The sequence below is a fragment of the Calliopsis andreniformis genome, chromosome 10, assembly GCF_051401765.1.
Source record: "Calliopsis andreniformis isolate RMS-2024a chromosome 10, iyCalAndr_principal, whole genome shotgun sequence".
Classification (NCBI taxonomy): Eukaryota; Metazoa; Arthropoda; class Insecta; order Hymenoptera; family Andrenidae; genus Calliopsis; species Calliopsis andreniformis.
This window is the reverse complement of record NC_135071.1, coordinates 9,351,239-9,826,738: the sequence shown is the minus strand read 5'-3', so window position 1 is coordinate 9,826,738 and position 475,500 is coordinate 9,351,239. Positions and strand designations below refer to the sequence as shown.

At 33.7% G+C, this 475,500-nt stretch overlaps 19 protein-coding genes, 1 long non-coding RNA gene and 5 other non-coding genes across 60 annotated transcripts; 13 read left to right on the top strand and 12 right to left on the bottom strand.

The window, feature by feature from the left end:
- The first annotated feature begins 16,930 nt into the window (after positions 1-16,930).
- LOC143184454 (zwei Ig domain protein zig-8) lies at positions 16,931-218,359 on the top strand. Of its 4 annotated transcripts, none has more exons than XM_076386697.1 (8): positions 16,931-17,504; positions 78,547-78,636; positions 177,821-177,982; positions 195,517-195,758; positions 197,890-198,109; positions 207,027-207,210; positions 214,537-214,679; positions 217,271-218,359. In XM_076386697.1, exons 3-8 carry the CDS (start codon positions 177,904-177,906, stop codon positions 217,375-217,377), a joined length of 975 nt encoding a protein of 324 aa, XP_076242812.1. In that variant the 5' UTR covers positions 16,931-17,504; positions 78,547-78,636; positions 177,821-177,903; the 3' UTR covers positions 217,378-218,359. The 4 variants fall into 4 exon arrangements, with proteins under 4 accessions (XP_076242812.1, XP_076242811.1, XP_076242813.1 ...); XM_076386696.1 differs by having other exon boundaries at positions 217,268-218,359; XM_076386698.1 differs by lacking the exon at positions 217,271-218,359 and adding an exon at positions 217,200-217,269.
- A 5,877-nt stretch (positions 218,360-224,236) lies between these two features.
- On the bottom strand, positions 224,237-233,871 carry LOC143184305 (alpha-tocopherol transfer protein-like). Its single transcript, XM_076386382.1, has 4 exons — positions 233,788-233,871; positions 227,118-227,421; positions 225,565-225,928; positions 224,237-225,224 (listed from the first exon to the last, which is right to left on the bottom strand). The coding sequence occupies exons 2-4, from the start codon at positions 227,396-227,398 to the stop codon at positions 224,967-224,969; spliced, it is 903 nt and encodes a 300-aa protein (XP_076242497.1). The 5' UTR covers positions 227,399-227,421; positions 233,788-233,871; the 3' UTR covers positions 224,237-224,966.
- On the bottom strand, positions 231,357-236,437 carry LOC143184304 (ubiquitin-conjugating enzyme E2 Q2). Of its 2 annotated transcripts, XR_013002756.1 has the most exons (7): positions 236,179-236,437; positions 235,031-235,378; positions 234,758-234,917; positions 234,525-234,676; positions 234,110-234,407; positions 233,849-233,937; positions 231,357-232,265 (listed from the first exon to the last, which is right to left on the bottom strand). XR_013002756.1 is itself a non-coding variant. In XM_076386381.1 (6 exons), exons 1-6 carry the CDS (start codon positions 236,338-236,340, stop codon positions 233,906-233,908), a joined length of 1,152 nt encoding a protein of 383 aa, XP_076242496.1. In that variant the 5' UTR covers positions 236,341-236,437; the 3' UTR covers positions 231,357-233,905. The 2 variants fall into 2 exon arrangements, 1 of the variants encoding a protein (XP_076242496.1); XM_076386381.1 differs by having other exon boundaries at positions 231,357-233,937.
- Positions 236,438-237,043: 606 nt separating this feature from the next.
- LOC143184522 (uncharacterized) lies at positions 237,044-250,554 on the bottom strand. 7 transcript variants are annotated; one of them, XM_076386820.1, is made up of 7 exons: positions 250,068-250,554; positions 242,300-243,639; positions 242,045-242,220; positions 241,108-241,134; positions 240,209-240,439; positions 239,742-239,999; positions 237,044-239,629 (listed from the first exon to the last, which is right to left on the bottom strand). In XM_076386820.1, exons 1-7 carry the CDS (start codon positions 250,162-250,164, stop codon positions 239,434-239,436), a joined length of 2,325 nt encoding a protein of 774 aa, XP_076242935.1. In that variant the 5' UTR covers positions 250,165-250,554; the 3' UTR covers positions 237,044-239,433. The 7 variants fall into 7 exon arrangements, with proteins under 7 accessions (XP_076242935.1, XP_076242938.1, XP_076242934.1 ...); XM_076386823.1 differs by lacking the exon at positions 250,068-250,554 and adding an exon at positions 246,683-246,929; XM_076386819.1 differs by lacking the exon at positions 250,068-250,554 and adding an exon at positions 245,003-245,685 and having other exon boundaries at positions 242,045-242,217.
- A 1,179-nt stretch (positions 250,555-251,733) lies between these two features.
- Aduk (unc-51 like kinase 3 homolog Aduk) lies at positions 251,734-260,527 on the bottom strand. 4 transcript variants are annotated; one of them, XM_076387528.1, is made up of 8 exons: positions 260,363-260,527; positions 256,917-257,068; positions 254,771-254,985; positions 254,474-254,700; positions 253,329-253,590; positions 253,068-253,268; positions 252,332-252,516; positions 251,734-252,057 (listed from the first exon to the last, which is right to left on the bottom strand). In XM_076387528.1, the coding sequence occupies exons 1-8, from the start codon at positions 260,447-260,449 to the stop codon at positions 251,947-251,949; spliced, it is 1,440 nt and encodes a 479-aa protein (XP_076243643.1). In that variant the 5' UTR covers positions 260,450-260,527; the 3' UTR covers positions 251,734-251,946. The 4 variants fall into 4 exon arrangements, with proteins under 4 accessions (XP_076243643.1, XP_076243644.1, XP_076243645.1 ...); XM_076387529.1 differs by lacking the exon at positions 260,363-260,527 and having other exon boundaries at positions 254,771-254,995; positions 256,917-257,027; XM_076387530.1 differs by lacking the exons at positions 256,917-257,068; positions 260,363-260,527 and adding an exon at positions 256,731-256,837.
- Positions 260,528-261,606: 1,079 nt separating this feature from the next.
- Ari-1 (E3 ubiquitin-protein ligase ariadne-1) lies at positions 261,607-267,606 on the top strand. 2 transcript variants are annotated; one of them, XM_076387225.1, is made up of 8 exons: positions 261,607-261,914; positions 263,666-263,946; positions 264,088-264,261; positions 264,341-264,406; positions 264,713-264,928; positions 265,006-265,563; positions 265,625-265,851; positions 265,922-267,606. In XM_076387225.1, the coding sequence occupies exons 2-8, from the start codon at positions 263,740-263,742 to the stop codon at positions 266,001-266,003; spliced, it is 1,530 nt and encodes a 509-aa protein (XP_076243340.1). In that variant the 5' UTR covers positions 261,607-261,914; positions 263,666-263,739; the 3' UTR covers positions 266,004-267,606. The 2 variants fall into 2 exon arrangements, with proteins under 2 accessions (XP_076243340.1, XP_076243338.1); XM_076387223.1 differs by lacking the exon at positions 261,607-261,914 and adding an exon at positions 262,381-262,629.
- Positions 267,607-268,636: 1,030 nt separating this feature from the next.
- On the bottom strand, positions 268,637-270,640 carry LOC143184455 (uncharacterized). Its single transcript, XM_076386700.1, has 3 exons — positions 270,175-270,640; positions 269,466-269,930; positions 268,637-269,392 (listed from the first exon to the last, which is right to left on the bottom strand). Exons 1-3 carry the CDS (start codon positions 270,439-270,441, stop codon positions 269,273-269,275), a joined length of 852 nt encoding a protein of 283 aa, XP_076242815.1. The 5' UTR covers positions 270,442-270,640; the 3' UTR covers positions 268,637-269,272.
- A 3,815-nt stretch (positions 270,641-274,455) lies between these two features.
- On the bottom strand, positions 274,456-285,524 carry LOC143184552 (uncharacterized). Its single transcript, XR_013002777.1, has 3 exons — positions 285,388-285,524; positions 274,661-274,935; positions 274,456-274,521 (listed from the first exon to the last, which is right to left on the bottom strand). It is a non-coding gene; the product is annotated as an uncharacterized LOC143184552 (long non-coding RNA).
- LOC143184550 (synaptic vesicle glycoprotein 2B) lies at positions 274,773-296,743 on the top strand. 3 transcript variants are annotated; one of them, XM_076386867.1, is made up of 10 exons: positions 274,773-274,913; positions 291,586-291,810; positions 292,205-292,264; positions 292,355-292,438; positions 293,331-293,655; positions 293,872-293,993; positions 294,257-294,495; positions 294,760-295,201; positions 295,591-295,878; positions 295,985-296,743. In XM_076386867.1, exons 2-10 carry the CDS (start codon positions 291,774-291,776, stop codon positions 296,038-296,040), a joined length of 1,653 nt encoding a protein of 550 aa, XP_076242982.1. In that variant the 5' UTR covers positions 274,773-274,913; positions 291,586-291,773; the 3' UTR covers positions 296,041-296,743. The 3 variants fall into 3 exon arrangements, with proteins under 3 accessions (XP_076242982.1, XP_076242983.1, XP_076242984.1); XM_076386868.1 differs by lacking the exon at positions 274,773-274,913 and adding an exon at positions 284,296-284,373; XM_076386869.1 differs by lacking the exon at positions 274,773-274,913 and adding an exon at positions 287,471-287,799.
- Positions 290,526-290,598, top strand: Trnar-ucg (transfer RNA arginine (anticodon UCG)). The gene has a single exon. It is a non-coding gene; the product is annotated as a tRNA-Arg (tRNA).
- On the bottom strand, positions 296,624-298,871 carry Rpl17 (ribosomal protein L17). Its single transcript, XM_076386871.1, has 4 exons — positions 298,552-298,871; positions 298,275-298,434; positions 296,900-297,070; positions 296,624-296,812 (listed from the first exon to the last, which is right to left on the bottom strand). Exons 1-4 carry the CDS (start codon positions 298,630-298,632, stop codon positions 296,667-296,669), a joined length of 558 nt encoding a protein of 185 aa, XP_076242986.1. The 5' UTR covers positions 298,633-298,871; the 3' UTR covers positions 296,624-296,666.
- A 1,980-nt stretch (positions 298,872-300,851) lies between these two features.
- On the top strand, positions 300,852-308,657 carry Dsor1 (mitogen-activated protein kinase kinase 1). Its single transcript, XM_076386706.1, has 8 exons — positions 300,852-301,331; positions 301,437-301,662; positions 301,738-301,850; positions 302,000-302,111; positions 305,570-305,746; positions 305,830-306,043; positions 306,173-306,339; positions 306,408-308,657. The coding sequence occupies exons 1-8, from the start codon at positions 301,210-301,212 to the stop codon at positions 306,522-306,524; spliced, it is 1,248 nt and encodes a 415-aa protein (XP_076242821.1). The 5' UTR covers positions 300,852-301,209; the 3' UTR covers positions 306,525-308,657.
- LOC143184458 (sodium/potassium-transporting ATPase subunit alpha) lies at positions 302,235-306,765 on the bottom strand. The gene is made up of 3 exons (XM_076386704.1): positions 306,731-306,765; positions 304,916-305,321; positions 302,235-304,841 (listed from the first exon to the last, which is right to left on the bottom strand). The coding sequence occupies exons 1-3, from the start codon at positions 306,763-306,765 to the stop codon at positions 302,235-302,237; spliced, it is 3,048 nt and encodes a 1,015-aa protein (XP_076242819.1).
- A 37-nt stretch (positions 308,658-308,694) lies between the features above and the next one.
- LOC143184459 (putative RNA-binding protein EEED8.10) lies at positions 308,695-311,232 on the bottom strand. The gene is made up of 7 exons (XM_076386705.1): positions 310,958-311,232; positions 310,587-310,675; positions 310,386-310,513; positions 310,058-310,320; positions 309,489-310,000; positions 309,130-309,406; positions 308,695-309,071 (listed from the first exon to the last, which is right to left on the bottom strand). Exons 1-7 carry the CDS (start codon positions 311,082-311,084, stop codon positions 308,695-308,697), a joined length of 1,773 nt encoding a protein of 590 aa, XP_076242820.1. The 5' UTR covers positions 311,085-311,232.
- A 475-nt stretch (positions 311,233-311,707) lies between these two features.
- LOC143184822 (protein-lysine N-methyltransferase SMYD4) lies at positions 311,708-315,156 on the top strand. Of its 2 annotated transcripts, XM_076387313.1 has the most exons (11): positions 311,708-311,846; positions 312,124-312,355; positions 312,667-312,850; positions 312,925-313,240; positions 313,308-313,557; positions 313,626-313,954; positions 314,029-314,102; positions 314,176-314,288; positions 314,371-314,662; positions 314,763-314,925; positions 315,002-315,156. In XM_076387313.1, exons 1-11 carry the CDS (start codon positions 311,725-311,727, stop codon positions 315,129-315,131), a joined length of 2,205 nt encoding a protein of 734 aa, XP_076243428.1. In that variant the 5' UTR covers positions 311,708-311,724; the 3' UTR covers positions 315,132-315,156. The 2 variants fall into 2 exon arrangements, with proteins under 2 accessions (XP_076243428.1, XP_076243429.1); XM_076387314.1 differs by lacking the exon at positions 314,763-314,925 and having other exon boundaries at positions 315,002-315,139.
- A 399-nt stretch (positions 315,157-315,555) lies between these two features.
- Positions 315,556-320,463, bottom strand: LOC143184823 (uncharacterized). 6 transcript variants are annotated; one of them, XM_076387321.1, is made up of 8 exons: positions 317,716-317,851; positions 317,123-317,198; positions 316,834-317,042; positions 316,571-316,762; positions 316,405-316,503; positions 316,031-316,302; positions 315,771-315,930; positions 315,556-315,690 (listed from the first exon to the last, which is right to left on the bottom strand). In XM_076387321.1, coding segments are annotated over exons 3-8 (927 nt in total). In that variant the 5' UTR covers positions 317,036-317,042; positions 317,123-317,198; positions 317,716-317,851; the 3' UTR covers positions 315,556-315,688. The 6 variants fall into 6 exon arrangements, with proteins under 6 accessions (XP_076243436.1, XP_076243431.1, XP_076243430.1 ...); XM_076387316.1 differs by lacking the exon at positions 317,716-317,851 and adding an exon at positions 320,331-320,463 and having other exon boundaries at positions 315,559-315,699; XM_076387315.1 differs by having other exon boundaries at positions 315,559-315,699.
- A 529-nt stretch (positions 320,464-320,992) lies between these two features.
- Dic1 (Dicarboxylate carrier 1) lies at positions 320,993-336,188 on the top strand. Of its 8 annotated transcripts, none has more exons than XR_013002824.1 (9): positions 320,993-321,198; positions 321,694-321,987; positions 322,266-322,421; positions 322,756-322,922; positions 323,028-323,235; positions 323,412-323,492; positions 323,556-323,612; positions 332,447-332,647; positions 336,053-336,188. XR_013002824.1 is itself a non-coding variant. In XM_076387326.1 (9 exons), exons 3-9 carry the CDS (start codon positions 321,892-321,894, stop codon positions 326,285-326,287), a joined length of 879 nt encoding a protein of 292 aa, XP_076243441.1. In that variant the 5' UTR covers positions 320,993-321,198; positions 321,730-321,768; positions 321,861-321,891; the 3' UTR covers positions 326,288-328,680. The 8 variants fall into 8 exon arrangements, 7 of the variants coding, with proteins under 7 accessions (XP_076243441.1, XP_076243438.1, XP_076243439.1 ...); XM_076387326.1 differs by lacking the exons at positions 332,447-332,647; positions 336,053-336,188 and adding an exon at positions 326,174-328,680 and having other exon boundaries at positions 321,730-321,768; positions 321,861-321,987; XM_076387323.1 differs by lacking the exons at positions 332,447-332,647; positions 336,053-336,188 and adding an exon at positions 326,174-328,680 and having other exon boundaries at positions 321,730-321,768; positions 321,835-321,987.
- Positions 329,933-414,203, bottom strand: Ca-alpha1t (Ca[2+]-channel protein alpha[[1]] subunit T). Its single transcript, XM_076387329.1, has 34 exons — positions 414,056-414,203; positions 410,267-410,400; positions 394,943-395,040; positions 392,945-393,116; positions 379,393-379,496; positions 377,147-377,322; positions 375,946-376,038; positions 375,610-375,788; positions 374,179-374,345; positions 371,811-372,142; positions 367,491-367,712; positions 367,278-367,407; positions 365,558-365,859; positions 365,273-365,424; positions 362,673-362,876; positions 358,234-358,354; positions 346,637-346,792; positions 345,501-345,635; positions 344,745-345,035; positions 344,493-344,644; positions 343,889-344,032; positions 343,392-343,557; positions 342,612-342,958; positions 341,611-341,803; positions 341,379-341,528; positions 340,619-340,999; positions 339,676-339,868; positions 338,777-339,038; positions 338,458-338,588; positions 338,225-338,374; positions 337,744-338,036; positions 337,387-337,663; positions 335,958-336,220; positions 329,933-334,671 (listed from the first exon to the last, which is right to left on the bottom strand). Exons 1-34 carry the CDS (start codon positions 414,146-414,148, stop codon positions 333,784-333,786), a joined length of 7,251 nt encoding a protein of 2,416 aa, XP_076243444.1. The 5' UTR covers positions 414,149-414,203; the 3' UTR covers positions 329,933-333,783.
- Positions 414,204-438,507: 24,304 nt separating this feature from the next.
- Positions 438,508-444,030, bottom strand: LOC143184821 (spermatogenesis-associated protein 20). Of its 7 annotated transcripts, none has more exons than XM_076387308.1 (13): positions 443,992-444,030; positions 442,570-442,734; positions 441,785-442,154; positions 441,579-441,722; positions 441,404-441,493; positions 441,017-441,274; positions 440,757-440,936; positions 440,477-440,686; positions 440,209-440,401; positions 439,962-440,130; positions 439,688-439,896; positions 439,189-439,388; positions 438,508-439,104 (listed from the first exon to the last, which is right to left on the bottom strand). In XM_076387308.1, exons 2-13 carry the CDS (start codon positions 442,707-442,709, stop codon positions 438,847-438,849), a joined length of 2,421 nt encoding a protein of 806 aa, XP_076243423.1. In that variant the 5' UTR covers positions 442,710-442,734; positions 443,992-444,030; the 3' UTR covers positions 438,508-438,846. The 7 variants fall into 7 exon arrangements, with proteins under 7 accessions (XP_076243423.1, XP_076243420.1, XP_076243426.1 ...); XM_076387305.1 differs by lacking the exon at positions 443,992-444,030 and adding an exon at positions 443,587-443,635; XM_076387311.1 differs by lacking the exon at positions 443,992-444,030 and adding an exon at positions 443,533-443,563.
- Positions 444,031-444,274: 244 nt separating this feature from the next.
- Positions 444,275-452,780, top strand: LOC143185079 (uncharacterized). The gene is made up of 6 exons (XM_076387804.1): positions 444,275-444,431; positions 444,639-444,873; positions 445,010-445,244; positions 445,316-452,086; positions 452,155-452,325; positions 452,393-452,780. The coding sequence occupies exons 1-6, from the start codon at positions 444,275-444,277 to the stop codon at positions 452,528-452,530; spliced, it is 7,707 nt and encodes a 2,568-aa protein (XP_076243919.1). The 3' UTR covers positions 452,531-452,780.
- Positions 452,781-464,079: 11,299 nt separating this feature from the next.
- LOC143184732 (uncharacterized) lies at positions 464,080-465,423 on the top strand. Its single transcript, XM_076387183.1, has 3 exons — positions 464,080-464,194; positions 464,784-465,092; positions 465,157-465,423. Exons 1-3 carry the CDS (start codon positions 464,164-464,166, stop codon positions 465,186-465,188), a joined length of 372 nt encoding a protein of 123 aa, XP_076243298.1. The 5' UTR covers positions 464,080-464,163; the 3' UTR covers positions 465,189-465,423.
- A 623-nt stretch (positions 465,424-466,046) lies between these two features.
- On the top strand, positions 466,047-466,208 carry LOC143185341 (U1 spliceosomal RNA). The gene has a single exon (XR_013002896.1). It is a non-coding gene; the product is annotated as a U1 spliceosomal RNA (small nuclear RNA).
- Positions 466,209-467,016: 808 nt separating this feature from the next.
- Positions 467,017-467,178, top strand: LOC143185346 (U1 spliceosomal RNA). Its single transcript, XR_013002901.1, has one exon. It is a non-coding gene; the product is annotated as a U1 spliceosomal RNA (small nuclear RNA).
- A 1,398-nt stretch (positions 467,179-468,576) lies between these two features.
- Positions 468,577-468,738, top strand: LOC143185344 (U1 spliceosomal RNA). The gene has a single exon (XR_013002899.1). It is a non-coding gene; the product is annotated as a U1 spliceosomal RNA (small nuclear RNA).
- Positions 468,739-470,816: 2,078 nt separating this feature from the next.
- On the top strand, positions 470,817-470,979 carry LOC143185339 (U1 spliceosomal RNA). Its single transcript, XR_013002895.1, has one exon. It is a non-coding gene; the product is annotated as a U1 spliceosomal RNA (small nuclear RNA).
- The last annotated feature ends 4,521 nt before the right edge of the window (positions 470,980-475,500 follow it).

The following is a 475,500-nucleotide window of genomic DNA, read 5'->3' as shown; positions in this document are numbered from 1 at the left end:
AACACTTGGAATTATTTGTATATTCAGCCACGAAGTGCACCAGTATATTACAGAAGAGGTTATCAAAATATTTTGTCATCGCTTCCCCTCCAGCCTTCCATAAATTTGCTTTGCACGCCTGCTTCACACGACTTCTTTTGAAGCGAATTTTACACAGTTGCGTTGCAAATCTCAGCCGGCGCGATAAATAAATTCCATCGTTTGTATCAGCACGAGCGAAACTGCAATGCAATTTTATCGCATCCTTTAATTGAGTAACTGCTGTTAATTGTCGTTCATTAACGTTGAACGGCCAGCAACATATTATTTGACTAACGAAGGTGAGCGTTTCAGAGGTTCCCAAACGATATTCATTTAGGTCACTTTGATTAAAAACTTCAAAAATGCTGTAGTATTATTAATATTAAAATTCTTGTTGAAATTAGGCGACATTATTACACGGATACAAGCTGTTATCATACATTTGGGTTAACATAATTCAAGTTTTCAAGAATACTGTACTACTGTTGATGAAATGTTAATGTTAAATCTATGATTGAAATTAGGCGACAATCTCTGATCATGTATTTAATTTCTGAAGTGATTTTGTATTTCTTTTGAACTACTTAAAAATTGGCTTGATTAATACTGAAGTTGTTATAAAGATAAGGAATTTCTTAAAACTGTCAGATTAGTGGTGCTTATTTTGTGGTTGAACTTACGTCCCAAATTTTATGCCAGATTCTGAATTCTAGGAGGTTGGGCAATGAACGTGGACACGGAACTAATTGCGCAGGGCGGGCAGCACGTAACTCACATTTTGCTGTACGTGACGTCAAATTATCAGCATATGCCGAGAAATACTTGCTTTTCGATATTACAATGTTACAGTGTATTTTTGGTTCTCCTATAAATCGTAATAAACACATGAAATTACACTTAAGCCTTCTTGCATTTGAATTTTTGCATAAAAAAGGTATCATAGCTTTTCATTATATCGAAAACACGCTTTTATCATTTCGCGTTCTAAAGAAAGTACGAGAGGGTTGCTTTAAATGCTTTTGATCTCAGAAATTTCTTCGCCTTTCAGATAAAGTACCGTGAACGCAAAGTTGCGACAGGTTTCCGTCACTCTGTCTGCTTCTCCAGAGGCTCAGAATGAGGGAGACGCATCAGTGGAACTTTTCACTGCATGGGAAAGATCCCGAGACGTCTAGCCGATAAAAAGGCAAACTCGCAAGAATTTGTCGCCCAGGGTAGAGAATGTGATTTCGTTATACCACACGCTTTCATCTTGCCCGTAACTTCTTAGACTGGATTTATGTTGATGAGCGCTTAACTTAGTGCGCTGTCTACGTTGCCCATCTCCCTCTACGTAAGAATAGCCAAGTTCCAAACATTTCAGAGCTAGTTGTCGAATAATTATTACATAACAATTCAGAGGTTACTGTTTTGTAAAAAGTCAGTAATTAGAGTTAAAACTAATTTTGAGATTAGAATCGTTATAAGTTGAGATCTAGATGGTTTGGGCACCAGAGATTTTGAAAGCAACTTCTACGGTCAGTGGCAGAAGTCGGAGAAAGTGGAAATGGAGCACAAAGACAAATCTATGGGTAGTTTTTGATAAAGTGGTGTATGAACACCTACTTGTTCGTTTTTTAGTGAACTAAGGACCTAATAATTAATTTTTATTGTTGGTGGAATTTTTAAATATTGAGAGATACTGCAAGCTTTGGATACCTGTACTGTGAATTCTATGACTTGATTTTCAACAATATCGGTTTGCATACCCATTCAGTTTTGTATTTGGTAAATATGTTGTCATATTTGATACTGACAACAACATAGTATCATATTGACAATCATATTCTACCTACAGGTATACATTTTCAAAGGCGAAACAGAGATCCTTCTGTACTGTGTAACACAAGACACTCGAAGCTAACGTTGAAAGTAGCTTCCTTGTAACACAAAAGACCCAGAAAATCTGGAGAAAGTTTTATCAGCGTGAATATGTTTGATCATCCATCCCATCAAATTATTAATATACATATTTAGCAAGTGACTCTCACACATAAAACACATATTTCAATGACGCATTAACAGTATGGATTTTCATTGAAATCCTCTTGTGGAAAGCCCAAAATTAATTTTCCTGTTACACCTTAACCCAAACAATAACCCACCTCGTTAATGTTGATTAACAAATTTCAGAGCTGAACAACATTCGAAACTAATTATTGGCAATGATTGGAAACGCTACAAACCATCGATCCGATGCGACTAGTGAAACTGATTAAAACTTGGTCTGACGGTACTGCTTCAGATTCTGACGAAACAAAATTAGTTATTACCGCCTTGTGAATTATGAAAAACTTTTGAATCAAGTTAAACACATATAGATACTCATGGAACATCATAAACTTCATTCTAACCAATCTTAGAAAGTTTACACAAACATGAAGCTTCTATCGAGCAGTACACACCGAAAAGTAGAAACTCGTTTTCGAATTTTTGTCAAAGTGGATTGATGAATCGTAAACGGCACTCGGAGCAACATAAACTCGAGGAACCCTAATCCCTCATTCGCATTTGCATTTATTTACCATGACTGCCGCGAAAGCTAAAGTTTACCCGAAAGTTGGCTGCAGTTGCGCACACACGCCTCGACGTATTACAGCCTCAAAATTTCCTAAGTGCATCGAATAGATTCAGTGAGTGTACTTTAAGAGACTTACTTCCCTCGTGAAAAGAAGCAGGTAGAAGTTCTGGGGCATCGGTATTGCATAATTAATCGACAAAAGTCGCGGTATAACTTCACCAAGCAATAATGGCTGCCAATCCTTTTCTTGTACGCTGCATTCTTGATGTTTCGCGAAACGAAATCTACGAAAGTCATCCCGTTTGCCATATTTTCTCGTGATTCCTTAGATATCGGTTTCAACGAGTAAGGAAAAGTTTCATAAGGTTTATAGTCGAGGATTGTATGTTTAATATTACGTTTAATTACAGTAGTTATTTCGAAAATTAAATATATAGAAACCAGACATGGTCAAAATGAGAATCTAAACGGCAGTAGAGATTAATAAACTTGCTGAATGTAGGATCCCCAGAGAAAAAATACTCCTGGCAAAGCTTCTTAATTATTAAATAAAACACCATGGTGATGCACGTGGAATGAAAGCTTTTTCTCGTTTAGCACCCACTATATTTTCTTCCAATTTGCATTTTAGGCGCATTATCCGAAGCGGTTCAGCGAATCTTTTATTTCGCGGGAACTCATCGTGGCTGGCTCGTTACCCACTTCGTCTATCCTACAAAGTCGCTTGTTACTAAGAAAAATGAGAATATCATGGCGTAGGTCATAAATTAACTCGACTGCCTTCGAATACAAAAAGATACTTTAAGAGCAAGTGAAGTTGCTGAAAATCTGACAGTCTCTAGGATCGTAAAATCACTTCTGCTATTTTATCTCGTTTGTAAATAAAAATAAAGGAACCCTCAGCAGCTTTATGATTGGTAGGGTGAAAAGTAATAACAGTAGCTTAAACACTTTTAATTTCCTATCTCATAGAAATCTGTTTATATGAATAATAATCGAGAAACTTTCAACGAAAGAACTATGGTCACCCTCTATGTTTTTTTATCGGGAAACGTGCTGTATCTATGGAAGAAAATAGATTCACAGTCTCGTAGCATGATTAACAGGATTAGTTTCACTTCAAGAGCATCACGAGAACGAGCAAGCTCGTCGAAACGGAACACATCAATTTTCTAAACCGAGCTGTATTTAAAAAGGAACGAGAAACCTTTTATTTTCTCCTATCGTTTTAGGTTGCATTATACTCACCGCCGTGAGGAGTTATGGGAAAGCGTGCAAAGGTATACGAGCCATGTTATTAGCGTCGTGAACCTTCACCTCTTGTTTACTAGACGATGAAACTGGAAATTGTATCACCTGTCTCTTGATCTTTCTTGCTCGTCGAGTCGACGTACGTCCAATCTCCCTCGATGCCCCTCGGTTTCGCTCAATAGAGATTGACATTGCTGTTTCTGGACACGCGTAGATATCGAACAGGGAATTTCTTTTCCTCGATTTTTGAGAATATATCTGTACTTCTTTTTCGTTCTTGGTTCTCGAATCCAAGATTATTGATTACTAACATGTGGAATATAGGTTTCTCGCTTCTTGTAACAAAATTTATTTAAGTATCTCGACAAATAGAGTAGTAGCCATCAATAAATCAATGTTGAATGAAATTAAAGATAAAATAGAATCTTTAACACTATACCTCATAGATTACATTTACAAAATTTGACAGTCTGAGTAGCACGTTGGGCACAACGGTTGACTAGAAATTGGCAATGCTTGCATACGGAAGCATACACCGAGTGAAACAATGAGAGTCAAATAAAGCCCAAGGGACAAAGCAGAACCTTTGTCTCGAAATTTTTCATTTCATCGAATCCAAGGAGGAAAATTTATGCACGAAGAATGTTCTCAGGGCTTTGGGCTCAATCTCCTGGGGGATATACTGTGAATCATGCATTTCTCTGTGAAGTCTTTCGAAATACCTTTGCCAGCAGGATGCTCTCTGTGGTGATTCCTGCAAACATCATTCCTATCTAATAAAAGGGAGACGCTTCGCCCGAAAGCTTCCATTGAAAAGTAGAAGAGTAATTCGAGAAGTTTCAATTAAAAATAGTTATCGCAAAATTGTCAACGTGTTTGTATAACTGGGGAACTTTCGCAGCCAGTTAGGAAGATCGAAATGTTTGAGAATAGATGGAGATATGCAAGTCTTAAGTGCACTCCTTGCAAGGGAACGAAACTCTGCGACGTGGAACTTGTTACTTGTAACTACTGCTAGGTAACTGCATACAGGACTACTTTGTTACTGTTATTGCATTGTTACCAACTTGTTACCACTGCTAAGAATTCGTGAGTTCAGGAGGGTACGAAATCCTGCCTTTCTCATTCAGATCGCAGAGCCTCAATCAATAACATTCTTCCCTTCTTTCCTTACTAATTCTCATAAAGCTAGAATCTTGACTTGAGAATCTTTCACGTAATAGCCCCATTACATACGTCTCAATACAGTTCATTTGCACTATTCCAAAATTCCAAGTCTCTTAAAGTTCCCAACCTAGATTCCCCTCGTTGACAAAAAAAGCGAAGACAAAAAGTGCTCCACTTGGCATCACGCGCACGTGTGAATGAAACCTGGATCTCTCCTCGTAGCAGCGACATTAATCAAACGATTGATTGTAGATTTGCGTCGGATCGCTGTCTAAAGCGGATTTACTTTTAATATCGTGAAACGCGTCCGCGAATCGCGCGACGCGGCTTGCTGGTTCAATTTTATCCCGATGTATACCAAGACCAGGCTTGAAATCAGGCCGAACCGGATCAACGCATTCGCTAACGACTTTCCCGCGATCGGGCTCAAGTCTCGATTTTCATTTCGACGCTTGACGTTAACTCGGGCACATTCTATTTTGCTAATGCTACCGAACTATCTCCAGACAGTCGTCACTTGGCGAAACATTTTCACAGGCGACAGTGGTTTCTTGGTCGTTGTGCCTTGTCGTGGCTACAGCTGCAGCTTCGGGAAGACTCCGTTGAAGCGACATTAGCAAATGCATTAATCCGCTTTACGTCAAGTCGCCAACTAGAAGCGCCTGCGATGCGCGTACACAACCTGCAGCGTAATTGTTATGCCGGGTAGACGTTCCCGAGATGTTTCTTATCAAAACACATACTTTCGTAGTTTGAATCTTTATGCTAATGAGACATTAGCACTCTAGCTACGCTCCGGGACACATGAAGTAATAGTTACATGGTTTTCTAATCTTGCATCGGGCAAACGGTCTGCTGATGGCTCGAGAATTTTCGTTAATTATGCATTCTTGCTTATATGTTTAATATCTTACCAAGAGTAGCACTTACAGTATTATTTTGCTACGTGTATAGTTTCCATAACAATTGCTGTATACATTAAATCTTAAAGCAGCTGGAAGCTGAAACTTTTTAAGGATATGATATTGAAGCAGATGTCCAAAGTGGTTTATGACAAGTTTTACAGACTGAATGGTCTTCTGAAGAAAGGATCGAATTTGAGACTATTAAGAATTAGGACTGCTTGGTGTTGCGAGTTACTCAAAACTGGAGCTACTATGGATTGAGCCTTATTCGAAAGTAAGGCTGCTGGGAGATTATGGTTACTAAAAATTAGAGTTACTAGGGCTTCTAGGTATTTGTTGTTACAAGAAACTATTAGAAAATAGAAGCATTATAGTTTAAGTATTCAACTAGTAGGCTACTAGTGCCTAGAATCCATTAACGCTTAAATAAACTACCAAGGACTTCAAGCTACATGCTACTAAAGCTCCGTTTACTTTAGGCAACTTTTGGCCGCACAGCCGAGTTGATCAACCTAAAATCCATCAAAACTGTCGTTTTAGTTTAATTGAAATTGGGTTTACAAGGACAACTTTGATCAACTTCAGGTTAATCAACACGGTTATCCGACCAAAAGTTGCCTAATGTAAATGTAGCATAAAAACTACATAGGATCTACTAGGGGAGTAGGATACATTTCTTGTTTCGTCATTTTTAGTCCACAAAGTAGTTTTAAATACGTAGGAAGCCGATAAAGCTGCACGTGTCAATTTTTTATTTGATGTTTAAAAATATTCATTTACACCAAAATACTTTCATCACTAAAGACAAATTTCTCCTATAAAACTTTTTATAAATGTATTCCCTGTTTTATCACCTTCCAAGTAGCATAACTTCTTAATTACGTAGTCACTGGCTTCACATAAACTTACACTCATAATTAATGAAACGAAAGTTCGTTATGTCGAAACATTTAGGGAACATTTGAGTTTCGCGATAAGAGAAACGTAATTTGTCATAGCCCTTTCTGATTTATCTCCAAGCAGTTCCCAAGAATAGAGCTACTGGAAATTTACGGCTTCAGAATATATCACAATAACTCTGCTTTCCTAATTAAAAGATCATCTGTATTGCTGTTGTACTCGGTTCGTTTCCAATGGATTGCCGTAAACAAGAGACGATGAAAAATGGTAGTGTTGAACAAAATTCATTAAAAGTATCCTTCCTTCTCTTGTGAAGAAAAAAGTACTTAAACTTTATTTCCTCTTCTGTTTTCGTTTCCATTATTCTTCCATACGTTTTCTCTCTCAATTTGCACTGCAATCTCTAACAATAAGAACCCCGTGAGAAATATTTCTTCTGTAATTGTTTTCTTCAATCATCCTTTCGGACGAAACTTAATGTAATATGACAGTAGTTTGACAGAAGCACAGTATCAAACTCGAACGAAATTTATTTCTCGATTCTCGGTTATTTACAGAAACGAAGTAAATAATACCTCCACGCAGCGTATTTCGAAGTTTTAAATCTAGATACAGCGCGATTTAGAAAACGAAACTGTTTTATGGTACATTACTCCAGAATCTTAAAAACAGCGTCAATAAATTTAAGTGCTCGGATCAGATGGAAAAAACATAGCTGCTGGAAGCATATAATTTCGTCTCCTTCAATTTTAACGATACATTAAGCTGCTAGAAGCTTCAGCTATTTTACTTTCTTCCCCACTTGAATTACTGTGCGCACCTTACTATAAACTCGTTGCTATATTCACCGTGACTTGGAATTATTTGAAGCAAGTAAACTTTGCAGTTGTGTACTCTTGGTGGTCGAGAAAACTTTTAAGTTATAAAAAGTGATGGAAACTCTAAAGTTACAAAATGTGAAGGTGCAATACTTCTTTATTACAAATAAAGAAAGCCATGGGAAGCAGAAAGTGCTTATTAAGTACTTGTTATTTTCGAAGTCTTTGAAACAAATCGACATCGTGACAAGTAAAATTTCTGACCAAATATATTTTATATATACAGGATAATATCGATACTAACTCTGCAACGAGGAAATATCGTACTGTATTTATAAATTTATATCCTGAAGGCACTAATAATTTTCAATTTACGCACTGTACTTACTGAAGAAAAGAACATTTGCTAAACAGGGCACATTATTCACGCTAGAGTAACGAATCTCTCAGTTACCTGTGAATTAATTAACATCCATAGAACTCATCTAATCAGGAGCTCGCGAAACGTCGGAAGTTTTTAGTCCCTTGCTAAATAAAACACCGTGGTTAAATTATGATCAATTCTATCGTAGGGAAGCTGAAAAATTTTCCCATAAATCATACTTCTCTCTAAGGTTTCGAATTAAGTCACACTTAATTGATTTCCATCGCGACTTGTATATCTTTGCCCAATGAAACTTCTTGTTGGGAACGTAAAGAGCGTGTCATAGGATAAAATGAAAAAAGAAACTATCCCCTAAGAGAACAGTTTCGCACTGTTATTGAAAAGAAACTGTAACAGTAATATCGTTAAGCTTTCTCTTTCGAAGGAATTATGATTTCTGTAAGTGAAAGCACTTTGCAACTAATTACTCACTCTACTGCCTATTACCAATGCATTTATTCCCCAGATTACACTTGCACATGCGTTCTTGCCCCTCCCACGCTCCTTACGAAAGCTTTCTTGCATCACACTTTCGAGGGCTCGAGATGAATAGATCTGTGGCTTCTCGTGAGTACTAATTGCTTGTAAGAGGATTCATTGGTTCATAATCCTTCTTGGACCAAGTTGTTTAAGCTTTTGGGTATTAATGAAAGTTTTTAGCGCATATTGAAGACTTGCTATGACTTCGTTTTCGGCTTATCTTCTGTATAGGGTTTCTATTTTGATGGTGGACGAATTTGGGAGAAACGCTGAAAATATGGGTCAGGTTTCTTTAAATATTACGAATGATACTTTTCAATTTTCTACTTTCCACGCACGTGCCCTACCATCCACTGCAGTATATGATTGATTTCTTTTCTCGAATTTTATTGGGGCGATCACTGAACAGCGTGTCAGTAAGAAAGAGACTTTATTCTCGGTGGACCAGACTTACGTTTTTCGCCCATCAGCTTTTTTCGGATGGCACGTAGTCGACCAAATTGTTGTATCAGTCGGACGTGACTCGACAGTTTCTTCAACCTCAATATACAGTACATTTTCTTTATAAGTATTTGGTGGAATCTGCCGTCCATTATAGACTATAATAAAATAAAAATTAATTGTCAGCTTGCAGGTTCAATTTAGAAACGTGGTATTTGTATTTAATAAGCTCGATGATAATATGACGCTTGAGTGTAACGAAAGATATAATTTATATATTATTAATATCATAGATAGATAAGAAGATGTTATTAATATCATACATAGATAGATAAGATACAGTTTTACGCTATTAGGAGTATTTTCTAATTAAAAGTTTCAGAAAATAAGAAAATATACTGTCATATTTCATTCGCAATGATGGCCATAGAAAACTTTAATTTCTCATTTTTTAATTTTTCCTGAATTCATCGAAACCCATTATACAATTATTATACATTGATAAGTAGTAAATGTTATTTAGAGAGAAATACTGTGCTATAAACACTCAACTGAAAAACTACGGTCACGCATGTACAGTAGCTTTGGCTTTAAAAGTTCAAGACTTTCTCAAAGGTTTGCTAAGTTTCGTATAGCATGTTTAAAAAACTTATAAAAGAAACTTCTAGCACTATGGCAGTACTATTAGACACACACACATATTGAGAACATTAAATGTCATTTAAAGAGGGATAGGGTATAGATACTCAATTCAAAAACTACGATCGCACTTGCGGAATGGAGACCTGATTTTCAAGATTCAAAATTTAACCAAAATACGTCGATGAATTCTAATCAGTACAATGCAGAAGAATGGAAGTGAAGTTTCCTGTACTCTTACAAGATTACCAATATACGTACTGCGAATATTTATACAAATTCAAATTTTCATAAATGTTACTAGAATAAGTAAAAACTCGTTTTTTTGATATTTTGTACACTTCCCTCATATTATGTGCACGCTACACCTTATTGCACACTTAAACTTCCCATAAATGCATAAAAGTCTCCAATCTGCTGATAAACGATTATAACATAAACTCGCACATACTGAAATATTCGAAAAATTCTATCCCTATAATAAAATCCTGGGCATCGTGGCTACTCAGTTCTGTACCCTGTCAGATGTTATATTTTATGTTTTGAGAGCTTCAACAGAAAACTCTCAAAACGTAATGAAAGTAATACTTTTCAGACTTTACGATCTTTTTATAAAAAAGCCAGTCCACATTGCTACCTCTATTATATTTTAATTAAGGAAACCGAATAAACTAGAATACAGAGAAACGACTGCAGCTTAATCACACACATTCCGATGTTTGAAAAATTCAAAACCCTTTCTGCGATAAGGGAAAAGTGGACCAATTAAATGCCATACCTAAATGCACGAGAAATTTCATTTCCATCCTGCTATCCGAGCAAAGGTTACATTTTAATCTGCAGGTCCAATTTTTCGTGGTCCAGTAATATTCTTTCCGCCGCCCTATTTCTTCCTATTCATCCACAGCTATCCACCCACGTCTGCATTCATACATGTGGTAGATACGGTTATATCGGGAACACTGGTCCTGTCGTAGAACGTACCTATGTACCTGTTACCTCCAATATCCGCGCAGGAACGACATTAAGGTAGGTGCAATGTCGGAAATTTGAGGCGAACCAACTAGCCTCTCCCGACCGCAGCCACTCCAGCCACCCACGCTGATACGACTTGCGGGCTCGCTCCAACTTGAACAATCCTTATGTCAGCCTCGACTGGCGAATTTAACGAATACCTCGTGAAACAAGGAACTCTCACGTCAATGAGATTAAAATCCTTCTTAGGCGCAAGTCAGCACATTTACGCACACCTTCAGTGTCAAGGATTAGATACAGAGAGAATGTATTCGACGAAGTTTAATAGACTGTTTGCTGAACAGTTGTTTTTGGTCATGAGGATTTTTTTAACTATCGGGGAAGAAAAAAAGACCAGTACGGCCTCATTCACTCCATTTACATTTATTGGTTTTATTTGTAATATAGTTTATTTAGAGTGCATTGCAGCGTGCCAGTTTGCATTGCACAGGGACTTTTGAAAGGGAATAAAAACTGTTAGAGCTGATAAAGAGAACCTTTGGGGTTTTTTATTGGACAGTATTTATTTTTTATATGCGTGCGCCAGGTTACCAGAGACTGGCTCCTCTGTTAATATTATTAATACAGTTTTACTAAAAGTTCTTGCTACAGTGTTACAATGTAACGCGAGAATGTCAGTATTGTGTGAATTGATGTAAACATGTCATTATGAAAAAATGCCTTAATAATCAGAAGAGCAATTTTAAACAGCAATACAACATGTTACGTTTACTTTACCATATAATAAAAGAGTCCTTTGATATTAATGACCTTTGCACACATTCTGAATAAAGAAGAATGTGTTAGTTTTTGCCTCATGAAGCTCAAATAATTGCTGACGAGTCCGCATTAATTTCCATAATACTGTAAATAGATTTGTCTGCATTCTTTATGTAGCAATTTACGACGAAGAGATAGAACGAATGCTCGAGTAATTGCGAAGACAAATCAATACTTAAAAATATAGATTCTTCACCTCGAAATGGGGTCTATATAAATATGCCACTCGCACAGGGGCAAGAAACATGTTACTATTGATAACCTGTCGAACTGCGAAGCCCTTACGTCACGTCAAATTTCAGGCGGTTAAATGTTTGCTCTCCATAATTTCAAGGGAACATCGAAAATTCGAGCACAATTTTTCCGCCTGATATAAAATAATCCTTGGAACAGCTTACAACCATAATATAACGTAAAAAGAATTTGTACATAGGAAAGAAAGTCTTGCATTATGCTGCATGCTTTCTCTGGCCGCGTTTCACGTTTCCCCCGATGCGCCTGACATGGCACGAAAATTCACTGAGCGAATATTTTTGATGAAACGAATACGCTTGTGAAGGGAGTGATGAAGTGAGTGACCGCTCGCTAACGTATCAGGTCGATAAAGACGAAATTGTTAACATGAAACGAATCAGAAGAATTTCTGATCGTCGAGAAAGTATTTCTTGTTATACAAGCTTCGATGAAAAGGGATGACACAGAAATATGAAATTTATGAGGCGAACCCTCCCTGCCGCGCCGATCTCCCTCGTCGTTCGACCGCATAAAATATTTATATAGGCGTAGCTATTGCGGCGTGACGAAATTTGAAATTTTACCAAGCTTGCGTCTGTCGGGGGACTCGGATATTTGTTTCTCGGTAGACGTCTTGGATTCCCAACAAAACAACCAATGCTGTAACACTGAAACTTTATGCCTTTATCGGTAGATCAATCCTCTTCGAACAGCTTTACTACTACGTAATTTTTGACCAAGCGATTTGAGGGATTACGTGAAAACTTACTCAAGTTTCAACCATTTCCACGTAACCAGTTTCAAGCGAAGGTACAGGAATCGAGGTGTTCGATTACGAAGTATTTTAATGATTTTTTAGATATTGTGCTGTTGATAAATACTGTATTGGGAGAGGATTACGTGGGAGCTCAGTTATTTTGGGAATTGGTTGTGAAGGTACTGATAAAGAAATAGTTGACTTTGTTCTTTTATAATTTTAATTGATACTTACTATCTGTGACATGACTCATATTTAGGCTCAGAAGTGAATAATAAAAATTACTGACAATTAGTTAAATTATCTTGACAATAGGTAATTTTACTGTTTTCTGTAGATTGTTATTAAATCACAGTCCAGGTCTCAATTGATGTTCTATTGTATTCTTGTTTTCATTCTGCAGAGCGAACTTCAAAGTGAGATAGAAATCAGGAATAACGAAGTGGCATTTAAGCTTTTGTTTATCAACTACAAACATTTAAAGAAAACCTATCTATCATAGCTATGTACGCGTCATAACGCCGTTCTATGATTGATAACTCAGACAATGGTTATGACAATCTCGTCTGATCCATGGTATTAGCGCCACGCTAGCAATGGTGCCATTCGATTTGCTTAGTTTCAGATGGATTTTTCCAATTTTTAACAATTGTTACCAATTATTTATTTTGATGTCCTGAATCACTTCGCAAATTTTCTCCCATCTATAGTCAAACATCCTGTAAATATTTAACATTCTATAAATGATGATAGGGGTTCTTTTGCTATTACCTCTGATATAATATCAAAACTGAAGAAAAAAAAGGTAGGAACTGGATTTCCAAGTTGAATAATAGTCCTCGTGAATACAGTATTGCTTCGAAAAAAGCTCACTGGGACACTTCTGTTTTCTTGGGATTCCATCAAGCTCGTATCGAGAAAATACTGTAAATGGATCTCAGAAGCTACTTTCATGGAAGCATAAGTATCCCAGCGAGCATGTACCGAAAAGACGTTATAAATCTCAGGATCGCGTTCCTCGCATTCCCAGTTCATTCCCAGTTATCAACTACTTTCTTTCGCGAGATTACACTAGGATAACACTCTAGTAATCGAAGCCCACAAAATATAATAAATCCGCCTAAACTGGTGACTACGTCGAGCTTACATGCCCACTGGGAACTACCTAATCGACTCGGTTATGGACCATTAATCTGCTACAGGACATGCCTGCATTATACAGCGGGATTTGCAGGCTCGTGAAATTCTTCGGAATAATAGTCCACCGACGGAACCGGAAGCAGCCCTCTCCTAACACTGTCGCACCGTGACCGAGCTCCGATACGCATTAACTCGTTTGAAGAGCATTGAATAATATCCGACCAGGTCTCTACCGCAACGAAAATGGAACCTGATCGAGCCTTTAACGCGTAGCGCCATGCATTTCGTCCTGTAATCGTCCTGTAATGCGTTGTGTCGCTGCACAAGTACCATCGGCAGTGATTTAAACGGCACTTGATCACCGAGGATCCAAGCACAGGCTAATCTGCGTCTCGTGAAATTAATTCCAGATCTCAGTAGACGGCATGACAGATTAAGTTTTTCAATCCCATCGTCGATCGATTGCTACCGCTTAACCGAATTTTCCCTTTGATCAGGGCGCTGCTGGGCTGAAACCAAGCAACATGGAAATTAACGATTTTTACTGAGATGAAGTGGTGGTAAAGCTGGGAGATTAGTATTTTCTGCTGCTGTTTAAATGTGTAAATGCGTTTCTGTTTTGAAGTTCTTCTATAAGTACATTTAATACACACGTATGAGTGATTCACAATTCAGAGGGCATAATAACTTCTGAGCTTTGAAGGTTGAAAATATGGATTTCAAAACGTTTGCTTTAGGATTTTGCTTTTACTGACTGGAGAGTGTCATTTAAAAATTGCAGTATGACTATGAGGAGACAAGAGTCGGCTCTCAGATCCCTCATATGTAAAATATGTGTGCAGAGGTTTGGATCTCCTGGCCAAGGATTCTATCTAAAATTTATATATAATAGTTGATACCCTAGAAAAAAGCATTGACATGTAGTAAAACCTAGAATTGAATAGCTTGAAACAAGACAAAACCCGAAAATATAATGGTCTGTCAAACTATTATAACTACTTTAAATAATTACGTATTTGAAGTTTGAAAAAATGAAGAGGATATCATTTTTGTTACAAAAAGCATTATTAAGTTTTAATAATATGTAGCAACGGTTTTCAAGTTTCTATAAATTATGTGTTTAGCATAGTTATTATACAAACATATTATCTCAATATTTCAGTATGCCTACCTTTGTGTCCATAGGAGGTTGTATATGTTTCACCATCTACTCTCAATATTACTTAACAATATTAAAAAAAAAAAAGTAAAAAGCCACAAGTAAACTAAAAGTGGCTCATAAATCATGAATATCAAGATGCATTGTTGCGAGTAAGTAATTGTAGTATGAATCTACAGCTTGTCATGTGTCTTATTGCACACTAATGAAATTGAACAATGTTGTTGACATATTAAAATATAATACAGTCAAGCTAACAAAAAATAGATAACGGTCTATTTTATTATTACAGAGATTAAACTAACATTAAATGTGTAATATTTTTGTTTCATTATATTTTAATTATCCATTGTAAATGCATAAATACGTAACTATTTGTGAGAAACTCTCAAATGAAATTCGATGGTATGACGAAAGTAGCCATACATTATTCGACAATAAGTCTGAATATACAGGGAGTTCAAGGACAGATGTTAGAAATTTTAAGCCGAAAATGAAGTTAGACGAAAGTGCATTTTAGGCATAGTTACCGAGTTATTAATTGTGGAAAATACGCGTGAAATATGTCTGATTCGAAACTTATTCTAATGACTTCGATATGCCTGAGCAGGTTAATGTAAGCCGAGGGTACAATGAGTCCCAAGTCAGACATACTTCCCGCGAATTTTAGATGGTATTGAATGTGAAACGAAACCCTAAACGTGATTTCGTCGTTTTTTATTTTCCTCCTATTTTGACATACAGAATCACTTCTTATAATTTCTGGTACTTATGGTCGAACACCCTGCATGTGGTTATCGAAGAAAATAAGTAAATATGAATAAATTTTCACACTCTTTAACGTCTGTTTTTTACATCTAATTTTTTACGTAAAAGGACTGTAAAGATTTGAAAATTAAACATTTGAAAACTGAAATTTTTGAAAAACTGATGATATGTATTTATTAGCAATATTTGAAAAGATGGTAATAGTGATGAGACTGGGATCTGTTTTTATACTATTGACACTTATAGTTTAATTTGATACTTTTGGATCAATGTGTTCTAACAGATATTTTCTCGTGATTCGAGATCGACTGGAACGTACAATTTTAGTATCAATACGTAGCAATTTCTCTAAACTTAATACTTATATCAAACATATTAGGTATACATGTGTTCATAAACCGTTTTAGCTAGCAAAGCATATTGAAGTACTTATATCACACTGAGTTTCATCCAAAATTACCTTGTACGTTTACAGTGACCATTCCAGAAAATAATTTTACACACTATATTATCACTATTTTTGTTGATGAATATGCTGCTTTGGCAGCCTTAAAGTTTGAGATTTAAAAGTTGAAATAATTAGAAATTTGAATATTCTAATCTGAGAAGGTTTGAAAATATTATTTAACCACCTTCGATAATTAATACAGAATTAATCGATGTTCTATTACACAGCAGATACCCCTGTCGAAAGCGCCACAGGACACTAACTTATCATTAAACACACAAAGTAAAACAAAAATTGAACATCAACGACAGAAAACTGAAAAGAGCATCCAGATGTGTTAGTACTAGCGACTACCGCCATTGCAAACAGGCGAAGGTTTTCTTAGAGTCAAAACAATTCCTCCATTAGCTCAAGATAGCCTTTGTCTCAACATTGTCCTACCTGGGGATCAAAAATACATATATACAACGAAGAACAACACTGTCGAAGAGTGCAGCGAGGGTTAGTCAACAAACCTAGGGAAGCTTCGAGAGCAGCGCAGGACACCAGGAAAAGAACTGATAGGATACAGGTCGCGGCTATTATAAACAGAAGGAAAGAGAGGGTTCGCGTCTAACATAGAGAAAAGATTAGTAAGAACCAAGATGTAGGGGTCGAAGAGAAACAGTATTGGTTGAGGGATCAGGTGAGAAGGGACTGGTATGGGGCGAGGGAGGAATATACTCGTGCACTTGCTCGCTTGTATACGAAGGGGCGAGGATTGAGGCGTTTAGCGGGTGAAAGCAAGGCGAGACGGACGAGCAGAGAAAACGAAGGGAAAAAAGGGACAAGAAAGGGAGGACAGGCCGAAACGAGGGATGCATGAGAGGGAAAGAGGGATGCGGATGAGGAAAGGGAAAAGAACGCTGAGTGAGGGAGAGCGACTGCGTGGAGGACAAAGAGAGGGAGAGACGGGTACAGGGTGTGAGAGAGAGGGGCTGGTCCTCGGGCTCAGTTACGCCGCGCCCCTTGCGAAGAGCGCTGCGCCTCGCGAGTGAGATTACGCTATCTTTGCGGCTCGAAAACACTTTTTGCACCACATTAACGCATCCAAGTGTCGTGCATATCCCTTCATGTCTTCGACTGTCTTCAATCTCCCTAATAAAGGAAAAAGAATGCCTGTGTGATCGAGTTACTTCCACGGTGAAACTAAATGTGACAGCAATCAGTGGCACTGCGGAGTTCGCGTGGAATGTTCAGTGACAACCAAGCAAACTCGGCATATGTAGTTTCCAGCAGTGTTCTTTTCAAACCTTTCCAACTGAAGTGGTTCCATCTGAAGGGACAAATGTTTCGCTGAGTACTGGGAACATCATTACCAATGAACTAACGAGGACGCGTCAGAACGTAAACAAAACAGTGCTTGAGAGGATTCGAATAAAGGGGCGTATCTTGAGCAGCTGACGGCATGGATTCCGTGGCGGGTTTTGTTTTTTGCCGGTTTTTGTATTAAAAGTTTTATCTTTGCCGCGCATCGGGAGTCCTGAGGGTGCTCTGCAATGGGTGAAGTGGAACGAGACATCGGGGCTGTTTTCATACCTTGAAACCGTTCGCCAAAGGTAAACTGTTTGCACGTTTTGCAATTTGATCGTAGCCCCCATTTGCATAAGTTTTCCGAGTCTGGGAATATCGTGACTTGAAACGCTGTTTCTCATGGAAATTCAACTTCTATTGAAAAGAAGGAACAAGAGAGAGTTTCAGGACCAAAAATGAATGAAAATTGTCGAAAAAATTTTCAGAATTTTTATACACCAAGTATTCTTCGGTGCTTTTTAATTTGAACGTAGTGGACAGCAGTTTCCGTGTTTTTTAACTCTTTTTTTCAATCATTATCTCGCAGAGATGCAAGAGTGTTTGCTTTAATGTACGAACGACATGAAAATTGATATAACTATGGTTATCGTTTCATTGGAACTTTGTAACTTTTTGGTAAGAGTTTGCGAGCTTTTAACGACGGGTAGATTTGCGCAGCTATTGTCATCTCTTTTCGATAACGCGTCGCTTGAAAGCATTCGCTAAGTGTAACTTTAAAATTCAAATGAAGGCTTACAAGCGTCGGACTTCCGGCTTATTTACATTTCCAATTATTGCAAAGCCGTCGTTCCTCGGTCCCTACGAGTTCATGAAATTGTTATTTGCTCCAATTCAGGCCGAATGAGCGACTATAATCTGGCCTCGCGAGATCCTTGGGATCTCTGATAGCGCGAGAACAGCAACTGATACAGAGAGCATCGAAAATATAGTTATGGAGGCACTCAGGGAACATTCGAATATTAGCAATGACACAAATTCTTAGGATGGGTTTCTTGAGTCTGGTTTTTGCTACAAAAGAAGCAAACTTTATTCTGAAACTGCTTGGGCCATGTGACAGAAACTACTTAATTCTAAGTACTGTACTATTTAAGCAACAGCAGAGTATCGAAGAAGAAAAATTGAGAAACTATTTGATTCACGCGTGACTCAACTTTTGCTCAATTCTATGTTTAAATCTTAGTTCTGAGATTGTTTCATGTGACACATACTGTTGAATTATAACTACTGTATTTTTTAAAGAAGTAGAGAAGAAGAAGAATTCGTGCAATTTCTGAATAATTCTCTGTCTCTTTGCATCTGCTTTATTAACAGACTGCGAATCTTTGGAGCAAAGTACCTAAATAGTAATCCACACTAACTCGGTCATCGACACTTACTATGAGTTTAACTTAAGAGTGAGGTTCTAGTTTGAAATTTACTAAAATCTACCATAGTAGAGATACTCCTATACTATACCTGCTATACACGTATATACTATGCTACAAATTTCTAGTAAGCAACTAATTTGTTACGTTTTACTCACTGTATTCGTTGCTAGGTGCTTCATGCATTTATGAAAATTTTAAATTTGCAAAAAGTTACAGAACGCATCTAATATGAAACACATAAACAATATAAAAAGTAAAATATAAATCATAGTATTTGAAGTACTGATAGCATTTTTAATTATTTTCTACTTCTTTAACTGTTGTTAGGAAAAGTCAGTGTAAAAGATCGCAGTTTATCATTTTACAGAATATAGGGAGAAATAACTTTGAGACCAACTTCTTCATGAATCTTCTTTCTATAAAAATTGTTCACACTCAAGTAGATATTTATTTTACTAGTATAGATTCCAAGATGCAATTAGTGTAAGAATAGCCCTGAAATGAATTTCTTATTAAATACAATTTTAGGAGTCGTCTGGAACGCAAATTTAGTTGATCTTAAACCTTTAATTGCAGAGATCGATAAGCGATATTTCTCTAGGGTTATCTTTAGAAACTGCTTAGATCATCGCAAACTTCCAAAGCATTTAATCTTCTCTGACCATCGAAATCAATTTGAACTCATTATTAACCAATCGAGCGATTGATATTTAGTGGTGTAATTTACCAACGCGTTGAAACTCCAAATACTCTCGCGTAATTTAAAAGAAACCTGAAGAAGCTCCTTTTGGTTCTGTATTATCACCTATTTACTTCTTTCACCGCGTTTAAATCACTTACAGTTAGAATAAATACTCAAGCCATTAAGCCATTGAAAGGCAGTATTTTTCTCAGCCCTTGCAGCTTTTTTCCACTCTCACAGCTGCACAGCTCTCTAGCATCTTCCTAAGAATTCAAGCTTCAACGAAAATTCGGTTTTGGGGTAACGGTAACAAATTCTAACGTAGCTAAAAAATAACATAAAAATATAATAACTTTAAAAGAAGAAACTACACGTGTTCTATATTCTTTATCACAAGAAATAATTAAGTTAGATACACTTTTGAAAAATGTAGAAATAAAAGCAGAAGAAGAAATCAAATTTAGAATTTAAGAAGACCACGTCTGAATATCTCAAAGCCATAGACGCTATCAGAAAAACCAGAAGATGAGCACTAGGTTTCAGAAAAAGTTCTCCCGTTTATCTTCTGACACGGCTGGCATTAGTCCTAATTAATGGAAACCAAAATGTTATAGAGCACTTCCTCTCATAATACGGATATAGGACCGAGCAATCATGATTACCCACAATAAAACTTCCTTTCATAAAATACCGACCTATGGGGCCATTCGCTAGTGAAGTAAATGATGCACGTTTTACGAGTGCTATATAGACGAAGCTTGATTGACTGAATAATTGACTGCCAGTGGTGCCATTTGCCAGTTATCATCAACGGTTAAACAAAAACGTCTACATTCATTAATAGAATGAGAATTATATTTCACAGAGACAGTGATGGGCCATTTTCCAGCGATCAACTTAGAAAAAATTGCGCAATTTAAACGAACAGTAATTATTCACTACTGTTTAAAATTAATTGCTATCGTTTTCAGTTGTTGCTAAAATTCTAAATGAATATGAAAATAATTATACCCTCAGGGGCTACAAGGATGAGTCTACTTATTCAAAAATTTCTATCCTAGAATCTCTGTTAAAGAAGTTTCAAGTGTACTTCAAGAAAATAGGGCTCTTCGTAAAATTTCATTTTAAGCGACAATTTTAATGTACCTTGGGAAAAACTTTTTAGAAGCGTCTAAGTAACGTAAAAGTGGCTAATATATCGAAAAAATCACCTAAGAGAAGAAATTGTATCGAGATCACTTTTTATTGTGTTTAGCCAAGAGTACACGATCGACAATCGATGAATTACAATTTTGTCGATTTTAATAGACTTAATAAATTTTAACGATACCATGCACACGAGCAACGAAGTAGACAGCCGAGAGAAAAAAATTCGTTCTATCTGTTAGATCCGACAAAATCGTCCCCCGATTATCGGCCGTGCGCGCTTGACCTTTATCGCGATAATAACAGTAACGACGGGACGAGTGATAGAGAGATTCGGTGGTCAGCAATCGAACAGGTTGATCTGATTATTCGAAGTACCGTAACTGACACTTAAACTATCACCAGCGTGGAGCTTAACATCCTTACCTGAGTGATTGATCTAAAGTGTTTGACTCCTATAGTCCATAGGTAATTGATGCAGAAACTGAGGCACTAGAAACAAACCACAGAGGAGAAAGCAGTTTCGACTCAACAGAGTCTCTAGATTAATTAGGGTACTGCTATACATATATTGAGATCTCATTGGCCAAATCTAGCGTCGATAAGGAATTTGGTAGCAGAATTTAGAAGGATCTGTTAGCAGAAGTGGCTCATAAAAGAATCCAGTGAATCTGAATTAATAGAATACAAAGTAACTAAGTGGTTATGTGATAGAAATGTGCTGATTAAGCAACAGAGGATGAAACTGCACGTGTGAGAGGACTGTTGCCGCATTTCACTTGGCAAGTGGCACGAAAATTCAGAAAATATTTGAATACACAGCAGACGTGACAGCCGATTTAATCCTCGATGAGACGAAACTTGCCAGAGCTTTTTGCCAAAGTAGCGTGCGGTTGGCTGTCGTAACTCTACGACCTCTTCTGCCATTTCATTGGACACGGTGCTCGTTTTTACGACGCGTTTTTATTGTGGCATCTCCGCATCAATCGTGTCACGTTGTTCTCGATCGTTTTGAACGACGATAGTAGAATATAAGATCTCTAGAATTTTTTAGGCTTTTGTCTTCTTTGAGTCTTACATAAGTGCTGATAGGAGCTGATAGCTGCTGTCCTAGTCTTATGATAATCAGTTGCTATATCGTATCTTATCTTTTTCCCTAACAAACACTTTTCCAGATGAGTGATACATTCACGTACTCTTAGCGAGGGTGGTTAGGACCACAGATCTCTGGGGGAGATTGTCCAACGTTCAGCCAAGTAGCATTAATTGAATTGAGTCAATGATCTACCACTCTAAATTGGCCAAACCCATTAACGTGTCTCCAATCCCTAAATATCCAATAACATCCTGGCAGAACATTTACGAAAAGTATCATGCGTCAAGTGTCGAACAGTGTCCTGGGTTGACAGAACGGGAAGAGTTCAATCACTCACCAGGATTTCCCTGCAATTTTCAACATTGAATCCCGAATGACGTATGCACGGAACCATGTACGTGAGAAACAAGGAGAGCGATTAATCATCCAATCCTTTGACAAAGGCAGCTTTTCGCAACGTAGGTGTTCCCTCCTAGCTGTCGACGAAAAACCTCGAGAGGAATCACAGTCTAAAACTTTAATAAATTTACAATCCTGCTCGTTTAGTGGAAATACGACCCATTTCTAAAAATTATATTTCTAGTTTTCACAATAGTATCCACTGCCCTCTGATGCGAAATATTTTAACAAGTATCAGCGAACTAATATACAACTTTTAGAGTACTGCTTCGAAACCTAGGAACATAGCCTTTATTTGTTTTTAGGAAACGAGTCTTTCTTCACAGCTGTGAGTCTAAATCATGTGTTTCCTTTTCAAGTAACAAGCCTTCGATATTCGATGTTTCCAAAAATCTAGATGACTGACAGTGTGAGAGATAGGAGATAGGAAACGAGCAAACTGGGACAGGTTCAAGTTCCTTCGTAGTTTGACCCAGGACACATTGATTTCACTCATGCAGCCACAAGAGCGTCCACAGCACTAACACATCCGATTCTCTTCTACGATTCACTCGAGAACTTAAGTTAAGCTGGACCTTTAAAAGTTCGATGGTCTCCCAATAAAACTCCCCAACCCATTGTGCTCTCTTAACGTTTCCGCTTCAACGATTAAAGCTTTGCTCGTGTTTCTAATGGAGAACAGAAGACGCCACCTGAGACTCAAGCAGAATCAAAGTTGCTATCAACACTGAATTTCAAGTTCTTGAGTGACTGGAAATAACACTGTGACTCGTGGAAGTTTAACAGTTTCATGCCACCTTCGAGATTGATTGAATATTCCTCAGATTGCTCACATCATTTACGATGAATATTAAACTTTTCAGTGACAGACGATATTATTTGAATTTCAGTTTTTGCAGTTTTATACCGCTGTCTATCGAAGATGAAATGGATGTTTTACAAGTCGTTCACTTCTTTCGTCTTAAATTTCAAACTTCTGCGTTACGGGTAATATTGGAACTTTCATTTTTGTAGTTTTATGCTCAACTGCGTAATTAATTACTGCACTGCAGGCTAATTGCATATTTTACAGCTCGGTTACTCTTTTTTATCAGAATTCAAGCTTCTAAGCCATTGATGACAATATTGGAATTTCAATTTTTGTAGTTTTATGGTATTGCATTTTCACGATTAGTTGCATATTTTACAGATCGTTCACATTATTTTCGCTTAATTTCATGCTTTCAAATGACTACTATTTGATAACAGTGAAAATTCAATTTCATCCAAGGCATTACTCCTGTTAATGGAATACCTTCAGCGTTCTTTAGGCACTGCAACTTTATTTTATTCCATGTATTTGTATTATTTGTAATCGTTTTGTAGAATTCTGATACTTCTCAGCCTATTAAAAAATTAAGGTGGGGCCATTTTGAGACAGGGAACGGATTTTCCCTTTCCTTCAGTCTGCTGTTTCCTCCCACATTCACCACTACTTCTTCAGGGCCGATACCCTTTGGTGCAACAGGCCCTCCTTCCTATGTCTTCAATAGCAAGATCTCAATAGTCTATTCGGCACACCTTGCAAAATATCTACCCAAATGATGGCTGAAAAAGTGAAGGATGCTTGGTACACGTATGTATATACATGTACCAAGGAGAGGCTGCAGCGTCAAAGGGTGTCGGGCCTGAAAAAGTGGTGGTGGGTATGAGAGGAAACAGCAGACTCGAAAAAGGGAAAATCTGTTCACTCAAAACGACCTTATTTTAGTCCAGTGATAAATCGAATGTTGAAAATTATCGTGCGATCTGTATCAATAACATTATACCGATATTATTCGAAAACATTACCACCAGAAAACTGAATCAAACTATGAACAATATGATTTTAGCATAGAGGATCAACAATAACAAATTTAACATTCTATTCCAAATACGTTTGTTTCTGTTGCAAAAACATCAGAGTTCAATTTGCAAAGATTGAAATTCGGACATTTTGTCAGTTTCAGCCGTCAGTATTCCAAGTGAACAATCGTTCTTAAATTATTATAATTAAAATCGTTATTGTGCATTTACTTTACTTTGACCTCAAGAGCTCCGAGAACTGACCCTTAAATCTTCAGCCTTTTAACTTCGAAATTTTTAGCTTTATACGATATTAGTCTCAAGAACTTAGTATCTATGGCTCAGCATTAAAGCTTCAAAGACTCGAGTAACACTAATGTGAATATGTGAACTTTAATATCTCAAAGTGCCATATCATAGAAGCCTGCATAACTGAAATCTGTGATGAATTTGTAATGACTAGTAATAGCAGTTCTTCTAATTCTGTTGAGCTTTATGATAACAGTACGTCAACAATTACCACAGCTTCGTATTTTGCAGCTGTAACATAAACATTGCTTGGGTCCTAGGAGACCCAGAGCTCAAATAGGAAGGTTTAATAATAATTCTTCTAATTTGATGCTAGCTTCAAGATTAATTGTAAATTTTACTCGTTTTTAGCATATCTTGCTCAAGATGAAAATGTACTGTGACGTTAGCGTGTAATCAGAGAACCTCCCAGAAAACGAGCCAAAAAATTATCAAATTCTTGTGAAGACTGCCCTCTTATAGCATACGCGATCTCGAGAGTACGATAAGCATGAGAGTAACAGAGAGCCCTCAGGTTTCATGGTAAACCCTATTTACCGCGGTATCAGATTTAAAGTCAGAAAAAAATGGCCAGGATAGGTGGACGCGATTACGGCTCTGTACTCGGGAATGATGACGCAAGTTATTGCTCGGAGAACATAGGTGTGCTCGACGCTGACCCCGTTCGATCGTTTAATCCGTCCCAGATAGGTACGTACGATTAGACGATTCGACGGAAGCAGAGAACCATTCAGTACCTCATCCCCTTGGCTCTAACTGGCCATCCCTTGGCTCTCGAGCCCTCATCACTTGGATTCGACACAGCCAGTTGCGTTTATGCAGTTCGGCTTTACGATACACCCCCTAACCCCCCAATCGTTCTTTATTCGAAGTTTATGAGCTTTTCCAACGAGATCGCAGCACGAGGTGCTCCTTTGGTAGAGGATTTGTGGACACGATGAGCTAAATTCGGTTGGCGATTGGTAGACAGCAGGTGCATTATTAATCGAAGAATCGGCTCACATTTAGTACGTAGAGATGTACGTAGCTTCAGTAGATCAGGAACTCGCGTGCAATGTTTCACTATTAACGTAGATATTTTTGAAGACTGGCGAATGTTAAATCGATATGTGTTAAATTGTGGATCCAGAATTAATGATCTAATAATAATTAGTGCACGACTAATATGGAAGGAGGCGTACGAGGTACGTATTTGGATTTTGAGGGTAACTCACTTATAAGACTGCATTACCAATTATAATATTCTGTCATTAGAAAGTAATAGGTGTATAAGAAACATAATTAGGTACTAAAATTTAAGAGTATTTTTCAGTACTATATTAGAATGGTAGAACGTATACAGTATAGTTCAGTAATATTAATACACGATAGTGAATAATGCATGCTAGTTTTTTCTTCTTCGAAAGTATAGTTCAACTTTTAGCATCGTTTAACTACGTTACAGCAGTATCAGCTGAATCTACTTGCAATAGTGGATCCACAAGTTATTTCTAAATATAGTAATTTGAAGTGTTATAACATCACCAATTTCATTTCACTATTTACTATTCAAGCTTTTCATAGTTTTTGTAATTCTAAAATTACGTTTCAAACAATTCTATACAGTGTATTCAGCAGGATACCCAATAAATGCATTTTTTACCCGTTCTGAACATTATTTTGAATAAAAAAATGTTATGCAGACAAAGAATACAGAAAATGGAAGTGAAATTTTGATTCTATTAGCTATATACAAAAGTCACTGTTTCCTCTATCAATCTTGCATTGCATCAATACTTCTAGGGCTGTCTGCATAGTGGATGCAACTGAATAGTTGCGTGAGTGTGTGAGAACTGGGATATAAAAGTGTATAATATTGAATAAAACATGTGACTTTTATAACGTTTAGGTATCGAGGCAGGCGTTACAAACCTTGAAAATAATTCATTAATGATTTATATTTCGTTGGTCATTTATTAATTTTCTTTGATATAAACATTCGAGCTTGTTATTAAATATATGATTGATTTCTACGATCCGCCGACCGTAATGGCACACAAAAATTATTATGACCAGATTAAAATATTACATTCAGTTCGTCCAATGTTTTAACATCGAACTGTTAAATTCGAAGCTTTTAAGTTCGGAAAATCTCAAACCTTTATATTTTCGAACATTTCAAATGTATATAAATAAAAAATCCCTGATATTGTCAAGTTTTATATTTTTAGGTTTCAAGTCGTTAGATTTTCAAACATTTTACAGTTTAAAATATAAGTATTCAAAGTTCCACAAATTTTAAATATTTCAAATATAAAAACTACAATTTTAAAAATTGTCTAACTTTCAATTTCCAAAGTTTCAAAAATTCAAAGTATTTCATCTTACAAATTTTCCAATTTTTAAATTAGAAATTCTCAATTTTCAAATATTTGATGTTTCCTTGAGTACCTGTTTAAGTTTCTGGAATTTTGTATTTAAGGTTCAAATAAAGACTTAGTATCTGAGCAATTAGACTAAATAATTTATAGAACATAGGTATTTCCTTTGCAACAAAAATTGATTCATTTTGTGTGCGTTTTCAATTTCATTCTTGCCTCAAATTTATGCTAATTCTAAGCGTCCAGCTCTCTTTACTGCAAACTCAACTGTTCAGTATCCTAACTTGCTATCACTCTTAAAGCTACGACATGATTTTATTGTATCGTAACCCTAATAACGTGACTACAACTACAACCAACTGCGTATCGGTATTCTACAAAAATATCCAAAGGATTCTTCAAAAAGCAACACGAGAATATGGGAATGATAAATGGAAAGACTCAAGACCCACTCAACTGCATCAAATTCACAACATGATACATGAAGTCTGCCCTGCAATTTCCATGAATAAGAAGAACAACATCGTAGTAACAAGACTGAGAATCGGACATACGCATTGGTCTCGTTGCTATTACATCACTAAAACAAACTCCCACTTCTGTGACCCATATAACAAACTTAACTCTATTCAACACATTTTAAGTAGCCGCGTTAAGTGCAGAAACAAAAGGAAAGAATATCATCTATTACCATTCCCAGAAGTGCTTCGTACAAAGATTTTTTGGAAAAATGTGCTAGATTTTCTGAAAGACACTGAACTTTATCACTTAGTTGAAGTACATAGCCTATAAATTTTTCACCAAAGTAGTCACACTTGATCCTGATGGGTAGATGTGACCTTAAATATTATATTTAAAAAAGTGACTGCAACATGCTTTTAAAACATCCTGTATGAAAAACGTTTACTGAATTTTCAATAGACACCCACGAAAATACCACCCACCGAAAAATTCTTTAGCAACCAATCGAAAAGTTGCCAATTGAAAATAATCCAGCTTACGATAGGCCATTACTTACCTCGACTAATAAGAATAAAGTCAGAACTTTCAACAATAGGAACAAAACATCAAAATATAGTGGAACCTCGATACACTAATCAGTTTCAGCAATCGATTGACTTAAGGCTAAATTGAAAACTAAAGTATTCCATTGATAACAAATTTTTTATATTTTCTTAGATTTGTTAAAATCAATTCTATTGTACTCCCTCCGTTGATGTACAAAATAATCCAAACCCTAATAGAAAATCTAATAGATAATCAACAGAAAACCCTAATAGATAATCAAGAAAGTAGGTTAATTGAGGCTCTACCATACAACACTCCATACGAAACTTCTACCAATCCAAATCCTCCCATATACTTCAACTGATGCGTATGCAAGAAGGAAGAAAAATGCCAGAATAACAGGAAAAATCCACATTTTATGACACTTTGAGGAAATAAAGCAGCAGGCCATCACGCTTAGAAGACTGCACTCTGCAGAGTGCGAAAGAATCACATAAATTTGACGCAGATCTCGGCTACCCAACTACTCCAGAAACCACAGTCCCACAGTGAGTATAATACTGTCGCATATAAACCATGTTTGACTGGGGTAGACAAACGGCTAACGAATTGACAGCGGGTGCAGAAAGAGGAGCACTTGTTCATTTTCCGCCTCGGATCGAATCGTCGTTCGGGATATTTATTGCACCCATACACGTGTAATCGCGCGTAGGTCGTGCATAAAGGCTCGTAAATATCATCGTTCGGCTCGTTCCACGTGGCTAGAAGTCGCGATCTTGGTAATAAAAATGCACGCCTATACATTCTGCGTGACGGAACGCCGCGCGAGCTCTGGGGTTTCAGGTGCAAAACTCATTCGACTTGCATTTCACAGTATTTCCATGAATTGACCTTTGTCGGAAACCCCTGGTTTAGCTTCAAGAATGCCATTCTCTTTCCATTGAGATACTAAATAATGGCTGGAATAAAAATAATTTTAATTAATACCGCAATGAATGGAACATGGACCGATGTAAAGTTTACATTGTTATTCGATGTGTAATTGTTAGCTTCGAAATATTGTACATTTTGCTTTGTATTGCGAACTCTTAATACGATCGTTAAACATGACCCGTTTATTTACGAAACTACGCTAAGCAGTCTGCCAACGATCACATAATACTTTGGCAAGTCGTTAATCGGGACTGAAACCGTAATTGTTATACGAAACGCATATTTGAATATGTTATATATTATTGTACGTGGAAATATTTTGTACGTACCATTCAAGAGCACTCTCGTTTCCTTCTCATTAGTGTTTTCCTTGGATATCGAAAGAGAATGAACGATTACAATAAATGTCACACAAAAGTTTCGAGCATATGATTTCAAAACATTGAAGATTTTATCTGAAGTTAATATTAAGTAATGAAGAAAATTATTTCGTTTCTGTAGTTAAAATAAGATTCTTAAAAAGCTCAAAATTTTGCAGAAATGAAATGTATTAAACAAATTTCATAAGTGCAAAAAATGCTATTGGCAAAGAAGACTTTACTCAAATACCCGTTCTCCTTCCCAAAAATTCAAAATGTTCTAATAATAATGTATGTTCTGATAATAAATTGCCTCTCTGATGTCGCAACTGGATTGCTAATTTACAATTTCGTTTGAACGAAAGCAGTTTATAGCAACGTTATTTACAGAATATTCCAATGTTAGATATCGATTTTCCAATAATCAAATATTAACCTTTTCGATACGAGCAGCATATAATAAAAATATACGTGTATATATATATATCCGTCGACAGTACTGAAAAGGTTAACAACCACTTCTAGGAATTATCTAACAGCAATATTGAATTCTTCTACTTCATCTGCAACGAAATATGTCAATATACGAGTAGACATGCATCAATCCATGCATTTTAGACACTGCACATATATTTGAATAACTTGTTCTCTTCTGGAGGATGGAGAGATTCTAATAGGAAGATACAAATAATTTGAGGCCAAATAAAAAAACGAACGAGTTCCTTTTGGCTAAATTATAAGAAAAAAAAGAGTTAATTTTTGATAAATTGAGAACTTGCTAAACTCACCAGTAAACTCACTTCTTCTTTCGATTCCTCCACATTTATACCTTTAACGAGTCTTTGTCCCTGCTCAAGGAACTTTTAAAAATTGTCTCCGTTTCCAAGCTAGCTGATACTCGATTCAATTAATCACCAGAACCCAGTTTTCCACATTTAATACGTATTTCGATGTTCCTCGATAACGATATGTGTAGGCGGTCTGTTTGTCGTATTTCCATTAAGCAGAGATTACCCTCGGGACGTATCCTATAACATTACTTTTATTTGTATGGCCTCTTCCCTCTGGCAATTATGTGAATATAACGCAGCTAACGCGAGTAACGTACCGTGTTCGAAAAACGCTTGGAATCAGCGATATGCACCGCTGAAAGAAGACACAGTGCTTAAGATTTAAATTACGCTAAGGCTAAATGATTTCGAAATCGCTGAATATGATTGACTCGATTCTGTTGAGAAATTGTCAGAACTATTTATAAAGACTATTATATATATTATATATATTCTTAATAATAAATACTATCGATGAAAATAGTTTTTTTTCATGAGTGATAACTGCGTACAGTTTCCTACAAAATAATAGAACATTTTATATATCTGTATATTTCGTATAAATACGATCATTCGAGAAAACATGAAGTCAGTTGACATTTTCATTTTCTTTTCTAGTTCGTTTATAAGGATATAGTAGAGGATAATCGGACACACATTCGACAATATTAAGCGTTTGAATTTTATAACCAATGGTCTTATTACTAATGTAGTGTTTCCTATGATGACTTTTTGTCACATATTTCATCGACTATCAATTTGTTGGACAAATAAATGCAGACTCTGTTCATTGATATTTTGGAAGCAAATCTTATGTCAGAGAGGTTTGTTAATTTTGAATTAAAAATTAAAAAATTTAATCATTTATAGAAATGCCTTCTACTGAGTCAGTGACGATGGCTTGGTCTTTGGATGGGAATGTGTTATATTTTGTGACAGTAGCGTATGAGTTTCTGTGTTGCTCCATGTCTGTGGGTTGTGCTAGATTTTTGTGTGCTTGAAGCTGTGAGTTAGGGTGGACCTCCTTGACAGGAGCCTATCACTCTTCGGGGATACATATTGACTCTTTTAAGCCGTGGATGTAGATAGTGGTGGTTACTGATAATTAGATGTCATAAATCGACTTCACTATTTAACTTTGGAGCTCTTCGCGCACTGTGAAACTAGACACTGCTGCGACGATATTTTTTATAAACACGTCTATACGAGGATCGCAGCAGAAATGTTCCATTTTTTTGTTCAGACTGAAATCGGACATGATATACAACAAGTAAGCTAGAAAAAAATCCAGGCTTAAACAAATGTTGATCGAACAAACTGACAGACGATTACTACGAAAATTGAGATTGTTCTGGAGAACTATATTTTTATATCTGTATATTGTATATCTGTTTCAAAAATTCAGACGTTATCCACTGCAACCGAACACGTTTCCCCGTTGCTATAATTTTCTTGCATCCAAGTGGTATCTTTTTTCCGTCTACCTTATATACACTATGCACACATGAGCATAGGAATCCTCATGGCGCGCATTTCAGCTACGTTTTACTTTCATTCCTTCTCGCCAGTAAATCTGCCAGTTCTGTGCTTTTTTTCGCTCGCGCGGCACTCGTTCCTGTTAAGTCCGATCGTACATTCCTCGGGAGGGGTGTAATTTTCATGCAATTCCGCGTGAACGGTAACAGCCGAAGTTGCCTGCCATTTACAAGCATAAAAGGACAAAACGTTCCACGAGTTATTTGTACTAACTCGAGGCTCCATTTCCACGCGTTCCACTTTCTTCGATTTTCGTTTCCGCCTACGCAAATCGACTGTGTCTGTATTAACTAAAAAATCGTTCGTTGTTTCTTCATAATTCGATCAACAGTGACTTCACTCAATTACAAATGAAAGGGCAGAACATCGACAGTAATTTCATTTTCCTCGACAGAACAAGTCGCTGACAAGAGCTACAGTAGTGTTAGTAAATAACAAAACTATGTAGTTAAGAATTTTTTATAATTTACCTTCACGCAATATAGCAATAACCACTCGTTCTTTCATGATACCATGAACAATGGCTTCGTTTAACTAATAAAGAATATAACTAAACGCATCAAACTGCAGAGAATTTTTATTTTAGGGGTAACTAATGGAACACCCTAAATTGTAAATCTCTAATATTAATAGAACATGGCAGGTTTATAGAATAGTCGAAATTATTCGACGCGTATTTTTTTTATCGACTGACATTTATATTATACGAAGTAAAAACCATCCTCAATGTTAAGTGAGAAAATCACTTACAGAATTGGCAGTGGAAAACCCAGAGTGGCAAAACTTGGTTGGTTTAATATTACGAAAATTACTGTGTGTAGAAAAATTACATAAATGGGATAATTGCATATTCTTGCCCGACAAATCCAATTATGTTCAGAATTTTTGAGAATATCTATTTGTTTAGAAAATATATTAAAAAATATATTTTTGTCAGTAGAACAGGTCTATGACAGGAGCTACAAGGGTGTTGGTAAATGACGAAACTACTTTATTAAGAGGTTTCCACGTTCAGCTTAATATAATACATTAAATATAATTCCTTGAGTACTTCTTCATAATTCCAGCACCAGTACCTCCCCTAATTATGTATGCAACTAAACGTATCAAAGGATAAAAAATCAATAACAATATCATATTCTCCAGTAAAACAGGTCTCTGACAAGAGCTACAATAGTAGTGATAAATAACAAAACTAGTTTCCTAGAGTTTAACGAGCAGTCTCCAGCGAAAGCTTCTGGAACTCGGGCATTATCTTTCGACAGACGAGGATGATGTCGTTCGAGACGTCATTATCGGTGGGTATGCTAATCATAAAAGCGAGAGCTGCTACGAACAACCTCAGCCTGAGCTTAAAATTGCGCATAATTTGAATATTTGAGAATTTTGAAAGATAATAGTCTCAAAATTTGAAACTTTGAAAACATCTAATAATTTCAAAAAAAAGGTGTTTGAAATGTTAAACCTTTCAGAACTTTAAACTCTAGAAACTTGAAAACATTAGAATTCTAAGCACTTGAATTTAGAAATTTGAAACTTTAAAACTTTGAAAATCTACTGCAAACATCCATAAACAAAGAGTAGGTTCACATAAATTGAAACACGTATTAAATTATAAAAAATAATTTTCCTTAGCATACAAAGTCCGTATTGGTAAATAAGAAAACTAGTTTTCCAGAGTTTATCGGGCAGTCTCCAGCAAAAAGGTTCTCGAACTCGGTGCATTATCTTTAAACCAGGCCAGAATGATAAATATGTCGATCGAGAGGTCATTATCGGTAGGTATGCTAATCATGGAAGTGGGAGCTGCCACGAACATCCTCGGCTCGAGTTTGCATCCGAGAACATCCACTGAATTGCTAACCGTACGACTATCGTTGAGAGCCCAGGGAACTTTCGTGACGAACCCGTTTCGTCCCTCGCATAATTTTGCCATTGAACATCAGCGAATTCGCCGTGTCCATTTTACTTCCATCCACATCGTGTGTAATTTCTTCCCCTCGTTTCAGCTCGTCACGACCACCTTTGCATTCACTTTTGTGAAATATTTCTCTCATTCTGAAATCTCACCTGTCCTTCTCAACTATTCTAAATATTTCTAATTTTCTTCTTGAATTTTTGGTTACTTAGTGTACAGATTCTTAAGCATAAAGTAACATAGAAATAGAAATATATAGGAATGAGTAAGATTAAATAAGAATTATTAGAAATAAATAAGAATAAAAGAATAGAAATACGAGATAGGTTATCGTTCTATCTTCATGCAAATGATGTGAGTGTATTAATTTTGTATTATTTTAGTATCAAAATTTTAGAAGTGAATAAGTATCTAGAGTCATTATGGGCTTATGAATCTTTATATGAGAGTTTTATGTACTACAGCAAGTTTGAAATATAGCTGATCGTAACGTTTCCTTTATCTCTTGTGTAATTAGGACGTAGGAATACTTAAACACAATGGGGTCACAAGAAAGTATAAGAAAATAGGAGTAGGTGATTACATATAGGTACCGAGGTCTATGGTTCTCATTCTATCTTTATGCAAATATGATATTAGCGTACATTTTATATCTTCTTGGTCTCAGAATTTTATAGAAATGTATCCCGAGTTACTGTAAAATTGTGTAGTTAATGGAAAAAGCCATTTTGTGCAGAATCCCTATCATAGTAATTTAAACAACTATATCTCTTCTATTCTTCTTTGATTAAATAGTATACATATATCCATAATAGTAACAATTCTAACATCACATAATATAAATGTCAGCACAGCTTGACAGAGGAAACCTTCAGTATCTCACAAGTAACATTTTGATAGTAACCTCAATATTCAGCTTGACACTTCCTTGATGCAAACTGAAAACAACTATGACTTGTTCCAATGTCCTCTGAAGAGACTTCGGCTAACAGTACTAGAACCTGGTTACTCCTGACATTCTATTTCCCGACAACATCGTCTTTCACAGATAGAACATTGCCTCACAACTATAATGTAATACAGTTGTCGAACAGAGTATGCTTGGAGACATATGAAACCAATCAAGTTCTCGATGGACACCGATCGAATAGCAGTTCAACAGATGCAGCATATGGGGTGAGTAAAGGCATCGACAAGTTTCATGCTTCCGAGTGGGAACTTTCGGTTGAGAGTCTCTTGAGTTTCAGCGACAGTTTTGGTTTGGTCGAGATGGTGACTGGTCGGACAAACTTTCTATTCTATCGTTGCTTCTCTGTCGAACGATATTTCATTTTGACCCTGTGTTAAGCTCACTATTAGCAAACTCAAAATTTGACAAACACGGTGTTCTGAGATTTTGAAGTGTCTTAAAAAGAAATTTACTTCTCGCGTTTAAATGGGAAAAAGAGAAAAATTCTTTGTATGAATTCTCTTCAAAAATCAGTTTTTACGTAATCCTGTAAGAACTACAGTAGTGACCAATAAAATGACAACGTTAAAATTACTATTTGTTGAATATGAAAATAATAATAAACGTAATACCTAAATACATCTAAAATGTTATACAAATCAAAATTTCAAATGAAACAAGAGAATTAGATTAATGACACACAACACACTTCTCATGTGACTTCTCATGTGACAGTTGAACCAAAAGCATTGATATTTGAGGCATTTAGAGCAACAACAGACTAACTCCACTATTCGGAAAAATAGAAAAGGTGTGAAAAATAGGCGATCTAAATATTGGCTTTTTTCGTAATATACTAATGCCACTAACTCAATTTCGATAAAAATGTGGTTCAATCCACTTTTGCAATCAATGCCTGTTCATAAGGTGGTGCAATTTCAATGGCCACTACTGTACACTTGATTACCGTGTCTGTTAATTTGAGAGTGACTCTTCTACCTCAAGTGTACAAGCTTATTCAGAATTGGTGCTCATAAATGCTGCTAAATCTCCTCCACTATTTATTGCTGTTTGCTACTATCGCTGCTTTCTCGTCGGGTTTGCGATTCAGCGGTTCGAGTATCGCGTTTCTCAGCGATTTACTCGACAGCAACGTCGGCACCGGGATCAGAAGCTGCACACTGGTGCACGCAACCGGTCCGTGTAACGATTGAATCGCGTTCAATGAATTCACACAGCTGATTCCTTGCCATTCCTTTAGATCACGCGACATTTCCTCTCGAAACGAGGATCAAGTTAACGGCCAGAGCACCTGTGTGCTGCGTCATCGACGTTTCTCCTTCGACTTATCAGATATCGAATGTCGAATTTTTATTCTGACATGTAGAATTCTGCATCTCGAATACCGTGACAGCTCAACAGATCCTTAGGCTCATTAGAGAAACTTTGCTTTTTCTAACTGTGGGCACAGTAATTTCTTCAAATATGGTTCTCATGCGATGACATTAAGTAAAAACCAACGTACTTGTTAATTTCACGTTTTTTTCAATAAAATAAAAACAAATATAATAGTTGTTCCTGCTCTTCTAATTTATTTCTTGTTTTATTGCTAAATATAGCTTTTAAAATAATAGAGGAGGCCAGATAGAATTAATTAGAAGTTTTTATCTCTAAGTATCTGTCACTAATCTCTATGTTTTACCGTTTCTTGTTTCTGTTTTCTTGTTTTCTTTCGTTCCTCTTCTTGTTTTTTGTTGGGGGTTCGTTGAGAAAGCTCAACGTTTATTAACTTCAAGTGCTAAATAAAAGGATAATAACAGCAAACACGGCATAAATCCTCGACAGTGAAAGGTTTTTACGAAAAAGGCATTATATAATACACGAAAATATATCTGCACGAACAAGGTATTCCAGTATCGCGCATTTAACACAAATAAATGTTCGGATTTGGTTGCGAGGTACAAATGCTACGTTTTCATGGCTGTGACGCGCGGTTTGTATGCATTTATACCTTTCCGAAATATCAGACGCGCTGCCCGTGACCAACAAGTTTAATGCCCAAACAATATTTCGTTACAAATATTTCGAGGCATGGGGACAATAAAAAGGAGTCGAGAATAATAGAGACGCCTGGATAACGTGTGCCAGAGCACAGGAAAAAAAGGATTAAAACTGAACCCAACATTTCTGTTGCATCGTGAACGTGCAACGTTGTGTAAATAATGCATTGTGCGTGAAACAATAGGGTTTGCGCGTTCTATCGAAAATTGAACAAAAATGCATACATAATTTGACAAAAGCACGTATGCAGGTGTATTTTATGAAAAGTGTAACAACCTTTAAAATTGAATAATGCAGTGCCTTCAATGCGATAGAAAACATTGTTTTTATTGTATGAAGTGATCAGTGATCTCGTCATTACGATAGAAAGGTTGTTAAGAACGAGTTCAATTTGAGAGGATTGTATTTTTACACTCGATTAGATCTATATTGGATTTCAGGTAAAAAGAGTGAGAACGCCAGAGTTGACGTTAATTAGGTTATTATTTACGAAATTTTACCAGTTTTTGGTGCAAACAATTTCGTATATCAATTTCTAGCTCAGTCATAGTACGTACATAGTTTTTATACAGAATAGTCATTAAACGCTTTTGAAATTGACGATAAAACGAGCACCGAAACTGCATTCAGAGAACGGTTTAATTAATCCGTTAGTTATTTCTAAAAAGTGACTTAAAAGTAATAAACGTGAAGTGGTCGTGGAAAACTGAAAAGCTACGTGGCAGGCTAATACAATTAGCAAGTTGAATAAAAGCAGTTTGCTTTATATTCGTTAATGTTCCGTAACGGATTCCATTTATACGTTGTTCAAAGCCAATGAGGGAAGTTACAAATTTATTTAGACTATAGAAGTTCAAATTGATAGATCCAATGTCAGGTGGTACCGAGCTCAATAATCTAAAAGTTGTTTTTATAACATTTAAAGAATTCTATATATGGATACAGGAGATGATCAGATTATTATGGCAACTTTGAACTCATCACTTATTCGAAAGTGAAGTAGGATTAAAATAGCGCTTCAGGGGGTAGATCCGGATATATCAGGGCGCGACATTACTGATAAAATTAGGTAAAAACAGAGGTTTACACCCTGTCACTTTTCACCGTTATTTGGAAAGATTTTGAGCTGGAAAAGAGCTCATTGGAAAGAAAAAAGTTCGATGCAGTGCAATCTACTCATGATTTAACAAGATTCTGCTGATATTTAGTAATACGAGTGTTACAAAGTAGAACAAAAATCGACTATTCACAGCTGTGGAATTTAAACATTTTTATGTAATTTAAAAAGTGCTTTGAACGAAATCAAGAACAGATTGCGCTGAATTGAACTTTTTTTTTTTTTTTTTTTCAAATGAACCCTTCTCAAATAACTATGAAAAGTGTCAAGGCGTAGGTATTGCTTTCTGCTAAGTTATTGATAAAACAGATAAAACATTATAACTAGACTGTAATTTTTATGCGACTTCATATTTTTATAAACACAGTTAATAGAATGGTATACAAATAATGATTTGCTTTATTTTCGACATATTATAATTTGCACTCTATTTTTCGTTCAAAACTTTTGTCCGATGCCAACAATCCACACGCGTGACCATTTACTTACATCAAACCAACATTACGTGAAAATAACGAGAGACTAAAAACACAGAATCGAAACGTGCTTGGTAGACGCCGAACTAATGAAGATAGCATTGTAACTCCATGAAACATGCATTAATATGTATTGATCTCTAACGGAATATTATTTGAATTCTATGGTAACGGTTATAGCAGAAAGTACTATTACAGTTTTAATAACATTTCACTTAGATTTTAAAGCGTTTATACTAATTTAAAAATTGTATAGAGTATGTATAATTGTTCAAATATATCTCAGCATAATTCCAATTTAATATTACTTCGAAAATATTAAATCAAACAGTATTGTTGGCGTATTAAAATATAGGTAAGGTATCGATTTCTGTAGGAAGCAGGAAAAAGAGGAGTTTTACTGTTATGGAATTACAGTTTCATCTAGAACATCAAATATGTAACATTTTCGTTTAATCATATTAATTTAATCAATCACTGTAGATCACGAGACCATTTCTGAGAGACTCTTAAGTGAAATTCGACGGTATAACGGAATTAGTCCATTCTTTAATAGTAAATCTGCATTTATATATAAAAGAAAATTAATAAATATACATCAATTGTTGACACCTTTATCATCTGCTTCCTATATCTATCTGATTTTCTATTATCAGAGACTTAAAATATTTGAGAATTAAACATTTTAAAATTACGAAATTTAAAAGATTGAAAGTTATAAATTGGAAAATTTAACAAACTGAAAGTTTGTGTTTATGGTATTAGTAAATTTGAATTAAATATTTAACAAATTAAAAGCTTTGAAGCGCAAACGTAATGTTCAAAAACCTGAAGATTTGGAAGCATGAGAATTTGAAAATCTGAAAAGTTCTATATTATCCAGTAGTGAATACAAATATACAAGATGTGCCAGGAGTAAACCGAGTGATTTTATCTACATATTTAGTAGTACTGTACCTTGGTCTTTACAAAAATGGAGTTACTAAGTTCTTAAACGTGATGTTCAAATACAGGATTACTGTTTACAGAATGTTCCATATTCGTAGAAGAAAAACAGATTGTGGACAGGCTTCTTAAAAGTCTATGTTAAGCTTATGTCGATACTTACACTTATTCTTACCTTCAAAACAAGTAGAAATGCCTTTCAGAAGTATTTTTCCTATTACTTAATTTAACTTTTAAACTTCAATAGGATGTTACCATCGTCTCTACCTCAAATTACCGCATATTACTTTCATCCCTAGGGGTAGAGACAAAAGTAACAAATGACATACTTTAAAGAAAAGTTTATTTTAAAAAAATTGCTGTAATATATTGCTAGTTTTTTTATAATTAAGTTGCTTAATAATGTAGGTTTATTATCCTGTCCGACCTTTTTAAAAATTGTATGAAACTTAGAAGTTACAGAGTCAAAAACCCAAATTGTTACCTTTGTCCCTGGTCTCCTCTACTTAATATTAAAGAATAATATACCCACTTCCACCTAAAACATAAAATATACACATATAGGTATATGTATTATTTCCAACTAATCATAATTTGATCGTATACTGTCACTATCCTCAGCTTTCATCATCATGAGATGACAAGTCTGTATGAAGTTCACGCCAAGAGAAGTTCTTTAAACGTTACGCGGTAGCGAGATTCCATTTCGAGTTTCAAATGAATGTTTGATACACGCTTCTCGTATCGCTCGCGAATTCGCGTCTCAGTGGGAACTAACGCAAGACCTCCAGTTTGCAGGCTTCCAAAGGTTTCACGAAATCCCCGAACGCCTCTCATTGTCTCGCGGGATGTTTAGTGATTCACCCCGCTTTCTGCTTGTTTATTCGAGCATCGTTGCGTTACTTAACGCACCCTAGGTCATACGACGACTTATTATAGACCCAGTCAGTGTATATAGAAGTATAGCTGTAATTGCATGAAGACGATAAACAAAAACAAGGAAAGATACTATAGTCCTATAGAAAAGCCTTGAAGAAGAGATACAACGCTGTCTAATACTGCACAGAATTATTTTTTTACATCTCTTCATCGTTCCTGTGTTGGGATCAGGGTGAGAAACGTGGTAGACCGATTTGTACAATTACTAATATATATTTTGGACGTTTTGAGTATACAACTACGAATACAACGAATAGGAACACGATGATGAACAGTTCGCCAACGCAACAGAAATTGAAAGAATAATGCCACCCTCCTAATGACTCTTGTTCTATATGTATATTAGGTTTCTTTGTTCTTTGGGTGAGGAGGGTATGTCTGTGACCCTTGGTACTCGATGACTAGTCTTAGATGAGACGATACTTTCTCTAGGATTTTGAACTTAGATAGGAAATTCGAAAATCAGGCTAACTAACATCGTTTTTGATACGCTTATCTGTGTTGAGTCATTAGGTTGATTATTCGACACTTTTGAGACTAAACGATTCTCTAGTGTATAGATTTCTCTCAGGTGTATATTCTGCATAAGCTTGTTATTGTAAAGGATAGGAGGACTTATATCTATGAAGACATGTAACGACTAAATGACGTAGCAAGAGGAAATTTGGAAGCTTGAATATTTGAGAATTTGACAGCGTTAAAGTTAGAAAGTTCAAAACTTTGAAACCGAGAAAGTTTGAAGAATTGCTAATGTGAAAATTCTAAGTGTTTGAATTTTGAAGCGCTGTAAATCTGACAACTAGGAGTATAAAAATTCGAGAGACCGAAAATTTTGAAAGTTAAAGATGTTAGAATTTGAAAAATTGAGAATAAAAATCTGAGTATTTTAATATTTAAACATTTTTAAACCTGAAGGTATCAAAATCTCAAAATTCAACAATGAAAATCTCAAACCTTGAGTACTTGAGAAAAGTTGAGGAAAAAGGAAAAAAAATTGCAATTTTCAAGAGACAGAGCAAAAATTTGTTCTACTGTAGCGATACCAGTACTTAAATTTATCAAGCTTCATTTTCATACAAAACTTTCCACAAATAGAAATATCTCCATGGCCGAAACTACGGTACCGATTTTCACAAAATTACTCTTCCTCGCTTCCTTATCAAGCAGTGTTACAAAAATATTATAAACACACACCTATTCGAATTTATAATTTTATACCAACCTATAAGTTCTTACTAATCATGCATGTTCCAAGCATCTCTTCACTCTCGCACCACAGCAATCCAAGCACATTTAGAGAACCTAATAACCTTAGAATTCTCCTGAAGAGGCGAGCCTCCGGGTGCCACTTAAGCTTCACTCACAATTGTTCTCAGTCTCGCATTCGCAATGCCAGTATCGGTGAGCTAGCAGATACTCAGTGTCGACAAACCCGATTGAGAGGCCCTAAGAGTTCTACCTGACTGAACAAGTACATACTTGATGTATGTAAACAAGCCAACGTGAAGTATTCATTGACAAAATGCTCTCCTTCATACCTGCTGGGGATTTCATTTTCATAATTCTACCTGTTTACTTTGCTCTCTAAATTTGCGTTAGCTCTCCCTCGTTTAGGAAAGTCTCATGCCAAGTGCTATACTTAGATCTGCTGAAGGGTTGATATCTTTTTAACTTTATCTGTTTACTTTTCTGTACAACGCTGCATTACATCTCTTTCTCTTTGGAGATTCTCATTTCATTGATCCACTTTTTCCTTGCCACGGCATTTTCGTTCGAATTAAAGCCGCAGGATCACGATAGCAGATGAAATACGCCAATGCAGCCCACCAGCTATCTCGTTCGTTCTTCGCGCGAGCCGAAATAAAACTCGCCTCGAAAATAGCAGGAAGGAGAGTAAAGTCGTTATCTTCGACCCTGTCACGTTACGGAATAACCGGTTTATCCATGAAATTTCAAAAAATTGCTTCCCGACGCTGCGGGAATTGTTTCGCCGATCCTGATTGGACCTTAAATGCTCCAGGATTTTATCTTCGATTCGCGCGGCTGGGGGACGGTCCTACTTGCACGAGTGGACACTTGTATTCTGAACAGACACATTAGTAGTCAAAGGTTATTTTGAAGTAAAAATCGAAACTTCAATGGAAATCGAGCTGTATTTTGCAGAAATAACATGTGTATTGCAAAAAAATGTAATAATATTTGCAAAATGGCAACTTACAAAGAATTATTATTGTCTTCAAGAGTAATTCTTATTATGACAAGAGATTTCTATAAGACCTCCTAAACCCCTGGCTTGTTCGACCATGAACTACCCCAACAGTTAGTAGGTTGTCGGTAAAGTAAAATTTATTGCGGAGACACCCTATATCTGATAATACCAGAGTTCACAAGTTTTGGCTACTGAGGGATAACCCTTGGTATATTGCCTGATACTTCCTCATACCTTTCAGGAATCACGCAGTTAGTGACAACGCATGCGCGACTTAGCAAGTGGATTCCCCTGGATTATTCCTCGCGACACAAGCCAGAGTTCGAGAGCCCCATAGAGTTGTCATTAAAGTAAGTTGAACCTACAGATAACTCGCGAAAGTTACGCAAGAGTTACCTCGTTCCTGGTTTTGATCAAATTTTTTCCCATCTCGCTATTTTCGAGGGACAATAAAAAATGTCCTGTCACAGATTCCAAAAATTTATGAACAGAACTCTGAATTTGTTTGAGAGAGTCGTGTTTAATTGGATCCTCCCACCGCCGATGGCAAATATCCAACCGATGAAATTAATTAGAGTTCCTAGAATATCGTGAGCACAGTAAAATGCTTACGTTACGAGCACCTTTGAATGCAACAGATTTGCCTTCGTGTCTGTACAGTGTACGCAATATCCTGCTTATTAAAAGAAGCTAATATATACCTGTCGAGAGAACAGAAGACTCTGTTCAATTTCAAACTGCTTTCTCATGTTCCTTCTTAGGGGAACTTGTTTATTGTACAAGTATCAGACAGCGTGCAATTTATGAGAAATGTTTGGGTATGAAATTCAATCTATCGATATCAGTTGTTTGCGCCATCATTAGCGTCTTGGACCGACGTCTTCTAGGATCAAGATGATGGGCGAGCTTGACAGGTACAGGGTACAGTATATTGGAGGCACTAACATTGATGGACGAGAAATTGAAATTTGTTTAAGATACTCATATTCGTTATGGAAAAGAGAATTTCTTTGGAAATATATTTAGTTCGAATATTTTAATGTATTGTATCTTTTAGTTATATTCAATTCGTTTTAAATTCAAAATTTATGTCGTAGAATTTATTCAGAGTGAAATATTTTCTAGAAATTCCATTTCTTAAATTTTTTGTCGGTTCTTTTGATTAAAAATATTTGTTGTACAATCTTAACCTTGCTTAATGAACTTTCTCTTTGAAGATAATTCATAGATATCTTGATCGAGCATTTTAGATATGATATAAGAAATTAGCCGTATTTCTCGAAATTTATATTAAATAAGATTTTTAAAATTCATTCATAGTATATTTTTATTTAATTTTTTTGTTTTTTTTAAATTAAAAACACCTGATGTAAAGATCCAACATTGACAGATAAATTTTTTATTTAAATAGGCTATTTTGCTAAATATGAGATGATAAGACAGTTATCGTTGCCGAATTTTAAATTAAAAAAATTTTTATTTTAGAATTTATTCATAATGAAATATATTTCTAAAACTTTATTTTTTATTCCTCCATCGTTTTTTGATTAAGAACATCTATTATTGAATTTTTACCTTGCCTACTGTATTTTTTATGACAAAAGCACGTCAATATTTAATTTCAAAATCGTCTACATTCTACATAGTCTTTCGATTAGCAGTTATTAATTACTTATATAACAAGGTAGAATGCACTTTATTTACTTTTATGATAATAGGAGCATTCAACCCCTGGCATCAAAGTTGCTTAAATGAAAAGTAGATTGTCTAAAAAGGAAAATTACACGTCATAGAATGACATGATCATTAATGTATAATTATAAATTTATTACAATTTTTTTCTGGTTTATTCTTTTCAGCTTATTTTTATAGAGCAATTTCACCACTTATTTAAGTGTAATTTACACAAAGACACTGTTCATTAGCAAAATATTGCTTTCTCTCGTTCTGTTACTTAATACTGTTAATAATAATTCAATTTCAGGTGAAGTAGATTTATTTTCTAATAATGTCTTCATGTGATTGTGAATTGGAATGAAGTTAAAGAAATTAAATTTAAAAACGGAATATCATAATTATTGAAAGATAAAATATTTTTCAAAAATATGTAACTATCTATCAGTTTCAATACACTCTAAAATTGATCTATGAAAATAATCTCAAAAAAAACATGAAACAACAAAAAATAGTTTTTATGTAATAAATAAATGGAATTAGCAGTAGGGCCTAATAACAAATCTCACGTCAACACATTCTCAAAATCGTATAAGTAGCCATAAAACGAAAAATTCTGTCAGCAAGAACCTCGATTAGAATTTTCAATAAATAATTCAAAGCCACTGAGTCGTCTTCAGCTTCCAAAACTCTAGCTTCTGTCCTCAAATATTAAAAGTTTCCGCAGAGGGATTCGACTGTGTCTGAGCACGCATCACAAGGTGGAATATGCGATTCACGAATACGTGTTTCGAACTCATTGCAGTTCTGTACCCGCTGAGAATGGAAATAGGAACAGGGGCGTGGTCCAGAGACATTGGCGTTCGTCCAAAGCTCAGTTTTTGTTGAATGACGCCAGTTTTATGGGAAGCACCTTGCTAATTAGACAATGGGAATCTGTCCCCACAGCACGAGCTGTGACGAATCTGCCAATGACAACCCGTTGACTGTCTGTGCCTGAATGCAGTCGATAGCTGTTCGACGCTTTCCCGCTTTATATCGCTCGAAACTCGAGTTTTGGTCGACGTCGCGACTTTGTGACAACAGCTGCGACGGATAACTATTTCGCATCATTATAGCACTGCGTGGCAGGTTGGGTACATTTTGGATTTAGAGATGCAAAACAGGTGAAGCTAAAACTACAGGGGAGAAGATAGGAATATGAGATACCCACTTTGTATTTTAAGGGAGACTCAGAATAGGTGGAAATAAAATAACAAATAATGTACAACAAATTTAAAAATCAACTTATATAGGTAAATGGTTTTAAAAACTCCCCAAAGATATCTATCTGATTGAAGAATAACAGGGTGGAAGAAAATTTTAGAAAAAGGATTTTGTTCAAAAATTTTTCGCTGTTACATGGTAGAACATAAAAATTCGGAAAACTGAATTTAATTATCTTTATTTTCAAGGGGATATTTTCACTCATAGAGTCGTTTCTTTGTTGGAACAAGAATGATTCTGTTAATAGAGTCATTTGAGTTGTATTTACATACAATGTAGAATCTCAACATTTTTTGAATTTTTAATTAGTTAAAATTCTTTTATGAGACATTGCTTAGGATAGACTTTACGTGTTAAAAGAGTGCCATTTTACGTGATCTTGTAACTTACTGAAACTTTGGGTTTATGATCCATACTCAAGAAATTAAATTTGACGTAGTCCTAATTTTTACTACAATTTTCAAGTCTACAAACAAAGGTTATCTATCTACCTAACTTATTATTAAGAGAAAACTTGGATTTGATTTCAAAACTTCGTGACGTCCATTATGCAAGCGTCCATTATGGCAGTTTTCAACCAATACCACCTGAAATCCCTCTCTTTCACAACATCTGTGTGCAAGTAAGACAGGTGAACGAACAAAGAAAAATCTTCCCTCTGCATTATTTGCATTAGTATTTAGCGTTGAGTCTAGCGAATAAGAATCGATTCGTTTAGAGAGACGTTTGCATATCGTTCTGTCGTTCCAAACGCAGCTAACACTGTGCAGGTTGCAGTAGCAGAAAATCTTGGCCTTTTCGGTCCTCCGTCGATTTCCATGACAATGAAATACCAGAGCGTCTCGAGAGGAATCTCGATGAAATATCTTCAGTGGAACTCGAATGACAATGGCGAAACGGGGTTAGCCACCACTTCAACGTCCTCAGCAAGTCTCAAAGAAAAAGATCTGGCCATCGGTGAGGATCGGGATACTTAGCTTCAAAATATGACGGCGCGGTCCAGGACGTCGTCTTGGTTCAATAGTTTAATTTATATGAAAGGACGTGAATTTAGAAGGGAAAGCTTTTTAATGCATAAATAATGCTGAACGACCTACATTACAAAGAAACGAGACTCTTTATTTTTAGAAATTACTGTTACTTGTGAAATTCTTTTAATCTGTATTCTTCGTTGTGTATTCAACTCCAAGTTGATCCACAGCTGAGAACAATTTTAATAAAAATAATAACACTCTTTTCAAACTTTTAAGGAAGTTAATTTTTTTGTTCTGAATTGCTAAATTTCAATATTAGGCCACTGTAAGGGGGTATGAGGGAAATACAAGAGTTCGGCTGATTAAACTTGAAAAATAGTCAGCGATGAAAAGAAGTGGAACAGATGGAAGGAAATCGATGGAAACGGTGCGTGATGTTATACCACACGTACAATAGTGAATTTATACCTCGTTTCTTTATTTTCTGATAACTACAACGCGATACACATTCTTTCTAGCGTTGGAAAATTGTCTCTCAGACAAAGACAAGTTTGGTTTCGAAGAATTGCTGGTAATTTTATTAGAACAGAGACGTTACTAACAGGTGTCACTACTTCAATACCTCTCAGTGGCTTATCGACTTTTCTGGAGTTCTTGAATAATTCTATGAAAAATGTACGAATTGAGACGTTGTAGCTTTCCATAAGGAATTCATTTTTAGCATCCTGATCCCATTGCTATTGATTTTGGGTTCTACATATATACATATTCGAGAGATCCTGTAATCCTAAGAAACTAGATTGCTAAACTAGTATTGTTATCGTTTTGAGAAAAAAGACCTATAATATTGAAAATACACTGCACTGTCGTGGATTTTTATTGCCATAGAATTACCTCGCGTTTCAACGCATTCACAGTGCCACATGACCCATAAAAGTGAGTCACGGAAACTTTAACGACGGTTTCTTGTTAAATTTCTGACAAAAAATGTGTAGATTTTGTTAATTTTGTTACCAGTGAAATATTTTCCTCGCTACTTTTCAATTGGTATTTTTTAACAATTTTGTGGAAGCTGTATATTGGAGGAACAATGAACGTGTTAAAAGAGTGTTTACATTACTCGAGTCGTTATGGCTCCGCTCATGAATGTGTATGAGTATTAAAAGGGTTCATAAAGTACTTAATGTTGGCCTGCGCTGTGCCCATGAGCACTTTCGACTCTCCCATATCTCAACGGGGTATTTGCGGCAGGATGGGAATACCTACGCCAACGACCACATTCTATTCTCAGCATCCTCACGAGCTCAATTGTCAGAGAGCCGTTAGCATTCTCTGTTACCCTCAATGTCTTGAACTGACTTCGAGAATGATGGAAGTCCATCAGTCAGGAACTCTCTTCCTGGAGTCAAGGGGAAGACAGTGACCCATGAAAATAGGTCAGGTATATATATACACTGGAAGATAAATAAAGTAAACTTTTTGTTAAACTGTGTGTTAAAAATATTATTATATTGGTTTGCTACAGACGACCATGATAATGTCTTCCATCTTTTGTTCAACTCCTCTGTACTCGCATTTCTAGCCAAGAATTTTTAAACATACACAAACTGTGAGAAAATTAATTCGTACTCGATGGGGATGGGCGCAATAATCAAACAGGAGTTAGATTAGACTACGATCGAAATTATTAATGAGAACAGGCAACTCCATTATTGCGATATCTAGCTAGTCGTGTGTGTAAGCTGATCATGTACGTGAATTCTGTCTTTATCTGTGCTACTAGGGTAAAGTGGGGCTTGTTGAAAGCACTTAGCTAAACTTGAAACAAAGAGTGTGACAAGTGTATCACGAGAAGACAATACAGTGGATGGGTCTCTGAATGTAATAATTAGCTTGCTCATTAACATAATTTGTGCGCTGTTTCATGCAAATATAAAATTTTGTATAAAAAATTTAGGTGAACAAAAAGGTGCAAAATGGAGTTTTATTGATTCTCATTATTCTAATCGTAGGTAATTATGAAAATTTGAATTTGTTATAAATTAAACTGTCTTTAATCTAATGATAATATTGCCGAAGTGCAGTAAATGCTTTTTGCAAGTCTCTCAAACAGAGTTAAAGTTACCGGGGTATCTTGATCAAATTTTAAACCTTTAGCCAAGTTCGCTCTGTAACCGTAGTTTCTAAGTTGAGTGTGTATACTCTGTCCCTTTCTAAATTTTGAATCCTTAGAGCCAATACCACTGTGTACGCGTGACCGTAGTTTTTAAGTTAAATGTTTACATTGTTACAGTACTGGAAGTTCCTCTGATTTTTCAATATTCTCGATAAAATTTCACGAGCTATCTTGATCAACTCTTGAAACTTTAAGAGTCACAATCCCTATACATACGTTGCTGTATACGACTGTAATTCACAAATTGAGCGTTTAAAGCACTGCATTCTTTTCTAAATGACATTCATTAGTTTCTACGTGAATGAAAATTAAACTACAAATTTGTATGCATTTATGGAAAATGTAAATGTGCAAAAAAGGACAAGAAATTAAAAGTAACTTATACATTATATTATTTCGAGACGGAAGCGAATTTTTATTTAGTTTTCATTGTCCTAATAATGCTTATGAAAACTTGAATCAGCTAAACTAAGGAGGAAACAGTAATTGTAACTGGAATCATATGTAAGGGTGCATAATCTCACAAGTACGTTCAATTTCTTACAACTACAGGGTAATCAGTTTAACTCGAAACCCTGTAATGGGTGTTGGCAGCTCTTACAATTCTAACATTTAGAATAAATTCTGCCAATACTCGAGGGGTATCCAGATAAACTAATCACCCTGTAGAACTTAGAGTACACCCTCCAAGTGAACTATTCAAAACTATGAATGGAAACTTGAGTATTCATGAACAGAAGGAATGTAAACGTTTTTAGCTTCATTTAACTGTTATTTGTCATACTCAGGAATGATAATCTACTAGTCGAACAATCATCAATCGATGAAGAACCTAGCAGCATTTCGTGCAACTGGATAATTATGGAATGAGAAGGTACAAATTACTGTATCTCGATTGCCACCGTGAAACTGATACCTGTATAAGTTCGCGTGACGTTGTGCAGCATGCAAGCTACCTTGCAGACATGTTGCATGCTGTAGTTCTACTTTATAACCTCTCAAATCCAATGGCAGGAGAAGGGAGACTTATGACAAAGTTAAGTCAGGTATTGACTATTAGGTATGTTTAAGGAGATAATTGGCAATTTCGTAAAGAAAAGAGTTGACTAATTGAACTTTGAAGCTGTACAGTTCATTTAAAAAATTCTTCAAGTATAAGCTTTCATTCCAAATGACGAAGAATTATGTCTTAAATGAATTATTCAGATAAGATAGTTACCATTATGGAATTCTACTAGTTTCATCAATATTTAGTAAATTACAAAATTTAGTAAGCAATTTTCTACTGCTCATGAACCGTTTGTTGCTTTTCTTGAGAAATACACTTTTTGGATTATATCAATTTTGAAATAGATGTGAGAATTATACCTCGAGAAGCTAACTATATTATCTTGCAAAGAAGGCAACATCACTTCATAGTAAGTAAGTAATGCAGTAAACTGCCAGCTGTAAAGTAGACACTCACACAATTGTGAATACTACTTCTTGAAATCCTAAAGTACTTCTGCAAAATAGTTTCTGATTCAATAGAAACTAGGCTAACATTCTCTAGAGTAATTAATTAATGGTTGATATAAGCTTGACTGGGTAACAAACAGATCAGTGCGTGATCAGTAAAATCAATACCAGAATACAGTAACATTAAAATAAAGCTAGACACTCACACAATTGTGAATACTACTACTTGAAATCCTAAAGTATTTCTGCAAAATAGTTTCTGATTCAATAGAAACTAGGCTAACAGTGTCTAGAGTAATTAATTAATGGTTGATATAAGCTTGACTGGGTAACAAACAGATCAGTGCGTGATCAGTAAAATCAATACCGGAATACGGTAACATTAAAATAAAGCTAAAAGGCAAGGAGTCAAAGGACTCTCTTTTTCACGTTGAGAGAGTACGCTTCATCTTTCATTTCAAATGAATTAACTCCTCCGCAGGCGTCACTTAGCACTCTAATTATCAAGCGTATTTTCTGCGCCGTCGAGCAAACAGTCGCGGAGCAGCGAGTACATTTTAAAAGCAGATGCGATGACAATTTCCGCGCTTATTACGAGCGTGGAAATATGTGGCTTTATACTGCGGCCGAGAGGGATCGCATGGATTTTGAAACACGTTACGCTTTAGGCTTCACTGCTCTCGCGATTATCGCAAAATGTTAGCGGTGTAAAGTTCGTGTCTAGCTCAAACACACGGGTGTTAATCTGAGTTACTATGATAATTAGTAATCAGCAGAGTGCACTACAGCTTTTTATTTAAGTATCCAGAACTGACCTTTTCAATGCATCTCTTTACACAGAGCGAATCGTGATAAGTAGATCCAAGCATGTTCCTTGGATTTGTAATTAATAGTTTGTAACATTATTTGGCGGTGGTATTGAGTGATCTAAAATTGAACAAAGGACACATCCTCAGTCAGTAAGACACTTCTCCTTCTCGAAAGGAAGTCGATAAGATCCTGTCGATGCAATCAAGACCGTGAAGCTTTTCCTGGAACAGATTTGTGATGGCGCGAAACAAATGACTCCCTATCGTAAGAACGGTCGATTGGAGATTTCCAATCTGCACTTGCTCCAGTTTTCCTGGAACGATGGTTATCGAGTCACCACTGATCCTCTGCCGGTGAAATCAAATTACTAATTACTGAAAAAAAAAACAGAAGCCCTGAAGATCACACAACAACGATAACTTTATATTCTCTAAATTAGAGAAGCACTGGAATTGCGTTCGCAGGTCTCTCAACCGATTTCACCGTTCATTACTTGAAACACTGTCATCGTGTCGATACATCGAAATGAAATCTCTCTCGTTTCATGTCCGAGAGTAATAATCGAACTCTCTGTAATCACGGTGAGCATACAATGAATTGGCTGGAAATTAATTCGTCTTTACCGCATAAAGGCAGCTGTTCAGCTTTTTAGTGGTGCAGGATCCGATTATAGGAAACTACAAATGTAAAAGAACGACTATGGAAATTCTGTACAGGAAATAATTTCCAAAGGTATTAAGAGCAAATTGAGGTATTGGGAATCCTGATATGTTCGTTACTACCTGGAAACGTTTCCATTTTGTAAGCTGCATTAGTCCAAGAAAAAGAAAGAAAAAAGAAGAAAGAAATTAGAAAGTAATATAAAATGATATTTAATGAACATATTATGGTATTTAAATTTCAAAATCTAATTGTGAAGGTTCTTTTCGAAAATGAAACTGCGCGACTCATGAAAATTATATTAATGGTAATAATAGTGCAAATAATTAAAATATTAAATGGTAATAATAGTGCAAATAATTTTACATCAGAGTCGTAGCTCATAAAAGTCGAAAGACTTATTTATAGTTAGTTAATAAAAGAGTTCCAAAACGAGTCTTTAATTCAATGACAATATTGTTTGAACTTGTCTCACTGTTCAGAGGCATGAAAACGAAATCAATTGAACAGTTCCCCAAAATAGTGATATTGTAACAGTGCAAGAGTAATGCTCACTTCGAGACGAGTAGAGTGTACACATACACGAGAAACTTTGCCAGTCGAGGTCAACATCGCCCTCGATGTCCACTTACCATGGTCCCATTTTGTGTCGCAGCCATTCCCGCAAAAAACACGAGGATGTGGACACATATTTGCCGGAGGGGCTGAAAAAAATGCAACAGTACTGTCCTGGATACCAAGCGTCCATCTCTCGACAGGATGAAACAGAGGGCACCAGAGCAATCCATTTAAAACGTCCGCGCAATTTGGACTTCCGAAAAGCCAGGAAGGCTCTGATCCATCCAAAATTTGTCAAAAATAAAAATAACATCGAATTTTACTGTCAATTATTCTTTGCATGGGATTTGACTAGTGTACTATGAGAGTCTTAAAAGAGAAGTTAAGGATTGTCTGTTGTAATTATTTTATTGATAATGTTGATTCCTTAAGTTACTCCCACAAATCACACAGGTCTAATTTGTTAGAACTCAACCTATTCCTCTGCAGCTATCAATTTTGTAGTCTTAAGGATTGTTTATTTCAATTATTTTATTGATAAAGTTGATAAACTGCCTGAGTACCTACAGTATGAGAGGCTTAGGGAAGAAGTTAAGAGTTCTTAACCTACAAGTGAAGGTTTTGATTATTTTCTTGATGAAGTTAGTTCTTGAATCATGCGATTCTACCTTGCTGTAATCGAAATTTGTCTTCAGCTATTAATCTTGTAGTCTTAAGAATTCTCGGTTTCAATTAATTTGTTGGTAAAGTTAATTTCAAAGATAGTCTTCGAAGTTGATCCTGCGAAGCCCTGAGTTCTAACTTGCTAGAATTGAACCTGTTCCTCTATAGCTGTCAGTCTTGTAGCCTCGAAGATTCTCTGTTTTAATTATTCTATTGATATAGTTGGTTGTTGTAGCTAGTCTCACGAATCACATGGTTTTACCTTGCTGTGATTGAAACTGTTCTGTAGCTGTCGATCCTGAGTCTTGAGGGATCGCAATATTAATTCAATTATTTCATTAATTAAATCAATTTCTGAAGTTAGTTTCACGAATCAGACATTTCTGCCTTATTAAAGCTATCCTGCATTCATGAATTCCGTATTTATGCGCAACCAGGAGCAAAATACTTGCAAAGTCTATTAGATGAGAGACATTTGCCTACAGCTAACCCATCACGTACGCTCGACGTAGATTTCATCGATCTATTTGTTGACTCAAATCTTCATAGTCTACAAATAGACACTGAAACAACACATTACTTACATGTTAAAAGAGGAATGATTAACTCGATAGCAAGAACAATTCGTAACTTCAACTTCATGAATGAAAAACAATCAAGAAACAACGCCAGTAAATCATGAATCCAAAGACGTCGAATGCTTAACAACCAAAGTGTTCCAAAGCGTGGTCCATTGAGAATCTAACAACGCTGAAGTTGGCAACAATTTGAACTCTGAATAATGCAGTGCCCAAACCTTCCCCTGTGCTGAAAGGTGCAGTTTCAACAATAGTTTTAGTTCCTTTAGTCGTAGTGCACTTCATCGCTCAAAAAGGAGCGAAGGAACAACAGCTTCTTTCACGGAACGACAGCGTACCAGTTGACTAGCTCGTCGTTAAAATTTCAGCTTGGACCGGTTATTTCTTCCCCGCGGACTTTTAATCCCAATTCCAGCGTTTGTTTCCGGCCATTTCGTTTGTTCCGGCCATTGTTTCCAAGCGTATCAGATCGTTACTGCAACGACAAGTCACCGATCCGTGAAACTAGATCTCGAAAGGGATCCGGGACTGTTTCCAAATGGAAGCAGCTCGAAACGTATGTGACCTACAACTCACAGGGCGGCTATTGCGCGACCATAAGTGTTATCCTCTCTAACGCCCTCTCGATTTACATCCTATTGTCACTGAAACGTAGTCAGGCCTCTTTTGCATAATTGAAGAGTTGTTGTCCGAGTCGGGACTTGCTTGAACGTATATTTAGCTTCCTGCTTGTTTAGAAAGAGCAGAGAACGAAAATCAGGACACCAGGACACTCGAACTTCCAGGTGAGGTTCGAGTCGAATAATCGCGGTCCTCAGTTTCGCGTCCCTGTCCTAGAATTTTGAATTAAGGGCTCGGACTCCCCCAAGTGCCACTTGTCACGATATTATCGCATCTGTTCCACTAACTGTCCCAGGCCAGTGCATCCTAATGTCTCCGACATGCCGAGGTGTATAGGCTTGATTATGTGGATTTGGAGCACACGTGGCGGTTTGTAACCTCAAGGATATCTCTTTACATAGCAGTTTGTGACCTAAGCATACATTCACCCCTACACTGCCACCTAGAATTCACGAAACGGCCATTGTAAGTGCTATCATCGTTAATGCAGCGTCGAGTAACACAGGGAATCCCAGGCGGCCTGAAAACGTCACGCTGCGCATCCCTTTGCGTTTGGATCACGCGCGGGAAATTAAGCCTGCAATGCTAATTCAGGAAACAGCTAGCGATAACACTGGCAATACTTTTGCCAGACGTTTTTCTCTTCTTCTGGAGCCATTAGCTTCTTTCTTCTACGCTGTCTGGATGAAAGCGTCTTTCCTCGAGGCAAGAGGTAAATTTCGAAATACAGATGAGATTTATGAGCCTTCTTGGCGTCGTTCTTATTATCAGAAGAGAGGCAAATTATGGATATCGGATCCTGTGCTTACATTGGGTCAGAGAACCTGTTTCTATAACACTTAAACTGCTATACAATTTTTACATAGTTTTGAATAATGTTAATAAATACACATGATTATGAATGATACAGTAAGTGATCAAACTGTTCTTTTCAGATATAATTAACTCTTCGAATTTTCAAATTATAGGCTACAAACTATTCTAAGTCTTAACACATCCAAGTATTTAAAATGTTTAATTCTCAAATATTATTAATTTAATTTGAATTATTTAATTTGAATTATTCAAATATAAGGGATAGCCCATTAGTGTACAATAGTATTGAAAATAACAGTGAAATAAGGTATAGATATAATTTGTACTATGAAAAATATAATAAGTAACAAAAATAAAACTGACCAAAATGACAAAAAGGTAACAAGAAAAAGGTAGCAAAGGAACAAACAAATTATGGCTAAAACTACTAGACAAAAGGGAACACTATAAACTGAACGTAAAATGAATTTAAAATAATTTTGTTAAAGTTCGAATTGCTGTCCATATGATGGAATTTTCAGATTTTCACAATTTAACGAATTTAGTGAATTTAATGAATTTACCTAGACTACTGTGTTGCAACTTCTCCTCTAACAAGCTGACGTCACAATTATCAATAGTGAGCACACAAATTTTAGTGTTCCCAATTTTAGCTCTTTTCTGGTCCCAATTGCTCATCGATACGTACGCAGTGATAATTGATAACAGTCCCTCTGAGGAATGAATTACTGTAATTTGAGCAGTGAAGCGCATAATGCAGTGCATACACGGTTACCACGTGCACCTGTATTTGCATAATAGCTGACCTCGTCTCTTTCGTCCAGCAAACTCACACTTGGAACTAATAACGATCGTTACTGGTCACTTTCTCTGGAAGATTGCAATTTTTGCCAACCTCCTTCTTTACGTCCCTTATTGCAGCTTACGAGATGACACGTTCAGGGGACGAAATATTGCTTCGTGGGCTCATTTTCTTCGCTCATCAAACACACATGCCATATTAAAACCGTAATCTTCGCATCACCTTGGTCTTGCCCTCTAATCGTTGAGAATTTGTTTAATTCAGCAAGCAGGGAGTTATATTCGTTATCTTAAAATTATTTAGTGATTAATTATTGCGCTATAAGTCAAGCTCAAAACCTCTAATTCTAGACCAGTCAGTGTCATGGGCCTATAGCAAGGAAGGACTATATATATGTATAATTATCCCAGTGATTAATATTAATACTATTTTTAGAATATCGATTAGTAATTGCAAAAAGTAGAGGAAGCCGCAATTGGTCAATACTTGGTGGTTCCTTGTCAATTAAAAGTAAGTGGTTCAAGGATCACGAACACAAAGAAGGCCAGAGAAAAGGATGAAAGAGCTCCTTACCGCGTATCTCTATTATCATGCAAATCATAGGGATGTATGTGCCCTGAATACATAAAGACCCATATTCCGACTGCTCCAAGTATCTAGTATTCCGTGTTCAGCCAGTGCTGAAACCACAGCCTTTAATTAAAACAGGGGAAAACGTACGGTGCTCCGATAATGGTCGCCTTGTTGGGAGAATTAAAGAACAAATAACGAAAAAAAGAAAAACGATGACTTACGATCGGATTGAACGCAGATCGAAGTGCAAAAATATTTTATCATTCTTTATTCAGTCCTTAGAATTATTTTTTCACTTAGAAAAGACTAATTAAATCAAATATATTTCATCAGAAATTCTCAGAAGACTGAACGTGCACATTAATCAAATTTTAAAAAGTATTTTATCAGCCTTTACTTACTTCATAGGATTATTCTTTCGCTCCGAAAAGGTAAATCAAATTTATGCTGCTTCACTTTGTTATGAATTCCCAGAAGGTTTAATACCTATGAGACATCTTTGGAATTCGTAAAAATTTTCCACCGCTAACGAGTGAATCTCTCTGTACAGTAGCATCTAGGATAATGATATTAAGGCAAGGAAATTCGATTAGCTGTGGGTCCTTTGAACAACAGTGGTGCGCTTTATACTGAGAAAATCGCCAACTCCGCTTATTTCGTTTGCATCTAAATCGCTCTCTTTATTCTATCGATATAATTGAGCGGTTCGTGTCCCAAATGTTTGATGCACGTAGAATCGAGATGGGAAATTCGAATACAGGCCAATTGTACTGTTTTATAAATCACAGGTTCGAAACGAGAAGTCCTGGCCCGTGGAGAGGGTCAAGTGATGTAACATATTATAATTGTGCAATTTTAGAGTAACATGATTTTAACAACCCCTACATAATAAACGCCCACGAAAATAACTCATTTTAGGTATATATGGTACATAACTTTGGGTATATAACTCATAATGGTTATCAGGATAGTGAAAATGTATAATTCGGTGATACTTTATCCCGTTTTGTCTGTTTTTCTTTAATGAATTTTCATAAGCCCTTTTCATTTAAAAAGGACTTCATCTGTTTTAGATTATTTAGGATTAATTAGTTGTCAATATTTAAGTCTTGTGTTGGCTCAGCCAAGTAACAGATCCTCACAAAATTACTGCTGTTAATTATCGATTATTACTAAATAAAACTTGAGCTAACTGATTTCTACAAATTCACATTTTAATAACACTCAAATATCACGACAGATATAAGAACGAGATGTTAAAAGTCTTGAAATTACTCCATATTTTTTCATCCTGCCGAATTTCATTTCAAAATCGCTTACAAGTGGTCGCGTAATTTACATATAGTAGAATATCAATAAAAACATAAAAGATTATTTAATAACAATCTGGTGGAGATAATAAAACTAGTTATCAAAAAGGTGTCAAATTTTAATCTTGCAGTGTTTCAGATTATCGAAGACCTACTATACCTATAATCCGATAGAGTTGAGCCCTATTAGCCGGTCCTTCTAACTTGCGATATTATCGCTTCTCTAGCTCGTGAATGATGCTTCTCCCATGCGAATATCCCTAGTTATTGGGCCTTAACCAATTATCTATGAATACTTAATCGTGGGTCCTCACAGGTCCTTGTTTATTCTCTATGTTTGTCTGGCGTCTGTTGTCTTTCCTTCACAGCATGGCCACCTAGCGCTATTTCAATGGCAGTTGACAAGGGTGTTGAATCCTATTGGCAATTTAGGGATGCTCGTGTCGCACAGAAATAATAGCGGGCAACTCGGTTTAATTTAACTCAAAACAGGTTAAACAGTATCTTAAACTGCTTCGTAACTTCTTGCAGACCTGTATAACATAGAATCGATATCAGAATCCCTTAGATTGATGAGAGAATACGCAAAGAGTAATCTATCTTGCATGGGGTGTCCTGCAGATGAAGGAATCTGCTTTATGGGATCACTGAGAAAGATGCACTTGCTCCTAAGAATAGAAAGAGGGATCCAATCCTTTACACAATTTGACAACGTTGCTTGAAATACGCATCTAGCTTTGGATCCTTGCCGGGCTATATGCCGACCGCCTAGCATGTCCAGGGCTCAACTCGGGCAGTTCTATTTTTGTTAGCAAGAATTAGTATATCCAGTGAAAATATGCGCACGTATTCGTATGCAGAACATTTGCCATAAAAGCAACGGTAGTGCGTTATTTAACATAACTTTAAACAGAAAAAATTCTGGCTAGAAATATGCATTTAAACTTCATAGCTACGTATACATACTTCAAATAAACTGAGAAAATACTGTTTTTATGAAAATGTATATGGAATCTTGGAATATTGTAAGAACTGTACTGTTTTATAAGTATTCACAATTCCTCACTTACATCTACTAACAATATTTCATTACTTCATTTATAATTTAGAAAATGGAAGACAATTGACAGACAGATATTCGAAAATATGTTTTGAGGTGTAAGATACTCTCGTAGAATTTCATTTTCCAAATAGGTCCCGCGCTTCAGAAACCAATCGCATCGAAACTAAAATCCCCTATGCATTTGAATTACTACAGTAAAATCAGTACGTTAACCTTCAGACATCTCGTGCAGGAAGAAGTTTCTAAAAGCAGGAGCCATCTATTTTTCTATTTATCTACACGATCTCTGTGCATCAATCCATTTGTTTGCACGCAAACACCAACGCGTCTGACATCCCACGAGACACCTCATCACCGACAAACTCATAAATGCAGTGCTGCGTCAAGGATTGTAGTTAATAATTGTCCATCATTCCAAAATAGTGTTGCTCATCGTGCACCAAGAATGATGAATGTTTGCAGCAATTACTGGCGCCAACCAATCATTAAAAATTCATGTCACCACTTTACTCTAACCACTGTGTCGGCGTTACTTTTGATACATGTGCACTATTTTTTTCTTTCTCGGGGAGAAGCTCGATACCTCATCAATGCAAATAGAGTTCCCCACTCCTGCAAGTCACTCGCAAGGAATAGTTCAGCAGGCAAGATATGTACTTGCCAACACAAAACATATTGCATGCTTGATACAGCGACATAAAGTCTGGAATTCGTGGACGACCTCTTGGTGAACTCGTAAGACAGCACCTAACATTCCAGAGCGTCAAGGAACATCAGGCTACATTCATGGAAAAGGAAGACTTCCTCCCTTCCAACTCAATTGTTGTTTTATCTGCAGAGTACATGTTAGATGACAGAGAAACTCATTGTAGGCGTAAGAGATTCTTCATTGAAGAATGTATGCACAGTGTCAAAGCCATTGCACTAAGGAATTACTGAAACTGTTGAACAACATGATCATGGGTGTTCATTGATCATCTGGGCGGGTAATTGCTGCGACAATTAGTTATAGAAGATTGAATTCCAACATCGGAGGACACGAAGGGCCCTTGAGGTAGGAAACTTCCTAATAGCTCAGGTCTATTACATCTAACATACCTCGGTCAAGAGCTAAGTGCCTTAATGAACAGAATCCTCCATCCACACCTTTTTCTGATACAATACAAACTGATACATCTTCTAAACTTTAAACACCATTGTTACTTTGAACACTGAACCTCAAGAACGAAGCAATTCTTTGGATATCAGGAAACATTGGTTATGAGGAATCTATTTTTAACTTGATAGAAATACAGTACTGATCATATTATTCTGGCTACTTTGAATTGTCAGTTATTTGAAGTTTTTAAAACATAAAATGTAAAAATATTTTAATCTTCATAATTTGATAGCTCATTGAAGATCACAAGTCGATCTGCAAAAGAATCTCAAATGAAATTCTACGGTACGATGAAATCAATCATACGTTGTTCAGTAGCGTTTTTTAATAAGTATGTGAAAGCTTTCTATTCATTTTATTATAAAAGCTATTTTAGAAGCTTTTAACATTTGAGTTGATATAAAAATCAATTACGCCTGAATCTCTTTTTACACAGTGAATTTGTACTGTGTAAAAGAATCGTGTTCAGAGAGTTGAATGAAACTTGATTGGCAGGTTGCAACTTCTAAATCACTTTTTCTACTATTTTTTTAGGCAATTCAAATCCGCTATGTAAAAAAAGACCTAGGTGTAGCTCGAACTTTGCTCAAAACTAATCAATAACAAACAATTGCCCTTTCAGACTTTTTGTATGAAAGTGAACTCGCTAAAAACTTTGTGACAAATGTTGAATTTGTTCTTGCTCCTCCAAGCGCATCATTTGATCGCTGTGTCCTGAAAACGTCAATAAAGTACTAAAACACTGTGCCCTGATACGCAGAGGGGATAACTACTTGAAACAGACACAGGACCAAGAGACAAATAAGATGTCCCAGCTGTCGGCGTAAAAATACTCGCGTCGAGGATGCGTCTTCAGCTTCTGAAGCATTTAAAGAGACCACAGGGATGTCTCGGAGGTGCAGGATCATCGTTGCAACGCGTCTGCCCATAAAACCCTGAGATTACGCGATTCGTTCCGAAGGAAGGCAGGAGCAATAGCTTTTTTTCTAGCGAGAGATAGGGCTGCCGCTATATCGAACGCTATCGACTGCGACGGATCTCGAGACTGGGTCGACTGTGATGTGCCAGCGGTTGGCAAGCAGCCAAAGCCGTTTCCGTAGACAAATGTCCATTCAACCGCGAGGAAGTAAGCCTGTTTACGCTTTGCTTTCTTTACTACGCTTCCCTTTATGTCACGGTACATTCGGAACCTAAAAATCGGCCACGTACACAGAGATGACCGTGTGTGGCTTGATCAATACGCTGAAGGTCAGATCCTCGTTAAAGGAAAAAACACTAACAATAAGTAGCGTTTCGAATATTCTCTCGGTCAAATTTATGCGAGAAACGCCAATGAATTTTACCTGTAAACATTTTTAGATAGTTCTATCAGATCTATAACTGTTCCAAATCACAGATGTTTGTGTAAAATGTCTTTTATCACCGTTTTCAAAGTAATTTTTGTATCCCCTACTGGACATAGTGTCAGCATGCACAAAATTAATAAAAAATCGCTTAATAAAATAGACAAGTGCTTAACTGAATGGAAGTTAAGTTCAAAATGTATCCACTATAATATTTATACGAAGAGAATCAATAAACAGATCGCTTAATGCAATAGTTTAAAAAGCAGATATTTTTTGAGCTCGTTGTGAAAAAAGAACTCGAGTCAGTTAAAGGAGGCCTGGAGTATTCATATAAAAGTTTTTAAGTAATTAAACGTCTAATTTAAAAAATCTGCCTCTTCTTTGCCCAAGTGTTTCACTTTTCTAACCGCCAGCACATCGCGCGTCGTACTGTTCCAAAACTAATGATTCCTTCAATCCTGGAACTACTGAGAATAACGTATGTCTATTTTTAACAGTTTCTCAAAGCCACAAATTTTTGAAAAAGTAAATAATTCCCAAAATAATCTTCATTTGTTAATGCTTTTAGTTTTACTCAATCTTAACCTTTATCATACTACATTTACTATGAAATTTTTGTATTTTAAATATTTTAAATTTTGAAGACTTTGAATATTTGAAAGTTTAGAGTTCAAGATTAGAATAATTAAGAAGTTTAACATTTGCGCTTTAAATATTTGAAAATTGAAAAATTTGACATTTTGGAAACTTGAAAGTTTGATACTTCAAAATTTGAACATTCGAGAAGTTGAAAGTCCGCATTTTAAGTATTTGAATCTCTATAAATTTAAAAGTTTAAAATTGTTCATGCTGAAAACGTATTGATGTTTTTGAGTAACTCCACTTCGGCATGCTAAGAGTTAACTGGAAAAAAGGAATGCTTATAAACAATGAAATGCTTATAAAGAATAACTTTTACGGTCGTTTTACTGTTTTAGTAGTTCTAGTGTTAAATATTCGGAAAAGCATTACCACCTCTAGATGGAATTGGAAGGGAAAAGTCTTTCGTTTCGAGGGTCCTCCAAGAAGGAAACCCATAGGAGGATCCTTGACGGAGCAAACGTCCCGAAATCAATTGCACTTCCGCGTGGAGGGAATAAAATCGAACCCGATAATGAAAGCGATCAAATGTACACAGGATAACGCGTTTATGCTAGGAGAAAAGCAAGCTGAGGAGAATAAGCTACAGCAGGAAACTGTTGAATGCAAAGATAATATAAGGAGAGGGGAGCGAAAAGATGGAACGAAGATGGCAGCCGGTAAGAGAGACGAACGATGTCTTTGAGATCGTAAATTTAAAGCTTAAAAGTGCACTGACAGTGATAAGTGAACCCAAACTTCGCCATTTGTATTCGTGGACGATTTGACAAATGCTCGGAGATTTTGCGGCTGACCAACGCGCACCGATTCCACTATCAGTGATCGGACCAGTTGGTGAAACTAAAAACGGAATACGGGAAACCCATCACACTGTGACACAGTTTTTTAGTGCTACCTAATGGAGACAGTAAAACATTAAATCATTTTTGCAAATACTGCGATTTTTAAGCTGTAAATTCTAGTAAATCCATATACAATTATTAAAAATTTATGTCCAGCTATTAATATACAGACCAGGAACTCAATTTTTCCAAAAAACGAAGAAATTATTACTGCCATTTATAGAGTGACGGTATTCTGTTAAATAATTCTTCATATTTATTTATCTATTTATTTAACGAAAGATGAGTCCATTTTTCACAACATAACAAAAAATTATATCAAAATATGGATAAAAGGCACTTTCCTTCCACTAAACACGTGAAATTTTCTACATAAATCTTTTTAGAGTTCTAAGCCCTAATTGACAGTTTCGGTATACGTGAATAGAAAAAAGTTAACTTGAAGCGTAATTAAAGTTGGCCCGAATTCTGGCTTTCCTAAATGCAAGGTGGTACGAATACTGACTACAGGTACAAACAAACCGCTCAAGGTACGATTCAAACCGACGCTTCCCAAAAACTCAACGCGTTTTCTTTCGTATTCATTTAATAGCACTTTATCCATCTTTCTCCGCAAAGAGGACCCTTAGATTTTTTGGGAGAAGCCAAGAAATCCAATTGGTTGCACTTTCCTAGTATAGGGGAAACCTTCCCTTTGTTCGATGGTAAAGAAAGAACACTCTCCTTTTTAACGAAGTTGAGGAGGACAATGTAACCGCTCAGTTCTCAAACATTAGAAGGTGACCAGCTAAAGAATTTCACTGAGACTGCGGATAATGATCGTATTATTCCACAAATCGATGACAGACAATAGTATATATCGGTCTGAAAGTTTGCCATGTGTACCATTCGCCGACGAAGCAATCTATGGATTAAATCAGGAAGAAGAATATAGAAACCAATTCTTTAAGAAAGCACATTTTCTGCTTATCTTCAAAAAATACAATTGTTAAACTGTCTTCGCTCTGTGCCAGTCTTTTCCCTGCAAGATGAAATATGTATGATGATTATTAAAAATACTATCATAATTTTCTTTCGTAACGAGTTTGGAATAATAGAAATAGTATAGAAAAATGCATTATCAGTTTAGTAACTGTACTTTGTGTAACTAAAACTTATTAAATGTGTATTATTAAATCCATACGTCAAAGTTACTTCGGGAAAAAGTATGTTAATAATCGCACTTTGACGTCTACATTTCATATACTAAATTGAAGCGAAAATTTAGAGTAATGAAATTTTGTTGGAGGCTTTGTTTCAAATAATGAGTTATTAATTGTTGCAAGTAAAGAATGTCTGAATGCTGGCTTATATTACTGCTATAGATCAACTGCAAACAACATTAAACTTATGCTGCAGTTACAGTGGATGCGTTTTCTGACGAACTAATATTCTGACGACTATATCTGAACTTGTCTCACTCACACGATAAATAGTTCTGACATATTCGTCAGAACATCAGTTCGACAGAAAACGCATCCACTGTAACTGCAGCCTTACTCAACGCGTCAGACACACTTTATATGCATTTTCAAGAATTCATAACTAAAACGGAGTGTCAAATGCAATTTCGTTATACCTGATTTTTGCTTTATTTTCTTCTACAGAATATTAATAACTAATGGAAATATTGGTTTTTATGGAACATTGTATTTTACTACTACTATGTAAGTATATAATTACACCTGAAACATAACACATATAATATAATTAACATCTGCATCCAAGTTTGATTTCTTAAAAAAAGATTTTGAACATTTGAAAATTTAAAATTTAAGAATTTTTCTATATCTTTAAAAGTCTGAAAATTGAGAATTGAAAAATTTTAAATACTGAAAATTTACATTTAAAATGTTTGGAAGTTTGAAACTTGAAAGTTTCAAATATTTGAAAGTTCAAACTTTGAAAATGTGAGGAATTAAGAATTGATAACTATTTGAAATGTTTGAAAATCTAGAGATTTCTAAGTTTGGCAACTGGAATTGTTAAAAGCGTAAAATATTTAAAATTTCAAAATTGTAAAATTTCAGGAATTGTGGAGTTGTAGGTATTTCAAGTGTTCAAAAATTGAATCATTTAGGAATATGGTAATTTTTAAATTTACAAGGTTCATATATTCAAAACTTAAACAATTCAGGAAATTAAATCTAATATTTATATTTAGTCATAATAATTTGATCACCCACTCTAGGTCACGCAACCATCTTGTGAGTGAATCTCAAGTGAAATTCTACGGTACAGCGAAGTCAGTCATAGATTGTTGAGTAGTAAGCCTACATACAGGGTGGTCGACTTAAACAAGGCCACCTACACATCTATTCAAATTATGATCATATAAATAATATTTTATTTCAAACTTAGAAAAGAAACATCCCTTGGAACATATTGGTCACTCAAATTGCATGTAAAATATCTTTTGTGTCATCACACAATTAGAAAAAAAGATAGTTAGATGGTCTGACTTAAGTGGACCACCCTGTATATGTATATATATAGGTATATCAGAGTTATTAAATACTGACCTATTTTTTAAAACCTCTTAAGCATTTTAAATAAATTAATATTAAAAAATACCATAATGTATTCCTCCCAAAGCATAATATTCCCATTTGATCATAATAATTTGACCACTCTATTAGACACTCTCGAGGGATGTCAGAAAATTCATATTGTGTAATTTCCATGGGCACAGTAGTGAAGGAGAAAGATCGTAGATTTGCGGAATGACTCCGAAATGAAGCGTTGTCCCTTGCAGGATTTAGTTCTAGCTACGGGACATTTATTCCAGATACTTCAACTAAATCCGACATTGTCGTCGAAACTGCGACCAGTCTATGGAACGGGAGAGTAAGCAAAGATGCAATTTCACAAGGAAATGACAATCGGTCCGCTCCTCCCTCTCTCACTTTGTTCATCCAGCTCACGAAGCCCTTCAACCCTTCTATTTTCGAGGGACAAAGATCGCCCACGATTTATACGCAAGGGACGCACAAACGATGTCATTTGCTTAATCCTTTCATTGCCTAACCACTTACAGCAAATACTTCATTTTTATCTTAACATTGTAGAGCATCTACCGAATATGTAAAAATAATTATGATAATAAAAACTGAAGAAATATAATGCACAAATGAATATAATTGTTTAGAAAAATATTGTGAAAAAGAAAATTGGCTTTCTATTATGTATATATCTGTTGTGAAAGTGTTTTATGTCTTCTATGTCCATCAAAGAGGAAGATATTGAATCAATGACATTACTTAAACATAACTGTTTAAATAATAAGTTGACTTATTAGATCAGAAACTGTCTTCGAATAATTATATGCTCCACAACGCATTATAAGCTCTCCACTGATCAGGTATACCTATAATTCGTCTAAACTTTCAAACTTGCTACACTAACAGACTTCACAATGCAAAAACTAGTATCCCATTTAAACGATTGAAACTTCCATAATCCAGAAATAATGAGGACAAAAAACTTTTAGTTTCTACGTAGTAGTTAATCACTCTGTCTTTGAGGAAATTTTTTACAAAATTAAAGACAAGTCGGCACAGAGTAATAATCCTGCTCAGGATATAAGACTCGTTTGTTCTGAATTATATTATTAGTTTCTGCGAATTTTTGAGCTTGAAAGCTTCTAAGAACAGCAAAAGAAACAGACGCCATTCTCTTCTATTTTCCCTCATAAGCAGACTGACAGCGTACACATATCCTGATGAAAAGGAAATCCGATATTTTTCTATGCTTTCCAGTTTTAAAGGTCTCCTTGCGGGACAAAGTGTCCACAGCGTGCTATAAGAGAAAGAATTACTTCAAAGCCAGTTGCTTTAGAGGATCAGGCACATCCAAGTCAATTTCAATGGTGCCTGCATTTCTCTCTTTCGATTTTCAAACTTCTTCATCGTTGAAATCCTATTTCAAATATTACTCTCCCCGCAGAAAGGCGGCGGAAGTCCACGAAAACGCGGGAGGCGCGCGATTTCCCGCGATATTAAATTTTGTATCAGGGAAAAATTTGTCCCCGTCGAATCTGTGCGTCAAATTTCGCAGGATCCTCGTGAATCTCTTGAAATTCCCGCTTCGGCTGGATCCAATTTGAAAGTTTCAACCGCGAAAGGTAAAAAGGGCTATTCAATGTCGTGCAACAATGCAACGGTTTGATCGCTCCATTTTGGGAAAGTACAAAAAATGTTCACCTCCTGCGTTGCTGTATTATTCAAGTCTCGAAATAAGTGGAGTATTGCGCGTTTCATGGGGGAAAAGTTTTGAACTAGAAACACTGAAAGAACAATTTTAAAAGAAAAAAAATGGAGTATGTTCGAATTTTTTTACGTATAGGTAACTTAACTAATAAATAAAAATATGTGAAAAATATGCAGGGTGGGGTAAAGTTAGTGGTAAATTAAAAAGAAAGATTGATAAGTGGTAAGTCGAGATAATCGAGAGTTCGAGATACGTCGAAATAATGGAATCAATTCTTATCATAGTGGTTTTAGTTTCTAGGAAAGTTCCTCTGAATCTCGGTAACCTGGTAAAATGGAGCTTTTGTAGCGAGCTGTAATGGAGTTATAAAAATTAAAATAAAAGTAAAGGGAAGTATAATGCACCTTCGTTGGGAAATGTGGAATTTAATAACAGATCGATATTCTGTATTCATTATGCGATTGCACTAAATATCCATCCAACTCGCTAATGTAATTACAAAAACAGTTTGTTATTGTTCGTTAAGCCAGCTTTCAGACCAGCGCACTGCGCTGAATTCATTTATAAAGTCGCTCTTAAAGGTCTGGAAAATGGAGCTTCCTCCACGCTCTTAAATTTCGTTTTATCTTGGAAGAGTAAAGTTACATAAATATTTTACTGTTAGGGAAATATACGTATTGAGGAACTTCTCTACAAATATTTCTTAAAATTCTGAGACTTACTTTTTTTGCCTAATAAAGTATTTTTAAACGATTGTACAGTATGAGATAAATGCCTTGAATAGCAAGTTCTCTGTCTTGTTTCTGATAACCCACGTAGACCTCATCTTTAGGGACAGAGCCAAGTAGGTTTCACACATTGTCCTAAACGGACACACGAGCTTAACCACCTGGAAGTTGCTTTCACTAGGACGAATCAGTAGGAAGAGTACTTTGGCTGTGATCAGCAATTTCGAGAGTTATTGGACCAAGCAACTGTCCAACACCTAATTGTCCCCTGACCCTAGTTTCATTCTGACAGTACAGACATGTATTTCCGTCTCATTCGTTGCAAAACTCCATCTTCGTGTACTTTCATTTCTACCTTGTTTCAACAATTCTACCAAAATTTCTGGTCATAATATAGGAGAATCGTTGAACTTGTACTCATCAGTTACACAGGGGTTAATGAATAATCAACTATTAGTGCTTGCCATGTTACAGTCTTTCAAACTTCAAGCTCTGAACTGTATAAACCTTTTATAGTAACTATTATTTGCATAGTCTGAAAAATAAGAATTTTTCATAGAATATATATTTTTTCGTAACCTGTTTCGCCGTTCAAAACTTAATAAAAAGTACATACAAATTCAGTTTTCCTAAAAGACATATCTTTGTATCTGTAAAGTGAATGTAAAACAATTTATAACAAAGTTCTACTACTTATAACTAGATCCATAATTAAGGATATCCATACACATTAATTTCTGATATTTAACAGCATCTGTAATTTACAAAATTAATAAAAAAAAATTAATATAATCTTGAAATTTCAACACCATAGTACATACCTGTGTACTTTTACATCACCAGAAATATTCTGTGATGATTTGGTAGAAAGCTACCAAATAACATAAATTTTGAAACCAAAATTTCTCACTAATTTCTCTTTCATTATTCCATTTAATTATCAGTTAAAATCTCTATAAGTAAGTCCCAAATTTCCTGAGAAAGTTATTCTTCCTCGAGCTCTCCAATTTTCAGTCTCGCCATTTGAAAGAAGGGTCAATTTTTTACCCTTTGATTGCTAGGTCCTTTCAAAAGCTGCAGTGTGGCTACTATATTGTTACTCTGAACTAACATTCTTCTAAGGTAAAAAGAACAGTTCCAGAATCACACTGGGCCAAATAAAAGCGAATAGGGTGTGATAAATCAGGTGTGAAGGAAAGGCAATTCCTGGCCGGTACTCGATATTTGGAGGCGTACAATTCTGGTCAAATTACGCCGCGCATCGCAACGATTGCCCCAGCTCGTCCCAGAAACTTTCCTACTCAATTAAAAGTTATAAATGAGAGTGTTTCAGTGTAAGCCGGCTTCTTCGGTCAGCGGACCATACAAATCGCGATCGAATGACTGAGCCGTTGACCCGTGAAAGGGACTGAAACTAGGCTAATTTAAATCACGCTGCGGCTACTCATTATCTCCCATTCACTCCTTCGAGAACTATCTCCCAAGAGGTAATGGCGAAAACAACGCCGACCAAAGTAATTAATTAACAAGTAGTACAAGTGAAATATAACTCTAATAAGTTTCTTGTGCATCGACGAATCAACGTTAGTTTTTTAGAGCTTTAGTATTGTGTTGAAACTAATTTGAAGATTAGTTTCCCAATATTTTTATTGGGATCCCAATATAGATCCTAATATTTTTTATTCACTTCCCTTTCTTTAATATTTCTTTTATATAGAAGCCAAATAGATAAAACTCCAGTTTCATACATTTTCTCAGTAAAGTCTGGCCAAAAACGTGTGCACCATGAACAAGGAATAAGTGTATCACAACCGAAGAACAAATCCACGATTCCTTTATTACGAAATTATACATACAGGTATGTGATTAGAATCCCAGGTCACTTCGAGAGCTATTATATGATATATTAGGTAACTGAATTCGTTTTGACATCAGTTACAACAATATGAAATCAAAAGCATATGAACCCTTTTATAAAAGACAAAGGGCAACTTGGCTTTTTCTTTAAAAAAAAGTTTTTTAGAAATTTTTAATATCTCAACTTGTAGCCCATTTGAAGCTGACTAATTTTTGTTGGCAACGTTCTTTTTTTAAATTATTGTTAGAAAAACCTGAAAAATTAAGCGATATTTTAACGCGCGAACTTGTTGCAATCATATGTCTGTCCTCATTGTTTGTAATTGGGAAAACAAAGAACAATAGAAACATGAATTGCGAATCAGGAATCAATATATGAAAGAATCGTCGGATGTGAATCGCATACGTAAATCGTGATTCCCGAATCGCCGTATAAAAGAGAATGGCTTAATGTAATGAACAAAACGTTTTATCGTAAAACATGTGAATATGCGTAATTTCGTTCAGATAAATTATCTGGTCTGTGTATAAATCAGCGTTAATTTTTCTACTTACTGTGCTGAGGATATAACGAGTAACACATTGGTAGTTTTTGGAAATTTTATTACATATTTATTAATATTTAAATAAACGAAGAAATGGAAAATAATATCCGTATGGAGAGTCAATGAAAATTCAGGTTTCACTAAAATTTCGTGTGAATCAGTACATGGTAAAATATGCGAAAAATAATTCGCTTTGTAAGAGTGAAATTACAATTATTTTTCTTTTATATAGCTCTCCCGACAAACGAACTGAAACAAGAAATACAAAATTCGGTTGTAGATTTTAAATAAATTTTTCTTAAAACACGGTTTTGGTTTCTACAAGTGGATCCGAGAACAAGAGAATGATCACATTCCGCTGTCTATTATGGCAAAGTGACTTTGACTGTAATTTTATCTCCAAAGTAGTTCGTGAAATTTATCGAGATAAGCACTCTCAGGTGAACGTATCGAAACCTTCACGCGTGCTTCTCATAGCCTTTACTCCTTGATCCGTCCTCGTTAAAACGGTGAAAATTATAACGTAATTAGAGGGCATGAAAAGCAAAACTTGGGCTTGTTACGATCATTCCGCATTACCATGACAAACAGATTTCAGAGCAAAGGCTTTTCCACACATTTTTCCGAAACAGAAATTAATTATTAGTGAGTAACTCGAGAGATTTCAATCTTTTGCGCTTTAATGCACTTTGAATTTCAAGTGGAACGAGAAAAGATTTTCAGGTAAAACTTGTTACGTATAATAGACTTAGATGTAACTTCTCCTTTGTAAATAAATCAGTTTTTGATTTATTATTGAGGTTTATAGCGATTGTTATTTTAAAGTTCGAAGTTTGAACAATAATAGTTATTCAACTTAAGCAAACACGCTTGCTTCGAATTGCTTTTATATTTAGAATGTTACTTTGCAGTTAAATTATGCATTTCTGTTCTCCAATTATTATGTTACCAGAACTTCCTTTCAAATATAACACAGTGAAGATCTCGTTGGGATACTTGCCTGGATGCTGTAATGGAATGTTTTCATAGGTATGCAAACACGTTCTCAGCTTGAATCATCATCGCTGAGTAAAGTCTCCCTAAATTATCCTTCAGTTATGTTCTATTCATAATGGAGGAGTCCTCGAACTTTGAGACTAAAATTAGATTACAATTAGAATGCGTGCTCTATGGATTTGTCATTTGTTGTATGACACGTATCCAAGTGTTTCTTCTGATGCTATATTTTCAGTCATTATTTCTCAATACTTTATTTATTTTACATTTCTATTGCCACTCACACATTTATATTTCTTGAGGCAGTATTACACTTCACAAATTCTTTATCAATTTTTACCACTGAATACATACGGGGTGCCCCAGTTTTTTAACACAAAATTTTTCTAGCACATTCTATAAATAAACATAAAAAATAAATGTTATATAGACCTAATACAATGTTATATAACCTTATAAATGCTTCATTCAATAGTTATAGGAAGAACACAAAGTAACAACGAACTTCTTTCTCATTCTACATGTATTGCATTAATATAGATTGTTAGTTTACATTATAACTCCATTCCAAAATATTTCCCTTTATTACGAATATAAAGCTAGCATCTACGAAAAATTGAATCTGTTACATTACTAATTTCTTGCTGATTGTCCTTATTTGAAGCAAATGAATTGTGCTGCAAATAACATGTGTATCACTATGTTCACAATTTGAAAAAACTCGCGATACCTTAATATGAAATTGTACTAATAGTAAGTATAAATTGCACTAAGGGGTATTAAGTATAAGTTTTAATTTCAACTGAAACTATAAATCAACGATCTCAACATGTTGACCTAAAGCTGGTATAAGCATATTAATCGAAAATTGGCTATGTTCCTATGATGTGTCGAACGAAATACCAATTCATTGTCATTTTGTATTTTTATTATAAGTTTTTAATTCTTAACTGGTATAATGTCAGTATTACAACATAATGGGGTATAATTACTGCCATTTTATTATCAACAATTATTAATAATAGTAGGCAGAAAGTTCATAGCATTTAAGCTCATTATTATCTATGTACAAGTGATTCACTGATACTTTGCACGGACTTCTTACTTTTATTAAGTTTACTTTTATTATGGCAAGGTCTCACCAGACCAATTAAGAATTAATAAAGCATTGATGAGTTATTGCTTATATAACATATTTTTCCGTATTATTACTTACAGAATATACTGTCAAGGTTTTGTGAAAGAAACTGGGACTGCATGTCATTCCTATGCAGGTCCAAGTTTGATGAATTATTATAAATTTGTGATATTTATTTCCTTCTAAAAACTATTATTTTCTTATCCTTTTTTTGAAGTATTATAAATAGATAAATTGATTAGGTCTGAGTTACGTACTTATTTCCTTACCAAAGTTATTCTTATCTACTTTTGCTTAAAAAATTGTTATTTTCATCTACTTTTCATATAAAAATTGTCATTTGCTCCCATTTCCTGAGATACTGTAAATGTAAAAATAGGGTGGGTGTGTATTACGTGCTTCTTCTTTTACAAAAATTGTTATTCCCTGATAGCTTTTGAAATATTATAAATATATAAATATCTCTGCATTCCCATTAATAGCTAACTGTATTTTATTCGTACTTCTAAGGTTCATTCCACAAAGAGGTCTATTTTCTTAGAAGTAGGTCTAGTGAATTGGTAAAATGCCGAACCTTCAGAAAATGGATTCACGAGGGACGCAATAAATTGGTACAGGACGATCTAAATGCATTCGTGGAAACCCCATCTATTGGAGAAAAAAAATATCTTACTCCTTGTTGGTATTCGGTTCCATCATACATAGGGAACAGAGATTGGCTAGTTCCGATTCCAGGATTGATATATTTCGATGTTACCATGGATGAAAGAGTGCTCTACTTTTCATATAATTTATTTCGTTATATATCGATGTCTGGAAATTGTTATTGTTGTGGCTAGAATACGTAGCGACAGGATACAAGAAGATTAGGGATAAATATACCATTCTCATAGACTGATAAAAAATTTGGGATTTAAGTGTATAATAAAAAGTTGGTGACATTTTCTGCAAATCACAAACTTGACCATTTGATTACAGCTACCGAAGTCTGTCAATTAAAATAAGACAATAATCAAGAATTGTTATTGAGAGACATTGATTTATACTACTAGTGCCAAATCAGTAGAATAAATCTATGGGGTAGATATACTTTAAACGCATTTTTCAATAATTAATCATTTTTCAAAACTTCAAGTGCATTTTTGTTATTATCGATTTCTGTATTATTTAGACGTGTCAAATCATTCCTTAACATTTTTCACATTTGCTAATGAATACTCTGCATACTTCATACTATATGTACTTAGAAATATCTAAACAACTTCAAAAGCAAGAAATGTCTCAATTGTTTAAACTTTCAACTAATCTGTAAATATTTTTATACAATAACTAGTTGATGTAATAATTAAATAACTTACAATAAAAACTGAGCAAAAATATAATTGTGTATCTGTGAAAAAAGCTTTACAGTGAAAAGATAAAGTTTACTAAAGAGTGCAAAATTTCTCTGTACGATTTTTTCTAATTTCAACTGGAATAGACATAGTCCATTTCAGTTATTAGAAATACTTTTGTACTCAACAATTAAGTAATATTTTAATTCTAATAATTCAATTATAAGTAAAATTTTCAAGAAATCTGTGAATACATCTCGCTAAACTATTATAAAACTGACTAAATATAGATAGTGTAATATTCGTAGGGAGTGACTGAAGCATGAAAACTGAAGCAGTGACTCGAAAGGAAAGCTGTAAAAAGAAAATGAGGGAGTAAAGTAGAACGCCTGAAAATAAGAGCTGTTAACACTCCAACTGTCACATTATCAATAGCAGACTTCTTTTTTATTATAAATACAAACAATAATTTATACAAGCACAGACGAAATTAATAGACCTTCAATATATAATAACATAAAATAAATATAGAGTAATTCCATACAAAATAAACGAAAATATTTGAAAATAATTTTAAAAAGTATTGCACAACACAAACTAGTATTACGTTTAAATAAACTTAGGAAAAAAAATATTTGAAAATAAAAAAAATAGAAATAACAGTGAATTATTTAGCGGCAAAACTCAATTATGGAATTAAATTAACTGAATATAATACTGACACTGTTCTCGTAGTCTCAATATGTTCTTTAACCCTCTGTTAAAAAAATAATAGTGATATTGAATCGACAAATTTTTGAAGTATAGCTTAAATATTTTAGAATATATTCTGATAATAAAAAATTCTAGAGTGAACCTTATTCTCTCGCTCTTGAAAATGAAACATTATCCAAGCCGCTGGTAAGCGATATGAGCCATGCGCGATCTTTTCTACTGTCCAAATATTTTCACTTTTCAGTTTATAGTTAAAAGAGGACTCTTCGGTGTCATTCTCAGAGGGTAGTATGAAATTTTAGTATGAAACGCCAGTTGAGAGTAAATATCGACCTGTCAATCTCGAATAGTCACGTGACTATCGTACCTCCTTGAAAAAAAATAGTGTTTCACTGCACGTTTCAAAGAAAATATTTATTTAACATATTGAAAAAGGGAAATTTATGAATAAGAAAGGTGATGTAATTACACTCACTAATTATACTCACTACAAAAGTTATCGCCAGAAATAGCATCACACTTTTTTCTTTTTAATTAATCGTTTCGACTCAAAGTGAGAACCAAGATTTAACATTAACTTAATTTTTAAGTGTCCCAGAGAGAGAAAGTGACGTTGAACTCCCCCTCTAAGCTGTTCTCATCAAAGTCGCCTTTGTCTGTTCTCGAAAATTGTCTCAGCAACGTTCTAGGATTCTAGGTAATCAAGAATCACCATCGAGGCAAACGTTGTGTACCAGTTAGAAACAGGGTGAGCAGCGGTGCCAATCTTGCGAGTGAAATAATCAATTAGCGAGTTTTCACTCCTTCGCGGAGGCAAATTTTCGAGGAATTTTCGGGGAAATTTACTCGGCGGAAGTGCAACAGCATTGCCGGTGAATTTAGCGTAAGCAAATGAGAAAATCCTGGGGCACAACGCTCGTTAGGAGGAAAAAGGGGAAAGAGGAAGGCACGTTCTCTCATTTCCTCTGCATCCTCTTCTTAGAGAGTTTACGGTGTCGAAGACATCACCCAGCATCACTTCTCTTCCCTACCTCGTTAACTAACCCTCGGTTAACACATCTGACGCGACAGCTAACCAAGGAAACTGCTATTCTGTGGTTTAGTTTAAATTAATCACCTACAATAGCTTGTTTAGTTGGAACCCAGCTGATCAGGAAACCCTAACAATTTGCATGCTCAGTAGCCTTAAGCCCTGGATTTTCTGCATCCAGAGTTTTGAACCCTGAGGGAGATCTACGCCGACAGGTCACGCTAATTTTACCTTCGACCGCGAGTGGAACGACCTGTTGGTTTCTTCGGGTTCAGCCATTTCGTTTCGACAACCTCGATGCACATTTAGCCACGATCGTGTTACACACGATTGTATATGTAACTCAGTTGTGAAATAAAGAATTATTCATTTCTTCTTTAGAGTAGGGTAGGCAAGATTCTAATTTAAAGTCTTTTGAAATTATTTGAAGCTTCTGTCAGATTTTAAGTTCGAACGTGGGTGGATCCCAAAGAGGAATTCTCAAATTTTAAGAGAAACCATGAAATATTTTTCCTTCTATTAATTTTATGCGAGCTCGAAGAATTAAATTACACAAAATAGTACAAACAAAATTCTACTGAATTTTACTAATTTTATAATCTTCTTCTGCGAAATTTGATGCGAAACTCAATTAATTCTACAGCTTCAACAGTCAACAAAACTCGACAGATTTTAAAATCCTAAATTCTTCAAAATTCGACAAATTATAAAATACTGAATTCTATGAAATGAAACGAATTCTAGAATTCTAAAGTTTCGAGAAATCAAGGTAGCATAAATTTTCCTGAACCTGATGGAAAGGCAAACAGAGGGTAAGAACTTTTTTAAAAAGTGAACTTTTAGGTAGTTGGAATCACAGGTGGCGGGGTGGTGCAGACCTCGAAAGGCTCGTCTCGTTCCAGAAGGCTGGCCACGATCATTGGCAGTTTATTAGCCGCATAGGAAGCACGTTTTCGGCCGAACGCCAGCGTAATTTACGGTCAGAATTATCGAAATATAGGGTTATGGTGTGCTGTAGGGACCACCTGCGGAAATATACACGGTGTCCAGTAAATCCTAGTACAGCCCTGGTATAATCCTAACACAAACGACGTAAACATGATTCCTTGCAACTAAATGAGCAATAATTCTACATGAAAGACTATTTCCCTATCTCCGACGCAATTTCTAAGAAAAATTACTTTAAATATGAAGATACTATAAATTAAGTAAATACAGTGTAAGTATATACAAAACGTTTGTATGTATTTATATCATTAGCTTAAGTAATTCTAGGTAGTATTATCAGTGGACCATTTATTATGAAAATTGTGTAAGTCCATTTTACAACAAAATTAAGAAGACAAATAATTTCTATATAATTTAGTTTAAATCTTGTGAAAAAATGACAGAAAGAAAAATGGACTAACATCGTTCTTGTAATAAATGATTTAGCTAATATTTTAGCATATAATATAAACTTTGAAAAGATTTAATAACCAACAAGGAAAAAGCAGTGCCCTTTTGCCTTTGAAGAACTTAAAAAATAAAAAATATTGCAATTGATTCATGAAAGTAAGATAAAGCTCTTTTTTACAATGTGAGCAATGTTTTGAACACTTTTTATTTAATATTTCTCACAAATTGTGTACTAAGTATTCTTAATCAAACTAATTACTATTTATTAGTTTACAAAATGCTCAAGCTTAGAACATCTAACTGAAATGTGGTTTCATAGCATTCAAATTTGTTCTCCTCGAAGATCAGGGCAATAATCGAGCAATTTTATTCTACTTATACCTACTAGTTACTAATTTTCTTTACAACGACTCTTCTTTACAATCGCTCCTCTATTAGCTACGCCACAATTTACCCTGTATATGGACACCCTATATAGTCGAATGTGGCGCATGTGTGACGACGAACACGAGACTCGTTATTAACTCTCAGCGACGGGGCTTGGAAAAAGGCGAGCTCGCCTAATGAAATATTAACGACTTGGAAGATACGGGTTTCCACGGGAGTTTAAGCCGTGTAATAAACGCCCAGCGAACTATCTATCTCCTCCCTTTCTTTATCACGGCCCCTTCCGGCCTTCTTGCTGTGATAAATATTTTTCGTGCATTTTTTCCCTCGCCCTGGTTGCCTTTTTATGTGTCACAATGCTCGCGCGACGGCATCGCGACAGAAACACCATTTGGGAACTCTTAACAAATTGCCTGCGCATTTATGAACGGAAACTGCAGGAATATTGTCTCCTTGAAGGGTAGACGATCTCTTGATCGCAAGAAAACGTGTTTACTGTGTTTACAGGCTTGTTTGTTTTGCTGAGAGACATCGATGGAGAATGGTTTTATTCCCACGCCACGGGGTCATATCATTCTCTCTGGTTTCCGAGAGAGATATATAATCTAACTTCCAAGGGCAACAGAAAAACATACCGCTTTAACGACAGCCTAGGTCTTATCATTTTATAGCGTAAGCGGGGTCGAGTTAGAGAAAAGAGCGAGTTGTTGACCTTTTCCATTGATTTCTGAAAAAGTTCCACCTCGTCTCAAGATTTATACAAGGGGTGTTCGGATTATTGAAACCAGATGACAATGTTATATTCAGTTTCCCAAGCTTTTTGATTTTGAGCTGTCAAATGTTCGACACTTTTGCATCTTGAAACTCTCAAATCCTCAGATTTTTTAATATTTCAAATACCTACAAATCTGCAGCTCTTAAAGTTTCGAATTTTTCAAACTTTCAAATAATGTATTTAAAACTTTGAATTCTAAAATATTTAAAACTTTCAAATTTTGAATTATTCAAATTTTGATGTTCCTTCTCTCTACATTTTCGAACAGACTCGCTGCTACACATGTATACGCATGTACATGTGTGATTCATTTCGTCATACCGTTGAATTACACTTGAGAGTCTCTCGCCATTAGAATCACGATCTACAGTATTTTCAATCTCATTTTTATTGAAACTACAGATAAGTAATTATGCAAAACGATCGTAACAATCAGATCAGTTACTGTACATATTCACGTTTCATTTTTATTTGAATGTACTTGAGTCTCTTTTATGATTGTGTGTCAACTCTTGTATTATCTCTATTTTTCAACAGAGTATTAAATGGGACAGAGCTTACAGACAGGCAATATCCATTAAACTGCATAAACAGCTTTTAAAATACAGATTATTGAAAAAGTAATATTTTCAAAGTTAAAAGGATGTTTACCTCGTTAACATAAATAGGTTACCTTTCTTTTTTGCACATATAAACGAATGAGTGCATTACAGACAGCAATTAGCTTACTCTGATGTCTAGAAAAGTTATTTCAAACTACTTTATAGTTTAATACTGGTTAATGTAGTTACTAAGCATATTAATTTACCTTTTGGTATCATGATACTAATTTATTCAGGTTAACAAGTACAGTGTTTTGCACTTTTAAATATACGACTTACCTAATACCAGCTTATACCGAGAGACAGGCTTAGGAGGTCAATTCACCTCACAGTTGACTCATATGTTGTCAAAATTCAGAACAAGAAGAATCGTTTATTCAAAATAGTTTGAAATTATGATGAATATATGTTAGGAAACTTGTAACAAGAAAATACCGCACTACCTACTTTGCAAGTCTCTGAGCGTTATTTTTCTCCACTCTATAGTCACTTGAGGACCAAAAGCTATTTATCCTCTTCGACTTTCCTGCCTTCGGCCATCCTATTAGCCCTCTTCATAACCCTTACTTACTTTTCAGGAAAAGTGTTTTCCAACACGATTGTACTTAGACATAATTCGATTAAAGTCCTCATACTAAAATACCAGAGGTCGTTGAAAATAGACTCAAGATATTGAAGAGTCTAAATTAATTAAAATCTTCATTTTACACTTCTGCTTATCCGCTACGTCAATAATATTTTTTTACACCTACAAAACAAGGTTATAATTATAAAATCGTCGTGTAGCTTTTTAGGTATTAACCGTGTCAAATATGAAATGATATAATAGTATCAGGTTTTCTCCAATAGGAATTACGTATTTGAAATGAAATAGAAAAGCATGTTTGCCATTAATGGCAAGCGAGATATTGAATTTTTAAAAAAGGTGACAAACAATAGTAGATAATAATGAGGATTATATTATTGATTGAAAAATATAAACTTTTTTACGAACTTACTTCTGTTTTTTATTTCGGATACGTCATTAATTTTAAAACCTGATGTTTCTCAAAGAGGTGTTCTGACAAGTGAATTCTCATTACAGGTGTTGAGAGACCGCTAAATCTGAAGAGAGAACCTGAAGAATAGATTTGCGCCTCAAGAGCCAGGATGTGAGCAACGTTACATCGAACCAGTGAGTTATTTAATATATTCTAAGTTATTAATACAGAAATCGTAATGCATAAAACAAATTAATTGAAATATCCCAATATAATCACATTTAACATTCAGTGCAAACTAAATGCCAAATATGATTGAATTTAATACGAATTACAGCATGTTGAACATCCCGGTTGCTGTTTTCTTAACGTACATAAATTCTGCAATTTATGAATAGGGCACACTTTAAGAAAAACCTCATATATTTGCTATTCTATAATAATAATTTGCATACACGCTTTTCAGCAACAGAATACTCTCAAACTTTTGGTTTTTGTCCAATTTAAAATTTTTTACAACTTTCGAGTAAAGTTTTAAGTTTCAGTGAATGGAAACACGTCCGATGGATACATTTTTCGAAAACTGTCATTTTCAAAATGAAAAATCTTGTTTGCCCTCCTATCACTCTTTTGATAACGTTATTAAACGTTCGTCAGCGCTACGGAACAGAGCAAAGGCTTCATGTACACGAAATCGATTTTCGAAATTTGTTCATTTCAAACTGCTCTGACAGAAATTGAGGAAAAATTGTGCTTCCGTGTCGATTTTTTTATTTTCTCACGTTTTGAGAGATTATGACTTCATACGTTTTAGACTCTCTGAGTTTCAAAATCCATGACAGGATATTGGCGTTAAATTTAATTCAGCTTTCCTTTTTTTATTTCTTTTTTTTGTGCTCCATTCTTGTAGCAAACTGGTTTGTTCTTTTTTAGTAAACTAATTTCACACTTTTTTGGTCATCGGCGGATAAACGTATTTTGTCAAACTCTGCAAATTGTGTGTTGAACTCTATGTCGAGAAATATGGTCAATATAAATGACTAGAAAACTTCTGCACACAGCTAATGTAAAAAATGTATATTCCCACACTCAAAGACGTAATAGTTTATATACAAGGTGTCCCAGTTTTCTTCCGTCATAATTTCGCCAGGATATTCCACAAGCAAAATGAAGAAAACAATGTTATATAAACATAGGCTCTTAAATGCTTTATTACCAAATAACAATGGACTGTTTTCTTGCTGGATCGCATTATAACTCCATTTTAAAATGTTGTCTGTTATTACAAATGCAGAACTGGGATCTAAAAAGAAATAGAGTTTAGCTTATTTTTAATTTCTTCTTCATTTTCCTTAATTGTAGCAAATATATTACGAATCCCTTTCGTTAATTTCTGATATGTATTAATTTGAGTTTAGTAAACTTCTTTTTTCAGAGAAGAAATTGGTCTTTCTCAGCCTATCTATCATTATGGATAATGGTCAGTTAACTATCATCGTACTGATACTGCATATTTTGAAATGGAATTATTAAACTATTGTTATTTCGTATTTTTATTATTTCTTCTTAATAAAGCATTTAAGAACCTATATTTATATAACATTTTGTTTCATTTTGTTTGAAGAATATCCTGGCAAAGTTATGCAGGAAAAACTGGAACGCTCTCTATAATGGTCACATTATACCATTTGTAGTTAAGATTTATATTAAATGTCTCAAAAGCTATAATGCAACTTGACACAGCTAATTATTCGAAGAGAAGGATGAGTCAAAGAATGTTTCGCTAAATAGGTCTCATTTCACTTTCTCAGTAATTGTCTCTGTTAAACGATTCAAGGACCCAATGAAGCCTAAAATAATCCGCCATTTTCCCTCTTATCTATTTGCTCACCCGTGACCTGAATTCCCAGCCAGCCGACGTAGAAACTCTTGGCAAAGGCACGACAACTCATCATATTTTATTCTTCATATTTCTCTAGAAAAAAACTGTAGACTCATACTTAAATAAACATAAAGAACAGACTTAATTAATTCCTATGATAATAAAATAGAAAATTCTTACTGTCACACGTGAAACAGGTATCTGCATATGTATGAGCCGGTAATTATGAAAATGGTCTAATTGTAAGTCAAAAATCTAGCAAAGTTAAACTCTACTTTGTAATGTAAATCAATGCAGCACGAAATAAGTGATAAATCCAACTTTTTAGGTCTTCAACTTAGCTCTCTTTCATAATTACCGGCGCATATGTAAATCGTTGAAGTAATAGCTACATATGCGCTCACATATTATTATTACCACTGTCACATATGGAGTACGTAAATCATTCACCTGACAATCAGTACAACAAGGAAACAGTGAGCCAGCGGGAAAGAGGACACAAGAGCACCGCAAATTTGATTCCGAGCGAATGTGTTCAAGCAAAAGCTCTCCCTCGCGTTTCATTCCAGCGGGGGGCGTAATAAATTGACGCCGCATTCGAAATGTGGAGGAGAAATCACGACCCGAGTCATAATTCACGCACTGGCCATCGTCGCGACGTGAAAACGAGAGCGCGTTTTACAATCGCATCCCTCCCCGCGATCGATCGCGCCTCCCTCTCTAAACGATCCGAATTAATGGAAACGACATGACCTATACGCGGCCACTCTGGAAAAATAATCGCGTGACTAGCATATGGACACTCTCGCGGAAGATTAATGGGCTCTGTGACTAGCGAGGAGTGAGGAGAGATTACTTAAGGAGAAACAACGGGCAACCTGTATCCTTGTATTACGAATGCTACGTTTTTATTTGTTTAGGCAGGCATCTTGGGAGCTGCTCGAAATAGAAGAGTGATATTTTGATTGAGAATGATGACTCGAGGAGCTACGAGAGTGAAAAGAAAAGAACTTTCTTTTGAAACTTCGATTAACAGCGTTCTATTTTTCTTTGTCACGTTATTGTTTATGCAGCAGCTGCTTTGTGTGTGTTGTTCACCATTTACTTGAGATTTTTTAGTGATACCATGCATAGAAATTATTTAAGTAAGAAAACGTAGTTTAGAGCCAGGTTTCTCAACACTTTTTGACTTGTGGCTCGCTTCTAAACATCGACTACTTCTGTAACCCCCTTCTTACTTTCTTTATTTTTACCCTTATTTTCCTTTTAGGAAAATCTCACTTTTTTTCTTATGTCCATTTTTCTGTCTTCACATAGCTCCAAAACTTCGGTGTTGGGACCCCTAAGGGGCCATAGGGCCCCTACTGAGAAATGCTGGCTTAGGGGATACATAATGTTAGATTACTTAAACTAACATTCATAGCATTTAAGCAGATAATCAAATTCTGATAAAAGAAAAAGTGTTGTAGGTAGAGAAAGGTAGATTTTTCAAAAATTTTAAAATTAGTTTTTCTAGCCTATTTGTCTACTATCTCCTCTTATGCGATTCACATTTCGACGATGTATTTATCGAGACATATTTGGATATATACAATAGGAATACAAATGAGAACGACATACAGATATACAGATACAGAGATACTGATGTGTGCTGTTGATACATTTTTTGAGAATTTAGATCAAGAAATACCGAAAGATAAACTACGTTTTATCACTGTTGAACGTTTTATACTGTTGAATTTGATTGACGGCAAGAGGGTCATTAAAATTCAAGTGGAAGTATAAAAGTTGTTCAACGACAGATGTCAATAATTTTGTATGATCCTAGAAGTGAAAATAAAACAACAATCAAAAATGACAAAACTGCTTTTGAAGCTCCATTTCTGAGTGATTAATTGTGGAAGAAATATCTGAAGTTTATATGAAGCTTATCCAACTTGACTTATTTTATTGACTTATACCACTAACTCGGCTACCAGGCGTGCAGTAGGATAAATCGTATCAGACAGGCACGTTTCAGTAGTGTTCGTTTTACGTAAATTAATATGGACACGAGTTATTTTATTGAAAAGTTACTTGATTGTTAAACTAAAGTTTAAACAGAAATAGAATACATCATATCGAGTTTCTAATGAAATATGTGTCCGTTTTTGACATCAACAAGATTATGCAGTCATTTTGGAACGGAAGGAGTTCAATTTTACTCGCATCAATTCGCACAGTACTGTAGAATACCCCATATACTACTCTACATATGCGAGTGATAACATATGACAAGCAAATCTCGTTTGCTTTAAATCATTTCTAGACACAATGAACACAGTTTCAAGCTTATAATGGGACTAGACTCTATGCCAGTAATGTGTAACACATTTCTTGTTTCTACTAATGCTTTATTGCGTTATTGTACTGTAATATTTTAGTATACGTACATCCACGCTTAAAAGTATAAGGATACTGGAACACAATAAATGTCTAGACATTATTAAAAAAAGTATTAATGAGTTCCATTAAATATTACTTAAGTATTTCGTTTTGTATCACATTAGAGTCTATGTATTCGACAAATTGTACGGTATTATATCAGACGTGGCAAAATAAGTAGAATAATTCAGTAGGGTACATCAAGTCAGACACATTTCATTTTACACTTTTTTTACCATTTAGTAGATAGAAAACGGTATCTCAAATGCAATATTATTATTCTTCACTTTTGTCTTATTTCATCTTCTAGAATCACCTTATCAAATCCTTGATACCTGTTGTCGACCATACCTAGTGTATTTTCTTTTCATTCAATTATACAGTGTTCCACACAACACAGTAAGCTATATCTTTAAAACGCTTGTAGGTAGAGAAAAATGTCATACGGTAAAATTAAATGGTTTAGAATGGAACACGTCTTCACATTATTTTTTTGCATTTTTTGCATCGCTGCAACTAAAAAATTCAACTGCATCTTTTTTTTAATATCGAACCCCATACTTTTAAATGTAATCGGTACTCTCTTTCCTCCTCTGCAAGAAAGAATTAAGGAACTTGTGCCTTAAAACTAATCTAACTAATCTAAACCTACTAATCTACTAATCTAAAATTTATTACAATTTTGAAAATACCTGAGATACTCTGTTTATCGAAATTGATTTTGATATCGTTGAATACTTATAACAAATATTCGAATGTACCTCCATCTTACTTCAAACACTTTTTCCACCCTTTTTTACATTATTTAAAAGATACAAATTTTCTGTAGTAATCTTCGATATTGGTTCCCAAATTCATGGCTTAATATCTTAAATATCTGAATGTAATTAAGAAAATTTTAAATCGCAATAACTTTTAAATTTGTAGTTTCAAGGCAGAAGTCCCTTAGTACTTTCTCCTAGAGGAGAAAAAAGTGCATCGATCACTGCATTTAGAAATATAGGGTTCTTTTTAGTTACAATAATGCAAACAATGCAAAAAAATAATATCAAAACATGCTTTATTCTCAACCATTCAACCTTGCCATATGACACTTTTCTTTATTCACAAACGTTTTAAAGATATAGCTTGTCTGCATTGCGTGTGACACCTTGTGTGTACTCTAAATTTGTAAAAGGAAGTAATTTCGTATCGATCCTTCATATTGCAAAATTCATTGGAAATAGGTGTCCTGATACTTTCGATCGAGATTGTATATTGGATATGTTCTTTATTCTACGAGCGTGCCGTCGAGGTTGTATCGATAAAACTGAACATAAAAATCACCCAGCGCTTTTAAATGTGCGCTAAGTAGCATTACTAACACTAATTTAAAGTGACCGCCTCACCTCTATCGACACGTTTTAATTCCCAATAAAATTAAACGAGGGATGGAAGCAGATGGCAAGACTGGTTTTCAGCGAGCAGCGTTGTTTAAAGCGCGAATATCGGTCACGCGTGTGCTCGTGTTCGCGGGATCCCGCGAACATACGCTCGCCGAATGGGAATCCACGGGGTTAGTTAAATCGTGGCAAAATCGTTTCAAATGGAAACCGTGGGATGTGACCGGATTGACCGAAGCTGCACGTAGTGGGGCGTGATCGTCGTTAATCGGCCTTTATATAACCATGACTGGTATATTAACATTTCGAATTTAATGTAGAAACAGAAGACATAAGATAGGAACAAAGGCGCAATTCCACTAGGCGGTTTGGAGTATGCTACAATATAATTAAATTAAATACTGTATACACTTTTTAGAATAATTGAAAAATTATTTAGGAAAATTATCGTAAACAGAACTATGACACAGTTTTCTAAATAATTTTTTAGTTATTGTAATATGTGTACAATTATTATTTAACTTAAAAAATATTGTAACATGCTACAAGTCGCCTAGTGTTACCTCAGTAGAATTGCATATTAACTGTACTCTTCCTTTTTCAAGTATCGTTTCTCTTGAAAATAAATGCATAAGTCGCTCTGACAATGTTGAAAGTTGATTTATACTGCAGCTGGCAACTGAAAATTAATTCTTTAATTTAAAACTTTGAAAAGGTATCTACTATACTCGCTCCAATATTGTCAACGAAAGATTCATATACACGCTCAGTATTAAAGTATAAAACAGTGTGCTCTTCTCTTTTCTTCTACATCTTTCATCCTTTGAAGATAAGTATAGAAGAAGCTCTGGCAGCACATCTGACTCAAACTATAGCTAGTGGTACAAAATTTATTTCTCAATGTAAAAAATTTGCTAAGACACTATCTACAGTATTCATTATTATTATCATTTAGTTATCACTAAATTCTGGTGTGGATCTTGATACATTTATGAAAAACTTAAGCGTGCAAAAAGATACAGAGTACACACAATATTTAAAAATCCCCAAATTTATCAAATATAAAGTACACTTATAATACTACAACATTTGGAGGATGAAACAAATGTGTACTTACAATATTTCTCATTATTCTAATAGTACGTACAAAAATCTGAATTTGCCTAAAAATCCGCAATCTAATTATCACCAAAGGATAACAACACTCGCACGTAGTTTGTCTAGTCCCAGAATACGGGTCTTCTTTTAATATCCTCTCCTATCAGGCAACTTCATCTTCCCACTTAAAGGTGTCTTCCTTGAGACGATAAATTAGAGCGTAAAATTCAATAAATAGAAAAGCATAAGGAGATAAATAAGAACACTTTCTGGGTCTTCGAAAGTTTAGTAGCAAGCTTTATCGTTGCCAGAGGTTTTCCCCGCCCCTTCGTGCGCCCCATTTCTCCTACCTCTGGCAGCTCTCGCGAATGCCTGGAGAAGTCGAAGGTACAAGCCCACTGGGGTCTGGGACGAAGAATCAGCGACGCTTCTATGCGCTTTCCGGTCTCTATCTTCTTTGCTGCTTCCGCTTTGCGGGGTAAGTATACTGGGAATTGAAATATCACCACGCCCGGAAGAAGGCTACGTCGAAACGATTTGGCAGCCTGCCAGCCCCTGACTTTTACGATTACGTCCAAGTGCAGGTAACCTTGCGTAGATACGCCAACTGGAGCAAGCTTCGGCTTAAACCTGATGAGGGAGAAGGATTAGCCACTTTTTAACACCCCTATCGAATTCATCTTCTTGCTGTGTGCACAGTCGCTCTTAAAGTTTCGAATCATTCCTCGTGTTCGTGATTCGTGAAAGAAAAGAAATTAAAGCTGGCGTAGTTCGTTGCCTTCTGTTTTTCGTAAGTTCGTAATGTTTCTCCTTCCGGAAGACTGGAAATATTAGAGAAATTTTTGGTGTATACTGAATAAGAAAGGGTGTAAGAAGGTACTTGAACAGAACACGACGCCATCAGGTCAGCGTTTAGCAGGACAGAATTCTTGTCTTCAGGATTATTACATGAAACATAGTACCTCGAAACTTTGTGGGAAGTATTTACAAGGAAATTCAGAAGAGAAGTTGTAACCCAGTTTCTAACACTCCTGGGACTTATTAAGTAAGTAGTTGCAGAAATATGCAACAAGAGAAATTATAGAAAGTAGTAATTCGAATATCAAAGGTACGTAGGATTCTTATTTAAGAGGGAGAGTATTTTTAACAGGATCTCTTACTTACAAGCAAAAATACAATTTTAATTGTTAACAGTCCCTCATTCACCACTTCGCGAGTAGACAATTTTAGAACTTAATATATTCTTAAAACTGCACAAGTTCTGTATAAGTTATCTGATATTTTTTATTTAGCAATGTAAAACAACCAATAATCGGCAATGTCCCAGTCTCATTTCATAAATTTAACTTAAAATGAAGGATCTAATTTACTACTTTGAAAGTCACAGAAATCTATACTGACATAAAACCATAGATATAAAAAATTTCACTACACTATGTACTCAAGATGTCCATTATTTTACTCTATCTCGAAGAGTTGTTAATCATAAAATGTTGCCTTTGACATAAAGAAGCAATTAAATTAGAAAACCAAGAAACCATTTCTATAAACATCCATAGAAATCCACTCATTTCTCAGGAAAAGTATACACTGTCCATTTTTGAGATTAAAACGTTTTTCATCATACACGTCTGTTCAATTCAAACTTCCTCTCAATTTTTCGAATTTGTAGAAGCCTTCTACTTCATAGAGGTTCCCTTCCTGCAGCTACATAATTATTATTGACTTTCTCGGTTTCTATCAGCTCCTCGAATTGAAAAATAAATAACTGTTAATTGAGAGGTACAGTGGATAGCTCTTCCCCAAAAACAATTAAACGTTCGTTTGTGAATTTTTCCTGACGTTTTAATCCTTGTTATCATTTCTGTCTGTCGTATTTGTTGAGTGGTTGAAGCATCATAATCATTTTCCCATTCGATCACGAATTCGATTGCTCGTTACGAGGCCAATTTTGGCCTACTCGACACATGCATGGTAAAAGTGGTATATCCAAAAAGCCATCAAAATAGCATTTGTATAAAAAGTACATTATGATGAAAATTATACATTTACTGAAAAAAGATCTAATAGTTAAAAATGTTACGAATTTTACGAGAAAATTGTCACAACACTGTGACTGTAATAAAGCTACGTCTCCATTGAAGCTACAATGAAAAACTTTTTGTTTCTTCTCACTGACAGTGGAGACCTAGCTTAAAGCAAAAGCTTAGTCACATATTTCTAGTTCCGAGATATTAACGTTGAAATCTTGTACATCCATTTTAAATCTTAATTCACTATCATGGCCTTGCAATTTATCATAGTTTCCCTTTTTAGGGAACAAATTTCTTTAATTCAATCTGCTTACATCCAAAATGTGAATTTTACCTATTTTGTAGCCTTCAATTAAAGCGGGAACTTAAATTTCTTAAAAATTTGACTTATGTTATTTCTTACAGACAGAGAATGAAAATCTTTTGTAAAAATCTTATAATGAAAAGTTGTCGCAACCTTCCTTAATGCTTCATCCATCACCATTAAAGGTCACTTTAACGCTTTAAAATGACTTTCCCATAATCTAGAAAGTCAATATCTAAAAGCAGACAACTTCGCGGCAGATAGAATCAAACAAAATTATTTTTTCATTTTTTAGAAGCGTCGCGACGCGTTCGTTCCAGTTTCACGTTCTAGATATCCAGCTTTCAGAGAGAGACTTACGGCCCCGACGTCGTGATTCAGAACCGATGACGCGTTATCGCATAAGTATATATGTACATAGCACCGCTGGCGAAAAGGAGCAAAGCGGGCTGAGAAAATAAAACATTTACCGTCACGTGAAGGGAAACGTGGATTCAGAGGGTTGATGCAAGCTTAATGCACCCTTCAGGTTATCAATTTTGAATTTTTCTGCGATAACAGTGCTCTCTTCAACTCGAACTAAATTCGAGTAGAACGATATTATTCAAGGACCTTTTATGTGGTCTTTAAGAGCTTAGTTTCTTATTTCTGTAGTTGATAAGTTGGATAGGATGAGGATAAAAGTAACATTTTTTACATTTGGTCTGGCTGGTAATTACTTTGTAAAAATATAAAAACAAAACGTGTGCTTTTAAAAAGCAGATCTATCTATGCCTATTGGTCTATCATTTGATCTACCTTTCAGCCTCATGTAATAAGTGATCACAAAGCTATATAGCAGTTTTCAGCAGTTAGTGTTATTGTTACTTTCGTCCTGGAGGGTGAAGATGAAAATAACATACTACGAAGATAAAAACAACACTAATTGTTTTGAGAAAGATTAAGTAAAAACATTTTTTCCGATGCTATGCTAGAATATTTTATTATAGAAACGATAGAAACAAGCATTTAAATAAACATATTTTACGTAACAATAAAAATACATACATATAACTTTGTACATTTCTTTGGTATGATGTACTGGTTTAATGATATTTCTTATCTAGTCCAAATTGCAATTACAATTATGACAGACATATTGAAGATCACTTATGGTATTATCTTCATGGGATCAGCCCTTACAATTTAGACATTGGATCCACTTTTCTCTCGAATAATTTTCACTGAAAAGCTTCAAATAAACCGAATTTATACAGTCATTGTTATGTAAAGGATTCCTATCTCGTATATTATTTTGCTTGCCTTGTTTCTTCATTGTTTTTTCGTCAATATGTATACATTGAACTTTCACGTGGACAAAAGTAGCATGTTACTTTCATCCCCATAGTGACGTATTACTTTTGTCCCCACCCACGTTTGTCAGACTAAAAGTATTATACTCTATAGAGAATGATCTGGCATCTGAGAATGCTCTAGCAAATGGTTGGCTCAATATTTATAGTTTACCTATGAATATTAATAAAAGAATAAAAAGCACAGAAACTTATCTGGATGATCTAAATATACATATTCAGCTTGACCACTTGTGATTCGTATTACTCCCCAGCTTCGATTGGAATGAAATATAAAATGAAAGAAACATTATTATACACATGTAACTGTGTAAAAGAATCTTTCTGGAAATGTTTGTGGAGAGAAGACTTATTACATAATTTTTATCCCCCATCTCCCCTGCATCTATTAATTATTGTGTCGAACCTTGTAGCAAATGATCCCCAATCTCTTAATTCAATACCGTTCTAAATTTCTAAGATTAGTAAAATTCACTTAGGAACTTTTACATTTTAATCTTTTCAAGTCTGGTTTTCTGACTATGAGAAAGACTTCTTTTCCAATTTATTAATAATAGCAGCTTAAAGAAGCTTCATAGAATATAAACTTTGATGATTTTAAATCTTTAAGTTTAGTATTGTTCGAAGATTCGAAAATCATGTATGCAACCTCATTATAAACAAATATTAATAATTTAATAAATTATGAACAAAAATTACGATATTGCGTATACGATAATAATAACCGATATTTATTTCCTCATTTATTAATAATGGACTCTGTACGATAATTATCGAAATTGAGGTACTGCGAGTTTCTGTAATATATAATTAAAAACAAATTTCATATATTAACAAACTTCGTCATAAACACAGCTACATCTCTTCTCTTGAATCTTTTCTTGGTCTTTAGAATCAGAGTTAATTCTGTTTTGATATTATTAGCCTTGAATTCGGTTTTCCTAGCCGAGACGTGGGAGGAATATTTTTAAATAAATAAAGCGGATATTCGAGTCTGAAAAAAGTGAGCCAGGAGGAAAAATGGAATTAGCAAGTGGACTACCGACATAGCAAGTAGCGTGGTATTAATTGAGTCAGGCGTCCAACGTGTGCACTCAGGTTCTGCTTCTCGCATCGGCTTGTGTGCATAATAAATTTTTACTGTGACTGCCTTTCGACGCTTGCAATTCCATTACTCTAATTATCCTCCAGAACTATCGGATACATATTGTGCCCTGCCACCTGAGATCCTTGTGCCCGCCATACTTATCAAGCCACGTGGATTCGAAGGGTTTGAAGGACTACACAGAGGTATTTGCTTCCCTTTGTGCCATTGAATTATTCTCTTTTGTGTGGCATTCAGGCCAGCGCTTGGAAATAGAAAAAAGGGGACATCGAAGCTGAGAATGAGATTGAAAGTTCACATTTTAAGGAAGGTTTATTCAATCACAATTGATGCAAATTAGACGAGCAAAAGAAAATAATTAGAATTCTTTACTGAATTACCATTTCTATTGTACTCACTGGCCTTTTCTAAGAGATATGTTTGCGAGAAAGAAAAATTATTTTTTATTGTCAATTAAATATCGTGTAATTCTGAGCATTAGAGATACATTCATTCTAATTTCAAAAATTGAGTCACCATCGTAAGTAATCATTCATGACTCATTACTGCTTCACATGGAAAATCATTAATTAAATTAATAATGTAATTAACAAAGTACGGGAATAAAAGATATGGAGGTAGTTTCTTTCCTATTTGAAAAATTATTTCTCCTGTAAAATGTAATTTTTCATATATTCTGACTCCTTTCTTCAGGATCTAAAATAGCAAATTTAATAAAATCTTTTGTGCTGAATATGAAGAAGTTATTAAACAGATTTAATGAAAGAATCCGAAGAACAAAATTAACGTTTAATGAACAAAATTCATTATCTTTTTAAACGAATTCTGAAACGTTAGGTAATTTCCTCTACACGATTTACCGAAAAACCGCTCAGTCAATTTGTTTAAGACTGTTAGTAGAGTATTCAGTTAAAATTGGATAACGATTCTTTCAGTAGTTTTTGAAAATGAGGAAATTAAGGTTCCTTTCATTTAAAAAGTGCAAGCTATCTAATAATATATGATAGTTGATCAGAAACTAAACTTCTCTGTTTTAATTAATTTCACTTAGACACAAGTTAAATTATAACTACTGAATTTCATACTAAGGTTTATTCTTTTAAAAGTTTCCAGAATTTGTTCGTTTGTCTGATCATGATATGACCCTGAAAAAAAATTCGATTCTTGATGTTCAAGTTATTCTAAGACAACATACTGTGCAGCTCCATTCCACTTGCTATGTCTTTTTTATTTGATTTTGGCTCGAACTAATTTTCATTCATTTGTGTTATCGAAAAAACATTTTACAGAATAAAGATTTTTGAAGCTGAACTGGACCATAAAGTTGAACAATTTAATTTGTCTGTGAGATATAAATAAAAACCTTAGTAAAAGAGGGAATCTTCTAATCGAATCTAGTGATTTTAATTTCTTGCACGGCGCTCCTGCAAATACGAATGCTACGTTAATCTCTTTCCCTGATAGCTTCTAATGCTTCTTCCTCTATCCCTGACTAAGCGCAACAAATTTTCACCAATAAAGCAGCTGACTCGTCTCGAATTCTTCCTCTGCCACTGCACACGTTCACCCGAGTAGATTCCATCGATCAGCAACGCGAACCACCGTATTTCTCGTTGTTCTGCAATTTTCGTAATTGAATGTCGCTCATTTTCGCTCACCGAGTCACTCCTCCTATCCTTCTTCTCTCCCATTACTCTCTTCCTCCGCCTCCCCTTACCTTTCCACGCTCCACGCGTTTCATCGTGTCACTTAATGCTGTCGCTGCCAGTCGCTGTTTTATTTGATATTTTACGGTAACGTTGTTTGCGTTAGGATTACCTTGTTTCAGCCGGTTTATGGGATACTAGAAACGCCTGCGCTTCATCCAGTTTAGCTGCAAAGCCGTCGAAATAAATTCGGTTTATTCCAACGGAACGCTTTATTCCCGACTTATCGACGAGATCATCTTTAGTGCATTGTTACAATCGTTTCTTTCAAAATTTCCTCGGATTGAATCTATATAGAGCATTATTAAACACAGTAAGTGCTTGCTGAGAGCGTGTTTATTGTTTGAGAAACTCGTGAGGATGAATTTAATGGGTTCAAGACTTTCACAACGATGAAAATCCTCAAATGTGGATTTCGATGAATTACTGATAATAAATAACTCTCAGGGAAGTGTTGCACATGTATCTTTTTTCTCTGTCGACATGTGTTGAAGGGGTGGAATCAGTCGTTAAAGTTAGGGGTGCGAAACATACTTTATTAAACTCCTCAGAAATCATTAGGAATAGAAAAGTGGCAGCAACATTTCATCCGCCATTTTATTTAGAAAATTTACGTTATTAAATTTTGCTCCTCCATGTTACTGGTATGTTAAGTTTACATAACTTTGGGCCTAAATTGGTTAAACAGCAATGTTACATACTATTTACTGAGCTAGCTACAGATCTTACAATAATTAGAACAATCTATTTGATCGAAAAGTATGTATATTAAAAAAATTATTAGCTATTATGATAATTGTTTTAGTTAAATGTTAAACATAGGTGGTTCAAAATCTACAGAACTTAAAACAGTATTATTTTCAGCAGTTATGATTTAAAAGAAAAATTATTTCTTGAACAAATAATAGATAAACAAAAGAATAATAGATAAACAAAAAGAATAAAATTATTTATTGACATTATTTCAATAATTTATAGCTTATATTTGAAGAGCTTCTCTAAACAAAATAGACTGGTATTTGGAAATTTTATTGGTAAAATTTTTATAATAAATATGAATCAATCCATTACACTGTTTCATAGTCGTGACTTAAAAGCCCCATTTTTTGGATCCTCCCATTTTTAATAATAATGATAATAACAATACGTATCTTACTTTAATGTTTTGAAAATTCACGCATGAAACATAATAATAAACCATGGAATAAGGTTTATAATAATTAGACTGCGGATGTGTATGCAAATTCCTATTTTGATACACAAGATTAGAGAAACGAAATCTAATTAAGGACTTATTTAGCACTTCAAATATTATAAAATGTATTTATCTTTCAACAATTTCCATATTTTTTCATACTGTATGGTTTCTATTCATTTTTGCATATTAAAATTTTCTATAAATGCATAAAGATCCGCAGTCTAATGACAATGAGTCACGAGGAATTGAATATCCGGTAGTTTCAAAGGAAGAAAATCTAATACAGACAAACCTATAGAAATCTCATTGTGCATTTTAATTAATTAATCCTGAATAAAATTTAATATCGTCCTACTAACGCTTGGATACGTGACTCACTCGTCAAATGCACGTTGTGAATTAAATTTTGATCGATATGACGACGTTCAATTTCCGCCGAGAGGATCCCCTGGTTAAAGAAGAGGAACTGCGCAAACCCTTGAAGTAATCCAGCTGGTTGAATTGAACGAAAAAATTGAATGGAGAAAATCGTACGGAACCAAAGAGCTGAAGCTAAATTAGAGAACATTAACATCAATTTTTCTCGTTTGAGTTTAAAGTTCAAAAACGATCGATTCGAATGCTCCTCCTACAGTTAGAATTCATCACTCAAAGTGTACTTGATAATGGACACTTTATAGTAATAATTCATATTGAATTTATTCGTTTCATATTTCATTTTTGCATCTTCATATGAAGCCTACTTATTTCCCTCTAGTTCCATTATTTTTGCTGTTTTACTTCCATTAGCTTATCATCGAAATCCTTGAAAAAAGGCCCTGATATGTAATACTTCATCCTATACTTTATCTATCTTTAATTTTACATTTAATTTTGAGCCTTGTAAAGTGAACATTGTCCACTACATAACTATAATTTATGTTCAATTTTTCAGTTTTATATTTAGTTTTGAGTATAATGCGAAATAAATTCACTTTTGCCTGTGCTCATTTCTGACTGGGTCTACTACTCTTACTATTTTACATTAAATACACTTTTCTAAATATTGTCGAAATCCTCAAGAAACCGATTTATCCACCCTTTTCAGTACATATAATTAATATTTAACTTTGTACTCAACTTTTGATCCTGTATTTCTGTACACGAAGTGTGTTAATTTATATCTGTCTAGCTCCTCTCTATTTCTACTATTTTATTGTCAAAATCCTCGAAAGAAAGCTCAGCTATGCAGTATTTCATCCTAGCTTTTCGTACGTGGTATTTGAGGGCCCTCCAGGTGGTACAGGGATTCTCATGGCACGATGGTCCTTCATGCAGCATGCAAATCAACATCCTTGAACAATTCCATGGCGCAGCACTTCACGTTCAACCTTCCTGCGACGAATATTTCCCGTTCGCGGGTCTTTTTGTCGTTTAGGGTAAACTGGGTTTCTTAATATCTGCACTGAATAAAAATACTGAAGCGGAAACCACTGTCGGGTCAGTTTTCTCAATTTCCCTGCCAAGCAACTTCGAGGTCCATTCCTGGAATAGGAAAAGCCAAGCGAAAGGACTCGCTATTTCTGCAACGTAATATTGCATGGGCCCAGCGATATTGCTCACTACCGTGACAATGGCTCGACGAATGGTCCACGTATGCGTAAGAAATGCCTCGAAGTTCGGATCAGTGATCACTCGCTATTCAAGTCGGTACTAGAATCCGTGGACCGCCCTCGTAACATCCAATTTCATTCGACCTCCGTCCACTCCCCATTTTTTCCCCTTTCACCAGACGCAATGAGAATTTAGCTTCAGAGTTTTCCTCGCTCCATTGAATTTCATTTTCATAACTTCTACGCAGAACCTCGCTAGCCACCAACGACAATGGCTAGTCTTGATCCTGTTTGACATCAATATTTGCAGTTGGTCTACAAATTGAGGGACTCTATTTATTTCGAGAGAGCTTCTGGGACTTGTGCCCAATCATTTTTATCTTGGTGTTTCTTATTCTTTCGTAAGCATTTTAATCCTGCTACATTTCTCGATTTCTTTTTCGCCCAGTTATGATTCTTGATTCTTTCAACAAATTTCTTAATGTCGGACAAAATGTGAGATAATTCAGGTTACTGTCTGCATTTCTAATTCTTTGATATTATGCTAACAGCTGGAAGCTTATTAGTTACATTCGTAATGACCTGCTGGTGGCTATCATTGTTTTACACTTGTTTTAAGGTTTTCAAGAGGAACACACCAGGGTTAAAATACTTTGCAGCGTGTTGAGATTGAATAGTGTATATTTGTTGATATTGAATAGTGCAATTGTTCTTTGATATTCGAGATGGACAACCGAACTAAAATTGGTGGACGAATTAAAATTTATTTATCGCGGATAATACGAGATCGAAGGACCTTCAAAGTGATGGTATTTTTTTTCTTATAGGTCTTTTAATATAAATGTTTAAGATCAGCCTCAACTTCTTTTTGCGTGAAGTGAAATCTTGAAAGCGATATTAAAAATATGCATGCAAAAACTCAAGCATTATCAGCTTAAAGATCCTTCGAAATCGTATCATCCATGATAACAACAATTGTACTTATCCACTAGTTATGAAAATAACTGTTTAGAACAAGTTCAGTTATTCATCTTATCTATCACAAATTTTCAATTCCTCAAATTTGAAAACTTTCAATTTTCAAACTTTCAAAAATACAAAGCATTCAAACTTTTAATTTCAAAATCTTCGCAATCTTTTTAAATCAAAAATCAAACATTAGCTTCAAAAGTTGGCAGTATCTGTTATTTAATTTTGTTTTTATACATATGTTTACTCACTACTAAACAATGTACAACTGATTTCATCATACCATAGAATTTCACGTGAGAATTTTTCATAAGTGTGTGATCTATAGTGGGTAATTAAATTATTGTAAACAAACAAAAATCATACATATTTTGTTTTACATGACATTTAGGTAATTAGACTAGTAATATAAGAAACAAAATTATTTGACGCATTGACTTAAACCTCAATAGGATTCCGTCTTTTTCTTTTCTTCCTTTTTTCTCGCTAATAATCAATATAGGTTGTTGATGCGACATTAAATTTTAAATAAAGAAGTAAAAAAAATACGCCCCTTTTTTATTTCTCACGCACATATCGATAATTTTACTATGTATTGATATATCAACACATTGTTCGATTTCCTATTAAAAGTCTTCAGCATCTGAACATACTCAGACCACACTAAAAGCCTGCAAACGAACGAAATAAAGAGTAGAAGAAGAAAAAAAAGTATCAGATGGTGAGAAAGCTTTAAAAAAGAACACGAAGAGGTAACTTTCATAAGAATGCTCAATGACTCGTCTCGTCTCAACCCAGTAATCAATATCCTTTATAACCAAACAACGTTTAACGTTTGCGTAGAGTAAAGACGGGGAAGAGTATATCTTTGAAGTATATTCCCGATCACGAATAAACTTTCCCCTTTGTGTACACTTCAGTTGGACATCAAGCTCTCAGGATCCTAGAATTTGTTTGAAACTCGCGAAGTCCTCTTCAATGAGCGTTCGCCTGGACAGAGTTGCTCCCCTACGTACAAAGACATCAGGAAAGGTGTCAAGAGCGGGTTCCTTTGTTCTTTGATATGAATGGAAAATATGAGACTTGATTCTTTTCTAGAGTTAATTTTTTTCAAGTTCTATTTTCAAATTTTCCAACTTCAAAACTGACTCCTCACATCCAAGAAACAATTCATTATCACAGATTCAGTATAATACTTTCTCAGGTAAATATCTCAATATCCAGACGCCTGAGATGTCCTAATAAGTGGACAACCGAAAAATGCATATCACGGCATTTGAATTGCATCCCAATAACTGAATATACTATTTCATATTATTTGCTATTTTTGGTTGTAGTACTGTTTCTTTTTTAGAATTTAAGACTAAAATTAAGTAAAATCAGCGTTAGTTTCCAGGAACTGGAACATAGCTGGCTGCTGAGACATTTACCTTAAGTCCCTAGCTAAGAATCCTTGGCCCCAAAACTCGAATCCTCGCATTTAAAAAGGAATTTACTGTCACAGATTCTATACAACACTGTCTCTGTCTCTTCGTCCATATTCCTCAGCTTAAACATCGTCAATTTTGGATTTGAACACAGTGAACGGGATTTCAAGGGAGGTTAGAAGACCACCAGCAGGGGTGAAAAGGAAACCGCGAGGAACGAAGAATAATTCCGTTCTCCGCATGAACCAAAAAAATTAGTCTGTTAAATAACATCAAAAGCCGCGGTCTAGGAAAGGATGTGGCCCGAGGGCTGAGCCTCGAACTAGTGATAAATTCTCAAGCAAATTGCGAGCAATTTGCGTAGTCGTTGCGTCAGGCTCAATGCATAACTTGAAGTTTCGAAGCGAGCATTCCAGGGAAAATGCGCTGCGGTCAGCGCGTTCAGAAGAGCATAATTTGCGTTTTACCTACATGCACCGCGACAGGACGCGGACATAGGTGTTTTGACCGCTCACGTAGACAGCCGGATGGGCCATTAAAGGTAAACTGGCCGCTCTGTAGATGCAAATGACGGTTAGACGGGTGCTGAGAGGCCTTCGACTCGGAGGACTCTGATTCGGCTCACTGTACGTGATTTCCCAACGAACACGTGTCTGAATAAATGGTAATTAGTGGCTTTTGAACAGTACCGATGGATATTCGTTCGTCAGGAGTGACAAACTTTGTTGGAAGTCATATGAGTTGTAATTAATGGAACTTTGATTCAGGTGGAAGCATTTAACATACATGTGCCAGAAGATTTCCGGTGTTTCCATTTTTGCGGAAAATTTTCGTGGACACGCTTGCAGAGGTGACAATAAAGCTGTTTTTTTAATGGCAATTAACATTTCTCTAAATACAGAGCTCATAGACATCTTCTTGAGCATAATATGCTTGAGTCTTCAAGTTTCTAAGCAAAATCTCTCTTAGACTAGTTTTAGAAAATTGATAGATCTCTCTTAGATTATAATCCTATGGATTAGATTACAGTACAGAGAAAAACATTTCAATGATAACACTTGCTTAGATTAAGCTTGCGCTAGGTAGAGGATCCATGGATACCTTTCGAGCTGTGTCCTTGAGTCTTTAGGTTTACAAGCGTTAGGGTACTTATGAAAGAAGGACAAGATTTTCTATCATCACTTTTCGCTATTTTTCCTCCAATACAACTTGTGCGAATCTAAATCCAATTATCGAGGAAGCAGTGGCTACGAGAGCTATACAAATGACAAGTACCCTGGCTTGAAGGGTAGGTGGTTGACACGATCACGCAACTCTCACCAGATCGCAAATCTAACTCTGGTCCACTTCCCTAACCACACCAACCACTAACAGAGGCCTTTCCTTCAACACCTTGATCTATGTCGACTCTGAAATGCCTTTTCGAATATGGATGAAGAACTCCATTTCCTGGAGTGTGTACAATACTTTTGATGGAACTATAACGAATTGTCCATAATACCAAACTCAGACTTTCTATTATATTTCATGTCAGAAATTTAGTTTAAACATTTCATTGGCTACTGATAATAGCTTCGACCATCAACGCTATAATCAGTATCTTTCTTTTGTGGGGTTCCTGGATATTCTAATAAAAATTCTACATTTTGCTTCTTTGCAAATGTTTAAACTGACACACAACAAAAAACTTCAAAGTCTAAGTATGTTAAAAAGTAAATACATAATGTATTGTCCACACACTCAAATAATAGTAATCGATAGACTGTAAATGTTAATGTAAATTTCTATTTTAATTCAAGATTTATTTCACCTTTCAAGTACTATAAAAAAGTGCATTTAGCTTTCGATATTTTGCATATTTTTGCATAATAGGGATGAATTTTGCATATTTTAGCATATAGAAATGTCTCATAAATCTACGTAGAAGGTTTCTCATCTAATTGAACAATTTCGAGAGGTCTCAGTGTCGTGCCATTGTCACAATTCTCTTAACAATAGCAATAGTCACTTTTAAACCAGTACGATATATTTCAAGAGTGCAACCAGCAGCGTCGTTTCCCATAGTTTCACGCGTCTAATGAGACTGCGCTCCACCTGTCGTAAGCGACATTCAGTGACGACCTCGCAGCGGCATCATTCGACATAAATTAGGAAAGTTTGTACAAAGCCACAGTCACTGACAGTGTTCCCGAAGCAAAGTATTTTAACGTAGCACACATCCATCCTTGTTAGAATCCATTGCTCATTGCAGTATCACCATCTGCCTCCTAGTCACCTTGACACCCTTTCTATTAAAACGAACCACAATTGTTCATCAAATTGTGGGACTATTGTCAATAATACATCTAGCATGAATTTTTGCTACAATCACTAGGACCGCGAATTGGTTCACTCTTCAGCTTTGTTAATTTTTGAACATTATAAATAAGCCTAGCCCTAAATTTCTCAATACCTTGCAACTTTACCTTTGAGAACTCGCAAGAACATAGCAAATGGAAATATTGCTATTAAAAAATAATGCATGAGTGGACCTAACACAAACCCTAGGTAGCAGTCTGTTTCTTAATGCTTTTCACTTGATGAGCCACATATAAACTAGGTGTCCAGTTTCAATCACAAAAATATGGCGAAGCCAGCTGTGGTGGCGAACGTTATCGAACATTGCCGTTTACTGTTATTTAATATCGCTGGCTCATGAGTGTAGCGACCACAGTTCAGATCTGACGATATCCCTGACTCGATGGACTGAAATATAAATCAAAATATAATGCACAGAAAATATAGAATATAAACCAAAGACCAAAATTCAATTACAAAAACGTGGGGAAGACACTAGAGATTGCTCGCTATCTAAACGTTCAATTACAGAAGACATTTACGTCGACGCAGAGTTAAGCCAACGTTGATCACGTTGATGAGCGCTGATTTAGATTTCGGGCGGCGATATTGCTCGCTGCGGAACAACCGGCACCACACTGGCAACGCTGCCAGGAAGCAACGCCCGAGCTATAGGTTCACCGCACGCCACGGTATCCGCGCTACATTCTGACGTAACGTATTGCGCTAAGATACAATCAGCGCCGGCATTTGACACACCCTCGTAACACAGCGCCGTGTACCGAACACGATCGAGTCCCATCGTGATTCGGGAAAGATATGCCAGATATGCAGGCTCGTTCTTTAAGCCTCGCAACCACAGTCGTTATTGTCCCTACTTGTCCCGCGGGATTAATATCCTCATTTCTTGCAATTAGGCGAAACAGAGGATTTTTTTGTGGCAGGCATCCTGTTCAAAGTTCAGGAAATGGTCCCTGGAAGCAATACGAATCTGACTAGTTCCAGGGTCTATCTGAGGTCTGAACAATGTGTTAAGCTATGTCTACGCAGAGACAACGACGAGGAACATTTTGTCGCCTCTTGTTGCTGCACGTTTCAAAATATTTTCAAAGAACACCATCATATAGAAACATTTTGCCCACACTGAAGCAACATAATCTGAGGAACGAATGTTGCCACTCTGAATGGAAGGAGGGAACAAGCGGCGACACTTATTACTGGCAACAGAAACACAAAGATACTAGTGAAATATTCAACAAGCGGTGACTCTTCAGGGTATATAGAACGGCAACGAAAAGTTTCTCATTGTTGCCTCAGTGTAGACACAGTTTGAGGCTTCAGAGCACGTAGCCTTGAAGAGTCAGTATTGTTGGATGACCAGCTGTTTGTTGACTTTTATCTGAATCATTAAGCCATGAAAGTAGATACAGAATCATATCCTATCACGTTCAAAACAACTTAGTCATGATAACTTTCTCTTTCCATGCGAAATTCGACTATATCCAATTAGTCACCCTGTAACTAAGGAGTTTGGTCATCTTCACCTCGCGAAAATTCGAGAGTATGAAACCCAGAAATTTGTGAAACAAGACTCTTACTTGAGTCGCAATTTTGGAGCCACGTTGTAATGTTAAATTAGCTTAATTATAATAATAAAATATTTATTATAAAGTGTAGTTTACGTTACTCGAATATCCAACAGCATTCTATTTCGTTCTTTGAATTTTTTGAATGTATAAACAAATTATCTAGCAACATATTTACATTCTCTACTTTTCTATAATTTTGTAGTGTATGGGTTAGAATACTATCATACTTTATTACTTTTAGAGACCCATGTGTAGATTAAATTGAAATGAGGTTTGAAAGGAAACGTGAGTCTTCAAAGACCTTTCTGGCGATTAGAAGAGGAAAATTTAAGTTGAGAGTGTTTGAAGAGTCGATATATCGTATCTTGCGGTTAGGCGAGAAGCATTTCACTTGAGAGTCTTTTAAGAGTGCTATTCGTTCCTTCAATCAGGCAAGAAGGATTTCACTTAAAAGCCTTCAAGCATATCGTTTCCTTTAATTAGGAAAAGAAGATTCGATTCGAGAGTGTTTCAACAGCAGCAAACATCATTTTCTGTATTTTGCGAGAGACTGAGAACTCGAGAATCTTTGAATAAATATCACTGATTGCGATTAAGCGATAAACAATTGACTTGACAGCCTTTCAAGGGTAGCATTCATCCTTTTCTTAAAATTTAGATCAGGTCTGAAAACAAAGATGTCCCTTAAACGGCGAATAAAGAGACAAACTGCTAATAGTATAATAGTTAACAGAGAAACTGAACGCTTTGATAAATATTCTGTAGCAGCAAGTGATAAGAGTCTCTGTGGGTCCTTTAGTTGGAAAGATGATGGTCCCTGTATCTACTCTGCCCGGTACCCCGTTGTTTCGTCACAGTCTCGATCTTTCTCTTCGGACAATCAAATAGAGTTTGAAGGATAAAACGAAAGATAAGTAGAGAGAAAGAGGCAGAGGTCCAGATGAAAGAATCCATTAAAACACCTCTGACGCTCGCACCGTTTGCCAACGGAGAGGAACCTTTGCGGAAGTGTCATCCTAGGCGAAGATACGAGCTTTTCGTAGAAACTCTGACTGGTCTTGACGAACCTGATTCAATTGGACGCTCCTCCTCTCCACTCCTGTTTCTTGTCTTTGACGATCTCCTGATGCGGCTTACTCAAGATACATTTAAGTCGCAGGTTTGTCCATTGAAATTCTTCTACTTCTCTGATGCACTGCTTGGAAAATTAGTATAATCTAGTTACTACACTTTGTTAGTGTACACTTCTTTCAATCTTCCCATAAAACATCTAAAATTATATCTTAGAATTATATTACTTTTTATCATTACTGTACTTAAAATTACTGTAAGCAATTGTCTCTGTGAGCGGCTTTCGATTAGTATTGAATAAAATTATAGTTAATGGACTTCTTTATTAACTCACATTTTTATAACGTATGAATATTACAGCAATTGTATGATCAGACGTTAAAAAAAATTCATTCATATTTATTAAATTTCTTCGATTCGATACTGAATAATGTAGGACAGATTTAACCGTACCGTCGAATTTCACTTGAGAGTTTCTCATAAATCAACGCATAATCCAAATTAGATGTTTAAATTTGTATTATTTAATACAAAATAAATTATTTTCAAAGTACTTGCAATTTTATTTTTGTTCAAACTTCATATAAATGACAATTCAAAATGATAATAATAATTTGACAAACCACTGTGCATTTAAACTCGAAATATATACCCAGCTATGTTGGAGTCAACACTAGTACATAACTTTGGAAGTGTGAATGTTAATTATCTAGGGTGGTTTCTTATTCAAAACCTTAATGTCGGGGCGTTGAACATTCTTGACGATTTACGCCCACCATTTCGAGGACTGGAAAACTTACTCCGATTACGGTTCTCATTTCATTCGGATTACATCGCTGAATATTTCATACGATCCCTCTGAGCGCGGGAAAATTGCGGCTTTCAGAACTGCAGTAATAATGCTCCGAATAATTATTTCAGCATTCTAATGTTTAACTTGCTGAAGACCATAAAATTCGTATGCAGTACGTCTACACATACACACTTTACCAGCCTCTAAAAATATTCCGCTCATTCATATTCCCAAATGACAGATCCATCAGTTTGTTTCAACCATCGTAGCCATATATTCCCTAATTATTTATTTGCCAAAGCTGGGCAACACGAAAATAATTTCCTTTCATCCTCCAGCGAACCGGATGAAATGAATCCAGGCATTGAACAGCGCAAAAAATTTCGTCATAGTGTCTAAAATAAAGGAATTGGGTGCATGGAAAGCGTTTGATAAAATTTGCACGAATGAAATTTGATCAAAAACACGCAGAATAGAATCAATGGCTCGTGTCGTCAGACGCCCAACCACCGTGAATATTTTTCTTCCACGGAAGCAATTGCCGTAAGGACACTCAACCGAATTTCGCGATGAGTCGGTCGCAAGCTGGTCGCAGCGGCGAAACAGCGGAATCCGCGCGACGATTAAGCTGAAAGCACATATTCCCAGATAAATTTTCCGCCCAGCCGTCTACTGGCATTAAAGGGTAAATTAAGTTAAACGCTGCAGAATTAATTGCTCGCGCGGCTTTTCCGAGACCTGCCTTCGTGTCCCTTCACGCAGCCGGAAAATAATTTTCCTCGTTATAGAGTAACACGCTCACTAGAAACTTCGTCTTCCAATGGTGATGGGACAGGTGCATTGTGGCGACTGCGATAAGGGAAATGAATCTATCTGGGAACAGAATGTGTGAATGTATGAACCTTGCAACCTTGCAACCTTAGCTTCGTTCAGATTAGTCAAATCACTCGAATTCAAGTAACTTGAGACTACTTTAGTAATGTAAATCTGTTATTCACTTTTCTTAAAGAATCTTCTCAAGTTTCTACGCTCATTCGTAGTGAAGTTGCTTGGCTTTAAGTCTTTTGTAATTAAGGCTCGCGAACATCAGCTCTACTTTGAGCTATGTAGTAGTCAATCCTAGCTATAAGCCTATTTACCCCTTCTGCAAGATACACGTCTCAGTAGTAGATCATATCTCAGTATCTAAACATTAATGCTAATTTTATTTAATTTTACGCTTAAATTCTAATATATCTGATAAAAATACAAAAAAACAGTATATTCGATTACTGGGATGCAATTGAAGTGTCCATTGTATTTCTAGGTTCTCCATGTAAGTAAATTCAGACATTAGACGTTTTAAACGTACGGATATTGGGAAATGTGCTATACTCTAGATTCCGCGAAGCAATAGACATCATACGTCGGAGAAATATACTACTCAGCATTGAAGCGTGGAAGAGTAGATAGAAAAGTAAATAGAATATCACAACGAATTGATGGTGATTTTGTGGATCAATAAACAAAATATATTTATTCACTTCGACTTTACATCGTATGTTAATACACGCTGTATCGTTCAGAACTACGCAATCGAATCTAACAGACAGAAAACAAATTACGACCGACAGACACCACTGGCGCTACACTTGCACACGCCTCGTGCGTCTCCAGTACCGCGCGTATTTCAAATGTGGGACAAATCTCTATCACGAATAATCCAGCAAATAATTGTACCTATGTTGACAAAATATAAAAAAGAAGAAACAGTTGTTCAATAGCGTTTTCAACAATCTATGGAAATTGCCACGTATATGGATTGTATTCAATGCACATGCAACAAAAGAGTTCTATTCTTGCATTACCTGTAATAATACAAAATAATAAGTAATTTGTAACATAACACAAATCCTCAATCGATCCTCATAATATAATCAAATACGAAATAACGAAATTCAGACTTGAGTTAGAATGAACATGTAGTTCACCAATTCTTTAGGAATGTGAACCTGTTACTTTTTGACTTGTAGTCTTTTCAAGTTTCAAGTGAGATTAATTTTCCTCAACTTGAAACAATATATCTTGAATGGTGTGGATTTATATTATGCAAATTCCCATCAAGGTTTCACAAATGCGTTTATGAAAAGTAGTTAATAACATCTTTCGACGCAATTTAAATTAATTGAATTCAAGCTATTTGAATTCTAAAGACTTGAATTCAAGCTATTTGAATTCTAAAGACTTGAATTCAAGCTATTTGAATTCTAAAGACTTGAATTCAAGCTATTTGAATTCTAAAGACTTGAATTCAAGCTATTTGAATTCCAAAGGCATGAATTCAAATAACACTTGACTACCCTAAATGGAGCATAAGGTATTCGGTTAATACTCAAATTTTCTCGGAAGTGGCGTGACCGTGTCCTTTACAGGAAAGAAGATTAATTGCTTTCTAGAAGAAATTTGTATAGTCTTGAAATTACAATGATTCGATTCTCCCTGCATTGCTTAGACTTGTGATCCAAGTTTTCTACTGAACGTCAAGTTAACCACGTCATTTGAATATGTGTGGAACCCCTAAGGGAATGATTAACTCTTGCAACATTCTGTCAGCTTGCCAGAATTTGTTACAAAGGGCCAGCTCACACAGCACAGTTTTTGAGAATTTACCTCGAATTCTTTTTAATTCTTGGTTCTGGTAAATTCATTTCTACTGCAGTTCCCTTTGAAACTAAGAAATGGAAACAAATGAGAGAGACTTATATCCCATTTGGTCTAGGCTAAAATTCAGCTAAACCAACCATAGTTTAGTTGAAAATTTCTCAAATTATAGTGGATCAGTTCTAATATGCAGTAGGCAGTAAGTGTTCTTACTAGACTGCCAATTTTTATCCAAATTCCTACTGGAATGGAGTCTAATTAAATACCTGTTTCACCCTTGAAATATTATAAAATATAGTTATCTTTCGATAATTTCTATATTTTTCCAAATCATATGGTTTCTTCTATCCATTCTTACACATTGAAATTTCCTATAAATGCATAAAGATCCGCAATCTAGTCACTGCCGAGGCTCTACTTAGTATAGGACTACCTAAATGAATTAAAAATAAATTCTTTCTTAATATATTCCAAATTTATAATACTAATTAACTCATTCATACTAATTAATGGTGTTCTCAAATAGAAGCGTACTCTTAATTCTAGCAATTAACCTGTCTGCTATGAATCCATTATCATACCACTCTTTTCTCCATCTATCATTGTAATCATTAATCACCTGACGAAAGAACATACTTCTCTTTTTAAGAAATGTTTTTCCCTCATTCTCTAATTTTCAACATTGTTACGCCGCTCGGTTAAAAGGATTTCTGCGCTGTTTGAGCGCTAAGCGGATTACAGAAAAACTCGTTTTTTATTTTCCTCTTTCAGGATTCCCAGTATTCCGTGTCTCGAAGCGTCCACGAATCGATCACACTCTTCCCCAAGCGAAAAGAATCATTTTCTCGGAGCTGGGATCACTTTTCCACTCGAACGTTTTAGAAGTACGTAACTCGCTAACGCGAGTAAGCAACGATAACGTTGGTATATACTCTGCTTGGGCGATATCGAAGGCGTTGAAACTTTACACAGGACCAGGCGGATCGACGGCTCGAAACAATTTTAAAGGTGCACAGCTTACGCCTTCGAGTGACACCGATAGTCAAGCTGTTGCTCTCGCACTAGAAAATGCAAATTTATCCCCAGCTTTTCTGTTCTCTGTGTACCTGTCTACAGATCTCGTTCTGTCATCGTTTCTTACAGATGTGAAACAGAAGGAGTTTTGTATTTCAATTTTATGACAACTTCCAGAGACTTTGTTATTCATTTTATTGCGGCAGTTCGTGTGCTTGTTCTCAATATTGGGGCACTTCTCCTGTAGAAGGTTATTTTTGTACAAAGTGTTGTAATAATAATTGATCAAAATTGAGGGACTGATAGGGTTCACGATGTGGACGTGGTCTCTGCATAATTATTGCAGCTGTTTATATTGTACTTAATATCGTAAACAGGAAAACTCCAAATCCCGAACAAGACACGGAATCCTTGGTTTATTTTCCTGGCACTCAATAGCAATTAATGTGTCGTAAATCCCCTATGTAGGCGCATGTGAAGACCCTGGCGACTCTTGGAGTCCTGGGCTAAGACCTAGGTCGTGTACGTGTTGATTTGCGTTCACCTAATGTTTTATGTAACGAAGGGTGGGCGGAATATAAACTATTTCGATATTGGTCCTCTGCTCTCCCTTCCACTGAAACTTGCTTTTAGGAAAGAGGAGCAGAGGTTTCGTGGAAAAGAAGACACTAGCGAAAAGGAAATAATTAAACGAATTGTCGAAAACCCATTCTCTCTTGCTTTTCTTTGACTCTTGTCTGGTCCTCGTTTACGACCACCAGTAATTTTGAGTGTTTATTATTATACATCTTCCAATGTTTTTCACAATAAACTCATGTTTAGAATAGAGTTTGTATATTTGAATAGAGAACAATAATAATATTTGAATGCACATTTCAGGAGATGATTAAACCAAATATTAAACGCTTTGAAAGTTTGTCAATGTTTATTACTTTTCTTTGATCTACTAATCAACAATGGACCACTGATTTCGTCGTACCGTCGAATCTCATTTGAGAATCTCTCACAAATAGACACGTGATTTAAGGAGGATAATTAAATTTTTCTGAAGGTCTATAGCAGTGAATTTGCAGTTCTTCTGATACAGTATTTCTCGCCATAAGCTCAAATCACTTTTTCCTTTGATTTTGCGTACTATTTTTTTCTGTGAATTCTATTTTTTCTGAATTCCGTTATTTTATATCTCTTAATTTATTGATAACCTGTCACAAGATTTCAATTATATACATTTAGAGCAATAGCTGGGGTATCAGAACATACGATAAAAGTAATAAAATCGGTAATGAAAAAGGAATGAGTCGATCTATAAAATTACTAGTTACAAAAGAATCGCACATGTAGCAGTATCTTCGAAACAAAATGACCCGCACGAAGAGCAATGTAATTTCTTCAGTTCGATACGAGCGAAAATGTAATTACTGGCCTATTTCTTTCTCCCTTCAGCGCAATTACGACAAATCGATCGTAACGCTTGATTTCGTTCGGCAAAAAGATTGTGGAATCCGCTGACGCAGGTGTAATTAGGCATAGTCATAATCGTGGGGAAGAAGGACGTCTTCCGTAAGGGTTGAAATTGGAATTCCAACAGCAGGCTTCTTCTCCTTCGACTCGTGATGGCATTTCAATAAACCCGCGATCAATTTCTCATGATGTACGTTTTATTACGCTTGAGAGGTCTACTAGGACCAACTTTGAAATGTTTCCTTAGAGATACAAAAAGCCAGAGTTTTTCTCAATATATTTTATTGTTTTAGATTGGCGAATAGAAGCAAGTGAGACTGTATGAGTAAGTGCAGAGGAATTTCTACTGGAGTGTCCTAGTTTCACTTATTTGACATTTTGATAAGGTAGATAGTAAATTCGAATCTTTTCAGCTTATACTTCGTAAACATTAAAATAATTCTATTTTGCTGTATAACTTCATTCTTGATAGTCAGTTTTAATCGGGGAAATAGTTTTAGCGAAGCAGAAAGCAAATGTAGTAAAAATTCAAGTGGTATAGCTCAAGCAAAAGCTTACACTTTAAGCTTATACTTCATACATGTTGAAATAATTCTATTTACTACATAACTTCATTGTGGACATTTACTCTTAACTGCGGAAAAAATTCTGGCGAAGTAAAACGCAAGTGTAGTAAAAATTTAAATAGGTTAGTTCAAGCAAAATGGGCACCAAGTATCAAGTATGGTCTCCAATGTTTCTTTATATTTTCAAATCTATTTTGTGTTTCTCAAGCTGTGAAAAGAAACCCTAACAATCTTCAGTTTGAATCTTTTCAAAGCTTACACATGGCAAATATCGAAAATACTGCAGTTTCGAATCTGCAATTTTATTGTAGACATTTGTTATTAACTGTAGGAAAATTCTTTGAGAAATAGAAAGTAAATATAGCAAAAATTCATGAGTTTTAAGACGAAAAAGAGGAACTCCAGGTATCAAGTACAGTTTGCATTACTTCATTGTATTTTCAAATCTATTTATTCTTCTGAAACTACGAAAAGAAGCTTCACCAACTCTCAATTTGTATCTTTTCAAAGCTTGCACTTGGTGAATACTGAAGTGTTGTTATTTCAATCCTCTAACTTCACATTATATTTTTACTATGAACTGAAGAAGAAGTTTTAGATATGTAAAAAGCAACTGTAGTAAAAATTCAAGTAGTACATGTCAAGCAAAAGGGATTCCAGGTATCAAGCACAGTCTGCGCTTTAAATTCCAACAAAATGCGTCGGATTCGAAGTTGGATAAGTTTGATAATTCGATATATTCCGTCGTCCGAAATCTTCCAGAGTGTTCAGCAGTCTGAAATATTCTGTCTTTTCAAAGTTGAAGGCGTCCAATGGAAATCCTCACTCCAAGCAGCTCTTGGAAGAACGCAGACAAAGTGTGGAAAGAGAACTGAGACCGTTTCTTAATTATTTTACTATATTCCACTCTCCCAATATTTTTGGCTCAGTAGATCACTTTTGGACCCAATCCTAACTGAGCATATGCGTTCAACATTAAAATATGCAAATGAGTACTCAGAGACACTTTCTTAAAAGCCGAAAGCAATTCAGTGAAAAAGAGAAGATCTAAATTTTCGTAGTATCTTTGATCAAGAGCCAAAGCAATTGAACTTGAATCCAGAAAGGTATTAGGAACTTGCACCGATTTTTCACACTTACTGCGCCAGAGTAATATGCAGAAAATGTATTCGAGTTCCTCCGAATTATCGAGAAGCCATTCCATTCTCATGCTCGGCTGTTTTACGGTCTTTTCTAAAAACCGTCTCATAAATTCAAATGTCATCGTCAGCGAGGAACTTCGAAAGGAGGGGGAAAGAATGATCCCCGGAAGCGTGGAGCATCGAAAAGGGGTCAAAAGAGAGGCGCTCTCCCGAGCATCAGCTCCTCCCTCTATATGCCATAAAACATAGGTAGGTGGCTCCTCGTATGCATACAAGTAGCGACAAGGAGATCCATAGTGCTCTCACCTGGAGCCGTTATCGAGCGATAAAGCCAGCCTCATCCAGACCATCTTTCAGATACACTGTTTGCGATCGAACAGTGCCATCGGCCTCAGATATTCCCTGCAATGAAACTTTTATTATTCTGTATCGTGGCTCGCCCTCTTTAACTTCCATCAAAGAGAATTCTCTGGCCACATGAAATTGAATCCTCTGAAAGATCAGTCTGCTCGTAGAGAGTCGTTGCCACGGTTTTTCTTCATTGAAAGCTCACTCTTAACTCTGCCACTGCGGTTACATCTGGGTTACATCTTTCGAAGCTTTCTGTAAATAGTTCACGTGATAGATTGAAGGGATTTATTTGCGTGACGCAGACGGCGAATCGTATTTCACTGTCGACAAGTTCTTGTAACTCACTATCAGTTCCATTTGGAGATCACGAGTGGAGAAGCGTGTTGGTTCTATATTATGAGATAGTTTTTATATTAAAGGGAACATTGAATCTGGTATTAAGTGACTTAACGCCATGCTAATTCCTCTATTCTCTACTAATTAGTATTAAAAAATAGTTTAAGTGTTAACCAAAACTCGACTAGTTACGTTTTTTTCTTTTTTGTTTCGAACACTGGAGCTCAATATTTTAACTTAATTCTAAAAGTGGGTTCCACTATCGAAGAGACTTCAGAAACTAACTACACGAGAAGCTGTCAGCATACAAATTAGGAAACCTTGTTGCTCTTTGTGAGTAAAGAAACCAGCTTCAATCTTGACTAAAATATTACAAGATCCAAGGCCACTTACCCATTATTTTCCCTTCTAAACGTTCAGAGACTCTCAGGTTTCAAACTTAAAGGAATCGCCTACAGCTGCGTACTTAAGAGTTCCTCGTCGCGAGCCCGCAATCGCATTACCTAGTTTCATGAAACTAGTACATTAAAAACTTAGCTGGACCGAGATGAGCAAACACTTTGGTCCTGGAGGGCCTCTATTATACAACAGCCAAAATTTCACTGAATATGTCTATAGTTATCATGGCAAAGCATTATAAATCACAGGTATTTTTATTTTCAAAATATTCTAAGTTTGGAACCCCAACTGTATATTACGAACGTGAGTTTCACTAATGTCGTACAGCACACACCTTCACATTAAGTATAATGTATACGAATATTCTCAAAAAATTAAAGGAAAAATTCCTTTAGCTAAATCCTTTTTTACTGAAAACAGAACTCGTGTGATCCATATTTGAATGGCTAAATTTTTTCAAAAATATGCCTTGCCACAGATCGCTGTGCCACATAAACAGGTTCTTATCGACGCGAGGCATTAACCTGAAGGCTCGAGAGACACCTTGATCCGAGTTTGAGGCAGCAATGTCATATTCCTGTTCTTCCAGCGCCATACAGGTATCAAACGGAGAGGAAGGCTTCGATACGGGCTCAGACATAAGCAGAAAGAGAGAGGATTACGATCGCTAGATATACAAGCACGTTCTCGCGTTACGGGATACGGCGATTCGACGAGCAAGAAGGGAAAACTCGCCGCATTACGGTTTAACGGGGCACGTATAACGCCAGTGGTTACCAGCGGGTTATAAAAGGAGGACACTTTAAAGGCTCCTCGAAAGTCGTGCACACATGGCGCCCTTTTTCCATGTTTGCTTCGCTGCGCCTTCTAAATACGCTCTAGAGCTCCGGGCACGAATATTCGCGCCTATTCCACCGTCTGAATTGTAGTAGCTTCCAAGTGGGTTGCTTAGATAAGGAAGACAAGAAAGAGATTCGAGAATTTTAGAATTCCATAATTTCAGGATTCGACGCTTGGAAGATTTGAGAAGCTATTAAGTCTAGCCAATTGGAACCGAGAAGGCTGACTAAACTTATGTGTAAGGTATTAAGTGTATTTGAGGCGATCGATGAGCACAGGTTAATGAATAAATTAATAAGAAGGCAGTACAGTAGCTGATCAAATTATGAACACTTTAAATTATAAATCAAGTTATTTAAAGGTTAAATAAGATACGAAATTGAATATACATTTAAAATTAAATTATTTTTGTTACAAAAGATATTTCTATGTTTATAAAGAAAATAATAAGGATTTTAAAACATCTACAAATTATTTAAAATAATTACATATATATATATATTACTATTATTAATGTTTAAGAATTTAGGCATTTGTTTTCTATTTAAAAAGACTTCGAAGATTTGAAAATTAAGAATTTAACAATTTCATAATTTAAGAGTTTCAATTCTTTAAATCTTTAAAAATTTGAAAGGTGAAAATTGTAAAATCTAAGAAATTGGGGATTGCATTTAAAAGATTTGTAAATTTGAAACCTTTGAATACTTGGGGATTTAAAATTTGAAAATTTAGAAGTTTGAAAATATAAATATTTGTTTAATAGTAGCCAAAGATAGCTCAACAATTTTATCAACTCTTCGGTAAGTCTGTCTACCATTTTTAAGTGTATCTAATATTAACACTATATTGATCGACGTCGAATTACCTCATTTGGTAACCGACTGCTTATTTTTATACCGACTGACTGTTATTGCTAGACAACGAATTGATTCATGTTTAAATAAATTTATGAATAATAAACAGCCACAGCCGAGAACGTAGAAGATAGGTAAACCTAAAATATAAAATAACTAGAATTATCTGTGTGCTCCCTAAACCTCTGTCCCTTAATGATTTTTATCCACACATCATTAGAAATAAACTTTTAATAAATATTAATGAATAATAAACTTCTGTTAGAATATCAAGGAATCAAAAATGAAAATATAGACATTAACTATACTCAATTTTCCGCGATATTAAGAATGTTTTTAAAAGGGAAAAAGAAGTGTCGAGGAAGGTACTAATTGTAAGTTGAAGACACATTCAAATTGCGAGAACTAGTTCCTAACTCCTGAATCTTCCGTGTTTAATATTTAATCCATAACAGACAATGGACAATTACAAATGTTTAACTGCGGGGAGTTCCTTTCCTCGGAAAACATCGCGGTACGGAAAATTACTTGGATAAATATTTAACCATATTATCTAACCGTGCCAGCTCCCAAGCTCAGTCTGCGTTCTGTCTGTATTCTCACAAAATACCCGAAGAAATGTCTCGTTAATGCTCGAATTCTTTTTCCTTACTGCGACACTTCGCAAGAAAATCTGAGAAAATTTGCACGGGAGTTTACAGTAAGCTGGGAAAAGCAAGTTTTTAGTTAGGAATGTATTAATTCCTAATTTCTCGAATTCCACCTAAGCAAAAAGATCAAAAGAGTGCCAGTGGGTTTTAATCTTACAGCATTGTTTCGTGTAATCAAGCCGAATTCCGTGCACAAAAGACGTGGCATGATGAAAATTTTCGAGCCAACGGTTTTTTCATCAAATCTCACCAAGGTCTCTTTCATGTTTTATTTCTTCACTCTCGTGTCATTTGAGGGCCGAATAATTGGAGTTCCTAAAGGAGAAACGCTCCCCGCTAAAATAGTTTCGCGTTATGTTTTAATACTAGTGCCTGCTCTGCTTCCTTAATTAACTAGGTTACAAAGAACGCGTAATTTTACCTTATAGGAGATCAAATCTCCGTGTAAATGAAGAGATTTAGAAAGGTCTGTCAAATTTAAACGGGAATTAAACGAAATTATGTGAAATCGGCGTTTCTCATACAGTGGTAAATTGAACTTTAAGTTCCACTTAGAGTAAAATGGGAACGATGGAACAGGTCTTAGATTTTTAGTCTCTTAATACGCTGGGCAAACGAAAAGTAATACTAAAAGTGTAATAGAGAGAAGAAATACGAGGAATTGAATATTTAATGAGAATACAGTGCGGAAACGATTTAATTTACCATTCCCTTGCTTCTCTGCAAGTATAGTGGACCGACTCAATACCTGGTCTGAATTATTCTTACAATTAGCAAGTATTGGCCTTTACAAAGATGAAAAAGGAAATGTTGAATTTTGCAATTAGGTACAACTTAATGAATATGTAAGAAGAAATTTAATTTTGTGCGAGTTGTTCCTCGCAAGTGTTGACATTTATCAGTTGTAGTAAAAATAGTAAAAGAAAGTTTGAATTTTACAAGAAGATAAAAACGGTTAAATCTTTAATGAAAGACTCGTGAAGATATAATTTACTTTAGAACTTTTTATTAATATACGTAACAGATATAAAACTTCTTTTCAGTTATTTTTAGCACGCAGATTTATTAGCCGATTTTACAGCAGAAAAAGATATTTTAAATCTCGCAACTGCAACAGAAAAAGCTGCACAAAGCGAGCTGTAGTCTTAACTCTTTCCAGCTGCACCAACGTTTTTGTATGCGAAAATTGCCACAAGCTAGCTAAACTTCTTTTCTCCGCTACATCGTGGAGTTCCCAGCTTTACAGGGAGATGAAATTTTAGTAAATTTGGTAATTTTCACGGCATTCGTCGAGCCAGATACCTTGCCAGCAACAGCAACCCTGTAAACACAACATTAATTTACATTTTACGCCCTAGCGTTTCTATTTTTGTGATTCAGTGATGCAGCACTCGTAGAATAACCAAGTTCACTGAGACGTGCGAAGTTGTGAGCACAAGCATTTCGTAGTGAGTCTAATTCGAGGCAAAAAGAGCATGGGGGAAGTGAACGACACCGAAAAGAGAGCGAGTCCTGCAAAGCAAGACACTCAGGCTGAATGTGTCAGAAGCTGTTGAAGACAACTGTGAAAGAGACACAGCGAGATGGAAATTAGCAGCGGCATTAATAAAGCTGAAAGCTCCTTTAAAACAACCCTCCGCGAGGTCTCTGGGACCATGTAAGCTATTACCCCTTTGTGCACTCTTTTCTCATTCTTCGAGTAGAGCTCGTTCTGCTTCAATGGGAGAACTCAAGGAATCAGAAAGTAACACCTGCGATAGAAACGCTTCGGATTAACAATTACAGTCTTTGACAAAAGTGGGATCTTATCCCAAGAAATTGCCTAAGCCCCCTGCTCCTTCTAGATTAAAATATCCAAGAAAAAGGCACTTGGCTAACCCTTGGCCTCTCACATCCACTTGCCTTTTATTCTCCACCCTTCGTGGCGCCCTTATTCGCTCTCTTTCAGCCTTTCGATAGCTCTCTCCTGTCCCTTTGTTAGCAGGAAGGCTCTTAATCTCGGAATCCGCGAAACACCGCGGCAAAGCTTTCTCCACGTGTTTCAGAGGATCAAGTTGCATCTGTGCATCGATTTTGTCTCGGTAGGCACTGGGACGAATAAAAATGTCGAGAGGAGAGGAATTCGCTGGAGAATTCTCTTCTTGGCTCGTCACGTGATCGGTGAGATCACTTTAGGTGTAGGATTTGTGTTCTGCGCGACTTCGAGTGAGAGAAAAAGCTCCGCCTCTTTTTATCTGAAGCCAATTTTTCACGTGCTTGCGAAAACTGGAGAAGTTTGCCGATTTGCAGAGAAATGCAAGGAAACTGTAGGCTTGGATTCGTTGTACGTCAGCGAAAGTGGTAAGCTGGAAGGATAAATCTTACCCACATTGTAACTCTGTCACATAAGACAATATTTAAAGTGTTTACATTAGCACTAGATTGAGCGCTTAAACTCGTTTAAGAGTCAAATCAACTTAAGATGTCAAGTGTTCTAATATAGCCTCGTTCAGATTAGTTAAGTTACTTAAATTCATGCCACTTGGGTTCAAGTAGCATCATGTCAAGTTTGTTGATTCACTTGAAGTTTGCTCTGTATGGTATTGTATACATCATGGTATACATTAATTAATATGTATTTCAAGGCAAGAAAAAGTTGAAGGGACGTCAACTTCACTTGAAGAAAGGATATTTCAAGTCAAATAACATAACACGCTCGCATTGGTTAAACTGTGCCAAATCACTTGTGTTCAAGCCACTGGAATTCAACTAACTTGACTAATCTGAACGTTTCTAGACAAAATAGAAACTTAAGAGGATGTTTCAAGTTAAATAAAATAATAGATTCACATTGGTCAAGTTGCTTCAAATCACTTACATTCAAGCTGCTTGAATTCCAATAATTTGACTAATCTGAGCAAGACATAAATGAAGAACCTAACAGTGAATATACCTGTCACATCAATATTTCGATAAGGTCCCGGTAGCTGAATCTACTATTTTATGATACTATTTTATGTCTTGTATTAGGTTCATTATAATTTAAGCTTAAAATTACATAAAATTAGCGTTAGTATTCAGGTACCAGGACGTGGGACATTTATTTTATTTATTGTTAAAGCAGGAGATTGTTAAAGCTAAAAAACGTTTCAACTGTTACATGGTCACAATATATGTGCACACTTCATACAATCAAGAAACCACATATTTTACGTGTAAATTGAACAAATATGCAATAAATCATATAGCAGTATTATTTCTATTAAATATTTTTAATAAAGAAACGTACCTTTACGTAAAAATCGCAATAATCTGGTCAAATTTATTTTCTGATGTCTCTAAATAAACAGATTTCTCCACCGCCTCACTGTTCAATCTTCGCCCTGTTCGACTATGAAACAGATTTATAAGGAACACGAATCCTCAGATCTTAATGAAATTTGTCTGACATTGAAAACATCGAAAGGTGTTAAACACCCTAAACGTAGATATTTTGAAGCAGTTATTATCTCATCGAAAGTTGAAACTCTCTGAAACTTTAATCTAGTCTGTCCTTCAAAGTGCTGCGGAATCGATCCTTTCAGCGGTGGGAGTTTTGTCCTCATACCTGTCCAGAGAGGTGCCAGCGGCACCCAGGTCGCAGGTATTTACGACACTTTCCTTAATAATGGTAAAGTAGAGCCGTTCACGTGATTAAAGGTCCGCAGAGGTGGGGGTCAGAAATGGATCGTGTAGTTGGAGAAGTTTACCGCACCCCCGCGGTCCAGGACACGGGCCAATATCGTATTTACGTGCTTAAATTAGTCCCGGCGACAGTGGGAAGGGGCAAGCTGACTATCGAATTGAAACAGGCTCGCGTATGCAAGTTTATCCGAATCGAATTCCGATCGTGACAACAAGCGTAATTGGTCCATTTGCGGCGGAAGCCTGACAGATGTCGCGTTTCCTGAAAGACTGGGGCGATATTAACCCTTGAATACAGAATTTTCTTGGGAAACAATAAACTATGTCAGAACTGCCAATATTTGCATCAGAAGACCATAGAAAAATGATTAACAGGTGTCAGTCTAATATTAACCCTCCGAAGGAGAATAATTTTCAACATACGTCGAAGACGCATGCTCATTCATTTGCGGCAGGGTTGTTTTAACCGATAATAGAATTATTACAAACTAGTTTTGGCAAGGTATTATATGGGAAAACGCATTTTGAACATTATATACCTACTTTACTTCATGTTAGCTTTCTGTACACCTAATGCATAGAAAAATGTATGTTTTATATGATTCTTAGAAATATAGTACCGCTCACAAGTATTGGAACGGATAATTCGAACAGAAATTTCGTCACATGTTGAGAGAAATACAGATTCTTTACATATATTTGGTATTTCTATTGTATCTTAAAATTAAGTACATAACAATTACAGTAATTGTATTTTTAGCAGTAATTAATGGTCAGTCTACGTAACCTTAGATTAATTATTTGGTAACCGAAGTTACTACGAATAAATCTGTAATTTTCCAAGCTTCTGAAATCGTTCGAATACTTACAAAGGGTACTATATAAATTTATTATATTTTTGACATCCTGTATTGTATTCAGAGTCAAAACATCCATGCATTCGTCGTACAAGGGCTAACAAATATTAAATAGCCCCGTACGTAATAGACCCAGTATTAAAAATTACAGATAATTTTAATATCTAAATAGCAGTAGTTGTTAAATAAATAAATAAATGAAATTCAATTGAAGAAATGACTAGATATCATAAAAATCGAATAACATTTAATTTCTGAATATATATTTATAGTTAATGTGCTACATAAATAATTAAGTATATTTAACTTAAATTTTTGTTAAAGTGGAATTAAGAAATTAATAAATAGATAAACTATTACCAGAGCTAACGGAAAATATGTCTACAATAATTACATATTTTACTTTGTCCTTTGAATACAAGCAAGCTGCCAAATGGCAATATGGTGCATTTAAGGGTTAATATTCTTAAGCTCTCAAAGAACTGCCTCTTTCAGCAGAGTATTTTCGCGAGTTTTGCACAAAAAATATATTAAAAGTTTTAAAAGGCTGCTTATCTATTTTAAAACGATTCACACGAATATTAAATATTAACGAATCTCTAAGAAGCTGGAAAAAGAATTTTAATGCTCAATCCTTGAAAAAAGGGACTGAAAAGAGCTTTATGTTGCAATTAAGTCAAAAAGTTAAATACATCCTACGATTTTTTAAAAGCAAATATATTTACCAATGAGTCTTGTTGAAAATCCACTTTTTCTCTGAAATATTATTAAACTTATTATACAAATTATATGTACTGCGTACAGTATTCTAATTGAACTTTTTACTTTGCTTTTCAATTTTCAGTCATTACTTCCATATCACATTTAATAATAATATTCATTGGATTAAACATATTGTACGTGTATTAGCCACTAATGTTTAGTATTTAACTACTGTTTCTAAAAGGAATAAGTTACTAAATTGTTAAGTTATTAAAAAGTGTAGAAGTAGATTTTATGGACAGGGTGTGAATTATTCCCCTGTTCCCAATTTTATTTGAATCTGTTTCGTTCGCAAAAAGTAGAATAACAGTAACATTAATTAGCGAGTAAATTACGAAAACTGTACTACAAAAGAAAAATATTTCAACACACTGTAAGTTATTTTTCTCTAATTTTCTGCAGGCATTGATTAAAATTCTTCTACAAATTGTAATCAAATTTCCACCCTTAACCATTTCTCCAATTAAAACCACTTTGCAGACGATGAAAAAGGTTTTAGATCAATGTCTCTTCGCAAAAAGTAACCTGAAAGCACCTCGAACCTCTCAAATTATGTAATTAACCGTTAAAATATTGATCCTAAAAAGTATGAACGAGCCCCGATGGAAATAAATATAAGTGATGACCTGAGTATCTTCTATTGCACGTATTGAACTATATTTTATTGGATCTAGGTTCGAACTAACGTTGTTTTGCAAAGTGCATTCTGATTATTCGCTAAATCGCAGAATCGGGGCCGATTCGAAAACATGCGTGACAAGAATTTAAACAACATGGTAAATTTACGAGCCAGGAGCAACTCGTGCGAAAAATTTGTTAGCTGATAAGCGATTGATTTACAATACATATTCGTGCTTGAATGTGTGGACCGATAATTAGCAATTGTCATATCAAGGAATTTTCAACGGTCAATATTTATTGTCAAATCAGTTTTTATATCCATAATAAATTCCTCTATTTATCTTTGCAACCAGTTACATTAGTATATACTTTTTATTAAAATGAAGCTAGCTGGTTTCAGCTGAATTCGTTTTAAATTTACTTTGTGTACATTGCTAATTATTTCCTGTTTAAATTAAAATTCCTTTTAATATAAAACTCACATTTCCCATGTAATTTAATTTCCCTGTATTTGCAGTTACTTCTATGGTCTCTTACTAGGGAAGCACTTCTGATCGCGAAACCCGCCAATTAAAAACTTGAATGTCATTCTCGTAGTCACAGGATTATCTGTAACTGAAACCAACAATTAAGAATACAGGAGCGATACAAAGGTTTGTATAAAAGGTCTCAGAAATTGCAGCTCGCATTTCCTTTGCCAAACGATTTTACAAGAAAAGGCGGGGCAACGTTACTCTTTGGTTCGTTTTAAAATTCAGCTTTAATTATGCTCTCAGGATGATCGTATTGAATGTTTAAAAGAACGCTCGGGAGCGATGGTGCAGTGGTAACGGAGATTATATCAAATTCGGCCAACTGTCCACGAATTTCACATGAAAATAATGGTACGAGTAATATTTGGAATTTCGAATATTCAGGGGCCGAACTCCATGGAACTTGTATTATATTTTATTTAAACGCATTTCAAGGGAGATCGTATTTTAGAGAATCGTTCCATTTACCACGGTTTTGCGGGAGCACTGAAAAATCGCTTCCATTAGCGGTGTAGGAACGAAATAGTTGGCTCTGGAGAGGAACACTCCAATCATAGCAATTTTCTTGTGCTCCCACGATGTCATAAGAGCTGTCTTAATTAGTTAACTTAAAGGAACGAAGAAATATAGAGGTTCCGAGCTCTGTTCTGCTGAAGTCGCAAGTTGAGCAAAGGCTTGTTAATGATGTAATTGAGGCATCCAAAAAATCTAATTGAAGATGAAACAATTTCGGACCATTTTTACAAACAATTTACAACAATTTCATTTACTACGAGAATGTAATATATGGTCAGTTACTATGTACAGATAAATTCGTACGAATTAGAGCTCATCAAGATTGAACCTATCTTACTCAAAAATATTTAATATGAAAGGACTCAGCCTTCTATATAAATATAAACAAAATTCTCTATAAACAAAAACAGTCGAAAATTGTAAAACCTCACACAAAAGCAACATGTGTCCAAACGGGTGAATCTCTCTCTCTCTCTCTCTTTCTCCATTAGCAAACCCCAAGACACTATCCCTGATAAAGCAGATGTGTCGAACGTGAGAATGGTTCCTCTAAAGAACGACTGAACCCCTTCGGAATGCGAAGAATTCTTCGAACAATGCGAGACGAGGATTTGGAATGTGCTTGGTATCGAGAAACGTGCTAAGGAAAAACAAAGCAAACGAAGTCCGTAATTTTACTCGTCAACAAGAGAATTCAAAAGGAAGTGAAGGGTGAATTACTTCCTGACCTTTATTCTGGAGTAAAGGGAACAAGGTAGACATCTTGTAGCTGATAAGATTGATTAATGGCAGCCAGTTGGCGAAAGGATGCCAGTAGAAACGAAGAAAAGCCGTGCAAGAGTTTACAAAGGCAGACTTTATTTATTTACAGCAATCTACAGAGGTAAAAGAAAATAAGAATTTTATTAACAAATAGTTTTATATTCGAGAATCTATTTAGAGTTATTTTAAACAGCACTGAAACTGGTCTCAGACATGTGTGCATAGTTACAGGCTCATCTCTCTTAAGTAATTACACACATACGTCTAATTTTATCACCATCTCCTGCGGTTTACGATTGGGCTATATAGGGTACTCGGCGACAGATGTCAGACATTTGAATAAGTAATTCTACATGCTAAAATAAGAGGAAAGTAAAGGTAGACGAAACTACGTGTCAGGCCTCGTTTTCAAGTTATTAGTTGTTGAAGAAACATCTGAAACGCGCGTGACATGTGTCTGACTAGAAACTTATTCTACTAGCCTCGCTGTGTCTGACCTGACTAATGCACCTCGACAATAGAACAAGTTCTGCGTCAGACACATTTCACGTCTGTATTTCAGTCATTTTTGTAACAATTAATGATTCTGAAACGAAGCTTGGAATGCAATTTCGTCTTATTTTATTATGTAGAGTCACTTCTTTATATTTCTGACACTCGTTAGAGAATACCTTGTATACAAAAAACTAGTGAATAATTTTGTCATCATCTTCAGAATCCATTTACAGTAAACTTCAAGGATATACGAAGTCGATTTACTGATAACTGAGAGTGGTTAGGGATTTTATTATCAACTACTCCTATATTCAAGAATCTATTTGAAAACATCTTCAACTGTATGTGAGCTGCATAGCCCCATTTCTGGACCCTGATTCTATATCGTGTACCCGTCATAATTCCCTATATCTACCAAATGCACAGAGATCGCTTCCTCTCACAATGTTCCCAGAACTCCATCGGTTCGAGAAAGGAACGAAAGAGCATTCCACTCGAAAGACTTCACGGCTGGTACTCGCAGCATCGCCTGCTTTGCATAAAACCAACCAAGCTTTTCCTATTTCTCATCTAAACTCGGAGTATCCCTGACAGAACAATTCCTACACCGAGCATTGACGCGAATAAATACGGCAGCTCAGACAGGCACACTTCACGGATGCGCGCGAACGAGAACCGAAGCTCGTTTGACATGCTCGCTATTGTGTGCCATCGTTCGCATCCTCTTTTTCCTTTTTCCTCGCGAGAAGACGTGAAAACTGATGCACTATGTTCTTTTAAAGCGGAACTGTTTAGTATTTGAGCGAGGAAGAGCATTCGCAGGGTTAAATCGCTGAAACTTCATGTTAGTTGATATTTCTCAGCTGATTTGTGAACACTTTTAGTTATCGTACATTGCTCGAGTTAGTGAAAGTTCGTTGCAACATTTGATTCTAGTATTTTTAATAATACTGTGTCGAATGTACATTTTTATGTGAAAATAAAATTTACGCTATTTTACCTGAGTGAAATTAATTATCGTGACCACTACAATATTTTTTACTGCGGGCTGGTAATAATATATTTTTAATATTTACGAGATAGCGGCAAAAATATTATTGCTTATGTTTTCGGGATGATATAACTGTTTTTTCAAAAATATAATGTAGGAAACAGAGAAAGAGTTATACAAGTAGTTTTTTATAACTGTGACATTAGTCCACTCAAAGCAATCAGTTTCCTAGGATAGACCTTTGATTTCTCACATTGCATCATTGGATTAAAGTTTAAAAGCAATTAAGTTTTTCTAACAGCAAGTTAGAAAATATATTTGTTTACAAAATATATTACACAGATGTTAGCGTACCTAATTTACAAAATTTCATGGTAAAAGTCAACTATCTAAGCAATAATTTTTTAATTTCATATCTACTATGGTACACTGTGTATAAACCCAGATACAACATTTTATGCACTTTATCACATTTTCTTCCTTGATTGCTTCACGTAAGGTACAAAACTACTTAGAATCCTTTTTTTAGGATTCTACCATTGTCTATATTGAACTAGTTCAAAGCAAGCAACTACTTATGATTCAATCTAAGCAACTTGACCAAATAATTGAAAATATTTTACCTAATCTTAATTTTAGACAAAAATTTGGAAATGAATACAGTAAACTGTAGTTTAATAAATGTACTTTCTATACATATAGTTCAAAGTGATGCTACTTATTTTAAAAAAACTAGAGAGCTTACAGTTGGATGCTAAAATATTAGATTCTCAGTTGTTAAAACAAACTGTGTGCTTACTTAAACATCAAGTAGTGCTGTATGATAGTAATTATCACATTAACTACCTTAGTATATAAGCAACACATATTGCCTGTCATAAAACGCAAATTTTTTATGCGTTACAAAATACAGTGGTGGCCCAACCTAGAGGCCAGTTCAAATTGGGCGATCTTCCCCTAATAGTTATTTGAACGATGCGTGAGGGTTAATAAGTTCGTAGCCCTATGAAACATATGTGAATCAGAGATATTTTAACGATGACTTTTATCTCTCACATTTTCATCAAATTTTTCTCGAAATTTATGGTTATAAAATGTTCATGCTTTAATCACGATGGTCAATTCAGCGAGATGAGGTACAGGAATAAACAAATGTACGTCTTCGGCACATATGTGAGACAAGAATAGGAGTAGTCGAGGCAATACATCTACATTTACTGCCTCGTCTTGTTGAATCGACTACAGATTTGCAAAAAAAAATAATGGAATTGAGGTAGTACGATTTTAATGAATCGTAAACGCGTCAATTCTTTTTTAGACATCCATGTTCGTTGCTTCGCTGACAAATACTCTTAGTTTCTGATTTCTGAAGAAATTTAACCAACTTTTTAGAAACAACTTTAATTCTTCAGTGATTAGTTTGTTTTGTATTCAAAGATCATCTTTTTTCATATTTTGTGGAAATAGCTGGCATTAATAGCAAACCACAAGAAAAAAAGGAATGTAATTTGCTAATCAATAACATAATATCATTAACTATTTATTAAATATATCGACCTTTACAATTTATTAAATTTCTCTCAAAAGTCCCATAAACCTTGGTTTAGATTGAACACACTACAAATTTATTCAGTTAATTACCTTGCAGATATTGTATATTAATTAAAAACAGGTCGAACAACACTCAACTCTAAGATAATTATCCAAATAAACTTTCGTTAGTCGAATATTTCGTCCTAATAGTATTATTTGCAATTCACAAGTAATCAAATTATCTAGATGAGCACACAAATAGCCAAAGTAGTATATTATCTGAATAGTTTCCACTAAATATTTATCTCACATATCGATTCGGATAAGTTTCCCCTACTCGTGTATTGCATTAGAATAATTCGATAAATTCTTATTCCATTAAAAATATATTTGATTGTGAGAAGTGGACAGTTATTGTTTATATTTGTCACGTATCACCCCCATAAACTACTTCCTCTTTCTACGCTATACATACAAGATATTTCCAAACATGTGGGATATTTTTGGAGGGTAGATTATAGACACTAATGAAAAAACTTCATGGTTAGAAATGTCTAGTTTTTTAGTTACATGCTATTTTGTGTTACGCCAGACGCTAACCTAGAACCCGTAAAAAATAATAAAAACAAGGGACACTTTTAGAAAATAGGTTATAGACATAAAGACAATGAAAAAAGTTTACACTGTATTTGATAGAGCTCAAAGCGCTAACCCATTACTTGCCTTCACAGTGTGCTATCCTCTTTAAGTTTCTATTAGGCCCACAGATATTCCGGACCTATGAATAAGTGGCACACAGTCATGAATTTTACAGAAAATATAGCGTAATATAAAATAGCTTATAACTGAAAAAAACATTTCCAAACATCTGTGCATATGACCTTTATTCATTGCTATATACGTAGAACCTATTTTCCAGAAATGTCACACATGTTTGGCAACAACCTGCATAGGTCTCCTTGCAAAGTAATATCTATGTATATTTCCAATTTTCACGCGAAACCACCTCCATAAATCACAACCCCCATAGTACATCAAAATCGACGGTGAAGAAGTCGAGCGTTTCCCTCGCCAACGAAGCAACGTCTGAGGGAAGACCTACTCTCGTTAAGGTGAATAGAGGGAAGTCTTCCAAGTCAGTTCCTCCTTCGAAGGATAGAAAATTCGTTGAGTAAAGTGGTTAGTCTGTCTCTATCTTTTGTTCAGTTTTATTTCTTCCTCCGACCATGTGGAAATGAATCCTTCGATTGAGCGCGAAGCAAAGCTTGGAAGTGTATACGCTAAACGACTCCAATGGAATTGAACTGTGTCTACCCTTGTTCGCGATAGCGCCTCCTTTTATCGCGGTTCTCGCCCTCTCTGGTGTCTCGCACAGTTTTCCCTGCAGTTGGAGCGAAAACAGCACTGATTTACATAGAGGGATCTATGTATGCATAAAATTCGAATTCGAATCTGGAACCCGCTGGGAGTACGTTGAGAAAAACCCTGGTTTAATCCTAACTTAACCCACATCTGATTCACTGTGGGACCTAGTTTGACAAAAATCGAACACTTCTCTCTTAATTTTAGAATGCTTTATTACTAATACAGTGCTGTTCACTGTAGACTCGGAATTCACTGAAAATGAGCTTATAGCTAGAATGAAATAAAAGTAATATACATAGTATAACATGTATACGTTTCAATATTGTAAGGGGTAGTAAGGTACTTCAATTTGATTATAAAATGTCTTATGATATAGTATCTGATCGCTACGTTTTACAGTAATAATACTTGAAAGTTAATATATCTTGCGCCACCAGTGCACGTCATAAACCTTTCCTGTGGCAGAAAAGAAAGGCTTTTGGTATGCACCATCAGGGAGTCTAATACAATGCTAACACATATTTTTACGTACAAGCGCACGTCAAGCGACAATGGATATCTCAGCGTCCACGATAACGACACTGACAGAAGACAGTTAGCTGCCCAACATCGGAGCCAGCAAAGACTATCTTACTATAGTTCTTTGGCTTTGGGGAGCGGCTCAGGTACCAGCCGCTCCAGGATCACTCCGCCTAGCGAGTGAAGCAATGCCTCGAGAATGGCAGGTTGTCATAACCCATCGAGCCGACTCAGGGAGAACGCTGAATGAGAGGGCTGCACCACGGTTGCACAGGGACGCATCGAGTCATGGGAATCAGCCGACGTCATGCGAGGAGAGCCACTTTGCTCCTCGTGCCTGGAGAAAAATCCCTAATGGAGAGGCGTAAGAGCGCAAGCCACCGGCGCATCGTTGGCAGATGGCAGCGAAAGGAACTCATGGGCTTTGGAGGCTTTGCGTCTCGGGATCATCATCATAAGAAGAGCTCTGGGGAGCTCATCGGGTGGATTCCTGCCAATCATCGTGGGATATCGATCTGTCGTGACTTATTGGCCGCAAAATCACTCCACGCTTGAGCCAATCAGAGGCATGGTAGGGAAACGCCGCGTAGCGAGATTCTGCAGCGAGCAGGGACATCGTCCTTTTTGTGCTGGATGTCGACGAGGCCACCAGCGATAAAGGCTTCCCTACTTTCCCTGTCTATCCAGGACCTGAAATTTCGTGTAGGATACTGCGTAAAAGTAGTCTCCTAGAGGTCGCCACAGGTTGTGTGGCAGGAGGAAGGCCATAGCGTGCGGATTACCTTCAGCCTGCGGACTCCGACGCAAGTCGAGTCAGCGGTCACGTACGAGGTTAGGATAACGAACGGTTTTCGCGAATGGAAATACCTTTGGCCAGCGAGCTGCGAGCAATCGTACACGTTGCCCCGCGAACGGTTACCTAAACGTGTCGACAATGTGCGTTTCAGCCACGTCGCGATTCGAAGCATCTGTGTATTGCGCACGCCGCAGCGAGTAACGAGTACCTTGTCCGCGACCATGTGTCGCGGGCCAAACCGCGTGTAAAAGTGTAAACCAGCCTCTGTATGTTACTCACTCAAATATATCATTTTATTTAAACCAGAAGAACCGAGTGTTGGCTGGCGTTCTCGACGTAAAGAACTCGAAGTCCCATAGCCATTCCTCATTCTTGGAAAAACCCAGCTCCTCTCCGCAGTAGTAGCTACTCCAGGCCGTGGTAAAAAACAAGGAGGCACGCTTCCACGACGATATCGAAAGATACCTGGCGTCCGTTTCAAATTCAAGGCATGAGAAGCGTGGAGGCCTACTTTGCACGGCCGATCGGGCTTGAACACGACTCGACCGAACGAGCACGTCACAGTCTATACTGGAAACCAATAGTTGAAGGATTTTGTAATTTTGAAAAGCAGTGGAAGAAAACAGTCTGAATACATTGTGTTGTATCTCTTACAGTTTAACGTTTATAAAGCTTTAAAGATCGGAAACACTTGTGGAAAAGAGTGTACTATACGTGTCTCGCGAGAAATCCCCTGGAAAACATTAGGGGTAATGATTTCCAAAGGATTGAAACACACACAGATGAAGGGTAGACCAAAAGATTGCCAACAGCTAGCTCGTCAGCTGTTCAAGATGACCCAGTAACCTAAGAAGCAGGGAGCGTATTGCAATAGGAATCTCATGGAAAGACTTGTGTCTGTAAGGATCCTAGCACGTATTAAAAGCTTTCAGAAGCAAACCAACCTTCTCAAGCACATGAATGCTGTAGACCAACGTACTCTTTCAATGTGTTTGTCTCACCCATATGCACGAGCTACTCTTCGTCTCAGAATATAGCGCTAATATTAAGACATTATTACTGCAAACCGAAAGAAGATCGGACGTTATGCTTTAAGACATTTTGTAATACAATTGAGATATCATGTATTACATGTATACATGTATTATTTATTTTTTAGTAATAATTATGTCTGATTAGTTTGAAAAGAACTATAATAAATTTCAGACCATTATTCCAATTTTAGTCAAGTATATGAACATTTCTTTAATCAAGTAAATATGCATGAACTTTTTCCAGTACTTAAAGATTCTCATATACCGTAATCAGTGAAACAGTCGATTTCGAATTTGATCTACTGTTCTATTCAAATAGAAATTCTATTGAATGTCTTTCAGTAGCTCGTTTCTTCATTTATTGAGGCGTTAGCATAGCAAAGCTGGAAAGAGATGATAGCAGGAGCTAGTCCGCGATAAGGGAGACCAGCAGAGCTTCGTACGAGGACATTCTGAATTCATGTGAGGCGCAGGAACTCTAGAGGCGAGTCTCGCATCCGGAAAGAAAGGCGACGTATCCTGTTTTCCTTCCTCCAGATAATAACGATCTATAGCCTGCATAGTTTTTCAAGCTAACGTTATCTGCTGCGTTCCAGCAGAGCAAGAACACGTACATGCGTTGCGGTGAAACTACCGAAACTGTTTGCCTGGAAGTGACGAGGATCTAGCATACCGGATGCTCGGAGTCTGCATTGTGTTTCAGATGAGAAAATAGCACAGTGTATCGTGCCTGTGCCTCGTAAATTTGTTTCACGCCGCGATCTTTGTACTGCCTACTCATAGACAACAAGTACGTACAGTGAGTAGTCAAATACATTGTGTTGAAGTGAAATTGTTAGATTTGATTCCTCGAATTTTCGAATTTCGAGCTTGCAAATATTCTGAGTCTTCAAACTTTGAAGTTTGATTTATATAGATTTAGATGTAGATTTTTGAACACTTCAAATACCTCCAAATCTTTAATTCCTCAGATTTTAAAAATTTATAATTTAAAGATATTCAAATCTCCAGAGTTTTGAACATTACATATAGTTATAAATTTTCAATATTTCAAATTTATAAATTTTAAATATTCAAACCAAATTTTCAAATTTTTTAACATTTCAAATGCCAATAAATCCTTAATTCTTCGAATTTTCAAATTTTCAACTTCCAATTATTCAAATTTTCGAACTCCTAAATCTCTAAATTTTAGAAGTTTACAAATTATGAAATCTTAAAGATTCAAAGTTTTGAAGTTTTTAAACATTTCAAATACAAATTTACAACTTCTTATATTTTGCATAGTTTAACCTTGACACATTCAAAGATTTAAATTTTCAAACTATCACATACAATTTTTAATTTTCCATTCTCCGAAGTTTCTAAGTAGAAAACAGATGTGTAACGCCTAAAAGATAAATCGATAATTTTTTGTAATTCACATATTGTATGTTAAGACTCACTGCTGAATACTGTTCAATTGATTTCATCATATCATTGAATTCTACTTAGGAGTCTCCCAAAAATTGATGTACAATCTGCAGTGTATATTTAGATAAGTATAGGCAGATGAAAATATTAGATATTAAATATTTAATATTAAAATATTACTATTTGCCATTTCAATCTCATTCAAACTTCAACTAACAATAAGTAATAATTCAAAGTAATAGTAATTAATATGATCAGCTACTGTTCCAGTAACTGTTTCATTACAAATATTTAAGCTTCTTCGACAAACAATTTCAGCCTTCCTCATATTTATATATCCCCTTTCACATGTAAAATAAAATAGAATTCTGAGAAGGACAAAATAGTAGTGCCTTCCATAATCCAAATCGATAGCTACGAACGCTGAAGAGCAACTCGGGGAAAAACGTGCCCCAATTATTTTGCTTCGAGGCTGAGATGGGACAACCTAGTCGTAGAAGCAGATTGAAAAATTCTTTCGTGATCAAACCTACCACTCACCTTCACGAGTGTTTCGGATAATCACTGGCTGATTATAGCTGATTCATTTCCAGTGATTATCGCTGGCCGAGACAATCGTTTTCCTAATTACAAATTTGAGGAGAGCTCCCCGAATAATGAAGCAATTATTGGTGGTTTCGATTGCAGGCGCGTCGAACCACATAATTTTGACAGTATCGATTTTCAATCTCGACGCGCGAACAACGCTTTGGCGTTAGTAGTCGCTATTAGCCCTGAACAGGAAGTGATTTGAGAGCGGGAAACGTGAAAACTTCAAAGAAACCTTGTGGGAATATAGAAAATGTTGATAAAGTAAATACAATTTTCACGTTTCTATTGAGCATCCAAAGGAAAGAAAAAAGAAGAATCTCGAAATTCAATAAAACTTTCTGTCAGTATAAAAAATGATAGAACACTTACTGAATTTCCTCAGTTCCCAATTTCAAAATTTTATTAAAGATTCGAATCAGGAAAAATATCATGAAAAGAAAAAAGAAAAATCTCGATCATCCGTAATGAGACTCCCCTTTCCTCGACGAAGTGCACAAAAATTTTGACAAAGAATTGAAGTAATTCTATGAGGATTTACATATCAGGATAAAATAATGAATGAAAAGTCACCTTTGCCTGAAAACCGAAAAAAATTCATGCTCTGAAGAAAATTTCGAATAATCGTGGGCGTAGATTAAATTCGAAGCTTTGCGAAAGCTGTCGAGTTACAGCGTATATGGATTTGCCACGAAATGCAATTTTTTCACAACTTCGACCAAGCGGGGCTAAAAGGTTATCGTGGATGGAGAAGCTTTGCGAGGTTACATACACTTGATTTATGGAGCTTTTTTCGGTAAGCTGGTAACTTTTATTGACGAGGTTTGCTCTCGTTCGATGAGAGGCATCGAAATACATCCCTGTGAATCAATTTTTTAACCGTAGTCGTTGGACAAGTTTCAGTTTTGCGTCGAGTGTACCTCTTAAACATACTATATCTTTTCTAATTTAACTCTCCTTAATTCTAGTTAGCTCCATAATATTTTACCAACTTCTGTTCGCTTCTAGTTCCGCCTACTTTGTGTTGCTTCCTTCTGATTAAGTGTACTTAATATTCAGTTAAAATTCTATTCGAATTCGCAGTGTGTACTGTTCACGAAAATTGAATCTAAAATTTACAATTTATTTCTAAAGCTTGAAATGTTTAAAAAAGATGTAGAGAGACGAATTGCCCCCCTGATCGGTATAGCGTATGCAATTTCTTCGTTCAGTCTATAAAAGAAAATAGAAAAAATGATAACAAAGCGTAATATTACTGGACAATAAAGCGAAAACTTCAGCTAGGGAAATACTGTCGTTCTTTGTCCCGTAAAATTGATCCGTTTTGGTCCATTTACTCAACGCATAAAAATTTATCTTGCTTAGTATGAATTATTATGTGCGAGGTATCGATGCATAGAAAACAATACTGCAGAAGAAATAATAGAAATACCCAGAGCTTCGATAACTCTTTCACGAATAGTCTTTTGAAATCATTCACTCGAATCATTTGGACTTTTACAGGAAATAAACGAATTACTATCTCTTTGTTTAGTTTTCATTGGTACTTCTTAGTTCATTCGCTTTAGACATCGATTCAGTAAATAATACTGAGTACCGATTCTAGTAAGCTTAAAAAAATTGAAATTAGAAAAATTCTATTAGTGAGACTGAATATGACATTTAGAAGACTGAAATAATGATAGTAGATTTGAACGTAATAACATATAATAAAAGGATCCTTCATTTATCAAATCAATGGTATTTTGCCCCTAAAAATATACGTAAAGGGACAATATTTTTTTAGAGAATGGTCAGCAGAGTATTCTTTTTCTCGTGAACTCGTTGCTGTTCAGTCTAGCAGGGAACAAAAAACAAAATAGAATAAACTATCAACAAACGGAGCTCTGCAGGAACGTACCTGGAAAAATAAATATAAATATCAATGTTTGCTTCGGAATCTTCTATTATAAAATCAGGAAACCAAATATAAAAGAAAATAGAAATTCCTTTAGGTTCAGTGGATGATCAAATTATTATGATCAGATGAAAACATTACATACTTTATGTTCTGGGTGAAATCATATTACTTATTAACATTAGTCTAGTTAATTATTTTAGAAGCTAAAAGCCCCGAACATTAGTCCATATTTATTAATTTCCTGTGATGTATACATTTATGAAGACACTACTAAATACTGTACGGTTGATTTTGTCGTACCATGGAATTTCACTTGAGAATCTCTCACAAATAGATACAGGATTTACAGTACATAATATGATCCCCTACTGTATTTCAGTCCATTTGTCACTAACTCAATCACGATCGTTTGAACTATGTCTTAGGGCACATAAAGTTCAAATTTCAAATTTGATTTTCTCAGTAAAGAACCGTGAACCTCTGAGGAGAAAACATTGTGACAATCCTTGAGTTCAAAATTCACATTCATCCTCTTTAAAGTGTTTTACAGTCACGATCACTGTGGCACGTTTTAACGTTTTCGTTAACAATTATTCTTCCCATTAGATGTCCTTATCACGGTCCAGCGTGACAAATGAAACGATCCCTGTTCCATCTAGGTGATATAAATTAAAGGGAGAAACAGCCAAGCTTCCGTGAATATTTATCCAACCACGATGCAAGTCTGAAACAGGCCATCGAGTCGAGGATCTTTGATGTTATGCACCGTTTTCATTAATTACCATGGAAATGGCTACGTATTCAAATAATCGAGGACAAATTAAGTAGCTTTTCATTTTAATCGCCCCATTGATCCTGAGCGACAAAATAATCTTGTTAACACAAGTATCATCTAGCTTTAGCAACAATTTTTTCCCCCGAGATGGTGTCAGAAAAAAGTTTTAAAAAGACTGAAAATCGATAAGAACACTGCCCCGCCTTGGCAACAAGCGATCTTACTTCGCGGAAGAAAACGTTGCAGTTCCGGTTACTCTATTAATCCCTCAGGATCTCGGGAAGAATATTCTCATCGACAGACTTTTACTATCCCTGTACAGCAAGAAACTCTTCTTAAAAAATGTTGAAATTTCAAGTTTCTTGTTTTAGTACTACGCAACGAATATCCATACCCTTTACGACCTTTTGTTTAGATTAGAATCGTGAACAAATTCTACAAAAATTGCACTAAAACGCTATCGTCACTTAAAAAGTCTTTGTAAAACAAAACTTTGTTTGAGGAAATATTTGACTGATTTTAATGAGGTAATGTGTCTCATGAAGAAGTGGTGTTCCAAAAAGCGACAGTTATCTCATGAATAGATAAAACTAGTATTATTATGCTGTGGAAATGTCTCGAGAATCTGTAACCCAAATAGTGACCCAAGTAGTATTGATTTTAAGATTCTAAAGGTTAATATACTTTTACTCGCAATCATTTAACATTTCCTCAAATTTTTATTAAAGAAGAAACTAAACTTCTTCATTAAATTTGCAAAATGTATACTTCTTAAAAAATGGATTTTTCTAGTCCTGTTTAACTTTCCCAAAAATGAACTATCGATCATTGTCCTTTCCGCAAGACAGACCATTTTTAGTCATTTTTTATTCCAGCATTGCGTTCCGTCTAAAGAAGATTAAGAATTCCTCCGAAAGTAGTTCTCCAGGACAGAACGATTAATTGGAGTATCATAAAAGAAGCTTTAGTTGGAAAAGAGGTCAAAGAGGGATCAGTAGCTTCAGAAGGCTACGTAGTTCTAATGACGATTACAAAATGGGTCTGACTTTGATCAAACAAAAGCGTAAGGGTTTCAAATCGCTGAGAACTCGATTTAAGAACTCTGAGAACATTCGAATTGATTTCATTGGACAGTTTTTCTGCGTTCGAACCAAAAGAGATAGGCAATGTGTAAACGCTCTTCTTTCCTGTTTTATAAATACAAAACTTATTTTCTGCCACGTGTGAATCAAATTGCATTATTTCCTTAAGCTTCTTCTAATCTAAGAATTGCTTCTTTGATCACAATTTATTTGCATTTTTACAGGATATCGTTTTCCAACTGCTGTTTACTTACACGAAAAACACCACGCTCGTTATCAGCAGCTTTTATTGGCTGTGCAAATAATTCGCGCTGTGAGCAATTTGATACAACCGCTGGCTTGTAAAAACCTCGAGCTTTCGCAGACCAAGCGAACGAAATACGTAGCAATTAACGTTTTTACGTCACTATCAATAAATTCCACGCATGATTACGATGCCTTGAAATTATGAACATAGAGCGTACGAGGTCAAAATTATAATATTACATATAGTCAAAAAATGTTAACATTAAAACAAAAACAAGAACTAGAAGAATAGGTTTCTTAATAATATTAATGACAAACTTTAATTAATATAATTAGATCACTATGATGGAACTAATGTACACAGTTGCTGTCTCATCATCGAACTCCCCTTTCAATCTGTCCGCTAGCTTCCACTTTTCAATCTCTACCACCAGAAACAAGTAACAAAAGGTTGAAATAAGTAATACACAATTCTGTGACAATCTGTGTTTTATGTACCTACATAGGTATGAAGACGGTTGGGTATTTAACAAAAGGCATTCAAAATTTTAAATAATGATTCTACACCCTAAAACAAAACAGTCCCTCCTACATTGGAATCTCGGGTAATGAAAGGAACGAGCAAGCCACCGAACAAACGAACAGCCACGAATTATCACTACAAAGACTTACAAAATTATGTTAAGAAAAAGTTAATGTCGAAGTCGGAGACACAATGGGCCAACTCTGCTCGCCCTCTTACTAGAACTTTTCCTGAATCTACCTTTCAAATGAATTCCAAACTAACTAGAACAGAACAAGTAGGTATTTATATCCAGAATTAAAATCGGCCATACAAAAGTCACACATTCTACCTAAGAAACCTAGTCTTATTTACTGTAACTGCAAATTAACAATTACAATGGACAAAATACTGTTCCAGTGCCCTAAATGCTATAACTATCAGAATGTTTTTTAAAATCAAGTCAGTGCTGAAAGATAACCTACAGAAAAAAAATATAGGTAACTTCGTCAAGTTTTTAAAACAAACTGGGATAATGTCCAAAATAGTATAAAACAATTCATAATTGCTAAGAACAAAGTAATTGATGCGATTAAAAATAGAAAGGAGAAGAAGAAGAAAACAAAAATTAAGAATGACAAAACTGCGTTTGAGACTTTGTATTTAAATTACTTTTTTGAATGTATAGTGTGTCTGACGTTGACCGATACCACTGCGGGCGTTGCGCGAAGCTTGACTTATACTACTTGCGACACGACGCCCGATATGGCGTGTTGTACTTTAAAGCTATATTTCATTTTAAAAGAGTATGAATCATTGAAGAGAAAATAGGATTATATGCATAATGTACAACATTTTTAAACTATTTTCGTTACAAATTCAAAACACTCAACAAAAATTTTAATTATTATGTTAAACAACAAAGTGATATAATTATAATTATAATCTCATTATAATTATAAATTTAATCTCATTCGTCAGAAATAAAATTCTAAAAGTTTGAAAATAGAAGATTTGAAAATTTAGATATTCTAAAATGCTGAAATTAAACATTTCAGTGCCTGAACATTTGAATGTTCGAATATTTGGAAGATTGAAAGTTGTAAATTTAGAAGTTGAAGAATATTAAAGATTGGTATAGCCGAAATGTTGAGGAATTAAAAATTTGAGGGTTATAAATTTTGAATTCACACTTTGGTACGATAAAGGTAAATATTGGAAAATTATACATTATAGGCTAATATTTAGAAGCACTTGTTAATTATTGTAACAGTTGTACTATGCAACAAACAATTCTTAACATGATATTAATACTTTCAATAATAATCACAATATTCTTCATCTCACTGTAATGAACAAAATTAATGCAATTGTTACTTGTCATTTAATTCCTTTGTGAAATTCTCTTCAATTACAGATACTCGGAAACCTCAGCCAAATACTTTCTCAACATATCTACCTAACATATTCGATTACTGGAAGATAATTAAAGACTACTGAATAAACATTCAGTATTTCGATACCGACACAACGTCAATATAAATTTCTGAGCCTCTAAAGATATACCAACAAATTCAAGGCTGGGTTATCAATTAATTGACTAGATTTGTTTAGCGCTGATAAACATCAGCACAGCTTACTGATCGGGAATCTGCGTAACTAGATAATACGTATGCCCAAGCGAGCATGAATAAAGCCTCCGATTAAAGTGACACAGGCCGCGATTACAGAGAATGATTATTCCAGGAACGTTTAATTCAGTTAGCTTCAGTTTCATCCGTCAATGTAACCTCACTATTTTCAATGCGTCGAAAGTGTGCGAGAATTGGGATACAGCGGAGGTTGGGGTGGGGCAGATGGGGGTGGGGGTAAAGAGGGGAATGTGTAGGTACAAAGAGATAAATGTTATACGATCGACTGAACAGGAGAAACGAGCCGACGATGTTAATTTCAATCGCGCGTTTTAATGGCGCTGAGTGTGGCCGAGTGTAACATAATTGCTACTTTTTATCTCCTGTTACCGTGCTATGTAATCACTGGTCCTCATTTCGCGCGGAAAACAACAAGGACGATCCCCTCAATGGTCGATACGGTAATTCGTACGTCGCGCAGAATAATTGATCAGCCTAACCATTGATTGCCATCATATAAATAGGTGGGAGGAATTTCGGTCACGTAGCATGTATATTTGTATATGTAACTGTTTGCGCGCAGAATGCTGAAAATTCTAGCGAAAATGCTGAGAGAAAAATGGAAGAAGACAGTTTGTGAATTAATAGTATACAGAATGCTAAAAAGATACACTTTGCCTGCTGTGGGTATTTGTGGCTAAGACTAGACAAAAAGTTTGGAATTATTTCCTATTATACTTGCTGTGATTCAGTGAATCAGTAGTTCAGTGACGTGACCATTAATTCTCAAATAAAATAGTAGTGTGGTTTCTATCCACATTCTAATGACATTAGTCATTCAGCACTCGGTGGTCCAATAATTCAGTCTCTCACTAATTCTCAGGTAAAATAGTGCGGTAGTCTCTTCTTGCCTTCTAATAACATTAATCACTCAGTCTTATTTTAGCTTATTATACATACTATGTTGAAAAGAGAAATTTGAAGCTTTGAGGGATTTTATAGATAAGAAGATTCTTGTGTCAGTAACAAATTTTACAGTGTATGAATTAATTATACGTAGAATATTTAAACAAAAGGGATTTGTTGCTTTGAGGCTATTCGTGGCTTTAGTTACCCCTGCGTAAGTAAAGAATTTATAATATTTTTTTATTATACTTTTAGTAATTCAGTAAGATTCCCACTAATTCTCAAGTAAATTAGTAAGGTGAACCCTCCTCGCTTTCTAATAACATTAATTACTCAGTATTCAATACTCCAGTGGTTCACTGATTCAATGGGCTAATTCTCCAGTAAAGTAGCACCCAAGGTGGTCTCTCCTCGCTTTCTAATGATATTACTGTCTCAGCAACTTATCAAAAAGTTGTAATACAATTCTCAGTGGATGCAGTAGGTATCATTAGCGTAATAGCTGTTTCAGCCTATAGAGTTCCCCAGATACACGATATCCACGTGACCGATATTCCAACTGCGTGACCGTAGTCCTCGTCTATAGATCGAGTAGTTTGGTTTATTACTCCAAGGGATATGCTTGTATTCCCTTGTCACGTCCACTTTCTGATTATAACACTGCTTTACTATGCAGATATTCAGCTTTAATTCGATAGAAAAATGCTTCCCTCACACTACCCTATATAATATTACAATTTTTGGTTAAGCCTTAGTTCCACATTTCCCCTTTCCTTTAGTCCTACAGTAATTTTGTAATCTAAAAAAACATTCGACATATAGTATATCTATATCGCTACAGAAAAGTATATTTTGGAACTTAGCAGTCTGTCTACCATTTACAATTAATGGTGTTCGTATCAACATTACTTAAAAGTAGATACAGCTACATTGTGTCAGATTTAAAACTATTTTAACTATTTGAAATTCAAATCGATCGATACCTCTCATGACGGCGCATTAGCGAATAGTCTCTTCTCTTTTTTTATAATTCCTGGGCACGATAACCAAGTGGAAAGTGGCAAATAAATATCGGTACATAGGAAGATACATGAATCGTGTTTTCCCCTAGCCAGAAATAGAGCATCGAGAAATTATGCAAATTTAATTCGCGCATGTGGTTAACCGAGCTATGTATTTGTGGCCGCTTAATGCTGCCACTGGAAGTTACTAATGAATTTATGGAGGATATTTCGTTTGTAAGGTAACGAGAGACAGTTTTTAAATAAAAACGTATATGTATGTGTATACATTTGAATTATGAATAGGAGAGAAGTATTGGAACGATAATTTAATCTGTAACTTGAATATTCAGTGTGTTTTGAGGAAAAAAGAATGACAGAATGAAATTTATACGTGTTCCTATAATTATGCAGAATATAATTGGAACTCAAACAAGAAATGTTGTCTTCTCAGCATTTGCTAATTAGTATCCCTCTTCGACACGTTGAATAAGGTATGAGATACTATGGTGTTTTTCGTTAATAGCTCGTCACGATTCACCACAATTCTTGAAACACTTCCCTTATTTTCTTATATTTCCCTTTAAAAAAACAAAAAATGCTTCACACTTTATAACTTATGCTTGTTCTTCCTTGTAAGCATATTGAAAATATACATTGCAAAATGACGTAAATATTCAATCACAAGGATTTTAATTTTGCTAATTAAATAGTATATTCACTTCCTCATGCATATTTGTAATACAGGCACGTAAAAATTAACGAAAATATAAATAAGAATTTTAATCAATTCTGGGAACAAATATTCTAATCTCTATTGAAAGCAAAGTGCTATATGCTTGCTCGTGCCAAGAACTATCAATTATTGGTAATAAATAGCCACAGCAGTTACTTTAAAACGAGATAGTTACTCGACGATGCACTCTCGATAATAGTAGGGGTGGATTAGAAATTCCAGAAGGGTAGGCAAACATGCCTAGCAGAATATTATCGAAGCTCTTATTTGAATTATGCGAAGATACTATGCGAAACAGTACCAGTACCTCTCGTCGTCCATTATCGAAACGTCGCGACACTCTCGATGATGTCAATCGCAGCGTCGCGAGGAGGACGTTTTTTCTCCGTATCATTGTGTTGCACAGAGAAGCTTTGGTACTTAATTAAAGAACGTCGAAAAGAAAGTCCTTAAAGCAGGCTTTGTTAACTACGGTCGACTGAGTGACATTTTAGAATCTCTCGACTCTACAGACAAATTTGCTCGCTCATCAAAGTTTTAAAAGGAACTAGGTTCCTAGTACAAAGGGATTCGAATAAATGGTGGAAAAATGTGAAGAAAACTAATTACAAACCCAAATCGTCTCTATTGTCTTAATTAATTATTACTGCGTCAGTATAGATAAGTCCCTAGAATTTAACAAAATGGTCAGAAATGCAATTTTGTGGTCAGTTTGTCTCAAGGGATGTCATATTAACACTTGGCTTATAATTGCAGGGCTAATTAGATATTTTCATAAACTAAATTTCAGTTCGTTCAACGCTAAGCGTAATAAAGTGTTTTATAAATAAAGTGATGAAATATGTCAAATCGATGGGAAATTGTAAAATATTTTAGGAAAATGAGACACAGACTCTGTCATAAATCTTTTATGAGGTTTATTTATTTAAAAATCTTGTTATGATGACTATCGCCATTTACTTTTCCAACTTTTCTATCCAATACTGTAATACACTACATCTTTGCTTTACAATTTCGCTCATGATCTCAAGAAAATGCAGCTTTTCCCTTTGACGTTAATTCGCCATTTGAATGCAAATATGTTTATGGATATTATGAGATTCAAGATTCGAGGGGGTCATCGACGTATCTAGTAACTAGATGTCGGCAGACGTCGCGACGCATCTCGTCGGATTGCTGGAATGCGCGTCGACACGGAAAGCCACCGATGAAAACAAAACGAACGCAGAGGAAATCCGCGTAAAAGAGATTGCGGTTCGGGCTTTTTCGAGGGAATTTGTAATGGACGTACACGTTTGTCGACGTCCCCGTGTATTTAGTTTATTTCGGACAATGTCTACCAGAAGAACAGACTTTTTTTTGATAAACGAGTTGTATTATTCAGAAGAAACATTTCAATGATACACGCGAGAGTGAACCGCAAGGTTTGATATCGACGCTGCTCTGTTTGAATATTTCAATGTAAGTTTGATTAACCATTGACGCACGAACGTAAATAATTGTAGCTGTACGTTAATTGGAATTCATTTTAATTAATACTTTTGATTGTGAGTTTGTCTTCCTAACAGTTATTGTACGAAAGTAGGGACTTCAGTTTTCTAGTAACTAAAATTCAAATAATTGAGGGAAGTGTATAAAAAGCTTTGGAAACGTTGAAAGGAACGATTTAAATACTTTGAAGTTTCGAAGGTGAAGAACTCTGAAGATTCTTACTTTGGATAATTGGAAATTTTAAATTTGGAGATTTAAGAACGAAATATTTGAATATTTAAGAATTTAAAGGTTTCAATACTTGGAAGTTTGAAAGTTAAAGAATATTCATGATTAGAATACTCAAAATTAAAAATTTAAGGATTTGAACATTTTTTTAGCAACGAAGTTTATTTCCCTTAATTTGAAAAATAATTCTTCCTGAAGTTTTCAGTTTTCAGATTATGAACTTTCAAACACACAAATTTTCAATTTTTCAAATTCCTAAAACTTCCAATTTTTAAATATTCCAAATGTTGAATTCTTAAATACTCGAAACTTTTAAATTTCCTAAAATATTAAGCATAAATCATCAACTTTTCAAATTTGCGAATCTATGTTGGGATTGCACTGTATTGTTCTGACAGTAGGGTGTTTGACGGCAGGTATCAGAAATTTTAAGAGGCGATCCTTCATGTCAAAACAGGGCAAAAATAAAAAATAACAAAATTACATTTAAGGCTTCGTTTCAGAGTTATTAATTATTGAGAAAATGTCTGAAATTTACACGAAATATGTCCGACTCAGGAACTATTCGTATGTTTCCTCTGTGTCTGACCTGGCTACTGCACGTCGGCAGTAGAATAAGTTCCCAGACAGACACTGTCTGAAACGCTGAAATGTGTTTCACGCGAATTTCAGACATATTCCCAACAATTAACAACTCTGAAACGAACCCTTGAACGCATTTTCGTTACTTTTGACTTTCATTCTATTTTAACATGTACAATTATCCCTAAAAATTTGTTAAACCTATCGTCAAACACTCTATACAGTCCCTTTCTTATTATAAAAAGAATGATATCAATATTTCTTAAAGGTTACTAAAACAATATCATTATTCACCCAATATAAACTAACAATGAACTAGTTTATATAAATTAATTCATAACTAATAAATAATAAACGAGAAAATTTATATAAACTAGCTCATACCTAGCAAATAACAAAGAAATGCTAGTTCCATCACATCACCAAATTCTTCACATATAAATCATCAACACAAAAATGAATAAATAGATGATAATAAATAGAAGACTCATCAATATTCTATTCCGAACTTGCACTCAGGGCAAGTAAATATTGCAGTAGAACTACTCGCTCTACGTTCCTCGCGTAGGCTCAAAAAGCACTGCGCGCAGGTAGCACTAACAAGGGGTTAAACGTAATGAAAGCCTAATTATAACGACACTGCAGTCATATTTTGCCGTCTTTCGGACAGGGCTACATCCGCGGTCATAAACTCCGAGTGTAATGGCGCCCAGTGGTTAAACGCGCAATACGACACACCTGTGGTTTCTCGGCATCGACGCGTTTCACTCGCTCTTTTATTTATTTATTCGTAACGAGCGCCGCCGATTTCGAAGCGGTCGTTTCGTCTGATGCGGGCTGTCCCATTTCCCGAGCCCCTGTAAAGGGATAGGGGTTCCGAGTTCGTTTAATAAAAGCTCGTCGTGATACTTCGATCCCTCCGCCCCTCATATTTGACCTTCATCTTCCTTTTTTCGATCCTCGAAACCCCTTACTCGCATTTAATAACAGAAAAATGGAGGATGTTACGTCCTCCAGCTTACCGATTTTTTAATTTTGTTTCCTGGAACTGCCGCAGGAAGTTGACAGCATGAATTTTTAATTCGGAGGACCAAGTTCCTCCTTCCTCGAAAATACTCATGCATATTTCATCCCTTCTCTGCTCGTTTCCTCTCTTCTTCCTTTAAACAGTTCTGAAAGCGAGCGAAAGTTACTTAGTGTAAAGGAAAACGTAGTTGAGATTAACTCGTGTAGTTGGCTCTTAGAAAATCCTCGCCTGAAAAAGCTGAGGACTTTGGAGACCTTGGGACCTCTTATCATTGTTATTTATTAAATCAAGAGATACTTGCAACTTTACAAATATTCTAACCAAACAGTGGAATCTTCAAATAATAAAATATTCAAATATTCAAAGGTTTACGCAATTCAAATGTTCAAACATTCACACATTCACATGATCAGACATTAAAATATTCAAATACTGAAAACTTGAAATATTCAAATACTAAATGACGACTTTAATTATCAAATAGTCGCAGAACATACTTTTTAATTAAAACAGAAGCAGATTTATCAACTACTTGAAAAAGTGACACTTCTGATATCCTCTCAAGCTTCATTAAAGCCTAAATTCACTGAGCAAGATATTACAAATATTACAGTGAGAGACATTAACGAATTAGAATTTTAACGAACTGAGTTCCATCAAGTTTAACGTAAATTATGCTGAAATTTATTTCCACAAATCAAAGCGGCAATGTTCAGGCAACTCCCGAAAAATTTCGCAAATGGATCGTAAATCATCAAACACAAGAGTTCATCCTGATAGAATTTCCCGAGTTTTACCGAAGCAGGATGGGATGTCGATGAATCACAATTAATTATCGAAGCAATTAAAAAATCAATACAAGACATTCGTCATCGTCGGAAAGTGGTACACCAATTTTCAGTGCACTTCCAAATTCTTTATAATTTATATTAATAAATTTTAAATAGACAGGTTTGTTGAGCAGACTCCGGATATGTGACATTTCTGAAGTCTCACAACTTATCCCTTATCCGGTGACGCAGCAAAATTTATTGCACTTCGATGATTCGAAAATCCCATGAATTTCAGTGAACTGATAAAAGAGAATGATCACGTTTCAATGGATAGACCCAGCCAAGTAAGTGTTAAACGCGTGACAAACTCATTTCTTCACGCTGCAACGTTGTTGGAATCCCACGCCAGTTAAGGGAAATTTATAGAATTCAACGCGCCCGAAGCAACAAATAGAGCTGAGTGTGAGACAAAAGCGACAAGTTTAACAATGCAAGGGCGCAGCGCGATAAAACAGGCTGCCGTCGCGCGTGCAACGACCATAGTGTCATAAAATAGAAATTAATTTGTCCACTGCTGCCTAATTTTCACTACCGTGTATCCCTACGTTACTGTAACAAAGTTTCGAATTTAATTCAGTCATTCATTAAGTGCCACCGGCTCCAGCGCTTCTTTTCTGTCAGACACACGTTACTGTTCCACGTTGTATATTTTTTCCAAAATTAGGTTTCAGAGATTCTTGTTGTTCTTTGATTTCAGGACAGCCTTTTCAGCATTTGAATATTTGAATATTCAGGTTTCAGTATATGAATATTTACATGCTTAAAGATTTTGGTATTTGAATATTTGTATATTTGCTTATTTAAATATTTGAAAATTTGAAATTTCTTTAAAAATTTTGATCAACATAAATGTCCAAAAATTTGAATATTGAAATATTTACGGAAAATTGTCGTCCTTCTTCATAAAACTACTATTTGAGAAATTTCGTTTCCCTTTGCCAAGACTCAAACTAAGCCACAATTTGTGAAGAGTAAAATTGAACGCGAATGCTTTCAGCCATTTCGCTTTCCACCTCCGATGAGATTCTATAGAACGAGAGAGATACCCGTTAAGAATTGTAAAACACTCCTTTGCTTAGAGAGCTATCTTAACGACCACGATTCTTCCAAGACTGACTAGCGAGTACAAATTGTCGGAGAAACAGAATCTAACCGGTCGTTTTCTTTCTGGGCCATTAATGCTCCCTTCGCTTCAAGTCCAGCTGCAACATTTATTCTCGTTTGTTCGATATCACTTAACTGCAACGTCTTCGAAATTCCTGTTCCTCTCCCTGCTTCAAGATTCGATATTTAACTTGACCTGCTTCGTAAGAGAACACCAATACAGAATAGAGAAAGATGGTTTGGAAAATTATTACTTTTCTAATATTTAGATATTCAAATACTACAGTTTTACTTGAAGTACTTAAATAGTCAAATATTCTAATATACAAATAGTGTTAAATATTGAAATATTAAAATATCGGAATTTCAACATTAAAATATTGAAAAGGCTGAAAGATCAAAATATTCAAATACTGAATTCTTTATATATTCAAATACTGAAGTATTTAAATATTTAAATATTTAAATATTCAAGCATTCGAATATTAAAATGTTTAAATATGCAAGTATAGAGATATCTACTAACATTTCTATAAATCCTATGAGTTTTATTGTAAATGCAATAGTGTTTGTATAATCGTAATCCAAAATCAAATTGTTACTTTTGAACCCTATACTACGTATTAATAGTCTCTCTTCCTAATTTTTTTCGTTATAAGCTCACTAATATACACAAAATATCTAAAAACTAGCCACAGTAAATGAATTCTATTTTCACGTAACTCTCAATCGTAACACCTATCATATTAAAATAACCTGAAATCAGGTTCAGCGACCCTCGCTACAGGTTCAAATCGCTTCTTTTCTTAGACTTAACTTTCTTCTTTTCTTAGATCCAGAAATATTGCTGTGACATTATTTTAAGGACGCTAAATATTTGCGATACTACTATTTAAAGACAATCTGAGTGACGTGACCGCTGATGAACAGAGACACTTGTAAAGGCTGCAAGTAATACAGTACTCCGTTGCAGCAAACAATAACATCGCATTAATTCTCGGCGACGTCGGTATAAAAGATTCTACGATATAATACGAACGTTTATTAGCGAAAAGGGTGGTCCGCGAGGGGAGGCTCGTTAGAACGGGTGAATTCGCGTGATACGGAAAATAATAATGCAGCAGGAGGCCAGAAATTGCTTAGCTATTGTGGAGCGACTTTCTCGTTCTTTCCTAGGGAAAAGACGAACACTCGCCTCGTTTCCCATCATCCCCTTCGGTTTCCCGTGGCGTCCTCAAAAACGGCCGCATTATGCTGACTGCTCTCGCCTCAAAGAGCACTGCTCAGAAATAACGAGAATGTAATTTTCCGGGACGCGTATTATTGTCATCGGCAGGACACCACTCTCTTCTCTCCTCCTCTCCACCCTGTATCGCGACTTTCCCCGTGTTTCGCATACTCGCCTCCATCCGTCTCCATTTCCTGTTTTTGTTCAAACCTGAGCCAACCTCGCGAAAAAGCTTGCAAAAGTCCTCTCGCGTAAAATCTGCAGCAAATGATGCCGCGACTATGATATTCAGATTTAGCCTGAAGCATATAGAATGACTGACGAATTTGTTTATGAAAGATTAGGAGGCTCCCAGATCTGGGACTCATATACGAATCAGGATAGCTTGAACGATGGTTCAGTTCAATTTTTACCGAATTAATGGGTACAGGATTATTGGCATTGATATATTCTCTTCGCTTTCGTTCATTTGATGTTTTTGAAAATTTTTAAACGTTGCATCGAGTTACTGAATTTTAAGGTGAATTAGAACCATTTAAATGAAATACGAAAGTGATAAATCTACGCGTTTAGATTCTAAAAATATTGTACTTTTTGTGTTAAATATAAAACGCAATGCAAAACAAAACATAGCAATTTTCACAATTTTTAAGTTTTTGACTGCACTTGTAAACAATCTTGTGAGCCACTTCATATAATATTCCAAAGACAATTAATGACCGTAGGTTAAGCTAATTGTCCTTTCGATGAGGTTGATTCAAATTTGTATCGTCGAAAATACTACAGGACTGCCACGAACACCTTCAAATTTTAAAAATATTACTTTTGTGTTTAAAGATACACTTAGGATATTGGTTGAGAGATCTAAACGTGAAAACGAGAGGAATGAAAGACAAAAATACAAGACTGTAGTTCTCATGAATAAGTAATGTTGAGCCTATGAGTTATTACATGTTCAAAGTCCAGAAACTCTCAAAGCAAGGAGTGTAATTAATGACCGTAAACAGCTAATCTTCTCTAAAAACTCAGAACGAAAAAAGTACGGTATACTAGCTTTTACGATTTTCACATTTATGAATACAGTGTTTTTCAAGTCCAGAGACTTTCAAAGTAAATATAATTAGTGATCATAGGTGAAATTTGCCGTCCCTAAAAATTCAAAGTCAGAGAAACAGAAAATGAAAATGCAGCGCAATAATTTGAACAATAAAACAATGTTGAATCTGTGAATTACTTCTATGGTTATGTATAGTTCTATGATTAATTTATATCTTAAATTCAGAAGCTTTCAAAGCAAGAAATACAATTAATGACCGTAGTAGTTACGTAAATTTCAATAGTTTTGCATGAAACCTCGTCTCAATTTTGTACCGTCGAAACTACTACGAGTCAGATCAAGTCTGCTTTACATACTAGACCGTATGGCCTCACGAATTACGAAACAGAGATATTGTGCAGTTGTACAAGCGATATACATGCTTTTACTATCGTAGTCAGTTAAGAAACATATTAATCCACGAAGTTGTGTTAAATGTGTTTTCAAGACTAACCTTCAAAGTTCCTCTGCAATGGAGGACAATTCTGCTGTGAATTATAGCATAGCTGTCCTTTTAGGACAATGGAATTTCAGGGAACTTGGAACCACCAAAAATTCAATCTTCGGAACATTAAAATACTATAAGTTCTCAAGTGATGAGCACTCAGAGTTTTTAACCATAAACTTATTGGTTAAAAATGATTGACAGTGTAATTGCGTTTTTCTCAAAAAAGAAAAACTGGTCTGACAAATATTTTTACAGTTCAGTCAAGAAGTAGAATATGTGTCTCTTATTAAAGCAAAAAATTATTGAAGGAAAGCGTGAAATAAGTGGCATTTAAAGTCGCATCTATCCTACTAATTAATTAAAGAAATGGTAAATTAATTTCTACATCTTTAAATTCAGTTTTACTGAAATACGAACTCCATTTCATTTCTACTGTTCAAAATCTACATTTAAGGTCTTTTAAGCAGACAGTGATAAATACCAAAGAAGCTTAATTTTTTTCAGCCTCATAAATTTTTAAAGCTTCGCTCTCTCATTGCCCAGCCACAAATCCGATCTTCTGACAAAAATCGCCCGTGGAAGGAACGAATGGTTCTCAAAGGTAAAACTAGCAACTCCGCTAAAAAATTCAACAGGACTTGTTACTCAATATTCGATAATTCCGCCCCGCCATCCAGGAATAGAAGCTTTTCAGCTCGCGAGCAGGCTTGTCAAATCGAACCCTCAATCTCTGCCTGACAGCTTAAAATCACACGCAACGGTGATACCTCTGCGAATGGAGGTCGTGAAATGTGCCCTGTCCATTTTTTTTTTTTTTCACACACTCTCTTCCTCTCTGAACTATAGTTTGCATCGGATTATTCACCGCCAGGATATTCCCATTTTTATCTGCGATCGACACACGCCCGCTTTGCGATCGCTGGAAAATTGCTGCACGCGAGTCGATATTGATCGGGAATACCCGAATTTATGGCGAATTGATCCAATTGCGAGAAGAAGTATCTGTTTTTTTCAGTTTTATTCAAATTCAAGTACTCAAGTGCTAAAAGAGGAATACATATGTAGACATAATAAAAAAAGGCTTTATAAATCTTTATTTGAATATACACTCGTGTGGTATATGTAATCACCTTTCACAAACAGTTTTCGACCGAACCCAGTAATACCAGATTACTATGTTTGAAAATATTGTAACTTTTCAAATACAAAATGCTGTTTTTTAATTAATATAAATAGCTGCATAGAGTAGTTAAACTTATAACAAGCCAATTACCAACACCGTGTAAATTATTCTTTTTTTTAAATTTCAATAGCATTACTACATTTCCTTGCAATGTGTGAATTGTATTTACGTTGACCACTTTTAATAGAGTATTTTATATATATGTATAAATGAAAATTTCATTTCATGTGGTTTATGTATAAAATTTGTTTTTACATTCATGTTACACGCCGTGTGCATAACAATAATTAGAAATATCAAATGAAATACAATGAAGATGATCGACATTCAAAATTTACAGATTGTTTGCTCCCGAAATTTAACAAAAATCTGATGAAAATATCGACAGAAATTATTATTAAAATTAACTTGACCTGGTTATGAGTCATGGAACAGTGAATATATTAAAATTCAGTTTTCAATAGGGCAATATTTCAATTATTCAAAAGCTCACTGTTAATTAAGAATTGAATATTACAGAAACAGTCTATATTTATTTGAGAAACTCTCAAAATAGGACAAAGCAGGAGATAGACAATTTTATAATTTCACAAGTCCTCCAGATATCTGAAATGCATGATTTTTCCCATAATTTATGTGTCAAAAGAATCATAGAAAATAGTTCAGAAATTTAGGAATACAGCAAACAATGACATATTGAATTCAAGGGTTAAAAATGAAAAATTAGTCACATCTGATTAAAAAACTAATAAGAAGATAGTTCGATCATCTCGTCGAGAGATTTACAATGAAAATTGCGGTCACGCATTTCAGTGGGAAATTTAAAGCAATACCGTGTACTCGAAAACGGCTCTGTCACAGCGACACAGCTCTCGTTTTTCAACTTAACGTGTCCCAGCATCGGACACCTCAATTATCGATGCCGCTTTGTCATTTTGAATTTTCGTAGCACCTCACATCCAAACAGGACGCAACGATGACGTGTGCCTGTCGCTCAACAAGACACGCGTGTTGACCACTAGGTTAAACATTCTGGACAGTCTTGCAAAAGGTCAAAGTACCTATTTTGCTTTTAACTAGCATTAGTTATTGAATTTGGCAGAGTCGCGCAAAATTAAAGGATATTTGATCCATTAACGTACATTCTGCGTGAAAGAATAATACAAAGAAGTTGGAAAATTAAATACAATAATTTTTCTTAAAATCCATGGAGAATTTTAAACTTTCTAAAGAGCAGTAACTATACACTAGCGATTGCACAAGTGTGTGCATATTATACGAATAAACTTAATTAAAAACTGGATTCCAGATTTTCAAAATTCTGAAATATCACATTCTAACACAGATTTAAATTTGTTCAAACAGGATATTTATCACAGTACCAAATATTTAACCTAGTAGCTCTTTTTCTGTAACTCAACATGAGCTTGGATACATTCGCTTGCACACAGAAATCTATCAATACGTTTCCCCTTTATGGGAAGGCCAATAATGTTGCCTCCTTTTGGGAGAAAAAAGCATCAGGTGGAGGCGACCTTTCCCTTCCCAATTTCAAACTATTTCATATTCAGAGGCTGCTTGTACGATGTTCAACCGCGAGATATTAGCATGTAAAGGGTGTTCCAGGGAAAGAAAAGTGGAGGAAAGTCAGTTGGTCGAGAGAGCAGAGGAAACCGCCCCATGTACCGTAATAATCCCATTAAGACTAGGGTCAAGGTGTGGTTGCTACGGTACGTTTATTCGACCTGTTTCTTGTTCATTATGCAAACTTTCTAATCGCTCACTGGCCTGAAGTCCTTAAAGCTTGAAGCATATCTAAGTAGCTAAAAACAAACGTTTACTCGAATTGGATTTGTTCTTCTCAACAAAATACTTTACTTATTTACTTTCAGGCTGCTTAATGTTACGTATAGGTAATACCTGAATAGCGTTATTTAGAGATACTTTGTTGAGAGAGAATATTCAATAAAGGAATTTTGTAAAAATTATTACAAAATAAAAGGTCTGCTAGACATGGATGTGTTTCAAATAAAATTATTTCAAATATTATTCCAAGTGCGCTGTACAGTTATTTCGTTTTGAAAATAGTATTAATTGCGAAATAATCAATCAATCAATAATTCTATACTTATAGTAACTAATTGCAAATTTCATATAAACAGGAATCTGTCTCCACTATAATTATCTCTCATCCTGGTTTTGGACTAAGGACATGATATAAGAATAATAAAATATACGATAATCGAATCTTCACATTCTGAGTTCTCAACTATTTAACATTTTCAAATATTTCAAATTCTTAATTTTCAAATCCTCGATGTCTTTTTATGTATTTAGTTCTATTTTCAGTTTCTAATTCCTAAGCCTCTGTATTTCACCTTTAAGCGATTTCATATTGGTCTGACAAGAAAAATACTTAAATTTATAGCCTGAAACTTACTGAAACTAAATATCAAAGGCCTTAATCACTGTACACGTAGGAAGAATAACAAGAATTAAGACTCTAGCAATGAGAGAAGAGGAAGGAGTAATTGAAAAAAACGATGGGTCTATAAGAAAAGAATTTAATTTCAAAATTTCAAAAAATACACCACAGAAGATGCAGCTTGTAGTTTTATTTACAGAGAATTTTATCCAATTCACAAAGAAACTAATTTTATTATTTCATTATATAATACACAAATGTAATTGGTTTAGTATACAAACACAAATATAATAAACTTGCGGGTCCAAAATCCATTGTGCAACGATACCATGAATTTCAACTATATTTCGTATCCAGAGCTCGTTACAACTCGACACAAATTCAGCAGAAAGTAAATGCGAATCCAGTGTTCCACGAAACCTCGAATCGCATAGAAAATCAGCCCCCGAAGCGCGGAGGAACGATAAGAATCCAAAAGTCACTCAAGTCCACGTATTTCGACGAGGACTGATCCGATTTTGACGAAGCTGCCAGCTGCAGTCAGAATAGAGATTCCCTAAATTTATGGTTTTCATTTCTCGGTCGGACGTGTTACTCGCCCCCTACGTGCCAGAAATATTTAAGAAGCCGAAAGGCGGTTACGTGTGTGTTTTAAGAGGCGCACGCTTTAGCTCCGTCCTACGTGTAATCTGCACCAGCTCTGTAACCACCTCCTCGTAACACGTGGCACCGTGGATTTCATATCGCCAGGAACACGCCTTGACTACGTACGCCATTTTTCCATTTCTTCCTCGCTTCGTTTTCTCTACAGAATTTTATTATATCGAGTAAACAGCACAATGCGTGCAACAGTCAGACTAGAAATTCTTCATCGTGTACTTGAATCTGCTTGACTCAATCTGGATCATTGGTGAGCCCAGTGTCACCTTATTAGATTCACGTGCCAGTTATTTATTGTGTTTATTATACATTTCGACATTTAAGCAGAAAGATGCACATCAGTTTAGAAGTCTTGTACAACTCACTGCAGAAGAGATTAAGCATTTAATGAGTTTCATCTAACTAGAAATCGCAAAGCTAAATACAAAATTCCGAAAATTAGTGACAGCTAGCGAGCTGTTGTTTATTTATTAATAACAACACTAATTAAATACCTCGTTTTTCTATCAAGCAAAATTAAAATCGTATTTGTTTATTCTATAAGGTAGTCTTAGAACTGATTACAACAGTGACAAGCAACTTTCGTTCTGCAGTGTGTTAAAAATGAATATCTAAATTCCATCACAATGAACGCAATATTAAATACCGAGCTATATTAATAAAACAAAAATTTAATTTTCCATCAATAATCTGTTTTTTAGCACACTTTCACGATGAGTTTCACGTTGTTTGAACTGTAACGCGAGTTACCACCACCGTAAAGTTCTGTACTTCCTTATTCCCGTTTATGGTTATAAGGATATTAAATTGTCACACTACTATTAAACTAATTACGAAACATATAACCTGAATTAACTCTAATATACAACTGTTTCTGTATTTATGTTCGCGAAGCCTAGAAGGCTTATTAGGCAGAATTATTATGACTTAAATCCGAGGATGATTCGTGTATTCAACGATGTCTTTCCCAGAATGATCCCAAATAATAATTGAACGAATTCTCTAAAGCATCTTTTTAGAATAACTTCGCCTTTCTCCTTCTACATCAAAACCGTCAGTAAGAGCCGCAGAGCATAGTCCAGCGAGGGAGGCCTTGACCAAAGTGACCAATTAGTAAACGTTTGGGGTTTATCTAATGGAAATATACTGAATTGTTCAGCAAATCAGTTCGCTGGACATTTCCCATGTAGGCTAGCCGAAAAATCCAGCAGCTGTGGTGCACGTATGAGTCGCGAACTTTGACGACTTCAACTCTCACGTTTGAGCCTGTCTTTTGAGTATTTGATCAGAGCGAGCAGGCAGTAACCCAGGCACGAGCCATGGTTGGCTCAGAAAACCCTACGATGGGTTATATCTTTGAGATATGTGGTCATGGTGACCGCTGGTACCTGGGGTGTGGTAACGTTAGATGGCTTGGAACCCCTGATGGGGTTTGGTTCTGATCTTCCAGATTCGTGCACCACATGAGGTTCGTTTATGACGTGGAGGAGAAAGTCATGATAGTATACAGGGCCAATATAGCCAAGAAGGTTTGAATTCTTGTTCAAATCGGCTAGAAATATAATTAACGTTTCTACGGAATTTCGCGTCAGGTTTTCGATATCGTGAAATAAGTACAGTTGCTGATCAGAACCCAATTCCTGATCAGTTTAGTATTTCAATACATATGTGAAATTTATTTTGATAAAAGTTTGTTCCAAAGAATTAGTAAATAATTGTTATCTATTTTGATATTTAAACATGAAATTTAATAGCTGGTAGTGAAACATAATTTCAGTAATCAACTTTTGCTTCTTTTATATGTTTTACATGTTTCTATATTTTTATACTTTGCACTTTTTTCAAAAATAAATTAAAGATGACACGTAAATTTGTATAAATAACAAACAATTTTTTCAGTTTTTCAGAATTCTTTCAAACAACCATGCTTTTTACTCTTAAGTGATCAGGAACTGGGTTCTTGACGGTATAGGATGTAATTCATCATTTCGACAATAAAACTATTTTTCGATTTGATTTATTTTTGATTAGTGATACTTTTAATATATCTATACACAAGTATATGCAGGTACATATGTAAATTTTTTGTTAAGAGGATTAAATGTGTACCTGCTTCTGAGTTAATGAACAATTAATGTCTGTTCTTCATCGATAAGCTTTCCAATGTAACAAGTTATGTTTGAAACTGCGATTTTAGTAGTTTTTAGTCGTTCGTCCTCAAGATAATTTCGTTGTTCATTGTTCATAAGTTTTTGTTTTTGATTGTTTTCCTATATTTTCGTTGTATTGTTACGAGCAAGTATCTTTAAAGTAACCTCTTATTATTTACTTCATATCGACAATAGATTGTGCGTGTGCCTTTTGCTAAAATGTTTACATTTCAGATGCAAATACTTAGAAAGCAGCTGGTTGTTCATTATAGGATTACAATATCGAAATTTGGCAGAAAAATATATAAATATATCGAATCCAAGTGGATATGTTTCTAGAAACATTGTCAGATACTTAGTAGGCTTTCACGTTGCTATTCGACAGACATTTTTTAAAATCTCAGGTCGATACACGTTTTGAAAGTACTGTCAAAGGCAACTTACGAGAAATTCTCAAGTGAAGTTTTACGTTACAAGTAACATACGTTACATGCTGCAAGGCAGAATTCTAGGATTCTCAGAAGAATTCATTTCGAAATATCATCGATTATTGTGAAATAACCAGAAATATTTGGCACGTACCTTTTTAGTCGGCTGACATTCATGAAAACCAACCAAAAAGTTAAGATAAGAAAACCTATTGAAATTAATATCACGAGGATATACGTTTTTCTAAAAATAATTCGTCGCAAAGCTCAATTTCGTGAAAAAGCTACAACTGTTTTTATTGTTTTGTCACTGTAAAAATTCAAAAATTCTGTTGCATACAGTCAGAATTTTATTGAAAAAGCAACAAACATGTGCTAATTTTTAATATTTTTTTCAGAAGCAGGTGTTTTTAAAAATTCTTTACACAGATAGATTTGTCGTTTAAAAATACACAATCACCCCATTTACAGCATTTTCCTATACAAAACTGCTTTCAAGAGATTAAATCAACGAATCGGTTTTCGCCCTGTTAACATGAATGTCAATCGATAAAAGAAATATGTGCACAGTATTTTCAGCTATTCCACCAAACTGTAAAATTCTTTCGACTTCCAGTAAAAAGTCAAAGAAATGGACATCAGAATTTCGTAGATTCACACTGTTCCATGAAATTAAACATAAAATGTTATACTTCAAGGAAGAGGTACTTGTATTAATACTTCAGTAACAATTGCAGTTTGCAAGCTGTAGACTCAGCGCTGAGAGTCGAAGTCCAAACCACAAGCATCACAGCCAAGTTTGATCGAGATCTCCTTTGAGTACCAGCTTATATCAAACATTCTATTAATTATTTCTACAAAACTGTAGTCCTTAATCAACAGTCACAATCGCTCCTCCCAAACGTTTCATCCGTCACGGTGACTAGGCTCAAGCGCAAAGGTATCTTATTGAAGTTGTCCTCTCCCCTGGCTCCTTTCATCGTAACGTCGACGAAGTGAATCGGGTCGATACCCTTTGTGCAATCGATCCCGATGTGATTGAACATTAAAGGAAGCTTCGAAGTCGCCTCGGAGATGGGACAATCACTGAGATAGGGGGTTGTAGTTACCGAAATCAACGATCGGTTCGAAAGACGCTGAAACAACGAGGAAAGTTCAATTGAAGTGTACGCGACTCTCGGGACTGCGTGAATTTCAATTAATCGACGATTACTTGGAGTCGATAGATGAGATTTTTATGAAATGCAAGCGATGAGATTCGTGCGCGTCACAGTTTTAATCAAGTTAATGGAGGAATCAGAGGCTTTTGGAGGGTGCACTCAGATTTGTTCCGCAGGAACATTTAAGTCTGGCTTACACTCTATCACAGTTAAATCTATTATGGCTTGAAGCTGCTTGGCTCACTCATTCCTACTTTGTATATTTGTTGGACTTTTTCGAAGAATATCTTCACCTAGAATCATTCGTTTCACACGAATATTTAATTCCTAAAACATTCTTACTTCGCTCCACACTTTTAGCATAATTAAATCTGTTGTACCTTGAATATATTGGGTCCAGTTATAAATCAGTTTCAACGCAAATAAACTCTACTTGTTCCAAGAATCTTCAGCAAACAGAATTAACACGCTTATCCAAAAGGTAGCAAATTGTTAGGATAACTGTTTAAAAGAGGAATCTTACTTGCGATTCAACACGAAACTTCACTCATCTCGACCGCTCCTTTTTAGTAGAGTCTGTCGACGCCTAAAATATATCAAATTTCGTTACAGCCTGAAGAGAAAGTTAGATCCCTCAAGGTAAATGAAGCTAGACCTCCTAGGCCCTAGGCAAATGAAGCAATCCGCGAGTAGCATATCAACCCCTTCAAATCTAACTTGAAACAAGTGTCCCTTCGTCCTCCAATGTCTACGTAATGTGTTGCTCTTAACTACGTTCCATGGAAAATTTTCCAGGACACAGGGGAGCGAAGAGATTCCCGAGGGACAGGAAGGCGAAAGCAATTGCTCTCCACGAGAAAGACGCGTTTCATTCCAGCTTGAAGAAGAAAAACTCGGACTAGGAAAAGGTTATTACCCGTTACCTCGGGGTCGCGAATGAGAATAGCGAGGAAAGAAAGGAATATGAGAGACAGAGAAGTATATAGAGACCTCTGTACTGTACAACAACCTGTGCTAACCTGAACAGGCTCGTCGTCGGCCTCCCATCGCGGAAAATTACGTACATAGACGAGATCCTGAAGAAGCGCAGATCCTGATGTGATGTTATTGTCTATGTCAATGGCAGAAATTGCTAAGAACTCAAAGAATCGGCGTGAGGATCCTTAAAATAATCAGACTCAAGTCTTGTCGTTTGTATTAAATCATTCCACAAACAATGTAAATGAGGATTGACTTACTTTAAAAAAAGAATCAATATCTAACAAGTTGCACTTAACTTTATGCAATCCAAGTTACTTATACCGTTTCGTTCCACCTAGTTCGTGTTCATTTGTTTAGATTCGATTTGGTTGAATAGATTTGACATAGGATCATATGGGACGAAATGCAATGTTGAATCAGACTTGACATAAGACGGGAAAGGGTTAACCCTCGACATTGGACACCCAGTTTTAGGATGCAAAGACTTCTTTTGAACCTAATAGTATGGAATGCTCATAAAATGATGACATTAATTGTTATATCTAAACAAAGTATAACATATATGAAGGTGGGTCTATGTTACATAACTTTTTAGTAAAGAGAAAAAAAGACATATGTATAACATGTCTCTTTTCTATTTTCTAAAAAGTTATATAACTTTGTTTTATAATATGTAATGTAGAGTAATCTTTGCCAAATTTTCTTATAAAGTGTTTCATTGTTAAATGTGGACAATAACAGAAAATGTATTAAGAGGATCGATCAGGATCAATGCTAGTAATTAAAGGCTTATTAGTGGTAATCCTCTATTCATATACGTAGATAGCTATTGTGGAATCATATACCCTTCACTATAAGACTAATCACGCAAGCTCTCTTGAGCACTCTGGACTTTGCCGCAATTGCCCTCATTATCCATCTCAATGATTTCGTTGTCCAGAGGAACTCTGACAAAACAAAGCTTTTCACATGACCTCTCAACCATAAATACTCTCGTCCTCTCTACAGATTCAAATCAACAAATTTAGAAGTTACCCACATTTGAAATAAACTCTTTTCGAAAATAGATAGGATGGAGGAGGTCGTCAACCAATCTATCTGAGTAAGACAGCATTTCAAATTAGATATACCTCCAAGATAGCTATTGGATAAGTGTATCAAGGTAGAAGTTCATGTAAGATGGGAATCAATTCAGGACACCTGACTCGGTTCATGTCTGTCATCGAGGATCAGTGGAAACGATTTTTGCGTCTCCTATTTGACGTAAAGACTTTATGGATAGGTAGTTGATTCAAGTATTAAACTTGCTTCATTTCAACAGTAATTCTGTTGGCAAGATTGGCCCTAAGACAACTAAAGCGAGCATAGGACGAAAAGAAAGATAACGCAATCTTACCCTATCGTAGTCCCTCCATGCAAAGGAAACCCTCGAATAATATTCCTAGCCTGATGTACGAAAGGAATCATGTCTGCTCCCTACTTGCCATCTTTTAGTCCAGATGCTCGTCTCCCTCTGTGAAATCTAATGTTACTTATCTCCTTTCGTACTCCATTCCATTATCTCTGATACTTCGAACTATCTCTCTGCTCGTCAACCACTAGATGCCTTAAACGAAAGACTCACAAAGTTTTACTAACGAGAATTATACCGAACCATCCATCTATTTTTCCACTAGTATTATTATAGATCATTGCTTTCTTTTTTCTCTATCAAACTTCTTTTTTGTATTAGGAAAAGTCTAACGATCGCAACAATCATCTCACTTATCATTGATTTTGGAATATTTATGCTAATTCTCGTTTTCGTATACGCAATTAGAGAAGTGGAACCTATAGCAGTGGATAAATTTATTGTAATAGTTGAATATGTACATACTACTAAAAAATGATCAAACTTCAAAGCTTCAATATATCCACTCAATAATATCCACCCAAGTTCGATATCAAAATTTGAATTTTTGTACATTTTAATTGGTTCTGTGATTTTATTTAAATAGGTACACAAGGAATAAAATCTTCCCTTAAATAGAAAGTATCAAAATTCCTTCATATTTGACAACTGATGTATCATGTACCCAACAGTGTTTGTAATATTGGTACATGGAATCAGAATATTGCTCATTTTTCTTCGAAACGAGTGAAACTGGATTAAAAAAAGTGCTTTTTAACGAAGTTATAGGCTTTTAAAGGAACATCTGCAATTTTATGGCTACTACGCTTTTTACCTACGATACTTTTTAACGAGTATCGAAATTACAAACAATTACGTTGTAAAGGAATTTAATGAGAATATCTGAAAATGGCAAACAAGTTTCCACAGAGTCAAATCGTTTGAACCCTTATTTTTAGAAAACAACTAGGTCAATATTATTATTTATTTTATTAGTTACGTAGTGTATAACGACATTCTACAAGAAAAATTGTTCTCAATTTTTGAACTTTTTGGATCTATTTGTTTGGACCCACTTCTTTTACATCTTATCAAAGATGGACCCGTAAGAGAATTCTAGAAGAAACTACGTGAGAGAGAAACAAAGGGATTTACCAACGAATTATCCAACTTCTTCGAAATTCTTTTCTCATAGAGAAACATCGGATACATCGGGGTTTTTGGCATGATTTCAAAATCATGAAAACTGGTTCATCAATTCGCCCCCAAATCCAGATTTAACCGAGATCTAATTGTTACTCTGAGTGAGAGAATATTGAAACAAATAAAATTACAAAATGGCAAATTAAACGTTAAAAGTCTGGAAGAAAAGAGATATTAATATACAAAATATAACTATCGACTGAGACAATTGTGAGTTATTATACAGTATTTTACTATGATCTCGATAATAGTTTCTTAACGAGTGGATATTTAGAAAGTCGTCCGTAAGAATACAACTAAACTGGAAATATAGGATTATACGAACTTATCTGGAACAATTATTTCACGTGTTATATATAAACAAACCACAAAAGCAAAATTCGTATATCTCGTAGCGAAGTGAGTACTGCAGAGTATATAGCCTAACAGAGCAATTTAATAACTAAAGCGCAACGCTGGCAATTCCCTTGCCTCTTAGAAGTTCAACCATGCGACGAACTTAAGTTTTGATTGTCATGAATAAAGTTGTCCTCATAAATTCCACCATGCCAGTTGTCCAAATAACACAAGTTGTCCTGAGACATCAGGAATTTTAGAAGAGCTCATAAAGAGTTTAAATAATTCAACTTTTAATGCTCCATATAAAAATATATATAGAAATATAAATAAACAGTCGCTTTATCTATTTTTTACAAACAATCAACTTATGTCTATTTAACGCTCCATAAAAAGCTATTATATGTTCATAAATTCTGCGTTAAGTCGAAAATATACGATTTATCCAAAAATAATAAGATATTTAAAAGTTGCCAACTTATATATTAAAAAAATCATAATAAAATAGTTAGAACATATACCTAGGTATGCTACCAAATAATAATGTTACAAAAGATTAAGATATAAGGATTAATACTCACCTTATTGAGTCAACTCTTTGAACTAATCTACTTCAAAATTAGGTGTGGATCCAGCTTTAATCATATTTTTGCCTCTTTCACTAATTCACCTCTGATTTTACTTCATGAATCATCAATCACAGTTCAAGATACAGAAGCTTTAACTATATAGAAAGATACCAAGTACCTTAAGAAGATACCAGAGCTTTCTAGGTAGCAGATAGTGAGAATCGCGTGTTTAAATTGTGGCACACGATAAGCAGGGCTCGTTTTTCTCCTAAAGAGGTAGCTGTGTAGTTCAAAAGGGCGCGTGAGAGGAATCAATTCAGAAGTGTGGCAAAGCAGAAGTTCCATTAAGCCAAGAGATGCACAGCTCTCGTCGCAGAGTTCAGCCGAGAGGAACACGTGCACGTGCTTCTAGCTCGCCAGACGAGCGATTAAGTTCACCCTAGGTCTGGGACAATGACTAGCAATTAAGAACGAGACGGCTAATACCTGCAGCACCAGGAATCGATCAACGGGACGTAAGAATGATGAAAACTCTCCTCTCTTTGCGATCCTATTTGATCTTCTAAAACAACTACGGTCGAATTTGACTTGAGAGTTTCTCGGAAATGAACGTATGATCTACACTAAGTGATCAAATTATTATAATGAAATGAAAATATTACATTAAACTTCTTGAATTTTTTAATTTTTAACTATCAAACTTTAGAAGCTTTTACGTTTGCAAATACTCAAATTTCAACATCTTCGAATTCTGATATCTTCAGGCTCTTGAATATTTCAAATACATACAAATCCTTAATTCTTCAAATTGTTAAATTTTGAGACTTCCAAGTTTTTAAATTTCGAAATATTTCAAATTTTGAATTCTCAAATATTCAGAGGTTTCAGATTTTCATGTATATATATTTCACATTATAAATCGTTGATTCCTCAAATTTTTCAACTTCCAAGTTTCAAACTTTCAATAATTCAAAATATTCAAACTTCCAAATTTTCAGTTTTCAAGTCTTCGTAGAGTTTGCAAATAAAAAATTAGATATTAAAAGTCAATCATACTTCTTAGTTTTCTTCAATATACATACATATATGATGAAACTTATTACTGAGCAAAGTACAATTGATTTCGTCATACCAGTGAACCTTACTTGAGTGTCTCTCGCAAACAGATACATATCTGATTTCTGTGAAAATGTTTCTGGTCACGACCGCTTACCTTCGAAGCAGAAGAATTAAAGTTGATTTCAGACCTCCGAACCGACAGGCCAAGAAAACTTTAGAATGGATAAGATAAACGAAGTTGGAAGCTAAAACAGAGGTTAAAGAACCTGGAATAAATATTTGTATGTGCACAAGGCAATATAAACGAGAACAGGACTCTAGAAGAAGTGGAGGATTAATCTGATGGAAGAAATGATCAAAATGGAGAGGAGGAATCGAGGGACTCAAGAAAAGTTTAGTCAGGAACTAAGAACAGAATTAAGAAAAAGGAGCGAAAGGTGGCTGATGGTGACTGAGGGAATCGTGAGAGGAAAGGAGTTAGATAGAGACACAGACGGTTGGCACGTGACTAGCATATTCGGTTCGGCTGCTCGCATTTCCGGTCCCAATGTCGTTCAGCTGGTGCCACGGGGTCGGTGTTCACATCGAATCAAAGCATGTAGCCCGTGTCAATAGAAGCTAAACTAAACCCAACGAATACCACCAGATTTTTCATTCTTCCACTTCAATGATTTTTGCAGAGAGCTGCACGAGCTATTACTTACGGATGAAGGTATCGAGGCAATGGTGACAGTCTTTCACGAGGTCTATCTCGAACTAAAACTGCTAGTTCTGTGGTTGCGAGGTAATTGACGTCCACCAGATAGAATTTGTATTTTTAGCGGTCATGTTTGAAAGACTCTCAAGTGAAACTCGACGATACGACGAAATCGACCTTAGAGTATTCAGTAATGAGACTCCATACGTGTATCAAAGGAAATTCATAACAACTTACTTACCCCCAAAGCTAAACATAATTATAACTCTCCTCGAACTAACGCGTGCGGCCACAGGAAATTTAGAGGGAAAGCTGTTTCGCGAAAACATGTATTAAATACCGACCAGTTAAGGCGTGGTTTAAAGTCCCGAAGAAGGTAGAGGGGAATCTTCATCTAGTTAACTTTAGAACTCTGCGAGCCGTAGTACACGGGATCTCAAAGGAACAAGAAGGTACACCCGAGTGAATTTTTGTCGAAAAACGAGGGAGTAAAAGTGCGAAGTAAAGTTCCGGGCTTCGAAAGTAAGTCTGACTTTTACACGCAATTTCGGCGAATCTGGGATATGAAATTTCCACTGGCATAGACTCCAGGGAGAATTTGACCTCGGCCCAAAGTCCAGATAGAGGTTCTTGCCTTTAAACGTCCCGCCTTTGAAATAATCAAATATTCAAACTGAGAATATTTTGAATAAAAGTCTGATTTCATTTCTACCGCGGTCGCTGTAACTGGCAGTTGTGTTATAAGAAAAAGTTCTTGCTTCTTTTTTTTTGAGGGATAGATTTTAATTATTGAAAATATGTACATTTGAACTAGTTTCAAAATTATTGGATCGAGGAAGGAGTTATATAATAGTTAAAATAGTGTGCTTAGATTAGTTACAACCGATAATTAAGTTTCAGACCAATTATAACTTACTAACTAGGCTGAGTTACGTATAAACAATAACTCTAGTAATTTGTTTGGACAAAATATAGAAAATAGTAGTATTTATATTTATGTCTTTCTTGAGATTTAAAGTGCCACTGTTAAAGTCCTAACATTTAAAATTTAATTTAAAAATGTAAAATCCTAATTAACGACGAGGACATTGTAACTGAATTACTACCCCCAGCAACCACCACTACCATGTGAAAAAAACAAGGACAAATTAGACCTCATCCAAAAAAGAATCACAAGGGAAAAAAGAATCATAGCGTAGAGGTATTTTAAAAACTTTAAGACAACCAGTAGTGTCCAGCAGATGTCTCTGAGACGTCCGATGTTACAAATCAGTCTGCCTCTAGGACGTCTTAAAAGACAACCATAAGACGTCTTAAAGATGTTCAAATTACATCTAGAAGACGTTTAGTCAAAAAATGAACATCTTTAAGACATCGATGTAGTGTGTCTTTAAGACGTTTTATGAATATAAATTCCGCAAGTCTGTAAAACATACGCTGTTGAATGTTTTTAAGATGTTCAAATTATGCCATAAGACGTTCAGGTATAAAATGGACATAAAATAAATGTCTTCAAGACGTCGAGTGCTATCTAGGAATGGTCCAAAGAAAATTATTTCACTTTTCTGCTCCAACGAATTTTATTTTGTGTCCTTAATTTTATTTTATTATGTGTCCTTAAGGACCAGTCCATGCTAATTAACATTAATATTTTATAAATAATGAAAAAAGTATTGATCGTGATCTTAGCAGTACCTTGTATTCTAGCTCTAAGTTTATTTTCATTCCACTGATTTTCATTGCTGAAACTACTAAGGATTCAATGATACTCTAATGGTTCAAAATTTGATCACTCGCTAACTCCAGAAATTTTCAAATAAAACTCTGCGGTGAAACATTTAAAAGTAACCAGCAGTTCTTAAGTCGATCAACGTTTTTTCCAGAACAGGTTACAGCGAACAGTGAATTATTAAAGCATTATTCTTATAAACTGTAAGCTTCTTTCATATCCTAACTAATATAAATATTTCATAAATAATTAACGAAACAGTAACTGCAGTCTTCACACTACATTGTATAATAACATTAACTCGTTAACTCATAAAATTCTCAACTAGTATCACATTTATGTTTTCTTTGACTTCAATTGATTCCTTTTATATTACATGTCATTTATTATTTTTACTTTACTTGTCCTACAGAAGATATTATTCTCCTTACGTCTTCTTTATCGTTGAAACAATCGTTGACAGTTGTGGAGAATTCGTCTTTAAAACAGATCCTAATATTCGGTTGCGCTCCTCACGTATTGTTTCAAAAATATTTTAGCACCAAAACAGTTAATATTGCCTACTATATTAAACTTCGCTTCAAAAACTGCTTTGCGAGGTGCTCATAAAATTGCATTCCCATTGCAAATTGAGGACAGTAGACATTTCAGAGGAAGCTCAATGCAACCGCTCGTTTCCGCGTCGTCCTTACCTTTGCAGACTACGTTTACGCGTACCACAGTTGCGATATCGATTTCACATTTCATAAAGCACGCTTGATTGCAGCGACGAGAGGTCGCGAGAGCGCAAAGGATAAAAAAGTGCGAATAAAGGAGAAAGAGGTAGAAAAGGACGACGCAGAAGAGCATGGAATGGACGAAGAGTATGAAAGGGACAATCGAGTAGTCAAGAGAGATGAGGGGACAAGGAACGAGAGGATAATAAGTAAAGTGGCAAAGCAAAAAGAAAGGAAGAAGAAGAAAGGAGTTCAAGAGTTGAGAAAGCAAGTGTTCACCATTTTGCAAAGTGTCAAAATAAGGAGATGTGAGAAGAAGAGTAACCAAAGGCATTCAAAGCAAAATAAGAAGAGCGAGAACAACGACTGAGAAAATAAGAAACTAGAATCATGTTGTATAATATAAAAATAAACTTACTTCTATGCAGGAATAGTCGAGTAGGCAAAAATAAGCTGAAAAATATGGAAAAGCGAAAATTAACGAAGGAAAGTGAGAAAAGAATAAATTGGTAGAAAAGAGGAAGGCGTTGCTCTAATTAGCTGCAGTGGACCCTTATAGACAGGATCAAGTACTTTTTCCAGAAAAGTGCCTAATTCCACGCTCGACGTGTCCCACAAGGGAGAATCTCTCCCTTCGTGGCCTCTACGTCTGCATTTTGCCGTGGCTCTTTATACTAAAAAAGCTGGCCAAAGCGTTGACCAACCTTTTCACCCTCTGGCAACCTTTTCTTCCCTTGGGATCGTTCACAAGGGAGATTCTTTCAGCCTCACGTTTAAAGACCGCACGAATAGTGTTAGGAGGGTGCAGATGAGCTTATCGTTTGGCTCATCAAGCTTCCAACGACCGGAAGTTATCGATGAATATCGGGAGGGTCAACATTCAATCAAAATTACGGGTGGAGGAATTCGAAGTAAGCCAAAGGTTACAGGGACCATGGAATACATAGTATCACAATGCATGAAAACAGTGTTTGTCAGGCAAGACTTACAGAAAATGATATTGTATTAATTGTAAATAAATTTAACCTACTGAAAGTGACACTTAACACCCAGACTGATTAAATATATCTTAACCCTTCTGAGAACACAATCTATGTTAATCAATTTTGTGATTCAAATTTAAAATTTGTGGAGGCCAAAATATGCATAATAATCTTGAAAGCGTCTGCAAAGTGTTTCTTAATTTTATTATTATGAAGAAAGTGATAACATATTTTTCAACGATCAATATATTCTACACTGAACCATCAATTATAACACACAATTAAAACATAACTAACATCCTTCAGTGTAAAAAAACAGAAAAATAAAATAGTAAAGTAAATTAAAACTAAAGAAAATTACCATTAAAGCAGGATATAAACTTTATCATCTTACGAACGATAGATTCTACAGAAACGTGGAACAAAACGTTCCAACTATTCCAAGACTCTTAATTACCCTTTTTTTCCACTTGGTACTCTCTCCACGGCATTTAAATGATCTTCATTACTATCGTACTACTCAACTGTAATGAATGTTTCTTTTAATAGAAACGTCAAGTTTTATGAGAATTCTGCACTTCGATTATAAACTGTATCCCTTCCTATTGCTTCTTCTTTAAATACACCAAGTTAAAGAGAGTTTTCTTAAACACACTAAGATTCTTCTTTGCAAATTTAATTACTCTATAAATTATTATTGATGCAAATAATTATACTAGTTCACTAGCGAAACGTGAAAACATATATGCATGTTTCTAGAGTCACTCTTCTAAACTATAACCTTTTAGTGACATCACATTCGAAACCCTAACACCAATATTACACAAATAATTAGAAAATTATTATTAGTAATATTTATAAATATTTGCTAAGTCCCGAGATTATTTGTATCTCGCTGACCCCATAAAAATACGTCTTGCATAGTTCAACTATATAGTTTAAAATTTTACTGCATACTAGCTTGAAAGATTCTCAAGTAAAAGTCTACGACAAGACACAAAACTGACCAGCAATTTCTTGCTCGATCAAAGGTTTTCTCAGAAGAGTTTACGACAAACAGTAAACCCTTATAGACTTTCTAATAGAGGCTAACTTTGGAATAACGCCGTTGTCAAGCTGAAGTTCTCAGTGTCCACAAAGTTTATGGACCGTTCGCAGACGAAGCAAAACAGACGAACAATCGCATAAAACGCAGTTTCTGAGATCCATAAAGCAAGGATCGCTGCTCACACATCTGACCGCGAATATTGCAGCTTATTCAAGCGTATCATTGGCCTCGTTGCCCTTCAGTAACGATTACCATTCTCATAAGGGAAGACACTTTCATCGATTTGAAATCCAGAAAGGCGATCTCGATAAACGTTCTGCCCAACGGGCGTAATTAGAACAGTTCTAGCTTATTGTGCTCCTTTGAAGACTGTAACGAGTGCCTGGAGCTACCTGGGGACCTCCCCAGCGAGCATTCACTTTTTCCTCGCCTCTTTTCAATCCTCTGAAGTGCTACTATGTCTCTTAAATCAGCCTCACACGGGGGAATTAGGATTTAACGTCTCCAATTTGAATAAAAGGTAGCAAGAAAGTCAAGCGACGCAGTCAGGAATTAATAACTTGAGTTTTGTCTGATGTTAATATATACAGAGCGTTAAAAGAAGGAGTTCAAGACTTTAAGAGCTTATAGTACTCACCAAGAGAAGTAAAAGACGTCTAATGAATGTAGGTCCTAAAGTCAATTCTTTCGAGGGAAAATTGACTTTTATTATCTACGTAATGAATGAGTTTGTATGGGACGCATTGAATGTAAATAGAAGAATTAATTCAGAAGTATCTTCCAGGTCGTCAAAACAATATTATCTAACTAGCATCAACAAAGATTACTTCGTAGCTTCAAACATAGTACAAATTTTCAGTATTCATTTAGTAATGAACATAGTTATGGGTGTAGCAGTGAGCCTAAATAGTAGATGTAAGCTTTGCATTGCAACAGAAGGGAACCACATCGAACATTTACTGTAACAAAGAATGTTTGTACGAAATTTGCACGTATTTAGGAACTAATCTTTCTTTATGCTAGTCTAATAATCTTGTATTGATAACTTTGAATGTACTTCCAAATGAAGTCCTATATATACATTCAATGAGCCGAGGAAATACTCACTCACAGTATCGAATACACGTAGATAATAGAAGTCAATTATTTGTCGAAAGGATTGACATTATGACCTATATTAATTAGACATTTTTGCTCCTCTCGGTGAATACTATGAACTCTTAAAATCCTGGACCCCTTTTCTTTAACATCCTGTAGGATCGTTCTCTCAAATGTCTGACACGTCTTGTCGAACACTTTGCGTAGAAATCGCTTCTGCAATATTTCACAAATACCTCGATCCAGCAAGCCCAACTTCACGCAGCTTTCTAGTAAAATTTATCTTCGACCCAGAAATACGTTGCAAGGATTTGTCTCTTGTCAGTTTCAAGCGTTCCTGTCAGTCTCCCTCTCCTAAGAACAGGAAACAAAGATCCCGAGGCATTCCTCTTAACGATATCTTCCTTGACTTGTGATTGATGGTCTGAGAAACTTGAACTGTTGCTTCGACGTCCCCCAACAAATCGAGGACGAAAAAAGTTTGAGTCTCACGGTAGGGTAGCGCTCAGAAATCGATAGTTTCGAGAAAAAGCAGGTGTAATTTACAAGACTATCACGGGTAAAGAAGATCGAAGCAGTATGCAGGGTACATTGTATAGCTTTCGATATTTTAAGAAGATCCACCTTGAGGCACAGAATGTCGCATGGTGTCCGATCTACCTTCATTTTGCAATAATATTACCTTAAAGTTAATATAGTACAGATATATTATTATACAGATGCATTGAAGAGTAGAAGTGGAGCAAGAAATATATTTTGTTGTATTTCTTACGGTTTATCTTTTATAAAGCTATAAAAATCCAAGATACTCGTAGGAAATGGATCGTAGATTTTTAAAGCTTTATAAAAGTTAAACCGTAAGAAATACAAGAAAATATATTAAACCTTTCTAGCTCTATTTCTACTCTTCAATGCATCTGTATAATAATATGTCTGTACTGTATTAATTTTAAGGCAATATTATTGCAAAATGAAAGTAGATCGAACACTATGGTATACGCCATTTTGTGTTTTAATTTGGATCTCCTATCAACCCTTACAATATCGAAGGCTATATTTGTTACAGCCTGTATTAAACGAAGCATTGGTTTTAATCATAATAATTTCAATTACTCGAGGAAAGGAAGAGACGAGGAAATGACAATTGAGGAAAGTAGCCCAGCGTTCCTCGTTTCCCTCTTTCCTGCAAATTAACACGTTCACAGTCCGCTATAATTTTAATAATTCTTTAATCATTCTCGAAATTATTAAAATTATCAAATAAAAAAATAATGGGTCAGACGACTGCAAACGTATTAATATTCATAAGCTGCCAGGAAGTCGCATGTCGAAACACTTTAACTCTGAAATTCTAATACGGAGAAAAGTTCTTTGTTTCTACGAGCATTTTCAAAGACAAATTTTTATCACGTCTTCTTAGTATGTGTGGAGCTCACAGCAATGCATCACTCTGCATGGTTGCAGAAAAATGAATTCTCTGGAAAATGAAGAATTCCCGCTAAACTGAATTTCCTTGAGGGTTCACCACTTTCCAGGGAAGAACACAATAAAATTTAATAAAGAGATGAAATTTAACCCGAAGTGCTAATTTTTCTTTTTAGACTACCCCTCGGTTTTCCTAGAAAAAATGTTTCTCTGCTTCAAAGACTTAGCTCCTTCGTATAAAAATTTGCTTTCCTATTTCCCTTCATTGTTTACTATATTTGTGTACATGTGTGGTATATTTCTTTATTCAGAAGTGTTTTCTTACTCTTCTACATCTAATAGAAAATTTACGTATATTCGTGTGGTAGTTTTATTTATTTGTAAACATGGGAGCTGTTAAACCCTGGGAAAACTTGTTGGCCTAATTTGAATGATCGCCAAAGTAAAGTTAGCGAGGCGGAAGCAGTTCTAATGAAAGGAAACACGCATGGCGGAGAGAAGAGACACGGAACGAGGCGATTTCATTTTGCAGACACCTTAGCCGTTTGCGGTCTCTTGTCTCGGAACGAGCGGCAGAGAGGTAGGCAATATTTAAATGCTAAGCAGCCTCGTGAACCGCCGTCTCACTAACTTCTTGACTCCTCTCGTCGACCGTATAACCTCTGAATACATTTGGAAATTATCTACTGTGTCTTTTGCCATATTCGTGCAAATATTGCGCGAAGTTCCTGGGAAGACGGAAAATTATTAATGCATATTTCCAAGCATCTTTCGAATATCTTTGCTATTGTATACTGAAATAATAACACTTGTTAGAAAAAATTTAATTAACGATATTAAATGAGCTTAATGAAACTTTGAGATGTGGTGAGTTAAGATCTTGAATTCGTAAAAAATTCTATCAAACGCATAGTAACTCTTATTTTCAAATAAAAATCTTTTAAAATTGTCCACACAGAAAATGAGAAAATTATTAGTACTTACTTTCTAGCGTCAGTAAAATGTTTTCATTATAGATTAGCAACAGAAAAGGAAGACTACAGGTTTTAATGAAATTTTAAGAAGTGATGAAAGTGCATTACTACCCTAATTCGCTAACAATTCCAATAAACGCACGGTGATTCTAAATTTTAAGTAAAGAACACTTCCTCCATTTCTATATTATATTCATTTGTTGAAAGATTTTCGAGTAAAATTCGACGGTACCGCGAAATCAATCGAAAATTGGTCAGTAATAAATTTCAATACATACACGAAAATTAATGAATATGAACTAATCTTCGAGTCTTCTAACATTTCTTTTTCCATCTGCCTTGATATTCAGGCAATACAAAAGTGTGAATTTATATAGAAATCAATTAACTTCAACTTTGTTCAGTAGGAATTGAAAGCGCCACCATTTGGCCACCATTTACTATCTCTGTTTAACAATTTAAAAACTAATATTATTTCGTCTAAACTATTAAATTTATAATATTTTCATCTGATCATAACAATTTAATCGTCAACATTATTTTTAAGAAGCGAAGATACTCCAGAGACCTACCCAGTCGAGATGACCCAGCTTTTTAATCGTCTCTCGATAAATATGCATGAAATTTGCTAGCACCGATAATTCGATTGAAATCAACGCTGAGCCAGAGTCCTGTTCCCTCGAGTTATAAATCAAATTCAACAATAAGCCAGGAAGAGTGTGTGCGTTCTGACCAGTGTCACATCGGAGAATTAATTTCGTTTATCTTTTCGGCTTTGCGGGTCTCCAACAACACGGTAATTGTATTCTTCAGATAAATAGGTTGGTCTGTATATCATTCGAGGCGATATTAATTGTAATTGTGTTTCGTTACGATCGACCTTTAGTCTTTTGTGCTTTTTGGAGTGTAAATCATTTCTTCTAGCACTGTATTGGAATAGGAACAGTAACAGGGGCAGAAAATTTAGACAATAGAAGCAACCAGATCTTACAACCATTATGATATGAAAAAATTAATTTTTCAAACATTATAGAATATTTTAGACTTTTAATTAAAAAATAATGCTATTACTGTCAGGTCTTCTATTGCTCTAATTTCGAATTTGTAATAAAAATTAATGCAATCACCATAACGTTCAAACGAAATATTGTAGAATATTCTTTTGCAAGATCGCTCGTTACTTGAATTTCATACTTGTGATAAAAAATTAATTTACATTTTATGAACCCGTTTCTACTGTCTAAAGTCTCTTCATGTTTTGATTATTTATCCGTGTGCTGTTTCAGTAATTTCAGTTGGAGAAAATAGTGGAGATGGAAATATGCAGTAGAGTAGTTTTAACTTTTGAGTAATAATTGTCAACAAACACACATGAAATTTCAAATTTGATATCAATATGTGATTAACGAAAAATCAAAAGCGAGGATTCATTTCGCAGCGCTTAGCATTTCGTTGCATCTTTAATGCTGCATCTGAAGTCGCTTGAACTATTTCTCCTACATCTGAATATTCATAATCACAATTTTAAGACGAGACAGGAGCTGCCGGCTTCTCGTTGCTTCAAGTAAATGTGAATATGAATACAGACTGTGAGAAGAGGGGTATGATAAAATATTGTACCTCAGAAATTCATACTATTCATATCAGTTGAGATTACAATAACAAAAATACTACTGCTGTGTTTAAAAATATTTAAAATTCGTGGAAGGGTTGTCTACAAACATTTGCGCTGGTGGAAATTACTTTTCTTCCTTAGAAAATCTCTACACTCCATCTTTTTCACTGTGCATACGATGATATATATGCAACTTTTAATTTTTTACTTCATGGAGCATCTTTTAAAAAGATGTTTAAAAATTTGCAAAACTATTATAAATTTTCACTATTTATGTATGTATATTATAGATTCAATACATTTTTTTACATTTTCCCAATGCAATATATATTCAAGATTGTTTGCTTCTGCATCTGTCTTTTCTATTCCCTTGTACAATTATTTAAATGGAACGTCCACGACGACACGTGAGCTCTGCCCAGGGAAGAAGTCGCGTTTAATTTCATTCGAGGCGTCTCGAGTTTTCCGCACAACGGACAATTTTCTCACCTTTACGGCACGCTTTTCTTCTCTCGACACCCTTATTGAAATCATAAAGAAAACCGTGAAGGAGTAATAATGTAAACGGAATTAAAACCACTTGAATACTTTTCTGTATTCTATACTTGCTAGTCCCTGGTAACCAAGTTTCTGAAATTGTGAAATTGTGGTTTCCGTACTTCGTTTGGTTGGTGTAGCATCAACTGTGACCTATGGCCTACTTCTCACTCCTTGAATTTACTTTTAAATAGTTTATTGGTATACTCGTACAATTGTCTTTCCTTTGCAATCCTATTCGATCCTCTAAGACAATTACTGTCTAATTTCACTTAAGAATCTCTCAACTCAAATTATTAAATTATTATGCTCGAACGAAAGTGTTGTAGATTTTATGTTTTAAATAGAATTACGATTTCCATAATAGTTAAATACACTCTACTTTCCTGTTCTTTGTACATAAATCTACAGCTTGATTATATGTTGATACATCTGCAATATTATTATAAATTATAAATACTATTATGTACTTCTATGGTTCACTTGCAATAGTGTAACTTGATCTTGAGCTGCTTTTTGAGTCCATTTCCACTCAATAATTGTATTTCTTTTATTATTACTTATTCTAATACTATTTAGTAATATGGTTACTTTGAGAAGACATATTTAAGGAATCATAAATACGAAGGAAGGTATAACGAAATTTTATGATATATCGTTATTTAAAAAAATGTTGAACTTTATTACTGAAGTCGTACCTAATTTAATCGTAAGCTTCAAATTTTAATTTTTACTACTGATTATTAAAGATATAGCAACAGTTTTTGTAACGAAAATGATTTCATTTGAAATGTAAGCATTTTCAATTCTATTCTCGTTCAGACTTCAAAGTAATTACAATATGTAAACAATATTCCTATAATCATTGCAGATAGTATGCAAATCACAATCAAAGTTAGTTAATTTGAGATTTATAGAAGTTAACAAAGAGTTAATGGTTCTCCAGAAATGCATTAGCTCTTCAATCGCCTTAACTGTGATTCAACAAGCAAACAGAGATTGGCGACATTTATGCTTAAGGCTGTAAAGCTTCCCTCTTGATTTTGAGATCGAGATCCCTCTTAAAGTCGATTGCTCGTGTGTCTCAGACGATTTCACTGAAATTGCTCGTGTTTGAAAGCCTATTTTACGTCCAATCGATAGAACGTTTTACGCTCGATGGTACTGGCGCTAATTTTGTTTTACAGTTTAATACATTTCGCATAGTAAGCATTACCATATCTCTTAACTTTCATTGCTATTTGAGTACTATTATACGTATAAATCCGCAAATAAGAGCTACAGACGTTTTAAGATTTGAGTCAACTTAAATTATTGTTAATACTTTTTTTATTATTACACATTTACGCGTTATTACATATTTCTAAAAGAAAAATTAAATTGTTATTACACTTTGCGATACAATATTCATATGGTCGAACTTTAGGTTATCGCAAATTCGTCAGATATTGAAATCTCGTACATTTTGCCTGAGATTACCATGCCGCTTCACGAGCTCGATAGAATATTCCTTGCGCAACTCATAAATCACCACCCTCTTAAAAAGAACATTATCATAGAACCCTTTCCTGGATACAAATGTATTTTGGACCACCGGATGATAAGTACGCTATTGCTATTCATTTCTCGTTTAATCCAAGCGCAACTGTCAATATTTTTTTAGATCAAATTATTCTATTAATCTCTATTATTGAATAAAAAACAGAATATTAGAAAAATAATAAACACCTTCTCTTAGCAAAATAAATCAAACAAATCTTTCACGTTTCTGTAACTCAAGCCCTACTTGCAATGGAATTGAAAATATACTTCAGATGAAATTATTTTTGCTATGATAAATACTGATTTGTTTTTAGTAATATATAACAAGCTTAATATTTCTGGGTATTAATTATTTAAATTTTTTAAATATACATATGCATCCCTTTACATAATTGAACTCAGCTATGTATGTACATCAAAGAAAACTAATAAACATGGACTAATTGTCGAGGCCATTTTATTTTTCGAAAAGACTTCGCAGATTTGAAAAATGGAGAACTTGAAAGCTTGTATGATTTAAATTGTTGAGAAGTTGAAAGTTAAAAATTGGAAAATTTGAGATATTGAAAACCTTTATCTGATATATTTGAAAATTTGGAAGTCTTGTATATTTAAAAAATTTTTAATATCAAATATTTAAATACTTGAAAATTTGGGAAGGATTTAAATGTTTGACTATGTGCTTGTAAGTTTATATTGCAATATCGCAGTTTATATTACAAGGAATGTGAGGAATTGAAAATTTATATGCATTTAAACTGTTTAAAAATCTGGAGATTTAGAAATTTAAAATATTGGGAGTTTGAGAATTTCAAATCTTGGAATACATATTTTAAAACTCAAACTTCGAAAACTTGAGAAATTGAATATTTGTAAATAAATATTTGATACGTTTGAAAATCTAACGATTTAAGAGTTTGAAAGCTTCGGGTATTAAAAAGCTCAAAGTTATACAATTCAACGAACTGAATAAAATATTTTATCATCTGATCATAAAAATTTGATCACCCTCTGCAGATCATACGTCCATTTTCAAACGACTCTCAAGACAAATTCGATGGCAAGAATTATAGTCAATGATTTATATCACATTCGAGAACACGTGCCTTTATTCACGACGATGAAAAATATTGTTATCCCTTCCCATAAATTACGTTTATTCTGTGAAACTATTTTGAATATAAATGCAGGGTGGAAAGAAAAGAAATCGGATTAAAATTTGATTAGATAACGTATGGTTATTCTCAAAATATTTCAACATATGATATACGCTGATTAATATTAATGTTTTATCATAACTCAATCACAATTCATATTATGCATTAATCATTATTTCCCGAATGGATCACGCCATTGCATCATTTAAATTATAGAGCTAGAGCGATTGGCACCTTCTCATTATTCAGCTTACTTTCTATGCCAGTTAATTATTCAAACGCGTTTATATTATAATTGATAATAAAGTACGTTCTTGTCCCTCGTTTCTGCTAATTCATGTGCACGTAATCATAATTGTCGCACAGTAGAAAAGAAGTAAATAAGTTTAATTAAACCCTGCTTCTTCCTTCTTTAGAAACAACGAAAGTTTACTACAACGAAACTAATAGTTTCACTCAATGCGTTTTTATTCCATTCACTTTAGCTTCAATCCCAGCACAAGAATTATGACAGTTTGTTAGTTTCCTCATTTCCTTTCGCAGCGATAAGTATTCTTTGAAAAGAAACGGTTGAAAAAAATGTTTCAGTTAACGTCAACAAAGGCTTCACGTGGCTTTGTATTGGAAATTCTCTCCATTTTATGTGAAATGGAGGAAATTCTTTGCTTTCAAAATGGTAGGAACCTACGTAGGACTTTCATTCGGTAGATTTACAAGCAAAGGAAGAAACACACATTCACCCATAGAATGAAGATTTTAAAGATCGAACAATAATTTTTTACCACACAAATAGAGGAATATATAACGAAGGAGTTTCGCGTGTTATATTTGCGAGAAAAAGTGTTTGGTGAGTCATTTGTAAAAAGTTCCCCAATCCTAACTCTGAAAAAACTCCCGAATTCTAATCCTAACTCACAATATGAAAACCCTGAAGATCGTCGATTTTTTCATTTCCAAAACGAACTAATACACGAAAAAGAGTTTCGAGTTTAAATTTGCAAGGGAGAAAAAAATTGTTCGATAAAGTATTTCTAAAAGTTTCCACAATTCTGAATCTAGAATAATTTCAAAGTCCTAACTCTGGAAAGATTCCAAACTTTTAACCTCAGAAAATATTTAATTTTTTAGTCCCGTATCCTAGAAAAGTTCCAAAATCCTAACCTACACGATGAAGGCTTCAAACAGGAGATCCTAAAGATCAATCAATGCCTCCTCCTTTTTCGCTTAATTCACGAGGCAGCAGTCGCGTCCATTAAACCACGCAAAGCTGGCCGAAGAGGGGTGAAAGAAAAAAGGAAGATTGGAAGATTGGAGGAGGGAAGAAAAATGAGGCGAGGAGCGAGCAAAACAAAGGAGCATGAACCGAGGAAGAACAACTAGAGGTCGGATAGATAAAGCTGCTGGAACTTTTTAACTCGATGGGAGGGATAAAGACGGCGGGGGATGAAGTTGGATAAGTTTAATGCCGCGGTCAGAAGGTTACTTCTCTTGCGGTGGAACTGATGGGGACCAGGTTCACCGTGAAATCCAGAGCGGGAAATCACTTTTAATGAACTTTGCATAATGATGTTCAACTTTGATGTTGCTTTTTTCTGCTTGTTTACCTCCTGAGACAACATCAGGCTTTAAAGTTGACTCTAGAATCTTGCGACCTGTTCAGGGGGTCGTAGCATCGCATCAGTGACTTCGGGGAAGCCATTTTGGATATTGAACAAAATGAAGAAATTGCATCAAATGCTATGAGATTATAAATCTATGGTTACAAGAGGAGACATTGTATCACATATTTTTATTTTTGAGATGCTGGCGTTTGAAGTTCAGAATCTTAATTTCAGAAAAATCACTTTGAAGTGAAAACTTCGAATATAATAAATGGTACTACGTTTTGAGGATTGTTTCTGGACATGTCCTGCAATACGTAATATTTTCATGAAATGGAAGAAGATTGAATGTTTCAACCGATCACAGTTTATAATTACAGTTACAATTATCAGATAATTAATGAATATTATATGCAGTTACTAGTACAACCTACTACAGGTAATAATCGACTGAATGCCCAAATTTAAGCATGCAAAAAAAAGTAAAGAATGCAAAATAATATGCAAAAATACCAAGTATCAAGATCAGGATACACATTATAAGAAGTTGAAGCGAATTTTTCGTGGTAAATGAAGACACACCTAATGCATAATATTATAATTCCAACTGCTATAATATTCGAGTGCTATTTTTTTGTTATAAGCCTATTATTTTATTTTCCCTCACGTGTATTTACAGTCCCACAATATAAATCATTAACCCCAACAAAATAACCAAAACTCAGAGTTAACAAATAAAATGTTCACCTTTTATAGATGCAACACCTTTCAACTACCAATATAAGCCTCTGACGTCACCTGCGACAGCGTTAAAGCCTGACACTATTTTTCACCTAAAATGTAGAGCCGTTACATATGAAGGAACAGCGGAAATGTTTAAGGTAGCGAAGATAAATGGGAAACACTATGCCCTACCTTCCTACATACAATTTCAATTTGCAGGAAACTGTTCCACAGGTCGATGAAAGAAATCCACGTCTCCAAAGGCTCAACTCGAAAGGCAGGCGTTGCAAATCAAGTGACACCAATGAAATGTAATAAATTTTCGCTGGTAACCGGGACGCAAATTTTATTCAAATGAGTGACAGGATTTTAAAGTGTGCGTGATTCGAATACCCACTCGATCCGAAAAAAGGTAGCAACATAACGATAGAGAACAGTTACTATGCGCTCTTGAATTTTGAAATCAAGATTTATATTTTCAAAAGAATTTTGAAAGCTGATATTGGCTGAAGTGGGTAATGGTAATAGGTACATTAATTTAATTATGTAATTAGGATCATGTAGAAGGCGACTTCAATTTTCATACATAAATATATCTATATAGAACTATACATAGTGATTCTGACACCTAGGTTAGATTATTCTTTTGTTCCAAGTGAAGTTAGAAAAAAATCAGGGATGAAAATTTTACACTATTTAACAAACTTTGTCACCCAACACAGATATTAAAAATAATTTTACAGAGAAATACAATTGTTATTCTAACTTAAAATGCATATAGGTAAGTAAAAGGTACAAATTTATTGAAAGAAATGTACATAATAGAACAGTGTGAAAAGTTGAAATACAGTTCTTTCTCAGGAGAAGCAATTTATCATCAACCTTCATGACTGTAAAACCGTAAATTATCATCCTGGATAACCTGTTGCACTATTCCCAACGGTATCATCGTCAGTTATGATCAGAAATAATAAGTAGGGGAAGAATGAAAATTGCAATGGAAAAACAACAGTGCGAATTGTTGCGAAATGGTCTCGAGGGGACGATTTATTTTATACCAACTGTAGCTTATACCTTAATCGCAATTATAGCACTGTGCTGCTTGATTATCCTTGCGATATTATCAGACTACCTCTGTAATTTTGTTAAAGTATCTAGCATATGTTTAGGGAACATAGGTTGTACCCTCGGGCTGCTTTCATTATACCCTTTATATGGCCACGTGCTAGTCGTGCTACTAATTCCTCAAATCAACGATCACTATTAACACACTTCTTCCGAGCATATGATAATAAATAGAAAAATTATGAGAATCGATCCAAAGCAAAAATTCAGAAAACAAATTGAAACAAAATTGTAGAGTACCTAAATATAATAAAATGAGTTTTCAGAAACTCAAAAAAAGAATAGTTGATGCATCAAGGTACAGTCATATGCAAAATAGATTAATATCAATGAATATTCCTAATTCTCTCTAAGTTTATTCATTTTCACATAAAACTATTTTTGCTTATATTAGAAGTTTCCTAAACTTCTCTCAATTTCGAAGCACGTAAAAATGGATCCGATTCCTTGTTTTCTCCATCCTACGAACTATCTCACGGTATTTAATTATAGTTTAATTAAAATCCGTGCAGGCCACTCGTGGGAAAGTTTCAGAAGTTAACCCCCACAAAGTCGGCGATACTTTCATATTAGCGAAGTGCCCGTTCCACCTCCGCTGAAATAAAACGAATTAATTACATTATGACACCGGCGTCCTGTATTTCGATCCACCTCAACAGTCTAACCGTGCAAGAGATCGCGACTGATACGAATCGCTAAAGTGTTTCTGACCTTTATTGGATTCCGAACCCGACCACGAGTGGAAGACAATTTTCCTGACAGAACTTGATGAGAAGATCAGTTGTGACGTTGCCTCGGGTTACTCGTCAAACGCAATGAATACAGCTTTCTAACATTTAGGATTTAGAAATTGGAATAAATACTGAGAAAGACTTTGAAAGATGAGCATATGAAAGCTTTGAAAATTTTGAAGTTTCGAACATTTGAAAATTGGAAAATTGAAAATATATTAAAGACTGTGAAGATTTGGAAATCTGAAAACTTAATTAGTATTATAACAGTAACTCGTGCAAAATATAATTTGTCTTTAAAGTTCAGTATACTAAGCAAAACTAAATCCACCGGTGGTGTCTGATCTGTTTCAGATGACAGCGATGACGTGGCAGCGGTGCACCAACCGCAACAGCGGGAATAGATAAGGAAGGGAGGAGCCACTAGTCGAGCAATCATGTGCAGTGTCATGTGGCTCCTTCGGCTCCTAACGACTTGCTGCCTCGTTTATCTATCGGCGTCCGACTCCCACACAGGTATGTCCTTTTGCAAGCTTTCCAAATCTACTAAGTACAATTTAACTCAAATCTTTGGGAACTAAGTTATCAGTGCAAAAGGTTAACTGTAACTTTCGAGTTGAGTGTCTATACCTTTTTGCAAGGTTTCCAAATGTGCTATGTGAAACACCAGCGAAACTGATTAAATTTGGACTCTTTGAGAGCCAAGCTCCTACTGTATAAGTGTGACCACAGTTTTTAAGTTGAGTATTGATGCCCCTTTACTAGCTTTTCAAATGTGTTAAATGAAACTTTCGTGAAGCTAATGAAATCTTGGATTTTTTAAAGTCAAAGTTACTGAGTCACTGTGACCGTAGTTTTTTACTTGAGTATCTACACTGTATTCTTCTTTAAATGATATCCACTAGTTTCTACGTACGTGATAACTCTGTTAGAGTACAGAAAACCACTTTCGCAAACTTATCAAGCATATTAAACAGAATTTAGCAAGGTGTTTTGGTCAAATTTTGAGACTTTGGTTACATTTCGACTGTATAAGTATGACCGTAATTCTAGAGTTGAGTGTCTATGCCCTCTCTGAATGACACTCACTTTCTCCCATAGATTTTCTGAAGTATGTTACGCTATAAGATTGCCTAATACTCAATTCACTCAAATGTGAATATGTACACAGCGACTGAACCACTGACACTGAGCAATGTCGATAGAACTTCGCATGCTGGCACATCTACCAGTGGCAGAGTTTATAATGCGCTCATGAACTGCTACTATGTCCGAGTTGAAGCAGTTTTCTCAACTGTTCCGAACTAAAGTTCCATCATTAATGCGTGTTATGCAGAGGAAGCATCTTGACTGAAGAAGATAGGGTTTTCAATTTCACTAGCAAGTTGTAACGAAGGATCACAACGAAACGTAACTCAACTTAGAATTGTACTCTGTATCCAAACGTCATACTGAATTCAAGATTAATTAATATTAATATTACTGGCGTTAAACTATTATTTCCGCACTGCATTATCGCAGGAAATTACTTTCTGTGTTATGTTACTGAAATACGGAACTATGGATCGAATGAAATACGCTTTGAATCCCGAATTGAGTTTCATCACCTTGTATGGCTCTACTCGATACCACGTGAATTACGATAGCCAGCATTGTCGACAGCCATAAAGATCCTATCTGAAATTTCGAATTGCTCGGGCTTTACGTTCTCTATTACATCAATTAAACAAATAGAATTACGATTAGTAGTGAATTACTGTATCCATACATAGTGTCGAATACGCTAGACAAAATTATGCTATAATATTTTCTCGTTGTAAACTCTTGTCGTCCTTTTTATCTTTCCAATCTTTTTTCTCGTTTCTTTATGAAATTTTCGTATAAAATTGCCGAATGTTTTTCGAACAAAGATTGCAAGCTGATAAATTACACTGTTCAACAAATTTTGACTTTTTTTCGATTTTGTAAACGTGAATAAACATTTCTTATAGATTTCGACGTGCTGATTACGAATCTGCAAACCGTTTTTTTCCAGAACGTACAGTTTTTGAAAAAATCAATTTTGAAAAAAATGACAAATTTTCAACTTTGGGATTTTTCTGTGCTTTTGCCGTAGTAGTTATTTAGTTGCTCTTTGTACGAAATGATTCTGTGAACTCTCCCGAATAAAATAATATAAATAGTTATTAGATTATAAACATCGAAATAGGTTTAAATAACAATTAAAGTGAAAAGGACACCCAAAACGCACCCATTTTTGCTGATATTTTTCACTTTATTTCAAAAAGTAAGGGTCTAGGAGAAAATTTGACTATAACACGCGATAGAGCAAACCTTTCTACTAAGGAAAGCATCAAGCGAATGTTAAAAATTATTTTTGTTTTCAATATAGAAATAAAATAGTTTGGCGAAACGCGCGGCGGCGGCAGTGATACTCAATGACGTCAATGCGTATAGGGTCCGCGGAACGGCAGGCGATAGGCGAGGCGTCCACCGGTGCGCGCCGCCGTCATTGAGTACCACTGTCGCCGCCGCGCGTTTCGTCAAACTATTTTATTTCTATATTGAAAACAAAAATAATTTTGAACATTCGCTTGATGCTTTCCTTAGTGGAAAGGTTTTCTCTATCGCGTGGTATAGTCAAATTTTCTCCTAGACCCTTACTTTTTGAAATAAAGTGAAAAATATCAGCAAAAATGAGTGCGTTTTGGGTGTCCTTTTCACTTTAATTGTTAGTTAAACCTATTTCGATGTTTATAATCTAATAACTATTTATATTATTTTATTCGGGAGAGTCCACAGAATCATTTCGTGCAAAGAGCAACTAAATAACTACTACGGTAAAAGCAGAAAAAAATCCCAAAGTTGAAAATTTGTCATTTTTTTCAAAATTGATTTTTTAAAAAACTGTACGTTCTGGAAAAAAACGGTTTGCAGATTCGTAATCAGCACGTCGAAATCTATAAGAAATGTTTATTCACGCTTACAAAATCAGACCCGTGTTGAACAGTGTTATTGAACAGAAAAAACAATTCCTGAGTTTCAAAGTTGTTTAGATAAAATTACTGTCATTTGTATTCAAGCTGAAGAAGGTTTTGAGTTCTTTTTCGGCACCTGGTAAAATATCCAATTTAAGTCGATCAATTTTTTAAGTGTGTGAAACTAACCTAAGTTATCATGGATGTAGTGTGTCCTCATTTCAGCGGAGGGAAGCGTTATCTTCAGGGTTTTACTATTCTTTCTTTCCAAGGAAGACATGCCTCTGCAAACTACGACACTTTCGCAGTTTCTCACATCTTCTAAAGTTTCCTATCTCTGCGATCTATTCTTCCTCTCCCCCTTCTCGACCAATAGCGTATCGAGGCCACGTCTGGAGACCTGAGGGTATTCCTCGCGCGCCACATAACCTTCTTGCGCTATCAGTACTCACAAGGGATACACACTTTGCAGGGTGCGTAGAAAATTCGAAACTTGGTTTTTGAAATAGAACGTTCTGAATACGAGAGTAAAATCAGAATACAAACTGTGAACGTGACTTTCTTCATGCACCAAATTCTCTCAACAAATGAATAGTCGGCCTACCCTAGTGCAACCTTTCATAAACCATTCTGTCATCTCATTTTCCAGGTGATTTGACAGAAATCTTTAGAAAATAGTTGTAACTACTAAGACGGGACACAATGACAGGTTTACTCTCACTAATTAGTAATTTCAATCCTAATGACAGGTTACAGCCAAGCGGCATCGGATAGATCTTCAGCTGTAGAATTTCCGCTCGCGGATTATCTTGGTGTCGTAAATCATCTCGCTGGAACTATCTATCCTCGAGCGTGTCTTCTTCCTGTACGCCTCTACCTGTCCCATTTTTCACGATGCACAGTTCCCACATTTGTTTCCCACGAAGTTTGCATCCAGTGCGCGTTCGTCCGTCCCAGTTCACCCGAATGCGCGGTAGCCAATCGAAGACCTCGAAAATTGTTTGGCAAATTAGTTTCACCGCACAGATCAAATTCGATCGTTCGTTTTTACTGTCGAGTAGTACCATTTTATACTCGGATACTACGTTCATTTTTACTGTCAGTTTCAATCGTGAGAGGTTAATAGAAACCCGTATGTCCGTTTCTTACGACTCGTCGAGGAGTCACTCAAGTGTAAATGTACGGTCAAACGTTAACTGAGTATATTGTGTCTTTGCCGAAGAAAAACTTAAGTGTATCTATATCCACGGTTACCTGTTGGTTATGTAGATACTTCTAGCATACTTTGCTCATTGCTCACGTTAACAGTGAATTATGTATCTATTTCTTCAGCCTCTCCAGAAGACACTCAAGTTTAAATCTACAGTTAGTGTAAATCTAGGTACATAATCCTGACTTATTATTTTAATATGTAAAATAGTGAAACATTTGCTTAGTCGAAGTTACTAATACTTGCCTGGTGTCTTCAATCATCACACTGTTGTCTGGTATAATTTCCCATATGTACATATTAAAAACCTAAAGTGGGGTGTGGTCTGAATTCCAAGTCCTTACATCATTTTTTAGTGTAATTGTTTAGATTGATTAAGAAGTTGAGCTAGGTTATTGATTGCTTTTGAATATAATTGTTCAGATTCATGAAGAAACTGAACTGAATTAAATCTGAATTTGATGTGCCCTGAAAACACTGCCCTCCTTTATAGTCTTTCAGATTTATAGAAAGGCCAAGCTCACGTATTAGTCATGTTTTAATCACATTAATTGCCTTTCTTAACAAAAGCCGCTATCAGAAGTCAGAAACCACTACCCCTAAACTTACGGTTCATTATGAAGCACTTAAATGCAGGAGTCCTCAAATCTTAAGCAGGACCGTACGGGCATACACATAACCGCCTTGGCACACACAATTCCATCCATTCATATGCTCCAGATTTAGCTTCTTACGTAACTGTCATAACTTTGAGAATTTCTCAAATTCCAATTTCGTCAATTGAGTAGCTTGAACTAGTCTGGACTCCACTTTCTTACAGTGGTTTTCAATTATTTTAGATAAATAGTAAAACATATATCAAATTATTCTATATAGAAGAAAAGTGACTCTATAAGTTACTGCTCTTCGAACAAGGCTTCCCCTTCCCAAAGATTTTCACTTTCCTCATATGCGTCTGTATTAATTTCTAGTAAAGCAGAACAATACTTCACTCTGCGATGTTAGTTGTGTCCCTCTGAGTTATAACAAAGAATTTTTTTTCTAATCGTAAACTATTGCTTCTCCCACCTCCCTTTGCAATCAATTTCAGTATCAGAATCTCTAAAAAAGTCCAATGTCCCTACTGCATTCGCTAATAAAATAACCGAAGGATTTCATCCCCGATAGTTCATTACTCCCAATATGAAACAGTAAATGCTAAATTCCTTACATTCGCTCGTCAGCTGCACATGGCTCCCGACGCAGCAAGGAGGTCACGTTTCAAGCTCCAAAAGGCGAGCTTATTTCCTTCAACTGATTCCACGTCGGTGAATCGGAAACGCATTCCGAATTTGCAGTCTAAAGTGGATCTTCCCGGAGCCTCTCGCGTCCTAACCGCCTCGAGAAACGCTCGCTGCGAGGGGGGAGGGTGGGATTACACGTGTCTTTTTCTCGTCGCACGCGTCCCACCGCCGGATGGATAGAAAAGACCCTAACATCTTCTGACAGTCACGTTTCCGGTTCTGTTAAGGACGGTGAGTATCTCTCCGTTTACCTGATTTCAAGTACGAAGTGGAAACGCGTTCTGAATTCGAGTCGACGAGGCTAACCCTTTTTCATACTTCATGGGACACTGAATTTCTAGGATTCGGCTCCTAAGATCGAGTCCTAGCGTCCTAAGATCATTGGGGATAAAGTTGAGGCCAGAAGACTTGAAGACGTGGCTTCAAGAAGTTAGACAATAATAAAATAAAATTCAATGATTTATACAGACCTAGCATTGAATTATTGTTCACACAGTGATAACATAAATTTGTTACTAAAGATAAGCTGTGGGAAGTTATTGTAAAGAAAAGTTCTAAGATCAACGAGATTGTAACGAAGTGGTTTTATATTTGTGATTAAGTAGACTCTGATTTATAGAAGTTTCTTCCTATAAATATTCGAAAAAATGTAACTCTAAATTGACACTGATATCCAAACCATTAATTCAAATTTAAATTCAAACTTGGGAAACTTCGCGACTCTGAAGAAAACCGTTTAAGTCTCTAATTAGATTCTTAGTAGCTTTACTCAAACATCTTCCGAGGACAAAAAACTTCCATCTAATTGATCAGGCTCAGCACAGTGAGTTTTGATTTTCGTTCAGAGAAAATAAAATTGCTTTTTCCCGCCTTTTAAGCAATCTAAAAGGATTCTGCATTGGGATGCTGGAGAGTGTGAAAGCACGGTTCGAAGACCCCAAATGGAATAGAATTTCGCGAATCTGCGAGGACCGCGTCCTGAGTGATCGTAGCTCTGTATTTGAGAAACTCTTGCTATGTTGTGAGCTAGACTACGCATCGCTACCGTAATCCGCATTGCAGATAGCCGTGGAAAATCCCGATTCTCATTTGAGTTCGTGAAATACTCGAGTGATTCTTCTTTTGCGTTGAGACAATAGCGGAGTAGATAACACTGGAAAAAGAATGTACACTTAGTAAAGTAAATCTACTTGTTAGGTGATTTGTCTTCTCGTTTCTTTGGAAAACAAGTGGTGTCCGATGTAATTAAAAGGAAGTATTGATTTCTGTTTTTATTTTGCTCACAGAATTGAAAAGTGTATCGAGGAAGACTTTATTGTCTTACAACTAGCAGCCAAAGAGTTATATGAAAATTGGACACTTTGATCTTTTCTACGTTGATGTATTGCAAATAATGTGCGATGCTTCCTAGAAATATCATATCTATTTCATCAACAGGGTTCAAGCTTGTCTAATTCTTCAGGACTTTTTCGAGTGACCAACGCTTCAAGAGGGCTACCAAACCAAAATCCTTTGCCATAAATTGTATTCTCCCTTTTTCACGAACGAAATCACTCGCTATTAGTACACTTCACGCGATCCCCCACGACCACGTTCCTTCACGCACCGTTGCATGCCTATTTTTACCTTTGCAAACTCGTGGAGCTATCGTGCAGAACTCTCGTTTGATTCTGATTTATCGACGATCGAGCCTCCATACTCGAATCCCGTCGATCCTCGCAAATCATTGTTTGTGTCGAGAAGAACGATACTGAGGATTAAGGGAAAGAACGGAAGACCTGGTCGCGATAGCAGTGGGCAATAGTTTGAACGAAAAAACTGCTGGTTCAAATCCATAGAACCATATCAACTATTTACGCTTTGTTCAAACTGAAGATTCTACATGTGTAAATGTGGAATAAGTGACAGTGATTGTTAATAAAGCCTTGGCTCAAGACTCTGCCATAAAATAATGCAGACTTGTTGAAAATAGGTTTATTTAAAATTGTGTATAGCTCGAATCTAGGTGAATTCAGAGCTGGTATTGAGCTGTCTAGGAAATTGCTGATTCATCGATACTTATACACAAAATAAATAGCAAATTCCCATACATTCACACATACAAAGGACAATTTTCATAGAGGGACTGTGTTTGCCACATAGAAATGCAGAAACGACTTAAGTTGAGAGGTTTCATATAAATTTCTTGATACTTTGCTGGAATATAGATGATGTCTCACTGTAATAAATTAAGACATAATTCCTAGTTACGAAACAATAAAGTCCTCTACGTCTAAATTTTCAAGTTTCTGAAGAAAATAAAAGCAAAGGTCAATACCTTCCTTTAAATAAATCAGGTGCCGCTAATCCTTCCAGTCTTCGTTCACTAATTCTTCAAAGCAGGAAGAAAGCACATCGCTCACTAGATAGGATTACTTCAATAAATCGATCTTGTTATGTACGTGTGCACTGTCTCAACACAGTGAAAGGATCGCTCAAAAAATGTTTCACGAACCCTCAAACGTGCATCAAGATTTTGCAGATGCATCCGCAATGCAGCTTGCAGCAGCAATGCGTGGTTCTGGCGGTTCAGCTCACCACGTAGTGAGAGTTTCTCAACTACACAACTGCGGTCACTCAGAACGCGGTCCTCGCAGATTTTTGCAAAATTTCTCGTCTTATGGAAACTGAATTACAATTCTATTTGAAGCTTTCGAAGCGTGCTTTCACACCCTCCAGCACCCCAATGCTGCATCCTTTCAGAATCTTTAAAGGGGAGAAAAGAGCAATTTTATTCATTCTGAGCAAAAAGAAAGAAAAATTTCGTACCAAGAGTAATCAAAAAAATAGAAGTGCGTTGTATTTGGAGGGTGCTTGAATAATCCTATTAAAAACCAAACTTAAGTTAAATGTTTCTATTCAAAGCCTCCAAGGTTTTTGAATAAAAATCTTTATTTCTATTCTTATCTTAATTTTAATTTCAGTTTCAATTTATAGTTCAAATTAAACATTAATTGACAAGTATACATTTTTAAATATCTGCAGCATTGGAATACATATAGTAAAAAATCTCAATAAATCACAGACTATTTAATAACAAATATGGAATCTTTTTAGCCTTCACTAAAAATTGTACCTCATAGTGGTATCATGAGCTTATTATTCCTAATGAGTCATAAGATTAGAGTGAATAGCACTACATAACACAGGTCCATTCTGCTCATTAGCTATAAGATCACCTCTTTACCAAAGGCAAGAGCAACAACAAATAGGGAAATGTATAAGTGTCTCGCGACGAGTTTATAGCAAGAGTACACATTTGTTACGCTAAAGTTTATGAAACCCCCTGTTTAAAAATTCCAGCTTCGTACAATTAAAAGAGACTCGCAAGCCGCTATTCAGGAAGCATCGTGAGCCAACCAACTTTAAATTTTTCGTTGAAGTTCCCCGTTCCGCTGTTCGGTATCGTAACACAACCAACGTAGGGTAGGAAAAAAGAGTAACGCGCGAGAAAGTTCGCAAATGAGAAATTATTATGAGTAAGCGAGCTGTAAGCTAGCAAAAGAATAGAAGTTTGAAGCACACGAGGAGAAATAAAAACTCATTCGCTGTTTTGATATTTTAAATATTGGACAATTCAAAGATTTGAAAATTTGATCTTTGAAATTTGTATATGCTAAGGGTTCACCTGCACCCACAATTATCTCAAACAAACACTAGGAAGGTAAACAAGATTCCCGAAGGTCAAATTATCAAACATTTTATGGAAGCATTTTCATACTGCTTTCTCGCAAGAGATCAACGATGTTCAGTAACAAAATTGCTCTCTAGATAGCAATAATACCATAGTCAGGTAATATTGTACATTATTTGGAAGGTGAGGGTTTTTCAAACGCCTCTGGGGACAACTGTATTTACAGGCCAATGATATTTTAATATACGCAGTCCCATCAGCGCAGCAGGTTGTCTGCACGTGATATATGACAGAGGCATAAAATACAAATCTCCGATTTAAAAGTTTTCCAATCGTCAATTTTTAAATGTTTTTAATTGTCAAATATTCAGAACTCTCGTATCTTCACATTTTCAAATATTCAAAACACAGACGTTTAATCTCGCAAATGTTCCAGCCTTCAGCTTTCAAATTTTCAGAAATGGAACATCAGAAACTCTCACTTTCAAATTCTGAAGTTTCTGAACCTCCAAATTCAACTGTTTCAATCTCGAAGGCTCAAAAACTTTGCTGAAACCTCAGGATAACAGCGCTTGGAGGGAATTACCCGTTCTAAAATCTGTTTCCCGTTCTAAATGGCTCCAAACCATCGCGATTTTCGCGAAGACAGTTCAGCTGGAGAGGCCTCTGCCTTTTTATCAGAGACAAATTAATACTCCTTTTTCAGGCGTCCTTATTTTTCGCTAGACACTGTCTCGCTGAGAAATTGGAGTGCGCAGCGGAGACTCAAAGATTAAAACCTTTCGTCAGTTTCTTCTTCAAGGTCTTTTCTGGCGTTCCAATTTGTCGCCACCAAGAAAGTAATCAACTTCGATGAATTTTTATTTTTATTACATCTAAATGAACGCTTCGTGCGGCGAGCATTAACGTCAATCGTGAACAGTGGCAATTAAGAGTTTGGAAACAATTTCGGTAACTATCGGTAATCAATAATCGGCTGGGAATAGTATTTCCAATATCAATTCAATCACGCTATTGCGTTTCGAAACAGATATTTCGCGCCAGTGTTTCGTGCACGCGAACTTCGTCATAATCTGTCGGGAGGCGTCAAAATATCGAAGATGGTATCGATTGCAATTGCGAAGTGCTGCATTTCCAAAAATAAGTCAACCGTTAAAACGCCACGATCATAACTGGTATCCTCATATCGGAGAAAAAAACATGGACATGTCATGGATTAAAGAATTATTATTAATAAAGAAAGAGTAGTACTTTAGAGTGCTTTAAAGTTAAGAGTATCAGATTAGACTATAAGCAACGTTTTTGATAAATTTGTTATTTATCAGAAACTGAGAAAAATATTTGTTATAAAAAATAGATGTTTAAGATCCTGAAAATTGACCCATATTTATCGATTTTTAACCCCTTGACCTAGGATTTCTTTCGTAATTTTATCACCTTCGCTGCCGATCTGAAACGGGTAATTATCCTTAACTGCCAATCACAGAGCTCCAATTAAGCGAATATAGACGTCTCACGCGATGGTGTATGATCGGATACTTGCGAAAAATTCTCATCACGCGTTATCGCGTAATAAATCTTCAGTTTCTCAATATTTCCAACTTTCAACTTTCAAATATTCTAATTTAAAAATTTTGAATTTTAAAATCTAAAAAGTTTTTTCAACTGTTTTACCAATTTTTATACCTATTCGATATTCTGAAACTTAATGAAAATCATGATGAAATATTGAACTGAGGGAGTTTTCCTAGTACTGGACACTTGAGGTTTTTCTTAAATAAATAAAAAAAAATATTTTATGCTTTCTATTCTACTTGATTTATAAGCTAACAATGTTGTAATCTAAGATAAAGCAATAAAATAACCTATTTTATCGTAATATTTAATTTAAACTTTGGCTAAACTTTGATATAGAAGTTTGGTATAGTACTAAGTAGCACCTAGCACCAGCCACAGTAGGATATTGCAACGTGTCAGAGATCAGTTTCAATATAATTTTCAGCAGCCACAAATGTAATTATCAGAGCATTCGAGGATATCAGCACAAACCCCTTGTGCCCGTTTTCGCAGCTTGAACACTGAATCCAGTCTTTTCCATCGGTTTCTGTACAAACTCCGCAGACAGTCCTCGCGTTTGTCTTTTTCGAGTTTAAGTATTCTCATCTTCTTAAGCTTATTTTCTAAGTTTTTCTTGCACTCTTTAATTTTTTTATTCCCTTTTTCTTCAGTCAATAATATATGGGAAAATATACCTTATACCTTTTTCCTACTATTCATTTGCTTAAGTATATCTTTTGACTACTGAAACCACAATAATAAAAACTAATATAAATAAAACCACACAAGATTAAGATTTGTACTGACCGACTATAGGGGAAAACATTCTGTCCAGTAACAAACGACAAAAAAGATTTTCTTGTAAATACCAATACACTGTACACAAAATACAAAAGTAATTTAAAAAGTACACATTAACAAATTTACCAATGCAACACACATCTTTTGGTCACGAAAATTGATAAATATAACAGTTTATAATTTCTACGATGCACCAACCTCCCGTCAAGAGCAACAATCAATCAATCAATCTCTTTAGCTATCCACTCACAAAGAATGTGTCGAAATATATACGATTTTTGCATGATTCCTTCTATCACTTTTACAGTTTGGTCACTTTGTCGCATTTCATTTTTCGAAGGTGTAGCTAATGTCCAGTTTTAGAACTCCCCCTACATAGTTTAACAAATTTTAAGTACTTTGTAGAAATTTAAACCGCGTTGTTACACGTACATTATCAAAAACATAGCAATATTTTTCGTAATAAAAATGGTTTTGTTTCAAGTGTACTTTCAAGTTCAGTCTCCAATCCAATTGCGATCCACTTCTTGACGTAGAATATGTCTCTAGAACTACAATTCCCCTCGACAGCCTTTAGATTGGCTAGTCCATGCCCTAAATTTCGAAACACTAAGTTTTATAACGATGGAAACGGAAATTTAGGTCCACTCACCAGCAAACAGCCAAACTCACCAAAAGAGACAATACGCGAGGCAATCGATCCCGTGGGACCAATTAATTTCGTGTTAAATATAACGCCAACGACTACCGCAATAACACGCGCACATTCCATTACGCATCTGTTGATCGACCACATCGCGTCACGTAAAACACGTACATATTATCAGAGTCCTGTTATCGACCCGATGATTTATGGTTACAAGCTGCCACGATTAAACGTTGAGAGAGTTTGTCGATCTCTCCATGAGAGATCAGTTTCGAGCTTTGAAAAAGCGATTGTGATAATGAAGAAGTAATTGAAGTAGTGATTGTGTAATGAAGAATTAATTGAAGAGGTGACTGTGTCATGTTATGAGAAAATTTGGAAATTTGAGAGTCTCTCAGAAATTCAATACGATAACGAGTTTGATCATAGTTGGCTTATATCTCAGGGAATTAGACGCTCTGAGTACATTTTCAAGTATTTTAAATACAAATCTCGAAATTTTGAGCTTCCAGATATTCGAAGCTTTGATATTTCTAATCTTCAAATATTTAAAATACAATTCTCCAATTTTTCAGTTTTTTAAATTGTGGACATTCAGGTAGTTGAAGCTTCCAGATTTACAATTTCCACGAAAATTTAATAAAAATTGAATTTCATTTACAATTTTCCAGAAAATGTAAATTTTGAAATATTGAAACTATGAATATTCCAATTTTGAGCTTTAATTTAAATATTCAAAGCTTTAAAATTTCTAATTTTCAAATATAAAAAGAGAAAATATTACACACATGCTAACCAAGAGTGTTTATCAACATATAGTACTTGCATTTTATACTATCATTAGGTAACATGAATTTATCATTAGGCAGTAAATACCTAACATATGTATTTACAATTTTAGACTCACCATCAAATAACAGCTTCGAAAAAGAATCTGAAACTATTGGAAATATCCTCCACTCTGAGCGTCACATCTAGATCCATGTACTGTAGCTTCCACTTTTGTCCCCAAAATTAGGATTCGCCCACAGTGGCAACAAGCAAACGATATCGTCTTTGTCTCGACCATCCAGCACGACTCTAATATGGGGTCCAGCTAACCACGGTAAAACAATTCCGATTCGAGGCACAAGCCACCCTCATGTTTTATGCATGGAGAGTCCCACGCGTTACACGTCGTTGTACCTTCACCTAGAATCAGGGATCCTGCAACCACTCGCCGTGTATCGGCCTTGTCTTTGCCTGGGTGTTGACGCCTATGCGTGTTCCAGAACCTACAGATTCGCGTGGAAGCCCCGAGCTCGTTATTGGTTGTCACAATGTCCCCCTGTCGCGCGGTGACTACTTCATCATGGTAGCAAGCAAGGTAGATTGACTAGCTTCAAAAAATGAATTCAGAGAATTTTGTGTTCGCTTACTTAGGTATGCCAAATTTTTTTTTAATTGGAATACCATTTATAAGTAGTTTCGTATGTTTTATATTGTTGGTGAGGTAGATATTAGACAAGTTTTATTGGCTGGAACTTTGTTGATTGTCACAGTGTCACCCTGTCGCTTTGTAATTACTTTGTCAGAGACCAAGCAAAGTGGAGTGAGGAATTTAGAAAAATTAAAATAGCTTAGATCCATCAAATACGCTCATAAATTCAATTTGTCAAATCTGTTTCTGGGTTCAAATACCATTTAAAAAATTTCACATCGTTAAAGCAAAGGAATTTAGTCAAATTTTAATAGTACCTATGTCTACCCTCTCTACAAGTTATTACTACTCATTTGCATAACAGCGGAAACAGTGCTCACATGTTTCCTCGTGAACTGCTTTATTGTACTACGATCCTACATATTTGCTTAACTCGCTGAAATTAAAAATCTGGTCTTGCAGTCCTCCGCTGTAGATGTAAACACAAGAAATGATATTTCTTCGAAGCAGTGAACTGCAGCTCTTACTTTTTTGTAATTATAGCTGAAAACGTGCACCCCAGCCGAGTCGCGTGATTCAGTACCTACTACCTACATTTATATTCAAAACGAACATTTACATTTTCGTTTCATCAGTTCCCTTCTACCTTGAAGAATTATTTCAATTTCAACTTCAAAAGTCGTCATTGAAGATCTTTGAAATTTCCAAAAAGAAAATAAAAAATCCCAATTTGCTGGGTTAGTTTTACGAACAATCTTCAGTGTTTTTTACAGCCTTAGATTCTATGCAGGGGCGTAAAATCGTCAGAGAAAGAAAATCCGACCTTCCTCAACGAATCCCCTCTTGGCAGTCGTAACCAGTTTTCGAAATTACATCAGACTCTTTTATTTATATTCTGTCCACGGAAACCAGTAATCGGCTAGCCTGACGTTGCTTCAAAGGAAACTTGGGGTTACTGATTAGTTTTTGGACATCGAACCCAAAATAATCTGTTATTCTTCTGATGTTGAGCCTTTCCCTCGAACTTGATTCACCAGAATAGCGGTAGAGAAAAAGCGCCAAGTCAGAAGTCTCGAGTGTTTGCAAGACTCGAAAAAATGGGTCGATTGAAGCTCGCGAGATTCTCGCGTCTGACGAGGATTGCACAGCGCGATTGTATTTCCTCCCTCACAATCAGTCGAATAAGAAAATGTATTCATGAAGTTCTTCCAGACGATTGCTCGATAAATCCACAAGATTTGATCGATAAACTGTGACGACAAGAACTATTGGTTTGATTAGTTAACGCAACGATGCAACCGTGATTTAAAACAAGCATGTAAATATACGTGTAATGAAAATTGAACGATTGTTTTGAAGACAGGATTAAAGGAACACAGTGGAATTTGATTATTGTACGCTTGTAGGTTATTTCTTTCTCATCTTTCATTGTCAGATCATAGCAAGGATAGTAAGTGAGCATTCTGTTATTCGTCTTCATCATCAGAATATCAAGAGTCACTCAGAGACTCTAATACTATTTCTGCTACATGAGTAGATTGAAATGTTCAAATTTTCGAATTTTCAGTTGAGACTGAAAATATTCGAGACTTCCACATTTTTACTTATTTAAAATACAAAAAACATGAGTTCCTCAAATTTTGAACTTTCAAATTTTTACACTCACATATTCAAAGCTTTGAAGTCCTCAAATTTTCAAATAGTTAAACCTTTTAAATATATACAGCTTTTAAAGTTTCAAATTTTGAGATATCTTCAAATATTTCAATATTCAAATATTCCAAATCTTCAATTTCTTAAGTGTTCAAATTTTAAGCTCTCAAATATCCAAAGCTTCCAAATTTTTTCGTCTTCAAATTTTCAAGTCTTCGAAAGTCCTTATACATGTTTATTCGAATTTGTTGAATTCTATATGTGACTTCTCAATGATCCCTAGACATAATAAGAGTTAATTAAGTTTGTACAACGCTAAGACCATAATACTATAGCCTTAGTACATTCCTCCGTATCTACATTAATCTCTTACAGCATCAACTCAGTCGATTTGTGATTATTACACGTTATCACTGCAGACACAGTTTCTCTAAAGTATAAAAGCTATAATATCTACTCGCTCTAGATCTCATTCCCTCTTTTGAAGCTGTATCCCTAAGATAATTAGCAAATGAAATATTAGTATAACATTTTATTGCTATATAAGGGACTCCTTATTATCATTCCAAAAAGCGAAATCCACTTTGAAAAACCTCGTTAAGGTTATGTAACATTAACAACAAATCCTGCCATTTGCTCTGAGTGTATTTTAACCCATCTAGAACACCGATGTACAAAAATAATAAAAAACGAATTCCTCAGCAGATCCATCTTTCACCCATTCCATCATGCTCAAGTAAACAATAACGTATCAGGAACGACAATGAACATAATGAACACACTGTTCAGTGGCTCTGCCTGCCTAGAAGCCGCCTGCCATATCACTTTTGTCATTCAAGTATATAGAATAAAATACAAATCTTCAATTTCCCAAGTTTTCAAATATTATACTTTCAAATACTCAAAGTTTTTAATTTCTCTGATGTACCAATCTTGCACTTCCGAAACTTTTAAATTATCATAAGTTCCAAGCTTCTAGTTCATAGATTTTCAAATTTTCAGATATTATTATACTCTCAAATATTCAAAACTTTCAATTTTTCTAACGATCCAATTTCACAGTTTTAAAGCTTTCAAATTCTTAAAGATTCTAAGCTACGATCTTCCACTTCTTAAATTGCAAGACTGTCAAAGATACAAAGCTTTGGAATTTTCAAATTCCCAAGTGGAACCAATCCTCGAAGTACTCTGAGAACTCTTGGATTCGCAACAGAATCGTTTCACTGGACAGTATTCCACAATCACGATGTGTTTGAAGGAAAGATTTGCAAACGGGGAACAAGGAAGTCCACACGTCGGTGAATTTTTCCTGGATCGATTCGACTAGTCGCTTAAATATTCGCACACACGAGTCACGTGCACGAGGAGGCTGGAAGACTGAAGCCCGATCAGAGCCGGATACCAATGTCAATACGACGCAGTATAACGATTTTCATATTCGGATGGAAAAGTCGGGGTCCTCTTTTCTGTACCCGGAACACGCTTTCGACAATTCCAGCGGAATTCACGATCAGGTTTCCTTCCCTCAGGCTGCACAGGAAATTTCCACGACGGAAGCGAAAAGAAAGATCGAGGGGTGAAGGATTCGCTGGGCACAAGGTGCATGACAGCGAAGAAACGCTAGATCAACTTGTCTTACTTGTCTTTTAATTACTCTGTCACTTTACGTAAAGTGAAGATAGAAAGGTAATTATTATATGGATAAGAAAAGGGTGATCTCACCGATTTCGGTGACCTTGAAATATGTTGCCACAAAAGTTTTCAGTCTCCTGGGAAAAGACGAAAATTGACTAGAATCGTCTTAGATATGAGTCTCTTAATTGACCAACCCAATGAAACATCGGAGTACTTTTATTACGAGTGACTCTAAAGATTCGAAGAAAGAGTCTCAAGAAATTGTGCCCTCTCAAAATTGATCCAGATAGAAATATCGTCAAAACGAATACTTTTCCATCTATCTAATTGTATCTGTAACAACGAATGTTCGTCAGAAATTTTCGGAAGTCTGTAGCTTGAAAATTTTCAAAATGGATTTCAAGCGTCTGCGTTCCCTCACAATTGACAGAAATTCGATTCTTTGCAAGACGAATGAGACTCTAAAGATTCTAAGATGCTATTATGCACGAAACTTCGACGAAGTCGCTAGAAGAAATTTTCAGAGATCTGTGTCTGTGTGTGCTTCACAGAGTTTTCTGTTCTGGGTCGACATTAGCCGTGAAAAGTTTGGCGAGCGTTTTGCGAAGTCCGAAGAAAGGGACGGGGATAACTCAGAAGTCAGCGTCAAAAGGGATCAGTATGCGACGGAGCGCGAAATTCTTTTTCTTCATCGTTTTTTCGCGACACGTTGCCCCATTGAGTCCTTGCAAGCTTCCCTACTCTGTTTTCCCGATAACTCTTTCCTGCAACCTTTCTCTATTTATTTCCCATTTGTGGGCAGCCGTTCCTACATTGTATTTGTTTTCTCTACGTATTCGTAGCTAACATTTTCACAAATTCATTACTCAGTTACTCCTCTATATTCAAATTGTAATTGTTAAATTGTAATTTCTTAGGATAAATGTAACTACCTGAAAAAAATGCGAAATATCAGAACCTTCAATATTTTAATAATAATAATAATAATTTATTAATCCCAATGGGGTAAACCCTTTGTCAGAAAAGTGGAGATAAACAATGATAAATCATAAATAAAAATAATAAAAATTTAAATAACTGCAGTTTTTACAAGTTTATTTTTTTAATATTGTGGATGTGGAATAATTTCAATTTTTTTAAATATTGTGGCTCGCAAAGATATTTTTATCTCTAGACACTTTCTTTCTATTGCAGACCGACCACAAGCAACGGATTCACCGTCGACGAAGGCGACGACGGCGGCAAAACGATCGCTACCAACGGACGCGCCGATGCTGAACTACATTTTTGACACGCACAGCACGATGAACAAGCATCAGCATCATCACGATCATCGCTGGGGGCCCCATTTCGAGGGAGAAAGCAAAAACATGACAGTTCAGGCTGGAGGCAGTGCAATTCTCGATTGCAGGATATCGTTACTGCAAGATAAGACCGTGAGCACTTTCTCTAACAAACTATTTATTAGAAACTGAGGAAAATATCTGTTGTGAAAAGCAGATGGTAAAAGCATTAATAAATGACTCATATTTATTAATTTTCTTTGATATATGTATTGAGACTCATTACTGAATAATATAGGACTAATTTCGTTTTACTGTAGAATTTTACTTGAGAATCTTTCGAAAATAAACCCTTGGTCTATAATGAGTGATCGAATTACTGTGAGTAGACAAAAATATTACGGTTAATTCCCAGAATATTCTAATTTTAACTTTCCAAATTTTCCAAATTTTCCAACTTTCACGCTTTCGAGATTTCAATTTTAAAGATAGTTCGAACCTTTCGATTTCAATTTCATCCTTGATTAAACTCCAAATAAAGGATAATATAAAATAAAAAAATAATTTAATCGGCTACTGTCTACAAAGTAAGTCAATCTACTATCTAAAAGATTCAGATTAATAACATTTTTTGTGCCATTTTCCTTTAATACGTGAAACTCAGAAGCAAATGAATAATAAAACTCTGTTTCTCTGTTCAACAAGAAGATTGACTAAAAAAAGTTTTCTCATCGCACAATCTCGTCTAAAAGATTGAGTATAGATCGCAGCATCGATGGTATATCGTCAATGGTCATTCATGTACACCAATCTCTACAGAATAATAGTGCATCACATATCCATGTCGAAGATGTACGATATCGCGTGCACTTAATGGGAGCACTGGGATGGTATGCAGTTCCAGTTACACGAATCTTGTCTCTGTTTATCCCCCGTACCGATCGCTCGATTCATCGACTTGTACTACTATACAAGCTCAAAAGATTCTGTACCGCGCTCAATATCTGTCATAAAGTAAAACGTCGCAAACCATCCGTTTCCATTTTCGAGATATTGATGTTCAAACATTGCAATCTCAATTCTGTATTATGGACGTACCTATATCTCCTTATATTCTTTACATTTTTTAAGATAAATCGTTTCAAAAAACTTAATTATATCTCCTTCGTTTACAAATACAAATCCAATCTAAGTTTTTAGGAAATGTGGCGTATATCATTTTACTTTATAGCCATGATGTATCTATAAAGACGATTCAACGATGAGTACCTCGAAATAAAGGAATAAACTTCAGGACCAAGGACCCGCGTAGATCAATCTTTCGACAGCTGCTTCCAACAGTAAAATGATTTCCTCTGCTTCCTTTATGTCACAGATATCGCAGAAACTGTTGTTAATGCAGTTGTCAGTCTATCTGCACTCACGAAAATCCATTATCTCCTTTGTCTCCTGCTAGTGAACATAATGACGAATACAATCCTGTGAAACGCTCCTCCATCAACGAAAATAATAGAAACACAGCTGTGAGTGAATTACTCGTTATGTCTGAGGCTAAATTATGATAATAAAAAGTTTTTCGGTTAGCAATCACACAATATTGGGTTCTTCAGTATTGACTATCATTACACTTAAAAATCTCTCAAACACTATTATTGTACTCTCTCTTAACTCGTTAATTCGAAATAAAAAATTTTTTTCTCAAATACATAAATACTTGGAACAGTAGAATTGCAAAATGTTTTGAAAATCCAACATACAATAAATTGTCATTATATGTCATCATCTGGGACCTGTTAGGAACATATACAGTAAACTCTCGTCATATGGTCACAAGATTTAATTCGTTACATGTCCATCATGACCCCACCACTTGGAGGAGAAGGAGTTCCCCTTGAAACGTATCTCTACACGATCCAAACAATCGGCTCCAGTTATATTAAACGAGAATTATAAACCTGTACTCGATATATGGTTCTGAACATATAACGAAAATTTACTATATCGCGTACAGGATAAGCAAACTCAGATTCTCTGAACTCGAGCCGATTGCATGCATTGAATAGTCATATTTCGAAAGGTACTCCTCCCTCAAATAAATAAGAAAGCGATGAACATGTATCTGAATCATGTGTCCATCACAAAATGAATAAAGTAAAATTAAATCTAGGGATCTACTTTTAGAAATACATAGAATGCACCTGGTGTTAATATTAATTAGAATATTAATTTTGTAGAATATCATCCTTGAATGTAATTCAAAGCTAACATATGATCGCATTAATAGGTGTCCTGGGTGCGCAGACAAGACAATGGCAAAAGGGTGAACTTGCTAACGGTGGGCCAGCAAACGTACACAGGGGACTCAAGGTATACGGTTAAGTTCCAGTACCCGGACAACTGGCGTCTGCAAATTAAGCCCGTGAACAGCAGCGACGAGGGCCAGTACGTGTGCCAAGTCAGCACTCATCCGCCCAAGTATATTCACGTGAACCTCCACATTAACGGTGAGTAGTCGCAATAAAAATCGAGCTTATCAAATTTCCGACTTATCCTTGCCTCCTGAAGAGAAATTAGAGTCTTCAAAACCTCAACAAGAAAAGACTTTAACTTTCTATACCCACTTTGCTCAACTGAGCTCTCATGAGTACCTAACATACACTCGCAAGAGAACATCGATGACTGATACATGAACTTTCCATAGTTGTCTGCTAGATCATTGTAAGATATTTGCCATATTTGATTCGTGCTATTTTTGTACTTTAAGGAAGAAAACAGACCTTTTATTCAAGTTGCCCTGTCTATAATATTTAAGTATTTATATGTATATAGTAGACAACAAAAATATCAAAAAATAGAATAAAATTTATACCACTTCTAAAGATCTATGAATTTTACGAAATTTTTGGAAAGATCATTTTTTGTACAAAAATTAAATTTCTTCTCTTTTTTCTGTGAGAATTTTTAATTTTATTCAGGCGAATAAAGGCTTCTATGTAAGTACTCTAAATTCATCCAAAACTTCAGAAAAGCAATAAATAACTTACTAATGTTAGACTCTTCTAGAGGCTACAGAACAAAGATACAGTTCAAAATAAAATCCAAAAATCTGAATAATTTTTCATAGAAAGTTTCACAACGCGTTATAAGTATTCGTTATAAGTGTAGGTATTTGATTTAAATATAGTTCCTAAACTCTCATCAAAATAAACGTTCTCATACACCCTAAGATAAAATGGAACCAGTTTCCCGGATGATAACACAGTACAAAATAAATTGAAGAGAACTAAACCTGAGTTACCTTGGCCAAGGAGAAGAAGCATCTAATTTAAGTAGTCGCGAGGAGCTATGCAAATAAGCTCGATCTTTGCAGTAGGATTTTAGCTGAGAGTCTAATCGGTCTCAAAGTAATACGTTTTGGTTAATAACTCGGGGAAGAGAACAAGATTGGAATAACAAGTTCATTTCGTATCAAAAAAACTTAGTAGGACTGTAAATAAATATCCACCTCAGAAATGACTCAAAAATTTCGAAAATGATGATCAAGCTAAATTAAGTAGTAAAGTGCTTTTTGAAGACTCATAAAACAAGCAGATGAACTCCACATATATACATGTATAAGACTATATACTTGTATACCCAATATAAAGTCAACATCAGAATAAAGATAGAGTGTAAAGGTGGGTCTACACTGTATGTTATATAACAAAGTTATATAACTTTTTAGAAAACAGAAAAGAGACATACGTATAACATTTCTCTTTCCTGTTCTCTGAAATGTTATATAACTTTGTTATATAACACGTAGTGTAGACCCACCTTAATGCGCATACGCTAGAGAGGTGACGAAAAGATACAGAGGTATACATCTGAACTCTGATATTGGCTTCAATAGCCTCTCGTTTGAAGTCTACCCAATGCCCCACACAGTCTTATACATATATGGATGCCCCACATAGTCTTAGTCACAATAAAGACTAAGGTGCCTACTTTAAAGTAAAATACTAAAGTTAGAAATAAATCGTACAACAATCTCTGGCTCCAAAAGTCTGTTTCCGACCAAAGACTAAAATTCCAACAGTGACCAAAACGTAAAACCAATCACTGCTCTTCAGTTATTTAATACAAAGCTACTCTGCCCAGTCTGCTTAGTTGACTCGCAGAATTTTCACCATTTTAAAAACTTAAACAGCAGAAGCAGAGTTCAAAACGCCTTTCGAGAACCTCAGAATCTCAAATATCGCGTTCCATGTTACAGTTGTAAGAGAAATACGATCCTTCTCTACAATTTCGAGCATAGAAACAAAATGGCGACCAAACCGGGTGATTCTGAAGGGAGGAAAGCATGTTGCTACGAATGGAGCGTTCAAACCGCTGTCTCGATGTAAATTAAAGGAAACGCGAGAAGCAGCGTTTGCTCAGGCTAAGATTCCTCTCGATCTGAGGGGATCGTTTGAATCGGACAAGGAAGGGATGGTATAAAGGGTAAAGGGAAACAAAGAGGAATTGGAGAGGAGCACTCACGTATTCAGCGTGAGACCGAGGAAATTGGCTGTGTTCTCGGCGCTCTCGCAAAATACAGTGACACGAGGCTCGCATTGGGAATCCAAGGCGGAATGAAGCCACCAGAAAGAAGCGAAGAAAGTTGATTGTAGCTGGTTCAAACGCTACGCGTCGATAGATACAGTCGAACATTATTTTGATAGAACCAGAGTGCAAATATGTTTCAAATTTGCTGAACATTCGATTCTTGCTGAAATAGTATATAATGTTTTCGGAAAAAGCAGCTGACGACATATCGAATAGGCAGTAGCTAATCCTATTGTTGTGAATTATCACTTATTTAAAATTTGAGTAGATTTTAATAACATACTTGAAATGAAATCATTATTGTTAGAAAAAATGTTACTATGTTTTCAATAGTATATGTATAATAAGAATTTTTAAACTTTCAACAGTTATTAAACATTTCTTTAAATATATATCTCAATATTCTGCCGTGCCTCCCTTTGCATCTATGCATAGTTGTTTGAATACGAAAAGGTCACTCAAAATTCAAACACAGAGTTTCAGGATCCGGAATATAAAAATTGGAATAAATACCTACGTAAACAGATTACGAAAATTTCAAAACTAACATTTGAAAGTTGAAATATTCAAAACATTAAATATTTGTATCTGAAATTATTGAAAATTTGAAAGCTTTCAAAGTTTAACATGTTTAGAAAGTTGAAGGATTTCAAAATTTGAAAATTTAAATGCTCAAAATTAAAATACTAGAGGAATTGAATGTAATATTTTCATCTAATCATAATAATTTGGCCATCCATAGTAGACTAAGCGCCCATTTTCGAAAGATTCTCAAATCAAATTCTACGGTTTTACGTTATTCAGTAACAAGTCTCCATAGTAAATAGACTTCTTATAGTCACAATTTTAGGTAAGCAGGTACAGAATATACAGGTACACATATACAGGTACAGAACTTGAGTTCAATACAACATTCTCATACAAATTATAAAACATAATTATTTAAAATTACACGTATTCTTCATTGTAATTTACAGGGTTATAGTATTTGAAGCATTTCTAGGCATCCTTTCAAAGCACAAATAAACTATTAATGAATTTTAGCTTATGGAATGGTCTTGTATCCATATTGAATAGTAATTGTACAGTACAGGATTTCATTGACTGTACGTTCACTGCAACCTCACTCCAGCTGTTTCCTCATGTTTGAGTCTCTACTCAGGAAGAGTACATCAACAAGGAAAAGCCATCTTGTGGTATTCTTCCACTTTTATCGCCCCTCAGCTTCTTATTTTACTCCTTCCCTTCTCATTCATGAAGTTCTTACAGTTTTACATTCTCCCAGCACCCATTTTCTCGTCTACCCCAAGCCCCTCGTTCTTCTCTTTAGTTTCTAGCAAATGGCTCAACGCGTCTCGGTTTCGAGATAATAAATTGATGTCTTAGAAACCTCCCACTGTCTTCCTTTCAACTCTATCCCCTTGTTTATCCTCAATTAATTCTAAAACTCTAAACGATCCACACAAATTGGAACCTAACGAACCATTTAAATTTTTGCAATTTTGTAATTACCTTTGAACCATCTATGAAAAATAATCTTTTATTCTAATTTTCAAGTTTAATTTCTGAAATAAATTTGTATTTTAAATATTCGAAAATTTGAAGATTTGAATATTGAAAAATTTGAAAATTCGAATGTATAAAATTTAAAAATTGAGGAAACTAAAGATGTGTTTTAAATATTTGAAAATTTCAAGTTTCAGAAATTTGAGAATTTCAGAATGTGAAAAATTGAAAATTTGAAAATTTGCATTTTAAATATTAAACAATGATGTTATTACACAGGCTAAGCCAAGTATCACCAATTTGTTGTAACAAGAACAGAATGATTTTACGTTAAAGAAAGGTTATAAAAATGCTTTAATATCTTAATGAATAAGAAGCAAAAGCTTCTTTCAAACAAACATCTTGCACACCAGTTTCCACATTCAATATTCAGATAATAATCAACTTAATTAATAGCTTACTAATATCGCATCTGTTTTGCATCTATTTCCCTTCATTCAATTTCACGCAAATTCGCCAGCAAAATAAAGTCCAACCGTAACTAATTGCAAGTGTGCTGCTCGATGCTCAACATTTGTCGTATGTTCTTGTGCAACGATTGGTTCACAGATCGAGTGACCTAAGAACTAGAACTAATTAATTCTACTGGGACATTCCTCAACGACGAAAAGCAAACAGATGTGGCCAAACGTATCGCGAGCAAAAACAAGAATAGTTGCCCAGTTACATTGTTTTCCCGAGGCGTCCGCGGTGAATTTAAATTCGTAGACAGAGTACACTCGTAAAACAGTGGACACTTTCATAAACACTATAAATTGCCCCGGTATTATAAAACTTCGAGATGCTTCCAGAAGGCTAATAACGGGGTCTCGTAATGAAAATATCGCGCTATGTTCTATTAATATTTGCATAAAATGCTTGGAAACGTTGGGTGTAGATTACTGGAAGTGAATGTAAACAAATCATTAATTAAATGAGAGCGAAGCACTGTGATAAAAATGGTTCATACCAAATGATGTCTTCTCGAACAGGTCAATCATAACCAATTTAGTCGCATGACTAAATGTAATTATTTCACACTATAAAAATTTGTCAGTTTGAATATTTAAAAGCTTAAACATTCAAGACTTGAAAATGAAATTTTTCTATATTAAACATTTGAAAAATTGTACTTTAAATATTCAAAAATTTGAAGACTTTAAACATTCAAAACTTGATATGATGTGAAGCAAATGTGACTAATTTACTATAGCATAAAAATAATTATTCCACATCAAAAATAAACTGTGCAAACATATTCATTTTTTAGTGAAGTTCAAAATGAAATTCACAATTCAGAAGTTACATACGTTTTTTGAAAAATATGAAAACACTGTACCAAGAATACGTGGACACACTGCATGTGTGTGTAAACAGTTTAAAATCACAAAAAATTTAGGTCACAGTTTTAGAAATAGCTGAAAAACTCGTTAAATTAGCAAAATAAATGTGCTGTATCTACTGCTTCAAGAATTTTCAAATACATAGACGGTATTCGAACCTCAGTGCGGTAAGAGCCATGACAGGAGAGAGCAGATTCAGGATAAAATCGATAAACGTAGGACCATAAATCAGTATCGACGTTATTTGGACCGCCTGCGGAGTTTGGCAAAGGATCTCGCAAGATAATCTCGATACCGCAAGGGGATATCGATGATGCACGCTGAGGAAGAAAGGGCAACTGTAGCGAGCCATGTTTGAGAACATAGTGAGAAAAAAATGGGCAACAGGACATGCTAGTGACCTAGAACTCTAAAAAAGAAATTCCGAAAGGATCATGTCTTCGATACATCGAGATACATATGCAAGAATTAAATTAAAAATTCATATTTGAATCGTTTGAACATTAGAGATTTCAAGATATGAAAAGTTGAAAATTAGTATTTTAAATATTCGAAAACTGTTGTGTTGGTTTCGCTAGAATAGAACATTGAAACTTCGTGTTTTAAGTTTTCGAAAATTGGAGGCTTATATTCCGAACCAGAATGTGAGCAACACGAGAAACCATTTGGAAACGATATTTTCGTCTGAAATTTATTAATCGGTATGCAGTTCTGATAGGATTATCCAAATCGACGACGAACTAGATTCAAATCAGGGAGTCCTTGAGGGTAGATGCAAGTACAGACAATCCGGATAATCAGTCAAGTTGTCGTAGGATGATATTACTCTGCGGCCGAATCTGACATCAAAATTGGAGAGTCGACTTGTGAAGATTTCGCGGACAATCTCGATGTCTATTAGAGTAGTTGCTAAGAAGCTGGAGAAGTTAATAAATCTATTGTCATTAGCAGATTCTCCCCACAGATTTTAGCCTTTCAACAGGTGATAGGCCTACCCTGTTGGCTACACCAAGAATCGAAATAAACAGTTCATCCTAGATCTTTCATTTTTAAAGTTTGGTCTATCTTATATACTTTATTTAAGAGAATATCTGTTCTTATAGAATTTTTATGGATTATCATTAAGAACATTTTTAAAAGTGTTTTTGTAGAAAAGATATTTTAGTAAAATATTTTTAACAGATACTGCTTGTTTCCATAATTGGACAGTATTGCCCAAAAAATTTGACCGAAATCGAAAAACAGCTCTATACCTTCCCTTGTTGAAACGAAAACAAAGTAACGCAAGGATGGTGATACAGTTTCGAGTCCAATAGGGTAAAAATCGCCAGATTTATTATAGCTTGAAAAATCAGTGGGGATATGATGGAGTTTCCATATAAGGAAATTTTATTTCCTGGAAAAATTACGTCATGCTTCTAATTCTTTTTCCTATCGCCAGGCAGTCAGCCAAGACTGTGCTCCCTTTTTTACTTAAGAAATAAATCGATGAGATGCTAAGACATTTTCCTTTACTAAACGTGAGCTCGAAAACTATTTGACTAAGCAGATAAAATATTCTTCGTATGTAATAGTTGTAACAGCATATTTAGAAATTTAGAAGTATAAATTTTAGCCTATCTAAATAATTTTCACAAATAAATAGCATTCTAATTACGAATCCCTGAGAAATTGAGAAAATTCATGTAATAAAAAATAATCACCTTTGTAGTCTGCATCACAATTTCCATATCTTTAAAATTGAAAATTTGTATCTCAAAGACTCACAAATTTGAAAGTATACAATTAAGGTAAAACTTCTTAGGAACTTAAAAACGTGCGGCGATGAAAAATGAAAAACCAAAAAATTGTAAAATTTATTGTCCTGTATATAACCCGTTTAAAAACCTGTGCGCCTTGTATAGTGCCATAAAGACTCACAAATCCTCTCTAAGCAGAAGGTAATAAATAATGCACTTAATTTCGCAAATTGCGCGCGAAAGTAATCTCTTTCGTTGAATTTTGCCCATAGTGCGAGATTACGTCGTTGGCTCGAAATAATGCACAATACCGATAAATATCGAGGATATGTCGTTTACGCGCAACGAGGCAGCTACCATTCAGATTCGATCCTTTATCTGCCGTCTTTCGCACGATTTCCAGCGCGAAGTTTATCATGCAGCCCCGGGGCAGTCCAGGAACGTGGAAATATCGAATGAAATCCCGAGCAGGGAAAAACGCTGGATTTTCCAAGGGCCCCTCGATTTTCCGCGCGCACGACCCGCCGACCACAAGACGAATACAAATGGCGGCGTTCAATAATGCCGTATGATACGATAAATCACGATAGCACGAGCTTTTATTGGTTTTATCGGCGACCTAGTCGTTACATATTTATAGGCTGTGCATCGGAGCTCCAGATGAAATCGAGAACAATGCGAGAATCTGTTGGAGATGGTTAAACTTTTGGGCAAATTCTTTTTTTAACTAATGGCCACGTCAGTCGGGAGGAAGTGGGCATAGAAAGGAGCAGATTGAATGTGATTTTTCATTTCTTTTCTGATTTCTTAGGGTAATATTATTTATGTAACATCTGTGGTTATAAGGCTACATTGTTGTTGTTGTCATACTGTTGTCATCACATGTTTTTGAGATATTGACGTTTAAAGTTTTCAACCTCAGTACTGTCTTATGAACTTTTCTTTCTGAAAATATCAATTCTATATTCTAGATGCCAATTAAGGTCTTAACTGGAATTTTTTTGAAAATCTGGCATAGGTCGTTTTGCCTTACAATCACAGATATATTGAAGCACAATTTGCACGTTTATCTCTTGTCATAAGAAGATAGGATCAGTTAAAGATCAAACACAGAATTCCAGAAACCGGAGTTCAGAGAATTAAAGACTTTTAGAATAATTTAAAAGAATATTTAAAAGTATTTAGAAATTAGAAAGAATTAGAATATTTGTTTCAAAATTTCAAAATCTGAAATTCGAAAACTAAAGCACTTCAAGCTTTGTAAATTAAATATTTAAAGAGTTAACTGGACAATTTGAAAAATGTGAAAAACTGAAAATCTGTGTACTTTACATTTTAAAACTTCAAAGCTTTGAATGTTGGAAGTTTGAAATAAGTAAATTTAACCCTTTGGACTCGGTTGTCCCTTCTAAGGGGACAAAGCGCATAGAAAATCAGGACCTCTTTTGTCAAAATTTAAAAAATTAAAAATATTATTAAATATTTCATAGTTTAAACGTTTTTGAAAGAAATTTAAATAACAAAGAACATGGTCAGTTGAACATTCATTATTATTCTGAACATTTCAGGTGCTCGCATAAAATTCATATAAATCGCTTCATACGTCATGTGAAATTTTAATATCCATAATTAATTAATTCTGTATCTTTTAATATAAACACGTTTGAGCCATTTTTTGAACGGTTCCACCAATCAGAAATCTCGAGCAGAATCCACAAATAAGGAATACTAGATAATCCTCTAAACACTGCCACTACTATTTACTTTCGAAAGAGGCTGAAGTACAATATTTTATTTATAACTACCAAATATCTGTATATATAAGGCAAAACGACATAAGCCACGTTTCAAAAAGCTTTGAATTTGCATTTTAATTAAAGCCTGCAAAATGGAATTTATATTTCTAACAAAGGAAAATTAAATTAAAGATACCCATTCCCCTTAACAAACGAGAACATAATAAATCACAGGACTGATCGTAATTTGAGATTCAAAGCTTCAAACTTCAATATCTCAATGATAACAATTTGTGACTTATAGTACCTAACTGATAAAGCCCTCTACTTGTGAAAGGCTCTCAGGTGCAATTCTACGGTACGAAATCAACAGTATATTATGCCTATGCTGTTTTGCCTTAAACCTTAAAGCGTTAAACCTTACCTAGCCAAAGTTTCGGTTGAATTGATGTTGAAATCGTCAAATTTCAGCGCCGTCCGTCCAAATAGTGGACGCCCTGGGTGAGCCCCTGAGGGACAAGTACTACGAAGCAGACAGCACCATTGAACTACTGTGCGTGGTACGACACATAGCGATGCAAGTGCAGTACAGCGTGGTCCAGTGGCTCCACGGAAACCGAGTTCTGAACTATGACACAACTAGAGGCGGCATCAGGTGACTAAAAGTTTTTTTCCTCAAGTAACAGCGACCTGTTTCTGACACCTTGCCGAACTTTTCGAATTTCTCGCGCTACGCGACTCAAATTTCAAAAGAGCTGAATCTTGAGAAAGGATCTTGAAAAAAATACTACATACGCTATCGTGCATAAGTATTTGAACACTTTGACATTATTGGAATACATGAAATTACCTATACTTTTTTATTTATACTAACTGATATCAAATGTTATGCTCATTGGTATTTATAGATGTATATAATTATTCGAGATGAGGTTTATAACTAAATCTATGTTATCAAATTTTACTTGGTGTATTTGACATATTGCAATAACGTGTCTAAATATTTATGCATGCTAAAGTAGATGTACATTGACTCGTATGTGAATCATTCACAGGTCGAAGTGATTAACTCCACTTTTTGAATCTTTATTAATTTTAACTCGACTTTAATTTTGACTCAAATTTTTATATTTCAAATAAATATAAATATTTTTGTTTTATGAAGTTAGCCAACTTAGCAAATTAGTTTGACTCATATGTGTGTTCGTTCATGAAGGACTAACATGTTCAAACACTTTAATTTTTGTATTAGAATTGAGGGAGCTTTTATACAGGTACAATAGCTTTTAAAATTAATTAATAATGTGGCTCACTGTCAGCCAATTGATCGCTGTTACTGAGACTAATAACATGAAAGAAAAAATCAATGATTGGTTAGAATCACTTTGGATATTCAACCAAATATGACAGACAGAATGCTAAATGAGACAAAGTTGCGAGTAATTTCAATGGAAATTTTCTGGAAAGTAAATTCTACGGATATTAAAGAACCCTGAAGTTTTGCGAGCGTTCGAATCGCGTGGTCACCGAAACGAGCCTTCGTCAACAAAAAAAGGAAACTGAATTCAATTTTATGCTTCCCTGTGCGTTATTGGGTAACCTGGGGTGGAATTCATTAACTGAGTTTCCCGTAACTTGAATAGCTTGTATCGATGGAGAAGATCCTTCTATGTTATCAAACTACGACTAATTATCGGCATTGAAACTATTAGTAATCTTTAGCATATTAAAATGGAGTTAGTCTATCACGAGCGACTTTATACATGTATGTTCGAATCTTCAAATTTCTAAACCTTTAGATTCTCGAACGTAAAATGTAAATTTCCAATTCTCTAAAATTCTAGATTTAAAAATTTCAAATAGTTGTAGCTCTTAGATTTTTAAGTATTTAAAATACAAATCTTTAATTTTTCAAATTTTTCAAATTTTATGTTTCAAAAATTTAGAACTTCTAACCTTTAAAATTTCAGATTCAGATTATTCCTATTTCTGGATTCCAGCTCTTAAAACCAGTACAAGTACTATAAATAATCAACTTAATACAAGTGTTAAATAAACGAATTGTAATAAAAAATAGTAGTACCAGAGGCACTAAATACATATGCAGTATGTTTGACAACAGATGTCAGAAACTTTAAGGGATAATTCTACATCTCAAAATAAGACCGTACTCAAGAATAATGAAATTGCGTTTGAGGTTTCGTTACCGAGTTATGTGTCTAGAGTACGAGAGAAACGTGTCTGACTTATCTTACTCTACTAACTCAATGTACTGACCTCCCTGGGTCTGACGTGGCTAAAGCCTCGTTAAAATTAGTCAAGTTACTTGAATTCAAAAGTAACTCGAATTCAAACTGTCATACAAAAATAACAAAAATGGTATCAGCAGAGGTAATGCATGCTGATTATTTAGTTATGTATTTTTGAAACAAAACATGCACTTTTGACAGCTTCCTTGACGATTTACTTGAAATTTGCTCTGTATGGTTCAGTATACTACATCATAGTATGTACAAATTAATCAATGTGTATTTCAAGGCAAGGAAAAGATGGAAGAACGTCAACTTCACTTCAAGCTTAAAAGGATATTTCCAGTCAAGTAGTATAACACGTTCATATTGTTCAAATTACCCTAAATCGCTTGAATTCAAGTAACTTGACTAGTCTGAACGTGCCTAAACGAAATGGAAACTTGAAAGGATATTTCAAATCAAATAAAATAATACATCCACATTGGTTAGGTTGCCTTAAATCACCCACATTCAAGCCACTTAAATTCAAGTAACTTGGTTATGACATGTTCAGACATATTTGTCAGAAAATATACCCACTCTAATGGACGATGGCAGTAGAATGAACCCCAAGTCAGACACGTTTCACACACCTCGTAGATATATCTTTAATATGTATTGACTAACTTGGAAACGAAGCCTCAAACACAATTTCGCCATACTTAATTTTAATCTTATTTAGACATATAGACTCACCCATTAAAATTTCTGACAGCTGTCGTCTATCACCCTACATACGCCCAAACACGTAACCTGTAAAGATAACTAACTCCCCTCTATCTCCATCCAATCATGGTGAACTCCTATCTGAGGTACTCATGTCTGCCAAGATTGCGTAGTCCTCCTACAGGAATGTATCTCAGAAACTGATCTCCATAGTATCAGTCGACGAAATACCAGCCTTATTCCGCTACACCTAACTAACACTGCCTCGAATCCGCTCCCAATCGCACAGAGTAATCCAGTAGCGAGTATCTCCTCTCTAACAGATCATACTAGGTTAACTCGTCATAAATCATGCACGGTACCACGCCTCAGTGTAACGTAGGTGTATCGTCGGAAACGGAATCGAGTTACGCTCGTTACGCACAAGTTATAATCCAATGTCAACAATTCGGGCCTTTCCGCTTGATCCCCGTCGAGCAAACGCTCAGCCTTGAAAACGCGCAGGAAGCCGATCGCTTAACCGCCAGAAACGTCACGGGACGGGGGACGAGCGGGGTCAAGCTGCGAAAACGTTGTCGGGCTCCGCTAGAGCAAAGTTGGTAAATGGAATTAGTTCTGGCGTACATACAGAGTGTACATAGAGGCCTCGTTTCCGGAGCATCCTCATACCACCACTTCATCCAAGCAGCCACGTGGCCCCTGGAAACCGCAGACCGTAAACACGTCGGCGCAGGAAGTGTCGTTTTACCGCGGGTTCATTTTTCTGTGAAACCGAATCGAGCCAGGGAAATGGAAAATGCCCGCGGAAGAATCGTCCCACCTTTAATCTTAATTAAATCGTAACTCAATGGATACTGTTGACTCGAAAAAACACAGAAACTAAAAACTGTCTCGATATGTTGCGTGCTAACTATACCTAGGGTATGAGTGCAAGTCTGATTCCCTCCCTACTCCTCCTCCTCACGCTTTTATTTTAACATATAACAAGATGTAGCACTATTAAACAGAAAATATTTTATTTTATTAAAAAAAAAATAAATATTTTTAGTTTAACACTGCTGTTACATTTTGTTACATACAAGGTGTCTCAGGTTCAAGGTACCAAACTTTGTCAGTACATTCCATGAGTCTTGATGAGAATAAACTGTTCTATGAGCATAGGCTGTTTAACGCTTTATTAAACAAATAATAAACACAAATACGAAATTCTAAGGAAACAGTTGAGAATTGCAGTATGCAGTTTTGTGTGACTTGTGTTTAGTAGAAGCACTCATAAAATACTAATTTTTGTTGAACACTAACTATTACAACCATTTATTTAGTACTAACGGTTACAATGATAGTAATGTTTACCTAAATTCATAAATGTAACTAATGTTTCATTTCAAAATGACCACCATTGTTAGTAATACAAAATAGCATCTACGAATGTAGATAAAAATTAATCAGTAATAACAATTAATACCAAATAATTAGTTACAATAATTAGCATTTGTTGAGTGCTGATAGTTAACACAACTGTTATTCTTAACTGTTTTCTTGCAATTTCATATTTTTGTTTCTAATTGTTTAATAAAATATTGAACAACCTATGCTTATAGAATATCTTTCTCTTAAAATCTACTGACAAAGTTTGGCATGTTAAACCTGGAACTCCCTGTATAAAGATAAAACGAGAGCAGTAATCGATCAGTCCACAGTAATTGGTACCCTACCTGTGTAGACCTTTGACAACGTTACATTATACACTTATTAAATACGTGCTCCTGAGATACAATTAATTCAATTTAAACTCAGAATTTCCAATTTCGTGGTTTCACGTGTTTGCGGGAGATTCTTTTTCTTATATCGAACATTAGATGAATGAGAAATAACTTTGAAATCAATTCTCCTATAATCATGTGTACAATATTGTCTATAACTTGAAGCGAGACAGAGACCAAAGAATGTCTCGATACGTGAACACTCACCACGTTTACGTTCACTATGATTAATTCGCTGGACTCTACCCAAATTTAAAAATTTCATGATTCTAGTGAACATTAAAGCTTCTCTTATTACCGAACATTAAATGAATGAGTATTTCCTTTATAGTCAATTCATTAATGATTATTTAGGTGTTAATATTGTCTAGAGCTAGAAGCGAAACAAACCTTCTGAAAATTTTCTTCTTTAAAGGTGTGGAAATAATTCAACAATTATTATTTATCAACTTAATTAACAATTAAAAAAACAATGAATTAATAACAAATTATGAAAACGTTCCCAGACCCTTAATAAAAAAAAAGAAACAATTTTTGTTCTTACAAATTTCCTTTAAAACTAATAAAATTCAAGTTGAAAATAGTTGAAAATCGATAGTTTCGTATTTGCTTCACTAAAAATCTTAAAAAATACAGGTCGTACAAAGGAATGTCTTACAGAAAAATTATTCATATCTTTGTACAGAATAGGATTCCGGAATAAAAACTATAGTCTAATAATAATAATAAATCATGAAACATGCGTTGCAACTTCTTTTCCTTTAATTAGTTATCTACGAGATATTTCATTGTGTCAACTTAAATACGACCTCCCTTATAGAAGTTAACCACACCCACATAGACCACAGTTGGCTCGTTAATTGACGTTCGAATTTTCAACTTTCGCGGTTCTGGGGAACTACTGAAGTTTCTCCTACCAGAGGGATTTTCTATACATATAATTGATCCTTCTATGATTTATATGCAAATACCCTTGAACAGAACGATTTTCTTCGTTTCTCTTGAACACGAGCGTTGCATTGTGTGCTTGTGTACACACGTACCAACACATTGCACGTGTACACGCAAACACATATAGTACCTGTGTCTGGAAAGGTATAGAAGTGCAAGGCGCCCCACAATTCCCGAGTCGCTTTGACAATGAGACAAGGAATAGAATCTTCCTCCCCCTCGCATCGCCACCGCCATTCTTTGAATTCTAAGATGGCATTCTGTTGCAGCTTTCTTCCTTTTCCTATTGGGACCAAGCGAATGGTTCTAGTGGTAAATGACGAAGTACCTAACGGAAAGAATATCTCTTCCCTTTCACACAGAAGTACCCAATAATACTGTAGGTAATCAAATTATTCATGTTCTTTGATACATACAGTACCGCTCATAAGTATTCGAATGGTGTCATATGTTAAGAAAAGTACAGATTTCTTTGCAGTAACTGATGTATATTCTTTCCATTTGTTTCGTATTTCTATTATATCTTAAAATCAAGTATACAATAATTACAGTAATTGCATTTTTAGCAGTAATTAATGGTTAGTCTGAGCAATAAATATCGGTTGCTAACAATAAATCTGCAATTTTCCAAACTTGCGAAATCGTTTGAATACTTATGAGTGGTATTGCATATTGAGACTTATTACTGAACACTAGACTGATTTTGTCGTACCGTAGAATTTTGCTTGAGAGTCTCTCAGAAAAAACGCGTGATTTATAGCAAATGATTTAACTAGTATGATCAAATAAAAATATTCCATTCAATTCCTCAAATTTAAAAACTTTGGACATTTAGATTCTTTTTCTTTTGTATTTAATAATAATTATAACACATATTCGTGGATGACACTCTTGTGCATGTCTATTCTATGCCTCTAATGACAAATTAATATCGGTCAAGCTTAGCACAGCGGCTTCCTGTAATCTCTGTCGCCTAATAAAAGACGTATTACATACATATACATAGCGCTTATGAATTTCAATCTTGAATCCTCAAATACCTAAATATACGAAGCTTAAAAATTTTCAAACACTTAAAATATATATAAATATTCAAAGCACTGAAATCCTCAAATTTAAACATTTAAAAATCTTCAGATTTTTTAATCACATGATTTTACTTCTTTTATTAAAATAGTAGTTTATAGATTTACGAGTTACCATTTATGAAAATGTTAGTAAATACAGATGTATGGATATTTCATAATCTACTTAGGAAATGCATAAAGATACAAATTACTGAAGTTATCTTTTCTAGCGACGAGAGAAAAAAATAACTAGGAAAACGACTGACGAATTCAAGAAGATGGAGTACTTCAAATTTAATAATACGACAGAATCAGTCGTACATTGTTCAGTAACGAATCTCAACATTTCCATGAAAAAGAAACGATAAATAAGGGGGTTGAGAACCATAAAAGGAACTAAGAATTAAGAAAAGAAAAACAGAACTAGAAAATTAATTAAAACACCATGGTCCATCTGTTATCAAAGTGACAAACTAAAAAAACTTTTTTCCCTTTAGCTCTACAAATTCAACGGGTCAGCATAAAGTATTGCTTCAAAAATTTATTTCATAAGGACGAACACAAACAAAAAACAACAACTGACACAATTAAATTACGCGCAAACATAGTCGCCTTAATAGGACAGGGATTCAAACCTGTTTATTATGCATTCACAGTCCACACGGCCATTTTTCAGGGCATTAAAATTACAGAGACAAATTCACAATCTCCCTAGAATGTTAATCCTATTACCTTAGCACGCGTCAACGCAATTAGCAGAGGCTAGAAAGAACGTTCGAAATGGTAGGTGGTTCATTAACACCGACCCAGAAGAGGATCGAGGTTTCTTAACACCTTGGATCATCGAGCAATCATCCTCGAACCCAGCTTCAAGCCTCGAGTACTGCAGCGAAGGTAGAAATTGCAACTGAGGAAACTTTTTCAATTAAAGGACATTTCCTGCCCCTTATCGCGCTGCTACCGCAATTACCGCAACTTGGAGCACGGTACTATGTCATGCAGTCTGTTTATAACGCTTCCTTAAAGCTCGAAAGCTGAAATAAAGGCCATAAATGTATCGTCAGAAATCGTCGTTTAAGTTGCCCTGACCCACATGTGGATCACAGGACTGTGAACGTGTCGAGCGTACTATAAAGAAATGACTAAAATTGAAATCTCTTTTTGCTTGTCTTTTCGAGAGAAAATTGTTCCTGTATGTGCTCCGTTTGAAATTTAAATTTCAATTGACAATTTGCATGCCTAGCGTGAAAACGGACCTAATGGAAGAGGGGGCCAATTCGACTCTCAGCATAGCAAGGGTGGGACCAGCTGACAGCGGCAACTACACGTGTCATCTCACCACGATGCCTGATCAACCAGCCACGGTTCACGTGCACGTGCTGAACGGTGAGAATTAACATTTTCTCGTCATATAAGTAAGAGATTCCAGAATCAAGAGTACTCAAGATTAGAAGCAGAAATTAATTCTCTTTAAAACATCTGTTGAGACCCATTACCGAATTTCGTTGTACCGTAGACTTTCACTTGAGAATCTCTCACAAATGAACACGTTATCTATAGTAAAAATGATCAAATTATTATAATGAGACAAAAATATCACATTCATATTTAATAAATTTTCTAATTTTGATCTTTTAAATATTCGAAGCACTCGAATCTACAAATTTTTAAATCGATTTTACAAATACCTACATGTTTTCAGTACCTCAAATTTTCAAATTTTGAACTTAATGTGAAACCATTCTTATAACAAAAAGTATTGAGAGTTTCTCATAATATGTAACAAGAAATTCCAAACTTTTATAGATTATTTAACATTTTGTTGTGCCTCCCTTTGCATCTATGTATAGTTGTTTAAATACCAAGCTGTCACTTAAAGTTCAGATAGAAAGATCCATGATTTAAAATACAGAAATTGAAACAAACATATAAGAAGACTTTGAAGATTTGAGAATTAAAAATTCAAAGACTGATGAATTTGAAAGTTTGAATTCTTTGAATCTTAGAAAGTTTGAAAGTTCAATATTGGAAAAATTAAGAATTTATAAATATTTAAAATATAAAAAACTCTGAATATTTGGGTATTCAAACATTTGAAAATGTGAAAACATAAAATAGTTGAAAGTTCAAAATTCCAAAATTAAAAAAGGAAGCATAATATTTTTAACTAATTTTCCATGTGTAGAAGACTCTCAAGTGAAATTCGATGGTACGACGAAATCAATCCTCTCTAATAAACACGAACAATTTTTGAAGATTCTCACATCTATATTTCATATTTATCTTCATACTTAAACGTAACAGAAGTGTAAATTAATATAAAAATCGATCAGCTTAGACTTTATTCAATATTAGTTAAATTTTTTGTCTCGAGGTAGAGCAATAGTTGCCCAAAAATGATGTCAGCTATTTGGCATCTCTGCCTAGTAGTTTCAGGTAAAGTAATGTTAAAAAGTCACGTCAAGCGTGCGCCTATAATCTCTACAACGCTGTCAGAGCGGTAGTCACGTGGTCGCATTAAATATTATGTAATAATTATGCATAGTATACTTAATTACAGGTGTGCGTGACGGAAGAAATAGCAGAGAACACAGCTCTCAGGCTGCTAAAAAATTATAACAATCTTAAGTGTGACGCAGAACAAAGTCGATAAGATAAATGAGAATTATCAGTAGCTAAAAATAACGACCAGTACAAAAGTAAAAACAAGATCAACACTTGTTTAAATGAAGGATAAGGAGTAAAATAATAATGTGTGTAATAGTTTTCGGAACTCAAAAAGAATTGAGATTCTCGATGTGTAGATAATAGATTTATTAAAAATAATTAATTTATGGTAAATTGAATTTTTTTCTATTTCTTTTCCAAATATTTTACATACGTATATGCATAAGTACTGTCCAAAACTTTGAAATCATCTGCCAATTTTTATTAGTGCCGCGCTATAGTGTTGTAAAGTAAATTTCTTGTGACTACATGTGAACCAGAGAATTATCGTATACAAATTACCATCAGCAAGAAATCTCTTCTCCATAAACTCATTCCTTCAAGTGACTACTATTCTACAAGAAACTGGGGTCAACTGTAACACTTTCACTTTAGAATACAGTAACTCATAAAGTATTACACATAAAACAACAATTTTTGTACGAAAATGTTATCTAATTATCTGAGATTATTTATTCGCAGCCACTGTACTTTATACCAAGTAATACACAAGTTATTATTAAAAAATGCGAAGCGGAAAAAATGTTACAACATGGTATAGAGTCAATAGTAACAAAGTCTTATCTTTAAGAAATCAAGAGATTTCTTAATTAAATTATAATATTATATAAATATAAATCAAAAACTAATAAATCATATTTTGGAAAAAATAAGGACTTATTGTGTAGGTATGAATTATTGGCTTTTGCAGTTTTCACAAAAATAGAGATCCCTTACTTTTTACGTTACTTTTGACCTTGACAGATGGTATTACAATTGTCCCAGACATCGTCTTTGAACTTATATTACAAAATTTCAATAACAACATGCTTAAAAGTTGTGATTAACGATCGGTATTTCCTTTAAATGGTTCAGATTGAATTATAATTCTGTCGCTATGTGTCGAAAACTAATTTCGTTCAATATATTTGTTTACCGAGTATTTATTTCGTTAGGATATGGATATATATACTTAAATTGTAGTTTTGCATCATATATCCAAAATTTGCTATAATTAAATTACTTAACATGTTACAACTGCCCCCTGTTACTTTCGACTCCAATCTCCCCTATTGACTGGGGTGCATCACAGTTCATTCAAACACCACCTAACAATTCTATTCTACTTTCTACTTTGCTTCTATTCTAACGTTTCTGCCATCCTAAATATCAAAATCCAACAATAAGAGAGGAAAACAGTTCAGTTCGCAGACACAATCCCCACGAGTCGCCAGCTCGGTGTTTGAGTGTGCGTACCGGTGTTTCAGGAGAAAGCTTAGCCGAGCTGCATCACGGAGGCGTCGGGACGAGCAGCGTCGGCAGATCGCTGCTCCTGCTGTCTCTTCTCCTCAACCAGCTACAACAGGTGCTCAGATGAAGGCCCGACATGCGGAACAGACACGACGTGGGCCACTGTCGTCGCATCGCGACACAATACGGACTTTTATATTATCGTTGAAGAATGGACGTAGCGTGCAAGCGAAGGGAAAGAATGGGCGAGCGAGTGGCAGAAAAAAGGGAGAGGCTGGCAGATTTGGTATTGTTCTTAGGGCGATTGAAAATGACTCTTTTTGAGCGACAGCTAACGGGGCGATTCTTCCTGCTTAAGAAGACTTTGCAAAAGTTTCTTTCGGGCAGTGAGAGACTGGAAAATCCGGCAAATAAATATTAATTTCGACCAGTCACCTCGCTAAACACTCGCTTTATGCAATAAGGTCCTCTAGTTCTGTCTTGGAGGCGACTTGTATTCGGAATTTTAATTGTTTTGAGACTCCCATCACTTAAATGCATAGTGTTGCGGGTTAGTAATATATCTATGCCTTTGAATTATTTTTATTACAAAAATTGGCAATTTCAAAGTGATTTGTTATTAATTTTGGAAAAATCATGCATTTAACTTAGGCATGGGAGCATAATAATCCTTTCTAAAGAAATTTGTGTCAGTGTACGCTTACAATTGAGCACAAAAATAATTGTTTGTCTTCATGTTACTGAGAAATCTTCGAGTAAAAATCTACGGTCGTTCTGGAGTTCGTTCAGGAAGAATTATTCTGTATAAATGGGCAATTTCAAAATAGTTTACTATTCTTTAGAAATATTTAAGAATGCGTTTAAGAGTTAATGCATTTAAGAATTGAATCTTTTTACTATATAGAAACACACAAATTTGTTCAAATATAGCCAAACTCCTTTTATATGAATTCGAATATTTCTACTTTTCTCAATTTTTATATAAATAGTAAAATATCTTCAAAATATGAACTTGGGAGCCTAATAAACTTTCCTACTCAAATTTATGAGCTACTGTATACTATGTTCATAACTCAACACATGAACAGTTATTTCAGTTTTCATATTCATATTTATGTTCATGTAAGAAATACTCAAGAAGAATTCTACTCACAAACTAATTTACAAAGGATTATTAAGTTCGACTCTAATGAAAATGTTCAAATTTTAAGGAAAAATAATTTCTTATTTTGAAACAAAGAATATTAAAAAAAATACAACGAATATTACAAACATTTCGAATGAAAATAGATTAAACTGATAAATTGCTTTTGCCTCAAACATTATAAAAATTGTAATGCAAAAGTTACTTGAAAAGATAAATTCGATTTACAAATTGAAGGAGAGGATAACTAACTAAAAGCGAACCAGAAGCCTCGAATCATCAGTATTACCTAATATAGTTTTGTAAACCGGAACTAGATGAAGTGCTTAGTTATATGATGTTATTCCCTCGTTTAATGTTGAGGATATATATATTTGCAGACTCACGTTGATTATGAATATCGAGAAAGTGAAGTGTGATGTGTGTCTGTCTTGATTATGCTTGATCTTGTTCACTGAAAAGTGTTGGGCACCCAATTGTACTACTCTACTACTTGGTTCACGAATGTTTCAGAATTCTTGAGAGACTTTCAAGATACTTGTTTTCTAATTTTCTGTGAGACAAATAGAACTATCTTATTGATAATTCTTGATCAATATATTTTAGAAAATAAAAACTATCCTCCACAACAAAAGGGAAACCATTGAATTTAACTTAATTTTTAAATATGTACATACAATGAAATTATAAAGACATTCTGTTATAATGTAGGTATAATTATAACGATCCACGTTAAATGATAAGTATCTACATCTACGTAAAAGGGCACAAAATCCCAGTTCCTTTTTTGCATTTTTAATTGGAATAATGAAATATAAAGCAAAAGAAAAATTCGTGAACTAAGAACATACTATAGATTGTTATATAGGAAGAGTCATTCTAAAAGTCCATTTTCGCCCAATGTTGGCGACTCAAAGGACGAGGCTATATCGAGATGGAAAGAGTTAACTGCCAGCCTGCTCCCAAAGTGAACAATTAGTTATTAAATTTATAATTAAAGTATTGAACGACGTTTTACGCGGAGACTTATCTTTTCTTCCGATGGTTATCAAAGTTTATTCGACGAATCAAACGCGCGAGTTAACAGCAGATTAATACTTGGATTCAATGTGGATTCAAGGTTTCGGGCGACGAGATTACGAAATATACGATATGCGTTTTGCAAGATTTCTTGTCTCTTTTTCTACTGTATCCTCCTTTTTCTCCTTTGTAGATGTTCCAGATTGGAGATTTGGAAGAAGTAAATCTCTTTTCAAGTATCTTTCAAATAAATATATCAGAAAACAATGGATAATAATTGTTTTTGGGCTAACAGTTAACGAACATCGTGAAAACTACAGTTACTAAGAAATTAATATCATTAATATTTTTAATTATTCTACTTTACTAAGAAAATAACTATTTCATAACCATAACTATGTTTAAAACAAACTCTTCGATACAAATGAATGATGAGTTCTTGTTTAAGTTCTTAACCAAACAATACATTGACAATTCCTTCTAAAGGTAAATGTCTAATAAATAATTCTCTAGAAAACCAAAAATTTGTCATTAAGAAAGGCAAAATTTAATCAATAAATACTTAAGTAATTTCAGTTCGAGAACAACAGAGGATCTATTTAATCCTCGGATGATTGCGTGCCTGTCGATCTCCAGCCGTTCTCAAAGTGTTTCTGCATCCTGTTATCGATCCTGCAGCTCTGCATGAGCAGAAGCCTGATTAAACCACTTAAAGTAGTTTCATGAAGAAGCCTAGTCAATTCAAGTAACTTGCTTAAAAAGACATGCTGGCAATTTGTGCAGCTTTTAGGAAGAATAAAGGATAAAGCATCGACGAATCTATTTATTTTTCAATCACCTGTTAATCGTAACTAACAGTAAGTAACGAGTTATAGAGGTCTAAACAGTAACGTTAACAAATTTTATTTGTTATCTAGAAAACAAATAAAAATAAATAGTAGACTAATGAGAATTTAATTTAATTTAAGTTTCTATATATTATCATAAATTAATTAATTAGCTTTTGAAATTTGAATAATGGTGTGTCTCTCCCATGCAAGCTTAAATAATTAATTATTCCAGAAGCAACTACAATAGAAAATTATAAAACTACAATATAAAATAAATTTAGAAGGCAGGACATCAACATCAATCAAACGTGAACCCTAAAATACGTAATCCTTTCAGAAAGGATAGAACAATTCGAAATTCTCACTTTATGTGATAAAAAATAACAAAGATAAATAATTAGACCTATTCTATAAGTGAAACATACACATAATACTACAATTTCTCCATAGATATATAATTTTATAAAAGGAAAATCGGAACATTAATAGGCAGATGAACTATTGTAAAAATTCGTAAAAAATTGTATAGATATTTAACAGTTCGTTAGAATAGTTAGAATAAATTGGTTTTTCTCTTCCTTTTCACAGAGAAATATGTGATACCCATATGTACTCATATAATTTATAGAGTAACTCAATATACATAAATGCATAATTGTAAATCATAAATATAAAACCAGGTTAAACTAGTATAAATCATACATTGGATTGACTGGATTTTAATGAAACTAAAGTGATGGCCTATAAAAAACGTCGAAACTTTGAAATATGAAAGTATTTCAAAACATTCGAATTCAATTTACGTCGAAAGTTACAGAAATTAAAAGTTCTAAAATGCCTTGATGATATGAGCCACAACGTATGTATTAATTAACAATTTCGTAATTTACTTCTGGCGGTTTCCAAATTATGAATCACCAAGAGAGATACGTATTCATTCACAATGAAAATCACCACCCTATTTACAATGGCCATTCGCTATAATAATTTATTAGCTGTATTATTATATGGCATAATCATAGCAACAGTTCAGATGATAAATGATAAACGACAGGGCAATATTCGACGCGATATTTTGCGTCTGTTCGTGGGTCGAATAAACGGCGAAACGATAACTCGATACGTGATATAATCTGTAGGGTGGGAAGGCAATAAAAAAGAATAAGAGGATGAGGGTTGGTAGATACATAAAAAAATGAAAAAGAAAACCAAACGTGAGGGACAGAAAACAAGTATTGTATCCACAGAATATGGGCTGAAGGTAGAAGAAAAAAGGTAAAGTAAAACGTTCTTCACAACAGCAGATAAAAACAGTAGACGAAATTTTCAGTTTCGAATTTTGAATCAAATAAAAGTATAGATATTCAGAAAAAGGAAGTAGAAATATTTTCTTCACGCGTAATCATAACGAGTCTCTTTTACGCACTCTTGAATTCAAGTCGAGAGAAAACTTAGAAAAAATTAAGAGCGAAATAGGTCAAAACTCCTTAAGAAGAAAAAAAGAGGAACAAACAAACAAACTTGAAGACTATTAACTTCATTAGAAAAAAGAAAAGAGGGCTATTATAAAGAAAATAAGATACTTGGCAAAGCAGAGATGTAGAAAATAGAAATATGTATACACACAGAAAAAGGGAGGGAAAACAAAATATAAAATTAGTTAAAGAGAAGGGCTGTGTGCAGACCAAAAATCAGGACTATGGAAGTATGGAAAGAGGACCGCTTTTATCATGGTTCATTTATTGTCTCCATTATTAATTACCGTCGATATATCAAGAAGCAGCGCAATCGTAAATAATGGCGGTGGGCAGGCTGTCACGATCATTATTTACCGCGAAGTATTACGTTGCACGATCACGATTGTTTCAGGGAAGGGACTTCTGAATTATTACGTGGATGAAAAAGGTGTGAACCAAAATTACGCAAGGAAATTCAACTGTTCTCACGTCTCAACGCAGTCCGATAATAGTAATTAAAAAACTGTATCTTTCGTTGGGTGCCAAGTACAATAATGAGAGAAATTCTACATGCAAAGAATTTTCATAATGAAAATTTATTATAAAATTAAATGTACTGATCTTTACTCGTTTATATTATACTATACTACATTCTTTTATATTGTTCATATTGTACTAATAGTTATACTGTACAGAGTATGCAACAACAGATCACGAACTTTAAGAGAAGATTCTAGATGCCAAACTAAGATGAAAATGAAGAGTGACGAAATTGCATTTGAAAATTTGTGCCCAAACTGTTAACTATTAGAAATATCTAAACCTAAAATATGCACGAAAGGTGTCTGACTCAACTTATTCTACTGACTCATTCTACTGACTTCGCTATATCTTGATCTGGCTAATGCACGGCAGCAGTAGAATGAGTCCTAAATCAGACATATTTCACATGAATTTTAAACACTTTTTGCAACAAGAACTCCAAAATAAAGACTCAAATGCAATTTTGTCACTCTTCAAGTTCGTCTTACTTTGGCATATAGAATCATCTCTTAACATTTTTGACATCTGTTGTTGAACACTCTGCATACTTCATAACATTCTTTACAGTATAATGTAATATAATATTATACTATAAAATAAAAAAAATTTCAAATAATTCTATTTCGAATTTTTTGAAACGAAACTTTATATGTATGTTTCTAAAATCTATATGTTTCTAGAGAAGAAATAACTAACCTTCAAGGAACCTGTATAACTTTCCCAAAAATCTGTTGGTTAAAGATGTCCGCAAAAACATTCAGAAATCACTGCTGTGTTGAGTTTGAATATAATAATGCTCTGCAACTATAAAGAATGAGAATACTAATTACTATGTGAGGACTGACGACTGTGCCTCCCTCCCCCCTCGCCTTTTATTTTCACATATAACAAAATATAACACTATTAAACTAAAAATATTTACTTTTTGCGTAAACTCGAACCATTAAGTTACATATTCGAATTGAAAACAACACAGATACTCTTTTAAAACAATAAAAACCTAATAACTGCATGGTAATTGGCACGCAGCATTTACTCCATGCATTTTTATATGTGGCAGTAATTGGTGCATGAACTTCTTTTTGTATTTTAATTAATATTTAAAATGTTTCTAATATCTTAGTTACGAAAAAGTTCCTATTATTAGAAAAAGTATTAAAATACAATTTAAATGCGTTGAAAAGTCCAAAAAAGTGAGATAATACCGTTTAATTTAATCAAAGCTGCGAAAGTTAACCTTAATAGCACAGTAATTGATACATTTATCCTATACACTATTGTATCATAGTCTCAAGTAATAGCATTATGGCTAATTACGAATAGATCTTATGCAATATTGTGACCGCAGGCAATTGCAGTACTGATTTAGAAACTCAAAGGTGTTTTCAGTGTCTTCTGCTCATGAATAATAGACAGTTCAAGCCTTCCCTAAGCTAAACTCGACCTAATACTTATTTTTCGTAAAATATCTATCTAAGTACGTATAAAGCACTTTACCTTCAACTCCGATTTCAATTAATGTTGGCCCAAATATGAAATATGTTACCAAATTTTTGTGCGATTGAAAGAGTCACACAATGACGCTGCCTGGATTTCGAATACTTGCGCATGCGCACCAAGTCAGCATTAATGGCGCGAGAGGATACATACATGAATACAAAATTGGTGCAGAAATTCTATTCATAAGATACCTTTAAATATTTTATGATAATCTACATAATTTGGATAAATTATGCAACGTATTTCATAAAACTAATTATAACATTCCTGCAGAATTATTAAAAATTCTTTTAGTAATGCAGAAGTATACGTACATATATGTATTTAAATTTGATTCCTATTATTTTTAGCTTCAAAGTTTTAATAGCAACAATTTTGTTTAAAATTAGTTCTTTCGCGTGTACTTTTAATCGGTTAAATAATTATGAAACAGCATTATTCACATTTTTTATACGAATGCAACTTTTGTTGTTTGAAATATATTCTTCGACAGTTACAGAAATTCTCGATCTTATTATATTAGAATATCACATCATTGTATCATGTAGTAAACTACATGACAAGCAAGGTTCTTCTAACATTTATTAAAAAATGGTATGCAACAGAGTGAAAAAGATAAGTTACTTGTATCTTTAATTACATAGTAGATACATGCCAGCTAGATGGACAATATATCAAGTAGGGTAAATTATTCTCACGAAATTGTTACATCATGACTGTCGTTTCTTTTGGCATTAATGAGAAGGAAATATTAATGTTCCTGACAGATGGTACATTATCTTCAAGGAAAATGAAGAGTAATAATACCTAATTAATGTGGAAATTTAGTAAGATATTTCACTGCGCAAATATATTTTAATAACTGGCAACAAAGTAATAAGTAGACTGCGGACTTTTATGCAAAATCAAATATTTATAGATGCATTTTGAGTAAAAGCTGAATAAAAATCTGCTTCATTCTTTAAATATCGTAGTTCCTACTTTGCTTTTAGTATTTTTAAATGTTTTTGTATAGAGTGTGCATTTTGACTCTTTTATACACTTAAATTTTCTATAAATGCATAAAAATCCGCAGTTTAGTAATAAGTAATCTTCAACTTTGTATTAACTAAGCGTGTACATTTGTTAATAATTCCAATATCACATTCGTGTTACAAAATATTGAACTCCCAATAATTAAAAATTTGATAGTACCCTGGTTAAACTGCTTTCACAATAAGATTTAATCGATCTCAAGTTTCTTAAAGCTCCCTTCGACACCGAAAAGATCTGTCGCCGATTTCCCTTTGCCTGGTCTCAATGATTCATTAACTCGTTTAGTGCGTTCTTCTTCCAGGAACCAGTCTCGATTTTCCTCAAGTTCTTTAATTACGTTGTTATGTAGCTCTTTCAAGGGGCCTGCTTTTCCTCCTGCTTCGTTTGGTAGTGCGTCGATGGGAATGAACTTCGATAGAGTGTCCAAATTCGAGTGTGTATGAAGCTAAATATTCAAACAAATATGTAAGCTATTTTTAAAAATCTTAAACTGTTATTAAAAACAAGACTAAAAATTTCCTAATAGAAATGCTTTCTAAGAAAAACGATCTTTCTACTGTACAGAATGCTCGACAACAGTCGGAAGAAAATTTTATTCTCACAAATTAAAAAACAGATCGAATCTCAGCGCTTCAAATTGCCTTTCAAACATTCAACTATCGTCTACGTACAAAGAGCTGATAACAATTTATTTCTGCCTTAACTTTGTCATCTAGAATCGCTCTACAAATTTTCTCTCAATAACTAATTGTCGGGCAGTCAGTAGCTAAACTAATCCTTATTACCATATCTAATAACTCTTTCTTCATGAATGGTTTCATCATATTAAGTATGACATCCATGACAGGCGTAATATTCATGAAGTGAAAGCCTTTTAGACGCACAGGCAAGCCATCTTGCAAGTAGTAAAGGTACTTCTTCAACCCCATGGGACTTAATCTAGCTGCGTGTCCGAAAACAACATTCTTTATATCAAATAAGATAATGTGCCCTGGCATGGTGCCTTCCACGTGAAGCCACAAATCCACGACCATGCTTAAATATTTCATGGTATCGTTGTAGACGTAATTGGAGGGCTCGTAGTCGATTAACCTGCCATAGAGAATTGGATAGCCTTCCGAAGTCGGTTTTTTTAATACCTGGACCGTTCTAGAACAAATAATAGATATGAAATATCTGTATGTAGAATGTGTTAATAAGTTTTAATGGAACATAGTGTTCTTCTTTTATGTTAAAAATTATTGGCATTTTAGAGAAATAAACACAGATAGACTCAAAAATAGTTGTTGCAGATTTTAGTGTTTCCCCTACTTTGACTCTTTCATAACTAGTGAAAACTTTGAGAATTAATTTTAGAAAAACTACAATTTCGATTTTATTCATTTTTGATCATTTATTAATATCCTTTTTAATAAATATATATTGAAAATTTTATTTAAAAATATCAATATTTGTTGAATTTGTTCAACAAATTGTTAATATTGTAACTAAGGAAGTTACAGTAGGAAAATCCCTTAAGGTATCAGAAATCAAAGACATCTTTTTACCATTACATGGATTTTCATAAAATTACGTATCCAAGCCCTTGTATTATTTGTCTTATTTGTTACAAAATTGTAACGTCATAGTCCAAAGTTGTGCAGTAATGTACTATTACATACAATAAGCTTAGATGCAGCCAAGATAATTGCGTGATGAATGATGCGTGTGAATGAGGCGATAACAATATATGAAGTAAAAGAGAATGAATCGCGTTCTATGGTATTACAATTACATAAGTGACCTTGTTATTAAAATACATTTTTCAGATCTTTAATCAGCAAGCTATTTAAGTATATTCTTCATCTCTTCTTAAACTTCATTCATAAAATGTAATTGATAATTACTGTGACAATTATGAATACACAACAGTGAGTTACTTTCAAAAGTTATCTATGTCTCTTTTATTACATTCCTGAAATTTTTCTTTTCCTCTGTAATTTTTTATCGCGTTTAATACCACTCACCTTCTGCAGAAAAGATTTATCAAGTACTATATCTAGATGGAAACTTAAACAAGAAGTATGAACTTTATTAAAGGTACTAATAATTGAAAACGAGTAAGTTACAAAATGATTAAAAACTGAAATGCAAAAAAAGAATATCCTATATTTATCTGTATCTCTTTTATTACACTTGTGAATTTGACTATTTGTAAACCTCTGTCTTTCTTTTTTACAGAAAAAAAGTTCTACAGTTTTTATACCCAAGCAAAAGGTCAAAAAAAAATGCAAATCTGCATAATCTCAAGAAGAAATAAAGTTAAAGCATAATTGAAATTTCCAAAGTAGAAACTCACACTGTCTGAAAAGCTTTCCTTAGTTCTTTCACTCCTAGAGGATCTCTATTAGCGAAGAATTCAGGAACGTGGGTTCTCACAGTATAATACGTTTCAATAGTTGCTTTCGTAGGTTCTAATCGATAATAATTACTGTGCAGAAATAGTGCCAACTCAGAGTCAGTTATTTTCGGCAAATGGGGTTGTTTCTTGTACCACTCTCTCAGCATCTGCATGTCCTCCTCTTTCAGGTCAGGATTCTTCTTTTGCTCGTCCTCGTACGTTATTCCTTTCACCACCATTTTGGCCTCCTTAAATATTAATTCTGGAATTTTGAAACCTCATGAATTTTCTAAACTTCAAAATTAATCCATTACTTTTGTCTGAGCTTTGCATCTTCAATAACTACGTTATACAAAAATCGAAAACTTTAAAAGAAAGTTTAACGTACAATTTTTTTAATTCGATTTTCGAGACAGCTTTATCGTTTTACAATTAATTTTATAGAAGCTTTTAAGGAACATAGAAGAATGAGTTCCTGAAGGAAACTATTCGGAAATCATAGACATATTCTAAAACAACTTGTTAATTGACAGGAGACATAGTTATTGCTAGAAGACACGTAAATAATTATTATCTAATCGTATTAAAGTCTCCAACTCAACTTTTCAAGCCCTTCTAAATGAAGAAACAGCAATTTCATTAAACTTTGCGTAATTTAAATTAGTAACCGTAGTTATAAATGTTGTATAGTAATTATACCTTATTCGAATACGTATAAGTTTAAAGAGATTCCAGTAAAGTTTAAAAAAAATTTGTTCACACAATTAGCACACTCAGAGATCCAAAGACGGAGTGATACTGACTTCGGTGGACGTTCTAGTAGAATCGAGCTCTCAAAATGCGATAAAATTACTTAATACGTGCTTGCGTGACAAGCGAGGTCGTCTATATAAAATTATAGATCCTGAAATGACATGAAAATTGTGCGAAGCTATTAGGAAAACGCAGATTCAGATACATACACATGAATACTACAATTGCCTTCGAAATATACCTTTAAAATAAAAAGCAGCCAGTTTAAAAATTAGTAACTTCTTTCTTTTTATATTTAGAGAATATATTATCACATTACTGTATTTTATAAAAATTGAAATAAACAATGAATAGGTGACTATGGAAATGTAATCTAATCATTTTGCACCCCAAATTCTTTTAAATTTTTTATTAAAATCTTTATTTCTCGTGTTTCGTAGCAGTTTTCTAAATAATAGTAAACATAACTTAATGCAAAATCACGGCGTGAGAAAGGGATAGATAGAAGGAAAGTACAGTGCTCTACCAGAATCATTGAAATCACTCGAGTCAAATACCACATATACATATGTAGGAGAGGCAGATTTAAGACACAAAATCATCTTAATATTAGAAGCTTATAAACTAAAGCCAGAATATAAGCTATGTATGAACATAGAGATTCACAATAAGCGTTGCCACCGAAAAGATAATTCTCCTGGCAAAACTCGGTTCAAAATATGCAATGAAAAATTTTATATAGACTCTACTCAATAAGTAGTTGAGTACTTGTTAAGAAATATTAATATTTGCAAATGGGTACTTGAATATGTCACAAAACTACAAGCATCATTTCATTTTCTGAATTTCATATTTTAATTCTGTTTCAGTTTCTTCTTTTTCCAAATTTCCTCTCCAGTATTTTCGTTCGAAATATAATTATACAAAGGCACGTGTTCTTTCTTTTCAACTACTCCATAATTTGCAAATTTTACTCAAAATCAATGAGAAACATTCTACATTGTTCTTTCTTAAACTATGCGTGATAAAAAGTGTCTAACTTAATTTTCTAAAACTGAGAAATCATACAAAAAAGTTTGTTCTTACTTGTAGAAATCTGCGACTCTAAAAAAAATAAATTCCACTTCTAAAAAATCTAGTTTATGCCTTCATTAAAGTCTCTGAGATAAAATTTTTATTTTTGATAGAAAGAGATTGAATTGATGGAACTTTTCATTTAGTTTCCCTTAACATAAACTGTTAGAACTTCTTTCTTACTTTCCCTTAATTTTAAAAAACTTTGATGCGAACTTCTCAAAAATAGAATTGATTTAACTCGTTCTACTTTACGTGTACAACTACAAAATTATCTTCTCGGTTCCAAAGCTCATTACGAAACGCTCTGCAGATTGAAGAGAGGATGAACGGCCTAATTAATTACCAGGTTCATTAATTAGGTAGATGTAAGGCAGTCACATTAACTTGAATCAGGGATCCAGACTCGTTCATATGAACCTCTAGACATTGAATGGAAAAAAATGAATTCCTCGAGTCGTTTTGATATGAACAACGCTCTCCTTGACGTCTCCACCGACGATTACAGTACAAGGATAAAATGACACCACATACGTAAAAACGATACACATGTCTGCATATTTATAACTGGTGGATAGTGATCAAAGGCAGCGGTTACAGTAAAACCGAGACGACCTTAAATAGCAGGAATAAAAGTCCAACTATTTTTTCGCATAAGAATCGAGTTCAGACTTGACGTGTCCGTAAAAACCGCATAGTCTAGTATAAAATCAGACATCATTAAATGAACTAAGTATGCTCATTACTCGACACGTTCGATGAGTCACTTTATTTTTGATCAAGAATCGGTTCAGTAGAAAAAGATCGCAGGCCAATTCTGCACTACTTCACACCGATTCGCAATAGAAGATAGGTGAGTCTTAGCACATGATACTGGAAGAGGGAACTCGAGGGTCCCAACCTTGATCAGTCTTGAAATTAAAAGTCCACTGGAAATCACCGTAACAAGTGAAAAGTTCGTTAACACTTTGTTTGGCATCGTCGAGGCTTTTGGTGAACAAAGTTTGAACCAAAAACAGTGCTGTCCTCGAGAGGAGTCCCATATGTTGCTTTATCCACTTTTGCTAATCATTTTTCGTGTATACAGTAAAAGGGCAGAGTAGTTAAAGATTGTTCTGAAGTCTCTTCTGCATAAGTGTCCATTAATGTTCTATCTTTACCAGTTTTTAGAACTGAGTTAACTTAAGCGAGCTGTTTGAGAATACGTGGACAGCACCGTCATGAATATATTAGGTTCTCCCATAAATACTGTCACCAGTAAAAATTCCACTTCTAAGAAAATCAATACTGATCAATATATTAAATCACTAATCTCTCAAATAATATTTCAACTTTTTTTTCAACAAAATATCTATTTCTTTGAGTCCACATGTAAACGAGAAACATTACTTATGAGATGACCTAATACATAGACAATAATTTTCCCACAGATCTAAGTCAAAGTGTTGAGTATACATAGTATTCCTTCGTTATAAGTTCACAGTTCACAGCTTATAACATACACAATAGAGATAAAAAAAAATTTAATTGTACTAATATTATTTTATGAGTGCAGAAATAACTTTGACTCTATATTTTTCTTATCATGTTGGTAGCATAGATCCAAATTGAGGATTCCCATAATTTGCTCTATTTCTGTTCCTTAATTATTAAACTTTCTTTCGATAAAACAATCCTGTGATGCCAGAAGCGAGAGTCAAAGAAAGAAATTAGCTTCTCATCATTTCTTATTCTCGTCTTCAGTCGTACAAAAGTGAAATTCGCGAATAATTGAAAGATATAAGGGTAACAATGAACTTATAGTGAAGAAATACTATAGTTCGCGTGTAAACTAACACTTGTAATCTAAGACGCGTAATCAATGAAAATCATTTGGCTATTTTCGGAGGGATCACCTTTTCAGGTTTTGAGAATCTTCGCTTCGACATGTACAGTTCAGCCAAGCAAACTTGACATAATGAAGTAATTTGTAGGCTATCCAACGCCATCCAATTACATCTGCAACTGTATAATAATTTGCAGTATAGTCTCAGGGGGAAAAACCAATACTAATGTGTGTTAAAAATAAAACTAACAACCATAAAAATGTATAAAATTATACGTATAAACAATTTTTTGAATCTTAACCCACTGTACAATCCAATATACTCCAAATTCTAAACACAAAAATGAAGAAAATGCTGAGAATTTTCCTAGAAGTGTCAGATTCGCTAAGTTGAACTGCATTTCAATATTCCTTCTCATCATACAAAGATTCCACTTGTCGATGCAATAGTGAAGAGAACATCTCACGTAATATGTAAAAAGTAAACCACATCCAAGAGGGATGCCTCCAATTTCTAGCATTCAGCTTAAAAAAAGACTACAAAATCCTTCTTCAATACTCACTGCTTTATTTCCTCACGAAAATTCCCATTACTTTTGCATCTATTCAAACAATTTGTTCAATAGCTGAGAAAGATTCGTGTCGATTTCCATGAATCAATATAAATTATATCTCATCAGTAATCTGTTTTTAATTCATCGCATTAGAATGTCAATTGAGTAAAAAAAAAAGGAAAGAAAGAACTTATAGAAGTGAAACGCAAGAACGTTTAGAAACGGTACTAACGATAATTGTAGCAAAAATATACAGGCCACGATGGCTGCTTACAATATATACGATTCACAGATTCTTAAAGAAAAGGAAACTTAACAGATAGAAAAAAACTTCGACAGAGAACATAACGATAAATGACGCCGAACAACCAGTGCTCATTGTCAGCCAAGCTTTGCTGTACAAATTTTTCGCTCGCTGACAATGAACCCTCAGATCGCACTTACGAATCTAAATTTCGTTACAATTACTTGCAATTTCGCAAAATGACCAATTACACCACGAACGAAACTATGTGGCCCATGCTACTCCGCCGAGTTACTCCAATAATTCTTACTGATAACTGTGAGCCTCATCTTCGTATTACCCCAAGAACAATTATGATTCTTTTGAAGATTTTGCAAGGGCAATGAACAAAGATGAAACCACATATTTATATACAGAGTATGTGTGAGTGTGTGTGTTGTACATATATATGCTGTCTGTGTATGCATGTAGGTACGAAACAAATTGCATAGACGTTCTGGGAATCGAAATTCTGAATACACATTTAGCCATTGATTTTCGCCAGGTGTAATCGCTAACGGATGTAGTTTCGTCGTGCAAAAAAAGCCGCTGGAAGTCCGAGACTTTCGTACATAAGGGGCAAATGTTCAGCGGATAGGTACAATAGGCATAGTAGTCTGGAAATTTGAAAAATACATTAATGATACGTTCTATATGATTCAAAAAAGCAATGTTCTAACGGTGCCATTAAATGTATGTCTATCTTATCGTCTTCGGTGTAAATTCTACTGTGGCACAAATTAATTTACTCGTTATCCTCGTGTTCGATACGCCGTGTAAATAGAGTTTCAATTGCAAATCAATGTCACGATATATATTTATATGATATATATTTATATGTGTATAATATATATATATATATACATATACACATATTATATATATGTATATATATAGAGTACTACTACTGGTTCGCTTGAGCGTACGCCCAACATACAGAATTTTTTTTCCCAAGCACATCCACCACTTCATGACAAAAGTGGACTAAACGAGTCACACAACCAAATCTCAATGTTTCTTTTATTACTGGTATCTTTGTGATCTTGGATCCCAAAAAGTTGATTCTAAAGAGCGCCTCCAGTTAGTATACGAACTTGTGTATGTACATCTATACAACCCTTATCTATTTTGCTCAGTTAAAGAAATGTATATCTAGTATTGCTATGCGATCCCTACATATACGTGATTTGAAACTGAAACATGAAAGCAAGTTAAGACATAAAGTCTAAAGATTGAATACCAGTATTCACAGTGAATATAACACAAAGTACTCCAGATATCTACAATTTCAATGACTAACACGGTAAGATTGATTGCTTACAAAATGTAAAAAAATATCTTTCACATGAGGAGTGTACAACCTCTTAAAGCAAATTGATGTCGAATTAAATACACTTCAATTCTTTATGATGTGCAGAATGGAAAAAAACTTGGAATTCTACGTAGCATCATCCCTCTAGAGCCTTGTACACTGCGAGATCAGCTTTATAAAAATGTATCTTATTTTAATGTACCCCAGCAGGCAGTGATTTGGTTGTGGGCTCGTTCATCTCGTTACATTCGCTGATGAATAGAATCATTCAATAAATACAAAAGGCAATAGCAAAACTCGCTACCCCCAGAAACATCGCTACCCTCGCATTTAATCGTTCGCTTAGTTTTAACAAATGTATATACCCAAACTTATTTATGAATTGCACGATGAATGAGAATGCTAAAATATAATTAGAATGGAACGAATGGAAACTCGCAATGATAAAAAACATTTAGAAAAATTCTCGATATGACTATCTAAGTCGCTAATTGTCGTGTCCCTCACTGTTCAAAAGGAAGCACGGACTGACGCAGTTCACAGAATGTTTACACTGTTTCGTACGTACGTACAACATGTGTACTCGCAGTAAGGAAAAAAAGAAAAGAACTAAGATTAACATTACTTGGAATAATCGCGATTCTTGGTGATTCTGAAGAATCGATTCCAGATAAAATCATACTTCGTCTACAAATGCGATCGGCGATCTAAATCACTAATTACTGAAAAATCTAGGCATACGGAACCAAACGCTGTACTGTTTGCGCGGCGGCCTCCTCAGCCATCGCAGGAATTATGCATTAGATTAATTCAGTATCTTAAGTTACCTAGGTAATGTTGTTTCGTGTATTAAATCATTATCGTAACAATTATTTGTTGGGCACACACCGAATTAAAGTCTCAGCTATAAGCACGCATCATACTTTTCTTCCTTCTTCGGGGTCATTAGCCATCCTCTTTCGGAGGGGTAAACCAACCTAGAAAATACAATTAAAGAAGTAGATAAGATAACAAAAACTATCATTTATAGATTAAATGATCAAAAATAAAATTAAAGACTGAAGCTACTTTAGAAAGCTATTCGAAATATCTGTACAAATACAAATGAACTCCTATCTCTTTATATGAAAAATAAAAGCAATATCTTACCATTCTTTTCGTGTATTTGTACAAGAGACTTGAACGATTGTTGTGCACGTGCTAGACTATATTGACCTTGACTCCCACAAACTTTCCCAGCACCACCAGATCCTTGAAACTGTATGCGTGCTTTCCCCTTCACTAATGTTGCCGAAATCTGCATGATTACTGCCTCCACTGTATACGCCGAACTCCATCCTTGTTTCGTTAAGAGCTCCATGCAAATTGCTCCTCCAATGAGAACGTACCCACCAGAAATCATGGGATGAACGACTCTGACGAATGGAGGCTCAAATGGATAAGTTTCCTGCAACAATAATATAAATTATTCTACCTCTGAAGGGTAATACTCTAAATAGGCCGTAAAACAAAATTCAATTAAAAGAATATTTAGAAAAAATACTATTTAGAAATGGTGGTGTACCTTAAAAAGCATATTGAGAAGAATACTATCTTTCCCTTCCTTTTCTTTGAGAAGTATAAGATCGCTATGTAAAGGTGAATCAGGATCCACACACATGAGCCTGATATTCCATTCATACAAACTGTCGTTTACTAATTCTATGCTGTACATTCCTGTAATAGATTAAACACATTATTTGAATTCCTATGATACAAAAGTTTCTCAAGAATAGAATCTAAAGGAAAGAACCCTACCTTTTTTGAAACTGTCACTTCGATAAATGTCGCGTAATTCTTTCATGAGCCTGTCTGTGGCTTGAACGCTTCCACAAGGAGAACCTTTTAAATAATCTTGTCTTTGATTCTGCCGCAACCTTTCTAGTGTCGCGAGATGCTCCAAATCCATTTCTTCACCCTTTAACAAGAAAATTAGCACAGTAAAATATTTATTTAACACAGTAAAATATTTAATACAAATATAAATACACTACATACACAATTTTTATATTCAATAGTATTACTGTTTACCTTACTCTTGGCATTAGCATCTCCCTCATCCATGTCTAAATGGAGGTCTTCCTCAGTCTCGCTTTCCTCATCTTCATCAATGTCTTCCACATCATCTGCTTCCATTTTTTGCGCAGCAGCTTCATTTGTTCCTCCCAAACGCAATGGGTCCAAAGCTGTTCTCAATCGTTCAACATCAGGTGGTTCTGGCAACGAGTGAAGTCTACATAATTCTTTCAAGAGAATCCCAACTTGATTAATGACATGGTTGTCACGGCCTGTGGTATTACTTAAAATTTGTACCGCGTTTGTCACACTTGTCTCCTCTGATTCTGCAAACCATACTGGAGGTGTCGAAGGATAAGTTTCCTGTAACAATATATAACTTAATATAATTATTCTATAAAACAGAAAATTGGTAAATCTTAATAATGAAGTTAAACCAATAAAATGAATTAAATTCTGAGGAAATATAGAAGCTTAATAATTAATCATTTAACATTGGTGGCTGAAAAAAAGTCGTATTCTTTATTTTAATAGCTCTTGTTTGAAACTGAGTATTATAATGTTTGGACCTTTGTCTTTACTTACAAAAGAAAACGTCAAAACAAATTGCTTCAGTAACAAAGATGCATTTACTACTGACATCTATAAATTATCTGAAAATTTCGTTAAACTTTGAATTCCTTAAAATGAACAATGGGCAAAATATCTTCAATGTTATACATATCATAATTAGAACTAAAATATTTATTGTTATTATGTGCCAGATGACAATGAAGCTAGAATTATTAAGGAAAAGTTTTTATTTTTAGAAGTAATTCTGTTGTCTCTTACACTAGAATAGGTATTATTGTGAGTCTCTATGACACACATTGACCTCTACCGTGATGTATTAATTCGGCAGTAAATCTTCACGACTGCCCCACCGAACCCAGATACAATCTAACTAGAAAAGATTGTAACTGTCTAAAATCTTCCCCAAAATTTGAAAAAGGGGCTTAAGGAGAAGGTTGCATACTGCTCTTGTCAAAAACTAAATAACACTCGTGTTATTGTTTCTTTATCCGATGGGTCGCGAGGCAGTGGGAACGTGGGCTTTGTACGATCGAAAATTGGTGATCGGAAATCGCATTGTTCGAATCCGCAATAGTGCTGGTCACACTTACTGTAATATTGGCGTGTATTTCATATTTCTTCCCATTTTTACCGACGAACCTGCAGCTGAGCTCGTCCACACTCGCAGACATTATCTGAAACCTCTCATGGCTCTTGGGGAAGACGGACTCAAGAGTTTTGATCTCCTGCTTGAGGGTGTTCAGACAAGCCATTTGGGGGAGCGTACGAGAGTGCCGTACCCCAAATTTCTCGGCGCCGCTTATCCTAAAAACACTGCGAAGGAAACACGACGTACCCGATGACTACCCGACAAAATGGCGACCGCGACTGACTACTTCGGACAGGCTCGGCCAAGTTCGGGCGCCACCGATCGCGACTCACCCCTTCGGCCGCGTTCGGTCAATTTCGTACGGGTTCGAGCACTACTAACTGCTTCGGCCAGGTTCGTGCAATTTTGCGCGCCTCTGATCACCGCTGAATGCTTACACTCGGTTCGTGCGATTTCGTGAGGCCCCAACTACCACTGATTCTGGCGGTTATTTGTTGCTACTATTCGCAAAATTTAACTTACATGCGAATCTATGAAATGGAATTATTTTACCTAGCTAACTAGACCCCTCCTGACTAAAAAGTTAATTTAAATACTAAGTAATAGACTGCAAATCTTTACGTACTTATGGAAGATTTAAATATACTAAACAGTAAAAATGTACATACTTTTGTTACTTTTTTAATTGAAAATAAAGTTTTTTGTATTTTGAATTATAAAATAAAATAGGCATCGTAATACTTATAGAAGAGAAATAAAATTTTATTTAAATTCTCTTTTTACTTTTGTTATAAAAATATGAATGTGCATAAACATCGCAGTCTATTAATTAATTGTAGGAGCCTATATATTGTATAATAGAAAAGTTTGTTAAAATGATAAGTCTTGTTGATTATATCATGAATTTATTTGAAATGTCTAATATTCTAATTCTTATGGTCTATATGTACAGGTGATAATGTAATAAAGTATAATACACGCATCGTTTTAACATGTTAACGAATAAATGCTCTAATCTAACATACTAGAAAAAGTAATTAAATCCTAACTCTTGGACTGGGCCCACGAATCTCTTTTATTTTTATTTTGAGATATACGTGTATCTATGATCTCCTCGTTGTAATAAGAAACTTAGTAATACGCAATAACTTATGCTTTTGCGCAATTATACGTAAATAAATAATCATATTCGTTTATATTTAATAAATCATATTTATTTACATATAATAATGCATTCTTCAATAAAAATATCATCTAAATAAAACAAAATTTGGCTTCTATTAAACGGTTATCACATCAAAATTTATTTCAATAATTACCGCGAAGAAAATTCATTTATAAATCTGACAATTACAAAATGTAAACAATAAATATTAATTTACATATCATTGCACAGATGTTTTAATTATACTTCACTTCTAAGAATTCTTTGCATTATAATCTTTTTGGCTATAATAAGAAAAATGTGGACACCAGTTCAATGTACGTAGTCTTTTTAATGGCAATAAAACCTTTGAAGTAATGATATCACTAACAGTAATTTATAAATAACAAAATATACCATCTCCACCGTAACAGGATGCCTAAAGCCTTTCTTTTATATGGAAAATCCATGATGGTCAACATTAATTTATCACTAATTATCTCCATACAATATATACATACATATTTCTTCACATATACATACTTGGCTTTCTTTATGTAATAGTAATTAGCAAATGTGAATGTTAATCAGTCAGCAATACTAATCGAAGCCTCTTTTTAAGAGCAGAACCAGTTAAAAAAGCGTACTAATACGCCAGAACTTTATTAAATAGTTAATTGTATCTTATTTTTACTTGAACTGAAAATATAGTAGATAAGATCCAGTGAGTGCTTTTGTTATAAATATGAGGGATTTATACTAAATGAGGTTTCCCATTTGTATAAAATTATAGATTCAACCGGAAGACTAAATGATTTTACAAATTTTCCAGTTTTACAAATTCAAGGTAGGTTCTTCTCCTGTTGCAAATTATATCTTTTACATATAAATAAAAGAATATTAATATTTGTAATTAACATTCATGAGATATGCTTGTTTTCGACAAATACCCATTTTATTATAAAATCTAGGAAATGAAGAAAGATCAATAACTATCTGCATAAACGATTCTTCAAACTTGAATTACGCGTATCATAAAGAAACGACATTTTTAACGAGAATAAAAAAAGGTCAACTGCATATTTTCGTATTCTGGAATGATTAAACTCGTAAAATAGTTAAAATCTTTTTGCATACACTTAGTGATACATATCTCACTGACTGTTAACATATGCCATGTGTTTAATGGTATCCTAAGCTGCATATTTTTTCTTCACTTTATTGACTTAGATATTTAGATATTGTCAATATCTGAACAGAATTGCATCGCTGTGTACGGTGTCCTTTGTTAATTTAATTTTGACAAACAGAATTTTCTTAATGTTTCAGACTTATTTCGTGTAATAAGTCCCATTAAAACTTACGATAGAATTTCCTATTAACTCATTGTCGTGAATTAAGGACGCTTTTAAGTTATTCTGCAGCTAATTATCAGGATACATATTAGCAATAGCTAGGAACTTGAAGAAGTATTACTTCCACTTCTTTAAATATACAAATGCCAAATTTTTTTTGATATCCGTTCGACGTGCGATATAGGTGAATTTTAAACAACACACCTACAGCACTTCCCTATCGCATATCAGCACTTTCTTTCTCCGAATCACATCTAAATTAGAACTTCCGTTTTATTTACAAAGAAATACTACGATACTCTGTAATAGAGGTAGAAAAATGAAATGAAATAAAAAAAATGAGGAATGGTTCCGATAGTAACGATATTCTCTATCCGTGTATCTCCCTCGTTTAGCAACTTCGAGTTCTAAACGCGATACGAAAAAAGGTATCATTACTCTTAATATATAAAAGCACATTTAAACTGCCAACTGTGCAACATTTAACTTTATACATCTGAGTTTTATTTACAGGCAGACTTTCGTCTCGTAGATACACTTTGGAGAAAGAAATAGCTCACAATGTGTCACAGATCCCTTGTATATAAAAGGTAATCCTCAGTGTGCGCTCTTTAACGCATGACGTCAATTCTTCATCTGTGTTTTCGCGTTCCCTCAGAGCGTACTGATTTGCTACGCACACGAGTCAAAGTGATCGGCTTTTTCAAAACGCCGAATGATAGTAGTCGTAAGTAGGCCAGTAAGGCTGTAGCCAGTCCTAGCTGGTACGTTGACGTTTTTTGGGGGGGTAATCTTCGGAAGAATGCGCTGGTGTTGGCATCACCATGTCTCCTCTGTTTAACATGTACTTCAATTGAGGCATATACTTCATTATACTTTTCACTTGTATTAAAGGTAATTCCTCATTTAAAGAGGAACACTTTCCTGCTTCCATTAACATCTTCATTTGCAACCTTCAGAAAAGAACACAAATATTAACTTCGTAGACCAGTGTTTAAAGTATCAACTAAATGAATGGCATTACATGTTCCTTGTTAGTCAAAAAATTCTGCTCGAGTATCTTACCTATTTCCTTGATACAAGTCAATGTGCAAAACTTCTGTTAGGACTTGCCGACAACTATTAATGTCACATGCGGGGAAATACTGAGCCACAAAGTCTGGGAGTGTCATTAACAACTCAGAATAGATGTATGGCTTGAAGTTAATACAAGGTACCATCTTGTCTTCCACAAGAGCTTTCTGGATTTGGTAAGGCTGCACTTGGCAAGCTGATATATGAGTTTCTGATATTGGTATCAGTGGCTTTCTACCTCTGGAATCTCTAAAATCAAATAGTTAAATATAATAATAAATAAAACAAAAATACATATAGGGTAATGGTAATCAGTTTAACCGGAAACCATTTAATGGGTGTTGGCAGCACTTACAATGTTAACAACATTTAGAATAAATGGTGCAAACACTAAGAGGGTTTCCAGATAAACTGATCACCCTGTATTTCTGATATTTAAATAGACAATATCTTTGTACCTGGAACTGTTATTACTACCATTCACTGGTATCAATGGTGGTGGGTATTTTGTGTGAGATGTGTTATGTACAGATGGTGTATGCCTCTGTGGATGCAGTAATGTGGATGCTGAAGTCGGCGATGGCATTAGAGCTTGTACTTGTTCGCTTAAACCAAGCATTTGCGGGTACGTATTCGCACTCACAGCGTTAGGTACGCCTAAAGCCGGTGTAGTGTATGTAGATGCGACCCTAAAATAGAAAAGATTCACATTAAAAAAAGAATAGAATCGTAAAGAACATATACCCAAGTATTTAGGTAAATTACTATAGCATTCAAGAAAATTGCAAAATATTTAATAACACACTATCATATACATTTGCAGTTTAATCTATGCTTTCAAAAACAGTTTTAAGTATTTTGCAATGAATATTGAAGCAAAAGAAAATACATACAGAAATATGTACATGGAGTATTAATTATTAACTATTAAGTGTCATATTATTGTAATTAGAGGTTCCCTACAAAATGTATATGTTAATTCATTATTTTAATATTAAGTATGTTATACTGTTTACATAAATTTCGATATTTTGCTACCTAATAATTCAAATAAAATATAGTTCAATAATAGTAAAGTATTTCAAAATGAGAATACATAACAAATATTTACATGTTTCATGTATATTAATTTAGCAGAATTTTCGAAAAAAATAAGTTAATCACAAATTGACTTGTGAACAGAGGAAAATGGAAGAAATAGTAAATACATAAATAAGTAATGTTTAAAGAGGTAACACAGATATAGTTATTATAGTTTTTGCGTAAACCAAAAGTTTGTTAATCATAGTATTCTTGTGCATGCTATCTTACTTTTACGTAGTAATCATGACTATAAGTACATTTTACAGGGACTCACCAGTCATCCTTCCCATAGGTTGGATAACTATACAAAAAAAAATCATACGTTGTATGTACAATGCAAAAAGCTATAGTGCAGGTTTTCCACATAATAAATAATAATCTTTTGCAAATACAAATATAATCGTAGATGTTTGAAAGAAGAAAACAGATTCCTAGTTTCATGTTGCATGCTGATTTTATTCTAACATACAAAGTGAATTTATTCATGGTATAACTAAATAGAAGGTGATACAACTTTCTCTATAAACTTAAGCTGAAGATTTAGAATACACTTTTTATTAATAAGATCTCTTCAGAATTTATTTTTTAGTCTATTATTTACTATCTCTGCTTATGTATTATATAGAATTTTGTAAAGCATTCATTATTTATCATGTTAAAAATTTTTAAATAACACTCAACCTTTTACTTAAAAAAAAAAAACGAATGAAAAAATTGAAACTATTATTGTTACATTATCACTTTAATCTTATTCAAAAATTATCTTCTTTTCAGTTAAACCATTATTTTAAATCTACCCCGAAACTATATTAAATATTTATATAAAATATAAAAGTAACTAAACTGTGAGTAAATAAAAATTACTTCAGATAAATTATACCCTTTTACTTATCAAATGAATATTTATTTAATATTTCCCTTAATATCATACAAGACATTTCAAATAATTCAACTAAGGAATCATAATTAAGTTCCAAGTAAAAATTAACACAAAGATTTGGAGAGAATATTTCATTGCGTGCTTTTTAACATTGAAATCATACCTAGTGTACAAGTTACTGATTTTGATGACTAAATTGAAAGCAAGCACAAATTTTTGTTGCTATATAAGATTAGAGAAAATGCTATAAATCGAACAAAAACCGTTTTGAATATTTTGAAGCTTTGTTCAAAAAACATCTATATATTAGGAAAACTTGTATGTTTCTTACCCAAGATTGGGTTGACTGGAATGGACAGTGGCTCTCACGAGAGGGGGTGGTTGAGCTTGTGCAACAGTTTGCATTGTTGTAACTGGATATACTCCAGGATACTGAGCTGTTACACTGCTACCACCCCCTCTACTCCTAGACTGCTGCGAATAAGTTTTTGGTTGTGTCGTCATCTGCTATAATCATAAAAACAAATAAATGCTATTAAGTAATTGCTAGTAAATCTAGATATCTACAATGAGATCAAAAACTTACACTATGCATGTTTAGAGACGATGGCATCCGAATAATCGAATTCGCTTGAGACACAAGGGCTGTTTGGAAAGTGGGTTGGCCTCCAACAAGACCAGTCCAGCCATTAACATTTTGTACAGTGTTCAGCATTGGTTGTGTTACGATGTTCGATCTGCCGGTAGGAAGTGCAGTCGGCGAAGAATGCGCTGGATGCGTGGTCGCAACAGGCCTGGGTTGCGTGATGCGCTGAGAAGTGTTGGCAACAGCTCCACGTGGTAGCATATTATGCATAGGAGTAGCCCTCGCGTTAAGAGTCGGCTTATTCACGTTGTTTTGCACAGAAACAGGCTTCGTAGCTGGTGGAGTCGGTGGTTGCTTGGTCCATCCACCACCACCTCCACCACCTTTACTATTAACTAACAATTGAGAGTCCATAACTTTGGTCGGCCAATAGTCTTCGAATCCCGTGCCGGGTGGGAAGTAACTTTTAATATCATTTAAACTAATTACCGAGCACGTCTCACTTGCAAACAGTTCATTACGAATACCCTGTACTTTACAACAAAACTTCAAATACGACAAGTCCCAACCTTCGAGCTTCTCTGCTTTCAGCTTCAGATTTTCAGTCTCACCCTCAAAATAAAACAGAGGGACGTACTGAAGGCCATCCTTCACTGTATAAGGAACAACGGATTCCTTATTTATTCGGATGAAACCACACTTGTCAGCCTTATGTTCGCTGGTCACATTCGAGTTTGTGCCTGCAGTCAATTTCGTGTAACACACGTCCAGAAAACTATAAAATTCTTTAGCGTCCGACAAACGAACCACCAAGTCTTTACACGTGAACTGTTCTCTACCAAACTGATTCTCACAGTGCTTTCCATTGATTTCATTGAATAGTTTGCTTTCAGCCTCCGTAATGTAGTAGCTTCTTATACACGTGCAACTATAGATGTCCGAGTGCAAATAGCTCAGGTACTTGTTCAGTAACTTAGATTCTAAGATTCGTACGGCGCAATACTTTTCACCAGAGCGAAATATATATGGTATGTGACAGTCATCGAAACTTGTCCAGCCGAACCTGCCCCTTTGACTCTCGTCATCGATTGGTAATTTGCCTTCCACAGGAAGAGGTTTTGCGGCGACAGTGGTCGACGAATCAGCTGGTCGCTTGGTCAAGTATCCTAGTATACTAGGAAGATTGGACTGAGGAAGTAGGCACTGTGGAGGCCTTTGCTGGGGTGCCCCTGTAACTGCAGCACCCATTTTCGCCTTATTTGCTTCCACCATTTTGGCAGCCAGTTCTCTGATTTCCGCTTCATCGGGGAGTTCTTGTTTGACTACAACTTTATCACAACCTGAAAAGAGAAAAATGAAAATAAGATTACTATAATATGGAGTAGTAGAAATAAAGTGGCAATTAATACTATGGCTTGCCATGAGTAGTATCTGTTGGGCTGAGTCACTGATAAGTTCCTTAAAGATTTTTTAACACTTTATATATCAAAAACCTTTTAATAGGCTTATAATAGGATTTACCGATAGATGGTGTGGCAAAAGGAAATTTGTTAATAAAATATGTTACAGTAGATTTTAATCTAAAATTCAGCACTGTTATTATCACAGCATCTTATTACTCTTCAAGTAACTTGTTAATTTTATTTGCATAGAATTGAAATAAAAAAAGTAAATTAGACTTGCATTGAAACTTAATTATGATTCAACCCAATATATTTTATACTATACATTCTTCATGCTTATTAGAATTATTTTGAATACACTTAATAGTAATACTACCTAAATTCTTAATAAAATTTATAAAAATTGATAAGTATAAGCGTGTTTTTAGGTTGTGTTATTAGTATAGTATGAAATAAGGGAGTGCATGTAATGATCAGAAAAGTTCGTTGAACCACCATCAATAATGACAAGAAGTGGTGGAAGAAGAGCGCGGGAGAACACACACCACATGTCAACGCGCGGTATAACCAATTAATTTGACTGATTCTCATTATTTGTTAATCTACCACCATCTATTTTTAAACTGAAGGTAAGTAGCATTTGCAGTACCAAAAATCAACTGTCTTAGCATCCGAAAATTTGACAGTGTCAATGTACACTATACACGTGGTCGCGACCACGCGCATGTCAGTACAGTACAGTAGCATCACTGTCACATTGGTTTTCCATAAGCATAAGCACACCTAATTTAAGTCACAAAATCGTGATTACATTCTGTCACCACTAAATTAAATTTCTCACTATTAGTAAACAAATAGACACTTTCTCACAGATTTATGCGGAATTAATCACAAAAAATAAACACTTGTGCGCACGCTGAGACACAAATTACAGTTATTTCCACGCAAGAGCACAAAACTTGCAATTTTCCAAGCAAAAAGTCTATATTCAGGCACACCCAATTACAAATTTAAATTGCGTCGTAAATACGCAGAGGATTTAGAAAAAATACGAGATACTTTGGAAAAAACACTGCACAGCGATGAATTAATAATCTCACTTAGTAGATCCTCTGTGTCTAAACGAATAAGGAGAATCCTTCACCTCAAGAACTCAAAAATAGAGTCCTACAAGACCCTAACAATAATTTTAAAAAATGAACCAACTCAAGGATGTACATATCGAGACTCCCTCGCCAAACTTGCTACCACTACTTCTGCACATCCTTCTTTCACGAGGAAAGATGCATTTAGGACGTACTGAGTGACACTCGCTCGGGCGCCGCCGACGTCCTTTTCTCGAGCCATATGGCGTCCGTGCTACTATCAGCGTTCACCGTGTGCATGTTCATGATGTTGTTCCTCATCCTCGACGGTACACAGCGTGCCTTGCTTCAATCGAAATCACATCTCGACGGCGAGGAGGGACGCATACCAGCGGCTGCGTCTGTTCACCGATGTGCACTGTCGATGAGACACACGACCATGTTACACGATAAGGAGGGGGGATGGAACAGGGTCGGGCGGAAAAGTTATCTCGTTCCGACTCGCGCGGCTTCTAGTTTTCACGCTTTCCCTCAACGTTTCACTTTGTCTGCTACTATTATAGAAAATTGTTCGTCCACTGAGGAAACAGTTTTGAAAAAGAGTAGGTGGATATCGTGTTAGATAGATGTTCCTGGATAGCTCTGGATCTTAAGGAGATTTTGGATTAAGGTGTTTTCAGTCGAAACTTGTGGTATTTGTGTTCTAAGGCCACGGAAAGTATAAGCTTCATTTTTTGTGAGACTATTCTGCTGGATACATGATAGTATCATCTTCACAGCTTCTGTTGAGTTGTCTTTAACTTCTTTTAAGAACATCCTTCATTTTTTAGTATTCACTGATGTCTCCAACTTTCTTAAAATTTTCTTAAATCTTACCTGGAACTGTTATGTAAAGCTAATGTTTGTTCAAGTGATCTATTTGTTATCATTAATAATCGTGGATTCTGGTTTTACCAATTTTTGTGTTCGGTTTTTGCATTCAAAGATCAATGATTTAAAAAATTTAAATCTCCAGGAGATAAAAAGAAACTGATATGTCCCGGTAACTGCTGCCATCTATGGGCTGCGAATATCACTAATCATAGGGAATCTGTAAGCAGGAATTCTATACGCATGTGCCAATTAGAAGCGCGAAAAATTGGGAAAGAATATTCCATTTGAAGCGTCGATTATTTCTAGTTTAGAAAACTAATTTTAAGATATAAAGAAAATAAATTACTAAAAGAAGGCGAATTTTTGCACTAATTAAGGATAGTTCATTGTTCGATGCACAATGGTACATAAGATCGCAATGAGACACGAATCTTTAATCGAAGCTGAACAATGACAAGTGAAGGATTTCTTCAGTTTTTTGTTTTAATTTGAGATTCAAATCACCAATCTCACTTTGTTACTCTTAACTCAGCCATCCTCTCCTATTCCATATTTCGATTTAATAAACATGAGATTGAACCGCAGAGTTCTCTTCATGCTTCTTCGCGCATGCGTTGTGCGCCATGTGATTGATATTTAAGTCCTAACCTGCGAAATATCGCGCCTGTGTAAACTTCCATATTTGCATACACACATAAAATATACACATTTACATATATATTTTTGACTGCAAAATGTATGAAGTAATAAACTCTTATGTGTTTATGTACATTGCATACAATATTTAAGTCCTTTACCAAAGGCATCAGAGTTGGTCCTACACCTCCACCTACAACTTCTTTACATATTTATACATTTCTGGTCTTTAATTCTCATATTAATATTCTTTTACAGTCTTGATATCCAATCATCTATAGAATCTACAATCTTATGTCAGCTACATTCCTGATGTATAAATAGTTGAATATCGTCGATCATGTTTCGCATCGTGTATCAGGGATCGGTTGCAGCTAGGTACATACCGCTCAAAGAGTGGCCAGGGCCACGTAAGATCGCAGCAGAGGATGTGACAACGTTGCACGGTCGATATGCTCTTTCAGGCAAAGTGCCAAGATTGGTAAACGCACGCTAGGGTATATACCGTATATACTCGCGGTTTCAGGTGCCCTTCCCTCTTCTAACGCCCGCCTTACCCCCCCTCCGATTCTCCTGGAACTGATCCGTGGGATTCTGCGCAGTAGTGGGGACTGAATAATAGGAGTGGGGGATTTGAAGCTGCGCAGAACCCAGCCAGACGTACAGCACTGTTTGTGCATCTGCGCAGCTTTATGTACCCGACCTCCCGTATGTACTCCGCATATATGTATTATACTTATTATTTTAATCATGATTTACCGCTGCGGCGTTGCCGGTTCTCCTCACAGGCACGCCCACTCCTTTTTTTCCACTTTTTTTTGTACTCCTACACATGAAGAAGTGTCGCTTGGTCGATACGCAAACAGGAAACAAAAAATGATGAGCGTTGATCAAAAAAGTAAGATAAAGTATTTTACAACTATTAACATGGAATTATGTACTAATGATATAACGCAAAAACAAACAAAAATTTTTAAGTACTTGTTTACTTGTTAGAATAGATTATAGGCAAATGCAACGTTGTCGCAAGATGGCCGCTGTGACCTTGATTAACCCAATATCTTCGACGTATACGTTGGGCCAGTTCTGGCAACACTGGAAGGTCAAGATCTATTTATAGCAGCCTTTTATTGCTGCTGTTGCTATGCTGAAGCAGGCTTAGTTCGGAAGGGGGGAGGGGTGGAAAATGGAGGGGAAAGAGGAAATCACCAAAGAACAATATGGCGGCTAACCGGATGTACCCTCATTCTCTCACCATAATAGGATTATCTTTCCGTATCTTTTCAACATTCTTTATTGATAATTCCTTTCTTGTATTTGTAGCAATTATGTACTCATGAAGTTTTTCTCAATCATGAAATTGCAAAAGGAAATATATACGTGAAACTGAAGTATTACACGCAAAGGATTCTACAAAGAATGCTACCTTCGATCGCGAGTAAAGTCATACATAGAAAGACACTTCGCAAATATTGAGTAGAAATAGAAATACAGTTTTGGATAATTTAATGAAGTTCGATTTCTGTAGGGAAAAAGAGGTTGTCTTGCTATGCTCTATAATTTTTCTAGCCACACATATGTACTTTTTTTGCGCAACTCCGTAGGATTGCACATGGCGTCGTGCACTTGTAGCAGCTGACGACTTTCCTAGTGTGCGTTCCCATGGCATACAGCAACACATACACACAAGGTGTGCGAGGCTGCCTCGGGAATGCTCGGCAAACTTCGTGGAACTGCCTCTTTGTTACATCATTCATTGGCTCCTATGTAGTACATAGGGGCGGGTATATTATGTACTACGCCTGCACATAGTTCCCCCCAAGCTCGACTCGGCTATGTACTGTATATAGTTGCCTCTGCATATATGTGCCCCGACAGAGGAGAGAACTGTAATCCGCGTTACACGAGGCGCGCACCGACGCGAATAACTAGAACGAACACTAGTGCATCAAATATATGTTTCGCTGAACTGTTGTGTGAGGTAAAAAACCTTCCAATCTATGCTACAAACTGAACTGCATATCAATCCTTATTTGCTCGTATTCAGTGTCTTTTAAAGGTTGCCTCAATATTGGGACTTCAATATTTCTGTTCCGAAAATTGATGTAGCAATTTCAGTTTCGGAAGCAAAGAAAAATAGGTTTCATTCTATGTTACACGTTGTTCTGTTCATGTACGGTCAAAGTTGATTATATGAGGGCAGTTCCAGACTAAATAACATATCAATCCTTATTTGCAAATATATCAGTGTCCTTAGAAGATTGTTTCAGTATATTATTCAAGATTTTGACCATGTTGAAGATTATTTAAATACTAGGACTTCGAAAAAGCATTCAACACTTATGCTTTGTATAGTTAAAAAAAAGTTTAGCTTGCTTTGCAGTTTGTTACCATTTAGCTTTGCAATCTGAATTTGATAGTATCTTTACAAAATTGGTTCAATATTAGGATTTCAGTATTTCCATTTCAGGGATTGATATAACGATTTAATTTTCAATTAAAGTGTATGAGGAAAATTAGGGTTCACAATATATACATATCACAGTATATAACGCATTCGTTTGTTTACATACAATTGAAAATTGATTTGCTGAAGTCAGGTGTTTTTAAAATACGTTATTTTAATTCAAATTATGAGAACAGTCTTTACAATCACATGCACCCATTAATGATTGTTTATATTCCTCCATTTCCAATTACGGATTTAAATAGTAACAAACCTAGAAACTACTAAATGACTAAAATTAAATTATCTATACTGACTGCAAATTTTTACTTATTCTCACGCATGGAAGAATTGTTTTGATCTAGTCTGCCTATTCGTCACACAGTTCTTTCTAAAAAAACATCTATATCGCCAGGATCGTCTTACAGTTGCTTTAAATAAACCGTGACGTCACTTTCTGCGTGCACACACAGATGAGATGCGAATTAACATCCTTTTATTGATATTTTCAAAATGCACACTGTGAAGTACTTATCAATGCAAACTGTAAATCATGTAACCAATACATTGCAACTAAGCATAAAAAGATGCAAACGTAGTATAAACATCACTGGTAATGTAATCAGATGCTATCATAACTTCGTCAGTAAGAGTCACGTGATCGCTACACTACGACTAAGCAATTATCATACAAATCTTGTGTCTTCTATGGAACTATACAAACTTTACATACTTCACAAATGCTTGAAAAGTAGACTCAAACCCAAATCAACGTAATCCACTGTCTTGCATAACAGCGGACCTGTTGACTCAATTAAGAAACTAAAACGCATGGACTGCAGCTAGGAATAAAGTCGACTAGAAGGAACAAGAAGAGAAGTACAGGAATTAGGAATTAAAAAATCAACTGATCCCTTTAATTCGAGTTCAAGAATGACATAAGGGAATAGATCAAAATAACGTATCTCTAAACATTGTTCTTCCAAGACAACTTGGCACAGTAGTCACTTAGAGATGTTGACAGGTAGTCGCAGCAAGCACGTTTCGCCGGGTCCGCACGAGGCGCAGCTCTCAGGACACACCGCGATATGCCTCTTACTGTGTAAGTAACGTGATTGAATGTGGTGGAGTGGAGCCCGAAGCAAGAGACCTAACTAAGCCAGAAAAGGACGGACCGACTACCAACGCGAGGAGGCTACGCATGGCAGAGAAGTAGGGACCGTGTATCTAACTTATACATAAAAAGCGAACGAAGAGGAGGGGGGAGGAGAAAGAGAGCTACGCGCGAGTCTGCTGTCGCCGCCACCCATAACCTCAAATCTTACCTCCGCTGATTCGGGCCTCGACGATCTGCACGTCCTCGTCGACGCTTCTCTCATTCATCTTCTTCTCCTTCTCGTTAACCTGAATGTCCATGCACATAATTTCGCGGCACGAAACGACACTTCTGCCACACGCACACGGCACCCCTGCGTCCCCGTGACATTTACATCAAACACTCGGTGCGCGCGCGCGAAATCCACGGGGAAAGCGAAAGGGTCGTCGCACGGGGGCGCCCCGGAATTACGCTCTTTCTGTTCGCACAAAATCACTTGGGAACGATCCTTCTCGCGCGAAAAGGTTCAATCCCCGAGCGTGACACGCGATTCGCCCGCGTTTTCTGCTGTTTCGCGCGGAGGTGAGCCGAGAGGCCGACGGGGTTCGTCCAGATTTGAATGTGGCACACGTTGCCAGTTCTTTCCCGACACCCTCTCTTCCCCCCTCCGCCTGGTCGTTATGTACTTAACGGTTGCGACGTTGCCGCACATCCGGTACCACGGTGTTCTGGAGGGGGAACGAGAATTTCGCGAAAGAGTGGGGGTTGTACATAAGTACCTGACGACCCCCTGGTGGGGGATTGAGGGGCGAGAGGGGGGAAGGGGTTGTACATACAGGAGAGGGGGGGAGGGGAGTGTTGTTGCTCGGGAATGGGAATTTTCCATGACGCTTCGAGGCAACGGCGACCGTTAGCTGAGTCACGTGGTCTACCGGAAATCGGGGGAAGCGATCTGCGCGCCATCGTCTTCCGGAAGAGGATATTTTACCTTGAAGATGACCCCTCTTTATTTTGCAGAAAAATTCTGTTTGCCCTTCTAGTATAGTAAATATAAATAAAAAAAAATTAATGAGAAATTGAATGTACGGTAATATACAGTAGGACTTTGATTAACTAGCTTAACAGCAGACCCAAATTTGAAGTACACTCCTGATGGCTAATGTTATGCTGTGGAAACTAGTGTTTAATCATAGTACAAATCTCGATTGATGGTTTACTTTAATGATATTAAATCACAGTAACTTTAATCTGAATAAAAGGTTGAGAATAATTGTGATCCAGTTAATCGTGATTCTATTGTGCAACTTTTTTCGAAGGATTTTGAAGAATGTCCTTCATGGGAATTTAAATTTACAATGATAAGGTAGTATCTGTACAGTGATATCGAAATAGGTGACCCACTTTAGTAGGACATTCTACTCTTCCTGTGGAATAAAAACAGATCATATATGTATGTATGTACCAAACTACAAACTCTTTTCTTCGAGGCAAAAATAGTTTTTGTTCCTAGTGAAATATTTTAGGAATACCTAGAAACAAAAAATTGGTGAAAATGAATTTATTTCCTGCAGCAATTTTTCTATTAGGAAGGGTAGAATAAGCTACCAATGTGGGTCAGTCATTTCACTGTTATCTTGTATTATAAAACAAAAGATACTAGAAGTTGATGTTTCTAAATTTCAAAGAAATGTCAATACTTTCGTCCTTACATGACTTTGTATATAGGTAAATATATACTGTGAACTTGAATGACAGTCACTGACACCGAAGAAATACGCTTTTAGAAACGTTATTCTCGCATTTCATTCATTTGTGTTATCCTTCTTTCCGCCCTTTCAGCTATTAATAGTAACTGCTTACTATATTTATAATGTTTCAAAAGGAAGAATAACAAATAGAATAATAAACCAAGGCACGGTATGATTTATTAAATGATACTTGTATCAAAAGCTTCCGTAAAGAGTTGTATATTTTTCCATAAATTAATGTAAACGTTTTATGTACATACATCAACGTGATGTGATATAGCGTTGTAACACATAGTTGCGTTCGATTCGCAAAATTCAAACGTGTGGTGAAAGTATCTGTGTTGAATGTAATACGCAAAATTATTGGATCGTGCATTGGTCGAACGAATCGGAACGTTGCACAGATTCCTCGATGTCTTTGGTGGCAACGAGGCCCTTGGTGCTTTCCGCTGCCTTCATCCAAAGTTGAACCTGCCAATTAACATTCATTTGCATACAAAGTACTTTCCACAAGTTAATTATAGTTATCTGTTTAATTATATAAGTATCTAATTTTTTATATCCTTCATTATTAACATAAGATTACCTGCTTGTAACTTATACACGCTATTATATTTACCTCGTTATAATTTATTTAAAAAATTACAATTTTCAGTTCCAAATTTTCTCTAGCTATATCTTAGTATAAAATAAATATTAGAGGAGTTTGAGTTTGAACTTTCACGGAATTAATTAAATTATTTACCTGTTTATATAACAAATCCCTCCTCCGTCCAGGAGGTTCTTTCCCCAATAAAGGTACGAGTACTCCCAAACAAGATTGAAATTTTTCTAACGCCAGGGCGTAATTCCCTTCAGCGAAATACAGCTCCGCAATTTCTCCAATTTCCAACGCGTCCGCCATATTAGTTGTGCTTTTGCTAAGAGTCCCTATCAATAGACGATGTAACACATAATTATATATACCGTTTTCGGGTGTTTTCTTATTCAAAAGCAGCTACAATTTTATTTCACAATCCTTTTATCATAATACAATATTTGTGGATTGAAATAATGAAATTAAAACTAAACCTAATTAAGTTTTTTTTCTTAGTAACGAGGAATAATGAGATACAATTTAGATAATTAATTTTACAGGAAAAGAAGAATGTTATTTTATAAAGTAAGGAAGAATATCTCATAGTTTTAGATTTTAAAGGAATACCTATAACAGAAAAAATTAGGTATCTATTATTTTTTAGAATACGAGAACTGAAAAGTTGCGTACAAATTATAATAATTCAAAATTATCAGAAAAATTGGTTCACATAGAAATAGAAACACAAGAAGAATTTTTAAAGATTACTCAAACTTTGATAACTTTATCAATTCTTCAAATTTCTTCAAACTTACTGAAAATATTTTATTTTGTAATCATTTAAAAGTAAAAAAACCCTAAACCGCAATGAAGAGATAATATTGTAAGAAAATTAATTACGAACGTAATTCATAATGCATGGGCAACCGCTCGTTCAAGGATGGTATCCTGTGGGCCGCCGAAGAGTTTCCTTTATCCTCTACTTTTAAAGCTTTATCTTTCTTATCACTATTATCTATACATGACGCCTTCAATACCTCTGCTCTTTTAATATAATCGTTTACATGAGCTCTTAAAATCTCTTTTCGTTTCGGGTCACTCTCACCTATTGTAAAATTATTCATCAATGTCTCTGTACAATCACCTCAAGGTTGTTACTTCTTACTTGTAAGAATAGGAATAAAGTATCTAAGAGCCTCGCAATAAAAATGAAACGCCTCCTTGGAATTTTTCTCTGCATCCATTTTCACAGCCTCTTGCAACAACCCAACTGCCTTCTCATAATTTTCCTTGCTTGGCGCGTGAGCTAGGTCTAGGAAATCATGAGCGAAGAAATCATCGAAAGATATCCTCAAGTTGGGATCGGGCTTTAGTAAAGACATCAGCAGATCCTTGCATCCTTGAGACACGTGAGATCCCTTTGGTAACTGTTATTTGCGATACCAAAATAAATTTAATTGGTTTCTCGCCCCTTCATCTTTTCGGATGCAAGTTAATAAAGATGAAGTACAAAGGATTCAAGATCACTTATTTTATAAATTATGTTACAGTGAGGTAAAATGTAAAATTTTGTTAATAATACTATCTAGGTAAAAAGAAACCAACATTTAACGGCTTCTAACTTTATCTTTCTGATCTTTACATAGATCAGAACAGAGGTATTTAGTTTAGAACAGCACTTGAGATAGATTTTTCTTTCTCTCATAACAAGTGGTACAAACGCAACTTTATTATATGTATAAATGTAACTTAATGCAATTTCCTAGTTTTTTGAGAGCTATTTTCCGTTCAGCTTTCAAATCGCTTGCATGAACATGCCTGTTTGGGGGTATAGTGTGTCCTCTAGCTCTAAGCTCGTAACTCATAATCAACAAACCTACAGCGAGAGGAAATTAGGATATTTATCAGTGTCAGTCCATAAATAATATCGTTTTCTATTGTACGCTTTGGCTCGAGAGAGTAAAAACTTAAGAAGAGTTTAAAAAGCGGAAAGATGAAAAGGTGAAAAATTGTGAAGAAAGAGTACTCAATGCACCAATAGTGAAATACAACTATTAAGTTTTTTAAAAACAATATAATTTGCAGTAACCTTATTTATGGGATGACTTAATAGTATTCTAATTCTTCACGACATCACATGCTTCCCGCAGGAAATTTTTAGGTCAGGCGTGTTTGAGAATTTCATGACATAGGATTGCAAAGTTGTTATAGGATGTTATAATAGTATAAATTATTTATGAAGAAACATCCTTCAAATTTTCCTGACCCATATACGGGACATAAACCAATGGTCTTAACAATCGTAATCACCTCAATAGGTCGTGAATCCTTGATTTTTTCCGCGAGTTCCTGGAAACTGCTGCTGGAATAGGGAGCTTTGCCGAAGAGACACTCGTACATGATCACCCCGACGCTCCAGAGATCGACGCGGGCGTCATACTTACGTTTCAGCAGAATCTCAGGCGCCATGTATAATGGGGAACCCCGAATGGTAAATTTTTGCTCCGAATTAGAGAGATACTGCGCGAAACCGAAATCTGAAATAAGAATAGTTGTCAAATCCAGTAGGGAGCCTCCCTTAAGTTTGAATTTCCCTAGGCGACGAACCTCCGACTTTTAAAGTCAACTGAGGCTTTTTCATCAGCAACAGATTCTGGGGTTTCAGGTCCATATGGACGACGTTGTGGTTGCGTAGATATTTTAATGCTAACGCTAACTGTTGCAAAAATCGACGACAGATGAACTCTGGTAGAGAGTGCCTCTTCTTTATGAAACTCGATAAATCGCCACCGTCGCAATACTCCATCACGATGTATATGTGCCTGCATTACGCTAGGTGGTAGAGACTTTTTAAATATTGTTTAAATTAATCGGAGGATCATGTTTCAGGTTTTGAAGGATTCGATACGAGAGGGTATCCTCGGTATTATGGACAACTTGATCACTTAAGTGGAAAGAAGCTAATTAACTTGTTGTCCCAGAATTCGATTACATGGAGCAATTTATTTTTATTATGTTTATTTATTTAATAAAATTGAAATCCCTTTTATACAACATAACAAAAAATTCTGAACCTGAGAGTCAACATGACTCCAGTTCTTTTTTGTTATTTCTCAAAAGAGAAAGAAACAAATGCGATTACTAGTTTCTTAACATAGTATTTGTAATAGTTCATACTATTTTTCCTTCACTTTTAACGTAACTTAATTATATCCCTGTTATTCTAATACAATGAAGAGAAAGCAGTAAGATCCCGTAAAAAACTTAAATTTGAGATAAATAGACTTGAGTTAGTATGACGCTCAGGTACAGTGTTATATGTAAGTATGATAAAGATCGAAAGATGGATATAGGTATACTATTTATTAAGATTTGAAAATATTAGGTCATGCCATAAATAATGTCACTGAAAATTATATTGTTTTTAAGAAAATTAATATTTACAGTTATGTTTAATTACTGATACATAGAGTATTACTTTTTATGACAATTTCTCAATTTCTGGATACTTGTTCACCTCTTAAACAAATTTTTACTCAAAATAATTAAAATGTGAAAAAAGAAGACTATCATTTATGGGATAATCTAATATTATACATTTAAGGATTAATATCGGTTCCTGTGTACAGTATCAAATTCGTTATGAGTTTCAGATTCGTCACTAGCGTGTTTATACATCGCGAACTAGGTTCTAAACTGTTTTTATTTAAAACAGGACTTTATATGTATGTAAAAAATATAGCATACAGTGACTTTTTTAATCAAGTAACATGATCCCCGATTAGTTTTTAACAATCTATAACTTTTGCTCGTTATAATCTCGCAACTTGATGAATAGAACAATCTTATGAGAAAATAGAATTTAGTTAAGGCTGGTGTAAAGATTAGTAACACACTTTTTCTTTTTAGAAGTAATAGCGTCGAGTTTATAACGAGAAAAAACTGTATAAAAAAACTTTTATAATGGTTATAAGGTATCGATAAAAAAGAACTGTAATGCCAATACTGGTTCAAGTCACTAATTCAAATTTGTGAAGGTTCTTTTTTGAAAATTATCCTCTGCAAGTTTTTAAACAATTTGATCTATCCGTATTATTGATTCGGAAATCATCTAAGTATCAGTTTATTTTCAGTGCAATTATGCTGATTTAATAACATATTCTTCACGACGAAGAATATGTAACGATAATTATTTGTCCTTTGTAAATGATAGCACTATTTTTACAAAAAGTATATACATTGAGTGTAATATCAAATTTGGGAGTTATTGTGTATTCCAAGTCCGGAGATTCTCAAAGCACAACCTACTACATATTAGTGACCAATTAAGTAATATAATTACTCTAAATTAAAACTTCTAATGCTAACTATAAATTTTAAAAAAAAGTCAATTTATTTATAAGTAGCTTAGTAAATATCTGCAACAATCGGCGCCTAAGTATTTAAATTTTTAATTAGTAAGTTTTAGAATCAGTACCATGAACTTAAATAGCTCTATGCATAGTGTTAGTCCAAAAATCTTTCCTAAAATGTTAGTTTAATTAGTATTTTACATAATATAAATTACCTATAATACTGTCATACAAGAAGATTCCCCATTATTGAAACAAGTTCACATAATTATAAAATCAGTTGACACGATTAAATAAGTAGAGTATATAGGTTCCAATATCCGAGACCTCCTCCATCTTGGCATTCACAGTCCTTTTTAGGCTCAATTGTTATTAATCATAGAGATTCAGCCTGGACTAACCCTTCGTCCCAGAAAAAGTTTTTCATCTCCACAATATGCTCGTGCTTCAGTATTTTCAGAAGATTGATCTCCGTGAGGAGATTATCGACAGCCGATTTGGAGAGTGACGATTTGTCTACGCGCTTGATTGCGACCACCTCTCGACATCCATCCTACAATACGACCAACAATAGCATGCGTTAGTCGCCTTGAGATAACTTGCTCCTCTAAGCTTCGATGCAACCCTCTTTCTGGCCACCTTTCAAACTAGTTGTGTCGCTCGACTGCGAACTATCATTGAGACAAGCTGATAAACGATAGTTTTCGGTGTCCCTTAGAGAAGAAAGAGATCACCTGGTACAGAGGTCAGTAGATTCAAGTAAACAAAGAAATATGGCTGTGGAGATCGTTTTTGAGATGCTCAACGAATAGATCCTCTGCGATCTCGAAAAATTAAAGTGGAGAATAGATTAATATTAAGACTCAAAATGAAATTTGAAAAAGTGTGATATCAAATCTTGATAAATAAGTTTATTTGTCGTACTTAGTAACGCTTATGTAGCACATATTGAGGATTAATTAACAATATAATAATAACATTGTTGATAATAATAACAATAATAATATTGATAACGGGACCTGAAAGAAGATTCTACTTCTGCAATCAGATAACTAGATTCTACTGCAGATAAATCTAAGAACATAGAGTTTAATAGAATAAATTCATTGAGGCATTGTGGGTAATTTGAATAGATATTAATTAGTTGAAATTTCTGCGTGCGCACACTCTAGGGCAATATTTATTCAGTTTGAACTTACATCAACACGAAAATACGGCAATCTCAGATAAATTGTTGACACTTGTAACATTTGAAAGAGAAAAACTCTGTAGATAATATTTGTATGAGTATACAATATAATATGCAATGCTTATATAATTATTTTGTAATTAATATTTATTTATACAGGGTGTTATCGAAATCATGGTGTAATAGAAAAGAAGGTGAATCCCCGGATAAAAATAAATCAAAAATAAATGTAGAATGTATGGTAAAAGTTCTTATGAGACTCCATTTTTGAGAAAATCAAGTTTCAAAAATTCGATAATTATTTGCGATATCAAACGCGATATTTTTAGCATTTTATAAACTCAAATAAATCAATTACTAAAACATACTGTTTATTATTATTATTTTTTAAAATTATATCGAATCTTTACTAAGATTGTTTATAAATGCAAGTAAGAGTAACAGTGCTCAACGAATTTTCGAACTGAATTCTCTTGAAATCGAAGCCCTATATGAAACAATTTATTTAAATTTTACTTTAAATATACCATATTGGTATATTTAACTATTTGTATCCGTTATTTTGATTCGTCATTGGTTTTCTATGAATGACATTGCGAGTATTATGTAAACCGAAAAACAAAAGTTCTGAAGACTTGATTCCATGGGATAATTGCAGAGTACACAAAACCAAACGAAATGGGACCCATGGTTGCTGAGTTAATGTATTACATAAGTACATATAATATCAGATATTTACTTTTATACCTTATATATGATAAATATACTATACTAGTATATATATATGTACATGTACTGTATACATATTTAATATATATAAAGAGAGGAGTGACAATCATAATATAATCGAGCAGGGATGATTCCATACAAAAAAAAGAAGCAAAAATGTAATATAACATTTTTTCGTCCGCGGCTTTGTTTTCGAGGAAATCGATTTTGAAAAAGTATACCATACACCTTGCTACATATGCATTGCAACGCAGTCGTAGAAGTACACTCGTTGATGAGTTAAATATAACTTCACGGACTTTCCTTATATTTTTTCTTTTTTACCTATTTTTTTATGTAGAATTACATTCCACCAAATTATACTACAGATAGCTGTTCCACTCTGTATATACATATGTATATACACATGCATAGAAAATAAATTACATAAATGGAAGATAGCATAGGACATGTATACATATATTTCTGTATACATATATATATATATATATATATATATATTTAAATTATATGTAATTATATGTATATGAGTTAGTTAATGTAATAGTAAATAATTGCTGCAACATGAGATCCTACTATGTGGAGTCAACAATTAAATGTTGAGAACCGCTGAAAAGTTTCAATTTCTTTGAATTTAAATTCTTAAATAATTTTAAACAAAAAATTTTTTATTTCAATAAAATAAAAATGAATTAGTCAGAAACATATAAAGTTAAAATGGTTCAATCCTAAGTGTTAACCAATAAGATCCAGTGTTACTACTTGCTAAGTAATGATATAGTGATGATAATAGGATAATATTTTTTAAATAATTTTATGCACTCCTATTTGTCTAACAATTTTCGACTAAAAAATTTGCTAAATACTATTTCATTTAGAAATCTCTTAGAAACTTCACTTACTATACACAAACTATTAAATTACTAAATAGAAAAATTAGAAATATTCAATAGCTTCAGCGAAATGTAATTACGCAGTTAGGTCACATTTTCAATTTCCATGTATTTCCAAACATTCTTACTAAAATATTGTCAAATCTATGTATGCCTATATGAGCTCAAATGTCAAACTGATAATCTCACTAAAACAGAAAAAGATCAATAATGCCATAAATTCTGTATTTTAAAACTCAGCTTTAAATAAATGATACATAAAATAGTAATACAATATTCAATTCTTGTCTAAGAACTCACAATTCATCAGAATAACTTTAAGGAGACACTAAACGTTACTTAGCATAAGAGATCATACATAACTTTATTTCATGCCAGTAGGTATATGTAAATACTAGTACAAATAAGAATACTGATATTCTACATACACAAAATTGTTTTTAATTTATTAATTTCAACCTTAATTAATATTACAAATTCTTGTGAATAATATTCAGGACAATAGATATAATAATGCAGTTAAAATTCGTTGTTCTCGAAAAATTGACCACTAATTACGTATTTAAGTGATAAAATTAAAGATTGTGCAAAAAATCATTACATTAGCTCCTGAAAGATTCATATGACAGCAGCCAAATGAAGGTATCGTGTAGTATCTTATCACTGCATTGCAGTGCTCCATTTCAAGTCTACAATCGAGTGAGAAAAAAACACTAGAATCCCTATAAAAAAAAACCAGACATAACCATACTTCATAGACCCTAAAATTAATCTTGCAATGGTATTAACGTTACATTAATCATTTTTTTCATCTAAATATTCCAAGCGCAAGAAATTCATTTTCATTTGGAGCAACAAATTTCTCTAAATTTAGAATATGTACTTCGAAATCTATTCATGAAACTTTATACTGATTATAAAAGAAGCCCAGTGTCTTAAATTTAAAGAACACAAATGTAAAATGTTATGAGACTAGTTACGCCACTGTCGTCATATGTTTTCCACAAAACTGTTCCGAACCTCAAAATGTACGTACCTTTTTGAAGGCTTTATAGACTGTCGCGTAACTCCCTGACCCGATTTTTTCTAGCAATGAATAATCACTCACGCTGGGCAAACTCATTTTGCCCGATAAATATGTAACTCACATTGAATATTAAAACCCTATAGGGTTAACTTGACAGAACGTAAGCAGCTTCGACACTTCTCGCTTATGCACACATTGGCGTACTAACTTCAAATCTGAACAAAGCTGTTTCATACTTTCAAACCTATTATGTATTCACAAATAATAGTAAATAGAATTTAAAATATTTATTTTATAAAGTTTCAATGCGGCCTTTTCTTATTAATATTCGTAGTACTAATAAATTTAACAAAATCTGTTTCTATACATTTAATCACAAACTTTGTGTATTTTTAATCCATTAAGACCTAACGTTGCGTAAACGCAATATAGCAATAACATGGAGTAGAATTCAATAACGCAAATTTTCTTTAAAAAATGACTGAAAAGTTGCATTCACGCAACTTTAGGCCTTAATGAGTTAAATGTTGTAAATCACTGATCGGATTCATTGTGTCCCATAAAATTATAAATTATAAACATAATCATAAAACCTAAAACTAGTATAACTGTTGTCCTAAGAAAACTTAAAAAGATTTATTGTTGTTAACGATTTTTTTATATATTCGTGAATAATATTAACTATAAACATGAGTCCAAAAACGGTTTTTTCTTATCAATATTCCCTATTTAAAAAATACGAATAAATTTGTTTACTTTCAAATTTGCAAAAAATTTGTACGATAATTTATGGATTAAATTTCAAAATAAAATCATACTTTTTCAGTTTTGTGATCCACAAAATTATTAAGATTATTATGACATTTTATTTTTTTTATTTTTATTATTTTTTAAAATAATTGTTATCATTGTTATTCACAATATTTAGATACACAAATTTGCAGATTTTATGATTCGCGAAATTTATATACACGAATTTAAAAACTGTAGATCTTTATGTATTCTAAAACTTTGTGAATGTTGTGATTCGTAAATCACAAACTTTATGAATTACAGAAAACAGAAAAACTCGTAAATAGTAAAGTTTTCATAGCAATAAATTGAAGAAACTATTTTATTTTGAAACTAATCAAGTTATCCAGCAAAAATTTCGAATTCATAATGTAAAAATTGTGCCCCCTAGAGGCGACGCCCATGTGCGTCAGCTGTGCGCATAGGCAGTGTACTTCAAGCAGTTGACTCGAATCAGTGAAACTTGGTGACGAGACATTTTGTCGTCGCGTCGCTAATAGATTCTCAATCTCTTGGATAGTATTTCTTGAAATTTTGTGTCTACTCCCATTCAACGACTTTCTTAGCTTCTATTAGCAAGTGTGAAAAAATCAGTGGCATAATTAAGTCGTCGAGGAAAAACTTACGACGCGTTTTGCCATGGACGTGACATCAGTGTTCGAGCTATAAGCTCGTCCCTTTTATGGCGAATAGTGCATTCTAATTTATGGTTTTACGCGATTAACTAAATTGGACCACTGCACGATGGCTGGAAGAATTTTCGTTCATGGTAATTTATTCTAACTATCGAGATACATTTTCAGAGACAGTAGTAGGGAAATAAAATTTGGGCTGATTGAGAATTTGGTTACTTCAAGAATACTGTGCAATCGAATTTCTAAAGATCAAAATTCTACCTGCAACCTAGTTGCAGGTTTCTCGCATTCATTTTTATGTTTTATTCATAGAAATTATTTTCTCACTTTTCTCTCAAAGTTAACTTTTATTACATAGAACTACTAGTGATTATTCTAATATTTCTTTCAATTTGCAAAAGACAATTTCTGCATGAATTGTTCTGCAATAAAAGGCTATTGTATTCTGTAAGGAATTTAAGGAAGGCTTGAAAATAGTATAAAATATAAGTTCGATAAACACGAGTCGCCATTGGTTAATATGTACATAGAAGGCTAGCAACACGGCCTCTCATTCATCGTTTCTTCCGTGGAAGTAGTATTTGGTGTATCAGCTGTCGGAGTACAAGTCGGATGTTTTGGCAGATGATTTTCTCTTCTGTTCCGAATATCGCAAAAATATTTTGCAAGTTTCCGAGTTCCTCGGATCGATCAGAGGCTTGTGTAGTGACACGGTAGTCAATTTTATGAAATAGTATTAGTAGTGACCGAGAAAAAACACAAGTTTCTTTATCCGGGAAGTAACGATGACGTCATGTACTGAAACATAAGCTGTTTTCACCTTGTTCCAACTGCAACAGTATTTCGCGGGTACGTCTGACACCAAATTTCAGCTCAAATTTCACAGATGTCTTTGGCTAAATTTTGCTCCATTTATGCCCATGATATTGCATTTACTGTAACTATAGGGGAATTGATAAAGGTGGATAAACTTTGTCAATGTTGAGATTCATAACATTTAGATATACACTATCACAAACCTTGTGCATTCTGTGGTTCATTAAACTTAGGTACACATGTTTACGAAGTTTATAGATTTTGTTATTTACAAAATTTATATATGTAGACTTATAAGATTTGTCAATTTTGTAATTTATAAAAACAAAATCTGGACACACTTTTACAAACTTTGTAAATTTTGTGATTCATCTTTTTTTGCAATTTACAAAATTCAGATATATAAATTTACATTTTTCATGATTCACAAATTTTAGGTACACAAATTCACGAATTTTGTAAATTTTGTAATTTATGTTACTTTCTATTTCTAATGCAGTATCTACTACAATTATGAGTAAGGAGAAAGCTAGAATTGAAATAAAACAATGCTCAGTTTCTTTTAATTTATTTAACCTTTTAATTTTTTCAATTTCAATACAAACATGATAGGATTTTGTCTTATCCTGTTAAGAGGTTAAAAGTATTTAATAGTGTTCTCATTGTTTATTTTTAGTTTAAATTCAATATTCAAAGATGAGAAGTCCATGAAATGTAGGCTCAATTAATTTTATTATAGTTTCAATTCCATAGCTTACCTTTTATTTAATTAAATAAGCCAGTTTATGTATTTTGGTAGTCAATTAAGTATTAAGAGATAATATAAAGATAGAAACTTATAAATAAGGTAGTTGTCAGTGATTCGTAGGTATGATATAGGATGAATTAGGGCAAGTCAAAGAAATAGCCATTTTATTCTTGTGTTATATTGATGGACTTCTCAACTCTGTTCTGTTATTATCCAGTTCAATGAACAGCAAAGTGTACACAGAGAAAATATTAATTAATAGAAATAAAAAACCATAAAATACAATATCCTATGTTTTTAAGAGCTCTCTTTTATCTACAGGTGCAAGTAGAGTAAAATAAATAAATACATATACACATATTAGTGTTTGAGTTGCTTAATAAATCGACGGCACAATGGATTCCGAAGAAGAGACATATGATGATGTTGATTCTGGTAATGAATCTAGTGGCGATGACGTGGACTTTGCAATGGAAATAGAGTCTGAAAATCCAAGTGAACGAGCAACAGATGTTGATAACTATCCCTTTGAAGTCTTGTCCACTGAAGAGATAGTGCAACATATGATTGATTCCATAAAAGAAGTTAACACAGTTGTAGAAGTATGTTCTTTTATAGTACTTTCTTTTATAATATAGAAATTCTTCCAAATTTTAATAATTATGATATTTTTAAGGAATAGAAAGAAATATAAATTGTGTATTCCATATAGACCACATAAAAACCGTTTAATTTAATTACAGATACCAGCAACAACCACACGTATTCTATTGAATCATTTCAAATGGGATAAAGAGAAGTTAATGGAACGCTTCTACGATGGTGATCAAGAGAAATTATTTGCGGAAGCACGAGTCGTTAATCCATTCACAAAGGGTCCACTAATAAATAGAAATCAATCTTCTCAAAGTTCTTTAGTAAGTAAACTTGAATTTTCTTTCAAGTTCACAAATTAATGGTGCTCACATAAATGATATGCTTTTATATAATTTTTAGTTTAGAAGGACGTCAACAAATGGTACAGAAGAATGCGGAATTTGTTTTACTATTCAACCGTCTGCAGTATGTGTACATATATTAATATAAATAATTAAGTAGTTAGTTGATATATTAACATGTATAATAAATAATATTGAAATTTAAAGAATTTAAATGTCATGAGTAGATTACAGATTTTTATGCATTTTTAGACATTTCAACCATATAAAAAGCTACGAAATGCGTATAATAATAATATAAATAAATTTTAATGTAGGTTCCATTTTTTGGAGTATATTTATGAACATAGTAACTGCGTAAAAATCTGCAATCTGATAGTAAATAATATTTAAATGCAAGTTTTAATGATTTAATGTTGTAAAAAATTAGATGATGACTGGGCTCGAATGTGGACATCGCTTTTGTACCGGTTGTTGGGGAGAGTATCTCACAACTAAAATTATGGAAGAAGGAGTTGGTCAAACAATTGCATGCGCAGCGCATGCTTGTGATATTTTAGTTGACGATGCCACTGTTATGCGTCTTGTGAAAGACTCAAAAGTCAAACTGAAGTATCAACATTTGATAACTAATAGTTTTGTTGAAGTAAATATATCTTAATACATAAACATCTATTTGAATGGTTACACGTGTAGCATACTAATTAAAACATTGTTTTATAGTGTAATAGGCTATTAAGGTGGTGCCCATCGCCAGACTGTAATAACGCTATTAAAGTACAGTATATAGAAGCAAGACCGGTAACTTGCAAATGTAGACATATTTTTTGTTTCTATTGTGGAGAGAATTGGCACGATCCAGTGAAGTGTCATTTACTGCGTAAGTGGATAAAAAAATGCGACGATGATTCTGAAACATCAAACTGGATTGCGGCGAACACGAAGGAGTGTCCTAAGTGCAATGTTATCATTGAAAAGGACGGTGGGTGTAATCACATGGTGTGTAAAAATCAAAATTGCAAAGCTGACTTCTGTTGGGTTTGTCTCGGACCTTGGGAACCGCATGGCTCCAGTTGGTACAATTGTAATCGTTATGACGAAGAAGAAGCCAAAGCTGCAAGAGACGCTCAAGAGAAATCGAGATCTGCGTTACAGAGATACTTATTTTATTGCAATAGATACATGAATCACATGCAATCACTGAAATTCGAGAGTAAACTTTATGCAAGTGTGAAAGAAAAAATGGAAGAAATGCAACAACACAATATGTCTTGGATTGAGGTAAAGTTAATTAAACTAATGTGCAAAGTAGAACTGAATTAAATTGTGATATTATTTCTAGGTACAATTTTTAAAGAAGGCGGTAGATATTTTATGCTCCTGTAGACAAACTCTTATGTACACTTACGTTTTTGCTTACTATGTACGAAAAAATAATCAGTCTGTGATCTTTGAAGAGAACCAAAAAGATCTGGAAGGTACGACAGAACGTCTGTCAGAATACCTTGAAAGAGATATTACGAGTGAAAATCTTGCTGATATTAAACAGAAGGTTCAAGATAAATATAGGTAAACTGTTGATTTATAAAATAAACTGAAGTAATATTGTTCATTCATTAAATATATTTTATGATTGAAGATACTGTGACAGTCGGAGAAAGGTACTTTTGGAACACGTGCACGAAGGATATGAAAAGGATTGGTGGGACTACATGGAATAGAAAATTGCGCCAACTTTATTTTCGGGGGGTTCAAGACAAGTTTTTCTTGTCATTTTTGCCCCAACTGTGATAAATTAAGAAAACTGACAAGAGACGAGAATAGAGCATGTCACCAAGTGATTTATGTGTTTGATATACTTTAAACACAATCTCTGTGGCAACACATAATATCGTTATAAATTTTGAATTAATTAAAATTGAATCCTATCCATCAGGCTAAGTGTAAAATACTTTTGTATTACTGATGCTAATTTTCGCTTACTGTGTGCTATTCACTGCTGCGTATTTTAATTTCTCATAAATAAGATCTTTTCAAGAATTCAAAGAATTTTATAGGCAGAAAGAATTTTATTCTTTCTTTATTATACGAAAGAAAATGAACAGTGTGTTGCGGAATGAAAATTGATCTATTTGCTTAATATATTTTAATACCATAGTATAATGATACAGTGTATCTTTTCGTAATGATACAAATTTCTCTGAAAAAATATCAATTGAATATTATAGGAAGAATTTTTCAGTGTTTTTCGAATAGTACATGAAAGAATTAATATAAAACACTGTAATCTGATTCTCAATCTTGTGCATTCGATTTGCGAAAGAAGGAACACTATTGGTGCAAATAAACACTTTAACATTCTTTGCTCTACTTTGGACAGCAATACGTCCAGGCTATAACTGCCGACCTTTATGAGAACTGAATTAGAGTGATCATGTCGTCAGTATCGTGTGTAATTTGTACATCAAGATATATTTATTTTTCATCTCCTTCTTCATGCATTATTTAAAATAACTACGCTTTCAATTACTAATTCCTGTATATACCAGAATAAAGGAATTCAAGGTCTACAAATGTGGAAACAAGAGTGCTTAAAATATTAATAAAAAATCTTAGAACATTGTTTTAAGAGAAACTGAATCTTACACGATGAAGGGTCCAATATTTGTAGAAATTTATTCAAATTACATTTTTGTCTAATGAATTTATCAATGAAAAGATTAATTAATCTACATTGTGATTATAAATTGAAAGTCCTAATATTTAATACATCTAATACATCTATTCTATCTATTACAGAATTTATTTAATATGAAATTAATTTATTTATCACGACAGAAGTTTCGAACAAATTTTGATGTGATATTCTCATAATACTGACGATGCTCACGATGATCACTAATTGTTATATAAGTGGGGAACTAAATAGAAGTTCCGTTTGTACAGTTATATAGTTATATATTCACACATAAATGCATAATACATATATATATATATATAGTTGTAATATCAATATTAGCAAACATAAAGTAGAAACACTTGAAGGTTTATCGAAAGGAAAAAAATTGTTGATTCTTACTATTATCCATGTTAGGAAGTATAATAAAAAAGTAAAATGCAGTTGTTTTCTGTACAGTCACAAAATTTGAGTAGAAATAAGAGGAACTGTTAGATATATTCACAGGAAATTATTCTCTAGCTCGTGGTTTTGTATTGTATATTCATGTAATGCATAAAAATTATAAATAATGATCAGGGATTACCTTTTTTTATATTCAGACATAAGAAAAATACTTAGAGAAGCTTAAAAAAATTTTCATGTAATATCTGTGTAATGATTATTCACCCTAAAAATCATCATATAGTTGTTAAGAGCTTGTACGATGAATTTGAGTAGTTGGTTTTAGATTTTTAAATTGCTGAACATATCTGAGGAACATAAACAGTTACTATTAGAATTTTTCAGCAGTATAAAAAAATTTTATATTTAAAGGTAAACAGTATTACTTGAGAAAGTTTTCTTAGTATTTATCAATTCCATTGGCAACACGTATACAGAAGTTACATAAAATATTTTTAAAATATAATCTTAATATACTTACATATTTATTAATTGCAAAAATCTATGCTGCACGCTGGTACTTTATTATCTTATTTGTTGAAAGAGTAAAAAACGCAAATCATATAATATTACACTTATAAATAATCATGTACTTTAGAATTTTTTTCTTTTTGATGTTAATTCATCAATCGATATATTTTCAGTAGTACATAGACTGTATTTATGTTTCAATAACTAATTCAAATAAAACTATTAACACGTGAAGGACAGATTTTTAATAATTCTAGAGTATTAGTGTTTTAAAGAAATGTGTTTTTAAAATTAAAGATAGTTTCTCCAATAGTGATAAGACTGCAATACAAGTTATTTCTTTTTTTATTTTTTACAAAATATTATATTATGTATAAATTGAATGAAAATTATTTTATACCTATTTATTTTTTACTTTGCAGATATATTCAAATTTTTTACATGTCATGAAATTGAAGATTCATGGATACTATTTAACAACCATCAAGTAATACTAAGTACAATTAGTATAGAATTATGTATAGACATATAATGAGATTAACTGAATTTATTTTAAAGAATCAGCTACTTGAATTTAATCTAGGTTCTTTCATTTGCCAAAATTTCAGCTTTGAGACTCGAAAAAATCTATGTACATACATATATTAATACTGTAAAGTATATGATCCATGACATATAAATATGCTATTATATTATGTTAGAAATGTTCTTTTTTTTATAGGTATATAGAATAACTGATACAACTAAGACAACCGATATTTTGTAGAAATGTTTATTATGTCCAAATACTTGCATAAAATTTTTCACATATAGAAGCTACCACATATAATAGTCACTGCTACTTGAAGACATTATTGTATATTCAATGAGCACTGTTACATCAACCGCTTTTCATAGATTCTAAGTATTCATTACAATGGTCTTTGACAAGGAAATTTATTATTTATTTCTACCTAGAATAAATTATAAATAAATATATTTAGATTGCTTCTACCTAAATTCAACAGAATTTTGAGACGCATTTGATATAAATATCTGGAAACATCAATTTTGAGTATTACATAAAATTATTTTGATAAAGTATCTAGATTAACATTAAATAATATTTCTTTTCACTGAATTAACTAGTCCAGCATTATTGCAAAATATAGTAGGAAACTTGCATCCTTCAAGTTACATAAAAAAAGTAGAATATTCCTTAACGAAATGACACTGGTACAAAGATATTCTCCACACTGGAAGAGTGAGATTGAAGTTTCATGTGATTCCATTTTCAGTGCCAATATAAAAACGCCGTATAAATTCTCGGAAATGCTGTTTGATCGCGTTCTGATAAAACATAAGTACGCTGAAAGGTTTCATATAAAACGCATCCTGTACTTCATCGACAAGGGTATATCAGGAAGTTACAGTTAAAATTGTTGCAACCAAACCAAGAGTAGCACCCGTCATCAAAAGACTCCTCCATATGGCTCCACTGATCTCCTCCGCTACAGGGTACTCTATACACAGCTGATCCTGAGAAATCGCAAGCACATTAGCATAAGAAATAAACACTGCAGAAAACAAGGAAAATTACTACAATGCATACCCATCCTCCATATCCTTTAATAAAGTGTGCAATCTTCTCTCCAATAAATCTAGAGACATATAGTGGTAGTTTCTTCTTCAAGGTGTGCATTCTTCTGTCTCTAGCCCACAAAGCAAGTCTGCCCATAAAGGCATAGAGACATACGATCCTGGCCCATGTGATCCCACCATGCAAGAAGAGTTCATCTGCAACTCCCATGAAGGATTCATATGCTGTATCAGGCACAACGTTCAACCGGTTCACCATACTGGCGAAGAGGATACTGTGTTTGTTGAGCATCTGGTACACATTGTGCCTCATACTACGGGAGACTGGGTCTCTGGATATGAGATAAATGTCTTCTTTTAAGAGATATCGGATCACATCATTAGCCAGGCATTCTGCTGTGAGTTCTATGGAAGCATCGCAGAGGCTGTACCGCTGGGAGGTGGAGACTAGTTGAGGGAAGAGGTGTTGCAGGCGAATCTGAAAGCAATGAAGAGAGACTGTAAGAGAGAAAGAAGTGGGAGTAATGAAGCTTCATTGATTAACAGTACTTTGCTCTCCTTACTTTAGGTGGTGAAAGATAGAATGTAGGAGAGCTAGAAAAGGGAATAATGGAGGTTTATTGATTAACAGTGCATTACTCTCCTTATTTTAGGTGGCAGTCACAGTTCCCAGGATTCAACTACAAAGACTATTTAAGCTCAGAAGTGTGGGTCAAGATTACCTGACAAATTTCGACGAAGGACATAGCGGTATTAGCAGTGCCCATGGCATATCGGCAAAGGCCAACGTCAGTGATGGTCCTGATGGGTCCTCCAGCGTTACAGTTGTCAGAGATTATAGTTTCACCGCTTCCGTCGGCACAGTCGGCTGGGAGATTCCTGTTACCGGGGGGATCGCATTCCAGGATACCGCCCACTCTGGAATGCAGTTCCCCCCTCGCTCTTCCCTCCCCTCGGAGGATCTCATTGTTCGGTGGTGCCCCAGACATCCTCTATACCCAACAACGAGGTGCACCGACTGACCAGACACAGAGTCCTCCAGATCGTTTCTTCACAGCATCGCAGGAAGGTTCGAATCGGGGGCCCAAAGCGCCGGCTCGCAAGGGAAAACTCTGGCTCGCCGACGACGTAACGCTCTCTACTTTCCCGCGGCCATTTCCGAGCCAGAGCTCCCTACCCCACCCCATTGCTCTCCCTACTCTGGCATCCCCTTCTTTGACGTTTCCAGCACTACATCCCCTTCCATCCTCACAGACACTCCTGCAACACAACGATGAAGAGCTCTATGGATCATTCACGGTTCCCCACCATTCAGGATGTTCATGCTGTTATATAGTGTGTTAGTTTACTGTACACCTACGATTTTTCCCCTTCTACGCGGATACCGCATCTGTGAGGATCCCCCCCACCACCCTTTACCTTTCGTTGCTCTCTAGAGGCGCCGTCAGACTTCTCCCCCTCGGGAGGGTCGCGCACGTGTGCATACCTGTGTCTTGGGAACACGATGAACGGAATTTTAGATGATCTTAAAGTTGCTCTTATAGCTCTGAGCTTGCCTGAGAGTTTTCTTAACATTTTGACTGCCTATTATCCATACATGGGAGACAACCTGTATAGGATTATGAAGGCTATTAGTTTATTTGACTACGGAAAAAGTATTGTAAAAGCTATTATAAATTAGAGGACTGTGAATGTGAAGTACAACATAGAAAAAAATGAGTGTTTTATATTATCAAAATTTTTATATTAAAAAATGAATTATTGTACCGTACCGAAAGGTATGATTAAATTAATACAATAATGTTTATATTTTCGTAAAAAAGAATTAGGAAAGATCATTCTCTGAATCTCTCCAGCTGTAGTCCTTTTAAATAGATGCAAATAAGTAAAATTTCTTCTAAAGATCCCCAAAAAGTTCTTCAACGCAACAGGACCTTTAAGCTTATCCGAATATCCCGATATACAATTAATATTATAATATCATTTCCATTTTCTCTTGATTATTATACAAGATTCTAAAGATCCTCCTCTCCTTTATGCTGATTGCAAGAAGTTGCTAACGCTAGAACTGAGGTCGTGCAGACTCAGCTGGTGAAAGCTTCGTCACGGTTACTGACCTAAAGCTGACGTAGAGACGGGGATGACGATAGTAATTCCAGTCATCGGTGGTTTTCCATTTCATTGATGCCACACTTCCTATTATTACGACTTCCTGCGCGACTTGTTTTTCTCCCGTGGTGTTTCAGGGAATCTTGGGGAGGGGAGGCGTGGACTTCATTCAGCGAACGCGTTATCGCTGGCTGATTTTCATTCATCCTTAGGACGGCAATCTGAACTATATACACGCTTTGAATCGAAGACATATTCCGAACCTTTCTATGATCCTTTGTAATTTATAATTTAGTTTATTAACTATATCATAAATTAAGCAGTCAATTTGGATCTACAAGTCATGTAAGAATTGTGGATTTTCATAAAATTGAAGTACAAACATTAACTAACACATTCGCAGTCCTATGGTATGTGGGTCACGGCAATCTGTACGATGATTTCTGGTTCTGACGATATTTTATTCTCTTATCAAATTTTTGTTCAACTTCTGGCAAAGAAATACATGTGCAAATTTTATTAAGTAGTGATGGAATATGCTCTTCATTATTTTGAATAAGTTTGCTAAACTTATAGTACTTTCTTGAATGCTAAAATGAATCAGTTTGCTTTTTAAGTTCTTTGAATTTAAAATGTTTTGATACTTGTTAAGATATTTGTTTCAAACCGGAATACAAAATATAAAATTTCCAGCAAGTGTCTTTTCTAAGCTGCCATCAGTCACCATTAACGCCGATAATAATAGAGTTGCTGTGAAGAAAAATTTGGTAGTTATTTAAGGATCTCTCTGAGGCAAAAAGGAAAGAAGAAGACGGTTCAAAACAAGTATTCATTTATGAGGTCCATAAGTTAGTTTCCGCTTTCATTGAATGGAGTTAGCATATTTCTATTACAAGACGGAATTATTATGTTGAAACAGGTTGCTGTGCAGGCTGCCGCGCGACCGTGCCTCCTTATTGCATGTTCAACCTTCAAAGGCCGCAGAATGCGTCGATGAATGAAGTAGGAAAGTTGCAGAGCCGACCGGATGCGTATACTAGGTGGCGAAGAAAACGAGAGCTAAACGTCACGGCAAACTAGTTTTGCCCCCTCCATTTGGCTCCACGCGGCGAATCCCTCCACTCTTGTTCGAGCCATTCAATAGTATTATTTTTAGAAACTTTATTCGAATTTAAGCTTTGTGTAGGTTAGAATTTTCATTTATAGAAACATAATTGCTTCTACATCAAAGTACAGAATATGTGGATGAAGTTAGGTTTATCTTTAGGTGCAATAACTATTAGATCTAATAACAACATTAGCTTGAACGGCAACTTTAGTTTTTATGGATGCACACGAGACACATATTTTGTGTGTTGCATAGACAATGAAATATTCATTTACTTAGGTTCTACAACTAGTTTAGTCCGCTCCATTTAACTCCATACAGTGGCGAAGCGATCCCTCTTGTTCAAGCCATTCAATAACACAATTTAGAGTTCATTTTTAGAAACTTGAGAGTCTCCTTAGGGTTATTCAATTTTTACTCACAGACTCTACTTGCTTTGGTATATGTTTCTAGTGCAAATTACAGAAAATGTAGAAGTTAAGCCTATCTTTAGGTCTAATAACAACTTTAGCTTGAGTCTTAATTTCGCTTATCGAATTTATTTTGCTGAAATATTTAATTTGGGTTCTACAATTTTTGTTTATACTACCTTATCTTACCACAAGTTCAAGGAAAACAAGTTTTACATCCGTTTCTGCATGTTTCCTTCTCCATACTGTCGAGCGAGGTCTCTCCATATGTTCCACAGGGTCACCTGAAAAGTAAATAACAATCAGTTGCATATGAAGCCCATGTAAAGATATATCGGTCAAGGGTCAACCTTCCTTCTCGGATTTTGATCCTTCTTATCACTATTATCCGCATAAAGATAATTGAACAATTTCAATGAACATTGTCTTCCATTGGAACCTTCACCGAGGTTCACCTTTCTATTCCAAACCTGGATAACACATATTCCACGAGGCTCAAAGCCCAGCTACCGGACATGGATAAATTGGCAACATGACTCACGTGTAAATGACACCTAATTGGGTCATTATCTCAGTTGCTTCTTAAAGTGGCGAGACGCAATACGGAGGACGAACGTTCAGGCCGAGTTCCTCTCCTAAAAAGAATTTCAAGTTCCGTGCACTCTATGGCCCACAGATCTGCATCAGACTTTTCAACCACAAATTGCTACTAAGTATTTCTCCTCTTTCGGGCGCGAAGAGGGAACACGAGTCATGGGACCTGTGGAAACTATCGTTTAGCATTGTTTCTTCAGACAAAGTGGACCGTGGGAATACCCAGAGAGTGAGCGGCGTTTCAGGGGAACTCATGGCAACAGGCTCTACCTTTTCTTACCGTCATTCATGACACTATGGCACGGCAATAGGATGATTGCCTGACGGTCAGTGCCTAAAGTGGATAAAGTCTTCTATAGTAATTTAGCTCGGTCAGGGCGTGAGTAGGGGTGCAGAGGGCACCCGATCTCTCTTCTTCAGTTCTTCTTTTCGTAGGGCCCCCATCAGCAGGATTTAGCTAAACAAAGCTAGGAGTTATAAACTTATAAAGAAAGAAAATCAGGTACAAATTTACGCAGAGGTAAAAAAACAATGGGCAGCATCGGTAACTTACAGGTATCTAAGGAGCTTAAAAAGCTAAGGGACAGTTAATGAATGAGAACTATAGGCGAAGACCTTCCAAAGGAATTTGTTTTTCTTCAATTGGAGCTAGGGTGGAAGATCTGGACGCTAAGAATGGCTTTAACAGATTTACATATACATATATGTAATATACTTCTATTTATACTTTTGTATATTATTTAAACGCATACCACATATCTGACAATACCAGCTTTCTATCACACAAGAAAGAAATGAAATTCTTCCCCTCTTGTTTATTATTAAGCGGAGATCTATAGTTTCCTCCCCTAGAAACACATAAAACGAAGTATATATTGTAGATCTTTGTCCAATTTACTATGGTAGGAAACATGTTAATTAACGATTTTATTGCTTCCGCGGTCAGCCATCCTCGGTCATGCGTGGAGCACCTTTTTTCAATCGTACCAGGGCAGAGGAGTGGGAAGCCTGATTTCGCGGTCCCATGTGACGTCCCTGAGACGGTTGCTGACAGATTAGCAGACGTACTCGCCGTGAACTGACCCCCTCGTAGTGATTCAGTTATCTCGCCATCGACGTCTCCCTTCGCGAGAAGAAATAAAAGTGCTGCCCGGAAGTGTGTAGGAACAGGTAGTGACCCTCCACGCTGAATGAGCTTCTGCCGATTTGGGATCGTTTCGAGGAGAGATATTATGATTAGGTGAGCAGTCTACGTTTTTTTCCTAAAAAGGAAAATAATTGTTGCAGTATTGTGCCTTTACCAGTACTTGGCTAATTTAGGTAGGAATTCTTGAAACGGTAGCACTGTTTTATTAAGCAGGTGGCAGAAGTATTAGGTGTATATTTTATATGTGTACATATAATATAATTTTACAATAATTTTGTTAAATAAGGTGATTCATTCAACTGAAACAGGTCATATCTTTTCTTTGGCTAAAATTAGAAGAAAATGGTTAGAAAAAAAACGTAAATGGTTCGATAAAGACTCTATTTTCACGACTATATATTTTTTACAAGTGCAATAATGTGTGTGCATTTTATAGTTGCAACATTTTCTTTTAATGGAAAGAAATTCACATTTTTTTGCATAAATCAAATCATTTTCCTATTTTACGTAAAAAGATAAAGAAAGTAGGTTGAAAATAGGCAATTATTGTTAGTAAATAACACGGCCGGAAAATGATTATTTCACAAGGTACTTTGTAAAAAATGTTCTTATTAAAGAAGATGTACATATCCATTATACTTTATTTTCATAACAGAAGCAGATGCATATGTATTTAGAAACATTTTATTCTTCGGAGGTGTTGCGTGGAATGTGAAAAATGTGTGGAGGAAGCATCTCTTATAATAAAGATATTATTTCAAAATATCTCGCATTAATATTTCTTTTATATCTCTTAGTGTATACTTTTTAATATAGAATTAAAAAGTGATTCAATTTATGCAAACAAGGGCATGTTTTCATTTAAAAATTACAGCATGCAGATGAATTATTACACTTGTAAAAAAAAATTCGTAAAAATATAGTCCTTTTAGAACCATTCATTTAGCCATCTTTTGCCTCTAACATTTTCTTTTAATTTCAATCAAGAAATAGATATAACTTTTTCCAGTTGCGCATATATATATATATAAGAATCTAATAATATAGTAATTCTATATCATACATAAAAATATCATAAGCTTATTAAAGTACTGATCAATATGGGAATATTTTATATTTTCCAGTAATTACAAAATTAAAGTATTATTTAATTTGAATAAAATATACTGGTATAACTTCTTAATATGAGATGATGATCCTTTTCTTTGACTACATATCGATTAAAATCCAATACATATCAATTATAGCCCTCTTCCTAATGTAGGTTGTTTGTGGAAATTATGTAGTCTCAACGTGTGTTACATTAAAGCAGAAAATACGGGAAAGCACAAATAAGAGGTAGCGACTTTGTCTCAGAAAGTATTACTCTAAATCATAAGACAAAAGGTTGATGAAAAATATATTTTTTAGCGATACTTGCAATTACTTTACTTCTGAGGGAAGATTATTAATACTATATAAATTAAGTAGTATATAAATTTCTGTACGCTATTTTCTACAAATCTAATTAAATTTTCTAAAATATGTAGGTATCTTTCTGCCGTTGCTAAAAATGGATCACTAGTATATAAAGCAACTGTTCCAATAAAAATATCGTTTTCAAATCATGAAAATCAAACTATTTATAGAGAATCTGCTTAGTTATATAATAATTATAGTAATTATAATGATTAATTGATTATAATTATTGAAAATTCTGAAAGCTTTTTGTTATTCTTCATTTCTCTAGTAATACAAGATTATTTCAATCAAATAGTTTATATATTATTCTCAAAACAATATGAAATTGTTTTTACAATTAGAAAAACTAAGACATGATTGAAGAAAGTTTCATGTCGGTAAAAACCTTTAAAAATATCTTCATTTCTATTTGAAAAAAATTTCCAGTTTAAAATTATTTAAAACTTCATGCTGTATCAAAGAAGCGTTATTAATAACTCAAATTTGATCTCATTTCTCTACTTTCTCGTAAATAAAAACTTCCTGTATCTGAGTTTCCTTCATATTTATGTATGCAAAATTATGTAACAGTATTAATAAGCCAAAGTCGTCTATTGTGTAACACGTTTCGCATAATCAGAATGCGCTAATTAAACTCCATGCGCCGATTTTCCATACGAACTTGATTTACGTGTTGTGCAGCGATAAAGGAAAATGTTTGTCTATTGTTGCAATCGTGATGCATTGTGATGTATACATGAACTTGAAGGTCGCTCTTTTATTATGAATTTTAATCGCTGCTTCTCAAAATAGGATTTACTAAGAAGAAGCGTCTAGAAAAGATAATTATATTATTTTAATTCTGGACAATAATATCTGTTTCAAGAAAATTAATTTTAAAATTAGCATCATGATGAATATAGTACCTGTAGTATACAGTAGTTTCTTAAATACACTCACGATAGTTTGATATCAAGTTTAAGCTTTAAACTTTAAAGCGAGGAATAGGCTTTTAAATAAAATAAGGAAAATATTATTCTAGTTAGAAAAAGAAATTAATAAAAGATGACTTTATAACTCGATTTTTTTTATTAAAAACAGAAGTGGAAGTAGTGGCGGAGCTATAGGGGGGCAGTTGTATGCAGTGCACAATGACCTAAGACTAGCAGGAGGCCCACTGTCCAGCGTCCTACCTTCACGAACTACATAGATACACATTATTATATTTTTTAGATATTTTGTATTACATGCACGCCACTACTTATCGAATTCTTATTAATATATCAAATCACATTTTAGATACTAAATAACTTTTTATCAATGTAACTTTGGAGGCCAATAAGTTACGTATAAAATGACACTCTATATAGATAGGATAAGAATAGATATATTTGTATATGCTATGTGTTTTTATATTCTTATAGAGTAGATATTTTTCACATTCGTAATATAACCATTTTGCAAATAAGAAATAAGTGGCTTCTTTATCAACTATTAATTTAATAATAATTTTTTGTTTGAATTTACATTTCATTTGTATGACCATCATAACGTAAATAATGTGCTTAAGTAACATGAAGAGAATAATGAGATAAGGAGCCCAGAAGATTTCTGTATAGGAGCATACTGGTCTCTAGCTATGCCACTAAGTGGAAGAATAGTTTCCAGAGATCAGGAGTGAGCTTATATTGAGGAAATACCGTACAACATAATAAATGATCACATAAAAAATGAGAATGAACTAGTAACGCGTAGTTACTCTCGGAAGTTTTAACTCGTTCGAGAGATGCATTAAATCAATCTTTATCACACGATAGAAGAAAATTTGTCCTACAATAAATTTGTTCGTTAATGCATCCAAGGACAGACATTACTACGAAATAAGATTGTAACTTGACTCTGCTTTGACAAACTATGACTTCTTTCTTCTTTTCTTTAAGAAATTTGACTGACTAAAATAAACACTGTACTATGTTAATACAGGTGAATAATGTAAAAATAATGACAGGTATTTTGTAAATAATTTTAATAAACATTTTCACCAAGTTTTTATAAAGTTCTCGAGATCATCATTTCCTCCGGAAATCATTGCTATCGTTATTAAAGTTATTATAGAGAAGTTTTTTTCTCTCGTGTCGTCAGGTGATACGTGATAATAACATGTCTGCTTTTTTTGTTTCGTTAGAAAAAACAGTTTGTTTGTAGGATATTCGTGAGGAAGGTATTTTATAGCTGTTTTCTCGTACGAAATCTTAGAAAAGATACTTTTCTAATATCTTTTTAAATTTAGTAGCGTAGGTTGTTCCAGATATATGAATTTAAATAAAAAATATAATAAAAAATTGTGGCTTTTTCCAAAACAATAGAATTTTTCCTTAGAGTAGAATTTTTCAAGTTTTGAGTCCTTAGAATGATTAAAATGGTAAAAACAATGTTCAACAGTCATGAGTCTCCACCAATAACTATACTTATCTCAGTTTCTAGTACTTTTCCAATTAACCCAAGTTTAATTAATGATTACATTTTTTACAGAAAAGAAATTTGGATACAAGTCTCATTGACTCAGTTTCTTCTTCAAAACTCTAAATAGACACGCTCTTTTATATAGATATAAGTTAGAAAATCTATGTATATTATTGTAGAAGTAGATTGAAAGGCTTTAAATATATCAGCAATACAAAAGACGAAATGAAGCTTTCAGAAAAGCAGAGCGCTATGATATATCATTCCATCCATGCGATACATATTAAATTGTCTTTAGTTTCAACAGAACGATGCCAATCGCCATTTAGTTCCCAGCATTAGCCCACGTAACAGTGTGCAACCGTAATGCACTATGTGACGCGTGATTCGCGACATTTTTACGCTGCTTGCCGGTTGATTGCCCCCTCCGAAGCATGTTGATGACGTTAGTACTCTCGATGACTCACTACATGCCTTCATACGCTGCACATGCATGATCACACGTGCATAATTCGACTTACTTTCGCGTGCGCGCGCACACCTGATCAAAATTACGAGAATAACATATGTGACTCAATAACCGTGTTTTTATTTACCTCCAAATTATATATTGTCATTTAATACAAGAAACTTCTTTATACTACTTTGTGGCAGATGATGTGCTCCTTCTGTTTTGTAAATTCATCGCGTTTGTTATGAACTTATAGCAAATTAATAATACATACCGTGGATCCTTCTTTAGGCGACAGTTTTCTGCTATTATTTATATTACTTTGCTGTTTGCTGCTGTATTTACATTAGAAGTTTTGCTGTGAAAGGGGCTCTCAAATGATGGCCGCCATTTTGGTAGCACTTGATACTGTAGATTCAGGAAATCGTGGTTTTTGAATCTTTCAAAGTATATAATATTGTTTAGTATCAGAAGAGTTCTTTTTGTACCAATTGTAGAAGATAAAAACGATGTGCTTTTTATTTTTTATGAACTCATTATGTGAACTGAGTTGTAAATTTATAGCGAAATAATAGTGTACACAGTTGCATTCTCTTTAGGAGCATCTTTAGGTTCCACATTAGTTTGATATTTTGTTTCAAAGAAACCGTTTTTGTGCAAATTGTAGCAGATGAACGATCTGTCTTTTATTCTTTATAAACTCATTGCGTGAACTTAGTTGCGAACTCAGAACAAAATAATATTGTAGGTATATACAGGGTGTTAACTCTAATGCTACGCATGGATTTTTATCCACTTGCAGTCACCTGACAAAAAAAAGTTTAGAACAAAAGTTGCAGGGTGTGGGGTGTACAATAGATATTAGTAAAAAAATTTCGAAAACAGTTTGTTCTTATGGCGAAATCAAAGTCACATTGGATTTTACAAATAAGAACACATATTTTTTTGCACTATGTAGTAGAGGACATCGAGACGAATTCAAAACACATATTACATGCTATTTTTATTAACATATTACTCGATTTACAGTAGTGGAAATGTGAAATATTTAGCTTTTCGTCATATTTGACTTTAAGACAGTATAACCATAATTTCACATTTCTTCTACTGTAAATCGAGTAATATATTAGTAAAAATAGCATGTAATATGTGTTTTGAGTTCGTCTCGATGTCCTCTACAATATGGTAAAAAAAAATGTGTTCCTGTTTGTAAAACCCAAGGTGACCTTGATTTCACCATGAAAACAAATTGTTTTCGTTTCTTTACTGATATCAATTGTACATCCCATACATTGTTACTTTTATTCTAAACTTTATTTTGTCAGATGACTGCAAGTGGGTGAAAAATCGTGCGTCGCGTTAGAGATAACACCGTGTATAATATTGTGTATAGTTGGTCCTTCGGTGTTAATTATATTTTCATTAATTCGTTGTTTATTATTTTATTTAAAAATTCTAACATGAAGATTGCTCTCAAATTATGAATCGCCATTTCGATGACATTTAGTAGATCAAGCTCGATGGTATTTTCATTCTCTAACCATCCTGGGCTGCATCGCTATATTGTGGCGAAGGGAGTGCTAAAAAGCAATCTCGAGGAAGCACAGGCAAATAGAGACAATTGTTGCGCGGCGAGACGATTGATTATATGACGAATGATTGTATATTATTGCGTTATATTAATGCTTCGAGACCGAGACAGTCATGTTCCGATGCCTCTGAATGCATATGCATATTTAATTCTTCACAAAGATTCTTGATAAAGTCGATCTCACGAACGACCTCGCTAGAGAAAATATAGGCTAAACAGGTTGTCTGGCTGAATAGACAGAGCCTAATAAAATTGTAAACACGCTTTGGAATCTTAAGACAACATCTGTAACGCGGTCTTTAAGGAAATGAGGTTTCTATTTCTTCAGAATTTCAAATATTCGCGGCAATGTGCACGTGAAAGTGCACTTTACGCAGCGGGCATTTTGAATTTTATCTTCTTTGTTTCGAAATACATAGCGTTTTTCTCTTCATTAATTCTTTTTGTCTGCAAATTAGGGTATTATGCTTTCGATAAAGAGCTGTGGTGATCCTCCAGTGTTGAAACAATGTAAAACAATTTTCTTCACTCAAGGATACTCTTTAAGTAGTCTTCTTTTTTCAGTAGAAGAGTTTTTAAAATTTTTCGCAGCTCCCATAATTTTGAAAATCGTTTAAAAATTGTGAAATCAATGTAAAATAATTTTCCTCCCTTTTATGAAAGACTTCTGTTTTTTGAAATATTTTGCTCATCTGAAATCACTTTTTTCCGCTTTGTGCCTTTGTTAAGACACTGTGAACACTAGAAGCACATAAAGACGGAAAAGATGGAAAATTTGACACGAGCTACCGTGAAAAAGTAATGAATTCTTTCTATTTATAGTATCGATAATAAGCACTGAATTCATAGTCATTTTTCGCAAAATTTCGCAGCTTAGTATCGCATAATTGCGTAATGAGTCTCTCGAAAACCTGGTTCCACTTTGGCGGTTGTTAAGACGCTGTAAGATTTAGAGTAAACACTCTCTCCATTATCGCTGCTCCCGAGTTGTATCTTCAGAGTCGCTAAATCTGCACGGGCTCTCTCTGCTGCACAATTAGCGTGTTTTCTTTCAAATTTGACTGCTATTGATCCTTTGAGTCACCACTTTGTCCTCTGCCCAACGCATTATTGAGCCTCATCGAAGATATTAATACTTATGAACGTATTGGCAGGTGGACAAAAATAAAAATCTTGTTGATCAATTTATGATCCCTTCCGAGGATCTAGAAATTAAAAAATTAATAATTCTGTTTGAAGGATGGATGTAATTACAATTTTTCATTCATATGAATTATTGATTCGTAGCCTGTTGCATTATAAACAAGCAATTTTTTTAAGCCACACTTCAAGCTGCAAGAATCGTCGACAGGAAAGCAAGTTCAGAGAGATACAATAAATCAGTCTGTTTATCTAGATTTATGATTGTACAATGCTAAACGTTGCGTAGATGACGCCAAAGAATTCGATACAGTTTTCGGAATTAATATGTCGCGATTTCCTTTCAATTTTAAACTCCTCGTTTGAGGTTCTCTAACAGGAAGAGATGAAAAATAGTAAGAAGTAAAGAAAAGAATTTTATATCAATATTTTTCTATATTTAGTAACTTAGTAAGTAAGTTTAATTTCCGTTAATTTTAATTTTCAGGTTCATATCACTGAACTATCGTATTTTGAAGAATACAGGACCTAGCTTCGCCTTATCGCTGTAGAGTTCTTAATGCTTTCTTTAGAACAGTATTGTATAACAAAGTAAATATCGTTCAAATTGGTCATTGTTTGGTGAAGATAATGAGGAGCTTGGAAAGCTTCCGGAATCTTTTTATTTAAATTTTGATTGTTCAAGACTCTATCAACTGCATCTTTATTGTTTGCAATTTAAGAATTTAGAGGCAAATATTATTATTTATTACACTAATATTTCAAGTAAATATTGGCACAAAAATTATATTCACCAAACTGTTTATCTGAATTTTGATTACTGAGAAATCGATTAATTTTGCAAGATTAAGTCACTTTCCAATTCAACAGTTCATTGTTGAATAGTGTTATTTATTATGCTGAGGTTTCGTTTAAATATTCCTAACAGTTTTTAGTACTCTTTTCATGTATAAACAATTCCACATATACGTGGATTAGCTAGTTTTTAGAGACTTGGCGATTAAAAAGAAGGAAATATGTCTTCCAAATGAACAATTCTTTATAATTAGCAGTCATCATTGAAACGTGTTGGAACTATTTAACTAAGCAGTAGTATCTAGTGTTTACAACTCAAGAATGTCGACGACACAAAAAAAAGCAGAAAAATTGTTATAAATTCATGTAAAGAGAGCAAATCTCACGCAATCGTTCCAGACTGTGAAATGGAATAGTAAATCAATGACTGCAAACATATTATTGTAAATGTGTCAAATTACTTGAATCATGTAAACGAGAGCAACTAAAATTGTGTCAAAATTTCATTCATTTCTTTCGTTTGTTCAAGCCTCGAAAACTCATTATCAAACGTTATCATTCACTGTACTTGGAGACGTAGCAAACTTATCCAAATTTTGGAAACTATTTGCTTTATCAGCGTTCTCTTCTCTCAAAAGAGAAGAAGGTTGAAATCTTCAAATGCTTATCTGCTTAATTTTGAATGAAAAACAACGCCAGTTTGTCATTTGCTTTTAGGCGCGCTAATTTTTCAAAGATGAAGGCGGATTTATGGTCTCACTTAGATGATGAGCTTCTTATTTACTCTGAATCACTGATAACAACTACTGGAATATCGAAATTGTCCATTTTTAGCTCTTCATTCTAAGGTTCAAGTTTACATACTTTCAGTAGCTGAAATAATTATCTTTGGTCAATGTTAAAAGCCTACAAGTAGTTTTATTGGTAAAAGAAAACTATACAATAGTTTTGTTAACTGTAAAGATTATTAGAATTGGTTCCTGATTACCTTAAAAATACTTGCGTATTTCGTTAATCTGAAGATAAAAAAAGACTACAGAACCTTTTTGTTAATTGTAAACATTGATAAGAGGGATTTCAAGCATTTTAACAATACTAAATAGGAACTTTACACTAAATACTTCATTGCAGTTCTCAAAGAATTTCTCTAAACTCTATCCACCTCAGAATTATAGGAAATAAAGATAATCACAAACTACTGTGCAAAAGCAAGATTCTTCACTGAACCACTTTGCATAAATCCACTCTGTCCTATTTTGGAGCCTCTTTTTGCCTCCAAACGAGGAAGAAAATATCTCGACGTCCAATGACCAATTCCTGAGATGTGATCCTCGTGTAATCTTCATCTCGCGCGAGGCGTTGCGTAACTGAATTCGCTTGAAATGAAATGAAATGTGCAAACGCCCCTGGTGAGGGCACGTGCGATGTTCCTCGTGTTCTTCAAGGAACCAAACTTTTTGCACCTCGTTGTCGAAGGATAAGTGATTTTGTTCAACTTGTAACAGTTCTTCAGCGTCTATCTGTCATAGACAGATATGCATGTATTCCACGAGACCAGAGTGGGGGATATTGGTGTCTGTTGGCCTTCCCTATATAAGGTTTGCGCTGTTCCACCGCGCTTCGGTTGTTCCCCAATTCGGGCAACTTCGCCGAGACTTGGCACAACGCACACCGTAAGTTAGACACATCTTTTTCAACATATACGTTTCTAGCAGAAGTACTATTCCACGTTTTGATCTGCTTAGATTTTAGCTTTTCTCTGGTAACTCTGTATTAGTTTGTTACGCGTAGTATGGAAGATGAGGGGTTCGTAGAGTACTGTTACTGCATAAGGATCCTCTTAAACATTCAGAAATTCAAATTTAGGGGAACATGTTACGAATAGATTGTTTAGAAACTCTGGAATTCAAATGCTGTAGAACAGGGTTTCTATGTCTCTATCTTTATGAAGCAATTAGTATGATGGCTCTGCGCGTCCAACATTGATTAGTACCAATTTTGACATTGTAAGAAAGACAAACAATTTAATAAGCCTACGTAGAAAGTACACAATAGAAGAGGAAAATATTCTGAGCAGAAATTTCAGGAAATATTCCACGAACAATGTCTTCCTATTATATTTACTTAAATCTTGTTTCTAAGCAAAATCTCCTCTTAATTTTTTTGTGATGTTCCTGTAATTTGCACAATTTTCAATTTCAAGAATATTTTCTACTTCCCGAGAAAAGAAGAGAAAAATATTCTGAGTGGATGTCTGAAGAAATGTCCCAGAATAATTTCTTCCTGTTTTCTTCACTTAAGTTTCGTTTTTAAGCAAACTCTCCTCTTAATTTTTTTATGGTATTTCTGGAATTTGCATAATTTTCGATTATAAAAATACTATTCTACTTCTTAAACAGTGAAAAGAAAAATATTCCAAGTAAAAATCTAAAGAAATGTCCCAGAACAATTTCTTCCTATTTTCTTCACCTAAATCTCGTTTTTAAGCAAACTCTCCTCTCGACCTTTTTAAGATGTTTCTGAAATTTGCATAATTTTCAATTATAAAAATACTATCTTCCTTCTCGCGCACTGAAGAGAAAAATATGCCAAGTAGAAGTCTGAAGAAATTTAACTATAATTTCTCCTTGATTTTCTTCTTTTAAAGATATTTAATATTCTAACTTCTTTAAATTTCTTCCTTATACCTGTACAGTTATAGTAGTTACGCTAGTCCTTTTTTTCGCAGTCTTGAAGAGTATTGCGCACAATTTGTTCTCTTTGCATGAATTTCTAGTAATTTTTTTATATTCTAATGTAGTATCACCACTCCTGCGCCACGTATGTCAGACCTCGTACTGATTGCAACATACTATCGCCTCGGTTAGTTTCAATTTAACTGGCTTTAGATTGCCAGCTTAATGTACGCCCGTAGGGAAGACTCTATAGAGTTTCTCATTTTTATCAGCGCAGTAAATTCTGCAGGAAGAATATTTCTACAAATTATAAGCTCATGTATAATATTTTTAATTAAGTACCTAACACTGGAGTCAAGCGATATTTTGCAATATTAATTGTTTTTCTTACTTCACGAATATTTCTTCACGTCTTCCTGACTTTGTTGTTGTCTGTACTGACATGAGTCAAGGAAAAGAAGTTGAGTTTAAGGAAGAGTTTTCAGAGTTGCAAATTCAGCTAAATAGTATTTCTTCATTTATAGTTAACTTAAGATTCTACATATACTGCACTGCCCAACTATGGAGAAAGACAGTAACTACAGAAAAATGTGAAATTTAATTTTTTGTATCGTTGGATAATTTTAAACATTTTGCGTTTTATTTTAGTGCAAAATAGCAGTGAAATGTATTTAATAGACACTGTTTTTCCCATGAAAACACTGCATTTGAAAGAATAAATCTCATTATTATTTTGGTATAAATAATAGGAAAACCACCCCAATCTCATTATTATACATTTGAGTATAGTAAAACATTGTTTTCTTTGATATCTACTAATAAAAAAAATGCAGTACTTACTCTCAATTTTATTAATAGTGAGAAAACACTTACTTACCTTCAATTCTACTAATACGACCAAAACATTGCTTATTTTCAATTAGTATTGAAAGGAAAGTGTTGACAGAGGTTATTTATAGAGTTGCTGCTGGTGATAGCAATTTGGCGCGAATTTGAGATAATTAAGGATCCACAATCATGACGCCTGGTCATCGGGATCTAGAGCAGCCATATTATTGTCGACGTCGAGACGTAACCGGTTAAAACCACTTTGAAAGGTCTTGTGTTGAATACATATTGTATAAGGCTCCCTGACAAAACCAGAATTATTTGTTTGATTGATTATAAGCATATACAGGGTGTAACGAAGGACGTAGATCGTGAGAAATGTTAACGAAATGGATTGCAACTATTCAAGTAGCAGGTAACTTAATATTAGCACTGATAGGCAAGCATATCTATTCAGGCTTCTGAAACACTATCCCTCGCGCACAATAGTTGTAACAACGTGTAACGTGGACAGGATTGCGTTTGCATGCTTTAAACTGAAAATGTCTAACTTTATTTATGTTCTTTCTTGAATACATAGTTGCATTTGATTTCGTTAAATTAGTTTGAATGGTATTTGAAAAGGGCCATCAGTAGTACCTAATATCGATTGAGCATATTAGTCAGCTAAATGTTTTAAGTTAATCATATGAGTAATAGAACATAGCTAAAAAACTGGACGTTATCGTGGACATGTATACATGAATAATTCCCACTATTTTGACGTTGGTCCTATGTCAACCGATCCTTCACAAAAGCCGCGTTTACGTTCCCGATTTAATGCCTCATGTTTGTGTCATGAATCAGTCTCCATTTCAGATACCAGCCGAATCATTCTGAAATTAAGAAAACACGTTGAGCTATATCTCAGAACTCTTTTGTTTAATCACGAATGCATACGAAGCTTGAAAACAAGTTCTTCGTTTCCACTAACACCAGGGAATGCCCATTCCACAGCCTCGTGAGGGGGCTGAAGGTGTAATCCCCTTCAGGGTCATCGTCACTGCGTGTTGATCGACTAGGAAACACGCGGGAAACGTTCACAGTCAACAAGCGTGTCCATCGTGATAGTGGGAGGTAGCAAGTGGCTCATAACGCTTCGATTCTTCGACACTCGTTTCATTTCCACGCATTGTCTCACGTGGATCGGTCTACCAAAAAAAAGGAATTAATCTCCTTTGCGCCAAACGCGAGAAACTTCCGTTACGGGTACCTTCTGCAACTTTACAGAAAGGTGCAGTTTGTAAACATTGCGCGAAACAGGCGAGATAAAAGTCTTCGGTAACTTCCTGAAGCATGTTCACGCGATAGTGTTTGAAATTCTTCAGAAACAAGGAAGTCGATCGGAACGAGTGTTGCCTTTATCGAGTGTCATTCTTGCGTCACCGTGCACCCTCGGTAGGCATTACGCTCGCGTTGAAGAAGCACTCTCGACGATAAGTTTCAATGATATTTCGCCGTAATCGCACGTATACGCTTTGGCTCCATGATAGTTGCAATTTCTTGGGTAGAGGAAACGTACAAGAAGCTTGTGGAACTCAACCTTCGATTCATAAAGTAAGTGAATCGCGAATTTATTTTTTTGTGGTCCTCTAGGATTCGTTAACCAGTGAATTAAATTGAGCTTATGTATGATACGCAGTACTTTCTTTTACATCTCATTTACACAGAATTGAATGGGTGAGTTAAAAAACAGTACAACTAACGTGTAGTTCTATGCACGTTGTATATCTGGGCCCTGAAATTATAATGCATACATCCACTTTTTTCCGTATAATTTAAAGGGGGATAATTGTTCGAAAGTTTTAAACAATTTTTTTCTTAGATATTTATATAGATGGCTTCGCAGCTTGTTTGGGGGATGTGAATGTGTTTTTCTCGACACTACATTTTTCAATGGCTGTTTTCGATATGATCCCCCATTTTTTAGTTATAAAGAAAAAAAGTTAAGTTCTTTTCCTAAATAACTGAACTTTTCCTTTGGGCATGCCACTATTCCTTTATTTTTCAGAATTTTGAAAACCCTCTTGAATAGCAGGCAGCTGTTAATATGTTGTAATACAGCTCTGTTTCAGTTTTAAATTTTAGATAGATGTATGATGTACTGACATTTTCAGGGCCATCGTTCAAAAAAAGGCACGCTAGAAAAACTTGTATAACTTTCGAAAATATATATTTCTAATCCAAAATTTTTGCATAGTAACTCAAGTTCTTCCAAGCAGTCAAACTAAAGTAAAAAAGAAAATATATATCAAACCGTTGAGCTGTGATAGAATGAAAAAGATGCAAGTATTTTATAACAGTTGAAACGATTATGCCCCCTTGATATACTTTGGCTCAGTGGTCCAAATATAATTTTGAAATTATTTAAAAATGATTAAGTTTGGATTTGTACTGTTCTTCAACTTACCGATTCAATTATGTAACAGTGTAAGGTAGAGTCCTCGGGGATGGATCTATGGAAAATTCTTGTTTAACTTATGTTTCTACTACTACTATAGCATTACTGCGGCTACTAATCGCTGCTAACTATCTATGGCAAGATGGTCACGAAACGCTTGTCGAAAATCGCGCCAATTAGTCGCGGCAGCGACGGTGCGAACTTCTATCTTAACGAGTGTGATGACACCGCTTTTCAACGACACTTGTACCCCTCCCCCTGACAAATTTGTCGGCAACGAGACTGATTATTATGTCCTTGCGAGACTCTGATGATAATTACAAACTGCTTTACTTTCAGTGCCACACGCTTGACACGTTGATTAGAGCTTTCTAGAGCTTGACCTCCTTCCTTTTGCAGTGTTCGATCCACGATCGGGATCCTTGATCCCAGAGATCTTAGAATTCATAAGGTTTCAGATTAGAAATCTTAGAATTTAGGAGATCCCAGATCAGTTGGCAGACTTTGAAATTTAGTTGTTCTTGTGGATCTGAAAAAATTATACTATAATATACAGCAAATAGATATCGATTTTCCAATGAAAGGCTTAAAAGGATTTCTTTCAGTCCTTCAAGAGGACTAACAAATACCAGACTGAGAAATTGATTTGCATGGAGATGCACGGTGCGTAGCACCTGCAATACGCATAGGAGATCGCAATTGCGTCGACGGATCGTTGAACTCGATTTCGCAATAGATAATTGACAATTTAACTGATGTAGTTAATTGCACTGAACCGTGCAATGACCTCAATGCGATATCGCTAAGTATTTTTGCCTTCTAAAGATGCCTCCTAAATATTTGCAATCCTGTAACATAAACTAATAAAATATTTACATCATATTACGAGTTCATACGGTGCAACAGGTTTTCAAGTAAAATTAGAGGCAATTTATAAGTTAATTACTCGTTTAATTATAGCGGAAAAGAATAGTAGCAAGAAGTGAGGCACTCACGACGAGTTTATAGCTAGATAATAATGTAGTCGATAGCTAATTTTAAAAGTTAATTTTTCAATAGCCAAGCGTGATGTCGATTTAACTTCTAGTACAGGATGTTGGTCAATGTCTGCTAACATTCAACCGTTTTCTGGAACGACGATCCACAAGACTCTAGCAATTACATAGTTGAATCTTCATGGTCTCCAAGCCCATTGGTTGAACTGTTAAATCTAGTTTTCTGCAAATTTTCTCAATACTCTGCAATCATTCTTAACATTTTTATCATGTAGCCGGAGTATTACATGCTATATAAAGACACAAAATTTTAGAAAGTACTAAAAAGCATGGTGTAGATGTAGCATATCACAGATCTAACTCATTTTCATTTTTTATAATTCAATTTAACATCTAAGGATACAACTTTTGAGGAGCTAGTGTAATTCTTAATGATCCCTTGAATCAAATTAAAAAATTAGAATAATGTTCCAGTAGCTATACATTGCAGATGCAAGTACTCTGTGTTTCTAATAATTAATTAAAATTAAGAGATATTATTTCTGGTTTAACAAATGCTGTATATTTCCTATTGGTATTGAACATTTTTAGCATTTAACAGCTCTGTTGATTTTGGTCCTTAGAAAACATTAATACAATAATTTAAATTAAATTGCCCTGAAAACTCTAAGTTTATTTTGATTTATATAATTTATTCCAAAGTTATCAGAAAAGATGATTATTCTTGCTTTAAGAAATTATCTATATTTCTATGACTACTTAAAGTATCTAATATTTAGTAGTTCTGCTGGTTTCGATCTCCAAAAAAATTTATTTATGTTAGCAAATAACAGGGGTGAGATTCTTCAGTTACTAGAAATTTCAATTTGAGAGAACTACCCTTCAACGACCGTGTGGCCTAACGGATAAGGCGTCGGACTTCGGATCCGAAGATTGCAGGTTCGAGTCCTGTCACGGTCGAGGGTTATTTTTTTTTCTGATTTTCTTCTATCCGACACATTTCCTTATTCTTCGTGGTAAATACATTTCTTATTTTATACTGTTTTCTTAGATTTTGCTAAGAAACTTTTGAACCTCCCTTAAAATATAATTTAAAAAATAAAAAATATTCTTAAAAGATAATGAATAAAGATTCTTTCCTTCGTTCATTCTGGCAAATAAATTACTTAGTTTATTACTTGTTTTATGATTTTTATTTAAGTGATAGTTATATAATTGTACTTGACTTAGAGGAATTTCAAAGATTTTGTATCGATCATGGTATTTGTTTTTAATAAATAGCTATAAATGAGTGTCTTCACCCATGAAAAGGCTCCACTCAAGGTTTACGATACTTGTTCAGTGAAACGAATAAACAACACGCAAAACTAGCTATGTTATGCGGAGTAATTACGTCGGTAGTACAACTGTGGGAACACGTAATAATTAAAGCTTCGTTTATATGTTAAGCGGGTGCAATCATCTAGGAATCAAGGCTAGGCTCTGTGATGCGATATCAAAATTTTCAGGCTATTCCAGATTTTAAAACTCTTCAAACTCCTGTACTCTTCAGTGTGGAAAACTCTAATTTACATTTTCATATGAACAAATACTTATTCTTGACTTAACGTAAATTAAAAAATTTTATCGTGGCTATATGATAACGATTTTGCATAGGAAATTGTATTGAAAAATATTCTTCTTCCGAAAAAGGATTTTTAAATAAAATTTTAGATACTCCAAGTTTCTAGAGTCTGAAGTATACACATTCACGAAGAAGAAAACTAGGATTGTCTAAATTTGATTTCTGTTTGTGAATAGAGATCTATACTCTTCATAACTCTTTGTACTTGGTCCCCTGAAATTTATTTAACTTAATCCTTAAATTAGGGATCAGTTGAAAACTAATAAGGGATCTACTTTCAAGCTAATTTTTTTACTAATATAACTGTAATTCTATTGTTTCAGCTCGCAAGTGAGCGCAGAACCTAGCCCCGCCGACGAGCAGCAGCAGATCAGCGCAGATTCAGCAGGAAGACATCGCCAAGATACAACAATCAACCTAATATCGGTCGAAGCCTATCATCGAGCACGAAGATTTCTCATCTGACTCCAATCACCAAGCCGAATTCACTCAACTGCGTCGATACCGTAGAATGGTAGAGAGTGAACTCAATTTAAAGCACAATCATAGTACGTATATACTATTATTTATCACTTTAAATTAGTATATCTTCATACTTTTTGAAGAAAGAGCTCTAGACATTTTTTTAGAGGAATTCTAAATAATTTAACTTTCAGTTTTAAATTTGCTATGTTTTGTGCAAAGATTTACAAAAGCGAATGAAAAATATCTCGTATTAGTTAGTACATATCTGTTAACAATGAACATGTGAATGAGCGCAGAAAATTAATGGTCTCGTGAAAAAGAATTGAGAAACGCTCTTCCAATATTTGCAGAACGCGTTAGGAGGCGTTAAATTTCACACGCTATGCAAATATTACGTTAATTTTAACCACTTTTCTCAAGGATGATTATCATTAATTTGAAAATTTCAAATATTGATTTGAATTCGCTCGATTTCAGAGTGTGATGTAAAAGACGAGCGGCTAAACGGCTGTGGTTCCAAGGATCTTGAACTTGCCCGTGAGTAGATGTTTTCTATAAATAATTGAACCATTTCTTATAAACTTATAACTCTTATAAAGAAATGTTACAAAATTGTATTTTCAATAGGTATTGGAACAAAGGGCAAGACCCTAGATCCCGAGAAAGGATCCTTCGTTAAAGCAGACTTCGAAAAGGCTATCGAACTTGCTGGTAATTTCTATTTATGGTTCCTTTAATCTTCATTCGTTTTAAGTTTATAGCTTGACAGAGAGAAGTAGCTTACAAAGTATAAGACTTGTTTTTCTTCTGAGAAAGGAAGAGAAAACAATGATTCTAAAAAAAAAATAGAAAAGTTTGGCAAAAACTGTGGAATTTCTAGAATATAGTATTGTTTTAATAAAGGCGCAACAGTGCACTTAGGTTATTTTAAAACTGTTTCTACTCTTAGAAATTCAAGTCACTAACGCGAAAACTGTTCTTAAAAATTATAATACATCTTACATGTCTTTGAAATCTTATATCCTCTGCGTCCTTTTTCATTCTCTAAGTTTTTCACTCCAAATCACGAGTTTATATACCAATACTTTACTTCTCAATTTGGATAATCATTTTTAACTAAGAATATAACAATTCCAAGAAAAGGGTTTAACAAAGTTGAGCCTGCAGAATTGTAAAAGTTCTAGAATATCGTATTTTGTGGATATACGTAAGCTCAGTTCCTAGATACTATTCCTACACTTTCCCGGAAAACTCAAACTCACGTCATGCGAAAACTGATTGTAGGACTTATCAAGGCATCTCCTAAATATTGTCATTCCTCATATCACATTCTTTTAAGCTGGTAGACATTTTGTAAAAAAGAAACTGAAAAATTATCTGGAAGAAAAAGATAGTCGTAGAAAGTAATAGCACATAATAATGTAAAGTAATACGTAGTATATTAATAACCAAGTATAATTTTAAATATTGATTTTGTTGAAACTGAATCAATTTCCTAAAAATATTCCATTCTACTTCTTTTATTCCCGTTCTTTAAGTCTCCGAGTCTCCAACTTCTATTGAAACAACATTATTTTTTCTCTAACTTGAATAATTCTTTCAGACTATGGCAAATTCCACTACTTCCTTCTCACAGTATGTGGGTTCGTCAGTACCAGCGAGGAGATGGACGTGATTTCCATGTCCTTCATCCTGCCAAGTGCACAATGTGACCTAAAGCTCGATACCCAAGCCAAGGGATGGCTGAATTCCATCATCTTCATCGGTATGATGGCCGGTGCCTACGCCTGGGGCTCTGTGGCAGATGCCCTAGGTCGTCGAAAGGTTCTCATCGCCATCTCCTTCACGAACGCCCTTTGCATCGTCGCGTCCAGCTTCAGCCAATCCTATGAACTCTTCATGTTCTTCCGGTTTCTCAACGGTGCTGCGTAAGCTGATCCTAAATCTATTTCTGATAAATTGGTACTTAAGAATATTCTTTATATTATGATGCAGATGCAAAAGTTTAGTTTAAATAATAGATTCCATATTTTATAGATCTAACTGAAGTTATTGGGTTCTATGTTTTGTAAAAGTTGAACCTATAAGTACCTTGAAAAATGTTAACATCTACATGTATCTACTAATTATGTATTCTGTTTTAGTCTTGGCGGCAGTGGGCCAGTTATCTGGTCCTACTTCGCAGAGTTTCAACCAAAGTCTAAACGAGGCTCGATGCTATCCTTCATGGCTGCATTTTGGACCCTTGGGAACCTTTTTGTTGCTGGTGGGTGCCCTCTGACAAGAGACCATACATATACATTTCTTCGTAGTAATTTCTAACTATGCATAATCTAAAATAATCTGAATGGTCACGCTGTTCAACACTGAACTAGGATTCTTCATGTAATATAATTCTGCCTTATAAAAAGATCAAGTAGATTGCCTCCAATGATGATTGTCACTATACCCACCATTTTATTTGTACTTTGTTTAATATTGAAATGTAGAATTCTTGATGGTTTTTAAATAAGTATACTTGTTTTTTAGGTCTGGCGTGGTCAATCATCCCTAATGACATCGGTATTGTAAGCTCGTCGTTCACATACAATTCTTGGCGAATCTTCCTGCTGATCTGCGCTGCTCCGTCGTTTATCGTCGCGGGGCTGCTCCTGCTGCTCCCTGAATCTCCCAAATACCTCTTATCCTGCGGAAGATACGAGGAAGCGCTCGATATCTTCCGCGGAATTTATGCCATTAACACTGGCAAACCGCGTGACACTTACACGGTAAATATTATTAATAAACTTAAAACGTCTAAGAAAACTATTTTTAACTAATAAAGAAACATTATAGAGTTCGTCTGTATTTTAAAAATATCTATTCTAGCATTACAGATATTTCAATCGGTAGTTATAATTATATCAATTTTGTTCATAAATAGGGCATCTACGATATATCGTTACTATAATCTCACTCAATCAGTTTAGGGTTCAATATCACTAAAATTTGTCTTCTAACAACTTGTTTTTTAATAAATCTTAATTCCATAGGTGAAAGAATTAATTCTCGATAACTTCCAAGAACCAGAGCCCTCGAAAGGGGACATCGAGAAGAACAAATGCAAAACAATGCTCAGCGACATTGTGGACAACAGTAAACAACTCTTTATTTCACCAATCCTTCGCTTCACCATAATCTCTATCATTATAAACTTCACCTTCCACATCGGTTACTATGGTCTAATGATGTGGTTCCCAGAGTTGTTTAATCGTTTCGACGAATTCAATCGCGATCATCCTACCAAAGTCGCCTCGATCTGCCAGGTGACCGAATATGTAGTTCAGAAAGATTCTCACAATGTTGAGAACCTTTGCTCTGATAAGATCGGCGCCTCCGTGTTTCTGGAATCGCTGATCACTGTGGCGTCCGCTATTCCAGCTAATATTGTCGCCGTTTTGGGAATGGACCGTCTTGGGCGCAAATTTTTTCTCGGTAAGCGTTCTATTCTAATTTCATTAAAAACTCTCATCCTAAAAATTTAGAAAACTACTTTGCTAGAGCCTAGATCTAAGTACAGTCAATTAATGCTATAAATTTAAAATAAATTGTGTTCATCAGATGTGAAAATGTATAGTTGCATCTACCACGTAATTGAAGCGTTTTTATGGAAAATAGCGTAAGTGCCAAGATTGAAAAATTTTGTTTTTTGTTAAAAAAAAAATTAACAAAAACAAAAAATATTCTATGACACATACCAGTTTTCAATTTTGACACTTACGCTACTTTTCATAAGAACGCTTTAATTATATGTATAGATCAATCTATATATAGATTATCATCACGTAAAATAGAATTTTAATTGTTTGTACACTTGTTTACAGTGTTTAGTACACTATCGTCGGGGATGTGTTCAATTGGATTGTACTTTGTGTATAATAAGCACCATAATCTGATTGTCTCGGCTATCTTTAGCGGTGTAATAAGCTGTGGAAACGCTGCACTGGACTGTTTGATAACGGAGGTTTTCCCTACACATCTTCGCGCGACTGGAATTGCCATTTCCATGGTCGCTGCTCGTCTTGGAGGAATTATTGGAAACATAGTGATAGCTCAACTCCTGGACATGTACTGTCCAGCACCAACTTTCATTGTTGCTGCTCTTTTAATTGGTTAGTTATCTTCAGTATCCTATTATCCTGTATAATTAGACTCAGTTGAAAGTTACACTTAAATGGTACGTTCTGTTTTTTCACGATTCTAATTTTTAAATTTCAGGCGGAGGATTACTGTGCTTATTTTTACCAAATACAACACGAGAACCACTTTCCTGACACCAATGGATTTCATTGAACCTGAGTAGAAATGTACAATCGTCATTTTTCAAGCGAAAAAACAGCTCACACTTCATCCATAAGTGGATGATCATTGTGAATAGCATGCTGTTATAATTCAGCTCCACATTCCTATTTTATATATCAAGTTTCAAAAGCAATGAAAAAGTAGTGCTAGTAGTTAGATTTTGTAATAGACACTAGAGTATATTTTGAATATGTTTTGAAGGCGAAATAAAATATTTACTTTATAAGAAAATAAAATTTTCACGTCATTTCTATGTATTTTTAAGTATTTAGTACATTCCTGACCTTAGCGGACTTAACCCAGATCTTGGAGCATATGAATTTTTTGGTAATATTAAGGATATTTTATTCCCCGAATCATATTGATGTTGAAGTATTATCAAAAGTGAAAAAGTTACTGAAGCCATAGATGCGATTGACTCCCGAACAATATTAATCTATAGAAAGTGATTAACTAAGCTTAATTTGTAAATACTTCTATTTTGCTTGAAATAAATTAAATATTAATGGGAAAAAAGGACGCAAATAACACAGAAAAATTATAAGACAAAGAACCTTCATTTTCCACAGTATATTTGATGTCCACCTAGTGCACAAAATTATTCTCTCATCATTTTTTCTTTCTGCTTAGCAAGCTTCTTCTTACTGACTTTCTTTTTCGAAGGCTCTTCTGCAGGGCTCTTCATTACAAAATCTTCTTTCTCAGTCAAAATTACCTCAATGTGACAAGGAGAACTCATATAGGCTAGAAAAATAAAAAAAATTAACGTTAAGCTGTAAAGTAATTACTATTGTTTTTACATGTTAAATAATTATATTTGAAAATACTAACGGTTGATACGACCGTGAGCTCTGTATGTTCTTCTACGCAAACAGGGAGCGTGATTAACTTGAATGTGACTAATTACGAGTCGTTCAGTCTCTAATCCAGCTACATCAGCATTGCTTTCTGCATTCCTTAAGAGCTGCAGCAAAAACTCTGCTGATTTCTTCGGCCAGCGACCTAAATTTGAGTGCAAAATAGTTAAAATAAATAAGTTAAAACAATTTTTTAATTTACTTAATGTACAGGGTGTAACAAATACAGCCTTTGATATTTTAAGTAGCGGTAGGAAATTGAAATCGGATCATAAAATGTACTGTAACATAGTGTTCAATTTGCTTTTGCTTTATAGTAATAATGCCTTAAAATTAGCACTATGTTCTGAAACGAAGAGTAGCTCGTGTATATCGGTAAGACAAACACATAGAAAGAGTCCGTTGATCTAGAAAATTCGATTGCTTGATAAAGTTATGTTTCGTTTGGAATGGCTTGAAACATATGTTAAGATGCTCCTAAACACAAGTCTTTCAGTGAGACTCCTATTGTAAATGGTCCCAGGTCTGTCGATCACTACATCCTACTTGACATCCTACAGTCTTTAGGTCTACACTTCATCTGTATGTGTTACCTATGTTCTTTTTTACGAGCATTTCCGATTTTTAAATCTTTATAAAAGTTAAACAGTGAGAGATACAATAAAAGGTATCAAAACTTTTTCACTTCAGTTCTGTCCTTTAATGTATTTGTACCCCCTTAAAATATCAAAGACTGTATGTACAGTAGGACCTTAATTTATTGACTTAACAGTAAAGAGACTCAAACTTGAAACTTAAAATATAGCAAAAAACACTGTTTACCTGAAGTTTCACAATATTCAAATTTGATACACATTTTGATTGCTGGTTTTAAATCTTAATCAATGTTCTACTGTACTCTTATTGTTATTAGAAGAATAAGAATCTTTATGAATTTATGGAAATTTCAAATGGATAAAAGATTCCAGAATGCATATAATATACAATTGTAATATGTGAAAAGTGAAATTAATTTTTATTTAGATTTCATTTTTTTAGCTGCATTTATAAAAATATGCTTTTATGTAAAATTCTGTAGTCTAATTATTAGACTATGCACAATACAAGGTAATACAAATTATAATTAATCGAAGTTTGGTTAATTAAGATTCTACTATAATTTTGACCATTTTGTGTAGATTACTATTTACTTTTTAAAACTATTTCAATTGAGACTTAAACTGTTAACCAATAGTACTCTCTATATATTCTGATTATTCTTAGATTGAATAGCTATAACATTAAGTGAATAACACCTAAGAAAATTAAAATTCAATGAATTGAAGGTTTGACAGTATTCTGAAACTTACCCTGAGTGGTGCCGAACTGTTTTGCTTGAGCACACCTGCCAACGCCACCATTAAATCTACGGAATGGTACGCACTCCTTGTGTTCAATAATATTTTTCAAATACTTCTGTGCTCTCTTCAAGAGCATGTTCTTGATAGCACGTGCAGTTTCATGAGTGTTCTGAAACGCAATTAAAACTCTGTTAAATAAATAGAACTATTACACGCAGCTTTGTAAACAAAATTCTCATGACTTTGAGGTTAGGTGCCATGACTTAAAGATATTTTTTTTATTTACCTTAAAATGCACTCGCAAATTCGAACCTCGTGCTTTGCACGACTTGGCAGCATTTACTGGTTCTTGAGAGTAGCGTCCCATTGTGTTCTAAAATCACAGAAACTTATCACAATTTTTGTAGCGGTTTTGTTATGGTATCGAGGTTCGATTTGCCATCACGCGTATTTGGTACTCGATAATTATCCTTTATCAAACTTTTATCTCACACTTTTTTCGTTAAACCAACAGTTTAGAGTCACATGTTGAAAAGTTGCACAAAATTAAAACAATTCTCGACGTAAAATCGCAGATGCAAATAGATTCAAAAACTGTTATAGGCTAAACCATACATACCTTTCCACTGCACGATTTTAAAGGAAAAGACGTCACGTGAGCAACCAGATAGAAACTTCCTGTGAAACTAAAATTACCAATTTTGAAACGTGAAACCACTAAATATGGAGCAAATAAATGATACCACTCTTAGAATCCAAATATGGATAAATAAAACGGATAATTGAAATTAAAAAACTCAATAACTTAAAAGTTGATCTCACTCAAAGTAGGTGACTTGCTCAAATTAAAACGAATTTTATAGTTTGAAAATTATTGCATGCATAGATCACGCAAATTCTCATAATCACGAGTTCTTAGTGACGTGAAATAGAAACCGTAAATTGCTATGAATCATAACTGAAAAATTGCTAATAAAATTCACGCTAGAAGAAACTATGATTGAATAGAGGTTCAGTTACAAAGATTAAACAGTTATACTTAATGAATGAGAACCAAATTAATGATCGTCACGTGACCATATACGGATACCCAATTTTAAGATATGAATACTTTGATTAAAATCTGTTGACGTATGATGTTAATTGGAATGTAGAAACAAGGTATGACATATTCCTAACTTTCATTATAAAATCGTTTATATTTATAAACGTCTACCAGACTCTATGTCAGTATAGTTAAGAATTAAAGTTGTATTTTTAAAATTTCGCACAATTTGACGAGTAAAACAATTTAACACCTAATTTACTAGTAAATATATGTGTTGCGATAATATATACGTATATTATAATAATAAATATAATTATAAGACTGCGAGATCCCAAAATTTGATGTATGTATTGTGAAATTCAAAATCCTTTTGTACAATACACGTGATCCATGGATATGAAACAAGTGACACATCTGGAAGGATATTCGCTGGAAACGAAATAGCACTCATAAATACACAGCATGCATTTCTGTTTTTCTCAAAAAGCTTTATTGCGATAATGGTCTTGAATGTGTACGAAAGTCTAAATAGAAATATTCAATAGCTTTTTTAAACTACCGTTACTTTTGAGCGTCATAAATAAAGTAATCTTACACTTCCTCGCACATCTGTCTTCCAGATTTTTAAAAACGTGAGGCAATCTATACCATAAAATCTTTAGAAATGCATATTTTCGTTTTGTGATTATTGCTTTATTTAAAAGTAGGTACAAAATCCAAATTGACATCGTTCAAGGGGTCATAAAGTCATAAACTTCGTTTGGTCCTTTTTTCGACCCTAACAAGAAAACCTACCCATTCTACCCTATATTACATATACGTGTAGTTAGAAGGGGAAAGCGTATGTATCTTCATTAAAAGTATATGGAAATACATAGCACTATTCAAGTATACAAGGAGGATCAAAAGACGATCGCCACAAATAGAAGAGGGACCAAAGGATGGCTCAAGGATAGAAGGAGGACCAAAGGACGGTCCTAGGATAAAATAAAAATTAAAAACGATAACTCACTAACGGAATATGGAGGACATCACTTGTTGATTGGATGAAAGAATACAAAGAGAAATTCGGAGAGATACGCCATGACGCCAGTATCAGAGGAATACGATTTTAAGAGAACATAAAGGAGGAAATTGAATTGTAGACATTGTAAAATTAATCTTATCAATCGTATGAAATAGGGTACTTGTCCTTATACATAAACTGAGGAATTATTATCTTTTAGTTAAGTTTATTTATCAACGCGCAAAGTTAACAAAAAAAAAATCAGAATAAAAGATGTTCAAAAAAATGATGCAGTCATGAAAGGGTTAACGCTTCACGAGTATAAACTGGTATGCTGGTATGAACCCTTTGCCTAGAAAAAAAATTTATAAAAATAATTCTAACTATTGCAAAATTCCCAACAGATAGCGTAACATACACAGCACAGAAATGCCAAGTTTGCGTGGTGTATTGGTGGGTGGCAGGAAAATGGTACTCTAGGGATATTTAAATTGAGCACTGTGCGTGAGTCTTGTTCCCGGGAAGATTCATATAACCTCTCTCTATTTGTACAGTATTTGAAAAAATATGCATATTTGTGGTATTTCGTTGTTCTCATTAAAAAATCAGTAACTCCTCTAAAAGAAGTATATATTTGTGTGTGATACACCAAAAAGTGTTGTTTGGTGAAAATTTGGAATACTAAGGTTGACAGCTCGACCATTACTCTAAATTAAGGCTACGTGTATTGTACTATGATTTAGAGATCTGAAAACGATTAGAAAATTTAATCTATTCTCAACTTAACCAATTCTTAATTAACAAGTTTGCTTCTATTTTCACTCATATTATCAATAACTGTGGTTGTGTCTCAGAATTGTGTATTCTGCTCATTTGGCTTCACGTACCAAATGTCAAAAAACAAATTAAACTTGACACTACCTCCTGGCTCCATAGAACCAGTACCAGCTATTTCACCTTCGCCTCCAGTACCACCGCTTCCCATTTATTCTGAGCCACCAGTAATTCCAGAGTAAGTAAATCGTACTATAATGAGCATAACATTTCATTGTAAAAAGTATAAATTATACTAATTAATATCTATTTGTTTTGTTATTTGTGTCTGTAATAACTATAGCGGAGCTATGGGAAAAATGAGCATAGATGCTATTCAAGAAAGATTAGAAGAGTTAGAAATGGATGAGGAACAAAGGAAAAGATTAGAAAGTTTTTTGGGACAAAAAGAGAAAGTAGGAGAACTCTGTGATGAAGACTTTGAGAAACTTGGGGAACTTGGTGCTGGCAATGGCGGAGTTGTTATGAAAGTGAGGCATAAAAAATATGGGCTTATTATGGCCAGAAAAGTAAGATTTTATTTAATATAACTTGAAAATCATTCTATTAAAAAATACAATAATAATTAATGTATAACATTTCAGTTAATACATTTAGAAGTTAAGCCTGCTATTAAGAAGCAAATAATCAGAGAACTAAAAGTTCTTCATGAGTGTAATTTTGCGCACATAGTTGGCTTTTATGGTGCTTTTTATAGGTTTGTATTTATATACGTATTTTTGGAATTATAACATCAAACTCATAAAACTAGCAGATTAAGCTTACAGCAAAAAAATACTATAATTCTTAATCTAAATTTAGTTTTCATTAAATTTAGTACTGCAAATTATATTTTACTTCTTACAGTGATGGCGAAATTAGCATATGTATGGAATACATGGATGGAGGATCTTTAGACTTAATACTGAAAAAAGCTGGGAGGATTCCAGAACCTATATTAAGTACAATCACTTCTGCAGTAAGTAATAAAAAGATATTCTGCTTACAAATTCTGTTAGCTTATTCTATGTAACTATCACAACTTATCAAAAGTCTAGAAATATACGACTATTCATGAACTCTAAACAAGTATTTTAAGCATTCAGTAATAAGTTTCACGGGCTATAATTCCGTTAGGAAATTTCCGAATGCAGAGCCTTCTTAATTCATCGTAGGTCCAAAGAAATGCACCAAGTGGCAAACATGGCCAATACCAATAAGGACTTAAAGGCATAGTTTTTAATATCTTTGAAGTCCCTGGCACATACAATAGACTACCAGTTAAAATAATTTCAAAAATAAAAGAAAAATTCAGAAACCAGTTATCCATTCCTTGTTGGAAAATCGAATTAACTCTCGTTTTACACATTATTAAATCTATAAGCTGTGTAATAACAATGGACAAGAAATATCCAGTACGAGCTTCATTCAGTAAATTCATTCTAGTATCATATGGCCATGTTTGCCCATAGGAATCTCTTAAATCATTAATAGACTTGTTATCCCAATCTAATCTTAATCCCAATAGACGATCAGGTAGAAAACCATTCAACATAAGAATCAAAAAATAGGTGTAAAAGCCAGCTAGAGATTGTGTCATACCGATCTGACCATAGGCAACCGATATTAATCGTTTATTTACAAGTTTATCGTACTGTGGGTTTCTTGGTGCACGATGCATTATATCAGACTCTGCTTTCTCATATGCTAATGCTATTGCTGGAAGCAAGTCTGTACCAATGTCTATACAGAGAATCATTTCGAGAACAATGGGCAGAGGAATACCAAAAAGAAGACTAGATAACATGGGTAGCATCTCAGGTACACTAGATGTTAAAGTGTATGCAATGGATTTTTTAAGATTATCAAATATCAATCTACCTTCTTCAACACCGGTCACAATCGAAGCGAAATTATCATCCATCAGAATCATGTCAGCAGCATTTTTCGCAACATCTGACCCGGTGATACCCATAGCCACTCCGATATCGGCTTTTCTCAGTGCAGGAGAGTCATTAACACCGTCCCCAGTCACAGCAACGATCTCTCCCAACCTTTGACAGCTTTCCACAATAAGTAACTTTTGCTGTGGAGAAGTCCTTGCAAAAACTATTTCCTCATACTTTCTGATAACATTATCCAGCTCCTCAGAGTTCATATTCCTTAGCTCTGCGCCAGTGACAATTATCGCATGAGAATCAGTGTCTGCTATTTGTGTATATGATTTATTCTGTAGTATTGCTTTTTCATATCTAGTTTCGTGTCCTTCACTGATAATGCCGACTTTCTTCGCTATAGCCATTGCTGTTACAGGATGATCACCTGTTACCATTATTATCTTTATGCCAGCTGTGCGACATTTCCTCACCGCGTCTGGCACAGCTGGTCTTGGAGGATCTAACAAACTTATAAACCCAACAAAGCGATAACCTTTTGTTGGGAAGTTGTATGTGTTTGGAGAGTCAGTATTAAATTTATAGTCTGGGCCATAGGTGCTACCAGGAAGTTTCAGATCACAGTAACCTAACACACGTTCTCCTAAGTATCCCAACTCAACGCAAGCTCGACGAGATATAGTCTGATCCATTGGCGTCATATTCTTTGTTTCTCCTTCTGTGGTCAGTATGTGGGTGCAATTTTCTAGTATCACCTCTGGAGCACCTTTCAAGATCATTATGTACCCATCTTCTTCCTTGTGTATGGACATTTGATACTTAGTTATGGAACTGAAAGGAATTTCTGCTACTTTTGGATACGCTTCGCGGAACTTCTCTGTTGCGTGGATGTGCTCGCAGAATCTGAGGATTCCTGTTTCTGAAGCGTCACCCACTATCTCTCGTTCATCAATTGGACTTATGAGAGTGAACTCTGTGAGGAACTCAGCTCGTAGGCAAAGTGTAGCGTTTTTGATCATGATGTTAAATGCTGGCTTCTCCATTAGTAGGTTCTTCTCCACACCCATCATTTCACTTGGAGGAAAATTGTACCTGGTGTGACCAAACCACAAGTTGGACACAGTCATCTTGTTTAGAGTGAGAGTTCCTGTCTTATCCGAACAAATGGTTGAAGTCGATCCGAGAGTCTCCACTGCTTCTAGATTTTTTACTAAGCAATTCTTGGCAGCCATTTTCTGAGCTGTGAGAGTTAAGCTTGTAGTGACTGTTACCAGAAGAACTTCTGGCACATTGGCTATTATAATTCCAATCAAATAAGTGAAAGCCTTCAGTATATCAGGATCGAGTGACAAAGATAGGAAAAAGAATAATACTCCAAATAATATGGAAACGGTAATGATTATTTGGACAAAGTGTTTGATCTCTTTGGCTATAGGTGTCTCACTTTTTTCAAGTTGGGAAGTGAGACCAGCCAATCTACCTATCATTGTTCTATCACCAGTCGCAATTACTATCCCTTGGCCATCCCCATCCACGGCAAAGGATGAGAAGAAGGCAACATTAGATGATTCTAAAGGATTATCATCAGTAGGATAGTCTGTTCTGACCACTGGTTCACTTTCACCAGTGATACTAGAATTCTCAACTCTCAGTCCTCTGCATTCAATAATCCTAATATCAGCTGGTATTTTATCTCCAAATTTAATGTGAACTAAATCCCCAGGGACTAAATCTTCAGTTGCTATCCTTAGTTTAACACCATCTCTTATTACTGTTGCAAAAGTGGGCACCATTTTCTCGAAAGACTCCATCACCTGTAAAATGTTTTTAAATTATTGCTCCAGTCATCACCTAAATTGATTACGTTACATGTATGCACTCTCCTTACCTTTGTATTTTTACTTTCTTGTATGTAAGCGAAGATACCAGAGATTAAACAGATAAAGGTAATAATAAGGCCCACCCACTCAATGCCACCACCAGTGTCTTCAATCAGGACACTAACACCATATAAAATAAAGCACAATGCTGAGCAAATCCACAACAATGATGCAAATCCATGAAACATGCATTTTAAAAATTTTATATATTCTGGAGTTACTTTAGGAGGAGACAGAGCATTTGGTCCTTCTAGAAGCAAAAGGTTCTGCGCTGCTTCTTCTGTCAAACCTTTAACAGCATCTGTATTCAATTTCTCGCATAATTTTTGTAATGGGATTGTATGATCGTTTGTGCTCAGTTCTTGTTGGAGGTCTCGAATCTCATCTTCTGTGAGCTTTCTCTTAACTACTTGGCTGGATGGGGCCTTTTTCAATATGGGTATTTTTGATGATACTGAGTGCATTGTATTTGAAGAAGATGTTCTAATCTAAAGCAAATTGTATCTGAACTGATGTGAAAATTGATTGCATTTGTTAGGCAATTGTTTAATGGCTGAAGTCATGACCTATTTGATCAATTTTATAGTTTCAGAAAGGCTCTGAATTTGAATTATTGATATCTTTTTTTTCTTCTCATATATTAAGTTTGGTTTCTATTCTAGGTACTGAAAGGTCTCAGTTATTTGAGGGATAAGCATGCAATTATGCATAGAGATGTAAAACCGAGTAATATTTTAGTAAACAGTGCTGGAGAAATTAAAATTTGTGATTTTGGGGTCTCGGGACAGTTAATTGATTCCATGGCCAACTCATTTGTGGGGACAAGAAGCTATATGTCGGTAAGAAATTATTAAGTACAACTCTTATCAATATTAAGTATTATATTACTTTAAAATTTTGTAATATTTGTTTTGATTCACAGCCAGAAAGACTCCAAGGCACACATTACTCTGTACAAAGTGATATCTGGTCTTTAGGATTATCACTCGTTGAAATGGCCATTGGAATGTATCCAATTCCACCTCCAGATGAGAAAACATTAGCTACAATATTCAGTACACCCCCAGGTCAACCTCCAGCAGATAGTGCTACCACTAATAATACATCTACTCCAACAACACAGTCCCCTGGACATAGTTAGTTCTCCTTTTATTATATTTACACTTACATTTTATTACCATAACATTATTGTACAGTTTATTAACAGTGTTATCATCTTATCTATTTTTCTATATAGAATTATTTTGAATTTGTATATATGTTAGGTGCAAGTAGTCCTCGACCTATGGCCATTTTTGAATTGCTGGATTATATAGTCAATGAACCACCTCCAAAACTGCCTGCTGGGATCTTCAGCGACGCTTTCACAGACTTTGTTGATCGTTGCTTGAAAAAGAATCCTGCTGAGAGAGCGGATTTGAAGACATTGATGGTATTTTAATAATCTGTTCATTTTATAAGCTTTAAAATCTTTAATTAATAATTTGATTTGTTCTTTAGAATCACGAATGGATAAAGAAAGCTGAGTCTGAAAATGTGGATATTGCTGGATGGGTATGTCGTACAATGGATTTGCAACCGACTACTCCAACCCGTTTAGCAAACGTACAATCCTGAATAAATGTCACTCTTACATACTTGACTACCTATATACGCGTTCAGTACTCTTAAAAGGACTTTAGTTCCCTTTCGTTCAATTGATATGAACAGTGGCGTCTAAATTTCTTTTTCTTTTCTTTTCTCTCATTATAACAATCCCTGAGACAAAAGAAATCGCGATTTTGAAAACTGACTCACTTCCTAGACTTTGCCATTGTTTATACATTGTACTTCGCATAACATTATTAAGTAAAAGCATTTATTAAATAGATCTTTAGATACCTTTAGATACAAGATATATATTGAAGACTTTTTTTAAATAATAGAATTTAATTATTCATAGACATACATTGTTATTTCATTTAATCCTAAAAATAAAATCTGGGGTATTAGATTGCTTTATCATCGTCTGCTTTCAAAGTCGCGACAACAATCGTGTAAAATGATTGTGATATATAACTATTTTACTGTACATATAGTATATAACAACTACTGAAAGTCTGTATTAATATTTGCATAAAAATACGTCACTGTGCTTCGATTTGATTTTATTTTATACATTTTTTGTATCTTCATTTTATACTACGTTGAAAGTATGTAAGATAAACGATTATCATTATAAGTTTAATATTATTGTACACCTATAGGCAAATTATGTTCCCTGCGATGATGTTAGAATACATGAAACAGGCATCGGTTTTATGGAAACATGATTCAAGGAAAAAGTGTTAACTAGAGATCAAGTTACTAGTATAACATTTGTACCTGACATTCGTAGAACATTCATAACATTGATAACATTGACAAAAAGACTTTTGTTCTATCGTTACTAGAGCATCATGCTATTTTTTACGGAAACTAAAATTGTAGTTAAATACGACAGTATTTCGAATAGTGAGTCTTTAATATGACAGTCATGTAATATTATGAATAGTACTTTATTATAACTTGTGCAATTTAATAGTAATCCTGAAATACTATTTTAATTAGCACTGATCAATATTACCATGTTGTATAGGAAAATATTTTCATCCATAGAATGATATAATACATTTTTCCAAATATGTTAATTCTTATACTGAAAAAAAAAAAAATTAAATTTTATAGGTATATAACATAATTTTTATGCGTGTCCATGTGTTCACACTATATTAAATATATACAGTTATTATGTGTAGTTACGCATCAAGTCTTGTGCAATTCTTGTAAACTATACTTGGAAAATCAAACACTCATTTGTATTTATACTTGAGTGACTAATTGTAATCGAGAGATGTTAATTTTTCATATTACTATATAATGAAAACATATAAGATTTAAAATCTTAAATCAACACTAATGATAATAAATAATACTACAAATATAGAAATTAATTTCCTTGCTGCAATTTAGTAATTTTGTTTTTATTACTTGGTTTATGCTAATAGTCAAATTTAATATTCATAAGCATAATTGCTTATAACTGTAATGTTCTGAAAAAGAGTGTCTATATGTATATAGTATGTATATTGATAGTATAAACGTTCTTTTTCCGTTGTAAACAAATATAATTTGTATTAAGATCGTCACGATAGAACTATTGATAGGAAAGATTCATTATATTTATAACGTTATGATAGTAAGTCTTTCCCGGAGTTATTCGTGTTTGCTTAGCCACTATATCAGCAGGTATAGTTAGCCTTTCCCGATTTGGCTAAAAAATATCGGACTGTACTAAGAGCGTACTGTGATGTTCGCAAGCTGGTGGTTCTCACTGTCTCGGCGTAAGACGCTCAAGAACTGATCTTTGGTATTATGTTTTATATGCTTGATGCTATATTTACTGTAATCTTATATTATAAACCAAAATAGTTAAGAAAAATGTAAAATACTATACGATTGAAAATTCTATTGAGAACAATGAATCTTGACTGTCGATTGTCTGGCACTCGTAGAGAGATATATAAATATTTCTTGTTGCAAATCTGTGCGTGATACTGTTGTATCGATTCTATATGTTGTAATTATTCAAAGAATAAATTTATCCTACATTAAAATAGAACTTTCATAATTCAACAACTTAAAAAGGATGCGTAATAATATTAATACAGAAAACAGTTAATAGTAAATATGTTTATATTACCTTACAAAAATTTTACATTATATTATAATACAGGTATATCTGGTATATAAATCACACTTAGTGTAACTACAAGACTACGTTAACTATATGCAAAAATGGCGAGACTTCGTTGAATTGGTGAAGGTTCACAGTAGTTCCACCAACAAATATTTTCAAAATTGTATTGGTTCGACTTTTAGTAACTGCAGCAGCTTTTTTTAATGTGAGATTCGTGATTCCACGACACCATGTGGTATCTAACAATTCCAATCGAGGAGCAGAACCTATGACTTCAATAGCTGTTTTATCTGTAAAACTGCATCTACGACACTCTAATCTTTTTAAATTACTCATGTTCCTCAAATTAGTGTCTATTACTTTATGCAAAGAGTTCATTACGAGTACTTCTAGTTTTGGCAATGTAGCTAAGGCTGCTATACCAATACTTGTAACAAACTCGCACTCTGCAATGTATAAAAAGTTATATAGCCAACCAGAATCTTTCACGAATATTCAACTTACCACTTATATCTATATAAGTAAGCTGTTGACATCTTAGTGCTAAGTTACTGAGAAGTTCGTCCGTGACAACTGTATTTGTGTTGATTTTTAGGGTTTCAAGATTAGATAACTGTGCAATTTGTAACATTCCACTTGATTGTATTACAAAAGAAATTTGAGACAGTTCTAAAGTTTTTAAATTTCTGCAATGTGTACTGATCGCTTTGATGACCTCATGAGAAATTTCAAAACACATATGTATCGTAAGACTCTTTAAATTATGTAGTTTCTTAATTGCCTGGAAAAAAATATTCACATTTTAAAAAGAAGTTTTTGTAAAATGTATAAATGCATAAATGTATGAAGAATATTTAGGCTACCTCTGATAAATAACATTCTCTGAGGTAGTTGCATCTTTCCAAAACAAGTTCCTCCATGGTTTCCAATGGTAAATGTAAAAGACAAGCACCAGATATTTTGCCAGCAACTACTTTAAAGTATCTAAGTTTCTGATTTACTTCAAATAACTTCTGTAAATCCCTATCACAGCTATGTGTTGTAACACCTAAACCAAACTTTGTAATGTCATGACAATTATTTGTTAATGAATTTATGCCACCTGCAGTGACAGCAAGAGCAGTGACATCGATTCTCTGTAAATTGGGACACAATTTTGCCACAATAGTCAGTGTACTTTCGCTCAATGGGCACCGTATTTGTGATAGATCTATTTCATTTAAAAATTTGCCACACCTTGACAATATTTTGCGAAGTATGCTGGTATTAATTTCTGTTTTTGGCAAGCAAGGTGAAGAGTCCCACAAATATAACAAATCTAATTTTTTAACATTGCACCAGGATTCTAAGCTCAATGCTCTCCATCTCTGACACACTAAAAGTCATTTCTTATTAAATAATAGATATAAACAGGGGAAATCTGAATTCTTACCTCGTTCTATTCTAATTCTATCCACAATTGGTAGTTGAAAGAAAATGTGCATTAAGCAATCATCATTCAAGGTTTGAATATTAGCATCTGTAGAATCATTTTGAATATATTCTTGATCACACTGATCATCAGACTGTTTCTTGTCAAATTTCTGACGATGTTTGTTATAATATTGATTTTGTATGTAATCTGGTTGATGCCAAGAGTCAGCAGGCCTGACTCTTAAGTTTCTATTGTGTAGCGTTATATTTTCAAGTCTAGCTCTACAGATCACATTCTATCAATGCTAAACTTTGACTTGTACTTCATTTTCTTATTTTATCTTTACCTTACAGCTGCCTCCACATTTTCAAAGGTAATGAATGCATAGTTACTTCTTCTCTGAGTTCTTTGCAGGAAACAACTCTCAACTTGTCCATATTTGGAAAATACTTTAGCAAGATCTTGATAAATAGTCTGAAAAATAGATTAAATATTACTGTGTTTGTATAATTGATGAGACAGTGATACGAAATATGATTTAAATTACCCGTTCTGCTATGTTACTGACAAATAATTTTCGAATTGGTATACCATCTTCTGTGACAGTTTGGATATTTACATACATGGACCATGTATCTGTAACAGTAAAGAAATTTGAGAGAAGAAATATAGTCATCTTTATTAACTGGACCTCAATTATTCAGAGTTTCTGACATTCGATATTGAGTGCATTTAGTTTGATATAGTTTGATGATAAGAAGATTATAGTAGAACAATGATTGAGGTTTAAATAGTCATTCAGTTAATAAAAATAACAGACTATGAATATTTATAAAAATTCATATTTCTTTTGTATATTTTAAATTTTCACAATTACGTGAAAATCCACAGTATACTAATAATATTAATAAAACTAACCTGTCAAAGCATGATTTAAGTCTTGGTTCTTGTTGAGGTATTTCTGAAGGCAACAACTATCACCAATAATGTCACGTATCATTTCAGGTATTGCCAATGATTCTGTTATTTCGTAATTGTGTGCCATAATTTAGGAATTAAGTTATTCAATATTTATAAAGCATATAAATAAATTAATTATGTATTTTACGAAATTCTACTTTTGCTTTGTTGCTATAGACTATATTATTGCTATCTATACTTTCGTGAAGTATCAAATTGCTCTCCTGATACTGATATTTTTGTAGAAAGAAACATCAAATAAGTATCGATATTTTCTTATAAATATCAAACAAATATCGATACTTTCATGCAAGTACTTATCGAAAGGAATCGAAAGAGTATTCTTCTCGAAACTCGATTCCTCCGCCGTTGATATTAAAATTAATATCAGTTCTAATTCTAGATAGAGTTTATTACTATATTACTAATTTATTACTTCTTTCTGAGAACCTAATTAATCCTAACACTACTCATGAGCCCTATCAATAGTACATACATAACAATAAGTCTTTTCAATAGATAGGATTTTGAATTTCATGAGATATCGAATCTCGTTATCTTGAGATCTTATACTCTTTCATATTATGACATTACATTCGTGTATATATTACTTAAATGCAAGTATTACATATTCTTATCAAAGATGAATTATTTGTGACAGACAAATTTTTAAATCATCTTTTTATTATATAGGCGACGTTAATTTTATCGTAATATGAAGCAAAATGGAATGGCAAAATGTGTTGGAGTATCTTGTTTGCAAATCGAAGCCAAAACAAACTTTGAAAGCAACTATAAACCGCGAAGATGAGTTAATGTCTTATCTATGGACTGATCAGAACATGATGTAAATAAGAATTTTTTAAATTCAGATTGAATATTTTTAACTATTTTTACTTCCCGATTTGAGATACATAAGTTTCATATTTTGTATCTCTATTGCAAAATTTACTTTTCAGTCTGTCTATTTATATAATCTATGCAATTTAATATTACTTAAATCTGTCTACATAACTTAAGAACTTATGAATTCTCTGTTCTCTATTACTTCTATATTATTTAAATACTTATACCAGTTTGTTATTACATTTTATTTTCAATTGTTTTTTGTATCATCTCTACAGAAAACTTGTGTCGCTGTGGCTAAGAGACCATTATGATAAAAAGGAACTTAAGTCCATAGCAAAAGCTGAAGCTTTTAAATCAACTGGGAACAAGGAATTCCAAACTAAAAATTACACTCAAAGCATTCACTTTTATACGAAATGTGCATTGTATGCTCCAGTGGGTAGTAATGAATTGCCACTTGCAATTGCAAACAGATCTGCTGCTTTATTCTACTTGAATCGATATAATGTAAGTAATAAATGGACTGTGGATGTTAATGCAAATTCCTATTTCCATAAATATAATTAGAGAAATGGAATTTAGATAAAGATACTCTTCAGATATCATAAAGTGTATTTAATTTTCAATATTTTGTACATTTTTGCATATTATATAGGTTCTACACTTCTACGTGTATTGAAATTTCCTATAAATGCATAAAAATCCACAGTCTAATAAAGAAAATCAATCAAATCAAACTACTTCAGTATTTTATTAAAAATATTTCATTTTTTATATGTGTATTTCATACATGATGAACACCATTCTATGACAACAAGGATTGTATAAAAGATGTTGAACTAGCAATTAAGTTAAACTACCCAAAAAACTTATGTTACAAATTATATTTGCGTGCAGCACAATGTTATTTGAAATTAGGTGATAGAAATATGGCTGAGAAAACAATTTCCAAGATAAGAGAAATCATGAATGATCCTGATTATATTGCACCTTCTATTAAAGGTATTTTCAATGTACTATCAAAGTTATAGAATAACATATACATATGTTTTTTCACAAATGTTTTAAAAACTTAGATACCATTGAGAAACGAATCTCTGAAATGACATTCACTGATCCATCTTTACAAAGTGATACACAAATAACTGATGATTTATTAAAACTAAAATCTAATATTATATTTAATGAGAATCCTAATTTTCCACATGCATCAATAAATATAGATAAAAAAAATGATAAAGAATTGGGTAGATATGTAGTAGCAAACAGATTCATAAAGAAAGGTGAAATTCTTTTTTTGGAAGAACCTGTTAGTTTTGTTTTATTAGACCAAGATACATCCAATCAGTTCTGTTCGCAGTGCAATACTTTGAATACAGATATTCCAGTTCCGTAAGTAATATATTTAATTATGAATATATATCTTAAAGACAAAGAGTGGAAATTACTGTTATTTTAGATGTACAGAATGTTTAAACACATTTTACCATGATACAAAGTGTTCAGAAGAAGCCTGGTCTTCGTACCATTGTTGGGAATGTCCAGGAAGTCAAATGAGTCTGTGGAGAGAGATAGGAATTGGACATTTAGCACTGAAAGTTTTATTAACTTGTACAACTACAATAGACAGGATTAAGTTTAATGAAATGCAAAATTTGGTGACTAATTTTGATAAACTCTCTATAGAAGATTTAACTGTCTATGGAATTGTATGTAAATCATAAAAAAGATAATTATATCTAGATTATATCTTAAATAATCAAAATAATTTTTACAGACTTCTGCCATGCTAACTATATATTTACTAGAGTACACAGACTATTTTAAGGTCCATAATCTTAACCATTGTCTAATGGAGAAATTCTTTGATAATACTTTTAATTTGAATTTTAGTATTTTAACTGATTCTGATAAACGACTTTATGTAAGTTCCTTACTGTTACGATATATACTTCAACTTATTTGTAATGGACATGCTATTACAACTTTAAACTTGTTATTAAACAAAAATGACTCTTCTATGGATCAACAAGATATAGTGGCTACAGGAATTTATCCTTCTGCAAGTATGATGAACCATTCTTGTGATCCCAATATAATTAACATGTAATTTAAAATTTACATTATCGCTATAGTTATTATTTTTATATTAGTGTATTATTGATATTTTTATATTTCAGCTTTGTGAAGCAATATCTTATTGTTAGGGCAGCAAAAGATATTGCAAAGAATGAAGAAATTTTCAATTGTTATGGTAATAGTATTTTACGTTTAATTGTATTAAAACTATTTTCTTATTCAACACAAATTGTTTACTAAATTAATAGGACCGCATTATAGACACATGTCAAGAGACCAGAGACAAAATATTCTAAAAAGTCAATATTGCTTCACTTGCAAATGCAAACCTTGTACTCAATCAGATTTAAAATATTTTCTGGTAAATATCAAAACAGTTAATTTATAATTTTTAACTATCTGGAGAAACAATTTCTAGGCCAATACAAAAATATGACTTGCAGGAAAGGTTTAGTTCTATGGTCTGCTTAAAATGCACAGGAGCACTCTATACTATTGAAAATTCATTATATTGTTTAGATTGTAATGATAAACCAAAAAATCATTATCAGAGTAAGCTGCAGCAAGCTGAAGAATTGTTCGAAGAAGCTCAGAGTTCTATTGATGTAGGAGATACAAAAGAAGCACTAGATAAATTAAAGAAATGTTTACGTATTAGAAAAACGATATTGTATAAATACAATAAGGATATTTCACTTACTTTAAATGTTATGGAAAACATATATACTTCAAGAGGTTTGTATGAACAGAAAAGTTATACGTATAAATATAAATTAAAATATAATAATATAATTATATTAAAGATATCTGTGTTAAAAGTTATATGTATTTTTAGGTCAGTGGATGGATAGTATAGAATGTTTAGAAGAAATAATTATTGCTGTTAGACAACAATTTGGATCTTCCAGTGTAGAGTTCTTTAACGAATTAAATAGACTTACAGATGCATATATTTTATATTTGCAAAAAGAATTGGATAATACTACTGACACATACAAGTAAACTATCTTAAGTACCAGTACTTAAACTATCTCAGATTGAACATTTATGAATATCAATATTTACATATTACAGGAATATATTGAAGAAAACACATAGATATTTAGATCAATTAGAAGAAATTGCTGGTTTTAATTATGGATCATGGAGTAAAATTTATGAAAATACAAAGAAAAAACGGGAAAAAATAATTACCATTTCATAAAATTTTTTAGCTGTAATACTTGAAATAAAATTAAATGAAAGTGTATATATGTTGATTATATTTAATTGTGCTTATATAAGATAACACATAGACAAAATAGTAATGTCCATAAAAATCTTGTATACGTTTTTCGAACTACCTCGACACAATTCTATTCTAAATAGAATTCTAAACATTCAATTAAACTATTTTGATCGAATAATAATTAAGAAGAACAAATTTTTTAAGTTAGTAGATTTCTTTCAACGTGACGTCACGTTCATGCGAAACACTGATACATTTAAAAAGACATTATACAATTATGTATATACTAAAGGGAAGGTAACCCCATGAAATAAATATTAGTTAATGTGACACTAAATAGTTAAAAACGAAAATTGTAAAATAGAAATATAATATAAACGCTTAAACAAGCTATGACAGATGTATGTACAGATAATGAAAGAGACGCTATGACATCAAAAATTGTTGACTGTCCCTTTTCTATCAGAAGCCCTTTTCAGCCACTGTTGTATAGATATTTCACTCTGCCTTCTATTTTCGGCAATATTTGCCTTTTCTGCAGCACCTTAAATAAGTGTTTGATTTGAATTTTAAATAAATTAACATTAATAACAATAAAATAAGGGTGATAGTTACATATTACAAGACTAGCTGTTCTTAAATTATAGAATTCCTTTTTTCCTTTTCTCCCTAACCAACTATACTTCAATGCCAAATCGTTAGTCATTAACGACATTAATACTCGTTTTACAAATTGGTAGGTATTACTTCCTCCCACTTTTGATAACTCGTTGACCTAAAATAAAAAATTTCATATACATATGTATATACTTATTTTAATATAATCTTTCGATTTCATTTAATTTGTACTTATTTATCATTCACAGTTTACTTACTCCATCTTCAAAATCCTCTTGATTGCTTAAAATTTTTTCAAATATTTCTATGTCCTCCTCAGAATTGAGTGGAAATTTCACTTCGTCATATTTTGTAAAAAGGGACTGTTTTTGTGGTGCACTATTTGTACCTTTTAGATCGTTTTTTAATATTTTAATTTCATTTAAAACATGACTTACAAGTCCTTGTAACAAATGATTTTGTTCTATAATAGTTCTTAGATATCTATCTGTTTCTTGACAGTTTCTGTAGGAGTTTGTATTTTCATTTTCTGCAAAGGTATTTACAAGGTACTATATTTTTTAATTCTACTTATTCATCTTTAAAAATATTTTCTCTTCTCAAATAATTTTATGTAAGTTAATTAACTTACCAGTAGCAAAATCGTGTGTAGGACTGCTGTCATTTTCGATTTTAACTAATACATTATGTTTATCTTCATCTGCATCATGATTTAAAGGAGTACATAATTCTAATAAAAAGAATTTGTAGTTACAATATAATATTTCATAGTATAGTTCTCTTTTTTATTTGCATACCTATATTCTTTTGTTTTTTTCTTCTTGAAGGTGTGGGTAATAAACAGTTAACGTAATTAAGTGAATCATCATCACTGCTTGAGAAGCGCTTCTGTTTTCTATTTCTTTTCTGTAATGCTTCATTTTCAGATTGTAAATCATTATTTTCTTCTGTTGCTTCTTTTGCCTTACACAGAGCTTCTGTATAATCCTCTGGAAACATTAAATATTAATTATTTTAACTGTGATACAAATGTATGAAACCTTGGTACGGTTTAACTTGCCATAAGTGCTATTTCTAAAAACTTTAATTTTATGTTTTGGCCACGATGCATCTACTGGATCTAATCTTTTAATGGCATCCATTAAGCGATTTTGTGGCAATGTTGGCCAATAGCAGATATCATCTCGTATCCACATTGTTGGTGTTGCTTCCACAGTACCATCTTCCAAAAACTGTACAATTGTCCATGTTCCTACATCCATTCTTTAACTGCAGAATTACACATATAGTACTTTTTCTAAAAAATGAAAAGTTAACTAATAGAAGTAAAAATATAAAACAGTACTTACATAAATTTAGTGCAATGTACTGTCAGCGGAAACACCTAATGTATGATACAAAATATACCTGAATATTTTAGATATGCTGAAATAAAGAAAAGTTATAACTTGTAACAACGAGACAAATAAAATCTTTTTTACACAATTTATATTAACTATAATAAACAGACTTGTACTAAGTTTTTAAGACGTTTTAACGACAGAAATTTAGACGTTGAGACGTTTATGCAGTATATCTTTAAAATATCTTAAGGATATAAATTTCAAACGTCGTGTCGTGTAGATCTGCGTTTTTAAAACGTCTGATTTAGGTCGTGTTGCAAGACGTTCAGACCTGTTTAGACCTAAAATGGACGTCTCTAAGATGTCATGTGCTATTTAGGAAAGGATGGCAGAATAAGCAAATTGTTTTAGAATTATACAAATAACTGTTATTTAACTCTTATGTTCGAATATTGTTTTATTATGAATATTTACCAATCATTTTAATTTATTTTAAAAATGGACAAATACATTTTCAATTATTTTTCCTCTAAGAATGGAGCACAGAGAAATGGCTTAACAAAATTATTTTTCAAGGTCATTAACATTCTGTGACTTACTCTGATGCAATTTATGTTATTCATTATTTACACAATTAGATCTTTTTTTACGTGTCTAGCAGCTTTTGTCTTTTTTAACATCGTTCATTTACATTTTCTTAGTAACTTAACAGATGTTTAGCATAATGGGGTTCCAACCCTCGATATTACAGCCCTGGATTTAAGAGCGCCCTCAGTAAGCACATTCTCGCGATATATTTAAAATAATATCGAAATAGTGCACGCTGAACTAATTGGTAAACTTATTTAAAAGCTGAAATTAACGTTCCAAATGAAAGGTAATTTATTTGTATATTACGTAGCAACGCATCTATGTAGTTGTATATTTTCTTAACATTTATTGTATCTGTAAATTATATAATATATATACAAAATACATTGGAATTCCATATTTATAGATACTACTAACCCGAAATGAAACAAATCATGTTATTCGTTCAGTATTCATGGCAAGTTTAAATGGTTTGATAATTTTTTTAATGTCATTTATCTACTTATCGACATATACATATATCTGCTCTCGAATATTATTATAATGTTCTCACTTATTTTCTATTACTATTTCTACCTTATATTAATAGAGTTAGTTAGTTTCCTCCATATTTTAAAAAGTCTGACCGAATTTCACGTCTTTTCCTCTGCTCTCCATCTCAATTTATTTTATAGTTTTTACTTCGAATTACCATTTTACATAACATATTCCGGGTTCATATGTTGCTTAATGACAATGTAATTGTATTTTTCTTCATACATTTTATTTAAATTAGTGTTTCTTTTCTGTTATAGATTTATGGTTCGAATCAAAGAGACAGGAATTTGCGCCAAAGCGAAACTGACGCCATGACAGTTAACGATCAATTCAAACACATTCTCATGGATAGTTAAAAGTTAAATTTGTGTAATTTGTGATAACACAGAAGTAGTAATATTTATTGTCATTGATTTTTAAGGGTGAGTTGACCCAAGGAGCGTCCGTTTACATTGTAGATTGCACATTGCAGAATATAAGTAATATTAGAGTCAGTGCTTTTATCGTATTATGAATGATTCCAGACCCCGCGAGGTTCTAATGGGTGAAAGCATGTAGAGTCAGTGTTATTCACCGGCTAATTATTTTCAATCGCGTCAGTAATCCTTTATTTTTTCCTTAATTCAAAAGTGGCGATATATATCGGTATGTAGAGTCATATGGAGAGTTCGAGAGTTGCTGAATACGGACGCCGGAACGTGAAGAATAATGTAAGTATTGTTTTATTTTATTGGGAATTCAAGTAGAATTTAGAAGTTAAGAATTGAAGTCTAGAATTTAGAAATGAAATTCTAAAAATTTGGAACTCTGAGAGCTTGCATTTTTAGAAACTTGAAATTTTTTAAGTTGGAAACTCTGAAAATGGATTTTGTACAATTTCAGACTCAGTAGACATCCCCTAGTTAATTCGTCGAGCTACCTTCATCTTTTGGATATTAAGGTAATGCACATTATACTGCTGTCGTTTACTACATACTATCGAGAGCTAATTTTATATTTAATAAATTGTGTTACGAAAACAAAAATTTACGTTTTGCTCGAAATGAATCTGATTTAATGTTCTTTTAACGATCTGTGTGGCTGTTAATAGGAATTTTCTTTTTTGTGTTCATTGAATTAATATAGATACTGACCATGCAGTTATGTATCCCTTTTCTGGATGCATTTAAAAATTATTTTAATCGCTGAATTATTAAAGAGATTGCAAATAATGCGTCATGAGCTTTTAAGATGATATTAAATTAAGTAATATTGCGAATAATTTAGCACCCTTTGCGATTACTGTCGAGAATTCTTCAACAAAATATTAATTTTTAAAATTATGAGGAATATAGGCAAATAATATTTAATAAGCAGTTCTTTAATTAAGATATTAACGTAATAATTAATGTTAAGGGTAATATTAAGTTATTCTTAATTGCGAGCGTTCCTATTTAATTAGGAGATGATGGAATTTTTCTATGTTTGAGTAGAAGCAATGTACGAATTTAGCGACTTTAGTGGTTGGATTGTATACGATTTCCAAAACCACAATTTGTAAACACTGAGGGCATAAAAAACCATCTGATTTTTCCAGAAATCGGTATTTCAGATCGTGAGAACAATAAACATCCAAAAGGCGTCCTGTTTTAAAATTCACATCTAAAGTATCAGAATTATTAATTGCGAATTAAGTACATTTCACCGTATTCTGAAGCAAAATCTCTCATTAATAAATAAGAACCAAATTAATTGATCTAATTGAAATTACTAATGCTAAATCTTTTTCATAAAAGTTAAGAGTACATATTCGGAAAAAACTTCGAGAAATGCATAATTTGATAATTTTGCTTGTGCTATTAACGGTCGAGATATAAGGAAAAAGAGACCTTTGCTCCAAGAAATGATGTTTTGACCTCACAGTTGTATGTAGTTATCCTACATGTTTTGTACTTTGGGCTACAATTCTATTAGAAACAACAATTTGCATTATGAACTATGAACGCCTATGTCGCCTATTGTATGCACATGTATATTCCATATATTTGTTTTTAAAGAGGAGTCTATGTAAAAAAAAAACAGAAAACTCAAGGCGGCCCCAACTTACCTTTTATGAATTGCGTACTTTTTATATCGAATATAAGAAATATATTTCTTTTCATACACCGTTTGATATGTATTGGAAAATGCTGCATCGTACGATATGAAAATACATAATATGCACACGCAAAACGTGTAATATCTCGGCTCCTTAATCCTGTGTACATACATCATTATATCAGATTACACATGTCAGTCACCATGATGTCAATAAACTTTGTTTACTGTCAGCAATCAGCTCTTAGGTTATGTTAGCATATTTTATTATATGTATGCATTTCTGCTAGCAGCTGCTTGCTGACATCAGTGAATATGACAGATGCTCCAAATTTGTCGATTTTTAGTTGACATTCATGTGATAAAATCTGCTTGAACGATGCTAGCTAACTGAGTATATTATATCGTATCATTTGTGCATATACGTGCATTAATTCAAAGTTTGCAAGTTTAGTATTTATAGATCACTTATTTGAACAATTATCTATTCGAATTAATTTATTTCGATCATAAAATCGATGTTTTACGGTATCGTTTGGGAGATAAGTAATGGCGTAACAATTTTCGTTAATAATGCATTCAATAATATGCTTTCCTTCCTATTTTGAGCTATTTACACGCACACTTAGAAATTTGCCATGTATTTGCAAAATAGACAAATTGGAAACTTAAATACGTCAATAAAAAAGAGGTTTAGCCTTGATGAAAGGAGGTGGTATTACACGTGGCTGTCAGCTGATGTGTGCGCGTTCGTCGAGTTTCCAGAAGCACTTCACTGATTGTGAGGAATATGTTTCATCAGATGGAGTTTAGACTTTCTGTACATGAATGTCATAGTCATCAATAATCAAAAAATAGCATTAATATTGCAGTATATGGTGAGTTTTATTTTTTTTTTTTTACTTTTATAGATTGTCCATTTTTTTTTATTTAAACAATCATATGCTATACTGTTATCAGTGATTTAAAAATAAATTGTGCTTTTATTTTTTGATAAATTATGTATTAAAATTAGAAACGAAAATTCATTTGAATTAAAGTACCTATAAAATGCAATGTTTGCATACAAAAATAATTCATGTTTTAACATATGACAAAGGAATGCAATTATTAACAACTACCTTAGTTACATGAATGCAGAGTTATATTTATTATGCACATTTTCATTATTGATAGTACATTTAAAGTTTAAATAAATGTAATTTAAGCTCTTTTAATCAAATAAATAATACAATATAACTATATCGATTAGACATTACCATTTAATTAAAACATTTAACTGCTATATCATTTTCATTAACTTTATTTCTATAATCATTAATATCATAATTTTTGGTCTTAATTATTTTCCTTAAAAACGGCCCTAAATTAAGGTGGAAATTTTTGTGTTTGTGTAATGTACCTAACAGACATTTACATTTATAATGCAAAAAAGTACAAGAAAAAAGGTAAGTGTAATGAATGTACAAAGTTTTAAATTATTGAAATGTTTAAAATGTACATTATGTTCATAGATCCTGCAACATATCTTCTTTTTAAGATTTTCCATGACGATATAAAATAGGAACAAAATGACAGACGAATCAAAAAAGTTAGCACGCTGGTATTTTGGTGGGCTATCTTCTGCAGGTGCTGCTTGTATTACACATCCTCTAGATTTATTAAAAGTACTTCATCATTATATTTTAATTAATATAGTATTAAAATAATTTTTTTTATAAATTAATAATTATAGATTTCAATACTAAGATAAAATTTAAAATTCTATAAGAGACATATTAACTGTAAATCATATGAATTGTTGTAATCTTCAAAGTTATACTTTATAGAATTATATTACATATATAGATGTATAATATGTGTATATATATACATATTACATAACATATTCATAATTAATATATATGCAAATCTTTATTCCACTACACTAAAAATAAATTTACAGGTTCAGTTACAAACGCATCAACATGGAAAACTATCTGTAGTACAATTAGCAACTTCTATATTAGAAAAGAATGGATTTACAGCATTATACAATGGACTTAGTGCTTCTTTACTTCGTCAACTTACATATTCTACAACAAGATTCGGAGCATATGAAGTAAATTTTATCATATTATGTATATACTTATTTGTTATTTTATTTTACAAGTAACACCTTATTGACAAGAATCAGTACTATATATATAGATATATTTCTGGCAAAAGTAACGTGTAGATTGTCTTTAACATTGTTCTTGTGATTTCATAAGAGTTATATCTAGAGAATAAATATTATTCACAAAAATATATAAATTTTAGTCTATGAAAACTTTGCCATAGTTTGCATAATACTATTCATTTTCTATTCAGTACTACCTAATCTGTCTTTAAGGTTTTAAAACATTTTTTATTTTTGCTTTTTATTACATACATGTGAATAAAACTATACATAGGTGGGTAAACAAACGTTTGAAGCATCTGGACATTCGTTATTGTTTCATGAAAAATTATTACTGGCTGGACTTTCTGGTGCAGCTGGTGGTGTTCTTGGAACGCCAGCAGATTTAATTAATGTACGGATGCAAAATGATATAAAACTTCCACCAGAATTAAGGCGAAAGTAAGCAGATATATAAATACTTTAAGTACAGAGATACATTAATGCAAAAAAATAGTAAGCTACTTTCACTTTGTTTCTATTACTTAGTAATGAATATTATTACAGTTATAAGCATGCCCTAGATGGACTGAATAGTATAATTAAACAAGAAGGTGTGCATCGATTGTTTAGTGGATGTTCCACTGCAACATTAAGAGCTGCTTTAATGACTATAGGACAATTAAGTTTTTATGATCAAATTAAAATTATATTGTTACAAAGTGGTTATTTTAAAGATAGTCCAGTAACTCATGTGATATCAAGTATATTTGCTGTAAGTATGTTTTTGTACAAATTTTAAAGTATATAGACTGATTCATTCCTGTATCATAACTTCAAAATATTTTTAAAAACTGTTTTTTAAAGATATAATAAATAATTTATATTTGTTAAAGTATTCTCTAAAGTCTAAATTATTACTAATTAATCATATACTTATTTCAATATAAGGGTGCTATTGCTACAACTCTTACTCAACCACTAGATGTATTAAAAACGCGAGCAATGAATGCCAAACCTGGAGAATTTAAGGTAATAATAATATATGTAAGTATATTCAAAATTGATTAACTGTACATATAATTTCTGTTGTAGGACTTAATGGAATTATTTTGGTACACTGCTAAACTAGGGCCATTAGCATTCTTTAAAGTGAGTTAATTTATTATTTTTTAATCTTTATTATTTTATGATTCAATGGTAGACAAAGATCATGACCTAGATAAACATATTTAAAGTAAAGGTGAGCTGAAATGCTAGGATGCTCAATTAACATAAGGAAAATTTTGTATGAAGAATATTTCTCTTTTATTAGTAGTACATAGGTTGAATTATGCATCATTGATTACTACTGCTATAGAAGCATCACCAGTCAGATAAGTTTTGATACTGTTGGTAATAAGTAGAAGCATTTGTAGATTTTGTTTAATCAGCCCTATTAATTAGAATGATAATGCATGTATAAAACATAAAAAAGAAGAAATATGACTTTAGTAGATATTTATCTGTTTATTTGTTCTTTTAAATTACTTATCTTCACATTGAATGGTCTTTTTATATATCTATAAACAGTGGGTGTATGTGTCAGTAATCATGAAAGTGGTCTAAGTAAAAAATATAAAAAAGTTGAATTTATCACTTATTTGGTGTTGCATCAATTCTTATTACAAGAAAATGATAAATTCAAATTTTTCAAATTTTTTACTCAAACCACTTTTATAATTAACAGTACATATTTACTATGTTTATTATGTATACTAATCATATATCTTGCCTTGTATATATTGGATAATAGTACAGAGTACTATAGTTGTATGGAGTAGTTGTGTTCAACTGTTGAGTTCAACTATGTTGGTTATTCAAGAGAAAGTCTGCTCATGCTTCATTGTAGATTCCGCCTCAATATGTAGTGGTTAGATATATAATGTAGTCCAATTCACTTCCACACTTAAACTGTTTAATATTAAATGAAGCCCATTTATTTCTTAACACATTGAATATCACACAATTTTTAATACTATAAATATAATATGTCGGTTACTGGTGATCCCAATAATTCAACGTGTTTAACATCCTAAACAGTTTTATGTAGTTTATAAAATATGCATACTTAAAATTTATAAATTATTATATTTTATTTTTCAAAATGCAATATATATTATGTACTTCTTTATTTATGATAATTAAGCTTTTAATTTAAATATGTTCATCTAAATCATGATCTTCTTGCTTTTTAGATAAACTGTTAGAAACATAGAATAACTGAAACAGCATAAAATATTCCAAATATATACTGAAATATTTACAGGGATGGTAGGGTAGCTCAAATGGAAAGAAAATATTATATTAGGCTATTCAATCTATCTTTGTCATAGTTATAAAATATGTATATCTTATACATGTATTAAAAAAGTTAGAGACTATAATTTAGAGACATTTTAGGGAGCAGCAACAGAAAATCATATAAGAGATTGACTATAATTTATTGTGTTAATTTCTGTGAAAAAAAGTTTAACAGATCTATGTCATTACTAAAAGTCACACATTCAACCATTGGTAATGTATACATACTTCTTCACTATAGTAATACATGTATTGCTTATGAAGATCTTAAAAATCTCCCAAAACTCATATTTTTTTGATTAGCTGAAAGACTTAATTAAACATCCTATTTTAATGTCTTTATCTGACTGACAGATAAGAACTTAACATTTTTAACTCTAAACTTGTATTAGTTTTATCTTTTAACAACTTTAAAATACTAGTGTTGCAAAACAAAGGTAATTCAGAGATTCTGTCACAACATTTTTATTCCATTCAAGCTTTCCAACCAACCTGCAAGTATTTCAACATATATTTGATATCTCGTTATAGAATGAGTCATCTGAGGTTAAAATCTAAAACACTTATATGTAAAGTTTAATAATACAAGAAGATAAGTTAAAAAATTTATTCTGAAAAAATAAATATTAGCATAAAGACAGTTTTACAATCATATTTTCCGAAACTTCAGTTATTGACCATTTTTTACTTGGGAGAATATATTTTTACTATTGTAGTATTGTAAATTGTAATCATGTATTGATCTTTGGATGACTCTGTAAGGAATAACTTTCATGAAGCATAGCCTAATATCACAGAATTAACTTTTGTACTGCTAGCAGAGTTCTCTAATTGAGGAAAAGGCAGTGGTTATCATTTTAAATTATTTTTTAATATTTGATTTATCTTTGTTTGTTTATATTGAACTGAATTGCCTTTGTACATACAAGTACTTACTTTTACACCATCATCCGATTAAACTGAAATGCCTTTGCAAATACAATTAAGTGCAAACATGATTTATCAAATATATAATAAAAAAATATTCATATTCATTTTTTATAAACTTGTGTTACTAATTATAATCATAAACTTAGTTTTCAGGAGTTCATCTAAAGGTACAGAAATTTATATCTAATTTTTGTTTTCTTATAGGTAACTTTATTACAATAATAAAAATATATTGTTTTATTTAAAAATGTCCTAAATCTTGAAATTTCGGAAAATATTTTGTCGTATAATTAAAACTAACACAGATTTTTTTATTTGTAACCTTAGACAGTTTATCCTATATGAATGAAATAGTTATTGCCTTTTAAGTTTCAAAGTTTTAGCGGTTTATCTAAAGAGAAAGTATATTATTTTAAACATTGATAAGTATCTCCTTTTAGGGTTATGTACCTGCATTTGTAAGGTTAGCACCGCACACAATTCTTACTTTTGTCTTTTTGGAACAGTTAAAATCTAAGTTTGGATTTTATCCTCCTCAAAATCACGTAGTATGAATTTCGACTACTTTTCTGAAGCACAAGTACAACATAAGCATAAGAAGTCATAAAACTATCCAAATGCCTTTCATTAAAGTTACAAGGAAGAGTATAGAGTTAAATTTAGTTCAAATTACAATTAAATGTACCAACTTATATTTTATTTGTAAAATTCTTACAAAGCTGTTATTTTTATTTTTGAAATCAAAAATATTTATAGAAATTACAAATTATTTTTATAAAATGATACAAGAAGTCATGGTGTAAGATAGATAATGAACAATATTTATTATTGTTGAAAAGTTTCCAAATAGCTAATCAATTTATGTTTAAAATAAATTTTTTATAAGCAAGTACATATGAGTTTCTCACATATGTAGTTATTATAACAAATGGAGTAAGGTCTTTTGTTCAGAAGGAGAAGGCATCAATGTGGAAATTGCTTTCAATAACCCTTATTAAATATGAGTTTGTAGTATTAATTACATAGATATTATTGCCAGTGATCAAGTACCGAAATATGAAAAGGCTAAACGAGTTTTGCAATCAATTCTTCCATATCGAAACTTATTTGCAAAACTCAAGCGTTTAATTCTGGGTTAAAGTTTTTGTAGTGTGAATGCATGCATTTGATTCAATCCACTTTATTTGTTATTGCGATTTGCGATCAGCTAGTCGCTTATGTTTTTATAGTTGCCGCAGCTGGCCGCAGCCTATGTGGCGGTTATTATAAAAGTGGTTTATTTAAGTAAAAAATTAAAAAGAGTTGAATTATCATTTATTTGTTACAGCCATTTTAAATTCAACTTTTTAAAATTTTTTACATCGACCACTTTTATAGTTATTGGCACACATGTTCTCTTTTTAGTCTAAATGTTGTTGACTACCTGGCCGACAGTTCGTAAGGTTCTTAACTTGTACCCAGTGTCATTCCAAAAGCGATTTCTATACACATGCCTTTTCTTAATGTTTGCATATTTTGCAAAAGATTAATATGAAAATATGTAAAATATAAAAGTATTTTAAAACAGATGTAAAAAATTTTGACGTGTTTAGAATATCATTTCACGTAAAAAGCTTTGTACCCATATATTTCCATATTTACGTAACTATTACGTAATCGAATGCTTTACGAATGCTTTAATCTTTAGTTAACTGAAAAAATTGGAACAAACAGCAAATGTATATAAACCTATTTTGGTTTATAATATGATGTAGTTTTAAAAAAATACAGAATTTTCTTTTTCGTGGAATAAGGTAAGGTGAAAAAAGATCGAGAAATAGTTAAAACAGAAGTTTCTATTTTATTTTTTTTCTTAATGTTGTTTACGTCTAATTGCATCTTTTCAAGGGGCAATTTCATCCGTTAAAGTCTAATTTGAAAAAGTAAACTAACAAGACTAAAGTCAGTCCTTCAAATATTTTATTTGCAAAAATTTTATAATTTTTTGAATTTTCGGGTGTCTTAACTTTCTTCATCAGTATGACCTATATGTTATAGTATAATTATAAGAGCCATTAATTCAGTGTATAAAGATTCCAAATTTATGATTGTAAAAAAAAGAAGTAAAAATATAAAAAACATGTTTTTGTCATACAATAATACAAATGTTAAATAATAAAAATACAAATAAAAACCTGAAACGAAGCTATAAATTTGGCGCACATAATCTACATTGTAATATACGTACGAAATGATCTATCAAAATTTTTTACATTCGTTTTTAGATGCTCTGGTAACGTGTAAAATGAATCTGAACTTAAGAAATATATAACGATGGATAAAAACTTTGTAAAATAATTCATTATTCGTAACATTTACTGTTGTTACGATAAACACACGTAATCAAATTTTTTTTTGTGTTATTTGACAATTAATGTGTTCACTGTGACAGTAACATGTAATTCTGTGTCTCATACTGTAGCACATTAAATTCGTTCACGCACAAAGGTTTCGTAACTTATTTTACGCACAGATCTTTGACTTTTCTTACGCACTCTTTAGGCACATGAGTCGCAGTGAACGTATTTTAAGAACTCATATGTACATTGCCAAAATGAAACCAATCTTTGTATCGTGTTCATTATAGAATTCCAGTGTTATTCTAATATTTCTATGTTATATTACATTCTTCTCACAATGTGTAAACACTTTATTCAGTATACTAGCACAAATCTTTATTTACATTTTATTTAATTTAATGTACAAATATATATTGCAATACTTACATTTCATTACCTCTAGATGAATGATGCATATATGTATATTCATAATTGTTAAAAAAAGAGAGTATATTTTATATTGTTATTTAGAATGATATCTTTCCTGTAGTTACGTGAAATAATTTTTAGATAGTTAATGCATTCCATAGAAGTATTCATATGTACACATTGTATACTTGTATTTAATCGACTGGCTTTTAAATAAACATTAAACAATGTTGTTGCTACAAAAACTGTGTTCCTTTGATTCATTAGATAATATTCATAACGTGGAAATCATTCCCTAGTATGCAAATTTATGTCCTCTTCCACGTCCTAATTTTGCCCATGTTAACATCCGCAGTTGTTCCCACTAATTTTTGAAGACAAGGTCTTGGAGTAAACGTTAAACTTCATACTTAAGATAAATAAAATCGTCAAAGATATATTTCAATACCCTTACATATTTATTTTTACTAACAAACTTTTTAGAATCTTGACTTAGACCATTTTTATAATTAAAGGCACATGAAAATATTTTAAAACAAGATTAATTTTAACTAAAAACAAAAGAGTTTTATGATACAACCATAGTTATATTTATACTGCAATTTGCATCTAGAAATTTTCAATTGCATCTTTGCAATAGCGATTTCCATACTTCGCGTTACTCTTTATCAGAATGTTAAAGAGTAATCATGTGTATCTACAGGATGTTAAAGAAAAGGTGTCCGAAATTTTAAGGTAATTTTACATGTTAAAGTAAGATGAAAATGCAGATAAACGAAATCGCGCTTCTGACTTCGTTTTCGAGTTATAATTGTTGAGAAAACATCTAAAATACGTGTGAAATATATCTGACTTCTGATCCCGGGACTTATACTACTGATTTCGCTGTGTCTGACCTAACTAATGAACGTCAGTAGTAGAGTAAGTCCCAACTCATTGTCAAATACATTTCACGCGTATTTTAAGTGACTCCCCAACAATTAATAACTCGGAAACGAAACTTCAAACACAATTTTATTTATTTTCCTTTTCGTCTTATTCTAACATTCTGATAAGGAGTGGTGCAAAATGTAGAAATTGCTATTGACTATGGTTGTATCATAAAGATATGACTATGGTTGTATCATAAAACCTTTTGGATTTTGTTAAAATGAATCTTTGTTTTAAAATATTTTAGTTTAAAATTTGATGTTTTATGGGTATTTCTTTAGACACATACGTGAGTGTAATTATAAAAATGGTCTATACTGTATATCTGTATGATTTGTGTGATATATCTCTATACATATATCTGTATGAACTGTATATCTAAAGTGGTTAGAATGGTTAAAAACCGAAAACAAAGTAACAGTAACACCACCATCAACTTTACTCAGCAATATGTTATCGTTAATAGATATTAATCGTAAGTGAAATAAGTACAGGGAAAGAAACAAATAAAACAACCGGTGGTTGAATTCAACGTAATCGTCATTCAATTTATTACATTTGTACATATTTAGTCTTGTTCTACGTCTCTATCAGCTGTGCTCCATTCTCTCATACTTTCACACACGCATTCAATCTTTCTCTCTCATTTTTTTTCCTCCATTCCTTTCTCTCCCTCACACTCTCTGTCCCACTATTACGTTCTGTTTCGAATTCCCTTGCAATTCACGTGGCTAGAACGCGTGGGCAAAACGCGTAAACGCACATACACACGTAGTGTCAGACAGACAAGAAGGACGCTTTTCGATGGTCGCGTTGACCATGCCTAGTACATTGCAGCTGTATTTAAAATTTGCACATTACACTTGAGGGCGGCTAATTGTCGGCTTTCACACGTTCTTCATCTGTTTCTTTAATATCTATTCCCATTTTTGCCATTTTGTTTGTTAAATAGACGATTACGCACTGCTTTCTCTAGGGGCGAAGAACAGACTCGAGAGGCACCCGGCAACAAGTACATTGAATAACACGTTATAATTCTGATTGTGTGCGCGTGCACGATTCTTTCTTGTACTCATATTCACGCTGATATACATACGCATATGTCTGCACATGTGCATCTGTTACGCATGTCTGCACACATATACATAGATACGTATATCTGCATACGCATAAATATGTGTATAATTTGTTCACGTTTCCTATGTTCTCCTGTCTTATTTAGCTTTGTTTTGCCACAGATAGAGGTATTCCGCTGCGATGGTATGCACGTAGATCATAGAATATCTTATCCCTTTACATACTTCTCTGCCTTACTAATGATACATGTGCAACTGATTGGCGAAGTTTGCGCGCGGTTACACGATCACTTTCCTGGCTAGAGTATTACTATAATTCGGAGGTCAGTCGTCTAACGCTATCGAGTTATCGAGACTCGGTCGTGGTGCCGCGCCGTAAAGACGCGCGTATATGTACATATATACTTGTGAGTGTACTTATATATGTTTGTGATTGTACAAATACATTGTAGTCTACAGAATTTGATTAAAAGGTCCAAACAGTCTGATACGTCACGATTTAGACACCAGGTCATTGCGTTATTTCGAAAAAAAGGTTCTTTATACTTTCTTTAAGATAAACTGAAATTGGGTCGATTTAAAGTTCAATTAAAAACGGGAATCGATTTTAGTTCTAAGGAATTTGAATTCTCGATAGAATAGACGATCTTGTGCGTACAAGATTATTTCAGACCTTTTAAACAAGGTACTTTTGTTTACCACTAATCACAATCAACAGCGTTACCTAGTCTCGTCTACTACGTTCCAGGACTGGATAGTCGATCAGTCGAAAAATGTAAATTAGGCGAAGCTTTCCATAAGTTAACACCTAGTTTGAAATCAATCACATTTTCTGATAACTAGACTACGAATGTTTATGCAAATTTTTCTTTTCATACACAAAATTAGAGTAATGGGACCTAATTAAAGATTTGTTTCACCTTTCAAATCTTATAAAGTGTATTTATCTTTTAATAATTTCTATATCATATAGATTCTGTATCTTTTTGCACATTGAAAATTACCATAAATAGGTGCATAAGGATTCGCAGCCTACTGATAACTGTTATATCGATTAACGATCTCAAACATTGCATAGAGAATCTATTACTATAATTTAGCTATAATTAATTATAACTACAATTATAAAACTCAAACACAGGTTGAGTTATGCTTTTAAATCGGCTAATTGGTAATCCAACCCTGTCACGTACCGATAGCGACTATTATCAAAGCAACGTGGCGCACAGCGCTCATCAACTTTGCAATCTACAACCTTAGAGTTAACAGAGGGTTCGCCGATTGCCACTAATTGGTAATTCGAAAGCGGGCACCACCACCGCACGAAGTTCCGTCAACGTTCAACGTTAGAAGGCATAGAGTTATTTACTTTACTTTTATGTTGGATTTATCCTGACAATCGTTAAATATTACCGCACGCGGTAGTATCAAAATAAACCACACCAAGTGTAGAGTATGTAGAATATTCGTAAATGTATGTATGTACAGTAGAGTTTCCTATCATAAGTATATGTATTGTCGATGGAGGAGATAGAGTGAACTTGGAGTAGCGAGACGCCGAAGTTGGTAATGTGCTATAGAGTGTGAGGGATTAAGAGTGAAAGGTTAAATTCGATACAATTTTTGTATGTCAGTACAGAGTAGGCTTCGATAAAAATAACAAATTACGTACAGGTCTGTAGAGAATAGTGAGAAACGCATTAGGAGACTCGTACCCACAAAGGTATCACTTCATATAAAGCGTACCCTGTAAATAAAGTTCGTCCTATCTTTTCCACTGACAATGTGTATATATTAATAACACAATGTATGTACATTTGTGTTGCGTTTTTTTTATTTATTTTACCCAGAACTTTACATTTGTTTTCATTTTATTAAAAAGTCAGCTACCTGTCTAATTGTTGCTTCTCCTTGCTGTTGCTGTTGTCACTGTTTCTCTGATGTTCTGTTGTCGTTATAGGAAATACACTACGATTAAAGTATATCACAGATGTTAATGAGAAGAACGTTCTAAAACGCGTAAAAGAAACGAAGAGAAAGAAATGAAGAGAACTCCACGATCATTGGTCGCCGCAGGATTATCCGGAAGTGCACGGCAGCTGGCTCGACATAGCTTTCCACGAGAACACGTCAAATGAACCAATTGACATGGAAATAGATTGTACGAGTTTCAATTTGTATTAAAGATTATCACAACGCGTCAGATTAGTCTTAAGGTCCTAATCACATCTCGAACTCGACTAGATATAATAGAGTTAGCGCAAAAGACAAAAATACCATTATAATCGACTAAACTACGAACTGGCTGTTATTATTTTAGCCAATCGCAATAATATTTGTTCGGCCTCCCATTTCATCGATTGTACGTTGGTTCTGAAAATATTTAGTACGAAGGTCTTACGTCTAACGTTAACAATTTTTTACAGCTAAATCTCTTCCATCGCAAAGGCTACACTATTTTTACTTTGAAAGTTTTATCTAGTTTTTTTCTGGCACTTCGGTAATGACCGTTCTTCATCATTTGGCACCTTTCGTTCCTTCGTCGAGAGCTACCACGACCCACCGTGGCTCTCGAAACTCTCCTGCGAACGACACGCGTTTGACGAGCTGGAGAAAAAGGAAAGGCGAGAAAGTGTGGTCCGATTAATTGCAGTTGTTTTGTAGATTCGACAAATCTACCTAAGAGCTACTGAATTTTCTAATTATCGACGCGACCTACATCGTTCTCCTTTCTAACTTTCTTTCTAACAAATTCTACGAATCGACTTCCACGATGTTTCGAAACGGAACATAAGACCAGTTCCGCTGGCAATAATAGATTGTCATAGGTTATTCAAGTGCGTTACATTTTGCGTTTGTTACACGCGCTCGCTTTTTTTTTTTGTAATTTCATTATCTTCGATTTTGTTCTGTGCTACTTGTACAGCGCCAAGCTGTTTACAGTGAGATTATCATTTGAATAATCACTCCCCTCTTTTCGTAATAACTTTACACTGATGGGAGCTCCTTGCTAATGTGTCTCTTCCTCCATGCTTCCATACTTCCCGACCTTTCGTAAATGCTCGGCGATTTCTTCTTTTTTTCTTTGGCAAGTTCACGGCGGCTAAGTGACTAGAATATAACGACTATATTGTCATGCACTACAGTCTTTCTTAGAGCCCAGCATTGAACCCTCGCAGCACTCTCCATGGTATTTCGCCGTGGATACCATGGTTAGCTGACAGTTACGTAAAAATTTATACTTTTCCAGCAAATCGTTTAAACGTAAAAGATATTTTGCTCTTTATTGTTTCTCAATTAAGAAGGATCCGACGGTCCATCGAAGGGCGGTCTCTCAGACCTCTGCTCAACCTCTTCAGTCCCGTCGGTTCCCTCTCGTAACGCGGTCACCGAGGAAATCGTTGTCGACACATCCGGTGTCTCGTCGTTCGCCATTCTTTTGCAGTGGCTGCTGCTGCTCGTCGAATTGGTATCGTCAACGTATATTCTAACGTCCGACGCAATAGTGACGCAAACTCCTTCCGGAATGTGCACTACACCAGCACCGCTTCTACCACCATTCCCACTTCCACTAGTGCCTCCACTACCGCTCCCACTTCCGCTTGCACTGACATTCGCACTTCCGTTCACACTGTCGCTCATGTTACTCGCTGACGTAGGCAATACTTCTTCGGACTTCTCTTCGGTAACGTAAATGCGTCCATAACTGCCAGCTCGGATTGCTGAACCGTACTGATCACCTGCACTGCTCGAGACTACTGTCGAGCTTCCGCTTTTTAACTTGGACGGTCTCCTTTCATTGATAATTGATTGAACATCGAGATCGTCCGTCGGTGGAGCGGATACCCGTCTCTCGTTCTTCGTTTTTAGATCCTCTGATTTACCGCTGCTCTTCGATATTGCGGTTTCGGTATAACCGTTCGTTATGCTTGGTGTCTTCGAGGTGTTGCTACCGCTACCAACGCTGACGTTTGTGTCAGATTGGGATTGCGTATCGCTCGATGCCCTGCGAGTCAATGTTGCCTTGGACGGGTAGATATTGGCCGTTGGTAGGAGATATCGTTCGCTGCTTAATTTAGGACAGGTTAAAGCGATAACCGATCCGGCTGGAGTCACCGGGGAAGAATTCGCTGCTGGTTTATTTACACTCAGTAGAAACTTGTTTTCTTGCTCATCGCTGGTGGCCTATAAATATGATAATTATTATTTACCATTTAGCATAATATAAATAATTAATTTCAACTTTTATTTTCCTCATTATAACTTTGCCACCAAATCACATTAGCAAATTTAAACAAAAATTCCATATCAACACTTTTATCAATCGTATTATTATATCTATACAGTATAGGTTGCTCGGTTAGATTTTATACATCATGGTGGCCTTAAAAAAAGGCGACTGAGAGAAAAAAGACATGGGAGGTATGTGCATACACCAAAATAACGAATGTAAGGTGATTAATTCGACCAAGTAACGATCTCATGGTATATATCTGGTAATACTATTATGGGCGGCATGTTAATTTTAAAAGTTAATAACTTAACAATGGTCTACGCAAAATATATGTGCAAGTAGTGTTTTGAAAACGTTTTGATGACAGTTAGAAGAATATGCAGTGAAAATATAGAGTGCCATTTAAAAATTTAAATATGACTTTCACTGGACTCTCTGTAGATTAGGGCTGCGTAACTCAGGCAAATTTGGTTGCCAAGTAGTATGCTTGCAATATTTCCGACATTCCCACCACTGACTGCGAGCCTATCAACGCCAAGTCATGAGCTACGAATGAAAGAAGTGGAGTAAACATAATAGTCATGCATGGTTATTGAGTCGCCAGTTGTGCAGTTTTGATGTAGATGTAATTATGTATAATATGTAAATTTAGTGGGTAATTAAACAAATATTTCCAACAATTTTATATGTTAATACAGAACTAATGTTGATATTGATCAGCATTCGCTCATGCAACGGTTTTATGATACAGGTAAAACAGGTGTTCGAAATCAAGATATTAATATAGTAAGTACAGGGTGTTCGCTGAAAAGGAGTTAAAAATTTTGGAGGGTGATTTGATATGATAAAGTAAGACGAAAATCAAAAGTGACGAAATTGCGTTTGAAGTGTTGTTTCCAAATTATTATTAATTGTTGGAAAAATGCCTAAAATGCGTGTGAAGTGTGTCTGACTGGTTTTATTTTACTGTTAACTTACTCTACTGACACTGCTATATCTGACATGGCTAATGCAAGCCATAAGTCCTAAGTCAGACATATTTCTCATGAATTTTAGACGTTTTTGCAACAATTAATAACTCTAAACCGAAGTCCCAAACGCAATTGCGTTCATCTGGATTTTCGTCCTATGTTGACGTTTTGAATTGTTCTTTAAAATTTCTTATATCAATTGTCGAACACTCTCTATATGTACTTCTGATATAGAAAAGACAGTATATTTGCTTAAATGATATTACCTGTAACCGTTGACGATGCGCATGACCATGATCGCTACTTGCTGCGTCATAGTTGTGTTGCGGAATAATTCGAGGCACGCTTAAATTGTTTACAGGTTTTTCGATAACTTCGGCAACTTCAAAGTGCATCGGCAGTAAAGACCTTCTCTGGTGATGATGTCCCAAATGAAACGTTTGTCGACGTTTCGATTTGAACTTGGACGGTCTCGAATTGGAACGATGATATGAGCTGCGACGTGACAGTGATACGGTAAATGATCCATCTGTAACATGATTCAAATAGTTCAATATCTAAGATATGCATTCGCGTAACACAATCTTAATATTTCTTGAATACACGCAATTATTTATCTTTGGTCTGTAGAATTGGTAATTTATAGAAAGTGGTTTATGTATTTATGAATTATTTTTTCAAGAATTCTTATATTTCTCGCGAATCCACGTAATCTACGAACAATTCGCATTTGGGGTTTTGTTTTTATTTTAAAACCCAAAGGGGATATTAAAGAGGACATTATACGTATTTACATTTAATAAAAATATTTAGGAACAAGGAGTATGAAACGTGTCACAGTTATACAAGGTGTTAGAAATTTTAAGAAGTGATTCTACGTACCAAAACAGAACGAGAATCAAGAATGACAAAATTGCGTTTAAGGTTTCGTTTCAGAGTTATTAATTGTTGAGGAAACGCCTAAAATACGGGTGTAGAAATTACTTTTAAAATGACGCTAGATACAAATTGCATAAGTTTAGCATTGAAAAACCATAATGGGTTTCGTGATGGTGGACCTTCGTTCTTGAGATATTTTTATATAAAGTTACATGTTGCGCTAATAATTTATGTGTTCCCAACAAAAGGTTGTGGATACTACGGTAAAGCGTTAGGTTACAATGCTGCAAGTCGCTGGTTAAAAAATGCATTTTTAAATATACAATCATATATAAGTAAAAGAAAGCTTTTTTGACGATATAAAAATTTATTTAGGATGAAAACGAAACTGTAGCCCGTCGGTAAGAATTCTGAACCAACCGATATAGCTTTAAATAAAAATATCTCGGAAACAAAAGCCCACTATTACAAAACTCATCAGGGTTTTTCAATGTTAGACTTGTACTACAACTTGCACCTAGTGTCATTTCAAAAGTGATTTCCACACACATGCCTTCCTCTTATGAGTTGCCACTTATTCTTCTGCCGATCACTAAGCAGGTAGGTCAGACACAGCAAAGTCAGTAGAATAAGTCCCTTGTCAAATAGATTTCACGCGAATTTTAGACGTTTCTGCAACATTTAATAACTCTGAAACGAAGTCTTCAAATGTATTTTTACCATTCTTGATTTTCGTCTTATTTTAGCTTGTAAAATTATTCTAAAAATTTTTAACACCTGTCGTCGAACACTTTGTACATTTAGTTATTTACGTACCATCTGTACTTCTTTCTCGTGGTGGATTATAAATAAAATTCGCGGGTAAGGAACGAACTTTGGCGAGCCCAGGTCTGCCAATAGGAATCTTCTCATTCCTTAATAAAACTGATTCACGCTCCCTAACATCGTCATCTTCTCCCAAACCATCATCATCATCTCTATCTCTTTTCACGTTATCGTCGTCATCTTCTTCTTCTTCAACTTCTAGTAACTCCTCTTGCTCTGCTGCCAATTCCCTTTCTAGCTGTGTCTCCATGTCGAGTTCATCTTCCATCTTACAAACAAATTTTACGTTATTATTGTATTGTTCCATAATAATGGATAGTATAATAATACTATTATGCATATCTTTACCTGTTTATGACTTTCTTCAAGGTGTTTCATGAGCACAGCCACGACTACGTTTACAAGAACGAATTGCGCCATTAGCACAAAAATTACAAAAAAAATTGGGGCGATAATGGTGCTCACGCAGCAGTTTTTCACGCAGTCAGCTGCTTCGTCGCAGTCGTCTCTTAAAGTATCCTTCATGATACCGTTCCAATTATCACCAGTAGCAACTCGAAAAAGCGTCAAAAATGCCATACCGAAATTACTAAAGTGAGCATGTTCACCCAGGCCTTGACAAGGCATTTCATCGTTGCATTCTACAATATTAAATAATTAACAATAAAATAATGTTTCTTTGCAACGTGTTATTTAAAAGTGTTTCTATAATTTAATCAAATCAGCTAAGAGAAAAGAAAATTATTATGAAAAGTTTTGTACAGAATATTTTTAAATTATTCTGTTAAATATGAAATTATTTAGCATCAACTTTGAAATCAATACTTGCCTAGACGACCGAACAGTTCCACGCCAAGGGCTGCAAATATGAAAAAAAGCAGAAAAAATAGCAAACCCAAGTTTCCAACCTGTGGCAATGCCTGCATTACTGTATCTAAAAGGGCACGTATTCCTTTCGCCATTTTAAGGAGCTTCAAAACTGTAAAAGGATATTTTTGATGATTTATTCATTTTATTAAATGTAACGATAATCTGTTAATTTTTCGTGTATCTTCAACTTACCTCTGGCAATTCGTAGAACTCGCATCACGCGAATTATGGTAGGATTAATGGGAATGATTTTTGATTCAACTTCCTCAAGAACAATACCAACCACTGATAATATAACGATTCCTACGTCTAGCTGATTCCACCTGAAATAAAATAAAAGCATTTTCCCTATTGTACATCATATAAAACAAAATGCTCTTTAGATTACGTTGAAAGAGTTAAAATGTATATGAACATTTTTCATTATTTTGATATCTACGATAAATTCTAAATATTCCACACACTTTAAACACATTGCAGAAAGTAAGAAAAATAACATAATAACGCTCACTTGTCTTTAAGATAAAGATGTAAACCCAAAGCAAGAAGCTTCATGAAGGATTCAAGAATGAAAACAGCAGTAAAGAAGTAATTAAATATCTTTAGAGCATAAGTTAATGCTTTGGGCATCATGTAAAACTCCATCGCCATCGTAACAACGTTCAGGCCGATTACCGCAGCAATTGCTAGGTCGAAATATTTAGACGTCACTACGTTATGAACGAAGAGCCTGGATTTCGAATAATTCGTATAGTATGGTGGCTCGTGCATTTCTAAAAAATAAGTTCATTATCAATAATAATGAAATTTTCTATTTTAATTAGAGCTAAAACTTTTGAGTAATAAAACAGTGCGTCAAAGAACAGTGTTAAATCTCATAAGTTTTTGATTTAAGAGCGTGCAATGATTTCTATACATACGGAAAAATATCTTCATGGTAAATCAATTGATACCATTTTTAAATTCGAAATCAAATGGGATCACACTGAAAAATGCCTAAAAATATTGACATTTTGATGTTTTTAAGAAACCAGTAGTAAAATTCTGTTTGGTCTGAGGGACTGTAGATACGCCCTCAAGGATAACTCGAAGGTTTTAAACAATATTCTAGCAGTTTGTGTTCGAAATGAGCACTATGACCTTTATTTTAAAATCGTATTGGTCTGTAATACTTATCTACCTTACTATTCATATCGACCTTACGTAATGACAATTTTCAGAATTCACAATTTTGAGTTTAGAACTATTTTTTAAGGTAATTTTTTGAGGTGCATCCGATTCCAAAGTTGAAAATAATATCAATCGACTCATCATAGCAATATATATTCAATTGCCTATGAAAACTGTCGTACGCTCTTAAGTTAGTAAGCACCTATACAACTTAATACTATTCTTTGTTGGTTTTCTTACTTCGACGTTTCTTCTCCATTTGCAACGCTCGTTTAGCAGCTCTTCGCACTCGTTCTTCCTTTTCCTGTTCTTCGCGACATCTGTGAAAATTCTCCACTACAACACCCACGAACATATTAAGTACGAAGAAGCCTACTAGCAAAATGAAAGCTATAAAGTATAGTAGCCGCCATTCGGAGTAATTTTCAATTGGCTGGAACAGAATGAAAACAACAGTAATTTAATTTCTTGTCTTTTAATATTTGTTTTAGGTTTATGTGTTAGAGTTGTATAACCTAGGTGAATTCTAAGTTATAAATAATTATCGAGAGATATATTAATAGATCAATGATTATTTACCGTGAATATCTGTCTACAGTCTTAATTGAGTATGATTTTAATTATGTATATTCGCAGTAAAAGTACAATAAAACTGGTAATGAGAAATATGTACAATAAGAAAAGAACACTTTAGTTTCGAATTTATTTTTAAGTGGATAAACTAAAGTCCTGCTTAATTAAACGTTTTTAAAGACTATATTTATTATTATTATTATAGCATCGAAGTTCATATGGCATGTCTTAAGAATTATATGTCATTTCTTTTTATATTTCTTGGAGCAAACAGAATTGTTATTTAAAACATTTATACATATATCGTGTACATAGCGAAATATAAAGTAATGACGAAAAATAACGTAATAAGCTTCGGTCTGGGATAAAGTTTTATGAAAAAATTGAGGCTATAATGTTGTCCTTTAATATCTAAATTGTATATTTAAAAAAAAAATCAGTGAAGAGTAAAAAAAACTTCTACTCCGTAACAGTTACTAAGAGATTTGAAATAATAATTCATTATAAATATTGATTGATATCCATGCTCTATATAACTAAGAGGATAGAGAATAATATCTACTATGATATGCTAATCTAGAAATTAGTGCTATAATATATAAATTGTTACCTGTTGGTCAACACCGACAGCATCGAGCCCAGTATACATAATATTCACCCATCCATCTCGTGACGAGAGCACGAATAACGACATTAGAGCTTTGCCGAGGTCGTCGAAATTATATTTTCTATTCAGCCAAACATTTCGTTTGTCGGCCAGGCAGTCCGTCTTATTGCGCACATTTTTTATGTCAGGCCCTTCGCAATAATAAAAGGCACCCTTAAAGAGCTGCACGCCCAAGATACCGAAGATTACGAAAAAAGTACAGCATATCAAAACGATGTTGCCAATAGGTCGTAAAGAAGATAACAATGTCTGAACAACAAGTTTCAAACCAGGAGCTCGATTAATAACTCGTAGTGGTCTCAACGACCTTAAAAGTCTAAAAACCTGAAAAAAATGAATCACATAATTCAGATATTTCATAATCAAGTAAGGATATTAAACAAAATTATTGAAAAATTGAATTAAAAGAATCTTTCTTATAATACAGTAAATAGTAAAGAGACTAGAATTTTTAAAGGATCTAGCAGTAATCTACGTATTAATATTATTCAAATTATAAGTATATTAATATGAATTAAAATTAGAAATTTATAAACGTGAGTAGGAAATTATTGACACGAATTATGTTGTATTTTGTAATGCTTTGAATTTATACGATTTCTTAAAAGAAATTGCACAAGTAGAATAGTCCAACATGGAAAGTGTAGTATAAGAAATATTTTATTTATATTGAAAGATCTAAATTTAAGAAAAAGAAGTATACCCTTAATATTCCAAAGATTCTTGGACTACTTGACGAAAGTAGAGACATCGATAAATCGATTATGGAAATGATCACAAGAACTCCATCCATAATATTCCAACCAGAAGTAAAATAAGCGTCTGAACCATACAACATGCCAGATGCAACAACCTGTGGTCACATATAATCTTCGTTATAAATTATTTTCTCAACGGCTGAATAAAGAATATTGGCGAAAAATAAATTGTACCACCTTAATAAACATTTCAATGGCAAATACTCCAGTAAAAATGTAGTTCGCAGTTGATAAAAAAAGTCTTTCTCCGCTATCAGGTGGTATATTTGGTCGTTCCATTGCTAAGGTAATACAATTAAGACCAATGAAAAAAAGAACCACATTATCAAACCATTTCTGGTCAACCAACGATCGACACAGCACACGAAACCTAAAATACGAGAAGTATAATATAATTTACTGTTATATGAATAGTATAATTATCTAGTTATGAAGTGTTTAAAAAAAACAATTAACTGAATTTTAAAATGAAAATCATGTAATAAATTATTATTAGTAAATTAAGATACATCATTATTAGAGATTGTATTTATGTTAATATAATCGTCAGTATTAACACAATTTTAATAGAATAAAGAATAAAAATGCTGTATGGGATATCAGTGTCAGAAATTTTAAGAGGAGACACTCAATATGTCAAAATAGGATAAAAATCAATTCCTTTTAAAGTTTTAAAAGAAATTAAAAACATTTAAAATGCGTGTGAAATGTGTCTGACTTGGGACCTACTTTACTACTGGCGTATATTAGTCAGATACAGCGAAGTCCCTAGTCAATAAGTCCCTAGTCAGACGCATTTTGTGTGTATTGTAGGTGTTTTCTCAAACTTAAAATCTTTGAAACTCAGAAATTCTGAAATGGAACTTGCAATGCACTTTCGTCTATCTTCATTTCTATCCTATTTTACATGTAGAACTATCTCCCTTAGAATTTCTGATACTTGTCATCGAATAGGCTGTATATAATATGTTTACTATCATCAAACAAAGAATGTAAGCAAGTTCTCACAGTTGAGACTTTCGGGTGCAGAAGATCAAATGACATATTAGCTGCAGTGCTTGTGAAAAATTGGAAAAGTTTTTCCTAAAGGACACGGCTTACAGCCAAAATCTTCAACAACTATGCTTCACTGCGAAAACCTTGAATCTCTAAATAGTATAAATAAGTATTTCACACACCTATTATTCGGTGGGAAAACATAGAGAGAGTAATCGTCACGTTCCTTAAGACACCCTTTCGGTTCAAAAAACATGAAGATCTTTTTAATTCTCTCAATGCTACTCGCGCTTCCGTGACCATTCAGCGGAGACGTCTGTTCATCTGTGCGTGCGTTGTCTTCTTCTTGATCGGGAAGTCGTTTGATTCTGGGCAGTGGACCAGTCTCCATAGACAAATTATTGATTGTACGTGCTGTTGAGCATTGCATAGACACTTCGTCAATAGGTAAACCTTTCCCCGTCGACGACTGAACGTTTTCGTATCCACGCAAAGAATTTCTTCGCGAGAGATCGTCGATCCAACGCATCTTTAAAATATTTTAATTACAACTATTAAATTGCCTTAGGGAAGTAAAATAATTGTAAATATATTTCATAAACTGGATGAGTATTATTGCTTATATTATACAGAATTATTAATCGCATATGTATTGCAAAAGTGACACAATTAAAAAAGTATGAGTAGTTTTACTTAATAAAAGTTATTTTATTTGAATAATTAGTTTAAAAAATAGTTACGTGTTGCTTGCATTAAATGATTTTCTTGTTACTATTTAAATAATTTGTAATTTACATTTGAAGAGTTCTTTGAATAAATTCTATAATTTTGATAGTTAGGAAGTAAACTTTTTATAATCAATAGAGGTATATTTACTAAACTGATCTATAGCTGTAACGTTTTTCGAGTTGTGTCAGTTTTTAAGTACATATGGGATACATATTTAGAATTATTAAACTCACTTGATTGGGCGTTGCTGTGTAGCGTCGTATAGAGGAGCTACGGCTTCCAATGGAATTATTAGGACTGAGACTACGATTATTGCTTGTTAGGACGGTCGTACGATTATTCGGCGTGTCACTTTGTGTGTCGTTCCTTATGGAACCGCGTAAGTAACCGCCATTGAAGCTGAAAAGTAATGCATAAAATTGACATTTAAAATTCGTGATAAAATTTACATGAAAAAATTCAATTACGAGATACCAAATAATTTGTTATTCATCACGTCATCATACTACAGGTAATTCGTAAAAATTTAGAGGAGTTATTTCAGACTTTAGAAATAAACGCAAAATGAACACTTTGATATTGTTACGTGTACAAAAACTTTATATTAAGAAATGTTTGGGCGTTTAGACTTGAAAATGTACGAATGTTGTCAAAGATAATTCAAACAAAAAAGTAAAGGCATAAAAAGGAAAATTAATTTATTATGTGTGTATTTAGATTTGTGTCTTACGTTGTATTAAAACCGAGCATGCTTCGACCGTTGTTTAGAATTATGGCTCTTCCAAGAGACTCGTCTTCCGTTTGAGACCACCGTTTCTTTCTTAAAGATGGCCGCGATAACTTCCACGAGTACCCTCTTTGTATTCTTGGCGGACTATAATAAAAATGGAAAACGAAATTATAATTACTTCCATCAAGGGAATTGTAAAATTCTCATAGGACGTTTTCTGTAATATTTGAGATTTCTATAGAGGTACTCCTTGCTATATTTTAGCATGTCATTTGACTTTTAAAAAAGCTACAATTGACAGCAAACATGTTTGAAACGTGAAAAAATATCTGTATAACATGAGGTATGGAAAACATTTTCCAATCACTAATTCGTCCATGTGATACTAAATAGTGCACTATGTGTAGCTAATAAATGGTATTGTTAATCTAAATCTAAGTCTAAAATTTCGAATTCCGATCAACAGAATCAGGTAAAACTCAGCGACTCTCAACTATAGTTGCAATGCTGACGAAATGATGGATTTAGAAGTTCTCCTAACAGGCTTACAACTGCAACGTACTTTAGCTATAAAAACATAAAAAACCCAAACTGGAAAATTCACCTTGAACTGGATGATTCTTTCGTTGCAGAAGTAACTGTAGCAGTAACAAGACTTATTCGTCGTGGAAATTGTCCAGCAATAAGATTCTTGGTTGGTATTTTATTTGAAACGTCAGGTAACTTTAACAACCCTGAAGGAATGCTGCATTGGCTCTGTAAAAGAAAAATTGATTTTTCGTTATAATTTTTATATTTCGTTATATTTTTCGTTATAACAGATGGAAGTTATTCGAAATGGTGGTAATATACATACACCTGAGCGATCGATAGATTCAATCGACAGAGCCGCAGTTGGATAGACAGCTCGGCAGTTTAAATCTCTGTACCCAACATCGAGGGTAGTATTTGGTGAATCTTGTGGGGTGGCTGCTGTATGGGTAATTATAGGTGGCTGGCCTACACTGCCCATCATTTTATTCTCCTTTTGAATATTGCACTTTGGTTCATCGATTTGATGTTTCCAAACTGTATTCTGCTTCTCCTTACTATTGTTGTCTTTATACTTGCGTAATTCTTCCGCACTTCGCCACGAATTCTTCCGATCCTAAGAGAATGTTGATAATCTTAAACTTATTTCAATTGAAGAAAACTAAAATTGAATTTAAAATACGAAATTCCATTTTATTGCACTGTGTTGCTTTAATAACTGCCGAAAGTAATACAAATTTACTGTGAATAATGAATATTCTGTAATTACTTATTTGAACAAAGAAACTTTTTCTTACTAACTTAAAGAAGAAAAGGTTTTCAAGAAAAAGTACATGTTTAATAGAAGTCTAATAACTTGTTTCATTTTTACCCTGTACTAAGGGTAAAAATAAGCGACACGTCTTCATACATAAAAAAATGACTATAAAAAGATTGTACTGAAGGAAACGTGCAATATGTAAAAAGTAATAGTCATGTTAATGTAATATGCTTAATACACTTTAGTATACTATGCTAAAGTAAATTAGAAAATGAAAAATATGAAGATAATTTAGCGATGGTTCATATTCAATCTTCATACCTGCGTATAAGTATCGCTATCCGTGATTGAATGTGATCTTGATATCCTAGAGGATCCTTCATCACTCCCCATACCTGCTTCTTTAGCTGCAAGTTTAGCCATTTCTCGTTGTTCTCGTTCTCTTCTTTCATTCCTCTGCACAGATACATTCCCACTTTATAACATAATCTATTCAGACGCACCACAGTCCAAATTTTGTTAGGCAAAGATGATTAAAAAACATAACAATTCAAATAATGAATTATTTCAGTATTACTATTTTAAAGGGAATTGAGAAAAAATAACTTTATTTTATGATGAAGGAAATTAAAGCATTTTAAAATAATTTTTTATTTAATTTAAAGTGAACCCATATCAAAGAATTCTTGAAGATTTCAAATACAGTTTCGTTCAGATTGTTCTAATAGAAACGAATTGGTAGATATTCGAAATTATTTAAATTTTATACGATAAAAAATATTTCGAATAATATTAGGCATAATGAAACTAATAAAATAAATTTTTAGTATCTCGAGTAAATATAAATTTATTATCTTGTATTTGTACAAGATGTTTAATAATAGGTCTGAGTTAGGTAAAAAATTTTAAGAGGTGTTTCTACATGTCGAAATAAGACAAAAATCGCGAATAACAGAATTACATTTGCAAAGATATTTGAAACTCGTATAAGATATGTCTGACATATTTGGGACTTATTCTACTGCTGGCGTGCATAAGTCAAGTTAGATACGGCGAAGTCAGTAGAATAAGTTCTGAATCAGACACATTTCAGGCGTAGTATATGCATTTATCCAACAATTAATAACTCGGAAATCATGCCTGAAACGCAATCTCGTCTATTTTCACAATTGTCTTATTTTAGCATGTAGAATCACCCTTTACAATTTGACATCGTCGAACACTCTGCATGATCAAGCTATACTGAAGTTCACAAGTTTTGGTTGACCAGAATTGTTGAATAGTGACCACACTATGTTTGAATGTACCCTTAGAAAGTCATTTGCGAAATCGATTTCCTTAAGTTTAGCAATTTGCGAAACGATCTTGAGCAGTTGAAATTCATGACCTTTAACTACTCTTAATCGAAAAAATATGATGACAAAATATGCATAAAAAAATTGGAACAACTGTCATACCTCTGAAGAAAATCCTTCGACAAGAATTGCAACCAACAGATTGAAAAGCACATAATTCCCAAAAGTCATTAGCGCAACGAAATAGAGAGCCGCCCAGTGGGAAGTTTTCTGCATGCCGTTGAAGAGTACAACATTCCAGTCTTCTTGCGTCAAGATCTATATAAAGAGAAAAAGGAAATCCCCGTGTATATGATGCGAACGACTTTCTTACAATTTACGAGACGAATGATTGGCAGAATTTCAAATACATCATTTTTGGGATGATTTTTTTTATTATACAATCTAAACTTCTTTTTTCTTCTTAGAGCTTTAATCTTTACATACTTCCTCAAATTTCACTACTGATTTTACGTACATTACAATTAAGAGATTATATTAAGAATTAAATTACTTTTGCCAATGTATAAGTTATCTTCGTACTACCATGAAATAATTCAATCGAGTCATTCATTTGCTTCTACTAATTGAAAATGTAGAAAAAAGGAAACGCTGATCATTACCGTCTCGTACTTCTCTTCTTTTTCATATAAATGTATGTATTAGTACCAATTTCACCACGAATTTCTCTCTGTATGCAACGTACACACTGAAGGCTTAAAGTGGTTACTCGGATGTGATGGTCTTATTTTGCCTTTCCCGCCGCAATTTTTCCATATATAGCAACAAGTTACAGCAACGAGATGCGGTTACTTAGTAGATACAAGGTAACAACACGCGTGTGTTATCGATTAACCATTGTTAGCCGATAACGAACAGTATTAATCGCACAATAAACAAATTCATATCCTTTAATTCTTGCAATTGTTATATCGTAATATTAGTCAGTATAAGAACAAATAAGGAAAAAGAGAGAAACTCGTCAGCATGTTGGTGATTCGAAGTGGCGAACCATTAAATCATATGTAGAGTGATGGTAGAAGAAAAGTAAAATGGAGAAGACTGTACGTATTAGGTGATATTGAGAACATGAGCTGGAATATGTAGAGCAAAGAAAGCAGAACGACTGAACGAAGTTGCTATACGCACATATACGTGTACAGATGTACAGATATGGACTTAAGTAGAAATAGAAATGGAGATATTGATAGATAGATATAGACATAGATATCGATAGAAATAACGGTATAGGTGCACAGTTACTGATAGAGATACAGATATAGATATGGATATAGATATAGATATAGATATAGATATAGATATAGATATAGATATTCATATATGTAGACATAGATATACAGATATAGATATAGATATAGATATAGATATAGATATGGATATAAATATAGACATAAGTATAGATATAGATATATGTAGATATATATATAGATATAGATATAGATATAGATATAGGTATGGATATAGATTATAGGTATAGATATAGGTATGGATATAGACATGGATATGGATATGGATATGGACATAGTCATAGACATAGACATAGACATAAACATAGATATAGATATCTATATAGAAACAGATATAGACATAGGACATAGACATAGCATAGACATAGGCACAGACATAGACACAGATATAGATATAGACATAGTTATACATCGTGCACCATGTAATGTACAGGATCATCTAAATATCTCTAGTACTTCTGGGTATATGTAAAACTGTTCAGAGCGTAGTAAATTTTCTAAGTGGGTAAACAAAATGATAGAAAACACATTTACTTCAAGGTCATGTTACAAAAGATTTAAGATCGACGATAATAACGCTCCATCACGATTATCTAACAACTGAGAATATTCTCATCTAATAGTAATTAATATTTCTGGAAATTATAAATGGAAACTATAAATCCAGAAAATATGAAGAATTTGAAGATTAGAATATTCACGGTTTAGACGCTCAGTTTAGCCATTTAAAAAAAAAAAAACTTTTTTTCTATTGTATTGACAGTTTCTCTAAATTAATTACTGTGCTTTAAATAGTTCTTTCGCGTACCCAAAAATACTGCAGTTATTTAAATGATATGTCTTATGTGATTCATCCTGTAGACATAGACATAGGCATTAAATAATGAAGAGAGGTATGTAGGTACTGATTTACATTGCATACAGTTCAGAACAGTTGAATTAGAACTTAAACAGTATGTGCATATGTAGGTTTTTAGGTCTTTTAGTTAGAAACAAAATTTAAGTAACAATATCAATTATTGGTTGTTGCGTAAAAATAAGTTTACTGAAATATTTAGAAGTATTTCTCCTAAGTTAGTAAGAGGCATATTTTGGTGATTTATAAAGTGGTCCATCTTATCGATTTCAATCCATACATTATTGATATAAAGAGTAGTCCTACATATTTCTTTCTAATATGATTAATAGATACAATATAAATATAGATATAAAAAATATTTTATATACAATTTGAATGGTATCAAGAGATCAATACATTGCAGAGGTCACTTCTTTTTCGTGCATATCTTTTTCTGTTGCATCGTATAGTTGATGTTAAAATATGTTCAGATCTGCATAATGATATGACCTTAAAATGACCTTTGCCTTTGAAAATTAAAATTAAACGTGAAAGAGTCTACCGAAAGAGTCTCTTCGTCTCTGAAGCCTGCGATCTTGGTTTCTTGATACCATTCAAATTGCATATAAAATATTTTTTATATCTCCACAACAAGAAGAGACATTTCAGTGGACCAGTCTGTGTAACTGATGTATTATCAAGAATGTCTACCTTAATAATATATCTCAAGGTTGTTGAAATAGATAAATTGGACTATTTTGTAAATAACAAAACCAATCTAGCCTTGTAAATTGTAAACCAATCAAATGCATTCAGCGTTCTCTTTTGTTTTATGAAAGGGAAAAAAGAAAAATATGAGAAAATATTTCTAAACAATAGAATAGTATTGTATGCAAACTCATCTGTTCCAAACTGTACAAAATGTTTTATTTTCATCTGGGATAATAAAATGTGTTACCTTTGAATCTCGTGATTATTTATAAGAAAACAAATGTAATTTAGAGAAAATTTATCGAATTTGGAGTAGAATAATTTTTGATCAACGTGACTTCGACGTACATGAATTCTCTTTGAAAATTTTGAATGTAGCTCTCGTATTTCAAGAGTCATAATAATCGAGATTTATGATTTATAACTCATCTATAATTGATTTGAATAATGTAAATGTTCAAATCTTTCAAAGTTATTCAAGGTTAAATTTCAATACATGATTCTTGAATCAACTTAACGTTGAAATTTAAACATATTACGCTTGTGAGTTACTCGATCTACATAGTGCTTCACTTTCATTAATGACACTATAATAAGGTATAATCGATACCAAATAACATAATGTTTGCTTTGTATGCACTATTTATAAGTATTAAATAATTTTAATCTTGATTCCTTTAAAAATGATCTTCGAAACTTATCAACGATACGACAAAAGGATGTGCTGATCAAAAAGTTTCCTTCTTACAACGCAATAAATCCAATTAGAAACATCTTTCAGAGTAACCACTAGATTCCTTGCAAATATAGATATGCCGCGACAGAGATGAATAGTTGAATTAGAAATTAAATTGAAATAGAAATCCATAGTTAGAGATACAGATGTAGATATAGATATAACGTAGAGAAAGAAAGATACCTTTTACTGACTTGCTCGGTTAAATTTCACTAAAATCTGCTCGATTAAATTTTCACGATCCATTCTCATCACCATTTTTTATATGATATTTACTAGAAAGCAGACCTATCTACTACTTTAAGCTCATTTAACTTGTGAATTCAGGAAGAGCTATTTTGGTACCTTAGAGCCAAACGGTTATTAAGAATCAGAAATTAAGTTTTTGAAAATCGAATTTGTGGTATAACATTTTGTGGATGAAATGAGTCGTTGTACATCTACAATCTCATCAATTCTGGACTCAACTTTACACTCGATTCTAGGAACCACTACTTTGACATTCAAATCGACCATTTGAATGAGCCTGCTTAATGCTGCGGTTGTAATGGATGCATTTTCTAATGAACTGATGTTCTGTCGAATGTCCAAACTATTTATCGTATGAGCAAGACAAGTTCAAATATATTCATCAGGAAATGCATCCACTGTAAGCATAGTCTCACTAAAAAAACGCTCACAATTCGAGACTGACGCGTAACATGACGTTATTTCATCATGATATAGATGCCATTTTTGAGACACATTCATTTATCAGTTGATTGTTATTTATTTGTTGACACGACATGGCTCTCTGCATATTTGCAACAAATGATGGGGACACCGACGGTTGTTTAACGTGATGCGAAAATCAAGCATTCAGTAAAGAAATATTGTGTTTCATAACAATAAAACCACTAAATATACTAGTACCATTTCAATAATTCGAGGTTTCGACATTTTTACAAATACAATTTAACATTATTTAATTTTCATACAAATCCAGAGCATCCAACGTTTCAATATTTAAAACTGATTTTATAGTTCTGTAAAATTCATAATTTAAAAAGTTTTGAAAAATCCTTTGAGATACGTTTAAAGGTTGCCGAAGTCTACAAGATATTCAAATTTGAACAAGATCTGAGACGCTACTTCAAAATGTGTCCAATTTTGCATGGAATGGCCCAATTGTAGGGTGCAGTGTAGTTCTACACTACATAGATACACATTGGTACGTTTGTTTATTTAACTAGCACACTGGGAGCTCCTCAGTTTTAGGCCCGATCCACAGTGACATTTTGACGCACGATCTCGTTGCTGTCATATGTCTGTCTTCGCTGTTTGTAATTAGCAAAGCATAGAAAAACATTATCGCAACGAAATCGCGCATCAAAACATCTCGTGTCCATTGGCTCTTATTCTAATTGCAAGTAGTGGTATGCTACATGCCATCAGGTCTCGATGACAGATAGATCTGCTTTATTTTCAAGTTTTTAAATAAGAATGCTACCTTGCTCACTTTTAAGTGCTTGGACTCGAATGGAGCCAAACTTAATCGAGCAGATTACTTAAAAATACTTTGCATATACGCTAATATGCGCGTGTTTTTGGTGTAAGAGGGCGGAACAGTGGTACCTGAAATACCGTGACAAGAGCCCAGACGATGTCGTTGAAATGTTTGCGATCACAGCGACACATTGGATGCCGCGAGACCACCTCGGCACAGGTGCAGGGCCGACTCCGGTCCGCCCACATGCAAAACTTACCCCCGAACAGGTACATTCCTAGGATGCTGCAACCGAGACAATCCACTGGCCTAAAGTATCACCGTGATTCAGATCATGGGTAAAGGTAAAGGAGCAGGGATATCGATACCACCTCACGGGGGGTCTCCAGGGTTGCATTGGCAACCTAATCCTTCAGATGAATTCGGAGCACAGTTGTTTGTTTAATTTTTTCTAATATTTCATTTTGTATATCTAACACAGATATTTAATCTACAATGCGTCAATCACTTTTAATGAAATTTCTATGGTAAAAGAAATGCTTAGGTACTGCATTTGAAAATAGATTAACCCCTTAAAGTACTTCTTAGCTAAACGCAAAAGTCCAAGACTTTGCGTTTCAAATTTTGAGGGCCACTAATTTGAATTACAAGAAATCCTTGGGTAATATATGAAATTGATTTATCGTATAGTTATCGAGAAATTATTAATAAAATTTGACACATTTTAATACCGTGTCAGAATCGAAAAAGAATTGTTCCTCCGCTACTTTTTATGTCTGAAATAGGAAAACTATATTGAAGAACGTTACCAAAACTGGAAAGAGGTTACACTGAAATTTTATAAAAGGTATATACAAGGTGTCTCAGGTTTTTTCGGTGAAACGGTGGCAGTATATTCAACGAGTGAAAATAAGAAAAAATGTCATATAAATATAGATTAAAAAATGCTTTATTAATTAGAAGAAAAATACGAAATAACAACAGACTGATTGGAAACATTTACCTATGTCAGTTATATTCCAACATGTAGCCGGTTTTTACTTATTTTAATGTGTAGATTCAACTCCTGAAGTATTGACATGTATTTCTGAAACACCCTGTGTAATACATGTACGGGCCAAATATTTTATAAATATTGCTTCATACCGAAATTTCATAGAAATCGATAACTGTTATTCCAAGACTGTCTCTTATAGATTCATACTTAAAATCTTTCTTATTTTATAAGTTGTACATATTTACATAAGGTTTAAAAAAATATTTAAACTTAAAACTGTTAATCCATTTGGGAATACGATAAAAGTGGTTGACGCAGAATTTTTTATACTTTAAGCATTGTATAAAACACATATTTTCAATCAAATTAAAATTCTGCAAGAACTGTATTTAAAATGAAGGACAAAGTAGATTTCTGTTTCAAATAGATTAAATGAAATTGATATCATTTTAAGGAGAATAGATTGCTCCTTATTCTGATGGATTGAAGACCCTCCGCTGATAGCGATTAAGCAGGTGTACATCGGGTGAACAGCAAGAATAACTGTCACTCGAAGCTTATACAGTCACATTCTGCAAGATCGGCGAGTCTGTCCACTTATACAAATACAAGTGTCTCGTATTTAAACAAAAAACAAGTAAGCGAACATGTATAATATATTGACATGTTGTTATCAAGCGAATGTTACATAAGCTGCGTATATAATTATAAGAAACGATACAACGACAGTAATAAAATCGTAAAAAGAAAGTTGTCGCCAGGATATCATTTACAAATCTTGCATGTTATCAATGCTTGTAAATAACAAACGTCACTGTATATAATATATACAGTATACACACATAATATATAATACAATCGTAATGAATTTCCAATGAATTTCAATCACGTTTAATTTCATAGTTTTTCTTATTTTGATATAAACCGATAAAAATGAATAGAGAATATACGAATATACACAGATTCTGTTTTCTAATTAAAATTTAATCTAATTTGGTTTAACGAGAAGAAAAGATATACCTGTCGTTGCAGAATGTCACGGTGGCGGTTCATTGAGGGAAAAAAGAAAAGAAAAACGACAAAGCGTAAATACAACTTCTAAATAATGTGGGTAAAGTAAAAACAAAAAATTGAATGGAGTTTGAGCGACTGGTTGCACAAATACTCACTAGCTATTGCTTTAGCAGTATCTGTAATATTGTTATTACGAATCTTATATATGTATGTTTCTAGTAATTGTCTACCTGGAGTTGAATATCTAAGGTAAAGGTATCGGGTAAGTAAAGGTGTCTATCTACAGCGGCTAAACGGACAAGTATTGGTAGTACGCAAATCGTACGCAATTACGTGTAGGAAACGGTTGTTTCGTCTTCAAATATTCTCTCTTCGGTTTAACGAATGTACGACGCAACGAAATATTCTTTTTATTCCGTGACAAGTGTGCACGCGTATTTATTCCTGTTCGCGCGACGATTAGTTCTCTCGTCGAATGTATATTCGTGCGCGTTTCGATCAGAACGTGAAAGTTGATCAGAGAGAAAGAGGAACAGATGAAAGAGAGAGTATAAAGTGAAACCGAAGAGTTAGAGTAGATAAAGAAGCGTGTTTAGAGATTTCAATGTGAATGATGTCGAATGTAACGAAAAATAGCGGGAAAACGAGATTTGTTACACTGAGAAAGATTCGTGGCATTGTCCACTGAAAACTTCACAACATTTCATTTGGTTTTATTATTTTTTAAGCACTTTTACGTTCAAGCATACTGTATGCTCGACAGTTGAAAATTTTAAATGTAATTTACTGTTTGCTTCTTAACAAAAGCATATCTTTTAATAACACTTTTGCTTTTTTTTTACTATTTTTGTCTGCAGCATGTAAACAAGTGAATTTAATAATTTTCTTGGATCAGAAAGAAACTTCATTAATCCTTTTCATTGCAATTTTTCTGTAGGTTACTCAGCTCAATTAATATAAAGAGAATGGAACTCAACAAATTAATATAAAGAGAATGGAAAAATTTACAGACTTCTAGTGAATATTAGAAGTTATTTAATTAAAACTAATACATATTGATAACGAAGAATAATATTTTGTTAAATATTATTAAGTAATTTGTTAATTTTTATATTTCTGAAAGCTACGAAGCTTATTTTATCACTACAGAAATTATGTACATTATTTAAACATAGGATCATAAAATTAAAGTTAATTCTGTAAAATTACTGTCTATATCATTGCAGGTTGTAATTACAAAAGAATACCCACATTGAAAAATGATATCAACATTAAGTTAGAAGCAGTACATCCATTTTTAACACAAAATTTGATTTTCTTCTTTAATTTAACAAACTTTTCTAAACAGATTTAGAATTATTAAATTACTATACTGCTATAAGTTACTAGAATTATTAAATAATTATTAATTCGTTCGCGGTAACTTTTATGTCGACATCACATTCTAAAGCAATTTTAAATAACGAATTATTTTAATATTATTGGATGTGAGCAATGAAATTTCTTAATAAAATTAAAAATTATTTACAATTGTTGTGGCACTTTTTACAGTGTAACGAAATTTCGTACGACTAAATATAGGTATCGTAAATGAAATGTGTGCGTATTGAAAAAACGGTAAGGATTAACTGCGATGAAAAGCAATAACGAACACTTAGGGATACATATCAGCATGCAAAGCGTTCACAGGATATGAACGTTCATCAACATGCACATATCGAGCGTGAAACCAATCGGAATTAAGCAATCAAGATTTAAAAAAACACGAAAAAGGTTGGCATTGGCTTGAATAAATCCAGTGTTGGAAAATTTCAAGAGTAGTCTATCGTAGATAGAAATTTGGAGTTTCATTGTTTCTCGAGTCAGAAGAGAGTAAATAAAGTAACAACAAGCTAACAAGTCAAATGTGCACTTACGGCGACCACACAAAGACAACAAGAACAGCAATATAACAACAGGCCTAAGCAACGAACAATGTGAAGCGTCAGTACAATTGTACTTATTCTCGAGATATAATGTTCTGTCAAAGAACTTATATCACAGTTTCATTGAATGATAGGTAATAATTGTACGAGAATCTCGCGTACCTTGAATTATACGGAAATTTTAATCACGCGATTAGATCGATCAATCTGTTCATGATGCAACGGCGAAAAAAATGATTTTGAAATGTGTGATGTAAGATCTTTCATTTAGCGTCTGACGTTTTCTAAACGATCTCTAAAGGTCCCAAACGCGAATGTTCCTGTTCATATTATTTTATTTATCTTCATTACGATTCGTTCATTATATAAGAATTTCGTCAAGTTTCATTGAAATAAACGTCATTATTCATAATTATTTTTGAATATTTAATAATTATAGGCTTGAAACAAAGAGCACTATTTGCTTGAATGCGGATTTCCTCTTGATTTTTCAAAATACTTAAGTACAAGTTCTTATAATATACTTTAACTTTGAATCTGAAATTCGCTTATAATTGTATAAGGAATATGTTTTTTGTAATTGTTTATTTTTTACAGAAATCTCTATAGCGAGGAATTCTATTACTAACCAATTCTGAGAAACTTTTTATCTATATGTTATTTCACCAAATTAACAAAGTCTGATCTTACAAAAATGTTGTAGCATACAACTAGATATAAAGATAAAATCTTACTTATTTAAAATAATTATTCAATTAATATAGGGCTAATATTTAATATATGAAATGAGCAAATAATTTTGCTATTCTCTGTGAAATAGGTTTTTGTATATAAGTTTTTAGGATCTCCGAAAATTCAAGACGTCAACAATTTTAAAGGGTAATTTTATGCATAGAAATAAGACGAAAATGAAGAATAATGGAATTGCGAGAGTTCGTTTCTGAGCTATTAATCGTTAAAGATATGTACGTACACCTAAAACGTTTATGATATACGTCTGACTCGGGGACTTACTCTACTTACAGCGTGCAATAGCTAAGCCAGGGAAGCAATGTCAGTAGAATAACCTAATAGTATAAGTCAAGTCTCGTTTTTGGCGTCTCTTCAAGAGGTAATAACTCGAAAACAGAACCTTCAAAAATAGCTAAAATCCGCGTAAAACGTATCCCATAGGAAGTTTTATACTACTGGCGATGCGCCTGAGTTCAGACTTGGCGTTTGCAAGTAGAATAAGTCTCCGCGTCAGACACATTTTGTGTGCAGTTTTGGCATTTCTTCAGAAATTAGTAACTCAGAAGGGAAGTCTTAAATGCAATTTTGTCATTCTTGATTTTTATTTTATCTAGGTATATAGGATCAATCTTCCAAATTCCTGATAGATATTGTTGAACATTTTATTTGATCTGAGAAGAAGGTATTATAGTTTCAAGGCATTTCTAAATATCAACCTGTCAATGTATAAATTATTATTCAATAAAAATGTAAACTTTGGTAATAGGTATGTTGCAATACTTATATGTTGGGAATATTAACAATAGACTTGTTGGTAATTTTTATGACTAACTTCTGTAGCTAAATCGTCAATCTCCCTGTATAGATAGTTTAGCAAGTGAATCTAAATATTCAGTGTAGTTATAAGCTTCTGCATTTATCCCAACAGTATTCGAGAATTATTGTCTTTTCTGAAACCATATGACTAATCTTAAAGCGTTATTAGTGAAAAAAAAGGTAAATAGGATACAGTTTCATAAGGTATTGATTGTTATACTTTATCCTTTCAGCACAGTTTTGGATATTTCGAAATACGTTCAATACACTTAATACACTATGTAGTACCTATATCAGGCTATTATGTAATAATATTTGATTTACTAGTAACTAGAGTACTTCTCTTTATTATGTGCTACATAATTTTGAAAGATATAATTTAAACTAATTACATTGGTCTTAATTAAATACAGAATCTGTCTTATTAAGTCTATTGTCCAGAATTTTTGAAATATGTGTTTAAATAAGCCTAAGCAATAAGCAAAAAATAGTTACATTTCTCTTTCCTCCCTTTTAATCTATTTTTACTTCAGAAAGCATCTAAGAAAATCTGTAATTATTTAGTATATTATCCTTCAACAATAAATTATGTGTATAAATAGTCTATTTAACTATGAAAAAAGAAAGAATTCCAATGAAAGAGGAATTGGAAAAAAGCAATAGGCTTCTACTACTAAGTAACGAAACTGATTCGTTGAAACAATTCGAGTACAGGACCAATAGATAACGCGCAGAAATCGTCCTCGTTCAACAGATCTAAACATGTAGCAGCAGAAGCATGTCGAAGGGCCAGCTCAACGAGTGACTATGGCGGTATGCATCGAACAAGACGCTCTCAAACAGCCTTGCTCTCGCTAAGCGCACGCTAGACGAATAGAGAAGCGAAGAAACGTTAGAAAAAATTCGGTCGTTCGAATGATCCGTGGCCTCCTCCTACCTCGATGCGGCTGCATGCCATTAGAGGTTCAGGTATCTCTCATACGTTACCTTATGTCTCTCGCGAAATCGTTAAAGCAGACGCACACTGTCTGCTCTCGCACGAGTTTAGCTTTGAAATGACAGACGTGGTACGTATGTCTAGGTACTTAGCACATGTAAGATGCGTGTGTAACGTTAATATGTACGAATATATAATATACATTATATAGAGGAAAAAAGCCCTCGAGAGATACGTGAAAAAGTATCCTTTGTAGGTACCTGAAACACCGTCACAATAGCCCAGAGTAACGAGTCAAAGTTTTTCCTATCACACTCGACGTCAGAGCTGCCTTTCATCGTTTCACAGAATTTGCAACCAAACAGGTTCATCCCGAGAATACTACAACACAACGAAACGTGCAATGTACTTCCTTATCCGTAAGTATATAGACAAATAGAGTATATGTATACAGAGAGAAAGTAAAAGTGTAAGAATGAGGAGGACAGAGAGATGGAGGGAACAGGGAGAACGAAAGAAGCGAAAGGTTTCGTTTACGTGTCTTATTTTGATTGAATTGAACCAAATTAAAAGAAAGGTTATGATTTACGAAGCCTGACGACGCGACGGTGCGCCTATTTTTAAACAAAATGGCTTTCTAAACATCTAATAATATTATAACATATTAGCAAGTATATAATTTGATTAAAAACTAAAAGCTTGACGAATCTTTAAATAACAATAACGTTATCAAAATATATCATTTTAAAATGTCTGTTTAATTTACTGATAAATATATCTTTTTACAATAATCTGATTGTGTGAGGCTTAGGTCAACCTGAAATAATTCTTATTAACTGATTATTTTAAAATTACACTGAATTTCAGTTTCACTTGATTCAATATAGAACTTACGTTTGTGAATACTGGTTACTTACCTGGAAGTGGTTTAAAATGGCTATACATCGAATCATACTGTTTATACTAATTTTAAATAATATATAATATTACTATTTTTCGTTATCTCATAATTTTTATAAAATAATAAGATCATTGCGTTGTACTCTCCAGATTTCCTCAGATAAACAAATTTAGAACTACCAAAATAAAAAAAAGGTATGCTAAAATTCGTATACCTTTACGCCAATTTCAGTGGTATCTGAATTTATTTTTGCAGTGGAGATTAAATTAACACGGAGATTAAGTGTTTGACTATCCAAAATCTGTTAAGGGGCCTCGCAGTTAAGAAATTTTAGAAATATCATATGTATATTTTATTATTAATTCTACAAATATATGTCTTTCTGAATAATTCGTTAAAATACTACAAAATTCTAAGTACTAGAGGTGCATACTTTTTTTTTTCAAAGATTCTATTCAATATCAATTTTTCCTATTTCTCTATCTTTTTCTTCTTGAAACATTTTCTATAATTTACTTTCTTTCGCGACATTCTTTTTCTTGCCTTTTGATGAAATTGCGATATCTTTTGATAATAATAAGATACATCGATTAGAAATGGAATTATTGTCTGCCAGGATTTTCTTAGGATATAAAAATATAAATTTGTTTCAAATTCTTAATGATGGTGCATAAGCAAATACTGAACATATTGAATGTAGAAATTTGAAAAATGATGATTATATTTGACGAAACAAGATGATCATTCTTCAGTTTCTAAATAATTTATTAAATAGCATGTAATTTTGTTCTAACCGGTAATTAAAAACCGTGTACTCAATTTATTTAAAACTATTCATAGAGCATTCAGTTAAAATTTCACTGATATTGGTACAGTAGTTTCGAAGAAAATGGGTCACGAAGGTGAAATAGTTTTCTATGTGAATAAAGCTAGGTCGCGAGTCCCCTTAAGTTTCATTACTTCCTCAGGATGACCTAAGCCTTTATCGTCAATATTTCCTACCTACTCTCTTAGAGATACCAATTTTATATAGCATCATATACCTACATTACTAAAGAAATAAAAGAAAAAAAAAGGAAAAATAAAAGAAACAGAAAGAAATCGTCAAGTTCAAATTCAATATAAAGTCGACTAACTATATCGTTAAAAAAAGCTACAAGCCGAAAGTAGATCACCATTGATGCGTCGATGACTGTCAGGCCACCAAAACAAAATGTTGCAAATAGTTACGATGGTTGCGAGAAAATGACCAAATGAAGGGTAAGGGCGATTGTGGCAGGCGGCCAATCGACTGTTGAACGGTTGAACGTAACGTAAAAACGCGAAATAGCGAGAGGCCGTGAACGCAGCATAATCAGATAACCGGTAAAAATACGTCTTTCATTCGCAAGCTGTCTAATATCGATGACCACACCGAGGCGCACGCACTTTGTAGGCACTCAGAGAACATAGCAAAAAAAGGGGAGAGAGGGGGCAATTGTAAGAAAGACTTACGAATACACAAATAATTAATAGGTAATAGTATATATACATGTATACATATACATGTATAGACATACAATATATATATATACACATATAGCTCTCATACTTGTCGCTAAATAAAAGCACCATGCACACATGAAAATATGTATACAGGGTGTAACAAAAATGTTGCAGTTCCTTAAAAGGGGTGATTCAGGGGGTAATTTGAAACAACTTCTTCCTTAGCGAAAATGTAAGATGAGGCTTCGTTAACGAGTTATTAACGAAAAACACCGGCCAATGAGAGCGCGAGTTTGCCGTCCGAACGACCGCGGTAGTGTTGGGTAGGCGCGCTAGATGCTACGGTTGTACTCCGAACAAGAAAGTCGTCATACATCGAAGAAAATAGCATTAGTATGAAAACTGAAAGCGACATAATAAATAATACCGAGTCCTTTTTTTGTTTATCACTTGAAGTGAATAATTACTTAAAATCGAGGAAAACTACGTGCAACGTAAAAACACGAATATGTAAATTTCTTATTCGCATAACGTATAAACGAAAAAGCAATACAACAAAAAATAAAGGAAGAGGAGAACAAACTTCACCTGTAGTTTGTAAACCTGTGTCACTGGGTCACTGTACCGATCTTGGTCATCGACCGTCGAAATGGTTTATGCTAGGGCACGCGTTTAGGTAATTTATGGCTTTATTGCTTTGGTTTCAAAGGAGACATGATCTCGGAGTGTCCGAACAAGGAAGGTCTGAGGTGCTTAAACTACGTGGGGGGTACAAGGAGCTTCTTTGGAAAAATTCTACCCAAACCTAACCCAAACCATTCCGACGGTCGATGACCAGTATCGGTACAGTGACCCAGTGACACAGATTTACAAACTACAGATGAAATGCATTTAATTCATTAATGATTATTATTTTTTAAATCTAACGCAGACTACTTTCAACGTTTCTATCTTCAACGTTAATTCTCCAATTCTCCGTTCATTTCTTTTGTTGCATTGCTTTTTCGTTTATACGTTATGCAAATATTTTCATACTAATGCTATTTCCTTCGACGCATGCCGACTTTCTTGTTCAGAGTACAACCGTAGCACCCAGCGCGTACCCAACGCTACCGCAGTCGCTCGGACGGCAAACTCGTGCTCTCATTGGCCGGTGTTTTTCATTAATAACTCGTTAACGAAGCCTCATCTTACATTTTCGCTAAGGAAAAAGTTGTTTCAAATCACCCCCTGAATCACCCCTTTTAAGGAACTGCGACATTTTTGTTACACCCTGTATATATATATGCTTATACTCGAATGTATACATATATATACATATTTGAATTTATATATTAATATTCATATATGTATAACAGGAGTCCTCTAATAAACGGTAAAGTAATATACGTTCGATGCCTCAAGCCATGAGAAAGGGCCAACAAGACATCCCTCGTAGACGTGCCAACAAACACCCATCTTCATTACCATTACAACGTCAGAAAACGCTGCTGATATAACGCAACAGAGGTTGGTAGTAATGGTACGACAACTGCTGCGACTCGATCATCTATGTGAGATGCATTTACGCGACGATCCATATGCCGTGAGAAAGTAAAAGCGCATAAAGAAGAAGAGACAGGAATAATAGTCACCTAATACACTTTGTGCCTGGAGAGCAGTGATATATATATGTATATATATAAAAGCCCCAGCTCCTGTGGAAGCTTGGAAGCGGACAAAAAGCTGTTTCGATGTAAATGTCAATGAGACCACCGCGAGCGTGTACGTTTCCATGGAGGATTCCTTTTCACTCGACACATCGAATTAAGGACACCGACTACGTCTCGTTGACATTTAACACGCTCGCTGTCGATCCGAAACGACGAACCGCTTGGAAACTGCCAGCTGCGTAGATCGCATTGATTTAAGACAGGCCTGACACGCGATAGCGCGTGATCGGCTGTTTGAGGAACGATCCTCGTCACGCGCTGGCGCGTGATCGGCAGCGAACGCGTAAACGCTTTCTTTCGAACTCTTTCTTCGCAATAACGTAATATCCATCGATAATCCATTGACTTCAATCCACTGTAGCGATCATGCAAACGTTAGGCTGATGAGATGATTATCTGAACTGGAATGCGCGACCTTGCACCCGCGTGAACACGGAACCAACTTCGACCCACGCCTCGTCGACCGCGACATGATCACGTCTGGCGCGAATCGCGATTCTCGGTTCTGCATCTCCCACGACAATACGATCCTTACATCGACGATTCGACAATCACGAGAATTCCGTTACTGTTCCGTCTAAAGGGAGAGGGAGCGACTTACCTGAATATAAAGATGAAAAGTACTAAAAGGGAAAAGAATACGGCAACGTTATCCATCGTTCGCAACATCACGAATAGCTGCCGCCGCAGGTTTGGCAAGAATCGCACGAGCTTTAGGATTCGCAACAAGCGGAAGGTCCTCAACACGCTCAAGCCAGAGCTACCACTCCTCTCTTCGACGAAGGCTTGGCAAATTTCTACGACACTAAACGATAAAAGAGAATCGTTTTTAGTTGTTCGAGATTATTATTAGTAGACTGCAGATTTTTATGCAAATTGTTAGTTTCATACATATGGTTCAAGAAGTGGAATCCAATTAAAAGTTTCATTCATCCTGTAAATATTATAACGTGTACATAACTTCTGATATTTTATATATTTTTGCAAATTGGTTCTGTACTTTTTTGAACATTCAAATTTTGTATAAATGCATAAATATCTGCAGTTTAATTATTAGGAATTAGTCACGCTTAACCATCACCATTGATTGACAGTAACCGACGAAATTTTAAATGGCAGATTCAATATGGCAATTATATCTAAGAAATAATAGAGTTACTTGTAAATTATCTATTATGAGTTATCTCTTCGATAGAATTTCTGTATTAAAGCTGTCATTTCTATATTTGAAATTTGATTGGTAGTCGTCAATCGGTGTCGATAGTTAGTCGTCACTGCTTCCTTATAGAATATGTCAGTAATTTTAAAAGTGATCTAAATTAGGCGTTCTTCTTTTTTAGATACATTGCAGTACAGTTTTGCCCTTACTATAAATTGTGGAATTTCAATGATGATTTACGAATATTTTAAACTTCTTATCTACAGTTCTCTCAATGTTTCAAAAGCTTGTAAACTATGATAGTGCTTACAAATATGAGGTACCAATTGTATTTGAATTTTTTCATTGATTCATATTAAAAAATAATATTTCATTAGAAAAGAATATTATAATTACATACATACTTACATATATCTATTCATATTTTATAATTATTATAATTTAGCTTCAATTCTTATTCATAGTCTACTTTCTTAGTCTTCGTCGATTAATAAAATTCTCTGTTATTTTGATTGGTTTAAAATATTTGTAAAATTCATTATAGCAATTCAATTATCAAGTATATTTTAAGAATGTTTTCATAATGTTATTATGCATGTAATATATATTTTTTCTTAATTTTTTAATTATAATTACTTTTTTTAATTATATTAGCATAAATAAAGAGCATGAAGGGAAACCAACAAAGTGTCAGAAAGAACAAAATAGACATACTGATGGCAGTGAAAATTTAATATTGGATATTTAAAAAAAGAAAACGTATGCACTTTATATATGAAACCTAATTCTACTTTGCTAAATTAGGTACTTATTCTATATTCTAAAGTTGATGTATTTATGACTTTATGAAAACTTAAAATATCTACGAAGGGAAACAGCAGAATTTAATCATTTTAGTAGAACCATTAGTTTCATTCTGTACCCTTCAGCTATTTCACGATAATATTTTATCCATTAACAAAGTATCAGTAATATATGTGTATGTTTGCGAAATTTAATCTTTACATTTATTAAAACTCAATAAAGCGGATTAAATTACTTCTCTCTCGGTGCAGTTCATAAATGGAATTTATGGAATATATGTACCATTTTAATTATTTTAATCAAATATTGTATCGATAAAGTAGTTAATAAAATATCTTATATATAATACCTTATGGGTATTATTACATTAACAATTTCATTAGTTACAATATCAAAGTTTAAGTGTTATTTGAAAATTTAATTACAAATTTTAAATGAGACGTAAATGTAGCGCATAGAAACTAAAAAATCGTGTAATGGGTTTGTTATTTATTCTTTAATAGAAATATTTTTTGGTAAACGAGTTTAGCAAGTACAAACGAAATTAATTATATTTTCATAGTAAATTATAAACAAAAATGAACAAAACCTATATACAGACATTTATATATTATAATTTTAAATTATAATTTTATTTCAATGAAATTGACTATGAATAACTAACTTCAATTTTATCATTATTTTGCGATATATTTTTATAAATCGTATTTATTCAAGCATGTAATGACTTCATAAAATTCTTGTTTGAATTATGCTTAATAAACGATAGATTTGCCTATAAAGTATTTAACATATTTGCTGCGACATTATATTTATCATAATTTTTATACAACTGAAGATATCCTAATTTTAATTCAAGATTTTAATTAAAATTTAAACAAAATTCCTACGATGCCTGCTATATTATAATATACATCATTTGAAATTGTTATCGCTTTAGTTAATACCCCTGCAAGCAAAGCCATTCGTAAGCGAATGACGCAGCAAAGTGTTAATCTTTTGCGGTCCAAGTATGCCTTCCAGGCACATATGCACAAGGTCTAGGCATTTTCAGACAGCTATGTTTCTATTCTATGAGTGACGAGACTTTAGTAATCCAGAAATGATATAGAATGTGTCTTTCATAAGTCATTTAATTGTTTTCCATCTTGAATTAGTAGTTTAAAGCTCAAAAAGTTAAATAAAAAGTAGTATCAGTTGTCTTAAATTTATTTAAATTTATAATTTTGCAAACATACCTAAGTACTACGACGACCCCATCGAAGACATTAAATCCATTGCTGATGTAACCGAACGGTCCTTCAGCTATTATCTTGAGTAACATTTCCACGGCGAAAACGGCCGAAAATACAATATTGCTTATTTCAACCACTATGGTTAATTGCTCTGGCTGCCGACCGATGAACAGAAAAAGAACACCATATTTATTTGAGTATTTAGGAACGGAAATATTCAGTTTACAGTTGATCATAATAAATTGGCATAGAGGAAAAACAGGCATACGCGTCGAGTGAAATACTGACCTGGTTGTGGTATTCTATCCCCATGCTCAATGTATTGATTAAAATTGCCACTAAAATACCCTGTTGAAAGTATTTGTGCTCGACTAGTTTCTTAATTGACCGTCTTATACAGCGTATCGAACAAATGCAACTGTTTCCACAAGCTCGCAGGAATCTTCTCACGCGTGAGGATTTGGCCCATTTTTCAGCCTCGTCTGGCCATTGATCAGTGCCCTGTAGTTCACAGCAACAGGAGCAATTATCAATATCGGACGCCAACCATTGCGAACGTTCCTCCATGGTAATATGTCGATCTCTTATCCCTAAAATAAATGATATATATATAAATTTACTTAAGCAATTTGCTTAAGCAATTTTTACTTAATGCAATTAATTCGATGTCTTAAATTTACTCGCTTCTAGTTACTATTTTAAGTTCGTTTATTTTCGTGTCTTGTGGTAGTCGTAAACAAATGTCATCTGTGTTTATGTTAGGTTACATCGCTTAAATGAATGATAAATCTTATGTGATCTATAGATAAAATATAATTTAAAGCACCGAATTAATTTACATCCCTAGTATTTCTCTCCGTTTTTGTAAAAAAAAGTTGTAGTTTCTTATAGAAGCTTTGTCTAAGCATATTAAAATTTTTCATGAGAAAAGATAAAAAAATTTAAAGATATATAACACATATTTCGAAGTCTCATATTATTTCATATGGTTTTATCAACGATAATGTTTTATTTTTTAAATATTTTTTATCTTTCATTTTTCTATGTAATATATATTGCTATTTAGTTAAGCTATTTAATTAAAGTCTCATTGTGTAAAAGTTTAAGGTAATAATTTGACGTTCAATAGCCACACATGTTTATCTAATGTTTCTTTCCTTTTGTTTAGAGAATATTCTATACCCTTAAATCTTCTGAGTTAATTCTTAAATGGCTTTGTATAAATTATTTTTTCATCAAACGTTATTACCATAATACATACGTACGCAGTGTATTTTTCTATTCGACAACAGGTGTCAGGAATTTTAAGAGATGATTCTACATGTCAAACTAGGACAAAAAGAAAAAAAACAGAATTGCGTGTAAAACTTCCCTTCCGTGTGCAATTAAATTCGCGTGAAATGTGTCTAACTTATTCTACTGCGGGCGTATATTTGGTCAGACACAGCCAAATCAGTAGAATAAGTCTCGAGTCAGACACATCTCACGTGTAGTTTAGACGTATTCTCAGTAATTAATTATTCTGTAATGAAGCCCCAAATGCATTTTCATTTTATTTTAGTATGTAGAACCACCCTTTCAAAATTTCTGACACCTGTGATTAAACTCCCTACACACCTTTTATAAAACATCATAAAATAAACTGTAACGCTAAATAGGCAGTAAAACTAAAAAATAGCATGTAAAACAGTAGCAAAAAAATATTTCCAAAAAAACAAGAAAGTTATAAGAAAACACTGTGCAGTTAAATAATGGACAATAATTCTTTCCCCTAAATCCACTTGTTCCCACATTTTTTAACTTGAAACTTTCATACCTCAAAAATCTAACGAACTATAAGAAATCTCATATGAAATTTAGATCGAGTACTAAAAGCCTGTAAAAGATACCCAAAATTTCTTGCGAAAGTAAGAAAGTATATTTTTTCATAACACTACGATAAATTGCCACGAATAATGATAAAAAGAAGAAACAAGTCGTTCATATTAATTCAGAAAAATACACGTACCTTTCGTGAGGGAATTCAGGAAAGAATCCAAGGCCAACTGACCTGTCGGCAACGCGGCACTCAAAGCGCCGCTTAACGCCAGCAGTTCCTGACATGTCATGGCTTCGTTCCCGCTCAGGTCTGCCTGCATCTGCGGCGACACGTGCACATAACGAATTACAGGGATAAAGTGGACACGCTCGACGAACGATACTAGCTCACAGTAGAAAGTACCTGGATATGGTCGACCAGTGGACTCGACCAGACGTTACCGTCACCGGTCTGTGTCATTTTTTCGCTCGAACATACGTTACGTTCACCGGGCGATATCGTCGTGCCAGCTTGCAACGCGTTCCCAACGCTATTGCTACCGTGCAATAACACCACGTCACTGAACATTACGCTACTTCTTCTACGATAGTGTGTACAAGGTGGGCTTAGCAGCGCGTTGTTTGTCTAAAAAACGACACCAAAGATACGACAATTGAAACTCGAGCTGGTCAAAATCGTGTATTCCTCAAGCAGACCTTATACGATCGATGATACCGTGATCATTTAGGAATACTCTGTGGGGAAGGTTCTTCTGGTGAATTTTCGTAAGAGCTCTGGTGCATCAAAAATACATAGTCTGCGACGAATAAATGGATGAATGAATTTTTGGGAGAAACGAAGAATATGTAGGTATTAAACTGAAATACTGGCGATAATAGTAATCTATGGGAAGGTTAGTACAAAATTGTTGTCAGTGTTTATGAATTAGTATTACCGATCGTATAAGGTTTGGTTTAATGGGTTACGTGTACCCCTCGACCTGAAGAAAGGATATAGTTTAAAAAGGTTTCTGGAACATAACATATGCATTCTTTTCGTTACAAAATGTGCTTGTTCAATGGACTGTCTGAAAGTCAAATGCATTAATAAGTAAAAGAAAAATTGCTGGTAATTGGACTTGACAGTCACTTTGAAATACTAATAAAGAATTAATTTTTTGATAATCATAATAAGAGATCTGTTGTAAGAAAAACAATATTAGAAATTAGAGGTAGTGAATGACCTCTACTATATTTCTGATGAATAATTAACTGATATTAATATCTTCTAGCAAAAATTTAGAAGTTTTATTGATCGGTAAATATATCTTTTAAACAACATCTAATTTGATTTTCATTTTCACATTTTTCTACAAAATATTTTCAACTTTATACTTTCTCTTCGGGCTTTTAGGTAGATAGTATAACCCTTTAAGGAATATTTCTGTTACAGTAGCCATAAAAGCGAAAAGCAACAATAGTAAACGACGAATTAATATTTTGATACACAAAAACACTAAATACGTATGCCATGCAATGACTACTAAAAGTCTATGAAATAGACATAAATATAAATATTACTCTTCTTAAATATACCATTTAATAAATTATACTAACTCTGTTGTTCTTACTTTTTATTTGCTGCTGCTAAGAAATAGTAACAATAATATAGCAAAAACTTGAATGTTTCAAAAATGTTGAAATATTTTCATGAAACACATATTTCATGTGCAAAGTGCTCAAAATGTAAATATTTTTTGTAATTATGCGATACTTTGGGAAAGAAATAATTAATGTTCGTCTTTTCGTTTTAAAATTATCTCTCAAATTTTCCCTCACCCGTAATCGAACATCCTGCATACATAATACCTGATATTTTTTGTGTAGATATTTGATTCTTTATTAAAATAGTTGAAATAATATTCTGGTAGCATTCTAGTTACTGATTGCGTAATATAACATTGGAATAGCTCAGCAATGAACATGAGGAAGATTTTTCTCGTGCTGGCTAGCTTACACAGTTTCTTCTACTGTAAATAATGGGTACAGCGCTTTTTATCCACATACATGTTCGTATATGAATGTATGTAATCGCGGTTACCACAAACAATTTTCAAGTGTTGTGTTATAAGAGCAGTTTACAGAGTTTTGATAAATGATTATAATTTCAAATAAAGTATTAAAAGTAAAAACTGTAAAACCATTTCTCATAACGCGCATGTCTTATCTTTCTACCCGCATAGATATCTTGAATGAACCCCACTCATAATGAAGAAGTTTTCCAACTCATGAACTACGAACTTACGTTATCAACCACTAAGAAGATTCCTTCGTAAAAAGTAGATGCAACGATTTGAATCAATTATCGTGGAAAATGAAATTTTGAATCATACTTTTACGCAAAATTTTTCATATTAATCTTCTTTAAGATCTTTTCTTCAGTAAGCAAAATGTACACGTTATTTAAAGAAAATTAGGTTTACAAAAAATAAACAGTACATTTTCATTCTATCAGAACATTAATTTAAAATGGTGCAGATTCTTTTTTTTATCAGTCTGTTATAACATATGTTGTTTAGACATTGCATAAAAGGCACTCATAACCAGGAACTATGTAATTTTAAAGTCAATTTTATTACTATAATTTTATATTTGATAACTTTTTAGTTATAAATTCAAAAGTCAATTTTATGTTGTCATTGTAAAGTAGTTAAAACTTTGACGTACCTTTTTTTACGTTTTATATGTATAAAAAAGCTTAATAAAAGTAATGACAACGATAGATTTATAATTTACGTAAAACCTGCAGTTTCATATATGGACCAGTATCTGAAAATCTACTTTAAGTGAAAATTATATTAGAGAAACTTTGAACATACATACGTATGTGTAAATGTCATATTTAAAAATGATATATGTAAGATATTAAGATTTTGTACTTTTTAGAAATTTCGAACATAAATATCATTTAAGATTCTTAAACCATACTTCCACTTATCCCCTTAAAGCATCACGATCTTCATTTTCCATACTATGTAAACTTTTATAAAATAATTATGCCAATATTGTTACTGTAATGCACTGTCAAGGAACTTGTTATAACAAAGTTACTTGAATGCTTTCAATTTTTTCTGAACTTTGTAAATAACTTCAGATACTAATTATATTTTTTAAGGAAGACTATATTTGCATTCCAATGTAAAGATGAAGTGTTTGTATACACCTGTCAACAAATTAGATTTAAACAATTCTCTGAATAAAACAAAGGCAACCAAACAGAAAAAGGTTTTCATATGCACAATGCTTAATGTAGTTTTTAAAATTATTTTTGTCATAAGCATACAACACCAAATGTAGGTATATGCATAATAAGGTGTGGTAGAAGAAATGATGAGCCAACCAGAAAATGATTCAATGTTCAAAATTACAAATAATTTTATACGCGAATAAAGTATTATATATGTATTGTGCTTACATGTACACGAGTCTCTTATGCGAATTTTAATTTTTATAAAAAACTGAATCGAAGCATTTGCTGGCTGTACATGTACTTGTCACGATTAGTGTTAACAGTGCATATAGTAACATCAACAATCGCGTCAGAAGACGAATTATTTTTTCCACTGTGTTAAAAAAGTTTTGCTATTGTACTCTTCAATGCACACAATTTCACATAAATCAATACATTCTTTGCAAACGAATTGCAAAAGGAATATTGAAAACAGTCGTATCATTAAATGCAAGTGCGTGCCTAGTATCACTTTATAAATCAGACAATACAAATACAGAGTTTCCTCGCTATAATCTCACGGCTAACAGTAAGCATATATCCAGTAAGTCAGTTTATGTTGGTACTGCTAGTTTACTTTTGTCTTGTAATGAAAGCAGAATTCCTTTGTTCTAAATAATTCGAAAATTGAATAAATGTGACAACGAGCTTATAACGAAAGAATACTGTAATCAGAAACTAAAAACTGTTTGATCATTTTTAACTAGCAAAAAGGTTAGATTATTTTTTCTATATGAAACGATACAAACATTTAGCAACGTTTATCAACATATAAATATGGATAGAAGCAATAGTTTATGGCGAGATTCATTAAATGAAGAGAATGTTCAATGCACGTTATCTACTCGATGAAACGTTAAATTCAGTTTATTTTGCTTGTCATATCACACTCTGCAGTTCTTTCTTCGAAAACAGAACCAATCACAGTCTTATTATTATACTGCGGATATTTATGCAAATTTATATTTTCAAAGCACTGTTAATTATACAAATGAAATTTAATTAAACACTCGTTCAACCTATTATAAAGTGTATTTAATTTTCGATATTTTGTACATGTTTGCGTATTGTATGGATTCTCCATTTTATTTGTATACTGAATAAAATTTCTCGAATACATAAAACTCCGCAGTTTATTTATTATACACACACCGACAATGAAAAAACCGTAATAAATCACTATTTATTATGAGTGTGAAACAACTCTAATACTAAATTTTGTGAGAACTGATACTCAATTTATGTTCTTCAAAATACACAGAAGTTTTTCTACTATTGATTAGTTTTTAAAATTTCACTTAACCAACACTGAATATTTAAAATCGTACAAATATCCAGGCATAATCTCTACTTGTGCAAAATTTACAATAAGTTAACTTTTTTCCTTTGAATAGTTGGAATATGTACACTTATTCACGCAAAGCATAATAAAAAAAGAACGTGCAAGAAACATACCTGTATGCTTGCTTCAGTCGCGTTAGACAGAACATGATCGCTGCCATTACAAGATACCGAAGACGTTCGATGAATACCCAAACGATTGCAAACATTCGAAGAGACATCTGCTTCGGACACTTCAGGGCTTGCCCGAGGTGCAATAGCTACATTTCCATTGCTCCCACTGTTGATGGCCAAGGCAGTACTGAGAATTGCACCCTGCGTTGGTGGACTGTTTACTGTAAAATCTGTAAGCGATCCACCTCCGCTGCCAATCCCCTGCTGCTGTTGTTCTGCGTACTCGAGAGCTGCCAAAAGCCGAGGGCACCTTCCATGATGAAGTCTTCTGTCTAATAAGTAATCGTAAAGTCCAGAGTGACATTATTAAAATACTAGACTGATTCAGTAAAGTCTTTAATGTTGACTCTTACAAAATTGAGCAGATTTGTTTGTATGTACCCTATCGTGCATAAGTGTTTGGACACTTTCACGTTATCGCAATATTATGTAAAATAGAAGTAAAATTCTGATATAGTTTTGACTACAAACCTCATCCTAGACGACTATACATATAAGGTTTACAAGTACTAATGACACTAACAGTAAAAAAGTAAAAAAGTAGAAGTAAAAGTGGAAGTAAAAAAGACAAAATAATAAAAAATAAAAATAATAATAAATAATAATGAAATAAAAGAATAAATGAAAAAGTGTAAGTATTTTATGAACTTCCAATAATATTAAAGTGTCCAAATACTTATGCATGATAGTGTATGTAACACTGCATCTCACAACTGTAAAACTAGCTTATCTAAAGATGTATTTAAATCTTATGTTGGATTGGCTGAAATTGAATGAAATTAAAATAACGATATGTGCAAAATGTCAAAACCTTGAACTCTTAAAATATTGTGAAGGATTTAGTTTAACGTAATTTCAATTGCAAGAGAGTCAATAAAAGAAGTAAGAATTCTAAAAGGGTCTTATAGTTATGAAACGTAATGTACATACGTACAATAAGGTGCATTATAACACGTGGGACTTTATTTTTTTCATGAAAACTTCGGGAAGAAATATTTATTTTTCGTAGGTAATTAAGTAGCGAATACTTAAACTCCAAATAAAGTAATAAGTATTAAAGACTTCTGAAGTATTTTAATTACAGTAAATCATGTACAGGGTATTCCATTCAAATCGACCCAGATAAATATCTTCCTTTGTTAAAAAATATTTTTAACAAAAAATGACTGACTTCAAGGAACATCTAATATAATATAAATAACGCCTTTTTAGGTAAACGCTTAAAGGACATATGAAGTTCAATTAATTTTTTTTAAATGGAATTATATACTTCCCAATGTAGCAATCGATGCAACTCATCATTATCTATATAAGAGTATTAAGTCACTTGTTTCCAAAAATCATTGGTTTAGAAGATATTTTACTTTTAATATTGGATAGTGTTAGAACTTACTTTTTAAAGTCAGTATCCGAAAATCCGACCTTCAGTCTAAATGCAAAGATTTACTCGATTTTTAAAAATATAATTTACACTGTCTAGCGTCTCTAAAGATATTTCTTGACACGCGTACGGAATTTTTTGCTTCAAATTATCTGGAGTCGTGCAACTTTCTGTATAAATTTTATTTTTTAGATTTTAAATTCAAGTTTTAAAATCAAAATATTTTCTAATGCAACAGTTTTTAGCAATAAGTGACTTAGTACTTTTATGTAGAGAATGGCGAGGTGTATTGATTGCAACATTGGAAAATATATAACTCCATTTAAAAGAAATAAGTTGACCTTTTATGCGTTCACCTAAAAAGACATTACTCGTATCAGATCACGTGCCTCTTCAAACCATTCATTTTTTGTTAAAAATATTTTTTAGTATTGTCAATAGTTTCGTACCTTTCTTTTTAATTTATTTGACTTTAAATGAGACATCCTGTACATGTTCAAATGATAAAAACTATGATAATAGAACAAATAATAAAAAACACAAAATTGAGCTTTACGAAATTGTAATAGTAACTTCCTTTTTTGTTACATTATTTGTGGGTCGACAGTATCTATAGGAATGTCTATGCAGTATTGAGCAAAAATCATTTAAAATAACGAATAAATTCGATTTAGTTATTATTTGTGAATAACGCTAATTAAAATATTTATTATTCTCAAACAACAAATAAATCGAATTTATTCGTTATTTTTTTCGTTATTAAAAATTGTCAAATAAAAGGGAGAGTTTTATTTATATATTCTTAATGACATATTTATTGGTAAACATAATATGTCAAAAACAACGAATACAAGTTTTCAAAGGAATATACATATAAACGTATATAGGTGTAGTAAATCATATGCAAGAGTAAAACAAAACTCCTACCTCCTGTTAATCTATTCGGACCAAGCCCAGCAGCACTTCCTCGTGCATGACCATGCTGTTGTTCTTTAAGTAAATTCTGCTCACGCTTTTGCTGTCTTTTGTATAAATACAGTCGGTACCTCTTCATTAGTCTCCTCTTTCCTCTGCGCCATAAATGCGCGATATACCTAGGAATATAGGTACATGTGACACGAGTATACGAATATAAGCCCCCGAGATAGTTTCGAGTATTAACTCTTTACTTCTGAAGTATAAACTCAACAGGCCCTTGTTTACTTTCAAATTTACCTCTTAGCTTCATAAGCGGATATATGTACTCTGAATAAATAATTGATTTGCATAATACAAGAGCACTTCTTCTAGGTTGTTCCACGGGAAGATGATCATGAAATTTTAAGAGGATTTCAACTCTGCATCCGTTACTTCGGATGAAAATTTAGCTATGTCTAATAACAATGATTGAAACCTTTTCTTTTATTTGTAGCTTCGTCAAAAATATGGAAATCGTTATGTTTGCAGCTTTTTAATTAAAACTGTACTTTGTTTTCATAAGTTTTATTAATGTGATTCGCAAGAAGCCTAAAAATATTCACGAAATTTTGTACGATCGTGAAAATTTAGTACATACATTAATTAAACTTTTTGTTTATTATTTTTTCCACAATATTATTACTAGGTAATATTTCACGATATTAATATTTAGGCAAAGAAATGGACGATTCTACGTATCAAAATAGGATAAAAATTAGGAGTGATGGAATTGCATTCGAGGTTCCGTTTCGAGTTATTAATTGTTACAAATTATGTATAAAATTCTTATAAAGTTTTTAACATGCTTCTTGTCCTGTATAAATATTATTTTGCGGCCAGTGTGCACTAGCCAGGTCAAACGCAGCCTCAGAAGGATACGTCAGTAGAATAAGACAAGTCAGACACGTGTTTTTTTCAACAATTAATAACTTGGAAACGAAGCTTCAAACTTAATTTCATTACTCTTTATTTTCTTCTTATTTTGGCACGTAGAATTAGCCTAAAATTTCTGACATCTGTCCTCAAGCACTCTGTAAGGGAGTGAGAGAAAGACTTCCAGTCTGAGCGCTGACTGTATCTACTAGAAAGTAGAAGTACTCACATCGTGTTTGACTGACAGTGAAACGTCGTTTAAACTTTAAAATCAATTTTATTGAAACTGAAACGTGAAATCTAAAAATACTACTTTCTACTTTCAACTAATTTTTTTATATAGAATTATCACACCTTCCGTTTGTATCAGTGATTATGAAATACACAATATCAACTGATAAGATCTTATGTACATGGCAAATGAAAGGCCCTATATGAAATAACTCATGTTAAAGATAAGATAAATCCAAAATGTTTAATTGAGAGTTCTCGTACAACTGTTCTGGTGTAAATCTTTGTAACACTCACTTGACGATTTCTGCGTAACATGTAGTTGGCTCTGAAGTATTTGTTGAGGACGCGAGAGTTGACGTTGAGTGAAAACGAGCCCGTTCTAATCGCATTCTTTCCATCTCTCGCTTTTTTGTTTCTGAGAATTGAGTTGCTATTACGACTAAGCATAAATTAATCATGAAGAAGGAACCAATCTGTAAACAAGATATTTTTAATTGTATAACAGAGTTGGTTTATAAAGACTCTATGTAAACAACAACCAAATGTTTACATTCATTTAGACGCAAATTGATATATTACTAATTTTATCGAATTTTCTGTGATTAATCTTTATTTAAGTAATAAACGTACCACAATTAAAAGGACGAAGTATATCCAGTCCCAAAAGGAATGAGCATCCTGCACGTAATACATTATATCTGTCCATCCTTCAAGACTGATTACCTATAGCATTATCCTTACCTTACTAACGTTATTTCAATTGATCAGAAAAGTAGATGAATTTACTGATTAAAAAATGTTGTAATAAATTAACACCTTTATTGCACCATCAAGTGAACAAAAATCCACTTATAACTCACATGCTTTCTTTTAACATTGGAAACTTTTTAACTCTTTTATTTTCAAAATTATTATTAAAGTTAAATTTGTCAGATCAATTATATACGACAAATTATGTAACTGAGATATATCACATCTCAGAAAAGTATGGTAGGGGAAAAAGTTCAATGATATGAAGAGACCTAATGTCTTACAGTCATATCTTTGTAATTGCAGTTGCAATAATGTACATACAATTTATAATTGTACTTTTTTTTAAATGAAATTATTCATATTTTTTGAGCAGACTGATATTCCTATTCCTGATCACTTTGACAATAAGTACAAAAATAGTAGGACAACAAATGACACATTTCAAAGTTGTAATTAAAGAGTAAAGTGTACTCAGACCTATTTTTTGTAAAGCCCTTAACAAGAATAAATTAGAGTACACTGGTAATCATAGGAATTAATGTAGGTAATTAACTGTCCTGTCATTTTTCATAATTTCAACATCAACAAAAGTACTGGAGCAATTCTTGAAAAAAAAGATTAATTATAGTCCTTTAATTGACAGTTAGAAAAAGAATGATAAATAAAAATAAATACCAAAACCTAATTGGAAAATTTTTCTTTTTACTCAATATTAATATTAATATAATCAATATTCAGCAATATTATACTAACGTAAATCAAATATCCTATCATAATTCATAAATTATTGTAACCAAAACATTTCCAATGAATCTTTTTCTTTTTTAAATCCATCAATTTCAATTGGGCATGGCATATAAAATATAGTCTGCATGTGAGTCACATGGCAATGAAAGAGTTAAGTAACGTATCAAGCTTGCATTGCACCAAACATAGTAAGTAGATTTCAATGGGAAGAACTATTTGAGACGGATGGTTGCACACATTCCTGGGAGATACTTTAAAATTGAATGTGTACATGGAAATTTGGCTACGGCGAAGTTTCTGTTTCTGAATATGAGAGAAGTAGGACACTCACAAGAAATATTGCGACCCAAGCAAGACCGATATTATCGAACGATATCGTTCCTTGGAAAGGATTGTTACCCTGACCCTTGCACTCAGTGTAGTAGTAATTCCAATTAACGCAGGTGTTGTTGGTGATATACGTTGCATTATTGTTTGGCAACGCGGTGTTATTGCAAACCACGTTTCCTAAAAGCGAGAACACTTAAATAGCTACTGTTATTCTTTATATACACATACAGAAATACTAAAGAATTTTATTCCTCAAGAGTGTTTCTTTATTATGATATTCTATTTCTTATCCTATTATATCGATTTAATTAAAAATTCTTTCAGAATTATAACCCATCAAGATTTCATATTACAATAGTGTTATGTAGTTATTCTGTTATTCTTATTTATTATTTTTAGTTTGAAGAATATCAAAAAATATTTCAAGTGAATTATTGAATCTTTAATTTATTATTGAATAGTTTGATGTAAAATGTTTTCAAAGTATAGATACGAATTGTACATTAAACACTGGTAGAACGCCTTACAAGAAAAAAAATTGTTTTGGGAATGATACATACGAGATGTTCGACGACAGATGTTAACAATTTTAAGGGATGATTTACACACTAAAATAAGACGAAAATGAAGAATGATGAAAATTCGTTTGAGTTTTGTTTCATAGTTATTAACTCTTGAGAAAATGCCTAAAATTCGCGTGAAATGTGTCTGACTTGAGACTTATTCTACTGGTTACGCTGGTTAGTGTTGGCATTAATATAAGTACCAAGTCAGACACATTTCACACGTATTTCCGCAGCGTTTCCTCAGCGATTCATAATTCTGAAACGGTTTTAAACTTGATTTTCGTCGTATTTTGGCATGTAGAATCATTTTAAAAAATTTCTAACACCTGTTTTCGAATATGCTATATGTATATTCTAAATTCAAACTTGAAATTTTTAAAAAATTCTTGACTTGTAACTGAATACTGATTCTATCACAAATGCTTAAAATTACAATTATTCATCTCACTGTTCCTGTGAGCATTTTTGTTTAATAAATTTAAAAATATAAATTCAAAATTCATTCGTTATAGTCTCATGATCTGTAACTGGCAACGAACTTATAAAATATAGAACTCGAACACTCTACATATTAATGTTTCTGGTTGTAAATATTGTCATTTCCTCTATATTGAAATTACCATAAAAAAGTGATTCTGCAAACATTGTTTACTCCTCTAAAATATTTATACCAGAGATTTAATTAATAAAATAAACACAGCATTTAATTTGGTTATTAAAGTAAGCATATAAAAAGATAAAAACTTAACATTTATCCTGATAAAAGTAAATTCTGAAGTTTATCGACTGGCACTATACAGGATGGGGTATTTAAATTAGGACACCTAAATATCTCCGTTATTTATAACTCTATGAAAAAGCACTTCAGAATCAAGTTGTACTATTTTAAGGGGCACGTGTAACGATAGCACTATTATTTTTCCAAAATCATTTTTTCACGAGAATTTAAGATCATCGATACATTTAAATGATACCCTATAAGTTTTTCCATATCTTTGCAGAGTATAAAAAGACAAATCTCAAGAATCTCATAAATCATACTAAACATCATTCAATCTCAAGACATCTCTATTTTACTTACATGATTCGAAGTTACAGGTGTATTTGTACAGATAACCATTCGCGTTAATATAATAATTAAGTCTTCTTATTAATGATTTCTGCACATTTTATAACTTCTGTGACGTTTCTGAAGCACATCCTGCAGTAATTCTTTGTCTCGTATCCTCTGGTGTAGTAACTTTGTTAAGATAAACAATATTTTTAATATAAATTTCTCGAAATTGAATGATCAAAGCAGTATGGTTTATAAGGTCGTTGGATTTGTTTCTTTTTACCCTCTAGGACATAAAAAAAAACAATAGAACGCTATTTAAAAAAGTACCGATAACCTTAAATTTTCGTAAACAAATTACCTTGAAAAAATAATAGTCCTACCATTACATGTGCCCCTTCAAACAGTGCAACTATGTTCTGAAGAGTTTTTTTTCATAGAAGTATAAACAACAGAAATATTAAGCTGTTCCTATTTAAATGTTTCACCCTGTATATTTACGACATTTAGTAAAGTGACTTTGTTTCTTCTGTTTCGTACTAAGTTTCTCCCAGGGCTCCTGGGAGGAATAAAAACCAAAGGGGAATAAAAAATTCTATTAGAGAAGTTATCGAAGTTGTAACTCACCGAGCTTGAGCGGCGGCAAGTTGCTGCACGAGTGCATTCCGTTGTCATCGGGACGCGAACAAATGTAGTCCTGACCCTGATATTCGAAATACTTCTCGAGATCGCTAGAAAACCAATGCGCCACGATTAATATGAATTTAACTAGGATCACGCATCTAGACGCACACGCAAGCGTACACCCATTCTCTCTGCCTTTCTCACACTCTCTTTTCTTCTTTCGTTTCGTTTCTTATAATTAGAGGTTGCGTATATATGCTTTATGCACGGATGCACTTGTTACATGCTTCGTTTATGCGTACACCGTGTATATGCAGCGTGTCTGACGATATGTAACATACCTATTCTGTACATTGTATGTCGTGTATATTGTGGGAAATAAGATGCAACGTAATTTGTGATGGCAAAGTTGAAGAAAGAAATGCATCGAGGGAAATAGGTCAAAATTATATGGTACATTTAGCATTTTCAAGGCGGTTAAGGAATTTTCTTTCTTTAACAATTGATTTTGAAGGTACTTATATCGCCATTTCATGTCTGCTCTTGTGTACTTATAATCATATTATGAACAATTCTAGGCAATAATTTTATAAACAATTCTATATCTCTTCTAAAATGCAGAAAAATACCTATTTTTAAAGGATGATGTGAGAGATCAAAATAAGTGTTTTTAGCAGAATACAAATTAAAGGCAATTAATGTTACAATTGGTCATCGTGGTAAACACTTGAAAAATATTAAAAACAAAGGGCGTTAAAGAGTTTAACAGTGCTATGCTTTGTATAACATTCGACTACGGAGTGTAGAAACAAAATTTGCACAGATATCGACGTATTTGTTTACAGACACATACCTTCAGAGAAGTTGTAATTTACGATGTTTGAATCCTAACTAAATATTTTTCGCATTCTACGTAATTAAGATGCAAAGATTTTAAAGATTAATAAGTGAGATCAAAACAAGTATTTTCGAATAATGAATTATAAATTGAACGTGCAAAATTTAAATGTAGCCACAACTCTACTAAGTACTCAAACATATTAAAAAGTTGTATTATATAAGGCACTAAAATGTGGCACTTATTATGAAAGAAAATAAGCTATTTATGTTACGTATAAGTTACTTAATATCCTGATAGTCTTAAAGCAACAAATAATGATTTATTAAATCAGTAAAATAACAACCTTTGATATAAAGTTTCAGAATTGAAATATAAATTAAAAAGGGAATAAAAACAATTTAAATTAAAATGTCACAAATCTTAAAAGTAGATATGTAAATACATACATACTTAAAGCACGAAACAGATTATAACTCATATGTAAATTGTGGAAATTTATGCAAATTCTTTTGCATAAATATTGTATTTCCCTTTTAATATTGTAAGATACCCCTGTTTTACCTTGGATATTTGATACATTTTTGTATTCTATGTGCAATCTCTACTTTCCAATTTATTTGAATTTCTCATAAATACATATTTTAGTTCGTTATTTTTGAGTGCTATAGTAGTAGAATTTCTCTACCATTACACTTCCCAGATTTTACAAAACATCCTATGTAACACAGTAATAAAATTTCACCATTCATATACAAGTTAATAAAAAGTTAATAGTGGAAGATTTAGTGACTTTAAAAACTACATTAGCCTTCGCCACAAGTACAACACTCACGACGTTTATTTACCACAACTCAAGCACTCCCAGCACGCTAACAAATTTTATTTAATCAGCAAAAGTACGTCTTATCTAGACTTAGCAAACTGCGCTGACCTGGCAGACATTCAAAATCAATTCTTTGGTAAACTAAACCTTGTACGAAAATAATTTATCCTAGAACATCAACTCTTATAGAATCCCTTTCATTTCAATTATATCACAAATTACGTTGTATCTTGCATATATATATACACAGAGTATTACTGAAATATAAATACAAAATGTACAGGCTGATAACTGATAAAATCCACTGAAAAAAGAAAAACAAAAAGGTAATTTTTACCTACTAAAGATCAGTTTTTATCTATATATTCAAATAAATCATACTGCTGACGTTGCGAAAATTTTGTAATTCTTTAATATTAAAAAATAAGACAGAACATTTTTAACGTGGAAAAGTTTTCGAAATGTCTTCGAAGCTTCGAACATTTTCTACTTTTATAGTGAATAATTCTATCAACCTGTACAATTTCTATCTCTAATTCAACACCACCCTGTATAGGCCCATGTATTATGTAAATTGTGCAACAATCGGCGATAAATAATAAAAGGACAGACGTAAATATCGAATTTGCGTGCACGCAGTCAGCGTTGCATGAAATTAAGGCGGCAAGAAAGAAAACCGATAACACCTCTTTGAGAACGCCGACGCGGTGTCACCTCGTGGATGTAAGAAAGTAAACGCTCTCTTCTCTGGCTTCGAGGGTTGTTCTTATCGGCGTACTATTCATTTTCATCGTGTGATGTAGTGCGGCCTCTGAACAATGTCAGGTCCCTCGACAAAAACATTTAATAGAGAGATACTCGATACCGCTATGTATTTGTACACAGCTTGTTAGCTAGAGCTGTTCACAAACCACTGTGTCATAACATTGATGATAGTATCATCCTAACGCTTCCAATGAAATTGACTTTTACACGTTTTTGTCAAATTCTCTCCTTTCACTCGTACAATGTACGTGTCATATAGCTACTAAATGTTCTTGTTTCTAATTGTAATATTTTCTTTTCTATATAAAATCAGAAATTGTTTTTAAGGTATGAGTTCTTTTAAATATATTTAGAAATTAATTTTGAGCTTATGGTATTGTAATACTATATTATATCTGTATTGCAATAATATATTGTCGTTTTCCACGTAAAAGTGATAAAATGAAACAATGTTTAAAATAATTATTGTCTTAATAGACAAAATTTTACTGTATTTTTTTGTAATATAGTAATAAAGTAATAGTAATAGTCGTTTCTAACATTTGATTACATAGTATGTGTATGTACAACAGTCATAATATTTTTAAATAAATGTATTAGAATTTAACAAGAACTGTAATTTAAATAGATATTTATTTATTACTGAACATGTGGTTTTAGAATAATCGATCTCATTAATTGTAAGAATAATAAATCTGGCTTTTTTCAATAAATTATCGATTTTTCCTCGTGAATATCGTTTGCAAAATGTTTCGTTATTATAAGTTATACGTATACTATTCAATATGTGCATATATGCACGTGTAGATGTTTACTATTCTCATAACAATTATATTCAAAATCAGTAAAAATAAATAGTTCCATACTATTTGTTTATTATTTTCACACTTTTCATTAACCGCCATTAATATCACACTCGTCTATCCTCACTACGTGACTCGAATTCTTTCCCTTTCATCGAGGATATATTTTCGTAAAAATATAACAATATTATTTGAATATAAAATGGAGTTTCAATATTTACGAAATAAACTTCGTATAAGAGTTATACGAAATGAAAAGCTTATTTATTTTGTAAAACTTATAAATGTAGCTTCTACATATTATTATCTAACTTAAATAATAAATTATTTAACAGTATTAAGTCTATGCATCGTACAGAGAAACGTGTACAATTTTTTCGAACGTATGCTTCTATCCATTCAGTGAAACCATGCAAAATCAGTGCCGCGACTCAGAGTAAACATTCTAATCTCTTTCTAATTTTTAGTGCCCATTTGTCTATGACGAAATAACGCGTCGAACAGTTTTGTGTGAGCAATGGCGCCCATGCACCCATCAGACTATTCCTATGTAATAAATGTGTCCAATCCTATCACACAGCAAACCTACTTACATACGCATGTGCCAGTTCTGTGCTCGTGGTGCGATTGTGCTTCTTGTTTAAAAAAAAAAAGAGAGAACTTATATATAAATAATCGAATGCTATATATCATAGACTATTTTTTCACCGAATGCGCAAGTGTGCAAGTGCTGAACCTTGCACGATTGTGCGAATGTGCTCACCACATTCCGACATTAATATGTTACAAATACATACATTTCGAATTCTTATAATCTGACCACCTAAGAAGCAAAATTGCTAACTTCCCTGACAGCGTGAAATCGATTGAACTGTACCTGGCACGAAAAATATCTATGCAACGTTTCCTTCTTTTCTGTTTACTAGGTATAAGTTTCTCGAAACGTCGAAACCTTGAAATCCCTCAAACTCATCCGAAATCCAAAAATGTTTCGAGAAACCGAAACTTACGAGGGAGATCACTTTAGTCTCATAGTACGATTTTGATGAAACTTGGTATACGAGTGATGCATCAATAAATATTTTATTAGTTGTTTCATGTTGAGGGGTTGAAAACCACCCCCAAAGTTGGGCTGGAAAATACGTTCTCGTAAATATCTCGAATTTCGGTTGTCATCTGATTGCTTATAAAAAATCAGGCGTTTTGTATATTTGCTATGTTTTTCTATCTGCATTAGTTTTCGAAACATTTAAGAAAATGTATTTTGTACTTCAATTTGGAGGGTGGTTTTCAGCACTTGACCCTATAAATATGAATATTAGCAGCTAGGAAAAGAAACGTATCTAATATTTTTCGATGCTTTACTCGTATTCCAAATTTCATCAAAATCGCAAGATAACACCAACGCGATTATTAGTTTTGTTAGCGCTTTTCTTGTGATTCAGATTTCTCGAAACCTAAGTGAAGAAAGTATCAAAATTTAAACAAACTATTACAAAAATATCTCATCATGATACCATTAACGGTATTTTTTTGAAACTTGATAAAAAGAAGTAGATTAGATCTAGAAAAGTTCAGATATTAATATTCTTAAACTGGAATTTGGCTTAGCTAGATTTTCGTATACTTCTACGTTTTTGTTTGTGTTTTGCTTGACTGTGGTCAGTAAAGACATGTGCAGAAATCTTGTTGAAACATCAATCCTTAAAAAAGTTTCCTTACAAATCAAGTTTCGAGAGTTTTGAGAGTTCCAAAATTTTACGAAGACTAGGATTCAACTTACGAGAATTTAAAAATTAGACTCCAACCGACCTTTAATAGTTGTAATATCTTGATTTTTTATAAATATTTAATAAATTTCTGAAATTGATTTTTTTGGCGAAAATTTCTTTTATAGCGATTTTTTCGGTTCAAACTACTGCCATTGCAACAAATTTTGAAATTTCTCAAAAATCCTATGTTATATTATAGATAACAGATTTTAGTTCATGAATCAAAAAGAATTTTTCATTTCGAACGTTTCAATTTGTAACGAAGATGGAAGCCAATTATGCAAAAGATATTTCGGAAATAGTAAATATCTTTACAATTTTATAAACTTTTTACTTTAAAAAACATTGGAAAGTAAAGTTAGTAAAAGATACATTAGTATCGCTAAAAAGACCGAAACTTTTTACTGAGTTAATTACCCATGATAAAAATTCCTAAACATTACCTATTTTTAGACGTAGTCAAAATGGCCTACCCCCTTAAATGAGGAATAAATATATTAATAAAGATTGTATCATTCGGTACTATTACTATTATGCATAGCAAAGAATCGTGACACAGTAAGAATTATTATTTAATCGATATACAACAATAGAATTCGTGTTCGAAACGTAATGAAAGTGTTTCACAAAGATTTGTGGAAATATTTAGAAGAAAAGTGGAAGGAAATTGGCTCAGAGACAATTATAAAACTGATAAAAAGTTTACCGCGATTGAACCATTAATATTTAGACACAATAAGTATTATATCCCAGATAGCACACGATGTCTATTTTATATCTATTTTATGCTTGAACGTCAAATAGCGTACGTCTTAAAGACTTCCGAAATTTACGTCCATAAGACGTCTTAAAGACGCATTACACATAGATGTTTTAAAGATGTCTATTTTTTGTCTGAATGTTTGATGGACGTAATTTGGACGTCTTAAAGACGTCTTATGAATGTCTTTGAAGACGTCCTAAAGGCACTGGTTTGTAACATCGGCCGTCTCAAAAACGTTTTTTGGACATTTTTAGTACTTTGCTGGATATCTTTATTTGTAAGACGTTTTTAAGACGTGTCTGTGTTACATGGTCTAACATTAATAAAAATTTAAAACAATTACTTTATCCAAAATTGATTTCTGCTATAAGAAAGTGACCATTTTTAGATACTATTTTGGGTATTGATGTTATATTTATTTATGTGTTGTTATTACACATCTGACAAGTGCCTGAGATAGTATAGATGTATGTATATGTTACTGGATCAAGCTTCGCCAAGTTCCAGCATGAAATTCGTGTTACTAAGTAAGTCAAAAGAGCGGCACCTCGATGTAGAAGTCGATAAACGGTCCGAAATAGCTGCTACGTAAACTGAAATAGACCATGCGAGCATCGTGTGTTTAATTAGTTCTGGGATTGGTCTTGCCCTCTGAAACCTTCTTGCCTAACCGATCCATTCGAAAAAACTGCCAAACTGAATTTAAACGGTGCGCGGCATTGGTCGATGTTTTGTCAATTACCAATATTTTTATTTAATTCAGTGATTGAGTGATGCAATTTAATTAGTAATCGCGATTACTGTTTGCTTAGAAATTAATCATTTGAAATAATTAATGAACCAAATTATCAGTCACTGATATGATTTACGATTGATCTAATTGCATTTTAGGATTCCAAGAAACATTTATTTGTGATGAAACAAATGTTTGTAGAAGTACTTGTAGTGAATTATTTAATGTGAAAAAACAGAAACTATAAAAAAGAAATGAAGACTTTTTTAAATGTATACATGTATATCAAATAACTAAGTTCTTTTCTCGATTAAATTATTATTACTCATTATTATTGTTCCTATAATACAATATTAGAATGGTTCAAAAAGTCAGTCAACAGAAGTAGCATTGTTGCAGCGTCATTGTATTAAAAATTCTTTTCTTATAATGGGAGTAATTTAGTATTAATATAAAATGAATTCAACATTAAAATAACATTAAAATATTAATATTTGCATCACATTTTATAGTAAACTGAATAATTTTCTAAAAGAAGTATTTTATTAACCCATATTTCATTATTCAAAAAGTACGTGATAATTGGAGGTTTCATTATAAAAATCGTATTGCAATATGTAGTATGTCGTATACTGCATATAAATTAAAAATTAATTTAATCTGATAATGTCTCTCGTAATGTAATATTATATAAATATTTTTTATGAACAACTTTTTACATTTAAGCGGGCATTGACTAGTGTATTGTATTTATAGCACAGGTATTCCTATTCTGAACAAAAAATGTAAGTTATGAATTGTAAAACCATGAATAAACTACAATCATTTTTGTTAAGAAAGTTTGCATTACTTTTTCTATAACTAATAATATGTTATTCTATAAAAATACTTGTAAAGTGAGCTAGTCGTATAATATTTATTATAAATCCTTGTTTTTCCCTGTTTTTTATGTTTATATAAATATGTGTGACTATTATACTAATTTTCAATATAAAATATATCAAGTTCATGCTGGTTACATTAATCATTCATAACTCAGGCGTTAAGAGATTAATTATCGCCTGTCGTCATTGATGAATGAACCACTTTATTAATCGCGTGTATGTATTATAGAGGTGGGGAAAAGTATATTTAATACAAATAATTGTTTATAAATATCTCAATTTTCCAATCTATGCAAGAGATTTTAATCAAATATGTCTGAAATAATCACTGCTTAAATACACATAATTCTTCAAATGTATACTTTTAGAGTAATTTACACGAGTAAATACTATTACGAAATAAATAGTTCATTAAAATCAGTATAAATGGTGCTCCAAGTAGATATTTTAATTTTATCTCTACTTTGATTCGATATAATATTTCAATGACTTTATTACAGTATAACAGTCTATTTATATGTTACAATTAAATAAATTGACTCAATTAATTATTTTTAATTTGTTTTTCATCCAGTATTTCGGATATTTTTATCAACTAAATTATGTTTTCGTTATCTAAGGGAAGCAAAAAATGGTAAACAAAAAATACAGAATAACCTCTGGTATTTAAACTTAAATTAATATTTGGTATTATATGAATCATGTTCGTTATATTTTATTTAAATTGAAGTTAAACACGTATCCTGTGTCAAGTACTAAATAAAACTGTCTTGAAAAGCACTCTGCTTATATGTAGCAATTCTTTTTCTTCTATTTCCACCCCAGATAACACACAACGTCTTGAAAACGTCTGTTATATGTCCATTTTGTGCCTCAACATCTCATAACATAATATGGACGTCTTAAAAACGTCCGAAAGCGTGCGTCTTAAAGACTTCCGAAATTTACGTCCATTTCATCTAAAAAGCATAAATCTTTTGGACGCCTTAAAGACGTCTACTTTTGTCTGCACGTCTTATAAACGTAATTTGGACGACTTTCAGACATTTTATGAGTGTTTTTAAAACATCTTAAAGATATACTACTTTGTAACTTCGGACGTTTCAAAGACGTCTTTTGGACATTTTTAGGACGTTACTGGATGTCTTTAAGACGTTTCTATGCTACATGGGACTGAACTCACATCAAAATTTTCTCAGTTTCGATATTAACAATAAGCCACTCGAATTCTAAACGTAGACAATTGCTTCAATCAAAAAACTTCACCCTACATTTACCCTACACCTCAAATCGCGAACTCCGTTCAATCAGTCAATATCCAAACTAAACCGAATTGCCAGCGTCTAGGGTAGCGAAATTCCAAGTAGAACTGAATCTTTTCAAATAAACTTCATTCCACTATCGCTAGCGTTTGCTATTGTTCGGTGGTTGAATGACCAGCCCGAATAGAGGACGATGGAAACAAAGCATTGAGAAAATAAATGTGATTTCGAATATGCTCGGGAAAGACTGGCCGATGCTGCAGAGTGAATAACACGTCGGGAAACGTGACCGAGCGGCTTCCGTGGATCTCGTTGAACAAATAATGACAGTGTAGCGAGTTCAGAGCATGTTAATCAAAGACGATAGAGGTGATAGAAGTGAAGAGAGACAAATAGTGGAGCAGATCGAGTAAAAAACAGATAGGTAGAGACGCATAATGTGAAGAGAGAGAGTAATAAGATTCACGATATATCGAGATGAAGAGGACAGAGAACATTGATTCGTGCATCGAAGAGACGGAGAGTCTCGAAGAGAGTTGAAATGACGGCTGAGAGACGATACAAGACATTCGAGCTCGACACCGTGCGGAGTAAGTACACATATAATTCCCAGTAAAAATCCTTATCGTTCACATTCGTATTCATATATTGCAAACGACATATATATATGTATAACGTATGCACAACCGTCGGAGACTGCGGCAACCGCAGCGTCGGGTTATAACACGAGTATACAAAACGGTGGTACACGATAGGTGAACTGCAGAGACGGGTAAAATACCGTTTCGAAGCGTGTATAGGCCTCGTTTTCGATTTCCATGGGTCGAAAAAGCCGCTTGCTTCTCTGCTTTTCCTTTCTCTCTCTCTTTCTCTCTCTCTCTCTCTCTCTCACACACTTTTTTTTTTTCGCCGATTAAAACGTAGAAAAGCTAGTCGTTAATCCCGTGGTTCGAAAGCAGCTTTCAGATTTTTCGTTTGAAATTCGAAATAGTATTTTATTCACCTCTGGGCAAGGTGGCATGCTCTATGCTGGTACACACTCTAAATACATCTGTACACTCGTACCATGATCAGGAACAGATACAAATAAATATATATATACATATGCACGTGACGTATGCATGTATATACATGTATGCTCACATGGATGCACGTCTATGCATATCATTTGTGACTTATATAGATTTAGATATATGTATATAGATATGCACAGCACATTGTTCTCTACTAGAGCTTACTAAATGCGTGATCGAACCGAGTACTCGTCCGAGAGTAACCTGCAACAGCGAAACAATAGCCTGTCACTGGCTCCCTAAGGATATTGTACTTACATCTAAGTTTCTAGCGTTTCATTTGTCAGACAGAGATTAGTAACGAAACGGCTAATTGACGATCATTCGATTCGTCGATTATTCAGCCTTCGTGTCTACTAGGGAACGTACGTTCAAGGGAAAGGCGAAAAAGTTCCATTAGCGTTTGCATGAAAAATTCGTGTCGGGTAATTAGCATGGCTGACGTTCAACGCTTTTTTAATCGTTACACGTTCTGCAGCCGCGTCTCGCAATCTGCTGAGGCTAAACGTTTACGGAAGACATGTTTCTTTTAATGGACATTCTTTACAGTTAACGTTTCGTCAATGTGCACACAGGGTGGTCGGCCACGGGTGGGGGAAATTCGAAGGATGACTTTAAACGTGAAAATAAGACGACATTTAAAAATAGTGAAATTATGTTTGAGCCTTTTTTTTGTTAATTGCGGTGGTAGCTATGAAAGTGTTTTAAGTTAAGAAGCTACAAAAGTTTTTATCACTCATTTTGTAATGTAGATCGACCCAACGATAGTTAAGTGATAAATTTAAATTTTTTAGATTTTTGAACGCTGACATCGCTTTTATTATTACTGGCATAATTATGAGTATTTATGAGCAAAGCAATGGTTATCATACTGTACAAGGAGAGTCCCATTGTTGGGAAGGGTTGTACCTCCAATTTGGTAACAGATAGAATAAAATTGTAGAGGGAAAAGTTCACTTTCTTCATAAGTGCAACGATGCACCTGTAAAATGCAAGTGTACTTATTTTTTAAATAGAATCACACATTTTTTTTGCTAATAGTAAAAATAGTATTACGATACCATGTTAGAAAGATCAATATTTCGTGAGATTTCATATTCTTTATAAATCGTTTATTTATAAAAAAAGGTTCAAACGTTCTACCTCCATATTGTAAACACTTCATACATTGTTTCTTAATTTTTTCAAAATGGAATTAATGTGGTCACTGTTTTTACGTATGGATAATGTAATTTAATTCGTTCTAAGTCTTCCACAGAAATAAATGGTCGCGAATGCTCTTTATCTTTGAGCTTCCTCAAGACAAAAAATGTGAGATATCTCATGAAATATTGATTTTTTAAATACGGTACTTTAATGCTTATGCAGAATGATTGCAGGAATCAATATTAGTAAGAAGAATATGTGATTCCATTAAAAAAAAGTGCCTTTGCATTTTGCAGATGCATCGTTGCACTTATGAAAAAAGTGGAGCCGTACAAAAATGGATACTATTATATCATTTAACTTATTCTTTTTCAGGATTTTTCTGTCTATTATTAAATTCAAGACATAACTCGTCCCAATTGTGTGACTCACCGTGTATAGTCTCCCTCACAATTCTTAAGGAGGGCTCATCATTTAAAAGTTCCAAAACATCACTTTTTTTTCCATATTTACATAGGTTGACATTTTAAGAATATTCTAAAACAAGTCCTGTAATAATTTCGAAGAATTAGGGAAGGTAGACTTTTTTGGGTCTGTAATATGGTGGCCTTGATAACTTGAGTTACATTCGACTCATCGACTTCTAAGTTTATCTGCAAATTCATCGTAAGATTTCGTATACCACTATTCCTTTATTTCTCAAAATTTTTTTAAATCTTAGTTACCAGAGTAGTAGATAACTATTAATGTGTTATTTTAGATATGATGTACAGTCGTTTTCAGGGCCACGTTCAGAAAAAGAAGTAAAAAAAATGCTTTCGAAGTAGTTCAAGTCCTTTCAAATCGTCAAAATGAAAAAAAAGAAAAGAAGTACATCGAATCGTTGAACTGTAATAAAATAAAGATGATGCACTTATTCTACGATAGTTCAAACAGTTATTTTCCCATAAAATAAAATAAAAAGTTTTATAATTTTTTATCCAGATAATGGCTATAATAATTACAGCTGTGTGCCATTTGTTTTGCCAAACTTCAGTTAGATTTCATCAAATTTTAAACAAATGAAGTTTTTAATTAACAAAGGCAGGCTCATTCACAATTTCGTTATCCTTGATTTTCGCCTTATTTTAATGTCTAGAATCACCCTTTAAATTTTCTTTCACTTATGGACAACCTATACATGATAAATACGAAAGTTGTTCGAATGTAAAAATTAAATGCTATCGACGAAATACAAAAAATATATCTATAGGAAATTTTGTTTTAATCTAGAAACGAAAACAAAATATATGGAGTGTACTAAATGAAGTTGTAGTTTAGCAAATGTTAAATATTTTAGTGCATATTATATTTCGTATCCTATAGGATATTGAACATTTCGAACTTCGTTTCGTAATTGGAGTTTATTAATTACTCGGTCATTTACTGTGAACGTAATGTATGAATAAATGAATGGGATGTACTTTGTTATATAATGATGTGTAAGAGATACGATGAATTATAATTTCTAAAGTAATTTTTAATGAAGTCTTCAAAATTTTGCAAAATAATATTTAAAAGGAGAAGAGCCGAAGAAAATAATTCACAGTAAATTCAAAGGTATTTTAAGCAATACTTTGAGCATGCATTTCATCGTATGTACTGCGTTAACGAATCATATGTAAAAGTCCTTTAATTCCTTGGGGCATAGTGAGATAAAAAGTATCCCGTTTTTTTAGTACTTACATATATATGCACAGTGAGATGTTTTTCACTTCAACCCTAAAATATTAAGGTAATTCGAAGCAAGTTTACAATATATTCTTCTAATTTCGATTTTTCTTTAAATAAAATTTCTATGCAACCAAGGTTCTTCTTTTTGTTTTAAAATTCTGTGCCCCAAAGAGTTAAGTAGATGTAATCACGTATCTAAACGTTTGTTCCCAAAAGCCTTTGATATTTCTCTCATTAAATAGTTACGCCAAAAATATGACAGTGAAAGAATTATAACAGTGCAAAAATGAGAACTGGTTTGTTCGTCAATATAAAACTAGAATTTAATTATGCTCTGCAACTTAATCACGTTGTTAGAATAACATTAAAAAATCATCGCGGTATTTAGCTAACAAATATTTAATTGACAAACCAAGTAACTTTGAAGATACACGTAACGTTATTTGAATTTTGATGGAATCAACTATTAAAACTGTAACATTTAAAATAAAATACTCTAAATAAAAAATCAACTATTTCAATTTAGTCTTCAATTCAAATTTGACGAAATATAATAAAAACCAATTAAGTAATTTCCCTAAAAATATTCGAAATTTCGTAAATAAAAAAGATTTGAATCGATATTTAGAAGACTCTTAAATAACATGAAAGTTCTTTGTTAATCATTTTTTTTAATCTTCAGACCGACGTATACACGTTCGATGACTGGATGAATATTTATCCAAACACGGGCTCGCGTACTGCACCATCTTCTTGAAAGAGGCGGCAGCGAATGTTTATCTCGACGCAATGTAGCGTGTAATGCGTTAAAGTCGACCCGATGATTGCGTGTAGCAAGCAAGAGAAGTAGATCAAAGAGATAAAGAAAAAATGCAGAATCGATGCCAGTTAAGCGTAATAGTAAACGAACAAGATGGACGTAGAGACGTATGCGTAAACAAGAAAAGATGTCGCCAAGCGCATCGCTGTCAACTTACTCGGGGTATCTGACGTTGGGTAAAGCCTTCAGGAAACATCGTTGCCGCAGGATGCCCTCCCATAATTGCACGCCGACGATACCAAATATGAAGAAGACGAAGAAACATAGGAGCAACACATTCCCTAACATAGGAAGTGTGTCGAGTAAAAGCATCACCAATATTCTCATACCTGTAAGATGCAAAAAACGTAAAACCAATATTATCTCTTGGGATCCTATATCTGGGCGGTATACCACAATGTTGGTACGCTGTAGAATGAATAAACAGAAGGCTGTCCCATAAAGTGATCTTAGAAGTGTGGGACACTCTTTCAAGATCGGTTAGTGATGTTAGGGTAAAGACAAATATTTATGTACAATGACCAATAAAATTGTAACATTCGCGAAAAATACTGTTTCTAGAATATGAAAGTGGTTATAAACACAATGCCTAAATTTAAAATTAATACCTAAAATTAAGTGACGAATAATGTAGACGAGTGATTCTCATATGATAGTTAAACCAAAAGCATTGATATTTGTAAGGTGATGCAATTTCAATAACCACTATTGTAGGGTACTTATTGTTAGTTTCTTAGTCACATGTTATTGTGTATTTTCTAAAGTACGATCCCGAAACACCTCTGCAATATGAATTAATTATCATAAACGTTAACTAAGTGAGATGAGTTGAAGAACAATACAAGTCCAAAAATCACACTTTGAGATATTTGCTCCCAATGTGTAGTTTTGTGTGTTTTACATATCTGACTCTAGCTAGAGTGTATTAAATCCATTTGTTTTCTCTGTGACTTAAGGTAACTATCCCAGTAATTGATCATATCCCAATACCTAAGAACTCACGTGTATTCAATTTTAGACTTAAATTCTAATATATTAGGTACACCTAATTAAAAATAAAAACTAGTGTCACAAAATAGGATCTCAAGTCATACAGTTTTAGGGTATTTACTTACTGGGACATTTGACATTTTAGACGTTTAGGTACTGGGACATGAGACGTTTACCTTAATACACTTTGGCCTTGGTGTCCAGATATAATCTTGAGAGTATTTGAAAATTGTTAATTTTGGACTTGTACTGTTTTTCAACTTACCAACTCCATTGGTGTAACTTTGTCCAAAAGCTTTTTTATAAATGTTACACTTTTTTATGACTGTTATGAAAGAAATGTTTTGAATATTACGTTACTGAAAATATTAACTTCTTTTTTCTTAATTCTTTAACGAATAGAAAGAAGTATATGTATTTTGAGATCTTTGCATGTCAAACATATAAGTGCTTAATTTTGCTAATTTTGAAAATTCTAGCATTGTCAAAATATTCAAGTTCTCGTTCCATACGTTGTTATTTTTTAGAAAAACAACGTAGGTGTAAAGTCAATACAATATATCGCAACTTTAAATAAACCACTTCATTATTTGTTCATCTGGCCTGCTCGAAAATAAGTCGATTCAAGTTCATTCATGCACGTACTGCTTCATGCGAGCGTGACAGTGGCTTTAGTCTTAAAATGACACAAAAGTTAATGTATTATGCAAGATACTGGTACTGCTTTTAAACGACTATTTTAAAATGCTTTCATGTTGAAATATTTTTAAAATTGGAATAGTTAAGTAACTGATATTACTTATGCAGAGTCACTATTCTTTTAATAACTAGTTTTAATTATGCAGTCAATATGCCTACTAGTAAAGTTTTATTATAAGTATCTTCTTAAAAAATCATTTTTTAATAAATAGTAAAAGTACGATTCAACTTAAAGAAGTATGAGACTTAAAAATACTCTTTTAATTCTTACGTTCAATTATGGGATATCTCACTTAAAAAGATAAAGGTGACCTTTAAAACTCTGTGTGTAAACTGTAAACAATATTGGGAAAAAGTTACCCTAATATCGACCATAAAATATGTACTTTTTCGTACAACGAATACTTTGAAATCGTCGAAGGAAGTGAATCACTTTATACAATAGCATAAAATTGTTTATACTTACTTGGAATTCTGTTGATGGCACGAAGGGGTCTTAACACTCTTATTGTCCGTATCGCCGATAAGTTCATGTTCTCCACATTTAAGCAGTATTCCAGAGCACTGCAATAAAATCGAATAAACATTTCTTCAATTATTTTAGAAAAAAGAAACTAAAATTATGTAATATAATTAGAACTATTAATTAAATATGTATTTACAATTCTGTAGCTTTTATAATTTTAATAATCCCACTCTTTTAAAAGAATTGTCGATCGTTTTAGATTTGAAATACGAAGTATTCTAAAATTGACGCTGACAAAAATTATAAATTCTTTTAAAATTCTGTAGTATGAAATCCTATCTCAGATATGTATGTGGTAACCTTGACAGTATTTTGTTATTGTCGAAGCTCGAGTGGACGTTAAAACCAAATTTTTTCCCCCGTTTATATTTTACAATCGCTTAGAGGACTAAAAGAATTTTTCTGTTCGACAATAGACGTCAGAAATTTTAAAAGCTGATTTTATATGTCAAAATATATAGGACGAAATTGTGTTTGGGGATTCAGTTTAGAGTTTCTAAAATTCCTGTGAAATGTGTCTGACTTAGGACTTATTCTACTGTCGGCGTGCATTAACTAGGTCAGACGCAGCAAAGTCAATAGAATAAGTCCTAATTCAGACACAGTTTATGCGTGTTTTAGGTATTTTCTCAACAGTTAATAACTCTGAAGTAAAGTTTGCAATGCAATTTCATTTATTTTTATTTTTGTCTTATTTTAACATGTAAAATCACCCCTTACAATTTCTGATGTCTCGTCGAATATCGTGTATATATTTACACATGGGTAGTAAAGCCATATGTCGAAGACTTTGGATATTGCATGGTGTTCACTCACTAAAAAATTATGACTTGATATAGACAACAAGCTCCTAGACAATAAACGCCATTTTTTTTTATACATTGGTGAACTGCTTTTGTTTTATGATTCGACTAAAATCCGAACAAGGAAGAAAATGAAACCCAAGAAGTCACATCAAGAAGGGTGTGATAACAGATGCAAAATAAATATAAATATGAGTTCTTATCGAAAAACTGGTGAAAAAACAATAGAGTTCTTCATAAATAAAACTTCATTTCCACGAATATCAATTTTCAGTGTTTTAAAAAACTGTATTATACACTTGCTTACAATAAAAATTAAATGAAAATTAGAACAAAGAATGAAAATCCTTAATCAATTCACGATTGCTCAATAAAGTCGCTACTTCACAGATTACGATGAAATACATAGGATCAACATATCAATGTCTCCTAAACAAAGCAAACTTCTCCACTCTGTGAATAATGCAAAGCTGCACTAATAGTGAACTATCACATCTGTTATTACACATCATCTTATACTGCAATCTTTTATAGACAACAGTGCAAAATAAAATCCACCTTACAGGTCTGAAAGATCTTTTATAAAATTTAAAATACTTCAAATAATGTAGGAAATTTTACACCCCTTTCCTGGTTTTCTCTGTGTATCATTAGATATCCACAAAAGCAATTGATGCTATTATATACAATAAAATTACAATAAAAACAGTTTAATTACTATGCATAAGAGAATCAAATACCTGATTGCATATTTGCGAATTTTAGTCTCGCACAATAACACACACTTTCTACAATAACACACACTGTATTTCTATATCATTCTTGTACACACAAAGTATACATTCATATATGTATATATCTACGTATACAGAGTGCTTCCAAACATATAGGACATTTTTAGAGGATAGATTCTAGATACAAAGACAATGAAAAAAGGTTCATATGCACATATGCCAGGAAATGCATAGGTTTTTAATTATATCGTATTTAATATTGCTCAAAACGCTAGTATATTACATGCTTTCATGGTGTGCTATTCTCTTTAAGCTCCTACTTTGCCCAGAGATATTTCGCCTCCATGAATGAGTGGCACACAGACATGGATTTTAAAGAAAGTATCATACCATATACGATATAAAATCAGGGATAGTATTTGGTTCCGAAACCGAAATTTATTTTGATTTTGGTGTACCTTTTCAAATAGACCATATTTAATCAGTCTTTCTTTATGACGCCGTTTTAAAAACTTTATTTACTGGTTTTACAAAGCGGTTTCATTTTAAAAACCGAAATTCATTTCGGTTTTTTAACTGGTTTTATAAAAAATAACGGAATTAAATTTCAGTTTTATAAATGTCCTCGAAATAAATGTTACTTGGTTCTGAAACTGAAATTCTTTTTGGATTAGGGAACTTGTTTATTTTGTTATGAGATTAAATAAAAGGTACTGACAAAATACAGTTCTTTACATACGGGGTGTAACATGTATACGTTTCAATATTTTAAGGAGTGGTAGAATATCTCAATTGGATCACAAAATATCCTTTAACTTAGTGTTTGATCTGCTTTTGTTTTGCACTAATAAGTTATAACACCTTAAAGGTAGCACTGTCTTCTGAAACGAAGAATAACTCGTGCATATCGATGAGACAAATATATTGAAAGAGTTTGTTGACTTAGAAAATTAGTTGCTTGAGAAGGTTGTGTTTATTTCAGAAGGCCCTAAACACGTGTTAAGGCCCTTATAGACACAAGTCCTTCAATGAGACTCCTATTATAAACGGTCCTTTGGGACTGAATATCATCCCTGATAATAATTTTGATCTCACATAGAAACTTGAAATAAATTTGATGTGCTTAATAAGAGCAAAAATAGAACCGAAAATTCATTTCGGTACTAATTTAGCTACTTAATATCAAGAACTGTACTTTATCCGCATCTTTCATTTAATTCGGTATCAAAATAAATAATTTCCCGAACCCATAAAAAATTTGGTTTCAAGACCGAATACCATCCCTGTATAAAATAGCTTATAACTAAAAAACTAAACGTTTTTGGATATATGTACACATGAACGTTCTTCATTGTCTACTTATGTGGAACTTATCTTCCAAAAATGTCCCTTATGTTTAGAAACACCCTGAACAGCACTCTCACATCCAATCCATGTGACTGCCACTCATCGACTGGCCCATATTTTCAACTCTGCTGGGCCCTAAGATTATTGTCTTCCCCCACGCCTATTCTATTGTACTCAGGGATGGTGTGAAACCTGCTGTCCGGTGACGTCATGAAATACAGAGGGAACTTTTCAAATGGAATGGGGATTCCTAGCATTCATTAGTTGGTGGAGCAATCCCCACCCTACTCGTAAAGCTCCCTCTCTATCTCATGAAGTCATCAGGCACCAGGTCTCATACCATCCCTGGCTGTACTCTATCACAGGCAGGATTGCCAGGGAATTCCTTGCCGAAAGAGGGAAGCTAATCTCCCACACGTCCCACACCTTACAAATAGTTTACGATAGGCATACCATAGGCTAATTGGAGGGTGTGAGACGTACGGGAGATCTCAAGAATTGTTTATGGGCATCGATCTAGTGGTCAACAGCGTAAGTTGGAATTTCCACAGGAAAAACGTGGATAAAGTCCACGTTGCAACTCACATGCGTGCACTTGCTCCTGATCTTACCGATGACCTTTGTCCAACCTAACAGATTTCATTGCAGTATTTGTATTGTTGTTCCGTTTTATTGTAATACCTACTTCAGATGGGAAAGGATAACTAATGAAATAAAAGTATTCTTTGCTGAAGAATTTTTTACACATGACTATGCAGGATGATCTGCTTAAAGGTAGCCACTTAAATATCTCCTTCAATTATAATGATATACAATAATATTTTGTATGTAATTATAAATATATGCAATTATAATATGTAAACCATATATTAGAAGGAAAACAATATATTCATTTTGTACAAAAAAGAACATCAATGACTTTGAAATCTCCGAAAAAAATGACTTCGACACAAAAATATTTTTTACAATATACTAGTCTCTTGATATCATACAAATTGTATATAATATATTTTTTATAGTATTACAATTGAAGGAGAGATTTTTATGGCCACTTTTAGGCCGCCCTCATTGTATATAAATCAACCATGATGTTGGTAGCGTTTATAAACTCAAATGCAATGAAAACTATTTTTAGTCTACAACATAGTCAAGTATTCGATGAATGTTTAACATTGATCTATTCAAATTTAAAACTTCGTATGAAAATATTATTCTATGTTTTCAATTAATTCTTTTCATGCAGATTCACCCTTTTTGGGTTTTATCGCCAATTCCTTGATACTTTGTATATTCAAATGTTTCATTTATTCAATTGTCCGCTCAAAAAGAGCAATTGACACTATACATATTTTTTGTTGATATTTAAAGATTAAGTGACTCTTTATTACCATTCTTAAATGTTATGTTCTTATAGGCGACTGATTAGAACAAAAAATGAAAAATTTGTCAAATTGTCAATGAAGAATATCAGCATTCAGAAGGTAAAAAGTAGAGATAAATATAGACTGAGATATCTTTTTGACTTTCAAAACGCCGCATAAAAAATGTATAAATAAGTTTCGATCTCCGCATAATTTTCGTGCACTTCTGCAGGTTTTGGTATGCATTAAGTACCTTGACATGTAACACATCTTTTGCTGTCGATCATGAAACCGTTCCAAAAGATCGATACAGGAATGTTCAGTATCCCAAAACAAGTTCTTAATATTGCTGTACCATGTACTTCGACAGTATTTCGAAAGGAACAGCTTACTTTCAAGGCGTGGCAAGTGCTTCTCCCTTATGCAAGGTATAATTGCACAGGCGTCGACAACGCAACCCTTGAGTCATGAACTTTGAACGTGATGAAGATGGCAAAAGTCTAGTTGAGAATTTCAATTCATAGTATGTGTAGTACGCCACGAAGGAAATAGTTTTGCTACTATGTCCACTAAGCTATAATAAGACTAAAGACAAAAAGTAAAGTTATGTATAGTGTTGGTCAGAAGAAAGTTTACAAACTAACAATAACAAAAGTAAATACCATATGATAACAAGAGGAGAGTGTATCCTATATACCTCTATGGAGATAAAAAACTATTTGGAATATCTATATTAATAAATAGTCTGTGAAATGTAAATCGAAAAATATATTTGTACGTATAAAATACAAAATCCGTGTAGCATTAATGTTAGATCTTTTTTAACCATTGGTTTAATTTCTATCTAGAAAAAGGAATAAATATCAACCCAAATAAATTAACTTTTTGTCTGAAACATAAATCGTTCATAACCCAGATTATTTTTGTTCTTGAATTTTTTTCAAAGTAAAAAAGAAGCACGACCTGGGTAACGTAAAACAATGAAAGTTATTGGATGATATTTTAGAAGTTTGGAACAGTATTCAAAAATTTTTTGGATTTTTTGAAGCACAGAAACATAAAGAAACTGCAACTGAATCGAAACGATTCAGTTTGCAGACGGCGGCATCGGCAAAAATAAGGCTACAGACGAGGGGTAATGTATACATAAATGTCTTGTAACAGACAATGCAATTGAGCCTTGAGTCTTGAAACTGCTTGTTAAAATAACATTTTGTTGAATTTCTTACATACTAACACGTTTACTTTTTTGTTATACGTACGTTTTTGTGTAAGACATTAAAGAAGGCATCTAATTTTTGCTAACAGTTGGGTACTGCTTTTTTAATTATTGTTAACTGCAACACAAAGTGATGGAAAACTGTTCAGTTTTATTCATCACGTATTTGTATGTTTTTGATATACTAAGCATTATATTATTATTGTTTACTTGTAGTAAAAACACATTTCGATACACGATTAAGTAAAACCACTGACTTCGATCATTTTTAAAAGTAGATATTTATTACTAAAAGGCGATCTAACCAAAAATTGACTAGATATTTATTAAAATTTTTATCTTCTTGAATATAACGAAGTACACAAACTTTTTTAAACGCTGTGAAAATTCCAGTTTTAAAACATTGGTAATTTTATTTCAGTTTTAAAACTAGTAATTTTAAGTGGTTTATCTCGAAATTAAATTCAGACACCAATAAACTGAATATTACAGAATTTTATTGTTGTGAATCATTATCTAAATGATACTTTTACATATCAGAAATGAATTTTTTCATAAACAAAAATATATATGACTCAAATACTAATAATGTTAATAAATAAATATAGCACGAAACTCCATTCTAGTACCTTTTCCTGTTTTTAAACAAAAATTTGCAAAGAACGTTCGTTTATTGAGAACCTAAATCAAAGCTTGTACATCTCTTCAATATTGTATAATTTTAAGGTGAAATCAATATTTATATTTATACATGTAGACATTTAATTACTTTTATCATCACATAATCTTCATTTGTTATGGATTTATCTTTTGCCTTAAATAAAAGCGAAACACTGAAGTAATATGCATTTTGCAGTATAGTATATGTTAAGAAGTTACGTAATGAGCTCATAATTAGAAGCAGTTCGAGACATGATGCACCTTGCCTTAAAAGCCTGTGTTGCATAGGAACTTATGCTACTTTCTCTAATTTCAGTTTATATTTGGAGTAATAGGAAGACCGTATTATTTCTATGTACACAAGGTGGGAAACGTACAAGTGAAAATTATAATATACGAAATTAAAGCCATCAAATAACGAAATGGCACTCATCAAAATCCCATTCAGGATTTTGTTTGTGATAACTGTAAAAGTTTTGTTACGAATGTTAACACTGATTCAAACGAGGCTTTTAATCACTCAATTACTTCTGAAATTTTTACTAATCTCATCATTTCATTATTACTCATAAATTATTGCTTGCTATAATTGTTGATTGTATTTCCCATCATACTATCGTAATATGTGTTGCTATTATAAATTATTTTATTGATACTGTATGTCGTAGTTATTATAGTCCCCTTTTTTTATACCTATATGTGTACTACTTTCATAAACATACTTAAAAAATATCAATAACTGCCACAATATACTACAGAGGATGTTCGATGGTAGATGTCAAAAATTTTAAGGGATGATTCTACCTACGTACAAAATTGCGTTTGAGTCTTCTTTTTAAAATTATTACTTGGTGCAAAAACATCTAAAATTTCAGTGAAAGGTGTCTGACTGGAACTTATTCTACTGCTAGCGTGCATTAGTAAGGTCAGACGTAGTCGAGTCAGTAGAATAAGTCCCAAGTTAGATACATTTCATGGCTATTATTTTAGGTGTTTTCTCAATAATTAATAACGAAATGAAGTCCCAAATGCAATTTTATTATTCCTCAATTTCGTCCTGTTTCGACATGTAGAATCACCCTTTAAAATTTGTAACATCTATTGTCAAATAGCCTATACATATACATAGATCATTAGTAAAATCTAATCAGCTACTTTAGGATTAAATTGTGTGCAATGTTTAAAATTAATATTAAATAGGATGAATTAATATTTCTGCATTATATCCCAAAAACATTTCAATTATCGAACTGACATGTCAATTTTTTCATTCTTCTTTATTTCACCTACTTACAAAGAATATTTAAGCAAAAGCATTGCTTCAGTAGTCCCACCGTATTGCAAATTTGCAAACAGTTTATTTGATTCTAAGTGTATAGTTATACAGAGTGATCTAAAGGGGTTTAAGAATTTAGAAACAATGGTACTTCTGAAAATAGGTCAAATGAGCTCTCTTAATGCAGAGCAAAGAAATCCCGTCATTTCAAGTTTTAAATGCAAAACATTGACTTCACTACATTTCTCTTAAATAATATAAGCATGTACTTTGACACATTTGAGTTTTGACTTCGTTTTGCTGTTAAGAATGCAAAATTTAAGAGATAGTACTACGTTTTTGCTAAAGGGATATCACATAGATGAATGATTGATGATAGTTTGTTTTATAAAAATTCTTCACTGTCAAACCTAACAGTACAAGTTCAAAATTTCTTAATATCAACTATCATCAGCGAGTACAGTACTTTGTTATATTCTGTATGTGAATATCTTTCGTCACTTCAGAGTCAATGTATGTATTGTTCAGTAGCTGTGTCAAGTGCAGTGTTTTTATAGATATATCAAGTGAATATTGTGTGTGGTCCTTCAATAAAAAGCTTGTAAAACCACTGTCGTAAAATCAATTCCACGAACTCTGAATCTCTCGATCCCAGGATTTCAATTCTAATCCCTTTTACTATCTATATTCGGCGACATATTAAACCGAATATTCGATAACTTAAAAATATATTTGGTAACAGTGTCAAATGTTTCAAAATTGCAGTCATGGATAAAAAGTGTCAAACTTTCCTTTCAATGTTTCCCACATTAATTTACTAATTTTATAGGTAATGGAAATTAGTTCTCACAACGAAACGATAACTTCGCCAGTGATCCATATTTAGGAGAATTTGATTTGGTAATTTCAAGTTGTAAAATGCGCAGAAGTACTTTATGACAGACTTTAAATTGGTTTCCTATTACGTAACTTATTTGTGAGAACTCTTATATGGAAACACACAGGACGATCTATAGAATTTTCTCGTTTTATTATAACGACATTCCAAAACTTTGGTTTCCTTGTCCTAATTTTTTTCACATGACTTTTGGTGTCCTTGCTGTACTTCATTAATGGGTCACTGGATTCCTCTTTAAGATAGTTATCGTTTATGGGCCAATAAAATATAGTATCCCATTTATACGTTTAAATTTAATCCTCATGTATTCTGCAGTGTCCTCCGACAAAAAAGGATTGATTACATTGAATAATGTCTCACTGGAAACTATTCAACTTTTATCTGTAACACTTCACATTTTTCGAAAACACACGAGATATAGGTCTTAGAAAGTGGAGTTGGGTAATACACTTTGCATTATTTATCTACCTTCCGTGTACATCTACCGAAGACGTTATCCAGCTAGAAGAAATTGCTTATTTGGATACCATCAGCAATAAAAAATGTGGAACATAGATCGACCCATATTCAAACCTTCGATTTTAAAAAACATAGTAGTGTAAATGTGATATTATAATGGTATTTATATATTGTATGAACTATCCTAACGTCGAATTTGTGAAAATTCAAAATCTCCTTAAAGTTCACTCTGCTTTTCGTTGATTTTCGATTATGAAAGGATTCCTGTCTTCCCTAAATTTCTCTTGTCCTCGTAAAGTCTCCTCTCTGTCTTCAAAGCAATCTCATAAAACTGTCTGCCCCACCAGGGTTGTGAAAATGTTAATACGATATGTTTTTGAATTTTGTTTACGCTTCCGTGCTATCTTGCTAGAGGAAATACACAAAAATAATGACACGGAAATATTTTACGTATCTCTAAATTAAAAAAATCGACCTGCAAACCCTGAGTTTAAATATGTATAAACACTACCACTCAACAGTTTGAAAGTAGTTATATTTTTTAATTATACAGATATTTTTCTAATAGTAGATTGAAAGTAAGTCTATGCAAAAAATTTTAATATATATTTTATCCACATTTGCTAAAAAACTCCTTTCTCGAACCATATTTTTCAAATATTCTTTATTCTATTAAATATTGTGTTATCGTTTTGACAGTTATTTTCACAGTGTAGAAGTTATTAAAAATGGGTAGTTTTTCTCGTAAGGCAAACATTTGATAAGGATAAGTCTTTTTCTTATATAGTTAATGAAAGAGATAATAATAATAATAATAACACTTTTAGTTATAAAATGGAAAAAAGGAATGTCTATTATTTTGTTTTAGTGCTTCAATATAGTACAATCAACTTTAGCATGTTTAATTTCAACATATAGATATGAAAAATTATGTTTACTTTACATAACAATTTTTCTATTTATTTTCTTCCCTCAATAATTATTTGCAATTCATAATTTCGTCTAGATCTTTAAGTGCTGTTATATTAATCTTACAACTAGCTCGTAGTACATATCAATTAATAATTTAAAATTGGGTCATAGTTTGTCGGTATGAAACATTTCATAAGAATTATCAATAAAAATGAAATATTAAGGATAGTATATGTTAGAATAATTTCTTTCTTCACAGTACTTATACATGAAGTTTAAAGGTCATTTTAATCTGTTTTAATAATGTACCTCATATTTTTTCTGATTAAATTAAAAGACTCTTATGAAAGGAAACGAATGAATGAGTGACGTGAATATTATTAAATGAAAATAATTTTGATTACAAAAGTGTCCTGATATTATTAACAGAAACTGTAATCTGTTAACAGTAAGAAACTGTTTCTCTCTGAGCAGTATAAACACATATATCTGTATATACATTTTAATCCATTAGTACGGCGTGAGACGTTATACGAATTGTGTTAATTAATACATTTAGAGGATTCCTCTGTGCAGGTTAGCGTACGAAATTTTTGGCTACAGGATGTCGTATATTGTGAAAGTTGTAAAAACCTTACAGTTTTCATGAATAGCAGCTGGTGTCAAACATGGAATTCAAAGAATAATGTCACAATATGTACTATGTAATAGGAATTAATAACATGTAACGAAATAAATCATTACAGATGGTGAAATTTAAGGAAGTTCAATGTACTTTGCAAGGATATAGATATTTACAAAGGAAAATATGATAAACCTCAACTATTTAGTATGATAATGTAAGAATGTAGGTAAAAAACAAGAGATCCAATTTAAATTAAATAATCAAGTTTATAGAAGAGTTCAAGTATGTTTTAAGCATGTAGAAATTGTTTAATGTACGTACTCCGATCATAATTATAGAATCATATCGAGAACTTGAATACAAAGACTTCTCTTAAGTTTAAGATAAAAAACTGTAAATACAATTTTAATTTTCAGGGTAAGGCTTTTAAAACGACTAAAAATATTTGTAGTTATTTATGACACAGATAACGACATTAATTTTGGAAAGCAAACAGTATGTATTTTATATTTTCCTTTTAATTTTGATTTCAGTAATATCTACAAATAGCCATAGGTACAAGCAAAGTATAAAATTTGCAAATCATCTCTTGCCTAGTACACAGACCATTTTATATGAAAATTTGAAATAAATGAAACATACACCAAAATTACCAGAAATAAGAGTTACTAATTAGTCAGTGAAATTAGTTTATGCTAGTTAGCTTAGTTATCTTTACGTGCCTTATACGTAGTATAAGGTAGTCTCCATGGCTGCAAAGCATAAAGAACCACTATTATGAAGACAAGATCAATTTAGACAACTACAATAAGCTAAAGAATATGAACATCGGTCATTGTGCAATTGAATTGCATAGAGCCCTCTAGAATCTAGATCGATAGTTTTAACAAAGAGAAGTTGCCAGTGTAATGCAGACTTTTCGATGAGACTTCGATTATTATTAGGTCGTCCACAAAGCTCTCAGTCAAGAATAAATCTTTTTATGAAAATGATACCTATAAATCGAAAACTCATTGGACAAAATTTTAACAAGAATAATATTTCAATTTCCAAAAATATTTCATCTTGTGTTTCATTTTAAAAAATACTATATATAGACTTTTCGAATGATCTAATCTAGACCTAATCTAATATTCAATATCCAAAATTTAGATGTTAAGCCTGAAACATGTTGCTCATAGTCGATGCGTAAAGTTATCTGTGTCTGTTTCAAAAAAGGTAAAGTAAAAATATTACAATAAATGAAAACTGAATTAGTTATACTTGTATTTATTATAAATTATGCTTTCGTACTCATATTTTCTAGTACTACGAATAATTTATGAGTAATTCGAAATCATTAGGTTATCTAAGTCATCTTCTATGCAAATTTGAACACATTACTTGCATTTTTTGATCTTTGTCATTTTATTAGATGTCATCGTGTATAGATATTGATATATTCACAGTTAATGGAACACAAAAACGAAACCATTAATATGTTTAAATGTAAGTATACTAGAATGTTAAATGCACTATTATCTTCTCATCGACTTCACTACAGGATTAATGTTGTTTTCGAAATGGATACATTTTCAAACGCACAATTAATCCTGTCCATTACCTAGTCTCCCAAAAATCAATTGTCTCAACATTTTTTTTATAAATTAATATTATCAACTTAACATATACAAATTTTCTTCATCAGCTTATCAGCAGAAATCCGATATATCCTATATAAAACGAACACAAACCACTTGACGAATTTGATTGTCTTTGCATTTTATGTTAATTCGCCACGTAGCTAACAGAACCGTCATTTATGCTCCGTTAAAATTAAATGAACATTATACCCCCATGATTCTGCAAGTTGCTGAGTACTCGTGCATACTATGTATAATTAGCTTTGTCTATGAAACGTGTTTCGATCTACGAGCCTTATTCCTCGAGGCGTTCCTCGAGAGCGTACCTCTACTTTGCTGTTGCGACATCGACGGATTTAAACGAGACTCAAGCGCAAACTTTGTCCGCTGCGATATATGCATGAAAATGAAAATTGCTTTAGAACGATCATGTTCAATTTGTTCTCAATCGAGCATGTATCGAAAAGTTTGAATTTGCTTTTAGCGTATCAATTTTCCATATGATCTTTTTGCAATCCAGCGCATGGAAAGACAGGATTTCATCCATTACACAACGTAACGATACAAACGATGTTCAGTAGAATGTGGGACACTTTTTCTGGATCAATCTTACGAAAAGGGGAAACCAGGGACGATCGTTGCAATTTGGATTTTTGGTTCTGTAACTTGAAAGCTTCATAGAATTTTTAAAAAGGTCGTACACGACAGTAAACTTACATTATTAGAAAATATAATCAAGCCAAAAAACTAGCATTTATTATGTTAATTTTTGTAAATATGCCTTTATTTAAAGTATGTCTTTTGTTACTTTTGTCTCTATCTGTAGGGGCAAGTTTAAAAATTAAATTAAGTAGTAGAAGAACCACTTTTCAAAGGTATTTATATTTATTCTGGAAGGTAAAAATAAATTTAGAAAGTAAAAATGAGTATAAGTATTAACATAAAATTAATATAGACTTTGAAGACATCAGTCCACGATATGTTTTTCTTTAACAAATGTTGGACATTTTGTAAACATTAAGCTCGTATTTGAAGATCACGTTTAAACACTTAATAAATTCATCTTTGTCAATTTTCTATTCTTTTATGTCGCATAGTAGTCAATGCGAAATGCTTTTATTGTATGTCAAAATTGAAAAGCTGAAAATCTTAATAAATTTCAAGATATAAATAACTGTTTTTATAATGGATATACAGAGAAATAACTTGATATGCCCACGTTAAACAGGAAAATAATTTGATGAATCTACGGAAAATTCAAACTTATTATATTATTTTTAATAATTGTATTGAAAAACGTTGACCACGCTGATTACATGATTCGTTTTTGTTATTTTATAGTGTTTTGTTTCAAACTTCAAAATCGGTCGTCTGTAGAATTTAGGAAATGTAACTTAGCAAGTTCGTTCCTTAATAAATTTTATTGAAGTAACATATCCAGTAAGGCAAAGAGCATAGAAGAAAGCCAAAAGTTACTAGCAACATTTCTCATAAACGTGTTCTACATACTGCTTTAACTTATAATCATAACAACTTTTATACTCACATATAAGTCAATATTTATTGAGTACGATACAAAAACTCAAAGGATTTTATGAAGCCAAACAAAAGGATACGTAATTAAAATAGACCTTACTAGTTTTAGAAATACTTTTCAGTATTTCGATAAAACGTTAAAATACAAAGAACCGCTTATTATCATGTGTGGACAAACACTAAGGTGGAGCAGAGATAGAAATAACATACAAAGGTGGAAGTAGAAGACTATTGGTCAATTGGTGTTTGTTTTATAATGTTTCTTACAGTCGTTCCGTGTTACGTTTGTCCCTGGCCTTGGTCTCCCCCACGTACACAGGATGTAACAAATATAGCCTTCGATAATTTAAGGAGTGAAAGGAGATCTGAATTGGAGCACAAAATGTTTTATGATATACTCTCTGCCTTCGTTTTGCAATAATAATAATGCCTTGAAGTTAACAGATTTATATGCTAAACTAACAATTAGGGGATCCTCTAATTTTATAGATGTTCTAAAGTGTAGAAATAGAGCAAAAATGTCCTAATAGGTTTTGTTGTATCCCTTACGTCTTAACTTTTATGATGCTTTAAAAAATTGAGATGTTTGTAGGAAATGAATGGCCGATTTTTCAATACAAATTTTATGTATACATATACAGGGTGTTCTTCTGAAATAGGCTCACTTGAACATCTTCAAAACCCTAAACCTTTAATTAGTATGATGAAACCACAGCTGTTTACTACTATTTCATTTTTAATATTAGTTGTATAAAATATTAGTGAATTACTTACAAATTATAATAAACTAAAAAGTTGTGAATTCTCTTCTTGCTATTATTAATAATTTTTTATAATGTTATGGTAGCAATTATATAACATTATGTTATAATACTGGTACTATGCTAGTTAAGGGGTAAAGATATGAAAATGTATTTCAGACAAAAGTTGAATAGTTTCGCAATTTACTCGGTTTCGAATGACTTATCAACTTTTTGTAGTAGTTCTTTAGAAATTTGTTAACATGCGTGGAGAATCTTGTTTCAGTTATTACTAATCGACATTACACAAACTGAAGTTAAACTGTCCTTCGAAATAAAATCTGGAGTTAAAGTTGCTTCACACCCATAAAAAAAGTTTTGACATTAACTACTTTTCTCACCGTTATTGAAAATAACAAGAGATGAAAATATCTTCTGATGCGGTCTAAAATTAAAACGGACACACATTATCACTCAGAAATATTTGATCATGCAGCAAACCGTGTAACAGAAGCTTATTTATATTTGTCTAAGGAATTCAATTGTATTCTTAAATTTACTAATTTAATGTACTAATTAAATTTTTTAATTGTACTCAATTACGTTATGTTTTATTCTATATTCCATATTCTATACTTTATTCTCACAAAGTAAGGTCTCAAAGTATCAAGCTCTGATTTTAATAGCACCTTTCAAGTTTGCAGAGCAGCCGAAAATATTCAACACTTACTTCTTTTTATCGGCTGTTATTCACAGCAAAGAGGCTAAAACCACCCCTAAAAATGAAAATAGAGAATTTATTAGATTTAATAAATCAGAAACTATTGCAGGTTTTACACCTTAATATGAATTAAGTTATTATAATCCATGAACATGAATATTAGCTCATAAAGAAGCAAGGGATGAATACTTTTGGCTGCTCTAAAAACCTGTATAGTTTCATAAACGTCAAAGATTGACACTTCGGCATGGTTCTTGTCAGATACGAAGAGTGATCAAATATTTACTGCTGAGCGGTAGCGTGTCTTGTAGACGCCGACCGTATCGAAAATGGAAATTAGAAAACACTTACCCAGCCACTACTATAAAGAAGTCGAGCCTGTTCCAGGAGTCTGCGAGGTACGTCCCTTTCCCATATATACCCATCGCAACCATTTTGATTGTCATCTCCAGAGAGAAGAAGGCAAAAATGATGTCGTCGAACATCTGTGAACATGGGCGATACGTATACTAATTAGGCAAAAGGACGCTCAGCTTGATCAGGCGTAACTGATCAAAGACACTCGATGCTGCTTGAGATCCATTACTCATCGACACTAACTGGCATTCTCTAGTGTTTGCCACTATCCTCTATGCTATGTGACCCCTGTTCTGCATAGGTGTGTTAACCCACAAATAAGGAATTTTGAGCAGTCGAGCGTTTTACAATATCAGAGAAATAACACACATTATACCAATTTTCTTAGTATACTTTGTAATATTATTCATTGATATAGTTGCTTAAATATAAGGATAGTAGTTTACAAATGAAATATAACGTAACTTCGAAGGCAACAGCAAAAAATGTAAAAAATTATTATTGGGAAATGGCGTATCATTCAATTCTATAAATTTTGCATTGGTGTCTTGGCCCACAAATAATTAACTTTAATTTAACTAAAATAACCTATTCTGTTATTTTGTAGCATAATTATTAATATTATTCACTAAAATAATTGTTTAGATATAAGGATAGTAGCTTACAAGTAAAATATAACTTTCTTTACTTAAAACGCAAGAGTTATTTATCTAATTATTATTAGATAGAATCTAAAAAGAGTAGCATATATGCGTATATTATTAATATTTGTTTATTTGAACTTACTAATAATACAAAGAATAATATTAAAGAATTAAAAGTTCTGATTAAAAACAAAATTCAATATATTATTTTAACAGTTCTAGACGTGTAAAAAATAAATTTAAGAATAAACTTCTCGTCCAATATGCAATGCAAATCTTATTTTTCTTAAATTGAACGATATCAGGTTGCAGTTGATTTATTTCTGCAAAGATTTAAAAAAAGTAATGCCACTTTAGTAAAAAAAGTATGCGTATACATGAAGACAAAAAGACATGGTTTTATGGAAAAAAAGTAAACAGTTATGACACTAAATAGCTTTCATTTGATTTAAATAACATGTATCATGTAGAGAGACTCATTTTTGAATTTATTTCAATATGCAAAACTTGAACAAAAACGTCTGAATACTTCAAATTGTACAGAATTTGACTTATTCAAACTAACTACAAAATAACTAAAAAAGGTTCTTTTGTTATATTTCAATTACATTCTTTCCCATGAATAATCATTTTTAAACGAAAGTAATTGCAGAATATTTAATGATTGTTACATATTTAAACAAAAAAGAAAATACTAATTTTTTAGTGAACTTTTCTCTGATGTATAATCTCTATAGCGCTAATGTTTTCAGCTAAAAATAGTTCCTTTTAAGTCGCTGCCTTGATATACTATAAGTACCCTAATAGTAGTTTGAGAGTTAGTAACTTTTATTCTGACGCATTCTACTTGTCAGTCTGTTTCTATGTATAACTTTATTTTAACTAACTGGATTTGATCATACATTTCAAAGTCTCAACCCCTCATTTTAAATACTATATTGTACTTATTGTATTATTTAGATGAAAAATTTTGGATTCTTTAATTATTTCCGCAATATGAAGCTGAATTTATGGAATTAGTATTATGCATGGATATTACTGATAAATAATATATTGAAAATATTTCATCTCTTCAAATACCGTGTATATATTTATAATTTTAAATCTTTTTTATAGTTATCTAAATAGAATCTTTACTTCGTTTTTTTTCTTGCAATTTTTTGATTTTGTGGAGACTGATTTATACTGAAAATAAAAAATATTAAATTCCAGTGTACATTCGCGAAGTGCTCTTGGCAATCTTATTGTTTCAATTTCACGTTTCTATAAAAAATTTTATTGTATCCTCAAGAATTCTTGAAGCATTATTAAGATACTAATATTACTTTCAAAGTTTAAATTTACATTTTGCAGCAACCAAGAAAAGCCTGTGTATCTATGCTTCTTATTCTAGCAATAACTTATTCTATTAACCAGCAATTTCATCACAGAAGATACACTTTAACTAGCAAAAAAACACTTCGCAAATGTTTCTTACTAATACAAAAAAGGAGGATTGAAAATTCCAAAAATTTCACGTAAGAGTTTCACAATTTCAAGATTATTTTTGTCACCGATTACATTTTTTAAACTAAACTGTGATATCACCGTGTACACTCTATTCAAAAATATCGTAGTTTATCATAAATGTATCAGCAATTATATCAATCACATGAGTCGATAGAATCTATGATTGGTCCTCTACGCCTCCAATCGCATTTGCTTAATCAGATTGAGGATGCATTTGCTATGATATAGCACGATATTTTTGCATTCATTGTAAGCTGTAGTTGAAAATGCTGCAAACTCTGAATGTAAATCGTCAGGTATAAAATTGTAATTGCAATTCTTTTTTACATTTACGTGAAAATGGAATTTTAAACCTCGATCACTGAAAACACACTATCGGCTAAGAGCACAGCATCACTTGTCAATTTTCACTAAAATATTGTATACTGTTGGGATAAATTTTTCATAATTTAAGTATTCAATATTGGACATATTTTTCCTTTTTTGAATATAAATGCAATTGTTTTCAATGAAGTACTGGAAGGTTCACATCAGATATGTTGCATTTAAATTGTATTTGCGAAAAGTACATATCTAATTATATGAATACATGTACCTAAGTTCTTTATCCAATATGAAAAAATTATTTTCCCTAAAAATTGACTTTTTATTCTAAACGACAATCCTAATATGCAGTAATGTTGTATTACGTTATTAATAATATATCTACACAGTACCTATACAGAGTATTCGACGATAGGTGTTAGAAATTTTAAAGGATGATTCTACATATCAAAACAGAACGACAATCAAGATTGACGAAATAATATTTGGAATTACGACTTAAAGTTATTAATTACTACAAAAACGTATAAACTTCGCGTAAATCGTGCCTGAATTGGGATTTATTCTACCGCTGACGTGCGTTTGGTCAGACACAGCGAAGTCAGTAGAATAAGTCCTGAGTCAGACACATTTCACATGTATTTTAGGCTTTCCTCAACAATTAATAACTCAAAAACGAAGTCTAATACGCAATTTCGTCTTATTTTAGCATGCAGAATTACCTCTTAAAATTTCTAACACCCATCGTTAAACACCCTTTATACATTATTATGAGTTAAAGTCTTTTATAAATTTTAAGGAACTTTGAATACAGGAATGAATATGTATCTAATATGACAATCCTTAGTTGTACCTATTCTAACTATATTCGTTTGTTATCGTTAAACAAACTCTAAACTTTTGTTCAGTTTTTTACCATAAAATGTACACTGCGTTTTTCTTTAATCTCTAAAAGCTGTAGCTAATTCCACTGATACAAAATTTATGCGCAAAATTTTAATTTCGAACCTATAGCGGTGAAAAAGCATTTACAAAAAAACATAACCTTATGGTCTTCTAATTACCAGAAAAAATGAAAATATTTATACAGTTTATTAATAATATATATTTATAATTGATATTAGATCTCGAAAACATAGTTATAGTATATAAAAGAAGATAACATAATACTTATGATATATTCTCTTCAATCGATTTGTTTAAAAAGAAACTCCTTACTTCCCCCAGTATACAATGAGTGCGTGAAAGCTTTAGCCGGTAGTGTGAGTACAGCACTTAAATTAAAGGTACACATATACCTACGTACTTGTAATATCTTGCAGCGATTCGTTACACATTGATCGTCGACGCACGGTTGATACATTCCCAGCGTAATGCAATTTAAAAGAATCACCATCATGCTCACTCTTTCAAACCACGTGATTCTACATTAAGGAAAATATTTTAAACATATTCTAGTATTATATTGTAGAACTGAATATTTCAGATTCACTGAACGTAGACAGATATTGGTAAGCACACCACACACAGGGTTCCTTAAGTTAAAAAATTATTTGAAATGTATTACTGATTTTAGAATATGTTTCTATTTAATTCGAAAGGAAAAGTAAAACTTTCCCTTAATGTAACTGACAATGAGAAAATTGATCTATTCGGGTATGCTAGACAAGAATAGACACCATAAGCTATTCAGAATAGTTATTCTGTCTCCTATAGTATGGTACAGCTGGGACATTTGCTTATACAGGTGAAAAATACTTATACTTAAACGGTCTAGTAATTAACTAACTGTAACTTGTAATGAGGTACTTAATTAATAAATTTTATGCAGCACTATTATTCGAAAGAAGTTAAAACATAGAATTAGGTTCAAATATTTTATGTAGATATAGTGTAAAATAAATAATAACAATAAATTTGCTTCCTCTTTATTCCAAATTGAAAGTTACTTTTCAGACCAAGTTACTTTTCCAACAAAAACAGATATTATCCATAAGAATTTCCCCATCAAAAGAAAGCGGTACGTCTAAAATAATATAATATTTTTGGTAAATCTTTTTCTAAATATTTGTTAGCGAAATTTATCCTCAAATGCATAGTAACTTGAAAACTATTTGTAACAGAAACATCTTTCAGAATCAGAAATATGCAGCGGTGTAAACTTTAAGAATACCTACTGCCTTTAAAACAACACGAAAGAATCGAAGTCGAATAAAAAAGGATAACTGGTTCTGCGCTCGTCGATTTACACGCTTTATGAAAACACCGTTTACGGACGCTTTGCCTTTAGATTCAATCGATACGAAAAATTGAACACTTGATTATTCTTTTTTTTTATCTCAACAAGGCAATTTCTTTGCTATTGTAGAGCGTCCGACAGACTCGGATGCTTCCAACACCCGAGGTCGTTTGAGACCATTATCGTTACCCCGTTGCACCAATTTAACCCGTGTTATGACATTTCACCATCGTGTCGTCACAAAACGATCGATCGATAAAACAAGACGTAACTGTAATCTTCCAGATCGATCACGGTTGCCAAGTAACTATTACCTAAACACTATCCTCCTCGGTGCGTGACTTGAGTTTCCTTTGATGTAAGATAAATACTGAAATAATGATATTTGACCTGCAATCTTCCTAAGTGTAGTCCTTTATCAATTCTTTTCACGAAAATATTGGCAAACGATGCCCATCACGCGAATCATATCTACTATTTTTTCATAAAAGACATATAACAGATGGAATACAAATTCGTGCATGGCATGTCTGACTATCGACCATCAGAATCTTCTCCATTACTATCGATAGAGGTTAGCAATTGAGAACAGAAAATATTAGATGAATAACTTTTTATTCAAGAGTACGGTAGTTTTAAGAAAGTTTTATAATATTTAATATGTACAGTCTGAATCAAACATGAAGTTGTATGAAAGAGACTCTTGTTAGAGTTCTATTTAGAATCATGGCTATACTGAAAATTTATGCAAATTCACAGTTTCGTAAAGTTAATTACAGCAGTGGCCTCTATATAGAGATTTGTTTTATCTTTTTAATATTATAATGTGTACTTTACTTTGAATAATTGACATATTTTTGCATATTATGTACGTTCCGTCCTTTTTAATTCATTTCAATTTCCCATAATGGTAGTTTTCGAGCATCATTTTGAAAAATTTCTCAAACCTCGAAATATAAGAGTTGAAGTAAACAAAATGTAAAATATTGCTAACAAATTGTAAATATTTCAATAGAAAAATCGGGTAAATTTAATGTTAACATTGCAAACAATATGATAAAATATGTGTTTATATGTATGCACTTAGAATTCCTAAGAATAAAAGAAACATTTTTTTGCGTGATGTAATCTTAAGAAAAAATTTCAAGATACAAGTGACAAGTATAAATAACGAAAATCCCTGGCAATGCACGCAATAATGTGCACGCGATGCTTTACCATGCGACTTGTCTATGGCCACAAGGTTGTTGCCCTTTTCCATGCACAGTAAACATAAATGTATTTACATGACAACTACTTTAGATCAGATATTTAAATAACGTCGTTTACAGTTTAAAAAATTTCTAAAATTAATAAATCAAAAATTGCATTTTAAGTTCTACACATGAAAGAAGTAATTTAATGAATACAATTTCACCATTCTGCTTTGTAAATTCTAACAATATATTATTGTAGCTATTGTTTTCCTTTACTACTTAATTATTTTTCACGAATAATTTACCACGACCTTTTCTGTTTCAAAAATTATGAACAATAGCAGGGCTGGAAGAGACCGATGTTAAGGTCTTGAATATTTTTAATTATTATTCTTTATATATTTGCAGATTCTGTTTTAAACTTTGAATAATTAACTATTATTAAAATATTCATTTACGTATGAACTCATCTATCCACAATACAAGAAACTTTTCGTGCTGTTACTGACCAGATACATTAATGATTTGTTATTTAGTTACTTTTTCCGTTACTTCTATCTCATTATTCATATAAAAATAGTAATCATTAATAAAATTCAATTTTTACGATTACTGATCTCAATAATATTTTTGAATAAACTCAAATAATTGTTATCAAAGGAATAATTATTTATGTTAATTCTATATACACTAATTTTAACAATTTTAGAAAAATTTATATACACAGACCTTCATAAAAATAGTTACAAAGATTTATAAAATATTCAAATAATTAAAATAAACATTTATTAATACACATAGACAGAATTGTATAGGTATATGTATGTCGATGTAGAATATATATTTACATTCCATTACTACTCCAAAAATTGTTTAACTATACCAAATTTTGCTGTCTATGTATGTGTATTATTTATATCTCTGATATATTTCAAGATATTAACCTAGAAACAATTTATTAACTTTTTATACAGACAACAGTATTCGAAGTTACACTATTGATCCTAAATATAACACGGTTCCCACCCTGCCATGACAAAAATATGAATGTGTTTCTGCAAGTCTTTCCTATAAAACAAGCGTTTCAAAAAAATTTACTGATTTCGGCAATTTTATTCAAAACATAAAGCTTACGACAGAAGATGTGAAACGACTGGAAGCAAATATGACGAATAGTTTGGTAGCGTCATCGAACGTTTATATCTCAACGTTTGTACTCTATACAAATGTAAGGAAAGTAATATTGTTATCCTCACTGTAAATCTCCAAGCTTTACTTCCACTTGTGACACATGTGCTATGAAATGAACGTCGACTGCTGCGAAATTGTACGTCAAATTTTATAGTGTCCCAACAGCATAAAATATAGAATCTTTTTCTCGAATCCTCCACCGTGAAATATGACCATCAGAAAATTGGAGTACTGGAGTACTGGAGCACTGGAGTACTGGAGTACTGGAATACTGGAGAATTGGTAAAGAAAATGTAACTTATGAGATGTGTGTTGTGAAATGAACTATGCCTGCTACGAGATTATTAAGTTCAGTTGATTTTTGCAAAAATGGAACATTAATCTTTTGTCAGCAATGTGAATATTTTAAGGCACAGGCCTTAGAAAGTAAAAGAAACGATGTAACCTTTACGGACACAGAACAACAAACAATTTAACAAAAAATATTTTATAGGCATGAACGACCTAGATTATTGACAGTGATAGTAAAAAGGATGATTGTAGAATAAGGGCTAACCCTAGAACAACAGCCTTCTATTGTTGGGTGTAAGTGACATTGTGTGATTACTTAAAAAATCCTAATTTTTAAAATAATTTGTATTAGTTTCAAAAAATTCTTTTTCCATTCTTTTTTTTGGCATCTTAACACTATGATAACCACTTGACACCACATTGGTGTCATTTTAAGTGATTTTCGAAACTAGCTGTCGTCATAGCGTCAAGAAAAGATAAAATATAGTTGCACAGCCTGGTTTTTGTTTGCAGAAAAAAAAACAAAATTTGTGAGTTACTTCGAAGTGCATGCTACATAAGTTTTTAAGTTCAAATTTTGTGGGGTTGCTGGCGATCCCAGGGTGTCATTCTAGGGTTAAATATCAATCAAACTATTCGAGCTAGGAGGCCAAACTTTGACATAACTTGCAACTAATAATTTACGATTAATTTCTTGACTATGTCTGCTGATGCACCAAGTTTGAAAAAAATCTGTGACTACAGTATTGAATATACAATTTGGAATGGCTCCTACGGTGATTAACTATAACGCATTAAAAAAAACCATAAGATTAACATTTTTTTTTATTTGACCAATTTTGATCTTGAAAGGAAGATCATTTTGCAAAAGATTAACATTTTAGTGAATCAAAATTCTTCATAAAATGTTAATGAGTCTTTTACCTAAATGATAGGATGTCTATTAACTTTTTCTATTAATAATAAAGAATCAAAACTAAATCTGACAGTGATACGAAATTAATAGAATTCTCCACATAAATTCTGAATAACCTGACCATTGCTGGAATAGCAACTGTCCATCTCTCATTTCTACGGACATCTATCAAACGAATTAGGTCCGACACGTTATATAGGAAGAGCAATTCATTCCGCCGCTTGGAAAATAAATCTGGGTGAAATCTGAAACGTGGCTAAATAATTCATTGGTCAATGGTGCCTATCTAAAATTTACATATGTAGGTATTTTTCATCGGAACATTGATTCCTTGCTCTATTGTAATTTTTATAAACCTAAGAAAAACACGAGTCATTGACAAAAACTATATTTTATATATCTAAACTATATTTATAGATCTTCTTTTATCCCTACTCCAGCTAACACTAGTATTAAAATGGCAGATTATACCCTAAATTCTCTTCTTTCATGTTATTGTTATGAAAAGGAATATCAGAGATTAGCTCGATATTTTTTTCGTTACTATTTTTTCTCTTTGATCGAAACTCTACAATATTTTAAAAACTGAAAAAGTTGAAGTATTTATAGCACTAAACTACAGCAGTTGTATGTAAGTAATAGACTTTTTATTGTGGATCTGTTTCATTTAGTGGACGTCTATGCAGTATCTACTATTATACAATATGCTTTTTATTTCAGCAGAATAATGAATACGGTCCATAATAGATAAGATGTATGCATTTACATTTTTCAATAATGTTGCGTGCATAATCTAAAGAAGTAGTGCTTGTTTAAACGTATTAGTGCATAAAATTATTACTATTTATAGTTAGAGAAAATTTCAATCATAATAGTTACTCAGTCATAGTGTTAGTATTTACAGACAACACTTATAGGAAGCTTGAACAGAAACTGTAGAAAATATACTTAACTAAAAAACCAGGAAAATTGTACACACAATAAAAGCGGAAAAAGATAATGTCAATGTTCAATGATTTCAAATAAATTATGTTTTTCTCCACTGTAGAAGCCAGCCGCTGCACAAGAACAGTTCATCACTGTTAATGAATTTAATAAATAATGAGTGAAAAAGCAACATTGTTTCGTGATTATACGCAAAAGCATACGCAAAACAAATTTTTTGTTTCGGACTGCACCTTCAAATAACGTTTTTTCACTCATTGTCAGAGTCGACTCTTGGACAATTTATCAAAGCTTTTTACACTCATTCCGAGGTACCCTATATTTTATAATCCCGATAAGAACTTGAGTACCCTTTGATACTACTGACAAACGAGGTAGAAATCCATCACTTTGAGGAATGATACCCTACGTGCAGTAAGAGCGAGTAGCCACATATCAATGTCTGATCGCAGGGCAACTGTTTAACACGCTAAGTGGTAGGGATTTCCTGCCTCCATCGCCGTGTCGACATCGTCGGAGGATGGGAAAACAGAGCTGGACGAGAAGTTTCTTCGGACAAATCGCGAGAAACCTGCCGTGTTATCTGCTTTCCACAAACATGCGGAGTGTATCCGATCAATAAACGGCTGGCCTCCGCCAGGCTCTCTCCTCCGCGTAACCCTCGAATCTTGCCACGATTCGCGGCTCCCGCTAATGCAGAAAGGAATATGCACCACAGTTCTACCGCGATCGCGCCATTGCCAGATAACGATCGAAGAAAAACACGAGCAACAGTTGTTTCGAACTCTAGGTTTTTGCCGCGAGTCCTTGCCAGTTAGAGTGCTCGGCGTTTTCTCCCTAGAAGCTTCCTGTTACTTCCATTATTTATTGGTATTATAATATAATCTCCTTTCAGTATTTCCATTAACAGAATAGCCTTCGAATTAATTCTTTTCTGTGTATTTTTACGCAATTTCACGTTGGTTATCACTAGACTGCGGATGTTTATGCAAATTTCTATTTTCACAGAGAAAATTGGAAAAAGCTAAATAAAAGCTTATTTCACTCTTCAAATACTTATTATAAAGCGTAGGTATCTTCCGATAAATTTTACATTTTTGCATCTAGTACGAGTTCTGTGTTTTTATGAATTTTTGACGTAACATTGAAATTTTTCATAAATACATAAAGATCTGCAGGCTTTAGTTATCTTGATAAATATACAATAGGATCTCTATTATGCGAAGTACCATGAGATTCAAACCTGAAACACCCTTTTAACAGCTGGCTTTATTTTACTATTATTATTTTACTATTTAAGTCTTAATCAATGGCCAACTGTACTCTTATTGTTATTACATTCAATATGCACAACTTCAAATTTTTAATAGCAGAAATTTTGAATATTCGACGTTCGATTAAACGATGTTCTACTGTACCAAGAAATAAATATACCTACTGATTGGTAAATTCCATAAATATTATCGTTCTGGGTTTCATACCTAGGCTCTTAAAAATTAGAATTTATTCAGGAAGGGACTCAGATACTATTTTATAGAAAGTGAGGGTTCGCGTGCTAGTAACCAAACATAATTTAAAGTATTATCTTCCTTATAAACGAAATAATCTTCAAAGACATTGCTTGCGAGTTGTCCCAATGTATGATGATATCTAGGACTATATAAAAATGATATTCATAACTGGCTATTATGTTTTTATGCTACTCGTCTTTATTTCAACGACTGTTACCAATTTTGAAAAAATGCACAGCTTGTCTACATATACATAGTAATAGCACAGTTTGAATAATTTTTAAACTGTCAGTGCTTCTTTAGCGCATGTATATGTAGACAATCTGTGCATTTTTTCAAAATTGGTAACAGTCGGTGAAAAAATGAAAAAAAGTTAAATAAATAAATGAGTTATTTTATATACTCTAACATGGAAACCTGAGAATACGGCAGTAACCAACAGTCTTTGATTGGTGGCTCTGTGTCATCAGCAAGCCAAAGAGTAACTGTTCCTTCAGGAAGTGAACATTTATATTTTTACGATACATTTGTTAGCCTCAACAATTTTGGAGGCATTATTTATATTGAAATTTGTTAAAGAAGAGTTATTGCTGTTCAAAATCGAACGAACTCTAGCTAGGAAAAGTAAAAGCCAAGAAGAAAAGAAAAGTTTATTATCAAAAAGAACAAATGAACGTGTCGGCATATAATTACTTCAAATTATAAATTACTTCAAATATAAAAGTTCAAAAGTTATTGTATCTATGTAGAATTTTTAAAGACAATTATGAATATAGTGTTATGACAAACTTCTTTTTAATTTCAATTCCAATTTAGTTTTCGTTTTTAATTAAAAAATAATGTCGTTCTTCTCTTTAGTTCTATCGCATGCGTATTAAATTTTATCATTGTCCCATTTCAAAATGTCAGATATTTATTTTTTCTAATAATTTGGTAATAAGCCCCAAAAAAATAGCGAAAAAAATTGTACGTAATATGAGAGAAAAACAAAATTTCAACCTGTTCAAAAATTCAATGCAGAAATCCTTAAAAATTCTCGTCGAGCTCTATTTGTAGGGGAGCCTGTACAGGATAAATTATGCACATTTTGACATAGCAGAGTGGAAAAAGTAAACTTAGTCACGCAGGTTCCACAACGTGTAAGAGTTCCAAGACCGCCGCTCTTGTCTCTTCTAGGTCACGATGCGCAATTATTGAGCGCAATCTATGTTGCTGCTTATACCAACGTTAATGTGTTTGCATGCAAACAATTTATTCTCGGTTTCGTGAGAGTAAGGCTATTCTACGAAACTTTTAAATTAACTGCCAATCATGAATGTAGCGTAGTTAATTCTACAATTTAGTTTGTACATAGTTATCTCTTCGTTCTCTTCGCTAGAACTGAATTAAATGCAGCCTTTCGTACCAAAAGACAATTGTCTTGTCGTTACGAATCTTCATATTTTATTTTTTAATTTTATCGTGACGTCACTGTCATGTTTATTATTATACTGCGTTTTGATTGTAATCAAAATTTTGGAGTCTTTTTTTAAGAATAACAAAAAATTTCTGCAGGGTTGAGAATCATATTTATTGATATGCTTTTGATTTATATCAAGCTTCTGATTCAATGTATCAAGAAATAAAACTATCAAATATATAAAGAAATATTGGACGAACTTGTATATAATTTGAAAACTATGTAAGTTATTGGAAATCTGTATTCCTAGATTGTGTATAAAAGCTTGCTTTTTTATATTTATTTAGACAACTCTTGTACCCTCTTTTAGCTTTAAAAAGAACGTTATTATCTATGGACTGTAACCAATATGCATATAAAAGCAATTAAAATTCAAGCAATATTTATCAAATAATATTTGTAAAGTCCATTCCAATGATGCTACTGAATATTGAAATACTGTAACTGTTACTATAATATCCTTTCACCCACAATCAGTGATTATTAAGTTCCTGTTATCATCGACATACATCTGCCACAAATGAAGCATATTGATCTCTTTCCGCATGTTATTGACAAGAAAACTAGAACGTTTTTTATTATTATAACGCGCAGAATCAAACACGTACCTGTAATGTTATACTAGAAAACTGATAAAAAGACATATTCAAAAGTACTTTGACTATGCTTATGGGTTAAATATCTCATTTTCAGAAAAGCAAAAAATTACTATTAATATAAAAACCAATAAGATGAACATGAATGATGATAAAACCGCGTTTGAGACCTCGTTTCAAAGTTATTAATTGTTGAGACAATGCCTAAGATACGCTTGAAATGTGACTTAGAACTTATTCTACTAACTTCTCTCTGTCTGACTAGGAACGTATTCTACTTGTTTTTCTGTGTCTGACTTGGGGTTTAATCTACTGATTTTTCTATACCTGGCTTGCATTTATTCTATTAGTTTCTCTGTATCTGACATACCTACTATAAGTTGACAATAGAGTAAGTCTCAAGTCAGACATATTTGACGCATATTTTAGGCAATTTTTAAAAAAATTCATAACTATAAAACAAAGTCTTAAATGCAATTTTGTCATTCTTCATTTTCGTCTTGTTTTGATATGTAGAATCACCTCTTAAAATTTCTGATACCTGTAGTCGAACACCCTGCATAACAAGATGTATTTGCACTATGGAATTGAAAATATTTGTTTTGAATAAAATCAAATATCCTGTGTTTAATAGAGCTACATCCAGTTATATGTGAAAATAAAAGGGGAAGGAGATACAGTAATTGGCACTTCCACTCTATTACCCTTTTACCGTAGTCCTGACATTTTACTGCAGTGTAAGCTATACTAATCCAGGGAAGAGAATGTGTCGAGGATTTATAGTACTTTTACCGAGAACAGCGACACACCGATAACCTTTATCTCTCGCACCCGCAAACATTCAGGGCAGTGGCTTTATCAAGGGTGATTCTATCGATACGCACTCCGATAAGATGCGTGTGTGTATAAACGAATCACGAATCTACAACTGAGTATGCACAACATCCCAGGTACAACCCAGTTCGTCTCCATTAGTGAATTGAATTTCTACAAATTCTCCTCACTCTGTTATTATCAATTCTTAACCAACGATAAGGCAGCTGATCTCAACTAAAAACTACTTTTCCGTTTCTGTGTACGCGTTCTGTTGTGTGAAGTTGTAATTAGCTTTGTCAACGCATGCGTGTTATTTTAATTGAAAGACCGGCCGAGGATCAATAAAAGCGAAGATATTTTAACTGATAAAATTCTAGATAATGGTAAAGGTACAAGGGGCGCGGTGATATGAGATGCTTACGGAAATGTGAAGCGGGAATCGAGAAAGAAGGGAGGCAGAAGGTGGTGGGAAGGGTGGATGGTGACAAGAAAATTAATATTCGCTATTCGAGTGTCAGGAGACCCGATACGGCGCCGAGGAAAGTCGTGAGAGTGTCAGGGACGTCGATCAGACACCAAACTCCTTTCGAATTCACTATTCTCACGATATGGGTGATCGATCCAACGAAACTAGCAAGCCTGGAGACCTAAATCTCTGTGAAAATCCACCCTTACATTTGCTTGCTGCCGTCTATTTCTTTTCGTTTTACCTGTTCTTACTGTCGTTCGAGATTTTCTGGGTTGTCGATGTTGTCTATCACCTTCGATACCGTTCCAGGACACGAATGCAACATTCTTTTTATTTTTACTGCGCATATGTTTCAATTCTAAAGCAAACTAAAACTGAAACAGTACCAAACATAATATCGATACAATATCATTAAAATATCTATATGTATAGTCCTGAAATTAGTTATATCGATGAACATATGAACATCACATTTGAAATACAAATATTCATGTCGTTTTGCAAAATTTATTTTAATCTGAGTACATTTTTAATAAATTTCTGTGTCTTCATGGCATAAATATAGGTACATTCTGTACAAGGAATCACAATATTTCTATCCTTTTTTGCATTGGAAATTTTTACTTTTTTAACTTTGTAAGTTTTACGACTATAGATTTGGAACTAGAATGTATTGTGAATATATTCTTTATCTGTTGAAGTATAATCTTTTTACGTGTTACATAACTCTCAAGATTTAGAAAAAGGGCAGTCTTTACTTTTGTGTAATAAATTGAATTAAGGTCGATTAAAGCGTTTTTCAACTTCATAAACATTTTATGTGAATATATAAGTAGCACATATAAACATTAATAAATTTTGTTCCAAATTTTCATTTCAAATCTGTTTTCTGATCTTTTCAAATTTATTTTTCAAACCCGAGACACAAACTACTTAGACATGTACATCATTATGTTATGGTCAATAAAAAGCCAAATATCGAGAAAAATAAGAGTATGTTTTTGCTCAGATTTTCCACGATGTACAGAAAATATTTCAAAAATTTCTTTCAATTATAATAAATTCTGTAAAAAATGCTGAATATCTGATCACACGTTACGTGATCCCATATTTCTTCCAATTAATTAAAATATGCACTAAATTTTCCTATAAACAAAATGAAAAATTGGATTGTGTATTTTCACGCCTATTTTGTGGTGAGTAATAACTTGAAAAAATAATAGTATATTGTTACATTGTTAAATAAATTCCTTGTCTCCTCAACTTCTTCTTACGAATTTTCTTTGCAGTATGATACCTACAAGTAAAAATCAATAAGAATGATAACTAAGAAATACACAATTTAACCAAAAAGTTTAACGCAACAGGAAACAAATAAATATTTAATAAAAAATTATTGCATTGTTGTTTGATCAATACTATTGGCTATGAAATAACAAAACACAAATATTTAATTTCTGTAATAAATTATTAGTTCGCCGTTTATGAAAATACTAGTGTTCACTAATTTAATAATTTGTTAAAAAATCATAGATCATGTTCTAGTCAAGGATACACTATATCCAATCAATTTTATAAATTCTTTTCTTAAAACACGAATTTCCGTTTTTAGATATAAACTCTCACATTTCTGACCTATTTCTTTCATAATCAATCCCCCTAGAAGTCCAGCTAAAACTACCTTGGGGAAACTTTTTAAAATAGAATGGAATAATAAGTACTGCATTGGAATCTCTAAAAATCAGTAGAAAATCAGCTCGTCATAATGTTTAGTACATTATAATTACAACATATTGTTTAGCATTTTATATTCGTTACCTTTTTTGCATTTCTGAAAATGAAAATTTGCTGAGGGGCATAATTAAAAAGTTATAACCAACAGTGTTTGAAATAATAAAGCGAATGTAGTAAAATTACAAGCCTTCCCACAGACGACCTATGAATACTCTAAAACCTTATATTCGTCGGTCGCGCAGTATTTTCATAAATGTTCATGAAAATAAACTCGTTTTGGTAAAAATGTGTGCTACAAATAAACAGTAACTGTTTTAAGTAGTGGAAATGAATGTTTGTGAATGCATTCAAAAGGTAAGGAAAAAAACAAGGAACTTCAGTTTTAGCACCAATTTTAAACAAGTTTATATTAATAAAATAAGAATAAGTTAAAATTAATTTAATTATTCACTTCATGTTATAACTGTTACGAGCGGTACAGTTAAATTTATTGAACCCTGTTTCTTCACTACTTATTTGTTATGAATGAAGCTGTTTTATGACACTTCTTACTTCTCCCTTCATCTTTTATTTGTACTTGAAAAATACACACAAGTCAAATTATTTCAAAATTGTCTGTGCAAAGCGGGACATTCTACTTATGTTATATATTCTATTCTATTCTACTTACATTACTCTAAAGACGTTTGCGTAAAAACGAGCTATTCTACTGTATCATTATAAAATACAAAGTGAAAAATTAAAATTTGATATGATCCTATTAAATGATATTACCAAAAAATTTGAAGTTTATATAGTACTTTGTGACAAAATACAAAACTGCAAAAATTTAAGAAAGACCTATTTAACCATAACCCCAGAGCGAGATTTGGGGGCAGGGTTAGAGGGTGCTGTAATCCTACGTCTTACCCTTTAAATGGCCTCATTTTTTATCAAATAAATTTCAAAAGTCGCATGTAATAGAAAGTCTACTTTGAAAAATTCAGTTTACTTTGGATCGAGGATCAAAAACAGTTAATCTTCATAAAATTTTCTCAAAAAATAGGAAATATTCTATAGTACACCGTCCCTCACTTTTCATATGAAGAGTGTCATAAATTATTGCCCAGCCCCAAACCTCATAACAGTTTAATCCGACCTTGCATAGCCTACTCTTATGTTGCGACGAATATGCAAAAGACTACACAAAAGTAAAACTCATTTGTTCTAAAGACTCTCCAAATATGGTACAGATTATGCATAATTTTTTAGGATCATTACCTTACTTTTTCTATCTTTAGTCTCCTACAAAACTAATCATCATTCTAAAGAACGTGTTCCTTGCACTATAAAAAAGCTCACTATTTTCAATCTACAGCAAGCCTATAAGAAGAAACTAACGTATGGTAACGAGCTAATAACAAGAGAATACTGTATACTAAATTTTAACGATGAGGCCAGAAGCACTGTTCCCACGGAATAGTGAATCCTCTATCGACAATCTCGGTAGAAGTTTCCAACCTTCCAGCGCATAAACTAATGTCTGAATGCTAGCACATAACAGGATTTCTCAACCTTTTTTGGCTTATGGTTCTCTCTTGAACATCGACCACTTCCATGGCCCTCTTTCCCTGAACTGTTTTTCCTATCCCCATGTTTTTCCATGCCCCATCTTCCTTTTCTTCACGTAGCCTCAAACATTCAGCGTCCTTCAGGGACCTCTAAGGGATGATATTGCTCACATAGAGGAACTCTGCTCTTGAATAAGAACCATTACGAACATACGCCGAGCGCAGCACAAAGCAGCGAAGTGAACGTTGACGAATTCTCGATGACACATTCTAGTCGCTTCTGTACGAGTCGCTGCGCTGCGTTTCGTGCAAATGCGCCTTCGTAACAGCAGCGTTGCGACAGTAAACACAATTTTTGGCAATTATCTTCATACGCACGAAAAAGCCCCAAAATTTGACAAACGACTGCTTACAGCGTGGACCACTTACACCAGGTCACTTAAATATCTCTTCCTGTGGTGAAGATATGAGAAATATTTAATATTAAATTTGAATGGTACTAAGAGATCAGTACATTATATAGAATATATGTTTTAAAGTCATTTTTTTGGGAAATTGCATACAAAACGCTTCTTGTATCCCCACAGTAGAAACAGATATTTAGATGGGGCCTGATTTTGATGAACCTCTATACAGGGTATTTCCAAACATGTGGAATATTTTTAGACAATAGGTTCTACATACATAAACAACGAAAGAAGTTCATATAAATATATATCCAGAAATACTTAGTTTTTTAATTATACACTAATTTGTAAAGCGTTGGCTCAAAAAATTTGTAAAACGTTGGCTCAAATTCCGTAAAAAATATGAAAAACGTGAGATACTTTTGGAGGATAGGTTTTAGATTCAAAGGCAATGAAACAAGTTCAAATGCATATATGCTCGAAAACGCATAGTTCTTTATAGTTACCTGCTACTTTATACTGCGTAGAATGCTGGACCATTCCTTGCCTGCACGATCAGCTATCCTCTTTAACCCTCGGACAGCGGACTGTTCTACGTTTATATGCAGAGCCAGCAAACTCAGGATCACTTTTGACCCAGCGTTCGCCGTCTAAGGGTTAAAGTCCTGCTAGGCTCAAGAACATTCCAGCCCCTTGAACGAGTGGTACACAGTGATAGGTCTTAAAGAAATTACCACACCGTACGCAACATAAAATAGCATATAACTAAAAAACGAAGCATTTCCAGACACATATGCACATGAACTTTTCTCATTGTCTTCGTGCCTAGAGTCTACCTTCCAAAAATGTCCCTCATGTTCAAAAGCACCCTGTATGTATAGGCAAATATAGAACAGATCAAGAAATAGCTAACTACCGCGCTACGCTGCTTTGCGCGTCGTGCCAGTGTGCTCTGGCCCTAAAAGGAGCAAGAGGGGGAGGAAAGTTTACGACAGAGGTAGGCGCTAACGCGATTGGAAAAGAAAAGCCGGATGGCACTCGAAAATTGAAACGGAACGTCGCGCGGCTTCAACACATGTGATCGATTACTTCCGCTTAACGATCCATCGGTAACCTCTGTCACCCTGTTCCTCATCGATGCTTCGAATCTCATTTACGGAACGCTTAATAGACAATCAGCCGGCCGAAGCGGCCGGGTAAATTGTTTCGATCGACTGTCACTTCCGGCGGCATTCAAGGCTGTCGAAGATTGCCTTGTTGACGCTGGAATCATTCGATTATTTTTCATCCGTTTGTAATGGAGTTGGGCTTGAATAGCAGAAAAAGGAGGGGAGAAGGGGGACAGGGAGGCAAGAACCGAATTGAACGATATTAGTGAAATGGAAGAAGTAGGTGCTGTGGCGCCGGAGTAAATTGTTTTCTTGATTGCCGCTTCCGACTTTATCGCAGGTGTCTACAAACCTACCTAATCGATACCTCGATTAGCCGATTCTTTTCTTCGTTCTTGTAATTCGCTCGGCCCCTATCTAGCGTATAACCGATCAATGGCAAATGGCAAGCAATTCCATGCGAGAATATGGGAACGTTATAATGTAACGTAAATTGGGGGATCATTGGTAGTTACAAGTTCACACACTTTTTGCATTTAACTGCGTACAGTTTTCAAAGACTGAAATATTTGAAATTTTTAACATTTGTAAATTTGAAGCTTGACTTACGTATTTGAATTTCAGTGTATGACATGCTCTATTGATATGAATATTGAGTTTGCCAAGAGAACAATTGAATTTTGCTAATTAAGATGTATTAAGGATTAAAAGATTAATTCTTAGTTAGCCTTTTTCCACCTTTGATTACATTAGTAAACTAATCAAGTCAAAAATAAAGTAAGCGATAAAATAAACTGAAAACGTTGATACATGAGACAAACAAATTAGGCATTTAAAAAAAAAACAAAAAGTGTCAATGTAATTTTCGGATTGATGCAACTTTAGTTGTTAATGCTATTGATATACATACCCCAATTACGGGGTAACATTGGCAGCTAATTAACATGTATGAAAAAAGACTCAGAACACAATCTTATGTATGATCACACTCGTAGTAAAATGTAAAATGATTTAAACTATAAACATAATGTTCTAATAAAAGATTTAAAATATAAACATAGTGTTATAGTAAGAGATTACAAATATAACCCATATAGCACAGCGTCGTTTTAAGAACATCTTAAAGACATCCAGTAAACTCCTAAAAATGTCCAAGAAACCTTTGAAATGTCCGAAGTTACAAATCAGTATGTCTTCAAGACGTCTTAAATGACATTCATAAAACATTTCAAAGACATCCAAATTACATTTATGAAACGTTCAGACAAAAAAATAGGCTCTTCTAAAACGTCCATATAGTGTCTATAAAACGTCTTATGGATATAAATTGCGAAAGTCTTTAAGACGTCCAATTTTTATCATAAGACACTTCAATTATAATAGCAAAATGTACAATATTATATAGCAAAATATTACAAAAGCCTGTCAATGTTCCCCCACTCCACGGTAACTGTTTAATACGTGATATATAGCTCATCGAAAATTTAATAGGAAGGACAAAGATATCAAGGTTTCGAGCGTGTATGTGTACACGCATAACGACCAGTAGTAATTCCATGACTGAATCATCTGTCGGACAATGTATAACGTATGTATACCGTAGTATAACGCAATGATTGGGCAGACATCCCGCAATGTTCATTTAGCGCAGACTGCAATTCTAGATAACAGAAGCAATACTGCACAAAGCTGAACCTGTGATGTAAATAAATTAGTTTGAATATTCCCAGCGATTAATACGTCAATAATCACTGATTACTAGTAAAATAGTAGATATCTATTTAAATGAGTGAAAATCGCCTCTTTGATTCTTAATTTCTTTCATGTGCACCAGCGTTTAGTCGAATAAACAACTTCAAAGTAAAACACATGATCAATACATAATATGTACTAATATGATTTGAAAAATAAGAAACATATACGTAGATATACATTTGTATGTATAATCCAACAGATAAATGGTAATGTTCAATCGTGTGGTAATGTTCAATGGTGTGGTAATATTCAAACGACCAAAAAGTAAAATATTCAAAATAAGAAATATTTGTGCAAAATTATCTAAAAGTCATCAAATTAATTTGAAAATACGTTTTTATCGCAAAGTCTTTGCAACCAATTTTGTCAACAATAGATTATTAAATATAGGCGTATTATGTACAGTCTTTATCGTTTAGCACAAAATATGTATAAATAAGAAAACAAATTATCAGAGTGCATTTGCAGAAGCAAAATTCAGTTACACTTCTATTAAACCTAATTTCTACATTCATACAAAATCAATCCTAGATATTTCCCGTATCATTCTTCTCTACTTGCATAGACAGAATCAAATGAGCTAATCGTATCTAATAAGATTTATATTTTTTATCTACTCTTTGAACTTTTGAAGTAAATAAATAATCTACAAGCTAACAAGATAATAAGATAGATAATATTTGACAACAGCAAAATAAGTTATAAGTAAACTTTAAAGAAGACCTCGTAAGTCATTCAAGATTAACTCTTTATGATCCAACTTTCGTCCATCTTTAATAGCTTGGCCCATAAAAAAGGAGATCAAAATAAAATAGACCAAAAAGGACTCAATATTTGACCGCAAAGACTAAAACCATAATATATTTAAGAGCCACGGTCAGTGAACAAAGTAAAACATAAACTCCAACAAGGCAACCCGAAATGTAATTTCAACGTTATTGTGCACAGTTACAGTAGAACGTCCGTTATATGAACTAATTGCGAAACAAAAGTGTACAAATAAAAAACTTTACACATAACAGAACAATAAACGGTTAGGACAAATAAAGTGAAATGAATAGGTATTTGTTTGTAGAATGAAATACAAAACCAAAAAGAAATAATATTGTTCAGTCTCCCTTTTAACAAAATTAAAAAAATCAAACCTATGAAGCTCAAATTTTGTTAACAGCTAAGTCACATAAATTCTTCAATATAATTAGTTCTATGGCATTATATTCCTTCTGGGCCTCAAACTACCTAAGCTCTTTTTCCAAAACTGTAAATACTTCGAAGCAAGGTGGCACACTTTATTCACTGGTGTCACTGGTTTCATTTTGGCTATTCATTTCATAACTATTATTTAAAATATTTTGCAAAATTTCAGTGACATTACGATTTATTGTTACACGTATTATATCAATTTCATACTGAACTATTGTAAACAGATTTGGTTCTACAGAAGGAAATAAGCACTTTGTTGATATATTCAATAAGTATTCGAGGCAATAAGGATATAGACCACAGTTTACAAAAATCGAGATGTACACAAGGTGTTTATTGGAATATGACCTAAGTAAAAGAAATTATATCTACATAATGAAGTAAAGTAGAGCCATTGACTTTTTTTATTAAGTTTGCGAGCATTGCAACTTTTTATTAGTGCAGAGGTAAAGTGAATAAGAATTATGCTTCAGAGTGTTTACTGGTATATAAAAGAATTAAAACTTCAAATAAAAGCCAGAATAACAGCTCAATTTCTCAGTATTTATTAAATACTAAATATTTGGAGCATTTAATGATATATATTCTAAAAATGATCGCCTGCGTTTATCAGATAAAATTCCATTCTTCTTGTAACTGAATCAAAAATGCTTTTTATAGGAGGTCATTTTATTCCTTTTACAGTGCTACAGACAGCTTCCTGCAACTTTTCCTTTGTTTCTAGACTGTTTTCATATACTTTGTCCTTCGTCCTTTCTTTTGTTACTTTGCTATGTTGATATAACGTTTTTACTTAGTTTATTTACCTATAAACACCCTGTATATAAAAACATGCCCCAGGATAATCACAAATTTCTAACAAAAATTGTTAAAGAATAATGAAAGTTAGCGATCGTAGACACAAAAATCCTTGTTTCCCAATTAAAATATTTACGTTATTTTGAGTCAAAACGTCCTAAGCCACCCACAATTCAACACAGCGGATAAGCAAAAAGCTGAAACTGTATGAAAATGCATAATATAGTACAAATTTAATCAATTTTTACCCGATTTTAGGATTTAATGAAAATCTTTGAAGTCGATTTTCTCAATATAAATCCAATCTAGCTTATATCTTTGTTACCTCGAGCGCTTCATAATAATAGAACGTTCAGACAGCGGATGTTCCAATAAGGAAGATTTTACTGTACGACTAAACCACAATGTTCTACAGTAATTTGACCCAGATGTTCAAATAGTCTCGGCACGGATCAGAAAGAAACAGAGGATTTTGAAAAAAAACCACAAAATGCAATTGACGGGCAGCACCTGAGGTTTGGAAGGAATTCTTATCGGTTGAAATAAGTGTTCGTCGAAGGGAGAGATATAGGTACAAGAGAACGTTTGTTCAATTTCTACAGCCAAACGAGAGAGGGATAAAAGCAGCGGAGAATTGCGAAATGCTTGGCCCGCATTCGCAGTCGTTCCAGCCGTCCATTGTCCGCGTGTACAATGGGAATCTTTCTACCGACGCTTGTTGCTCCGATGGTAGCTGACTAAACTTTGCCCGCCGACCACGTGCGTCCTGCACACCCCGCAATTTCGCGCACAAACGGACTCGTATATAGAGGCAACAGAGGAAGAAGAAGGCAGAAATACGTAGGACAGACGTGTCAGCCGTAGCAGTCGGTATCCGTACAAGCACAGTGGGATTCGCCTGGGGATAGGTCAATCAATGACCTATTTAAAGCGCCTTCAGACCGACCTCGCGAGCACTGTTTCGCTACCACCATGGCATCCAGACCGAGACTTCAAATCTACATGCAGCTTGTCTTTTCCTGTTTCGTTTTCTTCCCTGCACCTCACTTTGACACGACACACGATTGTAGATGATACACGTTACTTGAGATGTTAGACTGTACGTGTACACTTTACGAATTAATGGAATTATTTGGAACTACCGTACCCTTTCGTGATGATTCATAGTTATTTCTATTCTGTCTTAAATTTGTTTTGTTTAGCTTCTCGATTTATGGCGTTCTTGTGTTTGATGAGACAGACGAGAACTATCGACAAGGGAATCGGTTTCGGGAAGATACTTCTTAGCTCGTGTCACGAGCTTGTAATGGGGTACTGCACAGTCTTTCGTCGACATAATCTGATAGCTCATTGCCAGTGAATGGACTTGTGGCAAAGTGTAAGACGCGTGTTTTTAGACTCATTTTATATTTGAGAGAGAAAATGATGTGCTCAGCAGAGAAATGAACTAGTGAAGAATAAGTACTATAATGAAAATGTGCAACTGCTGTAAGACATACATATATTTCATGGTAATGACTTAAAATGGTGATAATTTGTCTGAGTAATCCCATTTGGCAAAGAATGTAATTTAACGAGTTGTATGTGCCCTTTTAAGCGTTAAACATTTGGTGAAACATGATTAGTATGAGATTAATGTATCAATGGAATATTAATTATCGCTTAGTATCTGTCACCAGTTATCATGTCTATAAAATAGGACAACAATCACGAATTGTAGAAATTACGTTTGGAGTTTCGTTCCAGAGTTATTAATGTTACAAAACCATTTAAAATTTGCGTGAAATTTGTCTGACTTGGGATTTATTCTACTGCCAACATATGTTATAAGTCAGATTCAATGAAGTCAGTAGAATAAGTCCCAGGTCAGACACATTTCACATTGCAATACAATTTAATACTAGTACTGTAAACTAGTACTATATATGAAAGTATAATAAATGAAAAATATTAAAAGTTGACAAAATGCAGTCTCTGTTATTGCTAAATCTTTCGACTTCTGTACCCAAGAAAACAATTTTACTAAGAGTCTCTGTTTTTAAGAGAAATATTTATTTGATATGTGTATCAAATTTTTAATTAATCTCTCTATTAGTTTTTGAGAAATCGTACCCAGTAGCTCAGATATGTTAATGAATTTTAATAAAACCTTTTGAGATCATACTTTTAAGAACTTAAATTAGGTATAAAAAATGTGAAAAAATCTTTTGAAAATCCTATACAAGAATACTGTTCAATATATTCTGTATATAAAAACAGATGTGTAATATTTTCTCGTTCTAAATTGATCGTTTCTCTTAATAATATTTTTAAGTACTCTCTTAACTTTTTTCATTATGCTGTTAAACAAAACGTGTAACCAATAACTAAATTTATCTTACAAGGAAACAAGTTTATACGTTAACTCCTTGTGCGTGAATCACGAGTCAAAAACTCGGGAGCTGCAAAAAACGCTGTATCAGTCAATTACAAGTTAAACTTGGGCAAACTACATCACAAAAGCTACTTCGAAGATGAAAAGAAGTTTGTTGTGTTGAAAACAATTTGGTTTTGAAGTTGTAAAACAATGTACTTTTGTGAAATTAAAATAGTTTATATGTATATAAACATAAAATAACGTATTATTTTTCTTAAAAAATGCATGCATGAGGAATTAATTGTAATCAGTCACTACTAAAGACTGTATTTACGTGCAGAAACGTAGAAGTACTTCTATTTAGGTATTCCTGAGAGTCATGTTATTTCTTTTAAGAAAGATTTCTAACACTACATATTTTGAATCTGTACATATGTATATCAGCCGTATGCTTAGTCATAACTGGAATTAAATGAAATTTAGCAATGAATTTTCTACACTTCAGAAAAGAAGTAATTGTGAATTATTTTTAACAGTCTAAGTATCTTAATTTGAAAAGCATATACGGAAACATTAAATATTTTTTTGAAAAATTCTACTTTCGCGATTCAGAATTGTGCAAATGTACAATGGAATAGAGCAAGTTTGATTGCATTTCCAACTAATGTGCTCAAATGACACAAAAGCTTTTAATACCTTTAAGCTCTTAAAGCCCTTAAAACTCTTTATCTCTGTGCGACAGGGAAAAAAGGTTCGCGCAAATTTAAGTTTAGACTAAAATCCACGTTTCCTCGCACTCAAAGATAAATATTTCAAAAAATTACAGTGTATTAATGAAGTCTGTGACAAAAGATAAACAGCTAGAAGCTTACTTCACCAAGATGTAATAACATCAACACCAAGATATAGATTCGATATGCACTATTCTAACTGTATGCAGATATTCTAATTCTCATAAGAATATCCCGAGAATTAAGGCTGAATAAATGTAGTAATATCACCATTTCTAATCGATAAAGTTGTCGTTACGTTCCAAAAGGATATGGATTAGTGATGAGCGCCAGACACCAGTTGCGCGGTCGAGTATTCTGGTCGAGATATCGCAAAACAACTGGCACAAAACCAGGGTATGGTAGCTCGTCACCCTCTTCTTCCTCGTCTTCTTCCTCGTACTCGTCATCGTCATCCTCGTCGTCCTCTTGGTCTTCATCATCCTCGTCCTCCTCGACAACACGTCTGTCGACCGAGCGGCCGCCCCCATCTTCGTCCTCATCGTCCTCGAGGTCACTGAGTTCAGCCACGTCGCTATCAGAACCTTGTTCACCATTCCCTGTCCCAGCAGCCTTCGTCGCTGAGCAGTACCGATATCCTTGAGGATAGTGCAACGACATATTTCTCAGCTTGGCTCTTGTTTAACCGGGGAGGACAGGCTTCGGTATCGTTCAGCAGTAGGCGAACTCAAAATTCTGAACAAGAGCTTTCCAAAAAAGGTTGCTGGAAGATATATCACAAGGAAGATATTTCCTGAGTAATTGCGACAACGTTGGCGCCGTTGCTCTAAGCGACGAGATCAGGTACGGGATTAAGAACAACATCGAGGACCACTAATTCGGTCTGTTGATTGATTACCCTTCTGGCTATCACTCCGACACCTTGAACGATACGAATATACCTGCTCTGTGCTCTACCGGCGGAAACATTTGCCGCGCTTTTCTCCACAGTCCCGAGATCGAAGAAGCTGTCGCATATCCACTGGCCGCATTTTGCGTACAAGCGATAGCAGTAAAATCCAGGTGTGTAACCGTGCCTCGCGATGCGCTTGCTCAGTCTCTCACCTGCAGTTCTCACCTTCGGTCTTCTCGAGTCCGAGCTCACCTGCTACCAGGACCACGCGCCGTGGAGTCGAGGGTAAACAGTAAGAGTATTCTTTCTCGTCTTGAGACACATCGAGAAAGAAGATAAGGAGGAGGAGGAAGCCAGTGGAAAATGTCTAGCGTGTAAACTGTAAGAAACTCGTCCAGGGCAGAGAAGCTTCCTCCCTTTTTTGGGGCAGCGAAACGAAAAGTCAAGGTGCGTGAGTGGCGCGTGGCGTGTTGTCGCGTGGCTCCCCGTTAGAGAATCGTGTCAGGAGCTGTCCTCCGCAGCGAACGTGTCTTTCTCCCTCTGCAACTCATAAACCGATCGTGCACGACGTCACCGAATTAGCCTACCTGAAGACAATACTATGCGAGTCGCGTTCCATATCAGTTACCCCGAAAACATACGCGCCGACGGTGCCCGGTGCAGCGTCGACCGGTGACTGAAAAAAACGTCGAACATCCTTGTCGAGAAAACTGGGAACGCATGCGCGACCCCTCCGTCTACACCTCCCTCGCTGATCCGCTTCACGACCTCCTGCATCCTCCCTCGAGAAGATTTCCAGATCTTCCGACTCCTCTGTCCTCCTCCGCCATCTCCTCTTTACCTTGTCCCCCTCCTTCACAGCATCACTACAGACAACTCTTGAGCCGAAGGAAAGGGTAGAGACATAACTAGAAGCAGACAAGAAGACGTACAAGCAGTCAGGTAGATGACTCTATGACTTTTCGAGATCTTGTCGCTTTCGTTTTCATTGGCAATTAAGTAAGAACCCTCCGCGTAGTTTCTTTTTCTTTTCATTCAAGAAGACAAGCTTTCTGGACACCGCGATAGACGCGGTCATGATTCTGATTTGCCTTAATGATTAAAGGTAAAGGGTGCTAACGATCACCGCTGGAACACGGTCGATTACAAATTGTCTATTCTTTCGCATTGCCAAGTGAATAGTCGTTGATGAACCATTGTCAATGCATGGTTTATCAAGGTCTAACTTTAAAGAGGATAGCCTAAAATATTCTTAGATGTTAGGGATATGTGGAATGCTTTCATACATGTCTATATTAAGATATCCGCCTTAAACGCAGCTGCAATTTACAGAGGTTCAGGAATGTTAATGTTGAATCGTTAATACTGTATTTCAGATTTTCATTCCGATTTTCTTCCTGCTTCCCCTTTTCATTTTCTTTTTCATACCCTCTCTTCTTCCATCTTTCTCTCTGTCCTTTTCTAGTACTTTATACACTGCGTCTATTTTCGGTTGGAATTCAACAGGAGATTTTGCGGTAAGCAGCATACTACATCGCCTTCAACAGAAGTCTGTCGGTGATCAAGAATTAAGACGCAAAAAATAATACTCATGTTGTTCTTCGATATTTTGTTTTATATTCTATTTTAATAACTTTATTTTTTGAAAATATATTTACACATGTGTACAATAAATATTATTCTTATTAGTCCTAACATATCCCTATGTTCTATACCCGCTGTTACGAAAACATAATTGTAATGCAAAATTTAGTACATAGAATTTAATTATATTCTATTAGGTGTATAGCCACCTATAAAATGTGTAACGAGAAACGTGTTAACAATCTAACTAGCTTTTCTGTAAGTTAATACAACAATTGTAATACATCACAACTTTTCATTTTCATATTTATAAAAATAAATTATCATCTAATAAAAGAGTATCCTGTCATCATTGTTGATTTAGCAACGTTGCTAACTGTTCTGGATTTGTAACAGGTAAAGAACACGTACGATGTCGACAAACGTAAGCTGTTGCTTGGCTATCCACAGATTTCATTTTCCTAAGATGCTCATTTTTACGGAATAATATACTATCAGATTCATCATGATCAGCTACTAGAAGAATTCTGCCAGGTATTAAATATTTGTATATAACGTGAAGTAAATCATCGGTATCCTTTGCACCTCGTTTCCCAACAACATAAATCTAAAAAAAGAAAATTTATTGCAATTATATCAAGCATTTGTACAATTTCTAAATTTGTACAGTCCATTTGCAATGTATACACACCTGCGTTGCATCATCATGATATCGGACAAGTGCCGATACTAACTGTGGAACTGCAATAGGTCTTTGCACTAACATGTGTCCAAATGCTTCGAAAAGACGTACTGCTTTATCTTTGAGTTCGTTACGATCCAAGTAATCTGCCAGTCTCAATAGATTTTCGGCAGCTATTGAGTTACCGGATGGTTCTGCTCCATCGTGGACTATACATAAGATTATAAATCTTCTTAAAATATGAAACATATCTTTCTCTCTCATTCAAGTTTTGACCTAATATTAAAACTGTAAGCGAAACTACCGCGGTCTGATAAAGTTAATAGCTGAACGTAATGAAACACTGAGCAGACCCTGCTATAAATATTTGGACACGCTTAGCTTTACTGCAGAATGTGGGTTTCCTTCATTTCATAGCTCAGCATAACTACACTACCACATAGTCAATACGAAACCGTGAGAATTTTAATCACTGAGCTAAAATTATCATGAATCTACTTCAGCGTACCCTCTTTAAGTCTAAGAATTATAGCTGGATCCTTCGTCGTTGTTGAAAAATATCCACCATTCGTTTCATCCCAAAACAATTCGTCTTGAATATCGTGTAATTCCTCAGCAAATTTTAACCATCGTTCATCTAAATTAGCTTCGTATAAATCTAATAATCCCTTTACAACAAATGCATAATCATCTAGAAAACCGGGTATGGGTAGACTCCTAAAAATGGAATATTGAAATTTTTATTACACTACAAAATTTAACAACAGGACTTTTGTATTTACGTTTGCATAATTGCATCCTTGTCGTCGCGGTAACAACTACGGAGTAATATACGTTTATCCTTATCAAAAAGATAACGTTCGATAAATTTTGCAGCATCTGTCGCATATTCAATGTATTGCTTATTACCCACCGCAATGCCTCCACGTGCTAAACCACTTATCATAAGACCTAGAAGTAAATTCATTATCAATGTGACTATTACAAAATGAAAATATGTAAAAATAAATGTCGTTTGTAATAATTTACCATTCCATGCTGTAATAATTTTGTCATCTAGGTGAGGTCGCGGTCTCGCTGATCTAGCTTTGTACAAGATAGAACATGCTTCTTTTAGACAATCCTTAGTCTTCGCAACAGTAAGATCAAACTCTTCAGCAGTTTTCTCTAATCCATCATATACCATTAGAACATTCATCCCAGTTAATTCTCCATGAGGGTCCTAAAATTATTGATAATATTAGAATATGTATATCTTTTATATATAACATTTGTTATTTGTTTGTATATAACATACTTGATATTTTTTTACATTGCCAGACTTTCTTATATTAAAATGATAACAAAAAATATCAGAAAGTTTAGTATCTTTTTCATCAGAAATTTTGATGTCTAACAGCGATTTAATTTCTGCCATTGTCCATACATAAAAAGCACCTTCCTTTTTCACTTTTGCATCAGCTGTAGGGTATGAGTCTGCATCTTCTGCGCTATAAAAACCTCCTTCCTAATAAATATTCAACAAAGATTGAATACTGAAATGAATATAGACTATAAGAAGCAGGAAAGGATTGTACCTTGTGTCGTAGGTCCCTGGTTACGTATGTTGCAATGTCATCCACAATTTCAGCGAAAAGGTTGTCTTTGGTTGCAAGATATGCATCTGCATAGGATTGCATTAACTGACCTTGATCGTATAACATTTTTTCAAAATGAGGGACATGCCACTCACCATCAGTAGCATATCTTGCAAAACCCTAATTAGAAAACTTAGGAATATTTAAAATTTGTCTTTATTTTAATACTTTTATGTATCATTTTAAATAAATACTCTCACCTGACCTATATGATCATGTATACCACCATAGGACATTTTAGTTAAGGTGTATATACACATACGTAGACACTCCTGGGCAAGTTTCTCACTTGGTTGACGCGAATACATATGAAATAAAAAATTTAAATTCACTGGCTGTGGAAACTTAGGTGCCTGCATATTATATGCAGATCCAAATCCACCAAATGTAGGTTCAAATTCACTTATAAGTTGTTCAATGCATGTATCGCTACACTCCAATGAAGGTACATCACGTGTCTGCATCAGAAAATCACTAAGCAATAATAAATATAATTCTATTAACAAAAAAATAATAAACAAATTTAAACAAAAAATAATAAAATAATTTAAACAAAAATAATAAACAAACACTATTTATTATCCTACCTTTGTTTTTAGTGGAATTTCTGAAATATTCTGTAAAGTTTTAAAATTGACTGTACTGGACTCCATCAGTTTGCTTTTAAGTTGTTTCCACTAAAAATCATGAAACATAAAAATCATTTAATCTATCCAGTATTTATATACTCATATTATTGTAAATATAATAAGGTAACCATACCTTTTGAGCAATATTAAGCAAAATAGTTTTAAATCCTGTATGTCCAAATGTGTCTTCTGGAGGGAAATAAGTTCCCCCAATTAATGGTTTTAAATCAGGAGTAAGAAATATACTCATTGGCCATCCTCCATGACCAGTCATTGCCTACATAAAATGATTACTTTTAAGTATCATCATATTTAGAATTATAAGAAAACATGTATTACCTGTATGAAAGTCATATATATTCTATCAATATCTGGTCTCTCTTCCCTATCTACTTTAATATTAACAAAATTCTTGTTCATAGTTTCAGCAATTTCTTTATTTTTAAATGATTCTTTTTCCATAACATGACACCAATGGCAAGTAGAGTATCCAACAGATAAAAATATTAATTTATCTTCTTTCTTTGCCTTTTCTAAAGCTTCATCGCACCATGGATACCAATCAACAGGATTGCTAGCATGTTGTAGCAAATAAGGTGATTTTTCTGAAGCTAGACGATTCTTCTTTTTCTCCTGTTTGGGTACTGAAGTACTTGATGAAGCCATATTTTTAGAGGATACTAGCAAAGTCACAGCTTTTTCACTTATCCTATGAAATTATTTATTATTTATTTACAAATGTATACGCTTGCTGTCTTTGTGAAAATTTTAAAAGATATAATCTTATACAAAAGTAAGCAAAAAAAAATTAAAAAACGTCACAGTCTTTTTGGTACAAAAAAAGTGTTCTACATCTTTTTGTATACAATAAGGTATCAGTTTTTGTTATCAATAATTGATATTAAAATTATTATATGTACAGTTCTTCTTATGTATTATTTTTTTCATTATATTTTACAGTACAATATGTTAAAATAAATTTTGTTCATATTAAATTGATTAAGTATTTTATCCAATTTGAAAACAGACATATGTATGTTACAAATAGTAATAATAAAATGTAGTCTTCAGAAATGAAAAAGGTTATGATAATAATTATATAAATTTATATTTAAAAGCGCTACCTGCCTGACCAGTGTGTACTTAGTGATAAGGGAACACCTTGAGAATTGTATAATATCGCGCTACGATTATGAATGCACTGATTCTTAGATAATTCGAGTGTGTAGCGAATCGCTGACAAAAGACATCTTCCCAGAGTCATAACACGTTTCGCACGGAAAATATACCTAATAAAAATAGAAATTGTTTTATTTAATGGCTGTTATCAAAAAAAATTAATTGTCAACGTATTAAATAAACAAAACGTCTATTTTATTCACATAACCTTTAAACTTTCAAACAATTCTATTAAACATTGAAAATGATATGTATGTGGATTTCAAGAAATGGAAAATGATTTAAGCATATATAATTATTTATCAAAAATCTATTGCGTGTTGTTTAGATCCTTTATTCTAATCAGTTATGTAGTAATAAGTTTATAGTAAATAAAGTTTATTCACTTCCATTGATTCACTTTATTTAATTTATTCAAGGTTGAAGAGATTCAAGAAATAATTCATACGTAAATATATTATTAAGAACAAAATTTAAATACAAAATATTTCTGTAGTAAAAAAAGTTACATAAAAATTAAAATTGATTCATTCCAAAACCCATTGGATTCGTGATTCGTGTATCTATAAGAAAACGGTTGTAAATACTTAATTCACGATTTAATTAAGGAAATAGAACTTAACACATGCACACGTACTGCCAGTCATACTCCACCTGTTCATCACGCACTTACAAACTTTGCACTTGTAAAGATTCTATTGAGTATTAACATTCATATTGCGTTGTATCATGTGCACATGAACATAAAATTGTCAATCTATAAAATTAGCAGAAAGCTAGTGATCAGTATACATATATGTAAAAAATTTGTTTGACATAAAACTGACGTAATGAAAAATAATGTAGAAAGTATAAAATGTCCTGTATCCTTCGAGAAAATTAATTGAAACATATGTATATGCACCTACAAAAAAACAAGAAGAAACAGACAAAATAGTCCTCGACACGATACATTCACTTACAATTTACTATTAAATTTGATTAGATTCATTCACCACAAGATGGCGAAAATTACACAATCTTATACCATAATTATATAAACATGTATAATTTATATACATGTACATATCTATATCCATGTACATATCTATATCAGTGAACATATCCATATCAGTGAAAGCCTAATAAAGCGAATATCTATACACACATATATACAGTATGTATGTGTATGTCACATATGCTGCCTCACATGTTATAATTTACATGTTTTGTTGTCGAGATATTAATATTTAAAGGTTTTAACTTCAATACTGTCTTATAGGCCTGTGTTTTTCTGAATGCTTATTTGCAAGTGCAAATTTTAATGCCTTTTTTTTTTTCTTCTGAGAATATAAATTCTATATTTCAGACCTCAATTCAAATCTTACCTCGAATTTTTTGAAAACGTAACTAAACGTAATATAGGTCGTTTTATCTCACAGCCACAGATGTATCCAAAATGTTTCATTAGCTGACCAATAGGATTACTTGGATGAAATCGATTATTATGCGTACAAATGGACCAATCAGAACGCAGAAAATTCAAATTTAAACTAAAGCGTGGTAAAGCGTTTGTAGATGGACGGTTACGGTATGACAATTGTAATGTGAATGCGTGCAACGGTGTAAGCTTATAGTTCTGTGATAATTCGAGTAAAACATTTGTAAAATATGTCGCAACATAACATTAAAGTCGCCATCAAAGTGAGGCCACTCATTAAACGAGAAAAAGATGAAAATTTGGCAATACAATGGGTAGTTCAAGATAATTCTATTGTATCCACAGACAATGAAATGAAAAAACGTGGAGATGGTAGATTTTATTTTGGTAAGTATACATTGTTTACAAAGTAATTAAGATATATAAAATATAATTTTATGAATTATATTTTAAAAAATTGTAGTATGAAGGGAAAGAATTCTTAAAGAACCTCTTTATTTTTATCTGCGTACATGTTCAAAACAGTTGACAAATTCATATTTTTACTCTTTCATTGTAAACAAAATTCACTTATTATATTATTAATATTTTCAGACCACATCTTTAACATGAATGCATCTAATTTAGAGATATTTGATACTATTGTAAAACCTATTGTTGATGCTACCGTAAATGGTTTTAATGGAACAGTATTTGCCTATGGCCAGACAAGCTCTGGTAAAACATACACAATGATGGGTACTATAGAAGAACCTGGGATTATACCCTTGGCAATTGAATATATGTTTGACGCTATTGCTGATACTGCTGGACGTGAATTTTTATTAAGGTTTGTTTGTATTATTTAACGATAGGTCACATGGTAGTAATGGTATCATTGCTTTTATTTTGATGCTATTACTACTATTGTGTTTTAATCAGATTAATTATTATATTAAGCATAAAATAATATTTATGTTTTTTAGAGTATCTTATTTAGAAATTTACAATGAAAAAGTAAATGATCTGTTAAATAAAAGTGCCACAGATTTGAAGTTGAAGGAGGATAGTAGTGGGCAGGTAATTTTACAGTGTAAAGAGGAAATTACAAATTGCCCAGAGAATGTGTTATCTATAATGAAAAAAGGCGATAAAAATAGACGAACAGGTGAAACTAATATGAACGAACGTAGTAGTAGAAGTCATACTATATTTAGGATTGTAAGTTTCCATTTGAAGATATGTTATTTCTGGAGAGGACACACTTTAACATCTGTACATCTTTTGTTTAGACAATTGAGAGCAGAGAAGCTGGAGCAGACTCTGATGGTGCTATACAAGTATCACAGTTGAATTTAGTCGATCTTGCAGGATCTGAAAGAGCGCGACAAACGGGTGCAACTGGAGAAAGATTTAAAGAAGGTCGGCATATTAACATGTCTTTATCAGCTTTAGGATTAGTAATTATGCAACTAAGTGAATCACAAGATAGTCAGAAACATGTAAACTTTCGTGACAACAAATTAACAAGATTACTCCAAAATTCATTGGGTGGTAATGCTATGACAGCGATAATATGTGCAGTGACTCCTGCAGCATTAGAAGAAACACAATGCACTTTATCATTTGCATCTCGTGCTAAAAGTGTGAGAAATAAACCACAGGTCAATGAAGTAATGTCAGATGCAGCACTTTTGAAACGTTATGCAAAGCAATTAGCTAAACTTCAGGCAGAATTAAACAAAGTAAAAAATGAGAATCGGTCTGCGGAAGTCGAGGAAATGGAGACGAAACTGCAAGAAAAAGATCGTATTAATCAATTATTGGAAGAACGAATAGAATTATTAAAAACTCGGATCGTTTCTGGAGACACTACACATCAAGAATCATTTAAATGTAAGTCAAAAAGAAGACAAACATGGGGTGGTCCTGCTATGTCCAACAAACATTTGTCTGTTTTCTCCTCTGAAGTTGGTTTACCACCGATCAAAGAGGTGACATCCAAAAATTCACATAGAAAAAGTATTATGCAATCTGTCGATATAGCGAATGAAACATTTCAGATAGCCTTTGCAGATTTTGAATTGCAGTTATTTGAAAATGAAAGAGAACGTATAAATACAGACAATGCTAGCGATAGCGAAGAAGAAACATATATTACGAAACGTAACAAACAACGTGTTACATTTAAAGACGATGTATTTACCATTAGATCTAATAAGAATAGTGTGATTCTAGAGGAAAGTAGTTTTAACACAACACCAGAAAAATGTAACACATCTACGCAAACAATGTGTCATGAAATATCTCCATCTACACCAAAACATGTTTTGCGGAAATATATAGCAAATTTAACGAACGATTATAAAGAACTTCTTGAGTACACAACATTAGAGAAACAATTATTGTGTCACGAAAACCATTGCTGTACGCACGAAGATAAGTTACAAGATAAAGCAGAATATATCCCAGAAGTAAAAGGACAACTCAATCATCTTAATCTTGAAGAAGAAAGAAATATAGAACGTATCATCGCTCAACTATATACTAAGTTGAATGAAGTGGAAGATCAAAAAAAAATAGAAGAAGATATAAATAAAAAAATGATGAAGCAACTTGAAGAACTACAGGTACGATTGCAAAATATCACTTCAGAGAGGAACGAATTTGAATACATCAGTTGTGAATTACGTACACAATTAAAAACGAAAACTGCAGAATTAGAGTTAAAGAACATGACTGAAGAAAATATAAGAGAACAAGAAATGGGAAAATTTGCAGTACTCGAAAAACAAATAAAAGATATTACTTTGGAGAAAGAGACGTTAGAACATGTTAATACTGAATTACGTAAAGAATCAGCAAAGACAATCACCGAATTACATACGCAAATGAAAAACGTTTCATCTGAAAGAAATGAATTCGAATACATGCATCGCGAATTAAGCGCAAAGTTAGCCAGAAAATCATTGGAATTAAAAGAGTTAAAAAGCCATCCAGAAAGCCTTAGTGCAGAAGTGGAAAGAGTATCTTCAGAAAAATATCAAAATATCAATACTGAACTAACTCAGAAGATTTCTGAATTGGAATCAGAGATCACGTCCCAGGAAATTGCAAACCAAAATGCAATAGCGAACTTAGAATCAAAAATTATAACAGAACAAACTGCAAATCAAGAGGCACTGGAACACATTTCGAAATTAAAACAAGAAATAGAAAATATCACTTTAGAGAAGAAGCAACTGGAGCACGTTAATTCTCAATTATATAATGAACTAAATAAGAAGACTTTGGAATCGGACAAAAGGGACGACTGTGATTATATTAAGGAGAATAATAATCTTAAAAAGCGTATGGAAGATTTATCAGAAACGATTACAAACATTCAAACTGAAAATAATAGTCCAGAGGACCAACCAGAAAATCAATCCATATCCTGTTATCTGCCGTTTAATAAAGATGATACGGATGTTTCAAGTTTCATGGAAGCAGAGATGAGTCAATTAGAAGAAACCCTTCATTTAAAAAGTCAAGAGTTGGAAGAAGTAAGAAACATTGTTCAGAGTCTCAAGCATGATATAGAAAATCTACAAAAGACTATATGTACACTAACCACTGAAAATATGGAAATGGCTACCAAATTGACTATTGAACAAGAAAATGCAAAACAGGCGGAACTTAATCTTCAGAAAACAATCGATGAGCTATATACACATATTTCTGATCTCACAAATCAAAAAATTAATTTAGAAAGTGACTTGTCGATTTTAAAAGAACAGTTAGAGTCTATTCAATCCAGACCATCTGAGATGTTTAGCGAATCACAACTTCTTACAACATATCAAAGCAAAATTGAAAAATTAACAACAGAGAATATCGAATTATCTGTGTCTATTACAGACAAAAATAAAGAATTAGAAAATATCAAAGAGAGTAAGTCCCTTTTATACGATCATGAATGTATTTATCAGGAAAAGATAGCTGTTCTTACAGAAAAGAATGAACTTTTATTATCAGAGAATAATGAACTTTCCACGGACTTAATAGACAAAATAGAAGAAAATGATTCGCTAAAGGAACAAAATGATATTTTGAAAAATAGGATAGAACAACTACTAATTAAAGATTCTAATCTTGGAGACAATGTAGAACATATTAAATCAGAAAATAATATTTTGAAAGCAGAAATAGCAGAATTGAAGACAAAAGTGAAAATATTATCCAATGAGAATACAGAATTTTCTAATAATTTATTCGAAACAATGGAAAATCTCGATCATTCATACAATACAAGATCCTTTGACAATACTTTACACTTATCGACAATATTTAATGACGTTTCATCACAAGTAGTTCTGCAAGAAAAGGATTCTGAAGCTATGGCAAACGAAATTACGGTATTGCAGGACAAAATACAACATTTAACTCGGTTAAATGAAAAGCTCAGCGATTTAAAATTAATTTCTTGCGATCAATGTGCACATTTAAAGAACCTGAATGAAAGCCACAGAGTTCTCAAAATTGAAACAAAAGCTTTGAATCAAGAGCTGGAAGAGCTCAAAATTAAGGAACAGAATAAGAGTAGTTTAATTAACCAATTAAATGAAGAGATTTCCTCTTTAAAAAATAAATTAGAATCAGCTGTAGCTAAAGAAGATGAGTTTGCTGCCTCTGCTACTATAGAATACAAATATAAAGAGGAATTGATACATTTAAAGAAACAATATGAAGATTTAGAGAAAAGTAAATTGCAATCAATGGAAACTGAACAGCATTCTATATTAAAAATTAAAGAATTGGAAGCATGTATACAGACTCTTCAGGAGAATATAATAAAACAAGAATGTTTATGTAGAGAGTTTGAAGAGAAAGGATTTGATTTGGAAAAGCGTCTAAAAGAAAGTGAAGAGGAAAAATTCATCCTCATGCAAAAAATACAAACAGCTGAAGCTAATTTAATTCAAGTCAAGAATAATTTAGAAAGCAGATTTAAGGACGAATTTGATTCAATGTGTCTGCAGTATGAAAATCGTATTAGAGAATCTGAAATCAATTTTCAGAAACTTAATGATACATTAAATAAATATGTTGACGAGAATTTGAACCAGACAAAAGAACTTAGTAGGATAAGAAACGTTGAGCAAAGGTTTAATGAAATAACAAATGAAAATGAACAGTTTCACAATAAAGTAGAACTGCTAGTTAATAGTAATGACAAACTCGCTAATGAATTAAGTGATATCAGACAATGCATAGTAAAAGAATTAAATTCACTGAAATCTGATATCAATTCTACAGATCTTTCAAATATGTCTACAACTGACATTTTTGTTCTTTTTTTGCAAACACTGGTGTCCAAAGAAAAAGAGATAATGAAAACTATGCAAGAAATGTTTGAAAAGGAACAACGAAAATTGGAAGATGAAAAGCAACAGATTTTAGATACAGAAAAGCGCACAGCAGTGTGGGTCAAAGAATTAGAAGCAGAAATTGAAAAATTAAAAGCGGAACTCACAGAACGGGAATGTGATCAGAAAGAATATCAAAATAAAATTTCTCATTTAGAACACCTTTTAATTGAAAGCAATCGAGAAAAAGAAATTCTTACCGATAAGAAAAAGGAACTTCAAACAGACTTCAACACTTTAAAAACAGAATTTGATAAGCTACAGAAAGTTGACAGTCAGCAAGAAGAAACAATTATTGTAGCTCAGAAGAAAGAGAAAGAAGCTCAAGAAACATTTAAGAATAAGGAAGAAAAATTAGAAGCTGCAAGTAATCATATTACAGAACTTGAAAAAAGTAAAAATCAAATCCTAACGGAGTTGGTTGACATAAAGGGAAAATATGAACTTGCATTGCAAGAAAATGCTGAAATGAAAACACTTAAAACAGATCTCAACAATTTACAAATAGAATTTGATAAGCTACAGAAACTTGACAGTCATCGGAAAGAATTAATTTTTGTTGCTCAGGAAAAAGAGAGAGAAGCACAGGAAATATTAAAAAATAAGGAATTAGAATTACAAGTTGTAAGTAATCGTATAGTAGAACTTGAAAACATGTTAGATGACATAAAAGGTAAATATGAACTCATCTTACAAGAAAATGCAGAGATGAAAACGCTTAAAACAGACTTCAACCTGTTACAAACAGAATTTGATAAGCTACAGAAACTTAACAGTCAACAGGAAGAACTAATATTGGTTGCTCAGGAAAAAGAGAGAGAGGCACAAGAAATATTTAAAAATAAGGAACTAGAATTACAAACTGCAAGAAATCGTATAGTAGAACTTGAACAGATGTTAATTCAAATAAATGGTAATTATGATCTCATATTGCAAGAAAACACTGACATGAAGACACTTAAAACAGACTTCAACCTGTTACAAACAGAATTTGATAAGCTACAGAAACTTAGCAGTCAACAGGAAGAACTAATATTGGTTGCTCAGGAAAAAGAGAGAGAAGCACAAGAAATATTTAAAAATAAAGAACTAGAATTACAAACTGCAAACAATCGTATAGTAGAACTTGAACAGATGTTAATTCAAATAAATGGTAAATATGAACTCATATTGCGAGAAAACACTGATATGAAGACACTTAAAACAGACTTCAACCTGTTACAAACAGAATTTGATCAACTACAGAAAGTTGACAGTCAACTGAAAGAAACAATTCTGGTTGCCCAGAAAAAAGAGAAAGAAGCATTGGAAACATTTAAAAATAAGGAATTAGAATTACAAGCTGTAAGTAATCGTATAGTAGAACTTGAAAACATGTTAGATGACATAAAGAATAAATATGAACTTATATTACAAGAAAACACGGAGATGAAGACGCTTAAAACAGACTTCAACATGTTGCAAACAGAATTTGATAAGCTACAGAATATTAACAGTCAACAGAAAAAAACAATTTTGATTGCTCAGAAAAAAGAGGAAGAAGCACTGGAAATATTAAAAAATAAGGAATTAGAATTACAAGTTGTAAGTAATCGTATAGTAGAACTTGAAAACATGTTAGATGACATAAAAGGTAAATATGAACTCATGTTACAAGAAAATGCAGAGATGAAAACGCTTAAAACAGACTTCAACATGTTACAAACAGAATTTGATAAGCTACAGAAAATTAACAGTCAACAGAAAGAAGCCATTGTTGTTGCTCACAAGAAAGAGAAAGAAATGCAGGAAGCTTTTAGGAATAGGGAAGTAGAATTAGAAGCAGCAAGTAAATGTATTGCAGAACTTGAAAAAATTAAAAATCAAATTTCAAAAGAGTTAATTGATCTGAAGGGTAAATATGAACTCGTATTACAAGAAAATGCTGCATCATCGGATAAGTCAGAGTACAGCCTTTCAAGTTTTTCAGAAGAAAAAAACAAATACAATAGACTTTTATTAGAAAAAAATAAATTAGCTTTAGAATTAGAAGACAAGAAGTTAATATTAATTGGAAAAGATAAAGAACTTAAAGACTATGCAAGTCGAATACAAAAATTAATAGAAGAAAATAAAGAACTAGATAAAGAGCTAGATGAATACGCGGAAGTAATTAAGGAACGAGACGTTGAAATTGCAGATTTGATGGAGAAGTTACATATTAGTCAAACAGAAAACAAAGTTACTAATGAATTAGAACAAAAATTAAAAAATCTTAAAGAGGAAAATGAAAAACTTCGAAATGATGTTGAAACGTCTAAAATGAACCTAAGTATAAAACAAACGGATGATTACAAATTGCAAATTAGTACGTTAAATAACGAAAATCTGGAATTGCAAACAAAGTTAAGCGATTATAAAAAGCAGTTGGATTATCTATTCCAACAAAATGTTGAATTCAAGAAAACACTATTGCTTCGTGAATCACGGCAAAATGCAATAGAAGATGGCAAACTTATTGACGAATTAAAGAAAAAGATACACGAGTTAGAGTTACAATTGGTATCAAAAAATGGAAGGATTGCAACATTAGAAATTCAAATTCAAAGTGAAAATTTCCCATATCAGAGAAAATGTAAAGAACTAGAAGAACTTCTACATACTTTTCGTAGCAAGGTATGTATTAAAATAATACAAAATTGAACCTTATTTACAACTTATATTATACATTAATTTATTTCTAGAATTATGAACTAAGTGCTGAAGTAAGGAAACTTCAAAGGACGATAAATGATACTAATACGTGGGAATGTGAGGTGTGTAGACGGTGGCGTGTAAATAGAAGAGATCAAGCTTGTCAAACATTATCAACGAATACATTGCGTTTTTGTGGTGCTAATAGTGGAATAGTCGAGGTAAGCTGAAATAGAAATGTTTAGTTACATTTATAAAATATATCTGTTTAATCTAATACTTTTATAGGATCACGTGAAAATACAAAAATTGGAAAGGGAAAAATTATTAATGAAAGATCTCTGCCGTTCTCGATCTCGGCGAATAAAAGAATTAGAAGACAGAGTAAAAGAACTGGAAGCGATCAACATATCTAGTACAAGATAATGTCTTGTCATTTTAATGTCATCATAATATCATTTTAAGCATAAGATAATGTAAATAAATCGTATAGTACTGCGAGTGAACTTGTTGAAAAGGGGTCATCACCGATTTCGATGATTTTGGAATATGTTGTAGAAATTAATATTTTAAACAACTTTCTTTTACACAGCAGTATTAATACTTGTACTACAGTATAACATTATTTCCATAACAAATATTTTATTAAATATATGTATATATGTACATAGTAAATTTGTTGTATATAGTAAATTTATAATAATATTTTATCTTGTATATGTATTTAGGTATTTTTTTAGACCTCTTATTTTCAACTTTATTTTCAAAAAGAACTGTGATGAAAGATGTATTGACTTGTATTATGCCAATAAATATAAAGTTATTATATGTACATTTATTAAATTGTAATTACCTTTACCCATTTCACGTTAAGAAGAAGCTATGTACCTTGAAAAAGATCGAAATTATTACATTATTTAGCAATATTTAGAATAAGAAATAAAAATACAAGCAAGAAAATTAAATTTGTTACCTGTAAAGTTTAAAATTTCTATGTTCCCGCTCTCAGAACTGCCCTTATCATCAAACACGCAGCACACTTGCCTTCAGCCTTGTACTTCTTGTTGCACATGAATCTTTTCCAAAAAATTATCTTTTATTAAGTTTGTAATTAAACGAGTCTAATCCTTCACATTCTACGGTTAATTGATAGTATACGCGAAAGCTATCCAGCGATCCTGTACACACATTGGGGCACGGATCCTTGATATTACAGCCCTGAATCTAGCAGCGCCCTCAGTAGGCAGAATTTCGTAATATTTATAGTAGTGTTTAAAATACTGCATCAACTAGCATCAAATTTATTCAATTACGCGATAGTAGAGTCAGTGTTTTTTTATTATAAATAATTCCAGAGCTCCGTGAGGCTCTGATACCCAAGATAGAATCAGTGTTGTTCGTTGGCTAATTATCATTCGATCGCGACAGTAGTCCTTTATTTTTGACTTTTTTTTATTGCTTAAAACGTAGGTCGGTCTGCAGAGCTAGGAAGGAAAGCCAGAAAAGAATATGAGAAATGATGTAAGTATTATTTTATTTTATTGAGATTTCAAATGGAATTTAGAAATCAGGAATTTAAATTTAGGGTTTAAAGTTTGAAATTTTTAACATTTGGAACTCTGGGAGTTTGTATCTTCAAACATTTGAAACTTTAAAGTTTGGAAACTCTAAAAATTGATTTTCTAATATTTCATATTTTTTTATTTTAGGTCCAATAGACATCCCGTAAGTGTTAACACATTAACACCTGTTAATAGCCGCCTAATTGTGACCTTGTACCGTCCCTTCGACACCAGCAGCATCTGCTCGAAGTCCTGCTTAACTACATTTCTGGCAGGGTGAGTACAAGTTTATTCAAAATTCCCTATATTCTAGTTTTGACAGATTGAACGTAGATCCCTCTATGTACTACCTTGTAGATAAAGAAGTTTCAGGTATGTTAAAGTTGTTTCTTTTCTACGTAGTAGATGTCACTCTATTTATTCGATGTGGCGACATCTACGATACGGAGTTTAAAAAAATTCTTAAATTTAGTTTTCATCTTACCGACGAAGTACTAAGTAGGGTAAAAGATATTAATATTGTGTCTTGGCTTGAATCTATTACTGCGCTTTACATAAATTTTATATGGCACAGTAATAGTTTATTTATTTTTCACTATGATGAATACAACTTTTCTTACGAAACAAATAAAAACTTCGATATTCATAACCAAAATTATACTTTATACTTTAGTTATAAATTAATTTGTAACTAACTCGAAAGGTTATAAAAAAAATCAACATTTTAGCAACAGAATTAACGTTTGAAATCGTTGGTCCATTTATGAAATTATTAATGTGTAAAACTCAAAGGAAATCCATTTCAGTTAATCTCATACGAATTTCAAACAGAGTCCTTAGAAACTAATTATAACTCCATGCCATTTACCTGTATTGCGCAAAAAGTAGTCAGTACCGTGGCGTTCGATAATTCTATGTAAGGAAGGAAGTCCAAAAATTACTCTGCAAGAACTTTCGCAATGCGTTTTCTCTTACGAAGCAATTGCTATTTCATGGAAATAACGTTGTAACAGGTAGAAATAGGTGTTGGATGGACGATTGGAGGGATGAAGAGGGTAAATCGAAAGGCCACTCGTCGTAGGTTAGAGGGGCACCATCGAGACACACGATCAAAGAAAACTTTTCTAAATTCAGCTACGAAATTAACTTGACACTAATTTTACGAGGAAGCGTGGGCAAGGCTAAGAAGCGAGGAAAAAGATTGGCCAAAGGGAGGTCGACCTCGCGTGATCCTTCATGCCGACTTCGCGTGTCGAAGTCTGATTCGCTTTGTTGAATCAAGTGTATACTGGTTGTTATATCTTGCACAAAGCGAACGAGATAGTGCATTATCCTTTCTTTCATATTCTCTTGTCCATTCCGTCTTCGTTACTTTCGTCAACAATTAGGTTCCCGATAAAACGTCTTCTTGTCAGCCTCTATGTGGTAATATAAAACCGTGTTTTAGCTTCTCTATTGCTCTTTAAAATATTGCTACATCCATATTTTGTTTACACTCTGCAGTTACGTACATGTAGAAAGTAGAAATAGATCAACGACTTACTATTTATAGCTGCCGCTGGTTAAGCAAAATTGTGTATTATCGGTTAAATCAAGTTTACGTGTAATTTTTTGCATTCTGTATTAAGTGGTATAGTACTGCTGCGATGCCAGGTACTATTTCTGTCCCAGGATAAGTCTCTTGGAAAGCATTGTCCCTAATGCTTAAAGTAGACTTCTCGTGAGACACGAATAGTACATATAAGGTGTCTCAGAACTGGTAGTAAAAGCGGTAAGAAGGTGATTCTGTGACAAACAAAGTTGAAAATGTTGAATAAAATTTTTGAATATTATGCTTCGTTTTCAAGAAAATGGACTTTGAATTTTAATTGAGTACGAGTGCACCGAAGCACAGTTTTAGGCATTTGAGGGGTGAATGGGGAATATTTCTAGCTTACCATAGAAGCAGTCAGTAGTCAGGTCGAAAATATTCCTCTTACCCCGCATGTGTACTCTTCAAACCCAATTTTCTCTAAAACGAAGCATGATATCAAAAAATTGTATTTTATATATTCGATTTATTTTTTTTTTTACGTAGAACCACGTCTTTTCCGCTTGTACCATCTGTTTTAGAACACTCTGTATGTATATGCGAGATAAAGCTGGCACGATCGTACATATTTACTGGAGCTTTGCGTATAGAAAACTTTAATCGTAAATTGAATACCGAATATACTACTGCTGTAGTTAGGCTTGGATTACATTGGAGGGTATAGTTCCAAGCCTCACACTTTAAGAGGCCTCACTTCTTTATGTCCTAAAATAAATTTCTGCAAATACTTAGAAGAAACTTATTATCGATCTATCCATGGCTTTCTTTATGAGTTACACCTACTGTGGAGCTCTGGAGTTTACTTTGGTCCATGATTCGCGGATTGAAAATACTTATCTTTTGTAAAATTCTTTCAAAAAGTAGGGAATATTTTAGTATCCCCCCATCTGGTCTTGACTGTAATCAAAACGTTGAATAATAGTTCAGTTTCTAATTAGATTGTTTCAATATTTCAACTTCAGTATTCCAATAGGTATTTCGAGTTCTTGTAAAAAAGGAAATCGGTATACTTTTGCTATAGCTTTCCAGTAGAGATTCCAATTTTTCAATTTTCCATTCGTCGCTTCTTCAAAAGAATAAGACACATAGAGCAACCTTAGGGTGGCGTTGTGGTTTAGAATTTCAAAAAAATCAGTTTCTTTTCTTATTTTGTTTTCTTGAAGTATATGATCTTGAAAAAAAGAAGAGGAACCATTGTATGAACTATGGACCTGGACTGGCAGATTAACTGTTATATACAGGATATTTTTGAACAGCACGGCTTAATGAAGCCTCAAACGTAAAATCGTTATTTTTCATTTTCGTTTTATTTTGGTGTCCAGAATCATCCCTTAAAATTATGTCGTGCTGTTCAAAAACACCCTATATACAGTTTTCTATGTTACTGATAGTGGAAACTTCAAACGCGTTTTCTTCGAAACTTGGAGAGAATCTTCAGCAGATATGTCTTTATCAATAGAACTAGAAATTTTTTAAAATATTTTACAATTTGTGTTTAATATACTAAAAACAAGATTTTGACTTCTCTCTAGTTCTTGCTAGAACTATATCCTTTGTGATGAAAATACTTTTCTCTCCTCTGTTTCTGATTAGCGTACAGGCTGGAATCATGGAAGCCAGTGAAGCATCTTTTTCGGAAAAGTCATTGAACAAGTATTATAACAACATGTATCCACGATGTCACAAATGCTCTGATGTCCCATTGGAATTGAATATTTCGCAAATATTTCGTGAGTTCAGTATCACAGTAGAAATAGTCCAAACGTTGTGTTTCCTCAGGAAAGAGGAAAGCAGAATTCCCTTGAATTTCTTTTCGCGTTACGTCTGAACCGTTGTTCACACCAGCGGAAACGGCACAGTCTCGGCGGTTGCTAGAAAGCTTGTATGTTTGCCAGATAAGTGGAAAGCCAGTGATGTAGGTTCAACTTTCGGTGGATTTACGGAATCTGAAATTCGTAGCGGGTGTAAGCGGATCTGGCCTCTCCGGTCAAACGAGTAAAGGTCAGCCTTGTTCGGCTGGCGAGTAGCAAAGGTAAGGGAGAGAGTGTGGATCCTTCCACAGACTACCGTCTATGTATGTACATGGTGAGAGAATAGGAAGTTGATGACCTCTAGGGAAAGCAGGGATGGGCGAAGAAATGAAGGGGATAGAAGTGACCTCGCATTTGCCACAGAGTCGTCTGATGAACCACCTGGTGGACGCGAACTGCTCTTGAGAGCCAGAAAGCAAAGTTACGACAATGACCCTCCTCCTTTCTCTCTCTGGCTCGTTTCTATTCCGTGCTCCTCTTTGCTCCGTATGTTTCATATACACCCTGTAAGTGCTTTCAACCACCTGAGTTGCTAATCTTCGTTAACACGTTGCCGTCTAAGTAATGAACAACTATTTATACGTGAACACTTAATCCATCTGATGTTTGGACTTGTTCCTTGTGTGTGGACACAAGGATACCTTTAAATATTATGTTATTTTTTGAAAAGATGTGATTTTGATTGGCTTTTAATCGTTTCTTAAACGTTGCAAAAATAGGAAAAAGCCATGACAAAGTTATTTGAAGTTGATTTCGCCCGTTCAAAGGATTACGTATACTTTTATAGTGGGCAAGGGAACTGAGTAGAGTTGGATAATAGCAAATGAGGGGTGGTGGGAAACGTTTAGAAAAGTTCGCGGCCGTTAATTTGACGATCAGACGAGACTAGTTTGCTCACAGCGTAATGTACCCAAAGGTTTAGTAAAATCAATACTCTAAGTTCGCTGATACGAAAAGTCCATTAACACGATATTATCGGTCTTTTGAATACTAATTTCCACGGTATGCTGTGCAGTAGATAGGTGAGACTTTTTCACGACGTTATCAAGGCGTCACTATAATACGATGTACTTTTTTGTCCGTATCAGAGATTAATGAAAGCACACGATGAAGGGCCATGGCGAATTTATGATTAATAGCGCATCAAATTCGAGAACTGAACTAAACTATCTAAATAGTACATAAATATGGCGTTGTCTCCCTTGTTAAATCATGAACTATTTGTTCGCGGAGAGCTATTATTCGCAATTTGATATCATTTCGTACATGATGGATTGTTCATGATTTATGTACAAGTATAAAGTTTTTAAATACATATACATTCTTTTTTATAGATGCAATATATTTACTCATTACAGTATGTCTTATTTATCTATAAGTTTGCAGCAGTTTCATACTTCCTTGGTATTGTTATTTTGGGTATCTATTGTTATTGAGTTGCGATTCTATAGTTAATGATACTGCATATCCTGCACATACAGGAAATTTGAAAAAAAGCTCATTTGCCATTATTAAAATTGAAAATTATTTGAAGATGACTGTGTACAGGATTAATTTTTTAACACACCTGTTACAAGCAGCTTTGTTCAGTTGAGAATATTAATGATTATATATTATCTAAGCTTTTTTTCTTTGACTTACTTTGTGTATGAATTACATAATATCAAAATTAATTAGAATGTCGAGACATCAATTAAATTAATAAAAACTTGAATTCGTGGCGAAACTAGACAGTAATAAAAAATAGTTACAATTAGAGAAATTATAAACTCAATCTATTAAATATTATAGGTTCACGTTTCCAAGGTGCCGTTTTAACCATAAATTTTAAGTGAAGGTAGAAGAGTAGTACAGTACTATACCTACTACTATATACATAGTACCGTTCCGTGGATCTTGTATGCTCAGTAAAATGTTCAATGCTGCAACCTTTCACAGACTTCCTTTGCGATTCCTTGAAAGTGCGACAAAATTACCTTTTCCTTTAAGCGACTGGTTAATTAAATTTCTTCGCCCTTCTTTTCCCTCTTGACGAAGCAGTGCCATTAGCCCTCGGGACTAGTTGAATTTTCTGCGTGTAATTGTTCGATTTGTATAAGGCGTCCCGTAATTCATACATTTTGCCACGACTGGGGGGGGAGGTAGACACTAGTTCTAGAGAAAAGGAATTTTAAGAGCTTTTGAACATTAACAGTCCTAGAGGTATTGAAACTAAAATTTGAAATGTAAATATTTTAGAAGTAATATTGTATCTTATTTATTCATATTTGTATTCTCATGCTTACAAATCTGTGCTATTTGAATTACACGAAAATTAGGTTATCTTATTCTCTTACTCTTACACTACATTAAAAAAAAAATAATGTTTACAATATTATGAATTTTCAATTTCGTGGAATTTAGGTTACTAGATTACTGTAACTAAAATTTATTCAATAAAACTCCTCTGTTTCTTTGTATTTCTTTGTATGCATTATGTAGATACGCTCGCAAAGCGCTCGGTATAGTTAAAAAAGAAAGTTAGGTTTAATATTTCATATTTTATGGGGCACATACAGTTTTTACTCGCTGTAGCCTCGCAACTCGTTATTAGTAAGAACTACACTTCTGAAACTAGTCAGAAATTAATTAATCTTGAAAACATATTAAGAAAGGAGTTTCAAGAAAAAAAGATTGAAAGTATAAGTCCTGTATCATCCACAATCTGTTAACCACAGACATTTCATTACTTTTATCTCTGTGGTCACTTTGTATGACTAAAATAGTTTTATAGCCAGTATGTCGTTACTTTCATCACTAAACAATTCGTATAGAGCTAATTCAGCATGTGAACTAGGTTTAGTCACTCATCCGCTAAAATATACTACTTGTACGGGACAATGAACGAGGAGTAATTGTGACACCTATACACGCGCACGTGCCGCTGATTCATTCATGGATTTCCCCTCGCATGAACTCTTTTCCACCATAATCATATGAGCACGTGCGATAGGATGGCAACACTCTGTACACATGCAAGGATGCATGGAGACACATGCGTGGAGTAACTGTTCCATGGTACGTGAGACACGCTCCCACCAGTTAACTGTTATTATTGACACGAGAATAGATCGGAGGTGAATAGGTGACAAATGGGAATGAACGTGGCTAGTCACGTGTCTGAAGCTGTAGAACATGCTTTTATCGACTGATTTTCTTGATTGCATCCTATTCTTTATTTCACTTTTGACTTCGGTAATAGTATCCTTAATCTTTGGTAACGTGAGAAAGGAACTTTTTAAAATAATAAAAAACGAGAAATTTCACAGAAATTTTTTAATCAGTGTTTCACTTAGATATAATTTATTGCTTAAATAGACAAAATACTCGTACCATTAGTATTTTTTAATTAACATAACAACGATATTTATTAGATCATCCCATAAATAATGCTTCCGAGAATCACAAATTAGTTACAGCTCTGTCAAATTTTACATTCATCAATTTTACTATCATCGTTTTCTATCTATCGGATTTTTAGTTTTTTAAATTAAAGTGTAAAACTAGTTTGTTTCTCGTCTTTGGTGTTCGTTTCAACAATTTTCTTTAATAAAATATACGAATATGCCCAAGCTTTACGACTGTTCTAATTATTATTGCGTTTTTCATTGTGTTGACTGTTGATGATGTGCTCGACGGTGCATGCAAACAAGCAAGTACATCTTGCAATGAGCAGCTTTGAAATGCCTTCATCGTTGCAATCAGCATAATGTGCTTATAAAATTGAAGCTTTTTTACAAAAGCCCTGTATATTCTATTAAAGAATCTCGTTTGTTGATTTGCACTTTCATTTATCTTTCTTTTGCACGTAGTTCTGTTTGCGTGAAATTATCCTTAGGATTCCTTCCATGTCATGTTTCATAAAACTTTTTGCGCAAAATATGTGCATATGTACGACGAAACGCGATAGTATAGGTATATACATGTTTCAAGTGTATAAGTCCATAATCATCTAAAAAATTGGAACTTCTGTGGCTGCTCCAAGTAAACACGAAATTCTCTTGTCGAAATTGGCAAGGGGTAATCTGCTGCAGTCCATTCCATGCAGAATTTTATATAGATAATATAGGTGTCTAGTTTGCACATTTTTGATCAGGTTTTGTAGCAGAGATGGTTATATGAAATTATTCAAATTTCTACATAAAATTTTAATACACATTTTTCAAAAACAAGGGAATATAACGTCCACTCACAGCACTTAACATAGAAAAACTGAAGTGCAATGTCATAGAGATGCTTTTGTATTTTTCAAACTATTCGAAATTCATTGGACATGTAAACCAAAACTTTTGTAATTGAACACGTGTAGTTTTGAAAGCACAAACTTCGAATACTCGTATTTTTAAATGGCAAAATATACGTGGTGCTCATTATCTGGTCATAAAAGTTCATCCAGCCATTTCTGAACCATCGAAACAAACTCCAACTTCGATGCTGGGGTTGTAATCAAGTCTAGATGGTTTGTACTGATTGACAATTTTCCATAGCCTCTTCACCCTCCAATACCCTTTTCTACCACCGTCTCACCCCACACTATCCATCGCTTCAATACCCTTTTGAAATCACGTTTCGTTACTGTTATACCTACATATAAAGCCACATTTATACTGATTGTTATTGATACACTATGAAGATGCAAAAATATCGATTCGAGTGAATCGAGGTTGAACCGTTTCGCTCAAATTAAACCTTCGATTAGGTAATTGAAGTTCGAGTAAACGTCGAATTACCTTTAAAAGGAATTTCTTGTATTGTAATCATGGTTCGCGAGGGAAAAATTATATTTCAGAATACAGACAATTTTGATAATCTTTACATATGTATATTCTGTGGATATGCAAATATCTTCCATGAGATTATATTTTGTTTGCATTGATGTAATCTTGCGAGTACATAATTGTAAATTGTACATTTCTCGGAATATATAATTTAGTAATAACTCTTTTTTCTTTAAAAATTACTAACACTGTACACCTATAACTCATGAATCCTGAATAATGAAACAGATAGGAGACACGTAACTATATTAGGAGTGTGTGAACCATTGACAAAATATTCAAAATTAAATGAAATCTTGGTTTCTATTAAACGAGGCAGCTTTCAGTGTAATTGGTATCAGATACTCGAGTGGAAGGTAACAAATGTCCGCGGTGAAATGCATCGTAATTAAAAAGATATGACTTGAAGATAGCTGATATCAATTACATTCGAACCTATTACGGTCGGGTATCGTCTGGCGGGTAACGAATTTACGGAAAATGAAAATACGTATAAGTTAGACAGACAGCGTGGAATGACGGTGTCTGGAAACGGCTTAATAGAGTCAAGTGCCAAATGAGAAAGAACGAATAAGGGAAAAAGAAGCGCGCTGTGTCATTTGAAAATTGGAATATTTGTTCGGTATCGAGTGATGCTATTCTCTCTCACGGCTCGCTTAGATCCAGTGCAATTGGATGTTCTATATTCTGCGACGAGCAAGATACTAAATATAACGAAATTAGTTAACAGTGATGCGTATTTTTACTGAACTCATCCGAAAATTGTATTTTAATGAATTTATATCATTTCAAGAGAGCTGCATGCTCTTTTCGTAAACTATTTTTTATTATTCAGCGGAACAATAGACTTCAATGTATTTTATAATTCGGTACAAATGGATCTCCAATTGCATGACAATATAGTAGTTTATTTATCTGCGGATTGGGAATAAAAAATAAATAAGCAGACTGGCCTGTTGCACGAACACTCTCGATTACCAAATTGGAATCTATTAGATTTTCATTTTTAGAAATCGTTTAAAGAGCATTGCAAACAGATCGTACAGTACAAAAATTAAAACCGTAAATAAAAAACTGTTATCGGGAAATGTGAAAAACATGTACAATTTTCGAGCGTAAATGGCAATCTATGTGAAGGAATGCTTAATTATTTATTCAAATGAACAGCAGCTAAAAAATGTAATGTTTAATTTTTTTGTACTACTCTTTCGAAGTAGTATCTAGGTATTATTTTACTCGTAAAATTTCTGTTTTTATTATGAAGTTGAAGCAGAAAAGGGATCTGAGTTCATCGTCAAAGCAGAATGGGTTGTCTTTATCTGGTTGTATGTACTGGTAATAGCATTATCCGTGTGTTATCCTTTGCGTTATTACTCGCGAACAATTAGCAGAAAAACAAGGACACTGTGGTAGACATAACGGCAAGCAATATTTTAGAAAGAAAAAGAAAATAGAAACTCTATACCTAGATGAAAATATAGTTCAAATGTTTGAAATAATAATGTTTACAAGGAAAACTACTAATTCGCAAACATCATTTATGAAAAAAGAGAGTGAATATATAGCTAGTACTCAAGCTTCTATATTAATAATAATGGTAACACGTCAAATTGCAATATGAATTCATTTTTATTTTACACTCAATTACAGTTTCGACAATTTCAAATTTAATTGTTCAATGTTGCAGAAATTTTCACTTGAAAAATAATAAAATTATGTTTAATTTGCAAGCATTCCAATTATGTACTAGCAGTGTAATAATAATTCATTAATATTTAACTATAGAAATTGTTATTGTGTTCCTCACTATCAAATGTATGTTATTGTAACGATGCTCTGCGTTTATAACATTTAATGTTTCATTACGCTGAAGTTAAAGGTCACTATGTCGATATTGCTGATATCTAATAAAGCAGTAACGTATTCGCCTCTCTCTTTTCTTGTACATGTTAGATTGATACAGTAATTCAAATTTTTAAACAATCACTTGAAGCTTGTAACATCTAATTCTCCATATTATCACCTTTTGTTATGACTAGTTGGAATGCATTAAAAATAATTATACTAAAATTAAGTTAAAACTAACTTTATATAACTAAAATAAGCGGTCTAACATAACATATGACACAGTACTGTAATATATGAAATAGATGATGCGTTATGTCATCCAATAATCAAAGAGCTTCAGTTTGAATTGGGAGTGTCTGTGAGTTTAATCAAAAGATTGGTTTAGTGCTATCGTTCCTTTACTTCCTGTAATTTCATTTGGCTTTCAAATATGAAACTACTGTGTAAAACAATTTTAATTTGTAGGTTGCATATCAGTATACCTACCTACTTCAATCTTGTTACAAATATGTGTATGTAAAACTTTATCCGTTTAAAAGAAGTGATAGTTGCAATGGTATATTTTTAATGCGCAAAATCAGCTTAAGCATTTTACATCGAACCACGTGATTATTATTTATATTATTATAAGAAATATTACAGAATTGTCAGACATATTTCTCCCTCAAAAAACTATAAATAAGAATATTAGATAAAGAACAAATGAAGTGATACTTCTGCCAGTAGTTGGATTTATTTTCAGGTTTCTTACGATTTCATTCTAAAATAAAACAATGTGGGTTGAGTTTTGTCCCATTAATAAAAGAAGGTATTTACAAATAGATAGTTGCTAACTGAATTTATACAGAACGGATGAAGTTATGTACATATTTGTAACTTGTTTATAAAAAGAGATCCATAATAAGTTAATTTTCTTATTTGTCTGTAGATGCTTCGTGTAAATATTTAACATAAATTATAATTAGTCTCAGAAAAATATTGCCCAAAGAAGATTATGCCAAAAGTTATAAATAATATAATTTACACTAAAATATAATATTCTGTATCTAGTATTAGCAATCATCATGACGCATTCCGATACGTTACCCAAAAACGAGGCACATTGTGATTGCGTTCATTGCAATGAAGAAACGGAATATAATACAGAAGAAAGTAACGAGAACACAACTCCAGCGTTGTATAAAGAAGACGCAGACGGTAATGGGAATCGTACTATTTGCGCTCGAGATCGTGACTTCAACGATCGCACCTTTTCGAGCGTTTGTCATATGCTATGTTACAATCGCTGTTTGATACTGCGATATTCGACTGTTAAAGAAAATCACAAGAAGAAACATGTCGTGCGCGCATATAGGAACAGTAAGTAATAACACAAAGCAGTGTTTTCGCGTTTAATCGGTTCATTTATTTTATTGAATACCAGATTATTACAAATTGCGAGATGGTGAGTGCTAATGTACTGTGCAACCATACTGAAACATGAGACATAACAATTGTAAGGAGGAACAATATGTTTCGAGGTTAGTGGATGATCCAGGGAAACCAAATATGTAAGAATGTTAATTTCAAGCACAAAAATAAATTAAATTGTAAGATTCATAGTGTTGAGTAGTATACTACTGACAACTAAATTGTTACATGAATATTTTATATACTGAGAGTAGAAGAATATTTTTTTACTATATACATACATATATATTTCCGTTTTTCCTATTTAACGCTAGAAGTCCAGAATCACTAATAATGCACCTAATTAACGAATTAATTAGTTAATTAAGCAATTCGCACAGACAAATTAAGACGAATTTAGACGACTTAACACATAATATAAACATTTGTTAATAATCATTTACAATATAGAATTTCAATTAGACTGTAGAAGTACCTCGTACTTGCTTCGGTAGTACATATACTAAAAAAGACTGTAGAAGTACCTATCTTTATTGTATTATTACAATTACAATTTTTAAAGAATGCATAATTCAAACAAATAATCTTTACTTATATTTGGCACCAATTTCTTTCAAAATTTTATTTAGGATTCAGTGTTCTTCAAAGTTCCAGTTTCTTACTAAAATTTTAATTTAAACCGTATTCATATCGAAATGAATATTTTCAATTATACACTCTTATGAATTGATGATAAACAAAGAAAAAAGTCAGAAATATCCGTTGGGGTGCCAAAAGGGTGGCTTATGGGGTGAACTTTTAGTTCTTCAACTCGTCACTATGAAGCGCATTGGTCGATTTCCTTTCTCGCTTTTGAAACTTGTATACGAGTATCAAAAATATGATAGACTGGACAGAACAAGCATACTTACCTGGCGTAGAGGTTACCGTGATCATCAAGGCGGTTCCTCCAGGATGAGGCTCTTCCATTGCACTTGGGTTGAGCTGAACCCTGCGAATATCCCTAATGTGGATATCTCGGGCGTATAATTTTTGTTAGTCGGGACTGCGTTCGCGCTATCCCGGATAAATTTTCACAAAATTAAGTAAGATATTATTACACTACTAAAAGTAATTATCATATTTTCTATTATATTTAACTTAGTAGAGATTATGGAAAATTCAGTTTTTCGACTTTATAGAACTATGTTAAGTTATATTAGCTTTAAAATTTATATACATTTTTTTTAAGTTAAAATATATTAAATACAGGGAATCTTGATTGAAATTAATATATTTGACACAGTTGAAATTTTTTCAAAACAGGAGGAAGTATATTATTAGCAAGCAATTATCTTGAATTACCTATGTTTGTATATTTTCAAGTATTAATCATTTATCATTAATTATATTTATTAAACAATAAACACATATTGTTCAAATCGTTAACATGCGTTAAAAGCGAAGGCTTACATATAACAATAAATTCTTAACGATTTCATTAGCAATTTCAATTATAGTTTCCTTTAAATTTATACAATGTGGGGAAAAATAGAAATAATTTCTGACAAACATTTACAAATAAGTTGTGAGGTTCTTTCACAATGATTTTTTTAAAATTAATATTTTTTATTTCCTCACGTAACATAAACAAATATTCACTAGAGGAGATAATAATGTAATTTAAAAGTTTTCCAGTATGAATAGTATGAATTCATAAAATGAATTTCTACTTTCTACTGCAAATATAATTCAATTTTGACAGGATTTATAACAGAAAATGCGTGAAGTAGTTATTCCAACTGCCGTTAGGGTGCGCGACTGATGAAGATGTTTCTCGCAGTTAAAGTCATGAGGCATAAAGTTCAAGTTTTATTCGGGAAGAGTGGAAAGCATACTTACCTGGCGTAGAGGTTACCGTGATCAAGAAGGCGGTTCCTCCAGGGTGAGGCTCTTCCATTGCACAACGGTTGAGCTGACCTCTGCGAATATCCCTAATGTGGATATCTCGGACGTACAATTTTTGATAGTCGGGACTGCGTTCGCGCTATCCCGGACAAGTTTATATTGCAAACTTAATTACTGAATTAATGGCGTTTAAAGGGTATAAATTTTTCAATGCAATTGTTCCTTTGCGAAACACAAGAGTTCTTGTCGATAATTGTTTTGCTTGCTTCGTGATATTTAATTATGTACGATACAGAGATAATAATGGTCGCCTTACGTTTCCTTTACGGTCATCAAGTACTGAGTCTTGTCAACTCAAATTTTTTTGACAAGTTTCAAAACGGACGTTCTTGGTGACTTTTGTCATTCTTCTTACTTGAAGACCACTTTCTTAAAGTTTGCGTGATGCCTTTGATTCAGTATGTATGTTTTCACTAAAAATATTCGATTTTCGACAGAAATTTCTATTTTTTACCACTAAAAAATTTTCAAAATTGCCATTAAAAAATTTCCTTTTTGAATATAAACACATGAGCAAAAAAAGTTTTTTGAAAAACCATTTTTCAAAAGAGATATTTTAATTTAAAATTGTCACCTAATTCTTGTTCACCCTGTATTTAGCGGTTTGGAAACCTAGTTCTAAGTGTTATGTTACCATTGTAGTAATGCTGCACAATGATGACGCCATTATATGCGCAAAGCAATTAAATATTGTATTAGCTTTGTATCTCGTTTCGGAGTACAACACCTAAGCACGTAAACAGCCCAAAGCCTAATAATAATTTCTTGGTCTAATGAATATCTTGAATATTCCTGTTGTTATGCCAGTAACTATAATTATCGAAATTATAGAGAGGAATTATATGTGGATGTTAAGAAATTAGGAGTTTAGAATATTACATACATAATATTGACAAGGAGTTAATGAAGAATAAAGTTTCTTAAAGCTTCCATTTTTGTATATATAATTGGTATTAAGGATAATTTTTATATATTCACTTTAAAATGTGTGTAAAAAATTCAGTTAAAATGTTTACGGATAGAGCTCTAAAATTTGAAACTTACATTTCATATAACATGTCCATATTGTACAATTTGTCTGTATTAAGACAGAACAGTATAATTTAGAATTTAAATTTTATAAATCAAATAGTGAAATGAAACCAAAGTATTATATTAGGAAAAATTAAATATACGTAGTATATTAAATATATTTACCTCAAAGTTATAAGTTAAAAAAGAATTAAATACTTGAATAATTTAACTATTCAGATAAATTATTGATTGACTGTAAGTTTTATGGAACGATTAGGTTTTATTAGAGTACTTTTCATTAGACTTTCTACATTTTGATATTTAATTCTATTGGAATATGTGAATGAATAAAAGCGATCAGCGATGCGGTTAGTTCTCGAAGTTCCCGTTAGGTGTACTACTGGATGAAGCAGTTCCCGCTGCTGAAGTAGTATCACATGTGCTTAAGTAAGGGCTAGGAAAGAAGAAAAGCATACTTACCTGGCGCAGAGGTTACCGTGATCAAGAAGGCGGTTCCTCCAGGGTGAGGCTCTTCCATTGCACTACGGTTGAGCTGACCTCTGCGAATATCCCTAATGTGGATATCTCGGGCGTACAATTTTTGATAGTCGGGACTGCGTTCGCGCTATCCCGGACAATTCAGTGACAAAATTAAGAAATGGTTCAGAGAAAGCAACTTTCATAGAAACGTATAATGAACTTCTAGTTCCTTTATTGCTTTTGCTTTGCCCTAGTTATTTATTATTGTGCGATACTATTAAAATAGTGCAACAATCCAGTAAGAGTTTAGTTAGCGGACTGTTTTCGTTATACCTTTGGACACTACTCTAACATTATTAATTTTATATTTCATTTTGATCCTTGAATTTTTAAGTACCTAATAAAAACGATATATGGATGTCTCTCACAAAGTACGAAAAAGTATAAAATAGAATATTCAGTTATTGGAATGCAATTCGAGTATGGGGAGATGCATTTTAGATGTTTATTTATTAGAACATATATTCCAAGCGTCCTGGTATTGAGACAATTTACCTTTTTTAACCATTTGAGGAAACGAAAGTTCGAACCAGTCATTTACATATATTATGTACATCATGTTTATTTTGAGAAATATCCTTTATTTATTCGTGTTATAAGATATTATATTCTGTATCAGCTGGTATAAAAATACGTATTTGCAGTTACATTATGTCAAATAGCATTTATGATCTTGTATTGCTGACTGGCAAAAGTGAAAGAAAACAATATGACATACATGCATATACAGTAGTCAGCTGAAAAGAGTCCATGGCTTCGCTGAAGAATTTCCATAAAAGGGTGTCGGATGCTTCCGTATGTCGGCTATTCCAAACGCGCTAGAAGTTAAAACACCAGCTGGTCCGGCTTAGTGGTAGTTACTGCAAGTACGAGGTGCCAGCAAGACGCAGGAAAGGAATTACATAGATGCAGAGTCTTCGCAAATTGTGTTGAACGGACTCGGAATGTAAACGTTCAAATTAACCTCTTTAGCAAGTCAAAGAGGCTAATGTGTGATCGTTGGTTTTGCATACACTCAGATTCTAATATTCAATCGATATTGTCGCATCCTTTGATTGACACTTTTTTCCCAAAATGAAGATCATAATTAGTCACGTTAGTCTATACTGTGCTCACGCGTCTTTGTTGGAAACCCACGGGTGTTTGAAGTAACATACGTTGGTTAAAGTCAACTAAAACTCTAGTGCCAAACGGGTACAACAATTCTCGGACGAGTTTCGTGAACGAGGTTACAACGAGAGAGTTACGAGTACAATTCCTACTGATCGGTGTCGCACAGGACTATTTATCTTTACAGGACTATAGTGTGTCTTAGGTGGGGAGGTGATACTTTGAACCCTTGGCTCTTAGTTAGGAGATGAGTGATACTGTCTTTGAACTGCACTTACTTATCTGTTTTCGCCGACTCCAAAAAATATCGGTTATAGTGGTGATTCTTCAGTGAATCACGCCTAAGCAGAAGACAGTTTCCCAACATTTTTAAAAATTATTTCACACTTCCCTATAGTAGACTTACACTCTTCATACTGTTCATACTATACTTTACATTATACTTTGTACTATATTTATACTATAATCCATACTGCTATAATAAACTCAGCAGTCCACATGAAGGGAAGGATCGTTTGACAAAATATCATTTATATTAGTACCTGGTACAGTTTCGGTACCACTTCACGATTTAAAATGAAGCATGCGAAAGGAAATAAGAAACTCGTTTCTAAGATAAATTCGTACATTAGTAGCTTGATTGTGCCTTCTGGAAAGCGAGGACAAGGTAAATTTAAAGAATATCTAATTCCAAGGAAACTTGAGTGTACACCGAACTTGTATCCAAACAACGCTGTATTTGCATTGAAGGTAAAAATGATTGAAATCTATCTAATGATATAAAATATCTGAATTAGCCACTGTGTAATTTATTATAAATCTACTTAGAGGCTGTCATACTGGAAAGAAAAGGCATTTAACTCTCAGTACTCTGCTGTAGCCACTGGTGACTCTCCGCCGTGAGTCAGAAGTGACTCTGACACGGGGTTGTGCTGCAGGGGTTAATGGGGGTGAGCAACAGTTCTGACAGTTACCGTTAGGGTGCGTAGTGGATGAAGAAGTTTTTCGCAGTTGAAACTGTACACTATGGGGTTTAAGTGATAGTCAGAAGCAACATAAAGCATACTTACCTGGCGCAGAGGCTACCGTGATCAAAAAGGCGGTTCTTCCAGGGTGAGGCTCATCCATTGCACTACGGTTAGAGCTGACCTCTGCGAATATCCCTAATGTGGATATCTCGGGCGTACAATTTTTGTTAGTCGGGACTGCGTTCGCGCTATCCCGGATAAATTTTCACAAAATTAAGTAAGCTATTATTACATTACTAAAAGAAATTATCATATTTCCTATTATATTTAGTTTAGTAGAAATTAAGGAAAATTCAGGTTTCGATAATTCAATGACAAAATTAATTTGGAGTAAGATTTGTGTCTACTGTTGTTTCTTTTCTTGTTTTAATGTCTCTAATAAAATTGGCAGGTTGTAAATTGGTGTATACGTGTATATTGAAGCACATTTTCCCATATAATTAAATATTTAATTTCGAAAGAAAGAAAGTCAATTTAAATATTTTTATAGTCCTCTTAGTTTAATTACACGTACTAAAATGGACTTTTGATTCGTCAAGTACGCGATGAATAACTTGATGTAATACGTTGGTAATGGTTCGTGGGAAAATGGCGCTAATAGTAGAATAAAGAAAGAAAAAATTTCCTTTCAAAGTTCTTTTCTATAAAATCATCGTAATGGCTTGCTTGAAATTCGCCATGAATAGATAGATATCTAAAGCTTAATTTAATCAGAGAAAAAATTTCTGAATCTTAACGGTGTATTTCTGGATCTCAAATCGAATAATTAAAAATCTACGAATAAAACCATTTGTTGTTCAATTAAATATAAATCAGTCAAATACTGTGACGGATCTAGAGGGGATCGTCTTAAAGACTAATAACATTTAAAAATATTATGTTACGATTTGAAAAATTTATCAAATAGGCATATTAAAATATAAATCAAATAAGAAGCAAATTTCAAATGGTGCAAAAGAAAGTTAAAAATTGCATGGAGTTTACATGTTTTGCCCTCCTCCTCCACCCAGAAAAGGTGTATGGATTCATCCTGATCGAACAAAATTTGGAATACACTCATAAAACATACATATATTGAATACAATATGTGGAAAAGGACAAACAAGCAGATGAAAATTTGACGAATGTTCAGGATGATATCAGTATCGTCCAGCAGGAATTCAATTGAATTTGGAACACAGTTGCGTAAATTAACCGCGGCGCGTTTGCACTCAATTTTCATTTGCATAGAATTAATTTTGGTATACATTTGATCGATCGCGTAGACACTTGTTCGCACAGCTACTTGTAACTATTCTTATAGATATATAAATATCGTCAAAAGTGATGTCACTGATCGCTTCATACAGAGCCAATAAAAGTAGGTAGACGGAGATCCAATAAAATCCATGCTTCTGAATCTCACAGATATCTGCTCTAGCTAGCATCGAGTAGCAGTTAGAAATTTCCATAGTTGATCGGAGCCTTTGAAGAATAAAGGAGGGAGGGCACATCAATTTCATAGGACGAGAGAAAGTATTGGAACATGCAGCGGAAAATATACGTCTGCTTACGTATTTACCTACGTGTCTTATGCATTTCCTCGTCGATCATAGAAATGTAAACACTCTTATGTTTGGATACTTCGGCATTTTACGTCGTTTATTAAATTTCTATTTTTTTTAAATATAATGTAATTCTGATATAATTGTTACCTGTTATGAGTAACAATAGGCGGATATTTTAAGCCATACAGTAATGAATTGCAGATATTTAAAAAATTTTTCTTCAGTTTCAAAGCAGAATTCATTCTTCATTTCAATTAATCCTACTATTGTTCATGCCAGTGGTATTACCATTATTATTAGCGTATTGCAAAATAAATAAATGGAATGTATAGCATGAATTTTGCCGTATCATGTTCTTCCAGTCAAGTAGTGGCAAGAATAGCAGGGTATGACGAACCTATAATTTAAGTAGTTACTCTAATACGGTAGCCAAAACAGCTTTAAGGTAATTTTCAATACACATAGATCTCATTAGAAACGTTTTCTATCATGTTAAGAAAACCTCCTTTTATATAATAAAGTTGAAATTATGATGAATAGTTATAATAATTAATCTCCTTATTTTTTAATTCTTTCTTGATAGAATTTTAATTATATTTTTAACGTATTAAAAGTGATTATATCAAAGTTAAAAATGGATTAATTTAAAAATTTTCTACATCAACTTATAAATTTTAACTTCTTTTCGCGTAAGCAGCATGCATTAAATATTCATCATTCGTTTATCGAATTCCGCCAAATACTTCTCACTGAATAAAAACATCTATATTTATTCTGGAAAAATATAAAATCGAAACGATTCAATATTTAGTTTGCGAATCCCTCTCACGTTTCACAGTTTTTATGAATTAATTAACTCGTACCTTCCTCACGGAACTTTTCACAGTTCATTGTCCAATATCTCATATTCCATATTTCCCTGATTAATAACGAGCCGTATAAGCACGAAACGAAAACAATGAGTCAATTTTGGTATTTTAAAGGGCAAAGTAAAATATGTACATGTGTACGTGCAGCAGAACATAGGAGACGTAGAAATAGTGCCATATTCTGAGCAGTCGTAACAGACTTACGGAACTGTAATTTCATAGCTTTCGAACAATCCCTAGAGCGATCGTTATCGATTCGATTATTCGACGTTGGTAGTATTTCGCAGTGTTATCGAGTAATAAGACTCGAGTAACATATAATGTTGGGCGAGAAACAAGTACCACATACGTAGCTAAATCGCACGTACGGCTAGGTGACATTTCTTTGTCGTGTTCTGCAGAAGGATTTGAGCAAATGCGGCCAGTACCAAGCTTGACTGGCTTCACTTATTCTTACTTACACTACTCACACGTCGCATTTTCATGTCCTCTTAGAGGAGAATGGTGAAGAGCTATTTGTCTGGCTTGTCCGACGACTAACTAAAAGCAGAATGAAACTCGTGAAGGAATCGTTTCCAATTGATGTCGAATGATTATTCAACCGTTTTTACTTCTCATTGTTCCGATAACACTCACACCGCCATGATAATTAGTCTGTCTGGCGTTTCCTAGTGGCAGGATGGCGAGGAACAGATTGTTTGGAATGATTTTGCTTTTTGAATTCTCGGAATAATAAAAGTGGATCTTTGAAATACATAATTGGTAGCAAATATTTTTAGTAAACATTATTTATAATATCAGATACTTTGTATTATGTAACTTACTTACGTTTAATTTCCAATACATAATTCAATATACAAGATAATTATTTTTGTTATCTATGGGATTTATTTCAAGCGCTAAATAAATACGTTTATCAAATTTAACATGAAAAATATTTTTAGTACGACATTTCAGACTTGGAATGAATAATAACGTTTCTTAACATAAGGTTAAGGAATAAATCAGAAGCTGTTAACTCATTTAGGTGAAAAAATCGGTTAATTTTAGACTTTCCTGCAGATAACTCATTAAAAGATCGTTTTAAAATATTGGTATTTTTTTCTGAATGTATAAATAATATGGTATCGGTTTTTTGGCAAAATTTCAACGACTTATGCTTAATCTGTTACATATTTTCCAAGAGTAAATCTTCGGGGTTTCCATGAATTCCAAAATTAGTACCCAAATAAATAATTATAACTATTTTGCAATAAATTGAAAAGTACGTAATGATGTAACTGGGTTAGTACAACTATAGCATAATTTAATGTCGAATATAGTTGTCTTGTTTTACATTCTCTTACTCATCGCGTGATTATACAATCAGAAACAATAGAGACGTTATGACCCGAAAGAACTCTAATCGTCAATTGACATGGTAAGTTTGAAAGATATTATGCTGATATTCATTTTCCATGAACCAAATGACTTTAACTCAGGAAAGAGATATTTATTGCAGCACTTGACACTGGTTACAGTAATTACATTTCAAGTGAAACAGGATTGAGTTCTTTGGATTTCTTTTAATAAGGATGGTTTATGAATTTCTTTACTCTCGGAGTTGAAATAACATGTAACAATTCACATAATTAAATTGCAATATAATTTTTATGGTAGATAGTGTTAAAATAACTCGATAAATAAAAATTGAAGCTTCTTTTAGTAAAAAAATAATGAAAATTGCGTATACTTTTCTGTGCTAAAGATATATTTTTGAATACGCCTTATATTTTCTTCCTCTAAAGTTAAATAATGAATATTTCTAATATGACACTTATCACTAAATAAAGATAATAACAAAATTGGAAGTTATGTATAGAATTAGCTGGAGAGTTTTGAAGCTTTAATGTTAGTTTAATGCAATCGTTGAGTTAAAAATATAGATTGTCGATTAAGAAGAATTTAAATAAAAGTTTAAACTTATGTCCCGTAACCACATCGAAAAATTGTAGATTTTAAGAAAAATCAGGAAAAAAAATAAGCAGCGTGGTTGAAATGTCGAAGTCGTTAGATTGGCTGTAGTTTCGTGAGCTCTCGTGCTTAGGTATGGTGGCCAAGAGTGGCACGCAATAATCTGGACGATCTATATCGCGTGGCCTCATAGTTTGGTCCCTCTATCTCGAATCTCGATCGCTTCTCTGATCGAGCAATTATTTTGTCGTAGTCCAATTTTCCGCGATAAATCTTTAACGAAATTCTGAGCACAAAGATGCCTTCGAGAGTGTTCAAAGCGTGCCAATACGATCAGGTGCTTTCCAAA

Coding starts and splice junctions, on each gene's coding strand:
- Ari-1 (XM_076387225.1), top strand. CDS start 263,740: ATGGATTCCGAAGAAGAGACATATGATGATGTTGATTCTGGTAATGAA. Junction 264,407..264,712: donor TTACTATTCAACCGTCTGCA/GTATGTGTACAT, acceptor GTAAAAAATTAG/ATGATGACTGGGCTCGAATG. Junction 264,929..265,005: donor TAACTAATAGTTTTGTTGAA/GTAAATATATCT, acceptor ATTGTTTTATAG/TGTAATAGGCTATTAAGGTG.
- Rpl17 (XM_076386871.1), bottom strand. CDS start 298,632: ATGGGACGCTACTCTCAAGAACCAGTAAATGCTGCCAAGTCGTGCAAA. Junction 297,071..298,274: donor ACAGTTCGGCACCACTCAGG/GTAAGTTTCAGA, acceptor ACTCAAATTTAG/GTCGCTGGCCGAAGAAATCA. Junction 296,813..296,899: donor AGCTCACGGTCGTATCAACC/GTTAGTATTTTC, acceptor TTATTTTTCTAG/CCTATATGAGTTCTCCTTGT.
- LOC143184304 (XM_076386381.1), bottom strand. CDS start 236,340: ATGGCTTGTCTGAACACCCTCAAGCAGGAGATCAAAACTCTTGAGTCC. Junction 235,379..236,178: donor AAATACACGCCAATATTACA/GTAAGTGTGACC, acceptor ATATTGTTACAG/GAAACTTATCCTTCGACACC. Junction 234,677..234,757: donor AAGTGACAGTTTCAAAAAAG/GTAGGGTTCTTT, acceptor AATCTATTACAG/GAATGTACAGCATAGAATTA.
- LOC143184823 (XM_076387316.1), bottom strand. CDS start 317,035: ATGGATGTAGGAACATGGACAATTGTACAGTTTTTGGAAGATGGTACT. Junction 316,763..316,833: donor TTTTAGAAATAGCACTTATG/GCAAGTTAAACC, acceptor TAATGTTTCCAG/AGGATTATACAGAAGCTCTG. Junction 315,931..316,030: donor AAGAGGATTTTGAAGATGGA/GTAAGTAAACTG, acceptor TTTTTATTTTAG/GTCAACGAGTTATCAAAAGT.
- LOC143184550 (XM_076386867.1), top strand. CDS start 291,774: ATGGTAGAGAGTGAACTCAATTTAAAGCACAATCATA. Junction 293,994..294,256: donor TGGGAACCTTTTTGTTGCTG/GTGGGTGCCCTC, acceptor CTTGTTTTTTAG/GTCTGGCGTGGTCAATCATC. Junction 295,879..295,984: donor TGTTGCTGCTCTTTTAATTG/GTTAGTTATCTT, acceptor TTTAAATTTCAG/GCGGAGGATTACTGTGCTTA.
- LOC143185079 (XM_076387804.1), top strand. CDS start 444,275: ATGTCGCAACATAACATTAAAGTCGCCATCAAAGTGAGGCCACTCATT. Junction 444,874..445,009: donor GGACGTGAATTTTTATTAAG/GTTTGTTTGTAT, acceptor TATGTTTTTTAG/AGTATCTTATTTAGAAATTT. Junction 445,245..445,315: donor GTCATACTATATTTAGGATT/GTAAGTTTCCAT, acceptor TCTTTTGTTTAG/ACAATTGAGAGCAGAGAAGC.
- Ca-alpha1t (XM_076387329.1), bottom strand. CDS start 414,148: ATGATGGTGATTCTTTTAAATTGCATTACGCTGGGAATGTATCAACCG. Junction 395,041..410,266: donor TTCTTTATAGTAGTGGCTGG/GTAAGTGTTTTC, acceptor ATTTTATTGCAG/TGCTCTGGAATACTGCTTAA. Junction 375,789..375,945: donor ACTTCGTCCTTTTAATTGTG/GTACGTTTATTA, acceptor TCTTGTTTACAG/ATTGGTTCCTTCTTCATGAT.
- Dsor1 (XM_076386706.1), top strand. CDS start 301,210: ATGTCAAAAAACAAATTAAACTTGACACTACCTCCTGGCTCCATAGAA. Junction 301,663..301,737: donor GGCTTATTATGGCCAGAAAA/GTAAGATTTTAT, acceptor ATAACATTTCAG/TTAATACATTTAGAAGTTAA. Junction 305,747..305,829: donor GGACAAGAAGCTATATGTCG/GTAAGAAATTAT, acceptor TTTGATTCACAG/CCAGAAAGACTCCAAGGCAC.
- Aduk (XM_076387528.1), bottom strand. CDS start 260,449: ATGAGTTTGCCCAGCGTGAGTGATTATTCATTGCTAGAAAAAATCGGG. Junction 254,986..256,916: donor AACTTTTTCTGGGACGAAGG/GTTAGTCCAGGC, acceptor AGCGTAATGCAG/GCACATATACATCGTGATGG. Junction 253,591..254,473: donor AGGATTCACGACCTATTGAG/GTGATTACGATT, acceptor CGCAAATAACAG/TTACCAAAGGGATCTCACGT.
- LOC143184458 (XM_076386704.1), bottom strand. CDS start 306,765: ATGCTTTTACTTAATAATGTTATGCGAAGTACAAT. Junction 305,322..306,730: donor AATGTTATGCGAAGTACAAT/GTATAAACAATG, acceptor GGCCCCATCCAG/CCAAGTAGTTAAGAGAAAGC. Junction 304,842..304,915: donor AAGAAAGTAAAAATACAAAG/GTAAGGAGAGTG, acceptor AACATTTTACAG/GTGATGGAGTCTTTCGAGAA.
- LOC143184454 (XM_076386696.1), top strand. CDS start 177,904: ATGTGCAGTGTCATGTGGCTCCTTCGGCTCCTAACGACTTGCTGCCTC. Junction 177,983..195,516: donor GGCGTCCGACTCCCACACAG/GTATGTCCTTTT, acceptor TTTCTATTGCAG/ACCGACCACAAGCAACGGAT. Junction 214,680..217,267: donor TCACGTGCACGTGCTGAACG/GTGAGAATTAAC, acceptor CCGGTGTTTCAG/GAGAAAGCTTAGCCGAGCTG.
- LOC143184305 (XM_076386382.1), bottom strand. CDS start 227,398: ATGGTGGTGAAAGGAATAACGTACGAGGACGAGCAAAAGAAGAATCCT. Junction 225,929..227,117: donor AGGAAAGCTTTTCAGACAGT/GTGAGTTTCTAC, acceptor TATTTGTTCTAG/AACGGTCCAGGTATTAAAAA. Junction 225,225..225,564: donor AGAAAGAGTTATTAGATATG/GTAATAAGGATT, acceptor TTGAATATTTAG/CTTCATACACACTCGAATTT.
- LOC143184732 (XM_076387183.1), top strand. CDS start 464,164: ATGAAACTACTGTGTAAAACAATTTTAATTT. Junction 464,195..464,783: donor GTGTAAAACAATTTTAATTT/GTAGGTTGCATA, acceptor TTCTGTATCTAG/TATTAGCAATCATCATGACG. Junction 465,093..465,156: donor CGTGCGCGCATATAGGAACA/GTAAGTAATAAC, acceptor ATTGAATACCAG/ATTATTACAAATTGCGAGAT.
- LOC143184459 (XM_076386705.1), bottom strand. CDS start 311,084: ATGGCACACAATTACGAAATAACAGAATCATTGGCAATACCTGAAATG. Junction 310,676..310,957: donor CTTAAATCATGCTTTGACAG/GTTAGTTTTATT, acceptor TTACTGTTACAG/ATACATGGTCCATGTATGTA. Junction 310,514..310,586: donor TCAGTAACATAGCAGAACGG/GTAATTTAAATC, acceptor TCTATTTTTCAG/ACTATTTATCAAGATCTTGC.
- LOC143184822 (XM_076387313.1), top strand. CDS start 311,725: ATGGAATGGCAAAATGTGTTGGAGTATCTTGTTTGCAAATCGAAGCCA. Junction 314,289..314,370: donor CAGATTTAAAATATTTTCTG/GTAAATATCAAA, acceptor TATGACTTGCAG/GAAAGGTTTAGTTCTATGGT. Junction 314,926..315,001: donor AATACTACTGACACATACAA/GTAAACTATCTT, acceptor TACATATTACAG/GAATATATTGAAGAAAACAC.
- LOC143184821 (XM_076387305.1), bottom strand. CDS start 443,615: ATGAATCTAATCAAATTTAATAGTAAATT. Junction 442,735..443,586: donor ATCAAATTTAATAGTAAATT/GTAAGTGAATGT, acceptor TATTTTTATTAG/GTATATTTTCCGTGCGAAAC. Junction 441,723..441,784: donor TATATATGACTTTCATACAG/GTAATACATGTT, acceptor CATTTTATGTAG/GCAATGACTGGTCATGGAGG.
- LOC143184522 (XM_076386818.1), bottom strand. CDS start 245,108: ATGAGGAACAACATCATGAACATGCACACGGTGAACGCTGATAGTAGC. Junction 241,135..242,044: donor TCCAGTCAACCCAATCTTGG/GTAAGAAACATA, acceptor TTTTTTGTATAG/TTATCCAACCTATGGGAAGG. Junction 239,630..239,741: donor GACTTGTATCAAGGAAATAG/GTAAGATACTCG, acceptor TCTTTTCTGAAG/GTTGCAAATGAAGATGTTAA.
- LOC143184455 (XM_076386700.1), bottom strand. CDS start 270,441: ATGTCTGGGGCACCACCGAACAATGAGATCCTCCGAGGGGAGGGAAGA. Junction 269,931..270,174: donor CCTTCGTCGAAATTTGTCAG/GTAATCTTGACC, acceptor CATTGCTTTCAG/ATTCGCCTGCAACACCTCTT. Junction 269,393..269,465: donor TTAAAGGATATGGAGGATGG/GTATGCATTGTA, acceptor GCGATTTCTCAG/GATCAGCTGTGTATAGAGTA.
- Dic1 (XM_076387324.1), top strand. CDS start 321,892: ATGACAGACGAATCAAAAAAGTTAGCACGCTGGTATTTTGGTGGGCTA. Junction 322,422..322,755: donor CAAGATTCGGAGCATATGAA/GTAAATTTTATC, acceptor AACTATACATAG/GTGGGTAAACAAACGTTTGA. Junction 323,236..323,411: donor TGATATCAAGTATATTTGCT/GTAAGTATGTTT, acceptor TTTCAATATAAG/GGTGCTATTGCTACAACTCT.